Source organism: Falco cherrug, chromosome 8 (genome assembly GCF_023634085.1).
Source record: "Falco cherrug isolate bFalChe1 chromosome 8, bFalChe1.pri, whole genome shotgun sequence".
NCBI lineage: Eukaryota > Metazoa > Chordata > Aves > Falconiformes > Falconidae > Falco > Falco cherrug.
The window spans coordinates 35,649,792-36,210,121 of NC_073704.1; the positions used below are offsets into that span (position 1 = coordinate 35,649,792).

Below are 560,330 nucleotides of genomic sequence, written 5' to 3' on the forward strand. Positions count from 1 at the left end.
TAGAGCCCTTGTAGAACTCTGTTCTAAGAGCTGATAGGACCTTAGAGCACTCAGCATCTCACAGAGCTGAGCTCTTCAAATAGACAAGTCACCTACGCATACATTTACGCAATTACATTCAAATTACAAAGACCCTTAACAGTTCTCAAATAAAGAAAAACAGCTGTGTCCACCAGACACCACCTACATAACCAACTTCCATACATATCTACATGCATTTGCCTCAGGAAATGCATTATTAAGAACCTGCCAATCAATTTTTCTGGATTCAAAATATTTTTCTATGAAGTATTGAGAAATTTTTACCAGTTGCATAACTGCAGCTAATCTGTGAATTACTCCCACCCCAAACTGTTTCCCAGTTTAAGTTATGTCTCCCTAAAAGAGCTGCCTTATCTATATTTCATACAGCAGTGCTTTCTCATATAACTAAGTAAATAAATAACTGAACTCCAGTGCCTATGGTAAACTGTTCTACGTAGATTGCTGCCATGTATCGCTTCATTTCCACAACAGTGGTTCACTGCATTCTGACAACTGAAAACTGTTCCTTTAGAAATCTCTTTCCACGTGCTTTAGTCTTCACTCACCAATAGCTTCATTTTTTATCTTTTCAGTATAGACGCTGACAGGTCACATATATCAGAACATAAAGAGTTGTCACGGCAGATCAGACTCCTGGTCCATCAAGCCTGGTAGTCTATCTTTACTATATCTCAGAGGAAGGTGCAAATCCTCATAATGCGACAAGCAATTATGCAACGGTACCCATAAGGGCAACATTTCTTTTCCACTTTGACAATCAGCTTATACCCAGTTTCCTATGCTGTGCATGACAGACTTCCCTTATGATTGATACTCAACAGGACACTGTCGCAGCTAATAGGCTCAAAATCTAATTTGGCCAAAAAAGAACAAGACTAAAAAGTAAGGTTAGCAGTATAACTGTTTTTCAAAATGAAGACTAAAACACAGAGAAAAAGCTGGATTCTGTGGCTTTAACTTTAAGTTTTATGTGCAAGCTATCCAATGATTTCAGATTTACACGTAACTAATGAGGAAGATAAAGCAAATGTTAAGATCATGTGTTAAGAGCCATTTGAAACAGCCATGGAGTCCATGATCTGGGTGCACCAGCTTTCATACAGTAAATTCTGAATACTAGCCTTTAATGGCAACAATCGCTGCTATAAAAATACTGCTTTTATTCATCTTTCCTGGTGGTATTTTGCATGTCAGCTTCCCTGAGAAGGACTGTCCAAGAACAGCAGTGATGTTTTACTGAAATTAAGCCTGTAATCCCATTATCCTGTGATTCTAGCATTTCTGGACCTACTGCTCAACAATCTGCTGAGCCTGGAATAATTCAGTTTATGTGATTTTGAGTCTACCTTGTAATTATTTTCCATAATTTAAAGCAGATTATGCAGAATGTCCCACAAAGATCAGCAAACCATCTGAACTCTCTCTAGCTCTGACAAAAATCATTGACATGTCAGATGACTGTGAGTTCAGATTTCTTTTCTATTAATGGGTAGTCGTATTTCCATTCTTTGGAATCCTTATTTTTATCCAAAATCTGACATCTTCTCCCTCTTCCACAGAGTGTCATGGGCTAGAACTGTGGTCACTTTACAAGTTCTTTCTGAAGGAAGAGCAGTTTGAACCTTGCTTTATGTCTGCCACAATCATCTGCAGTTATACCTATCTGAGCTGATAGGATGGGTCTGCTAATTACTACACTATTGGTACCACCCTTGATTTTCAATCCCAGCTTCAGCAGGCAAGGGCAAGAATAGATTTACTAAAGTAAACATTTCATCTGTCTGATATGACAGACTGATGTAACTCGACCTGCAGTATTTTTAGGCAATGAGTAACAGTAAATTAGCCAGCACATGAAAAATACCTTCTTTCCATTCTTTCTCTCATTGATCTACCTCCCTGTAATACACATAAAAAGATGACATTTCTTTAAACACTGGCTCTCCTGACTGAATATTTGCCTTTGTCACTTGTCAATAACATGAGCTCATAATGACTGAAAAACCAAGTTTTCAAACCACTAACTTGTATATTATTTAGCCAGATTTACTTACACTGCAGACATATCCTAAATCACCTGCTACTCTCCTAAACTACATAGGTAACCTAAAAATGTATCACATGATTACACACAGTAAATTAATGATAACCCACTGCCACGCCTAGACAGACACATTTTCGCACTTGCTAAAATCTAAATGATTCCCTCCAGGGCCTCTACCACGTGCAGTTGTGAGACTGCTAAGGGTCAATGGGTTATAACCTGAAACTCTCAGTCACACCTCTCCAATCTGGGCTGATGAAGTCTGTATTAAAAGCTTTTGTCCAATGATCCTTCTCTAACAATAACAAAAGATACTCATAAGTTTGATGCTGAAATAGCATCTCAGCTGTAAGTCTGGTCACTATATAGTTCATCACATTTAGATGAAGCTACTCAATCTTTCCTTGTATCTCATGCTTGTTAAGCATATATATCTATGGAGATACAATTGCCTATAAGAAATCTATTCTAGAATGTCTAAGGCAAACAGGGAGGAAAGTCATTTGAAGCCAGGGACCTAATAAGGAATACATTAAAATTCCAGGCTCTCAGTTGTACTAGGAAATTCAAAAGCTTGACTGCATCTGCTTAACATTGGGATGTATCTCCAGGGATAACCAAGTACGTCTAAATGCTTCCTATCCACAGGGACTGATATGGGTTAAAGACTGAAGAGACATGAGAGCTGGATTTGGAGACTGTCCTCTTGAATACAGAGTGTGTGAAGTTGCTACTTTTTTAATAACAATAGCAAAAAGCAAGGAGAAAGAAAAAGATGCAGGCTTATTTGAGTGTTTGGACAATCCACAGAATACCTGAATTCCAGAAGAAAAGGTATCTGCTCATTTTCTAGCAGACTTTTCATGTAGAAATAACCTTGATTAAACTGGACAAGCTGCTGTAAGTTCATTGCATCATGTTCCACATTTAGTCCAAATTCCTTTCTGGCTGCAGTTCAAGTTTGTTTTTGTCACGTTTACAAAATCTTGAATAGCCTGGGATCTTAATATGTTAGAAAGTGATTTCCTTAAGTTTCACTGTAGAGTCTTCCACTGATGACTGGTTTTATTGGCCATCTACAATATAGAACTTGTTCCAAATGTGGCAGATCCCAGTAACAGCAGAAGTTATGGCAGAAGACAGCACACAGAAGGAAATTACTTAATAAAGTTAGAGGGTAAAGACAAAGAAAAGAATAATTGTTTTCTTCTTTAGAAATAGTTTTTCATATTAAGTCTAGTTTTTGGAAGAAGAAATCAGTATTCATTACTTAAATCAAAACCTCCTTGAATTCATGTGTTGATTGACAATCCCTCCTGAGACCTTTTCTGTTAATACTTCTTATTTAATAAGAGAGATACACCACTCACTCTCTTTTGTGATCCTGAACAATTTTAATTTTACAGCAGCAGCAAGCAAACGTAACTGACCCAGCTTTGACTTTTCCGCTGTGCCTCACAATGTCTAAACACTGCCAGAGAGCAGACCTGGGGAAATTACAAAGCCGTATTGTTATTTTTTCATATTTGGAGGTTTAGGTGGTTTTATTTTTGTTGGGTTTTTTGTTGTTTGGTGTTTTTTTTGTTTTTTTTTTTTTTTAAATGACTACACTTCTGAATAAGGAAAAACTTTCCCATGTTCCAGTTAGACTACTTCCCATTTAAATGGCTTGTCTGACAAATGAAATATTTTCCCTTTAGGAAGCCTACACTTTCTGACTTCCCAGTGCAAGACTTCTCTCATAGCACATGTAAATGCTTCTTTTATGTCTTTTCCTCCAGTATTGTAGGTTGGCATATGCATACAGTCAAATGACTCGGTGCATGGCCAGTGACTGCAATTACCATTATGTAGCTTACTATTTTAAGAATTCCTTTCTCATAAGAATTCCCCTTCAAAGACCTTTTTTTTATGCATAACATGTCCCTGTTCAAGGAAAGTATCTCAGAGAAAGCAGTCTGTCTGGTAAGTTGAAGATATTTTCCAGTCAGTGTAGCCCATTTCCATAAAGCCCATTGTATTATATATCTGCAAAACCCAAACACTCCTTCATTAAAAGATCTTCAGCTGAATGGAGTAAAAATACAATAAAATAACAAAAGATTTGGGAGGAGAAGATAAAAGATGAAAGGCAGTAGTATGACAGAGAAAGTGTAATAATTCTAGTAAGTAATGAAGGCATTTAACTTGAAAAATTCTTGTAAGTGTCAATTTAGGAACTCCATATTTTGTCAATTCTAAATATGTTAAGTGAATACTGACTTCAGGGTAAACTTTGCATAGTCAAGCACCAAAGTCAAAAAATCAAAAACTAAAGGTGCTTTTCCTCTTTTTGCAATAGGAATCCTATTCACAGACACTTTATTTCCTGACACATCCAGTAAAAAGATGAGAAGACTTAGAGGTCACTGAAAATCCAGATGGATGAGCATTCCTTTGAGACTTCTGCAGTGCTTGAAAGATAGCAGATGTAGTCTTTGTTGTACAAATTTGGTGGGACTACAGACTGCAAAACGTCAGCAGTTCTAGACAACTGCAAGCACCTAAAAGGTTCTTACCAAATCCAGATTAAAATTTTCCAGATAGTACTTTAAATCACTTTTAAGGAGACATCATTTAGGGTAACCTACAAAATTCAGTTATTATTTAGCAACTAAAATTCCACTATAACTTTCATTTACTATCAAACAACGCAAACACATGCTCAGTATTGTCCAGGCCTTAGCCAAGCTGATTTTCTTCTTTATTAATGACACAGAATAACAATATAAATACACATTAGCCTGGAATTCGCTGACCACAGGTCTTTCAATCTTTTAAATTTTTGAATTAGATCAAAGGGGACCTATTAAATCTGCTCAACCAGCAGAAAACCTACAGGTATGCTCTCATATGTGCTAATTCTACAGTCAACAACCCTGTCTTTATTGCCCATATCAAAAATAACAGACAAGACCTAATGTAAATAATTTCTCGGTGCTGGAAAATATTTGAGGACTTCAGACATGGGGGGCACACTACATTGAATCAGTACCCTAAATAAAATTTCCTCCATTTGAGGGTCTGAGAGGTAAGGAGTGTTCAAAGCTAATGATCTAAATCTCAGAATTCCGGTTTGTTTCTAATAATAACAGAAGCTTCACCTACCTCCTGTTGAAGCAAGAGACTCTTCTGTCACAGTTCATAAATTGCTGAAAACAGTTTCCTTTTTGTGAAGTTTTATAATCAGTCCTTTTTAGCTTTATAAAGCAGTTTGCAGTTTACTGTCTTCTATAAATCAAATGCCTCCCACTTTCAAACTTTAATTGGCAAAATAGTGACAACAGCTCTCTTTTTAAGTAGATACAAAGTAAATTAAATCTGTTTTTAACACCTTGGTTTAACAGTTCCCATAAGTGAAATGTCACCTGGCTACTTGAGACAGAAAAGATGCCAATTTCAGTGCAATCCTACATGATGTGTTTTCTTCACCCTTGTGTGATAACTGCGCTTAGCATTAATGGAGTAAACTTGACAAGGTACATTTCTGAGTCTGTATATCCTTTTGAGTTTCAAATGAACAAGTTAATAAAATACCTTGAAGAAAAAACAACAATTAAGGGTCACTTAGGACCAATTACCAGTATGTACAACAGTACTATCCAGACTGTGAAGTCTGTAAAATGCTCTGCAGATTTATAGAAAATAGGGTATTTTCTAGATATGTCATTGCTTTAAGCTGTAGGCCTGATACTGAAATCACAATTGATACCCTAGCTCAAACTGTAAAACCAGATTAAAAAGTAAGGATTATTTGGCTCCTAGTATTTGTTTTGGGTACCAAAGAACATCAGAAATACAGATACATTTAACTAAATTAAGGCTGAAAAGGAATTAACTTCATGATTTCATTTTGGCATTGACATGGAGTCCTTTGTTACACTACTGATAATGTGGAAAAGATCCAGCTAGATACTCTGCATCCCAAATGCACAGTTCTGTTACAGTGGCCTCAAACACACTATAACACTAATGGTAAGCATTAGTTAAAAATCAAGAATTTGCCTCTTCACTACCAAGATTTTCCAGATTTTGTTCATGAGACACAGTTCTGTGAGAAGCAATACAACAGCAGCAAATGACTGGGGCTATTGGGGGTAAAGAGGATATATAGATATAGAAATATAGTTCATCTGGGAGATGAACTTACGGCAGAGTAACATTTCCAGAATATTTTTCTAAACTGTTGTTTTGAAGTCATTCCAGTTCACTGTTCAAAATACACCAGGAACTGCATGAGAACCTGCAAAAGCCAGAAAGAAGAATTGAGTCTACAGGTTGTTAGGCCTTGTTGAATTTGAGGTGCCTTGAAGAGGTTGAATTTCACCATAAAGGAAAGGCATTATATCCTGTTCATATCACTCCTGTTGAAGTGAGGGAGAGGAGTCAGGCCTTAGAAAAGAAGCACATCCCCAGATGAGTAAGCAAATAAAAGGAAGGAATAAGGACACAATAACAGCTGCATTGAGTCAGATGAGGGACCAGCTGCTCAGTATCTCAAAGAAAGAACATAAGGACACACGTTAGTGAGCATTGTAAGAAACAGGGCAAATACAGAATGATGCCTCCCAGGGAATATTTCCCCAGCTTCCTAACAGCCAGCAATTTAAAGGCTTCTTTAAAGTTTAACAGCCATTAAAGGATCTCTTATCCTTGAACTATGCTAACTCTTTTTTTTTTTTTCAATCCATTTATATTTTTGGTGTCCAGAAAACCCTGAAGATTCCACAACTTAGATTCTGCCTGGACAAGTATTTGTTTGAAATCCACTATACAAAATTTCATTGGGTGCCACAGTTTTTTTGGCTTTGACAAACACTGAACAATTCATCCTTGTGCGATTTGTGATTTCATAATCTTTTATCTTTATAGTCAATCTTTTATCACCTTTTTCCCAAGTTCTCCTCTTCTCTAATTTCTAGTCAGCTTCTTTTCTTCTCATATGATGCAATTCAAAGTCTCTGATCACTCTTATCCTTTTTGCTTTACTATATCTTTTTTGAAGTAGGGAAAGAGAACTGCCAGATTCAAATCTGAGTGTACCATGGATCTATACAGACATAAGGATGTTTTGTTTTGTTCACAAATCCTTTCTTAACTCCCAGCATCCTGGTTTTTTGATCATTGTTAAAAGCTGAGTTGATATTTTCAGAGACTCTTCAAAGTAATTTCACAATCTCATTCCTGGTTAGTAATATCAAAAGTCCATTTAGTTATATAAGCAGTCACTTTTCATATTTTAATGTAATTTTGCATTTATCATGTGAAGTAGTATCAACACTAAATTATATCTGCTGGTTTATTTTCCTGTTACATGGTGTCACAGCATCCTTCTGCAACATTTTGCAATCAGATTTATATTTTATAATCCCTAGCAATTTTATATCACCTGCAATTGTCACCTCAATATTCCTGCCCTTTCTAGACCATTTATAAACATGCTGAAAAGCAATGTTGCAAAACAAGGTCCTGAGAGATTCCAAAGATAAACTCCCTCCACAGCAACAAATGATCCCATATCCATATTTCTATTTATGTTTTCTTTTTCTAATCCTATCTTTTAAGCATCTTAGAACACATTCCATGATGATCTCATTTCTTCAATGACAGCAAATGTTTGTCTCAAAATTTTGTGAGAAAACTTATGGATCTCCGGAATAGGGACTACTATCCAGATCAGAGAGATGGCTACTAACTCCTTCAAGTAACTAACCAACCTGTAAGCTTATTGTTTACCTCTATAGAAGAGGATCACACACAGATATTAACCTGTTACACATATGCTATCTAGGTAAATCCTAAGTATATTTCCTGCTGATTAATCGTGGCAGAAGTCAGGCTAAGCCACCCATTTCTAACTTTCAGTTACCACTACAGACCTCTCTTAAATTTGGGTGCTTCTGATAATTATGAAAAGATGTTGACTAGACAATGTAGCAGAGACCACCACTCAGAAATTTCCTACCCAAGTTCCTTCAAAACTCTTGGACAGGTACCATCAAGCCTTGGTACTGTTATTTTTATTGATGCAATCTAAAAACTCTTCTATTGATTATTCAGTTTGAGACAATAGCTCCATAAAGATTACATTGGAGGGGAAATGTACAAAATTACTGCTTCAATACTGTAGACCAATACAAATAACCCAACTAGATTTTCTACTGTGTCCTTACTGCCTTTGTTCTTTCTTAGCTTTTCTCCTTTTATACATTAGTCATTTATCTGCCACACAGTCTCTTTGGCAATCTCCATGAGTGGCCGGTGACTTGTTTCCTCAGGAAAGTCTTTAATTCCCTCAGGTCCAATGAAATCTCTAAAATAAATCATGATGCAATTTCAGTTTGCACTCAAATGAGAACACAGAGTATCTCTTGCACCTTGAGCAGTCATTCAAACCTGTGCAAGGTGGATGTAAAATATGACTGTTCTCACTAATTACTACAAAGGGAAAAAGACAATGGAGAATTAGCTCTACTGTGCCTATGAAATTTTACAATTACATGCTACTTAGCACTAAAATGCTACTGTGATATCTGAAAAGAAATCTCAAATAAATCCCCTGCAGATGGGGAACTCCTTAGTACACTTATTGCAGACATTAAATACTTATTAGAAATGTCTGGTTAGGTACCTAAAAACAAGGGTTTATTTCCTGTTTGATAACTCAGTGCAAAGTCAATGGAAATGTTTGTACAATTTATGTTTACAATACCTGCGGTAATGCGAAGATCTGTCGGAATATAGATCAATGTTTTCTGGTGATGGAAAATTTTATAGCCCAGTTGTTACATTTATGTATAGTGAACAGAATAAAACCTTCAAAGGCAAGAGTCTAATAATTTATGGGTTTGCTCTTTTATACTGGGCAGAGTTTATAATACCTTTTAAAAATCTGACTTTTTCATATCCACAAAAACTTGGTGGAAAGGATTCTGTTAAAGCCTAACCGCAAAGTCTTACCCATGTTAAAAAACAGGGGGGGTGTTATCTGAATATGGGGAAAGGAAAGGAACATTTTCTATTTCCTACCCTTCTGATACTTAGAGTTAAACCAAGGTTATCCTACAGCAACTTCAAATTGTGAATAACAAGCAACAGAGAGGGAAAAGGTGACCCTTCAAGATTTCACTTTGTGATCAGTATATTATTAGGGTTGAATACAACAGCTCTTCAGAATATTGTACTGTAGTTCAAAACACATAGATGAGGGCTTGCGAAATCAGAGCAATCAAACAAAAAAGCAAGATACATTCTTGAACAAGAACACATTAAGTTCTCAGATCTCCAGCACAGAGGCTGGAGTCGGTTATCATTTCGCAGTAAATTCATTTGTATCAATAAATCTGAGGGAGACATCAAGCAGAAAGCTTATGTTGGAAGCCTCAAGACACAGTTATTGTGTCTGGCGATGAAGAGACAAAGATATTTTTCATGAAGGTCTTCTTTATCTTACCTCTGGTTTAAATTTCAGTTTTTCCTTCTTCTTTTTCCTCTTCCCCTTCTTCATTTTATTGAAGTTGTGTTCGACATTAATAATACCACCAAACAGTCCATTTAGTATCTGCAAAGCTAACAACTAACCCTTTATTCAAAGAGCATACGGGTGTTTATAAAAGAAGGTAAGAAAACCTGCACAGAGGGATGGAGACCTTCCAGAGACCAAGCAACAGGGCTTTGAAGGAGATGCAGAATATAATGCAGATGCACTCTAGTTGCTATTTTAAGAGCTTTATTGCTGTGGTTACCCAATAAGTATAGCGTGATATAACACTGTGTCTATCTACCTGAGACAAGAAAGGGCTATCAACTGAAACAACGGCAGGAATGCCACATGCAGTCCACCTCAGAAAAAAAAAAAAAAGATATTTCTATATTAAACATATTTCCTATATTCTCTAATAAAATATATTTCTTAATAACATATTTTGCTATTAGGAAAGGCAAACTATTTTTTTTTATGTGTGTGCTGTAATTTTGTTATACAGCATTGCAAGTCAAAGGGGAAGACAGTTTACACATACCTCCCTAAAGAAAACTTTATGCAGGTACTGTTTGTGAATAATCACAGAATTCTTCTATGTTCTAGACGCATTTCTCCATGTGACAGTACTTTTTTCTTTGAACAAACAAGAGGTGGAAAATTCAACAAGTTCACTACTTTAAAGGTGACATTAAGTAATTCTAGAGTTTGCACTGGTGACCTCTGTGCATTTACATTTTAGGTTATCATCCACTGCCGGTCCATAATCAGAATTCTCCAAAACTCAGTATAGAGAAATGCAAATGGATGATTGGTCTTACAAAATAAGCATTCCCTAACAGTGTCTTCTAAGGATTACTTCTGTCCTTTTATGTTACAGTAAGCAAGCAGAAGTTAGTATAGATATGACTTTTTAACCTAGTCTCTACTAATCCAAAGCTGTGACTGGCACAAAATCACACAAGGGAGTTTTTGTTACCCGCTCAGGGCAGGGCTATACCTGCACCTTCCAGATACAAAATCAAGCAGGAAACAGTACCAATAGGTGTTATATTGAACGTAACTCTTTTCCTCATTAATAGGACAGACTTCAGAGTAAACCACAAGTTCTCCATTAACAAGTATAGCCAAGACCCTCAATCCCAGACTTATACAATGTTCATGTGTTTTCACACATCCAACAGACCCACCAACTTATCATCTTTAATTACTGAACGTTGGCTCAAGGGATGTGTTTGTGAGCAACGCAGCGATACACGTGGTGCTAAATTGCAGGTAGCACTACCACACCTTTCCTACCTGTACCCAAGGCTGATGGGATCAGTACACAGAGTCCTGAAGCTGGAGAGTGTGTGACTCCGAGATGCAAATGGGCAAGATAAGATGCCAGCACCAGGGCCCCAATTGCATTAACAGGCCTTAATGGTCCTAATCAGCCTCCTCCACCCGCACTATTCCTATAGGCACAGAATGAGCAAGCAGATGGGTGAAGCTTTAACTCTGTGAACTTCATGCTGAATATGGGACAGGCCTGAGCACTCTAAATCGGAGTAATTTGTGGCCTATGTGTTACACACCACAATGAGGAATAAACATTTAAGTGCCTGGCTGATCTCATATTCTTCTAACATTGTAATGCCGCAGGGGTCGATGTTCTTTTTTCTTTCAGTCTGTTGTTCCCTGTGCTCCAAGAACCCAACCTTTCCCCAGGGAACACTCCTTGGGAGGGGAGGCCACTCCCCCACAGAATTCTTGTTTCCTTAATCAATGCATGTAGTTTGCTCATATCTACCATATTCTTTCATTTAGCTATGTCAGATATACGTACTGTAAAATATGTAGTGTAACTTCCTATTCCTGAATGGAGGACCTGGTTGGTATGCTTCAGTTTGAAAACTGTTAGCTAAAAAGGTCTACTGTTCCCTTCAGAAAGAGCTCTGCTAGACCACTTGTTATTTTCTGATATGTAATATTTCAGTAAGAGAACATATCAAACTCAAAAGTGACTGCAGTGTATTAGGTCAGCTCTTGAATATAAGCTACCTAAATTAAAAGCATAATAAATGGAAAAGAATGAAAGTCCTGTAGGTGCTGTTACTTCACCTGCTTTGTTTCTCTGTGACAAGAGCCTGTTCTACAAATCATAGCAGATCTTTTTAAAAGTTACCCATCTTACACAGACAGAGGTCCAAGGCTTTGATCATTCAACACCTAGTAAAGTTTTCAAATCCCTAACCTCTCATTAAATGCCAGTTAAACATTTCCAAGCAGGAACACAGCATAACACTGGGTGAAAAGCTAAACTCCAAATTGCACAGCATAATTGCAGATGCTTGTGGGTACAAACAAGTGTCCTTCAGCGTGCACTGTGAGCAGCACAATTTTATGTCCTGTATGGAGAAACCCAAAATTAATAGCACTGAACACTAGCAGAGATTTTTGTGAACTGTCACCAAACACATACCTATTTATTTGACTTTGTTTTGTTGGGGGTATTTTTGTGTAACCATTTTCTGATGATTCATGGCATGTGAAGAATATTGTAACAGATATTGATCTGAGTTTTGCAGCTTATTACAAGCTATACCTATTCTTCCTTTAACTTATATTAGGTTGTAGAGGTAACCAGAAACACATTTTTTTATTTTGATCTTGATTTACTCCTTATGAAAGGAACCTCTTACCTTTCAAGACCAGAGCTAAGACTGGCCACCAGATGTCACCCATCTCCTATTAGCTCCCCCCAAGCCTGTGTACGCAGGCTTGAGAAAACATACCATTCTCCAGAAGCTGTGCTAAATAGACGCGTTTCACCACTACAAAATATAGTCATCTTCTCCTTAAAAAAATACATTATCTTCCTTTGCTGTAATGGCTCCCAAGCACTGAAGCTCAGTAGCTTGTAGAGCGTGTTTTAAAGACAACCTAAAAGTAGATGAATACCCTGCAACTCCTGGCACAAATACCTGTGTCTAAAGCCTAGAAAAATGTTAGCTGATGTAATTCATCCACTTAGTGCAGCCAAAACCGCAACTGCTACCAAAGACAAGATCCGCGCCTAACCTTAGGCATTTGTAGGCTGTGAAGATTTTAGTGGACAAGCCCAGGGCAGGGAAGGCAGGAGAGGGCTCCTAGGCAGCTGTTTCGAGGCGTAGGGTCAGCCAGCCACGTCTGTCCGCCCCTGCTCTCCTGGCCCCTCTGGCTGCCAGGCCGCCCTGCACCGTGAGGCGGCACCGGCAGCTCGCCGGGCCGAGCCTCCCCGCCAGCCCCTCGGCAGGCTCCGCTAGGCCTGAGCACCACCCGCCACCCCGCGGGGCCACCGGCCGCTCGCCGGCAGGGCCACAGACAGGTGTGAGGGGAAAAAGGCCGCCTCAAAGGAAGGCTAGGTCGGGGGTGCGGCGGGAGACGCCGCCGTCGCCCCTCAGGCGCACCGGGCCGAGGGGCGCCGAGGCGTCGCCTCACCGGCGGGCTCGTGGGCGTTTCCCGCCGGAGCCGCCCTCGCACACTTACCACAGCGTGTGCGGCGGCTGCGCACCGGTGGCCGTGCCCGCTCGCGGGCGCTTTCTCCTCGCGGCCGCGGCCGCTCGGCCCCCTCAGCGCCGCGCCGCGCCGCACCTCGCGCCCCCCCGCCCGCTTCCCGCCCCTGCGGGCGCCGCGCGCGCGCTCCGCAGCCGGGCCGGCACTTTGCACACGCTCCCTCGCTCTGCCTCGGCCTGTCACAGGCGCTTCCGGCCGGGCAGGCCGTTAGCGCGCTCCCCGCCCCGCCCGCGGCCGCCGGCCGTGCCGCCTGCACACGGGCGGGCGCTGCCGTGCCGTGCTGTGCTGAGCCGCGCCGCGCGCGCCCGCCCGCGTTGGCGGCTGGCAGTTTGCAGACGCTCCCTTGCGCCCGCCCGCCTCCAGGTGGCCCGGCCCCCACGGCGGGCGCGGCGGCCGACCCTCAGCCCGCGCCGGCCTCCGCCGAGGACCATGGGCGATGCGCTCCTCCCGGTGCGGGGGGCTGCGCACAGGCGGCGCCGGAGGAGGTGAGGCGGCGCCGGGGTGCGGGTCGCAGGGAGACTGGGGCCGCGCCCAGCCCCGCTGAGGTGTGGGGGGGGGCGCCGCCGTTGCCCCCCTCAGGCCGCTGCGGCTCCGCGGGCCGTGAGGGAGAGCGGTCTCCTCAGCTCTCCCGCTGCAGCCGTGTGGGGCGGGAGCCGCACCCTGGGGGCACATCGCGTCCTCAGGGGGGCGGCCCGGCGCGGGGGAGCCGCGAGGCGGGGCCGGCGGCGGGTGCGGTGCGGAATGGGAGGGAGGGGGCTCGCCCAGGCAGTCGCTTCGGTGCGGCGGGGCCCGTCGTTGCCGCGGCCCGGCCGCCCCCGTCACCTTGCGTAACGACCTTCCGCGCCCGGCGCCGCGGGAGCGCCTCCGCGGGCGGCGGCTGTCGCCTCCCGAGCGGAGCCGGGGCCCCCGAGCTGCCTGGGTGGGGGGAGCGGGGGGACGGCCTGCGAGGGGCGAGGGGCGCGCCTCGGGGGCCGGGGCAGCGCTGGCGGAGGGTTGGCGGAGCGCGGGCGGCAGTCTGCGCCGTGGATGGGAGGGTGGCTCTCGGGGGGTGAAGTCTTTTGAAATCGGCTCCTTACGATCTGATTTACGAGCTCCCGGCTCCACCCGATGCCAGTTTTGCTTCCTCTTCAGACTTTGTAAACCTCTAGGAAGCCAATTTGCGAGAAGGGTTCCTGAAAACTGGCATCTCTCTGTCAACTGTGCGTTGGTCTGCCATGTCTGCTACTTTTTCGCCAGAGGTGCGTTGAGCTTTAGGTTGGAAATAACCGTGCTCTTCGTTTGTCGAATTCGGTATTTCTTACGCATCAGCATCATCTTGTGCATTTGATCGTAGGGATTTTTTTTGTGTGCGTCAAGTGGCTGACCTGATGTGATCACGTAGGTGTGGACCTATGTTGTACAAGAATTTTGGGGGCCCGTTTTCAGTCTCCTTCCAGTTTTGTTTTAGCAACTATTTAAGGTAAACTTGCATTTTAATATATCTTAAGGGGGAAATAAATGGCACTCAGTTTTGAGGAATGAAATCAGGGTGGAGGCATTTCTCACTGTTAACATTAGGGAGTGTAGGTTCCATGTTTTCCAGTTACGGTATAGTATCAGTCTTACCTTTTGACTGCTTATTTTCTTTGCTGGCACTGTGGTCAGTAAACTTGGGAGAATGAATTCTTAATTCTTGCATTAGGTCTTGATACATGAGTCTCTCTTGATAACTGCAGCAAGAATAGAACACTAAATGAAGGCTCACTCTTGAGATTCATGTTATTCTAGTGCACAGTCTTAGTTATCTAAAAACCTGTCACCTTGTCCCCATGAAATAGTATGATAGCTTTTTCAACAGCATGACTCATAATCCTAAACACAGGGATAGATTTTGACTTAGTGCAGTGCAAGTGCTTGATCTCAGCAAACAGCCTTGTGTGTGGAAAATGCAAGTAGGTTGCAGGGCATGTCTGGTACTGTATCTGTTCATCTTTGTCCTCAGGAGGACAGCATTTGAAGTTGTTTGTAGGCTAGGGATATGTCTTTACTCCCAAATCAACGAGGTGATCTCAGTTCTTTCAAAATAGTTTTGCCTTTTCATAAAAGACTGAAAAGCTTTCAAAAAAGGAGGAACCAGTTAGTTCTTGGTATTTATTATTGAAACCATTTTGCCTGGGGACACTGAGTCCAATTTAGTCTGAATGGGTGATTTACCTTTTTCCTTCTTCATCTCTATGTAATGACTCTGACTGTTCATGAGAAACTCTGCTTACTGCAACACCCACAGTTCACTTATAATTACTGGTGGCTGTACCAAGCCTAATAGTAGGAAAAAACCTGCCTTTTTTCTGGTGGTTTTGTTACATGTAAAGTAACTTTCACTGCTGCTTCTTGCTCTTTACCTGTATGAGGTGATGCATGGAATAGTTTACTCTTAAAATGGCCCATGGAGCAGTATGTTTAGCACGAGGAATATCTGTTCTTCATAATTTAACGTATGTAGACTGTTTTCTGTTACTGTTACGTAGAATATGGTTTTATTTTGTACAAGCAGAATAAGGATTAAATGAGAACATAAGGTTCTTCTTTTCTGGGTGATAAATCCATCCTCCTGTCCGGGAGGAAGGGAGCTTGTACAGCCTGGACTGAAAAGATGCTGAAAGACAAAGTGACTGAATATAAGAAGATCAGGTTGTTTAAGCTCCCAAAACTAAACTGCCTAAAACTTAAGAAGCAGCTAGCAACACTGGGTGCAAATCATCTACAGTCCTTAATCTGCTTCGTGAAATAGAATCTGGCAAAATAATGAAGTGTTCTGAATTTCTAAAATGACTTAGAATAATGACAATTGCTCTCCCAATTTTGTCATCTCCCCCCAACCAGATTCCCTTCCTTTCTCTTGTTTAAAAAGATATGTGCCTGAGGTAATATGTAGAATTTTATTAGCACCACTCATTTCCCTTCAAGTTTGATTTTTTTTTTTTCTGTTTTGTTCACCCTACTTTTGCTTCTGTTTAATAAAATAGCTTAGTATGCAGTTTTCTTCCTCATCTTTGCTCTAAAATTTTAATAGAACTTCAGGAGTGGTTGGTGTTAACTGCTCTTCACTGATACAATAAGTTGATTATTAGCTATGTGACGTTTTGAAGGCTTATGTGGATGCAGTGTTCATGTTTTGAGCAGGCTGAGATCTAAAGAAGACTGTCTTAATGTTTCATGAGAAAATGGCAGAGTTATTTTAGTTTTATTGATAGGAAGAGCAGTGATAAGGGAGATACAGTGGCAAATATTATTTATGGTTATTTGCCAACAGATGGTCTGACAGTGTATGCGTAGTCTCTTAAATAGATGGTGGAAAGAAATACAGTATGATGAATATAAAAAAAGGCAGGTTCTGATAGCATTTTCATTTGTCACATTATTCCCAAAGTGTATGCAGAGCTCTTTTGCTTTGCCCGGTTTGGAACCAGAGCACTACTCCAGCAACAACTCTTGGTAAGGAACATGGGAAGCATCTGCTGAAGGAAATTAACATGCTGCAGAGTGCTAATCAGCTGGGAATCTGATGAGTGGAAACTCTTTCAGGAATCAAGCAGTCTTGCTAATACTGCATCTTCAATTTCAAAAAATTATTAACTGATTTGAGTTGTTTTTTATTTATTTATTCCTCTCTACTTTTGCTGAGTTGGTATTTATGCATCTCTGCATTTCATATAACACATATGCACATGAACTTTAAACAAAAAACCACCCAACATTAAAACCTAAAAAATCTTTTCTCTTCCATACTTCAGAAGAAAAAGTGGAATATTTTATTTGCCTCTGTGTGTATGCATGCACATTCAAAGCACTTTTTTTCCTCTTTTTGCTTCCTGTTACAGGCATATGTTATTGAAGTTGTAAAGGCTTCATTATCTGTTTCTTCATTTCTTGAGAAGCCCGGACCTATAATATAATGAAGTACAACTTCTGTGAGTAATAAGGCTCATTTAGGTCATGTTTTGATAGTGGCTTGATTTCCATCACTTCTGATCCCATCTCTTTAGACTATTTCTTGTTTTTTTTCATGTAAGTTGATAACTAGAATATTGTAATTCATGGCCACAAAAATAACGTAACTGGAGTTTTATACAAACTTATATTAGTTCAGTGAAGGGTTTCAGATACTGACATAGGCTGTCTTAATTGGATGACATTTGAGGAGGAGCTACCGTAATGATGGAGAATTTGTGACAGAAGTGCTGACAGAGATGTGAGGCAGTGGCTTTTTCTAACAATGCGAAAGGGTGGATAGCCTTACACTTCTATTCAAGCTGGAACACCTCAGTAGTCTTGAGATGAATTTGTGGGGTTTTGTTCTTGTCTTCCAACAAGGAGAAGTCTTATCTGCTTTAATCAGGTGAATCTTTCAAGCCCAAGTTGTAGGCGTGAGCTCAGGCCAGTATGTAGCTCCTTTGAGGAACTTCTGCTAAGATTGTGGTATTTTCATGTCTGTGGCAGCTTGCCTACTAGGGAGACACTGGTGAAAGAACAGAGAAGAGAAAATCAGTTTAGGGGGCAGGGATTCCCTCTTACAGTATGTTAAGTAGCAGAGTCCTTTTAATGAGGAAAGCTTAAGTCAATGCTGTGATTCATTTGATTTATTATTTATGGTTTGAGTTAATCCTGTGATCGTGGCCCTTTGAGTCTCACAAGGTCCTCTTATCCTGTGAGCTAACCATATTTCTTCATACATCACACAGGCACTCCCAACTGTTTAACCTTGATTATTAGTCTAACCTACTGACATTTGTCTTACAGATTTTTATGTCCTGATAAAAGTGTGTAATCTTTGAAAGCTATTCACCACCTCTTTTGACCTTGTCCTTTAGACAAAGAGACTTATATCAGTTGCAAGGAGCAGGCAGAACCTGGTTTTACTTTTATCAGCTGTTGTTCATGCGTCATGTAGTTTGTTGCATTTCTTTGTATATAAATTTTTGCCCTATAATGTATTCCTTGTGGTTATATTTCTCTAGAATAGTTTTATAACTAAAACCCTTTCTTCACTCTTGGTAGAGTCAGGTAAAAAAGTTTGTTGCTGCTTCCTTTCCATTGTCTGTTAAGGTTGTATTCCTGCCTTCCCTAGGAAACAGGCAAGTCATACATGCACTGTGACTAGTAGAACATTTTATATAACCTGTATTGAGGTCACAGCAAAGCATTTTAAGATAGCTACTAATCAAGTAGTAGATTGCACATTGGGAAAAATTTCTTCACTGAAAGGTTTGTCAAGCAAACAGGCTGCCAGGGAAGAGGTGGAGTTACCATCCCTGGAGGTATTTAAAAGACGTAGATTTGGTGCTTAGGGACATGGTTTAGTGGTGGGCTTGGTAGTGTTAGGTTCACAGTTGAACTCAATGATCTTAAAGGTCTTTTCCAACCTAATGATTACGTGATTATAAGTCATCGTAAAATGGACAAGCTGCAGTGAATTACCATTCCTGCCTAAGTTTTATTTTGGGATATGGATTTCTTGCCCACTCCCTCCAGTTTTGGCCCCCTTCCCTTGTTTGTTCCTTTTCTGCAGGGAACTAATACAGTTCAATGCAGCTTCAGTGCAGTTTTTGGAAGTTACCCTTGAATTCTGCAGAACATGACTGTAGTATGCATGTGATATACCTGAAATATATTTTCAAGTGTTAAGGACCCATGTAACTAAACTTGTTTTTTCTCCTGCTATTATGACCTTTTTTTTGTAAAATAAAGTGTAAAGTATGTTTTGATTGAAAGTGGGCTATCTGAAATGTTTCAGTAGTCACATAAAACTTGTCTACGTAGGATATATGAGTTAAGAAAAATGCACATAACTCCTTCATTCAGTGAATCTGAACACTGATACGGTATTCATAGCAAAAATCTTTGAACAGATCATCTACCTCCTAACAAGGTTTTAAGTAACTTTGATGAGCTTTTCTTGATAGGTTCTGTTTAAGTACAGTTTGTGCAATGATGTAATTTTCTGTGTTGTAGAACAAGAAGAGTGGAGAGTGAAGAGACTAGCTTTAAGTTACTGTTGAGAAAGTTTGGTGGTGTACCGTTAGACCTCTATATCGGATATACTAATTCATCACTTTTCAGAGAAAGGTTATTAAAAAAAAAATGACACTAACACCCACCCCCCCCAAACACAAACGAAAAAACAAACCTTAGAATAAACATAATAAACATGAGGAAAGTTTCTAACCTGGTATTTATCCAGGTTTGTTTATTCATTCTATACCAAAACTTTGTAACATGATTGTACTGAATGCTAAATTTAAACTGTTTGCATGACCTAACTATAGAATGAAAGTCCCACACTGTTTCAGTGCGCTGTAGTGTGAAGGGTATTTCTGCCTAAAAGAAATGCTTCCAGTACTAATACCTCTAAAATACTACTCCAGGTAACATGAACCATGAAATAGTTTGCTTCTCCTGGTGTTGAATTGCCCATTTCGGTCTAGATGTAATTAAAGCTTGCTGTTTTTAATAATTACACAAATACACAAAATACAAAAAATACACAAAACGGAATCTTGTCTAGAAGCATTAAGCAAACAATGGCAACCAGATCTTCATCATCTTCAGATTCTCAGGGTGAGTTTTCCTTCTGTCTTGCTTTTGGTATGAATTGTACGTTAAAATGGGCCCCTTCTTCCTAAAAGAAATATAGGGTATTGTCTTGCTGTGTCTTTGTTTGTTTACCTGATCTTGGATTTTCTGAGCCACCTGGCAAAGGAGCTTTATCCCAGGCAAAAAGATAAACTAAGCAAACATGTATTACATGCCTATGAAAAAATCTGAAATGTCCTTAACATATACAATTTCACACCTATTTGGCAAACCCTTGCAGTAAAGTTAGAGCTTGACAGCAGTGTTCTCTGTAGGTACTAATACATTGTATGTGGATACAAACATTCCTATGTACTTCACATATGCAAAAAATAAAAATCAAGACACAGTTCCAAAATCCTCCAGCATCTTAATTTTTGTAATACCGTCACAATGCTGACAAAAGTGCATTTGGCAAATAGTAGACATATAGCAGATTTAAAGGTGATTTTGGCAGGGAGAGGGGCTGCAAAATGAATGGTTATTCCTTGGGTAGCAATAAGATGCTTAAAAACAAGTGAGCAAGCAGTCAAAGTAAGGCACCAATTAAATGCTGGGTTGTGGAGGGTAGGAGCAGCAAAATGACTATTTGTCAGTGTGTGTGCTGGTGGAATTTAAGATAGGAAATGTTAAAATACATACCTCTTTTGCAGGGATTGTGGAAAAAAGTTTCAGAGAGATCATGAAAACATGGAAAAAAACGTTTGGAGGACTAAACAAAACGAATTGTTTGAGAGTGGCTTTTGAAGATCTCAAATTGTTTGTCTGGAACTCAAACTAAATTTAAAAACTAAGCATTAAATTTGAATAAATCTATAGCCAAATCAAAATATCTGATGGTTTTCTTTCTCCTTATAGTTAATTAAGAATTGTCACTGCTGTATTTTGGTAGGATCTTGTCAGTGAAATCAGTATTTGCGTTTCCTGATCTGACAGAACAGGAAAAGGATGTGGAACATTCTGTATTGGGGGGGGGGGGAAGACACAAAGACTTCTCAATCTTTACCACTCAGACTTCAGCCTATGTTGTGCAGGATATTTAGCCAGAATATTAAAGCTACATTATTCCAATGAGTTCCTTAAAACATTTGTTTGGTTTTGTAAGTTCTTGTAAAAATGAACAGTTTCCTTCCCTGTATTTCTCTTCATGAAATGCAGTTTCTTAATCAGCACTATTGATCTTCCAAGAACATGGTGAAATGCAGTATCATTCTCTTTATGCTTGGTACCTATTTGTGTTATGTAGCTACTTTTCTTTTACTAGACTGAAAAAGCATACAGGAAGAGAATGCTGCAAATGCTTCCAGTGTTTTTTCTACTCAAGCTAACAGCTATTATATGATAGATAAAATCAACCAGTTCTGAATACTTAGTGTGATTTTTTTTTTTTTTAAAAGCCTGTAATCAAGTTAAATGAATATGTTATGGTTATACTTTAAAATAAAATATTAGATTGTTATTTTGAGTGGATATTTTCTGGGATACAAGCTGAGTTTACTTATAAATCAGTTCTAAAATAATATTTTTCTTTGTTTTGATATTGTAACTTCTCTTGAAAGAGAAAGATAAACTGTACTCTTTATAGATAAGATAGTAATCTGTCATTCTTGTTGGGATACTTTCCCAGATTTTTTCAGTAGCTTGGCAGTCATGTGTTCAAGGAATTGGGTAATCGGTAAAATAAAACCTTCTGACTTATAATGATGTGAGAAATGAAATTGAATTGCATGAGTGTTTGGCAAAGCAATTTGACATAGGTCTGAATCTGGATCTCAGTGGTTTGAGACTTCTGGGGAGGTTTATCAATCTCACTTTATGGCCCCAGACATTAAATCTTTGTGAAATCTTTGATTTAGTTTCTTAAGTGACTCTTCTTGGGTTCTGGTTTGATAACCTTATAGGACTACATGTGATTCCTTTGAGGAACTTTCACCTAACCTGTATTACCAAAATTTACACCAAGGTAAGTTAAAGAATATTTGAGGGAACAAGGAAGAGCTTCAGCTGGACAGTGATTAATGTTTTGGTTTCTTTTCTGGAGACCATTATAAATTGCTGCTAACTAGCAGCTGAGGGGAAGTATAATACCCAACGGAAGTTTGGAATTTTAGTTCACTAATTGATCCATGCTGGCTTCTGAGTGTCCAGTGACTGAGGAGTTGGTGCAACACTGTTCGTACATTACCAGCAGTGGTGCAGTGTGCCACTGGCCTATAGTGAAAAGAATGGATTTTTGTAATCATGTAATGAGAATTTAACTGCAGTGGGTAAAGTTCAGTACTGTTGTAAAAGGCATATTGCAGTTCACTTAAGCTCTTTTTGAGTTGATGCTGTTTAAACCTCTGGCTCTGTATATTGAAAGTAGTACAATGAGGCCCAAGTGTACACTTAAACTTTCCTTTGAGGGCTGTACTGGCTGATACAGAGCAAAAGCTTGTAACAGGTTTAACTTCTGTTCAGCTTCTATTAAAGTCTTTGTACCTTGATTCATTTCCTGATGTAGTAGTTTCTACATGTACTGGTTGCATAGCTTATGCCTTGTGTAATGTTACAGAAGAATGCCAGTATTGATTAAGATACTTAAAATGTGTATAAGAACGCTTATATACTGAGATATTGGCATGCATGTGGCCTGATCTAGAGCAAAGAAGATGGTGAATCTTAAAAAGGAAAAAAAGATTCCTTTCAAATAGCGGAGCTTGAATAATAGTATTATAATTTAAATATATGGGGAAAACTGTTCTACATAGATTTTGCATTTCTTAGATCTAAAAAGGAGGGTTAGGTGGAGATATGAAGAATCTTAATTTCTCATAATTTGGGGTTAAAACAAACAAAGGTAAATTAGCAGAGGGCTTTTTTGCCTACATTTGAAGACAGGGTTTCTACATCTCATGTATTTGCACAACTGATTTTTTCCCCATCTGCCATTAGTACTCTGTTTTGTTAGAACTGTCTTGGTCTCTATTCAGACTGTTCCTGTCTCAATTCTTGTTCTACCCTGAAGTATTGTTCCTATTGGATATGGCAAACTTTAATTCTGTTGCCCAACTGATAATCTGGTACTTCAGGATATGGTGTTCAAAATACTCTGTGTAACTTGGTGGCTTTATCACACTATTCTATAATTTGTAGTACCTTATGCTAATCAAACGTTCTGTGTGCTGATCAGAGAATTAACACTAGCATTTGGTGGTGCTTCTGTATGGGAATGTCATTGGTCTTCCTGGTCTTCACCAAGGCTGCAATTAGATAAAATTTGTGCCCTCATTGCCAACCTCTACCATTTCCTATCACTGCCTTTACGTGGCAGTGGGGTGAACTGGCTGACAAACTCTGGTGGCTGGAAGTGGCTTTCTGACATTTGGCAGCTCATGTTTCAAAATTACATCCCCTAGCTGTCTTCACCTTTTAGCTGTATAGGCTGGGGAAGGGGAGGTTGGAAAGAGATAAAAATGCCGCTTTCAATGACAATGATGGCTTGGGGTGTTTGAACATCAACCTAATTTAAAAGATTGTGTTCTTATTACTTATTAAAATCTTAGTTTAATAGAGGGTTAATATTGGTTAGAGGTCTGTCCAGTATGTCAGATGACCCCAGTTTTATCTAGCAAATGAATGTGTTGGGGTTTTTTTTGGTGGTTTTTTTTTGTGTGTGTGTGTGTGTGGTTGTGGTGGTTTTTTTGTTTGGGTTTGTTTTTTTTCCCAAAAAAAGACTTACTCTCTATAAATACTATACATTTTTATGTTTGTCTATTCAAATTAAAAAAAAAAACCACAACCAAATCAAATCATCCTTCTCAGCTTATAAATTCCTGATATACAACTCAGATTTCATGCTATTGATTTTGAATGTGTATTATGAAAGGATTTTTTTAATGAAGGTGTACTCTTGCCCTTTCACAAGTTAGAGTATTTTTAAATATGTCACCCACCTACCTTATTCTTTAAATAACTAGAATTTGACATTTCATTAAAAAGGCTGCTGATGCAGCATTTTAGTTTGGCAGGAAATACTCCAGGCACCTTACAGTGCTCAACATGTCCACCTTCCCTGTACTATGGGGATCAAGCCTACTGCTCAGGATAAAAATGTTTGTCCAGGCTGCAAAAATGCAGGATTAAGACAGATTTATTTTGTACTGACCAGCCTTGTTACCTTTGTGTTTGACAAATGGAGGAGGAAATCTGTCAAATGTTATTAGCATACTTTTTTTTTTTTGTTGTTGTTAATATATTCTCACTTGGCTTGTGTCTGTGATAAATAGAAGTGTGATCTGGTCAACTGCTGACAGTTTCCAGTTTATTACAGTGTTAAGGTCATTATTTCCTTATTAAAAAATTGTTCAGGATATCACATGAAGTACACCAGTGTTTGAGTTGTAAAACTGATTTTAAAAAAAATAATTAAAAAAAAGTGGTGAAGTGTTAGAAATTCTCCAGAATACTGGGTAACAGGTTTCAGGGGTTTGGTCATACTTTTCTTACCATCTTTGCGTGTGTCTGTCTCATTTCTTCCTTATTTTGTATAACATGAAGCATGTTCTCTTGGTCACTGCTAGCTACTTACTGCAATTACCGCTACTTCTGCTGTTTCACATCGGAAAAAACTGAAGGGCTAGTCATGTTGTGCTCTCTTTTCATTTGGCCTTCAGGAGCTATGCAGGCAGCGTATGTGTTTCTGTTGTGCTCAGCACTGGAAGCAGCCTTCCACCAGACTGTAAAGATTTTAGTGAATGTAATCTCATATTCAGCTATCTCTCAATTCTAAGTATACTTATTTGGGGTTTGGTTTTTTTTTTGTTGGTGGTGGTCAAGCTGAATTTCATTTGTGTGAGGAGTGTCCTCTGGTGTGCTTGGAAAAAAGCAAAATCTTAATCCAGACTTCTGAATGGCTTTTGCCTTTTTTCGTCAAACATCTCATCTTCAAGCATGAGATTTCACCATATGACTTGAAAATTTTCACACACATTACACTTAAGCTTTATCTCGTGCATTCAGTCCCATCCCCCCAAATGTACTTCTGAGATTTCTTTCTCGTGTTTGCGTAACCTGTTTCTTCATTAAATTATTTAGGAAATGTCCTTATTTACCGAACATGTTGGCATCTAGAATTGCACTAAAACAAAACTCCTCATCCCACCCATCCACCTAACAAACCTGGATGGATTTTTTTCTTGTACAATTAAGTTGAAGTTGATGAAGTCTCCGAACGGTTCATGTGCAGCTGTGCTGAATCTTTGTTATAATCAGCTAATAATAGGTAAAAGATGAGCTAGAACCTTTCTGTTGGATTGCTCACCACGTAATTATCAAAACAGATGATTTCAAGCAAGGACTGCATGCCTTCAGAAGGCCAGTTGATCCTGCATCTTTTTCTTTGTCACATGAATAACTCTTTTAACACAGATCCTCTTGTCTTTTTTTTCTGATACGGCTTTTTCAGCTAACTTCAGGCAACTGTCTGTAATGATTGAGGCCATTTTTACTGAAGGTCTGACTCTGCCCATGTTGCACAAGCTTTGGATCTACTGAAAATACAAGTAGCACATTGAAGAGATGAGTAATCATCAGGTGTCTTGTAGTTTGTCAGGACCTGCAGATTTTTTTCCCTGGGAGTTATTTATACCAGAATTGACTTCATATTTTTTCGAATATATTCAATATGATATTGCAGTAACATATTTGGCTTCATTATTTTAAGTGTTTGTATAGGAATCTCTTCTAAGGCTATCATTATAGCTCCCCAAAAAGCAAGTCAGGATAAACGAATGAAAATACTATGGAGAAAATGTAAGTTTGCTACTTTAAATTGTCTCAGTGGTGTGTTAGAACATAGGAAGGCTGAGCAGAGCAAGCCATCAAATAGATCTGAACTTAGACAACTTTTAAAGCATTGTCTTGTGAAATTTCTGGTAAATCTATACTGGCTATTGTGTTTTCATAATTAATCTGCTGCTTTTGTAAGCTGGCTTTTTTAAGTCCGTCTTTGAACTTTCACTGTATACAGTTTTTTGCTTGTCTAATGTGGAATTGTGAGTGTCGTAGTAGCTAGATACAGCCATGAAGCTGTGAAACCAAGTTGGGTTTGCTTTTTAGTTTTTAAACTAAATGAAGGAAAAATCCTTCAGATTCTAAAGAATCTTACAGTATGATAGGTAGAGGAAGATCTGGTGGTAGTGTTGATGAAGTTATTCTTAAGGAGTCATTAAATTAACTGGTTGGGTACTGCTCTTTAAGGTAAAGCAGACTGGAGTATGAAGAGCAGGAACAACACAGTTAATGGGAGGGAGGTTAGCAGTTAAACGAAACCTTACCTATGGGAAAAACAGCTTAGTTGCTCAACTTTGTTCCCCCCCCCCCCCCCCTCTAATTAGAGATACTGTTACGACTCTGCATGCACGTGGCTCAAATGCAGGTTTATCTACTTTCTGCAGTGGAACACAAGTGTAAGTCAGTAGGCTAAAATACGATACAGTGGTAGGATAGTCTTATGTTGGATCCTCATGGTTGTAGTTTACAAAGCAAATAGCCAGCTCTGGTTGTTGACATGTGCTAAGATAATGCCTGAAATAGTTTTCTGCAGGTTATCTGTCAAATCCTGGCTGTTACAAAGAGAAATAAATGTAGTCCAATGATGATACAGAGTTTGAAAGAGAAAGGCTTTTTGTACCAATTTATCTTCTAAAGATATTTGCCAGCACATTTCCCCAGTGAGTAGAAAGGAATGAGTATTTTCATAATGTTAGAAAATCTCTTCCTCTGTGTCTCTGCCTGTCTTTTTATTAGCTAGGACTAAACAGTAAAGAAATCCATTCAGCTGTGGTAGTATCAGCATAGTGGTCTCTCTTTTCCTCTCTGTTAGTACTACACTACTGTTTCAAGACCGTTTAAATTCTACTCAGAGCTGTAAGTGACCTTTTTGAAAGGCCTATATGCATTTATATTAGCTGCTGGACTGTAGTAATTGTCAGATGGATTGTCTGAAAGTGGATTTTTTTTTTGTTGGTACATATTTATAGATGAGTATTTGTATCTTAAGAGGTGTGAGTTTATTTCACATCTTGTGCCTTTACGTAGCTAACATTAACCTGGTTCTAGGAACATACTGCCTGATGCAGACCACAAGAATGGATGCTGAACCTGCCCTGGAGATTCAGAAGAAAATCAGCAAGTAGAAATCATTCCACCGGGCTTGCACCTTGGATACAAAGTCTATTATTTAAGAGCTTTTCATCTAATTAGACACTAGGTAGAGTGTATGGCATACTGCAACCAAATGTCATCCTTGCCACTAATGGATGTTCCTTTTGAGGCAAGCTTTCTGTCACTGTATTTGTCCTGAGAAGTCTCCTATCTTTCCCATGTTAGCTCAAAATAGTTTTCACTGTAACCATTCTGGAGATGGACAGTATTGTCTATTGGATTTCCTTTCTGATTCTGGGAACCATTTGGATTTAGGATGCTAATGAGTTTTGCAGTAGGGCATGTTCTACTATAGATGTTGGCTACAGTTTAGGGTGCAGCTATAATGTAAAGATGTGATTTAGATTGTAATCATAGCAGCTGATCTTCAGCTGTCAATGGCACCAATTGTCATAACTGGAGGTATTTTTTAGAGCTTTTTTTTTTGTGTGTGTGTGTTGTGGGAAGGAGGAGGGAGGCCGTGATGCTTACATTTAAATTACTTATAATGCATTTGTATTGTTGAAACACTAGAGAACTAACTTAATAACTAAGCTAATGTGCTTGAATGGCCCGTGGAACTCCATGACTTAACTGCTTTGTAAATCTTGTTCTCGTGATTCAGGTATTTAACAAATATATGGATACTTCATTATATGTGTGGAGTGTTTTCAAAGTATATTAATCTCTGTCTAGTGTGTGAAGGAGCTTTTAGTTGGTACACTGCAAGATTTTCTGCTAGAAGGGACCTATTTTTTTCCCTCTTCTTCCATCTGTACAACTGAACAACATCTAGACTGGCTTCTGCTGCAGTGTCAAGGAGACTTGTTAATGTTATGTTTTATGTGCCCTTTTAGAAAATACCTACTGAAGTGGATCTGGTTTTGCCTTTTTTTGGAAAACCATTTGATTTAATGGCAAGATGTCAGTTTATATGTGTAATCTACGAACTGACTTGTGCTCCCAGCCATGGAGGGAGAGAAGCTCAATGTATATGGTTGAGAACATGCTAATGAGCATGCATAGTGGAATTCCAGGACTGGTGAAAATTTAAGAGGGTAACAGTATTAAACATAGCTACGTATCTTCAGATTTTATAATCCTAATCCTTGTACAGTTCAGACAAGTGCAAAATTACCTCACCAGATTGTCTTTTTTTTTTTTTTTTTTGTTAATTTGAGAAGATGGAGGGGACAGTATTACTTAAACTGAGAAAGTTCAGAGAACTATGGTAGGCAGGTGATAACCCTCTGATGTGGTTCAGACTGAAAAACATAAGATTAAGTCCATGGCAAGGCAAATATAATCTCATTTTATAGTTATATAAGACTGTGTAAAGTGGGTCATCAGTGTTTGGGAAAACACTCCTTCATTTTTTAGGCTTTTTTTTTAACATACCAAATAAGGTGGGGGTTTTTCTCTTCCCCTTCCCACACCAGAAGGAACACTTTCCTCTAAGGACACAGATAGGATGAAGCTAAATATATCACTTGTCTGTTCTTCACCGTGTTGCTTCAGTGGTTATCACTTGTTTGAGATTTACCTTCAGAGATTCTGCCTGACATATGGTGATGTGCATAATGAATATATGCAAACATATAGCAATTTAAAATTCATTCTTTACTGCATTTGGTTTTGGTTTACAAATTGCTGTAACAATTAAAGAGATTTTGTAAACATTAATCTATGCACTTACGGGAAATTTCACCTTAATTCTTCTATTATTTGTGTGAGATGGAGAAAACAAAGCATAAGACCCTGCTTGAGAGTTGGAGTTCTTTTGTTTTCTAGTTTCAAATGTCATATAGGGAGGCTTAAGTTCCTCTTCTTTGAAAGTACCACCCTTTTCAGGGGAGGAGAGGAAGCTGATAGAGTTTGAAGGCAGTGACCTGTATTAGGCTATTTCAGATTTTTGGTTGATGTGTGTGTGTTTGGGTTTTTTTTCTGAAGCTCCAGCTAGAAGAATTTGAAGAAGGCCACACTGGGGAAAGAGGAGTGTGAGTGCATGCTTCTGTAGGAGAACAAGGCCTGAGAGATAACAGCTACAGAGGGATTTTAGGCGGAAAGGGAATGGCTTTTTCAGCAGCCCTTTAGAACTGAGAGATACAAAGGGAAGTGCACCTAAGTGTCCTCTAGACATCTGAAAATGTAGACATCAGAAAGTTCATTGTCCCTCAAACTCTTTTTTTTATATTATGTTTTAGGTAATTGGGGAAAGAACTGAAATGTTCACCTTCTGATTCATAGTGTGAACCATGCAATGGTGAGGAAAAAGAGCATGCTGCTGTAAATAATGTTCAGACTGTAGCTCTTCCTTTGATGCTCCTGGCTCTGTCAGAATTGGTATAATTGGTTGCCAGGAATGGGAGTTTTGTCCAAAAAATCCAGCTTGCAGCTTCTGATGATTGAGATAATTTACTTTGACTTTCTATTCGGTAGCTAAGTTCTATTAATCCAGCTTCTAGTTCATCCTGTATTTAAATTCTTTATAGAAGTTGCCACTAATTTTTTTCAGTTTGTGCTGAAAACTGCATGTTGGCAAATAAACAGGTAGCCATTAAAATACACATCAAAAGAGCATCCATTCAAGCTTTATGCAGAGCCTTTGATCAAGTACTTGATAGTAAGTCCTGATGTTGGTATGCTGAGCCAGAGGATTCTGTTTCTACCAACAGAATGATGGTAGAAAAGATTCCTGCAATCTTGATGGAGGGGCTGGTTTATACTGTCTGAACTATGTTAATCAAAATAGCCAAACTAGCTTTGTATTTGAAAGAGCAAATTACCCAACTTGGACTGAAGTGTCTAGGATCACTCAGGTTAATTCCATGTGAGGAGGCAGTGACTTCTGGTTTAAGTCTGCTGGCACAGATGGATCCAGAATAGCTCATGTCTTCCTGGCCTCAGCCTGTCACACTCTGAAATTTAAGCTGTGAATACTGAATTGCATCTTGTATATGATTCACATTTATCAAATCACAAAACTGTTTTCTCCTTCACTCTTTCCACTATTTTGACTTCACTGCAATAGCTTCTGTTACCAAAAATGGCTCCTGGTAAGCACGAGCACTTTTTGTTTTCTAAATTCTTCATCATCAGGAAGAGTCTTAAGAATTTGCTTATACTGTATTGGGAAGTAAGAAGAAAGAGATGAAGAACTGAACGAGTGAAAAACACTAATGGTTCCTTAATACTAGCTGTGCTGTAGAATATTGGGGGGTGTGGAGAAAGGGAAAAGAAGGGGTAAAAGCATATGCTAATTTGAGCTGAAGAAGTTGAGGTCGTTCCATAGTCAATACAGAGGGTGAGGCTTTTGGGGCTGCTGCTTGGAATCACTCCATAGAAGGGAGAGAAGGGCGAAGCTAAACAGCTCTTTGCTACTAAAAGATACAATTTCTCCTTTTTGTTTTCACCAGCTGTGATACACACCTGACCCATCTGTTAGACAGCTTGGTTTACAAAACAAGTAGAAAGCCAACATAAGAAAAAGGCTTTATTTGTTTTCATGGTATGAATCAGCTTGTCCAGGGATCTGTTGATTTGGCACCTCTAGCACAAAGGAGGGTGTGAGAGTAAGTGGCTCAGAGCAGGATGAGGAGTGTGGACTGAGATTAACGGCCCCCGGCTGTGAGCTCTTGGCTTGGCTCAGCTGTCTTCTGTGGCTGGACCCTCTTGTGGGTCTCGAGGCCTCTGAGGGCCCCAGCTGTCTTCACTGACTATGGAGGGACACAATGAACTGCAACTTCCCCTTGTGTTGTGGTGGCAACAGTGGCTGATGTTGTCATCTTTGAACATTACCTTTTCCTTCCCCTTCTTTCACCCTCTGTAGTCTTGATTTTAATTTTTTTATTTGAAAACAGGAGACATGCTAGTCTTAGAAAATCTTTATACCTTGTTAGGTATTAAGTCGATAACCAAATGATGGGGGGGGGTTCTGTGGCATAAAAAAGGCTGACTTTTAACTTCTCATTTGTTTCAGTAGTGCCACTGCTATCTGTGTTGTTAGATACATCTGTGCTACTGATGCTGCAGATTTTTTTTGTAAGCAAATCCTTAAAAGGAAGCAGTATCCAGAATTTTTGCTTTAAGGCTATGCTAAAGAAGAATGCACTTAAGATATACTGCTGAGTGACAGAGTCCTGTCACACCTGTAGCAGTGTCAGAGTTCAGTGCCAAGCCTAGTGAAGCTGCCTTTCACTTGTATCACATCTGGGTTCTTTGCATTTTGGCAAGCAGTCAAAAACTGATTTAGCTGTTTACAGGAATTAAGCATTGCACTCAGACATCGTAACTCAAAAGACTGTGTCCAGTGTATGGTGTGAAATTAATCAAAAGGAATGAAAATTAATGACCTGCTGTGGTGCCATCCATCAGGATATCGCTCAGCAGGTGTGAAATTAACTTGCCTTGACTGTGGATTAAATTTAACGGCATGACGTAAAACTACAGAAACTGTTTCTGTTATTACTAGGGAGCAAGCAAGTGTTTTTAAAGATTCCAGCCTAATGAACTGCTTACGCCATACAGTGGATAGCCCCATGACCATTTAACAGCATGAGTTTAGATTATGTTCCCTAAGAAGATCAAGTATTACAGTATCAGTAAAAATTGTTAAAAAGGCAGGCCACAGAAATGCGGTTTTAATTTCTATAATTACTGTGCACCAGATGGTGGACATATACTTTTTTCCAACATAAGTACTTCAGCTCAAATGTAAGCAGTTGTGATCTTTATTTACAATTCATTGGTTTTTATCCTAGGTGACCAAAATTTCTTTATTATGGCCTATTATGGTGACCTTCAAAGAAATATGTAGGTAAAACTTTACTACTGTTTGCTGTAGTGACAAAAAAGCCTTTACCCCACCTCCCCCACCCCCCATCTTAATTATGAGGATAACAAAGCTACCTACTAATGTTAACTACCCACTAAACATTAACTACCTGCTAACTTTATTTTGGAATAAGTATCTAATATTAGATTATGTACTTAAAGCATTTGGTAAATCCTAGTTAATTTAAACATTGGTTCTGAAAGAGCAGTACTACAAAGATGCAAAATACATTACAGGTTATCAACAGCTCAAGAGAAATGAGGAGGATGAAGAAAATGTATTTCCCAATTTGAGTCTAAAGATCTTTGTATTCTGCCAACTATTTTCTTCTTCTGTCCCATTGTATTTCCTTATGTGTATGTGCTTTTTCCTCTATAGTTGCCCTGGTAATTATTTTTTCAATTTTCTTAAATGGATTATTTATCACTCTTATGGAAGCTTCCCTTGACGACTTAGTTCTTAGTGGATTTTTACTGAATATACCTTGAATATGCTCCTCTAAAATGTTCGGGTCATCTCAGTCCTTTTTAGCACTCCTGATTTTTTTGCCCTTGGCAGAAAATAGTTGTGTGTGGTTTTTCTCGTCTCTTACCCCAAGTCTTCCTCTTAAATTCTGAATATGCATTTCCAAGAGCTAAGGAAGTTGCATGTTTGTGATTAGGAGGAAGACTTAGCTGTAACTTGCACAGTAGTTTTCTTTGAAGTAGGGCTGGCACACGTCCATTAATATCTTTGCAGGATAAGACGTCCATGGCATATCGGCACATACTTGATTAGCTGGTCTTTGTAAATGGATCAGTTTGACCTCTTATTAAGGATTATTTGTGCTTTGTAAAAGAAGTACTTTTTTGTTTAAGTATTGCTGATCAAAAAGCTGTTAGAGTAAGAGAAGGTCTGATTAATGCTTCACAGTTGTGGTAACACAGTTCTTTGGAGTTTGTGTCAAAAGGCAATTCTGACATTAAAGTTTAGTAAAATTGTGTTTATTCATAAAAAATATGATGTAATTGCTGAGAAATGTTAGGATTGTTTTAGAGTTATCCCACTCAGTTGCCGTGCCACTGGCAGTACTTTCCTCAAGGGTAAACCCATAAGCAGTAGATCTAGGATCACAGGATCTGCACTGTTCTGGAGCTTAAATGAAGAGCTCTGTAGTCCTGAAAAATATTCATCTGGGTACAGCTGACAAGACACTTTAGAGGTTTCTTCTTTCTCTGAAGAGAAACATCAGTCTCAGTACCCATTTCAAAATAAGGAGGTAAGTCATGGAGGCCTAATGCTTTATAATGCTACAAGCATTAATAATGTGGGTCAAGCTTTTAACAGTGAATAACGGTTAGATGATTACCAGAACATATTTCAGCTGGAGCTTTGGGCTGCTTCCTTTTCCTGCATTAGAAAATTAATATTTTAATATGACTGTCTAAACAAACTTGCTCTTAAAGCTTAGATTGTAACATGATGCTCTTGCAGCCTTGCCTATACTGAAATCAGCTCTTGGACACTGGGCTCGGTTGCTTGCCTGCAATTTGAGTTTTACATTACTGGGTTTATTTAATTGTACTCCTGCCTGTTTCTTGTTGATGGCTTTTATAGTTGCCTAAGCTTTTACATTAATTTGTAGCCCTGGGGGGAGGTGCAGAGAGAAGAGGGAAAGAGGTAAGTTTAACACTTTCTGTGGAATTTCTCTGCTTTTTGAAGAGTGAAAAGTGAAAGGCCAAGCCAGGAGTGCTGTGGAAGCAAGAGAATTGAACTGTCCTGGCAAGTTTTTTTGTCAGTCCATTTTGCCAGGAAGAAGGCCTTGCACATCTTGTTTCCGTGACAGGCTATGGAAATTGGGTTACACAGCTCTTCATTGTACCTTGCATTCAAACTGAGTTTGTGTTGGCTATTTTTGCCATTTGCTTTATCCTCTCATATCTATAATATCTTACCATGAGGAAGCATGAAGGTGATTATGATGTCTTCACAGCAATCTTTTGTTTTGTATGCAGCACTACTAGATTGTGGTATGAAGAGAACTCTGATTTCTCTACATTGCCTGTAACAAGAATATGCAGAATTGGTCTGTCAGCGTGCTCAGGGTTAAGCAGTGTGATGTTAAATGCCTAGAAGTATGGGTTCCTGAGGAGATATATGGATTTCTCTTGATCCAGAATGACTGAGGACTGCAGCTGAAATTAGCAGATGGTCCATTGTAAGCAAGTTGATCCAAGGGAGAAAAAAAAAAGGAACAGTGTCAAACAAAACCCCTGCTTGTTCAGTGTGATTTGCACAACAGATACTGACCCAAATAGGAGAAGGGGAACTGTCTCTTCTGGTTACATCCTATGTTTACAGATGATTTGTTCATGTTCCAGGTTATGCTGACAACACTTTAGTTTCTGAGGACCTCAGAGCACATGAGGAAAGAGAGCTTGTGTCTGCTAGCAAGGATGAGGCGGTAGCCACTGTTTAAATCATCAGGTAGGGTTTTGTCTTTTTTTGTGGTTCTGTATTGAGGAGTGAAGATTTTGTTTGGCTTTTCTCATGACATTTTCTGTATTTTCTCAAACTGCAGTCAATAAATGTCCCTTCCCAAAGGAATTGCCAGTCTGTAGACTTGTGATTGTTGTTGTAACTCAGCCAAGGAGAGATAGAAACTTGTTATATAACAAGTAAAAAATGATGATATTTAATAAGAGGTTCGTTTTGCATGGCAAAAAAAATATTGTTTAATTAGCAATCAAACCACTTACTTTGCCCTCTAGTTCATTATGTGTTAAGTAGTTTTATGCCACTGATTCATATAGCTCATTACAACTCATAAATGTCACCATAAAATTAGTCAAAATAAGAGTGTTAAAGTGTCTTGCTGACGTTAGTTATCCAGTTGGTTTGGTTTTGGTGACAAGTTTGTAGATAAAGTGTGAATTTTATAGTTGAAGATGTCGTAGAACTTGGATAGCATGCTGCTTCTCGTTATGGAAAGAGACAGCCTGTATCTAAAAGCTGTAGCTGAGGCTTTTTTCCTGGTCATAACTAATACCTGCCTCTCCTTGTCAGCAGTGTCAGTCCGTGTACTGCACCGAGTTTAAAAGCAATGGATGCAATGGTGATAATTGTTAGTAAGTTGGTGATGCCACTTCTGGGAACAAAGTAGCAATGATGTGCTTTCATTGACTCTGTGTTCTTTGCCCAGATGGCAGTCAGTCAAGATTTGGACCATAACAGTGTAAGCTGAAGTGGCCACTTCTTTAATAGTGCATTCTGATGCTTTCCAGATGCAAATTATTGTATTGTGCTCAAATACTTTACATGTAGGCAAGGTTCTGGAGTCTGCATTTTAGAAGACTCTTGACATTGTGAAAAGGAAACCAGGCTATAGTACAGAAAGTGATTTGCATCAATCATTTAATCAGTTAATCAAACACTTGATAATTATCACTTGCTATTAAAATAAAATTTTATGACTTGATAATATAATAAAAAGTCTCAGTACTTTACAATATCAGGTTGTAAGAATAATAAACAGATAATGTCTGTTGGTAGGTGACACTGGAAGATTTTATGCAGGGTATATGTTTTTGTAAATTCCAGTTAAGTTAGCAGGAGAACTCTTTGAGGCTAAACTTTCAGACTGATTTATTTTGACAGATTCAGGGTCCAGATCTCTTGATACATACAGTAGTGTCAGCTCCAGTTTCCACAGCCCTACAGATGTCAGTGATTTTTATATGGCTTCACATCAATAGATTTCAAAGATTTGGGGATGTTATATGCTGCTTATTATATTTTATATCTAGTAAATGGGGTATGGGAACATACAGGGATAGTCAGCCAGTGGCTGAGTCACATAATACATCACAAGTTTTAGTGTGCAGCTCATGTGTGAAACGAGGCTATAGATGTACAGAATTTAGAAATGAACAGCTTCTCTGGTCTTACTGGGATTGATGTAGGTAGGCTATGTCAAGCTGCTAGAAATTAGGCACAGAATTTGGTCAAGAAAGAAATTGTATTGTCAGATGGCAGTGTCAGAAGTACTGCTACCTGATCCCAGATAATTTTAAGGAAACTCTAAAGCAGTCTGGTAGGTAGCTTTTCTTTGTTTGCTTGACAGGGGGTACATTTAGAGATGTATGTTGTAAGTGACTGAAGATAAACTTTTTAATATGCCTTTTTTTAAACTGTAACATTAAACTGGATTGTCACTTCTAGTTAGTCTCTGTTCAAAGACAGATCTCTGTTTTCAATAATTCATGTGGAAACTATGAAAGATTTAAAATGTGACAGCTCTGAAATAAGGAGATTGATGCTACTCTAGTGTGATCTGATTTGGATTCTGACCTAATTTCTTATAGTTAGTGATTGGTATAGGACTCTGGGGGGTACATGGGCTTAGGACTTTTGGAGATTATTGGCTGATATTTTTAGGTTACGAGCTAATCCTGTTTAGGAATAGGATTTTCATCTGAAAACTGACAAGTCCTTAAATTCTTCCTGTTTTGCTTTAGAATGACGACTGGGAAGTGTACAGAAAAAGCAAAGGATTGTTTGCTTATTACTAACTGTCGTCTGCTGTGGCTCCCTTCTACATGATGATTTTCTGTGTGCATGGGTTTAAAAGTTGCTGTTTTTCTTTAATGCTTAAACAAAAGGAAAATCTTAAATTGAGGTTGTTAATTTTGCACACACTCTAAAAGAGGTATTGAAGAGCACTGTGTACACGTTGCTCCAAAAATGTTTTGAGCCTTTCCTTTTGGATTTTTCTTATGTTGCCTTGTAGCTGTTTGCAAAGCGTTCAGACTATAGATAAACTAAGAAATGCAAATTCACAGTTCCATTTGCTTACTCAACAACTGTGTTTCATATATAAATGCTATCTTCCAGATGTTTTCTCTTTGGTAGTAGTTGCTTTCTTGTGCTTGTAACGTATGGCAGAGAGAACCTAGTTCTTCAATTCTACATTTAGTGTGGGGTTGCCATCTACTTTGTGTGTTAACTTGGAAGGTAAGCATTTTGTCACCTGTTTCTACAGATTGAGCCCAGAATGCTTACCAGTCCTATGTATGAGGTCGTCTTTGTGAATTTTTATTAAACTTTACAAAAAGTGTAAAGAAGCAGAAAGATAAAGGCCATTGCAGCTTTAATGTTGGATTATAGCTCCTGTAGCTGTTTTGTTTCCTTTTTGTTGTACGTGTCTTGATGGGAAGAGAAGCCAAAGCAAGGTGGAGAAAAGAGAATTTGCACTAGAAGTGTAATGTGTATGAGTAACACTATGTGGTATTGAAAATACTGCTCAGACTGTGGTTGTTCTTGCTGGTTTGGCATGCTAATTATGAACAGGTTTAGCCCTTTTTAGTGAAAGGGCATATATTGGACCAAGCTTGATGTAAATTTCTGTGGGGCCTCCCCACCCCAAGACTTACTGCATCAAAAGAGGCCTTACGTTACGTACTTTGTATACTGAAATCTCTTCTATTGCTGTTACACAGCAAATTCCCATGATGGCTTGGTGAGGTCATCATCTCATTGGTAATGGGGACTGAAGTGAAAGGGAGGGGAGTAGGAGGATGTCGCATTTACATGGGCGATGTTATGCCTTACATGACATCCCTGCCTCCTAGCACACACAGTTATAATCATACTCTTGTCTCCTGAAAGCAGAAAAGGCTGCATTTCTGTGGGCAGTGTTAACAGGGAGAGAGCAGCTAACTCCCAATAGTTCTCCCACACAAGTCAAGGCAGATTTTGCAGTGCTGCAGATTGGTGTGGTTTTTATCCCCTGTCCCCCCCCTTCCATACCAACTCTTAAAGTGTTATTTATGGTGATTTCGAGGAAGAAACTGATTCCGCTATCCCTCATCAAACAGCAATTGGGATGGATGGAGTATTAGCTCTCACTAAGGTTTCCTATGCTTCCTTCGGTCCTTCAGAACTGCCTTAACAACTGTCCATATCTACTTCCTTATCATCTTCCTTTTCCTTCCTCTTTCCTCTCCAGTTTGTGTATATCACTTGTGGGTTTTTATTTGCTCCTGCTATATAGAAATAAATAATATTAAATATTTGCAGAACTTGATTGATTTGTGAAAGTTTTCTAAATCTGAAAAAGCTGAAGCTGTAGAGAATTGGCAGACTGATTTAATTATCTGTATGCAGCTGATCTGAATATTGCATAAACCACACAGAGCTTCAGCTTTCTGCTCTTTACTTACCTGGTTTAGATATACTGGCAGTGTTCACATGGAAAGAAGCTGTGCTGCCCAGGTACCCAAGGTGTTTGGATTTTTTTTTTTATTTTTTTTAATTGCACAACTCAGATTGTGAGGCATGAAAAGGAGGCTGTTTATGGGAATAGTTTTGACTTAATTTATATGAGTATATAAAGCACATTCATTACACTGGGGAGACTTCTGTCTGTTTTAAGAGCTGCTAGTCAAGTTCTCCTCATTTCCAGCATATTCCTGAAGAGTCCATATTTGTACGGATACTTGGGAACAGACGTTTTAAAGTAGAATTTTGAAGTTCTTAAAAGTCAACACAGGAAAACCAGAATCCTTCTCTGAGGATGAAGGTACTACTGAAAAAAGATAATGGGAAGATGGCTGTTTAGAAAGGGACCTGCAATAAGGCAACAGAATATAGTACATCTAAGGTTAAATATGAGACTTGACCAAATTTGTCTTTAATTGCTTAGGATGAAAGTAGATGCTTTTCACATGCTTAATGATACTAATAATTGATAATAATGAAAAATAAATGTGCCATGTATTTTGGGGCTGTCTGGAAACAGAATGGGCTTTGTAGTACCCTGCATAAAATTTCATTGATAAAATGCTGTAATTGTAGAAAGCTGTTGAGTGGAGTGATGTCTATAACTATCCTTTCTTTCATACTGGAGATGCAGTTCTTTCAATGCAGTTTTGAAAGACTTGTGTCATTTACTTGGCTTAATCCAGCCAATTTTTATGGCCAAAATACATTTACTTGCATCTGACACTTGATAAAAGTTGGGTTGATGAAGGGATGCTTGTTGCTTGGAAAAAAAAATGCAAGATTTTAATGGCTTTTTCTAGTAAAAGGTGCAAGAATTGTGGTATTGGCTCTAAAATTCTTTATCTGTATGGGTTGTTAGTAAAAGCCACCTGTAAACCAAATAAGATGCTTGGAATAGATTTGAAGCATGAAACTTATTCATTCACTGAAGTTTTAGTAAGCCTTTAAAAGTCCATACAGTATATGAGCTTGGTACATTGGACTGTGTCTCCAGTGTGTATATTATCACTTGGTTCATGTTTGCTGCTGGTGTTACTGAGTCTAGTTACATAGAGGCTAATATTGATGCTGTTCTTGGGTATTTACAGTCACGTTAAATAATTACCACTTAGAGCAAATCAAGGCTTCTGATGTGGGCTTATGGTGAGCAGCATTAAAGTACCTATTGTTTTTTAAAGTACTTTCACAGTTAATGACACAGTTGAAGCTGTAAATTGTCCTCCAACCCTGAGTCATTTTATGCTTAGCATTGCACGCTGTAGTGTATTTCAGTAACATTTCAGTGTAAGACTAGTATTTGGCTTTTCACAGGTGATGCTGTGCTAGCAGAAATATTAATAAATTGTTTCCACAATGTTAATGGGTACTTCTAGAACATCCATGTTCATGTATGCCATTTTGGATGGTGTGGCTGGTTTGAAGTGTTGAGGTTTGAGTGGTTTTCAAGTCTGTCAAAGTGAGTTGCCTTACTTTGGACTGGAGGGGTTATACCTGTTAAGGGACTGGAGCATCTGGCATGGGAGGAGAGGCTGAGAGAGCCATGTCTGTTCAGCCTTGGAGAAGGGAAGCTTTGGGGGAATCTTATTAATGCTTCTAAATCTCAGGTTGGAGAGTGTAAAGAAAACAGGGCCAGACTCTTCAGTGGTGCTCCATGACATGACAGATGCTTTAAGATAATTTTTTTTAGAGTTAAATTCGAATGTAAAAGCTATCATAAAGAGCATCAGTCCTCTAAACATTTTTGTGTATTCCAAATACATGCCAGCATGTCTGAGTCTGTGAGTACCATCACAAACTTAATAGTATTTTTGTGAATTGAACTTAATTAAATAATTAATCCCTCACAAAGCCAGATAACAACTTTATGGCACTGGAAAAAAAAATGTGATCTGAATCTCAAACCAGAACACAGATAAAAATCCTTGTTATAGTTTCATATTAAATCTTAGATATAATGAATGTGTGTTGCATGGGATTTATGTAATCATTAAGTGGCTCAGTGTATCATTAAACTAAGACAATTAAATGCTTAAAAGGGGCAAAGGGAGAGAAAGGCTAAACTGTCATTTTAAAAAAGATGCGAAATCCTTCACTGTCAAAAATTATCTTTTACGTAAATTACTACTTAACAGGTGTTTGAAAACAAGCACTCTTGCTGTGGTGAGAAACACTTTGTCCATGTTCAGCCAAATGAATGAGTTTTTAAAAAGTCCAGGAGAGTTAATTTTTCTTTCTAATCTAATAAAAAAAAAAAGTCTTGCTCAGTCACTATAACAATGGGTCATTAGCAGGCATTGCAGTAGGAGTTTAAGGATGTTGGAGGGGTCAGACATAATGCTGAAAATACACATGTAAAGAAAGAGATGCTGCTTTTGGGTCATACTTTTTCCTCTGCTGTTGAGAAGTAGAATATAGCTAATGATCTTTTATAAAAAGAGGCTGAAGTGCATTCAGTGGTGAGTTTTTCTTCTCAAGTGTTATCAGTGTAATCACTCAGTGTATTGTGTTTTATTCTCCTAACTGAAACTGCTATTTTCATTACTTAACAAAAAAAGAAACAAAGATGCGTGAGTGGAGATGATTTTTATAATAGACTTTATTTTCTCAGTACTGTAAACAAATGCACTTTTTAAAGTTGAGTAGCATTATTAAGATGGATTTCTGAATGATGGAAATAATTCCTTCTTAAATTGCTGCAAGCCATGATAATTTTTCTTTTTTTTTCTTTCTTTTTTTTTTTTTTATTTAAACTTTAAAAAAAGCTATAATCCTTTTCCTTAGACCAGCTTCTAACTATTTTGGACCACATCTAATACTTGGTACCAGTTATACTTCTTTTTCATTCTTCCTGTCCCTGAACACTCAGCATTAGTAGTTCCTTATTCAAGATCAAATGAATTATTGGAAAAAGAACAGATTAATTTTTCATGCTACAACAGAAATCAGCTGTGCATATACTTAATTATTTTTAAGTAGTCCAGCAATAAATCTGTTTACCTTCAAAACAGTGTTTTGCACTTCTGGGTAGCTTACTAGTTTTTTTAATACCCTTTGATGGAATGTACTGAAGTGGTTGCGGATGGCTTTCATCTTAGTGGGTTATGGGTAGCTGATCTGCTAATTTAATGAACCAGAAGAGTAAGACTGGCCTACTGTGGTCACAGGTGTATTGGTTGGAGTGCAACAGAGCACCTGTGAGCTCTGACCCCTCATACTAAGTCTGTGACTGCCCTGTTTATCAGGGTTGATGGCAGTAAGGGGTAATGGTATTTTGCGATTGCTTACCAAGGTTGTATGGCTAGCTAATACTCTGATCACACAGACTAGATTCATAATCAAACAGTGTGGGTAGCACTGTATCCTCTTGATGTCTTTGGGAGCTCTTGCAACTTCTTCAAAGTGAAAGTAGCCTCTTTCACCTAACATGCGAGCAGTCAAGCCATCTCTTCACTTCTGATTCTCTGGTGTCTGTAAAGAAGGCTAATCTTGGTGCAGTTCCTCTGGAGGCTCGCTGTAGCATGCATCCAACCCTGAGTAGTCCTGTCAGAGAACTTGCCAGGATAATCATAGAATCTCTTAGGTTGGAAAAGGCCCTTAAGACCATCAAGTCCAAGCACTAACCTAACACTGCCAAATGCACCACTAAAACATGTCCCTGAAGTGCCGCATCTACACTTCTTTTTGAATACCTCCAGGGATCGTGCCTGAGCAGCCTGGTCCAATGCTTGACAACCCTTTTAGTAATAACCCATTAACCTGCTTCTACTGTTAACTAAATCTGCTTCGGTTTGCAAAGGGTAAAGTATTTTTTAAGGTTAGTAGTCTTATCTTGTTCTTCCTATCTTGACTGCAACCTGTGTCAGATCCCTTGGGGCTGTCATTGTCACTGTGTGGTGTCAGCTGTGCAATGCTAATGAGTTTCAAGAAAACACAACAGCAGTCTGCCTCATGCAGCCCTTGCAAGGTCTTTATCAGTCTTGTCCAGTTTTCAAGGCCAAGTTCCTCAATCATGTTAATTGTAGAAATAGCTACATATTCTCCTGCAGAGGCAGCTTACTAGCATTTTGGTGAAAAGTCCTGGCTGTAATATCTGTATTTTAGTGAATTTATTAAGAGTCTGCAAGACTTGAGGAAGTTACAACACTGTTAGGTCTTCAGGTTTGAGTGAGTGACTCAGGCAAACTTTTACTGAGCTAAGTGGTGACAAAAACTTGCAGTGTTCCTGAAGTATGCTGTCCCATCTGCCCACGGGTTAAATGAGTCCTGTCCTAAAAGGTCAGTCTGTCCTGCCTGTGAGCCACATTTTTAATCCATCTGTTAATATGAATGTTCTGAAGGTGATGCCAAGAAGGAATTTACTAAATATATACACTTTTAATGGTAATAGATAGTCCTTGAACTGATAATTTTCCTGAATACCAGAATTAAACAGCTTTTGACCACCCTCTGAAAGGACAAGTGATGGAAAATGACTTCCTATGACTTTCATCACACACATTTCCTTTCTCCTCAGATTCTTCTTCATTCATTTGGGATATTAGTCTGTATTAGAACTATTTTTGCATTCATACATACGTATATATATTAGTTTGTTATGGATGTATTTATATTCGTAACATATAAAATATATAACTATAAAAATATCCTAAATACATGTGGAAAACTGATACAATATAAAAAGTAGAGCAGCAGACAATGCTTTCTTATTATGAGGATGATTTGGTATATGTAAAGCTTAAAATATGGATCCCCTCATGATCTGCTTAACATGGAAAAACTGAGTAGTAGTTGAAAAGGTGACTTTCAGTAATAGTTCTCAAATCTCAAGAAAGGTTTTCTTACTCTTATGAATTCTTGAGCTACAACTGTGATTTAACTTGACTTTCCAAATGTAGCAAGTATAATGTACCAAATCCTAAACATTTTTTTTTATGTACTTTTTTACCGTTGGTACAGTACGAAGGGGCGGGGAGAATGGGGGGGCAGAAAAAGCTGCTGTTGAAAAATTCACACCTCACCGCTACTTTTTTATAAATTGCTGTTGGTATTCCTCTCTCCACGTGTGAGCCTGAGGTCCAGGCTTGTGATTTGAACTATAAACAGAGATGAGATACTTTTATACAGGAATAAATGTGCACAGATGGAGATAATCAGAAGTGACTTCAATGTGTAGGCTTTGTTAGAGGTGCCAAAAGCCCACAATACCAAGTTGATGTTGATGAGGACTACAGGTGTGAAGTATGCTCAGACAGTCCTTAGAATCTAATTTGTAGTCCCTGTTCAGACACCTACAGGAGTACTCAGGAGTGCCTCATTAAGTGCAGTGGGAGTTGTGTAGTTGGGTGTGTTCATAAATCTCTTAGACACCTCTTTGCATCTTTATCTTTAAAATTCTTGATTTTCCCTGTGCTGTTGACAGTTGCCGTAACTAAAGGCAATTTTTTTTTTAGGGCTTGCCTTATAGTTCTCAGTTAACTGTAAAAATTACTAATATTGTGGGCTAAAGGGTAGAAACAACAAAAACTTTCAAGGACAGTACTTTGCATAACACGAAGGATTTCTGTGGAATTCTTTAACCTATTTGATACATTAAAATTCGGAAAAGGGCCTGAGTTTTAAAATTTTTAATGACAAATCAAAAAGGAGCCCTTTTTAAAACAAAAAAACCCAACCCAAACCAAAACCCACTTCTGTAGTTACACCTCTGAGACATCTATTCTTTGAAGCTTAGAAGACAAAAATATTTTAGAATCTGTTAATGAATTCTGAGCATTTTTTATTGATAGTCATCTGGCATGACTGACAAAAAAACCCTTATTTTGTGTGTTACTTCCATTTAAGGCACACTTCTGTAGTACAGGGAAATGTTGGTGTTGGCAGAGATTCAGAATTTCTTCTCGTTCTGTAATAGCCATAGTGATTAAATGTGGATAGTACTGTAGGGTTTTTTTATTTAATTAAAAACTGTAAATGAGTTGGGTTTTTTTGCAATGACATATTATTGCATGTAATTCCTATATTGTGCAGTAAACCTCTATTAAGCTAATAAACTTCATGTTCTTGAAACCATTTTGATCTCCATTCGCAGTCTTTCCTAGCGGCAGTATCAGTCTTCTTCTGAATTCAAATGTAAAGACATTAAAAAAAAAAAAAAAAAAAAAAAAAAAAGCCTCGGTTTTGCAGAGTTTTGACATAATTTCTGTGAGGTATGGCCATTTTCATCCCATCACATAAATGTTTTAACAGGCAAACACCCCTCCCCCCTCTTTCTAATCTCAGTTTAGTGTAACGTGATTTTTCTCTGGCTTTCACAAGTGTGGCCTTGCTGTGCTGATAGCTCTCTTTAAGTTCTGTATTTTCCTGATGTGCTAGTTTGACTGTGTTCCCTTCACCCATCCTTCCTTCCACTCCTAGTCTCCCCGCTGAAATGTAATCTTCTTGTCTTTACTTTCACTGTGTCCCCATCCTATTCAGCGATGAGGGCTTGCTTCCTACCTCCACCTGGGCCATGTGCTTGCCAGTGTAAGGTGTTCCTATCAGATACAGACTCTGTAAAGTGTCTTTGTGCTTTCTCCCTTGTTCCTTCATAACACAGGTAGGAATTCTCCCTTTAATCTCCTCAAAATTACTTCACTGTTCTCTTCAGATCTCTTCTGAACACTCAACTCTGCTGTGATGTCTACAGGAAAAAAAGGAAATGAGGCTCCCAGTCTCGTTAGCACTACTTCCTAAGGTTTGTTACTTTGCATTTCCAGTCCATCTGCTCATTCTTAGCATGTTTTTGCATGGCTTGGCAGCTGGGCAGGAGACATATCTTTGGTACTGTCATATGACAAGCCAAAGTCTCCTAATCTATATGTAGGATTTAATTTAATGGAAATAGTAGTCTGGAGGGCAAGGTGTAACTCCAAAAATCCCATGTGTGCAATATAACATGTTCACTTGTGTACTCCAGTGAAATCCAACCACTTGGCTAGGAGATAGCTGTTGTGGTTATTTCTTTTTTTGTTTTGTTTTGTGGGTTTTTTTGTTCTACAAGCTATAATGTATTGTACAGTTTGATAGATTTAGGTACCTAGAATTTACCTTTGCAGACAGAAAAATACATATAAGCACTGCAACTTGTAAAAAATACAGCCAGGATTGTGGAGGTTTTGCAGTTCACAGGAATCACATTTTATTTGTGTATCATCTTTTTGCATATATGTGTTACTTGAGTTTTGTACCGTGTCCTTTCATCTTGTATATTGATTCAAAACCTCTTAACTGTTTAGCCTTTAATAGTACTGTTAGATAAACTAGTTTCTCCTTCCTCCTGCTTTATGGGAAGCTTAGGTCAGATGGAGATGAATGGATTATCTGTTTTACTGGAATTTGTAACCAGCCTTATCTTCTGACAGAGTTTATTATTCTTTTAGTTTCTTTTCATTCTGTTTTTGTGTAAGTGGTACATAAGATTATGTGATCCCTTGAAACCTAGGGTTTGCTGCTTTTTCTTCCTTGCCTCAATTCAGTCTTTTTTTTTTCTTTTGGATTTGATTTCGTTTTGTTTTATCCATTCCCGTTTAATTGCTTTTCTTGAAAAATTACACAACAGGTATTTAATTTAATACTCTTTCCAAACCTGATCTTCTGAAACTTTAATGTCATACTGAAATAAAAAAAATCAGTGGAGGAGGAAGAATAGGAAATGTTAGTGAATATATTTTTATTTAAAATAAATTGAATTCAGTGGATGACTTTTTTCATAGTTATGCAACACTAAGATTAAAAATGCATTCTTGTCAAGGTTCTTAAATAAAAATTGTGGGATGTCTTGACACATTTCTCTTTTTCAAAGGGAAAAATTATTTGCTCTTGTTCTTTGAAAACAGGTTTCTTCGAGTTTTCTGTGGTGTGAGGAGGTTTTTTGTTAGTGGCTTCACTGACACTTCTCTAAGGCTTGTTGGTTTACACGTTTCATCTCCCCGATGTTTATTTGCTTGCAGTGCTTGCAGCGTCACTTCAGTTTTGCTCATGAAACTTTTTAGGCATTTATCCTTTACCCACTGCTTGTGTTAGATCTTTGTTATATTTGGTTCGTGTTTGCTTGTTGAGAATTACCTCAGAGATGACTGGCCTTAAGTGGAGAATGAAATGTTTTTAAGGAAGTTTTACATCTGGTATGTTGTAATTCTCAAAACCTAATAATGAGAGTTACCATTAGTCTTTTTAGAGACTGATGCTATATCAGATTTTGCCCTCTGCTTTGAGAGCAGGTATAAAAACCCCCAAAATTCAAGTAATCTCCCTATCACCTCAAAAGACTAAAATGTCAACTGAAGTGGGCAAAAGTGTACTTACCTATTTCTGCATTGCCATGTAGAGGGGAAAAACCCCAACTTTTTGAAAAGTGAGGTTTCATCCTGTTTTAACTGGAAAATATCAAGGAACTAGGCCATAATATGATGGAGGCACAGTGCTTTTAGTAGTATAAAACAACTGAAGAGTTACTATGTACAAACTGGTAGGTAGACAACACTGGTAGGAGACTTAAAGGCATGAGGGACAAATGTTTCTACCAGTGCTATTCGTAACGTTTGCCTTCAGTGCTTTATTTACATTCTTCCCCATCCCTTCTGTGGCACCTTACTGCTGTGGGGAGTGGGAGTGGGGCTGTGGAGAAGGTGGTCTAACACTAGAGGGTTTCTTCTGTGTGGGCCAGCAGGGAAGCGATCATGAGAGAGCATGGGGACGTGCTAGGAAAATGCAGATGATACATGCTGGTTGGTGGTGTCACCATGTTGCTTGAAAGGTCATGAAATGAATGGAGGAAGAACACTGCACCTCCCATCACTAAACCTTTTAGCTGAGGCGGGGGGGGGTTCTGTTTCTTCCCTGGCTGCAGAACCTGAGTGGAGGTATAAGGGTTTATTTGAGTACTGTTTTTCTCCTTTGCAATTTAAATTTAACATACGTGGTGGTCCTCCAAGTATTGGGAAATAGAAGCCATTCAGACTTGCCAGTCCAGATTTTTCTGCTGTACTGCAAACTGAATGAGGCTAGTAATGGACATTCTGGTTTTTTACATTACCTAGGTTGAGAGCTAGGTACGAAAACATTTATTTGGGTATACATGCAGTCCCTTGCTCTGTCATTAACTGGAGCAACTATTACAAGTGAAACTCTACCTGTGTTGGAGCCTGATAAGTCATACCTTCTTGACTTCAGTGATCTCTGGTTTGCAGTCATAAATCGCAATGAGCTACTGCAGTCAGTGCACTGAGTACTGCAGGTTGCAAGCCAGCTGAAAGCATTGACTATGTCTGTTGGGAAAAGCCTTTGTTTAATGACAAAGGTATGTTTGGCTGGTTATCTTTTCTCTTGGTCAAGCTACAGAAGCTTTCTCTGTTTCGTATTAGATTTGTTGAGGAAGATAATGGTGTAACAAGATGGATTTTGCTTCTCAGTGCTTAGTGTTGGCTCCTTTGCAAGCCAAACCAGAACTCTGGTTGAGGCTTTACAAGTAGCCGACCTGACAAATTGGGACCTCATGCTTTCAGCCAAACTCACAAAACCTGTTGCATCTATAAAATAAATATTTGGTGGGTTGTTCTTCTGTTGAATTTGGAGTTTGAAGCAAAGGAGAAAAGGGAATGGATGAGATACTTAAATCAAAATTGATAAAGAAGTCTGAAAAATCTGATATGCACCAAAATCATTCAGTTTGCTAGCAGTATGTGCTGCTTGGTTTGTGCTTACATAAAAATGCAGAAAGGATGTTATGCAAGTAAGTGTTTCTTTGGTTGACACTCACTACGCAAGCCACCTGTTAAAGCATAACGATATGGATGGCTCCCAGTACGAGATATGAAAGCTTTGCTGCTTGTAATGAAATATGTTTACTCACCTTCAGAAAGCAGATTTTGTTGTTAGCAAAGTAGAATTTGAAAGCCTGATAAAATAAATGCATACAGACTCTGAAAGTAGTACATGGAAGATCATGTTGTGCTGGTAATGAAAACAGCAGCCAGCTGACTCATTTCTGTAGAAAACTTCACTTACTTTGTATTTCCTAAACTATACCTGTGGACAAGGGTGGGTTTAAAAACATGTTCCTTTTTTGCTATCTTGGGATTTAACAGCATCAGAAACCCCCTCTTGACACTTTTGTCCAGTACTGAATGTGAGAACACTTGACTAATAGCCTAAACTCAGTATCAATAAACATAATTATGCATTTTCAGGCCATTAAGGGGAATTTATTCTCAAAATAAACATGGAAAAACTAATGGAAATTGCTAAAGTCTATAAAGGGTGGTTGGTTCTGTATTCTGTCACCTGTGGTTAGGTATGTGGGTGTATAGCATTTCCGAGTATCTCTGCTTACATAATTCTCTGTGTAAACTGTGTAGAAGAGGGTGACTGTTTTGGAACATCTGAAAGTATTACTTACGGTTTTGAAAAACCTAAGTTTAAAGGAACTCTGAATTGTCGCTGACCACATGGAAGGAGGTAATGTTCACCAATTTATTTAAATATTGAACATGACCCTACACCTTGGAGTTCATGAGCTGTAAATGCTTGATATGTAATTTATACCAAATATTTTCATAATCCTGGAACCTTGAATATGCTCTTGTAGTGTCTGTGGTTTTATTTCTATTACTGTCTCCAGCATCCTCTTACTGCCTGTGCAACAACCTTAACATAGACCCATAATGTCTTGTGCGAAGAGAATACTATGTTTTGCCCCTGATGACTACTGAGAGCTGTAGAAATTATTATACTTGTGAACGTATATACATGTAGTGGAACAGATCTTATTTACACACAAGGGCCAGATCCTTATGGTGTAAGTCAGTGCAAGAGTTTAGAAGATAAATTGCATAGAAATCTGACCCTGTGAGAATGTCTCTTTTTTTTTTTTTTTTTTTTTTTTTTTAAGTTGATGCATTGATAATACTAACAGTAATACTGAGGAATAGTACTTCTGAGGGAGTTTCTCATTATCTTGGATAATTTATTTCAGGAAGGTCTTTAAATAGGAAGTTCTAGTCACTGTTTGTGGCTTTCTCATAAATGAAAAACTCTACCTAACCCTTCCTCAAGGTGAAAACTTTGGAAGCTTAAGTGTATCAGGAAACACCAGTAAGTCTTTTGACACACAAACGGTTTCCTTTGTTGATAGATAGAGTCCTATTTGTATATGGAAACTTACTAGTTATACATTACCAGTTGCACTTGTAAACTCTTTTGTGTCTGTTGGCCTATCAATCATAATGTTGAATTAGTGTTATTTAATACTCTTTGATCTGTTTCCTTGATCTTGTTTCTTGGTGACCCAGTGTATTGAGCCATTCAGTTTGTTTAGCCCTTGTCTATCAGGCTGCTCTTTCTAGTACCTTTTTGTCTGTTTACTCTTAGACTTACATTGAAATGTTTTGTTACCACAGCTTCTCACTCAGGGCATTTGTTTTTCTTCTCCCTGCTTCATCTTTCAGTTTCTTAACCAGCTTAATACTTAGTCTTCCTTATAGGGATCCCCCACCTCAGATTTTCAAGCTGTTTCCCCCCCTTCTTACTAAATACTGTTTTCTCTCCAGCTTTCTTCTCATATGTGCTGTTCTACAGTTCAATCTATTACTGCATCAATGAAATGCTGATATTTGCAAATCCTTGTTTGTAATTAAAAGGAAGACCTGAACTTTGTTCTCCTATTAGTGATGATATTATTTATCTGTAATCTGTTACACCTAAAATGTGTGAATACAAAATTTTTGCCTCTTTGATTCTTCTAGTCTGATTTCCTGATGAAACAAGGCTCTTTCTGTCATCCAGTTCTGTCCCTCAATTTCCAGTTCCCATTGGAATTTCAGTCAAACGGATGTTGAAATTTCTGCAAGCTTTCTGTAAATTAGTAGCTGGCCCAGAAGGCCCCTGCTAGCACAGTGAAAGACACAGAATCAGAAGAGATAGTGAAAAAACAAAATGCAGGAAACTAAAGTTCTACTTTTCTTTGAAGTATTTGCATTTTGTTACAATGGTCAGATGGCTGTGAAATGCATAGTACATGGTCTTAGCAGCCTTAGCATGTTACCATGCTACAGGAATTCAAGAAAACCTTTTTGATGCAGTTGCAGCTCATTCAAATATAAGCTGAACTCTGTAAGTGTGTTCTGTCTTAGTAAATCTGCAATTGTGTACTAGTCTATAACCAAAACACATGTGAAGGAAGAGATCGGGGGGGGGGGGTTGTATACCTTTTTGGCCATTAACATTACAAACTGTGTTATTTGAGAGAATTAACTACAGGTAATGGATCTATGCATTTATTTTGCTTGGCAGACTCTGCGATGGGTATCTATGGCATGAACTGAGTTTGGTAGTCCAGAGTAGTTTAGCGTGTTTTCAAACCTAGGTTTGAATGAGATGTGCTTTTTAAGTGAATTGATAACCCTGCTAATATCACTTTGGTTTATACAGCGGAGTACTTGCGGAGGTCACAAACTGAATTCCTCTTTAATGAAAATATTCCAAGAATGCAAGTCATGTCCTCGAACTGTTGGTATTTAGTAGTTAAAACCAGGCTAGATACAATCCACAGCACTGTCTTCCCGGTAATGACACCCACACCCTTGAGCTGAAATGCCTATAGTATGAATGTCAGGTCCTCAAAACCTGCGGTTTTTGTTTTGCAGGTATGCTCCTGTTCTGCTGTGGTACTTGCTAATGTAAATAGCGATTTTGAGACTGAAGGTGTGATTTTTGTGTCTATTAAAGACAGACTTCAGGCTTCATTTCCTGGTTTATTTAAGGATAACCTTCTTGTGTAAATTCTAACTAGAACCTTTGAGAAGGAAGAGGAAATTCATGACTGCTCAAGCATTTGATATTGTAAATAATTAAATTTGCCAAAATATTAATGTTTACGTTTACTTTGGAACTGAACTGCAGAAGGAATAAAGATTTGCTTTCAGCACTTGAAAGAGAAGCTACTTTTGCTACCAGACCTTGAATGAGAGTATTGACAATAGTCCCAACAAAACATGCTTTGGAGAGGAGGCCTTCCCAGTAATTTGGATGATTTATAAAAAGCATTGAGGCATTAAAGAAAGTTCATTACCCAAACCATTTCTGCGCTGTGGACCAGAACCAGCAGATGAAATGGCTTTGTTGAATAATATTATAGCTATTTAGAGGACCTGAAAACTTGGGAGTGTGAGAGGCTGAGAAGAGGAACACTGATGTTAAGGATAGGGTATAAGCAATGAAGAGAGCTTATGGGGTTGTGCATCCATCCTTTAGCATTGTGTTGGGCAGAACATCAACTCAGAAACCTTTGCTGCTTGCTAGGAATTTTTCATACTATTTCCTGAATTGTGAGGGTTTTTTTTGTGTGTCCTTCTGCCTCTCCCTGCCTAGCAGTAGTCCAGCAGAAAGCTACAAGGTGAGGTTACTGATTCACTTTCCTTATGCTGTCTAGGCCAGCTGGTTTTCCCACCCCCACCCAACCCCCCATTTAGCTTTGTAAGGGCTACAGCTGAAACAGAGCTATTCCTCAGAGTTTGCCAGTACAAGTTTTTCTACCGCTGTCTAGGGATGATAAAAGAGGGGAGGCTGTTTTCCACCTACTCAAAATAGTTCCTAAGTTGTGCCCTACGATGCCAAGTACAGCTCATGCATTTGCAAAGGAAGCTTGTATAGTTTATTAGAACTTGCAGATAACTGGAAAGCTGATGGCCTTCCAGCAGCAAAGTAGTTTTAATGTAGCAGGTCACAGGTTAGAATGTAGTCATGCTTGGCTTGGTACTGGCTGTCCTTTGAAAGTATTGTCATGGTCATGGCCAAGTTGTTCAATGCTTGTTGTAGTTCATGGTAAAGCTTTAAAATTCATAGCACCGTTGTGAGCATCATGTGCAGAGAGGTTTTATGTGAAGGCTCATATTATTCCTATTTGCTTATGGCTGGATGGATCAGAACCATGTAGGTATCAAAAATGCTTCCTCTAACAGTTGCTCAGTGGCTCCCTTCCACTGAGGTAGTTGGTCCTGTGCTTTTGGAAGAAAAGCATTACTTTCAAGGCCTACTGTTGCTTTAAAGTTCTGTCTTGTGTGACTGTAGGTTTCTGAGGGGGCTTTGTTTGACATGTACAGAACTACATGTATGTCCCTTTAAACATTTTGACAGTGGGAATGCTGTGTTTGTGACATGAGGTTATAGTTTAACAAAAAAGTGAGCTGTGTAGCTTTGGTGCTGTTGCTGACCCAGTAACACTATAGTCACTTACCAGTTACGGTGGGATAGATTGTCTTTTTTAATGCTATGCAAAGCTGATCTCTGTGTGACAAATAGTTGCTACTTACGAAGAGAAATTAGAAACATTAACAGCTTTAATTTCAATGAAAGTGCTCTTCTAATCTTTGGTGGTATCAGCTGTTGATAAACGCCAGTGTTGATCAACAGGGTATATACAGGTGATGCAAGAAATAGGTTAAAATAATTTGCTGTCCTACTAACTTTCAAATTAGAAATGAAGTAAATTGCAATTTCATCCTTTTTAATAAGGAAGAGAAGGACTTAAATGCAGAAACTAGAGCAATGGAATGATCAACAATGCTGTTGCTTCCAAACAGGTGACTGTGTTGAAATTTTAATTCCATTAAGTTTTATGCTTTGGAGATGCAGCTTGTATTTTCAGCCATTTGTCTAGCTACAAAAGCTGGAATGTGTTCAAAATGCTTGCCAAGAACAAATGCATTGGAAGAAATGTTATACTTAGACCCAGATTCAAGTTGCTCTAAAGCAACAGAAATAAATATTTCTGAAGTCTTATTTAATGTTCAGTTTAGTGTTTTTTCTTTCCTGTGATCTGATACACACTTGCTTAATAGCATACACATACTAATTTCCTATCTGTGTCTTTCTACTCTTCCTCTATTTTAGCTTGACTCTTCTTTTTCCATTGGCATTTGTCCTTTACAGAAAGTTTGGATGTAGAATCTTGTAGTGACAATGTATTTAAAACAAATCTAATGAGAGTTTCTTTTTCTTTTGATATCTTACCATCCACCACAAATAATAAGAAATTCAAGAAAACTATTTTTTTTACACAGATGTAGTTATATTTCTGTGTTCTATTTTTGAAAATTTTGTAACAGTAAGATTTACTGAGTATTTTGATCTTGTTTGGATCTTTTCTTAAATCTTGTACTTATTTTCGGCTCGCTGTCTGGGGTCCAGCACAATTGCCGAAGAAGTACATTTAGTGTGTTGACCATCAAGTTGACAAGGGATGATGGTTGGGCATCCACATTGATGAGAGCTTTCTTGCAGAATACAAAGAACTTTTTCACTTTCCTCTGTGAGTGGGACAGAGCTGCTGCTGAGAGTTACTTGTTTTTTCTCTTGGACAGACTGCAAGATGTGATGTAACAGGCTGATTTGTGGTTAACAGCAGTGGGTGAGACTGGAGTATCTGCTTGATGCAAGAAATTAGCTAATGGATATGATTTCTATATAATAAATTTATTTCTTCTTGGGGTGCTAAGTAATTTGGTTGCTCTGATTATAAGATGAAATTAATTTTATTATTCATTGAATATAAAGTTTCTGAGTAAGTTCATATCAATGCCTGTAACTCATGCTACCACAGTTATAACGTGTCCTAAAAGAGACAGGAGAGAAGTACCAGAAAAAGTTGCGCACATAGGATTGCTGTGTAAGAATCAAGGACATTTTGCTTATAACTTTGGAGAACTTCCAGATGATCTGAAAAGTATGAGACTGTGCTTCTCAGCAGGTGCCATATTTATGCCTTTCAGAGGACAAATTCCAAATATAAAGTCAGCAATGACATAAGAGCATGTCATATAGCCTTTGTGGGTAGTCATGAGGAGGGGAAGAGAAAAAGGTGTGTACTTGTATCCACACTAGAAATATGTTAAAACTTCTGGTCATGAATCCTATTTTTAAAGTTTATTAAAATTAATGAAGTAAATTAGAGTTTTGTTTAGTTACAGGGGATTCTTGAAGGCATAAAAGCATGACTACTGCATACCTTTTTCACTGGTTATGGGGATGTTGTAGGTGATGACTGAGGTGCTCAGTGTCTGTAAGTTCTTTCTTGCAAAATAATAATAATAATAATAAAAAATAACTGTTTCCTACTCGCTTGATCAGCATGCTGACATCCAAAATGTTCTTTCTCAGTGAGAAAATGCTATTTTGGGCATTTTGTTTTAAAGCAATGAGATAAAAGTTATTAATATACCCTGTAGTTTGCCTGTAAAATGTAAATTTCTTCTATTTGTTCAAGGTCAGGAATGTTTCTGTTTTTCTGAAGCTCAGGGAAGTCTTGATTCCTAGTCCTAAAATGAATTCATTTTTTTGATCTTTAAGCACTTTATTAAACGAAGATCAGGTTAGTTTGTGATTATGGCCTTAAATGCATTGCCTAGAGTGTTCTTAATAAACAGTATTTGAACCATAAAGATTTAAATCCATAAGGATTTTTCCTTACAAATTTCCCTGTAATTCTTTTTTCCTTTGTCCTCAGTGTAAACATTCTTCCCGTGTTTACTTTTTTCTCCCTGAAATATCAGGATAAGCAGAGAACATGAATAACATCTGATGGTTTAATTTCTGTAGAACTAAACTACTGAAAATGATGTGCTAGGTAGGAAACTGGAAACACTTCAGAGTGCTCTGTGAAACCACAGACTCACATGGGGAAATTTAGGTGGGGTTGCCACCCAAACTGTTTATAAATGTAAAAATTTATTTTTAAAAGAGAAGGCAGGCTGCTTGCTCAAGATGAACATTGACTTGTTTTTATGGCATCTTATCAAAGGCTGCTTTTTTCTCCTTCAACTTTCATCCCACCACCTCCTGCCAATTTCTACTACATGCACACGCATGAAAGCAAACATGCCCCCCCAACCTAAAAAAAAACAAACCCAGAGTATTTATACTCTTGCTCTCCCTCAGTCCATCTGTCCTGCTTCTACTGTTGTGACCCAGTGTTGTTCTGCTTTTCTCACTTCATGGGATTGCATCCCAAATTGCCACTTCAGGCAGAGTGTGGTACCATTTCAGCTGTAGATGGGTGGTGAGAGAGAAGACGTAGTGACATCTGTCAGCTAGAAGAAAAGAATGGGTTGGCAGAAACATTGCTAAAAAAGTTGAGCAGCAGAAGGAAGAGCAAAACCAAGACTCCATAATTCAGCTAAGGAAATGGGTATGCATTTATTTTATATACTAAAAAACTTAAATTATAAAATATACAGTTAGAAAAAGTGTGCAGAAACATCTGTTACCAGATGAGTCTGGTATAGTTGCATGATTTTTCAGCTACTTTTTCTTTCTGAGGTGCTGGGAATGGAGACAGCTTGTGAGGCATGTAAGGAATGTGTACACCTTCAGCCAGTTGGAAGCCTCACCTAGACCTTGGACTTGTAGATGTAGGTTAATACTACTGGCTTTGCTAACATGTTTCTGCTCCTTCCAGAACCTGCTATCGTGAATCTTGTCTTTCACAGGACTGCACAACTGAGTGATGAAAGCTGATTTTAAGATTAACAGAGATGTTTTGAGGTGCCGTAAAATTTATGACTTGAACTATTGAAATACATTAATTGTTTACTGATTAGTCATTGAAATAAGTGGAGACTTCCAGATTTAGTTATAATCTAACTCTGATCTGATTGTGTTTTCCCTCTCTTCACAGTAACCACCAAGTTGGTGTTTTGGGTTAATGTGTGATCTTTAGTTTCTTTTGAAATCTTGTAAAATGTTATATTGCTCAATTTATCTCTTGGAAGAAAAAAAAAAAAAAAGTAGCTAATGTAAGTTCTCAGAGGCTTGCAAGGCTGTGTTTTTCTTCCTTCATTATGTTGACCCAGTCTGGCTAGGACAGCAGGATACAGCCCTTCTCACCCTAAGCAGGTGTCAAATCAGCCTTTGACTGTCTTACTGTCTGCCCTCCGCTTTATGCATTTGACATGGTTAGTGACTAAATGGCAGCTAAACTGCTTCTGAGCTCTGTGTTAACAACTGAGGGTCCTGAGTTTTGTTTAGGTGCGTGGACAGTTTTATGTCAGTAGAACATATTTCCTGCATTTGTTGGTTATTTAATTGCCATGTCAGTACTGGAGTCAAAGTACGAAAATGTGCAAAGATACTTGACGTGGCACGAGTGCACATCCTGTTGAAATGCAAGTATTCCTATCAGCAATCAGGCTTCTTTTTTTTTCTTTCCCTCTGCTCTAGTTTATCCTTTCTTATCTTGTGCCAACACAGCATATGACTATTCTTTGATTTTACTTGACTGTATTAAGTAGTAAGCCATAGCTTGTCCAGTTGTTAATGCTGTATTTTGAAAGAAGGAAAGGTAAATTCAGCCTCCAAAAGGACTAAGGAAAGCTGACATCTTGCAATACATAAAAGCAGTGTGGGGTGTCCTCAGCACAGATTGCACTATTTGAGAATGCAGATTGGCCAACTGGGGTGGGACATCTGCAGAGATGTTCCCGCAGGAATGAAGAACTGCTGTACCAGGAAATCCATTAATTTGTATTCAGTTGGGCTATAGTGCACATCTGTTTAGGCAATGCAGCTGCAGTAGGAGACAGTGCTTAACATCAGCCTGGAATTCTAGTTTATGTATATGCTGAAGCATGTCTGGTTTAAACTATTAAAACCTTGCAGTCCCAGTTTGCACTCTTTACTCCTAGAAACAAGGTTTTAGAGGATTGCCTGTCCCTTTTAAGATGCATTACATCAGCTTCGGCATGAAGCACAACTCCTGGCATCCCTTAGTAGAGAAGTGCAGGGATATAGCAGGTGTTTTCACTCACCGCTGTGCTTTCTGGCTGTAGCTCCTGGTGTGTTGGCAGCCCACTGGATTGACACTTGAATTATTGTTAGCTTTTAGGTTAACACATCCTTCATAAGAATAGAGGGAATTCATATCTTGACGTTTGTCCTCAGTTGGTCTGTAACAAGTTGTACAGAATCAAATAGTTGCAAACAGAAGTGCAGCATGCTGTCTTCAGAAAACAGGCTGGAAAATAGATCAGTGTTTCTGTTAGGATCCTGATGTGTGGGCTTTTAAGAGCACCTCTTTGAGCTGGTTTAGGTACAATAACAAGTTGTGCAGGGTCAGGCATAGTGGCGTGATGCTGCAACTGAATGCGCATTGTTTATGTATGGATACATGTAAGAAGAAAATGATGATGGCTATGACCAAGTTTAGAAGGCTGATAAAACAGTTTTAAATCAGCTTTAAACTTTACAGCAAAACTTCACTAGACTTATATTCATGAACTATACACGTTGCTAATGGCTAGTTCTTACTCATTCCTGGTCATTATTCATATGAATATGCATATTCAAAGCAATTAGTCTGTAACAATCTCATTATAAATTAATTGTGAGCAGACAGTACCGCAGAGCTGGTGCCGCTTATTTAGCAGTAATAGCTATGGTCCTTGAGGGTGAGATGTTCAAGGCTGTCATGGGTGCCTTTCCTTGTGCGTAACAGTTCTGTTCCTCCTTTTCAGCCTTTGCTGCTATTGAAAGAAAAGCAGGGTTTTTTTCCAAATCTCAAGGTTGCACTTACTTCATCAGTGACTAATAATTGAGCATCACTGAGTTGCTTACAATTCTGGGGCCCCTGCTTTCAACCTGTGCCTCTGTTTTCAAGGCCTTTGTTCTTATCTCATAAGATATCTCTAAGCTGTATGCCATAACAAGAGGCACCTGGTACCCAGCTCCATCTCACACAAGTTCTCCTGATAATTTCGCAAGCAGGAGAGGTCAGAATTGGGGCCTTGCATATTTCGCATGGGAACTCAGCTGGCATAAGAGCTCAGGCCTGTTCCTAGCAATGGCGATAAGATTTTTCCTGAGCCATTTGGTACAAAAATGCATGTGTATGGTTTCCTAGTCATGCTGTATAAGTTTGCTTAAGTTTTGAGTTTATAACAAGCTAATAATTAAATATTACTTAGTCTGTTGCTACTTTTATGTATGCAACAGCTGCTCCTTTGGCTACAGACAATTATGGTTTTATAACGGTGGAGCTAGTGATGAACAGTGCATTCAACTGATGAAACAGTTCAATCCTGACTATCCTGAGGATAGTGCTTCTCCAAGTTTACCCTGAGTAAGTACCATTTCTTATATAGGTACAGATTGGACAGAGAGCATCAAGCTTTGTATACATATGTAGTTACAAAAGACTGCTTAATCTGTTTTAGATGATTAATTCTCCCTTTTAAACAGTGAAGAGGAATATGTGTCACCAAAATCTGTTCACATGAAGATTAACTGTTTATACTCTAATTTAAGGAATGAAATAAAAAAAAAAAGATAAAAGCTTAAAATGCTGAGAAATGTGTGGTTTGCATCCCTGATGTACAGATCACTAGCACTGTGATACTTTCCTGATAAGATTCTAAATAGCTTGAGGTTTTTTTTTGTTGTGATGACGTAGGAGTGGTAATGTTATCCTCTGTAACTAGTGAATCGACCAGCTGTTAAACAGGATTTTATTAAATATAAGAGAACAGGAAATCATGTGCTTTTAATGAAGCTGTTTAATAGTCTTAGTACTTTTAATATTTCAAAATGCTTATGCCTGTGTAAATGGGTGTAAGGTCAGCCCTTTTTAAAAGTATGCTAATCATTGTTAAGAGGTAGAGGCAGTTCTGTTTTAAATTGTGGTTTATTTTTCACAAACAAGTGTCAATGTGTAAATGGTCTGTTTAAAAAAAAATAAACAAAACACCAGTGTGTTGGTTCAGTTGTGAGATTTCGGCTGGTTAGAGTTGAATTTATGGAAGAACATAACAAAGCTGTTCTTTATTAAAGGTTTTCTTGCCTTTTGTAGTTTTTCACTTTCACCCTGTTTTTCACACTTGGAGTTTAGTTTTGGTACATTAGCTATTCTCAGTAAATCAGGAGCAATTATCTTCCTAACGGTTTCACTGACAACCTCACAACTATGACATACCCAGTTTCCAGAGGGGTGCTGGAATTATTTCAAGAGATGTCTTACAGTGCGACCACCTCTTTTCAAGGCTTTACTTAAAAAAAAAAACAAACAAAAAACAAACAAACCAAAACCAAAAAAAACCCCTGTCAATCTTCATAGGCACATAAAAATCTGTGTTTACATGTCCTCTTTAGATATAACTCCCATTGAGAATTTGAGAGACTAGACTAGGAAAAGGCCTTAATAGTTAACAGGATCAGCTCCTTTGAGAACATTTATAAGGCAAGGGGAAGGGAATAAAGGAAATACTGAACCACTTTAAGTTTGCAGACGGCTGCTTGGTATGGGCAGAGAGGTAACTAGTCAGCAGGCACTATCAAAGTCCATAAGTGATTACAGCAGAAAAATGTGTGTATTGGTTAAACTGCTCATTTCAGTTATTAATTTCCTGTCAAAACAGAAATAACACAGAGATGTCTCTGTGCCACTCTCTTCATGGTTCCACATAACCCCATGATATCTTCTGACCAGTGTTTACTTAGGTACCAAATAATGAGTCATTATATGTATGTGGTAATCATTAACCATGGAATAGTTGTGTTGCAGTCCTTGTTCTCTGTCAAATCTAAGGCTTAAACATACACCAAAGTCAGTGCAGATGTGCATTTGGCCATGAGAGTGTAGGAAGCTCAGAGATCGTGTTCCTGTCCACTTTACAAACCTCCACGGCCATCAGTGTGCTGTAAAGTTAATTGGTTAAGTACATGTTGTTGGACATACATCAAGTTGCTGGGCCCTGGAATTACTTAAATGACAATAAAAGTAGGACTAATTTGTGGTGTTTGGAGTTTTTGGTGGTTTGGAGGTTTTTTTGCTTTTAGCACTTGAAATAGTGGGTGCCATTCTTCCATCTGTCAGTGAATTTTAATCCTTTCTTATGGCAAAACTTTAGTATTTGCTGTCTGCCTTCTTACAGTTCTTGAGTGGATTTAAGTTGTGTTTTTTTTTTTTCTGTTGATAAACAGAAAAGTCAACAGCTATATTTAAGTAGATCATTCTCGTGAGTTATACATATACTGGTTTTTGTAATCATCCTTGTCTTTTCTAGAACTTTATAAAGAAGACTGAAAAATACTTGCCTTTTTTATTACCGTTTTTAATGTTAATTATGATCTGCTTTTTTATTTCCCCTGAACAACTAGTCATAAAAAATTGTTAGCACTTGTCTGTTAAAACATAGAGGTGTTAGGTTTACCATCTTATTTGGTGCTCTCCGCTTCACAAACAACTGATAATTGGCAAAGAAGTACTGACTGTTATAACCACAGATCTTACTTCTGTAGAGGACATTGTCAATTCTTAGTTGCAATTAAGTCATTGAGGGAGTTAATCTTGAATATTACAGATTTCTTTTTAAAGTTGTGATATCCTTCTAAACTATGGAGTTTTCTATATTTTATCACACCAGATATTGCAAGAGAATAGTAAACCATCCCGTTTTTAATGAAATAACAATACTCTACTTTTTAGTCAGCCCAAGAGTGTCCCAAGGCTATAGTTAAATAAACTGAAAGAAGTAAAACTTCTCTCTGCCGTTTCTTGGAAAATTGACTTAAGTTTATGGAGAGCAGCATTAAACAGAGTCCTTCATTTTCTCTGTTGGGACCATTCATTTTCTTTATTGAGATATTTTAAGTGTAGAAAAAAGTCAGCTTGAGGGCTTTATAATCTTTTTCATTGTACTTGCAATTAATTTTTCTGCACCATTCCTCCTTAAGCAAAAGATGACTACAGATTGGTTTTTTAGCAGTGTAAATACATGGCATAGGCGCTGCCTTGTCTGCCTTTGGTTTACGATTTAATGCACATTCAGTTCTACAATCAACAATAATCAATAATGCTAAATGCACACACAAGACATTGAAAGATAAGTGGTCCAAAGGTATTTCTGTCCCTCTGCAGAACTGCTAATTCAACTGAAAGCAGATCTCAAGGGAATTTTAACAAACAGGGAGCACTGCTAGGAGGCATCTGTGTAATTATCCTATTAAAACACAGTAACATCTGCATTATCTGTGCAAGTGCAGAATGGAAGGGAACATTATGTTCTCTAATCTCGTCTGGGAGCATTATGAAGTTAAAAGGATAACATTTTACCAAATCTGTGTTTTAACATGATAGGTTACACTTAATTACCTTTCTTCTCCTTGGGTTTTATGCTAAGGACCCTGCCTCGAGCCCTCATCACAGAGCTTTTCTTGCCTTTGGATTGTTTATGCCAAGTTTTATCTTTGAGTTTACCATGAAAAGATGTTCCTACTTGTGTCATGAAGGCCATTACTACAATTCTTTTTCGCTAGTGTGTGAAAAGCTCCAAGAATATTAATTTTATATATGAAAGACATGTAGCATTCAGAATTACGTGTTTTGAATTTAGTTGCAAAGAGCAAACTTTATGAATAATGAGTAACTATGCATGGCAGGGGCCACACAGGAGCAAGAGGAGATTATTCCAGCCTTCCGACTGCTAGCAGTGTAAGCCATGAGAGTGTATTGGCTTAAATAATGTAGATTTCTTTTTTCCTCATTACCCCTGAGGGAGTCTGATTTCCTGATCACCTATCTAGCCATATGCTGTAGCTCTTGCCAGGAACTCGGAGCAGTGTCACTGCCAGCTGAAATTACTTGTTTTCTGGGAACTGAATTATGTTGAGAATTGTTTTAAATTGCTGCGCTGGCAGCATCACAAAGTTTTGTGTGTACACACACAAAAAATATGTAAAAGCAGCCGTACTGTGAAACTCAACTCAAACTGCTTCAAGCATTGAATTTGACCTAGATACTGAGAGGTGTTCTACACGTGTTCAGGCGCATCATGCCCCCTTTGTGCTCTTTCCAGTTTCTTTGTGCTCTGGCTACTACAGTACAATATTGATCCATACAAATAAAACATTTAAAAATAAAACATACTGTCTGCTCCTGTTTTGTACCAGTTACAGTGAAGACCTAGTATAGGTAGTAAAAACTTCTAATACATTGTGGTAAAAATGCTTCTTTTCTTTCCTCTTGTAACAGGATGGAACTGAAATACATTACGTTGACGAAGGAGTTGGAATAAGACTGAGTCCTGCTCTGTGATATTTATATACCTGGACCATGAACTTGCTGTTTGGCTTCATGCTTTAGGAACCTTTGTAGTAACCGTGTGAAGCTGTTGGGAATCATGGCATTCTCTCCATGGAAGCTGTCCTCTCAGAAACTTGGCTTTTTTCTGGTGACTTTTGGTTTCATTTGGGGAATGATGCTTCTGCATTTTACTATTCAGCAGCAAACACAACATGAAAGCAGTTCAGTCCTGCGTGAGCAAATTTTGGATCTCAGCAAAAGATACATCAAAGCATTAGCTGAAGAAAATAAAAATGTAGTTGATGGGCCTTATGTTGGGACAGTGACAGCTTATGGTAAGTGTGTGCTCTAGATTACATGATAATCTGATGAAGGGTTTTTCTAAGTTGTCCAAACATTTTACTTCATAATGCTTTTCAATTGACAATGCTTTGCACTGTGGATTTTCTGCAGAGAAGGAGAAAACAGTCTTCTCTTGTAAGTATGAAATGGGACAGATTTTCCATTTCAAGTCACTTGGAAATGAAGTTGTCCACTAAATTTTACATCTGGCTATATCTAGTGTGCCTCAGGTTATTTGTTAGAATTTTATTTAAAAAAAAAATCTTGCTGTTTTTGAGAAATTTGGGAGGCTTTTTAGTTTGTGTGTCAGTGATCCAAGAAGTCCCTTGTGGAGGAAGGACTTGCCTTACTGATCAAGTGGAGACCTGCTATGTTTATTCTTCTATCCCATTTCACTTATTTGTTCAGTCAATTTACTTAATGTTTGAGTTTGTTTATCTGGCATAAGCTTAAATTAAGTTTAATTATATAACTTTTTGTGAATTTCTGTGCTTTGTTCAACAGTAAGTTTTAATGCTTACTCTCTTCCATTTCACACAACATGAGTTAAGATTGTGTGTATGTGTAAGACAAAGTATGCAGAAAAGAACGAAGCATATTAGTAGAAGATATTATGAAAACAAAGATAAAATCCAATTTCAGATTAGGTGTGGCCCCTTTTCAATCTAATAAGGTCACATGATACACCTTACTTGTTTAGCATTTTTAGCACTCTTTCATACTTACCTATGCACTTTCAGGCTATCTGGAAAGTTAGTGGCTAATTAGGCATTTAGTTTTGTTTCCTTTTATATTACCTTAATATTCAGCTCTGAAGAAATTGTATAGATGCTTTTTGTAGGCTTGGACAAAAAAATAAAGACTAGGATGCAACACATAATAGCTGTACCTTTTTCTCTAGTTTTCTCTAAATATGCTTCGCTTTTTTGTGTATGTAATGAAAATATTCTGCTGGGAGGTTCTCTCCATGTCTTGTTTCTGTTACCACTTTTTTCCTCTAAAAATAGAATTTTTGAGTTTGTGTGAAGGTGCTTGCCCGGAAGTCTGAGATTATAATCCCAAACATAGGCAACATGATTAAACAACAAGCCATGCTTATTCTGTAACTTCTACTGATTTGTGACTGTATGTTGAACTGTACTGGTATTGTAATCTTGCAAAGTAACACAAGCTAAATGGAGTGGTACTAGATGAATATTTAGATTGAAGACCTCCAAACAAGTAGAAGTCCCTAGAGGTTGTGTGCATAGACTTAAACCAAAACCCTACCTCCTATATAGCCATCATCAGTATTCTTGTAACTTGCAAGTTACCTTGTAAGGGTGCTTGATGGTAGGTGAATTGAAGAAGAATTAAAAAACAACCTAAAAATCCTCAAACAGTATGTCTCCAGAAACTGAAGGGTAGCAGCATTAATATGTGCCCTAGCTAGGTCTAAGGGTACAGGATATCCTTAAGCTAAGTTCCCCCTGCAGCTTGTTGCCCGTGACTTTTGTTTTGTGTTCCAAATTCTGCTAAGGAATAAGTTGACGTGCCATCAAACAGTGGTCAGGTTCCCTAGGAGAAGTTAAACTGCATTTAAAAGTAGGTGAAATAACTTTGTAACATTTCTGTGAAGGTCAAACTAAGTTTTGTGTAGAAATTTCAAGTTCCATGACTAAGAAATTCAAAGATTTTAAAAATTTTGAAGTTTAAAGGAAATTTTGGACAGATGTTTTCAATTAAGAAGTTTGGAAAGATGCAAAATAATGATAATGTATTTATTTAAAATGTTAGAGGGAAAGATGCTGTGGTGAGTGAATAACACCATATTAAATAATACTTTATGAAACTGAGTAAGGTAATTATTTAGTAAGTTAGCTTGTCCTCTTTGGCATACCAAATGATTTTTGATAGTAAATGATCAAGTTAGCTGCTCATGGATAAACATGTTAATGATAAGTAGTAGAAGTTGGTTCAGTATTCTATGAAAATTAGTACCCTTGCTATTTAGCCTTTTTATTTCTTTGACTCTTACGCTCTGATTGCTCTTAACGAGCACAATCATGATTTCCATGTTCAAGAATAAGTTTTAAGTTTGCTTGATTTGGCAGCTTTTACTCACCCAAAAGGTTTTCAGTCATTCCTCAGCTGTGATTTCAGGGCTCGTTCACTTTCTCGCTTTTTTTTTTTTTCTACCATATACTCACCTGTCAGGTAGGGTTGATCAGATGCTTTCCTTTTTAAAAGTTGTAGTGCAAATATAGAGTATTAGATTTTTATAGCAGTAAACAGTAGTTTTGCAAAAATTACTATGAATTTGTGCTTCTGCCCTCCCCTTCTCAAAGTAGCCTCCGATTGCTTTTTTGTTCTGGTAAGCAGTCTCTCATATCAGTGTTGTAATATTGGTATTAAAAAATAACATCAGTTAGCCATTTTTCTCTTTATGGTCAGTGTATGCCTTTATGTATACTATTTTTCCTCCTCATTGTTTCCTGAATATTTTTATTTTACTACTTCTTTATCCTAGATTTTTTTTCATCCTTCTGTACCATGGTTTTATTCATGTTAAATCCCTTCTCCACTCTTCCCTTTCTTCTGCACACTATAGCATTAAGTGACTTCTGGACCCCTTTAAAAATAGTCCACATCATTAGTGCATAAGATTCCATCTTCTGATCTTTAAAGGACGAAGGAAACGACACAGTTATAAAGACAAAAATCTACTTTATGGCTCCACGGAATAAATACAATTCTCCGTTCATTTGGAAAAAAAGAATCATAAGCTTCCTAAAAGTAATAACGCTGTCTTGTTTACTCTCTCATTTGCACAAGAATTGGGCTAGTCATGGGAAAAAAAAAAAAAAAAGAGAGCACAAAGTGTGGCAAAAATACAACTGATGTAGGGGCAGAGCAATCTCCTCGGATGTAGGGAGAAATTTTCTACTACAGGTCAGAAAGTTACCTGATTCTGAAGTTGTGGAAAGCAGAAAATGTATTACACATATGTACATGTAATTATTTCACATAATTAAATGGGAAAATAATATAAATTCATCATACAAATTTCTTTAATTCTGAGACAAGGGTAAATGAACAAAGAACAATACTTTCCTTCATCTTTTTTGGCTTGTTGCCACTATAATTATACAGTTTAGTCTCATAGTGGTCTGTTTTCCCCCCTCTTGTCCAAAGTTCTTTTAGCGTGCCCAGCTGTCTGTATTACTTCAAGAAATCTGAACAAAAGAAAAGGCAAAGAAAAAATATCAGAGAGCTCTTGCTCGATTGTCATTTGATATGCAAATTCCTGTTATTGTTTGTTGCTTTCCACAGGAAGGAGGTGCTGTATCAAACGAAATAGAGAGGTAGAGGCAATCACCAACAGACAGAAGAAAAGAGACGGGTGATTTATGATGTTTTGTGTATACGACAGAAAGGTTGAACTTAACATTTGGTTTTTTAATCAGTGTAGAACCTGGTTGTGGTGGAGGAGGTGCAGGAGAAGGATTTTGTACTGGCGCAAACCTGTCCCTTTTGGGAAGGGGATTTTTCTTTCCAGGTGACCGAGCATCTAACAGACCGTTCCTCTGATAGTGCTTGGATATGGATTTAGGGTTAGATTCATTATTATTTAAGCAGCTTCTTATTAACTGAAGTACAAAGCACACAGGGTGGTTTTTTTCCCCCTGTTTGTGTACCCATAAAGGTGCACACTTCACTTTGAATGTAGGATATGTATATGAGTTGCAGTGTGTACACAGAAGACAAGTTCCACACTTGTATCTGAGGCTGAACGGAGTGGGGAACATGAGTGCACAGACCTGCTAATAACAAAGATTTGCACTGAGAAGTGTCTATATATTCCAGTCTTACTCTTGTACCTATTTTTTTATTTTGTCTGACAGTGTGCATTGCATTATTAAGCAATTTTAACTTTTTGTTTTCATTTGTAGATTTGAAGAAGACACTTGCTGTCTTGTTGGATAATATCTTGCAGCGCATTGGGAAGCTAGAGTCCAAGGTGGAAAATCTTGTACTTAACGGAACAGGAGCAAACTCTACCAACAATACTACCACTCCTGCTCCCAGCTTAGGAGCAGTTGAAAAGCTTAATGTAGCAGGTGGGTGTGGCAATTGTTGAAAATCTTCATGGGCAGTGTAACCTGTATTTTTCTCTCTTGGTCATAACATGATTTTTCAGTGTTAGATACTTGGAATGTCTTAGAAAACAGAATTCAAAGTCTAGCCTGTATCAATGGCAATCTTACATCCAGTGGTCTTTTACAAGCTCAGAGGAAGACCTTCTCTGGTAGCTTGAATACATTGGCAGAGAATTTGATTTTCTTCAAAGGGGTATAATCTACCTTGTTCATGGTAGATGTTTCATACTTTAAATGGTTGCACTTTAGAACAATGAAACTGGGCAGATGTTTTCTCTGTAAGTCTCATTACTTGGCTTGGTATGAATCTTCTCTCATTTCTACCATATACACTTTATTGGTTATTCACTGAAAGAAAACATTTATTATGTTTGTTACTGGTTATGATTTAAAAACATCTTTACCTACTCAACAGCGCTTATGATTTGACACACAGAGAAGACCTACCTGGTACCTTCAGCTTAAGTAAATATATTTTTAAAATGTCATTTTGAAGTCATTAATTTTGTCTTCAGTGAATGGACTGTTTGCTACACTTAAAACTTCTCAAAGTGTTTGAGTTCTGTGGTGCTGGAATGTGTCTCGGGCCTCTTCAGCTGCATGTCTCTATTTCTTTAGTGTTCCCAGCTGTGAATAAATCTTGTTTATACCGCCTGGTTTACTGCCCTGCATCTGCCACCAAGTCTAAACAGATACTGGCTGTCCTGACCTATAGGAAGATCAGAGTCTGCTCTGCTAGTGCATCTTTGCAGTGCCACAAAGTTGGCAGAGCAGAAGAGTTAGGGCAACTTGGTAAATAGGTTGATAGCTGTGCTCCCAAGTCTTGCCTGTACTTGGGTTTCCTGTAAAAATAAACACTTCTGTTGAGAGGGTATTACCCTCTTAAGTTTGTCAAAACAGAGGAGCAAATGCTACCTTTGGTAAGGTAGTGCCACTGGAAGGAAATCTGATCTGGGAGAGCAGCTGTACAAGTGATTACCTGATTACAGTATACCAGCAGAGTTGCTGGCTCAGCTGCTCTGTCCTAACTGCATTTTTCTGTGTCAGGACACTAAAGGCATGCTATCTCTTGGTGAGATAGACCTTTGTGTCTCTTGCCACATAGTAAAAATATTCCTGTAGTCATTTACAACTCTTTGCATGTGTGGTTTACTACTGCTTGCCTTGTGGTACGTTCCCTCCCACCACCCCCTCCTCTGTCTCTCTTATCTTGGTTAGACCGAGGGCAGATTACAAACAAGTAACTAAGGAGGTATAACACCTGCAGGCTACTAACAGGGTGAGCCATGTTGCTACCACAAGGCATACAAAACGAGATTTTCACTGGAAGATCTTCCACTTCAATGGAAGGCAAGCTAGCACAGTATTGCTATAGTTTCTGGGGTATATATAAAATGAAAAAACATTCCTGTATATTTTCTTTTTGTAGCTGGACAAAAGAGAGACTTGATGCTGTTATTTCAGTAGATTTGCAGATAACTGGAAGAAACAGACTCATGTTGTTGCTCATATCTTTATAGGCAAAGTATCACTGGTCTGACTAGGTAACTTCTCTCATCAGTTCTCAAGGTGAATTACATTTTGTTTGTTATTCTTGGAGTTTGCTAGATTCATAATTTTAGCACTCTCGAGCAACATTTAAGGAGCTTGGTGTAGGAGTTTTCAGTTTGCGGTGTTTACATAGCTGTTTGCTGCCTGATGCTTGCTCTGTGGCAAAGAACGCTGTTTGTTGTATTAGGGCTTCATTTTTTACTTCTGACTCTTGGTACACTAAGTTTAAAATAGCTGAAGCAACTATATTAAACAGCAGCAACAGAAAAACCTTTAGGACACTGTTCCTTAAAGGTTTGATTAATGTATTGTTCTGGTGAGTGTTCGGATAATGTCACTGTTCAGATGTCTCCAGGCTGGATACAACCAATGGATAGAATAGAGCTTGAAGCTAATCCTTGTGTTAAAGTGCCTGCTGTTCATCCCTTTGAAGCGATCACTGGAAATTCATCTGATCAGAGGCAGCCAAATGGAAATGAAAAAACTTGTTTCTACTTCCATCTCCATAGCAGTTTACTGACAGCAAATTCTGGAAGCCATGTGATTCCAGTAAAATCATAATAAAAGTATCTTCTTTGCTAGGAAGGATTTGTTCAGAAAAAAGGTGAGTAAACATTGTGATCACAATATCAGCTACAGGTTTTGTTTGCAATATTTCAACAGCATCATTTTTTATTGTGCTAGAGCAATTAGAGATAATCTGAAATTTGTTATAGAGAAGGCATTTTGTTACTCAGTAGCTTGTCATTTTACTGGAACTGAAACATGTATGTATACAAATACACATACTTCTGTTGTTTTCTTTATAATAGTTTATTCAGCTGTCACACTACGAAATTATCACATAAAGCAAACACATTAGGATTGTCTTTCCTCTTTTCAGCTGTAATATTTTAATGCTGACTTTAGACAAATTCATGTTAGCTATTGTTAGTAATTTCACTCTTCCTGTCTGGACAATTGTAATATTTATGGAGCATCCTAACAACATCATGTTTAATATTTTTAGTAACGTTTTTCTGCAAATCTTTTTTTTCCTCAGAGTCCCTGCTTAAAACTCTGAAGTAAATCAAGTACTTTATAGCCTCATTCATCAGTGCAGTAGTGCAGTGTCATTACCAGGCTTTCCTAAAAAAGTCCTGCTGGCAGGGGAGCTGCTTCGGGCATTCATTATTTTTTGATTGAGCTGTCATAGTACACTGAGACCTGATTCTATAATCAGTATAACAATGTCCCTTTACCTATGCAAGGCCTTTCTGAAATAAATGAAGTGTCATGCAGGCTTAAGCTGCACCTTAACATCTATTGACACTGCTTGTAAACCTCGGCAGTAAATAGTGGAGTCACTAACCACCATGAAATCTGCATTTTGTCCTCAGTGACTTGTGTAAAGTTTACTGTGTCTTATATACTACCTGAATAGATACAAATGATAAAATAAGGCATAATAGAATGACAGGAAGGTGATTATATTGTAAATATTTGTCTTCACTTTGGATTTTGACTGGACACAAACTTAAAAGCAAAACATAATATTTTTCTTATAATTTAAAATTGACTACCACTGACTACCACTACTTGTCAGTCTGTGCTATGACCTTTTCTTCATTGTGTATTTTAAGTATTAGTAACACTTTCATGGAAAAAAAATACGTACTCTTTTATCTGCAAACTAGGAAGAACAGAGATGGTGATGATAGTCAAGATTTCTCCTCCCAAAGCCACTCTGCAAACAGAGTTTTCTTTTATTAGGTACATTGCTGTAATCAGAAAGCAGTCCTAACAATAGTATTCATATGCCACAGGTAGAGTCATGATAATCATGGAGTTCTCATTTAGTTCTGGAGTCGAGTTGCTAAAATCAGTCCAGGTTATGGTTTTATCTGACTTCAATAAACACAACTGATGCATGACCATGACTCAGATTTATGGACTGCAAAATTATTTTCTGTGAGATTAAGGACACCGACAATTGGACCAGATAAGGGTTTAAAAAAAGAAAAACAATTCCACTCCCGCCTACCTTTTCTGTATAGGCAACAAGAATAATAGTATAAAAAGGGAATATTGATAGTATTAGAATGTATGGATGTTTTCTTCAGTTCATATATACATTGGTTTTAGCTTAAGTGAGATGCAAGTTTCAATGTGGTCATGTAAGTATGAGAAATGGTTGTCAGTTGCAAAGTGGTTGAAAAATCAATTTGTTTAAAATGCTGGTATTTCTCAGTGAACCACGGTCACGGGGTATTTAATATTTGCTCAGTGTATATCTTGATGGCAAAACATCTTTTGGTCCAGGAAGGTTCTTTCTTATAATTAAGAAACTTGCGAGGTTACTTCTTCTAATGCACTACATGTGAGCTAAACCTGTCGTCATCTTACCACAGTCTCTTGATACTGCAACATGAATCTACCATCGTTCTTTCTAATGAAGAAAAAAAATATATGTACTTCTTGATATTTTTAATATTCTTTTGGGGATATAGATATTCAGACTTTTAAGAGTGGTCACTGCAGGTGCCTGGGCAAATAAATTTGAGTAGTTTATCTTCCCCTAAGGAACAGATCTGGTCTGTGCTAGGACAGCAGTTGCCTGTAATTCAGTGACACTATTAATAAAGGAATACACAGCCTTTGCAGCCTTACAGGTGTAAAGGCAGATGAAAAATTTCCTCTGAACTGTATGGATGAGAAAAGACCTAATAATAGTGAGTTTTGTAGCTCTTTTTAAAACAATTGTAACTACTCTTTCTAGTCAGCACGTCATTTGGAGTGCTACCACATGTCTTCTAAAACTTTTATCAGCAACTTCTGTGGTGTTCCTGATGAATAAATAATAGCAGCAGTAGTAGAAAGATGAGGTAGGACAGTTTCTTGAGGAAAAGAAAAAAACATTAGGGAAATACCTGGCTATTCAAAGTTGGTTTGATTTAAAAAAAAAAAAAAATGATCAACAAAACAGAATATAGTCTTGACTATGGAAAGTGTTAGGCAATGTGAGCCACAAAGTCTGGGGAGGTCCAGATAAGCGTTGGACCAGGAGGTGTTATAACCTGGAATACTCTGCTAAGATAATCCATTATAAATTACTTCACGAAGGACTGAGCAGTACCTTCTCCAAAAGAGCCGGCCAGCAAAGGAAAAAGGAGGCACTGCATGGGAAATAATCAAACTGTTAGCAGTTTGGAAAAAATACCTGTCTTTGTGTTGGGATTATTAGTACAACCAGAGTTGAATAGTCTCTGGCCAAACAGTAGCTGTCATGGCTATTTATGCCTTATAACAGCCTAATAGAAATGTTTGTGGCTTCATAAAAACAGTTCTGAACAACTTCTAGCCAGTGTTTCGACCACTGTAGCCTGAATGAGCAATGTAAGTGATGGGTATTACTTAGTACAGAGCCCATGATTTTTTCATTCAGTAGAGTAGTCTCTCTGTTATCATACTGAAACCTACAATTTGCTTGTTGTTTGAGATGACAGCGTAAGTAAAACGTATTCTTTGACAAAGATTTATAATTGTGCTTTGGGCAGACATGCAGACATCTTAAGAATATGACTCAGTATTTAAAATTTAGAGGCTGTTTGTAAATAAAGTTATTCATCATTTTACAAAGGTCTCTTCATCAGTTTTGCTCCTTGGTGAGATGGAGAAAAGTGGTGTGGTTTGTTTTTTGTTTGGTTTTTTTGTTTGTTTGTTTTTTGTTTGTTTGTTTGTTTGTTTGTTTTTAAATAAATTGTTCTACCTCTGGCTGTCAAGCAATGCTGTAGAACCGAGACAGCAGTGGTGAAATCTGCGATGGAAAATATTGCTGTGTGGTGGTGTACAGACTTTTTGGCAGATAAAAGGATATGAAGAAAATCCATCTGGATTATGTTTGTTCATAATAAGAAGGTGATAGGAGTTGGTAGGAGGAAACGTTGAGGGTTCAGCAAGGACTGTAACTCAGCTGTGTGTGAAGTAGGTGAACTCAAACTTTTGATTCATTTTTGAGCTCCCGTTCAGAGACTAGAAATATTTCTCTTCCTTTTCAGACTCTTGGACAACTAGCATTGTTAATGTATGTGTAGACAATACTGTATATTCATATCCTTAGTGTGTTTAGGTTTAATGTTTGTAGTGTGGTACCGCACCTGGTTTCTTCCTCTGAAGTTAGTTTTGCAGAATCTTTCATTGAGGGAAGCACAAGAGCAAAACTGCTTCTGTGCTCTTTTTGAGTTGTGTGGAAGGATAATAGAACATAAGCTCGTAGTACCACAAATATCTTTAATCCTAATCACAAAGGAGCTGAGGATGGGACTGCTGCTAGAGGGCTGAGGCTGCACAGGTTGTGTTAAAAAGCAAAGCAGTGGAGCACCTTGGGTAGCTTGAGTGAGAACTTAGGTGTTACTTTCCCCAAACCCCTTTAGATCCATGTATAAACTAATAAGCATACTTTCCTTTTTCTTCTTCCCTCTTAAAAAACGTTGGAACAGTCTGGTGGTTTTGATACGGACAGTTTTCAACTGCTTTTTCAGGACCTCAATTTCATTTATGAAAGAATAAATTGTTAATAAAGATGCTTATAAGGCTTCAACTGATTGGTTTCAGAAGCAATAAAGTCCTCTTCCCTTCTTTCTCTCTCTCCTCTGTATTTATCCGAGTTGTATCTGAAAAGCTTTTAAGACATTTGGTAGCCATCCTTTCTGCATTTGTGGGAAGTAATACATTCCTGTACGTGCAGGAAAGCATTAATCTAAACCTTGGGTGCCTAGCAGATAAGTTTTCATCAGGCTTTAGAACTGGAAGCTGTAAGGCATTGCTGCAAATAACACCCTAGGTAAATCTGAAGTTGCTGTTTTGGAGATGATTAAATGGAAATGGGGAAATACAAAACGACGGCACTTTCAAGCAGAGCTTGTCTGCATGGCTGCTTCTGTTGTAGCTTGGTTGCATGTGATGGGCACAAGATCGGTTTGTGCTTTTCTAAGATAACCATGAAAGAAATCCTTGATTTTTGTGGGACAGTATTGCACCAGGCATATTTCATCAGATAGGGCAATCTACTTGCTTAAACATGATCAAAGAATCAGTCCTCTGTTGTCTTCATGTGATTTTTTTTTTTTTTTTTTTTTTTTTTTTGTGGTGGGGGGAGGGACGGGGTGGTAAGCAAGGGATGTGGGGTTTGTGTGTTGTGGATTGGGTTTAGTTTGGGCTTTGTTTTGGGGTGGTGGCGTTTTTTTAATCCTTCTAAATTGTGAACTCTTGCTGTGTTCTGGCAGTTATGGGAAAAACTTGATTTAAGCAAACTGAAAGGAACTGTTTCAATTCCTCAGGCTTTAAAACAGTACTAAATAATAGTGGTATTAATTCTGAATATGCATGTTGCAAAACAAGTTTTTTAAAATAAAAATGTTTATTTAAAGAAAGGGCCAAGGTGCTCTGAGTCCATTATCATTTTACTGTGCTTGGCCAGTAAAAAACTAATTTTTCTTTAGGTATAACCATCTAACACCTCAGATTAGTGTAACTGCACCAAAAACTGTGGTAGCCTGCTAGTTTGCCAAGTGTTCTTTTGCCTTGAGAAGTGTCACTTAGGAAGATTTTAGTTGTGTGTCTTTTGATCCTGTAAAAATGAGCAAGTGAAGGAGGTTCACTTTAAATCCTCCTCCACACCCCACTTGTACATAGCTGGTACTTAGCTCAGTTCTAAGACTAAGAACAGTCAAGTATCAGGTTGCAATATGTAGCACTGCTCAGCAAGGGAGAATATTTTTGGTGTATCTGTTCAAAGTTTCAGTAGCTTTTTTGGCTTATGCATTAACTTGTTCTGCTGTATTGGCTGTTGAGTTCTCTTTTAACAACTTTAGCATTAACAACTTTAAAGTCACTCATTAGGATGCAGACTTCAGTATTTACTTGTCATTTAAGACATGATGGCTTGGATGCCTGTCAGATACCTGGCATCCTTTGTGAATATGTAGTGAGGCAGGCTGACAAGTCAGCTTTGGCAATGCTGCAAGCAGGCTTTTTTTTCTTTTGTATTTTTTTACATTTCAATGGTGAGAAGGACCTTTGTCGAGGTATCTGCCTGTCTCTCTTCCTAAAGACTTGGGGCTAACACGCCAAAGCCTTTTAGACTGGGAGGAAAACTCAGGTAACTTCATGATCAGTTGGTTTGTTTCCATGGCTCTCATTCCTGTGAGCTGTTAGACATGTAACAGCCTCGTTAGTTTTAGCAGTCTGCAACTGTAGTTCACCCCATACTTCTGTAGTTGCAGAGGCAAACTAGATTAGAAAAAAGGTAAGTTATTGCATATTATTCTGAATTTCTGAAGTTGTTTTCCTTTCTTAAGAGGACTACAGTAGGCTTCTTCACTTAACGTAGTATGTATATGTTCGGTATGGTCATGCCTTAAAAAACAAACTAGTTGTCCCCACAGAACGTCATTGTGTACTGGTTGTATGGTATGTGGGCTGCAGGGTTCTAGTAGCCAGGATTATGCTTTCTCGGGGTGATGCTTTGCTTTGACTTGTACTTACAGTGCCTTATTCATTGTGCTCTTTTTCCACATTGTATATAATATCAAGCAGTTTTTCCCATTTTGTTGTCCATTTTGCTTCCCACAAAGGCAGTAGTGTGGCGGTGGGGAGAATTCTGTGTTTTTAAGCCTTGCTGTTGCAGCACAGTGTAATAACTGTGCAGAAGACCACACGTGAATATTTTCCACTGCAGTGCTAAGTTGTATTAGTAATGCTGAAGGGGGCTGTTAGTGGTCCCCAGGGCTGCATTTTGATTAACCACTTGACTACTACTTGAATTCTCCTAACACTGCATTGATTTCAGTTGCATTAATGGAACACAGCAGCATAGCTGGTGTGAGGATGGACTAGCAGTAGAAAAGTTAATTTTCTTTAAACCATACCAATGCTTTGCTACTGAACTTTCTAAAATGTTAGTAGAAAGCATTTTGTGCTCTGCATTTAAAATCATGAAATCTTTAGCTCATTTCATTGAATATGTTGATGGTGCTTTCAGCTCACACTGCAAATTCTCTCTTTAAAGAAATCTTACCAGCTGGAGATGAAAAATGTGAATTAAATTGAGAATGTGTTAATGGGAGAAGGGAAAGGAGACCTTACACAAACCAGCTTTAACTACAGTGTTACATCTAACCATAGATACCAGATTTCAGAACTGAAATAGAAACAAGAGAAGGGTTCCATGATTTAAAGTAAGAATAGTACTTTTATTTAATGATCAAAGCCAGAAAAGATATGATTGGTGAATAGACTTGATCGGGTATGATTACTCTGTCCTCATACTAAGGAGGTTCCTGGTTTTGAGATCTGCTGATGGGGAAACACTGAGCTGAACTATTGTCCGTATTATATGTCATCAAAAGATATTCTAATATACTTTTTTGCGCTAGGCTAAAAACCTGGGGTTTAACCTGAAGGTTCCAAAGTATATATGGTTTTGTGTCATGTTAAATTCTTAAGATATTTCCATTCTCTGAAGAATGAAGAGTTGGTCCTTAGCAGGCTAGATGCAAACTGTGACACCACAGCCCAATTTCAGCAGTATGATGGCTTTTTCATTTGTTTTAACCAGTCTTGCCATTTAAAAACTTTTATGACAAATAGAATACCTATCAAACAACAATCAGTGCTGAGTAACTAATTATGGCTGTTATTAAGCTTACTGTCTTAGTGGATTATTTCTAGACTTCCTAACTGTCTGAAGGAGAAAAACTGAAGAAGAGTTTTTTTAGCCTGTTACAAAGCACGTTACTTGAAGGATGTGCAGTACAGGAAGGGGACCAAATATGCATGTAGCACTCACTATTGCTTATTTTTAGTTTTGTTAAGAGTAACTAGGAAGCAAACAAACAAAAAAAAACCACTTCCCTCTCATAGATTATGCTTTTAACCACATAATTCTCTCTTGAGTGTTGTAGACCTTCACTACAACAAACAAAACCTGTGGACATGGAATTTAATTGCAGGAGATGATGAAGACTTGTACCCGTGAACGGTGTTTAAAGGGAGCGATGTCAAAGGCCTGGGACTTTGGCCGGTATAGTTGCTTGTATAGAGTAACAAGGGAGAAGTATCTTTTCCCATGCAAGGTTAGGTGGCTTAGCTTAAATCTGCCACGTCATTCATGCTAACGTGCCAGACTTTGCACTGAAATAACTGATGATTGTTCACAAGTTCAGTTTCACCTGCTGTGCACTAGCCATCTCTGATGCAGAGCTGTGTATCTTTAAACAGCCACAGACAGTTGCAAAGTGAACATATGGCCCCTTTCTAAATGTGGGAGTGGAGTTTTTTGGATATATATTGAATGTCCCAGGACCTCACAAACAGAGCAATGTATTTAAAGAGTTTTTTTAAATCTAGAGTTTCTTGGTGTTTTAACAATGTTTTCCATTTTTCCAGTATAATCCAACAACTGTGTGCACTTAAGTTTATAATATGTTCACATTCGTCTTTTCAATTTGTCAATGCGTTGACTTTTAATGTAACATTATATGAGATGAATGTTTAATAATTACATCTTTGCATAACAGCAGTCAAGAGGAGTTAAGCTACGCATGACTTCAAAAACACTTAGGTATGTGTAGAGTAGAAATTAGTATCACAGCTCACACAAAGCTTAAGGGGAAAAGCATGCATATTAACTACAGTTGCTTTGTACTGACTTGGCAGTTGCTGTGTTTCTAACTTTTTTGGCTGTAAGTTCTAAGTTGTGGCTGGGAAAAGATCTCAAAACTTGCATTTTAGATTACCTAAATCCTAATTAAGGATAAAAAACCTTGTGGCTTCTCAAATACTATTTTTCAACAAAAGTAACTTTAATGTCTGACTTAGTTCTTCCCTGAAGGGAACATACACATTATTATCTGACATGCATTTGGTAACAGCATAATACTGCTATTCAGACCTTCATAACAACAGTCTTCGTAAGATATTAGGGTTGTTTTGTCATCTCCAGATGATGAAAAACTCTGAAGTCTTGACTTGTATTTTATTACTTGCTTTTTGTTTTGAAAGATCCAGGTCTGTAGATCAGCATCCCCTGGGTTCCACTTGCTCCATCTCCCTTGTCTTTATGACCCATTCAAAAGTGTAAATTGCTGGTATCTGGTTGAGTTTGGTCCCAACTGTCCGTGGGATACGCAAGATTTATTCATCTCTGGATTCCTGTTTATGAAGAGCCAGCTTCTATTAGCATGAATGATTGAAGCCTGTGCATGAAAAAGGGAGTGAGTTAATTCGGCAGTGAGGGCTCTCACTGAGCTAGAGACATGCTAGGGAATACTGTCCAGTTATTGCTGCTGCTGCTGGTCCAGCTGTGCAGCATGGTTTGATGAGGGCAAGATGAACTGTTAATTTGTAGCTATAATTTTGTATTTAAAGAGGCTGGTCACAGCTTCCATGACTTTATAGATACTTTACGAGGATGTTTCCTATGTTTATAACTATGGTTCAGAACAGCTAGTTTAATAAGGAAAGGGTAAGGAGCCCTTTTGTTGCCCAGAGGCTGCTAGCTCTTACCAGTAGGCTCCAGCACTCATGCCTGGTTAGTAGTGAGCAGATAGTGGAGCAGAAATTTGTAATTCTTTGTACAGGTTCTGATCATTAAGGAAGAAAAAAGTTGGGAGGAGTGTTTCTCAACCTTGAACTCACACTGGCTATGGCCAAGAAGAAAGGGTATGGCTTTAGTACAAGTAGTAGTTGATTGGAACCATCAAAATTATTCACAGGTGAATTCAGACTTTTGCATTTAATTCTCAGGCTTATGTGTGGAAACCGGTATGTTCCCGTATTGACTTGGCCATTTCTGCAGGCAGTGTGTTGCTTTGGACAATCTCCTTGATGTAGATTTATTTCCAGTCAGATTACATCAGCTAGCTTCCTATTTGCAGATACAAAGGAAAGATTGGTTGTCTAGGGAGTACTCAGGTGGAACAGAGTTGCATTTCTCTGTTGCTTGTCCTGTTCCTTCACATTCATTTCCTCTGTGTGCGTATTTTGCTATGTTTTGTTCTGCCCTGGAGAACATATAAATTGTTTCATGGGACAGTTTATATTTAAGCCTTATAGCATTGCCTTCACTATGCTATTACCTGATTATTAGCTCTGAAAGTTGATCTGAGTGTTTGGGATAGATCCACGGTAAGGCTGCATGGGAAGATGGAGTGGGGAGCTGGTGAGTGTGTGAAGCATCTTCAGAGTCTGCAATGGTGGAAAAAGGATGTTAACATATTTGAGGAAGGTGAGTCCTTGAGGTGTTTACTGTTGCTGGCAAGGAGGGGGAGAGATGTCAGATACTCTTGGAGATACTTCTAGAGACGTTAATACTTCACCAAGCATTTTCACATGATTAGAGGTGATAAAGGTGGGCTTCAGTGTTCTGTGTTCCTTATACATATAGATTATCCTGGAGAGAGCACTTTGTTTGCGTGTAAATCATCCCAGTGGAAGAGCAAGAGTGGGACTGCTCTGGAAAAGCCCTAGTGCAGCTGAGCACAGGAGAGACCCAAAGCCTGAGAAAATCTGTAGCTTGTGCTGACATAAATGTCTGGCTCTTGCTTTTTACTTCTTCGAATGGGCAGGAACAGAAAGAGCTGGGAGGGCTGACTTTCTGCTTGGAAAGTGTCTGTATGCAGTACTGCTGCTCATCTGATCTGTTGAAGTGTATGGCTGGTGCAGTATGTGACTGTTGGAAGAAGGTGATTTTTATTCTTACAAGTAGATCATGGAAATACAGGGATCCTGTGAAACCTTGTGAACAATGGACAGGAGCAAACACCACTGCCCATCGACAGAAACACATTTGCATGCAGAAAATGTGTTTATGCATGACAAAAGCAAACATCTCTAGATTACAGTGTGTGTTTACCAAAAATGAGACTATTGTTTGTGTTTTGTGTTTTTTCTCTACCCTACTGTTCTTTGACAGGTCACAAGATAGCCATGAAAATGTGCAATATGGTGTAAGTGATACACTAGGCACACTAGGTATTTGTGCTGTAAAATAAAGAATTATAGCTTGTGCTTATGTATCATCCTGTACTTAAAAGGACTTCAGAAGAAGACAGGGTTTGCTTGACTAACCCTCTGAGGTGGAACATCATCATATGATAGCATAGTTAGCTTGAGATAGAAAACATTTTTTATGTTTTTTTATTTTAAATGACAAAGTTCATGGATCCTTCATGTTGGCAAGCTGTATTTTCCAGTCAACAGAAAGGTCAGAAGAACAGATAAGGAACTGAAGAGGTAGCGTCAAGTCTAAGGAGGAATGACCATCTTGCAGAGGAAGATCATTTAGCCCAGAGCAAAGCAGTGCAAAGGCTGCATGTTACGCTTTTAAGTGGCTTTGCTAGGCTGTGCCAGCAGCACCTCCTGCAGTTGCAGCCCCTGGGGGACTGTCATTCCCACCTCTGTTTTGCTTCCTCTGTAGTGCCAATCAAAACATTGTTCCTGATTTCAATTAATACTCTTGGGCAAGAGCTGTTTTAACTGATTCTGTATCAGTGATTCAACCAAAAGTCAAATGAGTGGTAGTGCATGGTGATCAGTGAGTTGTGACTGAGGAAGAATACCCTGTAAGAAAGCACTGTTGCAGAGGAAAAGATATGTGGAAATGCATGTTGAATACCATTAATAATACCTGTTCTTTAAGGGTTTAATAATTTTCTCTTACCTTTCTGAAAATTGCTTATTACAGGTTGGTATTTAGTACAGTAACTATGTATATAGTAACTATAAGGGGAAGGAAAAAAATTTTGAACGTGGCAAGTGTAACTTGTTCAAATGCAACTGAAATTGATAGGAAGACTTGTTTGATTGAATGGGATTGCCCAGGGATGCAGAATTTTCAACCCTAAGTTCAGTATGATGCTGAAGGTAAAATTTTCCCTGTGGTTGAACTACATCTCTGATGTATCAGATATTTCAGATGACTTTTATGTTTTAGGAAGATTTGAATTTCACATGCCTTATGAAAAGCTCTGTACTTCACTTTCTATTCAGGCTTATGAGTTTGTAAGTAAAAAAAAAAAAAAAAAAAGAAAAAAAAAAAAGAAGAAAGCCCACAGTTTAGATCATAAAGCTCTTCTAATGGCATTATATTGATTAGTGAAAATTACCATAGTTTTAACCGTGCCTCTCTTGGGTTTAAGGTAGGTTTGTTACTGTTTGATTCCAAGTGCTGATTTTAGTGTGATTCACATGGAAGGTCTGATTCCTGAACTGTAGTGAAACAAAAAGTCCTATTGTTATGTAGCTGTACTGACTGAACTGAAAACATCCTTTGAAATTGTTGATATCTGTATGCAAGCTGCTGAAAGGTCTAGAGAGCAAGTCTTACAAGGGGTGGTGGAGGGAACTGGGGTTGTTTAGCCTGGAGAAAAGGAGGCTGAGGGGAGACCTTGTTGCTCCTGAAAAGAAGGTTGTAGCCAGGTGGGGGTTAGTCTCTTCTCCCAAGTAAGAAGTGACAGGACAAGAGGAAATGGCCTCAAGTTGTGCCAGGGAAGGTTTAGATTGGATATTACGAAAAATTTCCTCACTGAAAGGGTTGTTAGGCTGACCAGGGAAGTGGCTGAGTCACCATAACTGGAGTTATTTAGAAGGCTTGTCGATGTGGCACTTAGGGACATAGTTTAGTGGTGGGCTTGGCAGCACTAGGTTAACAGTTGGACTCAATGATCTTACAGGTCTTTTCCAACCTAAAAGATTCTATGGTTGTGTATTCTTACTTGGAACAGAAATTAGAGCCGTAGATACTAGTGGTCTAGTCTGCAAGAATCCTATAAGGATAACAAGTTAGGGAGAATAGTTTGAAAGTGCTCATTGATTTGAAATTACAAAGTCATCTTAAAAACTACTTTGCTTCAGTGTTATTGTCATTGGCAGTACAGCTCAGTTTGTCAAATTACTACTGCTGCAGAAATTGCCAAATAAGTGTCGTCTTCCTGGCATGATTATTTTTTCTCTATCCGCTCCATTTTGCAATGCTTCACCACATTTCAAGTTTTATCTTTAAAAGAAACTATTTACCAAAAAATGGAAAATATTCAGGTATATCAGGAGATGGGTTTTGTATATAATACAATGTTCTAACTTTATCCACTGATCTTGTCACTACTGTATTCTAACATTGCAGCCTTTTTTCTTTTTTTCTGAGATCTCAACAATTAGCATATGCTGGGTGAAGTTGTGCACTGTAATTGCCATAGCATGAACTGTTCCTAGGTTGATGGATGGCTGGGTTTAATGATCTTGATTCTTGCCCATGGGAAAAATCAGAAATAATGCAAGTATAATTTAGATAATTCTGGGACGAACTACCTAAATTGAAAACCTTATCGTCTGCTGCCTTTGGCAAGAATCTCTTCACCATGTTAATATTTTTTCTTGCCTTAAAGGCCTGCATTGGAGAGTTCTTCTAAGTTCTTAGAAGAAAGTCCCATCCTGGAGTTGATGTGATAATGTCATTTAAAGCTGCTCCTTTTTCCATGGCTCCATGGGCTGGAAGTGTTGCTCTGTATTACACTCCTTAATGTGTTTCAAAAATCTAGAATGATAAAATATTAAAATAGGCAAAAAAAGAAAAAAATTCTTGGGAGGCCATAGGAAATATTTTTCATGAGATGTGATGTAGTGCTACACAGTTTTAATAAATGTTGCAGTATGATCTGTTTTTTACTTGAGTCTTATGGCAAGTTTCAGATCATAGGTATTAGATAAAGTGGTAACAGAAATTAAAAAACTAGGTTTTATGTTTAAAAACAATATACATCTTAAAAATGTTTAACAATTGGAAACAAGTTGTTGCCATTTAGTAATTTTTAAGCACACTTTGATTAGGAAGATATTTTGTGATTAGCTTAATTTTTAAGTCATCATAGTCCAATTTTTGTAATTGAGCACTTTTACTGCAAGTCAGAGTTGAAATCTGTGCAACTGTTTCCTTCTATAGTCAAAAAAGAGCACACTGAGTTTTAATGTTATAACAAATATTACACAGTAGGACTCTCCGATCAATCTGGATGACAGATCCATGAAAACAAAAGGAAGGATTCATTAGGCTATCTGTCAGAACTGTAAAATGTAATTCAGTTAGGGTCTATGTTTCTCTTTAGATCTCATAAATGGAGCCCAAGAACAGTGTGAATTGCCTCCTATGGATGGTTTTCCTCACTGTGAAGGGAAAATAAAGGTAAGTGAACTGCTTTTAATCTTATTATATGTGTTCTGTTGAAACCTGAATGTGAAAGAGGTCACTACTCGGACAGTGGTGTAAAACAGGAACAATTGGGTCAAAAAAGAGGTTATGTAGGAGTGTGTACCACTACAGCATGGCTCACCTCAAGCCTTTAATACTACTGATGCAGAGAAATAAAATCGCATCCTATTAAGACAGGAATAAAATGCTATTTTATATTAAAATGCTATACTTAATAAAATGCCTCATTATTTGAATGTTGTCTTGTTATTCAGAAACTTTATTCTCCTTTTCGCAATGCCCTGGTTTCTTCCCCGGTATGAGTCATTCCCCTACCCCAGGACTGGGATTCTGTGTGTACCTTAATCCAGCCCTTTCTGTGTTTCAGCAAGACGTTTGTTTATACTACTTTCCCCTCTTTGGCAAGAGCTCTGTCCAATTTCTCCCTTCCCCTTTTCTGTTAAAAGCATTCTGCCTCTTCTGCTTACAGGCTAGGGACTGCACTAAGTGTGTAACCAGAACTTTGGAGTTCAGTGTTGACTCTACATAAATCCTATATTTTACTAATAATGCAGTTGGAAAGGCCAAGTAATGAAAGCAGTCAGGCTTTGGTTGGAAAGGAAAAAACAAATAAACACCACCACCACCACCCCCAAAAAACAAACAAACAAAACCAAAACCCCACACCCAAAACCTGGAAAAGACTTGCAGAGATTGAGGGTTTTGAGTTTGGTTGTTTTTTTCCTCCAAGATACATTTCAAATGTAAGGATACTGTTTCAGTAGTGGGGGACAAAAATAAAGTAGCTAGACACTTAAATATCATTATTCAGTATTACAATTAATTTCTGGAAAAGGAATAACTACCAAAGTATGTGTGAAATTATGTTGCCTTTTCCTCTAGATAAAATTCTTAGACAATAGTATTTGAAAGAAATATCTGTACGTTTTAAATCTCTGGTCTGTTTTGATCCATATTGACAAACTGGCTGCATAGTGGCTATGTAATACATTATTAGAACATTAAAATATGAATTTAAATTTATTACTTGCTTCTGCAGAAATGGCAGATTCTTGGCAAAATCAGGCAGATTTCAATCTTGGTAACTGAAATGATCTGTTAAATTCCAGAGCGAGTGTAACACGGGGGTGATGGGGGTGTGCAATGCAGTCAACTCCAGCCACACCCATGTTTCTGGATCTTGATTATATTCTCTTTTTGATATTTGTCTCTGCTTGCCTGGCTACCAGTTTATACAAACAATACTCCCATTTGGTATGTAGTTACTTCCCCAACATAGCTGAATGCAGATGCGGTATGCTGCAAAATAAAATTCCTTTTTTGTTACTTGGTGATTTTTATCTAGTTGAGTATAGTTGCTTGCAGCTTTCCTCTGTCATTCCTGAATTCAATGTGAAATAGTATTAAGAGTTATTTACATGGTACTTAAACCTAACAGGCTGTGTTTCTGTTCTGTTACAGTGGATGAAAGATATGTGGCGATCGGATCCCTGTTATGCAAGTTACGGTGTAGATGGGTCCACATGCTCCTTTTTTATTTACCTCAGTGAGGTCAGTAATCTTTTAATCTGCAGAAAGGGAACATCATAGTGCCATGTTTTTCGTAACTGCAAACTTTTCTCAAAAGAAATCATAACTTTCTTCAGAAAAATTCCATAAAGAGCAAAAAGCTATTAAAACAGAATTATTATGAAGTGTGTTGCTATTATTCCTAAGTCTTCCAGGGGGTTCTAGCCTGGAGAATTCTAACATTTATAATTGAGGTGATGTAAGCAGCAACTCTCCAGGGAATCCATCCTAGGTATCCTCTTAAACGGAAGTGTGAAGCTCAGTCAAAGATCCTTGCCTCTGAACACTTTTTCTGTTCCTTTCAATATAGCTCCTGAGGTAGTAGCAGGGAGGCATTTTAGGAGAGGCATTTGGGAAGTGGAACCAGGTTGTATGTCCTCCTAAGCAGTGTGGCCACTTCTGTGGAGTGGCCACTGCTTGGAGACTGTTCATGAATTGTGGAGTCGGTTAAGAGAAAATAAAAATATCTGAAAGTCATGGTTTTGAGTGAAGTTGGACATATATTAGCTAAATCTTTCAGTACCTGTGGGAACGAAAGACCCAGTTTTGTACACGGCTGAGTAACATGTCTGCCCTGGTGTTCTTTGTATAGACTTTCTCTTCCCTGGGTAATACTTGTTTTCCAAAAATGAATTTTGTCAATCACTTATTATGAGCTCTATTACTGGCTTGTTGTTTGTGTGCCAGGAACAGTCAGGTGTATTTGACCTCTTCTTTCTTATTAGATAAATTTTGGTAACTTATGGCAACTGACCTTGGAAGTAGCATTGATATCTATTGCCTTACTGTTTGTAAAGAATTGCAAGAGCCAAAGTGGCTGCAGAATCACAAACTAATACTGATTTTACAGTTTCTGCAGGATTGGGGGGTGGGGCTTGGTTTTTAAATTACTTATCTGGAGATTGTCTCCTTCTCTGGAGACATTCAAACCCCACCTGGACATGATCCTGTGCAACCTGCTGTAGGAGAACCTGCTTTTAGCAAGGGGGTGGACTAGATGATCTCCAGAGGTCCCTTCTAACCCTGACCCTTCTGTGATGAAAACAGTAAGTCTGTTTTATAAGTAACCTGGTTGTAATGAAAGCAGGTTCTGTTAATTTATTCAGTTGACTGTCACTGAACTTCTGGAGTCATTGCTTGAAGCAGCAGTAATAGTTGAATGCATATCCAAAACATGTATCTGAAGAAATAAAAAAGGCTGGGTTGAATCACAAATTTGACTCATTCCATTGCTAGTACCGAGTGTTTTATTTATGGGCTATAAAGCTGGGGAAGGAAAAGACACAGCATGACTATATTATTTATCCTGTTATTTATCATAGAATCTGGAAATAGGGTTTCGTAATCATCTAAGGTCGGTCTAAGTTTCTACTAAAAGGTTACATTTTAGCATGAAGTAGGTATGTTTGCACATTAGTATTCTGTCAACAAGCAGGTGCTTCATGTTTTTTATGCAGATGTATCTTAAAAATTAAGATGCATGTCAAGTGAATGTGAGAATCTAATATTCTTAAATGACATTTGTTACCTGGTATTTCTGTTAAATCACAGTATTTTCTGTGACAATCTTCCGTGATCATCAGTCTTGAAAACTCAGTTGATGCAGTTAGCTTTTTCATAATTGATCTTTCAGCTCATCCTGATGGCAGAATTCAAGCAGATGTACAGAGGCCAAAGGGTTGTTTTTTCACAGGTCTAGGGGTCTGAAATTTTTCTTTAAGCAACTATATTGAATTTGGGCAACTTCTCATTTCATGACGGAACAACAATATAATTAGTCTATGTGTATATTGGGTAACTTCAGACAAAGGTCTTGTACTTTTTTTTTTAAGAAGTGTTTTCCCATGACAGAATGTAAAACTAATATTGGGTGAGCGCATGTTATTAACCTTGAGTTTAAATTTGGCATTCTTAATCCTATGATTAATTCCATGATTAATGCCCAGAAGCAGAGGTTGAAAGCTTAAATGTTTGCGAATGCAAGCATGAAATGAAATTTTAACAACACTACAATGATGTGGATTTATGAGGTGTGTTGGCTGCTCAGGATAACTTGGAAATGCTGTTGCGAGAGTAATTTGTCAAAATGGACAGTGATGAAGAGTTGACAGTTTATAGTATGGTTGCACAGCTGAATGATAAATGTGTCCACAGAGCTCTCAAGTCAAAACTGCTGATTTAAAATACTAAAATGCATTAGGGTACTGGAAGGGTATTGCTGTTGAGATTTTTCTTTTTTACTCTGAGGTTACGGTGTAGGAGTAAGATGGTTGCATGCACATGCTCTGTTTGAAAAGGCAATGTATGCATCAAATTATGCACAAACTTGGTTTGAAAAGACAGACCATGCATACTTTTGCTCTTTAAACTCTACAATCTAGTGACAGGCACTTGTGCTCTTTCCATACTCTTTTGGGATCTACGTTTTTCTTCCAAAGCAGTTCAGTTAGGATATTATGTTATGCTCTTCTAGCAGTCTTCATAATACTATTTTAAACTTGTAAACAAAGGAGCCCGAAATACTACATTTTGGTGCCTAATATGGGTCAGAACCACAGAGACACAAAGTAACTTGCCCACAGTTTATGCAGAGGTTTAGAAACAAAGCTACTTTGGGTATCTGTCATGTGCCCTTGTTATGTTTCCACCATGTGTGTCTGCAGCACAGAAACAGCACATTCAAAATCCACACGGCCCTGAGTCTTTTCTTCTGAAGAACCTGCACAAGTGCAAGTGTTGGCACTTCTGCCTCCCCTGGTTTGCTTTGGATGGCACTTCTGCAGGACCCTAAGAACAGTTAGCTGAACAGCTCTTCCACTTCCCTTCCCTTGCCTTGGCTGCTTGAGCAGAATGGGGGGCAAGTGTTGTAGCAGAAGGAAAGCCAGAAGCAATCCAGCAAATTCGGGCTTATGTTTTGGTTTTTTTTATTTAAAGCTGTCCCATGTACAGACATGCAGATAAAGCTGCTAGAATTTTCGCACTTCTATCTTGCTGTTTTGCTGCAGGCACCGGATCACTCCTGGTGGATGATACGCAGCTGTGCAGTCATTGTAACACTAATTGTGCGGGAGCCTTTGAAGGCTGGAGAAGACACAAATGGCCTAAATAGAAAAACTAGACTTACTTTCTCTTAAATAACAGAGCAAGACAGATAGTAGAAGTAGCAAAAATTGAAAAGCAAGTTAAGCTAACTCTAAGGTTTCTGGATAGTTGGGGCTTGTTTCCATTTAACCATGATAGAAACTTGCCCATTGAGAAGAGTTATTTCCTTTTAAACTTAGCATTTAGTTATGAAAAAGCCAGTTGTTTAACACTGTAGAATCACTGGCACAGTTATACATTTCATGGATGGCATTGCCTCTGGGGAGAAATGTGAAAAAATTAATTTCTAGACAGTACAAAAATATATTTCACTGCAGAATGTCAGTTTGCAGCTGAAGAATGAAGCTTTTAAAAATATCTTCTAGAAAATGAATTTTTCACACTGTTTCCCAGCTTAAAAAAAAAAATAAAATCTGGAGGGGTCTTATCACTCCTTCATCTAGATATGTATGTGCTTTCTCTGAGAAGACTGACTTGCACAGGAGTGGGACTGCTGCTGTGGCTGCTGGTCAGCCAGAAGCTGTGACACAAGTTACTACTGCTCAGGGGTTATTATATAGGTGCTTACCTGCTGGAGCTGGGCAGATCTCATTAAAATCCCAGACTTTGGATCTCCAGCTTGCATTTCAGGTGTGAATGTAATTTTTGGTACCCATCTTGGAAGTGGATCCAATGCTTCAAAAGACTAAAACTGTTTCAAAGACCAATCTTTGAGACTCTTGTAGCTTTTGCACGTATACCACTAGAGAGAATTCGTTCTTTCAGTCCTTCAGACTTGATGGAAACAGAATGCATCGTTTGATTGCAGGAGTATTTTTCTTTACAGTTCCTTTTACTTTGAGGGATAAAGCAGAAAAATGCAAACTGAAGGTGATTTTGAATGTGCCTTTCTTTCCAGAATGCAAGCTGTAGTCTGCAGCACATTTTAGTGAAAACACCTGGGAATCATAATTAAAGTTCCTCAAATCCTTGTGGTTTTGCTAGTTTACTGCAGTTTGCTCACATCTGTGTGGAAGTCCCCTTTCCACAGCTTTTGCTGTATGTGTAAGCTATATTTCTGACATTAGCTGAGTTAATGTTTTGCATTTCTTCAATGCAATGTAACATCAAACCAACTTCTTTGAATTCTATGCAATTACTCAAAAAATTGACAAAAATGGTATTGTCTGAAACATAAAGCAGAAAAAAACTGGAACTATTTAGTCATCTCACATGTGTTCCTGAGAAATTGAAATGCTAATGATAGCCAACACTTTGTCCCCAAATCATCCATTAGTGTATTGGCCTGGCTTTGGGCTGTTTGGGCTCAATTACCTTTTCTATTTATGTGACTTTAAACTAGGATTTTTCTGTCTTGTTGGAAAAGGAGTAGATGCCTGTGTAAAAGAGGAATCATTTAGTGCACATTACTGAAGTTAGATAAGAGACCATTTGTTGACTGATTTCTATGTATAAAATGCCATGTTGCAGTGTCACTGTGGCTGCAGGTACCTAACAGTCAACGTTTGAGTTTTCCTTTGGAAACAACCAAATCTGAAGTTACCTGTGCACTCCTCCATTTCACTAAACAGGCAGGCAGGCATCTGGAACACTGCAGATTTTGTAGCACCTTCAAAATGACTTCCTATCACCGAAGAAAAGCTAAACAAAATATAGGTTTTACAGCTTCTAGAGGAGCTGAGAAAGTCACCTTCCCAATGGGAGCAGCTCTTTCACATTGAATTTTCAAATGGATTTTCTAAGTGAACATTATGAAATCTCTGCCTGCCTTGGTACTGCCCAGTAAATTTAAAGGTACACATTCTTTCACCAGATATTGCAGCACTCAGTGTTTTTTTTTATTTCCCACTGTGGGACTGGCATAAGATATTTAACAGCAGCACTTCACCATGGATAGAGGTACACTAAGCAATAATGCTGTTCATCTGATGTGCAAAGAAAGTTGCTTTAGTTTCCCTGTAAATGGGCTGCACCTGCCTTTTGGAAGGATCCAAAATGAAGGTTGTCCCAGGTGTTTAGAGAGAGCACCCTTCAGCTTCTGCTTTATTAAACTCCTGCTGTGACTCCTTAAAAGCATAAAAGACTTCCTGAAATTTTGGATGTGGAGGGCTCTGGCACAGTATGCTTTCATTCAGTTTGGAAGATGTTCAGACTACGCCAGTGCTATAGATGTTTGCCAGGTTCTTATAATTGCTTGAGTTACTTCCTCTGTAATATAGTCAGGTGCTGCAGTCTTGACATCCATTCAGTCTCATTGTGTTTCTGAGGAAGAGTTGCTGGAAAAGATAACCTGCAAAGCTTGTATAAAACACACTCTTCAAATTTCTTATGTTTGGGTTTTGATTCTGTTTTTTTCATGTTAACTCACCAGTAAGCTACATGAGCTTAAAGTTACAGTGAGCCTGGATTGTCTGTGATAAGAAACTCGAATTCAGTTTAAGCAGAATTTAGGCATCCACACCGTAAAGCAGTTCGGAACACTGACTTTTCACTTACATCAAGAATCACGTAGGGCTTAAATTTTGAACTTCTAATTTACCATGCAAGCTAAGGTTATGGAGCTAGACAGTGCTGTGTCTGCTGCGATTTGAAAACAAGCAGGGAACACTTGACTTCTCAGGTGGACCTAGTTTCTTGAGCATGATCCAAGACTACCTAATGCATTTGATTGGTATTGAATTCAACACTAGGTGCAGGAGGCACCGCTGGTCTTATTAAAAAATTATGGCAATACAAAGATCAATACAGTGTGTTCTGAATAACAGCTTAGTGTTTATGCACTCATAGTGTTTCAGACTCATCCAAAAAATGTCAGTCTTCAAATCTGCAGTTGCTGCTTTCCAACAGTCGTCTTTAACTGATAATCTGTAGTCTTGATACTACATCCTTCCTATTAAACCATGTACATGACATTGTAATGGTTGCTGCAGAGAGAATAAGCTAGAGAAAGACTTTTAACTCAGTGACAGGAACGTTGTCCTGGAAAGGGGGAAGAGAAGTCCTGGTTCCTTCTTCAGAGACAACTTCTGTGTTTTGTCTTAAATGATCAAAATAAATGCATAAACAAGCAGGATCCAAACAAACACTTCCGTCCTCCTTCTCCTTGCTGAGACTTAGGGCTTATTGCATGTGGCTATTCTGTACCTAAACAAATACAAAGCTTAAGTATTTGCATATCTCTAAAGTGGATCTAGATGAGGTCTCCATCAGTGATATCAAAATCCTTTCTTTCATCATTGCTGATGACAGAGAGAAGTTGCATGTAAATGGAACAATACCAGATTTGTAAATGCATACTGCAGCCTTAGCACATGCTATGTCATTTCCCTGTTTATAATCATTACGTACGTGTCTATACACACATTTGTATGTTTACCACACACTTTTTTTCTCCCCATTGTACATGTTATTTAATAACAGATATTCTTGGCCCAGGACAACTTATGCTTTAAATGCCGTTGCATTTTCTGCAAACTTTTTAGTTATGAGTTAACCAAAGTAGGGTCCCTACCCCCATCACCCTGTTCTGTATTAGGAACTTCCAGAAAATGTGTTGCAAAACACAAGTTCTCTTCACATTCCCTGCCCTATCATGTCGCTGTTGAGACGGACACAACACACAACGGATTGTGCCCAAAGGGCCCCGTTTATTGTTCTAACAAGCCTTTTTATATATTTCTTAAGAATAGGTGTCTATACATGGTTGGTTCACTCACAGACCATCAGTTCACGACTGGGTGGCCTTTTCTTTGCTACATCTTAGACACACTTCTACTTGGCACATCTGGCGGCTCCTTATCTTGTTGGCTCAGCTCTTCTCAGGACTTTCCCAGGCTCTTCAAGGATACACGAGTATCTGTTCAAGGCTAAAGTTAAGCTCTCATTCCGATCCTTCGGACCAGCTGAGGTTTCCCACACAATCTCTGTCTCTCCTTGGTCATTTCAGTGAAAGTTGATAGGCTTTCATTAAGCAATGTGGGAGCAAGGGGAGAAAAATAAGTTCAAGGCACCAGGTGTTTTCACAGAGGTTGCATCACTGCTGGTGCTGATTTGTCACACAAGATGGGGGAGACTGAAGATTTCCCCTCAAGTCAATATGAGCAGTTGTAGACTTTTCCTTGCCTTTTGTTCTCCCACATCTATATTTGGAAGTTAGTACTTACAGAACTAAAACCTGACTTGTACTTATCTTACATCTATAAGTCTGAGAAAAATGGATTAAGTTTTCACTGGTATTTGCTGGGAAAAAGGTCATTTCATGAGCATCCTCCTGCATTTCCCAATAACTATAGCACCCACCTTTGCTTTCAAAGAAGTTCCCATGGCAGTGGTTAATAGTCCAAATCTGAGACAAGCAGGTGCAGAACTTGTTCAGAAAGTATGGATATGACTAGAGCTGCTGTTGTGGGCCATATTTCGGTCATGCAAAGCAACTAGGAAAATAACTTAACCACTTGGATTTCATATTTAGTTATAGGTATCCTTACGAGAAACCCTGAAGCAATTACAAACAAAAAACCTCTTTCTAGGTCATCTAAAGTTCTCATGAAACTGTAGGTCCAGCCAAAAGTTGCAGTTAGTAGTTTCTAGGCTTAAAGGTGAAAGTCTGCGTGTTCTGGACAGGACGTATTGAAGTGTGCAGTTTGAATTTGAATATTGGTGTGCTGGGGGCAAGAGAGGAAGGCCCAGTAATGAAACAGCAAGGGAAAGAGCAGAAAGTCATTGTCTTGAAAAAGACCAGTAGTACAGTTATTTAAATTATTTGCAATGGAAATAGTATGTGTACTGTGCTACTGTGTGTCATTATGTGGGGCTAAATAGAGAGGAACATAAAGGTTATTTTGCTACTCATCTGGATTAGTGCAAACTGTTGCTTTTAATTCTGACACAAAATATTGAGTACTGTTTTGTACAGGATTTTTAGGCAGTCTTTACTGAGGCTTTGTACCACTGTAGACCTTAATTTTACATAGTGCAATGCAAAAACAGTTAACTGGAAGCTTTTTACCTGAAATACACGTAAAAATGCAATTGCTGTGGTTTTTGAGGAAAGCAGCGATACAACTGAGCAGCCCACTAGATATCTTGTATAAGTAACATCAAGTCAGCAGTGGTTTTTAATTTTGCAGTAGAAGCCTGTCAGTGCTATTGTTTCCTTTTCCAATAGTTCTACAGAGTCTGTCTCTGAAATCTTCAGTATCTTGTGTAGCTGTGTAGGTTGAAACCCCTCTCCCTTTCACCAGATCGTATATAGACTGTTGGTCATCTGTTGTTCTCACTGAACAGGGAAGCAAGAACCCAGAGATGGAGAGAAATATTTCTGTTCCCTCTGAAAACCTTGTTTTTCTTGGAGGTGTGATATTTCTGGAGTACTGGGTACCTCTAAATAAAGGTGATACGACTTGTGTAGATTTTCCTGCTGTAGTTTTTGACTTCTTCCTTCTTTGCTCTGTATCTACCTGATAATATCTATTACAATCTAAAAATGTCTTAGGTGCATGAACTTCAGTGTTGAGTGTTTGTGCGTTCTGCCCTCTGCCATCACTGTAATCATATTTGATTTTCCTCTCAGTTTCTCTTGGAACCATGACTTATTAATTCTAGTTGATTCTTTAATTACCTGTAAAATTAGCTCATGTTCTGAACAACAGAATTTTTATTAGCATTTTGTTTGGTTTTGCTTTCAAAATGTTTCCATCTCAGGGGCATGTATATCCCTGATCTTTTTTTGCCCAAGAATACTTAAAATTCATTACGAAAGTAATCCTAGTTTGGCTGGTTTATCAGTCAGTATTTGCCTTTCCATCTCCACTTTCCCTTGTGTCAATACATTAACTTAGTAAATTTTTTTTCTTTTTCCCCCTTTCCATTGTATGTCAGACTCATTGCTTCATCTTTGCTTTCCTGGTGCTCTTGTTAATTATTATCCCCCCATCTAACAGCTTTCTGTGATCTATTGGCTCATAAACAAGAAGAATTTTTTCTTTTTCTGTAAGAGAATGCCTTTGCATTCTTCTCAGTGCATTTATCAGTCCTGAAAATAACAAAACAACTGGCATACCTCACCAGAGGATTTTTAAATGCATATTTTCCAAAGTAAGCTGGTCTTTCCAATGAAAAGAGGAATTGACTGAATATCAGTAAGGAAAAATGAGTGCTAGACCAACTGTATACACTGATATTACTTTGAACCTATTCCTTAAGTGCTTTTTTTGTGATTAGAATTACTGTAACTTGATATAGACTACAGAGAGTATTTCTAAAAGCACAAAAGAGCTCTATTTGTTTTTCAGTAAGTCTCATGCAGTTGACTGTCCTTGGCAGCTCTGAAAAATCTTCAATTCCTTTAGGATGCCTGATGGTGCAATGTGAAATACATGAAACCAGAAAAGGGACATGTACAGTAGTCCTTGAAATGTCATATCTTAATTTAGATCAATTTTAATGCTAGAAATAATTCAAAATTATTTGTACTATATAAAAAGAGAGATTGGGACTGTGTATGATTTGTAATATGGAGCTTGCAACTCTTTTCTACCAGTGATTGCACAATTTATCTTAGTAAAAGTTAGGATTGTTAATTGCTACAATTTCTGGTATGTTTCCAGAGCTGGAGACTACTGAAGAATTGGATGTTTTCCAATTAGGTTGATAAGTCATTGCTTTCAAATGTTGTATTAAATATGTTGAGTAGATTAAGTCATAGCATTCAAATTAACGCTTTTATATAATTTGTCTGAGGAACCTAAGCTTGATACATTTCTTCTCTTTAACGAGGTTATGATGTCTCTTATTTTTCATGTAAATGACCTTCTAGGCAATCATTTGGTTTGATCTTAAGTTTTTAATTTCTGATGCTTCAGGCTTACCGCAGCATGATTAAGCTAAAGTGCTTTGGCAGGTCTGTGACTGGAGGAACCATAAGAGCAGCTCTGACTTCTGATTCTTTGGGAGTTGTGAACCTAATTGGTAGTGATGGGGCATCTTAGGTGGCCTATAAATTTTTGCATTTCTCTCTTTTCACAGTACAGTTATGTTTCTGTTTTCATGGGTTTGCCTTTAACAGTGAGACTCCTTCTTCCCCAGAACAAATGGTCTAATTTCTTAAGGCACACAAATAATAAAGATTCTACAAGATAAGCAGGATTCCTAGGGAGAGCATAGGAGCTTTCAGTAACTTGCATCCATTTGCTGTTTCTTCCTTAACTACTAGCTGTTGTACTTTTTTTTTTTTCTTTTTTTTTTTTTTTTTTTCTAGTGGACAATAGGAAGTATAACATTTGCACTGACGATGTTTCTGTAAGAATTACAGCTATTAGTACCTGTGAATATTGTTACATATAATGATGTTTATTTATACCCTTCAAATAGGGTGGTTTTGTTTTATTCTTGTTTCAACTTTTAGTCTAGATAGCTACAAGGTAGGACTTTGATCATTGGGTTTTTTCAGGCTTGGCTTTTTAATAAAGATATTCTAGGGAGATAGGAAAAGTTCCAAAATATGTATTGTTTTAAGGTCTAGAAGCATAAAAAACTTGATGCTTTTTGCAAACATTTAGGAACTGCTCAGAGAAACTGTATTTAGAGCATTTAACAGCTGACCTCTATCTTGAAAGGGTTTTATCTCCTGTATTCATTATCATAGATGAATATCAAAATGCAGCTTTTGGTTGCAAATTTGCAAGGTTAAAATAGCTTTGAATTGCAAAAAGACTTTGTAATCTTTTGCAAAAAAACAGTTTTACCTTGCAGTGACTTACTAGACAGCAGATGCCTCACTTAAACCATAGAAAGGTGTATTATAAAGGCAGTGAGAGACTTTGGTAGACCAGTAAGTAGAACAGAATTTATTTTCATGTGATTGTTTTACAGGTTGAAAATTGGTGTCCTCGTTTACCTTGGAGAGCAAAAAATCCTAATGAAGAAACGGATCAAAAAACAGTGGTAAGAACAATATTAAAACATGAGAAGCAATTCAGTAATTGTGATTCATGCAGAAGATCCTGGAATTTTGTGGCACATAAATGCTAATAAGACTAGAATTTACCATTTTTATTCCTCAGCTCCTTAGAACTGTAGGGAAACATCCTTGACTGTATATTTGTAGCTCACCATGTTTTTTCTCCAGTCATTGTATTGCACTGCAGTCTTGGTGGTAGATTTTCCATTAAAAACATTTTTGTGTTTAAATATCTGAAATACTGTACACAGATACTGAGAGAAATTACAAATCCATAGACTATTCGCCAGTGTTAAGAGACCGTATGTGAAACTGTCCATTTTTATTGTCCCATAAATTTGGGCTTTATATATAAAAATGCCTTGATGGTAGAGGCTTACATAATTTCAGTTTTGTAGAAACATTTTGATTACTCCTAATTTTTTTTCCTTTAAAAGCTCTACAGCATGCAGAGTTAGTTCTAAACTGTTATAGCCTAATTATGTAGCACTTAGGTATTTTAAGATAATTGCTGGACTGTATATGAATGTTGCTTACATAATTTAGATATAGGCTGTCTCATTTTGTAAACCCAATTGTTCTTAGATCAGTCTAGTTTTAAAATTAATATTTCCTTTAAGATTTATATATGTTTCTTCCTTTGTGGTATAATAGGAGACTTCCTTGCATTTTTTTTGTAAGATTTTGTAAGATTCATGATAAACATGAATCTTGAGCGTACTGTTCTGATTTTATATTGTGTTTTAGAGATACTTTAACCTCATTTTGAAACACATGAACAAAACCAAATCTTACATTGCAGAAATAAGTACATTGTGAAATGCTGCAAACGTATTCTGGCGGTACCAAGTACTACTAATAAAAATAACGGTAATTTATGTGGCTTAGAAATATCTGTTAAAACATATCTTATGTATCTAGACTAAAACAGGGAGTTTAGCATTGGGCATGTATCTTCTTTTTTTAAAATTATTTTAAATGTGCAGCGTAAAGCACAGAAATCACATTTGAGAAGTTTTTTCACTTCTGAAACGTACACTATTTGAAGAATAACTAATGTGTTGGGGTTTTTTTTTCAATGCTTTAATTCAAGGCTGAAATTCGTATCAACTTTGATAATCTCTACAAAATGATGTCAAGACATGAGGAATTCAGATGGATGATGTTACGCATCAGACGAATGGCTGATACCTGGATTGAAGCAATTAAATCACTCGCAGAAAAACAAAATTTGGAGAAGAGAAAACGAAAAAAGGTAAACAAAAGTGTTTTTCATTCCTGTCACTTACAGTCATATAGGCTCTTTTAAGCTGCTTCTTTCAGAAGTAACTTCAGAGTGGAAAAAGCAAATATGTCCAAAAGGCTCATATTTATACTTGTGCCTCATTTCAGGAGGTATTTTGCTGTTTGAAATTACTGTTACAATGGATATTTGCTTTACAAAGAATTTCACATACTTCCCATGAGTCAATCTTTGAGTGAGTTTTCTAACCTCTTTAAAATTGGATAAAATAGAGAGATAATGTAGAAGTCTCTCTCACCCTCTCTCTGTCAGAAGAAGGGAGAAACTGTGAATTCACTGCAAGCTGATGACATTGGAGTTTTTTACATGTTGTAGAAAACAACAATTGTACATCATCTTTGTCCAAACTTGAGACTTTAAATGGTGTGTTTCTGGTTTGGATTTGAGTACACTTAAAAGTTGACCACAACTTTGGATTGGATCAATGTACACTCCCTGTAACGAGTTCAATTTCAAAAACCATGTGATTCTTGAAGTGAAAAGTTCTATTATATTTGATTTAATTTTTTTTTACCTCAACTAGTCAAGATAGAGCTGAAAGGTTTAAACACAACAACAGGCTTCCCTTCCTGCCTTGTTCTTACTAGAGCTAGTCTGGAGTGACAGCAGGCCATGCACAGTCATGTTTCTACCCTCTCACATCTGGCTGGCTGCAGCTCAGCTCCTTGCTTGACATTCTCAGTCCTCGCATGAGGTCTACGCTCCATGTTGTGGCTGTAACATTTGTCTCATACTGCGGTCCTTGGGTAGGCTCAGGCTCTGTCAGGGAGCAACTCTTCTTTTTCAGGCAGCTCTCCAGCCTGTTTTATTACAGGACTATAACACCTGAGAATACATAAACTCAAGAATAAACAACAGCAGTACTGTCCTGCACAAGCAGCTTTGATGGCGTGCCCTAGCGCTTATTCTTCGCTTTTAAAAGTCCTTTGAGGTTGCTCTGTAGCACATATGATGACTTCATTTTAATGTGTCCAGTTCAGTTCTAGGAGCTGCAAGAGAGTGGAACAAAATGGTTTTTTGAATGTTGTTTCTTTACAAGGAGTGAGGGAAAAGGGTTTTGGTGTTTGGGAGTTTTTATGCTTGGCAACTGTATGTGCCCACATTCAAATAACAGTCCAGGGTATGTAACAAAGTGTTTGGAACTCAACTTCTGTGCTTCATTAGAAAGGCAAGGACAGACTTGAAGGAACTGCAGAGAAAACTTTCCTATGGTGGCACTGGAGAGGTCCGGTTCAGAAAGCATCCTAATACTTTTATGCCGTCTTTCAGAGTTCTTAATGGCTTGTTCACAGTGTCATACCCTTCCTTAACTACACTGTCTTGTATAAGCAAGTATATCCTACTTTTTCAATCAAAGTTAGTGTGAGCCACAACTTTCTGTGCAGAATTGCAGGTTGTTTTGTAAATAACACCTGTTTGGGGGGGTTGTTTAACTACTGGTCTGGTGGCAGATAATAGCACAAGACAATATAGTAACGTTCATATCATTACTGTTCTGGAGATCCATTACAAAATTAAATCATGGGAGTGGGAGTATTGGATATTTTTGGTTGATTTTTTTTTTTTTTTTTTTGGCCGTAGTGGGCATTTAATAGATAGAAAAAATGCTATGAGTATAATAGTTGCATGTTTAATGTTGATAACTCTGACATACGACTTTCCTTTCCAGATTCTTGTTCATCTGGGGCTTTTGACAAAAGAATCTGGGTTCAAGATTGCAGAAAACGCATTTAGCGGTGGCCCACTTGGTGAATTAGTCCAGTGGAGTGATTTAATTACATCTCTCTACTTACTGGGCCATGACATCAGGATTTCAGCTTCACTGGCAGAGCTCAAGGAGTAAGGAGATTACTTTCACTTTTGAAACTGGAATACAAAAAAAAATGAATTGTGAACTCTTGATGCTGCTATTAACAGTATATAATTTCTTGAAGCATAAAATGGAAGTGGTAATTCACTAAACAGACGATAAGATTATTTTCATGAGCTAAGTATATGTGCTATGAAAAGGATAATATGTTTTCATTGTAGCTTCAGGCTCCTGAGACTTCATAAATGAATGTTGTAAAATTTAAACTAAGCAGCTTACTCTTTAACATTCCAGGTGCTTTAACCAGCTGCAATAGAAAATGTTACAAACTAGCATAATTCTGTGTCCTCTTCTTCAGTTTCTGATATACTTCACTCAGTATCTCATATTAAAACAAAGGTTTAAATCCTTTAAACATATTACTTTCAATGTGGTTAATTGCTTATGTTAGGTCAAGTTGCTACTTCACTCACCTTTGTCTTGTTTTGCATACTAGTTCAGCATGAGGCATAAAACATCTGTTTTAAGCTTGAGCACATATGTTTATTATAAAAAAAAACCAAAAGCCACAGAAAAACCATGACAGCATCATTTTATAGAGAGCTCTACCATAAAGCTGTCAATAGAAGTCAGAAATTATTTCACATCATTTCAAAGTACACTGTTTTTAAACATTCCAACCACATTACTCTTGTGTTTAAACTAGATGAGGTGTTTAGTGGAAATTAGCACTTTACTGATGAATAAATACTTTTTTAATAAATGCTGAGCATCTTTAGCATTTGAATGTTCTTACATGGTGCCTGATTTGGCAAAAATAAGAGTAAAGCTTTTTTGGAAAGGCAAATTATTGGTATGAATAGTATTACAGCATCTATTCAAGGTATTTGAAAAGTAATACTTTTCCATATTCCTTCTTTTTTTGTTCAGGATTATGAAGAAGGTTGTAGGTAACAGATCTGGCTGCCCTACCCAGGGGGATAAAGTTGTAGAACTCATTTACATTGATATTGTGGGACTCACTCAGTTTAAGAAAACCCTTGGTCCATCATGGGTACATTACCAGTAAGTATAACACTTATTTGAACTCTTGGCTGCTTTGTTAAAGAGGTTTTGTTGAATAACACCTGTCAAAATACTGAGGCTTTTTTTTCACATGAATGTGAATGTATTTAAAAGTAAGAATGTGGTTCTCTGCTGTCTTTCACTGTTAGGAATAAAGGGTCTGTTACCTGTTTGTTGCATACCATCTTTATCCCCCTCGGCAAGTTTGGGATTCTTAGATGCAAGCATTTTTAATCTTAATGACTTAGATTATCTTGTTGAGTCATCATCTTTGCCTTTCCTTCCATCCCTTCCTTACAGACCTCCCCCACCCGTTTTGTTCTGTAAATTACTAGATGAGCTGAGAGATATTGGATTTTGCTGTTTAGTTGGAATACCAAAGGCATGTTTTGCTTGTCAGTGTTTGTAGCCATACTGGACTGATGATGATGGAGATTTATCTGTTCTGATTGTATTGCCCAACAGCCAGAGTGCAATTTTTTCGGTTCCATCCCTGAAGATGCTGGGAAGACAATTGTCGGGGTGGATCTAAAGAATAAACTGCAGTTGTTGTTACTACTGTAACCTGTAAACATCTTTTGATTAGAAGTGGAAGATGGTGATCACGATAAATTACTTTGTACAGCCTTCTTAATGTCTGCAGTTTTAAACCCCATTTCTTTTTGTCAATAACGTTAAATCAGCAAGCCTCCCATGTGTTGTACAAATACATACCAGCATAAATAAAACCAAATCTAAATTACTGGCTTTGATTTTTCTATACCTAATTGAATTAGCTGTGTTTCATGATCCATAAAGTCCAGTAAATCCTACTTGAAGGAAGGTATTGAAAGGTGTTCACTGCAGGCAGAAAATATTCTCTCAACCTCAGGATTTTCTAGAGCATTGGATCTTTTCAGCATAATTTTAAATCAGAGTACTGTGATCAGTGTTGCAGATTAGATTACTCTTAATCTCTTTTTTGAAGCAGAGGAGTAAACGGATTTTCTGGTTTTTAGGAGCCAGCTAATAAAGATAATCCCATTTTCCACTGGGCTACAGTTGATTGTCTGTCTGCCAGATGTAATTGTCACTAGGCGATCATATATAGTATTGTGGCCGTGATATAAAACCATACTTATAAATTTAAAATGTTTCTTCCCTTTCGCTTTGAATTTCCTATTTAGTATATTCCATAATGAAGATACAGAAATACCCCATGATATTGAGATTATTAGTTAAGGTCTTCAATTTTTCTTGTTTATCTGAAGTTGTCCATCTCTTTTTCATCGATTCCTAATTTGTGATAATGACTGACTTTTTCTGGTTTAGGAGAGCAGAATTAAATTTAACTCCAAATAAATATCTTCGGTAGTATAGGAGGTTTTGTTAGGCTTTTGAAGAAAAACATTTCTTAATGCCTCTATTCTGCAATATTGGATTTCATAGGATAGAAGGGGACCTTATGTAGTCCATAGGCTTGCTGAAAAGTAGATCAGATTTATTTGTCTTTATAGAGAATTTTTTGCCTAATCTTTTACTGAAGACTGGGAAAGATATCCCAGCCATTGTTTTATATTGTTAAGCTTTTCTTTAAAGTGCTTTTCTAGGCCTGATTTCTTGCAAACTGCCCATTAATGCTTATTCTAATATGATGCTGGGGAATAAATTACTTACTTCCCCTCTCTGCCAGCCTCTAGAATGTCTTACATACTGCTTTTCCTTCGTTTGCTTTTCTTTAAAATGAATTCGGGGGTTTGGATCATCATTTATATTTCAGATTTTGTACACCTTTGTAGACCTTTCATCAAACTTGTTGCATTTGTTAGCAACCTCTGTCATTACTTGATACTTTCTCTCAAGTTCAGTGTGCAAAACTGGATCCAGAGTCTAGCAGAGACTACCAGAATTGATTAGAGCAGAAAAATTAATTCATAGCTTTGTACATGCTATCTCCTGTTTCAGAATCCTCTTGCAGTGATTTTTTTCTCACAATCATGAGTTATCTCATAAATTTTGTTATCAAAATATTTTTAAGTTAGAACTAGTAAGTCCAGTCATAATTATATTGTTTTAATTCATTCCAGTAAAATAAACATTATCACAAATAAAGCTGCCTTATAGCTCTTACTCTTTACAGACTTTGCTTTCTCACTCAGTTATATTTAATGTCAATAGGAGTAATTCTTTATCTTGAAATAAGTGTTTTGCTTTCTGCCATATAGTTTTTCAGCAGACATATGCAGGTCAGCTCAGTCTGGTTTATGCAGACCAGACTCAAATACAAATACACTAAAACTTGTTTATTCACTTCTGATCAGAATAGAGTGGTAGAATAAACCTCTGCCTTCAGAACAGTCTCTTGGTAAGTGCTGTATATAATCTTTGTGAGTGAATTTGAGCCCTGAGGAAATTTTTGGTAATTGCAAATCAGGTTTCTAGAATTGCTAGCTCAAAAGAATGACCCTGCTGCTCTGAGGCGTATTTCTGAACAACTGACATACTGATTTGTACGTCTGAGATCTGTAGCACCAGTGATTCTTGGTAGTACGTGCTTTATCTGTGGTATAATTGGTACTGTAAATAGCATAAATATAGCAAAACAGTTTTCATCTTTGAGTGCACCTTATTTTTCAGGCAGAGCAGAAGAATGCCTGGACATGCCATATTTTTCAGTTCTGAAGTCTGGATATTTGAATGCAGTTTATGTGCAATGAAGCAACATAAAAATTAGTAGCTTAATATAGTTTGAGAAGTGCAGCTCATTGCCTTTCTTAGCACCTGCATCCTCCATACAGCACATAAGAATCTGGTATTTTTTTCATTTTTCTGCAGTCTCTCTAGCAATGACTCATTCCCATATGCCAAGAATCCAACTGGCTTTATTCTTGAAATAAATTAACATGACAGCTATCCTGAAAAATGAGCAACATTCCTGCTTCTTACATGTTCTCTAGAATTCATCTGTTTTAGGAGGGTTATTTTCTGATGAAGTTTTTACATATTTTTTTTTTTACATTTTAAATGCAAGTATTGAGTGGCCGGAAAGTTAATGTATATGTCTGCAAGGATTTCCATAGGCAGATATGAGCTGCTCATGATCTCAGCAGACTGGACACAAGCCAAAACAACCTGGAGTCCATGTATCTGAACCATGCCTGAGCTCAGTGTACGTACAGAGCTTCCGAACTAGAACTGTTTGGGTTTTGACCAGCTTGCTCCCAGGAAGATGACTGCAGCCACTGGCATATATGTACCCTGTATTTAACAGTTTATCCTGGCATAAGGACTAGTTGCTGACAGCTATGGGTGCTGTTGGACCCTAGCATTGCTTGTTTAAACAAATGTGAATTATACGTAGAGAAAAATTACAGCCTCAGGTGGGAGAAGGATATGAAAAAATGTGTAAAAATACTTCCACTGGAACAGCTCAGTTAAGATGTGGTTGCGCCCAATATTTATGGAAAAACACTGACTTATAAAACGGTGAATCCTGGGTTACTTTTGTCTAATTTTTTTTCTGTAAGTCCAAAAATTGTCACTTCCAATAGGCTAGAAACATCCATATTGAAGTCTTCTTTCTTCTATAAGCAGTTTGCTACCCACCAATCCTCTTTTTAATTAGTCAGTGAATAAACTAATCAGTCTCACACCAATTCCAAGGCATGCTGTAATTTTCTGCAACTTCACTGCTAAAGCTAAGTGACATTTTAGGAAGGAAGGGGGAATGAAGCGAAAAACTGAAGTTAAAATCACACAAAATTAACAATTTTATTTAAAATATATCACTGATTTACAAAAACCCAAAATACTGTTTTGCCATTTTCAAAATGAATTATTTCACTTTAGAAATGCTAAAGCATTGTATGCAAAATCAAACTTTTTGTTTTACAGTAGTTCAATTGAAAGAGATGTAAACCACCAAGTGAAACAAATGGAGAATATAGTACTTGGGCAGACAGTTGAGGTGTTCCTACATATGCTAAAATATCAGTTCAGCATAATTGGCATTAATTACACTCATTTCTAAATTTAAAGTCTTCATCAGTTACTTTCTGCTGCATTTCAGAGATTAGGTTCACCATTTGAACCTTTGATCTGTACTCCAGTTTCTGCACAGACTTGCACTTTCTGCTGTGATTTTTTTTTCCGACTGACTTTATGCCTGAATCATACAAATATGTTTTGTTTTCCCTGCTTTCCTGTGTAGCCTCGTTTCGGTTGCATCACATTTCCTGTCCTGCTTCAGAGACCCTGTGTGTATTGAACATAGTTACGTGTATCCCTATGAACAATTAGTGCTAGGTACCTTACACCTGACTACAGGAAAAAGAGAGGAAACAAAGCACTTGGAGGTGATCATGTGGGATGTATTGCTCCTTACGTATGTAATTTGACAAACTCCACTAATGTTACAGTTTTTCAGTAGCTTTCACCCATTTTTCATTCCCCTGTACTCAAGTACTTGGCCAAAAGCAGTATGTTTGATAAGAATTTTGTTTTAAGGCTTGCCAAGAAATAAGAGGGTTTTCATTACTGAATGATTCATCAGTGCAGAAGTTGTTTCAGTCCTGCTGGAGTATTTTGTATGATGCAGAGATAATTGCCACTGTTGTAAAATATTTTCATTGAGAACAGTTGACATAAAACACTGCACAGAAACTGATCTGTCAGCTTTGTTGTTTGGTGAATCATAATGTGTTGTGTATTTTTACTTTCTTTTTATTTGAAAGATCTCTGTGAAGCTTAAAAAAAAGTAAATTTGTTCTATTTGTACTTTCAAATACAAAGGTGGCATTTCATAGAAGAGTTTAAAAGGTGCTGGGTTTGGGCTTTTTTCTATTTCCCAATTTAGTAGATACTTTAGAGAAAGGAGCAATGCACAAGAAATACATAAATGTATTTTTGGGACTAAATTCTTTCATCTTTTAAAGCTGAAAAATGGGTGGATGTCAGTTCTTTCACCTTTGGGGAGCTAAAATTTTTCACATTTTAGAGTAAAGATCCTGGTGTTTTACTGAACAGAATGTGTATGGGCTTGGAGCACAGGAAGTGTTGAAGACTGGGAAATAGAGCCATTTGTAATAGTAACTTCTGCAGCTATGTCCCGTCTCTGCCACCTGTGAGGTTGTGTTTCTTCCTTAGCAAGTGTTACAAGCCCAGTGAAACAATATGCAGTGATAACAGTTCACGTCTTTATAACATAGTGGCGTATGATGTAAGAACGCATCCTATATATATATGTTTCCTGAAAATTCTGTTTGTGGAGAGCTGAAGAATGGTAGGGTCAGCAGCTTTGGAGCCATATAATCCAGTTCATTTGCAGTGGAGCCAACGGTCAGTATGATGGCCATAAAGTTCCTGTCCAAGCCATATCAAAGGTTTGGCAGGCTGCATTTTGGAACATAACTTCTAGAATCTGTATGCTAGAATGTGTTCCGCTTTCTTCATACTGAGACTTTTTGTGCCTTTCATGTACTGTAGGCCCTTTTTTAAAAGGAGCCGCTCATAAGTGGAGTAATTTTTTTCCAAGGAATTAATACAAGTCTAAATAAAGGACTGAGTGTTATTCTCTCATCCCAGACCATTTGTAATCCAATGCCAAGCTTTCTTTCAGTTGTAGACTGGTTGTTGCAGACGTTTGACTTTTATATTGTTGCTTTAGAAGTCTGTGACAGAATGTTTCATAAATAGATAAGTGGTCTGTCTGATGGCAAGCGTTCAGCAAATTAAACTGTCTTCAGTGCTTCTCCAGTAGGTGCAATTGACCCCAAAGCCAGAACCTGGAGACTAAATACAGTTGTCTAAAGACAAAGTACTAGCCTGCTCTGATCTTCCTGGCCTGTGGCCCTTGGCTGTTGCATGTGATTGTGTGGTAATGGGTGAGAACGTTAGAAAACAGATGAAGAATCTTCTCTTCTGCCTAAATTTGACTTCAGAGCCCTAGGAATGTAGGTAACCGCAGTAGCATTCCTATAAGCTCTACTTGGACGTTGAAGCATAACTTCATTCTGTAAGAACAAAGAAACCCAAAAGAAGCTCGAGGGCTGCTATTTGAATGTCTGATATATCCTTGAATTTGCTGATTGTAATGTCTTTGTGAATGTAATATGAACAGAAATGTCTGGCGTGAAAATGTACCTTTGGTTTATAAGTCATCCACAGTTGCAAACAAAACCAAAACACCTCCTCTTAATTATCACAACTATGTATGTATACACATACATGCACATACAATACACATTACGTATACATATGCATGTGTACCTAAGTAAATTATTTTTTTCTTTCAGGTGTATGCTAAGAGTTCTGGATTCCTTTGGAACTGAACCAGAGTTTAACCATGCCCATTATGCCCAGTCTAAAGGCCACAAGACACCATGGGGAAAGTGGAACCTTAATCCACAGCAGTTTTATACAATGTTCCGTAAGTATCTCTGTGTTTAGAAATAATTTGGAGCCTTAAAAAGAAATGCTGTCATTGAGAAGAATTTTTGTGTTATGAAAGACAAGTTCATGGTTTAAGAAAATGCAGCTGCCAAGTGGGCAGAATCATAGGTGTCAGTAAGTGTCTGTAGACTGTGCAAAAGCTCTATTGTGGTTCCATTCAGCAATCGGGAAATAAAAATATCAACGTAATATAAATAATGGCAGGGAACTTTATTCTCAGAGTACCAGCGGAAAGTGGTGATTGTCTTTTCCTTTAAGTGTCATTGAGTTTGCTTTTGTTAGTTTTGCCTTCTCAATCCCATTAAGGAGCAATAGGTTTTTCAGGAACTTGTTAGACTGCGTTTTTATAAACTGCACTCCTGCTTTTCATCATGTTAAACTGAAGTTTCTAACTATGTTGTTGTATTTCTGCTTTTTCCCTCAACGACTGAGCAGCACAACTCTTTTGCTTTTTCTTTGCATTGAAGATTAATAAACTAAGACTCTACAAAAAATTTTTTTGTGTATACTTTTTGTTGATTTCTTTAAATTTTCACCTAGCCTATTTTTATGTTATGAGCATTCATCCTGAAGTGAACTGATCCACATTTATTTGCCAGCAGTGCACAAAGCTATTGAAAGATAAGTAGTAAATTTCAGCATTGCTGAAGATCTTTGAAGCATCATTAAATATCTTCCAAAAAGTCCTAAAAAAGAAACAGAACACAAAAAACTATAAATTCTGTATAAATTGGGTCAGATTAAATGGTCACTGTGACCTGCTTTAGCTCTAGTCTTTGACTTCACGGCACTATGTTTTAGAATCAGAGGATCTTTCTCTTGCATGTTGCAGTTTGTTCTCTCTGAAAGGTGCAGAAAGATTCACTACTGACATGCTTGCTTGAGAATTAAGTGAGGCTTAAGAAAGAGAGAAGTGCATGCTGTTGTGTGCAGCAACTTCTCAGCCCAAGTCTGTAAAGAAGCACATCATGGTGACCAGCTTGACCTCCAAAGTTTGGTGATGGTCCCTGTCCGAGACTAAGGCCAGGGCATGCACTGTTCTCTCTCATCAGACTTCATAGTCAAGCCTTTCAAACTTTTCTGCTTTTCATAGCAGAATTATACATGCTGCTGTCTGGTTGACATGCTTTTGATTTCAGTTGCCCTGTAAAATTCTTGAGAGAGGCATATTTTGTCTGTCAACATTTGCTGTTCAAGTTTTTCCAGAGAAATATAAGTGAAGGTTGTTCAAAAGATAAAACACTGCATTCACGGTTGTTCCGAAGCAAGTAACAAAACATGTGGTGGGGAAATGTGACTTGGAAGTGGTTACAGAGTTTGTGTCTGGACATTAGTAAGCAGAGCTTGTTCTGTATCCACATGGTTTGCTAATATTTATTGGTTTATGTCCTAAATGGAAAAGGAGCCAAAAGCTCAATCGTGCTGTATTTAAGTAGTCCAGCTGTTGGGAAATTTCTGTGTGAGGTCCTGTTCAAGACAGCACCAAGGGTGATGATGCACTTCAGGAAAATAGTTGCGTGAATGCTTGTGGTACAGCTGTGTGCTCTGTGTGTGCACTCCTCAATCCCACTCCATGAAATGCAGAAGAAAATAAATCTTCGCTATAGAGAGCTCTACTGTGGCAGTATAGACTGCTGTTACAGTCTCTTGTTCAGAGCAAATCACTTCATAAAGAATTTTCAGAGGAGTATGACTGTATTGGAATTTGAATAAATAATCGTTTCCAGTTTTTACTACTAGAAATGACTGTGGGTTTTCCTTTGCAGGCGAAGTGGTAAATAGATTGCAGGCAAACTCATTCTGAAGCACGAGTGAAGGATTTTGCTTCTTTTTGTACTAGATGCAGAAAAGTCAGCATGTTTTGTGATATTTGCAGTTTATTTTTTGGTTTTGTTCTCTGCTGCAAAGGTAGCACCATCTTTATGGAGTTGTGATTAAAAATGCGTGTTATGTGCATCAGTAAAGGTTTTATGACAGATGGGAACCCTGGACAGCTTCCCAAGATCCCCAGACTCTATTATGTTTGGAGAACTCTGATTATAAGGGCAGAAAATTATTACTGAGCAACAAGCAAGCCATATTCAAACCTGTGGCATATTACCAAATGCTTGACTGTTCACTGAGCTTTCCAGAAGCATGAGAGGGGTTTTTTTCCCCCTTTTAATGGGTTGTTGTTGTTGGGTTTTTTTATTTAAATTCTTTTGTGCAAAACAGCAGCACTGGTACTTCTAAAACTGCATGATATTGCTTAAAAATCCTTCTGAGTGCTTCCTGTCGGTGATGTTTGAGGCACTGAATTCCACCAGTTCCAAGTGCTAACTTTAACAAAGGTTTATTTTTCTTTTGAGTGTGTACTGCTTTGCCTCTCCATTGAATGCAGTCTCTCATCCAAAAATATGAAAGGATGGAAAAATGCCCCTTTTCAGGCATATTTGTAACGTGCCATTTGCTATGCTAAATTCTAAAAAGTCCTCGGGTCTAAGTGAGTGCCTAGCTGTTGCTGAGGCATTTTTTGGAAAAAGAGTAATTGTCATTGGAAAGACTAAATGTAATGGCAGAGGGAAGTGTACACTGTGTATGGTTTCTCTGTTCTACTGCATTATCCAGTTGGCCGATTTTCAGGAATCAAAAAGAAAACCCTCATAATTGCAACAGAATTTTATTTATTTTTATAACTCTTACTATAGGTTTAGCTCTGCATGTATCATAACTGCCCGCGACACATTGTCTTCGGTTGTTTTTTTGTTGTTTGTTTGAAATGTTTTTTAACTTAGCAAAATCTCCTTAGTAAGAAGTTGTCAGCTTGTATGCCAGAATTTGAGAGAGAGAGGCTTATAGAGGACATCCTAGCGTTTATTGTAGCCTATTACAATGTAAACTTGTGAGGCTGTGACACTTTTTAGAGGCACAAAAATCCCTCGTGTTGGAGAAATTTTTATGTAGTAGGGATGGACTTTTACCATTTTTACCTGAAGCCTTGAATATTGGGAGTCCGTCCCTGGAATTAAATACCCTGTCTACAAGAAGAAGGAAAAAAAAACCCCAAACCCAAAGCAACAAACCCCCTTAGTTTTAATGAGCCTATAGATAGGTATTTGTCTTTATAGGTGAGGAGAACAGTCACTGCTGGAAAAAGACTAACAGAGGCTAAAAATAAAATAGAAAACTAAGAGTAAATTACGTATCTTTTGCATGTACATGTTTTTTCTGGGAAGTGGATTAACAATTTTGCCAACTTCAGTTGTCATCTCTCAATATTTTATTAGATACATCTGAGTGAATTAGGCAGTAAAATTTGTATTCTGATCCGCATAGTGTGACTTTTGTAGGCTAGTAAGTAGCATGGATACGTAATACACAGCGGGTTGGGTGGTTGATGTTAGCTCTCAAGAAATTTACTAAAATGTATTTATGACATTGATCAACATACAGCTTTGTAAACAAGCATAAACCCAGGGCTTTTTCAAATTGTTGATAATGCATCTCTGAATTTGTCAAGCTGAATTTCTTCAGGTTCTCTTATCTCTAATAATAAAAAAGTGTAGCGCACAAAAATTCATTATTACTGGCCTCATTCCAGCTGCAGAATTTTTATTGTCAGCAACAAGCCAGCAAATAACTGCTTACTTCAGTAGACATGTGCAGCAGGACTTAAAATTAATACGAACTAATCTCGATAATAAAGCAAACAAATGTATCTCTCAGGATGAATGTGAAGGAAGTAATCTGTTGAATAATATGTTCCTTATACCTACTTTTCTGACAACATTCATTCTTTTGTGAATTACATTAACCGACAATTTAAAAGGTTTTGAATATGCTCTGTTTCTTGCAGCTCACACTCCAGATAACAGCTTCCTTGGCTTTGTGGTAGAGCAACATCTGAATTCCAGTGACATTAAACACATTAATGACATCAAAAGGCAGAATCAGTCTCTCGTTTACGGCAAAGTAGATAATTTCTGGAAGGTGAGTTTTCTATACTTACATACTTGGGCAAATTTATTTTGATCAATATAATAAAGCATAACTCTAAATTTAAAAGTATCCCTTCTCTCTAAATGGATTAAGTTCTTTTCTGAAAATAAAGATATTTAAGTAATTAAGTTGAATGTTTTGAAGTCTTTCTGATGAGGAAACTTCTGTCTAGATTGATGTGGATCCTTTGCTATTTATGTACACCGTTCTGATAGAATAATAAAAAAAATATCCTGATATTACAATAATTCTGGAAAAATGCAGAAGCTGTTAAAAATAGTGGGAAATGGATGGTGTCAGAAGCTTTGTGAACTTCAGTCATACGCAAATGTGTCTTTCAAGTATTTCTTTTCGTACGTTTGTACTACATTTTGAACTGAAAATTGTGTTTCACTAAAGACCCTAAAAGTGTTCAATCTCATTTTATCTCCCTGTAATAGTAGCAGAGTTTTGTTTCTGAAATACTGCAATTACTGTACTGTCTCCCATCTGCAGACAAGAGCTGCAGAATCACAACACGGAGGTCTGGTCATATTTTCGCCAGGTTAAGGTCCCATGTGTTGTTAAGCCCACAGTGGTCTGCTTTTTGTCCGCTGTCCTTTTCTGGAGCTCCTGCTTCCAGGCTGCCACACCTGGGAGCGTCTGCCTCATGCAGTTGTCAAAGAAAAGCCATTACTTACTGATAACTGGATTTCTTTCAAGTTACCTGTAGCTTTGTAAGCCCATATACTCTTTATGCCTTCCCTCATGCCTAAAAAACCCTTATTTTAAGCCTCCTATCAACTCAAAAAGGAAATGGTCAGTACATGCTATGCCATACATAGGACCAAACAGTATGACAGTACGAGAGCACCCATGTCTCACATTGTCTTTCTTTTTCTCTTCTTCGGTGTGAGAATATTGATCTTGCACAGTTTTCGAAAGCACAGAAGCAACATGTAGTCTGATGACTGTGATTATGCAGAACAAGTTCTTGAAAATGATAGCTACAAGTACAAATGGTCCATCTGTGAGAAAAACAAAACCTTAAGAGAAATGGAGAATGTTTTTTGTTGCCAGTGGTAGCAAAAAGGTAGAGCCGAATGCTTCTTGGCTACTGTGCTTAACAAGTATTCATGTTAGCTGTGCATGTTCAGTTGTGATCTCTCAGGTTTATGTTTGGGCTTACTGCACTCAGCTATGTACCGTGTCTTAAAAGGAAGGTTTGCTTTGCATCGTAGTCAATACTGTGACAGTTATTCTGTTTGGCTTATGGTATAGAAAGACATAGGATGCCCCCATCTGCAGTCTCTTCTGTCTGCAGAATGCCGGAGCAGAGCTGGGATCCTTTCATTTGAGTCTTTCTTTAGCTGAGGTTCTTGTACTTTTAGTTGCTGATCTCATTATCAGCCTCTCAGGAGCAGTTGCATGTAATAATGATCTCTACTTTGTGACCTGATTTGTAGTGCATATCAGCAGAACAGCCTGTTGAATAGTAGTTGGATATAAGGAACAAGATACTTGCTTAGTTACTAAGGGTTTTTTTCACTGACATAGATATCTTTCTCAGTTTATTCAGTCTGCATGAATTCAGAAATATGTATTAATAGCTTATGTGTCCAGAGGGGAGAACTGTGATTGCCTGGTCTGAGATTCTGTATGACACACAGCATGTTCATGGGCTGATTAAGACAAAGCCATGGCTTTTTGGAAAAGAATATCCAATCTTGATTTTTTAAATAGCACACTATGGAAATCCCACTACTTTCTCTGGTTAAATCCTTGAATAATTGCCTTCTCCCTGAAGACTTTGCATTATTTCTGGTACAGATTTCCAAACGGTAGTTTCCAGTCTTAGCAGCTGTTACAGACTTTGGCTACTCGACTGGTGATGTTTCTGTTCTGTTTCCCTGCAGGAATATATAGGTTGAGGTCAAAGTAACCTGTAGTCATCTCCTGAAAAGCCTCTATATGCTGAACCACTGAGAGCTTTGTGCTTTCCAATTCTTAAGTGTTCTCACGCGCCTGTTTTCTCTGAACTTCTTCAAGATTATTCACATTCCTCTTGAAATGTGAATGTTAGCAAAGGGCACATGTGCTGTCCAAGCACCAAATCGAAAGGAAACACTCTATGCATTGTTAGGCATATCCCCTTTTCACCATTAGGAGCTCATGTTTAGATGACTTCCCAAACAAAAGCCTTGTATCATTTTTTTTTTTAGGACTGCTGCTTTTCAAGTCACTGCTCCATTTCTATCAGTATTGCCCATCTTCTTTCTTCTAAGATGTACGACTTAATACCCGGCCATATTAAAATGATGACTGTATGTTTGCAACATCAAGCGCATTAAAACTGTAACTTGCAGATTGTAACTTCAGTCATGCCCATATGCACTGGTATATAAAGTGTAATCACTGCAGATAGGCTTGGTATCGGTGACAATGTGGGATGTCTTATCTGGAGTGATAAAATCCTATTCTTGTGATCAACAGAAAGCCTGAAGTAATCTTGTGTCTGTGTAATTTGCTTATTTCATGTTTCCTTCATTTTCCCTGTTCAGTGCTCTTTTCATCTGTCACCATGGCTTGTACATATCTTGTACAGAACCAGACTAATCTATTTATCCTGCTCCTTTTCTTTATATCGAACATGGCCAATTAACAAAAAGTGTAATCTCCACAGAATACACATGTCACTGCTAGATCTGATCAGTCATTAGAGAAGCACAATGTGGAGGGGAGAGCGTTCCAGTCCCCAGACTGAGGTGCTTTTGGGGAACAGCAGTTGCAAAGAAAGTGTTTGATTTTAAACCAAGCAGGCTGAAATGGGACTGAGGTATGCACAGGACCTTTCTCCCCGGTGGTGAGACTAGAATAGCTAACTGCCATCATGGTTTTATATAGCCATGGACATGGGTCATTTTCTGCATTTGGCTAGCTTGTAAAAAAAATAAAAAATAAGGCTGCCAAATTACTTGTAATTTCATCTTTGTTAGAAATCCCCATATTCCCAGCTCTGCTGCATGTCTGGGCAGAGTTGGTGACGCTAGCTCAGACCACCTCCTTAAACTGTGTACACTAACCAGGTTATTGTAGCTAGAAAATTATGGATTGCTTACAATGTTCTGTCTTCCCACATCATTCAATGGGGCTAAACTCTGGTCTGAACATGACAAGTAACAGTGGGAGGAATACAGTGATGACTTCTGTCAGCTCTGCCAAATAAGAAAAAGATGTGAGCCCATGGCCTCAGACCAGTGGCATTCATCCCGTATTACTGTGGGCAAGTCTGAGTACATCTTGCTGGAGGTCAGAAAGGTTGTAAGCTCAGAGACAGTAAGATACATCTTGTTTACTTCCCTCTGATAACTAAATCAGTCTAAAGTGGGTTGAGGATTACAAATAGGAGGCTCTAAAGAATTTTGCAACATTTCTAAAGGTTATTCTTAGAGGTAAACTGTTGAGGGCAACATTTCCCAAGTTTTGGATGTGTTATAATCAAAGGTTTTGGTTTTTCTCTGTGATTTCTGGCAGTACTAAAGAGTAAAGGGAGCCCTGTCTCTCCCTAAGTGAAAAAGAAGGAATGAATAAAATGTGAGTGAAACCCAGAATGCTCTCCATTATCAAAATTGGCTTTAATTACAGCACATTTCAATTAAAAGGGAATGTTTGAAGCCTTTCATGTTGTCTTAGCTCCTGTTTCATTCTAAGCCTTTTCTTTGTTCTTCCTTCAGCTTCCTGTCATACTATTCCAATACGTCTGTCCTTGATCCTAGAAAGAGAGTCAAGATTACTTTTACACTATTTGCTATGTATTTTTTTGTAGGGTGCTGAGAGAAATCAGAATTTTGCTTGTATCAGAAAATAGCCGTAAATGCATAACATACAATTGTATGATGATTGCTGTAGTAGATTATATTACAGTGTATTCAAGTTGTCTTAAAAATACTGATATATTTAAAGCCAAAATAATGTGTGAGTTTGTTACTAATGCCACTTAACAAGATGGACATTCTTCTAAAATTTATGCTGTCTGCATAACAAGTTTGAAAACTCAGAAATGGGAGATGGTTACATTTAGCTTGTTCTCAACAGGAGAACATAATCACCACAAGATAACCAAGGCTGTTCTTACTAACACCTCCCCTTTATAGCTCCATGTGACATATGTAATTTCCTTATCGTATGCCCTCTTGCATGAAGTGGGAGCAAGAAAATGAGAATTCCGAGAGGAAAAATTGTACTTCTAGGAATAGTTCTGTTACGTGCAGAGATCAGTGTCTCACTGCTGGCAGCGCTGCCTTTTCCCTTCCTTCCAATTGGTTTGTGAGCTTCATATTTAGCAACATACTTTGGCTGAACGTTTCATTTCATGTTTTTTAAGCTAAAAGAAACATAAGGAAAGGGAGAAAAAGATCTTTATCACCTTTTCTCTCCCATGTGGTCAGTACACTCACAAACTTGTGGCGTTTTTATTTCCTCTTCCTCCAAACGTGCAGCAGCACTGTGGGCTTATCTATCGATGGCTTATCTATCAATCAAAACTTACCCTAGTTGCTGTCAGCAGGCATCAGAAGCACTGTCCTGCTTTATGCCATGTAACAAATGGAAATGAGCCGATTCTGTTCAGGAACATTTCTGAAATTGACCTTTTGCTTCTGAAAGAAGTATAGATCAAAAACCTGAATAAAGCAAAGCAGATGAGCAGCTATAGGTGGTAAATAAGTATATGTGCATGTTCACTTTTGAAGACTTATTCTTCAACATTTGTTAGGAAAATTAGAATTTATTATGAAAAAAGAGAGAAAAACATGTCTTCCATGAATAGTTACCTTTCAGGCTATCAGTGATCAGCTTCTCTTTTTGCAGAACTCCGCAGCTGTGAAATGAATGAGTGGGGTCTTAAAATACCAATTAACACAGTCATCTACTAGTATTTGATTATGACAAAACCAACACCACCTTTTCTTCCTGTGGTCTCACTTCCTGTTTCCTTCTACACCCCTGCACTTTCCTGCTTCAGTACTTACAGTGCACAAGTATGTCTTGTTGCTAGTTCTGGAAATTTCCATTCAAAGGACAGGAGATTCCTGGTCAGGTGGTAGCGCACATTACAGAACACTTGTCAAATTTTTCAAAAACCTCCGTGTGAAAAACAAAACAAAAATCACAAACAAACAAACAAACAAAAAAACCCACAAAGGAGAAAATTGTGGATGAAGAACTGCAAGAGATGACAAATAAAATAAAGATGAAGACAGGGAACTGAATAAGCAGGATTTTGAAGAACCTGAGTCTTTACTGAGATGTTTTATTCATTCTTTATGCAAAGATTATGTATGTGCAAATTAATTCATGTATATATTTTGTGCTAATGTGTACTTTAAGCAGATACATGTGGTAGCTGCCTAACAAGGAAACCAAATGGACGTTCAGGGAAGAGCAGAAGCATGGCAAAGTTACTTGATACTTCCTTCACATATTCTCTCTTTCCAGCTTGTTTTTGGGGCTTATTTTCTGAATCTGTCTATTGATAAACTGCTGACACACTTTTGAGATCTCTGTAAGAGATGACTTCAAAGCACTTTCCGATCATGAACTTATGCAAACTTTTTTGCCTCCACAATGTTCACTGCCATAGAGTCCCTCAAATCTCTGACCTGTTGCAAGAGGAATCATTAACTTTGGGGTTTTTCTAAACTGCCTCCTACTAGCTTTGTTTGACTTCCTTTGACATTATGAATAGTCAGTCACCATCCATGTTCTTTATGCCAGTTACTGTTTTGTAAACTTCTTTCATATTCTGCCAAGTTTTCTTTTCCAAGCTGATGAATCGTCAATGAATTAGTTACAGGTTTCTGTATGTAACAGTGGAAATTAAGAAGCCTGGATCCTTCTTACTCCTCTCAGAACCGCATCCAGTGTTCTTGGGTTATGTTTGAGAAAAGGCCCCAGAAATGCAACAGTGTTCAAGAAGGGAGGGAGAGAACTGTGGTGTTATAGAACAGCTCAATGATATTACCTTTATTTCTCGATTCCCGATTCCTTTCTAAATCGTTCCCATCATTTACTTGGTTGGTGGGTGGACTGACTGCTACTGAACTTTGGACTGATTTTTTTTTTTTTTTTCCCACGGACCATAATCATGTTGTAGTAATATGTAAAGTCTTCATTTTTGAGTGATGCGGGTTAGCTCAGGTCCATTATTCATGTGAAGCAAGGACTGGTTTTCAACATGTGCATCGCTTTGTTTATATTGAATTTATCGGTCATTCTGTTTCCTAGTCACTCAGTCCCTTAGATTATTGAGGGAGCTTTTTCAAAAGCTTTGCAACCCCAAGTGTTCAGTATTGTCATGTTTTGCTCCAACATTTTGAGGTTAGTTTCAGTTTTGCTACTCTGAATAGTACGTATTGATTGCACACTTTGTCACTTCTCTGTTCTCTCTTCACGTGATGACTATTCATTCATAAGAGTGATTCCGTTCTATCCCAAAGAGACTTAGTTCCTTTAAGAACTTTTAAAGAAATTCTGCATGCTGGTTGGCTTCTTCAGAGTACACTGTCAGTTTGGTAAGAGAGGATTTCCTTGTACAGAAAGAACAATGTGTTGTAATTTCATTGGGTTTATATGGTTATATAGTTAACACTTTATTTAAGATAATTTGCTCAGTGTAGAATTCACACTTGTTACTCATGAATCACTGAGTCCTCTCCAGATCCATTTATAAATCCAATACTCTGCATTAAGTACTCCACGGCTAGCAGATTGAAATTTTCTTATGTGATCTCCAAGAGGCATCATCTATTCTATGTGATTTACCACTGTAAAACTGTTAAGTTAAACACTGTATCTATTTAACTCGCTTAATATTGTTGTACGTTGAATTCTCCAGCATGTCTTCTACTTCATCAGTGGACAAGATTTTCATTATTCAAGGATGTCTTGAAAAGTCTTTAAGACTGTGACAGCTCTCAAAAAGAGGTTTTTCCAATCTTAAATTTATGTGACAATCTCAGTTGTTATACATTGCGTATACACTGGATTTTGGCTTACCTTGGACTTGACACTTTGGCAAATAAGCATGCAGATGTCAGGACTTCTAGATTTAATGGTATGCATTAGAATATACACAAAAATCTATCCCAGTACTTACTTCTCTGAGTTTCCTTTGTCAAGCTTTATAAAACCATTGTCTTCTGACTCTTTCAATGTTAGTAAGACTGAGTATATGGGCTGTTTTACATACATTTTGCAGTTTGAACTTTCAACCCATAATCCAGTTTAGGACTGAATCAAGCTCTGTTGTAATGTAGTTGGCCTGTAGTTCCGAATATGTGGTGCTTAGTTCAGTGCTGAATTTCTAGTCTTCTGTGAGGGTACCTGAATGATCTAAAATTTCAAAATACTGTGATTATCTGACTGACAAACTGGTGGTAAAGCAAAGCTGTTAATTACCACCATTTACTAAAAGCACAGTTTAGTTCTTAATGCATCATGTTTCTATCATATTTTTGTAGCTTTTATACTTAAATTTTTCACCCACCAAACTTCAAATTTCAGCCCTTCAGACTGTCTTCTTGTCAAAATTGTCCTAGGGAAAGACTTACCAGACAGCTGTCATTTGATTTCTTTGATGAGAAAAGCTTTATCATGATGCTTTCAAAAGTAGATGGAAGTAATTGATGAACAGTAATAACAGTTCTGCACTTAATGATCAACAAAAAGTACTTTCCTGAACAGCATGTTTATTTTAGCTGCTGAAAATCTTTTTGAAATTGTTTCAGAATAGGTTTGTGTGACTTAACTTTACACTTCCATTTTGATGCTGAGGAAAAATAATTGGCTTTTTTTTTTGGATGTGTTTATCTTTCATACTTGAAGTCTACTAGATTTGCAGTTTGAACAGCAGATATGGGTGAATAGTGCGGTCTGATACAAACTCTGCAGAGAATGTTGATTTTGCGTTACTAGCCAGCAACCCATGATCTTTTCTCTTTGAATTCATTTTGGAGAAAGTAAAAATCTGGAGTTTACTGTCAAATGATTTAAGACTAAAAGATACTTTTTATCTGTGCCAAGCAAGGAAACTCAGGAAGTGGATTAACAGTTGAAGGAATGCTGTCCTTTGGTTTGCAAATCACATTTCTTGATTTATTTACTTGTAGCCTTTCTATTTATAAATGCCGTATTTATGCGCTCTCATTTTCTACTTCAATGTTTTTAATGTTTAGAGTGGAATTATGTGTCCTGATTATTTTTGCAAAGTGGCTTATTACAGTATAGGCTTTTATACTACACTTTTCTACAAGGAATGTGGAAATTCAAGATGACTGAAATACAGGAGGAGACTAATGTTAGTGAGATTCATGTAAAGTGTAAGGAGCTAATGGTATTTTTGTGGTACTTTATAGATGATTATGAAAGCAGATGTTTTTGACTCAAAGTGAATGAGGGAGTCAAGCAGTGATTGTTTTCTGAGGTTTGGGGTTGTTTTCTTCAGAAAGTCAGTTGAGTTAGAGTGCATTCATGTCATCAGTTTGTGTGCCACGAGCCAGTAAAATCTGAGGCAAGTGTGTTTGTGTTCTTGCTATAGGCAGATCACATCAGTAGTACCTGTGCTTCATCGTCTGCTTTTCCCATGCAGAACACTACAGCCTAGCTCACAGGCTCTGTACTAAACGCCAGGCAGGCAGGATTAAGGTATGCCTCTAGCAACAGAGCGCTGCTGCGTTCTGGAAACAAGACTCGGCTACTCCCATCTGTATTTCTCCTGCACATTTGCAAAGAAAAAGTACTATAATGGATTTTCTTTTGACAAAGCACATGAGCTTCTCAACAGTTTCTAATTATGATACTTTACAAATAATAACATCTCTTTCAGAGTAATTCCAATTTGAAGTAAAAGGGAAAATAAAAAATGCAGCAAGCTTCTAGTTTTTTTAAAAAATTTGTGTTAATTAACAATAACAGCAGCCGCATCCAGCAAGAAAGCACATTTGTCTCCATTTGTTGGCAGTTTTATATAATACTTAGCCCAGGACATTGTCTGACTGGTGTAGCCTTGGCGCAGCTGCCAGAACGGGGTGAACATAATGAGGCTGGCAATCCACTTTATCACAAGCGGTGTCACCAGCAGGGCAAGCTAAAGCCAGAAGCCAGTTGTTATGTGACATGAAATACCCTGTGTACTCGAATATACGAACAGTTAGTTTAGCAAGGATGTTTTAAGAAGCGATAGTGGTCATTCATCTAGGCCTGATAACCTTATTGCTCCTCCAAGATTTGAAAAGACAGAATTTTCACCAGTCTACTTGCCCTTTGAATGAACTTCAGTAAAATTGTTGGCCAGCTTTCACACAGGGCTGTGGAGGCACAGCGTACAGGATTTACGTGACAAAAATAGTGAGGGGAAAGTAGAATTCTTGAAAAATTCTCTTGCTGCCAAGAAGTATAGAAACTTGTAGCCTGATTTTAGAGCTATTTCTAAGGCTAATGTGCAAATATTGAGGGAAGGTCTCTTTGATCTGTGCTGCATACTGGCTGTAAATACAGTCTACAGCTAATTGCTTTTGGAATGCTAGTAGTCTTTACATCTCAAAAAACATATGGCACTGAAAATTAAATTAATTCTTGTTTGCAAACTAGAACGGTGTACCTTTTTTTTTTTTTTTTTCTTTTTTTTTCTTCATGTGAACCTAAAACCATTACTCTTCTCTGGGTCTGTTCCAAAATACCTTTAAAACATTAGGGAAGTGGAATATTTGTAGGTATCTCATGGGACTCGGATACTGGGTATTTAGATAAAGATGTGTACTCAGTTATTCAGTTGGCAAGAGTGCATTTTACCAAAGCAAGATTCACCCTTTTCTTCACAAAGATCAACAACAACTAATTTTTTGCATTTCTGACAAAACCAGTGAGAATGTGATATTTAAATGTTTGGTTTGTTGGGGTTTTTTTAGTATTTTCAGGCCATGTATTGTTTAGGCATGCTGAGATTACAGCTATCTCATGGTGACCTGTCCAAATAGAAATGAATAAAACCTTGGTATTGATTTATTTATGCATATACTATGAATAAAAAAGCTGCAGTTCTCTTCCAATCTAGTAGAAAATAAAAGTAATAATGTAACAATAGATCAAATATTACAGAAATCATATAAGAATAAGTGAACTACTTTTTCTGGCTTTTGTGGTACAGGAAATAAACCAGCTGTGATTGAACACTGCAGCTTGAAATGTGTAAAGACTGAAAATATTTTGTTGTTGCTATTACAGGATAAGAAGGCTTATCTGGACATCATCCACACGTATATGGAAGTCCATGGAACTGTTCATGGGACAAGCACCATTTATATTCCTGGCTATGTAAAAAACCATGGCATACTCAGCGGGCGGGATTTGCAGTTTCTACTGAGAGAAACCAAAGTAAGTTTGTCAAGAAGGAGTAGTGGCAGAAATAACTACAGACGGTATCTGAAGTGCATGTATTTCACAAAAAACCAAGCACTTCATTTGCCGTTCAGTTCCTTTATCTACTTCAGTTGTGGAGAGAGAGAGCAAAATAGTGTGTTTTGCCTGTAGCCCTACAGTCACGGGAGCTCAAGATAAAAGGATAGTATATACATTGAAATAAATAAACTTTTGTCCTCATGGTTAGAATGCTTTGTGGGATTTTCTGTGCCATTCCCGTAATCTCTGTGGCTCTTTACAACATTAAAGCACTTCAGTGATTACATTTAAATTGGATGTTTAACTTTCAGTTGGTGAAAGAAGTGGTTTGTGTGTTTAAAATCAGCAAAATGTGTGGAACTGCATCACTTACTCCCCATTGTTGATAGTTTCTTGCTGTGCACTTATACAGGCGAGTCTATTAAAAAAAGAAAAGAAAAAAGAAAGTGCCTCCCAGTCTTCCCACACTACTGCAGAGGTCGCCTTTTTGAAATATTTGGGAAAATGATGGTAATTTGACATCTCTGTGTGACAGCTGTTGGCAAATTATGACTTTTAAAGGCAACCACTGTGTGTGTACTTGATGCATACAGATACACATAATGTTGCAGATGAAAAGTCAACATTTACTTTCGTCACAGATAATACTGAGATTACACAGCTTTTGCCTGTGTAGAGTATGAAATCACTGTGTTAATCGTAATACTAATGTGGGAAGGATAGTGACAGTGTAATAACCCCAAGCACAAACAGTAACTTCCTCATGAAAAAAATAAATGTTCCATTCACTGGAATAGTAAAATAAGCTAGTGGGCTTTCTATAGGATTACTGAAATCCTTACAATGTACGAAGTACAGTATGGTTATCTTTGACTAAGTCTTCCTCTAATTCTTTATCAGCCATCTTGCGTGTATTAACACTAAAAATCTTGGTTTTCAATATGAAGTATAGCTCATCTCGTTGTTATCGGTTATATTTACTGTGCTTTAAGATGCACTATAAAGACACATTGAATTTTGGACAATTCAAGTTGATACGTGCATATTCTGCTGCTCAGCACAGTGCAGTTACGGGGTTTGTGACACGAGGTAGCCAGGCTAGTGACGCTCGGGCTCTGACTGGTAATTGCAGTATCAGATGGAAGATAACTATCTTGTGATTCTGAAGTACTCCCAAGGTCAGTAAGTTGCTTATTTTTCACAAATTGTATTTTTGTGAAAAGCATGGATCTACGCTGTATTGTTTTCAGAGTCCTATGAGAATTTTAGATTTTAATGATTTACTGTACTGCTGTTTTACGTTAGGTTTTGGGGTTTTTTTTTCTTGCTAACAGTGGTGGAAGTCCTTTGAGAATTTGCTGCATTTCTTGGTAGATGGCACAGAGAAATGTAGCAGTATGTTTCAGAACCCTGTCTCAGGGTCATCAAGCCGCCTTTTTATCATATCATCTTTTTGATACAACCTTTCTTAACAAACATTTTTTATTAAGTCTGCAAGCAGTATTTTCGTATGGCTTTTCTGAACTTTTGGTAGCAGATTTGCAAATTTGCTGTTTTCCTTTAAGAAAGTTATTTATTCATGGTGCAGCCAGGCTAACAAAGCTTAGACCTGATGATAGCAGTTAGGAGTCCATCAGTTTCTTCTAATAATTATTGTCAGGCAAATGGGATTGCAGTGTATTTCTGATGTTGCAACAAATGAAGTGAAATTAAATATGACTTAAGGCGTCATGGATTTCAGTTATTATTCCAGTTTAATACTGTTCCATTATATCTAGTTTAACAGAAGAAGGTGAAACAGCAGCATCCTGAGATTGAAAGTGGAAACTGAGGTTTATCATGTAATTTCTTTAGACTTTTTCAGTTGGAGGCAGATTTTTGTGTTGGTGGTTTTTGGGTTGTGGGTTTTTTTTTTGCTAGCTGGTGCTTAGTATCTCATAGGTACACTGTCCTGCTTTAGCAGATGGTTGCCTCTCATTGTTGATCAACAGATGTACTTGCTCTAAATTCACAGTTTCAGGTTTTGATACCCTTTAAAAGACAGTACTTTAATGTAGCTTAGCATAAAACACCACTCACCTGTCTCTGCCAGCCATCTGCTGCCTGTGTAGGTCAGTTGTGTTTGTATCAAATAGATCATGGATTGAATTGCTAAAAGAAGTGCAGGTTTTCCACAGAAATCAAGCTGACTTGAATGGGAGCTTTGTGCCCTGAGTGTATGTGTGCACGTGCATCCACTGATGTTCAAGGACACTTTTTAACCATAATCACTTTAATCGCTAGGCAACATGACCAGAGCCCTGTAATGAATTTAGTTATGGGGTTTTGTCACTAGACAATCAGTGTGCTCTTAAAGTATGTGAATAATCGGAACCGTAACTCCGGGACAGTAGCATCTGTAGGTACTATGCTCAGTTGAACCATCTAGCCTGTTTGTTGTCTCCAGGCAACAACCTTTGTCTTTAAGCTTCCAGAAACTTTCAGATTTTTTTCTTTTCCTAAACATATGTTTTGATACCCAAGGGCAAGGATTGTCTTCCATTGCTTGTGATTTCAACATTGTGTTAGCAAGTTTTTATTAGGTCAACTGACAAATGATCTAGTTTTCAGCAAGTCAGAGGTAAATAATAATTTAACAAATCACACAGTTTGTACTCAGAAGTGTCGGTTTGTGTTGCACTGGTTCTTTTTGCCCTTGGACAGCAAAATACCAGTAGGTGATGGCTCAGTCGTGATTCTTGATCAGAGCTTTGCATTCCCAAAATCTGTTTGGTCTCTCTGCAGTAGCTGGTATAGGACCTAGCTCTTCTCAAAAGCATGCAGCTGCCATTTCATTCTGGTATGTACTATAAAGCAATGCATTTCAGAATAAGTGCGTTTTCCAAGCAGGAGGGGGCTGTTTGAGATTCATCATGGCTAGTTCAGCTGTGTAGTGCATGACAAAAACAAGACATGTCAACAGTTCCTAATGAGAAGATGTAAAGCCATTCATCACGTCAGAGGAAAATAGGGTAGGCAAGTTGGCAGCCTTCCTGCCAAGTTAGGTGGCTTCTTGCCAAGTGGGCAGCTGGGGGAGTTGGACCAGACTCTCTTGGAAGAACCAGTACTGAATTCTTGACAAATAGTCCTCCCTTTGAGAAAGTTTCAGATGCAACTTTTTACTTCAAGTCACTGTGAATTTTTGAGGGAATTCAGATTCTTTTACTAAGTGGAATTTACAGTTTCTGAATGGCGATTAATAAAAGTAGGAGCAACACTCTGTTTAGACAGAGAAAAATCTTGTTGCAGTGTTGGATAAGCAGGAATAGGAAAACAAACTTTTTTTTTCATGTTGCCTTTTATGAAGTAATATATTTTTTACTTCCACACGCTTCACAAAATCAGCTGAAAAGTCATTAACTAGTGATTCTATTCTAAAGTTGCTTCAATCCCAAAAGGATTGACTTTTCCAGAAACTCTTTTATATTCATGAGAAAAATATATCAAGATAGTTAACCTTTGCTACGCTTCTCTTTCTGTAGTTCAGAAGAGAATATGTAAGTTCAGTAAGAAGGCATACAAAAGTGGTGATAAATCTACCGACCTGACAGAATAAATTAGATAAAGTGCAGTAATGTTAGAAAGGGGAAAAGGAGGAGATAAACACTCCTGTTTATGAAGCTATAGCATTTAGTCTCTGGAATATGATTTTTTTCTCTTAAATATTCAGATAGTCTGAATTAGTGTCAGTGAAGTAAAACATTCAGTCCTTATTTTATACTTTTGGCTATAATTCAGAAAGACTGTTTGCTCAAGTACTCATTTTAATAATAGTTCGATCTAGTGCTGTAAACTCCACAAATAAATTGTTGAGTGTCAGCTTGAAAGTCAGTGGTTTCTGAAAAACAAAACCAAACCAGCCTGTTTTTTCACGGGACTGATTGTGAAGCACTTTTCATGTCAGGCAATTCTCCACTTAGCTACTGCACCATGGAAGAAGGGCTGCTTACGTTATAATCAGAAAAGAATGGCTGGTCTGGTGATTGCTGGCCAACTCAAAAGCCCGAAATTCCAAACCAGGGGTTCAGTTCACTGCAAAGGCAGAAAAGGTTCCTGAGGAGCCTTTCTTATGAAAACCAAAGTATTTGCGCTTAAAGGTTTCAACACCTGTTATATGCAAGGTGAGATTGCAGATACGAACTCCCTTTTTTGATTCCTGCAGACCTTACAGGCACAGACCCACCTGGGTAGCAGACCTTGCAAACAAGGAAATGGTTTTAAAAAACCCAAACCACACCGCTGTTGCGATGATCATTTTACATCTGTATTCGCTGTTATCTCCTTCAGATAATACTTCTATACTGTAAACACCTGCTGGCAATCATCACATCATATGGGGCATTAGCATACACAGCCTACTGTGGCATGTGCCCACTGAAAGCACTGTATGAAAAATAGCAGTTCTGGCTTTCAAAAGCATTTGAAAGCTGAGAAAAATGCTCACATACAGAAAATGAAATGGTTTCAAGCACTAATCAACCAGTAAAGCATAAAAGAATTCTACTTTGCATAGCAATTCTGCTGCAGCAAACAAAACAAGATCATGGCTAACATTTTTGAACTGTGTGTACCCGCAGTTACATTAGCAATGTTGTCAGATCTGGAGTTTTGCATTATAGATCTTCAGCCGTAGGGTGAAGGTGCCTCTCCACAGTGGCCTGTGTTACCAGACATAGCATCCAGTAAGAGAGTACCCTGAAAGCCATAGTCAGCACCTTACGTGGTGGAGGCAACAGCGTATATTTGTATCACAAAATAGTGGAAACACAGCCTGTTGTAAATCTTTACCGTTTTGTGGCAGAAAGTCTTTCACACGGCCTCAGCTCTGCTGCGAGTGGATGCTTGCTTCACTCGGACCTGAAAACTGTTGCTTGTTATTTCTGCTTTTTTCTTTTTTTTTTTTATTTTTCCTTCCCTACTTCCTTTTTACATAGTGGCTTGCAATATTTTTTGCATACTTCTAGGAATTACCTTGACAGATGGTTTTAGCCTTTCTGGAAATAAGTCGCAGGTAATTCAAAGGTTTAGTAAATTAGAGTATCCGAAGAATAAGATACAAAAATGACCTGTGTTGCTTGCATTCTGAATCATAACGAATGTGACTTTCTTGGGTGGGGCAGTTAAGATATTCCTCAGTTTTGCTGGTTTTTCTCAGTTCCTCTTTATACTATACAAAAATAATAGCTCCCTAACTAAGGAACGTTAATAAAGGGTGATTTTCAGGAGCAGAGTCTAGATTCAGTTTGGGAATTTCAGCTGACCTGGTGACGATGTGATGGAGAGTGGTAGAAGATTTTTGAGGGTTGATAGAAGGAGCTGGCGGGGGCTGCAGACAGCTGCGAGCCAGGCTGCAACCTCGGGCCAACAGGCAGCACATACACATGCAATCAGACATCCATCCTTCCTTCTTTCTTCAAAGGTATGGTGCTGCTTAGAGGTAAGGTTGGAAAATGGATGCGAAACAGGTGGTAAGCTATTTATTATAGATTAAGTGTTGACAGTGTGCTCTGAGCTGTCAAAACATAAAACCATGTTTCTTTCCCGATGGAGTTTCCTCCTAAATAAACGGATCAGTCAAATACAGAACTGTTCAGCAGTGCACAGCAGCAGATTATTAAAAAACTTAAAACTAAGCAAACAAACCAGCATTCTGCGCATAACAGACAAACACAGGACCGTAGGAGAATTGATACTTCAGATGGTTTTAATTGCTGGGTCTCAGCTGGTTTTCTGCCTGAACTAAGGAGTAGTTTAAATAAATAACATTATGTGTGCAGATTGCATTAAATGGTTTAATGTCCATAGTTCATTATTTTCAAGAGATTACCTTTCTTTAAATTAAGCCTCTTTTGAGATGAAATTTAGTATATTTTTTTTCTAACTAAGAGGTAAGGTATCTTATGCCATATATAAACCCTACATTTAGATAATCTGTAGTGGAGATAGTCTTTCAGATCTCTCTCTTTTTGTTGTTTTTTTGGTGTTTTTTTTTTTTTTCTCAGCCACTGGAGAGTTTTATTTAAGATTTAAATCTGCAAGATAGCCAAGAAAGTTTTTGCAAGTAGGCAACCTTTTTAACCTGAAAATTGAAAACTGAAATAACAATATTCAGCTCCATGCAGTGAAAATTGTACATCCTCAACTATGCTGAGAAGCGTTAATATTATTTTTAAAATGAGCCAAATCAGAATTTTATACTGTTGTTGCTATAGGTTGGAGAGAATTGATGCTGCAGTGCCTGGCAATGTCTGTGCACAGTACTGACTACAGGTTTATGCATCGATGTTAAGATCAGCTCCTAGAAAGGGCCATCGGTTTTGAATCTTCTGTTACTAGGATTTGTTTCCATCTTGTAGAAAATTTAATGCAGGATAGTATAATTTGACTTCTTTTAATACCTACATCCTGAATACATGATTCTAATAGTTATGAAGATTGCTTTTTATTCTCTTGAAAAAAGCAGTGGCTGTCTATATATGTTAAGTCATGCAGCAGTGCTGAGAAATTGCTGTTACAAATCACAGCTTGTAATCCTCCTGTTATACACACACATTCAAATAAAGGTGAAGAATCCTATATTTAATTCAAGGGTTTTAATTATGTTCAGCCAGGAAAGGGGTCAAGATCCACATAAAAGCCAGACAACTCTGAAAAAATATTGAATTTCTTTACAAGGGAGAAAAGCACTGCCTTTTCTAGAGCACTTGTAATCTCAGCTGGTGTAAGAATAGCTTTGTAATAAATTTTTTCTCCTTCAATTTACCTTGGGGGCGTTGAACCTTCTTAATCCTATGCAAACTCTTGCTGCCCAAGTACGGTGTCTTCAGCTGCTGTTTGCTGCCATCTACCGTTTTAATTAGAAGACTTAATCAGCTGGCCAGGAGTGTGTGCATGTTGGCAGAACCGGCAGGTTAGCTGATGTGGGAGAAGGGAAGACAGTAGCGTAGCTGTTCGGTGAGGTTGCTGCAGTAAAGCCCATACCTGCGAGAGAGCCCCAGCAGTTTTATTTCAACATCAATCAAACCACCAAATGACTTTTTTTTTTCCCCAAAAAAATAACTGAAAGGGTCTGTTGTTGCCTCAGCTCTGTGAAAAAACACCGCAGTTTACTACAGGTTATTGTCAAATGTCTTTTACAGGACATTCTGTTACTGCTTGGGTAGGAGGGGGTGAGCTGCTGAGTTTTTCCCATTTTCTTCTTAATGCTACATTTTTTTTAGGCTGGTACATTTAGGATGTGTTATTGTTTATTTTAAGTTAGCTCTTACATTTCAGTTTTTGTAAAGAACAAAAACTAAGATAGTCCTTGTTTTCTATTTTTCAGCTATTTGTTGGTCTTGGATTTCCATATGAAGGGCCGGCTCCTTTAGAAGCTATTGCTAATGGATGTGCTTTTCTAAATTTAAGATTTAACCCGCCAAAAAGTAGCAAAAACACGGAATTTTTCAAAGGCAAACCAACACTCCGAGAGGTAAGCTTTCTCAAGCTTGTTCATTTCTTTATTGAAAATTGTTGTGATTTTTTTTTTTTTAGTAACACAATATAGGAAAAATTGCATGCTTCATAGAATGGTTTGGGTTGGAAGGGACATTACAGAACATCTAGTTCCACCCCCCTGCCCCGGGCAGGGACACCCCCCCCCCCAGCCCAGGCTGCTCCCAGCCCCATCCAGCCTGGCCTGGAGCACTGCCAGGGATGGGGCACCCACAGCTGCTCTGGGCAGCCTGGCCCACCGCCTCGCCGCCCTCACAGTAAAGAATTTCTTGCTGATATCTAATCTGAATCTACCCTCTTCCAGCTTAAAGCCATTCCCCCTCGTCCCGTCACTACACGCCCTTGTAAGAAGCCCCTCTCCAGCTTTCTCGGCGGCCCCTGTAGGCACTGGAAGCCGCTGTAAGGTCTCCCCGGAGCCTGCTCTTCTCCAGGCTGAACAGCCCCAACTCTCTCAGCCTGTCTTCCCAGGAGAGCTGCTCCAGCCCCCTGATCATCTTCGTGGTCTCCTCTGGACTCACCCCAACAGGTCCACGTCCTGCTTATGTTGGGGGCCCCAGAGCAGCACACAGTACTCCAGGTGGGGTCTCCTGAGCACCGAGCAGAGGGGCAGAATCCCCCCTCGCCCTGCTGGCCTCGCTGCTCGTGACGCAGCCCAGGGTGCAGTTGGCTTTCAGGGCTGCGAGTGCACATTGTTGGGTCATGTTGAGCTTCTCATCACCCAACAGCTCCCAACGTCCTTCTTCTCCAGGCTGCTCTCAAATGTTCACTGTTTATTGCAAAAGGTGTGCAACTGTTGTTTTCTTTAGCCATTGATGGGATTATCAGTCCTTACTTTTGTAGAAAAACCAAGTTTATTCATTAACATATTGTTAAGCTTTACCTCTAGTTTTGCCTCGTGTATATTCTGCTGCTTCTTATTGATAGATCGTAAACTGAAGTTTCCCTTGAAAACCTGATGTTCTGCCAAGGAACAGATCATGTCATATGATACGTGATGTGTCATTTGAGAGTGGTTTTATTTTGTTGAAGAAACAAACATTACTGTGTACTGTGCAGGAAGTAAAAAGGTGTTTAAGTAAATTATAAAAATGGCATTAGTGAGTAGTTGTGTGTATGTTTTAGGATATTTTTTTTTTTTTCCTCCAGAAAAGACCTGCTCAAGGCACTGTTGAGCTGTGTTGTTAATGGTCACAGCCCACCGTGTTTGTGGTTAAACACTGAAGATGTTTAGAGAACTGACTCTTTAAGAGAACGGGAAAACCAAACCTCAAGCTTTCAAAACAGCCAGTTTGTGTTTAGCTCTAGTAGGAGAAAAAAGAGGCTAAGTAAACTCGCCCCTCATCCTGGCACTGACTTTGGAATAGGTAAAGTGTAGCCTATACCGCTTGCAAGCATTTAACAGTCACGTGGCCATTTTTGACATTAGTACTTTTTGCCTGTGACCGTGTCTTGTTCATAGGTGTGTATATATGTATTTTCTTTACATACTTAGCTGAAGGGAAAGTCGTCTGGTAACAGACAATGAGAACCTTGCACAGCTATATTTCTCAGTTCAAGTTTACACTTGGATATATAAATCGTGTACTGATCAGCACCAGCTAGCTGATAAGCAAAAGACAGTTTCCTGTTTGAAACCAGGAACGTAAATTCCTTATGATTTTATGATCCAGGACTCTAATTGCCTTTCAGCCTCTTATACATTCAGCTCGTACAGGACATGAGTTCAGACTCGCCCCTTCTCACAGTTTGCATTGCCAACAAAGGAGATGGCAGTAATGAGGGAAAAGTCTGTTTAAACTTTCTCCTTGGGCATGGCACCTTTCAAAGCTTTTCTTCTGTGGGTCGCTTGACTGTTCCATTTCCAGTTGTTCTGTACACAGATGCTATAACTGGTCAGACTCAGTAAATAATCTGGACCGACCTAACTCTTTATTAGGAATTTTAGTGCTTGGAATGCCATGCTAAGCCCCACTGGCATGTGGCTGTGAACCTGACTTGCACAGAAAAATAATCCCTATTGACTGCTTTAGTACAAAATAATATAATGAACGTTGTTCACAAATGTTACTGGGTTCACATGCTCTGCTGAGCTATCCTGAGAATAACCTTTTCTCTAACTGATTTTCACAACTGCATTTAGATCCGATTTCCAGTAATCTATGTGCTTGTTCTTTGGGATTAAGAGTCAGTAAATGTTTCAGTTTTTTCAAGTGTTGATGGAGAACAACAAGAGCTTGTTGGTTCTGCAAATTGATTATCCATAGATGAATCTGAAGATAAAGCCCGTGTTCAGTACTGTTGTAAAGTAACCACTGTAAGTCACTATTTCTCTCTTGTCCTAGGTAGAATTTACTGGGCTTGGGGGGAGTTAACTGTTTCCCCTTTACCCCAAAGATGGAGTCCTGTAGTAAAGTATCTGTACAAAAACTGAAAATGACAATTTTCATTTTAGCTTAGCAGTTGTTTTATCTTGGGACATGATTTTGCTGGGGGAAAGAGGCAGTGGGGGAAAAAATTACCTTCAAGCAGCTTGTTTTGTACCAATATTTGTACCAATATTTTTTTCCCATTCCCTCTACCCTGTTCCCGAAAGAAAACAAGAAGACATTCTATGCTAAATCTAGTTGAAATGTGTATTTGGTGGGTGTGGTTTCATTCATTTTATGCTTTTAGGAAGGAAAAAAGACCTGAAATTAGAAATTAATTCCAAATCTATTCATAAGAATTCTTACAGATTTTAATTATAGGCAGAGGGAGTATCTCCTGAGTTATCTGAAACATTAAACCTTGGCTAATTAAAGCATTTCAGTATTGGGAAATAGTCTTAATATTTTTTGAGAATATAGGTGGAGAATAATTGGTGCAATAAAAGTACGTTACTCTTAATACAACAGCTACTGGTCTGAGAAGTTTAGTAGTTCATCTTCCAGATCAGATCTGGCTTTAACATTGCTGTTTCGTCTGAGACAGTAGAGAAAGAGTGGTCTAAGGCATGATTCCTAAAGCTTTGTGGAATTTAGAACTCTGTGTTACGTTCATAGTTTTAAAGGTGCAGTAGGTTTTTTGTTACTACTGAAAGCAACAGGAATGTAGCTTTGGCCATTTGAAGTCCAGACAGAAGTGCCCTGGGAACTCGGTCTTGGTAACCCAAATGTTTAAGTCCATACAGCGGCTATTGAAAAAAGGTTAGAATATGTCAGTCTTCGAGACGCGTTGGAGCTTTTGGAGGAATTTAAAATACGCCGATGGGAGCACAGCACAGGGGGCTGCAGGTGAGTGCAGGGAGCTGTCTGTGTGCAGGAGCAGCCGGAGTTCCTGGCCCAGCAGCCGCAGTCCTCCAGGCAGTCCCTGAGCTCTCACCACCCCATGCCCTGCAGCCAGAGCCCCTGGAGCACTGCTCTCGGATATAATGACAAGACTGGCTTCTCTTGTCCACAACCAAAATGCAATAGGCAAAATTTTTGTAAAGTAGTTTCTTGCATTGATTGAGGAAGAGTTTCAAGTACGGTGTATGCCTAGTGCAGGACAAGACTCCAACAGGTGCAGTTTGCTGCTTCAGATCTTTTGCACTCTCTAGGTTTTTCTTTGTATCATGCATAAAGAGGCAGCTGTATAAAAGTTGCCTGTGAATAATTTGTCCTGTAGGAGGTTTTTTGTATTTATTTATGAAGCAATTGTCTTGTGAGGCTAGTGTGAAAAACTCCCTTCTGCAGCTTTTGCTTCTCTCAGTGTGTTCATTTGCCTGTTCTTCTCACTCCTGTGCAGCCTTTCATAAAATTACTTTGTGCTGTCCAGCTAGTTCTGAAAGTAATCTCTGATATGATTGTTCTTAGTTATCTACTTGTGTATTTATTGAATATGCTTTCTGACAAAGTGGTGAGCAAAACAACATTAAACACTGAGGTCAAGTTGCTCTTGTACTATCAGCAGCGAGAGTCAGAATTCATCCTAAGTGATAGAAATGAATCTTTATTCGCTGCTGCTCACAGAAGCTTGGAAATGTTTGAAATTCGAAGGAGAAACAGGGTGAGGACGTTGTCTGAAGTTGAGACGGGATGAGGATGACATCTCTTGAAGCGAGTCATGCAGGTCTAACCAGGACTAGTAGCAATTATGGGTTGTGAAAAAGAGAGCGGCGTGGAGAAGCAGGGTCATGTTGAAAAGTAGTTTCAGTAAGCATCAAGTCTTCTCTGATGTGGGTCGTTAAGAGGATCAAAGCCACAAATTAGAGGTGCATAGATGTTACTTGTGATCTGTGTTATTATCTGATTTTCAGTTTTCCAACTAAATTCACTCTCTATATTTCAACACAGAATATCTGAAAGATAATTTAGAACGAATGACGTTGACTGAATTCCTGCATTAGCCTAGTGCATTTCGTCCAAAAAGTGATGAAGAGGGTGAGAGGGAATGATAGCCTGACACATTAATTTTTACCAGTATCGTTTGTTTCTTCCTTTCAGTTGACGTCTCAGCATCCCTATGCTGAAGTTTACATTGGGAAGCCCCATGTCTGGACTGTAGACATCAATGATCTTTCTGAAGTTGAGAAGGCTGTGAAATCAATTTTGAATCAAAAGGTGAGAAATGTGTCCTCACTTTGTCATCAGCACTTGTGGGTATATTGTGTGCTGCATATAGAGTGCTTCCTGATGTTAGTCTAATTAAAGCAGAGTACTGCACTGTGGTAAGATACGGAGCAGGGGAGGCGGGGGGAGGGAAATTGTTATTACATATCTGTGGTATCTGATTATCATGTTTTAGTACTGGATCAGTCAGGTTTTTACCTGAAAAAAACGAACGTGAGTGAATTTGTATAGAAATGTGAATTTCCTATGTAAATTATACAGCAGTCTGTTCCTGTGCATTCAGTGTGGAAGTTGCCTTGTTGATCCTTAGAGCATTGCAGGCTCTCCAAATACATGCTCCGCTCCTTTGACTGATTTTCTAGCCTTGATGTAACCGCCACTGAAGTGGTTGTGCACTTACGGTGTGGAATTGTAATGAGGGCACTTCAAGCGGAAAATAAAAAGATTGAAGTGATTTTCAAAGATACCGCATTCTTTTTTTGTCATAATGTTTTCTTTTTCACTTCAACTCCAGAACTGAAACTTAGTTAAAGCTGGAGCTCTGGAATCCCGTAGGGTCTCAGGCTAGCTTTATATCTATAGCTTTGCAGTATACCCTGAGTTTCCTTAAAGATAATCACTAAGCAATTTTTATTGCCTTTGCAAGGGAGAAAAAAATCAGTGTAAACTGCTGATGGTTTTGTGAAATTGTGATTTGCTAATGAGTTTGTTTATTGTTGCTACTTAAGCTATAATGTAGTATTTGCAATCCAAGCAGCTACCATGCAGCACCTTACGAAGTTAATTTAAACAAAATAACCTCTAACCTTAACACACATTGTTTCCACAGATTGACCCTTATTTGCCCTATGAATTTACCTGTGAGGGAATGCTTCAGAGGATGAATGCATTTATTGAAAGACAGGTATGAACTTCTGTTGTGGATGACTCCTGTTTTATGTTGGGAAGGGAGAACCCTCTCCATTTTGAAGCTTCTCAGTGTTGTTGCTGTTCAAGTAGAAATAATAGCTGGGCAGCCCTTGGTGCAAAGTAATTTTTCAGTGTATATGCGAGTTCTTTAACTGTCTACACACAAAAAAATCTTTGGATCATGAAGTATCACATAAATGTAGAGATACTTTTGTGGTAGATTTGCACTTAGGCTAAAGCCTCTGGGTGGATGTTTCAAGTATTTAGTTTCAATCAATAAAGCTTTAAATGGTTTGGGAAACGGTTACTTAAAGGGCTTTCGGTTCCCATGCATTATTGCCAGCTGAGAGCAGCAGAAGATACTGAGTTGGAGTAATAAACTGCAGCGATTTACATGGGATCCTGATTTCTAGAAACTGTGTTTGCTGGGCCTTCTGGCCAAGGCCAGATCTGTTGCAGCAGCCAGCTCTGCCTTTTGTTCTGGCTGCTGCAGAAGCGAGATAGGAATCACCTGTATCTCAGATTATTGCCAGGATTTCTTTCAGAAGCACTGATTCTGTTCCTGTACCTGCATTTCTTAAAAGTTGGGGGGGTATTAAAGATAGTAATAAAGAAAGACACAGCTTCAGGTCAGAAGCGTAGATAACAGAGCTATTTCCAGTTTCCTGCCAAAAAATGCTTTAAGCTTTTTGTTGCTGCACTGATGGCATAGCCTGTCAGAGCACCTCTGCTCCTTTTGATTCTTCTTACCCAAGTTAGCTCTAATGGAGGGGTTTTGTCAATACAGGATGAAATCAAGTTCAGTGTAAGGGAGAAAAAGACACAATCCAGAGGTAGCGTTCGTGGGGCAAACCTGTCTCTCCCCCCTGGACCACCCCCAAGGGCTGAGCCCTGGCCTGTACTGCCTGCTTCTCGGAAATAAATAGAGCGCTGTAATTTTGTTCATTGCTTTGACTAATTGTCAAAAACTGTTATTGTTTCACAGCCCCCAGGATGCTCAGGCATCATTATTAGCACTGTGGCTGATTAACACATCAGATGAAGGAAAAGTAAAGGCTGAGACTTTATGTTGAAGAGTATGTGGTGGGAGGCAGGCAGAACAGAGAAAGCAGCACAAGCCTGGAACAGGAACGAAGGTGCCTGGAGTTGGTCTGGGTCAGAGGTTGTGGGGTGCATTAACTACGGGACTGTGGCCTTCAGGGGGTGTTTGAAGGTAAAGAGGATGGGGCCAGATACACTTGCCCGCAAGTCACCTTGTAAGATGGTGAATCTGTAGGATTTAAAGTTGTCCGGAGTCTCCCTTTTGGGGTCTTGGGTCAGGATCAGGAGGGAGAACAGTGTTCACGAGAAAGGTTTTGTGAATTCCCTGAATCTTCAGATCCGGCAGCTGGGCTGAAGATCTTTAAGGTCTGAAGTAAGAACTATTCACAAATTCCCGTGAGCTGTGGTTCCACGTTTAGCAGAGCCACCTTCAGCTGGATTAGAACAGCTTTCACTCCTTCCTGCCAGCGGCCCAGCCTGGCTGTCAGGTGCATCTGTGCCATCTGCTGAATCCACCCCTTGATCCTGTATGCTCTGTGGCTGCACAAACAGTTGTGTCAGCTCTGCCAAGCAGCCAGCGTAGGGTGGCAACGCAAGGATGGGGCTGTGCTTGAATTGGCACTGCCATCGAAGGAGCAGCCAGGCAACTGCAGCCGAAGCAGCTGCAGATTCCCTGCTGCGCGCTTGGGAGCTGTTGGATGAGGCGGGCTGCGCTGGTGGAACAGGCATGCTGACTTGGAAAGATGTGGTCAAGCAGAGTATTGGGTAACCTGGCAGGAAACGTTTTTGGCAGGGCTCTGCTAGGTTAGCGCACTGACTTGGCTCAGCAGAGGGTCAGCTGAGCACCAGAGCCTGGCGGAGCGAGTGGAGTGAGGACATTTATCCAAGAGCAAGACAAGCCAGAGGGAGGAGGACACCTCTTTGATGGCAGGACTGAGCCTGTCTCACCTTGTAATTATGGTTAGAGGTAAAACCTAACATAAATACAGTCTCTGGTGAAGCTTAACCTTCTGGTTTACGTAACATCCTTTTTTTCTTACTTTATTTTACTCTTCTGCATGTAGGGTTGTAGGGCAAGACAGACTGGGTTGAAGCTCCCAAATTTCAGTTGCTTTTGATGGTTGATGGGAAAACTAGCCAGAGACAGCAAACTGAAACACAGCCCTGTGTGTTGGTAGCTGTGAAGGTGATGTACGCTGAGACACGCTTCAGGGTGGCATAAGCTGAGGGAGGCTGCCCACCAAGCTGTGGGTGCCCAGTTTCTGGGAAGAATTTTTAACTAAGAGATGTTAAAAGCCGAAGCCCGCAGCAAAAGGCAAAGCCTCACAAGTGATCTGCTGTCTTTGAACACCTTTGACTTCTGCCTGCAGCAGCTGTGAATCCAATGCGATATCACAGTTTAATATTGGATATTATTACAGTATTATATAGTATAGATTACTGTATCGGATTGGATTTTGAACCTATAGAGATTTTCTCTGGCATCTAGTATTTTAAATAGATTTATAAATGGACAGAATAAGCAGGGCACTTAAGTCCAAATAGCAAAATGACCTTTTTGAAACAACTTCATTAAAAGGTACCTCCAACCGTCTATTGTCAACCTGTTTTTTTAGAGGCGGTTAAAACTATTCTGCCGTAAATATGCTCTAAAATTACTCAGTTTTTTCAAATATGTCACAAGGGAATGGCTCAGAGCTGCATCAGGGAGAGTTCAGAACAGGCACTGGGAAAAAGCTCTTCACCGAGAGGGTGGTCAAGCAGTGGAACAAGCTCCCCAGGGAAGTGGTCATGGCCCCAAGCCCGTCAATGTTGAAGAAGCATTTGGACAATGCTCTTAGATATGTGGTTTAGCTTTTAGGTTGCTCTGTGTGGAGTCAGGAGTTGGACTCTGTGGTCTTCGTGAGTCCATTCCAACTGAAGATGTTCTGTGATTCATGGTTGTATAATACTAAATTTATGGTTGGACCTGGGATTAGGAAAACTTCCTCTTTTAGCAGAGGAAATCTAAACAGAGAAGAAAACCACCAAACTGATACTGAGAACCGGTAAATGACCTGGGCTCTTAGCTTCATTAAAACTTCAAGTAGTTCAGCCCTTCTAAGCTTTGGGTCACAGTGCGGGACCTGTTCATACAAGTATTAGTTTTGTCAGGAAAAAGCAAACCATGGACAGACTGTGCCCAGATTTTTTGATCGCCTTTTGATGAGAATTGCCAAATGTTAAAATAATGGCTGAGTATCATGGGATGTTATACAAAACCGGTGATAAATATTTTCTCTTGGCTTTTTCTCATTTTAAATGTCAAGACCATAAGAACTTGTCTTTGAATATTTTCATTAGCAGGTGTATTTAGATAGATGTCGTTTCTGCCTTCCCTTTTCCTGCTGCGGTGACACTTGACTGCTTGCATTATTTATAGACAATTTTTTTGCAGTGTTGGGAGAGCACTTTTACTAGCAGTTCAACCAAGAGCAGCAAATAAACTCTTTGAATCCTGGTTGCTTTATAGAAATCTTCAGTCTTTTATGAGTTTAGCTCCACTCCATTGCGCTGCGAGTCCCCTGATCTTCTCCACGTGGTTCTGCATGGGCCACCAGAGACATTTCTCACCTACAGGCTAACTGGCCTCTGGAATTCATCTCCTACCAGAACTTCCTCCTGATATTTGTGCTGTTACAAAAATAGTTCCGCTAGTACTGAGTTAGTGAAAGAGGGGTCACTGAGAAAGCCAGGATGGGCTGGCTGTGCAGAAGTAGAGTCTAGCTAGAGTTGCTTACAATAAATAAAAAAGGTAAAGGTTGGGAAGGAGCTTCTTTAGGATGAATGAAACTACCACGTTTCAATTGGCAATCAAAGGTGATGATTCCCTCATGCTAAAAAAAAAAATGTTTTAAAATGTGCTTAAATTATTGATTTTAATACAATTGAAATGAGCTGAAAAATGAGTGTTTGGGTGATAATAACCACTTATTTTACTAATGAGGAAAATTGGTGTCAAGGGACTGGATGTATCATATTAAAATATAATCTGTCGCTGCAGGATTTCTGTCACGGGCAGGTGATGTGGCCCCCATTAAGTGCCCTTCAAGTCAAAATCGCTGAACCTGGAAAATCCTGTAAACAAGTTTGTCAGGAAAGCCAGCTCATCTGTGAGCCTTCCTTCTTCCAGCATCTTAACAAGGACAAAGCTCTGCTTAGGTAAGTACCTTAAAGCACAAACATATTATTTGGTCACTTTTCATTGCACTGTTTTTTTGCCACGCATGAAGTTTAGTGTACGAATTCTGTGAGAAGGCAAGGTGGAGAGAAAAGCACTGTCCGTGTGGCTGCAGCAAGCTGTGAGGTTAGCTGTCAGTTCTTTGTAGTAGTGGATTGGAGAAGTTACTGCTGTGCTGAGAGCACCATTCCACGTAGCACGCGTTTTGCAGTGAGAAGTACAGCACCGAGGCCAAAAATATACATCTCTTCCTTCCGCCCTCCATCCCCTATTGTGTGCACCCTTTGCTGTGGGTTCCTTGCACTGAGCAAAGCTACTTGTGCTGCTGGAATCGCAGGTGCCAGGGCTACAGTTGTGTTGGGGTGGACCCTTTGCAGCCCTGGCTGAGCAGGTGTGCTGTTCCATAGCTTTTGCCATGGCTTTTGCCGTACTTCTCTGAGAGTTAGAGAACTTGCGTGGCTCTCAGCTCTAATCCTAACCGTGCTGGGTCAGAAACAAAATGCATTTTGTTGCAGTAAATAGAACTCAGTACACGTTGTGTGATCAATGTGGTATCAGTTGTCCACACGATTTTAAATATAGCACTTACAAAGCGCTGCTTTTACTTATTGAGGTCCCTCTTTGGTCACAATTAGCATCCATATTGAAACATCTGTATTCACTGGAAATTAGCAATTACTGTTTCTGCAAATCTTTTGACAGTATTGTCCTAGGTAAAGAATTGTTAACCCTTGTACACTAGAGGTAGTAGTACCCATTTATAAAACTTACCGCCTATGCATTAAGGAAATTAATGTTGCTTTCAGGTGCTGCCTCTTTCAGAATGTGTCTGTGTTGCTTTTGGAATGAAAACTGGGCTTCAACAAACAGCTGCTTTATAGTTTTTCTGCCTCTATGTTTTGCTAAGAAGGTTTTCATTTTTGTGTTTTGTTTGAAAAGTTGTCGTTTCCAATAGAGTTCAGAAGCAGCTCATATAAAAACTTTGTCAGGCTTCTTTTCTAGCTGTCTAGACAAAATTGTAATTCTGTGGAAAAAAATCTGTTCAACGCTGAAAGCTACCAGTGTTTCCAGAATAAGTGAAAAACAAGCCTCCGCTGGAATTGCTACTCTCATGCTTAAGCTCCGTGGTCAGAAAGCAGCATCTAGACTTTTTCTTCCTTCGGCCAGCTAGTGCTAGCTGGTTCGTGGAGCGGTGGGTCCTGCTCTGCTGTGGGAAGCAGCACCCCTCACCCTGGCAGTCTGGCTGACCACACCGGGAGCCACTGGGCACCGTGTGGCTTCTCTGGGCGAGATCCCCACTGCATTCAGTGAGAAGATCTCCCGAGTTCAGATTCTCTGGTTTTGTTTTACTAGAAATCCATGGTGGATTTAAATAGTATGCTTTTGGGGAACAGTCAAAAGCATGGCTTTTTTCCTTTTTTATTTCTTTCTTTAACCTTTAGGAAGCAGAGTAAAACTGGAAAGGCTGTACTGCCCTCTGCAGAGAGAATCTGTGCAGGCGAAAAGAAATCGGTCATGTTCTGGAAATCCGCAGTTCTAAATGTGCTTGACTTCGGATGCATATAGCATTTTATTTTAGTTTTAGTGAGGAAGGATGAAAACTACCGGACTCCTGTAAACTCCAGTGTGACTTACATCATGTGCTTTGCTTTGCTTTTTAGGCATAATGTTGAATGTCTCACCATGGAGTCTGCAAACGATATTCTGGTCCCCTCTTTTGACGGAAGAAGGAAGCACTGTGTTTTCCAAGGTGACCTCTTACTGTTCAGCTGTGCCGGATCCCACCCAACCCACAGAAGAGTCTGCCCCTGCAGAGACTATATTAAGGGGCAGGTTGCGCTTTGTAAAGACTGCCTATAGCAGCAGCAGAGCTTCTTTAGAGTTGAAGACAAAATGTAAGTAGTTTTGAAAGGAGCTACTTATTACTTCCTGCACTTTTGTCCAGGTTTTTCGCTGCAGGCAGAGCTATCATTGCTGGGCAGAATTATCTACCAAGAGAAGAGGCATTCATAACAAACAGCTAACTGATCTTTTTTTTCCTGTAAGAACATTTGCAGTGTAACTCTTCAGATTCCTTCATCTGTTTGTGAAGAGAAATGAGCTTCATGTTCTACAGTGATTTGAAGATGACTGCACAGAATAGTTTGTAGAAAATTCCCAGACCCATCAAACTTCTTTTTTCGTTGTTTGGGTGAAGTGTTTTCTATTTTTTTAATGAGTTAGGACATCCCCCATCATGGTTAGCTAAAGGATTTCAGCTTCATTTCAGTAGAAAATTGAAAAAAAAGTGTGCTTCAGGGAGGGGGGAGCAGGGGAGGGAAGACTAACATTTTATTCTAGGTGCACTGTTTCGGGTACTGCTTTAGCTTCAATGGCTATGAAGTGGTTCACTTCACAAGAACTCCGAATCACAAGATAGCTCTGTACCCTGTTATTGGGTTATCTGGGCCCAGTTCTTGTTTCTTGTTTCTTTTTTTGCGTTTTAAATCTTTGTATACAACAAGGTATTGTCTGCATCACAGCTGCTGCATCAGAGCAGCCTAAACAGAGAGTATCACGGCTGAGCAAACAGGCAGTTGCCAGCGTGTGGCACATCTTGGCGACTCGACAACTGACTAAGGTTGTGGCATACTTCAGTGTGGAAAAGCTACAAAAACATACAACCATTTTTTGGAATGGACTTGTCACAATTTACTGGTCCCATTTAGAGAGTAATCCTTGGAATTTGCCCATGCTTCTGTTGTAGTCTGTCTACTAGAAATACTGTGTGAAGCAAAAAGTATTCGGCATCATTGGAGCAATATTATCGTTAGAGCCTCGGTTTGCTACGGCTTCCAGTAGTTAAAGTGTTGCTGAATGACATAGAGAGGTTAAACTAAGCTAACTATAATTATTGTATGGTAGAAATGTAAAATGTCTTCATAACTAGCTAGGTTTTTAAAGAGATTTTTTTTTTCTAAAGAACAAGTAAGAGGAGACAAACAACTGCTAAGAAAAGAATTGATCAGTCTGGTGGGTTCTTTGTTTTTCTGGTTGGGGGGGAGGTGTTTCTTTCTTTTTTTTTCTCTTTTTTTTTTTTTTTTTTTTATTATTATTAGCAGGCACACCAGTTACAAATTCAGAATAAAACAATTCAAAAATTTGGAATTCAAATCAAACTTCATGTTTTTTTAAAACAGCAAATCAAATCCAAATTAAACCCACCTTCTTTTTATAGATTTAATTTTTGGTTTTTTTCAGCAGAAGGTGGCATGCTTGACAGCACCATTTGCAGTCAGGAAATGATATGCTAAGATTAGCGAGAAACAAATCTGCAGTGTATTTTCAAAGTAGTCGTAGTCTGCAGGTTTACAATTTGGACGTGCTCTGACTGTACTGGATGAAAACCTCAAATTAACGTTAAGGGTTTGTTCATAAAGATTAACAAACATTACCAGGTGATAGTGAAAAGCAGAGATATTTTAACTTTTCCTTTTTTGGATGATATCTGGTGGGTTCAGCTTTTTCTTGTAACTGGCGTTCCTTCCGTGTGTGTGGATATTGATGTCTCTCTTGACCTACCAAAGACCAAGCAAGAGAAATGCTATTTCATCGTGGATAAAGTCTCAAGACAAGAGCACAGAACAGTATAAAGTTTCAATTTCAAAGCAGTGAATTAGCTTTTTCAAGTTTTTCATTTCCTGCCTCAGCACTCCTGACAGCATTATCCTGTAACACTCCATAACATTGCTGTGGACTACACAGCAGCTTAATCCTGAGAGCTTGTTGAGGATCCAAAAAAGAATACGTGTGGGCTGTTGAACAGCAGGGTCACCAGGAACCGGGTTGTGATGATGACAAAATCTGCTGTATTTCAGAGTAATTTTCCAGAAACAGAACAGCTGGGTTCTATAACGGGAGGCAAAGTTTTTGTATGAAAAGAAAACACGAACTAGTATGAAAATCCGTACCGTTACCATAGCTCAGCATTTGCTTCAGTCAGCACAACTGTAGTTTGCAATAGTTTTAATACCCTGGAAAAGCTGGGGGAGGAGGATTGGAGATGGGTCTGAGCAGGCGCAACAATTCATTTTGTATTTATATAAAATATTCCCCGCGTAGCTGTGCATATTTGTGCAACTGGAAAATCCTGCATATCAAAGTCTGTCAACTTCTACCTGGTGCTGAAAGTAAAGGCAACAGCAGAACTTGTCTTTACCAGTTCAGCCTGAGGTTCTTCAGGCAGGAATTTAGTTTGGAATGACACATCGCAGAATTATGTCAGAAACAAAAGACTTGTATGTGTGCACTAAAAGAATGCAAACCATGTAGTTTTTGCTGTAGTGTAATTCTTTGCTGTAAATACATATTTGCTTGTTCCCCACCCCGCCCCACCCCTGCCACTGTATGGTCCACATGACATATTGCATTTTATTTTGCCTCTAAACCTTTAGAGATGGGAGGGGTTTGGTACTTGTTATTATAAGATTTTTCTGGTCTAGTGTTTTGCTCAATGCTACGTTTGCCTTTACCATAGCAGGGAGAGTCTATTCCGAGCTCTGGTTTTTTCATGCTCTAGCACTGTTTCTTTCTAGTCTACTGAACTGAATTACTGCACACTGGCAAAAATGAAAGCGCCAGCACCAGTGCCGCTTGCGTTTCAGCCAGGGACAGAATGTCTAAATGGGCTTCAGAACGAGTTGGGTGTGATCCTATTTCTACTGAAACCTATAGAGAAGACTCATTAATCTCAAAGAAAAAAGAATCAAGCCCTATGACTTGATAGGCCTCTGTTATTCATTTCAAACTCTCTTTTCAGAGGAAATATTACTTGTAGGAAGTACAGCTTCGGTCTAAATTTGTGTAAAAGGAGACTATCCTATGAGAACCGTAAGTGCATAAACTTTACATGTAAACATTGCTCACTAAACCCGACACAGCACTCCCCCATCACACAGCAGCGTTTGTGCGTGCATTGAGAAATAGGTGAATCCTTCCACAGATCAGCACTCAGGCAAATCCATGTGGGACTATTGAAAAATTTGAATGATTTACTAAAATGTATAATATATATCCACATTTCAGGATAGAGGGCAGCCTTCTGTCCGAGTTCCATGACTATTTCCCTTCCTAATTAAAGAACAAAGGTGTAGTCCAACTCTTGCACTTAAACAAGGATATTAGAGATGGGACTGTGCTACTGTTTTTCAGTCTTGACAGTAAAGCTTGCAGCTTCCTTTACTCAGAAATCAGGTTTTTGCATGACTTGCATTTGAATATCATCTTGATCAGCGACTGATGGGAAAAAATGTCAAAAGTCAAATATAAAACCATTTTACAAGCGTTTAAACATATCTCTCATATCAAGACATTCTTTGTTTTAAAATTTTGTATTTTTGTATGTGACCTGTTTTTTTTTTTTCAAAAATCTTGTTCCGATGAGATTAGAGAACTTGAGAGAAGCATTTACATATTTATTAAAATTAACATTAAAAGGCTTTCCTTTGAAAGGTAAAGTTGGTAAATACACACTGTTTAAAAATGCCAATAAAAACCTCATTTATTTCATATATGCAAGTTGATTTGCACATGTATAAACAGAGTTGCTTTTTGCATTTTTTGCTTAGTTTCTATGTTTCTTTTTGTAAAGTTATAGTTGCAGCTGTGTGTTTGCTTGTTTATATCAGATTATGTTTCTCCTACAAATATTTAATGTTTATGTGCCTTTCTTTTTACTTTCTTTGGGATTTGGATGAGTGTTTGGAATATGGACACTGTCTGAACAAGTATAATGGAACACTAATTACAGGTAAAAACGGTGCTTGATGACTCTCCAGCTTAGCGGTATGAATTTTGAATGTTTTTAAGTAGTGGAGAAATCTGTTCTAAAACTAGAAGGTAAGGATTCATAAGCGAAGAGATACTATAATAATTCTTGCAAAACATTGCTTCTGCAAGCAGAATACCCTTTACTGACTGTCTGTAATTTGACGGGAGAGCTCCTGCAGGGGTGTGATGTCTGTTTAATGACCAGAGAGCAATCTAAAGCCATGGCATTCCCCAAGGAGTCAATGCTAACAGAAAACCTCTAGAAACAGCTGTGTCTGATGCGATCAGCAGGAGCACTGAAGAGCCACATTAAAGCTTGTGAGGTGTTGGGGTTTTGAATAAAGACATCTGTGCATTGAAGTGCTCGGGGCGGTTCCTGGTGCTACCGGGAGAACACAATACCCGAGTTCACAGCTCTCGCTGTGGAGGGAACTCTGGGTATTCAGCTTATGGCAGATGTTTTTCTTTTTAATGCTACTGCTTTTCTGCAAGAGGAGTACTTTGCAAAAGGGCTGCTGATCCCGTCCGTGTCAGCTGGAGATGGCGGAACAGGGTGGTGGACAGAGCCAGGACTCTGTGTCTGCCCCGCTCAGCGCTGCTCCCAGCTACTCGTGCCAGCTTTTGCAGCTCACTTACCGACAAGCGTTCAGGCTTGCTGAAAGGTTCTGCTGGTACCAGCCACAAATCAGGGCATCAGCCCGTGCCTCCTCTCCTCACTTCATCATGATGTGCTACTATCCTTTAAAGTCCTAGTCAACGGCCTTGGCTTACCCTTGATATGAAAGACATGTCCTCCCCTCTCAAAAATGAGTGGCCCATCTAAATTACAAAGTTGATTGATGAGTTTGCAGCACTTTTCACATAAACAATCTAAATTGCTTTCTCAGGTACGTATTTCGCTTGTAGTGCATTTCAGGAGCAGATTTTGCTAGTAAAATGAATTAAATGGGATGAACGAGGCTAGATACAATCTCATCCAAGCCTGATTAACTTCATGACTCCCACTGGCTTCAGTGATAGCAAAACTCCTCCATCATTTTTTCTTCAAATTAAAAAAGCAGCTCTCCCTTTTTAATAAATATAAAGCACTGTATCTTACAAGATAAAGACCAAACACTTGCAGGTTTTATTGTACATATATCGGGAGCCCGTTTTGCTGGCTATTACAGCATATATCATCACTAAGTTGATGTTACTTATTATTACAGTATGAGTTGGAAACTTGGTTAAATAGCTACAGCCTACAGTTTAGAGTTGGAGGGGCAGGGTGTTTGTTGTTTTGTTTATTTTTAAAGAGACTAGTAGTTATCCGTTTACAATTTCACAGTTGTTTTTTTCTAGGGGTGCTAACATTTTGGCATGGCTATTTTTTTGTGATGTTTGCCCTACAGCTGCTATGCCTTCAACTTTGGACTTGCCATCTCTTTCCATTTGTAGTTCTCCTTTGGTCCCATCATTCTAGGGACCACTGTAAAGTGGAGGAGAATAATGCACTGACAGATGTATGCTTTCGGTCAGGCTGAAAAGGCCAGGGACAGATACGGTTCCATTGAGGTATGCTTTAATAATATTGCTGTAAATGTAACATCAAAACATGTTGGTTTACGGGCAGCGACTTCAATCTCGTCTTCATATTTTTAAGCAGCTCTATAGGTGTTTTTTTTAAACTACTTAGTAATTTCTGAATATTCTATTTGAATGGAATGTGTAAACAGCAAACTCCGTGTATCAAGTGTAAAATGTTTACTGTAGGAACGTGTTGAAAATAGCAGAGGCTGAACCCCAGAATGCCTCAGGTGTGAGGCATCCTTCATGTTCTTTCACGTTCCAGGGAAAAACAACAAAGTGCAACTGTTGCCTGTGGGACTCGCTTTTATAGGTGTAATCCTTCACATATCCGTACGGTTAGGAACATACAGGAGTGTGTTTCAGTTCAGCAGGGCTCCCTCAACAGCGCTAAGCCACCTGGTTATTAAATGGGTAAATCAAATCGGGTCCTAAAAGGTTTTGATGAGTAATAACTCCACCTTCCACAGACAGAAAATGCTTTTAAAAACCTTCAGTTGTAATCAATCTGGTGACTAACACCTTCCTCTCTGCCGGGAAGATGGGATGCAGGTGCCATTTACCTTAGGCGGGCTGTGTGTGGGAACAGTTTGTCACCTTGGGCAAGGGCTCCCAGAACCGAAACCTCACGGACCCCGCTGTCCTCACCCTTCACAGCACTGGTAAGGCACGGCCGCTTCTCTGTGCAGGAAAACGGGTCTGTACCGCACTGTGCAAATTACTAGCCCTAGCTCAGTGCTGCTCCGCTCACAGCCGGCCCCGCAGCAAAGGCAGGGTCCTGCCAGAGCCAGCAAACCCCTTGGCTTTAAGGAGCATGTAAATAACGCTGTGGCATTTACTGGAGCCATCCAGGCACTTGGCGAAGTGCATGCAACGTGTCCTGGCTTGGGTTCCAGCAGCTGCAAATTAGTTTGAAGTATCAAATAGGTACCCGATAAATCAAGTGAAATTGCTGTCTGAAGGCAGTTAATTTTAATAGGGTTATACCCAGAACTAATTTGTTACGCTCATTAACAGGTCCGATGCAGTACAGTGACAGTGAACAATATTTTTAGGAAGTCGTGGGTTTATTTGGGTTTTTTTGCAAAGGAATACAGCAGAGGAGGAGGAGGAAATGGCAGGTTTTACCAAAGAAAAAAAAAAAAAAAAAAAAAAGAGTCAATTTTATGAGAAAAGTTACCCTGAAGATTCTAAGAGCTAAAAGAAAAATGTAAGGGAATAACTGCAAAGCTAATGTGAGCTTGGAGAAGTTGATGCCCCTGGGCTTGCTAGGCTGCCTGCTGCAGGCAGGTCCTCCAGAGGGCAATTGGGGGCAGCTCTTCGGCTTCTGGTCTGATTCATTCCCTGGAGTTGTCTCTCTCCATGGGGGTCAAAGTCTGAATAATCCCTGTAGCACTGTAAATGGAAAAAAAACTCTACTGAAATCTATAAAACTAAAAGATTGCTGCTTTTTGCAGATGGTAATTTGGAGTCGGTGAGAGTTTTTATATGTACATGAGGCATGAGAACTTCAGGGTCAGGCTGGTACGATGAGTGTTTGGTTTGAATTCTCTCCTATAAGGTTGATCCTTTGTTTTATGTAAATTGTTGTGTTCCACTATATTACGTTCAAGCAGTTTGATTGAGAAAGAACAGAACACTGGTTCAGATACTGTCAAGTTCCTGGGGTTCAATAGGATGGGATATTTTTTTTTTATTTTTTTTATTTTATTTTATTATTAGAAAAGTAAATGTCTGTACTTTAATGGCATAGAAAAATGCTTTGTTTTCACTGTTGTAGAAAAAAACTAGGGAGAACTTTATTTTTCAATAAACCTTTTTCTTGTGTGATTTGGATTTATGATTGTTTTGTGCTTAAATGGGAAGTCTGTGAGCTGCCGTTTATCCCACTTTGCGTTTGTGTGGCTTACCCTTGCAGTTCTGCAGCGGGCACTGCTGTTGCTGGGCCCCCTCTTCACAGGTAAGTCCCATCAACAGTCCCGTCTACCCGCATCTTGGCCGTAAGGACAACAGGCGAGTAATTAATTACCTTTTTGCTTTGTTTTGCTTCAAACCCAAGTTGGATAATGGATAAAATGAAGCTTCCTTTTAGGAGGGTAGTTAGGAATTCTTATTTTCCTAGAAACTTCTAGCACGTGAGGAAGACTGGGGCATTGCAGTGGCACATGGGATATACAAGACTTACTGGCACAATACGGAGTTTGGAAGTAAAAGCTACGTTGTGGTAAAATAACAGCTTTAGAGAGTGTTGACTTTCAAGATCCAAGTTCAAATGCAAAGAGCTGGGCTGGCTTATGAAATACTTGTGTGGAGAACAAGAGATCAGGTGTAAACCTGGGCCTGCTGCCGCACTCGGCATCGCTCCCACGCCTGGTCGGGGCCCCCGTGGCTGTGGGCAGCGGGTGCCCCATGAGGTCCCTGGGCCAAAGGCAGCCAAGGGCTGGGAACGGGTGTTTTCAGGTGACGGGGGCGTGCATTCCGTGCGCTGGATAGGGGCCATGTGAAATCACTTTGGAGGTTGTAGGCACATCTATCAAAAAAGACAAATGGCCGCAGCATGAAACTACTTGTACGGACCTGCCCGCTCATTGCCGTTGCGCCCGCTCTGCTGAAAGGCTCCTGCGCACACGCCTCGCTTGGTGTTAGCCCAGCCGAGACTGAGGGGAGGGTCCTCTGTTAGCAGCATCTGCTAGGGATGGAGAGAGGTTTCGATGGAGGTGTCCCAAGAGCGATAGAACGGTTAACACGGGAGCAGTACACAGGAGTAAAATGAATAGTAAAAAATCCAAACCTACCCACCGAAAAAGAAACCAAAAGGAAGGCCGGCTCTTTGTTACTGCTTCAAAAAATGTGTACTTTTTAAAACTGCACTGGAGAGAAGTGAAGTTCTTGCAACATTTCCTACAACGCTACCTTTCCCCACGTTTGTTGTGTGGGGGTTGTTGTCTGTTTGTTTTTTTTTAATGTGGCCACATGTAACTGGCTAATGTGAAGTCAGAATAGCACAGAAGCCAGTAACTATCAACTCGGGCCCTTTTTTATTTTCCCTGTCCCAGTTAATGGCACACAACACTGGTAAGAGCATAACTGTAAGTGTCACAGTGAAGTGGGAGGGCACAATGCCTGCGGGCTGGGTGAGGGTTGGTGCCGTGGGTCTGGCTATCCGGTTGTCCGGCATACTCACTGGCCAGAACGGGGGAGGTCATTGCATCGTGGCTCCACGTGATGGTTTCCTGCTGCGCGCTGCTGATGGTGCTTCTGCAAGAACCTTATGTTAGTTCCAGTGAGCTCAGGTATGTGAATATCCTTCGCCAGTCACCCCTTTTTATGGGTATTTCCTTGGCATAGCTCACCTCGGGTTAAAAGGGGTGAAGTTTTTGTTGGTTCCGTTTTATTCAACGTTCTATATGTTGGTATGTTTTCTTCAACATACCACCAAATGTTTCCTAACATCAGAATGAATTGGTGGAGGATGCTGGTCATTCAGTCCCTTATTCTGGTTATTTTTGGAAACATTTTCCTTCTTGTTTCATTCCCTTGATTATTGTTCAGCTTTGACAGTACAGAGAGACATCTGTAAAATGGTGAGCAGCTTGAGTCAGCTGTGGGCTGTGTTGCAGTCGCATAATGGAAAAAAATGTATGGAAATTGGAGTTTAGAATAAAAAGTACACGCGCCACGCAGCTGTATTGGAAAGATCATTGGGGAAGCTTAAACACGAAATACTTCAGCTCTCAGGCACTCAGCCTGGGTTCACTCAGACTCCCTCTAGTAGAGAGTCCACAGCTGGAAACATTTTGCTGGGACTTTGTGCGGCTCTCAAATGCCTCAGTGCACACCGACCCTGCCTCGTCAGGGGCAAGGGAGGGAAAGTCCCACTTCAGTGCCTTGCAGTGCCCCCTGTTTATGTTTATGCCCATTGGGATGTGAACATTTTATTATTTTACCGATTATGGAGATTGCGTTTAAGCAAAATCGTGGTAGTCGGTCTTTGTTGCCAAAAAACTGAATATTGTTTGCACCGAACAGGTTCCAGCTGTTCTGTCTCACTGTCTCGTCCTGCTTTGCCTTGTGGAGCCATGGCTCGGGGGTCTCCCCTCGCGGGAGACTTGCTGCAGGGCCTGGAGGAGCGCTGCCGGCTGCAGGCATTGCCTGGTGCGCGGCTGGGAGGAGGGAAGCCACCACAAAAACCGCTGAAACAGTACGGCCACCTCTAAAGAACACGTACCAAGGTGTGAGCCTTCGGCCCGTCGGCAGGGAACTGTTGCTTGCGCTGTAAGTCAGCGGCACCGCGGATCGTTGCAGTGAAAGCTGCTCTGGCACTGGAGCCCCCCTTTAGCTTTAATCTCCTCCCTGCCTCCGTAGGAGGGAGGAATTGGTGTTGCTCAAGGCTGTGCTGCAGGCTTGGATTCTGCTGGGGGGGCTGCCCCGTTGAAAGGAGGCTGGTATTTCTTGGCACTCGGCTGTTTGCGGGTAGGTGTTGCCTTTGCTCCGCTCCTTGCTCGGTGGTGAGGTGACAGGTGACAATCCTGCAAGGCCTGTCTCCCTCAGGGAGAGCTCAGGATACCAGGTTTGGTGGAAAAATGGGATGTAGGTACCTGCCAAACTAACTCAGAAGAGCAGCCCTTCCGTGCAGGTTTTGGACAAAAGGCACCGCCAGCCTCCCTGCATTCCGGTGGGGTCGGTCCCTGCCGGACCTGCACACACTGGGGTTCCCCAGCGGGCAGGGGGCTGCCCGACCCCTGACTTCCAAGAACTGTTCAGCGCCACCTCAAATACGGATCTCGTGGCTGAAAGGAAAACGGGGGAGGAACAGGAGAGGGAAACATCCCTGGGTTGTCTGCTATTTGATTTAATTACGCTCTCCCGTTGCGTAACCTGGACCCACATGCCAGGCCGCAGGAATGTGTTTTTGTGGGCTACTCCCGCGTAGTGACCGGCCCTCAGTAACCACAGGCGCGGGCCGGCTGCTGGGCTTTGTCACAGCCCCGGCGTGCCCAGCGGGCAGCAGGCTCCTGGGAGCCCTGGGGAGAAACCACAGCTGCCGCCAGCACAGCGAAATGCTTCCCTACGTGCAGAGCCCGGCTGAAGCATCCACAGAAGCGTGTGTACCCCAGGGATAATCTCTGGTTAAGTAGCTTCAGTGTTTCCTTATCTCGGGTGCCGCCGCGGCAGCTTGCTGCTAGCGTGGCTGTCTGCTTAACGCTCCATCCTCACGGACTGCAGAAGAAAATCAGTAATAAAGACTTTTCTCAAGTATAAATTTGACTTTCTAGGAAAAATGGATCTTCAGGTTGGGAACAGACATTCCTGCTTTGTGTATTGTTAAGGCTTAACAGATGGCCTAGATGACCATGGAAGGTCCCTTCCACCCCCACCTGTTAGTACTTGTCTAGTAGACCTAGCATCTCCATGAGCTGGCCCCCAAAAAGATGCCAGAAGTGTCTACGCTTTTTCCCAGGCAGCTGAGATGGCAGAAAATGCAAATGGTATTATTGGCGGTGAGCAACATCGTGGTTACGTTCCCAGATGCAGGGACACCTAAAGCTGAATGTGCCCACATCTGAGAAGCTTCTTGTCTGGGGTCTTTGCTCCAGGACCATTTCTGGAACATCGTTTTCAGTAAGGAGCTTCTTTTGAGGCTCCAATTTTCTGCCGCTGTCTGGCTTACCGACTATTGCTAAGAGTGAAATGGGACTAAATCAGCAAGGGATGTTAGACCGGTGATTTTTTCATGACAATCTGGGTTCAAAAACTCTGGCTTTTAGCTCTAAATGGAATGTTATTGTTTTCCCTTATTGAAATACACATCATGCCTACCTGGTGCATGCAGGGCAGGGCTTGGGATTCAAGACTGCAGCTGTTGTAATCCTTCCTGTGAGGGTTTTTGATAGCTTCCCTCTCTGCTGAACAATGTGGCCAAATTCAAAGCATCGGCTCAGACTCGTAGTCACTTTCAGGGATTAATTTGCAATTCAGAGTCTGGCCAGACTTCACCGAGTGTCAGCCTGCAGTCTCTGTACTAGCCAGTGCTGTTCCTTGCATGAACACTGAAGCTCCTTCCTTGTGTCCTGGGCACAACAACGAGGATCTGGCAGCGCTGAGAAGCTCCCGTGGCTGTGCTCACCGAGCAAAGTATGATGTGGGCCAGTGCCAAGGTTCAGGTGATTAGTCCAAGTGCTTTTGAGCTATTTCAGCTTTTGAAAAGTCCACCTTCGCTTAGCTTAGCTGGAAGCACACTTATTATCTCATAGCTAGAAAAATCGACTGGCACAGACATTTACTAAAGAAAACTAACACAGAAACTGTTACCTTTGAGGGTGGCTGGCTAGAGCGGAGTGTCTCAGTAAATTAGACGAGGAGTTATTTTCTCTTCTATTGTCACGTACCGTACAAGGTCTCCATGACACTAGCTGGCTTTATCAGCATGTATTTGCTTTCATTTCTGAGTATCACTGTTTCCTGGTTTTTCCTTTTAAGTGTCACAATTATTTCAGTTATTGTCTTGTATTTAGCTGCTAATATCAGAAATTCTTTGAAGCACCTGTGGTAACTGAGAAGTTTCTGCAATTGCTTTAAGTTAATCTGGTAAGAAAAAGCATGATTCATTTGTTTAACCACATCTCCTTTTTAAAGGCTACACAGCTGGAGTCTGTACTTGCACACATCCTCTAAGAGCGTTCCAGAGTCCCAGAAAGAAGTGTGAAATGTCAGTTAGCGTTTAGCTTTGCTTCATGCACGAGCACAGTTGCGTAGTCCTGTGCTCCTATTCACACTCAGCATTTTAACAGAATTATTTAATGTTTGAGCTGGGTGTTGGTTTTAATGTCCCGCTTACTTTCAGTGGTCTAGGACTTCTGGTTACAAAGGTTACAGCAGGAATTACATATCTTAACACAGGGCAGAAGGCTTTCTCATCTCCCTTCAGAAGCAGTTGGCGTGGGCCTCTGCTACAGACAGGCTGCTGGAGCATGCAGCCCTGCAGAGCAGCACTTTGAGTAGTTCCTGAGTGTCGTTCTCACAACTAGCCCTGGGACTGGAAAAGTAACAAAACCCCTAGAGAGGTGGGAGAGGGTAAATGGTACTAATAAAACTAACAAACCCATGAAATGTCTGATGCAGCTCTGTTCAGGCCCCGGTTCTTTGATTCTGAGGCTGAAGATGCTTGACAAAAGCAAGTTAATCAGTGGGGAAATACCTGTTCCACAGCTCATTTCGTGGAGGTACCAGTTAGAAAAGGAAGCACAGCAGGAAAATACCAGGACTAAGCAAAAGCATAACAAATTAGGAACTCGTATAGGAAGAAAGGGTCTTGGGGTGCTATTTGATATTTAAAAATCCACCTGTGATGAGTACAGTGATGACTCCTATACTTCACAGTCTTTCTGCAGTCCTTGCTGAATGAGTTACAAAGCAGCTCGTTTGTCTTACCCAGCGTTGTACTTACTTTCATCTTACTGCTGAGTGACATGATGATCTCTACCATCCTGTGACAGCAAGGCACAAGCAGCGTCAGCACCGACAGCAACAATTATTATAAAGTTTGCATACAAATGCTTATCCAAACTTAACTGATCCAAAATACGTGTAAACAAACTACAGCAGCAGAACAAAACTGACTTTGCCGTAAAGAATTTTGTTTCAGGCAGAAGCGAGTGCCATCTCTGCAGTGCTGCGCGCCTCGTATGGGCACCGTCAGGTCAGTGAAACCTCTGGGTGGTCTCTGCCCAGCCTCTTCCCACACACAGCATTTGGAGTTGGCTTTTACTAGAGATCCTTAAGGATCTGGCTGAGAACTCGCTAAGTGATATATGATGGGAAATACAGTTTTAGCATCACACCGGGGGGAGGGGAAAAAAATCAGTGTCCCCACTGTACACCAAGCACTGAACAGTTTAATTGTACACCTGCTCCAGTTTATGCAGTCTCTTCATGGAGCTAGAAATCCCCATTTCTAGCTACTTGGCTACTTACCCTGGTCCTATTTCAAACTCTACGGTGGACTATTTTTTTTATCCACCTGTGATAAACAGAAGCAACACTACTGGTTCTGTGTTGTGAAAACCAACCTGGAATATATAAAATAAAGAGAAAATGGATATAGCCAGAGAATCCAGTTTAATAGGCTGCTATACAGGAAGACTTTGTTCTATGATACATTTTGGAAATAGTTTTCAAATGTTACTTACAGATACTGTATAAAATAGATACCAGTTTTATTGATTATACGTCAAGATTCTTTGATAATTTAATCTGCTATTAAGTAAGTAATAGATAAGATGTGTGATGGAAGGTGAGCAACACTTTACAGGACAATCTAAATCTAATAAATAGATCTATATCTCACCACGAGATCGAGCCACTGCTGTGCCATCGTCAGACTACAGAGCAACCACAGTCACACACGCTGGTACATCTGCGTACAGTATAATAGAAGATGAAAATCCCGTTCCTCAGGCAGCTCCCTCTTCCTTGCACGACTTTTTGGCTTTGGTCTGTACAGTAATACTGTGTGTGCTTGTTTGGTGCATGCAAAGCTATGAACAGTGTCTCGTTAAGAAAAAATAGAATTTAAATTGAAGAGGTATCGTTTCAGTTAATTTAGGTGTCTCTCTGACCACAGAAAGGTTTGTACCTACGCTTTCCGTGCATCTATTTGAACCAGCGGGAGGGAGTAGCTGCGTTAAGTGTTTTAAGCAACACAGCTCTTGGTGTCCAGACTCCACACAGGATACTCCGTTAGCCGAGGAGGGGAGCAAGGATTGTACTTCTGTTACAGCACGTGTTTGGGAAAATACAGGCCCGGGGGCGGGGGGAAAAACCCAGGATCTGAAACTGGCACTTTTTACCCACAGGCTTATCACACCATTAAGAACACTTTCACTCTGGAATATACAACATGGCAGCTGGGTTAAAGCTGCAAACTGCATGTTTTCTATTGTCACAGGAATCAATAGCATACTTGAGAAAAAAAAAAACCCCAAACAAATGCTGCCGTTTCGCTGAATTGCAAGCAGTGTGCACATATGCCAGTTTTACAGAGAGATTTCCCATTAAAACAAACTTCAACAAAAACAGACCACGGGAAACAAACTGCATATTTAGTAAAATACCATTGGCAGCACTTGCCAAAACGTACGATGCTGTAGACTTACAGTCCTTACAGAGGAGAGGGCGTGATCTTCACTCAAACATTTCATAATGGCGCGTTTGCCGTACGCGCGGTATCATATCGATAAGCAACCTGCAGAGGAAAACACAAGAGCGCTGACGCAGAGACACAGGAAAGCCCTGGAACTGGAACATTCTCTTTCCCCATAAATATTGACTCAAAAGAACTCACATGTAGTGACAGCCTCATCTTGCTTTCTCCTGAGCAGAATTAATTCCATCCCACAATTAATTCTGCCCAAAAGGGAGTGTAAAACAAACCACGTGGAGGGGGGCTCTCCTTTAACAACCTTGGAAGCAAGGCTGCACTGAGAACCTGAAATGCACAGCAGCACTCACTTTTGGCTGGAGAAACCATGGAGGGATGCGTGGGAAAGGGACTGTTGTAGCAACCCGTTTCACACCAGGCTGCAGCAGGAAGGTATCTAACAGCAGAGGAGAACTGCAGCGCTTTCCCAAACTGTAAAATCGGGTAGTTGCCAAAACAGAATTTAGTTTTAGCCTTCACTGTGTCTTGGTGACACCACAGCTGAGCACGCTGTTGAGCAGACCAGTGGCACGTACGTAGCATGAGTTTCAGCAGCTGCACAAAATGTTTCTGATGCTATTTGTTTAAATAAATACTCTTGTAAGGATTTGCCTCTCTGGTTTTCCAGAACAGTTAGTTTTACAATGGAAATAGTGATTACAGTGATTTTTCCAAGGATGGTATTTCCCATTAAAATGTTAATTTAATTTTCCAAGTTTAAAGAAAAAAACCACACAGCTTCCAGATGACAGCTTACTGCAGCCTGGCCAAGGTCTGCTTCTCAACCGGCGCAATTCCAACTAAGATGCTACATGTCCCCCTTCCCCTTACGGCAGAAAGAGGGATAAACCAGAAAACCCTTAGTTTCCATGCAGCAAGGGAAAGTGTGGCAGCAAGTGAAGCCCGTGTCAGAGCTTCATCTGATTTTATTCCATTTGTGGTTTCATGCATCAAGAAAGCACCTGAAAATTCAATACCACCAACATTTGGAACCGGACTGGCTAACCTTCAGTTCAGAAGCTGCTATAGGGTAGCGCTAGGATGGAAATCACTAGCACGATCCTTCTTTAAACTTGGGCATCAATTAAATTATCTTTAATTTAACCTAGACTTACTTTGGAAAAAACAGTGCTTAGAAATCTGCCATAAAAGCAACAGGGACCGATTCTATCCAAGGTTCAAACCTTGTGTTTCCCAATTCAAGTATCCAAAACTCTTCTAGAACTACTCCGATTACTTTTTAAGTCCTGGTTTCTTTCCAACTGATGTGAGACACACCATCTTTTTATCCCTTTCCACCCCCTCCCCTTCAGCACTGGCTGCCAGCCTATTAAATTCCAGCGGCTGCTTTTACTGGAATTATATAAGCCTGTATGAGCTATGGCTTATTACCTTAGACAGACAGCCCATCTGCCGTACGTACTGAAACACCCGCTCGCAGGAGATACTCACTTGACTCCGTAGGCAAATATTGTAAGTCCGATTAGAACTCCTATACTGCCATCCAGATACCAGACAGAAGAATTGTGTTTAAAAACTTCTGCGCTAAGAAGGATGGAAAATCCCATTATTCCACCTACAAGAGAGTTGAAACCTAGAAGGGGAAAACAAATAATTAAAGGAAGAAGCACATCTCAAGGGATTTGCTTTAACCAACTCACCTAAGAAAAGGTCACCTGCAGGGAGACAAGGCGTTATTACCAGTGCCACCAGAGAGGAGCACAGACCTTGGGAGAGGTTATGCAGTGGCACCTACGCGCTCTTGCACTGCGTTAAGGAGGAAGCAGTGCCATCCATTCACACGCAGTTAGGCAAAAGTCTTTGCCATGCTTCACTTCAGCAAATCCAACACGGAATAGTTGGTGTGTGACCGGTGTTTAAGAACTCTGTCCCTTGTCCTGGCTGACATAAATAACCTTACGTTAACTTCCCTGTACTGTGTGTCTTGATTTGGTCAGTCCTGATTTTTTCATTCTCTGTTTTGTTGCAAATCCCACTTCTAGCTGCTGTTTATTTCATAGGGCTTTCATCAATTGATGCTGATTTTCCAAAACAGCAACATTCCTTCAAAACACTGGACCTGCTCCACACTGACTCTGACAGTCAAGCACTTACCTCTCTAGTAGCTTATCGTTACAAATGAAGTATCTTTGAGTTGTAAAAGAGCAGCTGGCTGCAGCCCTGAGTATGACTGCTGTAGCCCCGTTATTTTCCAAAGAACCCCTTCGTAATATACGTACCGTTGCTGCTGTGCAAGTCTCCCCAGTTAGAACTTGAAAGGCCACTTCATGAGCTACCCAAAGGCTCTCACTTTCTTTGAAAATGAGCAAACTGGAGACCAGTATACCCAAGGAGCTCATGAAAAGAAAAATGGGTTTGCATAGTAACATTTCAAAGACCTCTTGAAGCTTTTTACCCCATTCCATGTATTTATTTACATGTATTTGGCACTATAGCTTAGAGCTGCATACACTGCTGAAAGCATTAGGGAAGTCATACAGGATAATTGTAGGAATATTTTCTGTTTATGCCTCAGACATATCACTGGAGCTTCCTCTCTATTATTCACAATTTTTATCACCATCCTTTTAGATTCCTCTTTCTTTTTTAAACCCCCTTGTCTCCAAGATTGTCCCTTCAAAATTCTCCCAGAGTTTTTGGAATAATTACTGCCCTTTTTCCTTCAACTCTTGTTTGATCGGCTATTGGGTTGGGGGGAGGGGGTTGGGTTAAGTCATCCCCCATTCTTCTTCCCCCAAATTCCCTTTTTCTGATTTTTTTTTCCCCTTCAATGACCCCCAAAGACATCACTGTTCAACAAAAAGCTAAAACAAAAGTCATCACTGATAATACAGATATAAGATCGATACAGATATATATAAAAAACCTAGTTAACAAATGAAAAATCAAACCTGCAATATTCTATATTGCTTGGTGAGTCAACTTTAGTCAGCTGCTGCTTACAGTACTTAGCCAGTCAATTTCCATTTCTCCCCATGACTGCCAACAACCACATACATGACACTTAACTCCGGAATGTCTCCTTTGATCCAGTCCTCACCTAAATCACACTCTTTCTGAAAGAGGTAGCTAAAAATTGACCTTCCCCATGTATCCCTATGGCTGAAACAATCCAAATATTAATAGTTTATACAAATAAGATTCGCCAGTTCCCTGTCAGCAGGTACTTAAATGCAAAGGAAACCCTGGCACGGAAAAGCACGTGTTACATAGCAAGTCTGTAGCAGAACGGAGCATACAAAGGTTTCAGGCTTCCAGCCCTGCAAAGAAAAGGAGGTTGGGGGGGTTTATTGGACTGTGGCAGTGCGTCCTACAATTGGAATCACAGGCGTTGCATGTAAATGCCTAATTACTGGATTAATTATACCGGTATAGTTAAACCAATACAGACAAAATTACTCCGTCAACACTCTAGTCTAGAAGAATCCTGATCCTTTCTTATTTCCAGGAAATATACTGCTAATACATGTCAATGAAATACATATTGATTGTGTGTATGTATAAAGAATATTACGTGTAAATTAATGAACTGTATTTTTACCCCAGTGTTACTTCCCCTGCTCCAACTTAAGTCAGAATCCGTCAGCACGACACGCAAAAAACCCCACACATTTTCTTGCCATTATTGGCTGATGGTTCCAAATGATCTAAAAGCTACTTACAAAGGAAATGGTTTTCTCTTCCTGACTGTCCCTCAGCTCAACCTTTCTTTGCCCAGTGTGGCAGGGAATCGTGTAGCGGCAGCAGGTACTGATCCAGACACCATGTTCTGTGCGTAAGGCTGGCACAGGAGAAAACGGGTGGCTAAATCCAGGAAGGAAGCAGGTATCTAAAACCTACAGAGAAGTCAGCTGACATCCCCTAACCTTCACATATCTGCATTTGTTCTCCAGGATGTTACAAAATTCAAGATAGGAAATGGCTGGGTTTATTATCCAAAAGGCCATGAGCTTTCACTATAAACAATTTGTACAAAGAACATTGTGCCTTATTAGGACTCATACATTCAGGCTTTAAAGAGAGATTGCTGTCAAGCCCTAGCCTAAAACAAAATTATTCTTTAAAAAATTGTTAATAGAGGTTGACATGTATGAGAGAAAATTTGCTGTTTTGAAAACAAACCTATTTTTCAGGAAGAAAAATGTATGCTCTTGTCACTCAAAACAGTTTGTTGGTCTACAGCCAGCGATCGCAGGAGGTAAATTAGCAGGAAACAGAAAACGCTAAAAAAAGAGATGCAAGGGAGTGCTAAATCTGTCTCAGCTGCTGAATCACATTGTCTCCTCCCGATTGTTAATAAATCAAGTATATATGTAAATATATCTTGTGAAAGAAGATATTTAACCACACATGGTAAGATCATCCTCCTACATTTTCTAAAGTAGTTCTGAAGGAGAGAAAAAGAGAGATAAAAGCCAGACTGAGGTAATTGTATACTTTATTCCCTAATTTCTTTAATCAAAGAATGAGCAATCTCCAGCTCAGAAGCAATATAATTAGCACAAGGATGTAATTACGGGGGGGAAAGATTTCTGTGCCATACAGAAGACCAATTCAGAGCTAGAGTTATTCAGGAATTTCTCAGCTAATATTTTGTCTGAAAAAACTGCTCTGTTTCAAAAACAAGCTACATCTTTTTAAAGGGAGGGCTGATCATTTGCCTGCCCAGCCACAGTTCTGCGATGGTCAACATGTCTCACACGCTGACAGCGAAGGAAGTCAGACTCACTGGTCTGTCCTTCCCAGGATCCTTTCCAGAATCCTTTTTGCAGGTTGGAGATCTTTCCGTTTCAAAATGTCTAGGGTGTCAGAGTCTATAGTAAAAAATAATATCACTGAACAGCATGGGCTGTTGGGAGAGAATCACAAACGCAGGGAGGCAGTGGCTTAGTTGTAACCCCCGCACTGCTGTTCTGATTCCATTTTTTATTTTGTTTAAAATATAAATAGTCATGAAGTATTTATATAAGTGGGATGACATAAATACGCATAATACATTATCACATATCACCAAAAAAAAGATTTTGAGTATGTTTAAGTTACTTAAAATAATTGTATGTATCCCCAGAGTAAGCTGAAAATTGAATTTCCTGAAAGTGAAATATTTAGCAGAGTAAAATTATTTATGTACCACAACCCATGAATCATTAACACCCTACTGTGTATGTTTACCAAGTACTTCAAACTGTCCTGCGCTTGCAGATAAAACTGCTAGAGATTTGTAGGGCGCCGTGAAATCTACCATCACTGTGGCCTCACCTGTTCGCAGAGCAGATCCCTGGGGCTTTCTGAAGATTCTCAAGCTTGAGCCTTGTCAGTAAGAGGCAGCTCTGGACCTGCTTTTAAACGTGCCTTTAAACATACCTTTAAAAGCAGCCACCATCAGGCGCCACACACCTGAGCCAACACAGCAGCGGCAGCGAGGGGCCGAGATTCACCTTGTGCCCACCTCGGGCAGGGCCGGAGGAGCGTAGGGCGGTAGGCAGGCAAAGGCTTTGTTTTACACATGCGATGCTCCACCAGCTCTACTGAGTGGCAGGAAAAGCACTACAGTGGCAAAGCACGCCTTCAGAAGCTATGTATGAATGATGGTTGCAATTCCTGCTCAAGGCAGGGTGGCATTTTCTGCAGCTGTTCTAGCTGTAGGGATGAAATTGTTTAGCTGGCATAGGCAGCGAAGCTAGATGTGACTTAACCAAACTTACAGAATTTGGTGTTGTATCCCCCTTCTGTAGTCTAACCTCTACACACCTAATTTACTATGTGCTCTATCCCTAACTCCCTACTATTGCTTACTATCCAGTTCGACTTCCACCAGAAATTTCCACCATTTCAAACGAGGTATCTATGCAAGAGCCTAGTAGTACCACAGACTATTCTAGGGTGTCAGGTGGGGGTTTTTTCCCATTTCCCAGTGGCTGCCTTATTTCAATGCTCTTTCACAGCTGTCATCGTGCAGGTGTCACTCCTATCAATTGTTTCAACAACAGTCCCTGGAAGCGTCTATAAATGCAGCAGGACCAACTTCACACTCACCATCGGTTATCAGCGCTCTGCTTGTGAGGACCTTTCCCAGCATAAATTTGATTACTGCCAAGACAGTGCAAAGGATTCCACTTAAAACGGAGACACTATACAGAAAATCATCCTGAAAGAAAAGATGTCAGACGTTAGTATGTCTTCTGGTCACGCCCCATATATTAAAAGACAAATAGTACTAGAAGACAAATAGTTCTAGTTATCATGCAATTATTTGTGCCACTGAAGTATACAATCTGAGAGAAAGACTTCCTGAGTTACGACTTCCACAACAGCTGGTGCTTAGTTTGTTTATACTGCCATCTGTAATTGCTTTTGCAAATATAATTGATGATGGTTCCAACGAAAAAAAAAAAAATTTGCATTGACCCAAACTCCTCAGCATCAGGAGGTTATGCATCTGCAGACTGCCAAGTAATCTAATGCCTAATGCAATCAGTCACGAAGCCCCCGCATGCAGGATAAAGGCTTGAGGGCTGAACCCCACTTACCAAACCTTAGCTGATTTTTGCTGTGAGAAATAACCACTTTAATATTGTTTCTGATTGTGTGCTTGCTTTGGTTTTGTTTGGTTTCCTTCTTCTGAGACAAAGTCTGGTCCAAGCTATATCTGTAAGACTCCTGGTACTGATGTGCAAAGTCAAGTTTAGCTCTTTCTTAGAAAACAGATTTCCCATGGACTTTCATTTCACAGCTACAGAAAAACCCACGCTGCTTAATTTGAATGTGTAACACGGGCTCCCCCAACTCGACCCAGAGCTGCCTGTCTACATAGGGCAAATTAAAGTAACTCATTACTGTTTCACACACATTCTCTAAAGGGTCATCTGGAGGCACCTACCACTTTCTGCTGACGATTTTGGGTTTGGTTGGGGTGGAAGGAAACACTCCTGGGTGCCGAAACACTGGCACTGCAGCAAGGTGCCTAAAGGGAGTCCCTGTGCCTTCTCCCCCCAGGTACATCAGCCCACAGGCAAGGCAGGAAACCCCAGGCGAGCTTTTAGCGTGCTTGTCTGCCATCTAATCAAAGAGCTTTGAAATAGATTAATTTATTGCTCTTAATAGAAGTTTTAATTTAAGCTGTTGCAGTATCAGTACAAATAAAGGAAATCGCAAGAATATTTTTTTTTTTCAGTCTACAGGTCTAAGTGGGCCAGTGCCATTGGGAACTTGTTACTGATTAAAACACTCTGGCAAAAATCCCCATTGATAGTAAACATTGTCATGATGATTCATCATCAGCGCCATCCATTTTCATTATTTTAGCAGCAACTGAAAACCCAAAGAAATTTAAAAAATGGTTTTGAAAGCTGCTTAGGAAGATGTCGACAATTAGATTACTGGTATAATGTACTCACATCCCTAAATAAAACATTCAATATATTTGTATACAATTTTTTAGGTAATATAATTTTAAAAGTCTGCTTTGTCCACTCTCAGTCATGAGCTCATTCACTCTAGTCCTGGTATGATATTGACTATTAAGACAAAATGCACTGAGGGAAAGGGAGTAAAATAGAAGCAGTGAGAACACACAACTCAAGCACTGGGTAAAGGCAGGACAAAAAGCATTTGTAAACTATTCTAACAAAATGACTGGAAAATTCCCAGGCAATTTCAGAGGGCTAAGGAAGGGCTAAGGAAGGACTAGGAATATTGTTTGCCGTCAGCCTAGCAAGGGACACTGGGAGCCTTCAGTAGATCTGAAATGACAACAGAGCTCCAGAAGTCTGGATAAGCTTTGCAAAAGGCACCTGAAATTTGAGATCTTTGTCAAATTCAGGCCTCTGACTTTTGGGCATCTTTCTCAAAAACGCGTATTTACCGTGCCCAAGGACTTAATTTTCATAGCCTGACAAATTCTCATTGGTTTTGAGATTTTAATCTAACCTCATCTAATATTTTATTAGATACTTTACCTAATATCTAACATACAGCATACATATAAGACTTCAGAATAGTATGAAGCAGAATGACACACTCCATCAGCCTCGCCACCCCCATCCCAGCCCGCCGCGTTAGCAGTCAGTGCCCCTCCCACGCGCTACCAGACAGAATGCGAGCTTCCCAGTAAGCATGGCAAGCAAACCCACCCCGATGCTCTTGAGAGCATGGGAGGCCCCCCACTCACTAAAAACTGAGCGAGGAGCGGATGAAAGGAGCAACGCCAAGGGGTGTGTGAACGTGCTGTGCTCCCAGCCGCGCACTGGCCCATGGCTAGCCCCAGCCTTCCCCAGGCAACGTGTGTGTCGGCCGAGGGCTCACTGGAATAATCGACAGTTCGACACCATGTTTCTCCTGAATCTCACTTGCCAATGCTCAATGACTACATGACACCTCTTATTTCATCACCACCCAAACAACTCTCCAAAAGCTTACTGATGGCTCCCAGGCATCCCTGGGATGTACTCGTCTTCCTCCTCAGCGAGGCACAAGCTTTGTCATGAGCACAGAACTGAACGTTGCAGACCCAGTGGAAGTGGCAGCATAAATTACTTTGCTATCAAAAGTTACGTTACTGTCAGCCTTGGGCTGACAAAATGCATTTTTCTATACCTACGAAATTCTTGGGGATAGATCTGGAGGCAATTACAAATTCACATCATTTGGAAAAAACTACAAATCCCAACACCAGAGATTTTGAGAAGTATCAATGCAGAAGTTCAAAAGTCCAGGTATTAATACAGAATCATGGAAAGGTTATGTCTTATTCCCTGTGTTATAGTGCAAAGTTTCACCTTTGGCATGGCACATTATTTGGAGCTGGTTTGTTTTTTTCCTGCCATGGCAGGTACTACAGATCTTTGGAGTAAATTGAGGGGTTTTTCCTGCACGTGTCACTAAACCTACGGTATGTAGAAATGTATCTTGCTATTGGTTCCAGCTACACAGCTGTGATCAACATTAGTCTACTTACTTTACTGGAATCCCAAGAATGATTTATATGTGATACAGATTTCTGAATCGGTTCATAAAGTGAATTAATAAACAGGCTTCTTATCAAGGACTCAGGAACTAGAAATTCCCGAGTTTGGCGGGTTTTTTTCACTGAATCACAGAAGACGAGCTCATTTTGTTGCTAATACTAATCCAACAAGCATTGTTGATGCAGAAGACCTGAAAAATCAAAGCTCCTTTGTTATCACAGCAAACACAGAAAGGGAAGAAATTAAAAAATCCTGCTCTTAACACAAACGCCTCAGCGGTTTCTTGCTTTAGACTGTGCCAAACAGCTTTGGAGCAGGCAATATTCTTTCTTTTATCGCTAAATCCCTGAATCTAAATAATAGCTAAAATCACCATCTCCAGCTGCGTGCGGCTTTTCGCAACAGCCACAGGGCGGCGCCAGACACCGTGGTAACCCAGCGCTCCGCGCACGAAGGCAAAACCGAAGGGGAGGGAAAAAATGGTTTCAATTCGCTTTCCTCGCTACTTTGCTACGCTTCCTGGCACCCAAGAGCTGGAAGAAGAGTGAGGCTACTCGCTACTACGGTTTTGCAGATGTGAGAGATCAGCCCACAACACCTGGTGAAGCCAGCATTCTGGACAGCCCCTGCGGCAGGATGCCCGAGCAGGTGAGGCGGTAGGGAGGTCAGAGCTCCAAACGCTGCCTTGCCACTGCTTTGTTGTAATGATCAGAAGCTGGAACAGGTTTAGGACAGTGGGATTCAACAAATTACCTGAGGGAGGGCTGCTGTGGGCTCAGCACCTGGGCTGGAGCTGGGGCTTCGGGGAGGCGGCCGGCCGATGGAACACCCCACTGACACATGCCCTTTGCTGCAGTGCTACGGGCTCCAAAGAGTTAAACGCGTCATACTGTGGCTGTGAAATTATTCCCATTAAACTAACTCATCCTTTGGAGAAATGAAGAATAGAGAAGCCATAATGGAGATTTAAATTAATAAAATAAGCCTGGCCATCTGGCACCATCTCCCTCCGGATCCTCCCGCAGCCCTGCCCTCTCTGTACCCCTGGCCTTCCCATCTGATCATTAAGAGCACGAAGCACATCTAGCCAGACTCACTGTACACGTCCTTAGTGTTATTTTAATTAAAGCAGCAGCAAATTGCGACAGATGATAAAAATTTAAATTCTGATCATTTCCATACGATAAAGGCTTCTCAGCGTGGTAAATAAACCCCTTTCCTTTTCCGTTTCTTTTCATCATATTCCCTCATTACTACTACACAGTACATGAGACCTTAATTAAAGGACACGTATATCTTATTAGATAGCTTCATGTATAAAGCAGCACCGTACATAAAGCGAGGTGCCCATCCTGGACTGCCACCTCATTACTCTTAACAGCTACAATGTCCCTGTTTAAGACTTATTTTATGCAAGATTTTATGTTGTGACAGTTTCCCAAAAGAAAGCTCATTTTTCAGCCCTAAGAAAAGAATAATAGAAGCCAGCAGGCAGCTGTCCTCCATGCCATCCGTACACATTGTCCCCACCGGTGCGGCTGAGGAGTCTTCAAAAAACACGACAACGGTTCCGTCCCTGCTTTCAGGGATTTCACCGAAAGCAGCAGTGATCTTATGGCTTAAGGAAAACGTGTTGATGATGATGTTGTGACTTCGATCTCTTTCTGAATCTGTTGTAGAAATTAAAAAAAAAGCCGCAGGGGATGCTTCAGTGCTTGGCTTATTAGATAGAGATATTTTCACCCAATTCCCAGTCCAGTAACTAAATTTCAGCTGATTTGCACTCCTAATCTTTTCCTAGATTGCATCTTACTAATTCTGACCCGAAAAAAATCACCCTGATTTCATATATTATTTCTACCAACTCCCCTCCGCCCCTCTTCTTTAATTATAGCCCTTTCACTTCTACTTCTGGTTTGTAAAAGTGTTTTCAATTCACCTGAAGCGTACAGTGTTATTAAAAGGCATTCATCGGTATGGGAGGAAGAAGGCACGTTGAGTGTTCCTCCCCAGCGGTCACAACACATACAATATGATGACTAAAAGCTATATGTGGTCCTCCTCTCCGGCCCTCCTTGGTAGCTCATCCTAGTGCGATCCCAAAACAAGCTGCTTTGCCCACCCTACAACAGCTTCAGCTTTCCACTCTTCTGCCCTCTCCTTAGCTTCCTCTGTAAATCAGCCAAAGGCTGAATTACCTCCCCGGTCCCGCAGGAGCTGGGAATTACTGGTACCACCTTTTTCATGCCATTTTTTCCCTTCCCAGAGAAACTGGTGTCTCGTGATGTTGTATCTTTCTCTGCTGAGCCTTGCTCATCTTGGCTGAGATAGGGACGCGTTTCTGGAACGCTACAGATGCTGTTGGCAGGAGCGACATCATGGCTAGCTAGCCCAAACTGAGCTGAGTTTGTGTCATTAAATATTAATTTTTCCCATCTCTGCAACTCACCATCTGTCTCACAGGTCCCAACAATGACCCTTCTTCAGTCCAGGTGACTGGTCACCATCCTCCCCAGCACCTGCCAGGGCCTGCTGGCACCCTGCTCCCCATGCCCATCTTCACACGCTTTCCACTGCCTCGCACTCCGCCAGGTCCCTCGGCGGCTCTCACATCATCTGGGCACAGTGGCTAAAAGCACCTCTGCAGAGTGTGCTACTTAACCAAAAAGGACTGACTGGCTTCCCTCCTCTTCCCCTGAAGGATTATGTTTATATATATAGTAACAGAGACGTTTCTAATACAAATGCTTTAAAAATAAAGTTTCAATTCTCTATCACACTTTCTCCCAAGTAATAGTTTATGTAATCAGTCTAGAGGGAGCTTCTGGGAAGCCAGAGGGTCTCTCTCGCCAGCTAACTTCAAAAGGGATAAGGGTTTTAATTGCACTTTACTGTCAGAAAACAAAGCGACAGCCCTGTGCCTGACTCAAGCAGAAGACAGTCTCTTCACATGGAGATATAAAGATCTATTATTAGTACTAAAAAAAAAACAAAAACAAAAAAACCAAAAAAACCCCAACAACTTATGAATGTTTAAACGTGTATCTTTGGTGCTGAAGAGCTGTGACAGAGCAATTCCACAGCGCAGAACACTTCTTCAAGAAACAGATAACAAAGAGGGTGTGCTGAATGCCACGGTGGGGGTTCCAGGGCCAGGAACCAACACGCTGTGGACTCCAGAGATTTCTGGTGACCTTAGGATCCCTGCAAAGGGTCTGCCTGAAACTCTACAATCACTCATGCCTCCCGTTTTCCCAGAATTCATCTACATCATTTTAGCTTCAAAGAGCTATAAACCACAATTTTAAATGGTATTTGTCCACCCTTGGAAGTGTCTCCCTAGTGAGACTGCCATCTCCCTCATCAGTAGGGGATTGAGACCAGCAATACATTTCACAGACCCTACCAAAGTTGTCAACTTTTATTTCTTATCAGTGTGTGGTAAAGTCTGAGCACAAGACTTCCCACCAATCACTTGAACCAAGAGTGAAGTGTCACTGATGTTTTTCCTAACCCTGGCTTACCAGCTACTTCAAGTATCCACAACATTCTCACCAACCTGTAAGAAGCATGTGTATTTTAGGGTTAAATTAATTGTTTAAGGCCAAACACCAAACCACCAAATCATATGTAATAGGTAACAATTATAAAACAGAATTCTAATGGTACTTTGATTTGAAATGGTAAGCAATAAATTACATATATATAACTTATGAGAGATTAGTAATATATAGGAAAGTACACATAAGGAATATATTATGTGTATATAATCACAAGTATTGTTTGCTATATTGCTATTGACCTATAATTCAACTGCTGACGTTAATATATTTCTGATGTATTTGTTATAAACAATTAAATTAGTAAATAAATTAGAGCTCAAAGCTACCCTGTGCCACCCCTATCTTCCCATTGCAACTGTAATCAATAGCATACAACAGAATTACACACGGCCTAACCTTTCAAATTATTTCATTTATAAAAGCACTGGAAGCACCACATCAGATGGTGCATGTCTTTTATACACAAACTGATGACATTTTTCCTTTGTTCTGCAGGAAATGTCAGAAATACGGCATGATGCTTGCTTACTCTTGCAAAAAAATGTGTCCTTTGCCATACTAATGAGGACAAATGCCAAACTGCATTGACATTACATGTGTTATACTATCACCTAGGGAAATGCAAGCAGTAACTGAATAGTAAATGGATATTGATTTACAACCCCAGGTGAAATTAAAACAGTCATTCTCAGTGTGGCTGGGTTGGGCTTTTTTAGCCTTCTTTAATAAACAAGAAAAGGCTTGCAAATTTTTTGTGGAAACAGTCAAAATAAAATACATCATCTACAGTTAAATTGTATTCATACTATCCAAGAATTTATAGTAATTGACATGAAGTCATGACATGAAGGTAAAGTGGCAAATGAAAACGGATTTTTATCAGGGAGATGGCAAGCATTAACACTAGCAAATGCAACCACAAAACAAGGCTGAAAACCTATGCCTAAGTTCATTTTTAAACTCCTTTCTCAATGTATTAACAAAACATCCAAAAAGTCACTAGAATTTACACAGAAATCCAAGCATGATGTCATCAACGAAATGCAATATCACTGTTCCTCCTTATTTGCAATGAAATACGTGCATACCAAATCCTCAGGGTCAGTACTGGCTGTGGATATAGCTCCCTGAAACATCAATAAAGGAATGGTAACTCCTTTTCCTAGTGGGAATTATCTTATTACAGCTAACATAGGTTAAAGAACAACTGCTGTGAGTAACAATAGGGGAAGTATTCTGAATCTGACATCTAGGGTGAAAAAAACCCATAGTAAATGATTTCTGAGCCAATAAGAAGTGATTCTATTTTAGGTTCAAGACTCAGCATTGCAGAAAAAAAAAAAGCCCTTAAATTACATGATCTGAGAAATACTCATTTAAAGTTAAGTGGAAGAGTAAACACGATTAAGGTTTTGTATTCCAAATGTCAAATACTGATTAGCTTTTTAAGTCAGGTGTATCGTACAACAGCTAAAATTATCAGAAATCTTAATTCCAAACAACCCAGAAAGAACAGCAGCTGGCCTACTGCTTCTAACACTTCCAGCAAGCATATTAGGAACAAAGAAAAAGAAGGCGGGGAAGAGAAAGATCTGATCAGTGAAAAATATTTCCTCAGGGGTCACCGATATGAAACTGAAATAACTGCAGCATGTCGTGCTGAAGCAGACCCTCAAAGAATAAAGAGTAAGAGCTATATAAGAAATGCGTAACTATACAGAAAGTAGAAGAACACCACAGAAAGAAGTGGAATTTGTAGCTGTAACGTTCCCACACATTAATGGTACATTTCTCTTTCCTGTAAAAAGTTTGTTTTCTTTGAATTTTGTTATCTTTCCATGTTTTTTCAAGTTTTCCAGGTGTGTAGCAGCATATTCAGAGCTGCTCCTCATTGCAAACATATGCATAGTGTTTGGGCAGATCCACTGTACAGAATTGCACAGAAAGTCTAAGACATTGCCACTTAAAAATTCTAGGAAGGGCTGGGGGCACCGTATAGGTCCTACACAGCACAAGTGTGCCCACTTTTTACAGGAAATCTTACCCAAATATCTAAGCATCCTAGCTATACGCTATGAGAGAAACAGTAAGATTTCCTTTAAAACCAACATGCTCCAAGAGAAGTGGAAAATGTCATCACATCACTAAATTCATAAAATAAGAGAGCTTTAATTAAAAATATTTTCAGGCAAATGAGAGCGGAGGTCGCGGCTCGATGAAGAATGAACCTGCGTGTGTGTGTTGATGCACGCAGAAACTGCGTCTACATACACACCCACACACAAACTTGCCTCCAAAGGAAAATGAAGCATCTCTGCAAATTCAAGGTAAGATTACATGACAGAAAGATCCTCTCTGGAAGGGAAATGAAAGCTTTATTCTCATCATTTACTCCTCTACCCAAAAATCAGAGACCCATACTACATCTTCTAATGCTCACTAGAAGTAATGTCCAAAGCTTCAAAAATGTGGAAGGAAAAAAAATCCATTACACTTCTCACTGCATATATTCAATATTGGCAGTTTCCAGACTTTTTAGACAAACAGATCCCATTAGTTGCAATATTTTTCCCACATCTACTTTATCACCAAACCCTATAATTAATGACTTAATTCATTTTAAAGCTCAATAAACAATACAATTCTATGGATCGGTTGTTGGAAAACACTACTTTGTACTGCGAACATTGAAAACGCTAGCACAAGAGATTGTATCTTAATCCCTGAGGACTAATATATATCTCAATTACTAGAAAAAAAAACTTTTCCCCATGATAGTAAGTAATGTGTAATTAACACAAATGCAGATTTATATAGTAAGTGTATAATTAATTCACTGGCTATCTCTTCTGACACAAAATGTCATTTTCAGGGCAAGCTTCTTCATAATTATAATATAAATATAAATTACTGTGCACAGGGAAAGCCCTAAGTTTAGCTAACAGTGACAATTTCTGAACTCGGTGTTCTGCAGAAGATGGAATCCACACTTAAAAAGTTCTGTAAAAATATCATACAGTGCTCAATAGGAATTCACCAAAATGAACATATTGTAAAAATCCCTAGTGACACCTATACCTTGAACCCTGTGGACTCTTTAGGCTTCCCCATCTAAAAATGGAGATAAAATCAAAAAAAAAAGGTACAAAGAAAGTCAGTGGTGACCAAAGATGAGCCTTTAGCCTGACCCAGTATGGCGGCAGTTGCTGTTGCATACAGAAAAGACACACACTACCAGCAATCAAAATTCTAGACAAACTCTTATCATTAAACTTATCCGTATTTTTTAAGAATTAACTCACCTAGTCATTCATATCCTGCCTTACAGGCTATTTCAAAGTTAACTACAGACCTTAGCATATCAAGCAAGGGAACCAAAAGGAGAAACACGTCATTTCTGTGTTTCCCAAGGTTTTGAAGCATAAAAAGTATTGCAAAAAACACTGCCTGTGCTGAAAGCATGTGTAGTGACATACAGTACCTATTATTGATTTTTACTTCAACTGAGAAAGAGGTAAAATGGAAAAAAAAGCAGAAAAGAAAGGCAGAAGCAGTATTCAGAAATGCAGAAAGTCAGGAGCTCTAACTGTCCTCTCTTCTAGGCCAGTGCAGATCAGGAGTGGTATCATTCACAGTGTTTCAACAAAATTCAGCATGAAATAAAAGAGAATTCAAACATGTGACCGAAAAATACCTGACTGAGCTAAACCTGAGCTCCTGTCCTGTAAATTAAGTAGCTCTTCTCTGCAGCCTAACAAGAAACTGTGGGCATTTAAGTCCCTTACAGGATGGGGTAGTTGAGCTGGTTATGCCATTTATTACACATATTAATGCCACTAATGTGTAAGCCTATCATTCTTCTGGTTCTCCAAATCCTGGTGAGGATCATCAGACCTGCAGCTGAAATCATCATATAAAATGACAATGATACTGAAGAATCCCATTTCTAAACATCCCCGTAAGTAGAAGAAAATACATGTTCAAAACATCTGAAAAAGCATTTAAAATTATTCCTTACTCATGTGAATTTTATATGCTTTCTTATCAGTAGTATTGTCATGAAAGCGACTCTTCTAAGATCCGCTTCAAGAACAACGGAATTGCTACATTAAAGACCTCATAAATTCCTTCCAAGGAAGTATCTTTCTTGCTACATGCATATTAAGAACTGACAGATATGTAACCGATATATCTTATGTGCAACAAGAAAGACAATGAACTTTGTATAATTGATCCAGAATTACTTAGAAGCTACTGCCTATGCTTTTGGGATTTTAATTATAGCACCTTACAATTAGCAAGCAGATACCTAATTGCTTGATCAGTTTCATTTCTGAAGTTAAACTCTCCAGATCATAATATTTTCTCCAAAACTTATGCAAATTAAAATGAACTCAGAGAAGTTATAACTGCTCCCAATTTTCAACTCTGACAAAGTCACCTAAGTTTACCACAAATGATGAGGTGGAAGAGACATTACAGTTCTGAGAATGATGCAGTCAGCCACGCTGCTCTACACTAACATTACATTTACCATGAATCCCCCACGAACAGCAGAGCAATGCATTCCAAACCGCTTCTGTCTTTGAGACTGACAATACTAGCTTTGTGTTTTAGCCACATTATCTCCTTTAAAATTGAAAATTTAAAATTTCACAAGACGCTTCAAAAAGTACCCAAATCTTCAATGCCCTTTGCTTCAAGAAAGACAAATAAAGATATAAACTGTAAAAAAAAAATAAAAAATCATGCACCTATGACTCACATGTGAAATATGCTGAGGCATACGTCCTCTTAATCTAGTGCAGAGCTCTTCACCCTAGTTTTATACCAGTTTGGGACACCAGTGGAGTTACGCTACCTTTCCTTGGTCTTAATGTTCTGTTCTGGCTTACCACAAGGATACTTCCCTGGTGTCAGAGTAGCACACTGATATGAAATCCCAGTAATACAGAAATCACAGTCAGAAAATGACGAGCGAGGGGAAGCACGCAGCCGACTCAATAGGAGTGATAAAGCAAGCTTCGATTTATTATGGTGCGATTATGTCTTATATACAGTTCCAGTTAATTATGCCTACTAGTCATCTGCTGATTGGCTAAGCTCTAAAGGGTTACATTTTCATATGTCCTCCTACTTGCGGTTTCTGCGGATAGCTCGCTACATATTTTTTTTTCCTCTCTTGTCTACGCGAATTCCTCAAAGTTATTTACAACATTAGGCACAAGGTCAGTGTTTTTCTCAGCTTCCTTATCAGCATGCCTCAGCACAGCTGCAAGGCCTGCTTCAGCTAACTTACACTAACTTTGTTTCACAAAGATCTTTAAGGGAGTCATGGCCATGATCACACAGCCATTCTGCAACAAGAAAATATTTCAGGTCACTATTTTGATGCAGAACTGGATACTTCACTGCTATGTAAAAAGCCATTAGCAGAAAACACTGTTCTATTATTTTTCCATGTATGTTCATACACTACAGCTAAACTACATGGCAAGATATTACAGAAATTAGTATCATTAGCAATTAGTTCATTTGTGGTCCAAGAAGGAGAAGACAGCACCCTAGACAAGAGAGTAGAGGCAGAAACGTCTCCCCCTTACTGATTTAACTTGACCAGATTTCATTTCTGCTAAGACAACAATGATACTGCCAGGCTGCTGCAGATGAGCTGAGAACACGCCCCATCAGCACTGGAAAGAATGGCTATTTCTGCTGAGACACAGAGCAGCTAAGGGAGCATTACACAAACAGAAAATCAGATTCAGGCACAGCTAGAGCAACTGAAAAGGATTCCATTAAACAATACCCTTTTCCCCCAACTATTTGTAATGTAGCAACTCCTAGGCATAATGCCTCACTGTCCGTGACTTGGTGCAGTAACGCTGTCCTCCTCATTTTTCAGTGTTATTCTTAGTTTACACCTGTCGTGCAACTCTTACTGAATCAGTTTCCCACAGTGAGTTGCACTGAGGGACTTTAAAATGAGAATCCTTGCCATGTCATTTAAGAGACACCGAACAGAAGTACCATTTTTTCATCCCTTGTTCTAACCTACTTTACAGACAGAATTGCAGGGTATGAAAATCCTTCACATGTGTGCATGTGGCTTTTACCCTACCACTCGTCAGCCACAGCCTGTGCCTGCCAGATACACCTTTCAAACTGTTGGTAGTACTTAAGTGCTTAACCCTGCAAGAACACTCAGTGCAATATCACAGGAACATGATCACCTGTTTATCCTGATACCATGTCATCTGTTAGCACTATGCACCCTAACTTTCACCTACTTGACACAGTTTCAGCGCACCGAAGCCTGAATCCAAAGCAGTCTGTGACAAAAGGCATCTGTACAAATTACTCTTAAAGGACACTCAAAATGTAATGGGATTTTCTGATTCAGGAATACCTTCTGATTTTGTATTTTTTTCCTGCTGTAAATGTATTTCAAAAATTCAAAATGAGGAAGTACCACAGATCTGCAAGTTACAAATAACTTTGATGCTGCAAATAGGAGACATTTCTCCCCATGTAAGAAACCGAGCCTTCACCTGTTGACAGTACCTGTAATGATGGAAGAGTGAGATACAGATGATACCTTTTAAACTTTTGCTCCTACTGCTGGAATTATTAGGGCATTTGTCCACAATGAATTAGACTGCAACATCCAAAATAATCTGATCTACACTCGCACAAATTTACCAAATGGGTGTTTTAATCATCATTGCAGCCTCCCTTATTTTAATTCTCCTTTACAGAGTCAACTGTAGCCAGATGGCACTGTTCGGGTACAGCCAAGTTAAGAGGTTGTCCTCGAGCTGGCCATCCATCATGTAGTGTCTCCCCTACAGGATCTTCAACCTTACTGGTATAATAGCATCCATGCTCACTCCTTAACCCAGTTCTGTCAAAATGTTGTGGTCGAGTTTAAGAACTGACTGTTAAAAGTGTTTAAGCTAACCTAGATCATTCTGACAGAACCAGGCTGGTGAACAGCTACATGTACTGTTATGCTGGCAAAGCTGAGGAGGCAGTAAATCATGAAGGCTGGAAAAGAGGAAAAAAGTGAAATGCAAAGAGAATGTGAATCACCTGCAGTCAAACTATGCACCTGGCTGCAACTCAGTAATTCATTAGTTAATGGGCTTTTGCTATGCTACTCATCTTTGCCCAAATCCCACTAAACTACTGAAAATAAATTTCTGTAGTAGTCCAGGTTCTTGGAAGCTCCATGAGAGCACAGGACCCAGTACATCATCTGCACTGCCAACAGTGGGTAACAAGCTGGAATTCCATTTTGGCTTGTTTTTCCAGCTCTGCCTCCAACTCCTGGTTGAAAGCCAGGAGTTTAGGTTATCTCTAGTGATGTGCTGAGAATGGTACCTGGCAGGGCGAAGCCCTGATGTGGAAGTCTGCACACGTTTGCAAATAGACCACACTTCACGAAGGCTGAATACAAAAGTTCCAAGTCAGGTGATATACACAAAAACTGAACTGAAGCCAAACAAAATTGTTTGAGCACATTATGAAGAATTTTCTGGGAGTGGAACCATTGCCAAATGGCTCTCCCAGTGAGTAGTGGTTTGGATGAGTAGAGGTCAGTTTAATTTAATTTAATTTAATTTAATACCCAGTACTGAAAGGAAGCAAAGCAGGACAGGACAGAGCAGAGCTGGGAGAAAGGCCGCTGGGGAGAGCTGCTCTATAAGCCAGGTAGGGGCTGGCTTTCATAACCAAAAGAAAGCAGAGAGCAGGAGAAAAGCCCTTTGTGACGCTCCATGGTGAGCCAGTCAAGAAGCCAGCTCTTTCACCCAGCATGCTCCCCTCACCTGTTCCATTCCTGCTACTCATACGTGGCTCTGGAATTGGGGGCAAGAGCTGGAAAACAAAAAAATACAATCCAAAAATACATTTTTTCCGCATTAAAAATAAAACAACGAAGTCAGTGGAGTAATAACCTCATAAAATTCTGCTACTTTCATTAAGCCCTGAGAGACGAGACCTCCTCTCCGTAAGTGAACTTCTACAGTCCTGTATGAAAGCTTCAAGTCATTATGCACAGAAAGATGTGGCCCATAAAGGTAACCAAGGAGAAGAAGAGATGGGGTCAAGCCTATAAAAAAACAAAGACTAGACTCTATCACACAAGGAAAAAATACTGCTTGATGACTAGGACCAGCATGCGCAGCCAGGCAGGAAATGCACCTGCCAAAGCTTCACCGAGTTCAGCGGGGCTTGTTGAAAGGAGACACTGGCCTTTCTTTCTCAGTCTCACTGGCAGTGCAGGCAATAAGGGGAACACCTTTAAAGAACATGAATCACCTTACCACTTCTGGAAGCACCTTCTTTGCGAGGTCGTGGATGGCTTTGATCACAATACATATAGATGACAGGAGGAATATGACACCCAAGATAACACATGCTCTGCGAAAAAAAGAGAAAAATAAAATGAAATGTTAGGAGCATATTTAAAGTTGTCAATTCTCCCAGTGCTGAAGGACAACACACAGGTTATTAATGATAAAAAAATCTTAAAGCGCTGAAGAGAGAGACTTGCATTAAAGAAAAGAATGAAAAGAAATGTTCAGTTCCTCCGCAGTTCTTAAAATCTGGATTATATACGAAAACGTGGGGCAGACCAGATGATGTTTCAGAGTGAGAGAAAAAGATATGCCTCTTCTGCTCCTGATCATTTATCAGAGTCCTCTAGAGGCTTATTTCTCTTTCTTTGCTTGTTTTGCTAGGATCCTACATGAGAAATAATCAAGGGAACTTCATTCTCTTTACCAAACCAGGACAGATGTTTGCTAAATCTGGTCAGTAGAATAGCAGAACCTGAAACATCTGTTTCCTCCCCAAGTTTCAAAGAAAAAAAAGATTTTAAGTGTATATATTAAAAAACAAAAACAAAAACAAAAAACCACCAGCAGGTTAGATGCATCACTTCATAGGCTGTCCAAGGGTCTCTCAATACCTAAATAAGGATCATTCTCATCAGATCAGGTGCTGTGCAGAATTAGACTCTCTAATCCTGCTCTGCAGAGCTTACAACCCAGTCTTATAAAAAGCAAACAAATGGCTTAATGAAAAGAAGATAAAGTAACAGAGAATAATTAAGTTTTCTATAGGACACAGGCACAATGAAGTTTACAAAGCACATCATGCATACCCAGAACTTTACAGTAAAAAAGAAAATTTTGCTTTTGTTCAAACATACAGACTGGTACTACTCTTGAGATGGAGTTCTTCTTGCTGTGAAGTAGTACAGGATATAAGGTTTCGATTTCCTCTAAAAAGTAACCAGTCTATTACATCATTGATATAACTCCATTTTACTAATAGCTCTTCATATAAAATTCTATTACTACAGATATACATTAAGAGCAATTTTAATGTTTAAAGCATGAAATAGTTAAGAAGTGATATCTACCAGTATGATTTTTTCTTCAGTAGTTGTATTTCCTTTGTTATTCATCATTTGGTACCTATCTGTTAGCTCAGTTTATGGATGCTATAATTATTCCAGTAGCATGCTACTATTTTCAACAACTCAGACATCAGGCCATCTGGTGGTTGGCGGCACATGTAATGTTCACATCAAGCTCAATCTAGAGACTGCAGTTGAGCTGGCATTGCTCTGCCTAAGTCAGAAGACACAGCTGCAGCAGCAGCACATGCGAGTAGCTGGCCATTTTATTCCCCAACACAAATGACACTTAAACTGTGCTGTGGACAAGCCAGATAATCCTACAGATAAGTTCTCAGTAAAGGGTCTGCCCTTCTACAGAGTACAGACAAAGTAGAGGCTGGCGTCTGTCCTAGCAATGGAGTGGTATTTTAGATGAGGTACTCGTCTCAGGTAAGCAAAACTCTGCTACAACTATATTAAGACACGTTAAACAACTTTGTAGTAAATCACAACACAGTCCTCATTCTTGTTAAATATAACCTGTTGCAAGAAGTACACAGCAAAGGCTTGAGACAGTCTGATTACCCTAGGCTCCTTCCTCTAGACTCAAACACAAGAACAAAAATCTGGCGCACATCTGCAACAGAGGAAGAAACTCACAGGATTCTCTGCAATCCTACAGCAAGGTGATGATTAAATGGTAATACAAACGGGAAGAAAGTTCATCTCCCAAAAAGAATGAGTAAAATTGAAAATTAGAGGGCTTTCCATTTTCCATTGCATATTTGCAAGCAGCTCCCTGTTCTGCAATAGAATCTTTTCAGAGATTTGCAGTTTCACTATCTGAATGGATCACTGCACAGAAATCTGTCCAGAGCCTCTTGCTCTACTTTTGTCAAACTCAAAACTTTTCAGTACCACATTAATGTATTACTTCTGTAACATCTGGCACTGCCATAACCCAAGAAGCTTATACTACACAATCCTTCACAATAGATTCTGTTGTAAAGATGATTTTTTTTTTTTTTTTGGAGGAAGGGGGTAAGGTACAGAAACATATACTAAAAGTTCCACTTACCTACCTGGGACAAATGCAGAGCTGGTCCACAAAAGTTGGCTGACTTGCCTAATGCCATTTGCTGAGCCAGTGACACACTGACATAAGATACATATACTTCAGGCAAGAATTTGCCGACCTTTGACATGAAAGCCACACTAAAAGACAAGCCTTTCTACCATTCCCAGCAGGCTTAAACCAACATAGCTACAAACCTTGAACTGGAAGCAACTGATGAAAATTCCTCGTGCCAATACATGTTGATGAATTCCAAGGGTACAGGAAAGTGAAGGCAGTGAAGCATCATCACCTTCCCTTAGCATACCTTCTATTCCCTGAACACATCGTCTAAGGAGACAGGCAGACGTTCCCTATGGGCTTGACAGGAGCCTAATGCATCCGGGGAACCAGCCCTTGGCCTGAGCACTGGCTAGATTTGGTTCTCATTTAAGTTGGGAGAGTTTGGGGTTGTCTCTGTAAACTCTCCAACTACCCAAGCCTAACAGCAAATATTTTGTATCTTTGCCTATGCCAGAGGGTAAGTAATGACTTCAGCAATCTTGAGCTGCTTCCCTTATTCCCCAGATCAGTTTTACTATGTCAAAAGAATTCCTATACACCTACTTCACCAGAAATAGCTAAAAGTAGAAAGAAAAAAAGGAAGAGGTTAATAACAGTGACAAGGGTATTAATACCAGACAGAAACACAGTCTGAGGTTTGAATCAGCATTCAGTCATCATATTTAGAAAGCCTACATTCTCCTTTATATGCTGGCTTTTGGGATTCGTAGCCATGAAAAATTCATGAGTAATGACATAGTAATTTAAGTGCAAAAATACATGCTTCTTGTCTTCTTGAGTGTATCAATTTATCTGCAAAACTACTAGAACAAAACACTGCATGGTGTCTTCTTTCAATCTCATTTGACAGAAAAATAATTTATATCTATACTGCAAATCATGCAAAATCCAACTACAAATGTATAAAATAAGAAATCTCAAAAAATTAATCCGAAATGTTAACTGTAGCACATAATAAACAAATTGCAATTGGTTATTGTAAGCTTGCTTTATTTTCAAGCCATTAGACAATGAAAACTTTAATACAAGCCTGCTAACTTCCATCTGCTAACAATTACTGCTTTGTAACTAAATAGTGTTTCCAACTGCACACGAAGGATGTTAGTGCCAAGGTTGTTGGCAAATGCAATTTCATTAATAACATTCAATTAAATTAGATGAGCCAAGTGCCGTTTCTAAACAAGTTCAAGTCAACTAAAAGTACCCATAAAATTTAATGAGAGGAGTTAAGACACAAAGTGAGGTTTGACCAAAAACCTAGTGAAGATTGTACAGACACCCCTGACTTAGAATCACCGTAGTGTAATAAACGGCCCTCAATCTCCAGGTCCCCTATAATCACTATCAGCAATTCAGACCCTCTGGAGTAAGTGGTGGTCCACCTGATGCCCTTATATTCCAGAACGCTGATATATTCTTGCTAAGACATGAGGGTACTCTCTGTCCAGTGACAACCATGAGGAATATATGAGATCTCCATGTATTATATGTCATCAGTACCACTTGCTCGTACCTCCCGCACCTACTCAAAGTCACGTACTTATTCTGCAGCCATTTCTACATGAGTTAGTATAAGAGCTTCCCACTAAATATCTACATCATTAGAGACAGAACTGATCTATAACACAAAATAATTGATGCCTACAGGTTTGACAGGCAACAGAAAATATCTAATGGAGAATTAATGAATCTGAAATCTCACTCCGTTCCATGTAATATATTACTTCTAAAAAGAAAGACAACAGAGGCAACTTAGTCATAACATTTTAAAACATAATGGAAAAACATGAGTTGATTTTCAGAAACAATAAGCTTTCTGGAATCTTTCACAATGCAGTATAGTTTAAAGAATAATAGACTAATTCAGAAAGGATAAGGTGAGGTCATGTCTCTGATGGCCAGGCACTAATAAAATTTTAGGTCAACTAAAGCTGAAACTTCCACAAGTTGGGGGTTTTTTTTCTTGCAGCAATGGCACTTGGAATGCAAGAGTAATTAAAACTACATCATTAAGTTGTTGGTAAAAAGAATTTAATATTACGATTTTAACAGTGAAACCATCAAGTCTTCTTTAGTTTGCTGTAGGTCTTGGTAGCAGATCATAATCTGCTGAAGAGACTCCTTGATGTGTTTTTGATGCAGTATTTCTATCTGAAAATCCAAAAGATAATTCCAAGTACAATTCATTGTATTAAAAAATTAACTCAACAATTTTGTCAACTTTGTCATAGATGAAACATGCTGTTAAATCAGCTGTATTAGAGCCACAGATATTGAGAATAAATTTATTTGGACTTTCAAAACTGCCTCAGACTATATAGAGCTTTTGAGCTTCAGTTACTGCTAGGTTACTTCTAGTGGAATTCAGGAACATGATTATGGCTAAATCCTAAAACTAAACTCATGTGTCCATTCTAAAGCTTGATTCTGTGTGCGCTACAACCTGACAATTTCCAAATGGCATTCTTCTGAAGGCAGTACTACAACCCATATACAATCCATTTATATTTATACAACCCTATAAATGTCCATTTTGTATTACACCAGTCCTGGACATTTGCACTCACACCCAGCAAAACAAGATTAGTGTAACTGCGCTACGTGACACACAGCTGTGACCTCATCTTTTGCGTAGCACATTCCCTGTATGGAACTCCAACAGACACAATTCTTCATTTTGATGACAACTTCTCACAACTCTTAAGGAAACCAGAAATGGAAATCTATCACTGTAAGCACCTGATAGTCTCTGCTTAATCAAAAATTTGTTACTTTGCATAAGATAATGGCTTTTAAGCAAATAGCTACGAAAACTACTGAGATGCAGGGGGTTCCATCTCCACAAACTGTCCATTTTCAAGCTGCTATTAGTAAGTTAAACATTTTTTCCTCCTTTTATCATGAAGTTAATTTCCTAAGGATAAGAAGTCCAACTGTTCAATTCATTTGCATCTAGCACAGACAGCAAAACACCCTTCTAATTCATGGATTTATCCTTAATTCTGTCTTATATTTGTAATTATTCGTTATGATTTCCTACAGGTAGTGCTAAGACTAAAATTCTGTTAATATTTCCACCACAGAGCTAAAGATTAATCTCACTCAGATCTCTGTGGTGATTAATCTTCAACATAATAAAGTGACCCCACCTTTAGCATGGCTTTTGCCATGCTGAATACTCTTTTACGTCAGCTGACCCATTCCGGCCAAAGGGAACGGCTCTTCTGTGTAAGCAGCAGTCAGCCTGAAGTAAGACAGCAAATTTAGACTCTCAGCTACTTGGTTTGTACCATTTTGTAAAACATAAATAGATAATAGTAATAAAGTTACAAACACATCCTCAGTGATAAGCTCTGCTATCTATTACTTTAGAAGAGATCGGGGTAAGCTCCACAAGGGTGATTGATAACAGCTGGCCTCATACCAATTGACAGCTATAAAACAGCCACTGCAAGAGGCTTCCCTCATTAATTGTCATCCTACTATCTTTCTGGCAAATGGAATACAGTAACACAGTACTGACAAGGGCTTGTGATGAAGCTCTTGGTAATTGCGCCTCTCAAGTCAACCTGCTCTCATATGCAGCAAAGGTAGTGCAGCAGAATTAAGGATTCAAAAAAAACTTTGTGATGCATATGAATCCAATCTGCAAAAAATGTGTTAACTTTCTCTTAGCACCTCACAGAGACAGTTGTTTTGGGGCCGTGGAGAGGGAAAGGGGTCTCACGTACTTTGTAGTATGTCTGTTACATTCTGGAACCTGTTTTACCACCACAGTTCAAGTTCATTAAACCAGTCCTTGAAATGTGATGACACCATGTGGAATAAAACAAGATTGACAGAAGCAGTCTAATTACTTCCCAGTTTTGTTAGCATACAACTAAAATGTAGCATTAAAAAACTAACCTCCTTGTCAAATACTGTGCTATTCTACCAATTCTTTTATTCATTCCTGCATCTCAGAATACTTGATCTTTTTTGATTACATGGGTTATTTGGGGTTTTTTAGTTACTTTTACCATTGTAAAGAACCTCACAGAACCACAGAACAGCCCAGGTTGGAAGGGATCTCAAAAAATCACCTGGTCCAACATTTCAAGGGAAAGGGAGCCTAGATGAGATTATCTAGCACTCTGTCTAATCGTATTTTGGAAAACCCCTGTGATGAGGACACTACCACGTCCCTGAGGAGGTTGTTCCAGTGATTGATTGATCTCACTTTAAAAAATTTACTTCTTGTGTATCATGATCACTTGCCTTATTCATTGAAAACATCACTTACCTTATTCAGGGGAAACATTTTAACAATTTCAGTAGAGCTACAGAGGTAAACACAACAGAGAGAAGTATGAGAAAAGTCATTATAAACCACTAGTATTTGTATTGATATTCTTGAGGTAGAAGCTAAATTCTCACATTTGCAAAGCTGCCATCAAAACAAGCTTCAGTTCCTCATCCAGTTCTCTAGCAGCTAGGATACTACAAATAAAAGATAACGCTCCTGATTTCTACACATAATTCTGTTACTTTCCAAGAGCTGTTTGCTCTGTTTTAATTCTGTATTTTCTTGGTTGTTAAGAAGCTAACTATGATACATTTTTCCACCATGGGAATAGTGGAACAGTTTGCCCAGAGAGGTTGCGGAGCTTCCATCTTTGGAAGCTTTCAAGACCAGACTGGCTAAAATTCTGAGTAACCTATTCGGATCTCACAGCTCACTCTGCTTTGAGCAACAGCTGGGGCTAGACGCCTCCCAAGGCCCCTTCCAACCCGAATTATCCTATGATCCTACCAATTTGTATTCATGAAATTTTTATCTCTGCAGGCTCTGTCAAGATCTTTCAGTACTAATGGCTCCTAATAGCCCACAAAAAAGGAAATGTTAAAACCTCTACAGCCTCTTTTCAGCACTGGAGTGAAGAGGTAGCGTTAAAACTATTACTTTGCAAGGAACTGTAACTTAGCATTAAAAGGAGTTGCAGGCCAACAAGAGCAACGGGTGCTCTAAGCCCAGGAGTAATGTGAGCTTTTTCAGCAAACCTGAGCAAATCAGTTTTAGGATGGCTACAGGATTTAATATCTGAATAAACCCAGTAATGAAACTTCTGGAGTTTAAGAAAGAAAAAAATTTAAATTATAAAAGTCATTAATTCAATAAAACCTGTAAACGTGCTAATTCCCATTTCCCTATGATTTGAAAGGATTTGAGTACTAGTGGGTGACAGTGAGTATCATGTATGGGATCATTCAGGGGAAGGGAGGCAATTGCCAAGAGGTTTTTGCTATGTCAGGAGTTAGGAAAATATTTTTGAGCATACAGTATTCATTCACTTTCTAATTCTGGATCTCTGTATACTTTTTTCCTAATTGTCTCCTGTGGCTAGCCACATGACAAGAACTCTTTCGTATTTCTTTGTTTTGCTGGTACTCTGGTTTTCAGCCTTTCTTCCCATAAGCAAATAAAAATTACATTCTGTGAATGCTCCTTCATTAGTAACTTGGAGTTTGCAATAATCAGCACCACATTTCTTCTACATGAGAGGCAGTCAGCCTGATTAAACGAAGCTAGGCCTACTTTCATTTAATATTTATATTATGGCAGGTCTTATAGTCTGATTACAGTTACCCAAGCATAAAATCCTCGTCACGACCAGCTCAAGATTTCTCAAGCATAAGCAAAATTGAATGCTGATACTCAAAGGGTGAGAACTCAGGAGGAAATAGATCAACTTTTGGGTCACCAAAAATGATGTTCTGGTGGCAAACCGGTGGGTTCTGGCTGAGGGGGGTGAAGTGGAGCATGGTAGAGAAAACGGAAGAGGACTCAGGACTAAGTATGTGGACAAAGAATACAGAAAGAGAAAAAGTCAGAGCATGTTTTGGAGAGAAGGGGCTGAAAGTGTTGTGCTTTGCAGTAATTTGGGGCACCAAAGGACAGCTGGGGATGTTACAAATGCAGGCCTCTTGGCTTTCTCTTTCCTTCATCTCAACTGTAATCCACGTCTTTCCAAGACTAGCTACTTTCTCCTCCACAGCAGCCTCTGCTATCTACACATCCTAATCTGCTGCTTCACAAGTAAGAAACAGGAAGAACTGAGCAAGGACCACTCCTGCCACGAAGGAAAAGTATGCAAGGAGGTAGGAAAGAAGCCTAAGCAGCCCTGCCAGGAATGCCTGTCTGCCCAGCAACAGCCACCCTGCACACACCCCAGACACATCAGGGGCAGGTGATGCAAAATCTCTATGGCTAGGTACCATATCTCTCCAACAGGAAAGGGCCTGTTCAGTCTACCACACACTGTGCCGCAAGCACGGGGCTGCTGCCCATTATTTTAGAAAGAGACATAAAAATTACAATGCAGCTGTTCACTAACATCTGTTCCTTGCTACCCATTCCGCAATATTGCTGAGATAATTCTAGCCACATTTTTCCTTAGGGTGACATGCACAACTGTGAAAACTAAAATCTGCCTCTTGAACCCATTAAAGGGCTTACTCTAAAAAGAAGTTACTAGCCACTGTGGCACATTACTGTTAAAAGATGCAGTATCAGCCTCAGACTTAAGATTCCTGCTTCTTTGCCATGCTCTACTGCTAATCTTGAGCTTTTCTGTGTCCAATTAGACAGTGATATTGCTCATTTATGTTTGTGGTATGGCTTATATCTATTATCAGGTTTAGTTACTGAGGAGGGCTCCAACACGAAACTGTACAGAATCACAGCTGCTCAGAGTATTTACACCTGCCTGTTGCTGGGTGAAGAGGGAATAGTCACTTCAAGATGCACTTTAAAAGGATCAAAGAGGGTTTGCTGTTCATCGCACATGTTCCACAATCCACCTCCAACTGCCAGAATCCAGATCGGCATCACTACAGCTACTCCTTTTTCTCAACATAAAAAAATATAAAAAACAAACCGGATTGCACAATAAAGAAAACTCAAGTAATAGTCCAGATTATCACTGAAAACTGATCTCTCAATTATTATATTCAAAAATATAGTGTTATCTCATGGTCTAACCTCTTCTTAAAAAGCATGGATTTATATCCATTTATGTAAGATAATTTATATCTGCTCTTTATATTTAAATAGCATGGGTTTATATCCGAGACTCAAATCAGCTATGGTAGGGATCCATTTCATGTTGAAAATGTTATAGGCCTTCTAAAACTTTTATTATCCTCAGGAGTTCAACTAGTCACTGCAGAACAAGGTATCTACATCCTTTAAAATCATGCAGCTGAACTGGGGCAACAGTTCCATAAATAATTTGATTCTCCAGGTATTAAAAATCTGCCAATAAAAGCTAACAGACATTTCTATAGCTTGGAGATTTTGATAACTTTTACAACCTATCTTCTAGTTCCTGGTCTGCACAGACCGTACAGTCGCACTCATGGTACATCTGCCTTGTAACCACCCTCCCAGCTTGCGAAGAGGTGATCGATCACTGCTCCTAGCCTTGTAGCAGGTGATCAGAGATTGTCATTCCCCTGAAGCTGGAAAATAAACCCTTCTGAAAATTTCTGTAATTTTCATTTTCATGGTGATTATCAAATTCCAGTACAGACCACCACCATATCCCTGAACTTTTTTTTATATATACACATGTATAAATACTACCTAATATACACAAATACTGCCTAGTCAACTACCAGTGAAGTAAAAGGAAAGGCTTCCATAAATTAAATAGATTTTGGATCTAGCTCCAGTAAAATCATTGCCAAGTCTACAGATGCCACACTTTTAGAAACAGATTTTTAGAACGCATAAATATATACATTTGCTATTTCATATTCAATATAAATTCTATGTGTGAGGATTTTGTGTGTGTGCATGCACAAATGTATGTATACATGCGTTTCTGCCTGGATAAGAGCAAAGTTTATGATTGCTTCACTTTTGCCAGAATAGGAGATAATGGATTTATGGAGAAATGACACAGTTTAATAAGTCAGCCTAATGAAACAACTGTAGAACTTGTATCTAGTACTGTACCCAGACGTACTACTTCAGCTAAATATTTCAGAAGAAAGAATGGGTTAGAAATTTTTAGTGTGGTTAAAAAGAAACTCTATTTCTCCTCCTATAAGCAGACATCCAAGCACAGGTGAACACTTATTTTGCCAACTCTGCACTGTGCTCTACTGGGTAGGAAAGACATGCATGTGCCGTGTGAGGTCCAACTCATAGTAACTGAGAACTAAACAAGAGCTGCAGAGGTAGGTTCTTAGCTATTTGCAGTTTCTAGGCTATCTCCATGCCTTTGACATTTTTCCAGATCACTTAGCTATTTCATTCACTCATCACAAAAGATTTTTTCCTCCAGCCACAGAGGTTTGCCCTGAACTGTGGGTAGGTGTGGATTTTGCCATCTGTGCTTTACATCTCTTTCGTATGTATAGCATAGATAAAATTATCCACAGTTTTTTTCAATGTGACTGATATGTTGGGTCTGAATTTAGAGGATTATTTTCATTCAACACTACCTAAATAGACAGCACTCATTTAGTCGGGCTAACCAGTACAGCAGAGCCAGTTTAATGGAAATTAAAATCTACAGTACTAATACTGAAAATGAGGGAGTTTTAATTCTGTGAACCAAGAGAGGATATACCCTGCAACCATACAGATCAGTATGCTCTCTTATTTGAATTAGAGTAAAAGAAAGAAGATCCGGACCTAACCTGGCAGTTTGACAGCCATTTCCTCCCAGAAAAGGCAGTTTCTAATTCTTTCAAGCTTTGGGTGCAAGAGTAGGATACATTGTGGTCCCCATATCGCATGCCTAAATGTACTCAACACATATTCAATATAATTTAAGGCTCCTCGTGGCCAAACCTTGGGTTAAATATTCTCAAATGGGGTCATATGAACACAAGCAAGAGAAAAAAGTGTTACAATTACTTTGGAAGGAAAAACTCACTCTGTCTTAGAGTCTCACCTGCCACCACATTTTCTCAGTAAGAAAGAAGTCTTTACACAAAGTCACCAGCCACTAACTGCCCACATGTGCCCAGCAGCCAGACAGATGTGCCCATTTCCTCTGCCAGCAAGACGTGGCTTTGCAGGAGATGGTGACGGTGATGGCTCTTTACAGAACCTGCAGAAGGCAGTGATAAAGGGCAATTCCAATCATCATCCTCAAAGCAGAAATCACTGCCAGGATGAAAGCCCCTGGACTGCATGGGACTACACCGTAAAGCAACTGGACAAGAGACTATAGAGCAAAAGCAGATTTGCAATTTGAAGAGGTAACATAGTACAACGCAGGAAGGTATTTTATGAAGCCATACAACACTTTCCCCTAGCAACTGAAGAAGGATACCATGTACGTATCTGATATCCCCTGTCTTCCAAAAATGGATTGCACTGGAAAGTAAAGAGCAGGAGAATAAGGTGTCAAAGGAATATTTATCCATAAGATATCCACACTGACAAAGGGAACACCACAGCAAAGGACGGTTCTTTCAGCTACATCCAATTCAGATTGGGTGTCTACTTACCGTACACAGGGTTGTACAGATGACTTTATTATTGCTGTTTACTTAAGTCTGAATTCCAGAAATAACGTAACTAAGCAACTGGTAAGGGTTTCTAATCACTAGACTAGGTTTCTCCAAAAGTCACATGCCTAGAATGATGTAAGGTTATAAAAGAAAAACTGTTCAAAGCTGTATCCTTCCGCTTGATAAACATCCATCGATTCGCGGCAGTATTTGTAACACTAACATGCCTACTTGCTGCACTGCCCCATTTACCTGAGGAGGCTACTCACAATCAAAAACTGAACGCAAGGTACACTCTGTGAAAAGGTAACTGACAAAGAGTATGCACCCAGGCGGCTATCAAGCAGCTGAGGAAAGTGATTGATACACTGGTAATTTTGTACTCATTGGGTATTATAAAAAGGTTGTTGATACCATTCATATGCTTCATAAAATGTTTTAAAATAGCCTAATTCCCATGTCATACTGCCACACAGCCAGAAGTTTCATGCCTAGTGAATGAAGTCCTAGGAAAGGGCCAGAATATCTCTGTGTGTACATATCCCTACGTAACGCACTCATCATGTATTGTGTCATGGCAACACAGAGCACCGTGAGTTCATTGGAAATTATTTGCCCATGATACAATTTAGCTTTCTTATTACAGTAATAAAGGCAAGAATAGCTGGAGTCTGACATATGCCACCAGAAAAAAAAAAAAAGAATAGGAAAAAAACCCAAAAAACTAAACAGTGAAATAAATGAAGAAATGTGAGCTTTCTGCTTTTGGCATAATCCAGAATGTTCCTATTTACTCTCACACTGGGTTAAGAAAGACATTGACAGACTGGTTCTTGGGAAACACAGAATTTAACTTGGTACCATCAACAAAATAATATATAATAAACACCAGATGCAACTGTCAAGAATCACGATGTTAAATATGCTGTACTGAGTTAGTTTTTGCAATACTAAACATACAACCTCAATAAAACCCAGTAGCCAAAAAAAAAAAAAATACTCCTAGGAGCAATGGATCCTATGGGCATAAGCAGACAATGTCCTGCACTGCATTGTACACAAATGCAAGACTCCAGTTCTGTAATGTAAAAATAGAAATACTGGTTTATAGCCTAAGTAGCACTACTCCATTTACTCCATTTGACCTGAGCAGGCTGCCAACAGAGCAAAGTCCTGTTTTCCTGAGCAGAGGGTATCAAACAAGAGGCTTTTCCTTTGTTCACAGTTTTGAGATCTTTCCAACCAACTATACATAAAAAGCTCCATCTTTTATAGCTTTTTCACAAGGCTGTGTGCCTGAAGTTTGTTACTCTGTTTTCTCTGCCTTTCCTTTTTTAGTGGTATTTCTCATTTTCTCCTCATACACAGTTCCAGCACTCCAATCCAAATCTTTCATTCCTGAATTTAACAGATCAAAAAGCTGCCCTTTGGCTGTATAGCCAGTTACTGGTTCAACCTCTCATGAGATGTTTTCCCAGGTTCCTAATGCTTCAGATTCATCTATTAAGAAATTACTTCTGCTGCTATTTACTGGGTTTATTTATGCACATGAAAAACTCCTGTTACCATACCAATTTCAATAAATTTCTTCCTTCAACAGAATTTAGATTTGCTTCAGCAGCCCAATAAACTATTATGTCACTGAAGATTTACTGAAGGGCAGAATATTCAAGAATATTTGTACACTGGTTATGGAGAGCAGGAACGGGGACCTTTCAGATTTCTTTGTGCATCTTGAATAGCTCAATGATTGTTCAGTGTTCAAATTGCAAAACAGAAGACTGAATTCAGACCTTTAACCTGACAACCTGTTCTAAATTGACCCACAAAACTCTTACCAGGAAGTAATAAATAAGCTGTAACTGACCCAAACTGCACAGGTCTACCACATTTTTTCAGTTTCTGGTTTATCAGCTATATCAGACTATATTTCTTCCTCATAGTTTCTCCTCTTATGAAGAAAAACAAGGAATTGCAAGAATTTTAATTTTGTTGTATAATTTTCGTCATTTGTTGGAATTTAAAATTATTTCTCAAGTTATTTCTGAATATTTCTTCCTTGGATTTCTTGATCATTGCTTCGGATTTGTTCAGTGGATGATTTGTTCAGCACCTCTATGACTTCTGCATGTTAACTTGCAACCCAGCAGTTCACACCAAACAAACCAAGCACTCATGAACTCTCTCCTCCCAGATCTCTGTAGTCCTTCCCAATTCTTGCATTGCCTCAAGACCTACAATTCTTTCAGGCACTCTTCATGAAAATGTAGTAGCCTGTTTTTAACCACTTTTATTTGACTGTCAAAACAGAAAGATGTTTAAGTGTGAAACTATCCAAAAAGTATCAGTAACAACCACAGCAAATAGTCATCCCACTCCTACATACTGTTTCATTAATGTGCCAGCTAGGCAAAATCAAGCAGTGTCTCACATGGCCTACATACCTGATCTTGGTGAACATTCATTATATTTTCAAAGCTACTTGGTATATTTAACAATAAAGCACAACAATTTCATCAGAATTTCATCATAATTTAAGACATACCTTGACCATAACCAGATACACATTTTCACAATGACTTAGGAAAAAATCTCATCAATAAAAGACGTGAAAAGCCTGCCAGTTTTAGCTTCAGAGGCCATCAGTGTCAAAGAATTTTCAAGAAGGGCAAATCACAGAAGTTAAAATACATTTTGCAGTTACTACATGTGAACTACCATCAAAGATGTACACTGTGTCACTTTGGCTACACGTACACTGAAAAAGTACCTTCTCATCTTGCCCCAAAAAAGCAAGAGAAATCAAATGATCTAGCAAAAATTAAACCCATTAACTGAGTTAAACTCAGTGGGACACATTTTCATTATAGTTTTAGCACTACAATTCCCCTGAAGTTAAATGGAAATGCATTGGTTCAGCTTAGCAGAACTTGGCACAAAAAGCAGTCTTGTACTGTTCCTTCTGAGTATCAGGCCATGAAATGTTGCATCTCTAACTTCCATATGGCTACCTCTTAAGTAAGATTATGCAGTTCTTTTACATCTTAGCAGTTTATTTTAAGTATTTAATTCATAGCACATCATGAGCCAGGCTGTATTCTCTGTGTCTTTTTCTGCAGTTTTGTTTTTCATTCTATCTTTATGTTCCCTCTCAACGATGTCCAACAGTTAGGATTAGATCTGACGTTGCCCTTCTGAGAGATGTTTTCCACTGCTTTCAACAGATTTTGGAGCAATCTCTTACTGTCAGGTTTATGAAGCAGGAAGTTTTATAAATTTGCAAAACATAATTAGCAATTCCACTTGAGCTTTTGTCAAGGAGCTCATGTTATTTTCTGATATATTAGGATACACAGACAAACATAATACTGAAATCAATAAAAGACAGGCCTATAAATAAAGGATGAAACTGAAGTCACCCTGGCACAGCTTACTCTGGTAAACAATAATAATGCTTTTGCAGAAACCCAATTTTGCACAGGCTCCTGTAGTAAGGCAGGATATGGCTAGGCACACAGAAACAGGCGTAACGCACAGCACAACCCAAGCGTCTACATGAATTTGCACCAAGCTGCCCAGCAGTCTGAAAGCAGACTTCCCCACTGAGGCAATCACCACGGACTGTGAAAGACCAGGTACAGTTATAGGCACATATGATACAAAGATTATTTACCAGGTAAGCAAGGAGCCAGGAAGAGTCACGAAACATTTTCCGAGTGTAGAGGAAAAAGAATTACATGCAGTTTTTTTAAGCAAGAGACTGACTAAACACAACAAGAAATTAGAAATACGCCTCCTTCAAAAATCTGACACAGGAAGAGCTGCCTTAAGAGACACAACCATCTCTTCATTTGTCAGTACTATAATGATTCTCCTATGAATTCTAGAAATGGAGGGATAACCAGACTGCCTATCCAGTGATTCATATTCCCAGCATATGGTAACATTCTTTCACTCAGTACTGATCTCATCATGTAACCTTAGCTGTCTTCAAATAGAGGGCACAGCAAGTAATTCATTGACTTAATTTAGTCTTATATAAAGCAGAGGGGTTATCTGAAAACAAAAATGAGCATAAAAAGCAGGAAAATATGTTTTCTACTTTGGTTGTTCACTTTACTGGCTCAGCCATGGGGATATGTTGATTATTCTTTTGTACTGGGATTTATTTTCTCTATAAAGTACTTTACAATGTTCACTTGAAAAAGCTCAACAGAAGGAGGTTTCAGAAATATGTTAATTGAATGTTGACAGGAATCTCTGTGGACACCCACAAAAGCAACATACTCAGGAAATGCCTGTTAAGATCTCCAAATTTGTGCAGGAAGACTAATTTTAATCACACATTTCTGGATTTATTTTTATGAATCAATGCCACATCAATCTTCTATGGCCCTTTATTCCAAACTGCTATGCATGGAGTCCTGCCAGAAAGGAACTCACAGCGCTGGCAAACTGTTGCATGAGCCCGAGTTACTGCATGTAAAAATACTGCTTACTGTTTGCTTAGTTTTGAGGAAAGGACTATGAAGACAAGTTATAATCCCTTCTGTGTGGCTTTTTGGGGTTTTTTTTTATTATTCCTTGATCCTACCAGTTATGTAAGGGCTAAATATCATCAGGCTTCCCTTCTTGTTATTCCGTAAGATCTATATAGCAAGCATTAAATATGCTTACTTTGCAACCATATACCTTTTTCCATACAGAAAACATGCAAGTATTGAGACATTCTTACTTACCAAAACAGCTGTAGTTCTGTAATTAAAAGGTGTGTCTACCTCTCTCTTTGTACAGCAGTTATAATAAACTGTGTCACCCTCCTATCATATCACTAATACAGGCTCAATCTTATCAGATGTTCTGTAATCTCAACTTCCAATAATATCACTAGCAATTGAAGTGATTTAGATTCAAAGAGAAGGGGTTCATACTCCAATCTTGTTAAGGGAAGCACCAATATAATACAAGCATCAATTTAAAAAGCATACTTTAGTAAGAATAATGGAGTAAAATGCAAAATAAAAGAGATCAAATCCATTACAGATTGCAGATACAGTTCATTTGATACAGATGCTGCAAGGAAAAAAAAAAAAAATCGCCAAGCCCTACTAATTACTATCTTGGTTAAAAAGAAACTGAAAATCATAATCACAGGGAGGTTTGCCTAAGGAAAGGCTGCATGTTTGGGACCAAACAATAAGTTGGCAGAAGGAAAGAATACTTGCTGACATGACAAAATGTTTCTTGTCAACGCCCTGGAATCTGTAGCATCACAGCTTGACAGCAAAAGCTCTGCAGGCCTCTACCAATGCCAAAAGTAATTAAGTGTACTTACATGTACTCCCTGTGTGCAGAATGCACAGCAGCTGCGTTGCTGTAACGCCACAAAACTATCGCTGATGACAAAACATCCAGGGTAGCATCAAACTGAAAGATATACAGAGTCAATTGTTTTGTGCGCCATTAAATGTGCCCTGTACTAACAGTAATGCATTTACTATGCTGCTGCACAGGCACAAAGCAGCTTCAAATAAATCATTTTAATGAAAGCAGGATTTACATTTATTAAATTGATCTTCACATTTTTGCCATGTATTATTGCACAATGATACACTTCAGAGCACAGGAAGTCAATCAAGGTATTAAAAACTTTTTCTTTGTAATCCATCACCTGTGGAGAAGAAAAAAAAAAAAAAAGAAACCACCACAATTTGCCACTGTGGCACCATAAGAGTTAAAACACTAATATGATTCTTATGGAAAGACTCAAAAAAAAAAAAAAAACAACCTTTGAAAATGCCTGTCAAACATTCCTTTTTCCTGCAAAGTCACTAACTTTCTGCAACAGAAGGTTTTGTTTCAAACCACAAAAATATCAACTTTTTCCAAAACACCATTATATCCAGATTCCATATTATTCTTTATCATCAGCAAAATCACCATGTTTGTATTTCCAGTTAAGGAAGACATGATAGTAAGTAACACCAAAAACCAGGCTTGTCCTACCATAAGAATTTTCACCCTTAAATCAGACTTTCTACAGAGTCAATTTGAACTTCTAATCTGAGAGCAAAAGACAAATTATTTGAAAGTAGTCATTTTGCTTGTTGTTAGGAATTTTTTTGCTCTGCAAAATTTCTGATCAGGAAAGTCATGGCAATTACTAGAGAGGAAAGCTATCATCCCAAAGTCATAGGAGTTTTACCATAGACTTCAGTAGGGAAAGGGTCCCACCAAGTTCAGAAAGGAACTTCAGAATTTGGCTCAAGTTCAACAACAGAACTGATTAAGCTGAGACATTTTGTATGATAAAGTTTTATCTGATAGATAATATCTATCAATGATGACAGATAAGCATTGATATTAAGTCAAATATAAGGCTGAGTAGCTGGAAACTGGAAAAGTATAATGAAAGTATCTTTACTATCCTTTCCAAGGTATCACTTCAACACTATTTTTTCTAATTCATCATTGACTTCACACATCTTGCCATGAACTCACAATAAGAACAAATACAGTATTTCATGAAAAAGCCCATGGAAACACAACGGTAGAGAATATTTAAATTGTATCTCTACTTACAGCAAATCCAAATGATGATGCACTGTATCTCATTACGGAGACAGCTAAAGGAAAGAAAATATTATTTAGAATCACTTTAAATTTTTTGGTTTGTATCCTTACTTCTTCTCTTGTCTGAGCACTACAAAACTAGTTTCAACATGTGGGCTTAGTTTCACCCAGTTCCCACTAGAACAACCTGACCAAGACTTTTTAAAAAGGTCTAGAAGAAAGGCCTTGTGCTGCAAGAAACTATTAGGTCACTTGAGAGGTGCTCTTCTCTCTTCCAAAACCTAATGGGGCAGACCTTAGCATAGCATTCAGAAGCAGTCTGTTTATGAAACATGCTGCATTTCAGATGCTGTTTTGAGTAAAACCATGTAGCAACCACAATTTCGAACTCTTAGAAAACTTTACCTGTCTCAAAGTGCTCCTTTGCTCCAGCTGGGCACAAAAGGCCACCTGAACTGACAGACATAAAACTATGCAGGCCCATCCAGACTTCTTGACTGCCCTCTTTTTGACAAAAAGCCTAAGGGTAAATCACACAGCCCCATCAAATTCCATCAGATCAGTGATTTCCAATGGAAAAAAAGCATTAGCAGGAAAAATCTTGACCAGCTCTGATTTTGACTGCATGCTGCCTCTAAAAAATAAACCAGACTCTAAAAATGAGCTAACAACTAAAAAAATGTATCATTTTTATCATTTTACTCCATGCATCCTAATTCCATCATCTCACAGTTCCCAAATCTGTTACTGTGCAATGAAAAATTCCTGTCAGTAGCCCAGAGGAATACCAGGGAAGAAGCAGGCAGCAACAGAAGAGGCCATCACCTCTCCATGGGGCATCATCAAACTGCACCTCTCACAGGCTAACGGCAACACTATGGCTCTGTCAAGCTCAAGCATTGAGCAGCTCTAGTCTTCTTGCTGTGTTCTGCAGACTTGAGTGAGAAAAGGAGTAACCGAACCTATGCTCCCTGAATAAACCTCCTATCAGTCTAGTTCAAATATTAAGAGGGCTTGGAATAAAGCCTAAAAGGATTAATTTTTACTATTCTTTTTATGAACAGATATCAGCTAGCTTACTGAGAAAAATACGTTTTTGTAAAAAGAAAAATACTTCAACTAAAAAAAAAAAAAGACAATCACGCTCATCAACAACTTTGCCAGTCTTCGGCTGACAAACACAATATCTAATTTTCAGTATTCCAGTATTCATTAGAACAGCTTGGCAGAACAGAGTCACTATGGTTTGACTGTTCTTTTCAGTTATAGCAAGCTGCAGTTCTGTGGCACTTCTCTGGATAAACAGAAATTAAAAATCTTGGAAATAATAACCATTTTCTTACTGATCTAAGCCCTAGCTGTGGCCATGAGCATGCCCAATATCACAAATACTTGGACTTTATCATTACAGTTGGACAAAACACAAAGAAAAGTCATCAGGTTCATTTCCAGATTCCCATTTTCTCCAAGCTGAAGAGTATTGAAACAGTATGGATTTACATCTCCCTGTCATTGTTAAAACATGATTTCCCACACTTCATCTCCTAGGTGAAAAAAGAGGTTATGTTTCTTGGTCAGACTTATCAGCCAAGAGCTACACTTGACAAGCTGACACTAGCTTGCAGTGATCCAGCTGCAAATTTGAACACTTCACTGCATAATAATATATTGCCTATCAAATTTTCATATGCTTTCTTAGAGACATATAGTTTGATGCAGAAATTGCATTAAAAAAAAAAAAGAAAAAGGGGGCATTCACAGGTACGCACAAGCTTGTGATACTCCTGTCATTACTGCTTTCATATGATGCAGTTCAAAGCCACACTTCTACGCCTCCTTTACTTCTAGCCTTCCTATGTAGTGGAATTGGCTCCTCAGTTTTTACTAATTGCCAGCTTTTTTCCCCACTCTAATCCAGATTCAAAACTAATTTTAATCCTATGGTTCCCTTAAAAATGAATATATAATTTCTACAGGCAATGAAATGCACACAGATAGCCACACCTGAAGAATGCTTTAGGAGACATACTGAATGTATTTAAAGCACAAGGTCTTTAGCATGAGAACTGTCTTTATTTTCGTATATTGTACCGCAATAAATATCCACAACACTAACATACAATCTGGTTGGCCTGAGCTATTTAAAATAGTAATGAAGAACAAGTATTACCTAACAGGGTCACAAGCCTGCTTAAGTCTTTTTGCTAGCTAGCTAATATGACTGGAGGAAAGAGTTTCCAAGGACTGGTACTCTGCAATACTAACTTGTAGAGGTAAAAAGCCATAACAAAAGTAGTATTGACCATTTAAGCACTGGAAAGGTAACTTTTTGTGTTATTTATTTACATACTGGTTTTCTAATGGGAAAAACAACCCATTTGTCTCTCTGAAAGACTCAACATCAAAGCACCTTCAGCCCCAACTTAAGCACATTAGAACTTCTAGCTGGCAAACACAGTCATAAAACTCACCAGTAAGTCACTCCAGTTCTAATGGGATGTTTGCCCACCAGTCTAGGCTCTATGGCAGAAAAAGCAACTGTAATATTAACTTACAGGGTTATCAGCCAATACAGGTTGCCACCGACTGACCACATCCTCTAAAGACAATGACTGGATCCCATTCTAGATATTGAAGCTGAAAGGACTTTTAGGAAGTGCTTCTTAGCATCTAAGCACTTGAGATCCCTGGGCAAAGGAATAATTAGTGGTCCTTATGCCTCCAGTATCACTGCCATGCTCCAGGAGTAATATATGGCATCCAGGAATGGATCACAGAGCTTTTGCTGAACCCTCAACTTCCTTCTTCTCATTATGTATTTCCAGTTATTCCCAGATAAGCCTCTGACATAAAAAAACAAAAAAACCCACCAACAAACAACAAAAAAAACCTAAACCACCAAACAAAAGAAACCCAACCACACACACAAAAAAAAAACCCAATGCAAAACCCCCAACAACAGATTCCTAATCTCCATATAGAATCAGTACAATGGTGGGAAACAAACCACGAGGAAAGAAAAGAGCAGGCAGCTTAAAAATCCTGTGGAGCCACTGTATACACTTAGCAGCTACACTGCCATGACAGTGGAAGCCTGCTTTTAGCTATTTTATTGGCTAAATTGGACAGCATTTTATTACCTCTACAATAAAGCAGATAATCCTAATGCATTTTACTGACATTTGTAAACGGAACTTGCAAGCAGTTAGAAACTAAAAATAGAGCCAGCACAATAAGCCACAAATGTACCACTGCCTCCACCTGCACAGCAACATCAGTTGCAACATCTGCCAACCCAGGTCAGATTTTGCTGTAATTCCTTCACCCCTTCCAAAGTGATTCCACATAAAGAAGAATATCCCATTTCCCACACATTCTATCCTCAACAAAATAAGGGGTTTATGCATTTCCATGTGCCTCAGAAGAATCATATGACTAGGGCCCTAATCCTACAAAATTGTTCCTGTTTAACTCTTCAGCCATCTAGTCTCCCTCCAGCCTTTGCCAAGTTTAATCCATCTAAAACGTGTTCCTGGAGAGACCGGACCCTGCAGTGACCCTGGGTCTCTCATTTCCTTCTCTGCGTTGGGAGAGCACCATGGTGCACAAATGGTAGGACAGGAAATTAACGCTGTGCCTCCAGTTCTCCCGAACAGAAACCTTTGGCATGAGTCTGGCTGCAAATGAGAAATGGTAGATACAAACAACTCTATCTGTCATAAAAATCTTCTCTTACCTACTCAGAGGAGGGAAAACTATTTTTAAGAAGTTCCTCTTGAAGGGACAATCACTCACTCCATCATGTTCGCTTTGAAATTAGTCTTTTTGAAAGACACAGCTGGATGACAGCACATAAAATATCATGGCTTCAAAGCACAAGACCCACATTTAGTAGAAATTAGGTAGGCAATCTGAACACCACTGAAAGTGATTTCAGTTTATTTCTGTATATATTACCAAGCATATCTTATAGGTTGTACAGAGTCAGAAGCAAGAGGAACTGGCTGGAAGCTTGGCTGAATCAGAAGTGAAACTGAAATACAGTCTGTTTTCATTGCCCAGTGTTGGTAAAACATCAAAAACTAATGTCACAATACATATTTCAAAATAAATCCATTCCAAGCAGGGAAAACCCAATGAGTAATACTTTCTAAAAATCCCTTACAACTGAAGGCAATAAACAGACATGACTCTGACACTGTTAATACTTGTAAAAAATGCTACTGCTCAGAACCAACAGGTACTCATAATGCTTCCCCAGGCGCTTTCTCTCCTCTCCAGAATTAGAGTAGAGCAAAATTTAAGGATTTTTATGTACATGCCCAAAACATCTGCAATCAGCATAGTAGTTACAAATGGCTGCTAAACATCCAGTATCTCAGACACAAGCCTGCAAGACATCTAATCTACATGGGCAGATCCAGTGCTATCCATCAGCATCACGTTCCTAGACCTGTATTTCTATCCCAGAGTCACTGGCAAAACTGTACCAACCCTATCTATACCAAATCTTAATCTCATTTTCACAGTTTACAATTGCATCAACATGGTAAAGATCCTTATTTCCAGGGAATACCTTTACACCATTTATGTATGTATCTACCAAGCGGAACATTAGTTTAATGCGTATCAAACCTGGATCTTGATCTCATTAGAATCATAGAAGACCAAATTGTAAAGTAGTCTGTAAGAGGGTTCATTTTTCCATCTTCCTGAAAGGTGTCATAATTACTCTGGGCAGAACGAACTGCAGCACTGTACTAGGAGACTTCTGTTCTTGGGGAAGACTCAGCTGTGGGACGTGACCCAATGGATGGGGCTCTGAAGAAACTAGGCATCATGTCCTCAGCTCTGCCCCTACCTGGGGCATGACTGTTAGGCCAAGAAACTACTCTTCTCGAGCTTTTTGTTTTTACAGTTTCTCACCTTGTTTTCTGTACAAGTTGCACACATTTCAGAGCAACAACTCTATCTTCCAGTCTGTCTCTATTATCCCCGGACTACTGGCAGGGCTGGAACTTCTGGTTTCTAAATGTGTACAAAAGCAACAAAGCTAAGGAACCTAGGAGTTACTACTCCCTTCCTTTAAAAAGAAAGTGCAAACCCAACAAAACTATTAAACAGCTTTAGCTTTTCCTTCAGTTTTTGTTAAAGGACTGAGATCTTTGACATAAACTAGTGACTCTACTATTTAATAACTCATTTTACTTCTTCCATAACAAAACAGGAAAAAAAAATCCTCAAGGTATCCTAGGAATCTGGTAACGAATTCTGCTATCAGTAGTGGTAAAGCTTTCCAGGAAAATCTTTATTTCTTTGTCTATTACTCACAAAATATACTACTATTTTTTGTTTGTTTGTTTTCATCTATCGCAATGGTCAAATCTTAAGCAGCTGAAAACTTCCATAACTTCATTTAGTTCAGAAAACTACAACAGTGCACATCAGTTGAAGATTTTCCTAATTTCTTATTACAGAAACAGTAGAATGTCAGGGCTTTGTGCCAAAGTTTTCCTTTGAGTTTAATCCAAACAATGCTTTCCAGTTTGCTGACATGTCAGAAAAAAAATAATATTATTATTCATCTCTGACCTCAGGATTTTTATGTTAAAGAATTCATTTTTCAATGTTTGAATGTCAGAATCTTTTAAAGACTTATATTTGTGGTTCTCCCTTAATTCCCTTTGTTTACATGTTTTCTGATCATATTTGTCTTGTGGCTACATCAGAACCTCATTGTAAAGGATCAGAAGACTTCCATTTCGGGGGTTGAATGTTCCCAGTATTGGCTTCCATGCAGGCAGCACAGAGGTAGTTTCCCCAAACTGATTACTCATTATACCATGGTGCTCACCAATAGTTGGCAATCTCAAAGAACAGCAAAGCAGTCCAGTTCTAAAGCTTACTCAGTCCCCCGATTCACTTCTGTTTAGTATGATTTCATCTGCCCTTTTACTACTGAAAGAGCACTCATGCCTCCACTGGCATCTCCCACAAATGAACAGAACTGACTGGGCAGCTGAGCAGGACTGCACAATCCTGAACTATGAAACAATCCTACTACAAAAAGCAAGGTACAACCTCTCGAATGACGAAAAAATTATCCACGTGGAGAAAACAGTGAACCAGCTTTCTCTACAATACACAGTAGACAGTCCCCAAGAGTATACCAGTAAAAAAAGCCAACCAAACAAATGAAAAAAAACCACCTGCAAGCAAAAGATACACACATCAAGGGCAAATCTGTTCCTGAAGTCAGAACAAAATAATGCCAGGGCTCTCTCTGAAATGTCTTTTATATACAACATGCCTTCGCTGCCACCTTCAGTGGTTATAACACTAAAAAATGGTCAGCCAAATACACCAAAGCAGTCGGTTTTGTACGTCACACTTCCCTGCATAGCTAGAGATGCACACGAGAAGCCATTTATTTAGGGAAAGCTTTTTGTAAAACCGGAAAGCAGGCAACTCCAATAAAGCAGAGTTAACAGCTATTTCCAGGGTTGCTCAAAAGCCCATGCAGGGGTAATATCACAGTACGCGCAGGCACTGTGCAGAGCAGTGCACTGCAGTGACCGTTCTGGGAGAAAGCAGGACCCCTCCTGTCAGGCATCCCACTGCTTTCCTATGCTTCCTTTCTCAGGTGCCAACCTTCTGTTTTCAAACAAGATCATCTCAAAAAAAAAAGAACACAAATAAATCAGAGAAAAGGAGGAGTGGTATTTTTGTTTAGTTTTGGCTTTCCAGGGGGCAGGAATTAAAAGACAGTCCATATGTTACAGCTCCAGTTGAGCTTTTTCAGGATATTAAATGCATATGTTTGCATTTAAGAGCAGGAACAATAAAACTCGAAGGTCTCTAAGAAACATACTAGTTTTCCTTCCAGGCACATGGTGCCAACTTTCTGCAATTGAACACACAGGTACATAGCTTGATCTGTTCTATTTCAAATGGGGTCACTTGAATCACCCAAAATAACTCAGTGCAACGACATTAAAGCACCCTGTCTTTTAATGACACTATGTATTATTGATGCCCCAGCTCCAAATATAACAACTGAAATGGTCTAGAAGCTTGCAAATGCCCCTTAACAGCACATTTACAAGGTAAGTTTTTGCAGCTTATACCTACAGTCCACAGACTTTGTAGTGTCAAGCCTGAAACTAGCTTCAAAAACCAAAGGAAGCAGTTTGGCCCTTAATGGGGACAAGGAATGAGTGGTAGCTGGGCTAAAAAAGCCACAAACCAGAAGTGCTGAGTGATATCAGACACACTCAACAGCTGTTTCTAAAGCCCTGTGGCCAAGATTTGTAACCTACCATACCCAAATGAAAGTTGCGTAGATATAATGACCTAGGAGGCTCTCCAAAGGCGAAATTTTTCCCATCTTTTGTGTTTTACTGATGAGGCAAAGTTAGCAGAGAAATATTCAGGTTCTACATGGCATAAAGAATTCGTTCTTGGGAGTTTGGCCAGTTGCTTTAAAGAAGGTTTTATCTAACTTAACAGAATAACCCAGAATGAGGTGAAGGTTTATAAATGCTTATCTGACTTAAATGGGCGTTGGGAAGCTTTCCAGAGATCCAGCAAACTCTTATTTTATACATGTATCCCCAATCTGTAACAGCTTGGATACACGCTAAACATTTTTACTAGTCATCAAAGGTTTTGAATGGTTAATAAAAGAGCAGAAGTACTGCCATTGTTCTCAGTTTCCGTCTGGTAAGTTCCTGTCCTGCAGTCACATTAGAAAGACTGAGAGATCCTCCTGAAAAGATAATTAAAGAATGATATTGTATGCAAGCTACAGCTCACATGTATTAACATAGAATTTACATGCAAGGATTCAGGCTAACTGTAATATAAACAACAATAAATATATAGATATCATTGGTTGTGCTATGTGTTTGTCTATATTAAAAAAATTATTGTTAAGTAGCTTTTACTTAAAACCTAAGCACATTTAAAAGAATATAATCAGTTAGATTTGCATCCCTCCACCCTGGACAAGGTTATTTGTCTCCATTACTATAAAGAAGCCTAGTGGTTTTCTTTTTAAAAGATGCTTAACTTGAAGATTTCCAAATTTAGGCTAAATGAAATGTATCAGAAAGGTCCAAATGCCAAACCTCCAGATTCACCAACTTCTTTGTATTTATTTTTTCACTATTTTTATGCTACTATTTCAAATTTGACTTCATCGTGAATTGCATTTTCAACAGTTGTGACACATCATGCATCAAGAACATTAAAACAAATCAACACTGCTGTTACAAAAAAAATAAAAAAGAGTCCAATTTGAAAGTACTTCTAAGAAACATAAATAATTGTCCAATATCAAAAAACCTAATTCTCAGCATGCTACAAAGATTCAAACCACAGTCCTTATAGAGCACACAAACAACGTTTCAAACGAGCACACAAACAACGTTTCAAACATCCTCTCACCAACAAATGTAACACAGCTTTAAATACCTGGAATACTACATGTAACCTCGGCTCCATGTAAATTGGCTGACATGTTAGCTTTGCCACATTATAACTCTTTTTAGAAGTATTCCAACTATCCCATACCTAAATACAGTTCTTAAACAACAGCAACAATCTAGCTGTGGTTTAAGCCTACTCAAGTTAAATTGTTCCTGGTGTTCTTCAAATTTAAGAAAAGAAAACACAATTTAGCCGTGGTAAGTATTTAAAAGCAGCCCACAAAAGCAGTGGCTAAATTCTTACTTTTCCATGTTAACTGTTAAGAACCCGTTTCTTAGCATCTACTATCCACAAGAAAACACTGGTGAATTCTCTAGTCATAAACAAATACAGACCTGCCCGATGGAGTTGCATGTGAACTTCAACACACAAATTTTTGATCAAAGGTCTTTTTGCCCCTAGAATTTCAGTGAAATTTTAAGCAGCTCAATGAATTGCAAAATTTTGTATTTACTATAGAAAGCTTTCCAAATAAAGCAGCATCTATTTTATTTCATTTGATGGATCTTAACTCTTACATTCAGTATGAGCGTGAAGAGAGTTATAATTTTTGAGGTCATTAGCTATGTATTCTATGTAGTTATGTAGCTGTATTTACAATTACCTCACAGAAATATATCAAACCCAACAATTACAGTGGTCTTCCTCTTTCACAGATAAGAAAACAGAACTGGATCAGGGATCTTAGGAAATATTTGAAGATCAGGGATGCAGAATATGTTTAATAGCCAAAATAACTAGAGTCTGAAGAGAGAGAATAATTTAAAAGGCAGCTGGGTCTGGGTGGGTGGCACAGTCTCACACATCATACTCTCTTACTAAGTGACTTCTCACAAAACCCTTAGCATTCCCTTTTTTAGGATTCTTCTCTGAAATGTGATGAAAGTACTCCCATGCTTTAGCAGGTTATATACACAGGGGAAATCATTTTACCCTATGGAAACACCTAGTAATTCTGCGGTGAGTGACAGCAGGTACCATGAGTATCTTACCTATTTGAATAACTGTTTAGTATTATGATCTGCCTTTTATGACTTTTCACATTCTGAAAGCACTGCCTTAACTTTTAGAAATGCAAACTAACTACAGAAAATGGTAACCCAGTTAGAAACGATCTGCACGATCTTTATGGCATTCCCACAGCTTAACAGTTTTAAGATACTCTATTTTTATACTAGAAGTATTTCAATAGACTTCTGAAAATCAAAGCAGACTTCCTTTCATACAGAAATACAGCAGTTCTTCAGAAGTGTATCAAGTCAACTGTTGGTCAACAGCTTGATCTCCAAATGGAGACCAGTGACGAATGGTGTACCTCAGGGGCTGGTATTGGGCCCGGCGCTGTTTAACACCTTTGTCATTGACATGGACACTGGGATGGAGTGTGCCCTCAGCAAGTCTGCTGATGACACCACGCTGTGTGATGTTGTCAACACGCTGGAGGGAAGGGATGCCACCCAGAGGGACCTCGACAGGCTTGAGAGGTGGGCCCTTGCAAACCTTATGAAGTTCAACAAGGCCAAGTGCAAGGTCCTGTACCTGGGTTGGGGCAATCCCAAGCACAAACACAGGCTGGGCAGAGAATGGATTGAAAGAAGCCCTGAGGAGAAGGACTTGGGGGTTATTGGTGGACGAGAAGCTCAACGTGACCTGGCAATGTGCACTCGCAGCCCTGAAAGCCAACTGCACCCTGGGCTGCGTCACGAGCAGCGAGGCCAGCAGGGCGAGGGGGGATTCTGCCCCTCTGCTCGGTGCTCAGGAGACCCCACCTGGAGTACTGTGTGCTGCTCTGGGCCCCCCAACATAAGCAGGACGTGGACCTGTTGGGGTGAGTCCAGAGGAGACCACGAAGATGATCAGGGGGCTGGAGCAGCTCTCCTGGGAAGACAGGCTGAGAGAGTTGGGGCTGTTCAGCCTGGAGAAGAGCAGGCTCCGGGGAGACCTTACAGCGGCTTCCAGTGCCTACAGGGGCCGCCGAGAAAGCTGGAGAGGGGCTTCTTACAAGGACGTGTAGTGATGGGACGAGGGGGAATGGCTTTAAGCTGGAAGAGGGTAGATTCAGATTAGATATCAGCAAGAAATTCTTTACTGTGAGGGCGGCGAGGCGGTGGGCCAGGCTGCCCAGAGCAGCTGTGGGTGCCCCATCCCTGGCAGTGCTCCAGGCCAGGCTGGATGGGGCTGGGAGCAGCCTGGGCTGGGGGTGGGGGGGTGGGGGGTGGGGGAACTAGATGATCCAACCTCTCCAACCCAAACCATTCTATAATTCTATGAAGTGCTGAAAAAACATTCCTATTGAAAATAATTTTTTATTGCCTTTTAACTCACATTAGTATAATGTAATTATAATTATTGAAACTGATGGGACTAGTGCACCCACACATCAATGGGTTATTACAAACTCATTTTTGTCCTTCTGAAACCTCTAGAACACAAATGCAGTGAGATCCATGAATGCAAAAGTAACTATTTTAAGCAGCTAAGCATCCTTCATCTTAGATACTTTTGAAAGGTTCTGAATCCGGAACACAGAAAAATGAGTCCACACCAAACTGTCAGTTGGATACCCAATAATGAAGTCACCCAAAATAATTATGAAAAAGAGCTATTAAAAACTACATTCAACTCAAATATACAGAACACAGACACAGGCTGATTTTATTTTTTTTAAATAATTTCTAGCGTAATGACTTATCTGTGTTCTATTATTTTTTTTTTTTGCAAAAATTCACACAAATGCAACAGGAAATTTGTCAGAAGTAATGAAGGTAAAATAAGATATTTGCTTGGCACTTTCCTTGGTATTTTTGTGTGCTTCCTCTCTCATCTAACAGGTGGTTAACTCTTGCAATGCTGTTTGTGAAGAGGATAAACAGATTTAGAATAAATTCTCTGCACATACACACCAGTGATCTAGAAATCTAAGCCTGCTACCCTGGCTGGAGCCCATCCCTGCCTGACCCTGGTTCAGCGGTTCCAGGGACAAGGAATGGCCGCTCTAACCTGGAAGCCGGGTAGCACAGGTCATGATCTGATACAGATCTGCCCCACGCAGCAGTACAGCGGGCTGCTCCTCTGGAACCAACTGTTCTATATACACGGACCAGTGCCTTCCCCAGCACTTCCTACAACAGCCAATGACTAATGGCACAACTGAGTCCCTCTACTATCAGTGGGAACAACATAAGAGAGGAAAGTAACAATGCAAAGATTGACAGGTTTTCCTTCTTATATTAAGAAAAAAAATATTTCTGTATGCATGGCTTTCCAGAATATGCAAAGAATGGAACACGGAGTGTGAAGACAAGATCAGAAGAAATTCACAGTCATGACATTTAGTGTCATATTCAATGTTTGTTCTCTGAGCATTTTAATGACCTTAGAAATATGAAAACCAGTGAAGACATCATCCCTATCAATTTCAGAGACAAGACACGTATCAAACTACCCCCCATTTTAATTCGATGGCTAGTGAGCCGCTCCAGAACCAAAACAAGCTGCCAAATACAATTAAGCAGGCTGCCAGAATATAACACAATATTAGAGATTTTCTTTTTATAAAATGAGTTTAAGAACACAAACCATCCCTGGTGGGAATCCATACAAGTATAAATCTTTAAGATAGACACACCCTACAGCTCTTATTCTACAAAAGCTATCCACTTTTAGTTTTATGTTAGCATTGTCTTCAATGGAAGGCATGTTGGTTCGCTCTTGTATAATTTTACTCTTCTATAATCCCAAATACACTTCAAAGTGTGCAACTCTAGAAGATTCTTTCTTTGCTGGCCCTTCTTTGCCCCTGATTTTTTAACTAAAAGGTATTTTGCCTGTTTTGCTAGCAGGATTTCAGCTCAACAGCCGCTGGATAGCAGGCTCTCGCTTTACTTCTCATACAGCTGCTGGAACGTATAGAAAGTTTGAAGTCTGAACTGGATTACTAATGCTCCTTTAGCAGAGATCACCCAACAATGAAAATTCAGTCTTTAACATGAATTTAATTAATCCTCCAAGTTCTCAACACAGACAATTCTGCTAAATAAATTGAAAAAGTCAGGAAGAAAGAAAAAAAAAAAGGAAATCCTCTGTGTTATCATTTTATCTTTCTAGGCTGAAATATAAACAAACCTTCCAGGGAGAGAAGCAACTGTCTGATAGCTCTCTGTTGAATTTAACTGTAGAAAGGAACTGCAAGCCCTTCAGACAAATCTCTTCCCCAGACAATGTGTTAATCTTAACAATCTATTGCTAAGGGCCTCAATAAAGAAGCTTGTCATCGATCCTATTTCAGTGTCATAATACGCTAGCAAGGATGACACAGACACACTGCACACACAAAACAGCACTACAGTCAGGCTTAGCATACATCTGGAGTGCAAACGCAGTATATTCAGTTACCTGTGGGCTCTAAGTCATTAAGTTAAAATTACAATGAAATATGAGTCTAAATAACAAACTTCCATTGTTCTGTGGTTTTCAGTCAAGCTTTGTTAGTAGCTTCTTAATGCAAAAATTCTAAATAAACCTTCTTGGAAACATGTAATGCTCATTTTCTAACAAAAGTATTTTAAAACTGTTACAGTTTCCTTTCGGTTACAGTCTTGACAACAGGTAGCAATAGGAAATTATACAATTCACAAGACTAAGAAGATTGTAACAGCTCCCCTGAAGGATATTGAATTGTAAAACTAAAAGAAAAAACAGTGAATGACTGACACACCACACTAGTTTGCATCTGTCCAATTTTAGAGTAACTGACGAGACATGTCTACTGCTAATTCTGATCGAAGTAACAGAAAACTTGCAATCCTGTCTCTATGAGATGAGCTTAATTCATTTGGACAAAAAGTAGTACAGGTAACAGCAGAAAAAAATGCAATTATAAGACCAGAGGATATTAGAAAGTTGTACATTGCTACTTAAAACATGTAATCATGTCAATAATACTCAAACTACGACAATTATTTTGTTGTGTTCCATGCATAACTACTCCAAGGAGCAACCTCTTGATTCCTTGGATAAAACCCTTTACGTCAAGCAGCATACACCCTTTAAAATACAAAGGGCTTTTGCTGTTGCTCTTTTTGGTGGTGCTGTGGGTTTGGGTTTTTTTCTGTTTTACAGGCTTCTTATTAGCATAAAACAGCTTCAAAGCTAAGAAGAAAATTTCTACATTTCAGTATACAGGGAATGTTTAAAGCAGAGTTGACATGAACCTGACTTGCAATCAAAATGACTTTTCAGTGGATGATCCTATGCACCAACAATCCATGGAGTCATCTAAAACACCCGGACTTAATTTTAAGAAAATTATAAGCATAGTCTCTGAAAATCCAGTCTCAAGTTTTCTGCCAGTAGCAGTTTTAAATATGAAGCTTATTTTAAAAGGGTTAACATGTCTTCTACAATCATGGCACCAACAGTTTTAAGTATTTTTGTTGGCAATGATATGTTTTTAAAAACATGGCTTCGGATTATTGAAAGTAAAAAAAAAACAAAACAACCAACCACACTACACATTTTTATCATTCTTAGATCCTTGTCTGCTCTGCTTTTAGCTATCAGCCAGTATCTAGTCATCCTCTGGCTTCATGCATAAAGTAATGATGTATTTCTTTTTCATTTGTAAATCATGTTGAGAATACTTCCTTATTTATAAAAGCCGAAACCTAGAATTTCTAACACCAGAAGAATGGACTTAACTTTAAAAAATCCAATGGTCTGAATTTGTAGTTACCAATCCCAATTCTTCAGTCTGTGATTATCTTACTAGAACCGGTAGGTTTTGCAGTGGCTGAGAATTTTAACACTACTGTAGCATTTCACATTGGCCAAAGATGTCTCGCTCGCTATTCCCACTGTGACAGACTTGCTGCCTTACTTCCTTGGTGAGGAAAGGCTTTGAACTTTCTTGGCCTGATGCACCAATACAGCATCAGCTCGAATCCCTCAATGACGCAAACACCACTGCCCCTAGTGAATTCAGTTGCCTGCTGTCTGACAAAGAAAAGCTGTTTCTTTTGCCAAGCCTTCCAAGCCAAAATAGGTATTTCATATGCAATTACAGCTCCAATTATGTTGACTTATTCACTGCTGTCAATGACCTCTCAGCCTCTCTCCCAGGTAAGACACCCTTTTAAGATTACATGTTACTCTATTGTTCTCCCTGTATTGCTCTTACTCATCTTTGCTTTCCAGCTGGCTAGTGGTCAGAGCCATACTATGATGTTAAGTATGCTTTGCAGCAAAAAGAAATTGCAGCAAGTTCATTCAGCCACTTTCAAAGAAAGTCAAGAATGAAATCAGCAGTGTAAAACTACTGTAAATGAGTTGAGGTTAATGTGTACAAGCATAGAATTTAGAAATCTTTGTAGTAGTGTTACAGAAGAGACTAACAAATATTTCCCCTCTACACCCTCTCAAGTCAAAAGATATTATTGCAACGTTCAGACAAGTAGACTATATTACTATATTAAGTAATATCATATGAGAAAAGTATCTTACTTTTGGGAAGTGGAAAGAGCAAGCTACTTTTTATTGACTGTGCAAAGAAAATCACTATGAGTTCTGGAGTACTATAAATCCACCTCCAGTACATTTCATGGTGACTTGATTGCATACATAGGAGATAAAGAGTCCAAAATCTCAGACTGCGCAAATTTAGACCACGTTCTTCAGATATGCTTATTTTTTTATATACTTGATTATCTAGCCTTCGTATAACTGACCGTGCTTGTAACACTCAGTCTAATCTACAGATTTTTGAATAGAGCATAGTAAAGAAATCAAAATATTTCCATGAAAATTATTGAGACAACATGATCAGTGACATTGCTGGATAAAAGAATTCATACAATTGAAAACACTATTTTACAAACATCTTTCCTAAATGCTGGAAAGACAATATCCTTTCTTCAAATGCAAATTTGCAACATCTTCTCAAATATCCTAACAACATAAGTTCCTTTTGCATTCTTTTTTAAAAAACAGCCTGCCATATGCTTCTTCATTCTACCAAAGGATAAAGTACAGAAAAAACAACTGAAAGAAACAGCCAGGGAGAAAAGATTAATTCGGAGCTAGAGCTGAGGCTCCTCTAGGGTAGGATGTATGAAAGACACAGGAGCTTCAGATGGAAACCATGACATTAAGTCACAGTACACACAAAAAGTTTTGAAAGGGCATTAGAACAGTTCTAAAATTTCTTCTGCAGAAAGGAGTGTATCTTTGTACATGAAAGGAGGTGATCATTCCGTACATATATAGCATAGACAGTTACCCCTAATAATACTTGTAAAATAGATTTGCAATAAGTTAAAGCAAATAAAATCTCCTATGTGCCAGAAAGTCCTTATGACACAGAAGCCAACTTTTATGCCATACACATATTAACAGGCTCGTATTTTCAAAGAAAATCATTATTTATCACTGGTCTCCTTAGCATCTTTTATAAATAAGAAGTCACGGTTTCAGGATGAGTCACTAGTTAGACTACCACAAGCCTACTTACTATGCTGTGACACATAATACTATGCCATACATTGGATTATCAGCCATAAGACTGTCCAAAAGATCCAGGAGGGACCCAGCCATGTTACCCAAAGGTCTGGCATATGAATTACCTCTTGAAATGATGGTACATTTCCTACACATGTTCCAAACTGATGTAATTCAAACCCTGGAAGTGATCTCAGTTGCAACAGGGAAAATACAGAGGGAAGAAAGGATCAAAAACCTAAACCATAAACTGTAAAGACTTCATTTTTTTAATTTTTTTCATTTGTTTTCTTCACATGCATGGTCTTCTCAAGAATATAAAATGAAAGCACCCACTCTTTTGTCTAGAAGACTTATTTGGAATTTGCTTTCATCATAAGCCATAACAGAAACAAAAGGAGAGACTGTTACCTGGACTATTATACAATAAAACCAATACTGATTCATACTTGATTTCACTATAGGAGATCTGCTTCATTTTAAACAGATTTTAAATAAACAAGTTCCAAACCTTACAATCAGAATTATGAGCAAACTTGCTCACTGGCATGGCTTTCAATATTCTAATTTCCAGACCACAAGAAATACCTGTGTTCACTTGTTCTTGTGCTTTTGACCAATCTTGACCATTATTAGCTCAAATACTTCATCCTCCCTGTGGCTACGGCTTGCATACACACTGCCCAAGGTTAGCTCCTCAGCGGTGGACTGGCCCACTCACACCGGCCTAGATCTCATCTCACGATGATACAGCGCCAACCCAAGACTGAGACCTCCAAGGTTATTTTTATACGGAGATCTGATAATGAATGACTCACGTGCATTTATAGAACACTTTCATTACTATGAATTTAAAATATTTTCAATATAAGACTCTCAATAGATAATTACTTACTGGGGTATAATTACTTATTGGTAAAGTAGGGTCCAAAATAAGCCACTTCATTAATGAACTTGGTAATCACTTCTGAGAAATTGTTGCTTTTGTTGAAAATGAGGTGTTCACTAACAGCAAATACAATCAAGGAGTATAAGGTGCTTATCAGGAGTTGGTAAGTAAATAGGATGGCAAGAACTTTAAATAAAATTATGAATTATTTTTGTTGATGCTGTACATTACTCAATGGAAATTATTTTCTCAATAGTTTCTGCTACTATTCCATGTCATAGAACAACATGCAGCTGTGATTATTTGATCCATGTATTTGATATTCTTTAATAAATTCTGGATTAAAAGTTTGCAGATTTATACTGACACAAGTGGAATCAATGAATTCTTAAGCTCTACTGGAAAAGAAATAGTAAAAACAGGTTGGCATTTGGGAACTGTAATACTGCAAACAGACCAGATGATTAACTTCACAACATGTACCACAGAAAGCAGTCCTAAAGAGAAAAGTTCATTGACACAGCTAGAAGAATATATGCATGAAACAAATAAAAACAATTTTATAAATACTCAGTAAAACTAGATATTAAAAATTAATTTAAATTAGCCAAACATGCCAATCCAGTTTCCCTTCATAAGTCAGGTTCTGCCAATCTAAAACACAGTCTTTATCACTTATTGAGACAATCAGCTTGGCAGATTTGCACAAGAGTCTGAATTGGTAGTCAGCAATACACAGATTCTGATTTTTATGCCCTAAGAAAAAGTTAAATATTTACTGCAACTTTGATTATTTGCGATCTTGGATTTGATATTAGTCACACTAGAACAGCTAGGCCATTAACACTGTGATATTCAGAAAAGCACTCAGCAAATCCATTCTACTGGTGCTAAATATTTTTTAAAATTTCTGTCTTGCAGCTGACCTGAAATGGATGTACAGCATCTGTTTCCTCTCAGAACCACTTTCAGTTTATACAGTTCCATACCAAAAAAATATACTTTCATCTTAAAAAAAAAAAAGTATCACTGTAGAAACAGATTTAAACAAAGAACCTTAAGTACTTAATTACCTTTATATGACTGGTAGGAAGGAAAAATTGTCTTTCCATGTACAATGAAAGAAGTTGTTTGGGTTGTTTTGAAATATAAGATACTACCCCATCACCTTTTCTAGGCCCTTTCCAAAGCAAACTCATTGACAATGACAACGGCTAATCACGCTAATCCCTCTTCTGTACCGTGGTATTTACAAAACCTTTCTGACTTGCAATGACTCACCACACTTCTATATGGCTCTAACATAGCAGTGCCATTGGATAAACAAGGAGAGAAATGAACAATCACAAAACGTAAATGAAGTTATATACCTGTTTATTCTAGCTTATTTTAATATAGAATTTGTCATTAAAATCAGGTCTTATCCAGCACTCAACACAATCAATTCAATGACTTCAGCTGATCTTAGTATATACCCGACCAGATCTACAATTTGTTTAGAAATATTATTTTGTCGTTATTCATTTCCCATTTAATAAACATGTACACCTACACCATAGTTTTTTTAACTTTTTCTAAAAATGCATTAAAACCTACTGGAAGTGAATCAGTGGCCTAACTGACTCTTGAAGGTAGGTCACTACAAAGCTCTAGACTTAAAGATCTTCAAAGAAAACTTATTACTTTTGACTCTAACCTACTCTAACAAAATGAAAGTACTTCTGCTTTTTCAGTGTTACTTAAGCCCTACATCTGAATATCAACATTTCAGTAGTTTTTCCACAACAACTTGAGAACATGTCCTATTCCTTATATAGTTATATAATTAACTGTACAAAGAAATTCTGATCCATAGGCAAAAAAACCTGTCAAATTAAAGCACATCAGTAAGACAGTGGTTAATCCTTACACTTCTAAAGAAATATTTAGGAATCCACTTAAGAGTTTATTACAGCAAGCTTAATGAAAAATATCCCTTCCTTCTTAAAGAAACACTAGCGTAGCTTGAAGAACAATATGTAACTACCTTTTATTTTAAAACCAGACAGAAATGTTGCCTGAATAAAAATATCTAGAAAACCCTGTGTTGTTATTACGCAGATTTGTATAGATTGTTTAAAATGTTCTAAGACAAAGACACGTTTGCATAGCATGTCCTGCAGAGAAGCTGAGCTGATTTCCCAAAGAATTTGGTCAACCAATTATATACCTTTGATGTTACTTTAAAGATGCAGGTCCTCTCTTTATTACAGTTTTTAGCGTAGTGTGTTCTTGTGACACAACTGCATCATTAGAACGTGAAACTTACACAAGCATGTATTCTTATTTTTCATTTGCTTTTTGGTACTACAGCAGAACAAGCACCAGCCCCAAAGCTGCTCAATTAATGAAAAAGACAGTAAAAGCAACTGGCCGAAAGCAGTCCCTCAGCCCCTACATTTTACTAAGAATTCAAGAAGCTGCAATGAATTACAACAAAGCATAACTCACATCAAATCAGAACAAATGAAAACTAGCCATTTATACACATCCCTCACCTAAAGAAAAGGACCAGTTTAGCACAGCAAAGCAAAATATGCTTCCATGTGTTTTCCATGTATATATAGCCACAAACACTGGAAGGAGGGAAAGTAAATTAATCTGCGCTAATGGATGTGGCAATGTGCTACATTGGTAGAAACACAGAATGGTGTTAATACTGAGCTAGTCTGTGGGATAAACTGGAAGAAGTAGAGTTGGCCTAAGACATCAAAGATCAAGAAAGAACGATCACACTTGTCAGTGTCCATCACCAGCAGATCCTTCCTCAGGTCTCAGGCTTGTGTTATCAGCAGAAAATGCTTCAAACGGGGGAAAGCAAAGGGAAAGCATGTATACATGCTTAAATAAAGTCTTCAACCTGAACCACCTAAAGCTAGCTACTCCTTTTCCTATCCAATACAATGTACGCTGTCAAAGCAAAACAAGAGAAGCAACATTCAGCTGGCTAGGCGGCAGGTTCCAAACAATAGATGAGGTGTTGGCTTCAGCCTGGGCAAGCCTAAGACTTCTGCTTCGTCCATTTATGGTGCATCTTCAGCTGTTGCCATGACAACACTGACAACTCCCAATGCTGGGAAGTGCTCTTAGTTTAAATATTGTATAAATGAACATAAATCTTTCATATATCTCATGCGGCTATTGTTTGTGAGATGGCAGCAGTACTCCTCAGTTTTATTAACGGAAGAAATATTCTACAGATCAGTCATACTGGTTTTCACTGAACACTGAATAATTTCAAAGCCCAACCCAGCATAATGTTAATACTTTCTATGAAAAACAGTATAGTAAGGCTCCCTTTATTCTGTACACAGGAAAGGACAGTTTCAAAAAACTTTCTGTCCTAAAAATTCAGGTGTGTTGGAAAATGAGACGTCCATGCTAACTTATTTTCCACATACAAATTTAAGCTAGTTAAAGTAAAACATTCTTTTTACATGTTTCAAGTGACCATTTTGCAGAGATTTCCATTTAATATGTTTTGATATTTTAATTTTTAATTCCTTTTGGATATTATTCATAAACATTGAAAATTTTCTTAGGATAACAAGTCCCATCTGTCTCTGAGTTTCAAAGCACAAACGTGATGCCATGCTTTCTCTCAGGGCATTCTGCATTGACAATCAGTACAAACCCTTATAGGCAGGGTGCAGCTTCTGTTATCATCATGTACATGTAAACCTGCAACAGTGATTCCATTATTTGCAGTTCTGCACTCATAAGAGCACTTGAGATCTTCCTAGTTTTTATATTTGATTAAAGACATTTTGAACAAATACACAAAGAGAAAAAAAAACAGTCAGCCCAGTACTTTTCCACTGCAAAGGCCTACGAAGACGTTCACACAGGTATTATAATGTAAAACTGGCATTCAGTTCATATGCTGCTACCACTTTACATCACTACTTTTGACACTGACTGGTTGAATAGGGTCATCTTCTAAAAGATGAACCTATGTCTTTGCAAACAGAGTTAATAACTCCCACCTACACTGGTACAAAACAAGTATGAGTTTATTTAGGACTAAGCGTAGCTCAAAGGACTGGGAGTGCACGTCCTGCACCAGACACCGCTAACATTAGAGACAGTGTCTCTACTACCCTAATAAATTCAACTACCCTAATAAATCCACATCCTTCAGTTCCTTTGCCCACAATGGAAATCCATCTCTTGCCTGTGCCCTTTCCATGCAGAGAACATGGAGCTTCCATTAACACCTCATAACATCTATGTAGATTTCCTATCACTCATATACACATATTCCAGAACAAGATGACACTGGGGAGCAGTGTATTTTTGCTTGCAAATACACGGCATTGCTGTGATGATCTATAAGGAAACATGTTAAATAAGATCAGACTCATCTTTAATCATTCCCTATATTTTCTTTATAGACAGGCAGATAGATAGACATTTCATCTTCTCATTTTTCTTTTAGGCTCACTTTTTGTAGCTGCTGTAGCTTTTAAAGAGAGTTAATCAGTTTTCTCCAGAGCAAAGGCAAGTACTATAAACAGAGCTGCATGGCTCAAGGGAGGTTCAGCAAATGTGTTCAATCAACACTTGCTCCTTCTGGAATAAAAAGGATGTGCCTCTGCATCAGCTTTAGCCCTTTCTACTGTCTGAATAGGGTGGCAGTCTCTGTCTATGCCATCATATGATTTGGATTGAGGGGGAAAGGGCATAGGCTTATTCTAAAACTGTATTGCAATGCCCATTTTTCATCTAATAAGGATTATCTAATTTACATGTAAAAACCTGTACCTACTAGAAACGTGCAAGTTACAAAAGAAGGCGTGTGCAGGGCTGGATTTGCTGGTGGGAAGGCAGATTTAAATTTACTCTGCTAGGATTCTTATTCTATATGACCATGTTAATTATTATCACTGGAATACAGATTTTATTAAGCAAATGAATAAAATCTTGAATCACAATATCCTTTTTTCTGATTAATTATAATTGAAAATAGCCAGCTTATGAGCATAGCATTTGCTGGCACATGAGATGGTGTGCTGCTTTAAGAAGTGATAGCAATAGATGAGTCATTTAGTCATAATATGCATTAAAGAAAGGATCCTTATTAATGTCATCAACAAATAAGCATCAAATAGTAGTCCTGATTCTGTAAACCCCCACAGAAATAGACAATTTCAGCCATGTTTAATATCCCATTTAAACTGGTAAAATTACCCAAATTCTCATAAGTAACTCTCTCTCATTATTTTAGTAGATTATAGGTTAATTATGGAAACATTTGGAGCCTTCCTGACCTATCACTTTACATTCCTGAAATCCATTAAAGAAAGATAACACAGGGCCATTGTTGCACGCAGAGACACAGGTTCCTTTCATCTCTAGAGCCAAGTTGTATGACTCCAATTTCCCATTAATTAGATAATCTTTCAGAGGATTATTTGCTAATTAACCTCAGTAGGATTTCAGCATATAAAAAAATACAGAAAAAAGAAACACAGAGAGACTTCTCTAACAAACTTGGCAAGCTATATGGAGCACAGTATGGGAATATCCCACAGATGCTTGGGGATCCTTCGACCATGACATTCCAGGTATAACAACCTAGTTGATATAACGGCTCCTGGGCAACAGAGTACTCGGGCTCTGTTATACTTCAAAGTCATCCAACACCAGGCAGGACTTTAAAATAAGGTTATTACACTAAAAACCATGTTTAAACAACTACTTGACAGAATTGGAAACAGGCACAAAAAGTAAGTGTGATATCTAATAGCTACGTGTCATTTATTAGTTACGGACATTTCCTTCTTTTCCATTCTGCTAGCAGAGCTGAAGAGACACAGGAGAGATTTTTGTACCTGTAATGACCAAGGACCAATTCTTAGACAAAGCAATTTTTTCAAGCAGTCTCTTCCCAAACAGAAACACTTGCTCGCATGGGGAATCTTCCCTTCTAAACCTCGCTACTAAGAAATCCTTAATGTCTCAGTTTTTCCTGTAATGTTTAATTCCAACAGCAAATTAAATCAAGAGATACTTGCAGCTTCCTTACTAATGAAATACAACTTGTGGTAGTCTTACTATTGGCTATACAATGGCGCTTTTGAAACATGCAGCCCTTTCTGCCAGAACCAAGTAGTATTAATGTGTGGTTTATTAATAATACATTCATATGAAGCAAACATGATTAATTCTGCCAGAACAGCTTAAATCCTGACACGTAATCTGTATTCTAAAAATCACTTCTCACACAATGTTAGGGACACTAAGAAGCGCACCTTACTATTTGCTTATGATCAAAAATATCTGAGACTGATGAACTCAGATTTTAGGATTCCGATATATTTGCGCAAGGTTACAAACTTATAACAATTTCCAGGATTTGGAGGACATGAGCTTCTATACACTCTTTCTGTCTATGTGCTTTTTGCAATACCACAGAAATAAAGATATTAAGGTGACTCAAGATATTGGTCAAATGGGCTAAACAAGAAAATGTTGAACTGCTGCTTCCATTGGAGCTGAACACATGGTAATAAACAAGCACTATCAGACAGTGTCTGCTTGAAGAAGCCTTCTTTTTTCAGCTTTGCAGTTAGAACTATCCATGCTTTACAGACTTCCTTTCATAGTGCTTCGCTTTCCTTCACAAAGTTAAACCAGAGTTGCCTGATACTTATGTGACCAGCTGACATAAAAACTGGCTTGTTCTGGGGTTTGAGTTACTCTACATTGAGCAAATGCTACTGAAATTGCATCTATAACTAGTAAATCTCTCCCAAACTGCTAGTCAGTTGACAAACTAGACATCTGTAACCAGAAAGAATCAAACAGGGAGAGCTGTCAGACTTATCCTAGCAGTAACAGACTTCTATTCCTTCACCTCCTCCCAGCTAACCAAAATATGGCACACAGTTTTGGCTGCTGCTGTCCTTGACTGTTCTAACTTGCTGCTGCCATATCCTTCTCTATTACTTCCAAGACATAGCAATGATGGTTCTGTTCCAGGATCTCCCACACCCAAACTCTGAGCAGCAATGTGCAGTCACATGACTTGATGCAACTGAGATAAGCAAAATGGTATCTTGGCCAACTATCCAGCAACAAGAAAAACGATGGATCAGTGCTGGCAGCTGCAGACCACAGCCTTGTTTGCTGCTGAGTCAAGCATTTGCAGCACGTATGGTGGCAGCAGACACATCCAAGTGCGTTTAAGTTCCAGCAGCATGGAAGCATCCTGCCAGCAAATCTAGAGCCACAAAAATCCTAACAAAGACATCATCTAAGTTAATTATCCTCCAAGTACTTAACAGATGTGGGCTTTGGTCACTGAAGTCAAAAGAGCTGTTCAGAGAAAGTCAAGCATTGTTTATGCAGTTGTAAAATCTGGGTGTCTTTGGTATAAGTCAGAAATTTGGAAAAAACAACAATGTTGTGTACATGCCCATACATGAAAAAAGTGTCTACCACTTCAGGTGATGTAAAGGAAAGGTAAAAATCCTTACCAATAATAGATTCAAAAATACTTCTTATGCTATTCTTCCGGTATAATGTGCTGATGTCTTGAGTTACTGTAAACTGAGTATACTTGATAAATATTACTGTCCTGTACACTTACATATAGCATTCTCCTGAGATAACAAGAAGATTTTTTATTTGACCAAAAAAAAAAAAAAAAAAACCCAAAAAACCAACATCTGAACTGCTCAACAAGAGCTGATAGTTTACCAGTGAAGAAGAGTTTCTTAGAGCACTTTAGAAACATCCAGATTAAATGTGCACCTCACAGCACTGGCTATACTTCCTTGAGAGATTGCTTTTGTAAAGAAGGTAAGCACCTAAGTCTTAGGACCTTTTAATTCTCAAGGAAGTGATGACTGTCAAAATGTATTAGATTTCAAAGTTCTGTTCTTAAAATTATCTATTTTCAAACCCACCACTGAAGAATCATATACGTTATTCAGCATGTCCATTCTTGTGATAACATCTAAAAACTCAAGGGATATTTTGTTATTGTTAACGAATTTCATGGCTATAAAGATATTGTAAACAGATTATTATCACCATCCTCCATTGAAGATTTTTGAGTACAGATACTCTTCTTGACATACAAAGACTAAGAAATGTGGTCTTTGAGGAAGGAAAAGTAATCATCCCCCAGATATTTAACACACGTCTGGAGGCCCAACTTCCAACAACTGGCAATTGCTCTTTCTTCAGTAAACCATTTTGTATTTAGCTAACCATGATGTTATGCATATGATCTGAAAGCAAGACACTTGTCCAACTCTTTTAATGCCTCCCAAGGAAGGCAAACACATTTTTTTCAGAAAAGGAAAAGATCAATTATACTACATAATATCAAACTGTTAAGCTGTCTATGGCATGTAAATGAAAGGTCCATAAGCAAATATGGTGGATATTCTGCAGATGTTACAGATGTGGTCAGCATACAGTCATACTCGTAGATTTCCCAGAGCAAGAAAACCAAACAGGGAAAGGGATATTCAAAACGAAGCCATCTGGACAGTACATTTAAGCAAAACAATGTCCCACATTAATGAACATGCTACTAAGGGTTTAGCCATTCTTCTCTCTCAGTACAGCCAAGGTCGAGGAGAAGAATACATTGCTAATCTCTGCATTACCATTATGAGAATCATTTTTAATCTAAATTCTCTGGTATATGCATTTGCTGCCAAAATTGACTCCCCTTACACTTGCTCGCTAAGAGTACAAATGTAGTGATGCTGCAGACTCACTTCTGGACAGCATAAAGGACTGAATCTAGTGCATACCTAATTATTACATTTCTATTGGCATCAAAATGCAACAAAATTTTGAGTTCCTTAGTTGTACCACACAAAGATTGCTGGCATGAAAACACAAAGAGCAAAAGCATTTTCATTTTGTTTTTCCCTTTCCTGTTGTCTGCAATGCAATCTAAAAGGCCTTGAGTCAGATCCAAAATGCATATTTAAAAAAAAAATCTGTTTAATTTCTATTTTCAAAATAACTAGAATAAAACAATGGGTACAGAGTTTCATATTTATTACATACATACAGCAGCCCTGAAGAGATTTCTTCATTTTCCCCAGCAAACTTCCTATTACAAATGCAGACCTTGAAACACAAATATTAATATCAACAGCAAAAATAATTTGTATTTATATCTATCTGTGGGCAAAATGGATGCATTTAATGACACCAATCATGCCACTACGGTCCACAGTAATACATAATTTTCTGACATATATAACTGACCTTATAAGCAGGGGGGGGTTGAGAGATTCATTATAACCTCCCCAACAAATATTGGATGTTCTAGTATTTTTAGTACCACTGTATTATTGTAGCCAGGCTTTTCCCAAAAATAAGACTTAAAACTGCAATATACAGAAAGAGGTTGCTCAAATCAAAACTAATTTATAGAGTTTCAAATTAAATTCTACACTTACATGATGCCAGTTCTGTTTACACAAGCAAAAAGATTAACTATGTAGAGCAACAATGTATGGTCAAACAGATCAATTTATTTTTTTGTTTAAAAAAAGAAAGAAAAAAAAAAAAAGAAAAAAGCAAAAAGCACTCACAGAAGACCAGAGTTAAATTTCCACATGGGTACAAAACTCATACTGTTCAGGTATATGGCAATATCAGGTTTGCTGCTGAAAATGCTTCTGCACACATCAAGTTCTTCGAAACTTATTTTTTCAACTTATGGAGGAGTCACATGCAAACTTTTATACAACTAATAACTTGCAGTCAAAAGTCATCCTATCCTGGTGATGACTAACATAATTTGGCTGAAAATAAGAACAGATTTCAATCATGAATCAATTTAAATTCAAGCTCTAAGACATGCACTGGGGCAGTTCCGTTTATGTCAAATGGTATCCAAATTTAAACAAATTCAAATAAATCCATATAATAATATATAATATTGCTGCTTATTCTGAACTTCCATTTCTCCCAACTCTTCCCCTTCCTATCACCCTTCTGATAAACTAAGAATATACTCCAGTATATCTTGTATATATCACTGAAGTAGCCGAGAACAGAACCAAACCTGTTATAAAGTTCCCTTTCTTCTCCCCACTATACCTAATTTTCATTATCACCATATGAAATCTGATAATCTGTATTCTTCTTTTCTTTTTATAAGCACTTCCTTCATGATATACCAGACTGATGAACTATAGGACTGCCAACTGAACTACTTCCAAGATGGGCCGTAAGTATTTTTTACTTCTATTTTATAATAAGCCAAAGCTGTCTGGGGTGGTTCAAAGTTCAGAATCTCCTATGTCTGATTTTCAGCTCCAGAAATTCTGAATTTGACAACTGGTAGCTGTTGCACTTTGTTCTACAGAATCTGGTGTTATACAGCTATCAGCCTACAAAACACCTGAACCTCAAAATAAAACTGTCTCCTGGTGCTCACAGCTTAGTTTTTATCATTACATGGACAATCCATTAGTATTTCAATTCTTTAGATAACTATAGCCATGGACAGTACAGTCAAACACAGCTTATTAAAATGTAACAAGCACAGGAAGTTGAATTTAACACAACAGCCGTTTGCTACTCCTCTGCCAAAACAGAGCCTTAAAGGATTCCCAGTATCAAAAATCTGAATAAGAGGTGAGAAAAAATAATTTACTTGGAACCATTAATTTTCAGTGAAGGACCTTTACCGGTCAAGACTTATGGCAGCTGATGACAGCAGTAGGTATTGCACCACAAACTGAAGATGAAATCCTGGCTCCAAAGTCCACACCAAATTCCAACAGTACTTTTGAGCAATTCTTAGCCCTTCTGACTCAGTTTTTGAACTGTCAGTTGAGTGGGAGGTGCGAATTGAGGAAATGTTTTCATGAGTTTCTTCATTTAGCCATTTTTTCCATAACACATTGGCAGATCTCAGAGGAAAGAGAGGAAAAAAAAAAAAAAAGGCACTATGCAGACTGTTCACTGTTTTCTGAGTGAATTACTCAGCTTTTTAACTAAGCCAACGCTTACACCTCCCAGGGTTTCCAGAAATGCTGAAGGCTGCAATTCTTATTCCTCAACACAAAGAGCTAAAGCCCAGGAACAATCCCCCTTTCTACAATCATATTTTAGCAGGTCCCTCATCATATAGATATCCACATGAAACCTGTTAAACTTCAAGCTATTACTGAAAGGAAAAAACTGCTTGGAGACTTTAATGCAAAGAAGCACCACGTATGCATACTTAGTATCAATTATTGTCATAATTTCAATACTTGCCATAGCTTGAACTTCAGAAAAACTTAAGCAGGCTGTGGTAGGTAGGAACTCCAGAGCAAGAAGGCAAAGATGCCTCTACCATTTAAGGCCTTGGCAGTCTGATCTCTGGGGTCCCATTTCCAGCTCTGCTGCTGCATGGTTCTGAGACTTCAGAGAGTATTACACAGAACTTAAAAATGTAACAATCCCTGTAGGGCCCAATCAGCTCAGTAAGTTCTGGCCTGCCTTTATGAATTCGTAAGAGAGAGAATAAGAAACATCCATCTAGTCTTTGAAACGCTTACTTGAAAGGGGACAAAGCCTCAGCATTCTTTGTCTGAGAGAACAAAATGTCAGGATTCAAGTCATCACTACAGGATCACCTTGGTGAGAAGATAGGTAGGAACAAAGTGTCTGTCCAAAACTGACTATACTACAGAAGATGACATAAGGGGAAGAATGGAAAAAATTTTGAAACAAAGAAACATAAGCATTTGTAAACAACATCAGGGAAGCTGTGGTGGAAACAGCAGTAATGTAAACCAGGTGTGGCGCTACCAGAAGTGACCCCACCAGCATTACAACCTCTGCCCAGAAGTGACAGAGCAGCCTCCTTGCCAGAGCCCATGAGCAGCCAGCACCCCAAGCTGCAGGGCGACAGTATGGAGTACAACAGGTAGGGACCCTGCACGTATATGACCTGGCAGGGTGCCCAAGGTCGTATGTTAGCAGATACATCAAGTAAGAAAACCCACATCTCCAACTGGAGGGGTGTGCAACAGGTCCAGCACGTGTCCAGAGAACAAATGTTCTCATAACCTTTTCTTTCTGTAATAAGGGGACGGGGGCACATGTATAACCTTGGGGGGCTTAGAGTTAGTTATAAAGAGTATTTAGAAATTTGCTGTTGCATATAAATATTCTGTAAGTATCTAATATTGTGGTTTATCCATTGCATTGCTGATATTTATCCTTAATGTACAATTTACTGATTGCCAGTTAACTACATGTCATTAATAAATCAATAAACCACTTTGATCCTTGTTTGAATTAATCTATGTTAACAGAAAAGTTTGTCCCTGCAACCAGCATTCAAATCAAGTGCCACTGCAGGAAGAAACCCAAAAGTCACTATTGCCTAAATAATTACCTGGATGCCCCCAAATAAAAAATTCCTTGGTGGGCCACAGCATGCATGAAGAGCTCCAGGGAAGACAGCACTTTTGAGTCAGAACAGCAGTGCTCTACAGATACGCTATAGCTACACACACACACATAAATCCAGGCTATCATTGTACTGCTGTATGTCGCTGTGCATGCAAAGTATTAAAAGGCTTTTGCATTTCTATGCTCTATTCATAGAGTACTTTGCAATCGTTGGGAGAGTGTCCATATTCCAATAAATAAAAACTAACCTTTGTTGCAGTCACTATTGGGAAAAGTGCTTTTTAAGTACATTGTACCACCAAGAATCTCTGATATCTCCTCAGTTTTAGACAATATTGCTTTGCATAGCAACAGCCATTATGCACGGAGTCTGCAGGAATGTATTTCAATGGATCTGTAAGCCTATTATAGCTGATCTTATTTAAAAAAAAAAACCCAACAAAAACAAACCCAAGAATGAAATTAGCAGGGAGATAAAAAAAGAGGAGAAAAAAATAAAATCTAACTACATTTTAAATGTAATCCTTTCCAGTGGGTCAAATTACTTATCTTTTCCATGTCTACCATTATGGGAGCAGTTTTCAGTTACACGGGGTTACTAATTGCCAGTCTCCCCACAAAATGTTGACAGAACAAAACCAAGAATAATAAACAGTAGAATACACGGCACTGGTTTCTCAAGGGACCCATATAGGTGTTGATGCATGACTGCAACATGAATAATTCAGAATCTTCCTGACTGAGAATGGTTTTTACATAACTAAGGTGTAAAAACCCATACATTCATTAGGAAAGATTAATAGCAACAACTGCAAATTCTGGGATCTCTTATTGTCATTAGACTTAATGCTTAGAATGTGAGTTTTATATAGGCAAGGGAAAATGATCTCCTGTCCATGCTCTGCATCTTCTGAATAAATTATTCAATAGCTTTTCCTAAAAACGTATTTTAATGATATTGATCACTCGAGTGAGTCATATTAAAAATGCACCATTTAAAACACCATTAGGGTGAACACCTAAATAAAAATCTAAAAGGAAGCTTCTAATAAGCAACAGCATGAAGTCTGTCAACCAGACAACAATATGCCATTTTGTGTCATACCACTGATGAATCCCAGCAAGTGAGGTATATACTACATGGTTCTCAGGGACTCACCCTGATGCAAGAGAAAAATCCTTCACAGGAGGGAGGAAAGGCAGCGGATCCTACAACAGCCATCTTCTCTTCTACTAAAGAAAGATATTCCAGTTGTCTCCTTACAGAGACAGTAGATGTTGTATATTAGTAAGCCCTAAAGTGAATTTTAATTATGCCAGGGCACTCAAAATTGTCACAAGGATGCTAAAATTGGGATGGGGAGGGAAGCAAGGATGTTCTAGGCTACCATTTTTGCAGTGTTTTAAGTCCAGTTAACCATGTTGCATGCAGTTCAAGCAAAGCCTTACAAAATTCTCTACTATATTCTGTAACTCTAACGTCAGCAATGAAGTCCAATTATTGGTTAGCTTTAATCACTTTTTAAAGCAGAAAACCTGTTATGCTTCCAAAGAGCAGTCTCTTCCATGAAAAAGTCAAAGCAACAAACAATAACTGAAATATCTCATAACCTTCTATAAGTGATCTCTCTAATACTAAATAAGGTTAAATGAGCCTCACTAAAATGATTTTGTTGACGTATTTATGTTCTGTATTTGTGGCTTTTGTGTTGCTCTGCAAAGCCCACTAATGATAATAGGGCAATTCAATATACATGCATTACCCAGCACTATCCAATTAACAAAAATACAAAGCCCAGCTATAAAAAAAAAGTCTGATGGTTGTCTTCTTTAAACTGTATACCAACAGTCTACGGGCTGCCTATGCAGCTCCATATTTTTATGGATTTAAATGCATTAGAAGAGCAAATACTGAAAAGTGCTCAGGTTCTTCATGCCAGCCTGATTGATATCAGACATCTAAGTCCATAGCCTAAGTTTTAATTTGTAAACTACTTCAGAAGGGGCACACAGAATGATCAACAACTTACCTGTTTCTTTCTTCAAAGCACAACATTATTCTGTAGAAGACAGGAACTTCAGATACTGTTTCTTATTAATTTCTGGGTTTCATTGAAGACATGTCTGGAGAACCAGTGTTGTCCTAACAGACCCTTGTGATTAAACTACAGTAAGACTCCTTAAAAATATACAAAATTACTCAAATACCTCTTTCTGTGCATGTAGAGTGAGACCTGCATGAGCAAATACATGTCAAAGATGTCCAAGAGTTGAAATGCATTTGCTCATAAACCTAAATAAAACATGTGATCATCTTAACAGATCCACTGAGAAAGTTTATTTTTCCAATGAAGCTTCGAACCTTCTCCTTTGCAGGTGAGGTGATCAGTTCAGCTGCTGTGGCTTATACACAGACACTCAGCTGAGAGAAGGATAACTAGTTTAATCAGAAGAGTGAATGGTGACTGTCCAAAGGGACAACATTAGCAGAAAACCAGAGAACAACTACAAGGTAGCTGAGCAGCAAGGAAACACCACTTTTCCTCCCCTGCCATTTGCTGTTTCATCGCTTTCTTTAGTACTTTTGGTCCAGGTCTGCACAAAGTAAGCCCACAGGCCAAGTATATCTTGCAGCCACCAGCAAGACTATACTGTATTATGTTATAAATTATATTTCAAGAACACTGAATAATTTATATCAAGTATCACTTGTACTACCAAATGCTAAGACATCAGAAGGCACTATTCCAGGATAGGAAATAATCACTGCATAAGTTGGAAGGAGCTGTTCCCCTTAGGCAAAATATTAGCTACCAAAAATACAAGTGAGATTTTCAAGTTCCTCCAAATGTTTTCAACTTGCAAAATCAGAACCAGAAAAGCTCTTGCTATGAAGTCACTAGTGCAGCAAAGCATGCAGACCAACCATTCCCTCCAGGAACAAGTGTTTAATTGGTCTTAAAAGACTATATATGATGATAAAAAAATCAGTATTATGAAACAAAGATATGAAAAACTTGGGGTAACTTAAAATTATCAAGTAGTAACACTGCATCTGGGAGACAAAAACCAGAAGGGAAACATTCTCCTATTACAGTAGGAGAAACAGGGTCTATTCTAGGATATATACATTTTACACAGTATCCAACCAGTATCAAGATTATAAAATATTTTTCAAGAAGGAGGGCTTTCAGCCCTTGTACATTAGATCCTATTAAATTCAATATTTCTGCAGGAAAGATTTCTCACACACTTTACTTGGTTTGGAACTCCACACTAGGCTTTTGCTTTAGTTAAGAAAACATTTCGGCTTTAATGCTATGTGGTTTTGGGGGTTTGGGTTTTGTTTTTTTTTGAAGAATGGAATTTTGAAATTAAATTTTCTAGCAGAAAGTCCTATGCCACATGTTTGAAACACCGATGACAGCAAGACAATTAAGCTTCTCTGTAATCCTCTCATGGAGTTTCATGTCACTTTGGAAATTTCTACATAATTTCTTTTAGTGGTCTTTCTTATTCTAGGTCCATGAACATCATCTTGTTGACACATGCAGTTTTAGGGATCAAGAAAGTACACCCCCAAAGAAGTGTCTATTGCTACGCAAGTTCTTCATTTCCAACACTGCCCTAACCAAACCTTTTCACATGAATGGTTCATTGCATATTTATAATTTAATTATCAGATGAAATAGATCAGACACCTCAAAGGCACTTCCTTTGATAGTCTTGCTGCTTTAATGGCAATGCATCCTACCCAGCTGACGTGACGTGCAAAAGCTGATGGTGTAGAACTCCACAGTGGTAGCACCTTCAGGTTCTGACACAAACATAGCTTTAATCTATTCATTTATACAGCACACTGCTTGTTAACACAGTTTGGTGTTTTGAGTTGGTATAAATTTAACTCATGGTATAATTTTTAAAACTACAGTTTCCCCCAGGAGGCTGCTTCAAAGCAGACCTGCAAATTTATAAGATTTGTTCTAAACCCTTGCACTAATAAAATAAATATTTCATTGGAAATAATTTTGCTATTTCTTCCTCTTTTCAAAAATCAATGCACATTTAGGACTACTACTCAGTAAACTCAATTATATTTATTATTGGAAGTACCCATGAGGACTATTACTATCCTCTGCTTTCTTTCTGATAATTATAGTAGTTTCATACATGGAAAAAACCCACATGCCCAAATCAGAGTGCAGGTCAGATGCTGGTTATACATAAATATCTGTTAGTAATTCACTAATATACTTCTCAGCTACACAACAAGCTCTTCATCTTTGATTCTAATGAAATGTCCTTCAACTAACTTTTTTTTTCCCCCCCAAAGATATTTGTTGCAAAAACATGCCTCGCAAATGGTAGTAAATAATCTTTTGATTAATGCTCACAGGCTTTTTTCTACAGAAATTCTGAATGTTTACTGAGCATTGACTCAAACTTCAAGACTTCATAAACTTCAAAACCCAAATTCATAAATTTCAAAAACTTCCTGTTAAGACAGTGTACACTGTGACAAACAATGTTAAACTTCACTGTTTTGAAATCCTGAATTGCTAATGCCCGGCACGCAGCAGGTTAAATCTTGGAAACAACAAACCTGATAGAAGATCAGTATCCTGGCTTATGACTCCTTTGAAATTAATAAACATAAATATTATTTTTAAAATATTAGACTGATTTCCCTTAAAATAAAGAAGGTATGGGGGCAAACTGCAATTTTTCTGTAACAACTCATCTTAAACAGTTTAAGGAAAACATCACGTAATACGAAACTATCCACCGGGACAACATTTGAAGAGGTGATCTGAGGCACTGAGAATCATAATTAGGCCTCTGAAATCAATATTCAAATGATACTTCTTCAGTGTAACTTTCCCAGTGGCACCGAATAGTAAGTATGATCCAATTCACAGGCATTTGGTTGCTAGTGCTACATAATAAACCAGAAACATAAAATACTGCAACAGATACAGACTCAGGATCTGAATCTGTAGTTTTGAGACATGATCAAGACAACAGCAGTTAGGTCCAGGGAAACCACAGAAAAAAAGAGGACATGGTTGAAATGTTCTTGAAATCACATGGCAAGGTCATCAATGGTAATCTTATTTAAATGCAGGTAACAGCCTAAGAAGAGGTACCTGCCCCTGAAGTCAATAATTACTGTAAATACACCCTGGACAGCAGACTTCCACCTAAGAATCATAATAGTGTAATAAAAAGAATAGTGTTCAGTGATCAGCACAGTTTAAAACGTGCTATTTAAGCTTGAACAAAGCATAGTTCAAGAACCAAAACAAATCGGCACCTAAAAAAAAAAAAAAAAAAAAAAAGAGGAACACAAAGAACAGGAATAGGGAAAAAAAGAGAGGAGTGGAAGACAAGGGCAACATGCAGTTCTTTTCAGTTTCGTAACTTCTAAAATAGTATCTTAAATTATTAAGCATGTAATTTAATTCTAATTGAATGTTTATTCTAAAGGCTATTTCTGCAGAAGAGAAAGATTTCCCCCTACTTTTTATAAGATTTATACCCACAGAAAAAAATAAATAAGTAAATAATTTAAAGAATAATGGTTGAAGGGGAAAAATTAGATTTGTGTCCCAAAAACCTACCATGTCCAGCAGACATAATTTCAAATTTGTATTCCTCTTCCTTTAAGAATAAATAGCACCACAACAGAAAACTGGAATTTGGAGTGCATCTGTTTTCTCATCCTCTCCAGCTGGGATAGAAAAGCAGAAGCATGCTCCTTGTTTTTACTCCTCCAGAGGCTGAAGTACAGGCAAACACAATTCCTTTCTTTCTTAGGACTGTCAGTCTCTCACTCAACAAACAGCATTTAAGGTAACATGCTTTTCCCAAATAACATCACTTCTCCTCCAACCTTTCATTTTCAATTTTAAACCTCAATTACAAAACAACTGCTTTCTCACGTACTTCTGGAAAACCTAATTTATTTTTTTTTTAAAAGACAAGCTATTCAGTTGCTATGGATTGCAAACCATTCAAACAAACATCAACTGCTTTGAAGACCACTTCCTACACCTAACTCCAGCTAAAGGCAATTATGAACTACATCAGCAAAACAAACTCTTATCATGAAATATTAGAAATACCACATCATTACTTGTACAGTGAGTACAGAAGAGAGGAGGTTTCTTAATATTCTTTATCTAATTTGGATAAATCATCTTTCAGTTCATAAAAATGCTAAGAAACATTTCTGATTTGAAAAGGGGTTTCATCTAACAGATGAACGAAAATGCATGAAGAATTCATGTCTCCAGGTTCTGTTGCTTTCACACCACCCCTTAAAGTTAAACTCTGCCTTTCTATAATCCAAGCAACCAGGGGAGAAAGAAAAGAAATTGTCAATTTTGGACTCGCAAACTTGACAGTTGTTCAACGCAGCTACTCCTGCTATTTTTACTAATCTCGAAATTCAACATGCGCTATGTGCAGCATTATGAATCACTATGTTATTTTCTAAACCAGCTCAGATTTAATCATCGTTTCACAAAACAGAGAAGTAACATGATGTTCTGGATCCTTCACCAATATCTGTGGAAGTGGGCACGGCACTAGGGGCAGACACTACATATGAGCTTTCAAGTGTGATTCAGGATCTTTACCTCCATGAAATAAAATACAGTGAACAATAGCCGTTGCCAACAAGAAGGTGAACAAAAACCTGGGAAGATTAATAACTGTTAGTGACCAAACTTTGTCATCTTTCCATCTGTCAAGTAGACAAGTTTGTCTCAGTATGGAGTAAGAGGGAAATCAGGCTTGCCACACTTCTGTATTGCCGTTAGCCACTGAAAACGGCATCCAGCAGTATTTTTAGGCTTAGCTGTTCAAACAGCCTATGTAAATGAACCCAGGGAACATAAAGGTTATGTCCAGTATATTCCTAAGTGCTGTAAATAAACCTATAGAGAGAAATATATATACTAGTAAATGTTATAACCAAAGCATTGCAGCTTCCTTCTTGTGAATATCTAAACTCATTGTACTCTGAAATAGCTATTTTCACAAGGGAAACAGAATAAATAATACTAATATAAAAATTCCTGTACCATGTCAGGAACACCTCAGCTCGCCATGGTACAGAAACATCACGCAGAACGCCATGCATTAGTGAAAAGGTACATTCCCTTGGCTGCCCAAACACCACGGTCTCAAAAAACCTTTCCAAAAGCTGCCTCTCAGCTGAACAAAACCCATGCAGTCATTTGTCTCTGCAACTGCATTAGAAAAAGCACAACTAGAGAGAAGAAAAACTGAAAAAAAAATTTCATTGCATTGTAGCTGTTGATATGTGAACCGTGTCCCTTTGTCAGACATACCTTTGAGTTTGTTGTGTTCCGAGTCAGCTGGGAAGAGAGAGCCTGGGAAAAGTTTGGGGAAAGTGAGACCCGCATACTTGGGTCTGTTATCAAAAAATAATAATCAAAGCTTTGAAAGTTATTAACAAATACTGAAGACAAACAGACCTCACGTTCTTTAATCAGAGTAATACGATTAGTTTAATAAAAAGAAGTTAAATTCCAGAATGGCATACTTTTTCCAGGCTGGACACACCTTTGAAAACACCAGCCTTAAACTTTCACTTTTCCGGAAGTGATAGGGAAAGTTGTATGGCACATGCTAAGGCATACACAGCAAACAGACCACCTGCTTCGTTCTCAGCACAGCTCCCCCTGAACAGGCACTTGTCAGAGAAAGCCAACATTTCAGAGATGTCATCTGAACAGTAACTACAGTCTAGGCTGTGCTAGTCTCTTCTGCCAGCATTTCACGTGCACTGATATGCGACACCTTACAGTATTTTAATGGCAATTTGCCTGAATGGCTGTAGTGATGGGGGCAGGAACAAAGATAAAATGAGCTATACAGCAATGCAGACTTTTCTGAAAGCTACAGACCTAAAGCACTTTTCTTACTGGGCAGTGCTAATGGGGTTTAGTAAGTCACTCCTCGTGAATTGTTACTATTTCCATCTACTACTGGAAAAAGGCAACAGAGGGTGTAAAGACTTGGACTATAAAGCAGAGCATGCCAGGGTACAACATAGGATTGAAAAATGATGCTCCTTCCTATAGGTAAGTCAGCGTTACTGTGTACTAAGAAGAAAAATGGCCTGTTTTTATTCTTCTCTACGTTAAAAAAAAAATTAACCTGAATAGCTACATTTTCAACAGTGCTTACTGCTTCTTCTCTGATTCTCAGTGAACACCGTTATATATCAAAGAACATAAGACTTTCAAAACGGACCTAAAATTGCACTTAAAAATCCAAGAACCTAAAATCAAAGGGTGTTTTTCTCATCGTTTTCTCACCAGTCCCCACTGCCTCACAGGCAACATTCCACTCTGTATCATCAGCACTTCCACAAAAAAATAATATAAATTAATTTGTAGACATTCCATAAAATCTCAGCTCACTATAAACCACAGGAATTCACTTAAGTTTCACAGTATGAGTTTGGTTTTTTCAGTTTTCTAAAACTCTTGCTTCCAGACACTATAACACAATAGTCACTCCTGTGCTAATGCACAGTCCTTTTTTGCTCTAACCTTTTGTCCTTCCAGAGAGCAAGAAGCAAAAAAAGCAATGTTTTTCTAAGTAGCCATTAGATTTCTCCCAAAATAAGAATGGGAACAGATGAGGCAATAGAGACATAAAACACTGTTAAATATAATTCTGTGACATGAGGTGTTAGGTTTTGTTCTTCCACTTCGTGTTGAACACCACACCACTGAATCTCAACACAGCAAAATTAACAAGCTATTCATTAACAGAAAACTATATTCAAATTATAGCTTTTATCATAGCAAACAAAGGCAGAAAACATACCCAAAAGCCCATAGAAGCCAAGTGGAATGTTTTTAATGCAGAAAAACAAATACTCCTTGCAATTCCTAATACGGTTACCGAATGACATTCTGGATCTCTTGGAGAAAGAGGAAAAATCCTACAAAAGCTTCCCTATATGAGGGGCCAGGGTTCTCATCCCTACTGCAAATTCCACAGTGTTACACATACGGGTGACACAGAAGCATGAAGTTTTGATCCCATGCCACCCAACCTCAGTAGGAAGACTGCAGATGATCAAAAAAGACCATATTAAAATTCTGAACGATCTTGATTATTTTATTTAAGTAGATGAATCTAAAAGGAGGAAATTCAACAACACAACATACAACTACATTTAAACTCCTTCAAGATCCTAAGTACCTTCTTCTGTATTTCTGTGATTTCTATAACTGCCTAGCATTGTCATTTTTACCTAAAACTGGTGGAATCCTACACCATATTCTACACTATACCAACACTTAGAAAAACATGTTTTTTCCTGAAAATCTCAAAGCCCAAGACCACTATCTTACTAAGGTTTATGAATACAATATGAGTATCTCAATGAAAACAAAATGAACAATTACATCTATCATTTAAAGTTCTAATTTCTATTTAATTTCTAATATTTAATCTTAAATTAGGATGACTAGAGCTGAATGCAGCCCTCAAAATTCAAATGCGATGTGGTGACAGAAAAATTTAGTGACCTACCAGTACGAGAACTGGAAAATGAATTCAGAATTTCTAGACCTTATCATATGCCTAAGCTAAGAAAATGAACTTGTATTTTTTTAAAAAATCTAGACTTTACAAAGCAGTGAATGAAGCACAGGCAGGAAATGAACACGCTTTGCCTGCTAACTCCATTGTAGGGACAGTATCTAGAGGCAAAGGAACAGAGGAGACATTTAAAGACACTTTACTGATAACTTCTTAAACCACAGTAGCAAGATTTACAGAGCTTGACTGCTTCAGTGAAAATCCCACATCTAAAGCACGAACAATTGCTCACTGGAAGTATCTACATAATGGGAAAATCCTTCTTTGAAGCAGACTGATTCTTAGGTTCATTAGTCCGCTGTTTTCAAACAGCTACAGTGCTTAGTGTACCCTGCATGTTTACTGGTTTCATTTTATTTTGTGGCACCTATGGAATAGGGAATTGGAAAACACAACCTAACTAGCTCTTTTATATATTTTTGTTCTTTGCATTGCATCCAATTTTTTTGCAAAGTCAAATCTTCCCACCTATTGGCGTCACCTTACGTCAAAGGATTTCTATTGATTGTAGTGAAAGTAATGAATACCAAGTGTCTCCTAAACGGGACCCCCCTCATCAACATCTTCTGCTCATCCAGGATGCTGACTTTCCTTATCTTATTTTTTTCAATATCACAAGACACATACCATAGGAGAAGAATGTAAAAATCAATTCTGAATGAAGTTACACAAGTGAAATCAAGGCAGATACATTACTGTCAGTAGAAGAGCCACGCATCATCATTAATGAGACACATTTCATTAATTTCCCTGCATCTTACCTAACCTCCTAGTGAAATCATTCTATACGCATACAAAAAGTTAGAACGTAGAAAGCAGATTGTAAATATTTAGGTCTAAAAGGTCTTACATCATGTAGTAATTAATACTTTTTGCAGTTCCAGCTCACTGCAAATGTGAATCCTAGACCATGAGGAAAAGAAAAGCACACCACTTGCATTCCCTCCTAATTGGACTCCCAGAAATGGGCACATTCAAACTGAAGATCAAATCTGCTGCTTTTTGGTACAAAACTGCTACGTAATTGCAAAACCTCCTGTAAAGCACAGGCAGCAATATCACTTCTTAAACTACAGTTAACTGTGAAATGTATCACTTAAATGACAGTTAAATAGATTAGTTACAAGCAAAGGTCAGGCCCTCACGTGTCCTCTACTTTTGGTGAATAACCTATTCATAGTTGCATGAGAGCTTTTAAAAAAAGTAAAAAAGTCATAGCTCAACACCATGAGCATCAGTAAATGCAACTCTTCACCTTCAGAAGTGCCTTTTCTCCAAACATTTCTGAATGTTTCAAAAACTGACAGTCTGGGATGCTTTCTTGAATTAAATCAGTTTTGTATCATTATCTGCCATAAGCAACTTTGCTAACTGTGCCAAGCAACAAGGGAATCGACTGTAGTGCACAAGAGTGCAAGCCTGGTTTTATAACCTTTGTCCCTTAGCTGCCCCAACTCTCCTGAGAGCTTAATTCCTCTGAAACTGAAACCATGTTTTCAAAAACACTACATCCATGCAGAGTAATGCCTTATTACATAGCACTTAGCAAGATGCCAAATAGTTTGTACTCTTGCTTTAAATCCCAGTATCTGCATGCTTGTGTTTATACATTCCTATTAGATTTCCAAACCAAATTATTAGTCCTGCAGCTTCTTTGCAACCCAATTGTACAATCTGTTTTCCCATGTGCCCTGTACTATGTAGGACAGGATGACTGCTTATCACCTCGCCGTTCATAAAGCAGTGTGATGCCAAGTTTGGTGGGTTTTGCTCTGGATTATCTACTTAAGAGAGTCCGTTTCCACCTGTGTTTAGCGTTGACATCACTGGATTTCATCCCTCCTTTCCAACTGGAAGTATGTCTGCTCTCTTGAATTACATGGAAGTCATGGAAACCCTCAGACCCACCTACATTTTTAAGACTGTCATTAAAAGAAAGACTGATTGTTCTCACCTCTATACAGCAAAACAACAGGATTTTACTCTACATGGTAAACCTAAGAATACACAAGGGGAGAGCAAAAACAAAAACGTCCTATCTTTAAAAGCACTCGAGTCATCTGCCCATATGATGACTAGACAAGCCTTTGGCTTTTCTTCATGCCAGGGAAACCAAGCATTGCCAGTGTACATGAGAACAAAGAAACCGGACTGAAGGTAGATCTGTAAACAAAGTCTGTTTCAAAGACTTGACAACCATGACTTGTGACATGTAGGACACCAAAACCTTCTCAGACCTGACCTGTAGGCCCAACAGATTTACTGTTAGCATGTAATTTTCCATCCTTAAGAACTCCTCTGTGTGACTTCCCCTGGGCCTGTAGCATTGCGTGGGGTTGTTGTGACCCAAATACAGGACCTGGCGCTTCTCCTGGTTGAACCTCACACAACCAGCCTTGGACCATGGGCCCAGCCTGCCCAGACACCCATCAGAGCCTTCCTGCCCCCCAGCAGATCAACACTGCACCCCAACACGGTGTCATCTGCAAACTTACTGAGGGTACACTCAAGCCTCTCATCCAGATCGTCAATATTAAATATAACATCTTCTGTTTAAAAATATTAAACGGAACTGGCTCCAATATTGAGCCTTGGGGACACCCCATGTGCCCAGCGCCAGCGGGATGTGACTCCCCCCACCACTGCTCGCCGGGCCCAGCCCTGCGGCAGCTTTTGACCCAGCGCCCAGCACACCCGCCCCAGCCACAGCAGCCGGTTCCTCCGGGAGATGCTGCGGGAGACCCTGGCAAAGGCTTTACGAAGGCCCAGGCACAGCCCCCAGCCCCTCCCGCGCCCGCTGAGGGACTCTCCCTGTCACAGGAGGAGATCGGGGTCCCCGGCAGGACCTGCCTTCCATAACCCCGCGCCGGCTGGGCCGGATCCCCCGGCTGTCCCGCACGTGCCGCGGGATGGCACTCGGGGGGCTCTGCCCCGGCACCTGCCCCGGCACCGAGGTCAGGCTGACAGGCCTGCAGCTCCCCGGATCCCCCCTCCTGCCGGTGGGGTCACCCTGGCTGACCCCCAGCCTGCCGGGACCCCCCGGTGAGCCAGGGCTGCTGGTAAATGGCTGGCAGCGGCGGGGTGAGTGCTCACCCAGCTCCCTCAGCACCCTCAGGTGGGTCCCATCCGGCCCCACAGACCTGTGTGTGTCCAAGTGGAGCAGCAAGTCACTAACCGTTTCCTCCTGGACTACAGGGACCTCAGCTGCTCCTTGTCCCTCTCTTCCAGCTCAGGGTGCTGAGCACCTTGAGGATATTAGATTAGGCAAGACAAGTCTTTCGTACCTGCAGTTCCTCTCCATGCCAGACATCATAATGACAAGTATAAAGCTCAAAAAAGAATAAATCATCACAGAAACAGGTATCTAGTACACTCAATAAGTGATGTGCATTTGATCATGAAAAATGATCAAATGTCATCAGTGATAAGATTGTCTGAATTTTTAAACAAACTTAACACAGTATTTGGGGTGCTTTTTTTTTGTTTGTTTGTTTAAATTGGACTATATTTAGCAAACCTTTTCTCCTGTACTACAGAAGTTTGCACATTATTTTGGCTTGCTTTTCGTAAGAGCAAAATTTTGCAAGGTTTTTTTCTGCTCAGCAGAAAACTGCATTGCAGCAGGAAGCCTATGCAGAAAATGCATACAGCATATAGCAAGAGCAACAAATCACCAAATTCACTAAACTCCAGTGTGCCTAACAGTCACTGCAAAACAGCATTTATTTCACAGTGAACTCTACACATACCAGGAGGAGATACAAAGTGAAACTTTATATGCAGAAAAGTGTTTATCATGGTTCTAAGACAATAGGGAGAGACTGTCTTCTCCATTCTAAAATAGGTGGATACAAACTTTCAGCCACCTAAGAAAACCTTCAGGGATACCATTCTGGTAGACAGAATCTATATTCACTTCAGTAGACTTCCTTAGCCTTCATAAATAGATGCTTGCTTAGTTTTCCAGCTACAAGGATTAGGGGGACATCCTCCAACACCATTGCAATATTTAGGGACATACATGCTGTAGCTAGTCTGACCACTAGACTCCCAATTCACTTTCCTGGGCAAAGCCTCCAAAAATACTCACAACACGGTTACAAATTATGAGCAGATTCTTACAGAGTAGTAAATGCAGTGACCAATCTGTCTATATATCCTGTAAAAGATGTAACTTACCTAGTTTTAGAAGCCCACACCAGGCAAACCCCAAATGCCTGTTCAAATCCTGGCAAAAAGAAAAAAAATTAAGAAAAGAATAAAGGACAAAACATTTGGTAACCTCATGGAATCCAACTCATTCTTGATGCAGCTTTCAGACCTTACTTTTCAACCACAGACTGCTGAGCTTTGTTACAAAAACCTCAGGCTAGGTTTTTCCCAGAAAAAGTAAAAGTACATGCAACAACCCTAGCATACCCTGCAAAAAATAACATCAGACATGCTGGCATAAAAAGTTACACTGAACGTTGGGTCAAACATACAGCTAAAAAACCATGTTCTTTCCTGAAAGTCAAGGCCTCACTAATGTGTTCCTGACAACTACCAATGGTTAAAACCAACTAACTTGCTGCCCAAAGACACTTTAAAATCTTTTAAACTGCCATCCTCTATAAGCATCTCTTCCTTGATCTCAAAAACTTCATGCACTTAGAACTCAAGGCAGGTTATTTCCTAGCTTTCTTTACTTTTTTCCTTCTCAGTAGCACTCATTTGACAGCAGTTTTAAGTTCTAGAAGTTCTTTCCAACATCTATCTGATCAATAAAAATGGTTACTCAAAGAAACAGAGGAAATGTAAGTTTCCCAGCACTGAAAAGTAAATGTTAATAGCATTTACCTTTCTCTACCATCTATGAATGGGGTGGAGGGAGAAAAAAATAAAAAAAAAGAAAAAGATCCATGTCCCTAAGTACTTCACTTCATGAACCTTGAGAGACACTGCACAATGTGAATCTACTCCAACAAAACCCACCACCATACCCAAATGCACAGTCCTGTCCTCTTAACTGTTTAGCAGAGCCTTTACTCTGTTCCAGGTCAGCAGAAGCAGCTAACTGCATCAGCAAAATGCAAACACAAGAGTAACACCACACTCCTCAAAACCCACCACCACAAAACACATCACTCAACTGTGAAGTTACTACTGCCCAGGCCACAACTAGTCTAATACATTTAAACACATCCAATCACAAGCATTACAGCATTGGAAGTTCTGTGAACTTGAAATAGTTTTCACAAGGTAAGCCACGACAAACCATGGAAATTATCCCACAAATCAGTAGGTTCAGTACTGAGATGAAGCAGGCTGCAACCCCTGCCTAGAATTGTACATACAAAATTCAGAACACGTTGTCACTGTGGAAGACCTGGGATACACATAAACGTGTCAACTACTATAGAGCAAAACACTGCAATTTTTTGGCAGAAAATGCAATTTTTTTCATGTATCAAAACCTGATGTGTACAGATGGAGAACAAGCTCACAGCAGTAAAATCATTTTCCCAAGCCTACAAAGAAAGCTTGGGCTATGCCCAGGGTTAGAATAGTCCCTGGAGGAAATTCTTGGCATGGTCTCTGAACCTAGCAGGATGCAAGCTAGTGTTAATTCACCTTTTTTCCTCAGCATTTAAAAATGTCTGCAAAAGTTTAAACAGGCTGCCTTAAGCAAGTATTATCTCACAAAAATGAGACACAAGTGTTACTATCAATAAAATGCTAAAAGAAGCTCTAAGTCTGAAAACACCTCATCCAGTGTAAGTTCATCGTATCATTTGCCATAAGCTTTAGGCCCAGATAAATAAACCCATGGAAGTCAACAGATCTGTGTACGTCAACTGAAGATCTGTCCCTATAAATTACTTTAAGTGTATTTAGGAGATTTCAAGCCTAAACATTCCATAAGCCATTAAACATTACTTGCAACATTATCCCTTAAATCCAAGTCTTGTTTTCATCCACCAGATGCTTCTCAGCAGGGAAATATACACACGATAACCCAATGAGTACCTCTTAGTGAGAAAGTAACAGCAAAGCTCCCTTTGAGCAGGGTTTGCTTGAGTGTTCACCACGATTCAAAATAACAAAATTGGATCATTTTGCTGCCCATATCACAATATCAGATTTATTATTATTTTTCTTTTACACATACAGAAGCAGTAACAGTGGGTCTCCCACAATCAGAACTCATATGGTAAAGACATATAACTCTGAATTTTAGCTCCCTAACTAGAAATCTGTAGAAATTAATTTGCTAACCTGTTTTTTCATGGCTAGAGACAGAATCGTTAAACAATCTCTCCTTTTCTTGTTGCAGCTAATTAAACACAGAAATATCAAGTCATACTAAATAAAAAGGAGGCATGGTTTATTATTAGTTTCTAACGTGCCACAAAGATAAGCAAACGAATTGGCTCTTTTGGGTACTATTAGTTCCACACAGTTAGACATTATAGTCTGATATATGTTAGTCACAGCAGCCAGTCAGAGAATAGTGATGTCTATCAAGTCGGGAGGTAGACAATAATCTTCCAGGCATACATATTGCCCTCATTCATTCTCTTACAAAACAAGCTAAGACTGATGCCTTTCATCTGCCTTTCTGCATCCCTAGCAGCATGCACTTACACACATGCAAACTGATCAACATAAAGCAATGCTAGTACAGGCTGTCTTACAAGAAAACTGAACAGCACAAGAAAAAGTAACTCTTCGCTATGCAGTTCGGAAGTGACCTGCCACCACTACAATCACTGTCAGTTTTGTCACTAGCTTCTATGTCCATTCCTGGTCTGATGCTGGTTACTTAGCTCCACCCTATGTTTTCCATGGATCTGTTAGAAACTTTTTTTCTAGGATTAACTCAATTCACACCAAATAGGAATTTAACTGTTCCAATCACCACAAATCTATTATTAAATATCTGCAGCCATTTGTTGCGTTGGAATAGCAATTTTATCATGGAAGGATCACAAATCATGCTTTTGATCAAGGCAAAGTAAGTTACGTGGTTTCCACAAAATGCTATTTCTGACTCCTAATTTGGGCTTCAGTATTTCAAGCATACCTTAACTTGTCTATCAGTTTTCTATCAAGCCTCCCATAATGGGAATGCATGGAGCTACTTTTATTTCCCCCAGCTACACATCCTAGCTGACACTGTAGCCTGCATTTCCATTTTATTAAATCTCCCACTGAACGATAATAAATCTTTCTTTCAAAATGTGAGATTTTTCTTTTCAGAGCCTGGGGAAATACTGTCATTCTTTGGCCACTGAAATGTTTCATTAAAAAATGTGATCTGAGGACAATGCACTTAGAGGTATATTTCCTTCACCTTGGTAAACTGAAAAGATACATTATACTTAATGGTACCTTGATAATAATCTATAAAAGCAGAAGATAAACAGTCTTCACATCTGACAAGAAATCTTTGTTTAGGATTCAGCTGAGAATCCTTTTCTGCAGTAGATCTTACTCATGTTCTCAGCATCACACCTAGCATGAAACTGGCCCAGAGATTTCTCCAGAAAGGCACAGTTCACGGTGCAACCAAAAGCCACTTATTCTGCAGCAGTTCCTGGAAGGCAGATGCCTCTTGTCTAACTATTTTTATGGTATTTTTCAGACTATCCCCCTTCCTCTGCAGTTTTTCTGTCTAGCAAAAATACCAGCTGGTTACTTCTGGTCACCCTTCTTTGACTAAGGACTGACTAATCTACTTCTTCTAACTCTGAATCTAAGCTTATCTGTCCCTTTTTCTGCACATCCAGAGAAAAAAGAATGGGTCATACACAAAAGTCAGATGAGATACTTAGGAGCTCTCTGTGGTTCTTCTGGAGAAGGCTGGTTTGTAAATGAAGGTTAGCATCTATTAAAAGTTATCTTCCCTTCCCCAATCTCCAGACCTGGTTTCAGTCTTTACCAAAGACTTAGGATAATCCTAATTTGAACAAAACTAATTTGACCAGGTTGCTCTACCCTTTTAATACAATGTATCAGTTTCCCAATCTTTCAACCTGAAAGACTTGACCAACTGACACTACAGTTGCTTGACAGGATACCAAAATCTATGAATGCAAAACAGAGATCAGAACAACTGCATACCCTTATCATCCGAGTACCATCCCCTCAATGAAAAAAAACCCCAAACCAGAAAAAAAAAACACCAAAAAACACCACCACCAAACAACCCAACCACACAGTATTTTCATCTGTTTTTATTTTAGACAAACATTTGTGTAATATTTTCAGTAACTACAGTAACAGATTGATCAAACCACACACACACACACATCATTTTACAATGCACCAGAAATGCACAGCACTACAGTGGACAAGCACAGCTGTTTAACAGAGCATAATGGGATTCTAGTACAGTTTATCACCTATAACGATAAATAATAGTTTTGTCAAATTAAATAGTAGATTAATTTACCAAACTGAATTTTTCACAAGATCGGTATTAGCTTGCCTTTTCCTCAAAGGAAAAGCATGTATCAAACAGGAGTATCTAGGACACAAGTTTTACACTCGTGCCAGTGGTATTTTCTAGAAACATAAGTGTCCTTCAGTTAATACTGGGTTATTAACCTCAGAAGCGGTAGTGCCATCTAGTCAAACATCACCACCCTCCATTATATTTTCTCCACTACCACTCTACTTATACTCACAGTTTCTCACACACTCCCATTTCTCATCTAGCACCACCATTACTTCACCAGAGTTGGCAACAGGGAAGCACATGTGTCAGCTAAACAACAGTATGCTCTATTGCAATATGCTATAGATCTGCTGGGAGCTATATTGCATTGTAAAAAAAGAAATATTATCTATGTTATTATTTTACTGTTACTGAGTCCTCCTACAGTGCAGGCATACCAAAACAAGATGAGTCATCGGTAAATAAAATTATATACTGAAAAAGTATTAAAATTTATCAAAATTTTCAACTTTCAGGGAAAGGAACTCAAACATTGTTACTGAAAAGTCACAGAAAATAAGTGGCAGGTAGTAAACAGCAAGCACTATCAACCTCCCAGTAAAGCAGAAGTTATAAATGTTATTAAAAAATTTAAATCTGGTACAAGTTTACATTTTGTTGTCTACTAAGTTAAAACACACAAACATTTTAAAATTTCTGGCAGAAGTAAAGAAAACCTAAGAAAGTCTGATTTTCATCACTTCCACTGCTGTCAGGGAAGTTTACACATTAGTGCTTTACAACCTAAGAAACTTCAAACAATAAAGTGATACTGTACGATGAATATTAACCATCCATTTTCTTTCATTAATCTTGATTTTCAGCTCCAGAAACAACAAATTACAATGACTTACTGAAAAAACATTTTACTTTTAAGACTGCAGTGATGTTCCTTCAAATGGCAGATGTACAACCACTAACCTATGTTATATACCTATTAAAAAGCAGCAATTGAGACTCGCACTAGAGGATTATTTAAATTCAATTTTGTACAGAAAAAGTCAAACAGTTTTTTGATGGACAGCAGTTAATACCAATCGCATGTAATAAACCTCATATTACTTCCTTTTTTAACTATTTTTGTCTATTTTTAACCAAGATACACATTTTTCCATCCACTACAAGATAGGGAAGGCTGTAGGGCACATCATTCCTACACCACCCAGTTATTGCCAAGCGGCATGCCTAAAACATTCCCCATTACAAGTTCAGCTCTTCTCCCATATGCAAATTCACCCCCCTACCTACATCTGTCTTTAATGGCACAGCATAATTCCTTCAGAGATATGATTAGGATCCATGACACCAGCTCAATTACTTAACACTGCCTAGTTATTTACCTTATTTGTATATTGTACCTTGCTACACAACTGTATTCTCATAGCTGGAACTTCTGAATCATCAAACACTTAAGTTGCCTTTAATGGAATCCTAGCAGAGATCTGACTGCAAAACTAAAGACCAAATTTCACGTGTCTAAAATGTCCCGCTATAAAATAAATATAATATCTATTAGAATAGGTAAATCATATGTATTTTATATGGTATAAATTAGGTAATATAATATAGATGTTAATTCATTTAAAGGACATTACTGTTCTTACTGGTCTACTGCACAGACTTATTTCAGACTCTTGCACAAAAAAAACCTACCACAGCCTCAGACAGGAAAAATAAAACAACAAAGGAAAGAATTGTGCTAATGATTTTCACACTAAATAGCCTAGACATAAGATACTTGTGTGTACCTCATTCTTCATGAAATGATGTCATAGAGCTAGTTTTCCCTCAAAATCAGCATCCTGTTTTAATTTCAAATTTCTATGGGATGATCTTCTCTCATGAGAAAGGAATCAGCACTTAGCACAAGGAATGATCAAATTACAATTCTCTAATGCAAAACCACAACAGACTCATATGTTTTAAAAGTTAGCATTTAAACAAACTCAGTTGTTTTTGTAACTTCTACCACAGCAACTATTTTTTTAAATTGTTTACTGTTCAAATACATAGACAGAGATCATTATATAGCCTGTTCTAGATTTCACAGACTTCTATCATAATTTTGCCTGCCAACTAAGGAAAAGATTTCATGACGTGTGAAGCATTGCAGATTTTAGACCTGTACTTCTGTTCAACAGCTATCAGTCTTGAACTTGACATCCATATGCTATTTTCTCCTCCCAAGAAAGTCAGAGTTTCGTATGCCTAAAAAAAGATAGGCCCTTACTGGCCTCTCATTTAATTTTCAATGAATTAAAATTGCATTTTACTGTTACTAAGTACAGACTGACCTATGCAAAAGGCTATCTTTTGCCAGTGCTGCACTGGCAATGGATTTTTTTTGTCCTTTAGAACTCTCACTTAACATGGTTAAGACTAAACTCAGTTTTTTACTATAGTGATGCAACTATAACGAAGACAATAGGCTTGGACAAGTGTCACCAATATCAGAATTCTACCTTGGCAATTTAAGATCTATATTTCATTAACACTTCTGTGGGACTACAGCCCTGAAGCATCTGTCTTTTTGTAACTGATATAATTAAATGTCCTGAGAAATATGCAAAATTAGGGATCTGCATACTATCACACAGCAGTTCTATTCTGTATTTAGCCTTTCCTTGGTTTCAAGTGTCTGCATGCTCTTGTGACTTGAAATGTAACTTTGTGAATAAACATAATGCGTTCTACGAAAAATAAAAAAAATCAAAACACACCAAAAAAAACACCTCTTAGGCCTCAGGTCTTTAGGAGTGAGAAATGCAATTCTGTATAGCTCCTGGAAGGGAAAACACAAAGATCAAGACTTTTCATGTGGTCAGTGATCCTGGAGAATTTTAGGTACCCACAGAATCTAAAACAGGCCTGAGTTCTGAATGCCCATCATTTGTCTGAAATTCAGTGACCTTTAAAGCATGCTGAACTGGATATCCAAACTAAAGAGCATCAGAACCATGAGTCTTCACCTACATGCTTTATTAGTAATAGCATTATTATTCACAGCTGCGCCCAGGGTACACTAAGTATTGTACAAACATAAGGGAAAACCCACATAAATTTAATTTTTAAAGCAAGAATAGGAATAGGTCACTGGGAAAATGATGTATTTATCAATAAATTAATATAGTCACTCCCCATCGTGGTTGTCTCAGTAGTACACCTGAGATGAGAAGTGACAGATTACATCAATGCATCCACATCCAAGCATCCAGAGGATAACACCTTCAGTCACTCAATATTTGTCCCAGGTAACTCCATTTGCAGTGCACCAGAGTAGCATAATAAGGGAGGAAAATCAGCAGTCGTCCTACAACTAAACGAAATGAGATTTTATGACTCAATTCAGTCATTCCAATGAAGAAAGTGGACCTAGAACCATACTGTCTAAGGTTTGCTGGTATTTGAATCTGTCAGAGTCAGAACTAGCATGAAGCTTTCATCTGAAAGCAAGCTCTAACCTGAAATTTCTTAGCATATGGACCATGCATTTCAAACAAAATGCCTCTCTAATCCCAGTGTGAAACATCACTTCACTAAACAATTTTTCAGTAATTCATTCTGAAACACAAATGGTTTTGTATACAAAATCAGAATGTCAGTGTCTTTGCATTTACTTGTAATATCTTATCCGTAGGCCACCAATAGCTAATCCTGTAAAATACTCTCACTTTCAGAATCGTATCTACCAAGTTTCCATCTGAGATACTACATAGATTAAAATTCACCTTCTCAAAATAACATCGGGTATTTACTACACCAGACTAAACACCTACCAGGACAAGAGCTCAAATCACAGACCTATTGTTGCACTCAAGTTCTTGGTTATTTCTATAAAACTAAACCCTTTAATATGTCTGTGGTGATCTAAAAGGAGTGATCTCTAAAGCAGCCATGAGGACAGAGCTCACGAGCTGCCTGCTATTTCCCCAGCATTTTGCAAACAGCCCAGCACCAACTCCCTCTCTGATGCATTAGCATGCAGGGCCTATTCAGGCATACTCTGACCACACTGTGGCAGGCTGGCTGCAAGTTCCACCTCACGAAAGCCCTTTACAAAGCCGAGATTTACAACAAAGGCATACATTCTAAATCTTTACTCAATCTCTGACTACAAAGAGCGCTTTTAGTGCAGAATTTGGTCTATATGTTGTTTAGATATATTGATATGACTACTCCACTCACTGTGAAACAATTTTAGCTAATCAAATCAGGAAGATGAACGAACAGGCTACTTTCTGTGAATCACAAGTCTACTGGACAAGAAATACCAGACAGAATGAGAGTTTGTTTTCTGCTCTGAGAATACTACCAGAGGCTAGCTGCTTGAGCAGAAATGAAACTATAACAGCAAAAGCTATATTTGTGTATTTTTCAAAATTATGTTTTAGTAACATAAATGTAAGAAACTAAGAGTAATGGGTTTCAAGACACCAAAGTTCCATTCCACCTGTAATAGTCCCTCATCCTCTATTATGATTCTGAAACCGGGCTCAGTGTGAACCTACAATACTGCAGCTACAGGAAGTAGCTATTATGAAATTATTTAGACTCAAGCCTTATACACAAATATATGTTGCAAAAAAAAAAAAAAGATGTTCATATTGTTGCTATATTATTTAAAAACAGAAACAACTATATTAAAATTATTATTCCAGCACTCACTTGGGGTGCCAAGGAAGAAATTAATGTTCAGTTTAGTAACTTTTATCATGCTCAGTCTCAGTTTATGACTATATATTTATAAAAATGTAAATCCACTCTTCATGAGAATCCTACAAGCATGCATATTTCAGGCAGCATGGAAACGAAGGCTCATCAGCCACTGCCCAGCATCTGACCATAAAAGTACCTCACAGAACCACAAATGTCAGAATGTGTAACTCACTGTAAGAAAGCCTAACTTTCAGCCATTAAAGACAGTATCATAGGGTTCCAGTGACCTCAAGGTTTAAGTCTATAAATATTTTACTGAAGCCTTGTACAACTATATGCTGGACAGCAACACCTTCAACAGCACTCCAAGCCAATGGGACCACAGTGATTACCACACAGTGCAGGAGTTGTATTTAGAGACAGCAGCTGAAACTTTCAAATGGTCTTCTACAAGTACAGCATTTCCGCAGTAAAAGTAAGCATATTAAGTACCTGATAGTAACAGTTCTGTTATATCAGCTAAAGGAGAAAGCTGATTTTATGGTCTGAGTATGTCCTACTTCTCAATATTAGTGAATGAAAGATGACGATTTCATTTTCCCTTAAGCAGCCATTCTGCTACAGCCTAGCCTGGTTTAGCTTTCCAAAGCTAGAGACCAAACATATTTTGATGCATACATCAGCATTTCATCTTCTGCATTCCAGTATTTTAGGCCACAAAACAGCCCATCCCCAAGAGAATACATACTATACACCTGTTACGTAGCTAATATATGACATGTATATAAGTATATCATCATTTGAATTTATACACTGTTCACAGGTTCTTTTTAATACCAAGTCTAACACACCGAGTTTGCATCAAAAGATCTCACCCTCATGCACCATATGTAATAAGGAAACTACTTTATGTATTCAGATCAACTTAAGATTTATCAATCCATTTCAATATTACCAAGTGAAAGAAGATCAGAGTTCAGCTGGGGCATCTTCATAATACCACCAAAAGAAAACATCTCATACCAGTGAAGATAAACCATTCCAGCTTACTCTAATGATGGAAAAATCTAGCATTGGAAGCACCTAGCCTAGTCTTGAAAGGAAGGAAGGTGATCAAGCTGCAGCACCCAAGGGAGGGGGGCAGACCATAAAAAAGGAAAGGTAGTCTAATTACAAACACTTGGTTGGAAAAGGAGGCTCCTGAATCATTTTCGCACTCTCCACACAAACCATGCATATGAGTATCACTCCCCTTAGTATTTTTCTTACCTTCCATGCCTTCCATTTTTTCAGTCACAGTTACCAAGTACTGCCAGTTCCCTGGCCTGTTATCTTTACTATATCATGTGCTGCTGCAAAAGCAGCACCATAAGATACACTTGCAAGAAAGCATTTCAAAGCCTGTAACAGGATAAAACAGAAACTTACAGGAAGAATTTATAGGGGAATCATAAAGAGTAGTGCGAATACAGTCAGTGTAGCCCGACAATTAGCACAGCAGGTCAGCATTTTTCACTGAAATGGAACATCAGGGCTGTATTGCTAACACTTTACTATTACAGACAAGGTAAAACGGAAACAGGATTCTTTAAATAGCAGGTGTTTGCAAAGAATTGGCAGCACCAGACACCCCAAAGTGATAACTAGTAATTTATATCAAACAGGCAGCAAACTCTAGTCACCTGGCATGTTTCCCAACTCATGGATTGGCTAGAGGCACCTGCTAAAAGGACAGCACAAAAGAAGAAAGCAGCCAATGTGAGACAATAAACTGAGCAGAACTGCTGAAGTTGGATGGGGAAATAAAGTGATTCTAGAAGAATCATTGTATTTTCTCAAACAATAAAAAGTTTTAATACTAAGTGTATCAAAAGCCCCGTCAATGCTTTTGTAGCATGTAAGTTAGCTGTCAACTGTCTATTAAGAGATTCCTTTCAGATTTAATATGAGTACGTGTGTTGATTCCTCTTCTATTCTTCATGAATTTAGCCTCTTCAAACCACAAGAGAAGGTACATTCAAAAAACATACAATTAGTCTACTACTAACTGCTGATCTCACTACTTCAATGCCTATCCACTGCAGCTGAGTATGCAGTCACAATATATCCAGGCAGGTACTACCTTCTCTGCTGTTTCTTTTCTGTAGGATTTCTACCAGACTGCCACAAATAAGGAAAACAGAAAATAAAAGCTTTCAGGTAGTCTAACTAGTCTTGCAAAACGTTTAAAAAGACCCTTTTAAAAGAAACGGAGGGTTTAGTTACCCATATTATACTTATGTCTTGCAACTCTGGTAAATGAAAGCGTAAAATAAAATTAAGTCATTTCAATATTCCCTAAAATTATACTGTTAATAGTAACAAAGTTATTTTTTTGTAACACAGTATTTACTTTTATGTTACTTCAGTAGCAAAGACAGACTATTGAATTTTCATGAAGCAGAACAAAATGGGAACTCACAGTGTCCGACTTTCTGGTTAACATTCAAATTCTTTACAGTGTTAGATTCTGCTTTTAAGTGTTCCTTCTCTTTTATCTTTTCTCTTTTTTTTTTCATCAAGTTATTGTACCTGTGTTTCTATATAAATCACTCCAAGTCAATATACATTGAGTTTTCAGAGACCATTTGGTCAGATTCTAATAATCTCTCCTGGGAGCTGACACCAACTTCCAGCAGCAGGTCGTATGCTGCAGATTAGAATAATAAAACACATGCTGCTGCAGCTTCAATAAAAACAAAAAGAAAGAACAAAAAAAAAGAACACAAGTCTGTCTTTATCAAGCTGAAGAATGATGCTTTGAGACATCTTAGATGTCTTGTCTTCTAGACAGCTTTCCTTTTCTTTATATAAACATGTAAATCCAGTCACTTCTGGTTTTTCATTCTTTTAAACAAAGAATGTGCCATTGGAAAGATTTTCTTCCAGATTCCACATTTCTTTTTGTCCTTACAGTAACACAGTATCACGTAATTGACCAAGACAGAAAGCTGGTATTTTACAAATTTGCATTGAACTAAAATATATCTTTATCTACACAATGTTAACATTTGTTCCTATTTTGAAATAAAAGAAATATATTTAATTTCTTCCATATAAAAGGGGTTTGTTTGGGGTTTTCTTTCAAATTCTTTGTGTAAAGGTAAACTAGACAATAGTCTTGAAACTTAAAGAAAAACACTGGCTTAAAAAGAAACTGGTATTTGTCCTCCAGATTAGCATTATGTTAGGGCATCTTTCAGTGTAACACAGATAAATTATATATTTCTCTCTTACCATTCACTATTCTTTATTATAGAATTCCCACTACAGATCCCAGGTGTATTAAGACTTGTCATATTTGACCTCTTTGGTTAAAGGCAATCCACTGCATAATGACTTTTACACTATTCTGTAAAATGAACAGTTCCACATGCACAAATGCTAGCAGGAATCAACATCTCCTGTTTCTTTCTCCGACCTTCAACAACCCTATCCACTGCATAAAAAAACCAACATTTTTACTAATTTATAAGCACCATGCAGACACAGGCAGACTAGAGAGAAACCTCTTTAGCAGTTGTGAAGAAAAAACATAAGAAAGCTTCCACAGAGAGAAATTCTGAAAGCCCAAAAGAAAAACAAAAAGGAAGAGGTGTGAAGATTTAAAATATTCCCAATACTCACTGAAAGCAGCCACTGCAAGAGCCAGTGTGACAATAATGGAGACCCAGGAAACCCACAATGCCTTCTTTCTGTAGCTTTGAGCTTCATGAGGTTTTAGCCTTGTACTGCTTTCTAGTAAACCTGATAAGCAATAAGCAAAGAGGGTATGAACAATACATTGCTCCTTTTAAAAACACAACTGTGTTAGTTCAGACCTAGATCACATATTTACATTCTATATTACATATAGAATCAATACAGAATCAAATCCTGCTCACATTATTAGTTAAGTGAATGAAGCCACCAGAAACACGAGCAAGCAAGGAGAGCACACACAAGTTGTTTTGATTTCACATAGAAAGACCCCCACACCAATCACTTTAAAAGAGTACTGCAATTGTAGGGCACTTACAGAAATTCACGTTGCTGACATTTTCTACTTGTACATCTACACAAGAAAGGGCTCAGTCCTAAGCTCACTCCGATCAAAACTCATTTCAGAACTTCAGGACCCTGAGCATAATTAACACAGGAGAAAAACTCATGCTCACCAGTCTCTGCGAAATAACCTACCAATGCACAGAAATACTGCACATATTGAGCACTGAAGTAGTGGCAGGCATACTTTAGAATCAAAGCTATCACAGTTGAAAAAAGCCTCTTGAAGCATAATGTCCTTCATGTGAGATATGAATACATCCCCATCTAGAACAAAGTGAAGAACCAGTTCTGTCCTTACTGCAATCAGCACGAAGTCTGTTAAACACAAGAGAATGGGATTTCTTTCTGTCTTTTTTGATGCTATCCATTTGTGGAAGTCTTTTGTCTACTCAAATCACAGTGAAGAATTCAGGTTAAAAATAAAGAAAACAACAACATTCTTTCATTTTCATTTTCAGCCTTAAGTCACTTTCAAAATGCACTCACAATTCAACATATTTGCCTCCTGTATATCCCAGCCAGATTCTTTTGTGCTTAATATATTCATCTAATTTGAAACATACGTTCTTTTTCACCAGCAAGTTCCAGCTCAAACCTGCTTAACTGAAGAGAACGCCTGATGGTTTTTATCTTTCTTAATGAATTACTCCAGAAAATGTGGGTGCCTCCTCTTAGATGATGATCACTTTTCAGAGGGACTTGCCTGCACTGAGTGCATTGAACTGGGGCACTGGTTTAAAAGCGCAACCTTTCAGTAGCTGGCTAATGTCTTAGACAAAGGGTTGAGAACAGGGGCTCTGGCAGACTCAGCAGCAGATTAAAACATTAACAGCTGAAGCTGTTACTATGCTCACCTTCCCCAATTTTCTCTCTGATGGCTATTGCCACTTTCAAGGCAGGTACACCTGATCCAGCTACCAGCATACTCCTGAACCCACACCTTGTTTAACCAAGTTTATTAACTTTAACAGTTATTAATTTCAGCTGACTGTAACATACTGGCTGAAAACTGCAATGGGTTTGGAATCAATTCAGAAGTGAATCAGACATCTCTGCCTCAGGGGCAGCAATGTGTCAGCAGAGGGACAGGCATCCAGGGGTGGTAGCAATTCAAGCCACCAGATTTTACTCTGCCACTTGAAGTCTGTCAAAACTATTGGTTCTAATCCTAGCATAATTGGTGGGATTCATGCTGTCTTGGAAAAATTCTTCATACTTTTTTCACCTCAATTACAATGAAGCAGAGAGAGTTTCTTTATAGTACTTCAGAAAACCACTGTGCAAATTTCATGCTTGTACTGGGTTTTAGAAAATTTAAAATATTACTTCACTTCTGTGCTACACAATCCCTTCTTTATGAATCGAAAAGAATTTACGAACTTGCATGCACTAGGGCCCATATTGAAATTATGTCTGTTTCTTATAAGGTGAGTTCTTTGTCTGTTTAACACATGAAAACTACCAGATGATAACCCTGAAAGGTTTGAGTCTTTTACTGATAGTACTGCACAGCTATTTCTCACATAACCCATTTTCACTTGTGTGAAGAACTTCCCCCCCCCCCCAGTGTTTGACCTGTCTTCTGCCGCTACATATAATGGTGCACAGTTTAATTGCTGTCTGATATGAGGTAATTTAACAATACATAGTGAAATATAGGAGAGATTTCTACTAACAGAACCATTGAGAGAACACATCTTCTCGCATTTTGTGTGTTTGCCCTTCCCACCCCCTCCCCGAACCAAGGTTTTTAAATTACAGCCCAAATCTTATTGGAATGTAAAGCAAAGTAGATTTTCTCAGGCAATTTTGATTCTCAGTATTTCAAACCTCAAATAAACACAGATCAGAATGACAGACATCCTCAACTGTTTCTTTCTTTAAAGACATCCTATAATTCACGGCTACAGCTCACTATTACCTGGGAAGTCCAACACACACAGTTGATACTTACAAATCAAATAATACCCCAATTAAATTGAGAAATTAATAATAAGCCACACAGCTCATGCAGCACTGCTGATTACTATTCACGTCAAGCACGTGTCCAGTATGACAGAGACTGCAATCCTTATAAAACTGAACCACTTGTGCTCTGTGTGTGTGTGTCTTTCTCTCTCTCAAAATGGCTGTCAGAGATATGATCTCTTCCTTCCAAAATAATTCAAACAAATTTCTCTATTTACAATTTTCATCCCTGAGAAAGACCTTATTATTCTTACAAGTGTCCTAGGGGACAGCAGACAAAAATACGAACTCATTCACGTGACTGCCAAGCCCGCAGCATTAAAATTATTTAGAAGCAACAACAGCTCATTAATTTACACACAACACCACAATTCACAACGTAAACCTCCATATTTTTTCCACTGCCCATAAGAAAACAAGTTTTAAGCACCCACAGGAGGCTGAAAGATAATTTTTTGGTATGACCTGCATTGCTACAAAAATAAAAAGCTTATATCTACTGATAAAATTCCTCCACCCTAAAATTAACATATTGAGTAATTTTATTGCCATTATTTTATTTAACACACAGATATCCTTAAGGTAAAGAAAAGATGAGCTGGTTAAATCCACTGGATTTTTACTTTATCTTTCAGTACCTTCGTATATTAACAGATTTTCTTCCCATAAAAAAATCAGAAGGAGAAAAAACCTGCCTAACAGTTGCAGAACACAAGCTTGGCATATTTGTGAAGTGATTCTAGGATATTCTTTACCATATGCTGACTTACCAGAAGTACTTTTCTATTTGGCTAAAGGATCATTTTAAAATGTCAAGTTAGAATTTGTGGAAGAGATAAGGCTAATAGAAAAGTTGTTCACCTAAGATGTTAATTCAAGGACCCCATCCACAAAATTATCACTGATGTTGGATCTAGCTCTTGAAGAGCAAATATCTTGTTCCAAAATTTAGGGTTAGTTTTTATTTTTAGCAAACATGGAAGTATCATCTCTATAACTGGATCGGCTATGATTCATTGGAAAGGATCATAAGAAGAAGTACAATCTAAAAGGACAGACTGTAACAATTTCAACAGGGACAACCTGCAAAAAGCATACCAGATTTTCCTCCACAATGACCGGGAATTATCCTGGTAGATGGAATCGGTCAATGACTATAGCAAAGGCTGAAAGAAAGCTACTGCAAGGGCCATAGAAAAGAGAGTGAAGGCAGAGAAGGAAATAAAATCAGCAGCTTTAGTCTTGTCTCTCTCCTAGAAATAGGTAGGGTCAGGTACAACAGATGCTCTCTCTCTTTGGAATTACCCTTAATGCCAAAAGGGCGAGATTTCCCCTTTAGCTCTGTCATACTGGGCACAAACGAAAAATTTCTGTAATCAAACTTCTGTATTTGAACCATAATCAAAATTCCTGGTTTGCGTTATTTAAAACGAAACTGAAGCCTCCAACTGCCCTCAGTCACAATGCCTATTCTGTGCCATGGGTGGTGGCAGCCAGGGTACCCCTGGAAAAAGGGCTGTCCCCAGCCCTGGCATGACTGACACCTGTCAGGGGAGATGGTGACTGCTCTTCCCCCTTACTTCTGTACTTCGTGTCTAGGATCTGTGAGCAGGCACAGGCATTTGGAAAGCTGAGGAAAGAACAGGAGATACAGGGGTTACGTGTAGGGTGGGATGAACATCAAGAGCACAAAAGAGGGGCTGAAAGCAGAAAGAGAAAGGGCAACAGAGAGGCTAAGGAAAGCCTATACGTGACATAAAAAATGGTGACAAATTGTGTGGAAGAGGAGCCTTGAGGTGCTGTGGAGGGCAGGGCAATGGGGAGGGTTAAAATGGCAGCTGCTTTTATGGGCAGCAGGTAAGCGAGTGCCTCACACCCTGAACAGATGTCCAACAAAGGTGTGCTTCACATTAGAGTAACACGGTTTGGGAGCAGGCAGCTTCCCATGTCTGGTCTGATATGTAGGTAAATAATAAAAAACGAGTTATGTGGAAGCACGTTACACGGTAAGGGAAAGGAGACGAGAAGTAAGATAGGCGCCCTGGCTTCGCGACCACCACAGAAACGCCGCGTTATGCCCCCCGGTCGGCAGGCGGCCGCCACAAGCCCCGCGGGCAGGTAACCCTAGCGGCCTCCCTCCGTCCCCTCAGCGGCGACAGAGCCTCCGGCACCGCCCGCTCCGCCCGGGAGCCTCCTGGGCCCCGCCGCCACCTGCGCCCCGGGGCCGCGCTGTGGAGCGGGAGCGGCGCCATGTGCCGCCGCCCCCCGCCCCCGCTCCCCCGCCAGGCCGGCAAGTTTTCGGGCCAGGTGGGGACAGCCACGAATAGAGTTGATAAAAATATTCTGAAGCTGTCGCGGGGGTGCTGGCACGAGAACTAAAACGGGGGAAAGCTTCGAGGGCGGCGGGGGTGGGGGGGCGTTAAGCGAGTGCCGGCGGCGGGCTGAGGGGCGGCCGGGGGCGCTCAGGCGGCGGCAGGGGCCGGGCGGGAGCGGGGCCTGCAGGCCCTCACGCCGCGGGAGGCCGGGGCTGCGGCGGGGCGAGCGAGGGGGTCCGGGGGAGCCCGGCGCGCTGGGGAGCACGGCGAGCGGCTGCGAGAGCGGAGCGGCTGCCAGAGGCAGCCAGGAGGGCAGGAGCCGGTGTGGGGCTGCCGGGGGTGAAGAAGAGGGGGCGGGAAGAGCTGGTGTGGCTGAGAGAGGGGGAGGGAGGGTGTGGGTCCAGGAGAGCCAGGCGAGAGGGTGCTGCAGGGAGGGTGCTGCAGGGAGGGTGCAGGAAAAGCTGTCGGGGGTGGGTGTTAGGCGCCTCGATACGCAGGGGAGGCGATGGGGCATGCCACTGGGGGGGACAGCGTGCAGGAGGGCGGGTGCGGGGCGAGGGACGGGCGGGTGCTCACCTCTGTCCTCCAGCCCCTCGCTGAACTGCCCGCTCTCCCCGATCCGCAGCTGCTCCTGCTGCTGCTCCCGGGGAGGTACTGGCGGGCTGGCGCCGGGGGGTTGCACGATGGCGGGGTCCGGAGTGGTGTCCAGGGGGGCAGCGGACGGCTCCATTTCTTGCGGGGCGGCGGGAAGCGGCTGGCGGCTGTGACAGCGAAGCGAGGAGCGAGCGGAGCATCCAGCCCGGGTGCGAGCCCGGTGAGAGGAGGAGACTCCGGCTCAGAGCATCAGGGAGACGAGGACAGGCAGCAAACAAACTCCTCCGGCTGCTCCCCGCCAGTCGCTCCCCGCGGCCGCCTCATCACTAACCTCGCCGGCGGCGGAGGGGGGGGGCAGGTGGGAGCGCGGTGCCGCCTCTCCGCGCCGCCCGTCCCCTCCCCGCCCCAGCGGGAGCATCCCGGGCGGCGGGCGCGGCGCCGCAGGGGAGCGGGGGCCGGGGCAGGGCGGGCTCGTCCCCGCGCCGAGCGGCGTGAGGGGACTGCGGGGGCGGGAAGGGCTCTGGCGAGTCGCCCTCAGGGGCTTCTCGCCCCCGAGAGCCCGCGGGCACCTGCGAAAGGTGCGGCAGGACCTTGGGCTCCATGTGCGTCCCCGGGGTGGGCCTGTCAGCCTCCCCATAGCGGGCTCTGCCACCTCCGCCTCCCGGGACCGGCCCTCAGGGGGTGAGTCGGCCAGCGGCTGCTCAAGGCCCATCGCTTCACCGCCCTTCAGGCAGGTGAAGACCCAGCGCGCCCCTTTGTTGGGGATTTGCACCTTCTCCATCCCCTGTACCCCTTTTCCAGGATCGGCACCGAGCCACCACACAGACGCACCTCTCAGACCCCCCAGCACTGATGTCTGGTTACGCTGCCAGTTGGTTTTACCAGTATCAGCCTAAAAACGGGCCTAGAACACGCAGAAGTCTGGTGCTGAGGCATGGCATTAGAGCTGGAGACCTGCTGGTGTTCAGGGCCGTTCTGGGTTCGCTCACCTGCCGTTCTTCGAGCTGGAGAAGAATGTAGGGGAAAAGCTAAAACCTTAGGAGAGCAGAAATGTAAAAAAAAAAAAAAAATTTACTGATAGATCTGTGCCAGAGCTGCTTTCATCTCCGCTGGTTTCTAATGACTAGATGGAGAGGTGCAAATAAACAAAAGCATTTTCTGTGCTAGCACAGTCTCCCGACCACGTGCTTACTAGCATGCAGATAAATTTTGAAACTGCATTGTGTTTTGACTTGAGTCTAGGAAAATATCGGAATTGGACATCGCAGCCCAAGTCCTCAGCTGACATGTATGGATATAATACCCATTTAAGGTGTATGAAGAACAGGTTGCTTTTCTCTTTTGAGAAATTAGCAGATTTGGGGAGTATAAAAAGGCCAACAGGAAATTAATATCTGTGATTTTACAAGCTGTCAGAATCTTGAAAAAAAGTTTTGTAGTAGTTTAGTAATACCTGTTTGGGAATGGTTAGTTAAACATTACTACCAAGATGTCTTGTTTTTTTAAAAATGCCTCTTAATGCTGTATGCTAATTTCAAAATTCTTTTCAGCTCTATTTTCAAGCATTAATTATTTGAAAAAGTAACAAAGGAAATGGGAAGGTAAGCGACATAACTTTTTAGAAACTTACTTGCATTCTGGCAACCTTGTGGAATGGAGGTGGCTATTGTGGTGTGAGGGACTGGTGTTTGCTTTTACCTAATCTTACAATTTCTTTGTGTATTGTCTACCATACCTACTGTATGAAATGTTTTTGAAGTCTTCATGCCTCTCACCTAAATTTCATCTTCACCTTTAGCTATCCTACCCTGCTTTGTAATACCAGAGCTCTTGCTCTTCTAATTGGATTGGTGTCAATATAAATATAAACAATACCAAAAGTATTTTCTTTTTCCTCATAAATTGGATAGTAAATTACCAAGTGCCTGTTTGATGTTAATGTCAAAAGAGGTTCTCATGTGCATAAGCTATCACAAATGAGTTCTTTCTGAGGTTAGTAGTGATTTGGGGGGTTGGGCTGCATTGGGAGGGATTGGAAACTAGTAATTCCATAAAACATATAAGATAATTTTCTTTATGGGCAGTTTGTTAAGCTCTGGTGAACATGAACCTTCAAGACAGGAGAGAAGATCTGTACATGTATGCATGTGAGAGATGAATGAAAGGTAGAAAAGACTTACCTTTTGGTACTTGCCATAAATCATAGATTGTCACGTCTCTCTGTCACTTAAAATGTCTTCGTAAAGTGAGAATCCTTCCATGAGTAGAGCCAGTTTTGTCACCTAGTCAGAGACAAGGGATTTGGGCCGAATCACTTTTCAGGATCTGGCAGGGATATAGAAACCTTTGGTGACTCAGTTTGGAGAGACACTCTCCCATGCAGAGTGCATCCAGCACAAGCTATGAAGAGTTCCTTGAAATCGTTGCAATGGATATAATGCTCCCTAATGCAATTATTGCAGGGCCCTTCTTCTTATAGGGAGATAAGTATGTATCTGATCCATTCCAGTAGGAACTTTCTTTTTGCTTGCATAAATGAAAAATTAACTAGTGACTCTCACTGGACACTACCTCCTTTCTGTAAGACTCTCCAAGCTATTCTGGTATTATAACTTCCAGGAATCAACACAAGAGGAGAGTGCCTGGAGATTCCTAATTCCATTTCTTTAAAAGGAGGTAGGTTTCCAAATGATTTGAAGGAAAATAGGAACTAGGAACACCAAACCACAAGTTTTAAACTTTCATATGTTCCTTTTTCCTTTTTTAAGTTGTTCTCAGTTGCTGTTCTTATGTGAAACACTGTGTCTGGCAGGGGCTGCATCTGTCTCTGTATAAATGCTATAGTGTTCAGGCTACAGAAAAAAATATGAGGCTTGCAAAAAGTATTATATTTTCTTTTAAATGACTCTTCAGTGCCTTCAAACATGGTCTCATTTGAGAAGGCATATACTCTGCATTTAGCAAATACAAATTCAAAATATTAAACAGATCCACAATGAAAGGCTTTCAGATCAGACCATTATTTATATAAGATAGCTACTAAGAAGCAGAAAGACAGCCATATCATAGCAGCTGGAAGTTGCTTTCCAGCATTGCCTCTATGACACCTCTTTCACTCAAAGCATGTTCCATTGGATGAAGATACAGGGCTAGGGTTTTAAAGATGTTGATCCTATTTTCCAGCCCTGTTGAACTTCTTGTGTAGGAAGCCTGTAGGCAAAGTCAATGAAGAGAAAAAGGCCTGACCCTAATAGCTGTATTACTATACAATTTTATTTCTTGGCCCTTCAAACCTCCCTTTGTTGGCTATGAATAAGAAGTCAAAAACAATTAAAAAGAAAAGCAACATCTCTGGATTCAATCTAAATAGACTGATGCCATCCCATATTCTATAGCTGCTGCAAAATTAATACATACTTGCAGAACTTTGTTCCCAGCTGGAACTGCCTGTAATTTCCATATTTTGTCTTCCAGAGAAAGGTGATTCTAAACAGGATGGAGATGCACCACAGCAACCACCAACAATGAAGAGAACTTCTCTCGTTTTTCTTAATCTGGATTGTCTGAGGTCTGGTTTTGCTGTGGTTATTTGGGGCAGTTCTTTTCTTTCTTTCTGCCCTTCCTCCTTTCTTCTATTGAATAAATGAAAAATACCAATCAGATTTCAGATTCTTCCTCCAGACCCACCCTAACTCTTCAGCAAAGTCAGGGAAAGAACTTCAGTTACATTTGACGAAAATTGGATTAGGTCCATCATTTTATTATTTTCCAAGGTAGGCATTTTCCTGAGGTGATAAGCAATCTCTGGGCAGTAGGTTGGCCTACTTTCCTATGTTACAGCCCCTTTGTTTCACTTAAACATTATTCCCATACCACCACCAGCACCCATTATGGGATGACAAAAAAATAGCATGGTGCAAAAAGGCAGAAAGACCACAGTGCTGTTGCATCGTGTAGAGTGAAAGTAGAACCAATGGGTGACAATGGCAAAACAGGCCGTGGTGCATCAGTGAGATAGTGGTCACTATCTGCAGAACATCTTTTCAGTCTGTGTGGAGCTGAAATAAATCTGTTGTCATTGTAAGTGAGTTTGGATATGTTAGCATTATATGTTAGTTTGTCATTGTAAAGTGAGACCACATCTATTCTGGACTATCTGGTTTTCCTTTTTAGCACTACTGACTAGAATTAGCAGAACACGGTGGTGCATTCAGAGGCTTCTGAGAAGGAAGTTTGCTTGATTTCTTTGATGTTAACCAGTGTTCCGTATTGACCATCTCTTAAGTGCAGCACTTAAATTAAGAGCATTCTTGCTGGAAAGATTTTGTCAGCTGGCCCAGTGATTATTTTTTAGTATGTTTAAAGGCATAAAAGTAAGATAACGAGATAACGATACTGTCACCATTCACTGTTTTTTGTTGGGTTTTTTTTTTTCAGGGCTGCATTTCATACACATACTAAACACAAAACAGCCTTTTTCTGGCCACAAAATACTGTATTTGTCACTGGGATTGTATTGCAGTATCAGGGAGTGCTAGTGTAAGCCAGGATGGTTTGTTAGTTTGGTCTATCAGATGTCTCATGCCTGACATTGAAAAGAAAATGCTCACTTCTTAATTTCATCAATATGTCTTTCATGGAACTACAGCAGGAGGTAATGGCATCCCTGTTCAGTTTTACAGGAGACACATCTGAAACAAAATGAAGTACCAATCCAATTCTAAATGGACAAACATCGGTCCTGTAGACGTCATCTCTGTAGATAATCTTCAGTGTTACTCCTCTAGGACCAAAGTCTGAGGCTGATTTATCCTGATATTGCTGAAGGCAATGCCTTTGAGTAAGTTTTTATGCTGTTTGTTTAAATGGGCTGATAGTTTGCACTACATCTACCATTTCATGCCTGTTGTGTCGATGAGATGGAAAAAGTACTTCACATCCTTCTTTGGCATTTAGACACATCCTCTGCTAAATGAATAGATTAAATAAGTCTCTTTAGCGAGGAAAACATCTAGATTCTGTATTTCACAGCCTTTTTTCATGAACCTGATCTTTTCTTTTAATTGTCTTTTGACCATCTTGTGCACTATTGGCTGCCATAGTAGCCAAATTAGGCTACATTTTGTGGGATGTTTTTTAACTTGTGTTTGCTGGCTGGCTTGATCGCACGTAGGCAGACAGCTACATATTTTGCTTTTGTTTTGTAGACCACCTGTAGTCCCACAGCATCTTCAGTGGTCAACAGGCTGAGAAATTCTACCCTAGGTTCTTTTAACTTGGCCTAGATACCTCTCAGCCTAGTTTTAGTCACTCTTTTTTTTAATTAAAATAAAGCAACAATTATGATGTTAGTACAACAATGCTATGTTAATTTTTAAACTGCAGAGCACGTTTAAATTATTATCCAATGTATATAGGTCTTTTACTGGTTTTTCTCTTGCACTGAGTTAAATAGAGTTTAAATTTAAATCATCTCTCTTTTTGGCATTTTTAGACTGAATATTAACTTGGGTCAAATATAATCTGAATGTTATTCTGAAAAAAGAATATGATAATTCAGCATCTTTCCCTTCAGGCTATGAAAGAGTACCTATAATATGATTCCCAGAGAATACAGCATGCAGTGACCTTGGTAAGTAATTGATGACACCTCACATAAGCACCTACTCTTCCTCTATGTGATGTTGTTACAGGATCATATTTACAAAAAATGCCAAAGCTAGCAAGAGCTACAAGCATTGATAAGTTTCATTGTGGCAAAAAAGGAGGAATAAAATCATAGAATGCAAAATATGTCATCTTAAAGTGAGCAGAAGATCTTGAAAAAGATTCTTCACATCATTTTCCACCTTGAAACAATTTTACAATTTATTTTTAATTGGAGTTAAAATTGCTAGGTAAATATGGGAAACCAAAAGTTTATCCACAAAAACTAAGAATATTTTGTTCAGAGAAACATTATGCAGTCATGCAAGACTACATGCCTCTATTCCAAACAATACTATTTCTTCATATAACTGAAGATGTTTTGTTTCCAGTTTTTATGTAACTGAGTAAAACTGACTTGTTTGACAGTGGCTTTATTTCATTGGTCGTATTCACTAGTATTGAATAGCAATGGAAGGGAAAATGAATTTAATTTTAAAGAAGTAGCAACCTGTTACCTAAGTAATAATTTTTTTTCCTCTCTTCTGTTTCCCGTGCTATATGAAGAGATCTTCCAGTGAGACACTAACCAGAGCCTAATAGATGACATGAGTATGAGTATAAGCTGCTGAAATTTCATTTGTGCATCCAAGAAAAGAAAAAAAGAAAGCTAGGAAATTTCTAGGAAGCAAAAGTCAATGTACTTTTGTAATAAACTTATCCAATGACTTAAAATTACTTGATGATAATTCCTATCTAGAAGCTACCTAACAAGGAGACACTTCCTACATATTTGCATAACTTTTTGTTTTCTCCCACATCGTTGCAAAAATTATACATAATTTTCCATTAAGTTTGTATGATTAACCATGAGATTAAGAAATCACAAAACATTATTTTTGTTTTATACAGATGGGTCACTTGTCCTGTTGCCAAGCCAACGCCCATTCCTCCTGATGTGCCTGTCTGCTGAAGCCTTTCCTAGCATGCCAGACCGAAGTTTTATTAAGAAGGTTATATGCCAAGGTAGACATACATTTGTTTCCTAGTCAAATTAGACTCATGCATTTATAGTTTATAAATTTAACCTCATGCAAGGTAAGGATTTAATGAAAAAAGGGACTAGTTGCATTTACTTACTGTGTCAGAAAAGAGATGCAATAGGTTTTATGGGGAATAGTGCCCAACTGACATCTGTTTTCTCTTCAGGTATTTTAAACTCCTAATTTGTGATTTGGGTTATTATCTTATTCTTTGGCAATTAGTGTCATCAGCAAAAGAGTAATTTTTTTTTAATCTTGCTGTATTTTTATGTTTTATTAAAAGACCATGCATAAGCATTTGAGGGAATGATCTTTCTACTAATCTATAGCAGTAATATTTTTATTGCTTCTACTCTGCTGGTAAGTACTCCACAGCTCATTTTTGCTGTGAGTTGTTTGATAAAGTGCATAATACCATAATATTTATGTGTTGTTTTGAATAGCTAATCCACGTTGTTTAGTGAGTTGGAAAAGAATATCTTATCCTTTTCTTATGCCAAGTGAATTGTAACTATGGATCTGCACATTCCCACTTGAGTATTTAGCTAGGATGATCATAGAAATTGTTTGAAAAACTGAATGATAGCCACAGCCAAAATTAATATTTGCAAAACATGCTTGTTCCATTGTGGGCCAGTTTTGGAGGGTTTTTTACATCTGCTCAAGCAGGTGTTGGACACTTTAGATCACTTAACTCTCCCAGGTTTTGATGGACATCAAATTCCCGAGTACCTAGTGGAATCTGTTGGTTGGTTTTGTTTCTGCTTTTCTGCTGGAGGAAGTAGAATTAGTTTCCTGAGTCCTGGCATGCAATTTAAGTTTGAATACTTCATTTTAATGGGAGATGCTGTAGGTAAAATCATTAAATTCTTCAGATACTGATTATTGGAAGAGGAAAAAATAGTGGCTTAGGCAAAAATAATGTCAACAACATACAGAGCAGTTTTAATAGGTTTCTGTGTCCTTTATTTTCAGGATATAGTCATTGTTTCTCATCCTCTTGGATAAAAATTTCAGTGGGCAGTGGGAAAAATAGGCAGTGACAATCCCTTTTGTAATTTTAAGACAGTGAATCATATTTCATGTCATTCTTCTTGTAAGAAGAAATTGGAACCATTTTTTTGTGGAATTAAAACCTAAAAGTTTCTATTCTGTTGCAGCCAAGCCTTTCTCTGTGTGCGGCAGTAGCAAAAGCAATGGATCTCTATTTGATCTAGCATGATGAAATACACTGTGAATATTGACATTTATCTATCCATGGTGAATACTGTCTGATCTGGATTTATGTAAGATAGAGTAGTTGGTTAATAAGCCTACTAAAACATTTATATTACGTTTAGCAGTGATGCAGAGTTGCACATGGCTATTAGCATTTGCTAATTTTACAAGGAAGAAGAAATTGAAGAAGCACTTTTCTCTGTAGAATGAAGAGTGTTAAACACACTTCACCTATGAATGTCTTTTTAAGCAACATTCAAGGTCAAACGTAGTTGAAGTTTGGAGAAATTTTGAACTTCTGCTGTAATAAAATTGTACTGTAACCAAAAAGGAAGGAGATGTCAGTCATATGATTTAATCAGATTATGATAAAATTGAATTTATGCTGCTTTCAGATTTTCTCTAAAGCTGTTGATGGGCCTGAAAGTAATTGAGGGGCAGGGAGTCATATAGTAATGCAGACAGCTTCCTTTCCACCATCAAGACTATACATATTGTCAGTATCAGGGTGCAGGGATGCTTCAATAGCCACAGAAGTTTCACTTAATTTTCACATTGTTAATTAGAAAATGTGTATTTTAAGAGGTTTTGTTTTACTGAGAAAGTTCATATACTTGGATTTGTTTTATTTCATCTATTGATTATCACAGCTGTCACTGAACTATAAAATTAGGTATAGTTGTGCTTAGAAATTTAGGCTAACTGAGGCAAGATCTGTTAAAAGAAGTAATATGTGTTATTAAACCAACTGGTGTAATGCGTTTCCTACTAATATGCTCAGAAAGCGTGGCTAGGTGTACAGCCTTCATGACTTCAGGAAGAGTTTATGTGTCCAGAAGTGCTTGCTTCTTTCACCTGTATCTATAGATTTTGTCTTACCTTTCTACCAAAGTGTATATTTGGTAGTTAGTCGTAGAATCTGAGCGTATAATTTGTTAGTAGGAGATGCATCATAAAATGACTTCACATCAACTACGAGCCATATTTAGATCAGACGGGATTTTTTGTTTGTGTCATAAGGGGAATAATTTCATTCTATAAAGTATGAAATTCTGCGGCAGTCAGCTGGGAGAAGGAAAAAAAGCAAGCGCGCTCAACTTTGGGTTTTATTTCAGTTCCCAGAATCACCTCAGTTTCACTTTAAGTTCTACAAATGTAATCCTTCATTTGAGACTCAACTCATTGCTTACAAAGAAATATTTAACTACTGTCTCGATAATGCTGTATGCCAGCACTGTATCTTGCCCTGCTGGTTTGTGAATTATAGGGGTTGGGCTGGCAAGCTGAATTTGGTAGGTGGGGCTGGTGAATGGGCTGTTAACCATGGCAGTGTGCTGTAAGTACGGGAAACACAGACTTGGCTGTTGGGCAGCACTGGTCAGGAGTGCATTTGCTTGGGGTCCATGCTTAGTGGATGAGGCTTGCCAGTTCTGCCTGGCACTGCAGGTGGGTATGTGATCTTCTACATCGTTCATGGTGGTTGTTATCAGTCGATGATCTGAACTGCTAGAACTGATGCAGCTGATGTCAGAGCTTGGTTATGGGTTTTGGAATTGTAGTAAACTGTGCCTTGTCCGCATCTGTACTCCATGCCCTCCGTGTCAGGAGCTGTTCAAATGAAGGGGAGATAAAGATGCCAGACGGTAGGGTGACGTGTTTTTTAATTAGCTGGTCTTTTAACAAGTAGGCTAATATTATAGCATAGGCATGTGAAGAAAATAAAGGACTCACTTGTGTCAGTTCCAGCCTCAAAGTATTTTTACAGACCACATATTTCATATATCCAGAGGAACCCAGTTTCTGCTCTTGGAGCAAGCCGCAAGCACTTCTCACATACAGTAAGCACTTACAGGCAGCACTTGTCAGAGGTTATTAGTGCTTGAGTATAGCTGTTATTTAGTTATAAAATAGAGCTGGTTTTTTGGCTTTTAATTTACACTTCTCCAACTTTGCTATGCATCAGCACTATCTTGGCTCATTTATTTGAGTTTTGTATGGACACTGGCAAATTGGACACACACAGTTCATACCCTTAAGCTACATTTTTTTCCATTGTTCTTCTGTGCAAAATCTGTTTTACTTCTTCAGTAGAATTTAACTTCTTGTTCTTCTTCCCTTTTCAAAACTGAAGAGGAGAAATAAGTAGCACTGTAAGGATGGATAGCCTGAGCCAGTAGTCACAAACTGTGTATTGAGTGGTTCAGATAGGACCTTAGGAGAATATTCTTCACTATGATATTAGTGCAGCACTAGGAGTGGTTACTGAGAGAATCCTTGCAGGATTTCTAAATTCAGCTAGCAATAAAACCACAGGGAACCACAGCTGACCTGGTATACTGGCTGTTACAGTCTTTCTCAGAGAAGAGAGGTGAACTAACCTCTATAGGATCCTTCAGGTCCACACTTGTATGATTCAACCAATATGAACATCAGCAGGTATGTAACTCTAAGGTTTTACCTAGTAAATGATAGATTAAGTAATATCAAAATAGGCTGACACAAAATTTGCAGAGGTTTAGAGGCAGTGCTAATTCAGGCCTAAGAGCAGGTTAATTCACCAATAAAGGGCAAGTGCTGTTTTCATGAAGGATGAAATTCTGATTACTTACTCCTCTTGGATTGTTCCTTTCCTGTTGATTTTGAAAGGGCTATTAATAGAGTATATTACATATCTGATACAGATAGTCTCTCTAGGCCCCTTGTTCTACTGAAATCTCTTTATGACAAGCCTATTTACCTTATATAACTTTGATTTTAGACTTTTTTTCACTGTTTTCTTTTTTATCTATGAGCATAAAAAGGTGACCTCATAAAGATGATGATCATTAATTCAGGAACTCTCTGGAATTACAGGTTGTTCTGGCTGGTATATTAGCAAGCTTCTCTGAATTGTCTCTTTTTTTAGCTTGAAGTGTGTGCAATTCTGTTGACCAAAAAATTCAATTTGTAAAGAAAATTTAATTAGGAAACAAAATCGAGAGCCTTCCAAGGTCTGTTTCACATCCCACAATCATTATGAATACAAGTTCTTCACTGGGGTTATTTTGCATATCTTAACTTTGAGGATGAAGTATCTTTGGAAGATATTTAAATTTTGTGAAGATCCTTTTTCATGGAGGTTTTGAAAATTAAGTAACAGTTATTTTGCTTTAAATCTAATTAAGTAATGAAACTGTCAAGTGAATCAATTAGATTCATATTGTATGGGATATCTAGAGAGACTTGTATCTATACTTGTTGATTTTTCCACTAGATGGCATTATGCATTAACTGCAAGTTAATTTATGAGCTTAACTATAATTGCACATGTTAAAGATATAAAATATAAGAAATTATCTATTGTGTTTGCTCTTACTATATGCAATATTGCAAGACCTGTGGCTTCAAAATCACTTGACCTACTTCTACCTCACAGTAACTCAATCTGTCCTTAATGCATCAAATATGGATTTACTCAAAGCAATAAAGGAAGTCGGCCATGGCAACAATATCTGATCCTGTGTGCAATGCATTTTTTAGAATAAAACTCTTCCACCCTTTTCTGCATTTAACATTAAAGAGGGACTTACGTGCTGCAAATTGCTTCCTTTCTGGCTACATAGCTTCAACTGAAGTCATAGGAAATGTCCTAAGTAAAGTTGCACTGCTGAAGATTGCTTTTAAATAAAGAGCCCCATATGAGCATTTTTTTCAATTTTGTACCTAATTCAGAATAGATTATCAGAATAATTTATCACAGCAAGTTTAAATATAGATAGGCAGGTTTTTTCCTCCACCCGGATGAGATGAACTATGAGTGATCCCTTACAAAATTATATGGTGCTCAAGGGTGAGGTTTCTAGAACTTAAGGTCCTGACCATCTGATGTGGAGTAAAGGTCTAATACCTTCAAAAGAACTGACTAGTGGGATTTTTGCTTAAATTGCAAGATTTGTGGTGACTAGACAAGGGAAAATCAGCAGCCCCAGCAGCAAGAAGGCAACAGCAAGGATTTGGTGTGTGAGACGCAAGGATGCGGTACTAGTGGTCTGCAGGGTGATGATGGAGGAAATGAAACGGGGGGACAGGAAAGCCGGAGGTGGAGGAAAAGAGGAACCACAGAGGGAGAAGAATGCAGTGACAGGAAGGCCCAGATTTTTCATGCCAAGCTTGCTAATTTTTTTTATGCATGCTAGTGTGTGTAGGTACATAGCTATTAATTTTAAATCTATATTCTGGGGGGAAAGAGAAGAAGTGGTCTTTTGTTTTAAACCTGATTTCCAGAAACAGAGATCGTATTCACAAAAGAAGGCTCATAAAATTGCTGATCAGATATGTATTATCTAGGGTACACTTCCCTGCATTCCATATTCTGAGCTGGCTTTTTTTATTGAATCTTTATGTAGGATGTAAGAGGCTCCAGGCTGGAAAGGGGTAATCGAATATGGTAGATAACGTTGAACTGTAAGAAGGGGCGCAAAATGCAAACCAGACAACCCAGTTCAGTTAGCCTGGGCCAATAATGGAAAAGCATCTAAGGCCAAGAAAACACATAAATATTAGCTTAGGACTAAACAGGTCTTTAAATTCTCACAGTGGTCAAACACGTAACAGAATAGTAGTTAAACTTGCGCTCTAACATTGTCTCTCAGTCAGGCTTTTGTAAGGAGGACGTACCAATGCCATTTCTAAAAAGTTATCAAAAACATTGCTATAAATTCAGGTGGTTAAACTATTTGTGTTTTCTATTTAAAACATTATTTTACTTATGCTACCCCCTTAACTTGATTAAGCTATAATTGTAATTGTCCTCTGCAGTAGATAAGGCAATATATGATTCTTTGACATAGAAGTGTTTATGGTTTTTATTTGCCTATGGTGGTCAACATGACTCAACTCTTTTGTAACCCTGGTATAAAGAAAACATGCCATGATACCACGGTGCTATTAAGCTTTTTGGAAGCCTAGATCGGTAAGGAAATTTTGGACAGTTACCCATCTTTTTTCCCAACACAAATCTCTCCTTTCTTAATCCCCCAGCTCATGTTGCAGAGGCCAGAATCTGCTCATCACATCTCTGTGTGATAGAGACTGTAACACAGGTTAACGCTGGTGGTAATGTCTGTCCCCTCCTGTCACGCAGAGGTATGGGGCCATTTACTTACTCCAGCCAATTCAGGCTTGCACTCTGCTCTCGCAGCATCTTACCTTTACCTGGGGGCTTTGCTTTTCTCCAATTTTTTCACTGTGAACAGAAGGAGGCACCACCAACTAGGGAGGAGCGTTATGTTTGGACTTGCAGTAGCATCCTGCAATAGTATCTGTACTTCTAGTCATTGACCAACAGCCAGGCTGTGAAGAAAAGAGAAGGCAGGAGCAAGTATTTGGCACCTGGCTCAGTAGGGGATCCTGTTTCATTCCTGGTGCCGCAGGTCCTGATAAACTCGTGATTCCACTGTACCTAACTATAGGCATCCAGACAGTGATGTCTGAACATTATTATTTCTGGTTCCCAAAGGGTAAAATATACTTGCAGCATACATGGATTTTATGTTAGGGGAAAAAAACCCCAAAACCCAACAAACCAATAAAAGAATTAAATATGAAGTCTCCATAGCAACATAGCAGAAGGTCCATCTTGGTCTGTAGCCCTCCTTTGCTGTTTCCTGGCCAGCTTCCTAGCAGGCAGGTGAGTGTCTGAAAGAGGCAGTATACACAAAGTATAGTAATACAGGTGAGAGTGAAAAAAATTCTGAGATTTTGGGTGAACTGCAGAGAGTCACATAAAACAGCCTAATTTAAGAAGTCATTTAACTGTATTTCAGTTATATTGTTGAAGCGCCTAAAACCAGCAAGTATGGCCTAGAAATTCCACTGACTTAGAGCAACTGGTTTCCTTTTGTCATTTGGGATGAAGAGATTGAATGTAGGTTTTAGTTGGTTAGTAATGTTAGAATTTACTTACTGTTAATTGTATTATTGGTTAATTTTTATAAGCACACATATTTCATTATTAGGATCCAAAACTTGAGAGCTTCGCAAATGGTATTAAACCTTACCACTGATTAGCAGATTTTCATATGAAAAAGGTTAGTGACAAGGACTTCCTTTCTTATTTCATAAGCAGTGAGCATTTACCGAAAATCAACATACAAACCCTCATGTTTCAAGCATGTGTTCTATGTTGTGATCCTGGTAGTGCTCCCAGCCCCCAGGAGATTTTAATATATCCAGTTGTTTACATACAGCTGGAATGAGCAAGTGCATTAGAAAAATGGATATTTGGAAACACGTACTTTCTTTCTGTTCCTAAAAATGCTGTATTACCAAAGATAAAGGAATTTTAAAAGATCCATTCATTAACCAATGAATTATACAAATGTGTAAAACGTTCATTACAAATCCACCATACTTAGCAGCAGTTCAACCCAGTTGTACGTTGACATTGTAGCGTCAGCCACAAAACCAGACAGCACAAGCTTGTGTCACTTACCACAGGCAAAATCCATTTCAATCAATATGAAATAAGTGCTTTATGTGTATATTGCAATCACTGTTCGGTGCTCCACTTAATGCACTGTGCACTGCAACCTGTAATATTCACGAGCTGCACAAACGTTATTAACAAATTTATGATGTATAATGCAATTTGCTTTTTTTGAGGCACCATACTGACATGGGCAGACATAATCCAAAACTGGCATCTAAACTGCCCTTGTGTTCAGTTACTGAACTCTGGGCAGAGTTTACCTGTAATTCCTCATTTAAATTGGTCTGTCTACAGTGACTCAAAACTACTTTGTAAACTGTTGCTTGATAGATTTCTTCTGAAACGACTAGATTTCCTGGTGGCTTCAGTGGGCTTTCTGTTGGGTTGAAAATGATTAATTATAATAGGGTAGAGTACTTGTAACACCTGCAATATTTTTAGATCATAAAAAAGTTAACATGGAATTTTAAGTTGAGATGAGTGGCAATGTCCTGAAGGGGAAAATACTTCTTGTTTAGGAAGTGGCTTTTTTTATGACCTTCACACTCAGAAGTGTGTGAATACACATGTTTTGATGTATCTGCAGTACAGTCCTGGATGTAGCTGTGACCAAGAAAGTGCAAATATCTTAATCTTTTTCAGCAAACAAACTAAAAAAAAATCAAGCAAATTAGTAAAGCACATTTAAACACAGCCCGGAATTAATTTGTCTTTTTTTAGTAACTGAGAAGAAGATTGTTCATCCTGAGAGGATGTCGTTAAATTCCAAATGTTGGAATTGGAAAAAAAAAAAAAAAAAGAGATTACCTGGTTTTTCCCAAGGGGAAAACTAAGTGTGATAGTTGAGAAAAGAATTCCAGTTGCAGTGTTACTTACACATACTTCAGCAGTTGCATTGGATCAAGTCTTTTAGCTAGATTTTTTTATGGCACAAATAGTAAAACAAAGGGCATCTTACAGGCTTCTCAGTGAAAAGTTTGGGTTTTTTTAAATGGATAACATGATTGTTTAGCTGTGACCATAGTATAAATATACTGAATCATTTTTGAAAGCACGTGCTTTAAGACTGTAACTTGGTGGAGCTTTTGGATGGAACCAAAATGACTTCTCAGTGGAGTCCCTGAGTTACTGGTCCGGACTCACTGCACGGTGTTTTCAGTATAAATATTGAAACCATTCATTCTGTGCTCTCTTTGTGTGCATATAATTGTTAGCAGAGCTTGTTGCATCTAAATATATGCAGGACTGAGGTGAACACTCAGGTATGAATGCAACAATTAGTATTTGCTTAACTTAGTAGTGCTACCAATTCCAGTGGTCCTACTGTGTCTTAGAGTTAACCATGAATTTAAATATTTATTAGTTAACATGAATCAAAGCACATATTTCCATTTGGAACGGGACCCTCCCCAGGAAAGGCAGACTGAAGGTATCTTACTGGGGAAATAAAAAAATCTTTCTTAGAAGCTATGGTAAAAGTGTTAATGAGTAGCCTTCTAAAGGAGAAAAGCCAATACAACCGGTAATATTCCTTCCTATTCTACTTGTGGAACTCATAGGCTAAAATTAAATTATCAGAGCTGAGTGACTAATTCCAGTCATGGTGTAAGCCCACCAAATTCATTGAGTTTTCTAGTCAGTAATGGATTTGGCTTTGGGATAATAGTTATTTGTAAGAGTAACCAGGATTTGCAGAACTTCTTGTATAGTTGAAGCATTATTTCTAGAGGTGTTCTGTGTTATTAATACATGGTCTTATGTTGCTTGGCATGGTTTGTTTACTAACGTAATCCAAGTCCTAGCCACTGTCATGCTAGGACTTGAAATAAGCGGGCACATCAACCCTGTATGCAACTATGCTTATTTACCTGTTATGTAAATGTCTTATTGCATATTTCTAAATTATTAGTCCAGAGGAGATTGAACTACATAAAGTATTTTGAAAGATTACTAATTTGATTTTGTATTTTGGAATGGAGCTTTTGTTTGGGGACCAAGTTATTATTTTACCAAGCTTTTATTTTTAAGACTTATAGTGTAAAAAATAAAAAATAAAAATTCAGCTGCTGACATTCATCTGATGAGTTGAGACCTACATCTAGTAATGATGGGCCACAACTTTCAGAGAGAAGGTTAGTGATAGATTGGTTATTAAGAAAAAATTCTTCACTGAAAGAGTTGTCAAGCATTGGAACAGGCTGCTCAGGAAAGTGGTTGAGTTACCATCCCTGGAGATGTTTAAAAGACAGTGTAGATGTGGTACATGGTTTAGTGGTGGACTTGGCAGTGCTCAGTTTACAGTTGAACTTGACAATTTCAAAGGTCCTTTCCAACCTAAATGATTCTATGATTCTATAATCCCATTGTATTTATTCACATATCAAAATCTAAGCATTTGTTACTTTAGCTGAAGAGTAAAGAAATGATCGGATAATTTGCAAAAATAAGTACCAATTTTGCTGTCTGTTTAACACTTACTAGTCAGAATTTTGCAGTTTGGATATCACTTTTCAATCACATTTCTAGGGAATTTGTTTACTGTTTTTTCTGTTGAATACATCAAGTTACCTTAATACAATGAACTGCTAATAGGATATTCTGTAAATATTTACTGAGTAACAGTTCTGAGCCTGTGAAGCAGCATTATGGCCTCTTCTGTGTTGCAGAAGACATGTAGCATCACTTTCTGATTCATCTGTAAATTCGCTTGTGACCAGACAATGCAGCAATACTTCAAGCAGTATTCATATTAGATATGCTTGAAGTAATGCTAATCATTACGTAATCCCCCATGCTGTTAGTCTTTACTGAGGGACAACACCAGTGGGAGAGTGTGAGTATCATGACTATCTCCTTATAGTCCCCCAGCAACAGCTGGTTTTTTTCCAACCGATGGCATTTCCTGTGAGATGTTTGCATTAAGGCGGTAGTCATGAGGCCAAAAGTTTGCTTTGATTGCTGATAAGGCTTCTATGGAAGAAGTGGAATGAGTGAAAGCTTCAATATTTGGATCTTTCTTAATTCCTGTGATAATCTGAACTGTATTCTCATGCTGGTCCATAATTTTAAAATCTTGTGGATTTCAGAAGAAACAATTTTGAGGCATAAATCCTATCTCAGAACTAATGTATGTGGAAAAAAAAATCCTGAAACTTAAAGACAGAAAAGTGTTTGTATCTGAACTCAGCAAGTGAAAGCAGGCTCGAGAATGCTCTGTGGAGGCATTCCTCTGCCAGGCTCCTTCCTCCAGATGAATGATTATATGCAGCTGCAGTACTAAGCTCTAAACATTTACATCATAAACATCTGCATAGTTTGAAAGGTCTTTGCTTTGGCACTCACTGCTGTAATCTACAGGTATCAGTATTCTTGCCTCTAAGAAATCCAGTAAATGCATCCCCAGTCTAAAGCCATGGCTAACCACTCACACAGCACTTACTAGGAGCCAGGGTTTCATCTTAGTCCCTTGCGGAAGATCTCATTGGTGACAGGGATTCACAGCTACTGGGAAATGATGGAACATAAAACTTTATACTCAGGCAGACCTTGAGGACCCAGGAAGAAACCTGTTCCATTTGCCCAGTCCTAGTAGCACAGAGGAGTTGTAAGCATACTTCTGCAGAGTTCTAGAGGCAGGTGTTGGAATTTGTTGAAACAGATGAACAAATTCAGATACAGGGGGGGGTTGTTGGTTCCTTGTCTTCCTTTCTGAAGCCATAAAAGCTCTGAAAAGACCATTCTTATCCACAGCATTCAGATACCCCAAACAGTGGCACAGAGAGGCTTCTGCAAGGAGGGAAAGATAGGGGTTTGAGTATCCAGCACAGAAAAAAAGTTGGTAAGACAACATTTGGCAACAGTTACTATTTATTTATTTTAGACATCAGCTTTCTAAAAAATTACAACAATCTCAGATGTTTACTGTGGGGTATTAACTGGAAAACTATGACTTTTTAATACCAGTATCTGTAAGTTTCATTCCATCTTGTTCGTGCTGGCCCACGTTTATGGTACTGGTATCTGTCTGGCTGCTCCCACTGCACAAGAGTGGCACTTGGCCTGATGCTTGCTTAAATAGAGTCATTTTTAATTGTTTGTGTCTACACGTGGGAAAAAAGTTAAAATTCTATTTTACTTGTACTCACATTTTGGAAAACATGTATTTAATTGTCATTTTTGATAGAACATTTCTATGCAAGAAAAATGCATGGTTATTGCAAATTGCAGAATTGCAATTGCAGTATATTAAGAAAGTAATTATATTATTTGAAAGATAGCTGTGTCTTTTTCTTTAGATTTTAGAATACTAGTTGAGTTTCAACAATGTAGCGTTTTCTAGAAACCTGAAAATAAATGACGACTTATTACGGCTTAACGTACAGAGCAGAGTACATGGTAATGGTCAGGAATTTGGCATAGGACATGTTGTTTGCTTTCACCACGGTGTGATTCATCAGAACTCTTGCTAGGCTAGTAGTCACAAAGCAGTGCAGTGTGCTGCCAAAGGCGTCAGCAGTCTTGGCTGCCTGTACACTATAAATTTCAGTGACACAGCTGTGGAGTCTGTGGCAGGTCTAATAGAGAGACCACCTGGTGAGCATCATCCTGAGCTTGTACACCCATGAAGCTTCACTACTCAAATTTAATAGCTTAGATCTTGGAAACATCAGAGATGCATCAGTACAGCATCACATCTGAGCTACAAAGCCCAACTTCTGTGCAAGGCTAAACTGACTCACACACAGACCAGCAGCAGCTCTGATGTTTGTCTAAACAGAGGCTCTTTTAATTGTTTGTTTCTGCAAAGGCTTTTGAATAACAAAATGGAAAATCTATTCTACTTGTTTTCAGTACTTAATGATAAATATACCTGCACTGCTGCCATCTTGCACAGATTTAGTTGGCTCTAGATGGGAGATGTGTGTACCTTTTCTACTGCATTCTGTAAATGTGTCCAAGTGAAATGCAGGCATGGCAATCCAGCTAGCTATGCAAGCCTTCAGCAGTTTAGACAGTTACACTGGAGTGTTAGATATTTGGCATTTAAGAACAAGGAGTTGTAATGCCACCCACTCTCTGGGATACATCTTCATTAAGGGCTTTACTGGTGTACCTGTAGCTGGACTAGTCCTCCTGGTCTAGCTATGCTAAGTACACTGATGTCTTCCTATCAAAAATAGCATCCACTGTAAAGCACTTGAGGTCTGTGTACGGAAAGTGCTACATGGGAACTGCATAATGTTATTCCTCACTAGAAGGGAAACCATAACCATTGTTGTTACTCCCTGTAGAAGGGAAACCATACCACTGCCACTAAAGTCTGTGTTCTCTGGAGTCCCAGAAGAGGATTAAGTTCTGTGATTAGGCTAATTTAATAGGAGAGTTTTTAATTATGTGATACCACACAAAAAACCAGAATTGCCGACTCTCGCATCCTTTCCAAATGTGACATTTCCAAGCCGGTCTGTAATGGCAGTCTCAAAGGACCAGTGCAGTCCTCAGCATAGCCAAAGGACAACCTGTTGCTAAGCAACCAATATAAGTGCACTGCTCAACATTTATTTCATTTAGAAAGGGACATATTCTTTAAGTACTTCATCTAAGCTACTGAGCACAAAGAGTTTTCCACTTGTTTTGCCAGAGCTGTGCACATCTGTAAAATAGCCAATTTGCACAAATAAATGTACAATTTAAAGAGCAGGTGCCAGAGAAGAACATGCAAAACTGGAGCTTTGAAAAACTAGCACAAGTATTTTAGCCCTTTGTAACATCAGCGACCTGAATTTACCTCTGTTTCTGTGTTCATCCTACTTGAAAACAGGCTGCTTTGACAGATTGTACGTGGCAGAGCTGAGTGCAGTTTACTGATGTTTGTTGATGCACCCTCTTTTGAAGAATGCTCTGTCATGGTTTTCCCACTGATGTGAGGAAATACTTCCTCCCTGATAAACAAAGGTCAGCACTGGACTCGAACTTTCCAGTCTGAAGACTCCAAATCTCAGATTCTGTAATTGTTTCAGAAAAGCAGCTAAATAGCTTTGGAAAAGAGCATTTAATGCTCTACATCTAATGACATTTTCACTGTAGTCCTTGTCTTTACAGTGAAATAAAACTCTCTAGTTCTGCTAGACTCATGTTTGTGTATCTGCAATCAGCCCTGGCCTGAATAGTCTCTAGCTAAATTCTCCTGAAGCAGTTGTTCATCACGTTCCCCAGTGTAAAACCACACAAATAGAAATTATATAATGCACCGAAAAAAATATGGGAAGTTGGCCAAAATAATGGCCATAATAAATGCATGTTTGATTGCACGTGAGCCTGAAGACACATATGCCATGCATAAGTGTGCTGAAGCAGGTGGAGCATGCCATCTTAATGTATGTCCCTTCTTAATGTATGGAGGAGGCTACTTTTAGCTGGGAAATCTGTATGCATTTTAGTTCTCCTCCCTAGCTGATGTAGCAAGTACTTTCATTGACCGATCTCTTTTTTTTTTTTCTGACCAGCTTTGTGATCTCATCCAAATGCTTTAGGTTGTAAATTATTTGTGGGTAGCCCAGTAATGGGTATAGTTTCAGGCAGATTGTCCAAAACATCGGTGAAGGTGTCCTGGTTTTCAAACCCACACACTCAAATTACATAGGGTGCCTGGGTAGCCAAAGATGCTTTTGTTCGTAGCCACTGACGGTCTTTCTGCTGGTGATCCAGTGGATCATATCAGATATAGACAGAGGGCTTACTGTCCCTTTGATCAAGTGAAATGGATACAAATTTTGCCTTTGACTGGTATGGTTTCCAAATGATGTATTTTGTTAAATGAGATGCAGTGTGGGAGTATTGCACTATTTGCAAGCTCAGCTGCCTTGGGAGCAGCAGCTAACAACTATATCTTTTTTTAGAGCTGAGAAAAGTACAGCACACTGTTGAAGAAATGCTGCTGATCTCTGCATGGTAGCCTGCAGCTATGGTGACTTAAGAGAAGAAATTAAATTATTTGTGTCTTAGACTATTCAGATACACAAATATCTTCCTGCCCCTCTCCCTCATGGTACTGCTACTTTCTGTGCTTAAATAGGGAATTGTCTTCCAGACATCTTTGTTGAAGGACTCACCTTGACTCTTTGCCTTGTGTCTATGGATTCGTAGGATTCATGACGCAGTGTTCCCAGAGCTGAATCGATAGTTCTGTCTTACCTCTGCCATTGTGTATGCAGGGACACTGCATGCCAACAGGCTAACACTATAGTGCTAGATCATATAACATATCTGTCACATTTGGGAGCAAGACAGCAAATTTGCTGTTTTTCGTGACAGCCCGGTCATGAAGAAATTGGTTTTGATTTTGAGGGGAAAATAATTGCTATTTTCAATCCCATGGGTTTGATCTATTAAAGTGAATTATTGGCTGCCCTGCTTTATTTAGGGAATACTCTCCCAAAGCTGCTGCTTCTTATTTCTTTTGAACATTCAGTCTTCAGTGATCTCACGTTCAGAAGCGCACCATCAAGCAAACAACCAACCCTATCACAAGGAGTTGACTTGAAAAATAACTCTGAGAAGGGTTACTGATCAAATCAAAAGCAGACTTGCTTAATGAGTAAACGAACAGGGAAACAGAGTCCATTTTTTTATCAAGCTCAAACAAAATAACAAAGTCAGAAAAAGAATGAAACAAAATGGGCCACTTGTTTTTCAAGTTGCAAGATTCACAACAGCATTGAGTTTTGAAAACATCAGCATTTTTCAATAGAAACAGATTAAGAAATGGTTAACCAGCTTTTGTAAGAAGACACCATGTGAGCAGCATACATTGAAATAAAACTATAGAGGAAATTTACAGAGAAAAATACAGTGCAAATAAAAGGCAAAGGTATCTTGAGAAATGAAGTGTAATACTAAATTAAGTAAAGGGCAAAACGTGAGATGAAGTTTCACAGAAAATCTGAGCTAGCTCCGGTTAAGCTTAACTTAGGATACAGAAACTGTTCGCCATGTTTGCTAGTGATCTCCAGTAACATTAATTACTAAGGTAATCTAATCCATTCTCCTGCCAGATCTTGAGCCAGCCTGAGAGGCTGTAAGCATCATTATGCAGTAGCACGTGTGAGTATCCTACGTGAATCAATAATGAGAAGGGGGAAAGTGCAGAGCATAGATTTGGCTACAATTTAATATATCTGTGACTTTTTTTACATAACTTTAAAGACAATGCAAGGGAAAGAGAGTAGATGAGGAGATAAGACAGTCTACCAAGCGTGTATTACATGCTCCCTACAAAGTATTTCAGAATCTAGAGAGAAAGAAGAAATTCAAGTCAGCATGTTTAATACATTTTTCTGATTCAGTTTTGTTGAATGATTTTAAAGCGTAAACAAGCTTGCATTTTAGATTCTTTGTAAAATAAATCCCTTCATAGTGCAAATATAAGCATATGTTTTCCCTTTGCCCTCAGTCAGCTGTAGTTTAGGCATTAACAGGGACTTTCTGCTAGAAGCCTTTGTTCTTTTGGAGAGCCACTCCTCTGGGATTTAGGCTCCCTGGTTGGCCACTGTACCCAGCTCTCCTGATAAGACAGCAGGTGGATTTGAACAGCAGCCAAAGTTAATAACCTGCTGAACCAGGGACAGGAAGGATAGTAGCAATTACAGAGGAAACATTTTCATTGAAGGAGTATTTCTCCTTTGATACTTCAAATATGAAAATTGATATTCATAGCCACATTCTACCTAAGGAATGGCCTGACCTAAAAAAGGTAATAAGAGTTTAGATATTCAGTGCCTTATGTTATCAGCAGCTGTTTCTAGCAGTGTAATTTTTGAGAGCAATGAATGAAGGGTTCTGTTGTAAATATCTCTAGGTTTTTGTCTAATTTGATTCTGTTTTCAGATATAAGATATTTGTGCTGCATTACTTTGCAAAGCAAGAGTGCCGGTAAGAAAGGGTTAGAAAATTGGGCTCTGTTCCCTGCTCTTTATTCAGTCTGAAGCAATTCTTACATTTTTGCTTGGTTTTTTGAGACCTAAAATTGTCAGATGGTTAGGTATAAACTCCACTTTCCTGATAAAACCAGACCTGTCAGGTTCCCAAATGATACTCACTTTTGTTCTAAGTAAGAGAAATAAGCAAATATTAAATAAGATTAATGTTACCTGAGACAAAAGTCATTCACTTCTTATACCCACAGGCATGAAAGTAATTAACTTCAATGGGAGTGGGGTCACTTTAAGTACAGTTAATTATGATGATTGTTTTACTTTTTTACTTTGTTACTTTTTTCAGTTACTGGAAAGAAGTAGCATATTGTATTAAAAATACAAAATCTCAGCTGTCAGAACACTGAAGCTATAAGTCAACTTGTCTTAACTTTGAAACTTTGCATGGTAATGTTATTATTCAGTGACATAAATTAATTCTTGTCAGTAATAATTTTCATGATCCTGTGAAAAGTATTTGAGAAGGGAAAGTGTCATTTAGGTTTTCATGTAATAAATCTAATCCTTTTCTTAGATTATCAAAATCCATGTAGTCATCTCATTCTTAATTAGGTTTTAGAGTTATTGCCTAAATAATTAAAATCACAATTCAATATAGAGATATCTGATCGCTTTTTGATTCATAAAGGATCACATCTCCAATGCTACAAAGTGTACTGAAAAAAAGCACATTAAACTATATTTATATATAGTTTATACACACATACATAAAGAAATATTTGCAATTAAAAATTGCATTCAGATTTCCAGAATAGTTAATTTTTATAAATCTTTATTGTTTCCATTCATCATAAAAAAAGGAGAGTAGAAAAGAGAAGACCTGAATTGTTCCTTCTTTCTTTATTACGAGTCTGTGTTGGTTGTAGTTTGAATGAACATTCTCTGACGGTAGTATGGAACCATTTGATTTCATTGTGCCTGTCTTTAATGACAAAAGTTTACTATTATTTCAGCCATGCTCTTAGGCATCTGGCACACTAACTGAAACTCTGTGTCACACTGTACATTTCTTTTAATTATTTTGAGGTTAATGATGGCAAACTCTCAAATACAAATATATATTAGCTGTATGTTTCTGTGATTTTTTTTTTAAACATGACAGTCCGGTATCAGTTCAATATTAGCTAGAGAGCAGCTGGAAAATGTAAACAGCATATTAGGAAAAGTCATGAGAAAACCTGGCATTAAGAACATACATAGGATGATTTCTTCATTATTAGTGAAAAATAACATCATTATGCATAAAACCTCCTGGAAAGGAATTTCTGTTTCCTGATTTACATGGGAAGGTCTTATGAAACATGTATTTGAACTTCCTATATATAATAATTAGAGCTTCTCAATGAAAAGCTCATATACACTGGATTATGTAGGTGAGAAGACAGATACTTTTTAGAACAATTATATCTGTTTTAAACAGATAGGAGTTTAAATATCCAGACTACAAAGACAGGTTACTCTTGCTTGTTTTAGATTTTGTTGTCCTTATTTTGTTGTCCTTGTTTGTGCAATATCCCTATAAAAACATCTACAAAATTCCATCGTTCTGATTTTACATGATTTAAAAAGATTTTTTTTCTATATAGAGTTAAAAATGCATTAAATTCACTAGATAAAATCTCTCCAAGAATCCCTTAATGTACAGACATACATCAAGACTGAATTTGCTATTGTTAGACCCTGTAGGCAAGGGTTACATTTATTTAAACACTGATAAAGAGGCAAATACCAAATTTTTAGAAGTTGATTTCCACCTGGTAGGTTTTGTTTCTTCTGTTCTAAAGATTGATTGATTCAGTGGTTTATTAATGGGCCTACAATAGAAAACAACCCTCAGAATTCCCCAGAGTCCTTTGAAAATTCAGGCCATTAACATAGTTCTCTACGTCTCATGCATGGAAAACGGATGAGGCAATCCTAACATACACATAGCATTAAATTTTTCTTTCTTTATTTCCAGTCTTATAAATACTGAACCTTGAATCTAGAAAATTCTATTCTCAAGATACTTATTTAAGAGCTTAGGGATCCATAATAAGTATAAAACTTCATAGAAATAAATGTGAAATAAGTATTGTCAATACATCCAACTGGTAGCTGAGGGGAAGAAAAAATAAGTTCAAAAATAGACTAGTGAGTTTCTCTATTGCCTAAATGCTCCTTGAGCACCTTTAAGGTACTCGTTTTCTGTGCAGCTTACAATTGCAGTTAGCATGGAGCTAGTGAAAACCTGAAAGTTCTCATTAGGTGTCATGCACAAAATGTTCCCTAAATTTAAAAGTTCATATATATTTATAAAAGCCTGTAGATTTATAAATGTAAATAAAATACACATAGCTACATAGCTAAACATGGGTAAATAAAACATACATAGCATCAGTCATTAGCATCTCTGGCTGAAGACAGGAGGCTTGGTTCTGCACAACCTACATTAGGAGAGCTCACAGTGGCATTAATTAATGATTTGTTATCACAGGAAATTCAGGGCTGTATTCAGATTTTTTACAGTTCAGTGAAAGAAATGCCTGCTTTTACTCAGTTTCATTTTAAATGTGTCTTTACAGGAAGATGGGAATTCTGAGCATTGTTTTCAGTCTATTATGATATTTCAAGATTTCATTTATTTCTAATTTGATGATTTATGAAAGTAAAAGGAAATCAGCATCTTCCGTAGTTTGGGGGTTTTGGATAAACAATTTTTAATCTCTGGAAGAATCAGTGAGCATCTGAGCTTCTCCTTTTTAGCTTCTCTTGGCTGTTTAAATATTAATAGGCAAGAGGCTGACCTTCAGTCCTGCTGCTGAATCATGGAAGCTGAAAAGTGGAATCAATACACCTTTGTGCTAATGATTAACTGATCACAGATTGGAAAATTGTCAGCTCAATTTTCATATTGCCAAATACTTGATTTATTTTTTTCTGTGTTAAAATCATTCCAGTTAGAAACTCAATATATTAAGCAACTTCATTGACTTCAAAATCGGTTACTTAAAGATGTTGTTGAACTGGGAACTAAAAGTTCAGATCTACAAACACCATTAGTCCAGTCCAGTTAAACTTCACCACTTCTGAAGTCACTGATGCTGCTCATAGGCTCTGAGCTGAGCATATGTGTGTTTCTCCTGAATGAGGTACTGCAAGATTTAAGAATTGAGATTTTTATTATTACGGCAGAGTGCTAACTAGCACTGGCTTTTTCTTCTTTCTGTTTTTTCACAGAGATACGGATATGGTGGATGGGTACAGCTGGATCATCACTGCAAGGTTTGGGCTGTTTGATGCTCTCAGCTGATCTTGTGTTGCCATCAGGAATACAAACTCACAGTAAATCTATTAAAAAGCAAAGTGGCAATAAGATTGGCTATGTGTTTAATACAGATTTCTCTAGAAGTCTTATCTTCCATGAGAAAAGTAGGAGTGTGAGGTTTATTGGCAAGTGAAAGGCAGGCTGGGTCTGATCTTGCTTGACCTTTTTATTACCATCCACTACTAACTTTGCAAAGGCACTTCTGAGCTACGTTAGTACAATTGGAACATGTCTTCAGGCGCTGTGAGTCTATGCTAACATTCAGAATCCATCTTCCTGGTACTGAAGTTAGCACAATACATGTAATTTACTCTGATGGGGACAGAACTGGTTTCTTAGAGGCTTGATTCTGATCTCAGAGCAGAGCATATTGGCAGTAAATTCAGTGACATTCACAGTTACACAATGTAAAACTTCTGAACGTGAAGTCAAAACGTTGCAGTTTATCTTTCGATTAAACCATTAAAAAAATTACCAGTATTAGTGCTTTTTTTTACAGGAGGGCAAAAGGACCTAAGAGAGGTAAGGTTGATATGGCAAAATAATTCCCTTTGTACATCACTATTTACAAGTTAACTGTACCAGCTAGTTTTAAAGACGTTACCTCTGTTACCATATAATAACTTTGGCAGTCAGATATCCCCGTCTATCTGAAACACCATCACAAGAAGCCAGCTTCCTCCCGTGACCTGTCAGCTCCCCACTCCTAGGGATCTTGGAGAGCCTGTCACTGCAAATGGCATTGGCCTCTGGAAACAGGGAGATTAGAAAGATGGCATTAAAAAAAGGTCTCAGGAGACCTCAGTTCACTTTCCACCTCACTTCATATGTACCCGTCCTAGCTTGAAAAGCTTCATCTACATGTAATTGCCTACCGCAGGAATGTTGTGAGTTGTACAGAAACAGAAGGGGTAGAAACAATGCAAGATACTAGCTAGATAATTAAGGAAAAAGATATGAAGACAACAGAGGCTGCATAGTCAAGAGCGGTATGGACAATGTGGATATAGTAAGCTTCAAGACAAAAGATGCAAATTTAAAAGCATGCGTAGCTCAACAAAGAGTGTCAGCACATAACCCACCTAAAGTATTTGAAAAGTTCAAATAACTGGCTAAACCCAGCTGTGTTATGTAATGGCAGGCTGTATTAAGTGTTTTACAAGCGTTATCCTGTCTCCATCTTCTGACATTCAGACATGATCTCAGTGTAGGAAATTCATACAGAAAACTAGAGGGATAAGTGAGAGAGAGATTTAGTACTTAGCATTTTCAGGGTGACAGTACTTCTCCCTATTTGGCTAACCTTGTAAAGAAAATAGTACCCAGTCTTCTTCATTGTTTCTTTTTTGTGACTTGGGTAATTTATTCATTCTCTGTAGAGATTCAGCTTTTATTGTCTTTAGAGAAGCAAGACTTGCATCTTAAAGGTAACCAAAGTATTTAAATATATAATGCCTGTTAATTTCAGTCGAACTAGACATTGCCTCATCCCTTTCTCATTTTGCAAAATCATACTTCTTTGTATTTGTATATATGCTTATATTAATGGCAGAAAGCTGATAAAATGGATACAACAGTGTGTCTGTTTATTGCAACCTAATGATATACACACTGTAGTCATTCGATAATATGTAAGGCTATGCTGTCAAATGCCTAAGAACCATTTATGAGAAAGGACCACAGAATATGAAGGTTGGGGCCAAGATATTACACTGAAATTTCAGATCTGAGTCTAAGCAGACACAGGAGGGAAGAAGAAGCCACTTGCTGAACCAAAGTGTAGATGGCACAGGTACAGGAAGGAGAGAATTGTTAGAGATATTTTTAGCAGCTCAGATGCTTGTTACAGGTCTGATGCTAAAATTCCTTGCTAAAAATAGTTTGGAAAGGAACTTTGTGGCAAGTCAATAATAGCCTTATATACTCGGTAAAGAATTCTGTCTAGCCTACTTCTGTCTGAAAATGTAGCATTAAAAAAGTGCATGGCAAAATAAAATCCTGTTCAGATATGTGGAGCTGAGGAAGTTAACTCTTAAGATTAAAAAAAGCAAAAGCTTCTCGTATCATTCTGTGAAGAAGCATCAGGGTCAAACTGGAAGAAAATAATTACATGCATTTTTAAAGAAGTGCAATTTGGGATGTGACTCAGTACTTTAGTGATGGGATAATTTTAGATGTAGCTTGCTGAACCAAATCAGCCTGATGGACTTAATTCTTTAATATCTCTCTCTTAATTTCCATATAAATTAATTAAAGCCTTAAATATCAGATGATGTTTACCATAGGGATGGAATAGAATAGAATGGTAGCATTCTTCAGTGATGCCCTTAGAAAACTGTGTGAATTATGCAAATAAAAGTCCCATGTCTCTCAATTTTTAGCACTGCATCACTTGCTTTGAAGCCTGAAAAATTTTTACCTGATCCATGTTTCATTCTTAGTACTACAAAAAAAAAAAAACCTCTGAGAATTGTTTCCTAGTTGAGGTGTCTGGGTAATTTCTCATTTTAAAAATATCAGGTACGGATTAGTGGCAGTGCCTAGAGACTACAGCAGTATGACTCGCTTCCCAGTCACAGTGTTGCTGGACCAGATCTTTCTACCCTTACATAGAAAAGCACAAATCTATTCAGATAACCATTCTTTGCTTCTCTGCATAATCAAGTTTGTTGTTGCCAGCATATAATTCTGTGAGCTCAGCCTTGACCTGTAGCATGTTCACAAAGAATCACTTAATGCGAATGAAAACAGCAAACTGTTCAACTAATTCTTCAATGAGAACAGCACATGGCTTATTAGAAACCTTTCCTGTATTGCAAACCCTGTTGCAGGTTTATCTCAGCATTTAAGTATGAGCGCTGTCAAAGCTGCAAGTAAAATTACAGTCTGTCTAATACTGTTTTCAGTACTAGCGGAAGAAAATATGTCTGAGCAGGTCAGCTGCTATGCCTTAGCCATGTCTGAGGAAAGAAGTTGCCAGTGTTCACAGGAATACTCCCAGTGGTAATCCAGTAAAGTCTGCACAATTTGTGTGTGATGCAGTGTTCACGTGTACCCTGTCTTTAACCACACCCCAAATATTTTTCTGTTTATTAGGCAATCTGCAGTAATGCACTGATCTTTTTTTAATGTATTGGAGTGTATGGCTAAAGTAAACCTTTCTGTCAGGTTGGAAAATCAATTTTACATGAAACTGATGTATTTTACCAGAGGTTGTTATCGCTGACTGTAATATTTTGAGTAATTTTCACAACCTGTGATATAGCTAACAAGTAACTTGACAGTTTGCCAAGGCAACACAGTTAGATTTGTTGAAGAGACCATTAAAATATTCATTAGGGCAGTATATTTGTGAATGATGTATGAAGTTAATAACAAATTCAAGGTTAAGTCTGACTTCTCAGAAGGAGGGACAGAAACCTAGCTCTGCGAGAAGTACTGAAATTTTATTAGTTACTTCTGTTTTAGCATACTAGTAGCAAATACTCTGATTTAGCAGGGTTTTTATTTAGAAGAACTGACAGGATCCTAAATAAACCAATTTTATGAGGCAAAGTGGCCTCTGGAGAGAGAGAATTCCCTTCCCAGAAGGGTCGGAAGACTGCCCTGTGCTTAGCTTCTGTTTGCTGTGAAGGTGAAGGAATAGCTGCTGTGTTTTCTCATGTGGTTTTCAATTTTCAACTGCAGTTGCAGTGGGTTCTCTGTCCAGTACAGCTGCTGCATGACCACGCTTACCCATCCCAAACACACAGGGTCATGTGGATCTTCTGACTTCCATTCATTTCCATTTATCTCTGTGGTAGGTTCAAGCAACCAAAATGTACTCAGGCCTTGCAGGTATTGGGGAATTTTGTCTCATCAATTTGTGCAAGTGTAAAGACAGACAGACCAAGTCTTCCTGTTGGCTTACAAGTCCATAGAAGCATGCGGATACCTACAACCGTAACAGACAATTTACTTTGCTTAACGTGATGACACTGTGCCTGTTTAGCCTCTTTGGACAATTGACAAATTGACCAAAAATTAAGTTTAAAAAGGATTTTTTAAATGTCCTTTTTAAGTAAGGGCATCTTTAACTATGTTCATAGTTAACGAAACAGTATTAAATTTCATGAGCTTTGTTTTAAACTTTGGAAGTTTGGAAATTGGTGGCTATGGGGAAGGTATTACACTAATTCAGGTAACAGTTTTATAGTGTGTTTAGGGGTTTTTTTTAGTGTGGTTTTTTTTCCCCAAATACAAATACTTCAATAATTCTTTTTTTCCCAAGGAGAAAATATAATCACAAGACAACATAATAGGTCTTTTGTCTCAGTATCAGTGGTGATATGAAACAACTGGACTGAAATTAACACAGTTGCACAACCATTTCTGTAGTTACTAGGATCACCATGATGCTATTGACTTTAAAAGAACACACACATGGCCAAGGGGGAAATTTAGCACAGATTTAATTACAACCTTTTTTTGAGGTCAAAATTTGCTATGGGGATAAAATTGGATTAAGGTACCTGGTATCTTTTCCAAACAAATGTAGAGTCTTATGCATTGCAAAAGAAAGGGGATTTTTTTATTATAAAGAATTAAATCTGAACTGTAAATGACTGTTTTATTAATGACTATTTTAAAATAGTCTTTGGTTAAAAATACCTACTGAATAAAAAGAACCAAATTCTGTCAGTTACTGTAGGGAGCACAATATAGTCAAGTGACTATAAATTAGCATGTACTACTTAGTCACATTTATAATCTATGAAAATGTCTTTTCACAGGGACAGGCAAAGATGATGAAGGATGGAAAGGTTTTTAGAGTTATTCAAGAGAACTGCTGGGATCCAGAAGTACGGATTAAAGAGATGGACCTATCAGGTACCTCCATAAAGGAATTTAAATCATTGTGTCTCATTTAGAGTAACAGCACCTTCTCTGATAGTGCATCTGAAAGTGCTTAATAACAATGTCAAAATTAAAAGGTTAAGCATACTGATTCATTAGTTTACATCTGTTGAAAGTCAGCGAAAACTGATGTGCTTTATACTCAGACTCAAATGGGACATATTCCCGTAACTTTCCTCATTTTCAGTAGCAAATTATTCCCCACATGAGCTCATAAATTTTGGTGGGACTTTTAAGACAGTAAGGAACAAGTTGACATAAATAAGGAAAAGGCAACATACATTCCAGGTATAGAAGTGATATGCATAAAAGAAAAAGCCCTTTTGTTTTTGTTCTGAATGTTAAGTTTACTCGCAGGATGTTTTTTAATGTTTGTTTCCTTTTCTCATTTTTTTTTTTTCTCTTTAAATGTTGCAGCTTCATTCTGTGTTTTTGCTAGATGGCTCTGAGCCTAGAGAACTGGTAGAATTACTTTCTCACAAAAGATAGTTTTCCCAATTTAGAAAGAAACTTAAGCAGAAGCCAAATTTGCAATTTTATTTCCTATCAAGTTAGTTACATGCCACTAAATAAGGTCTGTAAGATGGGAGACTGTGGATGAGAGAAGGAACTGTAATCTGATCCAATTATTTTTTTTTAGTTCTTATTAAAACTAATTCCAAATTACTTTTGTGAGAGAAATATTTATTTTTTCTTAGACTGAGGCCTGAATAATTCCTATATTAGTTTCTCAGTAGACATAACTTGAGTATTTTCTCCAACTTTTCATAAGGAATAAACATCTGAATTACGTCAAAGAGCAGATATAAGCAGCATCTTCATGATAATTGTTTCCTTCTTTCGTGGGATAGCATGTTAGGAGATACTTTGGGTCATTCTCTTTATGGAGGTTTACTGCAACACATAACATCAGCCAATTTGGGAACTCAAGGGCTGGCAGGCAATTTATGTAAGCACAATTTAAATAAGTTTTATCTATCTTGTTTTCACCCTGGAGAAGCAGTATTTCAAACTCAAACCATTAGACATTTAATGGGAATGCTGGAATGTCTTTGCAACCTCTCTGAAATATGCTGCCGTGACTACACTGTAATCATTCACTGAGTTAGCTGAGGGATTTTGGGGATTACCATGTCACTTAGCCACAGTGTTGATCATAAATAGCCTTTGGGCATCTTTCCCTTTCAGGTATTTCCCTCAACACTAATGGCAAGTCTCTACAAAACAATACTGCCTCATCTGTTTGCTGTAGACAACTGTAGAATTTCCTGTAGAAAACACAGGAGTGATTTTTTTTTTCAACGTTTTGCAACAGTTCTCCAGAAAAGAAAATGTGTCATAAAGCAGACACCACATATTTCTCCACAAACTAAACAGTGCTTACTTGGTTAAAAAAAAAAAAAAAAAAAAAAAAAAAAAGCTAAAATTGTGTGTTAGAGCACCATCTGGTGACTTGTGCCATAAAGATGTCCCCTTTTATTACAGCACTGCAGAGATACAGGCATCAGCCAATTAACTGTAAAAAAAAAAAAAAAAAGTCATAATGTTTTTCATTCTTACATTCACCTAACGATAAAGACTATAGGCTACATTTAGTTTTTTTCTGTTTATAAAGCTGTAGCCACTTAGTTGAAAGACCATTGCCTGTAACACAGGCTGAGGTAGATAATACCTAAAATTTTAACCTCCAAACATGGCATAACTTTGGAACAAAGGTGCAAGGAGTTTCCCAGCTGAACAAAACTAGTATCAGTCACTGTAAGGTATTATTAACACAGAGAGATATCTTACAGCTTGATTGCTAAAATGCTTTGTTTGTGCAATGCCCAAGAAATCTTGCGAGTAATAAGAAATTTACCAAATTACAATAAGAATTACAATAACAATAAGAAATTTACCATTGTACCAAAGAGAATAAAGTAGTTCTCATAATCATATGTCCTAGGTCTATTTGGTGTACAAACCTGTGTCTTGATCAGCTCAATAAAACAAGCTATCAAGATAATTCAATAAAACAAGCTGTAAAGGTAATTAACATCATGATTCTGTGGCACAAATCATTACAATTCTGTTGGAGAAAATCTTTCAGTTAATCCTAATCGCCTTTTCTTATTTTCTCTTTTATAAAACCCTCTGAAGACAGAATAAAGTAGTGGGTTTTCTGTGCTGATTCTTCTTCTAAAGCTAGCATCTGGAATGTTCAGCTTGGAAATCTACCTTTAAGGCTTATGATAAATTTGCTCAGAAGTGTAAAAATGGGTTGAAACCAGATACAGTACTTATTGTGGAAAATATGGTAAGAGTTCTTAAACATACTGGTCAAGTGTCCAGTAGCATATTGGTGGATAATACAACATAGGCTGTACTTTGGTATATATATAATTTTGTAGACCTAATCATTAACCCAAATCCATTGCTGCTGTATATATTAATCAGATCTTGTAAGAGGTGCCTGAGTCAGCTTCCCATCTTGTTTCCTATGTAAAATACTGAGAAGGAGGATAAATTATTTTGTTAAATTTGTTAAATAAAAAAAGAGTGCTTTGGCAAGGTCATTGTCTTAGAAGAAATTCTCCTAGGGTTTTTTCTGCCATCTTTTGCATTAGTAGTTTCATTACTAACAACCAAGTTCAATTTTTTAAAGCATGACAAAATATGTGCATAAATATTACAATCAGACCTAAAATAAAAAAAAAGTATAGTTTTACGTATAACTATTTAGTGAAGTCCTAATTATTGTTTCTTGTTAATTCTGTTGTTAATCTGCTAGGTTTGTTGTGTTCATTCCTGTTACCCATCACATACAAAGTTACGGTATAGATTTCTGTTTGAACGGAAACCAAGCAACACAGACTTAATTCTCTCCATTGCTAACATCAAAATTATTTGTAAAAAAAGATTTTCTTACAGTTACAACCTCAGCAGTCCAGACACAGCATGAATGAAACCTAACACAAAATATAGCTTTGGGGAACACTTTAGAAAACATTGTTTGACAACCAATGTTAACATGACATTGTTTATCTTTGAGGTGATCTACATATTATTTATTAAACATATATGATATACTTGACCCCCAAATAAACTTAAGGTACTGTATTCTGTCAGTTTAGCACCACATTCATTTATGTGAGTAACATTAAATTGCTATTTTAATTTGTTGTAGATGTGCATGCCACATCCTTCAAAAATGAAAATACTTAGTTTCACAAATAATCTAGTATGAGTATGAAAGTGTTACTTTTCTTTCGACTTAGCAAAAGTATTCCAGTCCTAATAAACAAATACACTACAAGAGTTATTGCCATGTTCCTTAATTAGAAAAAAAAAATATTCTATCCATGTCACTGTTAAATTAGTCCTTCTTACCATTAGAGCTTTTACCTTCTACCTTTCAAACCAAAGTGCTTGCTTATTTTTAACATTTTATAAAAAAAAATAATAATAATAAAAAGGAAACATTAATAATTGCTTTTTCTTACTCAGGAGTCACAGTCCAAGTCCTTTCCACAGTCCCTGTAATGTTCAGCTACTGGGTAGGTTCCTACTAGCATATTCTGTAATTCATATGTTACAAAATTATTTAAAAATAAATGCATCCTCCTATAAATTAGATGATTGAAGTAGTAATTAGAGCACTAAAGTAAATGGGGAATTGTTCTGCTGTGAAAAACAAAAGATAAAAAAATAGTCAAGCTGTCAGGAGAGCCCACAGGGTGTCCTGGAAAAGCTCCACTCTGGGGTACACTCAGTAAGAAAGAATGAGACAATATTTGTTCTGGGGACCCTGTGGGGATAGCTGGAAACATGGAGAGAGAATTTACACAGCATGCATCCATGGTAGACATATATGTACAGATTCTATGGAAGCTAGACATGAATCAATATTTTCTCATGAAAAAAAGAGTTAAAAGATACATTTGTGGTCTTGTCCCACTTTCTTTTAAATGTGGCATGGGACTTACTGACTTAGAATGCTTTGAATCTTACAATTCAGTAGCAATTTTGAATCAACATGTTCCCTGCATGGTGATCTTGAATGCATCAAAGAAATAAAAACAGTCTGAGAAGAAAAATCACAGTAAAATGCTGTTCTAAATACATTCTCAATTTCACTATTTAGTTATGTGTACAAATTGAGTTGTTACATGTAAACAGATATGCTACATTAAAAATCATTGTGTTAAGCCCACATATAAGCAGTAACACTGATGTTCAGAATTTCTTGTTGGGTGACATATCTTTAAAATTTTATTCTGGTATTTATGAGAATATTTTCCATTAAATATATATTGGGGGGGAATGGGAAACTGGTTGTATGGATATTGCAGTTCTTTTCTTAAAATTATGACTGTTACCTCCTTCTAAACATTAGAGAGGTTTGCTCCAGTTTTCTCTGTAGAATTCTCAGGTTTCAGCATCTCACACTTATGTTTATCTCTTCAACTCCAATAATAGGAGAGTAAATATTCATTGGTATGTTTAAAAATTATACACTGGGGTTTTTGCACTGGGTTACGCAAAACCAGAATACTGGTTTATACAGAGGGCCAGGTACTTAAGAGCCTCAGCAGCCTGGGCTTTATTACACTCATCCTGAGCGGCAAAGGCAACAGCAGTTGGAAAAATATTCAAGACAAGAAGCAGAACTGCACCCAGAGGTTTTAAAGCGAGGCAGAATTTAGCCCTACTGGTTTTCACCTATTCAGAACTCTAAAGTAAATTTGAAGTTCAGACTCTGTCTCTGAATTGTTTGCAGTGACATTTATCCAATATCTTCCAAAGGCGATAACATTTGAGAACTATATTTCAATGTACCATTCTGCTTAATATCTTACCAGGCCAAACCTCAGGATACTTTAGATCTAGCCCAGATATTAAATAATGATTTAGCTGCTACAGTAAGAAAGTACCCCAAGAGGTTTGTCGGCTTGGGTACGTTACCTTTGCAAGCTCCAGACCTGGCTGTGAAGGAAATGCATCGCTGTGTGAATGAACTTGGATTTCCTGGAGTACAAATAGGATCCCATGTCAATGAATGGGACCTGAATGCACCAGAACTGTACAAAATTTATGCTGTGAGTAAATTTTTCTTTCCTTATTTGGGGAAATTCTGTCTAAAAATATCTTGGGACATATTTTGGAGTATTCTGCCTGAAAATATCTTGGGACACATTCAGTCATCAACTAAATTGTATAGGTACATTGAAACAATTAAGCCTTCTAACCTGCTTAGTGATCAGAGAGATTCAGCTTTAATTATATATGATAATTCATTGTAGGATATAGTGATAATAATACAGTATAAAACACTCTGAAACATACTTTATAATAATGAATAACAAAATCTTTTTATTATATGAGTTCTCACTGTAGAGTTGCCTTCTTTGTGAGGATAAGTGCAGTATCAAATAAAGCATTTCTGCACTGTTTGCTTTTGGGTTCAAGTTACTGTATCCAGTCCTGTTGAGATAATTGATAAAACTCCCTGAGATTTTCAGAGACACCTATAGAGCCAAAGTACCATACAGAATTACACAAAATGGATCGCAAGTTCCAAACTGAATGTATTGTTTATTAAATGGATTTATAAATTGCATTTCTTAAACAGCCTGAGGTCCAGATGAGGGTGGTCATTTGTCTCAGTTATGGGGCTTAATCAACGTACAGTCTGTATCTGTTTCACAGGTTATTATAGCTGTCAGCTTGAAATTGATCCATAGAGGTTATTTTTCAGAAGGCTGAATTTATTCAAGGATTCTGGTAGTGCAGCATCTGGACTATTTTTTTTTATGGTCATATACAGTCAGTTATCAGCTTCCACTCTTGGAGGTGCATATGTTCACAGAACCACAGCATGGCTGGGGTGAGGTTGGAATGTACCTCTGGAGGTCATCTGGTCCAAATCCCTCCTCAAGCAGGGCCACACAGAGCCAGATACCCAGGACCATGCCCACATGGCTTTTGAATATCTCCAAGGGTGGAGACCCCACAACCTCCTCTGGGCAACCTGTGCCCGTGCTCCATCGCCCTCACAGTAGAAAAGTGTTTCCTGATGTTCAGAGGGAACTTCTGTGTTTCAGTTTGTGCCCATTGCCTCTGGCCCTGTCACAGGGTGCCACAGAAAGGAGCCTGGCTCCATATTCTTTACACCCTCCCTTCAGGTATATATATAAATTGATGAGATCCCCACTGAACCTTCTATTCTTGGGACTAAACAGTTCCAGCTGTCTCAGCATTTCCTTATAGGAGAGATGCTCCAATCCCTTTTGGACTCACTCCAGTAGCTCCATTTCTCTTTTGTACTGGGATCTCTCTCTTATACTATACATTCTTCAGCTTATGTTTAACACATGTTGGTAATAACTTCTGTCATTTTTAGAAACATCCCTGTGTAATAAAGATTGTGAAATGAAGTCATGTTTGATAATTAACTTTATCAATCTACTGAGCCAGTTACTGAATTGCTATTTTTGGTTTACAAATGTAGATGGCAATAGCTCCCTATAACCCCAAAGCTGCAGCTTTATTTATGCATGTATGGGTAAATAAAACCAAATTTTTCAAATGTGTGATAATCTCCTTAGCAACAAGAGGAGGTCCAGAAATATATCTGACAAAATGAAGCAGTTAAATCCTGGTTAAGCATATGAATTACTCTAATAACTGTATGTTTAAATTTAAGCACATAGTTAAATTACTCAGTCAGAATCAGAACCCTGTATTCCTTTCCAAAGATGTCAGTCATTCTAGAAAACTTAATATACTTGAATCGAGATGGATTATTGATCAGAATACAGCTAGATTTCGAGCTCTTGGGGTGGATTAGGAAGAGTTTTAACTATTTTTTTAGGCCAGGCAGAGGGCCAAAGGGGACAAATGCAGTGCAACTGCAATGAAAATTCCTGAAAGCAGCTGGAACAATTCTGCAATACCATCCTAAAATGGTTCTTTAAAACGTTATGAGAATTCATCCTTATATGCGTAATGAAACCAAAATAATACTAGTTTGAACCAAGTTTTATACAGAAGGAGAGCTGACAAACACAGCTAGAAAAGTGGGTTTGTACCACATTAATCTGAGGAACACAGGCTTACTAAAAAGGTATCATCATCAGTGTTTCCAATCGTGTAGTCTCAAAAAGAACTTCGAAACTGAGTGAGGGCTTCAGGATATGGCCCAGAGGAGTAAAAATAACCAACTATTGCTTATAGTTCTTACTTCTGGGCCTATTTTCATTACTAGTACTAATGCTTAGTACAATTTTGCAGGTAATCTTGGAAGCATTGGCTAAGAACCAAGATACGTTTTGGTATGATTAGTCAAGATTCCGATTTTTTTCTTTTTGCTGCAGGCTGCTGAACAATTGAATTGCTGTCTCTTTGTGCATCCCTGGGACATGCAGATAGATGGAAGGATGTCCAAATATTGGTTTCCCTGGCTAATAGGTAAGTGCATATTTACTTTGCTTAATCTGCATTTATGAACTGTCTGTGGATTATGCCCAGAAGATTATTGCAAAGGTACTAGTAAAGAGAAAAACTACATGACTTTTCTGTAATTATTTTTTTTAAAACAAATACTATGATTAAATCTGTTGTGTAACTTGAGCAGTCATTTTTTTAAGCTTGTTCAGTTTGTCTAACTTTTAAATACCTAGAAATAAAAATTATTCAGACTGGCAACAGAATTTAGTATTCTTTTTTGTCCGAAATACAAAGAGCAAATGACTAGGGAAAAGTGAATTGTCTCTGAAATCAGCTCCTGCAAAATAATGTGAGTAAATGAAGGAGTAGGCAAACCCAAACATTACTTCCTAGAATTTCTTATATTATTTCTTAGGAATAATATAGAGAGGAAGTAAATCTAAGTTCACATCAACTGTAGCTGAAACAACGTGTACTTTGAAAGCTCCCCACAAATGCAGGGTACTATCTAGTTTCTCTTTTTTCCCCATCTGCTAGGTAAATCAGGACAACATTAAATAACGCGAGGTAGGTTGTACTGTTACCTATAAATGTTTAGACCTGATTCCACCTTCACTTATTCTGTTTTGCATTGTTTTGTTTTGCACTGCCTCCAATAGAGGTGTTTTGAAAAACATACACTATATACATATAATATACGTTCTGCAATATACACCAGAAAATCTTAGTGTCCCAATCACCAGTGCATTATCTTAATATCAGTTAGTCTTTATCAGAGCAGACTCAACAAGATTTAAAAAGAGACTAAATTTATTGCTTAACATACTTAACATAACTTAACATAACATAACATAACATAACATAACTTAACATACTTAACATAAGTTAAATACACTTAACAAAGTGTAATGAAAAGATTTTCCTACTAAGCCTAATAAGGCCTTGCATCTGAGTGTATGGTAAAACATTAATGAAAGACAACATTTTGAGCTGGATAGGTGTTGTTTTTCCCATAGATGAGGGAAACTCAGTTCCTGACTTCAAGCTGGATGTCTGAGGTTAGCCATCTAAATGGTGTGATATTATAAATGTGTCAGGTGTGCTGAGAAACTGAGGCCTGATGTAGGAACCTAAAATGCTGTTTGTTCCTAACACTGGGCATCCAAGTTATCCAGTGGCAAAGAGCGAGAGAGGTTATTTCCAGACTGTAGAAACTGGCACCATGTCATAACTCAGCCCCAAATCTATGTTGGAGTAATCATCAGCATACCTGTCGCACTTCCCACACAAAAGAAACCCAGAAGGACAGGTGAGAAGAGGACGTGGCATATTCCAGACTTGCCTTTGAGCTGGGATAACTGGGGAATCAAGCCTGTACTGCACATTTCAGGACATACCCAACCTGCCTGCCCGCCGTCCTAGTGGTGTAGGACAAAAACTGGGCTTAGAATTCAGAAGGTCTTAGCTTCCAGTCCTGTGTGCTCATTTCAGTTAATGTTCAGTTCCTTGTTCCTTTAATAGAAATAATGTGTAACCTTTGGCAGCTGCTCTGTAACTATTACTTTTTTGGTAGGCACAGGGCTAATTAAAGAAAATAAAGATAACATTTCAAAGTCAAATAGGAAGATAGAAAAAATAAAACTATCATACAATAAAACTTTTTTTGTTCATAGGCATGCCAGCAGAAACAACCATAGCCATTTGCTCCATGATTATGGGAGGAATTCTCGAAAGATTTCCTAAGCTGAAAGTTTGCTTTGCACACGGAGGTAAAGAAGACACTATGTGAAGTACCTGTTCTTTATTTGAGCATGCTACAATTGTATTTTCTGCTATGCCAGCTAATAGGGTTAGCACTTTAAGCCTGCCATCAGCTGAGTACTACTACCCCAAAGAAGATAAGCTGCCACGTCGGCTGCTTGTATGAACACTCTCCAGCCTGTTTCAGCCAGTGTTTGAACTGTTATAATAGCCTCTAAGGGAAATGAAGAGGAAGGGAAGACAGGAGATAGTTTGGGGAAAGGGACAGGGAAGCAGCAGGAGGAGTCTGGGCATCACAGCAGTGAAGAAGTGGGGACAACAAAGAAAGAAGCTAATGAAAGGGAAGGAATGAAAAATTGCTGGTTCAGAGCACTTTCTTTCTAAATAGCTTACCATAAAACTTACACATCTCTGTGGATAATGTGACTTTTTTAGCCCCTGCATATTTTCAGCTTGTGTTACTAAAAATTTCTCCTTGCAGGTGGAGCTTTTCCATACACAGTGGGGAGAATCTCCCATGGATTCAACGTGCGCCCTGATTTGTGTGCTATGGATAATAAGGTGGATCCAAGAAAATACCTTGGTTCATTTTACACAGACTCTCTTGTCCATGATCGTGATGCCCTAAGGCTGCTAACAAGTGTAATAGGAGAGGTGAGTTCTAATGCTTCCAGAAGCAGGTGAGTCATTCTTTATTTAATTCTCTATGAAACAGCAAAAGGAGAAGAGAAGAAAAGAGGAAGAAGACAGCTCATTCACCCAGTAAAATCAGACGCTGAGCTATTATAAACTGACATGTTTCTCCCATGTTGATAATGCTTTTACTATATAAAGTTATTGAAATGGTGGTTTTAATCCAGGAAATCATGCTCTGTGAACCTTAGTTCAGTGAGGCTAGTTCCATGTATAAGTTTGGTCGGGATGGGACTGCAAACAAAGACTGCTTCATTTGGAGCCTTGTTTTCAAATGGTTTAATTTTCAAAATCAAGTGTATACTTGTAAATGTTCAGGAAGGGGTTGAAGATGACATCACTCATGCCAAGCTCCAATGGATCACTACAAATCAACACGAGAGACGTATTTGTGTCTTGATCTCTGGACCTCATGGGGTTTCTGCAGCTAGCAGGCAGATACCTGCCAGGTGTCAAAAACAGAAATGCAGGCTCTGACATTGACTTTCTTGTCTTAACAACTGTATTCCTGTTTCCTGCATGTTCATTTCTAGTCTCACATACTACTTTCTCACATATGGGGCTGTTGCTGTCATCAGGGCCTCTTTTATGACCAAAGTTCACAAAGACAGCTAAGCCAAATATTTTCTTTCTCTCTACAGAAAAGTTACTGTTAATTGCCCATTTTCACCTCTAGCAGAGTGAACAGGTTACTGCAACAAATCTGTATTAGAACTGGCCAAGAAATGACTTGCCTAGGCCAGCCAAAAATAATAATGCAGAGCTCTTGCTTTCTTTATCATGGTACTCTGAGCCTTTGAAACCCATGGGTTCTCAGTTTGTGCTGCACAGGAAATCTGTGTCTTTGAAACTGGACTTCTACCTGCAGCTCCCCTACAGTAGTTGTGCCTTTTACAAAAAGTTTGCATTTGAAGATCCGTGAAACATTCAACAAGGTGATAGCACAACAACAGCTTGAAACAATACTATAGAAAGTTTTTGTAAAGTGTATATGTATGTACACATACAGTGACACTACAGCTCTAAGGAGAAGAGAGAGAATACCTCTTAAGTAAGTCCACCATGAACAAAAAAATAGATTTATGAAAGGAGCCCTATAAAATGTGCAAGGGAATGACCCTGCAGCCTAGTTCTGTTAGAAACAAGTAAGATAAAACCCAGGTCAGTTTACTTGTCGAAAGATCTGCTAATAAGCTGTTAGTATTGGAAAGTTCTTATAACATTAGTGGGTGTTAACTTGGGTGGCATTTGCGAAGTTCTTTTCATATGTATAGACGTGTTATAGCATATTTTTGGCAGTGAGAGTTCATCTGTGTCAGGGATGAAGTTTTAGGCACCGGGTGTGTTACTAACAAAATACTATGGCTCCAGCCCAATATGGATTTCTTTTAATTTCTGTTACCAACCTCTAAATAGTAAATATATCATGGTCAACAGCCCATGACTTCTTACCTTGAATTACCTTTTGAATCTAACTGTAGCTTACAGTAATCAAGTGGCTTTAAGTACTTTTGCAATAGGTTTAAAAAATTTTACCACATGATGTGCACTTCCATTTTACAGGACACCCAAGGGCTTAAGGAGTAACAGTTCAGCTCTTGTCTTCAGTTATCTCCTTTACTGAGACGTCTCCCCAAGTCTAGACCATGTTCATCCTAAGTATATTCTCATTCTAAATGCAGTTATAGTACAGAGGGATGAGTCTGGCTCTTGAATTTTAAATTGCTATGCTTAGGTGGTCAGATTCCCTTCATTATTGCCAAGGAAACAAGATCACTCGCCTGTTTCTTTTTTTTCATTTTAAAATGTTGAGAGACATGTTTTGCCATTGTTAGAAAGACCTTGATAAATTAGAATCTGTGTGACTCAGCGTAGCTGAGACTCACAAGTTCTTTTTCTGTTTTGATTCTGTTAGGCTAAACTGTAGATGTCAAGAGCAAAGCAGGAGAGCAAGTACAACAGGATGCTTAATCCATTGCTGAAAAACTTAACTTTTTTGTTGTTGTTGTTTTAATCTGTATAGAATGCAAGTCTCAGAGCAGTTCTGCTTCAGAGTAACAAGTTCGCTTTGCATCTGAAGGCTGCTCTAAGCTATGACTGTTGTGGGACGGCTGCTGTCTCTGCACCACACTCAAACTGTAACTTCTCTGCATTTCTTCCTAGGAAGTGACACATAGACTCTGGCCCTTAATCACAATTAGTCTTTGCAACTGAAATTTAGTTGTTTGAGAGGGAGGTTATGGACTGTAATTGGATAATCTAAAAGTCACTCAGCAATAGCCTCTCTGGTGTCATTTGTTTTGTCAACAGACTTCTGAAATTCAGTTTCTTAATGCAATAAATCTGACCAGTGTACTACATGGGATGTTGGAGTCATCGTTAATTCTCCTCTGAGTATTCTGAGCTCAAGCAATGTAACATCGGGTGGAACCCCAGTGCTGAAAAGTCACGAGTCAGGTCCCAAAAACTTCAATGCTTTTAACATTCAGAAGAACTTGGGGAAAAAAGTACATTTTCTTTCTCTGTTTAATAGCCTAAGGCATTTTATCCTTGAAAAAAACATTCGCATCACATTTTCAAACTTTATAACCATGAAGATTAGAAAGTCCCCTCTTTCCAATGAGAGTTGATGTTCTCACATAATACTATTACACGAGTCAAAGGCTTAAAAAACATCAAATATCTCAGTGTTTTCAGTGCAGTTGTGTGTTAGCAGGGTAACACATACAAGATTAATAAATGCTGGGCTAAAAACAATGTGATTGGATCTTGGGGACACTGTAACTTTGCAAGCTGAAGGTTTGAAATAGGACAGCTCTCTAGAGTATAGCTAAGAGCTGTGCAGGAAGGGCATCAGTGTATGTAAAGATGTGCTTAGTCATGGCTTCAGGTCTTTAGGGAACAGCCATTGCCTGGCATGAGAATGTAATTTGTTCGATTTGAGCTTATGAATATTAACATCCAGTGACAGCTGCGATGAGTCATGCACGTTTCACTTCATCCCTTCTTAGTTTTGGGTGCAGGTTAATTGGAGCCTATCCCAGTTAAAGGAAGCAGAAATACACATTTCTGAGAAAGAATTTTGGAAGACTGCAAAATTGCTGCAGTCCTTCACTCCCCCCATGATGAGATAACAGGAAGTGAATACAAATAAACACAAAATCCCTAATGATGCTGGCTATAAAAAGTGAAGAACTGGGTTGACAGGGGGTTATATGATTCAGTGTATCTCTACAAAAACTTTCCCATGGAGATTCCCTCAAGAGCCATCACCCACAGGTAAAACATTCTCTGGCCAGAAGCTGCAACTGAACTGGCTACAATCTGGCCTTTTTCTGAGATGTATCCTGATAGTGGTAAAAAGCTGAGATTCAAGGCTTATACAATTTGTACTAATATGAGGACAAACTCATGTCTGATACTCTTTGAGATTCATTTTAAGATTCAGCTCTCTATTACTGTGAAAAAAGTTCTGTTGAGTAGAAGGGTCCACAGAGGTTAGTCGTTAGCCGGTTGTTCCTTTCTAAAAGGAGAGATGCACTAATCAAGGCATCAAACTATAAGTCCTCTAGAGAAAACTGACTTTGTTGATATACTTTAGAATAATGTAATAATACATCTATTTTGCCGGGAGTATGCTGCAGAGACTTCACAGGAGTTCTCTGAGGCTGACTGCTAAAGACAGTTATTGCAACCCCCATTTTATGGATGGGTACAAAACTGAAGCTCGGAGAGTATAAATGAATAGCCTACTATCACTAGTAGCAGAGCAGTAATATTGCTTATAATTTTTTCTCATTAATTTACAGTTCTTAATTTTACTGCTAATGAATAGATCACATGAATAGCTGTGAAATACCTCAGAGGAAAAGAAAAATAGGATTGAAATAATATATATATATTATTCCAATGAGGGCATGGGATTTCTTTCTGCTTTGGTATAAAGGAGGTGTAAACAAAAATGTACAAACCTTGCTGGCTTACTTAACCTTGACTAATAAACAGCTGGGCAGACACTGTGTTTCCTTCTCCTTTACTTAGAAAACCATTTTCTTATATAAACCTAGTATGCTTATTGGTTGTTTTGTGTTTTTTTTTTAATTGGCATACATTTGTTTTTCATTTCTGAAGAGAATGTCTTGGTATCAGATTGAATATAAGAGAATGGATTTACCTGCTTAAAAGTAGACACATCCAAATATATTTTGTTTAATCTACACTCAGATTGATTTAGTAGGCAGAGGGTATAAATCCTCCTTGTCTAATCTTAACAGTAAGACTTCTATAATAAATTGTAACACAATACAGGACAGAACAATAGAATGGGTATCTCTTGTTTGGATTCCGTGTTTTGTACGGTCTTTCAGACGCTCTCGGGTGACATCTACTGGAGGTAAAAAAAAAAATTAAAAAGCAGCAGATGACAAATAAGAACGAATCATTTCATAAAATAACTGAATTTTGTTTTCTTCATCCTATTTCAGTATTGGTAACTGAGTTCAAATATTATAACAACAGTCCAAAATTCATGAGCTTGACTTCAAATTCATGAGACATTTAAAAACATACATTTTTAATGGAAACTGTGGTTTTCAAATATTCATGTCTCCAGGAGATGAAGCTTAAAGGAGAATAGATTTTTGATAAAATCAAGAGTTGGCAGTGTGCATTTTTGAAGGTAGATAAAATCGAGAAATATCATTTCAGTGTGAAAATGAACCTCTAACAATACAGACCTATTGAGGAGCTGCCTATTTCTTTTCATCTCTGATAACAGAAATGTTCCATACAGATTTTTATTGAATTTTCTTTTCACTGACTTGCTCTCAGAAACAAATCATATCATGTTACTTATATTCTCAGATACATGTTTCAAACACACAGCTACTATCCAATCACACTTCAAAAAATACATTAAATATCCTAAGTGAGATATTGGTTTTGTTATTTGAAGCTGAATACTAGTTAAATTAAATATTTTTTATTTAAGTGATTGTAGTAATTCTACATTGTACCGTGTTTTAAGTAGTATCACATTGCAATTATTGCAGCTTCTAAAGTTTCACACAAAAGATAATTTTGATTTCTTTGTATTTTTTATTACACGTTCTTCTCACATATATATATAATTTAAGTTTGTGTGTGTATGTGGGGTCAAGAATTTCAAATTCAGGAATGCAAATCCAAGCATCTTTTCTGAGTTTGGTGGAGAGATTCTTAAAGGAATGTGTCAAAAGCTCTCATACGCATTTTGGACTGCACACAAGAGTGCAGAGCACAGAGTGACCATGAAAAAGAACCAAAAAGTAAAAAAAAAACATAAGGAAAATTCTGTGTGACCTTTATTGGCTATTTAATTTATGGCAACACTTAACCAAGATTAATCACTGTATTTTAGGTAAGCTACTTGCAGAAGCAGTGTGAGTAGCACAGGGGAACAACAGATGCCTTTTTGTTGTATTTCAAGCCAGCACCACAGTACAGAAAATCAATCTGAGCAGGAAATTACCATTTGTGTTTTATTCACCTGAGCAATCTACAGTCATTCCAATCGGCCTGGGATTTGCATTTTGAACTTTCTGTGTATCAGAATAAAGATACACCAAACTTTACTTAGACATCACAAAAGACATTAAAAAATACCCTGTACTATTTTCAAACTTAGATTCACCCAATAAACTCTTGAGTCATTGTTTTCAAGCATTGGTTTTTTTCTAATGAAAATTGAAATCCAAAGATTATCTTCATATTCACTTTCATATTAATTAATCCAATTTCATAATTAGTCAGTCCAATATATACATGTAATTTCCTGCCCCATGGTTTATTATAAATTCCAGAAAGCACATGCAACTATATTGTTTAATGTTACTACAAAATGTACGTGTTTTTTTATTACCAGGACAAAGTTATTTTGGGGACAGATTACCCTTTTCCCCTTGGGGAACTGGAGCCTGGAAAACTGATTGATTCAATGGAAGATTTTGACAATAAACTGAAGGTATGATCTTTACCTTTGGGTTTTTTTCCCATCCTTTTTAAGCCTCTGGTTTTAGATGTGAGGTAAAACACTGAAAAATCAGTGCAGTTCACTGATTTCTGCAAAGACTGGAAAAGGTCCTTTAGTCTCTTTGCAGCAGTTCATTTTAAAGCATGAGGAGAACCATTTGGGTAAAATACAACTTAAGCACGCACAAACATTTATATGTACTTTGTTTTTACAGGATAAACTCAAGGCTGGAAACGCTCTGGAATTTTTGGGTCTTAGCAGAAAACAGTTTGAAAAATTATGAAGATATAAAAGAGACCAAACTTTGGAAATAATGCTGAATCCTTAGGGATACTTCTCTTTGCATGTGCAATTATACAGGGGGGAAATAAATTTAACAAGTATATTACAGTCTGTTGTTATTTCCAAAACAAAAGCAAGGGTACTGGCAATGAGTATGCACAGGTATTTCTGTGCATTTGAAGATTTACGTAGCATTAAAAAATTCTGAAATACCTGCTTTCATAACAAAGGAAAGATTTCATCTTTTGCAGTTGTAATGAGAGTCACTGAATTATATCAGTGTCATGTTATTAGGACTTGATTCCCAAGAAGAAAGAACTGAGAAAATTATGACTTGTATCCAATACTTTCCAGTCTTTGTTCATACCAAATTAACAGAATTTAAAAGAATTTTAAAACAGAATTTAAACAGAATTTTGTTGACGCCCCCCAAAAAAAAAGTATTTGCCTTTATCCACTATCTGAAATTACAGCACACCACGCTTCAGCTCAGCACTGCAAGTATACGCACCGACGCTTCGTAAATGTTGTGACAGGATGAAAAAGGTCTGTGTGAGGACTTGTACTTTTTGGCTGCCACCTACACCACAGGCAACTTACTCATCAGGAATAATTTGATCAATAGGGTTGTAGGTGCAGAAACGATGTATTTGTGTAGGTAATACTTTGTGCATCACTGTCACTCTCAGAATACATGCTAGTGTTTGGCAACGGGACAGGATGGTTTAATGGATCTCTTCCTTAAAAAATGCTTCCTAAAAATAAGGTTGTATACTTTAAATGTTGTAGTGTTAATGCTCTATCAAGTTTGAGTCCTGCTATAGGAATGGAAAGATGGTTTACTTTATAGACTATTGATTCAGATGGGTTTTGATGATTATCCAGTGAGCACACAGGCATCCTCCTCCTGAGAGGATTTTATACTAGTCAGAAAAATGCTGATGAGCACTTACAGTCTCCATTCTCATGGGATCGTTTGCTGGCTATGTGTGGTGTCACCATTTTTCTGTTTAGTCTTAGAACACTCCAGGAAAAATAGTATTAGACAAAATTTGGTTTTGTAGCTGTGATCTTATGTCCTGTCCTTATGTCAGAGACTGAACCTAAAGGATGTTGAACATCAGCAGTTTCTGCTGATACCAGCTTCTGTCAGGCTACAAAGAAGACTTTGTCCTTCTCTACAGTGTCAAAAAACAACACAAAACAAAAAGTAATTTGTGCAGGTTAATTACTTATTTTCCTAGTGTGCTGGTTTTGGCTGGGGTAGAGTTCATTTTCTTCATAGCAGCTCGTACGGGGCTCTGTTTTGGCTTGATGCTGGGAAGTGTTGCTAATCCAGGGCTGTTCCGTTGCTGCTGAGCAGCGCTCACCCAGAGCCCAGGGCTTTTCTGCCCCTCACCCACCCCACCAGCGAGGGGGCTGGGGCTGCACAGGGAGCTGGGAGGGGACACAGCCGGGACAGCTGACCCCAGCTGACCCAAGGGACATCCCATCCCAGACGGCATCGGGGTCAGCATATACACTGGGGGAAGGAGGAGGGGGATGTTCAGAGTGGTGGTGTTTGTCTTCCCCAGTAATGGAGCCCGGCTTTCCTGGGGGTGGCGGAACCCCTGCCTGCCCATGGGAAGCGGTGAATGAATTCCTTGGCTTGCTTTGCTTGCTTGTGGGCTTTTGCTTTACTTATTACACTGTCTTTATCCCAACCCACAAGTTTTCTCACTTTCACTCTTCTGATTTTCTCCCCCATCCCACCCCGTGGGAGTGAACGAGCAGCTGTGTGGGGCCGAGTTGCTGGCTGGGGTTAATCCATGACACCTAGCTATTGCATTTGGATCTTCACTATATTGCTTCTCCAAACATACTCCATAAAAGATTACTGGAGATCAGAAGCTGAAGTAGTCAGCAGCTCACAGGTTTAGACCTTGAGAATATCAGGTTTTCATGTAAGAAGAGGACCTAGATAAAATAACTTTAACAATAGTTATGTCTTCAGGTCTGCGAGACTTCTGTTGACCTTTTTTATTTAAATATCCACATGCAAGCACTGAGCCACCTAAATGTACAATTCCTCAACCAGGTTGTTTTAATTAAATTTCAAAGTAGAAGAAAGGCAACTTCATTCTCATATAATATTATTTTCCTTCAGCATATTTGATATTCACAGATGTTTAAATGGATTAAAGTGGAAAATACATTGTGATTCCTCCAATACATTTTAATTGGAGTAATTCTTTGATTTTTTTATGAACGAATGAAACCAGTTAAGTTAGTGAGAATGCAATGTTTGGGGACCGAGGTCTGAAATCTCTGCACTAGCAAGAGCAGTATTTAATTACCTTAACCTGTGACTGAATGGGTGATTGCAGCACCCTGCATGGCAATTAATTAAATATGCATACCCTGCATAAATCATAATCATTATGCACTGTCATTATTTAATTATATTCTACTTATTCTTGATGTGTTAAGATTTTTAAGACAGGGTTATATATAATCTTCCCTACATCTTCCTTTTTTTTTCATTAACAAAGCTAATGTAAAACTCTAATTATGGTCAGATAAGAACATTCTTCATACTCTTCCAGCAATTACTGAAGGAAATAAAAAAAAAAAAAAAGTTGAACACCCAAACTCCATGAGTTTTACACAATGATTTAAACAATGCAGTAAAACATTGCACTTTAAGATTGTTAAAGGCACAGAAATAAGAAGGCAGAGGTCAGCTCCTAATTACACAGAAGTCCTTGTAGTTAAATTTCCTCTGCACATGCAGAATCTTAGTGATGATTTGCAGTTGGGAATGAACCATCAAGTAATTCGTATCTATCCGTGCTGCATTATATGCTTGTATATTTCATTTGATTCTGTTGGGTCTAGTTATAAAATTGTAACTGCTTGTATAAAATTTGCACTGAAGTTGTAAGAGAAGTAGTTGTAACATAATTGTAGTTGAACAAAACCACTGTAGAGTGCCACGAAACACGAGAACAGCATTTGGGGCTCTCATTTTGATGCATGATGATCCAAACTGTATTTAAAGACAAGTACCTTTTTCATACCCTTCGAACCCTGAATCCATACTCTTTAAGCTACTGCTGAAAAATCAGGAACTGAAAACAGAGTGCCTGGTGGGAACTATCTGCAAGCTGCATTATAGCAGGTGTTAAAATAGATTTAAATTGAGTTGTGAAATAGACTGCTCGAGATGTAAAAGGCGATTTAGGAGGGCTGTGTATTTTCCTGAAGGGAAGCTAGAAGGCTGCATTTCCTCACCGCAAAGCAGTAACATAAGTTAGGATGTTCCTTTCCAGCACTTTACCATGTAGGCTGTGCCATTACTTGGGCACCTGGATTCACCCAGGAATGAATTTGAGGCTTAACAATAGCCATGTACAAGTAACTTTGGTAGTATATTACGATTTAAGGGTGAAACAGGAACGGGCAAGAAGTTTAGAAAGTGATCTTAATTCTTAAAGGTAGCTGAAGTGTAACATGGAAGAGGTTCAGACAAGTTCTTCTTCAATACAACATCTTCTCCATGTACTGGAGAATAACTGACTTGCTGGAGCTATTAATCTGGAAGGACACAAGATTGCACTGGACAACTTTATTTCTGCCTTCTTGGCATCAAATTCCTGAGAAATACTACCTGTTTAAATTATTGTTTACATAGCTGCTGTGACTATCATATACACCACACACTCACGATGCATCAATTGCTGTGCGAACCTTAAGCGTTCTGCCACTTGAAGAGAGAAATGCTTTGCCTACGTATTTGCTACTACCAGTATCAGGAAGAGAATTACAGGCATAGCATGCCTCTCACAATCCTGAGATTTTTCTTGCAGAACAAGTGACTCCCAAGAAATTAAAGACCTTTCCATCTTCTCTCTGCAGCTTCTATTCCCAGTTCTTTACTCTTTCCAACAATCACTTCGCCTCTCCAAGTATTTTAGCCCTTAGAACAGATGTTATTTTATTCTGGTGCCCCCATACAACTTACTTCAAATCCGCAAGAATCAGAGAAGCTCCTGAGTGTGGGAGGACCATGCTTTTGGGGTAGCACATGGCACCTTGGTGCTGTGAGGCCCCCTCTCAGCCAAGCTTCACCCCATCATCCCTTGCAGGTAACATTTAAAGCTCGCTCTTTTCGGAGTAGAACTTAAATCTTCACTGAAAGCCTAAAGGTTACTGGATGTCACATAACTAGGGGCATTCACACTGGGAGACAGAGGTTCACTCAGTTTTAAGGAGGAAGGGGGTGCCAAATCTTTAAGAACCGCTAACCAGTTTCAGAACTAACCATGCATCATAGCCTACATCTTCAGGACGGGGAACTCTTTCATCTGTCAAAGCTCCTGAAGTTACAGTCATCCTCTCACATCTGCATCCAACTGCTGCTGCCCCCGTGTTTGTGCCGCTGCGTGCTCCATGTGAGGCAACAAGATTGCTTGTAATAACCGAGGTTGAAATGACCTACGAGTCTGCACTGAAACAAGGAGGTTTCGAGAGAAGCAAGAGGCTATTTTGTGTCAACCCGTCGGTCTTCTCAGCCAAATGCCAAGGCCAGGGAGACACAGCTACAGCGAGGCAGTACCGGGGGCACGGCCAGAGCTGTGCCCTGCACCTACCCCAGCTCTGGAAGGAACCACTAGCGCTGGGATGGAGACACCAAACCGCGACCTGCCGCCGCTCCTCCTTCCCAGGGATTCCGCAGTTCAACCCTTCGGAAAAGACACGCAAAGGCGCTGAGCCACGTTGCTCGTTTATTACCACCCTCCTCCCAGACTGCACCAGGCGGCCCGCCTGCATCCCGACGAACCATGGAGGCGCCTGCTTAACTTTAAAGGTTCAAGAAGGATGAGCGGCTGCGCGCCCGCACCTGCCCACGGCCCCACTGCTCTCTGCCGGCCACGGGGCAGGCGCAACGCGGCTCTACCCGCCGCCCCGCTGCCCGACCGACAACGGCGCCTCGGGCAGGGCTACCGCCGCCGCCCCCCCGCCCCCAATAGTCGCCGCCCCGCGCGCGGCGGAAGGGTTTATCCCCGCCGCCTCACCGGCCCGCCGCGCCGCAGCCAATCAGCGCCGGCGCCCAGCCAATGAAGAGGGGCCGCGGGGCGTCACGTCCGGATGCCACCAGTCTGTCTATGGGCCCGCGTGGTCGCCAGGCGCTGGGGGCGCTATGGCCGTCTGGCTCGCAGGCCACGTGACCCTCTCCTGCGTAGCCACTCTTACCGCGCCGCCGCTGGGCTCTATGGTGGGGGGCGCATAGAAGAGGGGGCCGGCCGCGCGCCGGTTCGCCAGCTCTCGCGAGAGCCGCGATGGAGGGCGGGGGGGAGGGGCCGGGCGCGGCGCTGCCGGCGGCGGGTGGGGCCGCGGAGGGAGGGGGAGGAAGTGTCATGGCGGCGGCGGGCTCAGGCGCGGGCTCCTTGGCGCGGGGCGGCGGCGGCTCCTCGACGGCGTCGCGCTGGTTCTTCAGCCGCGAGCAGCTGGAGAACACGCCGTCGCGGCGCTGCGGCGTGGAGGCCGACAAGGAGCTCTCGTACCGGCAGCAGGCGGCCAACCTCATTCAAGACATGGGCCAGCGCCTCAACGTGTATCCGACTGGGGCGGTGGGGCCGGGCGGGGGGCGGTGGCGGCCCGGGCCGCCGGGCCCGCCTTTCCCCGCCGTGCCGGAGCCCTCCCGGGGCTCGGCGTTCTGGTGGGACGGAGCGGCGGCCCTGAGGCACAGAATGGGGGGAGGAGCCTGGCCGGGGCGCTGCGGGCCGCCTTTGTCGGCGGGCGAGGGCGGCGGGGGTCGGGCCGGGCCTGGGCCGCGGCCCTGGGCGCTCTTGGAGCCTCCAGCCCCGGGCTCCCTCGGGACGGGCTCCCCCTCCTTCGCCGGTCTTTAATTTGATTTTTAAAAAAATCCGAGCAAGACTAAAACCTCCCGTCCCCTGCGAATAGTTGGCTCGGAGTGAAACAAAAGCCCTTGAGGCGTGTTGGGGCTTTGCCGCTGGCGGGGCCTGAGGCGGGGGCTGGCGGGGTCCAGGGATCCCCGCGTTGTCCGGGGAAGGATAACGCGTTCTTGCCGGTGCAGCGTGTGCCGGTATCGGTGAAGTTCCAAAGTGTCCCGGTCTTCAGCCTCCTCCAGCTGAAGACGGTGTGTGGAAAGCAGTGGCAGATGCATAAAAGCACATCGCTTTCGGTTCTGGTAAACAGTTGTCGTGATATATAGCGTTTCCTTAATTAAATCTCCCAGATCTCAGCTTACGATAAACACCGCAATTGTTTACATGCACAGGTTTTATATGCATCATTCCTTCACGAAATTTAATCGAAATGTAAGTATGATTTTATATGTGGTAATAATATACCCATAGTTGTGGCAGTCTAACCGACGAGTGTTATATTCCTTTGCTGGATTGTAAAGTTCGGGGACTTCCAGCTTCTTGTCAGTGGCTTAGAAGCAGTAGTAATACTAATTTTCTACTTGGAGTTATCTGATGGCAATTAGATTTTATCTTCTGCCAGGGAAATATAAAAAATAGGCACCATCAGCAAACACATTTCAGATGTGTGAAAAACGTGTTTAGATGTTTCAAATCTGGCTAGTGCTTATGTGCTGTAGTTTGAAAGGCTGATGTGTAGGAACATGCATTTTTCTTAATGAAGTCAGTGGTGATGCTAGCATGGTGTGTCTGACAATGTGTCTATCCATATGGATTATGTATCTGTTATTCAAAAACAGTGTAAATTAACCAGTCTAGTCTTAAACAGCTTGATGGTAAGTCATAGTAGACAAGAAAAATCTTTAAATCTATGAGAAAACACCAGTTCTCCTGTTTTAACAAATGACCTGTAAATGCCGAATCCAAATACCAAATGTGTTATGAAGAATTGAATTCTTCAGGAAAAATACTACCTGTAATTCAGGGATTTTGTAATGGGTATGGAACTTGAGGTACCAACTTGAAGATTTCAGGCTTCTTTTTTTAATGTCCATTATTGGCTGCAATAGAAAAATAATATAATGTTGTAGGTATAATTTTGGGGGAAAAAACTCAACCAACTTATCGTCAATATTTTATACTAGTTTTGCAAGAGCTGTTAATAGTGATGGTGGTATATCACTAAGTGAAGAGAGTGAGTTTTCTCAGGTCTTGGCTTTTCACGTTAAAATAGACGCATTGAGACTGGCAGATGTTGTGGTCTAGACCAGAGCAGGCCTTGGCCTACTGAGGAGTGGAATGGCAGACCTTGCACTGCCTGATATTTGGGCAGGTACACAGCTGGTTACAGTGTTAGCTGACTCTTTTGTCTGGCATGAATTTATTGCTGTTGTTGGCTGAGCAAATGGACATCTTGTTTGGTGTTTATTTGGCAGGAAATACGTACTAGTTTGTAGGTATACTTCACAAGTGTATTTAAGTTTTTGTGCAAAATCTGAGGTAAATTCCAGCAAGCTTGTTACCAGAATTGTGGTACTACAGGTCTTCGTACTCACAGTGAAGTGTTTAAGTACAACTTGAGCCAAGTGTGCATAAGCCTGAAACCCTTAACCAGAACAAATATATAATGTAGGGTATGTTTATATAGTGATACGGAGCTGTGTATTGAATGGATATATGTATAAATAAAAATGTAATTCCCTACAATGATTTTTCTTAAGACCAAGAATAGCACATGTGAGAATGAGGTGCCAGCAGGCTTTGTGGTGGAATATGCCCTTTGAAAGTGTTTCTGTAATGTATCAAGTGAAGGCAGTAAAACAGTTGTTCAGTCTTTCTCCCTTCTGTGTACCTGCCCACACAGCAGTAGCCTACAGCCAGTGGAAGAGGAGCTGGTGAGCCGTCCAAAGTTTTCTGTGATTGTAGATGGTTTGAGGTTGTGTTAAACTAAGCAGAGCTGCTTGGAATGGAGAGGTCACTGTGTGGAGCTGCTGGGGCTTATGTTACATGTATCACCTGCTAGATTACTCTTTGTACTGTCATCTGGTAATCTAGGATAGATTTAGGTAGCAAGAAGCTTTACCTGCTGTGTTCAAGTTTTCACTGGACACTGGAAAATGCCAAGCACTTGGAACAGGAAGCACAGTAGTATTTGGATACTTAGTGCACTTGTTAATGAAAACTATGCCCAAAATAATATTTATGAATCTTAAAATTCACAAGTAAGCTATGTAAGGGCTGAATGCCATGGAAACTGCAACTATTACAGGAGAGGAAAAGTGTATTGTTAAATTAATTCTCAGGTAATAGTATTCAAATAAGTTAGACAAGCGCACTGCAAGTTAGCAGGCAGTAACATTGATTCCTGCTGAATTACTTTTTGTTAGTTCTTAATGACTGTAAGGCCAGACAGCAGCTTTGTGTATGTACTGATGGGCAAAATAATTTTCATACTTATTTTCCTATAGGGTAAAGGGGATGGTCTCAAAGTGAGTGTGAGCTGCTTTTAAAATACTCCCAAGGCACCTGGTGGGTTCTCTGTAGAGAAAGCAAAAGCCAGGACTCTAATAAATGCTTAATATCAAATCTCCAGAGTACTTGGCAGGCTAAGAAATCTAACTATTCATCCACTGCAAGAAGAAACTAGCCCTTAGAAATTAAATAGTACGGTACTGGCAGTCTTGAAGCTAAAATATAGCTAAAATTTTCTACAGTATATATACATCTCTAATATTTCTTTGTTTTGTGCATGTAGTGATGTTTATCCCTGGCAAGAAAGAGCCTGCAGGCTGGGGCTAGAAAATTAGATGGCCATTAGTCAGAATGCCTTATGATCTCCAGCTGAAAAAATGTAGTCTTGTTTTCTTGCTTTATTGGTAGGTTAATGTTTTTAGTAGAGAAATAAACACTTGCATATCTGTTGTCATGTATAATTGCTGGGTTATACAAATACACGTATGTCTTACATAGAAATTGCATGCATTTCGTTGTGAATAAACAGGTCTTCCAGCAGAACCTCATTTACTGAACAGCTGTTTTCTTAATTCTTTTTTTTTTCTTCAGTATAAGTTACTGCTTAACAATTATACAGGCTTTCAAGATTTTTGAGTCAACTGTGGATAGGGAACAGAATTCCCAACAGTATCTTCTATCTGTAGAGCCACAGGGGTGGGACAGATCAGTTAATATAGTCATGGTTCATTTTGAATGTGTCGCATTTACTGCTCTAATGACCCAAATATTCCTAATTTTGCAGTTCCTGTGGGCTAGCAAGTCACTTGTGATTTGTTGGGGATTATCTATGAAGTACATACATTTTAGATGCAAAGAAGAATGTATTGAGGTTTTGATGTTGCTGTCAAAGCAGGTTAAGACCCTGCAAGGTTGCCCCAGTAATAGGGTGGAAACTTGCTTTACCAATTCCAGTAAGCAAAATTGGATACCTTGACTACTAGTTTTTGCTAGCCATAAAAATGACATTTCAGGAACTACTATGAATATCCTCAGCAGTAGTGCAAATTATTCTTTCTACATTACTGTTGATCAGGGTGTAGTAACTTTGGTTTACCAAATATAAAGTTAGTCAGTGCTAATACTGGGGTGGGGAGGGAGCTTGTTGGCTTCTTACAGGAAATACTAGTCTTACTGTTATACGTTAAAATATCATGAAAATTAAAATTCTTCTGGAAGTACTGTTTCTGTAGTACTTAGTGTGTTTGATGTTATTATATAGCAAATGCCTCTTTAGAGGCTTATTCTTCAGTACACAGTGATTTGAAGAACAGAGAAGGGGGGAAAGTCCTTGGTATGCTGGAAATGAGAGGTAAGGCATCCAATTGGTAGCTGTATTTTTAAATATAATCCCCAGAAATGCCATGTGGAATATCAAACAACCAGTTGAAAATATACTTGATGATGTCAAGGGCTATTTTGCGTGACATGCAGTGGAACTTTACAGTAAAGTGCCTAAAGAAGGCTACAGGAGGATTTTTTTTCCCTGAAGTGCAAGGTAGGTGAGTTCTGTGGAGGGGTTGTTTTTTTTGTTGTTCCCCATCTTTCTGTATTCCCTTCCTGTCTCCTGTGCCCTGTCTAAATTGCAGTATTGAACAGTTGACTTTGCAGTTATGCAGAATTCTTAAAACTTCCTTAATCAACACCAAGCTTCAGTGAGGCTGGTCTTGGCACTCCATTTCTGTTTCTAATTTTGCAGTTTAACACATTTGCTGTTTTTATGCAATGTGAGCTCCTGTTACAGTAAAAAGCCCCCAAAATTGCAACTCTTGTGTTCACACTTGAAAAACCTGTATCATAGACTGGAACCACTTAATGTCTTAGGCTAATTTGTATCAAGTCTAAAAACATACTAATGCCCACATTAAAAGGGAGAGGGAGTGCTCAAAAAACTACCTGCATGCTGCAGATGTATTCTGAGATTATTCCAAATGCTTCCATTGTAGCAACACTTTTTACAGTGTGTCTTGTGCTTTAAAAGTGGCAAAGGACTTGTAACACATTTACCAATAAAACTTGCTGTGTAATGCTCTTGGACTGTCATAATAAGGCTCTTATATTTGGTTCTTCTATTTCAGTGGGACTTGGTTTCTGAGATTCTCAGCTAGTATAAAAAAGGAGATTTAATTTCATAAATTGTGTGTGGTCTGAAGATATTTCTCAGCATCTTAGTTTTGGGTGCATTGTAGATAACTTCTTTAAATCATTTCATTTGTTCTGTGTCAAATGAGGATGTGTGTAAACGTTGGAAGCTTACAGCCTCGTCAGGTCTGTGTCTTAATTTTGCTTTTTTGTTCTACTTTGCTTTTTCTGCTGTTTTTGAGAACTGGAAATGAATGAAAGCATTTGAGTAACTTTGCCAGTTATACACTTAGCAGGGTGTGTTGTCTTCACTGAAAACTGCATGCATGCCAAGTGTAAAATTTTATTAGGAAGTCTGTTTTCCTGAGTAAATACTGAGGGAGACAAAAATATTGACCTGCTCTAAACTAGGAATGAGAACCCTAGTCCTAGACAGGACAAAGACCTGAAATTCTTTGGCCAGGAGCCAACACTTCTCTTTTTTTAAGGAAATAGATCATTGGGGTGTACATAGATTTTCTGATGAACCAGAGTTAAATGCCAGTTAATCAGTTTCATTTAAATCAGCCTCCACAACTGTGTTTTATGTAAGGTCTTGGAGATCAGGAAACTTCTTGGCCTGAACTGATCTGTTTCAGTAAATTAGAAGCTATCTTGAAGTCAGCCTGGTGAAGAATGTGCTTTTTTGGAATGAAGTAAAACTTCAGTGCAGTCAGACATATAATAATAGTGAGTGAGAATTTGCTGATGATTTAATTGTGCTGTTATTGGTGACCTAGTTCGAACTCTTGAGTGCCTCTGTAAAATGTAAATATTTTCAGTCATGGTAATTGTTGAAGGTTGATTTTTCAGAAAGGTAAATTTTGAAATTTCCATGTATGCATAACTATACTCTCAAACTCTGTAGAAAGACCTTGTGTTAGGACGTATTTGAATTAAACTTGTACACAAAGCTAGAAAAACTGTAGGGTCTGAATGCAGGTAGCTGGGGATAAGTGTGCAGTGCTTGGTGGGAATGATAAGGCTAGAGAGACAGGGAGAACAGCAGGGAGCAACAATTTGTTGCTCACTGTGCAGCTGCTGTTCTTCAGCCCAGCAGTAAGGCAACTGGTACAGGTTACTGACTGAATATCTGGCTTCTTTTAAATTGGAGAAAGAAAAAAGGTGGAGGGATTGTGTGGTCCTGGGAGATAGAAAGGATCTTCTGTTTATTTTCTGCTAAAGCCTCTTAACATCCATTCTGTTTCTGATTCTATACACTTCATGACTTTAACTTTCCTTCCATAGGGACTTCATTATGTTGAGTCTTGGTTTTCAGTCTGTGATGCTCAATCTCATTATTAAAAAAAAAAAAATTGAACCGCTGCTGGTCTTTCTGGTGTCCTCATTTCTGTCCAATGTCTTGTCAAACTTGTTCCTTCCTGACTGTTGATTCTGAAACATTCCCAGTTTCCCTTCTTCCCTGTCATTCATGTTTCGCTGGCTTCCTTGCCCTGTCTCCTAGCTGGCTTTCCCCAGAAGCTCAGTATTCTGTCTGAGGATGTAATCCTTCCTTTTAGGCTGCCCTGGTGTAGAAGGTGCTAGACTCAGGCACCCTCCGCGGTTATGCCTGCCCTGAATCTCAAGTACATGTGGCTTACATGGATGAGACAGCCGTAAATGAGAGGTTTGCCCTAGTTCTGGCATTACTGGGCTGGAGCAGAGTTTATCTGCTCTGTAAAATAGACAGCACGTGTGTGTTGGGTTATACGTGTGTGTGCTACTTGTACATCTTCTGGCACTTCAAAGCTGTTGATACTCTAGCTTTCTCAACTCCAGAAAGTCTCCCCGGCCCATGTAGTGTTTAAAAATTTATCTCCCAGCTTAAGTGAGACTTGTTCCAAGTGGTATGTCCCTAGCAAAGGGAATTTCTTCCAGAATTCCAAATCATTACTTTAAGCAATGTGGATAGGAACTTCTAAAAAATCATCAGAAATCTTAAATGGCCGTGTTAATATGGCCTTGTTCAGCAGCACCTGACTTCAGGGGTTTATTTCATTTATTTGTAAGGCTTAAGTTACAAGCTTAAAAAGAAAGCAAGTTTTGTGCTAAATCTGGAAGAATTTGCTCCCTGTGACTTGTTTTGGGCGGTTTGGGTTTTTTTAGAATAGTAGGTTTCTTCATGGCACATTTCTGTACATCTTCCCACGGTGTCAGTTTCCCTCGAGTCTGCCTACTTACAAGTTTTACTGAAGATCTAAGGGGACACTTCACAGTCATTTGAGGAGTCAAAAAGTACTCCCTTGATATGCTTGAAAGTCTCTGAAATTTATCACTTAAACGTTTGATTTGCATTAGTTGGTTGCAGGTTTTGATATATTGTGATTTTTTTTTTTGTACCAGTTATTTTATTTTGGCCTAAGAAAGGGCTGCTTGCTGACTGAAGACAAAAAAGGCAAAGCTCGGTGGGCGTGGGGGATGGGGGGGAGGGGGGTATGGCTGCTACTCAGTTCATTCCGTCTAGTTCTGCTTGGACATTGAACAAGAAATGCAATACCTGCATTCCTTGCACCATGCATTAATTCAATACTCAACAAGCAGCTATTACAATCTCTGAATAAACGCTTTATGCTAGCTTAATTATAACCCAATTTAATCTGCTCATGGCGATGTGAAGGTTTCTATTGTCATTTTAATTCCTGCTTAACATGGGCAACTTTTGCATACAAAGAGAACCCTGGTGGTTCTAAGTCACTTGTAGTTAGCAGTGTCCTGTTTCTGTACAAGTCAGTCATTCTAGCTGGCAGCTAGGCATTGAAACTCTGCATCACAGCTAACTCCTGGGTGATGCTGGAGTGTGAATAGGGGCTTTGCTGCCAGCTTATGACACCTAGAGTTTTATAAGAATTTTCATCTTTAAATATAATTTGTAGTCTTTGCTAATGTTTGATAGAACTGGTGTTTTGTGAATCCTTGTGCTTTGTTCTCCAGGCTCTGCTGGGTGTATTGTGAAGTTTCTAACAGTATGCTTTTACTTACACAACTACGTTTATATAAAAAGCTGTTTTTATTAAAGTTCTCTGCAAAGTTCCTTGCTTTTTAGGAGAATCAAATGCTAGCAGAACTTGTGATCAGTTGTTTTGACTCTTACTGAAAAGATGGTGTAATGGCTCACTACTATGCAAGAAATTGGATGAACTTTCTCATGAAGTGTATTTAACTTGGAACAGCCTGTTCTACTGTGACTAAATCTTGTGGACCAAATCTATTCTTTTTATGTTGAACTAGAATTAGTTTGACCTCAGACATCTTACTCACAAATGTAATTTAGCAGTTATGCTACTCCTTCCCTGTCTGCTGAAAGGATTACATCAGTTATAAAATAAATCAACCAGTTATTTTTTGTTGTTTTGCATGATTTCAGAACTGTTTTAAAAAAAATGAAAAAAACAAATCCAACTTCTTAAACCTTTTCTAGTTACCATTTTGGAGGCTGCATATAAATCCAAGTCCTACTTGTAAAAAGTTAAACACATGTTTTTCTTCTCCAGATAATATCTCCTACGGCATTGTTTTTGGCTGCAAAAGTGGAAGAACAGCCACGGAAACTTGAACATGTTATTAAAGTAGCACATGCCTGTCTTCATCCTCAAGAGCCACAACTGGATACAAAGAGTGATGTAGGTGGAAGTCATGGTTTTAAAGATAAACAGATGACACTTCATCTAATGATCTGTTACTGTCTTGACTGGAGTATTGCTGTCTGCAAACTAGAAAAAAACTTTTATTTGTCTTTTGTATTACTTTTTATAACTTATTAAAGACTCATATATTTGTGTTATGAAACTTGACGAGATTGCTGCATCTTGAACTTGTATTATTTTTAAGACTTCTACATGCATAGTAGAAGACTAGACATGAAATAAGAGGTTTCATGCATGGTTCCCCAAGTCACGCAGGTGGTGCAGGGAGTAGTTCAGGACACTGTTCATCTCTCAACCAGAGGCTTGCTGTGCATTGTTGTCTATGTTCATTGTTAAAGGATGCAGTGTAGTGGTCAGATGCTGCCTCTGGTACACATTGGTCTTCCTTTCATTTGCCAAAGCTTCTCCTTTATAGTTCATCTTTTCTTTCCTGAGATGAGTCTTCCTGAAACCAAACATATGAGGAAGTCTGGTGGAAATGCACCAGAGCTGTTTGGCTTGAAGGTCAGGCTGAGCCAGTTACACCCTGCTGGACCTCAGCTGACATCTAAAATTATTTGAGCACCTTCGTTATGCTCCCAGTTCTTGGAATGATGTCGAGAGGGGGGTGTGTGTGTATATATATATGTGTGTGTGACTGAGCCTCCTAGCTTAACAGGCCAACTGAGTATCTCCAGCTATATATTGAATTACTTGTAAAATGGATAACCTGCCTAGAGATATTTGAATTGATTTGCACTGGCAAGCCTTTGTAATTCTTAGAGCACGCCCCACTTCTCCTAAAAATGCTTTGCTGGAGTAGATGTAAGAGGTCCAGACACTGAAAGATGGTTAGGCTGGTATAACTGAATTGGCAATAATGCTTATACTGGTAGAAGTATTAAGGCAGTGAAGTGTTCAGAGTTGTCAGTTCTAGCTGGCGCGGGTTGCTAGTATTCAAATAGGAAGTATGTGATTAAAATTTTGAGTCAATGGATCATTACGTTTTGACCTGTTTGCTTATTTGTTTCAGGCATACCTTCAGCAAGCCCAAGAGCTGGTTATACTTGAAACAATAATGCTTCAAACTTTAGGTATGTCTTTTTAAGTATCTCCTGCGCAGCCAGCTTACCATGAAGTAATGGGACCCAAGTAACTGGATTTTTTTACGTGCTATTGTTACACTACAATTTTATGATTTTTGTGTACAACTTCTAACCTGTGAATTTAGTTCCGTATCAGCAGTTCTGGTGTGTTCGCTTTGGAGAGAAAAAAAAGGTGTATCTATACTTGTGAAATGGATGTTTCTGACAGTTTGATGGGGTAGAAATGTGTACCCTTCTAAACAGATTTTACTCCAAAGTAGTAACTAGGCTGATATTTCTTCCTATAAGGTAACATGTTATACTAGGTTAGCTGCATATGTGTTGTGAAGCAGTTGGGAAGAGCTTTATACTGAGTGCTCTTCCCCATTTTTGCCATTCGGTAGAATAACATCACATAATCACATAGTTGAGCAGGGTTACCACCTCTGAACATCACAAGTTGTAGTGGAACCACTGAATGGATTCAGGTGATTCTAGAATCGAAATGAAATGTTCTGATAGGAAACTTTTCTGACCTTAAAGTAAAAGAAATAGGGACAATTACAGCTAGTAAGCCCGAGAACACTGATTTACTTGGGTATTCTTAAGTACCGCTTTGAGTATATTGTTTAAAAAGAAAAGCTAATAGGAGTGACCTAATTCTTAAAATAGTGTCATAAACAGAGAAAGATTTCTTAAGCCAGTGACCTACAAATTGACTCAGTTTGTAATTTCATAGGTGCAGTGTTTTAAGTCCCAGAAACCAATGAAGAAAGTGCATGTGCTCACACACATATTTCAGTGTGCCTGTAATAAAGCTTTTACTGACTTACTAGTGTACTAGAAACTGTTCAGATATATTCAACTTGAAAAATACAGTGATCTCCCATGTTATATATCTATAGGACTTGATATTACTGAAGGAATGTTTTACTAATTGATCTTGAAGTAGCTATACAATCACCATTAAAAAGTATGAAAAGGTGCGGAATAGGCAGTTAAAAACAGTGTTACTTGATAGGCAGTGCAAAGGTTTAGCAAGCATTTTAGTTCTGTGGGGAAACAAAAGGGGTTTGTTTTTTTTATTTTACAGATACAAATGTATAATTCTAAAATGTATTCGTAACTCTTCAGGTTTTGAGATTACCATTGAACATCCACACACAGATGTTGTGAAATGTACGCAATTAGTGAGAGGTCAGTGACTTTTAACTGCTTCTGTAAGTCCTTTTTTTACCTTTCTAGTGAAATTTGAAGGTGATGTTATTTGTCTAATGTGATCTTCACCAACTGTGTTATTCAAAGAGTTTATTTAAAGCTAATTACTAAAAGCCTGATCTTAACCTTTAGAGTTGGATAGAGTTCAGTTCTCTATCCTTCATAATTTCTTTGCTTTCTTCTTAGCTTTGATTTTAATGTCTGTCCCATGTTTTCTGAAATGACAGAAGCAATTAGTGGTTGAAAACTGAATCGCTAACTACTTGGCATTGTTCTGCTTTGATTATCATCACTCTTGAAGTAGTTTTACCAAGTGAAGATTAGACTGCATGTAAATTGATGGCTAATGCTAGCTTTCTGTCTTAGCAGATCTCTTCAACTAATGAACTGAGGGGTTAAGAGAGTGCATAGTAGGTTTGCTATCACATGCAAATACTTAAAAGATGTGACTAATTGTTTTTTCTGGAGCAGGGTGTACTTGTTTTGGATGGTAGCACAAAACCCCAAACCTTTTGTTGAACAGTCATATCCTGTAACTTGTATGCAGCTCATTAACGTGACTGGCTAGAAACCTGTTTTGTTCTTCAATATTTTTCTGTTGCATTTTGGCATATCTTCTTCAATTCTTAAATGGGTTTCTTTTGGAGCTTTAAAAAAAAGGAAAAAAATCGTCTCATAAGATGGAGGATGAAAAAACTGGGAATCAGTTGTAAAAGCACCTAAAATATGCTTTTTACTTTAATTATGCTCCTTAAATTAAAAGTTTTTGGAAATTACTAGGCCATGGTTGTTATCTTTAGTCATTAGCTTTTTCTGTAGTGAAAAATGCAAAGTTAAGCACTTCAGAGGTTTTTTGTTGTTTGTGGGTTTTTTTGCTATAAAGTCAGGTACAACGTAATCATGTTAACTAGATCTGGGTTTTAGTAACACTAAAATTACAGTTGCTTTTTGAAGGAAAAGTATCTCTCGTTTTTAAAATAGCTTATTGGTGTAGTGTCTTCAGAGTTTGATCCTGAGTGGGACTGGAGCTGTAGCTTGCCTGTGCAAGTAGCGTTATTGCTGTTCTTGCAGTAAGATAATGATTCTTCACTTTCTGTCCAGAATTGGTTGTGACTTGGTGCATAAGTCTGATTGCACCTGGAGTCTCAATAGTCTGCATCAGCAGCTCTGTCGGGTTTTGCTTTGCATTTTCTTAGCTGTTGGTCAGTGTAAATGTGAGCATGGATTTCATGGGTTTGTGTGAGCCCCTGCACTTCTGCCTCAGCGTTTGGGGCTGCGGGGAGGGGTGGCAGGCAGTGTGGTAGCTGCATCAGAATTTCCACGTGAGCAAGTGTATTTGACTTGAGCCTACAAGAAGAAAGGCATCCTGCTACACAAACGTCTTTCCTTTTGTCAAGGGTAGATACTCTTAAGACAGCTCAGCTTTTTCCTTTGTGTTTTGTATGCTACTTCTGTGTAGTGACAAAGTTCATACGTTGCAGGTACATGCTAATTTTTAAATAGGGCATTTTAAAGGTAGTATTTAATGTCAGCACAGTTTAACAAAATACTTAGAATTCTAAATTTAAAGCAAATCTTGAAATGTGAAGGCTTCAGTGACTGCTGAAAATCCATGTGCCTCAAGGACTGGTGCAAAGTGAATGTAATACATCTGATGCTTGAAAATCTACTCAAGTAGGTGTGCTCCTTAGTACGGGTCTGTGCAAATGGAATTCTTGTCGGCATATGCCCCTTCTAGGGGTGGTGTAGGCTGCGAACACAAGACTGGAGTACCTCATACTAAAAAACCCAACAACAAAAAAACAACACCATGACAACCAAAAACAAACAAAAAATTAATCTACACATAAAAAACATTGAACATGAAATCTGTAGTCATGCATGCAAGTCAAGCAAGTAGAGAATAATTACCGTGGAGTATTAGTCTTATGTATCGAGTGAATAAAGAGATAGGCTTGTGGGCACAGTGATATATCTTCAAAGATGCGGTGGTATGATTTTAGTTCTCTATCTCTTTAACATTTATTTAGTGGACACCATGTTGTTTTACTGTGAATAGGTTCAACACTTAGATATCAAGTCCTAAAGGTTTCAAAATATATCTAAGACTCGTCAGTGTTAAGCCTTCAGTGCTAAAGGCATTCACTGAGAAGTTAAAGAAATCCAAGGTTGCTTCTTCCAGTTCTGGTAACATGTCTTCTTGGACAAAAAGCACCATTTCAGAAGGCAGAGGTACATTTTTTATTAAAGGTGATTAATTTATCCAAGTAATTAAAACCTCTGGCTGTATGTTTGGGGAAGGAAGGAAGGAACATAATATGGCTGACATAAGTATCAAAAGAGAGGCAACAAAATTAGCTGAGGTATGCAGGTGTACCTGAGACTTTGGCTTAGCATTTGTGCACTGAATTGCCATGTGCTGGGAAGATTCCCTTTTGCTGGTTAAACTTAAGTGGCTAAGAGGGTGCCTGATTCTGTATGTCATTTTCTGTTGTCTTGCATCCAGGAGAATGTGCTTTATGCTGTCACTGTTACCTGTAGTAATCTGTAAGCTACCCTCTTTAAAAAACAAAGTAAATAAAACTAAAAAAAACCCAAACTGCAGGTTCTGTTGATGATGCTCAAAAGATTCAGCCAAGTCCTTTGTCAGAAGACTGTCTACTCTTGCAGTGGCATACCAGAATCAATTGCTGGAAGCTGAAGATGGACTAGTAAGTAGGAGTTGATGCCAACAGGCATAACTGTTTCAACATGGAACTAAAGAAAAAGTTGAGTCTCCACCTCTAAGATTGAAAGTTTTTCTGAGGGTAGCAGTAGACAACACAGATCACTGTAGGTAAGGGGTGACTGGCTGCATATGTAATGACTCAAATGTTCAGGCACAAGGTATATAATCCTTCTGGTTTTCAAAGATTGATGGGTTGATGAAATTGTTCCATCTTTACAGTTTGGACAGCATAGTAGACAAGGGAAATGGTGTGGGCTCAGTCTTTTTTCTGCACCGTTCTTCCTCAGTGTCAAGAGACTGAGAAGAGGAGACAGGACCATCATTCCTTAGGATCCCACAGGTCCTCTAAAGAATCTGAAGGCAGTGGATCTGTGAAGGCCTGTCAGCAAGCTCCAGGATTCCATTCCAGGGATGCTCCAGTAGTGAAGAGAACAAAGAGGGGGAAAAAAAAATCAAAACCACCAACACCAAAAACCGTTCTGGTGTCAAACTACCTCACTGGCTTTGAATGCTAGTTGAATGCTTAGCAATGAAACTGCCCTAGTGCTGAGAGCATGGCGTGGTCCTCAGTCTGTTCCCAGCCTGCTTCTGGTGGAACTTGAAGGGGAGGAATCTGTATCCTCATCTCCATCTTGGGAAGTCTTCAGTCATTCCTTTTTCTGTGTTGGTACACAACCTTCTTTTGGAACTGAAGATTGGATCCCAAGGATATCTAGGATTGTTCTCACTGCTCTGCAGGTTATCAGGTATCTTGAACACCCATGATCCTTACTAATCTTTTGTGGAAATCGCACTGTCAAATTCTTCACACATACCATAGTCTGTCTGCACAGGTGTCATGGGTTAAGTCAGGCTTGTAAAGACAAAGTCAGCAGAAGAGATGAAAATGAATCTGCCTTTTCAGAGGGTATTCTCATGAGGAAAATAAAAATCTTGGTATATACCAAGTGGCGTGGAAAGATCTTAAACACCAGCTGCACCCCAGCGCTGCTACAGGTGGCTGTCACATCCTGAACTTTCACTTTGGGCTTTTACAGGCCTGTTGCCAAGGTTTTAACACTTTGAGGAAAGTTAAGCCGTCAGGACTGCTCAGACCTGAATGCATACACCGTGATCTCCTCCAGCCCTTTCCAGATACAACAGGCATCCACCAGCATGCCTCTGTTCAGAGCCTGTGGCTTTTTTCCTTTGGCCCAGAAGGTCTTCAGCAAGCTTTCTCTCTTCTGACGTTGGCTGGCTTATCTGCAGTCCCCTCTTTCCGGGGAATGCTTATGTACGTTGTTGGGGTCCTAGGCGTAGCCAGCTACCACCCTCCTAAGGGTGACTTGGCAGTCACAGTTCTGTGATTATTTCAAGATCCAAGATATCCGAGTCTTTTCTCCAGCACTAGGTTATCTTGGAATGGCAACTGGTTGCACTGTGTGGCTATGCCCAATAAAAAGCATTTTGCTTTCCAGTTGGGAATTTCTTAGAGGCAGTAGCTTTTTGGAAGGTGTATCGGACAGCAAGTCCTGTTTCAAAAACTTGATTACTATTTTAGTAATCCCCTGCCTTATGGTTGCTTCTGCAGCAGTGAGACAGGGTGGGTGTTTTGAATCACTCCTGAATGACAGAATGTAAAGCTAATGATTAATGGCTGGCATCATAGTCATTGGTCCTGCGGCTTGTGAATTATAACAGAGAAGCTCTGCTGGCTTGTTGAGCCTCTGCTTCAAGATTATTTTAATTTGGAGATGTACTTTCCACTAGTAAAGGAAATAACATACCAAAATATAGGAACCAAAATTAATTAGCTTTAACTGTAGCGATAGATTCTACTACACCAAAGCTGCCCTAAATACAAGAGAAGAGTTTAGGACAGATGTTTTTGTTGTGCCTTGTGTTACCATACACAGGCTTTAGTTGTGAGCTGAAGCTTCTTGCTGGTTTTGGCAATGACGGTGATTTAACTGTAAATAAGTTGGAAGAGTATCATACTGTTTGTAGTATAGGTAAGGTATTTAGCACGTTAGTTTGTGATTGAGGCTAAAATGTGTGTTTCAAGATGTGATTCTTTTCTTCCAGGTATGTGTTTTGATTTACTCAACTTTCAAGCTGATGTGTTAAATAGAAGTTTTCTGGCATCTGCTTTTCTTCCTTGTTTAAAAGGGATGTATCAGAGTAGAGATGCTTCTTGGTCTGGTCCCTTAATTCAAACATGTTGTAACTTTACAGCATGTGGAAACCATTGAAGATCCTTTAAACATTACTTTGATGAAAAATGAAGAGCAAGACATCAATTTCAGTCCTGTTGAACCATTCTGTATTTTCGTTTGTGTTGTTATGATAGCCTCATTTCACTTTCTTTTTTGGTGATGCTGCCTTACGCTTTTTTTTTATGGGAGGGAGCGAAAGAGGTTGAACTCCATGGTTATCTGGCATGCAATTACCATTATAGATTGCAAATATTACAGTGTAAACTGATACCTTGTCAGTTTATCTTTTGATTGTTATGGATTAGTAGAACTGGTGTGTAGGAATGGATGCTATCACCTTGCTACTTCCACATTCTTCTCAGATTATGGCACTGCCTGACTGTGTAGCATAAAGACAAATCTGATTTGTACTCCTTGGCAATCATTAGAAGTAGAGTTAAATCACTATTTTAATAATGCTTTTTTAAAAATGAAATTTTAAAAGCCATTGCAGTCTTTCTCAAACTTTATGGAAAGATTATTATTAAAATAAGTTTAACAATATTCCCTTTGACATAAAACTCAACAATACACTTTCTGCAGGTAGAACTGATTTCAAGTGATAGTGTGAAAGTAAGAATTCAATGAAGGCTGCATTCAATCTTCAGTTAAAACCCCTGTGCCCAGCTATTCCATTATATGCATGTTACAGTAAGTTCTCTTACTTGAGTGAGGAGTGTTGGGGTGTCACTGGTAGGGGTCAGTGCTAGATGGTGGTAACAGCCCAAGTCGTTGGCTTTTCATTTCTGGCATGTTGCAGTCTGGTGTGGGGTTTTTTTCCTGACTGTAACTAAAATGAAGTCACTTACTTCCTATCAAAGTTCTGCCATAGGTTTAGCAAATGTAGAACAAAATGTCATGAGTACGGTGCCCTTAATTAGAGGGAGCGGAAGACTCGTTTAATTTTTTTACCATCTAGCTTGGGAGCTTGCTGTGTTGTAGGGCTTTCGGAGAGAGGAGTGGCTGTTCTGGGGGAGGTGTGGGGAGGGGGGAGGGGGGTCCTGCAGCTCCTTTCCAAGAGCAGAACCTGCGCTGTGCTGTGAATTGGCTCTTAGCAGCTGCCTTACTGCAGTCCCGGGTCATGCTGGGGGTCACCTGTGAACGAGGGTGGGGGTGCAGGTATTCCCGGAGGAGAGCACGCTCACGTGCCAGGCGCTGGCGGGGTGGATGAGCGAAGGGAGACTGTTCTGTGGGGTGTACAGGGGGGAGGGCAGTGAATGGAATGACTGGTCCGTCTCCAGTTACTGAATGTAATGGCCTCTTCTGTACCTTTTTTTATATTTTAAAGGCTAGTTAGCTAAACTCAGGTCAGTTCTGTGCAAGTATACCAAGCGGTACTTTTGGAAGGTAAAACTGCTTTAATTTTGGTATGAATCGGACAAGTCAGTGCAGCTCTTTAATCTCTCCGTTTTTCTTTTCTTACAGCAAGCAAGGATTTGGCACAGACATCCTATTTCATGGCTACCAACAGGTTGTTATCCTGAACCTCTTTGTTGCACTGTTGTAGCACACTATAGCTTCCTTTACTGCAGGGCCCCCTACATGTGTCTTACCCTTGTTGCAACAGGAGACTGGGCCATCTACAGTGGTGGTACCTTCCTGTTTGCAGTGCGGTGTATTGTACAAGGGCCTGATGGCACAAAGGGGTTAAATGCACAATGAGAAGTGTAGTGGTGCTTTCTGATGACATTTTCTCGATTGTGAGTGCATAAGTCTAAAATTGGTAGCCTGAATAGCAGCTAAAGATTACAAAGAGCTAAACTTAACCTAGAAATTCGAGCATCTTGGTAAGTACAAAACTATTTTTAGTTTACACTTGTAGTTAATGGCAGTTTTCTCTTAACTTTAAATATACTGATCCAATCTTAATCTATAAAATTGTAGTGGGCCTAAGATCTTTTCAATGAGCTGATTTTTCTTTTCAGATGAACTAGTAGTAGTCCAATGTTTCTTCCTCTTAGAAACAGCTCTTTAATATATAGTTTTAAAAGTTAAGTACTTCTATAAATTTGAAGTTCTAGGATTCCAAATGGGGTCTGTGTATACGTAGCCTGTTGTAGAAAAATGGTGTTGAGAGCAGACTTCAGTCTTGATTTCTCAGTGACTTCAGTTTCCTTCTTGCCAAACAACTTTGAGCTTTATGTAAGAGGACTACATTACACGTAGATAGTTTTTAAGCCATATCTGCTGGTCATTAGAACTCTTCCAAATAATTTTTTCTTGGTGGCTCCTTGATGGGCAAGGTTCTGTATTTGAAACAGCTGTTAAGAAAAGTTGTGATAAAGCAGTGAAACTGAGCTGATGTCTTTGTGCTGCTGCCAGCTGGAAGCTGAAGGCGAGTTCACAAGTATCCCGAGTCCAGGCCTAGGGAAAGCTAAGCCCACACGTAATTCACCAGGCTGCTGTGGAACTACTGGGCACCACCTTCTAAATTGTCTCGTTCAGAGACTGCGTAGAAAGCTGTATGGTTTTTACCATAGAATTTAATTGACCATATTATACTTCTTCCTTTTTGGTCCTTAAGTACAGCAGAATAACTGGTAAATTTATTGACTGTTTGTCACACTTCTAGCAAAGTGTGTAAACTTTTCTACTAGATAAATACCCTGCCCTGTGTTTTCTTAAGGCAATAAGTTATCTTACGAGCTTCATCAGAAGGATGTTCCATGAACTAATGTTTAACTGCTGTTGCTTGACAAGTTACCTTATTCTGGATATTAATGTCTGAATTGTTTGGGTTTTCTGTTTTACATGTTTGATTTCCTTTGGTTCCTCATTACGAAATTTGTGCAACAGTCTTCACCTTACTACATTCTGTCTTCAGTACAAGCCTACAGTGATAGCATGTGTGTGCATTCACTTGGCCTGCAAGTGGTCCAACTGGGAGATTCCAGTATCAACTGATGGAAAACACTGGTGGGAATATGTAGATCCTTCGGTTACTCTAGAATTACTAGATGGTACGTAATACTGCCTTCTCACATCCTGAATTTCAAGGGTCTATTAATGTAAAAATGGGAGCGTAGTACAGTAAGAGTGTAGCTTTAAGCCTGAATGAAGCCTCACTGACTTCGTGTACCAGACCCTCAGGTGAAAGGAAGGCATAGGAGAGGGGAGAACTTTGGAAGACAGATTTGGTTTTGCGACCCTTATGGTTTCATCCTGTGGGCTGGAGCAGGTTAGAATCTTGCTTTTGAATGGTTTTCAGAACTCGGAAAGGGATGAAAACTACCAGTGCAAATCCACGCAGTCCTGATGATTTTACTTAGATCACTGGTCCAAGTCTATGGCTTCACTGAAACAGCTGTTCTTAAGGCTATACATACAATTACCGCGTTTGTGAAGGTAGTTCCATGTTAACAATTTGGTATGGGTTGTGATATCTGACTCCTGTAAAATATTTTTCTTCTTCTTAAATGGCTTCTTTCCAGAAGAAAGTATATACCTAGAAGACCACAGACCTAGAAGTTTACTATCTTTCAAACTGGTACTTACTACAGTGGAGCCTGAATTTCAGGCCCACATACACTGCTGTAGTGGAGGTGGTGGCTTCTGGCGCTCTCAGATACATCTCTTGGACTTTGCTTTTAGTTCTAGAGTGAAACATTAGTTGCAGAGTAGTGGTGGAGGCCTCTGGGCTTGGTGTGGCCCAGCATTGTTCCCCAAGCCTGCTTTTTTCCCCTGCTGAGCTTTTCATACTGGCAATGGTTTTTTTTCTGAAAGGGAAGACTTGAGTGGATGTCAGGTGAAGCACAGAACCAGAGTGAGCTTGAAATTGCAAGGCCAAATATCTCTGTCTTAGTAGGCTTGTTTAAGTTATATCTGTCGTTCCAAATACTACCCTGCCTTCCTCCTCATCTGGCTGTTGGGTTTGTGTGTTTAGTAAGCATGCATTGTTCTGATTCTTAAAACCCCACAAGATGTGTGCGGTGAGCTCATGGTGAATGCCACTGAATTGTTAAAGCATTTAGGGAGCTGGTGTGTGTAATGCTCGGGCAGACCAAAGGGCTGAGGCAGTTTCGCACTTGGGAGCAGCTGAGTTTATAACTTGCCTGTGGAGTTCTCGAGAAGCCAGTTCTTCCAGACCTGCAAGAGATCTACTTTTGCATTCAAATTCTGACTGTACCCAATTATTTTTAGCGTGTGAGTAAAATTACATTTCAGTGGAAAGTGTTTTTATTTGCAGCCGACAAGCATGGAGACCTGCATTTCCTTGTGGACATACTAATTGCAAGGATTTTTAGGGTTTTAACAAGCCAGCTACCCTGCCTTGGACAGAAATTAATCAAAAGCTGTTGTTTAAAATGGGGTGCTTCAAAGCGTCTGATGGCTTAGATTTTGTTCAGAGCTGTTATGGGTTGTTCCTGAAGTGCAGCAGAATGACTGAAACAGTGACTTAGAAATACATAATTTAAAGGAAACTTAACTTCATATGGGAAGCGTGCCCAAGCTGAATGGCGAGTATGGTGTTTTAGGAGCTATTGTTTGTGCAGATCCCTCTTGAAATTGTTGGTCTAACATTCAGAATCTAACACAAGATTCTAAAAGACTTTAAAAAAAAAAAAAGTATCTCAAATTCAAACCTGTTTCTGAGAAAGTGTGTAGTGGTCAGAAATTTGTCATAGTGAAAGACTTGCCTTTTTTGTTAAACACTTGTCTGACCATTTTCTTTTTATTAAATACTGATTCAAATCACATACAGCCAGTAGTAACTACTGTGAAAGCTGTATGCTTTAGTCTAGAAAAATGCTTAAAAGTTTAACTTGCTTTTTAGAGAATCAGATGTAAAAAATGGTTTTTTTTCTTTTTGTATTTTTTCTTTCTTCCCTGTACCCAGAGCTAACTCATGAGTTCCTGCAAATACTGGAGAAAACGCCTAGCAGGCTCAAAAGAATTAGAAATTGGCAGGTAAGGAATTTTCTTATACCAGTGTCTAGGTGAACTAGGAGAATTGTGAACCAAAGGAAAAAGTTTCGTTACATCTTATTTGCTCTCTATTTCTGCCGTTGGGTTGGGAGGGGGCAAAACCTCGGGTCAGCTTTTATCACCATCTTTGAGCTACATTAGAATGTACTGTACAAAGATTCGAAGCTGTGCATTTTCTCACCTTTTTCTTTTTTGCTTAGGCTAATCAGGCTGCTAAGAAACCTAAAGGTGAAGGACAGGTGTCCGAGAACTCACTTCTTGGTTCATCTTTGGTCCAGAATTCCATTTTGGTGGATACAGTTACTGGTGTAGCTGCAAACACAAGTTTCCAAAAACCATCGACATCATTTCCTGCACCGGTACCTCTGACCTCAGGAAGTATTTCTGTTCCAGACAGTCATGCACCTGAAAATTTGGCAATATTAGCTACAGGAATGCCAAGTACCTCATACAGTTTGGCATCACACCAGGAATGGCCTCAGCATCAAGAGCAAACAAGGACAGAACAAATATACTCTCAAAAACAGGAGACGTTACCTGCTGGTCAGTACAGCATGAACTTCCAACCAGGGACGTCCGTACAGTTGCACTCTGGAGTACATCACAGACCTGACAAGCTTGCTGAGCATTCTGCTGTCAAACAAGAATATTCTCATAAGTCAGGAAACAAACACCATGGACAAGTCGCTGCTCCTGTCATAATTCCACAAAAAATGTCTCTGGATAAATACAGAGAGAAGCGCAAACTAGAAACCCTCGAACTGGACATGAGAGAACACTATGTAGCAACCCCAGGCGAACAGCAGCACAAAAAACACGTGCAGCCACAGCCAGCCAGCAGTTCTTCTGTTACGTCTCCTATTAAAATGAAAATTCCTATCGCAAACGCAGAAAAGCCTGAAAAACACTTTTCTGATAAGAAAGAAAAGGGTGGCTCGCTCAAACTCCGTATACCGATCCCACCCACAGAAAAGGGTGCCAGTAAGGAGGAGCTGAAAATGAAAATTAAAGTTTCTTCCTCGGAAAGGCATAGCTCATCGGACGAGGGTAGCGGAAAAAGTAAACATTCAAGTCCCCACGTTAGCAAAGAGCATAAGGAGAAACACAAAGAACACTCTTTAAACCGCCACCACAGTACTGGGCATAAGCACTCCCATTCACACAGTGGTGGCAGCAGTAGTGGCGGCAGTAAGCATAGCACTGACGGAGTAGCACCGACTGTTTTGAGGAGTCCTGTTGGCCTGAGTAGCGATGGCAATTCCTCTAGTTCCGGCTCTTCAAGAAAGAAGTTGCACAGCAATGATGCTTCTCACAACCACCACTCCAAAATGAGCAAAAGTTCCAAAAGTTCAGGTAGTTCATCTAGTTCTTCCTCTGTTAAGCAGTATGTATCCTCTCACAACTCTGTTTTTAACCTTCCCTTACCCCCTCCTCCCCCTGTCACATACCAGGTGGGCTACGGACATCTCAGCACCCTCGTGAAACTGGACAAGAAACCAGTGGAGAACGGTCCTGATGCCAATCACCAGTACAGTACAAACAGCCAGCATATGGACTACAAAGATACATTCGACATGCTGGATTCGCTGTTAAGTGCCCAAGGAATGAACATGTAGTCAATTCTTAGGTTGTTTTTCTTTACTTTTTTTAATTTAAGGATTGTTAGAATGGAAAACTTCCTAATGTAGCAGTAGCAATGCCAGCTGTTGCTGCTGTCGTTTCGGTATATGTAAGTGCTGCTTTATCCTTCACTCTGAAAAGAAGAGGTATAGTAAACAAGTCTTTATCTCCACATACGATAGTGTTATAAATACTGTAATAGCATGGAAGGTGCAAAAAATCTCAGTATTTCTACAACTGCAGCTAAGAACAGTAGAATGAACGTCTGCTTTTAGGTGTATAGGATGCCTCAAGCATTGATTATTTATAATTTTGAGTACTGCAGCCACAACTTTTTGTTGCGTAGTTCTTGAATGAGTGTCATTGTTTTCTTGTGTATTTATACTGTATGTATGATTTGCATGTTTCAAAGATAAAGGGATTAAAAACAGTATACTGAAACTGTTTACAAGAAAGTGGAGAAAAATGTACATACATTTTTGTATGTTTAGATATACCGTAAATACTCAGGATTGGAGCTGCTTGTAAGTATAACAAAATACACATAACTTTATTTTATCTTGCCAGAGTCCATCAGTTATCCAAACAAAGATGGCACTTTGTCTTGTTTATCTTTAAACTGTAGGCCTTATTGGAAGCCGCTTAAAAGGGACACTTCACTAGAGAAGGACCATGTAGGGTCAGCACCGCACAGTATTACCAGAGAGGCAGGAAATCGGGTAGGCCTCTGCTCGCTCGTTACGGCCAGACCTCAGACATGTCCCTTGCTTTCTGAAGGAAAAAGGAATTCAAATAAAAGTTTACATAATCTTTTGATGTGAAGTGCATTTAAACGTTTATTGGCTTGATGCAGTAAAATAGACACAGAGCTGTTAATAATGGTTATGTAGATTCATGCGACTTAACTGCAGTTCATAACCGGCATTGTGAAAAAAATAATTTTTTTTTTAAAAAAAGGTCATAATTTATTTTAATAGCAAACAGGGTCACTGTTTCCATTACCATTTCAGAATAATACCCGTGTTCTTAAATACAATAACTGTACTTGTGTGTGATGCCACATTTCTTTTACAGGTGAATGCAGTCTTCATAGTAAATAAGAATAAAACTATCAATATCCCAACAATAAAATAGTTACCATTGCTGCTGCGCATTGTACTTGTGATTAGTTAACAAATTGGAAGACACTTGTTCTGTTTTTTCAGCTCTGTGGGGGTTTAAAAAAAAGGAAATCAATCTCCCAGTTAAACCACTAGCATCCATTTTATCTGCCCGCATGTGTCAGTGCAATGGCTTGTGCGCTCTTTCCAGGGTGTTTCGCTCTTTGGAAGAAATGACAGGTGTGAATGTCCTTGTTTTTTTCAAAGCCAATACTACAGCTCAGTCGGCTGGCTAGCAGCGAACTGGCTGTCTGGGTTGTTACTCAAAACTATTCATAAGCTATGAAGTACCTCAACACGAACTCAGTATGTAGTAGCAACGGCCGGTTTTCAGTGACTTCTCTTAACTTGGAAGTGACCACGATGTGAAGTAAACTTTTGCTAAGCCACCTCATTCCCTTAGTGCTCGTGTCATTCTGTAAGTCTCAGATGTCACAGCTGGAGCTTTGCCCTTTCAGTTAACATCACTCACGTGTGCTTTAAATGATAAAACTGTTCAATATCTACTCGGTCGGTAGTTGCTGTATTATGTAACTACAGGTATATCAATTACTATGTAATACTCTGTTTCCAGTAATGCAAACGCTTGTAATTACTTGAATAAGTTTTATTTGAACTATGGATACTTTTTTTACACTTAAGGAATATTTAAATGGAAACCTGATCGCATTTTCTGCTAATCTTGGCTTAAATCTTGGCCCGTGTACAAAACCCAAAGCTGTCTTATCCCTACCAACATGTTATTTTTCTACATTTGGAATGTAACTTCTTGTTACGTAACTTCTGCATTGTTGAATATTTTCTCTCCTTTTATAGGCCGTTCCCTTTCCATCTCAGCGCTACTTTTGTGTCTGATTTTTATTAAATGTAATCCGTGTTACATACTGTCCTATAGTATGGGTAGACGGATGAAATAGCGGTGAATTGTCTTTTATTTTTCTTTGAAGCACTACAGTACTTTCTTTTTGAGTCTGTTTTAAATAGTTGTGCCATGAAATGCGTCTTATACAGCCACTCTGGATAAGCAATATATTGTACTGTAAATATAGTAATTGCTGTCGTAACTTGGCGTTACAATGTCTGGATGGTAACTAGTGCCTGTCTAATCTAAATTGGAAAAGAGCGTAGGCCTTCATCCTAAGGTGCTGTTTCAAAAGAAATATTTCCTGTTTTGATTCCGGGAAATTGTGAAATACCATGGATAAAATGTTGCTATGCTACATTGAGATCCAAACTGATTTATTTTTTTTTGTTTCTTTGTAAAGGATGTCCATAAAACTCATTGGGTTTGGTTTTCAATGTGATTGTAAATGTGTGAAATTGTATGTGTCTTTGTGTCTGTGCTAGTAGGGGCTGAGAGGGAGGGAGAGGATATGCAACAAGATGCCACTAGTTTTCCCTGACTGAAACCCACTGCAAATTAGTGTGTGAATTGCAGCCTGGCTGAGGTGTTAGAAATAAATGAAAATTAATAGAATCGGCATCAGCCTCACAAGTGAATGACTGAATAAATGCAATAAAAGGCTAATAGGCAACACTATTACTCTGTTCATCACTTTGATTACAGACTTTTTTGTTATAAATTTGAGTACGTGCATTCTGTAATTTGTAAAATGACGCCGTAGTGGAGACCTTGCTACATCACTATTAAAAATCTTCCCTTTTTGTGAGATATGAGGTTTGTAGAATAGAGAGATTCTTTCGTATGTTGAATCTTAATCTGTCGCTAATGGTGGGAGTGCTGAAGTAATGTATCTCACTGTGATCTGGTACTTCGGTATTTGCATAAAATGGCAGTTCTGTATATTCTTTTGGCTAACTGTAAATATAAATGTTTCATATTAGCATAGTTGAATTTTTGAGGTACAGCCGTTTGTGTGAGATTAGAAAAAACAACTTTATTTCTAAGAACTTGTAAAGAAAAAGTATTTTCAATAAAATTCCCTACCTCACCTCTATTGTGCAGAAATTATCCCATTTTGCTACGTTTAATTTTCCAACTTCATTTGTAAACACTAAGAAGATCCCTTTTCAGTTATTGGCAAAACATTGCTGGCTTTTATCAAATCAGTTAAGTAGCGGAATGCTTGGAAGTCTCAAGTCTAATACTTTGCTTCCTTTACATTATTATGGTGATCAGGCATATGATACCTGAAAAGCAAATTCTAGACATTTTATGCCATCTTAAGCTGCACCTGAACTCCACCCTGGCGTTGAGAGCTTGCACCCTCGTAATTTTGTTGTGTAGTGTCTGGCCGTGCTTAATGATTTAATTTTTAAATTTTTATTTTTTAATTTTTTTTTAGCAGTGGGAAGTGTGGGGGGGGAAGGGGTGAGGGGGTGGGTGACAAGAGCATGCCAAGGATCTTTGTGAGACCTTAGGAGGAAAGGTTCCCAATCCTTGGTTTGCAGCGAAGAGGACTGAGCATTTGCTTTCTTTAATTGGGATGTAAATGCACATTCCCATAATCGGGTCTAAAAATAAATGTCTTAAAAGACTTGCGAAGGTATGACAAACTGAACTAGCTAATTAATTTCTCCTTTCCCTGAAATGCTTAACTCCTTATACCTTAAAAAAAAAATGTAATTAATGCCAGGAGTGTGGTGTCACATCGCTATTGGAAATGACTGTGGATTTCCAAAACCCAAATCAAGTTTTTTAACCTTAAATTTCAGTACTTGGGTTTGATTCCTCTGTATCCCTGTACTTACAATGACACTATTTTTCTTACCATAGTTCAAAGATTGTGGGTTTTGTCAACATCTGTAAAATGCACTTTCTGAAGCTGTCTCATGGTGCAGGTCCCATGGGAGGTGGAAAGTAGGAGGAAAAGGTACTCCACTATGCGTACTGGAAGCCCTTCCTCAGGAGTACTCTTGGGTTTTTTCACTCATTTACAAGAACCAGAGTTTTGACAGGAGGGTTGTAGAAAATGAACCCGTTCCGACTGAACTTTGAGGAAAAGCACTAATTTTGAACCCAAATAATCTCAAAAGACTGGGTTTTATTTCTGCTTCCTTGAGAAGGAAGGTTGATGCATGTGTTTTGAGATGCAAATTTTTGTGTCCTATTGCTGGTGGTGGTTTCAAGACCAGTGTAAAACAGCTGGGTTGGCATGCCTGTGAACCCTCCCTTTTCCAGAGATTTGAGCAATAACTCCAAGCTTTAAATATTACCTAGTGTTTCTTTTACGCAGTATTCCCTCCAATAATAAAAGGACAGTGTGTTTTCAGGTTCTTAAATTTAAGCTCCAAATCTTGAGGAAACTTGGAATCAGCAAAGTGGTCACACCTACTACTTGGCAGCCTGCATGCTTTGTAACAGGTTCTTTAGCTGTCTTCAAAATGAAGACTATACTCTTTAAAATAGTAAGGCTTGCTCTGCTCAAATACTATAAATAATTAAGCAAGTGTGACCCTCCTGTGTGAGTCGCTTCTCATTGAAAACCAAGGTTTTTAAGGTTTCTCACCCTTTCCCCTTATTACATTAGATACCTTATTACAGGTGTCTGAATTATCTGGATTCTGATGTGAAAACCTGTGGTCCCATCAAGAAATATGCAAAGTTAGACTTGTTTATGGAATGTTCCATTAGACAGCAGAGTGACCCAAGGCACCCTAAACCCACGTACTACTTGGTGTAGCTGTGCTGAGCACAGGGCTGGGATGCAATTGCACAGGGTTAAGCTGAAATACCCTTGTTTCAAGTGCTGGCCTTAAACAACCACCTCGTTCTCCAAGTCTGGTTAAACAAAAGCAAAAACGTGCTTTCGCAGTTTGATGAAAAACTCAGGTTAACAAGTTTTACAAACCTTTAAGTTGAAGACTAACTTTAGTTTAATTAGCTGGATTAAATATTAAATTGAAATTGCAAATAACCAATAACCTTAATAGCAGAGAACTCAGACTTTAACAAAAGATGTTAGTTTCGCTTACAAGGTGTGCATAAGGGGGGGTGTTGTAATTCTGACTTTTTTTAGTGAACTATATCCTAGAGCATTCCCATTCTTTCCCTGCTTATGACCATCATCTCAGTTTCATTTCATGCTAAATAAAACCTCATATTTACTTTGCAGCTTTGTTGGAGACACTACCTTAATCTGAGAAGAATTAATACACACCATGGAATTATGTGCATCCCACTTGAGTTCATATACCAGGGCTCCTACCTTTATTCTGCAAGATATTTTAGTGTGAAGATACTTTAACGTGAAATTGCCATGGATTTTTGGCATGAGGACCAACTGGTATTCCTCAAATTGGGACTGTTAACTGTTTGAACTTTGAAGATTACTGTGGTGTTAGGATTTCTCTTATACTGGCATAACGGTCTGTCATTGTTATGTGACATTATACCTACAGAAACTATTAATAAAGAACTTTGCTAGAAGTACTGATTTCTCTTTGCTTTTATACAGTTTAGACCAACTCTCTGAAGTCAGGCTACTAGAATAACATCAAGTTTGAAAGCTATTTAAGTAACAAAAACGTTTAGCACTCTGGGGAAAGTTGATTTTATATAAAATTTAGAATTTACTTCTTTCCCTTTTGTAAAACTTATTTTCACGTTACCACTGGCACTGAAATCGGGGTCTCTGCATTCTTGAGAGCTCAGCCCTTGGCTGTTGTAGGGTTGACTTTTACTGCATCTTCCTGGCGCCCAGGTCCTGACAAAGGCACAAGGTTCACTGCATTCTGATAACATGAAACCAATTTTTTGATTTCTACAGTGGCTCATTCCCCTGAAATTTTAAAATTTAAAAATACTCGGGAAGAAGCCTTACAGAAAGAGGACAATCTAAATATTAATACCTGATTTTTTTTTGCTTTATTAATATATAATAATCTTCAAATTCTATTTCATTTTGTGCAGTTAGCTGTAGCTAGTTAACTAACTAAAAATTGTTTTCACAGTGCAGATGGAGACTGTTGCATGTAATCTAATTACACAGTGCTCACTCAGGTGTTCCTCAGAACGGTTGAAGTTTCAGAATCAAATTTGCTGTTCTATTTCAGACGAAGGATATTGAAAAAGAGCAGTAGATTGTCCAATGATTCAAACACTATTTTACAGCCTTTGTGAGCAAGAGAAAGGTAACAGTCCCATGCTTTTGCTGCTCTGTATCAGCAAACAGAAGGGTGAGTATTACGACACATCACTGAACACAGAAAATACGCCACTCCATGATGAGAGAGTAGGTTCAGGGGAAATTGTATTGATGTGTACCAATAGCTAACAGGGGCAGTATGGAAGACAAAGCTGGACCCTTCAGTGTCACCAATGACAGGACAAGAGGCAATGGGCACAACCGGACATACAAGACAGTCTGTTCAAACATAAACATGTTTTTTATTAGGAGGGCGGATGAAGACTGGAACATGTTGCTTAGAGAGGCTGTGGAGTCTCCATCCTTGGTGGTACTCAAAGCCAGCAGGACAAGGGCCTGAGCACCCTGCTTCAGTCAGCCCTGCTCTGAGCAGTGGGATTGGACTAGAGCATCTCCAGAGGCCCATTCTCAGCCATTCTGTGACCTGAAACTGTCCATAAAATGCACTACTTCGTTGGGGAAAAGACAGTCACCAAGTTCAGATTCATAATTCTAGCCAGACTAGGAAAAGATCCTGATGTAAGCTTAATAAAGATGCACACATGTACACCTGGGTTTCTCTCGTTCTGATCACTGCAGTATCTTGTAGCCATACAGTACCTCAGTAACAAGGGGCTGATATATGCATGCAAAAACGAGTTGGGTTTTTCCACCAGCTAAAAATTAAAGGGCCTATCTAGCTAAACAAAAGCTTCAGTATGTTTTCTGCTGATACAGTTCTATGGTTTGGGGTTCCTGTGAGATTGTCACAGGCACACTTAATGACTTATCTACAAGTCTGAGTAGCACTTCCCGCAGAGCTTTCAGCATCTGCAATACTTTCTGCCAGCAGCATACATTCCATAGGTTTTCACAGACAAATTGGCATTCCAATTTACCTCACCTGCACATGCCGGTGATGGCGATGTGTGCTTTCTTCTCTTACAGTCTCAGCAAATACAACAAAACATGGCCCCGTGTTCGCAGTGAAGGAATGCCTGCTCCAGTGAGCACAGACATTGCAAAAGATGTTACTTAAATCGTACTGCCATCTTAATAATAAACCCTTTGTACACAATTGCTCTCTAGTAATTTCTGCTGTCACTTTTAAATCCAGTTCCTTCTGATCTTTTTCCACAAATGGAAAATTTTTATATGGATAATGTATACTCATTTGGCAAGAATTTTGAAAAATTCACTGGCTTCCTTTCACGAAGGGATGGTCCAGCAACTGCAGAGCAGAAGGGCATTCATGTTGATCTCTGCATTGAGGGTTTGAAAAGTCAGTACATAAAATGAATATGCATGCCTGTGATGTAATTGTTTGTAAAATCTAAATGCAAAATTAATCTTTTTTTTTCTCATTCTCTAGTCGTTACTCATTTTTAGTGCTTTTTTTTAATAAAGCCGGTAGAAAGGAAGGCAGGATTTATGTGAAGGGACTGTTGGAATTTATGAAATATAAAAATGAAATATTATTATTACAGAAATCATTCTATGTTGCTTTAAATTCCTTGCAAAACTTTGAATAATTCTGCTAATGCGGTTGTTTCAGGTGTACCAAAAATGCATTTAAGGAGGGTGATAATTACTTGTTTATCAGTATGACAGGCTGTTCTGTCATCTCCAATCAAAGTCATGCATGTTAAGGAGCCCATATGGAATTACGTACTGTAATTACAATACTGGCTTGCTAGAGTCAAGTGCTTCAGGCTTTTTCAGCCCTCGATTTGGAAACAAAAAACAGGGGAAGGAGTCAAGGACGCTGATTTCTTAAATAATAAATGAACAGGGAAGATGGGACAAGGAACATGCTGAGATCATACCGTAAAACTTTGCTGGCACAGGTGCATCCTGACTTTTGAAAAGCGAAATGCTTTATTTGAAAAGTTTAATGCTTTATATCTGTATGTTTCCTTCTACCTTTTAAACACTCTTCTCCCTGAAACAAAGTACACAGGATGTCGCTATATACAGTCCACAATTTTTCTGGCTATTGTTATATGGTCCACTGGAACCGTAACCATACCATAACAATTCTAATCCAAGGATGAGAAATTTCGTGCCTCTGAGACCATGGCCATACCCACTAAATAACATGTTTCTCTCCAGTGCTCAGATCTGGTGTTTAGAGATATGTAAAAGGCTGCTAATAATTTTATGAAGTCTACCCACAGAGGTCAGGAACTGAACTCTTGAAATCAATAGTACATTTAAACATCTGGGACAAAACTGATATTTAAAATATAACAAGCACCAGAAAAATAATTCTTATAATGGGTGAATGCTAGTTTTGGGCTTTTTATACACAGAACTTTATGTTTCAAATAAGTATGTATTTCCTGGACTGGCAGTGATAATAGATTGCTTTACTGCAGAAGATAAGAATTAAGTGAAAGCTCTTTCATTCAGAATATCATCCTCAAAACAACCTGCCTGACATAGGCCAGACTCAGCCAATGTGATATCGGAACAGCAAGGCACAGCAAAGAAATTTATCAAGCATTTTGTCTAAAACTCAGTAAGGCCTACAAAATATAATTTGTGAGGGGTTTCTTTATACCATTATAGAGAGTAAGGTTCTTTTACATATACTATTACTTTTCCTGAGATGTTGAAAAACCCATGCATTTACAATAGTCACATGTACCATGTAAGAGATAACATAAGCTCCCATCAGCAATCTCTGTGATACAAACTATCTGCATTTTTCCTTTCATTTTTCAGTTAAAAATCGACATACCTGGTTAAGCATGCATGCACAAAATCCACTGCAGTGCTGGAGAATCGATCAGGTAGGGAAGGCATCAGTCCTCTGTGGGCCCCAATATAGAACATGACTGCTATCCTATCCATGGAAGCCAGCAGTGGTTTTCCTGTTGCCATCTCAAATGCGGTGCAGCCAACACTCCAGATGTCTGATTTTCTTCCATATCCAGATTAATTTATAACTTCTGGTGCCATCCAGTATGAAGTCCCATGCACAGACTTGAGCATCTTGCTCTGCGTGCCACTGAGGCTTACCCAAGCTAAACGCCTGGCACAGCCAAAGTCTATTAGCTTTACTACACCATTTGGCATGAGCATAACATTATTGCCTTTGATATCTCTGTGTACCACACAATTGTCATGTAAATACGCAACTCCTTGCAGGATTTGTTTTGTATATTTACAAAGGACAATTTCTGGCAATGGACCAAAGCTAATACTAGAAATTGAGCCACCAGGAACAAATTCCATGAAAATGCTTAAAATGTTGTCTTCCAGACAAGTTCCTAAATAAGTTACAATATTGACGTGCTTCAATGTCTCCAAAAGATCGACTTCCTCATGAAACTTCTGACACTCCTTTTTTGTAGTAAGTCGATCTGACGTATCCAAAACAACCTGGTTTACAGCTACTAATTGTCCCTGGCTTCTCAGACCACAGTATACCGACAATGAAACTAGCATTTATTAAAATGAAACATGAAATGAAACTGAGTGTTTACTTAGTTTGAATAGTATCTTTGTGTTTGTCGTGTTTCATGTCTCATTGCATAATCCAAAATATTTAACTTACTTGTTGAATAGGACAACAGCGAGTTATAAGGTAAGATGTAGCTCAAAGATGACCAGTGCATCTCTTAACACATTCAGACATTAACTTACCGTGCCGTAGGCTCCCTTTCCAAGGACTTCACCTCTTGTCCACATGACAGGATCTTCGTTAGTTAAACTGCTTCCTGGTAATTCAGTAGATTCCTCAAAGTTTAGCAAGTCACTTTCTTCATCTGGTGCCAAAAAGGCTTCACTGTAACTCTGCTTGAAAGATGATGGTCGGTGTGGGGAGAAAGCAGGGAGGTAAAGAAAGGTTTCATATTAGCCTTACATTTTTTATAAGGAGTAATTTTCACCTGCCATGACTCCTCTCACTCTCCCCCCTCATTACCCAGCTCATCAATACAATTATATACTAAGTAAGACTATGTAAATATTTTCAAGTATATATCACAACAGTGCATAAGCAGAAGATCATAGCATGGCGTCTTTTTCCATTAATAGGAAGACAGGCAGAAGGAACACTTAGAAGAGCAGGACATACATCTGCTTACTACTTTGTTTTCTCACATAGGTACAGTTTGCTAAGCTGAAGGGTGAATATGACTACCACTTTGCTCTAGATATGCAAGCTAAGTCTGATGAAAATAATTTGGATATGAATTCACATGAAGAAGAGACTATTTTAAAAATATGGTAGTAATTACTCCATCTAGGCATGGATCTCCCTAGGAGAAGTGAGAATGGAGGTGTAATTGGCACCTGCGTCTGCAGAAGTATAAGGAAGCGTATCAACATGTAGCGAAAGAAATTTCCTTATAAATTTGTAATTTAAATAGACAAAAAGCTAACAAGGCCAAGGAGAAGCAGTGCTGGTAGATAAGCACCTTAGTAGGTGAAGGTTCTTAACTGACTTGGGGACCAGAATCTAAGCCTTCTGAGCTTGAAGTTTTGATCAAACATTAATTAAACAGACTTAAGTCTGTCTGATAAGCCAATACTCATAGTTCATACATATAAAAATAACTGCTTGCACTCTGAGATTCAAGGAAACTGCCTTTTGGATATACAACAACCATTTGTAGTATCTTTTCATATTCCTTAGGTGTCAAGATCTTGAGAGCTTTTGTCTTGCCCCAGCACCTTTTTATACATGTTCTTCAGTTAACTTTTTCATTCACTATCTTTCTCATTTTATCTTGACCCTTCATAAAAGCCTTGATGGCTGTTCCTGTCATGCTTTAGTACCGTTTGGCATGTGCCCTGACATGCAGCCTCTACCATGGGTATACTCAACCAAGCACTGGAAGAATCAGTGGGCAGCTGGCCCAAGGAAAGGAGACCTGATAATGAGCACGTATCTCCTGTCTTTCATCCAAACGTGTATTGAAGCATCACTCAAAGCAGCTATCAAGTTAACAAGAAATTAATTTTACCCTCTCTAGAGAACTATTTACTATCACTCCATCTCCATTCATCATTTTTTCTTCTCCTTTAGTATGCATATTTTGCATTTTTGAACCTGTATTTTTTGTTTCTGAAGAGCTGATGTCTTTTTCTTCAAGCACTAGCAATTCTTCAGCCAGACAACAAAGCAACTCATCAGTCACATCCTTATTATCTGCCCAGGACAACGTGTTTTGACTTGTCTGGAAACTGGGGCTTGTAACAATTCTTGTCTGAATCACTGAAGGCTGAGTCAATTCATTTGCCAAACCGCTGTTTTGAGGTGTGTAGGCCCAACTGTGATTTAATTTTATTGTAGGGGATTGACACATCGGTCTTTCTGAAAAGGGCAATGCTTCACATTTATTTATAGTCTTGAAGGAGACCTGGTCTGATTCCAGGCCTTTGCAGCCATCCATATCCACCTTGCACGAGGGTACACAAATGTTCTGGTCTGTTGTTAGACTGCTACTTAGAGCAACACAGTCTTTATCACTGAACTGCAGAAGATTCTGGCTACAGGTAGCAGTCCTCTGATGGTTGGATATATCCTGACTGCCTAAAGACTGCTCCAAAGAAACTTCTTTAATAGTTGGTAAGTTTGAATTTGAAAAAAATTTATTTTGCTTAGTTGATTGTGAAAGCTTTTCCAAACACATAAGCTGATGATCTGTGTCTTCATGAAATGGTGTCATGCTCCTTGAAGTGTTTATTTGAAAATCTGAATCATAATTGATTACATGATCTTGATCTGTGTTGCTATCAGTCAGCTTGGTACTTCCATCCTTTGTAGTTAAATTTTTCTGCTTTTGTTTAGTGCCAGATGTGGTCTTCTTTGGCTTAAAATATGTTCTTTTTTGAGTATTTCTTGTTTGGCTGCTCTCTCTCCCTTTACTGCAGGTAGATCTGCAGGTGCTAGCAGTGCATCTCCCAGATGGAACAGAACAAACATTTCTATAAAATCTGTTCTCATGTTGATCAAGCTCACACATATGGGAATAGACAGGAGTTCCAAACATTTCATAAATACACAGGCCTTTGTCATTTGAATTTATTTTCTTGAACATGTCACTGTATTTCAGATCTACAAAATCTGAAGCAGACTGTGCATATGGTAGAGAAAGTGGAGTAACAGGTTTCTTTAGGATACCTGAATTTTTGCAGCTGCAGGAGAATCTTTGCTTTTTAAGTTTCTGAGCACTCCGAGCACAATGGTCTTTGTCTGCTTGAGGTTTTTTTTTGATGCTTCAGGCGAGTCTCAGATTCCACGTGTGGCAGTTCCAAAGATGGAAAAGTCTGACTCTTAACATTACATTTTGTGGAGGTCTCATCAGAAACAACTAAGTCTTCAGATATCTTTATCTTGCTACTCATTTTAGATTTTGATGAATATTTATTTTTATTCATCTTTATTTTACTTTGGTCATTTTCTTTGCAAGCAAGAATGTTGAAGCTCTGAGTAACATAGGGAGGCAGGCTACGAATTACACTCTTGTGACAGGTTGTCTAGCAATGTGTGGTTCCCTAGCTGGTTCTTGTTCAGAGAAAGTAACATGAACAACAGGTACAGGCTCACTTCGGTCTTTTGAAGTTGCTTCTGACATTGCTTCTTTTCCCATTTCAAATTCAGAAAGACAAACATTATTTTCTGTCTGTTTTCCAGAAGGATCTTGTACTTCTACTCTGGGAATTACTGCAACTACAGAATTCTCCTTTAAGGCATGGTAGGCCTCTACCACTTCACTTTTACAAGAAGAATCTAAGTCATGACTGTCAAGCACCAAATTCGCACTCTCAGCATCTTCATGTGGTCTATAATCCAGTATCATCTCTGCAGCAGTTCCTTCTTCTAGACCAGCTCTACAGCAATTCTCTGCTCTTCTTTCCTTATTGCCAGCTCTCAAGGCATCTCTGTTTGACAATGTAAATGTTGTCTGAGCTGTAAATATTCCACAGTTTATTCAGAGCATTACTTGAGCTCAAGCAGGGATGACCACCATCGTAGAAACTGGCTTGGGTCACTGAAAATTGGTTCTTCAACTGGTTGTTCATTTCAGCATGGGTAGCTACATCAGCTTCCCTCCATTTTAAATTGCTTGGAATTTCTTCCTTCTTGTTGCTAGGGTAGTTAAAATAGTTACTCACGCTGAAGTAGTACAAGTCTTTCACTGGAGTGAACTTGTCAGAAATAGTAGCCACAATCAGCTCTGACAACATTTCAGTGTGCCTTTTTAATAGATAGTCTAAATGATACTGATAAAATTTAGTAACTGGTTTTGTAGGCATAGAGTTCATAATATTCAAAATATTTCTGAAGTTGGTGCTTTCATTGACAATATTACCCTCCAGAGGAGCAAGATGAATTGTTCTTACAGGCTGAACTGTCACTGGTGGCAAATGAAACTGTAATTTCCATGAAAAGCATTAATAATGTGCTACATAACAGATACAGCTAAAATCTAATCACTGAGAAACAAGTGGACTAAGAAAAAAGATCAGAAAAGGATTACTTTTGTATATATTCCCATATTTAACCTAATATGAAGTGCAATATCAACCCCCTGAGGAAATACATCAATTTTCTCACACCAGTACATAAATTTTCTCACTTCTAGAATTATTTCTTAAGACAGAAAGTGGGATCTTTTGCTACAAGTCATAAGTCATTCTCCATGATTTAAAAATAAAAAGCTTTTTCCACACATACAAATCATCTGCTGTCAGTTATTAACGATGTCTTATGTCACATAGCATGTTTGCTGCAGAAATTCAAAGCCTGGTCAGTGGCTTCATGTGCCAAAGTTTCTTTCTTGCTGTGCACTCTCACCAAGTGAGAGCACCACTCTTATGCTTGCATTTAAAGTCCTTTTATGTAACTCTCCAAAATGTGCTGACACAAGTAATTATATTCTGAACGGAACTAGACCTCATGTAAGCAATTTTTAAAAAGTAAATGCTAGACTGTTATAACAGAATGCTATTTTATCCATGGAGACAGTAATCCTTACAAACTACTTATAGGTTTTAAAAGACATTATTATAAATCTAAACATATAGATCTTCCATATGATTAGTGTAGTCTTATAATATTCCCTAAACCATGTTACATGGGCCACAGATTCAGCTCAGAGTTTTACATACATTGGAAGACAGCACAGTCTGCACTTCACTTTCAGTGAAGTTACATGGATAGCTACCCAAAGACCGTTTTCATATGGCAGTTAACACACAAGTCTGTTGTGGGGGGGATGTATTTTATTATTCCTCCCTCTCTCCTTCTCTTCCCATCCCATTAGTTGAAAGGTACTGTGTATCTTTGAAAAAGTACAGATCTAAGATTTTGAGTACTTTGCTGTGATTATTCAGATGAACAGTGAGAATAATTTTCTGAAAATAAAATTTCTGTTCTTTATTTTATACGAAATAGAGAAAAACCCCACTTAAATATGCTGTATATTCTTATGCAAATTAATGCAATAGGAATAATCATACAGTCATATGCTCTGAGTACTCATTTGCATGTCTAAATTCAACATCAGTTTGCAATCTGCAGAAAATTTTTGTTTGCATTCCAAAGGCTAACTGAGGTTTGAATGTGCCAGGAAAAGCAATGCATGCTTGTGTGAAATTTACAGTTCTGAAGGCTTTGTCTAGTCTGCATGGCATTAATATGAATGCTCAGTTTATCCCAAATGACATGCCTCTAGAAATCATCAGAGCCTAAGACATGAAAGCAAGCTGTATTTAATCACACTGAGGTCAGCTAAATTATTTTTCTTAAACATTTCCTTCCATTTGAAATGTTTTTTCCATAGCCCTTTTTATGGTATTCTGTGAGAACTTGCTATTATTTCTATACTTTTTTTTTTTCCTGTGAATGCTGTTGTATTCTGTAGTCGTTCACTAAAGTGTACAGCTGATTCAATGACTCAAGCCTTTGTACAAAGGGATATTAATTAATATCCATAAAGACCAAACTCTCTTTTTTCTAATATAGTATCTTTGATCTTTTATAACTTCTAAGGCTCATGTGGTGTGAAGCACTAATCCACCAAAAATTGCTGGCTTGTTTGTAAGTACAGAAGTTTTGTACTGTTTACACTTCCCAAAAAATTTCATGTCAAATATGTTAAATCCAAAGACCTTAATTTTTATTTGCTAACACAATAAATTTCTGCAATCATCTTAATATCAAGACTGTTCTTCAATTCATCTTCAATTTGAAATTGCCACTCCTTAAAAGAAAATGGTTTGGTTTTTTTTAAATTTGGCAAAAGTAGACATTTAACAGGTTTAACATATAGGATGTGCATACTTTAAACAAACTTATATGCTTTTATTTTAAACGGGTTTGTATCTTTTTGAACTTCCAACTTTCTACCCCCCAAAATCCCTGATTTTGACAAATCTTGTTGATATACATCTAAAGATTTGTTGGCACATATATACACACACACATATATTTATATATAAAATATATGTAAAAATACTTCATGTTCATCCAAAAAAATGATGACTAAGCAGAGAAATATACCTACGCTTCTTCTGTATTTCTATTTTTAAGGTTTTGAAGGCATATAATACTTTTAACCGTGTTCAGTTTTATACATAATAGCATCTTACCTCAGATCTCTTGTTGCTGGTTTTTAGCAGTGTTGTATTTAACCCTTAAAAATCAAAACAAATGAAATGTCAATTTGATATTCTTAAACAGGCTACAATTTTAATTTATAAATGAATTTTAAACTGTGGGATTCTGGGGAACAAGAATCTGTCCAATCTGTGGTTGCAGGACTATGCTATAAATCTGCTATGCAGGGGAAAGTTTTAAGTTGAAATTTAATTGTGATTCTGAACTTTACAATTCCATTTTCTATAGAAAACTATAAAATACGATAATTTAAAAATATTTTTTTACTCTAATAATTTAAGAAATATTTCTCCTCAGTTTCAGACGTCTGCTAACTTCAATATATGGCTCATTAATATTGCCAATATGAGGAAAACAGTGAAAGAGATGCCATCATGGCCCCACTCCAGCTACAGAGAATTACACTTTACATCTTGTGGGCTCAGCTCCATTATACAGAGTAACAGGAACGATGAAGTCCATCATTGCTTCTCTTCACACACATAATTAAAAAAGAGGGTCAACATGGCTGGTCTACTTTATGCAAAGAAGTCAAACAGGCATAAAGACAACTTAAGGGTTAAAGAAAAAGGACTCCTCAGGCTTTCCCATCTAGTTTGATAAGCAATATATAACTATTTAAAAGTTGTGACTTTTAAAATTGAACTTACTTTGTTGTATTTGTGCTTTTATTATCTGGAAAAGCATCTAAATCCATACATGATTTTGAAATGTTAGATTCTGGGCATAAGGCCTGTAGCAGAAAGCTGAAGTCAAAGCCACACCCTACATTCTCTTTCTTCAGGAAGAAGGGTAAAGAAGTGTGATGTCTCATCTGCAATGCTAACCGGTTTTTACTTGGAAAACATGCTACTTGTTGATCTGGCCATGGTCTGAATGTTGGTGCTGTTTGGCTAAAAGGCAAAACCAAAAAACCAAAATACAGTGTGAAAATATGTGGAAGGAGCCTGCTCAATTCAAATAATCATACAACTAGAGAATAATGTGAACAAGAAGTTTGTAAGATCCAGGAATGCCAAAGTATGTTTTCCTCCTTCGTCCATCTGGGAAGTTGTGGCTCTCCTTGGAAGAATCTGATTGTGATGCCAAAGGTTGAGTACACGTGACAATGAATGACAAGCAATGTAAACCAAGCAACAATAGGAATGGAAAAACATATTGTCCACCTTCTCCTTCTTGACAAAAACTGATTGCTTCCAGTATGTATTTTTTTATGAACCATCAGGAAAGCATGTCAGAAGAATTCTGAGGACCAGATGTGCATTTGTTATTTAGAAAATACACTATGGCCTGCCTAAAAGAATAGCAGCTATGTGGCCAAGCCTCGGATTTCTGCCACCTGGTTTCTGAAGAATGAAAAATCCAAATATGGACAAAGATAAATACTGTGTCTGAAAAGAGGTACAGAGTCTAAATTAATCTCAAAGCTCTATGCAGGAAACCTGTCTGTTTTTAATAAGTCAAGAGCTGATGTAAAACCATATACCATATGTTTTTTCACATTGTACCAAATAATTTGTTCATCTAGTGCAATATCCTGTCTCCAGCAATGGCCAACAGTTGATGCTGGGAAGACAGAAACACTACACAATGTATATAGCTGTATATAATGTCTGGCATTAAGGAAATCTTTTCTTACTACCAGACTACTACCTGTTTTGTCACTGGTTTTGCATACCCAACTGCAAATTAAAATAGTAATAGTATTCACCTGTTTTTAACTAGAGCTTTGTATGACTGATGCATTTATTTCATTATGTTATCTTCATTCTGAAGAGTAACAACACTTCCATGACCTGCAACAATACATTAGTATTTGCATAAAAGCGGTATGATTCACTGACCAGTAACACAATGCAAATGCAGTTATTTTTGGGCATTAATAATATCACTATGAAGAAATACAGAAAGTAACTATCATGAAAAAAGAACATGTTTAATTTGTCTAAGACCCCTATACATACTTCCTGTTATAATTTTTGGAAATGTGAATGCATAAATCCAAATAATTTGTAGTTATTTAGGTAAGCGTATGGATTCAAGGTCCTATAAAGCAAAAAACATCTAGAAAAATTACAGTTACAGCTCCTATTTCAGTAGAACACAAGAATATAAAAAAAAATAAGAACACAGAATGTAAAAAAAAAATATTGACAGAAACTCTACCAAAGGAGAGCATTTAAAAATAGGAAAGCTATTAAAACCAAAACAAATCTTAGGGCTTTTCAAAGGCGGAAAATAACTCTGAATTTGGCTACATTTTTTTTTTTTTTGTGGTTGCTTGGTTTAGGCAAGTAGCCAAGTTTTATGTTAACATTGCCCTTTTTCTCCTTCAGATTCCACATGTTACAATTTATACGTATAAACTTTGGCTAGACTGCTTTCTTCGCTTCTCTTATTTTGGTGGTTGTCAGACATACTGTCCTTAAATGTATTATGATCTGGAAACCTGAAAAAAATGTTGCGTTAAGTGATTTACAATTCACATGTACAAAGCAGAATTTCATATAAGTGAAACAAAAGCAACACTTTTAAAGTACTTGAAATTATTAAAAATGTTATGGTTTAACTTAACATCCAGTGCCCTGTCCTGTAAATACACAGAACCAAACAGTCCAGACACAGTTTTTATTGCTAAAAACTCAACCTATGCTATGTTGAAGAAGACATGAAAGCTGTCAGTATTGTTTTACTGTTGGGCCAGAAAGCCAACACTTCACATTTGGGAGACAATTGCATTTTTAACATATTATTGAGAAACCAAATCTGAATGAAATTTATATCTTTCTCTACTTGGTCAAAACTCTCTCTCAGCAAAAGATGGACAACATCCAAAATATTCTGAGCACAGGATAGCTTGTACACTGCAGCCTCAACAAATCTCTTTGATAGCTTATTCCAAAGAAATGTGAAGTTAACTGGAATCTTCCTATAAATTCAGAGCAGTCTGTAATTTACTTTGTAAGTAATTTTAAAGTATTTTGAGAAGCAATTGTCCCATAATACAGTCTAGTTTTAAACGTATGCTCAAAACTTAGCTGGGCATGGCGTTTTTCTCTACAGAGCCAGTATGTCCAGACTGAGTTAACTGAAGACATTAACAAAAATCTCAGTGACATCAACAAGGTATAAATTTCATGTTTTAATCTCAAGACCTATTATAAATTCATACGTATGCCACTCTTACCTGGCGCTTCAGCAGCGAGGTATGAAAGAGGCACAGCAACCCAAAGAGCATTTTTAGCTCACAGCTGTTTTCCTTTGCCGGACAGCAAGGAATCCAAACAGCAATTACCTATTTTTGATTCTATTTTCGGCACGGTTTCCCGACTGCGGAGCAGTAGCGCTGGTTCCTGGGGGAGGCTCTCCCGGCAGCTCCGGCTACACGAGGCTGCTGAGTTTACACCACGCTGCCGAGGCAACCCCCACCCGGGGGGGCAGTTTGCTGGGCGGGTTTAACTCACGGAGCCGTGGTGACCGACGAGAGCAAACACAGCTCAACCGAGCCGCGTTTAAGCTTTAATCACAAGACGGTTCCCCCAGCACCGAAAGCAAAGCGTTATTCCTCTCCTCTGTTTACCTCCAGTCATGCTTTTAGTATCTTACCTATTTCTATGTCCTTTTAACTTTGCATTCAGCTGACATTGCCCTCACTTCAACGCTCCGTTACTCGTGAATAGTTTTTCATCTCCTTTCTGGCAGCCTTAAGCAGCAGACTCCACTTTTTTTTTTTTTTCTGTCAGTAGCAGGCTGTGTTAGGGGTTAATACGGGAGGGACGCTGGGGCTGAAGCGGAGCTGTCCGGGTGTTGAAGGGCACGGGCGTGCTGGATGCCGGCAGCCCCGGGCGCCGTTCGGCGGGACGGCCGCCGGCTGCCTTGTTTTAGGGTCCCCGGGCCCGCGGGACACCCCAGCTCCCGCCGGGCACCGCCGGGCTAATGGTGACCGCAGCCAGGCCCCGGTACCCCAGGCACACGGCGGACCAGGCGGTACGGCACTCCGTTTACCCTCTCGGGCTATCCCTAACAGGAGCAGCCCCTGCCTCAGCTTCGCCGCGCCGTGAGGTGACCGCCCCAGCGGGAGCCTCCTCGGCGGCGCCCGTGAGGCCCTCCAGCCAGCCGCCAGCGCGGGGGGCCGCTCGGGTGTCCCCTCCCACGGGGAAGGGCGCCCGGGGGACGGGGAGGGCTCGGGAGGAAGAAGGATGCCCGGGGAACGGGGAGGCCCCGCTGCCGCGGCGGGGAGCCGGGCTCGGGAGGGCTCCGGCCGCGCCGCCCTGTGAGAGCAACCCGAGCGGCCCGCGGGCGGGACGGCGCGCACCGCCCTCCGCCGCCTTCCCGTGAGCCTCTGCGCCCGGGGCGAGGGGGTCCTGGCCGGGCAGCGGCGCAAGATGGCGGCGGACAGTGAGGTGAGCGCTTCCCGCTCCCCTCCCCTGCGCTCTGCCGCGGCGGCCGCGGTCTCCCCGCTCACTGCTTCTCCCGCTCTCTCCCTGCAGCCCGAGTCGGAGGTGTTTGAGATCACGGACTTCACCACCGCCTCCGAGTGGGAGAGGTAGGCGTTGCCGCCCGCCCCGCTCCCCTCGCCGCGGCCGCCGAGGGGGGCTGAGGGACCCCCTCACCGGGCTCCCCCCTCACCGGGCCCATCCCCCTTCACCGGGCCTCGGCGCCGCCGCCGGCCTCGCCAAGCGTCAGGCCGCGGTGGCCGGTAGCGGCGGCCCCCGCAGCTGGGCCCGGCGTTACGGCCGAGGCTCAGGCCGCAGCTACCGAGTTGGGTTAAGAGGATCTAGGCAAACTGTTTCTGAGCTTAGTGAAAGGTCTGGCTTAATACCTCCTTGAAGGGGGTTAGAGTAAACATCTCGAAAGCTTATGTGCTTTCTTAAAGTACTCGCCCAGTTATTAAAGTAGTCGCCTCATAGCTGGAGCCTTTCAAAGTTAGTAGAACAACGTACATGGTTGTGAACGTACATGTAAGGTGAAGAATGCTCTTGTGTTCTTAATGCATTATTTTTTAAAAGGCTTTTTCCCATAACAGTGTCCGTGACAGGAGACAGCAATTCCAAGCACTGCTTTTTAAATCTGTATTTAGTTTATAATTTTGTCTCAGATGCTTATTTGTCTGTGGACAGTGAAACAGCAGTATGTGTTAGAAGTAATATGCTGCAGTACCAGAAAAAGGTGAGATTCTGGCACGGCTTGAACATGCTTGTAGCAGTTGCTAAAAGTAACTAACATTTAAAATGTAAACATAGGAGGACCTTCTTAGTTGTACTAGGAAGCAGTTGTTCCAGTTTTAGACTGATACTTGGGAGGGGTTTTTTTGTTCTTGGTTTGTTCTTTGGGTTTGTTTTAAGGAATTTGATAGTAGGACAACATATTGCCTGCTTTTTGGTGGCTGAGTTACAATACAAGTTTAGTGTTCAGCAGATGTTAATGCCTTTTCCTCTCCTTAATAGATTTATTTCAAAAATAGAAGAAGTATTGAATGACTGGAAACTTATTGGGATTTCTTCAGGAAAAGCTCTAGAAAAGGTCAGTTGCTGCTTCTGAATTTTCTTTTACAATTTTAATTACTGACTAGGAATACACGTCTATATTGCATGGGGTGCCATTTTCTTACATGTGGCAGATTTTGTATTGGGGAATTTTGCTTACGAAAGTGGCAATTTGACAAACAGTTGCTGTGAATTTATTGGTGGGCTGTCTGCCAAACAGGCTGTTTCCCTGGTAAAGTTGGATCTTCATATAGGGCCTAGTGATTTTTTAGTATTTTTTTTTTATTCCTAGTTTTGAATCTGGAAACATGGTTGAAGCTGTTCTAAATTCTTAAGGAGCTTCATTTTGCCCTGCCTTGTGCCATTGTCACACGTCAGACGCTTATGGTTGAGGTTTGCCTAGTACTATCTGTGAGTCAGTATGTTTCGTAGATGAGAGATATTTTTTTCAAAGTCTAATTAGGGCATTTGTAGTGCTTTCTCAGTCCTGTAAAATGCAGAGGAAATTGCTGAACTTTTCTGCATGCTGCTGCAGATAAATTCAGCTGTTTCAGATTGAATGGCTGCTATATTTCCAGAGGAATTTTATGATTCTTAATTTTAGTCAGGATATAGTGTATTCACAACAAAAACTTAAATTATCTAATAAACTAGTTTTCCACCTTAGCTGTCAGTGTATTCCTCCATGTTGTCTTTCCAGACCAGACCTCTCTTCTTGATTTCTAGTGAGAAGACACCCTATACAGATCAAAGGATTGTCCAAGTTGCTTTATTTTATTAGAAACACACAATTCTGTACAATATTTTTTCCTAGTAACTTTCCTATGCTCTATTTTTGTTTAAAAATTAATTATCCTTACATACATAAAGTTTTCAAATTACAGATAAAAATTCATTTATCAGTGAAAGCATATTCAAAGTAAATATTAAAGAAGAATGATGTAGATAAAATACCAGGTGGGAAGCTTCTGTCTTTGGGAAAAGTTCAGGGTGCATATGCTTAAGATGCATAGATGCGTATGAGAGGATATATCTGCCACTTTATTGCAGTGTAATTCTGAATGCTTCTCAGTGATATCTGGTCCTCGAGATGAACATGATTATTGGCAACACGAATTAGAGCATTCAGCTACCATTATAAAGAAGTGCTTTGAGAATTTTTTTTTGAAGTTAAACAGTGTTTAGCTGCTTAAGAATAAATATTTAGCAGTAGAAAAAGATGGATAAATATTATGGATCCTGTGGGCAGTATACTTTTTAAGGCTTGTGAATGTTAACTGAATGTGATCAAATAGTATCTTTTTTTATATGCAGGGTGTATATACCACAGGAGCATGGGAGGAGAAATCAGATGAAATTTCATTTGCAGACTTCAAATTCTCAATTACCCATCATTATCTTGTACAAGAACCCAGTGACAAAGATGGGAAAGAAGAACTGGTAGAAGGTAGCTGATAGTTCACTTACATAGCTGTAAGGATACTACAAAAGGCAGTTTCAGAATGTGAAATTCACAGTGTGTTGATTTGCTTCTGTGTGAAATTTTCTGGGATCAGATGGGTGTGATCTGACACGCTTTTAGTATGCTTTGCAGTCAACAAATTGCTTATATAAGTAAATTGCAAGTCAGCTGAATGGATGCTGATGCTCTTCTCTATCAATTTTTTTCACAGATGCCCTTCCTCTGCCTATGCAAGACTTGCTGTGCATGAACAATGACTTTCCTCCCAGAGCTCACTGTCTCGTAAGATGGTACTTATGCTGCTTCTCATCTTTAATACAAATAAGCGTAGCAATTGAAAAATATTTGAAGTTGACACAATCACATCTGTATTTTTTGCCATTGGAAGTTAAAGCTTAACTAAAATGATTCCTCATACTGGACGCAGGCAAGGAGTGCAAAAAAAGCCCACCATAGACTAGTTTTCTTAGACTAATTTTCATAGACGAGCTAAGCTTTTATATTGATAATGTTTAGACGCATTCTGAAAAAGGAAAGCTGCAGCATTTTAAGAAACTGTGACAACCATATGCTTACTAATGCAAATCTTGAGCATGTTATAGCATTGTTCTAGAGAGACTGGTTTTGTGTATAGATAGCTACAGTTTTTATTAACATAAAGTAAAAAACCTCAGGACTGTTAGATCTGGAAGTCCTCACATGATTTTGAGTACAGGGTTTGAGTGCTGTTAAGCTCCAGCGGTTTGTGATTTGAGAATCTGCAGCACTCCGCAGCACTCTGTGCCCACTCACTTCTTGACCTCTCTGAAAGAGGCGCTCACATCGAAATAACAGATTCCACAGTCTGTTGTATTCAGGTGACAATATTGCTAAAAAATGTGTGGTTTAGCTGGCTTGCTAAAAAAACACAAACGTGCTCTTTTTTCGTTCTCTAAGGTATGGCTTACGTGAGTTTGTGGTTATTGCTCCGACGGCAAATAATGATGGGGTACTTAGTGAATCCAAGTGTAACCTTTTGCTGAGTTCCATTTCCATCGCATTGGGGAACACTGGCTGGTAAGCGAAAGCATAAACTTTTTACATGTCCAGGTAAAACTCTAGCATACTGCTATTGTGAGGAAAAAGTACTAATTTGTTAGCAAAATACTTTCAGAGTTTGTTGCATTTGCACCATAACATTGTTACAAAAAGATTTAAAAAAATTTCCCATGGAAACTTTATAAGATTGATTCCATGTGTTGTTTATATTCATTATTGTTTAAAAACCTTACAGGCTTTTTAAAAGCTGCTAGAAGTTATTGGAATAACTGGTATACAAAATACAACTTTTGAAAGGATTTGTTCCCTATACATGGTATCAGTAACTTTCTAATTTTTCTCAAAAAATATTTAGACTGAAAACTAGGTAGCTGAAGTCATGGATAGGGCTGTGCTTATGACATTTTTGTCATATATGTCAGCTTGTTAGGCGTTCCATTTAATGGTGAAATTCACAGTATTTTTCTTTGATTCCTATGAACCATTTTAAGCTGTGTTGCATTAAGAGAGAATATATTCTAAAGAATAAGAAATAATGTTGAAATTATGTTAAAAGATGTAGCTAGTAGACTAGAAGACAGTGTGACATTTCAAATAATCTGAAATATTCCCGTTTAATAGTCAGGTACCACTGTTTGTGCAAATACATCAGAAATGGCGACGAATGTATGTTGGAGAATGTCAGGGTCCAGGAGTTCGAACTGACTTCGAAATGGTTCATCTTCGCAAAGTGCCAAATCAGTATACTCATTTATCAGGTTTACTGGATATCTTCAAATCGAAGATTGTAAGTGCATCTGAACATTTATAACTGATACTAAGAATGATTATTGTATTACCTGATTGCTTGTGGATTCGCTTCTGTCTTCTAGGGATATATATTTTTTTTTAATAAGAATGAGGCTTACAGTGCTGATACCAACAAAATCTTTTTCCTGCTATCACCAGTACCTAGCGATAAAGAAGGAAAATTGGTATAGGTTTTGTTCCTCAAATGTTACCACCTTCTTCCATTGCTATTTCCACTGGCATGTGAGGGAGTGTGTGTTTTACAGTCTCCTTGCAACAATCCTCTGTTACCCCTCCACAAAACAAACTGTTCTTCTGTTTAAGAGAAGGGAGGGTTGAGGTGGGTTCTTAATTCCGCTGCTTTGTAGCTCTCCTAGGTAAGTTAAGAGTGAAAAACAGCCTGGTGAAATACCAGGAGTCTGGGGAAGTTGCTTGTTTATGGACTGGTGTGGCTGACTGCAATGCTTCACAACTGGTACTGGTAGTCGGCAATCTCATCCAAACGCTGAGGGGAAAAAAATTCTTAGTGAAAACCTAACTCATTCTGGTCAGATTTACTTCTGAATTACCAGTTAAATGGAGCATATGAGTGTCTCATGCATTTTATCTGTGAATGTCTTGTTGAATAATGGCTTTACTAGTAATACTTGGGGTGTTGCAGTTCTGATAAAATCAGCTCTAATACAAGTTATTTTAACTAATTTATGTTGGAGGCCTGGAGTGTTTGAGAGGATGTACTCTTTACATTGAATTTTTCCTGTAATGTTTTTAAGGGATGCCCTTTAACACCACTGCCTCCAGTTAGCATGGCTATTCGGCTTACATACGTGCTTCAAGACTGGCAGCAGTATTTCTGGCCACAGCAGCCACCAGGTAGGAGGTTTATGTCCTCAGAATAACTTGTTTTAAGATAAGCAGTCAGTGCTGAAGAAAATGTTCCCGTATCTTGCCAGAAGAATTAAAACATTTTCTGCATTACTAGGAAAGGCTTCAGTTAAAACTGAGTACCATCCCACTCCCTATGACAGGTTAGCAAGCTTAAAGCTGCTCTGAAATCATGTCTGTGGCTTATGGTTGAGACAGGTGTTTTGGTTAGGGCTGTGCTTAGAAATATGCTTTTTTTATTAGCATTTAGAGATACAGTGAGACTTCTAAAATGGTAGTATCTGTTTGGAGAGGAAAGGGTGACTGATTGTGGATCTAAAGAATTCTGCCCTGAATTCCTTAGGAAAATGTTTGGATTCAGGTTCTAGTAGTGCTAATACTTTACAGGAGTATTTCCGTAAAGTAATTGGTTTTAATACTTCCCTATTTAAGAGTATTAACAATGGGAAAGGGAGAAAATATTGTATGGACCTCACTTGAGGTAAAAGTTTGGATTTTTGTTGTTTTTTACACAATGCTAAGTAAGCCAAGGAGTTGATTGATTTATTTTTTTTTCATGCAGGAACATTTTCTGATCAAGCCTTTTGTTCTAATAGCTTTGTATAAGGGGAAAAAGGGGAGAAGTAATGTATAGCCCTGAATCTGAAGTACACGCACCAGACTTGATAAATTTATGTCATAGTGATGCTGTGGAAACCAGAGTGAGTTTGCTGGCTTGGTACTCTGTTTACAGTGAACTCTCATATGCTTGCTTGGTGTTAACACGTTTTTGCTTGGGTATCAAGGATTTGGTTTTAACAGAACAATTTCTATATAGATGGCATCAGAAAATAAATTATAAACTTCTCTTGGCTCAAAGGGAAACAAATGTACAGGAAAAAGGTAGCTGTTAGTTCCTTCTTAGCATAGATTTTATTAGTGGTGTGGTATTTCAGGCACAGGGTGGTGGAGCAATTAAAATGCCTGAGTTCTTCTGGACTTTGTAGTAGTTTTATGTAACAAGTTTAAAGTATTTAGGGCACACTTAGACAAAACCTGTGTGACCTTGGTCTGGTTACTTAATTGTTTGGCTTTCCTTGGCTTTCAAAAAAATACTTTCTTATAGTAATCAAAGGTATGTTTTGAAGAAGCCTATAATGAAGTTGATCCCTCTGTGTTTGTACCTAAGGAATGTTGAAAATATGTTTAAAGAGAATCCTGCTCTTTAGGGTCAGAGAAGGTCAGTGCTCTTTTAAGTGACAGTTTCTCTTTGTAGATAAACCAAGTTTACATAAAGAACTTGGGAAGCTGGTTCTACAGATTTTAATTTTTATTATTTCTGCAGACACAGAAGTTGGTGATTTCTGTAGTCGCTCTCTGCCTTGCTATAGTTATTCATCAAGTCAGGATCCCTGATTTGAGGTGAATGAGTTGTACCACTGATTGTATCTCTTGATTTGAGCAGTTTGAAAAAATGCTATTCTTTCAGAGGATTCTGGTTACGGGAGCTAGTGGCATAGTGTATTGCAGAAACTGGAAATGAACATCATTTTTACTGCTGTTGCTACATGCAGTTGTGGTTTTACATTCATTGTGAGAAACTAGACCTGTACTTTATTACCCTCACTTATTTAGCTCTTCTCAAATAAACCCAAAGAATTTAAATGTCTTTTATCTTCTCTGGAGAAGGAATTATGTAATTAAGTTATCCAAGTACTTCATCTGCTCTAATATTTTGCTTGTTTTGTGTGTAAATAGTTTGCCAGATGCATCTAAAATTAAGGATCAGATGCTGTAATAGCATTATTATAATGGCATTCCAATATGTTATTACCCATTTTAAACTTTTGTTCAGTGAAGGCTGTCTATTTTTGGTTTATATATTTGAAGGATGTAGCATGGGAAGTGGCTGAGGATGCTGGGAGGCATCTTTAAGTACCTGGGATTACAAGGAATCTCCCAGATCACTGGGTTATATCTTTAACTATAGGAGATGTAACATATCACTCTCTTCATAAAATAGTCAGCCTTTTAGAAGTGGTTGATTTTTCACTCTCCAGAGTTGCTCTTTTGGAGTCTTCCTCTTCTGCTTGGAATTGATTTCCTGCCTAAATGTTTTTCTGCCAAATTTGTGTATCTTTGTTCTTGTGTCAGCATTTACTCTTTAAGGCTGCCTTTATAGTTACCATCTTTGCCAGTATGAAGAAAGTAACCTTCCCTCAACACAGATTACTATAATTTTATCTGTCTTTTTGAATGTCCTGTTGTGTGATTACTTCTCAGTTTCTGCTGGAAACAATTCGATTGTATGCCAGGATTACGTTTTCATAGCTCTGTCACATTAGCTGCTCAGCTGTGCTCTGGTCATCCTGCATGCTACTGTGAAATTAAGATGATATGCTGCTTAAAATATTCCATAAATTCTGTATGGAAAATTTATCGATCTGTCTTCAGATATAGATGCTCTAGTTGGGGGAGAAGTTGGAGGCCTTGAGTTTGGGAAGTTACCATTTGGTGCCTGTGAGGATCCTATTAGGTAAGATAAGATTTGAGAAAACTGCGTTTTACAGCTTCCTTAATGGAGGGCTTAAAGGTACGTTATTTCAAATCTTAGCTTTGCCTGCCTATTGCTTAGCGTGCCTCTAACAGATACTTAATTATTCAAGCACATAAGAAACATCAGTGAAAAGTAATGGTCTAATAGCAAAGATGACCATTTGCAAAATTGTCTAATGATAATCAGAGTTCTAGTATGTAAACCTTTTGCCGTAAACTTCTGGAGTACTCCATTTATGTCTGAAACTATTACATTGAAATATACCTTAACTAGCGAGAAACTTTAAAAATTAAAGGGTTGGACTTATTCTCATCTTAATTTTGACATTTGTAGAAGACTTAAAATAAAGTGGGTCTGTAAACTGTGTTATTACATCTCCCTGTCCTCTCCTGTACATCCCATTACCACTCAGCAAATCTAGGAAACATTTTGATGTGTTGGTGGTTAATGCTGTAGGCAATTCGTGAAAGCTGTTTTGTACCTGGATACCTAAAATACAGTGTGCAGTCTCTCCTTTCGTAGAGAGGAGTTGTGGAAGAGTCCTGTGTGCCAGGTACTAGTAAAGTTTAGTGCAGTAGTGGGTGATGTGCTGTAGAATAACCAACAGAATGTATGCAGCGAGAAAACTCATTGGAAAACATGCATGTTTGTAGCTGTAGCTGCAGAGTACCTAGAGGGGCTTAAATATGAATATCACAAATACCTTTCAAGATCTTAACTGTGATGGAAAGAACACTTTCTACTAGCACTGAAAGATTTAAATCTTGTTTTGTTTCAGTGAGCTTCATTTAGCTACTACATGGCCTCACCTAACAGAAGGTATTATTGTCGACAATGATGTTTATTCGTAAGTATTTTGTCTGAATTGCAAATATCTAGAAGTGTACTTTATCTGTTGCTTAAGTACAGTAGTTAACATCTAAAACATTGTGTGTGGCTTTGTGTGTGAAAGAGAACTCATTCTGAGGAACGCTAAGGTCAGTTGATAGAACATCTCTTTTGGGAAAATGCCACCTTTCTAAATGCATTTTTGTGGGAGAAAATATTATTGTATCGTAATCTCAACAGAACATACACCTCCTTTTTTTGGCATATTCCCATGCTAGACTTAAGTTTTGTGTATTGCATATTTCTTGAAAAAGATTATGGTGGAATGTGGAAAGCAAAAAGAATTAACTGGTTGACATCCCTCTGCCAAAAACTGTCATCCAGGTTTTCTGCTAAGCCTCCTAAAGAACAGTGTATCCTGATACTTAAGAAAGAAGAAAAAAAGTGGTTTATTGTTTTAATTAATGCAGAAATGAGTTTTCAACATCAGTACACTTTAAAGGAAGACAATTTAGTTCTACCTGAATTGTTCTCATGTTTCTTATGTAGGTACATGAGAACAGGGACTCTTGTTTGCATATTAGAGAGAGTGTCATGTTCTCCTATGTAATGTGTATATTATGGCTTCTGTGGCCTAACTGGCTATGACATTACATTTATCGAGAATTTGATACTCATCTCTTGCATACAGTGACAACATGACACTTTTTTTTTTTAAGTGACTTGGATCCTATTCAAGCACCCCAGTGGTCTGTGAGAGTCGGAAAAGCAGATAATCCTCAGTGTCTATTGGGTAAGACATAAGAATTCCCTATCTTCTTACGACTTCTAAGCTGTTGTGAAGTTGGGATTGCATGGATGATTACCGGCTGACCTCTGTTTCCTTACAGCCTTTTTTTTTTAAGTGGATGTTATTTTGGGCTGCTTCTTCAAGAACACAAGTTTTGCAAAAACAGACGTTTCTGTTGTAGGTTATTCTGCATCTGTGTACCATCAACTTCATTGCTGTTCTGACTTCACCACGTTCCAGAGAATAAGCATTTACTCTGTGTGTTCTGTGAAAATTTAGATTTCCGAGAATCTTTACGTTCTATTAAGTGCCCTTTGCATATATCCATTTCCTTAGATGCATCAATCTATTTGACAGGCAGGATTGCTATGCCTGGAGAGCTGTACTGTTGTCTGTTCTTGCCTTTTAGCTTGTGGGGAAAAAGGCTTCAAAACTAAAAAAATTAACATGCTGCACAAGTTTCACCTTGCTTTGAGTGAAGAAGTAAGTTAAACTGAATGCAGAACTGTGCTTTGGAGAGGTGGCTGATAGCTGTCTTAAGTGTGCATTTCTCTGAGCTTTAATTGTGTGGTTTAAAGATATTTGTGCTTCAGGAAAAATTATCATGTTCTTTCAGATTAAAAGATAAAATGTATTGTCCCTCAGGCATAATTTTGAGAGTTAGCTTGTTGTTCAATGAGATTTTTAACTGAGTAGCTGTTCAGAAACTTCTTTTCTTGTACAGGTGACTTTCTTACTGAATTCTTCAAGCTTTGCCGTCGGAAGGAGTCAACTGATGAGATACTTGGAAGGTCTGCATTTGAAGAGGAAGGAAAAGGTAAAACTAAAATCTTGTTAATTTGTGTGAATTCTTTTAAATTGTTTCATGTTATTTTACTTTCCCTATCCCCTCTTCCTGACTGCAGATCGATCAGTATTTATACTTCTAACTGTTAGGCATTTTCTGTACTGCTCCTACGAATTTTCTGGTCAGTGCTACATGGTACAATTTCTCATGAATTCTAGGCCAGCTTACCTCCCAAAGCCCAGAGGACAGTTGCCTCTGTTACAGTTGGTGTTTTTTTCCCACTGGAATACAAGAGTTTAAAATTTTCCTAGTGGGTGCAAGAGTTGGTTTTGAGCACACGTCAGATTTGTACATGTTGTTTTATGTATTTTTTCTCTGCTCTTTTCTCCTTTTTTAAGTACTATGTATTCTATGTTTCAACATCCAGTTTAAAGAGTCTTTAAACTGGAAGTTTGAAAGTTTAAACTTAAGTTTGAAAGACTTTGCTGTTATCCTCTCTGTTTTAAGGTATTTTAAGGAAAAAACAAAAAACCCAAACAAACCAGAATTATCTGACCAATGGGTCAGACTTTGTCCCAGCAGTATAGATACTGTCATCTTTTTGATGTCCCTTTCCCTTTCTTTTGCTTTTCTTGCTGTATACGGTGAACATTCCCTTCCTTCCTGCCTCGTCACCTCTTCCCTCCAAATATGGCCTGTATGGATGTATTTTCTTTGGTAATACTTGGTCGTAGTTTTGATGGAGCTCGCTAGTCAGCTTAAAAAGGTGTTAGACTGAGTAGGACGTGTGTTATTCCTAGTGCTTGACATGCAGTCTCTTTAACCCTCCTTATCTCTAATGTTCCTGAAATGTTTGCCAAGGTGAGGTTTTTCAGGCTGCTGGTAGTTTTTTACTTGAATTTGTCTGCCCTCTCTTTAACAGTATTTATTCATTTTAAAGTTTACCAGCAGCAACTCTGGAAAAAATCTTTTGATTTGAGGAGTTTACCTGAGGGCTCTGAAACAGAATAGTGTTTACACAATGTAAGGTTGTATATGTAGCGATTAATACTGGGTTTATTTTCTCTGCCAGTAACTGTCTGCAAGTGTGCATTACTACTACAGTAGGTGGCAGGCACTAACTACAGCCAACTCAGTCCAGACTGCATTCAGTAAATTAAGTCAAGGACCCTGTGACTCCTTTGTGACCTCATTCTGCTGCTTATCTTTGTGGCTAAGAGCAGTGAATATCAGGTATGGAACCTGACAGCACAGGGGTGTAGCTCTGGTTAACAGGGTGTTAAAAATCAATACAAGATAAACAGACTGTATGTTGACAGGTGAGCTTTTAAAGAGGGATGATCTTGTGTTTGTGTTTGTTTTGTTCTAATTGTTTTTATTTTGTTTTATAGACGTTGCTGATATTAGCCATGCTTTGTCAAAGCTCACAGAGCCAGCACCAGTCCCAATCCATAAATTATCAGTCACAAATATGGTTCACAGTGCAAAGAAAAAAATTCGCAAGCACAGAGGAGTGGATGAATCACCTTTAAACAATGAAGTTCTGAACACTATTCTCCTGGTAAGTGAGCTGTCTGTGCACACTGAATTCATATAGAACATAGATTTCATGGTTCCACTGATGTGTTTGGTTTAGAGTTTGTAGCAGAAGTATAAAGAAAAGTGTCTGATGTTAGCTCCATCGTTTGAATTGCATTGATCAGCTTCTTGAAACAGCCAAAGTCATTACAAGTCTGTGCAATATAAGTGGACTGAAAATGAACTCTGCTAACAGTTTTAATTACAGGGATTGCTGGGATGTAGCCAGCAGTAGTTTTACGGAGAAGCTGGGAAAAATCAGGAAAAACACACTGATGGAAGTGTTGAACTTTTTTTTGGTTTTGTTTTTTCAAGTTCTTATTTCCTGATGCTGCTGACAAAGTTGCAGATGGATTTGAAAGCAGAACTAGCCCTACAGCAGGAAACAATCCTCCTCCAGAGACTGAAGAATATGTAAGTTTTACTGACTGGCACTCCTGAGAGATAAAAAGCAATTTTGAGTGTGTGTGTTCATACAGACTTTGCTGTGTTTACACTGTGTCTTGTAATAGACAATTTTTGGAAAGGGGAATTTACCTTTGTGGAATCTCTAGGTAAAAATAGTGCTGCTTGTTTTTTTTTCTTCCCCCTTCTAATTTCTTCTTTTTCTTTTTTTTTTCTTCCAAAGATTGTCATTTTTGGTAGCTTATACTTAATTAGCCCCTTTTATATTGACAAGCATGAAAGAGATCATATCATTTTGGAAAAAATGCCATTTTTTCTGTATTTCTTGCTTTCATTTATTTCTTACGTAGAATCTCTTCGGTCAGTTTAAATCTGCTCCTTCTGATAGTCTGACGTACAAACTAGCTTTATGCCTTTGTATGATAAACTTCTACCATGGAGGAGTAAAAGGAGTGGCACATCTTTGGCAAGAATTTGTGTTAGAAATGCGCTACAGATGGGAGAACAACTACCTTATTCCAGGGTAATTTTTTTTGTTTTGTTTTGTTGCTTCGTCATAGAAAATGTTCTTTGTTTCAGGAACAGAGTGAGTTCACTATGACTTTGAAACATACTGTTTGGGTTTTTTTAAATTTCAAATGCTATGTTCTGTTTTTATTGCCTTACTTCCTTAAAGCAAGAAAGGATAGGGAGTAGGGAAGAGCATCTGTGTCTTCCTTGGAAAACTTAAGGATGCTTTGGGAAGCTCAAGTTGAAGAGCACTCCATTGTGTGAATGAAAGGGGAGGGCAGGGAGCTTATCCAAAAGCTTGGCTTCTAGTTTATTGTTAGATAAAAATGAAGGAGCTGATATAGGGAGAAACAGCTGTACCTTGTGGTGTAGTTTTGCCACTTTACTAAGGGAGCTGTTCCAAGTTCCTGCTGGCGTAACAGCCTTTCAGGCAGCTCATGCTGTATCAAGTAGTCCAGCCCTTCCAGGTTACGTCCGCTGCAGCAGAGTTTGTTGCAGAGCAAATGAAGGATTCTGTCAGGATGAGATATCAATGTGGAGCAAGAATATATGTTGTCCTACCCCACCGCCCCCATCCCCCCCTTTTTTATTTTTTTTAAATGGCATGGACTGGCCATTTATTCACTGGTTTGTCCTTTCAAATGGTTACACTAACATAAAATGGAAGTTGACTCTATCATTGCAATTTTGAAAGTAAAGTCAAAGGTGCTTAATTTCTGTTTGAAAACAGTTACCCTTTAACTCCCTTTTAACTTAAATGGAAAGCTGCCCAGGAAATGCAGGGTGTGTCCGTCTCATTCTGGTGCCAATGATCTTTCTCAGAAATGACCTCTAGGAAATAAATGTAGTTTAACTTCTGGGCTTGTTCAGTCATGAGCTTGTCTTCTGAGACCGTAGAAGAGCTGTGTAGTTCTAACGGTGGGATTGGGTTCAGTGTGGGTATTTGCCCCTCTTTTGCATTTCATGTGATTTAAGAGCACGTGTGTGAAAGATTCAATTTCATAATTGATAATGGTTACACTTCTACCTTTTGTTAGATTAGCTAACGGCCCTCCTGATCTGAGATGTTGTTTGCTGCATCAGAAACTTCAGGTAAATATCCCAAATTTAAAAATTATTTTTCCTCTAAGGAAACTGTCAAAATTATAGCGGTTACTAGCTAAATATGTTGTTGTAGATGTAGTTGTTCTTGTAATTTTGGGTGTGGACTTCATTTCTTGGGAAGATCTTTGTTATAGCAACAAGTTTGATGGAATTATTATCTTGTAGATTTATGTAAGAAATTTTTGGTGACTCCAAGTTTTTCTGTAACATTGTTTCCATAAGAGAAGTAATTGCTAAACAATTATTTTTTTTCCTTTAACTTGTTAGATGTTAAATTGTTGCATTGAAAGAAAGAAAGCAAGAGATGAGGGGAAGAGGGGGAGCGTGTCTGATCGTTCACCTGGGGGTGCTTCTGGTGATACTGGAAAAGGAGGAGACCACTCTGGAGATAACCCTGATAAGGAAAAAGAAGTTGGCAAGTCTTGGGAATCTTGGAGTGACAGTGAAGAGGAATTTTTTGAATGTTTAAGTGACACAGAAGATCTTAAAGGAAATGGACAGGAAAATGGAAAGAAGGGAGGACCAAAAGAAGGGAACAAAGAGTCTGTAAACTTAAAACCAGAAGGTCGTCTGCATCCACATGGAAAGCTGATGCTGCTGCATCCAGGAGAGCCCCTCTACATTCCAATAACACAGGTTAGGTAGCAAGAGTTGAGCCAGATGCGCAATATGACTCTCATGCAATATGGCTTTACACCTAGGATTGTGAAACTATATATAGTTTGCAGGTTATAGTCTGTTGTTAAAATTAAGTGGTTTTGGCCCAGGACCTTGTTTTCCATTTTTAAATCTTGAGGAGGCTGTTAAACCAAAATCTCACGTGCTCCTTGTTTTACTTGAGAATGGGTCTCCTTACCAAATTTCACTTAAACCAAGTTTTTTTTAAACAAGAATTAAGCTGCCTTGCGTACCTTAAATCCGGGATTCTTTTTATTGCCAGCTCTTAAGGCACCTTCCATCCCCTCCTAACTCTTCTTTTCTGTAAAGCAGGAACTGCTGTGGTTCTTCTACCAGGAGAATTCCTAGCTGACTGATCAGAGTACTGGATCAGTTTTGCTGGTTTTTTTGTTGCTTTGTTTTTTCCTTCTTCTAAGAGAAAGATTTTTCAACTCGCATCAAAAGTCACCAGTTTTCAGTATCATCAAACTACTGGAAATGTTACCTGACACAGACTGCCTTGCGGAGTGACTAGGGAGGAAATAGGAAGTGGTGGTGTTGGAGGAAGTAGTTTGAAATCAGCCGTGCATGAGGAGTACAGTATTTTTTATTCACTTCAGAGAAGTTATTTTTAATGAATATTGCTTTGCGTGGGTAAAAGGTATTAGCAGAGTGTAGTCAGGCAAATGTTGTCAATTAATTATGCGCTGACAGTATCAATGGCAAAAATTCTGCATTGCTTTAGGTAGATTTTCAACCATCACAACAAAATAGTATCAGTCAAACACTTCCTGGACTTCATCTGGATTTTGGCATTTTAACAATATGTCCTTATATTGTTACTTCAGTCTCAGGCTGTTTTCTCTGTAGTTTCTTGTTTTTAGTGTCTTCTTCAGATGCATAGCTTTATGGTAAACAGTTTAAGCAGTAAAGAGTTACGATTATTCCCTTGGAGTACAAAATAAAGTAGAATGAACTTTTGGTGACAGGGAGCTTTCCACTCCTTCCTTAATCAGGGCTAAGTCTCGGAGAGGCTATTTGTCAGCTTGGTTTTTTTCCACGTTACAGGAACCAGCACCCATGACTGAAGATTTGCTGGAAGAACAGTCTGAGGTACTGGCAAAACTCGGGACATCGGCAGAAGGTGCTCATCTTCGGGCACGCATGCAGAGCGCCTGCTTGCTGTCAGATATGGAGTCTTTCAAGGTAGTACTCCTTGAAGAATTCTGTGAGGCTGCTTTCTTAAACTCTCTCTCTTGCTTGTGTTTAAAAATTTTGAAGTTTTTTGACAGTTTTTTTTTTTCTTCTCCACAAAACAGTTTCAAAATAGTTTGAAGTTGAAAATAAAGACCTATTGGTAAAGCTCTTACTCATAGATTTTGAAATATTTTATCTAGCCTGTTATGCTGTAACGTTCCAGTAAATTTGCACAGTGATTGTGGAAAGGGAAAAAACCCCACAAAACATACAGTTCATAAATTGGGAATTAAAATGCAGACCAGCCCATGCAAAATGATGTCAGGAGATAACTGAGCATCAAAGTCCTGAATCAAAATTACATGTCTCTTACTCCCACCACTTGTAGGTTTCATTTAGTGCCTCTTACCTGTACTTTTCACTGTGTCTAGCTTTTTAAAATGCACCTTTAATCAGACTTCAAATGGATAGAATATGAAGGTGGTGTAAAAGAAAAAAAGAATCTATTAACATGTTCACAATTTTGTATTTGGACTTTGGGGAGGTGGACATAATTTTTTACGTAAAGTTAATGATGTTTTGTTCTTTAGCAGGAGGGTAAGTTACCACTACTTAAAAGTCTCTCTTTGTACAGCCGTTCATCAAATTGGGATTGGACTAGCTGTGGTTTTGAGTAATTTGTTCCATGTCTCTTCGGAGCTCTGCAGAGGGAGCTAAGAGCACATACACAACTGTCATCAAAGGATCCCAAAACTCTAAAAAGATTGGTGATTCTGTTGTGAAATAGTTTCTTTTTTTTTTTTTTTAATTATTGCCATAATAATGGCAATGTTTCCCTAAAAGGGTACATATATGTACTGTAGAGTAAGAGTATTTATATCAATATCAGTTTATTAGCTGCGACTCCTGTCATATTAAATAAAGGTAGTGGGTTTATTTCTATGGTGCAAGTGATCTAAAAACTCAATAATATAGAACTATAATCGGAAGCAGAAGTGCACTCTTGATAGATACATTGAATAGAAAACCAGATTTCCTTTTATCTTCTAGACCTGTGGATGTATTTATTTGTGTTGACATTGCATCTATGAAAAATGGAATTGTTTTTGTTTGGGGGAGATTTTATTTTTCAAGTTTCTTTTTGAAGGAAGAAGAAAAGATTAATTTTGTTACTGGAGTGTTAAAAGACGGAAAGTTGATGCTGAAAGTGTTATTTATGCAGCCCAGTGATTCTTTTGGGCTTAGGCTGTTTTTCATCTAAGTCTTTACTGGTCTAAGCTTATACATAAAAAATTAGTTAAAGTTCACACTTAATGCATGTATCACGTACCAGACAGCAGCTTTGGTTAACAGCGTAATTTTGAGCTTGCCTGAAATAACTGTTAAATGTATTGATTTGGGGCGGCAAGAAAAAGCTTTCTTTGTATTTGTTGATGGTGTGGGTTTTACCCCTTGCCACTGTCTGGGTTTATGCTTTGTTCCTTCACTCTGCCAGCTCTCTTTCATAGTGTGCAGTTTGGTGACTGTGGACAGAATTCGAGTTTTGGTTCCTAGCCTGTTCTCTGCCTTCCTACCCAGATTATCATGTTCTTATAGGATTTTTCAGGCACAGATTTTATCTCCTTTTCATTCCAGGCAGCTAATCCTGGCTGTTGTCTGGAGGATTTTGTGAGGTGGTACTCCCCTCGGGATTACATCGAAGCAGAAGTGGTTGATGAGAAGGGGAACATAGTCATTAAGGGTGAGCTGAGTGCCCGAATGAAGATTCCTAGCAACATGTGGGTAGAGGCCTGGGAGACAGCAAAACCGGTCCCAGCTCGGAGGCAGAAGAGACTGTTTGATGACACTAGAGAGGCAGAGAAGGTAAAAAGCACTGTGGCTAGTGATCGTCTGATCTGTGTAATGCTTACAGCAGCCCTTTCTTCTTCCTCCTTCTGCAAGGTTTAAACATCAACAAGTCACTGCACTGTGTTCTTGGAGTTACTAAACTTTTTGTGCATGGCGCGAGGTTAATCAGAAATTCTTGCCGCTGCATAACAGTGTGTTTGAAGTATCTAAAATAGTGTGTGGAATGTAACTTCACAAGCTGTATTACTTAGGTCCTTCTTTGAATTATTAGTAAATAAAACAGGTTTTTATCTGCATGTATGTGTTAGGAAACTGAAGTGTTCCTAAAACATAATTATTTCTAGTTTCATTCTAACCTGTTGAGACTGTAATCACTGAAAATTCCTGCAAAACTACTTGAGTCCTCTCTTACAATGATGCTCCCTTCTTGTGAATTATTCCATATAGGTGCTCATCCTTCATAGTTAACCTTATCTTTGGGAAGTAGTTTTGATCACCAATATATTGATTTTTCTAATGTTCTAGGTGCTTCATTACCTTGCAGTTCAGAAACCAGCTGACCTTGCAAGGCATCTCTTGCCTTGCATCATCCATGCAGCTGTACTCAAGGTAAAGGAAGAAGGTAAATAATGCTTCATAATTTATTAAGATATTTTAGGGTGAACGCTGATACGATAATTACAACTTCTTTGTTTCTTTTCCTCCAAATAGAAGCACTAGAAGATATATCTTCAGTTAAGAAGATTATTAAGCAGATAATATCCCATTCCAGTAAAGTTCTACGATTCCCTGGTCCAGAGGACAAGAAGTTGGAAGTAAGGCTTTTTAACTGGCGGGTGCTCAAAACCTGACAGACTTTTGCACTGCTCACAGGAGTGCTAAAATAACATCTTTTCATTTTCACTTTTATTAAACTCCTGCAGGAAATCATTGCTCAGATCATGAGTGTGGAAGCTATCATTGCCAGGGCAAGGTCTCTGAAAGCAAAATTTGGGGTAGAGAAATGTGAAAATGAGGAGGAGAAAGACGACCTGCAAAGGTGACTGCTGATTTTTTTTTTTCTCCCCCCCCCCCCCCGCCCAGTGTTGTTTTGCTCTTCCTCTGTTGCCCTTTTTATGTAGTTTCAAAATTTAGGACAGATTCAAGTGGTGATAATACAGAATACTAAGGAGTCATGTGTAGTAGCTATAAACGTTAGGTGTCTGTAGGCTACCTAGAGATGTATGTGGGTACCCAGAATGCTCCTCTAAGTAACCATCTCTTTGAAAACACGTGATACAGGTTGTTTTAATGGAATTTGTTTTTATCTTGACAGCACTGGGGACTTAGTTTAGTTTTTCATGTTTGTAAAAGGTATATTTGATTAACTTTGTTACAACAGAGGTGAAATTAGAAGGACTAGGAATTCAGTATTTTCTATAACTACTATGGAATGAAATACACCCCACCCCCCAAGTTACGCTTTCTTACTCTAGTCTCTTTACTATGGGAAACATATTACTGAGGAACCATATGAATGAAAAGCAACAAGCCAGGTTTCATTGCTTCACTACCTGCTATCAGATTATTTACTTATTGCTAAAGATGGCTAACATGTACCGTTAAAAAACCCAACCAAAACCCAACCAACCATGTTAACTTCTCGCTGCGGTGCTGAGAGGGAGCGATTGGTATTTTTATAATACCTGTTGGGAGTTCAGAGGAACGGTGTCTGACCAAAGCAGTATCTTTGTGCTCAAAAAAATAGTCATGTTGTTACTACTACTGTGTGGCCAACACCATGACGGCTTTTCATGTTGAATTTACACATCTGCATTAGGAGCCTGGGTTCTGTTTGTGGTTAATTGAGAGAAGCAGTCCTTTCAGAGGCTGAGTTGCATTAAGTGGCCCTGCTGCTGGGGTTGCAATGGTAAATGGTTCTAGAATTCTGCCCCTCCTGACCTGACGTGGGAGGCCGCTGTGTTCAGCTCGGTTTTGACCTACGTAACCTATGAAAGAACAGCTGCTTGTATTAGCACTAAAGAAAGAGCAAAAGGTAGGAAGGAACAACTGAAGGCTAAGGGGGGGTTTAGTCTTTAGGGTAGAGGGAGAGGAGTAAAGGGATGAAAAGGTGATGATGGTGTTTGAGTGGGATGCTGAGAAATGTCAGGGTTGTCTTGCTTTTTGCAAATGGTGCTAGGTGGAGACCTCCTCACAGAAAACAGTTCTGGTTTGAGATTAGCTGAGAATTAAACATCCCTTTTTCCTTTTCAATAATTTGTACCACCAGATTTGTAAACTGTCTCCTGGAGCAGCCAGAAGTATCAGTTATTGGTGCAGGAAGAGGACCTGCTGGCAGCATTATTCACAAGCTGTTCGTGAACGCTCAGAGGGTAAGAGAAAGCTCTTGGCTGCTTTGCAGACACTTCTGATGTAAGCAGTATGAGGCAGCAACTTATCATATGATACCAGTTTATTTTGTCTGCATATATGCATGTACTGTCATAAATGTGCTTGAGGTTTTTTTACGTTTGTGGTGTTCCGACATGATTTTGGCAATAACAGAGCCTTGCAAGATGGAAGAAGAGTAAGTGACCCGGGATGTTAAAACAGTCAAAGCCAGCTAGGTAGATAAAGGTGTCACCAACGTTTAATTTGCTTCAGAGGGTGACATCACTAATCCATTATGGCACAAATTTCAGCTTTATTCAAGTTACACAATATATGCAACATCACAGCAAGAGCAGTCAAGCGTGTTGATTGTTTCACATAGGAATGCAGAGAAACATGTCATAACATTTAGTATTTTAGGAGGAATTAACTTTTTAGATTGAGGCTTATACTTGAGCTTTCTTCTGTGGAAACTAGTGTGCTTAGGGAAGTTTCAGTTCTTTTTCAGTACAACTCTACATGCAGTTCACTTATTGCCAGTGTTGCGTCTGTTCTCTAGAAACCCTTCCCCAGCCTCTATTGGTATAGATATTCCCTTTTTCTCTTAAGCAGATTCTGTAATAATTAGCCTTAAAGTACTGATTTCCAAACTTCTTGGACTGCAGTCAGCCTTCAGTTTCTGTCAGAATTACACCTCTTGATAGCATCAAATTATCTGACTAAAATGTAAATACAGTGGTAATAACAAGGTTAGCGTAAGTATTGCAGACATCTTAAGAGCCTGAAACCCTGTTGAAAATCATTGCTATAAAAATGTTGTGATTGGGTATTAATCTCTAGTAGGGTATGGATGCTTTTGTAATAATCTGTATTTTGCAAGTCAGCATAAAAAAAGGACCATTCTGAAAATAGCCCATGGTTGTTATTCTGAGAAATGAAAATCGGAACATTTATTTTATCCTTCTAGTCTCTAGGGAAAATCTGATTGCAGATCTCAACTTGTCAACCAGCCTTACTTACAGGCTCCCCTATGAAGCCCAGGACTGTGCCCTGTAAGTGTACACAAGCGTATGCGCTTGTCTCTTTAATATTGAGGCACTATGTTTTTAAAGGGGAGTAAGAGTTTCTAGTGTCAGTGTTAAAGATGTATGTACATTTCTAGGGTTTTATTTCCTTTGAGATACCAGTGACTGAAGCTTGGTTACAGAAACTTTCCACTAGTAGCTGGTCACTGTTAATTAAGACTTTAGTAGGACAGGAGCTAACTTGCTACAGGCCCCTGCTGGGTGTTGAATCTGCCATGAATTATTTCAGTTGACACCTGATTGGTAAATAGAAGTGGAATGACATCCTTGTTCATTATTTTTTGAACCTGGACTCATCTCTGTGAGTTGTGTAAAATGTGTTGTTGTATTCTCAAGTTTTCTCAGGAAAATTATGATCGCAAATGCATGTTCTCAGAAGTAGAGTGCATGATGTTCTTAAACCTACAATCTCCTTCTAACCTCTTGTAAGCCACCTCTGACTTGCCTTTGTTTCTATCTTTCATCACTGGTTCTTTTCTCATCCCTTTCCAAGCTGACTGAGTCTTCTGATGAGGTAACCAACTTTGTCCCTTGTTTCCCACTCATTTTCCCTAGCTGCATAGAGCTGAACCTTTCAGTAGATACAGTACAGCAGCCTGATTTAGTTTGTGCTGTTGTTCACATACTAAGCATAAAAATAATTTTGTGTTTCCAGAATGGTTTTTCCTCATTCATAGTTTGTTTTTAGAGCCTACCAGGTAGCAAAAAGAGAGAGAAATCTTTTTTTAAAAAAACCCAAAATTCCAAGGCAAATGGAAAAAAAAACCTCTTCAAGTGACTATTAGCATTTTCTGATGCTGAAATATGTGGCCATGACTTTATATTCTTCCCTCTTGCTGTCACTGTTTTTTGTTTATTGAACAGCCAGGTATCTGGGGCGGGAGGCAGTGATGGACGGTACCTGAATGTTGCAATCTAGACAGCAGGGCTTCCTGAAACTACTGGGCTTTTTGGACAGAGGTAGATGTTTGGGGAAGAACTGGGGTAACTGCCAGAAGTGTAGCCCAGGGAACATCCTCTTGGTTAGTTTCCTAGAATTGTTCTTGTAGGATCAAGCGGCACTTGTCCCTGGTGATTTCTCTGGTGGCACAGGCTGCAGAGCGGTACCAGGGCCCCGCTCCTGGGGAGGGGGTGGGAGCGGAGGTGCAGTGTGGCCCACGAGGGTCGTCCAGTGGATTCTGCCCCACCTCAGGGGGACACTGCCAGTCTTGAGTTGTGTACACTTAAATGAGGGCCCTACTTGGGGGTGGGTGTGTGTACACATACGTGTATGCAATCAGGGAATGGTTACAGGGCTGATTGCAGCATGTCAGCCCTTCTTCCACTATTCAGATGTTAGTGTTGCTGCTTACCAGCTCTGAGGCAAAGACTAACTGTGGAGATTGCAGTGTCTCGCTCTGCACTGCCATGCTGGCAAGCCTCTCTCTGGCCGTGAACACACATATTGCAGTAGTATTTTGAGTTGGAAAAGGCAGGTGACAATTAGTCTAGACTCCAGTAGCGGCACTGATGATTTTTAAAGGAAGGCTGGCTTGGCCTCATGTAGCCACAGTGAGTGGAGGGGAGGGCCCTCCTGCTTGAGAAGGGGGCATTTTGTGTGGTCAGAACCCTTGCTTCACACCAAAAAATCAGGAGCTTCATCTAGACTGAGCTTCACCATCTACACGTGAAGGTTCTTCCATCCGATTGTGTGCAGTTGATTTCTTAACATCCCATTAGTGTCTTGCTCTGCTCTGTGTGCACATAAAGCCTTTTGATGTGTTCACCATTTCTAATCTTCCTCTGTTCCTCCTCAGAAACATTTTCTGAACCCTATCGTTAAGAAACAGCTTGCCCTGTAATTATACCTCTGCTCTTGTTTAAGGTGGCTGCAGTGCCTCCGCTTGATGAAGAATTGAGGAGATCGGGTTCATCGGAGGAGCGAAGGCTTAACACGGGGGTAGTTTCAGATTTCCCACCACCCACAGGTCGTGAGGTGATTTTGCGCACAACTGTCCCCCGCCCTGCACCTTACTCCAAACCGTTACCCCAGCGCATGTACAGCGTGCTGACCAAGGCAGACTTCCGACTTGCAGGTGCCTTTTCAGCAGATACAACCTTCTTCTGATGTAACCACCTGTGGTCATCTTGGGTGTCTTCACAACCAGCGTGCTCTTCATTTTCCTGCAGGGAAGTTACTGTTACAGAGGGATGGGCTTGTGGTGAGGAGACAATACAGTCATTGCTAGTTGACAGAGTGTCATGTTCCCAGGCACAGAGCTGAATGGGCAGCCGAGCAGGGTGCCTGGAGCAGCTTCACAAGTCATTTCAATCAGAATCTTTGGGGAAGAAAGTTTGGCTATCTCCTCTCTGTCCAAAGGGAGTGTAATATTTTTTTTGCATTAGCTTGTTGAATAATGGACATGAATGAGCTGTATGCAAATAATTCATGGTGAAATTCATGCAGAATGTGCTGCTCTATGGTTCTTAATTAGATTTTATCAAGTGACATTAGTTACTGAAATTGATGTGCAAACATTAAGTAATTTGTATTTATTGCTAATCGTATTTTTTGGTTAATCACGAAGTTGCAATGACTTCTAAACTATCCTTATTTTCATTTAAAATACACAGTACGGTCTAGCTCATGGTAAACTCTCCTAGCGTTGCAGCAGTTGTCCAAAAAGATCTTGTTTTGGCCGCTTCTCCCAAACAGAAATAAATATATGTGGGGCTGTAAGTGGACCATAAGCCTGATACGTGTCAGCGATCCACTTAAAGCTACTTTATATCCTGCCCTGCATGCAAGGGCCAAAGCTGGATGTAAATGACACACACAGAGGCATTTCACTGGAAGCAAGGCACTGGTTTGTAGAGACCCGTTGAATACAGGATCTGTCCTTGATCCAGTAAGACAGAGCAGTTGTGTTGCCTGCTGGAAGCTAACCCGCTGGCTATCGTGCAGACACCATGACGTCTGTGTGCCAATGCTGCTTTACAGTGGTCTTCGTTTCAGTGAGAATCGGCAAAAGATCAGCATTACTTTACAAAATGAAATGTAAAAAGAGCTACAGTATTGGTGACATTACTCAATAAATCAGAACTTACTGGCTTTCAGGCTTCTTTGGGTACCAGTCATGGTTTTTATAAAATACTTGCTAAATGTCATTTTTGGATGAGCAGCACTTGTGACTGTGACTATATACAGTCATATATATATAGTGACAGTTACCCTGAAACTTCGCTGAGGGGAACAGGCGTCAGGGGTTGGAGCGTTTCCCTCAGAGCTGTATCAAGTAGAAATACATTATTCAAGGTAAAGAAGCATTAGGTCTTCTTCAGAGAAAATCTTGTCACAGAATTTGTTCTCCAGGCTGTTTGTGTGTTTTTTACCTGAGGCAAATTCCTCTGATAAAAGACAAAGACCAATTTAGCTGTCGTTTAACTGTCTAGCGTCTTTAAAAGAAATGGCACGAGGCTCATTACTAAGTAATCCAACTTCTTCCCTGATACTCTTGGCTTCCTCCTCTCCTGACTGCCTAAATGACATTTTACATTTAAGTGGGGCCTCTCGGAAAGGCTGTATGAACCTGAAAACCCCTCACTTGCTTATCAGGCTGTTCTTACTTGATCTTTCAAACTGCTGAAGCGATGATTCCTCTGATCATCCTTAGAGAACACAAACATCGTGTCATGGTTTTGTCAGGTAGGTACCCAAAGGTGTCTTTGCTGGGTAAGTCCAGTTAGTTTGACTCTGCAGAAAATGGTGCACTCACACCACCACCTTGTCTTACATTGTTAACTGAGAAAAAGAATGTTTAGAACTTGAAGAATTTTTCTCATAAGCTGAAAAGCTTTCTGGGTTATCGTTGTTTTAACTAGATATACTTGAAAAGGGCAGCTGTGGACTTTCCAAAGATGACACACAGCATACAGGTGTGCTTTATGAACTTAGTACTGCTTTTATGGCATTCATGGGCTCAGGGAGAGACAGACAAAGCATGGAAAGAAACGTGTTTATTTGAAGTAATCAGCATCTCTGCAAGCTCTCTAAGGAGAAAGTGACTAGCATTTCCCAGAAGCTACCTTAGAGATAATTTTGATAAGGAACAACAAATATTACCAATTAAGTTTTTAATACAAGCTGGTTTAAGTAAACCCAGAATTCAACAGACATTAATTCGCAGTGCCAGACTCTGACAAGTCACCAGTGCCAACAGCGGGCCTTTCACAGCAGGTCAGAAGCGTGTAAGGCCGTTTTCTGAGACTAATCCCTCAGCTCTTGCGATTTCTGTCATAATAGATATCAGAGCCTCTATCTTCTACAGCAATTGATACGTGAACAAAGAAAGTATTTTAAACTAAGATACCTTCCTGTCCTGTAGGGACCCTGAGCTCTGTAAGACCAAGAAAAATTTCAACAGAACTTCGTCAAATTCCTGCAGCTGTAACTACACTGTAATAAGAAAATAGCAATGCTTCCAAATTGCATTAAGGTTACACACAGAAATTTAGCTTTAAACTATAGTGTCATAAAAATATAACCACGATCAAGTAGCTTGTACGCACTTACCAAAGGCCCTTTGACAATCAGCATTATAAATGATTCCGTGGGTTTAATTCCATATTTTCTTCCCTCTACCGACAGCATGATTGACTACAAAGCTGTTATTTGAAATCCGTGCATGAGGAACACTGTGTAACTATAGCGGTTTCTGTGTTAGAATGTAGCAATATATTTTACATCTTCACAAAAAATTTTGTGATATCACAGCCGTACTTGGTTGCTAAAGAACGTCTCTTCAGCTGGCTTCTCTCCTTGGCCTGTTTGGCAGTTCTCTGCAACAGAGAAAGGTAGGTCTGGTCAGGAAGCGGTGTTACTTGGCAACAGCGTGCGCCATGGAAAGCCTGAGCCCCCAGTTAAACTTCAGTCTAACTCTGCAGAAGACAGCATAACGAAATGCAAACGTTTAAGGTGACATCTTCCCAAATCCTGAGGAAACTGTTGTAACCCTTTAATGCTACCTCGACACCTTGGCTGTACGGGATGGAGAGGCTGCGAGCACAGGGGTTGTTCAGCTGGAGGCAGCAGGGCTGCGGAGCTGGATGACAGCCTGGCGCTGCCAGAAGAGGCAGGAGGAAGGGGGGCAGCAGCGCCCTGCTCCCCCTGCTCAGGGCATTCCCACCGGGCTCACCCGCAGGGGGGGCAGGCGCTGCCTGGGGCTAGAGGCTGTGGGGCAGCACAGGGTGGTGCTGAGCAACCTGCTCTGAGCCCAGGGCCGAGGCTGCATTACCTCCTGGAGTGCCCAAAATATCTCTGATAAATCCTGCCCGGCTGCCCATTCCAGAGGTTTCCCTGTGAGGGGGCGAGTGGTGGTGGCAGCACTGGACTGACCTCTCGGTGGCAGGCTGTACACAGCGTCTGAAGGTTCTCCAGGGAGCACTGTCCTCCTCCACTGTAAACGGGCTTGATGTGATCCACCTGCCAGAATTGGCCTTCCGTCGGGTTTGTTATAATGTCATTCAGCTGCCGGAAACAGAGGACATGACATTGGAAACGTCAGATACTTCTGCACTGCACGTATGTCCTGATGTTCTGCTGTCATGAGAAAATAATTCAGGGAAGTAGCTACTTAAGAGTTTTCATCAAGAGGAAGTAAGCTGTAGGTTTTTAGCTTTTTTTTTTGTTACTCCCACTGGACAAGTGAACAACCGTACTTTTAGCTGGCATGTTTCACCTGGCCTGCAGCATGCTGAAGCACACTGCAGTGGGCCAAGGGCAGACAGAATGAAAGGTTGGTACAGTAAGGTATCCTCAATGCCATTTTGTCAAGTGCTGCTATTAAATACACACAAATATAAAGGGTCCAGTAGCTATAGTCCCATCACAAAAATTAAAGACTATCTAGGTCTGTTAAGTTTCTGATCAAGTCAGTATAACTGTAATGGCAGGCATTGAGAAACCTTAGGTGACAAAGCCCTGCATCAGCTTTCAAAAAGCTGAAGAATGTAACTGAGCACGGAGCTGTGTTCACATAGAAGGCTGTCAGATACCCCCACTCCACAAGACTTCCCATCTCAGTGTTTTAAATGTTTCAGATATTTTCAAAAGCTGCAAGCAACAAAGGAGATCTCATACATATGACCAGTGATGGTAAATTAACCTTTTTTTTTAATTCTGCAATGGGGTTCAACGGCTGTCTGCAGAATCAATTCACACAATTTAGAACCAGTTGCTTCTGAAGCAGGATTTCAGTTTTGCAGCAGAAAATACGTTAGTTTCTGAATAAACCCACCATTTTCTGTAGGGACTTCTCCCTCCCTGCTGCATTGCCTTCAAGTGAGCGAAGCAGCAGTCACAGCGATGGAAGAATGGTGGCAGTTAGTAACGCATTTTGGGAGGAGACCAAGAGGAGCTGTGACAACTGGCTTTTGTTAAGCTCCTACCAAACATTCTGCAAAGTAGGAATAACTTAGTACTGCTAAGGCTACATCCATTCCTAAGGAATCTGAAGTCTCATGCCTATGACTTAAAGATGAGAAGTGTGCAAAAGACATTGAGACTTCTTTATTTCTTTTTGTTTGGCTTTGGTGTTCGTTGGTTTTTAAGGATTTGTTTTTTCTTATTCTGTCGTTGGCACTATGTTTACCTTCTATCTTAAATCTAGAACATTTTGGATTTCTCTGAACTATCTGCTACAGGAATACACAGATTAGCTGTTATGGCTTAAACCCCAGTACAATTACCTGCCCAAGTGGAAGGTGAGACATCCAAGAACTCTCCAGAAGTTTCTTACGCTCACTCTTGGGTGCATCTCTGATGCTGAGGTAGAGCTCCTGGGCATTTTGATTGCAAAACTGGCAAACGCCGTGTTCAATTTCAAACACTTTAGTCCGCAGGTAGCTCTGACTAGAGCGAATCAAGAAGTCCTCCTGGCAGGCATGAGAGCAGAATCGCGTGTCCCAAGCCTGGCTCTGGCAGCCCGGCTCAAGCTGAGCTGTTGGCTGTTGACAGCGCAGACAGAGGGGGTTCCCTTGGCTGTCCAAGGCTTGCAAATAGCCTTTGGGTAGGGAGGAGCCTTCAGCTTCAGTCTGCTCTGAATGCAGAGCTGATGGACCTCTTCGGTTTTCTGAATGCAACCTGCTTGCAGAAAACAAAGGACAGCTCTTCATAAAGGAGGCATTCAGCAACACAGTGCAGTAGGTTTTTTACACACTATTTCCATTAGCTACCTTTTATGCTCTGAAATACAAATTTTAGTTGAAATAGTATCTTGCTCAGATTGATACCTGCACAGGGCAAATCATCTACTTGGTTTACATTTCCATTCCAGCAAAATTTGACAATTTAACACCACCATGTTAAAAATTCTTCTTTTGCACATCTTACTACATTTACAAGTGCACACCTAATTATTAGCTGAAATAATGCTGTATTTATAAAACGGTGGTTTCTCCCGGGCATGTAGACATATAAATGTGAAACATTTCAGCTCCCTCTTTAACAGAATTAACAGTCAAAGGAAGCATCCTGACTTCCCCATGCAACCTTCATGGCTGCCTATTGGTTCCCTACTCCAAACAGGCTTACCTCCGGGCAGGATCCACACTGCCAGTTTAATACGTTATTTTAAAAGGGCATTTTATGTCTAGAATTTTAATGTTCTTTTCTCCCTCTTTCTAAATTTTGAGGCAAAATACAAGAAAGTTTTGTGCCCCTAATTTACTGTTGACCTCACAAGAAGGCCTGAGCTAACAGTCTTTTTTCCTTAACTGAATTGTATAACTATTTTCTTGTTTCATTTTAATCAGACACAGTTAATTACCAGCTATATCAGCAGACAACAGATGTAATCTAAACTGTTACAAGAGTAAACCACAGCTTATGAGCACTACAGTAAGTTTCTTATCTAAACACTGTACTTCACCAAGGTAAACACTCATAGCAAATAATTCTACTATCTTAAAAAAATCTGTGCAGAAAAAGCTTAATCACCTTATTGCATTAATAAACTTACTTTGTGGAATGACCCAACTGTTCAATAGAAGCATTTTCATTCTTCAGACAAACTCTGCTTTCTTTTGAGATGAAGCGGACGCTGCCCCCACTGCTGCTAGCTTTGTTAAGTGAGGCTACTGCTACATCCTCCTTGGTCACGTACCTAAAATAATTAAAAATGCTGTCAATATCCTACAAAGGGAACAGTCTCCCTCAAAGAATATTCACTCTGATCGGTACAGCATATTGTCTTGAAATGTTCCTCATCTCCTGGAAGAGAAATGAGTTTCAAGTCTGAGAAAGCATCCTTCACCATAATACTTCCATATTAATTAAGACACCTTTTTCTAAAACCAGATTCAGCTCTAGCCAGCAAGCAGTCAAGTTGTTTTGTATATAACTATTAAAAAATGAGAGCAATTTGATACTGCCTGACAGCGAAATCTGAAAGCGCTTTGTTCCATCGGGTGAAGCGTCACTGACATTCCAGACAATCCAGGAACCCTTCCGAGCACTGGAGGACTCCTTGCAGTTACATGTGAGCTCACTTCATTTTCATGTGCAAACACACCAACTACCACTGCTTTTCAGTAAGGCTTTCCAATTGTTTCACTCTGATCATGCTTCCAAAAACCACTATTCAGACAACTTCTCACAAGTGTATCTCTCTGTACGTAATATACATACACCAAACCCTATACGCTACCTTAGAAGGCCACTGTAGGTTGCCGTAAGTTTTCTAACCTGGTTCAGTTAAATCTTTCCTACATTTTATGGAATGATACGACCAGGCAACAGGAACAACAACGACCAGGCAACAGGAACAACAACGACCAGGCAACAGGAACAACGATCAGGTTGAGAAACTCCTACTACCTGCTGCTTCTTTATTACTGGAATTACAAACTCTATTTTTGAATTCTTACCTACAGCTGAAGAGTCACCCTGGAGAATTTAACACTAGGGACTGAAAGGAATAAAAAGGTTTTAGGTAGTTTGCAGAGGCACCTTGGTGAGTTAACCTGGACACATTAGAAGTTTTGTGGAGAGCAATGACAGCACCGAAGCTACAAATGTCTGTCACGCAAGGCAGTGCATCACAAAAAGGAAAGAAAGTGGAAGAGAGGTAGTTTTAGATTTTAGCCAGGATTAAACACTAGCTCTTTTCAGTGGCACCCAGCAAGGAAAACAATCGTTTTGAGAAGTGTCATCCACAGAGAACAGAACTGTTTAAAGAAAAAAAAAATTACTATAAGACTGGAGTATGCTGTAAATTATGAATACCCCACTATATCACTGATGGCAACTAATGATTTATTTCTGCTTCCAGGTGGGGAAAAAACAAGATTCTTTGACCTTACTTTTCTGTTGAGTCCCTGAGGTCAGAATTTTTCCTCAAAATTCTTTGGCAAGTTCCAGGTGTTTAAACATGCAGTGCAGCAAAGCCTGAACAGCCGCTGAATGCAGCGGTGCCGGACAGGGAAGCGGCACTTCCATTCCAACAGGCTGACTGGCATGCGCGGTTGCCTATGTTTGTCACTACGCAACAAGCAATTATCAAACGACCAGCTTAGTCTCAGTATCATTCCACTGAAATTCCCTTAATATATCAAACTTCCTGCAGCAATTAGTAAAAAGGAAGCAGAATTAAAAGCCACATACCTTTTTGTGCTGCTGACCACTGACTGTTTTTTAGACAGCTCCTCTGCAGCTTGAATAGGACTCCAAAATATCTGACCACTTTTTCTGACAATCTTCTGTTTCATCGCTGTTAGATGACTCCACTCTTTCACAAACCTCAGTATCTGGCAAAGAATGCTATTGTCAGCAGCACGACAGACAGTACACAGAAGCCTCTGATCACAGTACAAGAGCGCTGTGAATTAATACATTCCAAACTGGATGACAACAGCCGGTGTGATCAGAGATGGTCCCTTCAAGGCAGTTTTCCCACAAGCTGCAACCCCCCACCCTGCTCAAGAACTCTGGCAGCTTTGGCATTGACTACAAGAACGGTTTTGCTACATGCGTTGATCCAGAAGGTATAAAATAAGGCCAGAAACGGCCTTTACTAATCTAAGGTGTAGCCATAGGATAAAGGTTTCTTGAAAAAGCCTCTGGTAAACATTTCTTGTGTAAGCAAGACTTTGCTGGTGGGAAAAGCAGAGGTGCAAAGGAGCTTTCTGCTTACAGCAGTCATCCTCCTGTTGCAGCTGGTCTCTCCGAAAAAGAAAGTTTGCTTCCAGTACTTGAACCACATTTATAATTGTGTTTACGGACAATTTTTCTGCTTTCCTCTAACCTTCTGATACATGCATAACACTAAATTAAGAAACTGTAGAATCTGCTTTTCCAAATTACCTTTCTCTTTAAATGGAGAGAACAGCTAACAAAACTACGTTCAGCAGATAATACAGCACATCCAATTTAAATTCTTTATGTCTGTCCTTGAGTACTTTGGGTTTACAGTGTTAATGTTCGTCTCAAACACCATTATGAATGTGATCTTTATTACGCAATTAACGGAAGCTACACATCTCGGTGGAGCTGTGCCCCATGCTGCTTTGAAAATTGTTTGAAGACCAAAGGAAGAAATGAGACTGCAGGCCTGCTCGGAACTGCAGCTCTGACATAATCTAGCACGTTCATTACATGTCCCATTTAATTCATAACCTTTAAAAAGCTATTTTGTTGACTTATGAATGTTAGTTACTAATCCTGTAAGTGAGAAATTAAATGATGCCTGGTTGATTCCATCTATTGAAATGTTAACAGGAGGCATGATAATTTGCCAAAGTAACAGACTGCATAATTAATATTCTCATCAACATTTAGAAGATCTGCGTGCATTGATGAAACTGTGCCTAGATCCCAAGACCTCTAAGTGTTCTGCAATTTTTTAAAAAAACACAAGCCAAAGCCCTCTGTATTAAATATTGTATTACTGTGCCAGTAGAATTTGTTCTTACCAATGAACGATTTTGTTTATGCTGGAAAGCCTCTGGTAAATCCTCCCAGTTATCCAGCTGTATGTCCAATGGAATGAAATTATGATTCAGTGGTTCACCATCCTAGACAAGGAAACAGTTTTGTTTAGAGATGTAGTGCAGCACAATTTAGAAAAAAAATTATCTGTTTCAAGCAAGTTACCCTCCCTTCCTACTAAATTTAGTCCCCCAAGGTAAGATTTTTCCAGAAACAAACAATAAGCCACAGATGTATGATAACAGCACAGATGCAAGAAATATGATTAGTGTTAATATACCTAAAAGTAAAGAGCATGAAAATTTAACCCTTGAATATATCTGCTATTTTTTTGATTTTCAGATAGTTCAGACACACAAACTGCCTTAAATTAAGAAACAGAAATTATCAACCTCTTGACTGAATTTCCAAGGGAAATGAATGTTTGTGGATTGGAAAATGTCATTCATTGCAATTTAAAATCAGAATTTTAGATAGAGCATTGTTTAGTAAACTTTGGTTTTTTTAAAAAAATGTTTGATCAAGTTCTCCTCCACTTAATTTTTAAGGAACAAGTTGTCCCAGTGGGTATATATGACCCAGGAACTTATTGACAATTCACAAACATTCAAGAGAGAATCAAAGCAGAACTCCCTGGTGTCTCACCATCCAGCAGAAAGATTTTGTGCAGTATCTGGCACAATGAAACTCTTATCCAAGCCAAAACCAACCCATACAGTTGCCCAAATACCATCCAAAATGCATCTTTGCCTTTGAATAAAATGTGTGAAGCTAGGAAGCAGTGTACACTTTAAGCATATTAAAGATGTTTTCAGATAGAAGAGGACACTCATTTTTTGCTTTTTCCCCGCTGTATCAGCCTAATTGAAATGTATTATTTCAATGACTTGCCCTCAGTTATTTAAGATGCTTTGCAGTTGCACCTGAATACACTGACTCTTACAGTAGCTTCGAAGAAACCTTTCTCAGTGAGCTTTTCTATCCCTTAAAAGAAGGAATTGCAAAGTCCTGACTCCCTCTTGAAAAACGATCCAGAAAACTACCAACTGCTGGTTTCTGTACTCCCCTAACCACTGCAGATCCATGCAGGAATCTTGAACAACTATCACCTGCATTTCTAACAGATGATCTGAGCATACATCTAATGTATCAGTTCCATTTCGTAAGCCAAGCATTAAAAATTATGTATCTAAGGATATAAATGCATGCGTATTTTCAGGTTTACCTTCGTATAAAGGTGAATTCTGTCAGTATTTCTGCTTGCACAGAACATAAGCCTGTCATATATGTGGAATGTGTCCAGTTTATCTACATCTCATACAAAGAGAAAAAATGTTGACATTAAAGTGTTTTTCGTCATTCATTTCATTCAGTCTACTCAGCCATTAAAAATAGTATTACACATGTATCTAATTCCAGAACAACATAATAAGATATACAGCCCAAGCAGCAAGCTATTAAAATATTTGTGTATTTTATTTTTTTTGTTTCTCCTGAATTAATTATCATCTGTTTTGCCCGTGGCTATCCTGAACACAAGTAAATGCCATTCTAAGTTTTAATAAAACTATACAGGTTCAGAGCTGCGAGTTTGACATAGTTCTTAAGTCAGCCAAAAACCCTGTATGGCTTCAGGAGTTGTACAGAAAAGCCAGGTTTATCCATCATCAAAATTCAATAAACATCCCAGGCTCAAACAATAAAGTCACATGCTAGTGTATCTACTTCTGTCTAGGTGTAGGTTTTTATTTAAAAGTTATTTTCCATGCCAGAGGCATTTAATAGAGTTTTGAAATAGGATGTAATAACTCTTTTGCAGGAGTCCCACTTTACCTTCTCCACACTTTCTTTCACTTTCTTCATTTTCAATTTTGACAGTTTCTTGTTCACAGATTTCAACAGATTGCTGGGTCACCATTCCCCCAAAATCTTCTCTTCTATCTTCAGCATTGCACTCTGCTTTCTCCTGATTGCTTCTGGAGCCCTTTGACATATCTTCCTCAGTTTGGCTTGTGGGAGCTTCACAATTTCTCTCAACTATAAACAAAGAAACAAGAGAAGTGATTATTTATGCTACCTGTACAAACAGGTACCTAATGAATACACATCTGGAGACAGGACTGTGCAATTGAAATACAAAAACGTCATTTTATTCTCTAATATTATTATGGTGCAACCACTTAGGAAACTATTATTCTAATATTAAAGTTAGCTATAAACACATGGAAAAAAAGTTTTCCATTTCTGAAATTCCATGCACTCAGCTTAATGTCAAAATATATGCAATAAATCCTGCCATTAGCAATTCTATATTATATACAGTTATTGCATACCATAAACACACAGGTTTCCAGACATTGATCTATACCTGTGTAATTCAGAAGTTGTTCTTACTTGGAAACAAGCACAGAGATGTAAATAAAATATATTTAAAAAAACAAAACCAAAAGAAAAAAAAAAAAAAAAAAAAAGAGAACCTTACTCTTTCCTTTGCAACTGAAATGGCAAATATGAGGACAGATTTATAAAAATGTGTTATTAAGTTTCCAGATTTATTAAATTTATTTAATCAAAGACATCTACTCTGACCTGTTGGAGCAAGAAATACCGTATTTTCTGGGTAATGTCTCTCACGACAAATATACAATAACAAGTTAATAAAAGTTAATAAAGCATCTATACCACATCATTTAGTTTTGAAAGGAAAAGTTTGCCATTTAATTGAATTCAGAATAACCACAAACCTCAAAGGAAAGCTACATTTGCTGCAAAGAAAGCTGAGCATATATTCTTCCTTACAGAATTTATATCCTGTTAACATCTACGTGAATTTTCTATTTGTTTCAAATTAGACTCACATAAAAGATCCTTGGGGAAAGCAAAAGTAAGAAGGATCACTTAACTCGTATCTGCACATGTAAAGACATCATTCTTCATATTTTGCCTGGATTTCTGTATAGTCATATATTTAAAAATATTTTCTGAAACTAAATCACAACTGAGATGAAAAATGCACGCTTCTCTCTGCACTACATATTACTTACCACTACTGCTCTGAGGACAATTGCACATTTCACAGTAAGGGACCAATTCATTATTACTGTATGTGCAAACACTACAGTGCCAAACTTCCAATAAAGATTTACTTTTGCTTGAAGTATTTGAGCTGCAAGGAAGGACTTCATTGTTTTGTTCTGAAAGCAAAGAGGGCCTTTTTCCAGTCAAAGATTCTGTCTTTTTCTTACTGGAGTTGACTGGAGTAGATCCACTTCTCCTTCTTGCTCTTTTAGCTTCAGGTTCGTAGGTACTTTCATGACAAACCGTATCCACATCACTTATTCTTGAGGAATCCAGGTTTTCATTGCTTTTCTCTGCACCCTCCTCTTTTGTGACTTCAGAAAACTCTGAATCATTATGTAATGACTCATTACCAGAAAATACTTTGCGTTTCTTCTCAGTGGAGGATTTTGGGGAAAAGAAAGAACGTATGTCATGCTGTCTTTCCTTTTCAAACTAGGAAAGAGGAAAGAAATATGTAAACCCCACTTAGTAATTACTGCAACAGAAGCTGTTAAAATAATGATTTTTCTCCATTGATATTACTCTCTAATACAAGAAGCTATTTCTGCTTTGGAGTGGGAAACAAAAGAGATCTTCCTTTAAGAAAAAACAGCTAGCAGAAAAAGCAATTCAACATTCCTCTTCTGTTTCATAAAAATTCTCTTCAATATTCTCATGAAAATTCTGAAACAACACTATCAGAAAACAAATACACAGAACTGTTATGCCTCTTTTTGATCACGCCTATTATAAGGAAAAGCTTTTAAACATTGTTTTTAAAGTACCAGCCAATTAAATTCAGTACAATTGATATAGATTTAATTTTAACAGAAATTACTTGGTCATATCTGACTCTGAGGTGGGTCAGTCACCTAAACATAACATAAGGGCCCCTTGGAAGCCTGCAGATCACATTTATACCCAGCAGAGCACTTTTCCCAACTTCACCTAACTTTAAAATCATAATTTACATTACTTTTTCCCACTTATTTAGTGTTTCTCCATTAGTAAATTCTGCAGTACATAGAAAGCTTAAGCAAACAATGGCTATACATTTTTTTTTAATGAAAGGAAACAGGAAAACCTAATTTTGAGCCTTACATGTGTAAATAAAAGCTCATTTTTGGGATCTTCTAGACTTTCATTTGGGGTCCAGGTCTCAGCAAAACTCAAAAAATCCCATTTCTCTTTGTCACCTTCTTCAGCTTGCATTTTCTCTTTCTTGCCATTCAAGGTGCTGCCTGTAACTCTGGACTACAGAAAGACAAATTGCATAAAGTTTCCAAGGAATTCATGTGTTGGAACAAATTTAATTTGCTAACTTTGCCTCCCTTGTAAACTTAATTCAGCATTAGCAAAGTAAGAAACTGTAGTAATTGAAACAAACTTAAGTGATTAAAATTATTTCTCTCCCAGCATCCATTTCTGCAAGAATAACAGTAAGTATTTAGCACACCACGACTTGTGAAATCGTATACAAAATGTCAGTATTTATTGAAGGTAAAAGAGAATATATAAATTGTGTACATCTCTTACAGTCTTAACACATTTTGCTTGGCATGTGCAGGCAAGCAACAACTGAATTAATTGAAAGAAGAAGTTTAGTGACAGAACTTGTAAGGCAAATTGTTGATGAATTACTGAGACCTATCTGTGCCATGTTTAAGGAGACTTCAACATCCTAGACTGACAGATTTTTTCAGAGGTACCTACAGGAATTAGAACACAGAACTTCATTCCCCAAATGAACGTCAAATACAGTTTGCAGTACCTAGATTCTTTAAGCTGTGACTACTTCTCAGCAGCAGAGGAAATTATCAGGGGGAAAAAAAATGGTTACCAGTTTCTCAATACAGTAACTGTACAGACACAATCAATTGAACCACTACAGCACAGGGGTAGCCAAATGCAGGAACAACCACCTTAAGTCAGCATTTGCATCAGATTGAGTCCTCTGTAACCCGAATCTCAAATGATTCTGACAACTAGAGTTTAAAAGGCAGTTATTCTTCATGTTGGCACTTCTGGAAATGTCAGAAAACAAGAGCTGAACACTAACACAAGTCAGTTATCAAAACAAGACACTAATGAATGGTGTCAAAGGCTACAAAAAGGTGACAAAAGTAAGACAGGCAAATTATTTTTCTTAGTCCTTTGAACTCTCAAAGATCATTCAAGTAAGGAAAGCAAGCAGAATGGAACTATTCTTCTTAATGAGGACTGGGTAACACTTGAAAATGGCAACAAGAAGATTAGATTACAGTAATCTTGAGTCTACTGAAGAATTATTTGAGAATGCTTCTGCTTCTCAGAAATGAAGTTTAGTTAAGGCACAATATTAACCCGATTAAAAAAACCCACAAACTTGATCTGTTATGAGTGACCAGAAAACCTTAAAATTGTAAATGGAACAACCAGAAAAAAAGCTAGAAGATAAACCAACATTCTCCTATAAATGTGAACCATCCTATCCATCTTGGCAAAAACTACCTTGTTTACCTTTCGATCCGAAATGTAAAGCAAAAAGCTAAAAAAGACTAGTTCAGAACAAACACGGACATTCTGATGACAAGCAATTCTAGCTGTATCAATTTGTCTTATAGCCAGACAGTGCTCCAGATAAGCAAGCATGTTACTTGGCACACGCATTTAATTTCTGTCTGAACTACAGCAAGCTCTTGATTATTTGGTTCTATTCCACACGTACCTTGCGATTCAGCATTGCCCACATAAGAGTATCCATTGTTCCTTTTGCAATAAGGAAGTGAATGTTCACAGAACTGCACTGCCCAATTCTGTGTGCCCTGTCTTCTGCTTGCTTAATATGGCCTGGATCCCAATATAATTCAGCAAATACAACATGAGTAGCAGCAGTGAAAGTTAAACCCTAAACAAAACAAGTAGATGCATTTTAGAAAGAAAGATACCACACACGAAAAACTGAATACCTAAAGTAAAAGAAAGCTAAAGGCTGTACAGGACATTTTTACATGGAAATAAGAGGAACCACTTTGATAGCAGATGGGCCTATTACACCAATTTCTTCCTTGGGCCTCAGATAGATGTAAGTAAGATTCAAAAAATACTTGAATACTGTGCAAAGACCATATACTGCTTTTTGTTACGAAAGTAAACGTTTATTTTCTTATTAATCTTGTACTTTTAGAGAAATGGAGTTTTAGTAATTATTCAAGAATGAGATGATGATGCTTATCTTGATTTTGCTCAAGTCATTTCAATAGAGGTTTAAAACGATTAACATTATTAGTGCAAAAAAATGAATACATGAGTCTACAAAAGACATACTGCATGAAGATAGATTGCCTTCAGTACATCACTTCAGTCACCAATGACTCTAGTACCTATATTCTTTAGGTTTCTTATTTCATATATTTTCTTTTTTTGTCCTACCTGACCAGCTGCCTGAATACTTAAAATAGCAACCCGGGTATCAGGATCCTTCTGAAACTGATTAACAAGATGTATTCTTTCTGACGAAGGAACACTTCCGTCTATTCGTATGTAGCGAACCTATAATGTATTGTAATAGAGAGAAAATGACATTATCAGTGCCCGTTTTTGCACCCAACCACCCTCTGTCCCCCAGTAAACATCTGTTCTATTCCTTCATGGTGAGAGGGATACATCAGTACCCGTTTGCCCTCTGATTTACAGTGAAGCATCTATCTAGAGAAAAGTGTACACTTGGTTTTCACCATTTACAATAGGAGAAGTCAGAACAAATATGGGATCTTAAAATGGAATACTCCAGAGAAGAATCCGTAGTTTCCCTGACAGGATTTATTGAAATTCCAAGCATGTGCAAAATCATAACAATATAAAATAGCAAAGTTAGCACCATTCCCTAGCACCATCGTTGAGAGTCCATGATCAAAATAATACAAAGGCTGTTTGCAAAAACTTACACTGCTTTGAATTAAATATTCAGGTGAAATAATGTTCTGTAAATTAAGTTTAAAAAAGTAGTTAGAAACATATTGGTAGAAAAACGGGAAACAACTGTCTACAACACTGATTCAATAATAGTATCATACCAGGTAAGAGTGTCTACTTCACCCTTAAATACAAAACAGTTCTTCAAAAACACACTATCCCTTTTAATCCAGTTGCACTGATCTGCGTATACTTAAAATCCATAAATTCCTGTACACAAAGGCAGTTCTGCTGAATTCAAACACAGCTCATACATATTTGTAAAGCATGGAGTTAAATTTGTGTGTACATTTGTTAAATCATTACCTTATTTTCAATAACTGCCTCTGTACAGGCTTGAAGCATGCTTAAGTGATGAGCAAAAACTAGAAACTTCAATTTGTCATTTTCAAGCATCATTTTGATGTAGTCCTTTACTGCTCCTGCCTAGAGTAAGAGAATGAGCTTTTGTTAGATGTAAAAAAATATTCAAAAAGACAGTTCTTATTTTCATGTCTTTTAACTTCATGTAATACTAAAAGGTAAGTTTCCATACTTTTTGTTATCCATTTAATATTTTACCAAACACTGCCATTGCTAAGTATAAAATATTCAAATCAATTTTGTTTGAAAAAATATCACAACTTTATGTCTTTGAGAAACCCATCTCATTCCTTCAGACAAAACCCCCACATTTATCCTCAAAAGGTCACATCATTACATTGCACTTCTTCCAGATTATGATGCAGATAAACCCCCTTTTAGTTACAACATCATTATCTGGCATTTTAAGCCATATTTAAAAAACTACAAAACTGATTTCTGCCCAAATATACTTCAAATGGACAAGGTATTGTTTAATCAGAACTTCTGTATCTGCACCCACATAAAGCAATCTATCAAAACTGAAAGAATAATTTAGATACTTTCATGATACCATAATCCTAAAGTATTACTGTATTTAAATTTTCATAGAATTCTTTTGTATCAATTATAATTTTCAGTATCTTTTACAAAAACTGTTAAAGCAATGATGACAGTTAATAACATTTATCAGTGATCAATGGTTAATGCAATACCCATTGCATCAGTCCTCAGATGTCTTTTTCATGTTTCGGCTTCCTGTTTGAAAATGGATTATCAGAGGGAAGAAACTAGAGAAGTGGGTAAGAAACAGAACTACGGTGATATTTTTAAGAGAAGGAGGAAAAAAACGTGAAGGAGTCAGTCTCTCAACTCTTACTGCTCCAGCAGCCTGCAGAGCTTTTTTTTCTATCCTCTTCTAAAAATAGGTTACCATAATTAAGCCAGATAACAGGGTAAGAAGCGGGCATGTAAAACATTATGGTCATTAACTTGTTTTTCTTACATCTTAAGCTACAGTACTATAGGAGGAAGTAGAGAACACGGGGTCCTATCTGATAGAACAGAAAGAGACCAGCTAGAAAGGCTTGTTGTTTGTCCACATTTATCCGTGAGACCCAGTACTGACAGAACGCAGTCTGCCTAAGGGCCGTGTCAGCACCGTCCTGGGTCAGCTGCAGCAGCTGCTGACACACAGGTATGGCACTGAAGTACCTGCTCCAGTATATCCCTAAAGTCTGTGAGATGCACTTAGTGCTGTTGGGAGACTCTGGCTGGACAGTCTCAGCCGGCTTAGCAGACATCTAATCAGTCACAGTTTTAACGCTTAGCTCAGGTCACTGTAACGGGGTTCAGCCTATTCCACAAACAGACAGGGAAAAAGAGAGTGTTTCTCCACGTTGCAATTACAAAACAAACCAACCTCATGTAGAATTCAGGCCAATACAACTAATTTTATTAAGTTGAAAACCACACTGCATATTTTAAATATACTAAGAAAAGACTTCCATGCTTACCTTGGCAATGGCTGTTTCTTTATACATGCGTGTGATTAGACACATGACTTGAGAAAATTGGGTTTCCGTGGCATCTGAATTCAGATTTCTCATTAATTTCTCCCACTCTGCAAAAATGGTATTCAAGTTCTAATTGGCAGAAGAGATCAGTTGTTAGATACATAGTACAAAGTGTGTTCTAGCTCAACATCTACATTTCAAGCATGAAATGTTTAGGAACTGAGTAATTTTGAGAACACTGTCAAATTTGGCTAAAAGTAACTGCAGGGTTCAAAATCTAAGAGAAAGCAAGACAGGAAGGAAGAAGATCGTACCAAAATTAGAGCAAATTTTATCATTATTTGATGCCAAAAAATTGGTATATTCATGTTCTTCATGTTATATTTTAGAAAGAATAACAGAGATGCTATGCTATATATTTGCACTTTCTTTGTAACTACATATAATATAAATGCATACATATGAATGCATAGATATTACTAACAAATACTTTTAGCAAAAGTGGAAAATTTACCTTAGCTGCAGCTTGTGGGAGGTCAAATGGGATACGCTGCCTAACTTTGGGAGGCAACTGAGTTAGAACATCATTCTTCAGTCTTCTGATCATTATCTCACTTAAAAGTTGATGTAGTTCTTCTAAATTTGAAGCTCCTCTACAGTCCCAATGAGCTCTTTTACCAAAAAACCTGAAAATGAAAAATCAACACCGACGGTAAAAACTAGCTCTTCCAAATTCAATGGAAACCTTCAGTACATAATTAATTTTAAAACACACTATTAGATACAAAAGCATGCTGGATAACACCACTTGGCTTGCCTGTTTACACCAGAGATGATTGCTTCCTGTGTGATTCCTTCCAACGCTAAGGTCAAAGCTGTTTCAGCTTCTCAGCTAATACCGATGCCCGCAGGCATTACTACCCATCAGATGCATAGTCTTCTCTCTCATCCCAGCTACGTTTCCCTTTCCACAGGAAGCAAAATTTTCAGGTATAATAACTCTTGTTTCAGTGGACTAGTGAGAAGAATATACCACCATGAGAATGCTCTTTATTATATTATAGGGGGAAACAAGTGACAGGGAAGCTATCATGAAAGCTGCAAATATCACCATTAATATTCCTTTGTTTCCCTCCCCAAGAATTCCCTCCTAGTTACAGTCAGAGACAGGATTTAAAGCTTAAGGTACCGTCATTAAATGTAATATTATTGAATGAGCAAGGTTAAATCGAGGAAGTAGGTTCAAGGTTTAAAAGCTAAAGGTCGTAAAGAGAAAGAATTTATTAACTTAGTCTTCCTTGTTCTTTGCTTTGTTGTTTTTAAGGAAGCATTGCAGCAGGAACAGCAGCTTTTCTCTGTCAACATTGCCAAGAGATAACAAAATAAAGAGCATGACAGATTTTGCTGTCTTTGGAGAAAAGCCCAGGTAACATTTTCCAAGGCCAGGAGAGTATGTTGCAAGCATGCAATTTTCCTGGTAACTTTTTTTTTTTTTTTTTTTTACAAAAAAAACCCCACGATACATCATTTAGAGAAGGTGAAGCCTTACTGAGCTTATCAAGAGTTTTCTAGTTGGCTCGCTTCTATGCTGGTGAAGTACTGGCATAACACAGTCCAAATGCTATGTAGATGGAAGACAGCAACACCTTGCCCTCATATCCCTTCCTTGGTCTATTTATATAGCTGTCCTTAGAAAGGTTTCCTCCCTCCCGCTTGAGCACTGAGGACAAAAGAAATGGTAGGCAAAACCTCACAAAAATACTTTGGGCTTCATCTTTAGAAACAGGTGTCTATGAACACCTCAGTAAAAAACCCCACAACGTTTTCACAGAAAGTGCTGCATAAAAAAAATCCTATCGAGTTCATTACCACAGGATGTTTTGTTTCAGCCAAGTCATGAAGACCAAGTTATTTATTGAAAGCTTGCCAAACCCTGAACTTGATTTTTATTACATTTATGGTATTCCAAAAATAAGATAATCATCTATGATTGAGTAGCTAACCATGCTGTACCCACGCACACTTGTGGCGTGAAAATTACAGATGCATTCAGTCAAAACACCACGGAAAAAATAGCATTTCTCTGTCTGAAAATTAAGACAGCACTCTTCCATGTTATTTGAAGTTAAATGCTGATAAAATGCGTATGATGGAGGGAGAAAACCAAGTTATATGAAACCATGTAATTATTACTGTAAAAATTAAATCTAAATGCTAGCCAATTTAGCTGACAAAATCCATTGTTTCAAATATATGCAAAGTTGGAGCTAAGAAATTTTTTAGCTAAAAATTTTTTCCAAAGATTCTTCCCTTCCCACAATTTCTTTCATTCCAGATTGTAATATAGATTGAGATGAGTTAAATCGAGCATTTTAAATCAGAGCTGCTTCTACTCCCTCTGTTTTAATATAGCTAGAGAAACCAATAATTAAAGTAAACTTAAGGAAGCAATTCAGAGGGAAATGAATCATCCTTAAGTTAACAACTTCATGAAACATGCAAATTCATGAAAGATGCAAGGCATAAAAAAATGGGTTAAAATTCATTAGGCACTTGTGTGAAAACATGTGTAATGAGCAATGTTACCTAGCAAATTGGAGGCAAGGCGGCAGACAAGAATTTACAATGCCTATATTCAGTCCCTCAAAGAGGATTACACACTACTGTGCTTTTGGGACTTTTTTCCTCTTTTACTTAGTCCATCTTTAAAATATAGAAACAAGCATTGGACTTTTTTTCCACCCAAGTATGGAGGGATAGCATAAAGAGCGGGTCCCATAATACAGTCAGAAACTCCCAAGTTTCAGCTGTAGCTGAAACTCCAGCTTTAAAGGTAAAACCTATACATTTCACATTAATGACAGTAAATTTCATTTTACTGAACAGAATGATGGCACTGAAACTTTATTTCAAACTTTAATAGCTTCCAATTTTGTCCTCAAATAGAGTCTCCTGTCAATTTAATTTTTTTCCCAACCTTCTTTGATGGAGGAGACTGCATCTGACCCTGGGTTTCCAAGCAAGATGTATTTACATACAGCAATAGAAGTACCACTTACTGATTCTCTCACTTCACATGAGAAAATCAAAGACACTCATAGGAAAATAAATAAGCAAGCACAGTAATACCTGACACGAGCATCGCAGTATTTTTTGGCATATTGACTCCAAGTTCCAAGTCTTCCTGGAAACAGTGCCTCAATCTGCATGAAAAGCTGTATAAAAAAAATAACAATAGTGAAAAATTGCTTGCAAATATAACACTATTCAGAAATAATAATTATACGATTATTGTATTAAGTTTACATTCAATAGTTGCACAAAAAATACACAGCTTGGCACACATGGAAAAGACATTCCATAGAAGCATGCACTTGTCTTGAGACAGGACAGTTGTAGGAGGGCCTCAAAGAACAGAGCACCCTGAACAACATGACAGTGCTGATGACTTGGAAAAGATTTACACTGAATAAGAAAACACAGATGAGAAGATGTTATTCCTAAAAATACGATTTTTGTCATTTGCTGGGTACATGGGCTTCTACAAAGCTCCACTGCAGGTATTCCATGAATAGTCTGATGCTTAAAATACATGAAAAACCTGCTAATCCTTAGCCTTTATTTCAGAAAATAGACAATGTCAATGCAGACCAGAAATTTCACACCTTTCTTCTCAGCTGAGTAGCAGGAGGTAAATACCAGTTTAGACAAGCTTAGCCAGAAGGAATCTTGCTTCACAAGCTATTTTACTGTCAAAAATTCCCAGATTCCAAGATCACTACTAGATTCAAGATGCAGTGTTGAGGGGTAGCAGGGGCAGCATAGAGACAAGGGGTAATATCAAAGGCTGTCTCCTAAGAGAATAGCAGGGAAATGCATTTAAGTCTACTGTACATCACTGCTGCCATTTTTAAGCTTTCCTATTACCTAATCTCATGTTAGTGACCTCTCCTGAGAATTACTACAGCCTAATTTTATTCTTCACAGGCTTCTTTCAAGACAGCAGTCAGAGAACTCAAAAGCAGCATTAACAAAAACCAACCCCAAACCAAAAGCAATTTAATTGCCCAAGTGAAATGCTGTATTTTGACACAGATCTAGGCTAAACAAGAAAGGCCTGTAATTATTTGCTGTAAATGTACATAAATATAAATGAGTAACCGTTTTCCTTTTCTATACATATCCCATTTAAAGACTTCACAGAAAGCTTCTGACACAAACTGATTAAAGAGATGTAATGCTTTCTACACTCTGCCTCATAAGCCATGGCAGAACTTGGTATCACTACAAAAATGTCTCAAATTATTTTCCATTTGTTCATGAATTTTGACCCCATTACTGTGATCAAGGACAGTTTGTATGGAATTTCCTTTGAAGACCTTTAGCATTGTTGCTTACCGGTCTTGGTATCAATGCACTGTATAAAAGTATAATGCTTTCTAACTTCAATTCTTCTTCCAGGGTTGGTTGCAATGTCTTTGGTACATGAGCAGGAAGTTTCATAATGATCCACACCCATAGATACAAATATTTATTTTAAAGTTTTGAGTAAACATTTATGATACACCAAGCCCTTTTTCATACAGTAGATATTCTTCTCAAGTTGTAACTTCTCTGAAAAAATTAAATTATTCAAAGGGTTTGGGCATAAGTTCTATTTACACAACAAGAAACTGTAAAGCGTAAGGTATTACTTATATAACCCTTATAAATTCCCTGGATATAAATCAGCTCTTACATTCCATTTATTTCTACATTTGATAAATAAAAGCAGTTTTCTTGAGTTCAGTAAAAAACCCAAGTGGTTTTTTGTTTCCTCTCTGTTCCTCCCCAATTCCACAATTTGAAATTCCTTCAAAGGAAAATTTGTCTTTCTGGACGGCAACAAGCACAGGATATATTTTTTCCACTTACGCAATACAACACTTATGCAAGAATACAATATTCAAAAGATCAGCAATAAACAAAGGACTTCCTGTATTAGATGATGAAGTATAAGATTACGTGCAAGTTCTTGTCTACCAAGGACTCTCCTACGCAGTACAAACAAATAGTTCTTTACTGAGGCTCCTTCATTTTCTATTTCCCCCAACAGTCAGTCTGTCACATGCGAGATTATTTTCTTATAAGAAACATTGTCTCAAGTCACCTGCACATGAGTTTGAAACAAGTTTGTAAAACATCAATATAATCAACTCAAAGACATTGGTTTTGTTTCTTACTACTTGTGGTTCCTAATTAATAAATGTAATTATATACATTCAAGAAAACTACAAAATTCTTCATTTATTACTGATACCATCCTTACAAAAAATGAAAACAGAACACAATATGTCAAATACCTCTTCAGGTCTTCCTAAAGCAGGAGTTCCAGTAAGAAGAATAGCTCTAAGAGCTTTCTGCACAATTGGCAACAAAATCTTGCTGCGGGTCGCATTTCTGGATTTCATATAGTGTGATTCGTCAATCACAACTACCTTAAAGTTCTGCCTGTACAAAGTGTCTACTAAAGTCTGTGCATCAGAAGTTAACAGGCCATATCCCAGAATCGTTACTTTGCTGGTTGATATTCTCCTAAAAGAGAAAATACAGAAGTTTTCTCAGTGAATTTTTATTGTACGAAAATTAATATAGCAAACTAATACCAAATGAATTTTTTTGAGAAAGTGAGCATGACGCCTTTTGGATTGATTAATTAGTGGGCTGTCAGGCTAATAATAACAGGTTTTGATGTTTAAAACATTCTAGCAGCTCACATTCATAAATCACACACATTTCATAACCATTTTCCAAAGACACACTGCATTTAAAAGGAAGTTAATTTATCTGGTTGCATTGCTTCAACTTATGCTCCTTTGCAGGAGTATCACAGGGGAAAAATCCACCTTCTGGATAAAAAGTTACCCACACAAGTCAGATCTGTGAGCATGCTCTGTAAACAGCACTCTGTAAACACCTGAGGTAATAATGTCTCTATACAAGCTATCACTGCTCTGTGTACTGAGTTACCTCACCAGCAGACTAAGATGACTAACTATACTGTCTCTGAGTATTTGGGTACTGTAAAAAAAAGTACAGTCCAGGCTGAACCTCACCACCTGAAAAAAAATTTGTATCAGAGCTATATATCCAGCTTTTTTCCTCAAACATAATATAAAGAAAACAAAAAACTGGAAGCAGGGAATCAACAAGGCACAAGATGAAAAACTGGTACTTAATTGGAAAGGAACTTTTTACAATAAATTTAAAGACATATATAGGCCGGAGGCACAAACTGATTTTAAAATCACTAGAGAGCACTGTGGCCTTTCAGGAGCCTTTGAGAAGCACAGGAACTCTTAAAGTTGTTAGACAAGTCACCAGAATGAGAGTCATAGCTGGTCTATCCGTCTGTCCAACACGACCGCTCTGCTGTAGTCTGTCTTTATTTGTTCTCCAGTAGCAACAGATAAAAACAACCAATAACCGCTAAGTTGAAGCTTCCTTCAGTATTTAAGAGAAAGAAAGTATGGGGATGTGCACATTCATGCTTCTGGACACAGAAGAAGAGGTAACGGTTAGAGAGAGCACCGGCACTGTGGTCAATGCACTACAGACTATGGCTGTTACTATACAGATAAATATAGCATCCAGGAAAACAAAAATTTCCCCTGCCCCTTTGTGATGGGTGGATAACAAAAATTACAAATAAAATTATTTTTAGTGGAACCAATTTATTCAAGAAACATCCGATTTCAAATGCAGTCAGAAACTGTAAGAACCTGAACTGATGCATAAATATATTTTAACCTGTTTAAATTAAGAAGTTAAACAACATTCAAGCAATACATTTCATTGCTGAAGTTTTGAAGAAAAGCAACGTATTGAACTGAGAGAAATTAAAGCTGAACATATGGAAGCAGAATTTAACAAAATGCTAAACCAAGTCTGGCAGCCGTATTTTTGCATTTGCATTTTCTTGCAAATTCATAAAACACTTTTTAATGTTAAAATATTAATTAGTTCAACAGCTAGTTCACTTATAGCTAGGAAGTCTCCTGGGAGTGAAACAAGCAGAAACCCAAGTTTTCCTCTTCTGTTGTGGTTAAATAAAAGCAAGTGATAATGGTTAGGATCTACTCCTTTTAAAAATCTTAAGAGATAAAATGAACAGAATTCTGTTTGCCATTTACTTTTGCCACCATTTCCCTTACTCCAAATTTCTCCTTTCTGTATTCAGCACTATAAGCATTAAGTTTGCGTGCGCTTCAGCTAAATAGCTTAAAAGAAAAAAAGGGTCATTGGAGCCTTATTTTAATTCCTATATTCCTATGACAAATTTTGACCATCAGTAGCAGCTACCCTTGATTAAACTTTAATTATTCGCATGCGATTCATGCATTTTCAGTTGAATTTCTCTGGGTACCATAAGGAAGGTTCCAAGCTCCTGTCCCATCTGCACATCTTAGTGGTCAAGTCACTTTCTGATACTCCCCAGACAACACGAAGATCAGTCTCCCTTTTCCAGAAGCTTTAAAACAACATCTAGACATTACCATGAAATCAACCAAGTCACTTACAGTAAAGCAGACTAAAAAATACCCTCGTAATTCAGTGTAATAGCAGTTATTCTAATAACACACAAGACTTGTAGTCTCTCTTTGATGGATTCATGCTATTAAGTCTAAAGATAGAAAGCCTAGGTCACGATGACCTTTTCAGTTATTTAGAGAATACTTACTCTAACTTACAGATTTTCTCAGTGCGCTAAATAGGATTTTAACAGTAATTACTTTCTTGTTTTGTAACATATACCAGTTTTCCAAAAATGTGTTCAAGATGTTCTACAGAAGCTAACGAGTAAAGCTAATTCATCAGAACCAAGAAATAACTGTATATGCTCAATTTGAGACACACTGAAGTAATTGATTTTCAGCAGACAAGCACTTGCTACTTTGCAAAAACCAGACCTCTTAAAGATGAGTAACTACCATATAATACAAAACTGGGAGGAATGGCTGATACACCAGACGATCATACTGCCATCCAGAGGGACCTTGACAGGCTGGAGAAACGGGCTGACAGGAACCTCAGGAAGTTCAAGACTGAGAAGTGCACAGTCTTGCACGTGGGGAGTAACGACCTCGTGCACCAATATAGGCTGGTGGCCACCCAGCTGGAAAGCAGCTTAGCAGAAAATGTCCTGGGGGTCCTGGAAGACACCAAGTCGAAGACAAGCCAGCACGGTACCTTTGCAGCAAAGGTGGTGAACAGTATGATCCCTCCCCTGCACTCAGCACTGGTGAAGCCACACCTGGAGCACTGTGTCCAGTTCTGGGCTCCTCAGTACAAGAGGGACACAGATGTACTGGAAAGAGTACAACAAAGGGCCATGAAGATGATTAAGGGACTGGAGCACCTCTTCTACGAGGAAAGCCTGACTGGGACTGTTTAGCCTAATGAGGAGAAGGCCCAAGGGGGACCTTATTAATGTATATAAATATCTGAAGAGAGGGTGCAAAGAGGATGAAGCCAGGGTCCCTTCTGTCATGCCCAGTGACAGGACCAGAGGCAAAGGGCACAAACTGAAACACAGGAGGTTCCCTCTGAACATCAGGAAACACTTTTGGTTTTGCTGCAGGGATAACTGAGCACTGGCACAGGTTGCCCAAAGAGGTTGTGGGGTCTCCATCCTTGGACATATTAAAAAACTGCTTGGACACAGACCTGGGCAACCGGCTCTAGGTGGCCCTGCTTTAACAGGGGATGTTGAACAAGCCTTTCTGTAGAAAAATAACAAACTTTACTCACCCAATATCAGTTTTGTTCTGAATGATACTAATATCATCTGGAGAGAGTTCTGGAATCCACTTCTCCATCTCATCAACCCAAGGGTATCTCAGAGATGACGGCACTACAATTAAGAGAGGCCATTCGTTTTTATAGTAATAGGAAACGGCAATTGCTTGAATTGTTTTACCTAGTCCCATCTGGGAAAAGAAAAGAAAAAGAAAAGAAAAACATTAAAAACAGAAGTCTCTGCTCAGAAAGCCTATTCCATTCAGAAAACCAAAAATATTTTGCAAAGACAGAACCAGATAAAGGAAACAAAACCAAAGTGCTTTAGTTAGACAGTATCTATTTCATTATCCATGTGTTACCACAGACCATCTTTTATGAGAGAATATTCTTATCTTTAAATGGATTAATACATATGTTATATGTAGTGAACTCATTAAAACTAAAAGCAGTATTTCCATTCATTTCAGAAGATCTTCTGTTCCAGGCCTTAGTAGGGTAGACCATAAAGATCAAACTTTTTAACTTTTTAAGCTACCAAAAACATCTTAAAAAGACTATGCAATGGAAAGAGAAATATGGGATTTCGTCTTAACATAAAAATGACAGCTTTATCCTAAGCTACACAGGCAACTGAAGAACAAAGGAAGACCTATATCAAGAACTCTGCTTTTGACTCAGTAGGTCAATAAAAAAACCTACTGCTTTCATTCACCATAGCTAATAGTTTCTCTTTGTTCTGTAACAGAGAAGAGGAAGTCCACCTAGCAGAGAATTCAGAATTACATACAAGGTGGTGGGTAAAGATACAATTTATAAGATATATATTTAACAAGAAAGTATTTGCTTTATGTTGTTGAGGAAGGAACGCTCCCATTTAATGAGTTACGAATTAAGATAACAACAGAAGAATAGAAGATTCAGAATTCAGGGGTTTGTTTAAAAAATAACCCCCCCGAGATCTTACCAAAGACTGTAGCTATTTTCTCTACTTGTTCACATGGCAAGAGAGAGTTCCAGACTGCTGTTAAGCACTAAAGCAGAGACTGGCCTTAGAATAGTCTGTTCATGTTTTCCACAGAGTCCAGTGGACTTTTGAGTTGATTTGCTGCTGTCTAACTACTCATGGTACAGATCTAATGAAGAACTTATTTATATCCTCAGTACTGAGTTTAAATGGACTGGTATCACGAGATTTCCCAGGCATAGAAGAAAATGTAACAAATATTTCTACTATTACTAGAAAGAAAAATAGTTAGAAAACTACTGTGATAACTAAGTTTTCATTTAAAACTGCAGTTTTCATTAACATTTTCCTGCAAGCCCCACTTATGTCACCACTAGTACTTGAGCCAGCTAAAACCAAATTCAAGTAAAAAAAAAACGCCAAAACATTCATTTTTTGTTTGTTGCCACCGTTGTCTCCCTAACTCAGACTGCCCAGTCACTCACTGGTGATGATCCAGGCAACTGAGCTGAAATGAGCAGGGAATAAAAGGCAAGTGTCTTGGCAGCAGCACACCTGTAACTGAATCTAGATCCCGTATAGCTAATCACCAGTCTGGATCATAAGAATGCTGAGAGATAAGAAAACCTGTAGAAAATATTATGGTCTTGGTTTTCGATTTAAACACATCTTTCTCAGTCATGGAAATGGTTGACATGGAAAACCTGAAATTTTTGGAGAAAAATGTTGTTTGGCCCCACTCCAAGAAAGAATGGCAACATATTTTTAGAATACCTTTCAAAAAGATGTTATTACTATTATTATACTTTAATCCTTACATAATTACATTATCCAGGTATATGTACAATAATGATACGATCTCTAGTTTTCAGACATAAATTCTTTTTGCATACAAGTTCCCAATATGGATGCTTTCTTTTACTAACATTTTTTTCTTATTGTAGAGATAATGTCAGCAAGTGCAAGATATGCACCAGCACACAGTACGTCCTCCAGAGCCAGACCTACTGTCATTATGAAATATACATTACTTATCTCAGAATAAATATAACTTGCAGTACTTTTTATTGCTAATATAATTATACACAGTTTATTTTTGCATTCAGGGAAGGAAATAAGAAACATTGTTTTAATAAACAAATAGCTACTGCTGGTATTTTGATTTTTCCCAAGCTTCCCTTTTCTTCTCCCCGGAATGCTTTTGTATTCTACAGTTTCCAGAAATTTCACATTTTACGCCAAGATATTTATCTCCAGCTGTAATAAGATTTTTATAGTATGAGAAGATGTTTTAATCCCAGTAATGCATACCCCCCCCAGTGTTTTAAGAAAACCCAAATTAGAACTGGAAGACTATACCAACCCTCAAACATTATCTCTTTTTCAGCAAGGTTTTATACTGACAATACATCTAGAACATTATAGTCTATTACAAAAATGTGTTATCTGTGGGAAGAAATGCTGGAGTCAAATTTCCCTAATATGAAATAAAATATAAATTTAAAAATGTATGGAAGTAATGAATTTCACTATTACCATGACCAGTGCATTTAAGAAAATTCATCTTTGGAAGGCATATCTGTTCAAAATTCAACTCTTTGGGCTAGGAATGTCTCTTAATCCATTAAAATTAGCTAGCCATATAATTATGAAGTGCTAAAAAAAAAAATATCTACTGAGTTAATATTTTTAAAATTTAATGATACAGGAGATTTAACCTACCTAAATATAATTTAAAGTAACCTTTTTTTTTAAGGATTCCTTTAAGCTTATGTCAGGTTTCATTTTTTTTCCTCCACTTAGATATTTTCAGAATACCTGCTGAGTATCACAGAAATTAGGCTTCTTTCATTACCACCCTTTCTGCCCACATCTCTCAAATGAACAAAGTCACATCTGCATGGAGTACATTAACACAAGAAAAATGGCGTTAAAGCAACAGGAACATCTCTTACCTCATCAGCAATCATACACCTAAATAAGAAACAAAAAGAGAGGGGAAAAAAGTAGAAATTAATAGTAAATATCACAGACAAACCAATACTTACAAATTGTTTACTATAAATTTAAGTTATGGATTTATTGAATCAATGAAAGGAAAAATAGTGGACTTCATTTCTGCAGATACCAACTACAAAAAATAAATTTGCTTTGAACTTGGAAGTAAGTATGCCAATTATTCTAAAAATGTATTTTCAGTTTGTTAGCATTACCGAAGAACTTGCATTGTAAAACCGAATTGCTGCTTTGGTTTAGTACTATATTAATTGTAATCTTAAGTGACATTTTCAAGGCAACAAGTGCATCCTCAATTTTTTTTTCTTTCAGAAACAGTAGTGTTTTTGCTGCTTCATGACTAAGAATTATTTATGTCAGACTGATTTTACAAAGCTGCTTTCCAGAGCTGTCATTTGTTTTGAAAAAGAAATAGACATTCCCTCTCCCCTACAATTGTATTAGCTAAAGTATTAGAAAATGAACTTCATTTTTTTCCCCATTTTGGAGTCACTTAGTTAATGCTACTGCATGTAAAGACAATGAGAACTCCAAGTCCCCAGTCAAAACCAGTAAATTCTGTTCAGAATATTTACATTTTCTAAACATTAAATGCTACCTTTGGTATGAATTTCTTGTAGGTATTTTAAATTATTTAGTATGTACATTCTTAACTAAAGTAGCATCTAGGGAACTTAAAATGTTTCCAGCCCATGCAAGCTTCTTCATCAAATCTTTGGGACTGGATGAAGGACAAAGGAAATTATTTGATGGACATTTAGTTAAGCCATTAAATGAATGGTGCTGCATCTCTCCAAATGTGTACCCTCAGCTATTTCACAAACTCAGCTCTCAGCTAGTTCACACTACTTCACAAACTTTTCCAAGGTGAAAAACCCCGACAAAAAATACCAACCTACAAAACGCACAAAACCCCAAACCTAACCAACAAGCCTGCCCAATTCAAAAGCATTATCTAAACAATTACAAGAGCTTGTTCTACCTCTAGATAAAATACATACATTAAATTCATACACTCGAACAAATGCAGAGGAAGGTACAAGTCCAAGAGAAAAATGGGAAGAGAAGAGGCAGGGAGACAACCTACTCTCTTAAGTCTTACAGCAAGGTGATGACTTAAAGTTCCCTTTTCTCCTATAGCAACCCTGCACTGCATGAAGATACAGGTTGAGCAAGTATCTTCTGACCAGAATTAATGCTAGGAATTCCAAGGCAAGATCTGCAACAGGCACAAAGTGAATTTCTGCAGCTTCATAAGAGCTGTCAAGAGTTAGATACCAATACCTGCTTAGGTTGCAGTTAAGTAACTGGCAGTTACTGGCACCTACTAAGTAATCTGGGAAATTTTTCAAGCACTGTAACATTTTCTAAATTGTGACAAAAAGCAAACTGGAAGAATAACTTCCACCAGTCAGTATCATAGTGCCACACAAAGGGTGTGGGCTTAGCCAAACCACGGATCAAGAAAAAGAGCAGTGAGTGCTGTTGGTTGAACTGACAGCAACAGACTAAACAGGTCTATGCAGTCCATCACTTTGAGGATTTATAAATGTTTACTGACAGAAAAAAGTGCCAAGTTTCAGAAATTATTAAATATTTTAAGCTCTAGAAGGGAATAAACTTCACAAGCCACTTTGCTTGTTTTCCACCTGACCAAAGCACCCTTCCGGCTCGCGCTTTTCACTTGATATCCCCAGTAGCTTCCAGTCATGGACACAAACTAGTCTTGATGGACACTGCTCTGGATGAATTCTTCTTCACAGTCTGTTCCCAACACTGCATCTTCCAAGGAAACTGAAACTTCTCCTACTTCTATGCCACATCACTAGATAAGCACGCACTGCGCCACGTAACTCAAATGCAATGTTCCTTCCATGAAAAAATGGAAAAGATCTTCCAGGTCTTTATGTCTGTAATAAAATTTAACACATCAAGATATAAATGTTCTATATGTTGATATCCAAAATCTTTTAAAGTAATACAGACCTGCTTTTTTAGTGGCAGGTACTCTTAAGTTAGCGCAGCTGCCCAAAATGACAACAGAAGTCTTCTTTTCTGCACAAAACCCAGCTACTTTACATTAATGATTAATGCTTGTAGCAGCACCGTAAACTTAGAGCTGTCATCACACCTAATAACATGCATCTTGCCATGGGGCCAAAGCGGACATTTCTGTGGTCAGAATGGAAATCTCAGCAGAAAATGTACACTGACACGCTTCAGACATGATGTGTGAGGTAAATGTTTGATATTCTGAGAAACATGGTATACTGCTGTTTGCTCACTCCATCTGCCAGTGTAAATTTTGACATTACCAATTTCATATCAGTTTCCTTCAACTAATATAAAACAAGAATTCAAATTATATCTTACATGATTTAATTTTTTATATAAACTATCTACTTGCAATAGCTTTGTAACCACATTCACCCTGTAAGTTGTGAGGGATGGAGCAATGAAAACAAATGAGGAAACACAACAAAACAACACACACACCCCAAGTCTGCACAGATTTACAGAGGAAAAAAGGCAGGAAGAGAATTATTTTTAGTGGCAACTCATGATTGTGGGGCCTTAACACCTGGGATCTGCAACTGGGCAAAGACATTTATTTGCAGACAACTGATACACAATGAATTTTAAAATAATATCAGTTTTTGCTCGAAGACTAGTTGTTTTTTTCATTTAATACTCATTAATTACTTGAATTGAAGTTTACAAAACAAGTCTTTCTTTTTGCAGCTTCTTTCACAGGCCAACAGCTTTCAGTACATTAATCATATTTTTTAAAAAGTTTGAAGCCTGAAATCAATTGGAATGCACAACAACCTAGCATTGTAGGGTTTCTTAAACTCCTTAAACAAATGCAGAAAATGAGTAAGACTATAGCAATTAGCTAGAGAGCAGAGGCATCTCAAGAATTAACCACAGATCTTCTTTAATAATATTATTTCATATAAGGACAGCAGAGCAAATGTACAAATGCAGCTATAACTCCAGAGTCTATTGCATCCAAGTAGCATCTGGTAGTAAGGAAATGTGGTAAAGAGGACAGGAATACAAATGTTCCTTGCCCACTTGTGCTGAGAAATACAGCATTTCTCATCATATCAACTTATATTTTAGTAGAATTGCATAAATAATGAAATGTTAATTATGCCAGTTCAGACACACAGAAATCAAAGTGAGAATATGTAAGATCCTATTGCACTGGTCTTTAGCATATGTGAACTATTTGGACCCTCGTTCTTTTTTTCAGGGTAACAAGATAGAATGAAGAAATTCAGAGTGATTTACAAATTTCTCCAACAATGACAAGCTGAATAGTAATTAAAATAAAAAGCCTTAAAAATACATCAACCACAGGATTTTTTTCATAAAATGAGATTTTTTTCATTAAAGTGAACTGTAGCCCCTTAAAACTCTGATGACTTGAGTATCTGTCGAAGAATAAATGTTGTGCTGTTTCTTTTTGCTCTCATTTTCAGACTGTGCTCACAGAATCTTTGCTGCTTGAGAGCATCTTCTGTTTTCATGTCAACAAACTTCCACTTACTAGGTCTGAAGTGAAACATATAGCGACAAAGTTGCTGGCTTTTAAATATTTCTAGAAACTCATCATTTTGTTGCTGGTAAATGAATGGAAGTACAAAGTAACTGCCATCATTTTATCCATAACAAAACCGCTCTTAAAAGATAATCACAGTAAAATGATCAACACTGTTTTCTCTTCCTTGTTTCTGCAGTAACAATACAAATAAAGATTCCACAGAAACACCCATATGCTTGAAAGTTACGTACCTATAGTGATATTTTGCTATTCAGTTAAGTATTTATTCTCTTCTCCTACTCTACGATGAAATGTCTTTGTCATATGTAGTTTGGATTTTCTTCCAATACCTGCAACCCATACGTTTTTTGTCATTTAAACATTTGACTAGACACATCAGATTGATATGAATCAGGTGCACAAAATTGTTTTTAAAGCTCCAGTCAGAGTATCTGAATGTGTTAAGTCCTCTGTTATGATACAGTTAGCCACATGAATCACTGCTTTGATCCACACTGTTCATACCCAAACTCCTTAAGTGCTACAGTTTTAAAATCACCCGAGTTATGCCAATTAATTAACATTATTGACACTTAAATTTGATAAAAGTTTTGCCATGACACACAAGATGAATTTATAGTAGAGGTAGAAGTTAATAAAACTAATGCAAGTGGAAATTGAGGATATTCAAATTTTTTTATGACTTAATTTTTTTAGAGCATTCATCTTCTGTAGCTTTCACAGTTTTAGAATAGGAACCTTAAAGATGCCTGCTTAATGTAGTTACAAAATATGACAAGTCCAAAATTTTTCCATTAGACACTAGGGCAATGAAAAATAGCTTATGTTACTGAGAGGGAAATCATCAAGTGTTTCCAGGTTATAAACACAATTAAATTTGAAATGTAAAGGACTTCCCCATCGTTACATCGTTCACACAGAACTTACACCTAATACTTTCATTACGCTGTTAAAAAGCAATACTTTATATTTTGCTTTATATAATCTTAAAAATATGCAGCCTCTATTTAAAACAAACTTCAGTATGTTCTATACTATTGCAGTCAAACAAGCTGCCAACATGAACGTAAAGGTTCCATGCTGTCAAAGCAGAAGAAACAGATCTTCAGCTACACTGAAGGGACAAATATGTATTTTTGTTTCACATATTTTGACTGCAAGAAGACAGACTTCTTGTTCTCTGAAGTTCAATTAGTCATTTCCTCTCAACTGGTAGTTACCCAATCTCAGCTTCATCATTCATATCCCATCTGTTCATATGACACCTTAATAATAGCTCTATCCAAGAATATAAATCAGAGCTATGATACGCAGTTTCATATCCTGTTATAAGCTCAGCCCACATGGTCAAAAGTTTCAGAAAAGCAGGGGAAAAAGATCGTTTTAGATGTCTTAGTTACACTTACTTTCAACAGCAAAGCTTAACTGTGCAAAAGGCACTACAGACAACGGCAAATTCTTTCGGATTCTTTCCCATTTCATTCTTAAATGTTTCCCGTCTTCACACTGAATCCTGTAGCTAGCATTTGAATCTCTGTCCATTATCAAGAAAATTACTATTTTTTCCTAACCGAAAGCATCAGAATCTCATTGGGATGCATTGCACATGCTGCTACAATCTTCCTACTATTCATAACCCTTCTGCAGTTGTAGGGTTCGCAATAGGCTTTGGACACAGTAGTACCTTTCATAAATAGAAAGGAACCACATAGTCTGGTCTCCACTAGGATTTAACCACCCTTTCATTTCGACATGTATTAGCTTTAAAATAAAACTACATTTTCCATTAAAATGCAAACACAATTAGCTTTAAAATAAAACCGCATTTTTTATTAAAATGCAAACACGAAGAGCAAAACAGGAAGCTCTGTGAGAGAACATATCCCGGTAAGTGAATATGCATATAGAGAACAGAGCAAGAAGTCCACTGTGTTGGTTCACCTCAGCTGCACATAGGTCCAAAACCTTATTGTTGATCCCCACACAAAAGAGAAAAAATGCAAACACCTGAGGTTATACACAAACCCCATCACTGTGTTTTGAAGCTTTCTTCTAAATGTAAAGAATCACATAACTTAAAGGACCACACAAAGCTGGATGAGTCAGAACCCCAGAACCAGATACTCACAAGCTAGAACACCCTACCAGAACAGTCTCGTAAAGGTATCCAGCACCAAGCAAAGATGCATTTACAGATTCTTACTACAGCAAACCTTGGAGAGAATCCAGAAATTAACACAACACAGGTGAAGGAACTTAGAAAGAAACCCAAAACCTAGCCCTGTAAAAGCTCTGGTCTTTTTCTGCAAGTTTTTTCAAACTTCAAAGAGCACAGAAAGAGCTCCTGGTTGTGTTGGTGTCAAGACGATTCGAACAAACTTTGCAAACCAGAAGGAGAAGCAGATCTTTAAAATCTTATGCAGATGAACTGATTAGCGAAGTAGAAGGAAACTAAGGCTAAACTCGTGTGGTATATATCATATTGCTACACAAAAATAGTCTGCATCAGAAAGAGGTTAATACTAAAACAGTTTCATGAAAACGAGTTTCAGGGAAGGAAAAAATGTTTCAATGAAAATAATTTCTATTTCTGTGTGTCTAGGTTATGTTCAGGTCATGCTTTTTGAAATGTTAGCAATACTAACCAAGCAAATAGTACAGTTAAAGTTTCATTTATTAATCATGGCTCCTTCAGCAAGGTATCTTTGCAAAGACAAAGAATCTCATTTTGAACTTTGCTCTTGCAAGAATACCAATTAACAACACGGTGGTATATATATATATAAGGTCTATATAACCAAGAATCCTACTAAGTAATACAGTCAGTGCTACAGGTTTCCTGTAACTACAGAAATATTTTGCAATAATATCCTCCCTAAACTAGACAGTTCTGCTTCCTCACATGGAGGATAAAAAGCTGAAGGGGTACAGCAATCCAATACACCTAGTGCTTGCTTGCAGGGATAATATAACTTGACGAATTTGCAACAGCTATTTGTCCAGCAAAAAATAGTTAGAACCGCAGGTAACTTTTCCAGAAAAAAAACTCTTCACTTCTAAATGCATTTTCCAAGACAAACAGTCAAAGCAGTAGCACTTCATTTCTTAAAACACTGAAAAATTTTGTTACTACTCAAACAAATTAAAGCTGTTTTTGTTAATGCAGTCCTTTGGAACATGTTGTACAGAGGAAGCTTGCATCTTTCTTTCACTAGTGTGGGTGTCCTGATATTCTTGGGATTCTCACCTACTCATGTGAGTCAGTTTTATATAACGCTACAACATATAATTTACCTCCTACTCACAAGCCAACACTTTAGCACTAACATCTTAACCAAGGGTTATTTAAGGGATCTGAACTTAGTACATTTTTATATAAAACTGCGCAAGCAACCATTACATTTGTGTGTCAGTAATCACAGCACGCAGTCCTAAAACTAGAACAAAGAGAGCTGACTTCCTTGCAAAAATAATCAAGGTTTTTTTACCAAAAATAGAGCCCCAGAAGATTTAAGCTAGATTATACCTTTGCTCTTGAACTACACTAGGCATTTAACCCCCCTCCCCCAAATAATAAAAAACAACCCTCAATCTAATGTAAGATGCACTAAATTGCCACATCTGCAGTGTTAATGAGTCTCTAAATGAGTGTAGAGGAGAATGGTTGTGCTGTCTTAAGCTTTTCTCCTACACTCCTCACCATGTAACCGAAAAAAACCCCATCTAAAATGCTTTATTAAGATTTGAAAGCTATGAGAACACATTTGCCAATATATCCTAGTATTTTAGCTTTGACGAAGGTATGTGCAATAACACTTATCAAAGTGGTCAAACTGAAGGTTAAGCTCAGACACTTCAATAGGTTTTTAGAATACATTAAACTGTTAAGGGATAAAAATTCCAGTCAAGAAGACACCTAACAGTGATACTGAAAACTCTTCACCTATTCAGTCACTCGCTTTAGAGACAAATCTGTTCACCAGCTGACTCAATGCAGAAAGATTGACCTCAGTTAACTGGAACAGTTGGAAAAACATCAAATAATTCCAACTACTGACAATCTAGGCTACAAACCTTGAACTCAGTATTAATTGGCACAACAGTGGCTCCTCCTCAGTATGTAGCCTAATGACTTTCAATGAAATTTAGGTACTTATTACTTCTCCAATAAACTCTGCTTTCCCAAGTGACCCTCCTCCTGCAGTGATCTGCACTGCAAGAGCTGCAGAGGAACTACTCTTCTTAAAGTTAGCTGAACCAGGCAACAGGGAAAAGAATTTCCAAGAAAAATGTCTCATCATTAGCATCTCTATTTTCAATAGTTCCCAGATTCAATGTCTTCTCCCTCCAGCACCCCAAGCTCTCAAAACCAGTGTTTTCTCCTACACTTGGTTCCTTCTCCATACAATACTTCAAAATACTTTTGTACCTTCCAAATACTTCAAAATTAACCATCCATTCAACTGTTGACAGAATATTGCACTTTTCTGAAACATATCTCTTTAACTAAGCAATTCTGCTGACGTTTTCTACGTTGATTTATCTCCTCTACTTTAACTTGTCCCCTCTTCAACACAATACGAAGATATCATAAAGTGTGTAGATTTAAATTGTCTACCCATCTACCTTTGGGGTAGTTTTCCCTTCTGCCTATATTCTTCCTCTCCATCCAATTTCCACTGTCAGACAGAATTTGACTCATACTTGTTTAGGACCTTGCTTTTTCTCACTCACGTTAATGTGGCTTGTCTCACATACTCAAATTTCATTCCACCCTCTCCCTGATGCTTATAGTTAAACACAACAATTTTTCATTGTAGATTCTCCCACTGCAAACTTTCACTGCACACAGCTAACACTAAACTCACTTCCCCTTGCCCCATCACCGCTAACAACCTATTACTTACATTTGTAGTCTTTATCTCACTTGTTTCTTCTCTTCCATTCTAACAAACTGTGCCTGCATTTCTAAAAATCTCTATTTTCTTCTCTATTCCTGTTGCTAAAAGTCCACATTTAAGACCAGGTAATTTCTCAGATAACTATCACTGGTTTTTTCTGTTCTTGTATCTTTTTTTGTTGTTGTTGTCTTAACTCCACACAGTTCCTCTCCTGAACAGCATTCTATTTTCACTTACTGACAATGCAATTTTTGTTCCATTTGAATTGCTTCCCAGTCCCTCCAGCATCACTTCCAAACAAGCCTCCCTGGCCATGAAAGCTCTGCAGAATTTGGCTCAATCTCTCATTCATACTTCCTGCATCTGAACCTCATTCTGTGAGCTAGCATCTTCATTTAATCATAACTCTCTCTCTCTCCCCCCCTCCCTCCTTTGGCACTTCTCATATGTGAAATGTACTCTGAAACATTACAAACCAATGCCTTTAAAAAAAGAAACCTTTCATTAAAAACAAAGTACTCACAGAGCTCCATATTTAATTGCTGAAGTATATTAACTGTTTGAACCTCCACATACTTATTAAAAAATTATTCTGTTCTTTTTCCCCCAAGGACTACTTTTCAGCTTATTTTCTAAAACCAGAAACAAATGTTCATGTATTATTATGCAGAGTTTAAGGACTAAGATTTATCACAAAATTATTATAATGTCATACATCTAAAATGACTTGCTGAATATGTTGGAAAAAAAGATTGCTTTCTTACTCTAGCAAGAGACTTATGCTTTGTTTCAAACATCTCTTTCAGGCTATCTATCTAGCCACAATCTACTGAGACTAGAGACAGGAATCACATTAAGAAGTTACAATTATTTTTATTCCCAGTTCTCTCTGATCTCAGGATCTGCAAAAAATGGAGACATTTGCTGATGGCACTTGATGCTACAAGTCACCAAGTACAAAACAAAATAAAAACGAGACATTTCTAGAAATATTCCTAGACATGACTAAAAAAAAAGTGAAAGGAATTTCATTTTCTATCATGCAAATTTAATTAATCTGGCATCTATCAAAGTCAGTGTAACAACAACAGAGAGAATAAGTAGACCTCCCAAAAGAGGCTACAATTAACTTTGTCTTGCCTGGTTTTGAATTTATCTTCCTCATGTTAAACTCTGAACTCTCCATCTTAAGATCAAATTGGTCACAAGTTTAATAACAAGAAATCAAATTAACTCCAGTCTCACAACAACAGTGATACTACAAAATCTGGAGTCATTAAAGGATATTCTGTTTGGTGTTTACACCAGTTCTACATCCTTACCTGTATGTAAGAGCGATAGATAGACCTTGTGTGCTTACAAAGAAATAGTCTGAATGCTCACTAAGGTTTCCAGCAACTTAATGAGTACAAAATGGCCCAATACGAGTAAAACTTGAAGAAAAATTCCTCTTATACATGTTCTCCATAAATACTGATAATTGTCGATATAAAGACTTAGTATATAATCTTATAACATTATCAGTATAAATACTGATGATGTAGTGATAGTTATCAAATAGCTATAGCTCCGTAAAATATGAACTCTCCATGTCAACCATTTGTTACATTTTTCTTTAATAAGTAATGGTTAATGTTTTCACTGCATAAATGAAGCTGTAAGTTACTTGCTTAAGTTAAACTAAGACATCAAGCAAACTAATAGACTGTAGTGCTGTGAGGATTTATCAGAGGCAAAAACAGCAAAGCAAAATTCAATTGAAACTAACAATGCCAGATCTCCCAGAAGAGAAATAGTGAGAAAAAATACTGGGGGACAATCCAACAGTAGCCTGTAAAATATTTTTGATAAGTGTTCCTTTTAACCATGTAGTTGATTCTGACACAAAGAGACTATTTTAGACAATGGTAAAAAGCAGTTGGTCTTGAGTTTAATCACAATGTAGACTTGCATCAACCTATGAACTTTCAAAGGACAGAAAAATTAAGACTTAGAAAGTAACAGATATGTAAACATGCATCTAGGCTTAGTGCTTCAAAATGGAAATGGAAGAAGAATATTTTCTTCTCTGAATTTTTCTTATTCATACTACTAGTAAAGATAAGAAACTGAAGAAATGCACTGAAAAAACAAATCAATCAGTAATCACGGATCAAAAAATACGAGAAATAAAAGGAAAGTAAAACAGAAGCTCTGGCAACTTAAAAAGGCAATACAAGACAGAAAGCAACAGTGGAATTATACAGAAGGAGAAAGAAAGATTAATAGATAACAAAAAACAGAATCAAACTCAGTAAAATGACAAAAATAAGAGGGAAAGGGAAGAAGGACATACTGTTCTAACACAAACTAAAATGTGCAAGGAAGCAAACGTAGACCGAACATATTTTCTCTTATTATATCAGCTTCCAAAAGCTTTAGACACTCAAATGGAAATTACACCTTTCATGGTATCATACCTTAATGGCTAGTGCAGAAGAAGTCACCTGATTCAGGCTACCTAGTTCAGAGTCCAGACAAAAAAACCTTAACCTCTTCCTCAAGGTCTAAAAAATTCTATTAAAAGACACATTTCCAGCCCTCTCCACCCCTGTCCTGCACTGGACATGCAGACTACAGAGCAGGGTTTTTGACGCTCATGCAGGCTGAGTGAGATACAGAGCAGATTCAGAACAAGGATTTCTGAGAACTTGAGAATTTTGAATTTCAAGAGGGAAAAAATTTTGTTAGTCTACTGCGATACACAGATACCTAGACTCAATTTCATAGAATCATAGAATTGTTTAAGTTGGAAAAGGCCTCCAAGATCATCAAGTCCAACTGTTAACCAACGACTGCCAAGCCTACCACTAAACCATGTCCCTAAGCACTACATCTATGCATTTTTTAAACGCCTCCAGGGATGGTGATTCCACCACCTCCCTGGGCAGCCTGTTCCACTGCTTGAATTTCAGTGCATTTTCATCACTCCTTCCTGCTACCATTCTAGAAAGTTAAAGAAAACAATGTAGACATTTGCATAAGAACTTAAATATGTATAAGAAATTCCCGGCCCTACAAAGTGCTATACTGTGCCTGGGAAATGTAAACATTTCTGACTCAACTACCAAAACCTCAACAGACTCTACACATTCTCTTTCCAGTGAGGAAGTGCAGCTAGAACCTTTTGGCCGTGTTCACAATCTTTGAGAAAATTTTGATCTGATCCTGTTTTCTTGGCCTTCTTTGAGGATGGGAGGGCGGAATTCATTTCTATGAAGACTGATAAAGTCTTTGAACTAAAAATCTGTTTTAATTAATGAAGAATTAACTATGTGTTTCTCCTGTATAGCTTACTAGAGATCAGAAATAGTCAGTGGAAAAGAAAGTACTGTTTTGCAGTGCAGGCAACTGACTTGTTACTATGATAAGGGACACTTGCACTCCATTCTCCAATGAGCTCACTATCATAATGATTCTCTGTAGCCTACAATCCAAAACAACATTATACAAATTTTTCTTACACTAGAAAATGACTGCCTAACGAAACAAATACCCTTTCATTAAAACTGGTATGTTACTAACCGCTATGGTACATTAATGCCAGATATGAACTCTGCATATCATGTTATTGCTATCCGTTGTCATTTACCTCTTTTTTACTGTGTCTATACTTAATAAACAACACTCAGCCAGCATGTATGGGAAACTAAAAATCACATGCTCCAGAACGTATAGTTACTAGGTACCATTACAAAGCAAAATTTATCTATAAATCAACACTGGAGTAAAATATAGATCCTGGTTAATGTACCAATAAGCACTTCAATATTTAGATTTTTTTTTGGGGGGGGGGGGGGAGGGGGGGGGCAGGCAGAAAATAGACATTACAATGTTAATGCATTTGATCCTTATCTAAGGAAGTGAGAAGAAAACATAGCAGGAAACTAGACTACCCCAGTAAAATGGTTTGAGCATACCATTATAATGGAAAAGATCATTAAATGGAACGGTGAATATCTCCAAGTCCTCTTTTGCATCCACAAGCAAGTCAGCTTAAACAAATTGTTCTGCCAGCATCTCTAGAAAAAAAGATATCTGTGTGTCTGAAGCCATCATTTTCAGATACTGTCAACAAGGCAAGCAATGCTAAATAATGATGTCTGCAAATCACTTGCTGACAGTTTTTATTACTTGATAAAGTATTTAGTGATATGGTTTGCACATGCAAAAGAACTAACTTTCCAACAAAAGCATGCCTCTGACTTTTACAATATATGCAGGTGAGCAAATTGTAATACAAGACAGATGTCTCACAATTCTATAAAGAGAGGATATAAAACAAGAATATATGGTAGAGAAAGATTGCGAATTTCCAAGTACTGTGCCAGTGAACAGCAACAGTAAAAAAATCATTAATATTCAAAGAGAGATGTGGGCTCTGAAGAGACTGAATACAATCCTCATTCAGCACAGTCAAGCCATCTGACCATATATCTCTGCCACCTCCTCTTCACTAGCGCCTGACCACTGGCTGGTGACTTATCTATATTGCTTGGGCCCTCATTCTCAAGTCAGCCTCCTCCTGCATACTTCATAGATTTTACATGGAAGAATAAAATAGGCCTGCAAACTAAACAATAAGCAAGATGATATCTTTAAGGTTTGCGGTTTATGCTTCTTCACTTGCGATTAGGTTACCCTGAGCTCTTTGGAAATGGCAATTTGTCCATATCAGCCCAAGCTACGACTAATAACCAGCAAAGAGAAATTGCTGGCTTCCACCTCCCAACAGCATATACACAACTGACCCTAACAACCCTAAATACTTCCTAAGCCCATTGCTAAGAGTTTATGTTCCTGGAAGCAACAAGTTTGTGGCTTTCTATTTAAGAGACAGTTTAAAGCACATGTAAATGAATACATACATATTAATGCTGTTTTTTAAAGTAGTATATACTTTTCCTGAAAAAAAAAAGGCATAAAAATAAAATAGTTTTCAAGGACAGAATCTGGGTGCACCCATTTCTTTTGCACATTAATGTCATTATGAATAAAGACCAAACATTGTTTCCATTCCTAGGTACCTTTTCCCAAGTGCAGTTCTGAAGAATAATCTCTACTAACGGGTAAGCAGCCATGCAGTTACTTACCTTTAAAGCATGTCTGTGAGCTAAAAGGTATCTTAGCATATGTTGAACTGTACACTGTCTTGTTGGCTCTAGAATTATTATTTCCTAGAAAAGTGTTAGGCATTCTCTGTTTAGTCTAGACGATGCCTTTGGAGCATCTACTGAAAAAGCCTTCAACTCATTTACTGAAGAATCAAAAGCACAAATCATAACAACATATTTATTTTATGCTCCACAAAAAGACAAGGGAATTAATAGCTTACTCCCAGACCATTACATGCAAGAAATAAAAGTTTGTTCTAATAATAAGACCCTTTTCATGCTGGGTGCTTGTCTAACCTAATATAATATTAATTGAGTCTCTTCAGCCAACAATAGAGCACTTCTTCTACACCAGTTTCCTGCAACTACCGCAAAGCATTAAGTGATGACTGGAAAGGGAGTGCATAGCCTGAGGGAGAGAAGAAAGAAGAGCTGAGATGCACATACTGCTTATTCTAAGTCCTATGTCTATATACTTTTAAAACTAGAAAAGACACTTCTATGGAAAAGTACCAGATCCTGCTAAAATATACCACTGGGAATACTGAAAGAAAGCTTAAATCATTATGGAGCACACAAAAGGGAAAGACTTGGGTGAGCCAAGGGCTAACAAACTAATAAGAAAATTCAGCTACAAGCAGCTGAGGCTCTTGTTCTCTGTTTTGGGACAGAAAGAAAATTACATCTGCCTGAAAAAGTGACAGATTAAAAAAAGTACTCCTCGGGAAAGTTTGACTTAATACATTTTACTTTATAGAGAGGCCAACTGAGAGTGTGCACACAATGCCTCAGTTTGACCCAGCTAATATGCCGAATTTGCTACATCAAGGAAGAAGACTTCTTGCAGTCATGATGAAAACACTTTCACAGGCACACCACAGTAAAGACATCAGTGCCATATTACTCGACAGTCTTTTATTAGCGAAGCGTTTCAAGAAAAGAAAACAACATAAAGCCCATAACCCTAATGAAAGTAATATAATTCCCTTCTTGACAGAGTCATTATCCTAGGTGTTCCTTTTTAGATACTTATTGCAGGCAATTATTACTTCTCAAAAGGAAGAAAGAAATACCTGATTAAAATTTATCTAGTCCTACAGTTAAGCTGTTTCCTGAAGAACCCCTATATTATATAATAGGCTGCAAAAAGTTATGCTACTTTCAAATATATCCACTAGCCTACACTAATGAATATTAAAGAAACTATACACACTTGACGTCTTCTGTTATTTCACTATTTGTATATACAAACGCACCTCAGTTGCATACTATAAAAACCTCACTTCCCCTTATTAGAATCAGATCAACTGAGATATGGTAGTCAAGCCCTTTGGATTTCTGAATTCAATTCTAATGTAGACTTTGCTGTCTATTCTATCAGTCTTAAACTGTATGCATTCATTTTCAGTGTCACATTGTGCAGCAGGAAAATGCCTAATATGACCAGTGGTCACAGAGAAGTTAATGCCAGTACAGCATAGAGCTTTTTAAATCTCAGGCTTGCACATTAATGGCTAGGCTCATCTTTCAACTCTGCTACCTAGTCTAGCAGCATAAAATAGATGGCTTATTTCAGTCCCTGAAGACAGCAATGTTATAATTGCCAAAGGTTTTTGGCCAAAAGAATAGGATTAAAGCAAAACACTTCAGAGGAAATTTTAATTGATCAAAAGTTCCATATAATCGCAAGAGCTGATGATATACATTTCCCTTCCGACCTTTCACCCTTAGAGAAAGAGATGCACATTTCTTTCCTCCTGCAAAAACCCACAAACATTAGCAAGCAACCACCTTAGACCCTAAGCCTCTTGTTCTGAGCAAGATGATGAAATGATCAGAAACTTTTTAAATTTTTTCATTAAAAAAATATTATTTAAAAAAAATAATAATTTTTCATTCATCCTTTTTTAAAACCTAAAGTTAAAATAATTTCACTAGTGCCAGGCCTCTAAAACATCATTACTTTCCAAAAGAACATACAGTAGTTTCATGGCTTTATGTTGCAACTGCCTAAATTTTCTAAAGTTTATAAACATGGAAACAGATTTCCCTTCCCTCTTCTTTGCCCCTATAACAGGCTTTTACTCAGCAAAATATTTCCAGCCTCTGCTGCATAAACTATTTTTCTGATCTACCAGGTATTCAATTGTTGAGTGCCTACTCCATCAGTTGCTGCACTTGCTAACTGAGCACTCTGCAAGGCTTCTTCTGCTCCGCTGCTGCAGCTCAGTGAGCTCCAGAACTGTACCAAGTTTAAAATAGAAAACCACATAGATGCATCGAGATCTGTCATTCTCTTAACAGCTCTACCACACCATTATAAACTAAAGAAACAAATGTGAATTAACTTATTTTAAGAATTTTCTATTAACATGACAAAACAGATGGTCCTACTGATATCAGCCTCCCTTCACATGAGGAGATCTTTGATACTACAGTACTCTTTCGCATAATGCATTATTAAACATTTTTTCATCCTCTGGAGAAAAACTAAACCACCTCCCATTTTAAACCGTTATAGTTTACAAACGATTTCTGTAGTATAACTCACCTAAAAGCTGATGTTATGGCATAGCCTTTGTAAAAATTAGTTTACATTTACCTAAAATAATTATTTTTAGCATATGATATAATTAGGATTTTACCTGCCACTTCTCTCGAGTGCAAATATGATGCCTTTCTCCTGAAAAGGAAGCAGTTTCTTTCTCAGTCTTTCAGGTAGAAAGGACAGCTTAGCATTAGCATTTTCTGAATAAGAAGCTTCAGGTGTAGGTGTTTCTGGGAATGTACTAGCCATGTTGAACCTAAAGGAAACAAAACCAAAAAAAGATGTCTTAAAAAGACTTAAAAGACAGGTCTGCAATATAGTACACAGCAAAGCTTCATGGAACAACAATAATCACTCCATCTTGAAATAGACAATATCTACAAAAATTTTCTCAGGTCTTGAGAATTCTCCCTAGAAAGCATAAAATGATGCAGGTGATGGAGGAAAAGCCCAGCACCTCAGCATCAATAAAATATTCTAACTATTCCAGTATGAAGAGGTCAGCATGTATCACTTACTCAATGCTATGAAACAGTTACTTAAGAAAGTTCCCTATTCATGAATGAAATTTATTGGCCATTCAAATAGTTTATTTATAAACATTGAAATATAACTCTTTCAGTAAACATTTTTAAGAAAAGCTACAGGAAAATAGATTATTTAACCTTCTGATAATGACACTAACAGTTCTCTAAAATTTTTAATCCCTAGAATCAAATCAGGAAAAAAAGGGCAAAATATACCCAGCTGGGGGGAAGGAAAAAAAAGAAGAAAAAGAAAGGAAAAGAAAAGAAAAGAGTAAGGAACTTTATTCCCTTCGGAAACAAACAACCTTAAACCACAGAATTAATGAAAATTCTCATACTATGCTTCAAACTGAAAATGTGGATTCTTCATTAATTTTTGTCCAAGAGGATGGGTCAGAGAAGAAATACTAGGGTTTGTTCTCTTATAACTTCAATAGACTTTAAACAGATAAATAAATGGTTAAAAAGCTCAGTAGCAGTGCACTAGCTAGACATGAGGAAAGCAACAAAACTTCACATCAAAGCATTACCTAATTCTTTTGGATTCATGGCCTGTGTGAGGAGCAGGATTACCTGAATATCCATAGGAACGAAGAATATCAGCCAAAGTATGCTTCCTGTATTGTTAACAGTAGCTATTGTACTACCAGGTCTGATAGCAAAATTCTGAACACACTGCACTCAGACCTTCTGCTACAGACATATTTCTGAAGCAACTCAGAAGAAGTCAGGTGTGATTTGGTATGATGAACCATTATATTCACAGGAAGGAATGTGCTGAGCTAAACAGTCATTCACTTCAAGGATCTGCGGGACTAAGTAACCTTTTTTTTTTTTTTTACACTGACTAGTTACAAAGCAACCAGACCTGCGGAAAATGCAAATGATTGATCAGCATAATAAAGTGTGATCATGCAAAACAGAGTTCGCAACAATTTCCTGCTATTATCTCATGGAGTACAGGTGAGGAGGTAAAACAAACACTGATTCAGTTGAAACTATATATCGCAGTGAAAGAAGAGCACCTCTGTTTTCCTAAGAATTCCATTTATGAAATTTGAGCTACAAACCTTGACATACACTCTTCCAGCTGAAGTTACATTCTGTTCAGCGAAGAGATCTAGCTGTAACTACACTGCAGCGCTGTCTATCTATAGCCCAAGTCGAAAGCGACTGGGCTTTTGTTCTAGTGCAACGACACAAACGGCTCCTAACACTCCATCTTCTACGGCCTACGTTCGACTAAGGTGAGAAACCCTTCCACTGGGAAGGGAGGGGGCGTTGCCACTGGAAGCTTCCCAAGGCGGCCCCTGGAAGCCCCTAGCCGTGGTGCTTGGGGCTGTGCGGGCGGGCCCCGAGCCCCTGGCCGTGGTGCTGCAAGTTGCGGGGCCAGGGGCGGGGGGATGCGCTGCCCCCCGCACATCGCCGAGGCGGCCGCATCCCATCTGGTTCGACAGTGAATCTTGTAAAATCAGGGAGATTTAAGGAAAAGGAATAGAAGAGTAGAGAGCACTGCAAATATAAGTTACTGGGAATTTGCTGCTTCTGGAGGGGAAAAAAAAAAAAAAGCCACTCTCAGTACGGTAACTGGACAAAAAATCCCAAACTAAATCGAAAAAGGACCACCACTACCACCTCCCCACCACCCCAAAAAAAAAAAAAAAGCCCTGATTTTTCTGGAAATCCACTACGCTGCTATAGAACCCTAGAAAATTCAGGGTTTTGGAGTATTCTGTCACTGGCATCCCTAGACTAATAACATTTAGACAGAAAATAAGTGGGGGGGGTTTGTTATATGATGAATTATAGGCATACCTATCAGATACACATCACAGACATTCAAAGAACCAGAAAGAAAATGCTGCTGATGAGCCTACAGTCAAGCTCTTAATGTTGGAGAACTTCTGTGCATACCTCCTTGGGCACCTATTACCACTTCTACAAAGAAGTGGTACGTAACCACAACCATTCTGATGTACCATTCTGCTAGGCAATAAGGGGGGGAAAAGTTTAAAATATTGAGCAACACTCAAAGTTGAGGCATATGGGTTGTATTTGCCATTGCTATGGATTTCATTCTATTTTGTATTAATTACTTAGCTGCTAGAGTATTTTAAGAAGCATATTTTTGAAGAGTTATCCTTTGTCCTACATATAAAGCCCTAGAAATATTATTGCACATGTATGAAAAGAACAATCCTAACTGCAATCACAGACGTGTGTGCGTGTATGTACACACCCTTAAGGACTTCTGTATACAATGGTTTCAACCCTGGTCTCAAAGGGTATGAGCACTTGATGTTACCCACTGGATGAGTGCAAGCAACCCACACAGGAGTAAGAACTCCACAGCTGGAGAGAAACTGCTGTTGTGCTTCCAACAGCCCAATCAAGGTACAGAAAGCCCAGTTCTCATCTAAGTCTTGTACTATCAGCAGAAAGACAGGACCTTTTCTCCCTAGATTCATACCAGGTCATGCACTCAAGGTGCTAACCAAAGAAGAGATAAGCCCAGTGCTGCTAAACCTCCACCTGATCCAGACCTCTGACTAAAGACCTTCTAGAACATCACCTGTTCAAAGATAAAGAGTGACATCAATTAAATAGCCAGTTATAGAGAAAGGAAATCTAGATTTCTTTCGCAAACCAGACATTCTGTGTCATCTAAATGTGATTGCACTATTGACTATGGCTTCCCTCCTCCCCCACCCCCAGCAATTTTATAAGTGGAATCTCTCTTACATGTTTTAAAAAAAAATATTCTTGTACCTTACGTGCCAAACATGCAACAGCAGATAACTACTATGATCAATATCAAGCTTCTTTGATGCATGTCCATCACTGAACTTTGCTTAACAGAAAAGGGAAAGCCTCTGGCTTGCCCTGTATACCCAAGAGATGCATTTTACAGAAAAAAAGCGCCATAAAGCTCTTATAAATACCTACTTCATCTCTCAGTTGAGCAAACAAATATTTCAGCTCTAACTGTTACTTCAATAGTCCTTTCACAATATTTTTCATGGAGCATTTTTTTTTCTTTAGAAGTTGATTAAGGTACTTCAACACTGCTATCAAAAACCAAACACTAAACATTTTTGTAGAGCCAACCTTAAAAATGTATGCTGCAGGATTGCTGGACCCAACAAACCTGTTCAACAGTCAGATCTGTGATTCACCCCTAAAGAAAATTTCTGACTCATTTTGTGATGATTTCCTATTCTATAAAAGAGAGAAAATTACATACTTCTGATCAGCTTGCTACATAGCTTGCTGTGAGTGACAATATAAGAATGAAATGTTAACATAATTAACCTTCTGTTGAACTAGATTATGACAAGATCCTTTCACTGAAACACTGAATAAAAATCATGCAGTTTTAGAAGCATAAAACTGAATTAGAGGAGGCACATATGATGCCTTAGTACATAGTAATACTACCATAAAAAATATTTCTGCATCAGTCACTAATAAGGTTAAAACTGACTTTGCAGATCTATCTTAAAAAACAGCAGCAACACAGAAAGCATTACCAGATATGTACACACTTTTGTTTACTTTTTTGTCTATGTGATTAATAAACAAAATCAATGGTGAATAATTACAGAAATCCATATGCAGTGAACAATGACTATTACGAAAATATATACAATGATTAGCATGAGTACAACACACAAGACAGCAATATTACTAAACCTTTCACACATTGCTCCTTGAAAAGGCAAAGTACCATGCATAATCCTAATTATCAACTTTATGCTCCAGTCCTTTGCATTTACCTTATCTACACTATTATTTTAACTTGGACTACAAGCTTTCAAAGATGCACTTTGCTGTGCATATGTAACCTACCACTTTCGCCGCCGATATCTATGGAGTTCATGGCAAGTGAAAAAATACCTCAGGTAAAATATTTGATGCTCAGGATACGATTGCCTGAGAACATACGCTTCAGTATGAAGCTTTAAGAACTTAGATAACTAAAATACACATCTTTTTAAAGCAACACTTACATAGTTCTTCCCCAAACCTCTTAAGTTTATTTAAATTATTGTAAACATGCACTTTTTAATGATCATACAAAGAATAATACTCTAAAGAGTCAAAGATCCCTGTCACGATTTCTGAATAAATAGCAGTGATAAAATACCATATTCAGTCTACTTTCATACCTGCAGCACTATTTTATGAAATCCAAAGCTTTAGAAGGCACTATAAACAGTATATTGACCCTATGAAAGATTTATTTTGGTTGTACAGAAAATGAGAACAAACAGTGATGAAACAAGACAGAGAAAGAAACTAATTCCACCAAATTGCCTTTTAATGATTTGCTAGAGTAATAATTACACTGAGAATCAATGCCTTGCTTGTGTATGATGACTTTGGCAGTGGTAGCCATTTATATTTTGTTTTGAGACAGATCAATTATGTACACCACTGTAATAATGTCAAAAACAGAACTAGTTTGTGTCTGTTGTTCTACCCACTGCAGGTTCAGAAGCTTTAAGAAGAGAAAGATTAGTGCATGCTTTCTCCAACTACAATTTTTCATCTGTTTCTGTGTCCTTAATATGTTGTAATACACATCTCATCACCTTCCCACATCTCTAGATCACAAGCTCGGGAAGCTCAGTTATGTCAGGCAAAAGAGACCTAAAAGGTTTGATGTAGAGACCTAACTTTTCACTCAGATAGCTCATTCAGCTACAGAAGTTTTATGAGTAAAAAAAAAAAAAAAAAGAGAGAAAATACTGTACAGGTTTTCTTAAGTCTTTTAAAGGAAATTGAGGACAAAATAGCTGAATTACTAAACCAAACAACTTTTTGTGTAAAACTGCTTTAGTATCTCAGGACTAGCTCGCGGTATATGATCCCAACTTTTAAAATCAGGAACAGGGAAGACACATGGAACTATAGCACAATTCATTTATAGGGCATAAAAATCAGGAAAAAATGATGAAGCACAGAACTTGCGAACACTGGGATAAACACGTCTATTTTGTGGGAGTCAACACGGGTTTTGCAAAGGTGAGTTATCTTCCAAGTCTGCTGAAGTTTTTTGGAAGGGGATCTATAACCAATGTACCTTGTCGATGCAGTCCAGTTTCTACTATTTTTCAAAATTAATTAAATCAAAATATAGTAAGTTTTATAAACATATTTGTACAGTAATTATAATTTCCAGGAAGCTTTTTTAGAAAGTCCCTCAAACTTTTAAGAAAACTAGCTGTCATATGAAAAAAATTGCACTGACACTTCTTTAAATACAAGCAAGTAGACTTTCATACATGAGAGAAACAGCATCAGCAATATTTCAAAGTAATCTGCTTCTACTTCTATTATGTTCAATGAATTCACAAATGATCTGGAAAAGTAAGTAAACACCAAAGGATAAGTGCTCGTAATATAAAATAAAACTAAAAAATAAATAAATCTGGAATTCTTTGTCACTGCTGCTGCTATACTGCATTTCACTACAGACAGTTATTATTCCAGAGGTATATATTGAGACTCAACTTGCTGAGGATATTACCCTAGGTGATACGTTTCTTTATTGGAAGACTGGGTACAAGACTGATGAAAACTTCAAGGTCTAATTTTTGCAATAGCTGTTTGTCAGCACAAGCTGATACCACAATATAAACCCACTATTTATTTTTTACAGGTCACCAAGTATAGCTTTTTAATGCAGCTCAGTAGCAGATGCCTAAAACAAATGAGTATTTCCATCAAGTATTTGGTTCATAAATTTCCTCCTGATGGCCTTAACTGCTCCTTGACTGTTCAGTAAAACGTTATAGGGAATTTAAGGTTCTAAAAAAATTATAGGTCCTTGGCAGATCGATTCATCGACCATTTCTCCACCAGTAGAATAATAAAGAATTGAGAAACTACCCAAGTCATTAGAACACAGCATTTTTGAAAAAATGTTGCAAGAAAAAGCAATCAGACAGAACAAAGTACATGACAATGCTCACACAATAGTTTTTCCACAGGCCGGTGTAGCAGGCTTGAGAAAGACAGAGACCTTAACACTTGCCTAGGGGAAAATTTTTTTCTGCCTTACTCAAGTTCCTGCCCACAGCAGCGTTCCGTAGTAGCCGAACTACCCGAGCACACGCTGTGACAACCCAGCAGCCAGGGCGAACAACACTAGCGAGACCTTGTGGCACAAACATGGGCCGAGAAAAAACAGGAATCACCTGGAAGCTCGTCCCTTTACGAAGAGTGAGTCCCAATGAGGGCAACCCCCACACTACTCCCTGCACAGCCCCTCAGCGCGTTACCTCCCCGCTGCTTGGCGGGGCCAGGCCGCGCTCCCGGCCCAGCCTCCACGCGTAAGGCGGGCCGCCCCTCACAACCGTCCCCCGCCGCCGTGCGCAGCCGCAGGGAACGGGCCGGGAACAAGACCGCTCATGGGCCTGGGCAGGCGGGCCAGACCCCGCCGCGCCGCTGACGGCTCCAGCCTCCGCCACCCCGCACCTTCGCGGGCTCTCGGGCTCAAACCGCCGCCGCCCGGAAGTGACGCGGCACCTACCACGGGAGGCGGGCGGGGAGCGCAGGCACGCACTCACCCTCGTGCTTCCCGCCGCGCGCGCGCGGCGCCGCCGGGCCCGGGCCCCGTTTTTTAATTTACGTTCCCTACCAGCGCCCCCCCTCCCCCGCCTCAGGAGCGGGTTCCGCGGCACGTTCCCGTCCGGCGGGGCCTCGCACCGGCATGGTGCGCGGGGTCGAGAGCGACGGCTGAGGGAGCCGGAGGGGGAAGGGAAGCGGCGCGGTTACCTCACGGCAGGGGCCGCTCCGAGAGGGCCGGGCTTGGCCGGGAGGAGAGGGTGGCGGGCGCAGAGAAAGCGCTGAGGGCCGGGCTGAGCGAGGGGCCCGCAGGACGGGCCACCCCAGGCAGCGCTGCCGGCTGCGGAGGCTGGCTGAGGGCTGGAGCCGGGGCGAGGGGCCCGGATGACGAAAGGGTGCGCGGCGGCGCTGGGACTACAGCTCCCACCCTGCCCTGCGCCGGCCCTGCCGGGGCCGCGCGGTCTGCGTGTGCCTGCCGGGAGGGCTAGCGGGGGGCACCCGGCGGGGTTGGGGTGCTGCTGCTCGGGTCAGGCCGCACCCTAGGCGGCGGCAGGCCTGCTCGGGGGGATTACGGCCAAGGGAGGATCGCCGCTGCCGTGGGGAGGGGAGCCAAGGCCGAGGGGACGGCCGGGCTGTCATTAGCCGCGGGAGCAGTCCGTCTGCGCGCTGCCGCGCTGCTAGTGGTCGTCGGCTGCCCACAGGGGGCGGGCGTTGCGGTGCCGGTCTGTGCGTCAAGGTGGGGGTCTTATTGGTGGTCGCGGCCGTCTGTCAACGCGGCAGTGCCCTCCGATTGGCCCCTGGCTTTTGGGCGGGCTTGCGCCCGCGTAAGCACTGAGAGGCACCACTAGTCGACAGCGGCGGGGGAGGGTGCCGCGCCGCTAATTGGCCCGCGCGGCCGTAAATCATTAGCGTTCAGCGCGGCTATTGGCGGCGGGACGTGGCGGGGCGGGCCTTTTTCCCCGCCGGGGCAGCAGGAGGTACCCGGGCGGCTGTCGGGGCTGGCGATGGGGTTAAGCGCCCCTCGTGCGTGAGCCCGTCGCCGCCGCGCCGGCCCCAGCCCGCCGGCCGCGCTGCCGCGGTAAGGAGCCCGCCGCCCCGCCGGGGAAGGCGTTCCTGCGGGCGGGGCAGGGGGGGGGCGGCGGGGCCGCGCGCTCCTCTGAGGAGAGCGGGGGGAGGGGGGGCGGTCGGCCGCGCCCGCAGTGCGGAGAGCGGGGGGCAGCCGCTGAGGGAGGGCGGCCGCGCCGCCGGAGCGGGCGGGCCCGCGCGGGGGAGGGGCGCGCGCAGCGGCCGTTGGGGCCGGCGCGGCTGCGGGGCCGGCTGCACCTGCACGGCGGGGCCGGGGGTAGGGGGTCCCGGTCCGGGCGGGGAGGGCTGGTCCCGGTTCCCTTCCCTAATACAGGCAGGGCCGGCCGGCGGCGGCGCGGGGCGCGCACGCTGTGGGGCCGCCGGTCGGCCCTGGGGCTGCGCCCTCGGCCTGCGGCAGCGCTGCGCCGCCCCGGCCCGGGGTCTGGCCCGGCCGCCGTTACTTGCGGGAGGATGCCGGCCCCTGGGCGAGCGCTCCCTCAGGGCGCCGGGGGCAGGCAGCCGGCGGGCGGCTCTCGGAGCCCCTCGGGCGGCGGGCTCGGCGGGGCGAGCGTTGCTGGGGTGGGTGTTTCAGGTTTAGTCCCTCGGGCTTTAGTACTGGTTGTTTGCAAGCGTGCTGGCCTCGTGTCCCGGGTGCCTGTTCAGCCCTCTCCTGGCGTTGGCCGGTCCGAAAATCTTGCATCGTGCTGCGTGTGATAGTGTTGGAAGGGGGATGTTAATCTATTACGTTTTGTTGTTTGTGGGTTTTTTTTTTCTATCGCATGTTGGGACAATTCTGCATGTGGATATATCTAGCATGCTTTAATCCAAAGTGTAAGTAGAATCAAGAGCAAACTGTGTCACAGCCTGGTTTCTACAGCCTCTCTTAATAACGTTTTTAAATTAGTTTTCAGCACTGAGGAAGCGTTTCACTTTATGAGCGAGATAGAAAAAGAAGTGAGGCATAGCGATTTCTTACATTGAGTCTAAGAAGAATTCAAATTACTCGCGCTAAGAGATGTGTACTACTTCTGTTTTTCATAATTAAGCCTGTAGTACAAGATACACTTCAGTGGATTTGTGTGATCTCTGTAGGAAACTGGATTAGGAAGGTGATGGAAAAAAACCAAAATGAGTGATGGATACTTTGTTCAGGGTGGGCTGTTAGATAGTATAATCTACAAAAGTGTGTGGTGTTTTGGAGTCGGTTTTGAATTGTTTTAATTTTGTAATACTGATGCCATTTTTTTATTAGCTTGAAATTAGAGAGGTCATGTGTGCCTAATGTAGAATAGGGAATGTGCTGGGGCTTTTTTTCTTTTTACAGTGCCCGACACTAGCCTAACAGGCATTTAAGCATTAACTTGAAATTTTCAGCGGGGTTACTTTCTCGTGCTTTGTCTCCTAGAAGGAGTATTGTACTTGAGACTCGCTTTTTAGTTGAGTATAAGCAGAAGACATGATCACAGCAATCTTACAGTGCAGTATTTCTTGTGAATGTTAGATCAGGAATATATATTGTTGAAATGAAAGCAACAAAAATGAAGTTCTGAAACTATTTTTCAGAATGTTTTATTCAAATAATTTGCTATTCAGGAGAAAGAAATGGCAGTGGAAACGTGCTTTCTTCGACAGTCTTCCGTTTGATTTGTACAGACGATAACATTGGCAGGCAGTTAATGTTATGCATTTGTTTTACAGCAAATACTGTGATGTTGAGGGTTTGAGTATTTTGTAGCAAATCTATAATTTATAGCTTGTATTCCTGAATTTAAAAAAAAAAAAGCCCCAACGATAAAGATAACATAAAGACATTTTGCATCTTTTAGATCTTGGAAGGTGGAAAATGTAGTACTTGTAACTGCATTGCTCACTATTGTAAAATAAAAAGTGACCTAGCAAAAGTGTAGAGAGCTATCAAGATCCACTACTACTTTTCTCAGGAATAAAAATGGGTTTGACTAAATACCAGCAATTTTAAGGGGTGTGCAGTGTACTGGTTTAGGTTTGTTAGCAATTTTCCAGAAACCATTTGTTAACGATTTCGGAGGGGTGCATTACTCTAATCTGTTGCAGTGGTCCTCTGATTATATTTTATTTGTGTGTGTGTGTATGGAGGAATAAAGAAGGAAAACTTGAGGAGACAGATACTGCAACTTTCCTCTTTCTTGTCTTAAGCATAACTTTGTCCATACTTTTTTTTCTTCTTTGAACTTTTATTTTGTTTTTCATTTCTTATCAATGGATATCAAATACATATCAATGTATTTGCCTTACATCATAGTCTTACCTCATGCTACTTGCTTAAAGTTTGCCTGAAACTGCTTCAAGGTAGCCGGATGTTCTAGTTGAAGTGCTTTAGGTATACCTCTGGGTATAAAACACAAATACCATGGTTTTGTGTTTTATTCAGTTGGAGGGTGGTGCTGTCAGTTTGCTCCAGTAGCCTAGGTTCAAGTTTGTATATCTTTGGATCACTATTTTCATACACTTACTTCCCCCCCGGACTTAATTTGGCTAAGAAAGGTAGCGGCACATCTTTTAAAATAGGATCGTAGTTGTAAATTTTCAAGGTACTTGTATTATAGGATTTTAAAAGTAATGGATACAGTTGCATTTTTTTTGACTCTTCAGGGAAAATGAGACTTTTGACAGCATGTTGATAAAGAGTAGGTTGCCAAATAATGGGAATGGAGTAATACAAACTTTGAATTGGCTGCAATGTAGCATACATACAATTTTTAAAAACCTTTTAATATATGTTGACAACATTGTTCAATTTTGATGAACTAGACAACTCTATGTTGTAACTTTAACCAGCATAAAAACAGCAACAGCTTTGGATGTCCTGAGTAGCAATAGCCAATAAGTTTACTGTTAAAGTGCATAGATTCTGAAATTTTCCCACATACTCTTAATTCTTCTTATTTCATAGATAGGAAAGTTAAGCAATAGCCAGTAAATACAAAATACTGTAATTCGTGGGTGTGACATCTAAGGAGCTTTCACAGAAGTGGTAGAGTATTCTGTAATCCTGGCACCACTAGGCTGGAAGGACTGCAGGAGCTTTGGGATTTGGGAGCCCGGTTGAGCTTTTAGAGGCAGTTTTCCGATGTACATTCCACCTAGTAATGGCTAGATAGGGATGACCCAGGGGCTTTTGTGAAATGCTGCATTCCAAATTGAGCCTTTTAGTGATGGAAAGATGAGTCGTTCTGCAATGCAAGACCTGAATAATAAGGTCATTCACACGTACTCTCTAGGCAAGAAGAATCTATGTGAATGCTTTAACATGGTGCTTACTCTGGATGATAGCTAGCATCTATGCAAGCCCATTAAAGTAGGGTTTATGTGTTTCTTTGTTGGCTTTTCTTTGAGATGAGAGACTGATGTGCTGTAAAACAATGTTAAGAGATTTTTGAAAGCATTATTGGAAAGCTCTATTTCTAGGAAATCATAAATCGGCAACAGATTATGTTTAAATTTTGTTGGGAAAATCGTACTTTCAGCCTGCTTATAATCTTATTTTGATTTTTCAGCCTGCTTATAATCTTATTTTGATTTTTCAGCCTGCTTATAATCTTATTTTGATTTCATAACTTGAAGGAGTGCTTTAGAAAGGGAATAATGTCTGAAACCAGATTTATTGAAATTCAGCAGCCTTAATTATGGAACAGCCTCCACTGCTACTCTTGTGCATGTTAGTCTCCTACAGTTTAATGTATGTATTATGAGAATTCTGTCAACTTGTCACTGAATGACATGAAGTCTTCTACAATAGTTAGAGTGAAGTTTCTAAGAGTATTATATTTTGCTATTGTATGTTTATATCCAGGCTGCTGAAGCAAATTGTGTATTTGAAGAGCATGGCGGTAGTATGCTTATTCTATTCTTTATCTTGGACCATTAGAAAGGAATGGGGTATTACCTCTCTGCAGCCATTGGTTCCTGCATAAACGTTTATATACTGCGTTGTTCAACTGTCTCGGTTCATCTGCACTTAAGTTTTTCTGTTCCTTTATTGCTTTCCCAATAACAATTCTTGTTACTCTTCAATCTGTAACTCAAAAATCTGTGTATAAAATGGAATTCTGTCCTTTATTTAACACTCTCAAGTCTCTCATCTGCCACCTCCACAGGTTTATTTGTTATGAAGTTTATACTGCCACTTATGAAAGGTCTTTGTCCAGTCACTTGTATAGAATGGTCTGAAGGCTGAAGCTTGTCAGGACAAACATCTTAAATATCATTAAAGCTATGGCTAAATAGTATGGCATAGATGCTCCTTCATTTTGAAAGCGTAGTTTTGGATAACTTATGTTACCAGGTCAAAAAATACCCTCTAAAAGGCATAAATGTAGAAGGTGTCATTGCTGGATTTGGTTTAGCTGACCATTCTTAGCAAAGATTTGGTGCTAAGTTTTGCATTTTTCTAAAAAAATGTTCTGTATGATTGGCTAGCAGTTAACCTACTGGAATTGTTTTGAAGAAGTATGTTCGCAGCGAAGTGAGGTGTAATAGCTTTCTGTTAGTGTCCAACTAAACCATTTAACTCCTTGCAAATATCTGCCTTTGTGAAAGAGGCCATCAGACTGATGTATCCTTAGCTTTTCGTTCATACCTTCTGTTACCTCCTCTGATCTGTTAAATGAGATGTTACTGTGAGGAGTTTCTGGACATTTTACTTTCAGCTGTAAGGTATAGGTCTTTTATTCTATCAAAATGAAACATATAGGGAGGCTCACAGGAGCAGTTTAACTGGCAGATGGAGGAAATGATGACTGGAAGTGAGATCACTGACTTCTTTAGTGCAGCTGAATCTAGAGAAGGCTGTTGGTGTGCAGCTGGTGAGTGAAGTTTGAACTAATTCGAGTGCTTCTGCCAACAGCAGATTGAGGAGTGTTCTCACAGTCCTTTTTTGATGTCAGAGCTTTGGGCATAAAAACTTCCTGCTGGCGGTGAGTAGCTGGGAGCGCTTACATCATTGACTGGAATGCTGGATCCACAAGAAGATTTCCATCTGCTTTCATATTCTAAGTGAGCTCAGAAGAATTTTGGTATGTTCATGTGGAGATACAGTAGGAGTTTTGAGAGGCATTGGAAAATTGCTGACCCTTATAACTTAGGCTTTGATGAAATGTTCAGTCTTTGTGACTAAATGATGCGGTAGCAAAATCAGTAAATCAGTTTGTGGGGATTTCTTGTCCATGTTATTACAGTGTGATTTGGAGCATTCCAACAGAAGGTACTGTAAAAAGCCCATTTCCTTTTTAAAGCATTGTAAATGGCTCTATCATTTGGGTGAAGAGCTACATTTCATGTTCAATGTGTTCTTTAGGTGTTTAAAGAGTAAAACTTGCAGCCAGGATTAAATTCTCTTTTTTTCTTCTTTCTTTTATAATCTATTACATAACTTAAAGGAAGAACTGAACCCTTGCCAGTTTCTGTCTTCCCTTAAAAGTAGTTTGATTGGTTAGCATAGCTACATAGAGTGTCAGTACCTAAGGGACTCAAAATAAAACTTGGCTTGTCTTTATGACTTGATGCATCCTTATCCTTCTTACACTTCAGAGGCCAGACTATTCCTGAACAAGAACTCTTGCCTAATGGCTTTCCAAGGGAAAATGACTGATTTTCCTGTGTTTACTGACTGTTGCATATACTTCAGTGGAAGAAACTGTGATAAAACATGTAATTGGAAACTCACCGTATCTGCTGATGGCAGTTCTATTGTTACAATTGGCAATAATGAGTCTCTGATTTTTACTTGCAATGAAGAGTACAAATTATTAGTCCTCTAGTTCAGGTGTGGTGGTTTGTTTTTTTCTTTTAAACACATCAAAGTGATCTTTAACCTATTTTCATTGCAAATAATACCTTAAAAGGATCCTAGACACGTGTTTCACTGCACATTGCATTATTGTCATAGAAGAATAAACTATTGTTTCAAGGGTTTAAAGCTGTGCCGCAAGCCTGTACCAGTACTGCTCTGAGGTGTCATCCTTATGGTATGGATTGAGAGGAGGAAGAGGACATGCAAAGCTATTAAGTGACTTCATGGAGGCTGTCATAGGAATACTAATGGCTTCTGGTTAGACTTGTGGTCTAGTAAATGGGTATGAATCTTTCATACAAACTATTGTGTTGATTTATAAAAACACTATGATTTTCATCCTAATGCATTGTGTGGTAGCGCTACACAGGTCCTGTTTGCCTCTCTGTTAATGGCTTCTGGAGAGGAACACCTATATTTATGTGGACATTCTTGTTACTAGGAGAAGCAACTTAGTCCAGACAGAGCTTAGCTAGTAATGATTTAAATACAGAGGGGCCCTCGTACATTGTAACAAGTAATACCATATTTTGACTAAGATTTCTGAGCTTTGAATGGTACCTTCAGACTAAATTCTTAAAGCAGTAATATGAACAGAATAAATGGTGTTACTGGGTGAGCCCAATTACTGCAGTGTATAATGCTCGAACAGTTGGCTGTTCATCATTAGGTGTGATGACATCCTATTAGTTGCTAATCTTGTCTTTACTGACACTGTGAAGTTTAATTTGAAAAGAGTGAAGGGCAGTAGTCCTTATTAAGACTTGCATATCAAAACAATAGTGAAAGCTGTCCCAGCTCTGAATGCAATCAGCTTTTTATGTGGCCTTTTCTGTTGAAATATTGGGACAATGTTAGAAACTGGAATTGTGTGTCAATCTTGCTTGGTTCATAGCAGTGTGAAGGCTTAAAATTACAATGTTTCATAAAGATCAAGAAATGTAAATGTGTAGGTATTCTCTCAGTGTCTCTTTTTCTTGTCCTGTCTTCCAGTATGCAATGGAATATAGACTAATTTTAAGCAGGAAACGGTTTAGCCCATTTTTAATGTGGAATAATTGGGGGTGGGAGACCTTGAAAAGATTTTTCAGCTCTGATCAGACAATGTGTGAATTCAGGCATGTTTTAGATCAATGGTGACAACTCTAAAGCCGGTTGCAAGAGTGATCTTGATGGGCTTCTTACCTGTCCGGCTAAGTGTCTTGTCTCCCCATGCTGCTCCAGAAAGACAGCAGTCTCCTGTAGATCTCTGTCATACCTGCCTGCACTAGATGTCTGTATCTGGGCAGCTGACTAGTTATAAGACATTCAGCTTTAATACCACTCATAACTTATTAACCTTGGGACTCTTATGTTTGCAGTATCAGTAGTTGTTTTCTGCATCCATGTTTTATTCATGTTTTCATATTCTGCAGTTACATCATTACAATGGCAGTGATTCTAAAACTTTTAAACCATGTTTAAATTCATAATGCTATATTTAGGTTAAATGTAGGCATGACTGCTATGAGGAAGATGGATTCTGTCACACGTTTGATGTTGTAAGATAAACTACAGAAAATGTTGGAGGACATAACATTGATTTTAAACTATTCTTTGAATTTTTTAGAGACAAAGTAAGTAGCCTTTCTCTGGTTTCTTTGAATTTTAAGGAAAAATTCTTGCTGATCCTAAGACTGCTTCTTACCAGGCTAATTGAAAGTGAAGTTGGATGAACAGAAAATTTTCAGTTGGTTCGTGCTGAATCTAGGCCATCCAGGTACTCTGGTATTGAATAGCAGTAATTACCAGTAAAATAATGGAATGTTTTAGACAAGTATGCAACTTTAATGCACGGATGTGCCTGAAGACTGAAAGGAGAGAGTTTGTGGGTCATTTAGTCCAGTCCCTTCTTATTACAGGAAATAATCTTTTCATAGCTGTGTCAAACTTTAGATCTTGATGTTAATTCAGTTACTAGCTGTCTTCTTTCCTGCTGACTAGTGTTGTGAAACCTGGTGTTCTGTGATGTCTCCCGGCCTGCAGCCTGGCTGACTCTGGCAATCTTACAGACAGATGGTTTAGTGGCAACATTTTTTGCTAGGTTAAGTAGCTCTTCTGTCCACCTGTTGCGTATTACAGCCACATGTGCCGTCTACTAGAGAACTGTCCTGTTCAGTGTGTGTTTTGACTAAACTAGATGGTCTTTTTCAGCCTCTTCTGCTACCTTGTTTTTAGAATGAAGTTATGTTTTCCATACAAGTTTCTATCAGTGCAAATACCATCTTCTATAGAAGATCCCACCAGGGCTTTATCAGAATGGCATTTATGCTTCTGTAGCTTTTCTGAGAATAACTTGAATGGTAGGTATATCTTAGTGCATTTACTTTTTTCAGGGCTACATTGCATGGTGAGTTTAGTCACAGAATCAATACTCATCTTAGGATTGGTTAACTATTTGTCTTCGATCATGCTGTTTGACTACTTGGTTTAAGAATTTCTGTCATTGGCTACGGTCAGTACTGTTACCAATATCCTTAAGATCATCTTTTTGCCTGTGCTGGTGGTATTTCCCACTGTTTTGTGATCCAGAACTCTTAACATTAACATTTCATGTAGAAGGACTGAAATTAAACAAACCTCCATTGCTGACTCCCATGCCCTTTTTCCCCTCACTGCTTTACCCATTTGTCTCCTCTCTTAATCTACTTCTTGTTATAATACCTTTTTTTAATAGGCTTTCTAATTATTAAAATAACTTCTGTTAATCTCCATTGTCTCTAAGTTTATTATATGTAATACTACATACAATTCAAATAGATTAGGCCTACTCCATTTATTTTTCCTAAGAAATACTGTTTTATTAAGTAGAGCTGTTTGGCACAATCTGTTATGTGTGTTTTTCTGTCAACTCATTTTCCATTGACTTTGGTGCCTTTGATACATTCTGTTATTTAAAATTTGTTCAAAAGCCAGGCATACCATTATTTTTTCCTTATGTTTAGTTCTGTGTTTGTCATTTGAACATCCAATGATACCGTAATGTATTTTGTACTGTTGCAAGAAAAAATTCTGCTTTGGGGCTTCTGATCTGATGAGATAGTTCTTCTAATTTTCTGTAGTTAGTGGGTATGCTGTCTTCAGCATTTACATTGTGGATCTTGTTTTTCCTTTGAATGTACTCTTTCAATTTCAGATGTGCTGTAGTGGCTTACTTGTGTTCTTGGTCTTTTTCTATTTATATGGATAACCAACTTTTTGTTAGCAAGTTCTGACTCAGGCTGGTAACTTGTGTTTCTGACTTCCAAGGCTTACCTTTTGGTTGGTCAGTTTGTTTTGGGGTGGGAAGTGGGGTTGGTGAGTTACTTGTTTGTTTTGTTCTTCCTCTGCATTTAATCATCCAGATAAATTTCTGGTTATTCTTTTTAAAGGGCTCTCCTCCGTTCCCAGCCTCTTTTTTTCTCTGCCTTAGGGAATATGTAGTGAGGTTAAGTTTTATAGGTATTTTAGAGAAAATTCCTGAATTAATCTACACGCGTAACATTGTTAAACACTATATAAAATGCATCAGTATCTTTTAATATACGTTATTGTAACTGTATATTGTATATCTGCATAAGGAAATGATACATCAAGGACAGCCTGCTTATCCTCAATCCCTGGATTGTTGTAGCCTGAAGCTATATTAAAGTCCCTGTCCTGGTTTGGCTGTAAAGTAAAGCCTTTTGCTCAGAGAAATGTAGGATTCTAATAATTATTAAGAGCTATTTTATTAATAATCCTTTAATTGAATATTCTGACTATGAATAAGTGTTGTAAGGATTGATTTATTCAGTGATAGAGCAGTGTTAAAGTTTGCTGTCTCTTTTCCTTATCCCATGTTTGGTATCACAGAGAATGACTAGTGCTAACCACCTCTTCTTGTCATACTTCCCGAGTATGTTAGGCAAAGTGTAATGTAGATTGTAAGTAAACACTCTTAAAATGTGGACAAACGTGATTTCCAGCAAGATTTTCTTCCCTTTTCTTTTAAGGTTTCAAAACCTTTCTGCCCCGAGACTTGGGTGTATAAGCCTGTGTTCAGCTAGGGAAAGGTGCAATTTGTATTTGCATTTTGTGGGTAGGTTTGGGGGTTTTTTTCTGAACAAATTTGCAATGGCTTGGTCATGCAATCTTTGAGGTATTTTTGAAAATGACAGTGATGCTTATTTTTCATTTACCCTCATGCCCTTATACTTGCCTCTAAACTAGTTTTCCAGAAAACTTTTCAAATGCATTCACTGAGTTCTAGTGCACTATATGAGTGTTTTATCTAAACTTTTAAGTTTATATTTATATATATGAAGAAATCCTTCAGAATATAAACTTACTGGTGGCAGTATTTTTCCTATGTTTGTACTTGTTTTAATTAAAAAAATCCATCATGCTATAAAATAAATCTTCATTAAGTTTCCTTTTTCTTCTTCCACTTTAAGGAGAGATATAGTATTTGATCCTGGTAAGCTTCTTGAATGGGTAGCCTCTTGTTCTGGTGATTATACCATGGAAGAGGAGGATATGCCATCACAAAAAAGTTGGTACTTGGTGTAAATGTTAGCATTGCTTCCTTGACTGAACCCTCTACTTAAGAAGATGAAACGTCTTTGCAAGGTATGTGTACCAAGGTGGTAGAAGGTGATGTTGCATGTTTTTTTCAGTTGGAGAAAGGAAGAATCACCTCTGCCTCCCTCCTGCTTGGGTCCAGACAATTAAGCTGCTGTTCTGATGATGATCTGCTTTCAGAAGTGTTCGTTAGGAAGCAGAAAGATGCTGATTTTACTCAACTTTCCTTTGTTACCAGGATTTTCAGTTCAGAGATACAAAATCATGCTTGAACAGCTTTTTGATGAGGCCATCATATTAGTGAGACAATTGTCTTCTGACCTCCCTCTGACCAGAAAGTTGAACAAAAGAATTTACAAGATTCAACTGCAATGCGGGGAGCTGCTCAGCACTGGATCTTAAACCCATTTAGACTGAAGCTGCTGCAGAGGATGGTAGCTCATTTATAAACAATGCAGGAAGACTAGCTGTAAAAATGAGATACTTTAATCTTCTGTGAGTTAGATTGTCTCCACTGAATATTATTCTTGAATTGTGGATTCCACAGAAAACTGATTTAGCTATAACCTAATTCAAAAAGCTTTGCTGACATGGAAGACTTTGCAGGTAAAACCTGACCAGATGTCAGCTTATTGTTGTGACTTCACTGGATGGATTTCAGTTTAAAAACTAGTTCTAGGTGTCTCTGGGGTATTCAGATCTGTACAGCTGTCACACACGATAAGACAGTTTTACATATAACTTGTTCCAGGGCTTGTCCTGAAATGAATGCATGCTACTTGAAAATCAGCTAAACTGAAACAATTGCACTTAGCAAATCATAGAATCATTTAGACTAGAAAGGAACTTTAACATCATAGAGTCCAACCATTAACCTAGCACTCCCAAGTCGACCAGTAAACCATGTTCCTAAGCACTGCATCTACACTTATAAATGTCTCCAGGAATGGTGACTCAACTACTTCCCTGAGCAGCCTGTTCGAGTGCTTGACAACCCTTTTTGGGAAGAATTTTTTCCTAACGTCCAATCTAAACCTCCCAGGGTACAACTTCAGGCCATTTCCTCTTGTCATATTGCTTGTTACTTGGGAGAAGAGACCAACACCCACCTTGCTACAGCCTCATGTCAGGTAGTTGTGGAGAGCAGTAAGGCCCACCCAGCCGAGCCTCCTTCTCTCCAGGCTAAACAACCCCAGGTCCCTCAGCTGTTCCTCATAAGGTTGGTGCTCCAGACCCTTCATCAGATTAGTTTCTCTTATCTAGACACGCTCCAGCACCTCAGTGCCTTTCTTGCAGTGAGTGGCTTTGTGCAGCATTGAAGACTTACTTATCAAAACAATATCGAATAATGAGATTATCCACCTATGGATAATCTAGTGTGGTTTTGCAATTTTTTTTATGATGTCAGCTTTGTAAGGCAGCTTTGTAGTTTGTAATTACAGACATTAATATACAGTAATCTTGTGGCATATGAATTTATATATCAATACATAGACTATGTGAACCTCCAGAAATTGGGAACTTTGCTTAAAATAACTACAAATTTTACTATTTTATTGGTGTTTAAAACAGATCTAAGGTGTGTGACAAAGACCCAAAAGGTGGGGCAGGTTTTGGTTTCTTTGTATTTTGCAGTAGCTTCTCAGTGAACTCACAGCGAAGAACAATTCAGTCCTAGAATAAGTTAAAATAGTAATTTACTGTCACAGTCAGCAAAAGAAGAATGTTATAGGTGGCCTTGGAATTTGTTAGTTCTGAAGTTTTAGTAGTTCAGTAGTAGACTTGGAGTTAGAAGTTTTAAATTAACAAAAATCTTGCCAAGTCATGGCTTTTTTGAGTGCAATAATAGACTATCTCTAGACTATGTATAAAGCTTCCCCCCACAGCATTTTGTGTGTGGCAAAATTACTGCCATGGATGTGCACGATGGATAAAGTGTGTCCAATTCTCAGTTAATCTGGGCTTTTCTTCGTAATTGCCAATATTTGTTTCTGTCCTTCTGGAATTATTGTTGAATCAGTATAAAGAGAATCATAGACAGAAAATTAGACTTAACGTTGGCTTAGAAAAACTGTTCTTTTACATTGTGTATCAGTATTTTATGCAAAATAAGTGCTTATGTCTTTTTACGCTAGAGCCTTGAGCCTTTTTTGTTCAGACTAGTGATCTTGCCTTACATATGTTAAAACAATAGATATGCATGTTAGAACTTTAATAAATATTCTAGACAAGGTATATAGTTTCCATTTGTGGTGATGGACTAAGGCTATTGCTTTTATAAATCTCACTATTCAGGAATACATATGAATAATTCAGTCAGGAGTCTTAAGATCTTCGTATGTTGCCACCTGCTCATTATTCAGAAATTCTTGTTACAGCCTGCTGTTGCCCTAGCAACATTCTGAAAATTAGTGTGGCATCTATGACAAAGCTTTTGTTTATCTAGCAAAGCCCACTGTTCAATCCATATTATTATAGGATGCATCTTAGGTGGTGACTCCAGGCACCAGCCCTAGTTGTTTAAAAAAGAATAATTTCTTTTTATGAGGCGTCAGTTGAAAATTTTTTCCTCCCCCTTCCCTGCACCATCCACACACACACACACCCCCCAATATTAAATACGAATTGAGTTTTCCTTAAAGTCCCTTTAGGGTCTGATTATGCCATTATATTATCTGAGTAGAGATGCTTGACTGTACAGATGCACAAGAAAGTAAAAACCACATGTTGACTCCTGGTGTTCTTAAGTCCCTTTCTGTCTCTCCTCCCTCCTTTCTCCCTCCCCATGTTGACTTTTACATGAGAAGTCAGATCTTGTTTAACTTTAAACACTCTGTGTTAAAAACATCTTTTTTTTTGTGCTTCTGAAATTGACGTTAGCCAAATTTGGGGCAGAGTAGGGGTAGTGTTGACAAAGTCCTTGAAACTGCTAATGCCACAGCTAACAAAAGTCTCTCACAACTTCAGCTCTTGCTGGTTTAGGTTGAACATGCTTATCTCACAAGATACTCAACACCATTTACTTTTAGAATGAAATCGAGGAGTAAAGCTGATAGTCGCGATTACTATTTTTTTTCAAGAGAGAAAAATAAACTGAAAAACAACATTAAGAATACCCAGCTTCCCAAATCGTCTCTGTTGTCATGAAGCAAGAGAAGATCTGCAATCCCTTGCCTAGCCCTCTTCTGTATGTGGTTTGGATCTTCCTTCCATGTTGTACTGTTTTGGTACTACAACCAAAATAAGTTTATTATTGGTAATACAAACCAAAATAAGTTTGAACCACTTATTTGGTTCAACCCTACAGTTACTCTGATTCCTTTCTGTATGGGTGGAAAGTAACACCTGCCTGCTCTGAGGAAACTTGTCACTCTTACCTTACTTCACCAGTTGGTTTTCAGATTTTGAGTTCTGGAGAGTAATAAAGACTTCTGCTAAATTAGCAAGCAATAATCAAACCACTCTAGAGTGAAAACTTGCCTGTCCAGGCTCTTATGTCTCCCTAGGTTTAAACTAATGCATTGCTTAGTCTTTCACTTTTGAAGTACTTGAGGGTTGCAATTGATGAGAAGTTCCATGATTTCTTAGGGCTTTTCTTTGTGCCCACTTCATGACGTGAAATCGTGTTGGCAGCCATTACTACCAGTTTGCAATGATTTAAGAGTATATGGAACTATAGAGAGAGAACACAGAATGAAATGACTTCAGACAAATCACAGGCTCTCCAGAAAGCTGGACTAATGTAATTATTTTCAGGAATTGTGTTGGGTTTGGCACATAGTGATCTTAAGGGTGTTTAATCTAGGGACCTGGTAACTAGGGACATAGTAAATGTTAAGTTGTGAGGAAGGACAAGGAACAACTGAAGTAAATGATTTGTGGGATTAAAACTAAATTGCTCTAGTGATTCTAGCTGAAGCCTCCGCCTTTCCTGTCTTTTCTTGCTTTTAGGCATGTGGCCCTGAAGCCCTGTTCCAGTGTTCATAGTGTTTGGAAATCTTTGGGATGATAGCACAATTTGTTGTGCTGTCCGAACACAGAATTTTGCAAACGTGAGAGAAAGTTTAGTGTTTGGGTTTTTGTTATTTTGGAGGTAGGCATTATTGTTTGGGAACTTGGATTTCAGATGTCCATTTGCAGAAAATAACCTTGGTTTAGTATAAACAGTTTCTTACAGTTCTCTGTTATCATTTCTGTGTTCACAAAACTACTGGTCATTGTGACTTTTTGTTGGACTAGACAAAAATTTAGCTTTATTTGTTGCTTGATAGTGTCCTTACAAAAAAAAGTTGATTTTACACCCCCTCAGCCTTCCCCTCCCCTGCTGCCTAGTATGACAGCTCTGTATGAATTACTCGTGGGTTTTGGACAGCATGGCTTCAAAATTTGTACATTCTAAAGAATGATTATTTGCATATCGCATACCTTATGGAGACCAGGTTTTGTTAGAAAAAGAAAAATAGGGAGAAAAAGAAAATTGTATGCAGTGAAACAACGCAAGTTTGTTCTGACTGTTGGTACTTAAAGCAGATACTATGATTTAAAAAAAAAAAATAAATCTGTTCAGCATGTGGGAGCTTCATGTGCCTGGTCAACTATGTCAGACCACTCACTGGGTCACTTAGGGGGAAGCCCAGGGGAAATTTATCAGAAATGTTATTTTTTGTTTGGATTATTGAGTTTCCATTAAAAAACCCACAAAACACAATTCGTCTCATGTGGCTGAGAGGATATTACAGTTTTTGCTTTCAGGCAGTTAGGATGACCTTAAACTCCAAGCTGCGAGTAGCTTAATTTTCTGCTTAGCTAATGCATCACATTTGGATGAGACTGTATAAAAGCAGAATGTCCGGAACAGTCTGAATTGAAACTACAGTTCAGGAAAAAGTTAATATCAAGATATGAATGCAAAAGTAGACATGGTGTATTCATGAGGTTGGCATGAATTTATCCTATTGAGACTAAATATGGTCTTGAAAGGGTTATAGACCTGGGTTTTTTAGAAGTAACAGTGGATGAAACTGTTCAGTAATAGAAATAGCTTGGGTTAAAAGGACAGAGATACAGTGATAAAACATCTATCTGACAAAACTAAATAACTGATCTTTAGTCTGACTTTATGATATATTCACTCCCTTGTTTAGCATGAAGCATTTCTCAGTTGTTAGCTTAACTGCAGAAGCCATACTTTGTTTAGTTTGTTAGGCAGCAGTGTTTTCTCTAGATCTCAAAAACCAGTGTGTGGTTGAATGTGGTCTGAAGATTCCTATACCAGATTAGAGAGATAGGCTAGAGCTTCTACTGGTAGTCTTACTTTTTCCCTTGTTGTGTAATGCAATTATCTAGCTCACAGAAAATGAAACATATGGCATTTCAAAATGTGTTCTAATGTGCTTCCTAGATGAAAAGAAAAAGGTTCGGGGTTTGGTTTTCTTTGTTGATGGGTTTTTTTTCTTAACTAGGCATGACTTTAAGGACTGTTCTTAATGAAGTGAATGACTAACCCAGTAACTGTAGGTGAAGGATCATCTTTAACTAGAATTTGCTTTCTTCTAAGTCTTCCTCACTCTCAAAATAAGATTAGAGTTGTCTGGTTCAAGAGGAGAAGAATTGGACAGAATGTATCTTTCAGCTTCTTCTTTGTCTAATACCAAAAACATCCCTTCCACATTCTCAGTAATACTTTCTGTTAACTTTGAGAGATGCCAGGTTTGGTTGATTGTATTTTTATTAAAAAAAAAAGTCTGCTCAGGTGAATGTTACTCTTATTTAACTATTTAGAATTTCTGTACTCCATGTAACACCAAAAGTTTACTTATATCTGGAGATACATTTGATATTTTTCTAGCAGATTGTTGTGGTGAGTAATTGTAAAGAGATTTTTAGTTTTGAGTTCTGCGAATGCTAGAAGTATTTTTTTTTTTCAGCTTGTTCTTATACTGTTACTCTAGACTTTTTAATTAACATTAAGTTAGTCTTTCATCAGCAATCTGCCCTACAAACGGATGCACCAGACAGATGTTTGCTCATTTGGTATCTGTTGTCCAGAAGGCTTTTTAAATGTAATAGTATTTAGTCTTGAAGACTAGCTATGCACTGTCAGTGTTTTGGGTTTGCTTAAATTTTGGCCTTTAGCTTAAAGTCTACTGTATTTAGACCTGGATGACACTTTGTCATTATGTAGTAATGATGGCTAATTGGTGACTAGTTTCTAAACAGCAGTAAAAATTGTTTCATTTATACTATTAAGAATGAGGATCTGTTTCACTTCTTGGAACAAAAATAAAATCATCAAAGAGGTTTATTTTAGCTTCATCACTATACTGTCTAAACTTTGCTTATGGTACAAAGGAATGAAATAGCAGTGCTTGGTTTGTGCTTTCTTGGAAATGTGGGGTTTATATAGGGAGATGATATGAACTAAGTACAGAATAGGCATCATGACCAGTCTGGAGTTACATGATTTTTCTAAGAGTAGAGATAAAGATATTTATGTTCCATCAAATGTTTAAGACTTACAAGCAGTTCAGATGATGGAAACTCAAACCAGTCAAGTGGATGAAACTTGGTGTGATTGGAAGACTGCTTCATATTCTACTTTCATGTAGGTAGGCCAAACATTATTTACACTGTTAAGTGCCTCCCTTTCCCATTTAGCTGAGAAAGGATGCTGTATTTCTGTTGGGTTTATAGGTAAGCTTTGTTTTTGGAATTGTGGTAAGTAGTTCACTTAAGTATCTCATTCTAGCCTTTTTTAAGCTTTTTGTTTTTCAGATATTTTCGTAAATATCTTTTGGTTGGTCCAGCGGCTTGCTTTTTAGCTTGTTCTTTATGATCTTCAAAGAATTTTCTTCCTCTTCTGTTGTTCTTTCTTCTGAAAGGAAAGGCTGTTGTTAGTTAAAACATCTCAGTTTGTTAGCTGTGTGCTTCCTCCTCCAGGAGTTTTTCCTGACTTTTCTGTGTTGAAAAGTGTACAGACTGGTAAATCTTCATGGAAGTTGTTTTTGGGGAATTACAGGGCCCTTGTGCCTCAAGGGATTGAATGTTGTAGAGGCAGTAACACCTACTGTCCATACATATGCAATGTAACAGAGCATGTGATATTTTTTCTTTTTTAATCAGTTTGGATTTCTGTGTCAATACTTCTGTTCAAGTTTGAATGAAAATTTCATTCAGGGCAGTGCGGTCTCCTCTATTCTGTAAGTCAGGTGCTGGTTTGGGGGCACTTGATGGTACATGTTGGCCACTTACTGAATGATATAATTTTGTTACGAGTTTTTTTAAAAAAAAAAGACTGTTAATTTCCCCAGTCACACATTCATATTGAGGTTTTCAGTACAGCTATCATAGAGGGTATGGTTTTGTCAGGAAAGTATTTTCTAGCTGGCTGTGGCTGTGTTCCGTATCTTCCCTTTTTCCTCAAGCCTCGAGAGTACTTCCTCCTTTAGCATCCCATTGCTTTCTACACTGTTTCTCATGTCTCTCTTGAATGTGTCTTGTATGCTTGATAGGTGGGTTAGCTTTGAAATTTAAATTGTATTGAAACTTTGTATTTGTGTATCTGTCTCTGAGATTATGATGCCTATTCTGTTAGATAGTATTTCAGCAAATGTAGTTGTGTGTGTTTGGCAAGAGATACAATTTATGCATGTTCTGAGTTGAAGATCAACCAAGTCAGGGTTGCTATCGCAGTTGTAAACTAGCCCAAAGTGTTCCAGCTCCTGGTTCTAGGGTGTAAGTTTTTACTTCTCTTAAGCATATTAATTCTGTATCTTGTCTCATATAAGACAAAGGTTAAGGCATTAGTTTACAATATTCAGTTCAAAATACTTTCCTATTTCACATACATTAACACATGTTATTTCGTTGTTCATTTACACATAACTGCGCTTGGCATATGGTATAAAGCCATTCATAGAGCTGTAGACAGAACATCAAACAAGCATTTATACAGTACATTTCCTAGGCAGGAATATTTCAGGTAACTATTGTTCCCTGTAAAAATCCTCTTTTCTTTTTTAATGTTAAGCACAGAAGCCCTGAAGACTATTTTAATATTAAACCAAAAATTATTTCTCATCCATTAAGGAAAACTCCGGTTGTTGTAGGTGTTGCTGGTTTTCTTGTGGTTTCAGCATAGTGGTTGTAAAAAAGCCTTGTGAAGGGATTGAAAGATTCATTTACTGGTAATTATAAGAACTAGACATGCATTTTGGGATCTTCCACCTTAGATTGCTTTTTTTTTTCCCTTCCCCTCACTTCAGCAGTCTTTTCCTATTTCCCACTTTAATGAAATCCTCCAGTAAACCTTCCTGCACCAGTCTACATGGAACAGCAGCAACTGGAGGGAAGGTAACAACTTGATGTTGAAGGAAGGTGAAGCACAACAGATTGTGCAAAACTCTAGGATTCAAATCCACTCTTGCTACAACTGTGGAGTAGAAAAGATCCTAAATCTTTGTAGTTTGTACTTAATTAGTGTAGGTGTTAATACCTCCCCCTAGCCATTTTAAACTTATAGAACAATGTGGTTTTTATTTTCCTCTTTTGTATTAGTTTATATTCATAACACAGTATGCAAAAGAGGCCCCTCTTAGCAGAGTACAGTTTATGAAAACTTACTGCAGAAAATTTCATTGAGTACTGTACTAATTGTCAAATTTTACTGATAGCTTTGTGATGTCTTTAAGTTGCCATTTTCATTTTTGTTTAAAATTCTGCAATTTTAAAGATGCAGATGGTTTCATGACGTTGATTGCTAATACATTATTATTTTTTTTTTACTTTATCGTATGTCTTACCTTTCTATGCTTTTATTCCAAAGGGCATCTGGCAATGATGGTAGTTAACAGACTTAATTGGCCATGAGTATGCAGTGCAAATTATCTTAATTGTGGGTTGTTTAACTTTTTTAAGAGTCTGTTTTTTTATTATCAATTGTTCTGAACAAGATTGCAGTTTATAGAGCCCTGTTGCAGAAATGGAAGCTCAGAAGTGGTAAGATGAAATTTATTCCATAGTTCTGACACACATTTGAAATCATGAGAGGAGCCTGTAGCACTTGCGCATATAGGATGTATTAGTGTATACCAGCCTGCTTTATTCTTGGTTTACAACTTCCCCTTTTTCCACTTTTTCTAGCATTCTCTTCAGCTCTCAGATTAGATATGTGGTCTAAACCTTTTCCAGGAGGGAAAGGTATTAGCAATTCTCTTCTACTGGAAATAATGACAAACAGTGAACTCCTGGAAAGGAATGATGTTATGTAATAGAATCTTGATGGCTAGAATGTGGGGATTGGATTGTGTGGAAGTGCTTCATAGAATTCGCTGGACACTTTTTTTAAGCTTCTGCTGAAGAATAAGCTTATAGTCATGGGAGGATGAGGGACAGGACATGACTGCTTATTCCGATTTTTATTCCATGAGGTAGAGCAGACCAATAAACTTGCGTAGGGGGGAAATAAAGGTTTTGCTTTACTCATAAGAAGTAAACCCAGTCTAGTCTATCCTATACTGTAGGATGAGTCTCCAGGGTTAAGAGTTGCAGAAGCTAATAAAGCCCAAAAAGAACTACTTGGTATGCTCAGAACTCTTTGTAATATGCGCGTGGGGGGTTGAGTTTTGGGAAAACAAAAGTTTTCTAAGGAACTGGGCAATGAACTACCAATAGACGCTGCACTGCCCTCTTTCCCTTGGGTACTGCTTTATTTAGTGTTTGGGGTTAGCTGCTCCTTGTTGCTGATCCTACTGATTAAAAAAAATACTCCTAAGTTCTCTGCTGTGATGTATGTGAATACCAAATCTGACGATAATAGTAGTTATATATGTACATGCACATAGATAGACATGTTTTCTTCGTGTCATGTAAGGAGACTACTTAAAAGACTATTTTGACATTAATGTAATCTGTATGATGCATCCAAAATTTAAAGACTGTTCTCTTTGGCAGCGTTCAAAGTACAGACCCTGCAATGAATGGCTTGTGCACATAGGTGTTCACCTATATAGAATTCATTATATGATTCTTTTTAATAAAAAAAAAAAAAAAGGAATTTTCTTCTCTAACATCCTGCCAAAGAAGTTTTTACCATGACGAATAATGCTGCCATTGCAGACTAGATAAAAGAGGAGAGGTAAAACCTCTGTGAAAATGTCAAGGGCCTCCCAGAACTATGCCTTTTGTATTTATTTTCGTAAAGTTGTTACAGACTTGACTGTTGGGAACTAATTGGGTGTGTTGATGGGGCAACGTGTGTGAGATGGTGCAATGTTATCTAGATAAGAAGAGCTGTTGTCTGCTTACCTGAAGCCATAGCCTGGGATAGAAGGAGAGGAGTAGCTGGCGTCTGCACTAATATAGGAGGTAACTGTTGAGTAGAGAAGAGAGATAGCCAGCAGTTAAGTTCAACTGCCATGCACAGGAGAAAAACGGGTATTCCAAGAGCTGCCATTTTTGCCTAAAGGAGAAAGGCTTTTTTTTTTTTATTTTTATGGTCTTGCTGGTCAGGTATTACAGCTGAGATGCATGGAGTGTGCACCACTGCCATTTGCAGCCAGTAAGAGTGCAGGCTTTGAAGATGGAGCACAGAGGTAGCAGAAGAGGTGAATAATAAGCATAGAAAGATTTAGATCTGTCATAAACTGTAGCAGTCTCAATACCAGAAGATTTTCTATATTTTTTGTTTATATTTATAGAAAAAATATTTTGGTACCGAGACTGCTGCAGTCTGTGACAGGTTTAAATCTTCCTATGGTTATTTTTTGTTATTTATTATTTCCTATGCTTGCTAGATTATAGAAATGTGTGTGTATATATATTTATTTATTTATACATGTGTATATATATATTTATTTTTAAACCTTGCCACTTTAAAATATAGGGTCCTGATCTCCGGTTGGTCTGGATTTATAGCCTCCCAAGATTGCCTCTTCCCCCTCTGGAGCCTGCAGATTACAAATACCGCTCCATTTGCCTTTCAGCTTTATTTGGTATGCAGGATTCTTCAGAGTCGTTGCTAGAGAAGTACAGAAGGGGATTATCATTCTGCAGTAGTACCACTGAGCACTGTGGTAAGGCCGCAGATGGGATAGCGATAGCAGTTTCTCACAAGCAAGAAAATTATAGACCCCTGGCCTGGATACTGATTTTGGAAGTCTCGTAATTAGTATGTCATAACTGGCTTTTTTTCTACCCCTCTGTTCAGAATATATCTTTTTTTTCCTTATTTGGGTTCTGATAGCAGTTATATGCTGTTCCAGAAAAATATCATGGCATTTGTACTGCTAATGACAGCTGCATTTGTCTGCTGGCACTGTCAAGTAACTTACCGACGTTTTTGAAGTTGTGTTCACAATACCAAACTGAAGAAATAATGTTTAGAAAGGCAATTAATATCTTTACAGTACGAATGTTTTTGTCCTACTTCTGTGTCACATCAAAATTTCTTGTAGCATGGTATAAACTTTCATTTTGAGACGAGTCTGACTGTTAATGGCAAAAGTGATTAAAATCTGTACAGCCATTTTATAGCACATTCACAGCTTCAGAAGGCTTTGGCTTGTGAATTGCTAATGAGGAGCTCAATATAGGCTCTGCGCATATTTTTTTTTTTGGTGGTGGTGCGTGGTGACTGGCTGGGTGTCACTGCCAGCACGGCGCCCAGCTGTTGATTTTTCTATTGTCTCAGAGGCTTCAGCAAGTGCCTCAACAGACAGCTTCAGCGGGGACCTGCGGATGCTGAGGGATCAGCTAAGCATGTCTGTGCAGTACGCTCTCAAAATGCGCACGCAGAGCCTTGTAGAAGAGATTATGGAAAGCACGTCTTCAGTAACTGCATAATGAAGCAAAATGCCATTATAAAGCAGGTATGTGAGTTCTGAAATAGGGTATTTAAACACTGTCTGCAAGGAGAAGAATAAAATGTCTGTAGACAAATCGCAGTTTGCATTTGGTTTTCCTTTTTTTTTTATCCCACAAAAGCCATTTTAGGCCTAATCAATTAAGAGATCATAAGCATCCCTAAATCTTTTCTTTCTTTAAACGTTAGCTTTAAAAAGACTTTTTCTTTTATAATCTCATTTAATAATGGCATTCTTGCTAATCTTTATTTACTGGATATTCTACTTTGCTAGGATTGAAAAACCATTATAAATATATCTGCTAAAACAAGAAAATTTCTCTAGGTGGCAAGAATGGGGGAGATGTCTGTCTGTGGCTTTTTTAGAGTGTTAGTGTTGTCTCCATTCTAATGAGGAACTATAAGATGATTTTTTTTATCTTTTATATTTAAAAGATAAGTTTTGAACTGAAAAATAGATTTCAAATCAGAATAGCAAGAGTGTCTAAAGTAGACAATATAAAAATGTTTTTTTCCTATGCAGGATGTTGATGAGACTTTTGTATTGTGGACCAAATCTCCTTTTGTTGAGATAACAAGTAATTTTGGGTGGCTATTAAAAATCTTAACACTTGATTCCATGAAGATCAATGATCATTTACTTTTTTTTTAAGTTTCTGCACTATCAAGGCAGACATCAGAACTGCTATGGCTTTGTTATAAACTGAGCAAAAATACACTGCTAAAGGAATGACGTTTGTTAGGTCGACAGCTTTAAAATTTTGATTTGGTGTTGCATTATATTTATAATAAACAGATTTTTAAGCTACCGAATGATGTATGTGTCTTGTCAATGTGATGTAGTAATTTGTGAAGCTATGCAAACAATACATAGGTGAGAGTATTGATAGTGCCCCATGGAAAGTGTCATGCTTCTCTTGTTTGCTTTGGTGTTTTTTAATCTTCATTTTACTTTATACAGAGGGAGACCATAATGGTATGGTAATTCACCAAGTTAGTGATTCTCATTATAAGGGGAAAAGCAAGTGACTGTTATATTAGAAGCTTTTGCTTCATAAGTTTTTTTGAAAACCAAGCCTGTTTCATAATTTTGAGTATTTAGGGCCCTAAACAGAATCTTTAATCTGGCCTGATAACTCTAGGAGTCTTTTCCTATCATCCACTGTTGAAATTTGTTTGTCCATTTCAGAGACCCTTTTTTCCCCTGTTGTTATTGATGGAAATACTGAAGGAAAAATGTGAACTTGTATAGTTTAAGAAGAAAACCTGAATTCTTTATTAAAAAAATTTGTTAGCTACTGTGTACACTTTCAGATGGCTGTTTTCTAAGTAAGATGAAGATATGTATTTTTTAAGAAAGCTGCTATTTGAAGGATATCCACTGAAAATAGTCACAGACAATGCTTCAGTTTCTGGGGAGGGAAAAAATCAGTCTGACTATTTTGAGGTTTTAGCTTTCTACTGTGTCATCTGAGGATGTTTACATGATATACTTTATTTGATGTTACATGTTTTTCTACACGTACTTTATTCGTTACATGTTTTCTGTTAAGTGTTTTGAGTAGCAAGATGACTTTTTTACTGCATCTGAACTGAAAATACATACTCTTCCATTTTGTTTCTAATAGTATTAATGCTGAGCTGAAAAGATTCTTGAAGATACCTTTGGTTAGCTTACAGTTTGGTAATATAAAACGAGTTTTAATTTTTTTTTTATTGGTTCGTTGTTTGTTTGCTTTTTGAAGCAACCTTAAACAGCTCAGGCTATAATTACACTTTATTGTGCTATGAAACCTGTATGACGTTTAGTAAGCATTGATAACAGCATAAAGGGAAAACCAGTTATTTTTTCACAAACTAAGCATTTTATTTCCAACAGATGCAGGAAAAGCATGTTGTGACTTTCAGTTCCATTTTAAGGCTTTAACGCTAGAAATACCTTCAGGGAATGATCTGATAACAGATTATTCTAGTTCAGTTTAAGAGTTCTTTTAGTAAGACAACTGATGTGTTGCTGTTTGGCAATGTAAAACAGGTAGATAATTCAGTTTTGGGTCCTTGATCTGAATGGCTTTATGATCTAAAGGTATTAAATAGATACACAACAGTATTATATGGTGATGCAGAGTGTGTTTCAAGGAATTGTTAGAGGCTTTCTAAATATATACTTGAAAATGAGTGAAAATTTTAATGAAAAAGAATTATGCAAGGTGACAAAAGGAACTGATAAAGGATAATAGGTGAAGATGCAATATAAGCCAAATAAGGATAGAAAGGGAAGTGTTGGGGATTGCTTGAAACTGAGGGAGGGTGCTAGTGTGGGTACATGGATGCAGAACCCTATGTACATCTGCTGTAGATTTCCCAGAGTGGAAATGGCTTAAGAGACAGGAGTTTTTCTGCTGTCAGGTTTCTCTGAATGATGTAAGCTAAGCCAAAAAAATCTTCCATCAGCATAGTTGTTTCTACAGAGCTTTTGCTGGTACAACAATTTCATGTGAGAAGGGCATTCATTTTTCACCTCCCAAGCCAAAGCTATGCTAGCAAAAACTAAAGATACGTCATGTTGAATTTCATAAGCATTTCTAAACAGTTATTTCTTCATGCCTTTAGACAGGCATGTTTTGGGAGGCAGGAGGGGCTTAGCCGTTCAACATACATATTTTCCAGTATCCCAATGCTTTGCTGTTTCCGAGGTATGGCATTTTGAAAGATTAATGCTGTAATAGTGTTCAGGCAACAATAGCTCTGCCAGTGTATATTAGCCTGTGTGAATTCTTGCTAGTGAGACAACGATCTAAGAAGTAGGTTTTAGTTAACTGTCGTGAAGTCTGCTTCAAAAATTATTTTCTTTTGCTCTCTCTCCCTCTTCAGCTAAAAAGAAAAAGTGGAGAACAGATCATAATGGAGCTACAACTTTAAACAGTGCATAAACCATTTAAGGCTATTTGAGTTACCCTGGTGAGAGTGGACTAGGCACAGAGTTGTTTTATAACAATATGCATATGCTCGCCAAGTCAGTTTTCATCCAACACTGATTGTTCAAAGCTAGAACTGTAATTTCATCAGAAACCCTGCATCTGTTAAAACACGGATTGAACATTCCTGATCTGTCAGAAGGACTTTTGTTTTTCATGTTGTGCAGTTCCCTTAGTCAAAACAAGGATGGTAGTGGGTTTTACCTTAGCAGAACCCCTTTGCCATGTTCCATTGTAGCAGGGGCTACATCCTGAGGACTATTTTCATTTGCCATGAGGAAACCAGACAGAGTTGTTTACTTCCTTTGATGTACTTTGATCTGATTGTTTGCATCCTACAAGTCCAAAGTGAAGTCCAAGAAGGTAACTATGAGAATGACAGTGCTCTGTGCAGAATGGAATGGCTGATCCTCCTGAGGAGCCAGTGCTCCAGATTACTCTGAAAAAGCGCTGTACAAGGCTGAAAAAACACTGGCAGATCAATGTACATTTAAAGTTTTCCAGGACAGAATTTTTAACTTTATGGATAACAAATGCCAACAACAAACTTCTGCTTATCTCCGTAAGAACTTTAATGCTGTAGTCTCTGTCAATATGTAGAACAGATTGTTCTAGCCTTGCTGGTTGTCAAATTGCTCATTCTCATGTATGCAACTGTATTCCTGAGGAGTTATCTCATTATTCTTTGTCGCTATCAGCTAACCTTTTCTATTGCATTCAGTAGTGGACTTACAGGAGAAGGTGAGGCAGGGATAAAAAACCTTAGAATAATGCTCAAAATTTTAAAATATTAAAAATAGAGGAGGGGCAGTTAATAATACTACATCTTTGCTTCTCACATGCCTATTACAGTGAAAGGTGCCCTCTTTAAAACCTTTCAAATCTGTTATGAACAATGGTAGTGTCCTAGCTTATAGCCTGAGTGTGACAGAGGGGCACTATACTGTTTTTTAAAATTGTTTAAAAGATTGTAGTATGCAAAACCTTTCAGTAAAGAACAGGAGGTATTTTAAGTGTAATGAAATAGAAGACTGACGGCAAGTTTCAATTTTTGTTTCTGATATGCAGCATTATTGTTGTGCAAATAATACAATACCGGTAACCTGTGTAGCTATCCAAAGCATGTGTAGGTTTGAGGTAGATGTTTCACAGGTATGTTCTTGTGATTCCTGCTGCCATGCTTTAAGGTGATGTCTCTTTCTGTCTCTCCTTCCTCTTTCAAGGCTGTTGACTTTGCACCGAAGTCAGTGGGTGATAAGGTTGGTATGATGGTGTCTTGGTCACACAAACGTGAAGCCCCATGTCTTGGTGTGTACAGTCAGGGAAGGTCTGTGTGAGCTTAGACACCAGGCCAAGCTGGAGTGATTGAGGTGTAAACACGTTCTCTTCTGCCAACTTCTGCTGTTGAGTAGTACCTCTGTTAGAGGGACAGGACAGATAAATGAGAGATCAGATTGCTTTCTATAACCAGTGCAGCAAGATGAGCTAGAGCATACCTATGAGAGCCTTTTATCAGGTTTTCCTTCTGAATTATCTTTGGAGGCAGTTTTCTTAAGAAAGTCTGGAAATGTCTTCTGGTAAATTTGGTGCGATTTCTGTCCACTTAATTTTTTAATGATGTCTATGCTCAGTAGGCAGTAGGACATACCTTGCATAGACAGTGGGACACATTCAGTCCTTAATTTGGGAAGAGGCAGAGTAACTGCACGTTATGCTTTTGTATTCTGATTTATCACCATGCTGTTTCTTTGAAGATCTGATTAGTAAATAGCTTGGTAAATTGAATCAAACAAAAATTATCTTCTAATGCCAGTGCAGTAAATAGCATTCAGTTGTTAACTTTTGTACCTTTTAAAACTTGTGTAGATAGTGTCATTGGGAAAAGCATAGATCTTTGATTTAAGTGTATTTAAGTCAGTGCAACACTGATTAGTTTGAACAGCATTTTCTGTTCTATGTAAGTAAGAATAAGGATTTTCTTTTATTCATGCTTTAAAAATGGAAAAAAAATCATTTAAATGCTATATTCTTATAAAGATCAAACCTGCATAATGTCATAGTTCAGTAGGGAGGCCAGGATTCGTTGCTGATTAGTTGTTGAATGGGTGTCAAACTTTAGACATAAGATAACATGCAGAAAGCATATGCAACAGTTGCCTCTGCATAATTCCAGTTTCTGTGTCTCATAATTGTACATAGCTGCTTTGAATTTTCTGTTAAATTAATAGTAATCTTAAGATCAGCTGCTACATTTTTGTAGAAGTTGTGTGGTAGATTTTAAAATTGGTCCGTTCATGGGCAGAATTGTTGCCTCCTGTCCAATCTTCCCTTGCTCTCCAAATCAGGATTTGTAAGGTTGTGTGGGGGTTTTTGTTTTGTTTTTTGCTTTTCCCTTTTGTTGTCTTTATTGCCTGAGGTGGTTTCCTTCAGTCCTTTCCCACCTGTCCCCTAAGGAAGGTTTCCAAGAAGGGACTCATCTTTTCCAGATGTAGGTGCCTATCAGGTTGTCCATCTTTTTGTCTCAGGATTGATTCATCTACAGGCTCTCAGTTACAAGATTCTTTTGGGGGTGGGGAATAATTATTAATCTGCAACTTCACATAGCTTTATTTTAGTTAGGCTGGTGCTGTTGAAGAGTGACCTTAATTGACTACTGGGGCAGAGCTGATATAAAAGACACCGCTGCAAAGAGAGGGAGGTGCAGCTGTTTCTCTCTTGTTGCTTTCTTCATGCTGGCTGGTGCTCATACAAACTTCCTTTGCACAACCCAGCAAAAACTACCCCTAGCGAAAGAGCTTTAAGGTTCTCAGTCACTTCTTGTTGAATCACACCGTGGAGCAGTTCAGCAAACTGTTTACATCAGAGCTGATGTGAAAGTGGAGGTGGCATGACACTTCAAAAGCATGCAGGGCAGAGGCTACAGGAAGAAGAAGAAAGAAGCAAGACCTCCCCTTTTTGACAGCAGTGAGTTCTCTGTTGATTTAGCTGCCTGAAGCATTGGTCTAACTTGCCAAAATTGTTTCTGAGAACTGTGTGTAAATAGCGGTCCTCAAGAACTAAGCAGTAGCTGGATGAACCAATTCTCTTCTGGTTATACCCATACTTCTTAATGTAAGAATGAGAAAATTTTGATTGATACCTTTCTGTTTAAGGCATAAACATTTTTCCTTTTCATCCTAACGAAGAAACATATGTAACTTTTTGTGAGTGTTTTTGGTTGGTTGGGAGGGTTGGTGTTTGTTCTAATCACAGGAACCCTGAGGTTATGATGCTAATATAAATATGTTTATATTGTGTTTAAATGTTACCTAAAATAATTGAGATGAAAAATAGCTGGAAAAGCTCTTGTTGTGGCAAGTCTTATTTAAGAGTCTTCAAAGATCTGTTTTTCTAGGGAAGGTCCTGACCTTTCTCAAAAAAAAACCAAAAAAACCAAACCCACCAACACATCCAAGGAAGGCTTGTATCACCAATACGCTAGGGGTAAAGTAAGGCTGTTCCCAGAGACTTAGCTGTAGTCATCCATCAGCTCTTCCACTTGAGCTGTGGAGGGAGTTGCTGCATGAACCCGTGTAAGTTACAGTAGGAGGCCAGTGTATGTTGAGGTGGGTTTTGCTCATGCAGCTACTTCTATAACAGTTTTTGAAATAGCATGGATTCTATACAAAGCTCAGGTCTCCCAAAGGAGAAACAGGTGAATTTGTAGTTTCCCCTTAAGTAGACAGTATAGCTTCTGGTGAGAGTAATATTAGTCTAGTCTTTTTGTGCTGAAGGTAATTGTTATTTAGTACAGAGCATCTTTTATGAATTTTTTTCCTGTTCCTGATGCTTCTGCTGTAGGGAAGATTATCCTTATAATCCTGCTTTGAAGAGAATAGGAATAAGTAAACCAAACATTGATTCCTCTCAGTTTAAGGGAGTACAGCATAAATAGTACAGAAAATAACTTCCGTGATTCCTCTGGGCATGTGTACATGCATAAAGGGGTCTTTTGGATAATGAAGTTAAAGCAACTTCTGAAGAGAAGTATGGCTTTACATGTAACTAGAGCAAATGTTGAGAGCTAAGACGAGACACTTCGTCTGGAGATCTCTGAATGACTTGCAACAACTGGGAATTCAGCCCTGACTGATTTTGACTGTCAGGTGAGGGGTTAAGCTACTCGTAGTAAAAATGAAGTAGGTGGGTATTGCCCACAACAAGGGATACTCCTTAGACCTGTGCAAGAATTCTGTTGAAATATACGCTGAACAGAAGCTTAAGAAATAAACTTTCATTTTACCTCTCGACTGATGATGTGTCCACTTTGCATGCTGAACGTAGATTATTCCACCCCCACACTTCTAATCCAGTATCCTGCACTGAATTTGATTGATACCAGTTATTTTGACAGCTGTTACAGTGGTCTTCTGACAACAATGATATCAATAATAACTTTAACAAAGAACAAACATATTATCTTCTGTCTTTTACCTTATTTTTAAAAGAAAAAGAATGGATTTCTTTTGTCCTGGGCAGAGAAAAGCTTCCTATCTCCATCTACACTGCCAACAAGAAGGGAGATGGAAGTCTTGATGCCTATTAGTGAAATTGGATTAAGTTGAGTAGATCCTGTTCCCAGAAATACCCTCACTCATTACAAGTCAATTTAGTGGGTTTGCATATGATTATTTTCAAGTTGGAACCTGAAACAAAGGACCAGTGGTATTCCATGCATCATTCTTCAGGAGGTTTCCATCATAAAACTCAGGAATGGCTTTGCTTGATGTCTTTTTTTTTATTTTGTCCTCTAGGTTATGCAAAAGAAGGCATTAAGAGCATAACGTTGACAGTTTTTGTGATCTTCTGATTGAAGGGCATATGCCTGCATAATACTGGACTTTCATCTCACAGCTGGTAATAACAATTTCTCCATCTGAGAAGGGGGGAATAGTTCATTTAGAATAGTTGCCTAGACAAAGTGGTTACCTCTTTTCAGAAAGAGAACTAATAGCATTTAGGATGAATGGTGGTGATGAGGTGTTACCGATATGAAGAAGGGGAGGAGCATACATTTCAACAATGAATATTTAGGTGGAGACAGCAATCCTGAAGGTTAAAGACAAATATGACATTATCTTCCACTCCTACGTACAAGTCCTTGTACTTCCTGTGTGTCAAAGTAGGTACCTATTGTTGTCACCTATAAGATTGGAAGTCGTTTTTTGTGAGACCTGTTGCTGCTACTTTGAGTTTTTAAGTGCAACAAGTGCAAAACGAGGTCATGTTCTACCCCTAATATTCAGTCCTTTCAATTGTTTGGATAATTTTAGGGCAGAGGTATCATGTCCCTCATTAAAATCTGCTAACCTGTATTGGTCTGTATGGCCTTCCAGTCTGTGGCCAATGTTGGGATTTGGTGTAAACCAACTTAATCAGTTTGCTTACTAGAACCTATTTTCTTTTCAAACAGTAGAGTGACTCCTGAGGTCTGCTGCCTTGCTTGCTTCTCCTTTTTCCCGTCCTACACGGGACAGAAGTAATTAACATCCAAGTATAAGGGGAGGTGGAAGGTGGGATTTCTAAGGATCGACTGTGATCTGTCCACCCACTCAGTCTGCAGCATAGAAATTTCCCTAAGTCTTTTTCAATCCAGTCTGTGCAAGTTCAGAAGCTAAAACCAAATTCTCTCAGCTAAGACAATTGTCTGAATTGGAGGAAATGTCAGGAATGGAACGTTATCCAAGTACTAATAACTCACTATTGGGGGTCACAAACATGAGGTTACATTACTAACTTACATTAATCTATGGCTGTTATCACTTAAAAACAATTTCAGGTTAGCAAAGAGTCATCTTTGTTATATGTGTTTTGCTGTTAATCTGAAGCACAGGGTTTGTTATTTACTTATGGGCATGTGTATAGTGATTCTGGTTGACTCAAAATAGCTATGTTATATGAAACAAACAAAATATTTTGTGTGAATTGAAACCACATGGCTTTTCTTTGATTCTGTCCCTTTTACTGTAGGTTACATAACAAAATTCTTAGGCTTTGTGTTTATCTGCAGGTGAGAGATGTGTTCAAAACAAGTTAGAAGCTGGTTTGCAGTTAGGTGGTTGTAGAAAATATAAGGCGTTTTTTCTTGTGCATCAGTTTTCCAGATTGGCATAGGCAAACAAATACGTTTGCAGCATGGGTTTTGCAAACTGAGTATGATGATACCCATCTCTTTAAAATGGTGTTGCAAAGGGACAGGAGCTCCTAGTGAATTTGATAGAATTAAGGAGGAAACTTCAAGATATTAATTACAGCTACTACATCTGTGACTTGTGTAGGGAGTAGCAGTTAAATTACACTTAATTTCCAATATTATATTTGCAACTGGACATAAATGTTTTTTTTCTGTCTTGACCCTGTAATCTTTTTTTAACTTATATCTAAGTACAATACAAATCTTACGTCAGTCAATAAAATCAAACAGCATCTCTACTCAGGTCTTGCTTACAGTAAAGGTTATTAATCCGAGCTTCTTCATAAATCTTGAATCACCATCTGAATTGTCTGGAAAAACTAACTCAACAACCAAGCTACTGCATATCCTTTGTTGAATTTCTGTGCCTTTATATTTCCAATTTGTTCCTTCATCTGTAATCCTTTCCCCTCTGTTAGATTCATTGAATAGGGTCTTTTACAAGCCTGAATCACAGCCCGTCTTTTATCTATCTTTTCTGTTCTTTTTTGCAGCAAGATTTATTAAGTCAAAGTGTCTATAAGATCTCATCTCTTATCAAACCGTGTGTTTCTTCAGGTCAAGAAAACTAATTGTAGCCGGGCTTTAGCTTTAGTCTCATCTGCAAGGAAACCTGGAACTCTGTGGGCTGTTGTGCTGTTGTTTCATGCCATTGCAGACTTCTCAGTCATACTGAGGGAGTAGTTCAGCACAAGTTACATTTTGTTTGCTATTAGGTGTCTGTTGTTGCCTGTCACTTAAGATGCATGCTTCCTTGTGAGTGGTGATATTACTTACTTTTCAGCTAAGCAAATCTGAAAAAGAGGAAAGATGGAACATTGTCAGTTTTGTAGAAATTTGTAAATCCTCATTCGAGGCCAGTTCCTTTGTTGAATAAAATAAAATTATCTTCTGTAGGTCAAGGCGCCTAAAATACAGATTACGTATTGTGCTTGTAGGTTACTAACTATTTCAAAGAGAAAAATGCTGTTGTGCTAACAGAAATTTGTGAGTTTCTATGGGCTATTACTCCTCCACACCTGCTGGGCTGCGTATTTCAAACTGTCTTCTCAGGCTCTTCTGGAAGATAACCCGCTTGTTTATAGGAAGAGAATTTCACTAGGAATGCTAACAAAAATGTTTATTATGACTACTTGTTAACTCTGTAATACAGAAATATCTTGGAAGTCTAATGAAGAATATTGCTACTGCTAATTAAAGCAAGTAGAGTCAATAGATGTGACAAATGCTGATTCCTTAGGTGCTTTTTTTTTTCCCTACTGAAATGTTTTTGAGTGTCATCATGTTCCCTCTCCCCTCCCACCCCAAATAAAAGCATCACGTATTTCCTTTGTTAATTTTTAGGCATTTGAAAGGGATGTTCTTGCTGATTCGAGACAACATAGTTCTGTCCAGGACTCTACACTGGGGATAAGGACATGGGACTCCTCCTGCCAGATTCCAGATGGTTCATTACAACTGACATCTTGGTTGACAACTGTGAAAAGGAACTTCGGATTATTTTATTTTATTTTTGTGGGAGACCACAATCCGGAAACTGTAGGACATATCAGGTACTAAATCAGATACTTAGACTTTTCCATAATGTTACTTGATGGTTATGTTTCCTGTGAAGGACTTTTAAGCATTCGGATCTTATTCTTTGTCTCGTTTAAGAAATGGAAAATTGTTTTTATGTCTTTCACTGTAGCTGAGTAATGACAAGAAGTTGTATTACTTACCTCTTAGGGAAAATTGGGCTGGTTCTGCTATAGCTTCAATCATTAGAGTTATCTTTATACAGTATTTAAAATAATTACTGATAATGGTTGTTATTATCCTAATTATCAAAGCTATCTCTTTCTTTTTGCTTTTGAGAGAATGCTTAATTTTATTAAGGCTAATTCTGCTACATTTAGTAGGCAAGATAAATTCCTACATTCAGAACTTGTCCAGTTGTTACCTGGCAACTAGGAAACTTAAAAGTTTTAATGAAATTTATGAATGTTTGCACACTCGGTACATTATGATTCATATATTTACTTTCAACCTTTATAAAATAAATCTAAATGTAATTCTCTTTTCCTTTCAAACGAGAAAAATTTCTCTTGTTGCTGTTGGAAGCTAGTTTGATTCAGGGTACCTGAATGCTCACATGTTGATTTTAAAATACAGAAGGGGAAATCTGCAAGCGTTATCCTATAGCGTAGCTCATAGTTCTTATTTGTATACATGTCTGTTATTATAAGCCTCTTGATAAAAGTAGTTAAAAAAAACCATAATCACTCTGTCAGATACAAGACAGGAAGAAAAACCGTAACTGGAGGGGGAATCCTTTTTGCAGCAAAATCATGTTTATTTTGGGTAGCTGTTTAGGTATGCAGGTTTTTTTAATTAATTTAAAATTACTCAGTGATCCACTCTTTCTTTGTCCTAAAGGTTCCATATTTCTTGTAGAATTTTAAAATAACCTTTTCTAATGAGGATGTCTGATATTCTTACTGTAAAAGATGAAACTGATGCAATGAAGGGTTCAGAAGTTGAATTTAAAGATACAGACCCAGTTGAAAACCTTATAAAATCAGGAAGTCAGGAGCAGATTCAAGCGGAAAAGGATGAGAATTGTCCTGATAGCAAAAACAATATGCCGGTAAGACACTTTTCACTTTTTTTCACTAGTATATCACGTTAAATAAGTCTGTGTCTTGTTCTTCTCCCTTTCTCATGATCCTTTTATGTGTGTGTTTGATACAGGCCAGGAAAACTTGACAGGTGTTAGGGAAGCAAGTAAGATGATTATTGCTTCCTCTGTCCTCCTTTGCCCCACTTCTCTGTTTATGTTCATGTAAATATGAGAGTCAGTAATTTTTAATTTTTTTAAGTAGATGAGTGGTTTTCATGGCAACTGGACAATTTGTCGATATTTGTGTTTTCCTGAGTGCACATGTGAAGTTGAATCTTTTCATTGTGGCAGAACGAGGGAAAAACTTGGCACTGAAGCTGTCTTTTGCTGTTGTTGAATCCCAATAGATTTTCAGAGGCTGGGCTATATTAAGAACAGGCTATGTAGTAATAGCGTGGTTTGATCAAACACTAAAATGCTGGAGTGTTTCTTATATGAGCAAAGCACTACAGCACAGCTCAGTATGCCCAGAGTAGGGGTGAGCAGTCTAGGGCTCTTGAACTATGTGCAGCTTACAGGTGCTCATATGTAACTCTTACAGCAGAGCTGTACAGTGTAAGGCTAAAGTAATCAGATGTAGGTAATCCAAATCTCCAGGTGTCAGAGGAATCAAGTCAGCACAGCTCCTGAAGTTGGTAGGTCTAGATCCTGCCCTAGCCACCAGCAGAAGGTCCAGCTTTTTTCTCCCTACATCAGTGGCAGAGTGAGCTGGTGAGCTACAATTCCATCTTGGCTGCTAGCTAGTACTCCCCATACTTTCCCTTTTCTCTGTTCTTCACTGCTTGATAAATTTGGTACGTGATTTATTAAGAGGAAAGCTTAGGCAGTCCTCATGCATACACTGAAGAGCTGATGCATATAGATAAATGGCCTTTGCAAGGTGGGAGCTGTACCTATAAAGCAATTGCAGCATCAAACTTCAAGTGAGGAGGAGGCAGGGCAGATAGTATGAAAATATCTTGTGTTAAAGGAGAACACAGCAGTAAGGATGGGTTAAGAATTTATGGCAGCAGATTTAATACCTCTGAGGTTTAGTTGTGCAGTTAGTGTTTACGCTCAAAAGTACTGAAAGATGGGTCTCTCATGTGGGACAAACTAGTTAACTCCTGACTGAGGATGCCCGCTTGGTCATTGAAGACTGTAAGCGTCTTTAGATGAGGTGAGGAGTTAAGGAAAGCAACTGAGATTTTCTGGCACAACCTAGAAAATGGGGCAAACTTCAAAGAGAAAACACAGAAGCTTGTGTTTGACAAGAACTAGTTTTCTATAGGAATTCTGTGTCTGTGGGTTAACAATAAACAATTCTCTGATAAAAATCCTGATGGGGATATGGAGTATAGCAATATTCTCTTGTGGGCTGCAAAAACAGGATAGTAGCTTATTAGATTCTTGTCATTGAGAATTGAGTAAAAGTTTCTTTTGGGAGTAGATTTGTTCAAGACTTAGCAATTCAATATTCCACTGAGTGAAGTAAGCTCTATCTGGTTTTTTTAAACTGCTTCCAAATAAATCTTATAGACTACTGTAATAACAATACAGTTTTACACTTTAATATCTGCTGGCTTTATTAAGGCTGGCATCAGTATAAATAGATAATTTTATGGGAAAAAATAGATCAAAATGAAATAAGTCTGTAAAATATGAGAAGTAACTGCTACCAAAAAGCTACTATATCTTACAGCTGAGCTGGTATTTTCTTTAATCAATGGAATATCCTAGTGGTGAACCTTAAACATTAATTTAAGGTTGATTTATTTTCATACAGTTCAGTAACTTGGAAAAATCTCATGCACATTTTCTCATTTGACAAGTTTTAGTGTGGAAACTTCTACGAGACTCAAGTGGCAAATCTGCCTTCCTGCAACAAATGTTGCTGTATGGTCAGACTTAGTCTAGAGAAATTAATCTGTTGGTCCTGTCAATGGCTGTGGGGTTTGGCAGTGGGGTTGGTTACTTGGTTGGTTCTTGTACAGGAGTAATAGCTGGTGGCTGAAATAATTACCTAGCACGTGCAAGAGGAGCGGAACAATGGTGTAATGAAGGCTGGTGGAGGCAGCTTTACAACTGTTGTCTTCATTTAGCGTTGATATATGAGTGTTTGGTCTAGGAGTCTCCATCAGAATCAGAACATTGCTGTTACATGAGTAGTTTAATTGAAAACTGAGTCTGTGGGCTGAGTATGTTGGTTTCCAGTGGTAGGAGACAGCCAGTTACAAAGGGGCACTTTGCTAATGTAAGCCCTTTGCAACAATTGAAGTCAGTAAAGTTGAGGTCACTTGTACTCTGTGGTAGCTGCTAGTGCAAATGTATGTCATATATTTGAGGCTTTTCCATTGAAAGAATGTTTTGTGCTAAAATAGAAGTTAAAAAAAAAAAAAAAAAAAAGGCTTGTCCATAATAAACAAAACTTCTGGGAACTGTAGAGTAGTCAGCAAGTTTTTAACTACCGGATGATGAAATAGTTTGAGTAGTAAAATTTCACTGGATATCCTACTTTCCATTAGGTGCAGGTAAATGTTACTGTAGTGGTAGGAAAAAGAGCAAAGGATTTGCTGAGAAATGTTAGAGAAGATTATCAGAAGCTTATTGGAATTTGCTGTGTTCTATTATTTGCTAATTGAATGTATCAGAGGATGGGTTGGGCAGTGGTTGCAATGGGTTTGGCTTTGGCTTTCCTAATTAGTAGTTAATTGCTTAATAGGTTTCATAGCTATTGGCAAAGTACAATAATATTCCTAAGTACAGTTATCACTTGATTTCTAACTTCTTCACAGCCAAGTAAGAAACAGGCTATGATCTTTCCTCTGACTAAACCTGTCATGGTTTGAATTCAGGTATGTTTCTGGATCTTCACAGTTCCAGAAACTGGTGATTATATTTTGAAATGTGACTGTGGCTCAATTCCATATTATGTTGAAATGTGTAACCTATTTGCTGTTGTGTACACTGTTGGAGGTACAATGTGAATGAGAAAAATGTCTTACTAGAGTACATGACTAGCACTCCCAATTCCTTTAAGCAGTGTGAGAGTAGTATAATTGATATGTAGATTACTAGGGAAGATTTTTTGAATTGTCCTATTTTGATGTGACCACCATCAAATAACACTTAAATGGACTTGGAAATAAGAGGCACTCATATGGATAATGCTTTTACAGAAGTCTTTTGCATGTCAGCACTATGGAAGTTTTTGTGATCAAAAAGGTTTTGTTTCACTGGTCACTGTTGTCTCCCACCTGTTAATCTTATCCAGGTCAGGTGACAACATATTAATTCTGAATTAGCTAGTGTATAAGGTCTGAATTTTGTTCCTTTGTCACTGGGTGGTGGGACAGGAAATATTTCATCCGCTCTAAGGACTGCTGTTACAAAGTTAACATGTCAGGAAATATTGGCAAAAAAATAAACAAACAGCCTGGATTTAACTTACAAGATAGTGCCTGCTATTCACTATTAGGAAGACTTATAAAACAGGAAATATTTAAAATCTCTTTAACAATTCACATTGGCTTATATATGATGCAGAAGAGGTGGTTTGTTCTTTATTGTACAACCTATTCGTTGTGGTGGCTGAGGAGGCAAGAGGAATGTTCGTCTTAAATACTGTCTTCTCTGCACTGAAAGATAATGATCAATAAGTAGATATAAGATCCTTGAGGGACTGATGACTGCCAAGGCAGTAAAAGACTGGGAGAAAGCAAGCTGCGTTATCACTACATATCAGGAAAAGCACTTGCAAGCTGTGGAGTGTAAACCCGAAGTACCACCAACAAAAAAAGCCTCATGGAAGGGTGGAGGCTGGTGCATGAATACAGGAGTTGTACGCATCCACCATGTGATATGGGCAAGGCAGATGTTGTATGAATTGAGTGTAATTCTGGGTTTATGAGTATACATGTGGATTTATCCTAATTAAGCAGAAATCCCTGTCCTTTGGAGGAATTAGATTAATTTTTTTCCTTAACAACTAGATATCTCTCTACAAGTTTCATCCCTCCATACTAGTACAAACCTACGTTTTCTCTCTGTGCCACAGCTTGAGTTCTCTGAAGCCTTTCTTTGCCTCCTCCCCAGCTGTTTTGGTCTCGTCAGGATTTACCTGTCTTTGTCTCCAAAATATGTGACTTAATACTTTTTAATAGATAAATAATCGGGCAGATTCTGTTCAGTTACTTTTCAACTGCTGAAAATGCCTCTGTGTCCAATGGGGAAACTATTTTTCCATCAGTCATCCTCTACTGTGTCATGGAAAATTGCTGTCACTACTCACTAACACAGGACAGCAAGTAACTATAGACCATGCTGTTCCCTTCAGTTTTACAAAGCTATCTGTGGTGCTTGGGACTATAGCCCTTAACTGGATTTAAAATTGAGACCTAATTTAGAAAAAAGGTGAAAAACTGAATGTCCTCAGTACACTGTTCAAGTCTGTTATGTCACGCCTGTCCCCTGAAACGCCCAAACGGTACTTCAGAAACAGATACAGTACTTTCTCATAAAACCTTTAAGACTTCTAAGTTGGCTGTCTTGTGCCTGACCTGTTTTTATCCAAATTGTTTAGACAGTGATGATAATGGAAGGCATGTAACAGCTCCAGATCTTTACTTTGTATTTAATATATGTGATCTGTGGAGGTAATTAGGAACAAATAAAATAGGCAAATACTTCAGCTGAAATCCTGGATAGATATCATTATATGTGTTTGGTAAACTTTATCTTAGTTCCCTTTTTATTTTGTAGTTAGAAAAGAAGCATAGTAGTTGGTCTTAAAAGTTGTTGTTGTTGGGGTTTTGTTTGGTGTTTTTTAAGACAAAAACCTAATCTTTTATTTTCATTATGCGTTTGTTTGGAATACTTGCTTTGTAACACTCTTGAAATCATGTCCATAATGACTTCAAATGGATCATAAATTTATTTTTAATCTTGCTTTCATTAACACAATGTTTTCTCAAGTCAGTAAAAATCTTTGAGCTGCAAATATAAAGAAATTGTTTAATTTGCATTCACTAAAGATCGTGTATTCTAAAGTATTGCTTTTTCGCAAATAGGGAACATAAAGATGCTCGGTAGGAGCAAAACTTAATAAATGCAGACAAATCGGGACAGAACTAAAATTAACAGACCTGGAAAGAGAGAAAATGTGCATTACCAGCTACAACATGCATTAAGGGTTGTTGACAATAGCTAATTGTCCTGGAATGCCAGTGGGAGTGTAGTTGCCCGAGAAAGGAACTGTGCCAAATCATCTTCAGGTTTTGTGAGTGCAGTTACTGTTGATACCACAGGACTCTGGGCTTTGTGTTTCCAGGCGCAGACCTTACACGTAGGCCTTTCCTCACATCAGCTGTCCCAGCTGTCAGCTACACCACATTTATTCAAGTGCTTCTTACCTGTCAAGTGTGTCATGCTCACTCCTTGCAGTTGCACCTGGATGTGGGGGCTTGTATTTCAGGTTTTGACATCCTTGGAGTCATGCAGGTAAGCAAGGAATCCACATCTTTCAAAGGATTGTTTTACAAGGCAGTTGCTTCTAGATAACAAGTCTTAAAATGCTAAGTGGGATGATACTTCTCTCATGTGTAACTCCGAGGTTTCAGTCATTTCAGTCAAGGGAGAATCTGTCTCCTACAGTGGCCCCCCAGCTCTCTCCAGTGTTATTGGTGTTAGTTTGGTCTCTAAAAATTGTCAGGTGCTCATGAAATTGAGCACCTGAATATCCTATAATGCTTTAACTTAATGCCCTGTAGGTTGCAAACACCTGTCTTCAAAAAAAAAAAAAAAAAAAATCTTTAAATGTAGCATAACTGACACTGTCAGTTGGGTTGGCTTTTCAACCTGGAAACAGAACTGTAATTCTGCAAGCAAAATGGAAGATGAGAAACAATACACTTAAAACATTTAGAAGAATGTACCATCAAACTAGTCTTGCTATGGTCGAAATCCTAAGCCCACGCTGATCTTAAACATTCTTACAAAGAATTCAGGTTTGATACTAGACCATTTAAATTTGAAGATGTAAATTAAATTTTGAAGCATTTGCTTCACTTTATGTGGCATGAGCAAATACGCTTAAGTTTTGGCTCCAATGGATTCCTGAGATTTTACTGAGGTAAAGTGAGGAGATGTGCTTTGGAAGGGCTTAATTAAATTAATTGTGACACAGTTCCTGCTTCCCAGCAACCAAGCAATGTCTTCTTCTGGTTTTGTTTTTAAATCACTCTTAAAAATAATTGAAATATGTATGTCTTACCTAATCAGTGAGCAGTAACTCGTGTGTAAAGTTTTGGTTAGCAGTATTAGAAATTATGTTTGGCTAGTTTAAAATGTCCTGTACAACTAAATTGATTTTATTTTTTTTTACCTCCTCTTCCCTGCCCCAGAATAGTGGATCTGAGGTGTCTGCTTCTATGTTCTTTTTAGTTATTTACTGGCTTCAAAGCTTCCAGAATTTCACAAAATGTAAACAATTGCCCAAGTGTAGATTCTTTTGCCTGCTGTTTTGACAGTGTACTGAGGACTCCGCTGGCAGTGCTGATTTGATTTTAAGTTTACACTACGTGATTTGAACCCACCTAAGATAATTCATGCTGGAGTAATTGATGCAAGGCTGGGAAATCATCCAGTTCTTGAAATTTTAGTAGCTTGGTATAATAGAAACTTTGCCAGGGATATGCAGAGTGCCAGCTTGCTATGTGCAATGTATGCTTTCAGCATAGCTGACTGAAAGAAAGAAATATTTTTCAGGTAACAGCGAAACTCAGTCTCTGTATTGTTCCAGGTATGAGAACATTTGAACTGTCTTTGCTGCTCAAAAGCTCAGCAAGCTTCCTTTAAAAAACTGATGATGTGTTCAGTTAGTTTTCAGGGCTGCTATTTAAAATCCTGTTATATAGTGAAATGAGCTTAAATGAGCTCCCCTTCAGCCGCTCTTCAGCTAAGCTGGCACAACTTCCAAAACAGACATTTGGGACTTGAGGAAAATGAGAGAAATAGCAGTTCTTCTGCCTTTATGTGGTAGAATCTTTTACTGTAGGTTAGGTGTTCTTGTTAGTAACGTGTATGTCCTGCTAAGAAATTAAGGCACTTGATAGATACCTGCTGCTATGAGCCTGGGGCAAGGAGGGTTTCATGCAGTTTTCAAACAGAGTTTTTGTTTCCTTCTGAAAGGATACACCTTTCATAAAGGAAGAAATATTGTCCATTAAACAACTTTCAAAATTATTACCAATGTTACTTTTTCTTTATAAGTATTTGGCCTACACTCAGTAAAACCAGTTCTGTTAAAGGTTTGTCTATCAGTTTTAGTTCTGCAGTGAAACCAATACTGAAGTTATGTTATGCCACTGTAAATACTTCTATTCCTGTGTAACTGTCACAGAGGGTTGAATTAGTTTTAGCTGCAGTTAAGGAATTGTTAAATATTTTTGTTGACAATCATTCATACTGTAATAGGATTCTGGTAACGCTTTCTTTAAAAAGAAACAATAGTAATAGAAGAAGGGATCTGGGAGGAAAAAGAGCAAATTAATGCATAGTAAGTTACTGAAGTGGCTCTGGGAGGAGAAAGAGCATATTGATGCAGAGTAAATTACTAAATTAAAGGGGAAAAAAATTGACCAGTAGTCCATTGTAAAGTCTCCTTGCACAGGTCCTAAGGTAAAAGAAAAATACCGTGTGTTTTAACCTGCTTATGATAGGCCATCACCTGTCGAGGCAGTGCTGGCTTTTTTGCCCCTTTTTAAATTATATATAATTCTTCTGGGTAGGTTTCAGGAATAGGAAGAAAATTTATAAAAACCATGTCATGTTGCCAAGGAAATTAGGACATTTAAAATGTAGGAGATGGCAGAAAGAGTAAACTGCTTGGATCTTACTGAACAAGAATAATGCTTGCTTCCTTTTAAATTCCTGTAAAATCTGTTGCTGATAAATGAAAAAGAGAAATGAAAGACAAGCACAATGAAATTGGGAGAGCATATAATCCTTCAGCCAAAAGCACCTGCTGTTCCTTTCACAGACTTGACCGTCACGTCAGTAATAACTGTTAAAGCTTTCTCTTGTACAGACTTTTGCATTAATAAAATTGTACTATTAAGTTTAATATAAACCTTTTCTGTTGTGCTTATCGTTTAGCGGCCAGTGCAGTCTTTTGGACAGACAGCAAAAAGGTCGAAGGTACAGTAGACTTGTGTGCTGGCATGCTAAGGAAGCCCTTCATGCTTGCTAAAGCTTTGTTACTTTGTGAAAAGTGCCTTTAGTTTTATTTTTTGGCATTGAAGCTTTGTTTTATTCTGTTGGGTTTTTGTCTTGCCTAGTTGTCTGCTTTTGTGGTTTGCCTTTATATTTTTGGTGGCTTTTTATTGTTATGGAGAGAAACACTTTCCCAAAGATTTTATTTACTTTCCATTAGATTTGCTCTATTTTGCTGACAGTGCCTTCAAAAGCTGCAATTGCTTGGGTATTTTCATCCTAAAGGAAATTATTTATTCTATTGAAATATTAAAAATGCAGTTTTCAGCCATTTTGTTTTACATAAAATGAATGGAAAAATAACGGCTTATGGTATATTTATATAATTTTTTTAATAAGCCATAGTTTTTAATTTTACATACTTTCCTTTAGTCAAACACAAAGTTAAAGTTAGTTCGGAGCCTTGCTGTTTGTGAAGAATATCCACCACCTCCCACAGCTGAAATATCACAGGACCTCCAGGTAAAAATCACGTTACTGAAGTTTCTGAAACAATTTCAAGTAACTTACTTTTCAAAAGATAATCTTTTGGGTATTCTTTTAATATGCAGCCACCATATGATTTTAAGTGTCATTTAATTCAGCTTTAATAGAGGTGATAGTATCAGACAAAGAATCGGCTGCTTTGTTTTTCTGAACTGTAATGGTTGACAGCTGGGGGACAAGAAGGGCTTTTGTTAGTTTTAACTTTCTAGTGTTGCAGTGCATTTGAGGCAGCCCTAAACTGCTTAAATGCTGTCTGCCTTCAGTTACACAGAAAAATGATGATTAATATGCAGCATAATTTATCAGCTTCTTATATTTAGAAAATCTTAACAGTTGTAAGTTCTGGTGTTTTAACTGAATTCCTCCCTGTTAGTCATAATTACTGGTAGTTTTATTAACACATGCCTGAGGTATGTCTGAAGACTAATCTATTAAGATGATATAATACACTTGAAGTTTCTAAATGCTGGACAAAATATGTAAAAATACTCTAGAGATTTTAAAACAAAATCTAGTTTTCCTGACTTTACTTTCATACCTATCTGTATTTTTAAAGCAAAATACTATTACTGGTTTTAGTACTGTGTGTGAATAAGGGGCATTAAAATGCTTTTCTTTTTTGCACTCCTAAGGAAATGAAATGGTCCTTAGCAATTAATCATAAAGCATGTTGACTTTGCTGTTATTTGAAAAGCTTCTAAACTGTCTTTTTGTGAAAAGTCTCACTTTTCTTAACAAGCAGAGGGAAGCAGTAGAATAGCAGGTGTGAGGGGGCTTTGCTGGAGGGCGTGGTAATTCGGTTTTGGGGAGGGAGATAGGTTGAGAACTCATGTAGGTATTTGTGAGGCTAATTAAAATTTTGTAAGATTGAACCACAGAGTATCTAGTTTGGTTTTTTTTTCTTCCTTGGGAAAACTGAGAAAATAATATTTTTCATAGTCCTTCACTAGTATACCAGTATTTGAAGAATTGACTAGACAAATTCTGAAACTGGGTCTGCTAATTTGATGAAAATCTAAGTCTTAGATGGTTTAGGCTGCAGAGTAAGAGGTTAAGAGACAACAGAAAAGCTAATGCTATTTACAGTGACTTACAGCTCTGTTGTAATGTTTTGCATAAGATTAACAAAATTGACTGAGAGATCTACTTCAGCAGTAGGGTTTAACTTTTCAGTCACTGTATCTAATTACGGGAAGAGAGAATCCTGATTTGGTGGGCTGTTCACCCACAGTGTATTTCAAACATAAGAGACGTTAGGATTTTAAAAACCTCCCTCACTATACAACACTATGTATTTAATGGTTTGAAGTCAGGCATTTATAATAAGTGTTATCTGCAGATGGCATTTGTTACCGTCTCCTCTGGGAATCTTTCCTTAGCTGTGTACTGCAAGGTCCTTCTTGAAAAGGAATTATTGCAGCAGAAGAGATGTAAAGGCCAATTCTATGGAATGAACTGAACGGTGTGAAAATGTAAGTTTGTATGAGGGGAATACCATAAACCAGATTGTGTATTAAGAAACAAAATCAGATCTAGCTGCGAGTGTGACTTTTCTTTAGAAGCAGTAATCTAGAAGAATGGCTTATGAATCCCAGTAACTATGCAAATGTTTGAGAGCACAAATTTAATTCTTCCCTGTGGAGTGGAGAAATGCATGTTGAAGAGAAGTTGGAAGTAGGAATTTGTTACAAGTTCTGATGCTGGAGTGTACATCCAATGGAGTACAGGCCTTCCATGACCCTCCGTAACAACTCATACAGGCAGTTTCTGCAACCGTTTTGCTTTCTTTGCCAAAGAATCTTTGGGAATGGTACAGAAGATTTCTTCTGTAGGTACTAATCAGCTGCTGGCTGCCTCAAGCCCCGCACTTCGAAGTGTGATGTGTGTGCATTAATTGTGCTTGGGATGTGTGGGAGGTCCAGTGGCTAGGTGAAGTGAGAGGCCGTCTTGCACAGCCCTCCCTGGCAGCATGAGAATAACCTCTGTCATGGTTTCCCATTGCTGGAAAAGTCACTGCTCTGTTGTATCAGTGACTGCAACTGAAAAATGCCTTCCAGTTTTGTGTTAGTACTTCAGATGGATTTTAGAAGGTAGGAAGAATGAAATTCAGGATAATGTTGCTGATAATACTTGAAGAATGCCAGTTTTTAATTATTAGTGTTGGTCTTGATAGGATGAAAAATATATATACTTAACTAGTAACTGGTGTGAGTTTTGGGATAACTCTACAGTCTTGCCTGTGACTGTTTATTAGTCATACTTTCCACGCTAGTATGTACAGCAGCTCTCAGCAAGGTAAAACTCCAAGGCATGTACGGGTGTAGAAGTCACTTAGCAAGTCACTGTTGCCACTGCTGGCTGCTTCCTATCAGGCGGCTATCATGAAAGAGGTTGTCAGACCAGAGAAATTGTCTCAAGCAGATCAATTTATTTCCTGAGTTACTTGTGTATATTTTCTTGAGCACAATTGCAACATGAATAAAGATCCTGTTCCTTGCTAAGAAACCCTACCTAAGAGCTCACAAATTTTTAAGCCTTAATTGTTAAAAAGTACCGGCAGCCCTTTACTAACAGGTGTGTGACGGTAAGAGTTTATGCAGGAGGAAGAATGTAACTGTTTTATTTGATCTTTTATCTTTGTATATACACTAACTCTATATTATCTTGCTGTCCTTTGTCTAAATGTTAGGTGCTGGGGTCATTCTGATTCTGTATGCTCTAATAGAAAGTACAAACACTAGCAAAGGATGATCCATTTCAGTTTTTTTTTTAAGGAAGGGCTGTTGTCATATGAATGACAGTTGTTAATATGGGTAACAAGTAAATAAACCTTCAAAAGATTGAACTTTTTCTTCTTTAGCAAAATTAAGCAACTGAAGGGAGGGGGGGGGAGAAGACCAGAGACTGTAATGTTAGTTTATACCGACGCGTGTAAATTCAGGTTGGTTTTGCAGATTTCTGGTAAAAAGCCAAGACTCCAGGATGTGGGGCCTTTGAGTAATATTCTGTCATGCTTCCTGACTCTTGCATTTTTAAGTGTTTTAAGCTGGAGGAATTTATTTTTTTTGTTGTTGTTCTTTGTTTTGATGGTTTTGCTGTTTCTTTGGCTTTCTCTTGTTTAAGCAGGGTTTGGTAACAATTTCTTCTGCTGCAGTGAGGATTTCAGATAGGTGATCTGAGTTACCGCAAGCAGGCTGTTAAATCAGTATGCCAGCAGAGACCTGCTACAAACAGGGTGGGATTAAAAGAATTTGAGGGGAGTAGAAGTTACAAGATTTTTCGGCAATTTTCCAGTCAAGTAGGTCATATTTAATTAGATGCTATGGTTTTTATAGCATGAAATCACAAGAAAGTGCCCTTTGGTACACAGTTCTGTTGTATCACACTTTGAAATAGAATTTGTGGTAGTAGAACTGGCTGTTCAGATGGCTGTTCCTTTTTTAGCTTTTCTTGGGAAAAGTATGGAAATAATTACTTGCTGAAATCCTTTGACTAAACTATTGCCGTATGGTTTTACTTCATATGAGTTTATGTTATGTAGTCAATCAGTGTTCTAGTGAAGGAAAATCAGACTATGAAAGTTTCCGTAACTTACTGGTAGTTTTGTAGAGTATTAGTAAAAAATGGAAAAAAAACATACTGGTGGATCCAAATGAGAAATCATTTCTTAATGAGAGAAACACGTTTCTTTCTCTTTCAAATAATGGTTATGCAGCTACAGGTGAACAGTAGGTGTAATGTGCTTTGTAGTGACAATGAAATTGCTCATTTGAATTGTATTCAGGTTTATGAAGTGAGGAATGCAAAGATTTAGCCAAATGAATTCTCAAGGCTAGGAAGTACTTATTCAAAAAAGTTCATTATTAGTAATTGGTAATGTTTTTTATCAGACCTGGTTATAGATAATGTCATAAAAGCTGAGAAGTCTTCACACTTGCAGTGCTCTTTTGCAGGGTGTTAATGAATAAGTTTAATTGGAACATTTGGGGGGGGGGGGACTTAATGAAAGGGAGAGCTGGTAACATGATCAGCTAAACTTTTTTGCTCATTTGAAAAAGTTATTACTACAAAAATGTGTATTGAAACTAGGTTTTAACCCTAACCTCATTAGTATAGGGTTCCCGTTGGCCAGCTCTGAAGGTACCAAGGTAGAGAGAGCAGTTTGTTTTGTTAGGGCAGGGAGGAGCATTACTGCAGGTTGTGCCAGGATGCATTTGCATGTAAAACAGTATTTAGCCTTGGTGAATCCTTGCTATATTTAACTTTGGCCAGCTTACATCAGTGAGATCAGGTCTGTGGAATGACACATGAGAAGCCTAGAGCAGGTGCCTGGATAGGTGTAAGAACAGGAAGGAAGAGTGAGGGCTTGCATGGGAAAGGGTTAGGTGCAAGTCAGAAGAGTGACAGGCAAGAATGGATGAGGGCCAGGTTCTTTGGGTTGGGAAGGATCAGATGTTCTCGGGTGGGGAGGTGATAGCATCAACTCAGTTGGCATCTGGGGGAACAAAATTGACATTTGAGGATGTTCAAGATAAAAGGTAATGGGGAATCTTGCTCTTGCAGGACTTTGCCACTTCTCGTAGAGTCATTCAGATACATGGTGTCTCCATCTCCCCCTATCTCCTCTGTTTTTGCTGTCTGGAATATGTTAGTCCTTCACTGACAATCTTGTTAAAGAGTTAAAGAGGCATGAAAAACAAATTACAGTTTTTCACTGTTTAGTGGACCGTTATGTCACTATAATGTCAAAGGGAAGTTATTTTTTTGCTGTATTTGGGAAACTGGTTTTAGGATAGTTCACTTGTATAAAAACAGTTTCTGAGATGACTACACACAGAACTACTCTACCAAAATACACAGAAAATTAAGAATCTAAGCCTTGATGACAGTAAGGTTTGCAAATTTTGCCATATATTGTACTGTAAATATTTCCCTTTACTCTGGATCTGGGAATGTTGCTCTGCCTTAAGTTGAAACATTTAGTTTATTTTTTTTTCTTCTTGATGTAAATCAAATCAAAACTTGAAACAAGATTTTATAGTCAAGCAAGATTTTATACTCAAGAATTGTGAATAATGGGAAAAAAGGCATCATGGATGATGCATTCCTTAAACTTTAGAAGCTGTAGAAAATCTCTGTGTCTGAAAAACTAGAATATTTTCAGATGTGTATCAAATAAGATACTTTGGATTCATTTTGAAATAGCATTCAAAGCCTGGAAGTGTGTGTAAATTCTAAAATGTGTATGGGACTTTCTATGCCTTCTCTAGAGTTTTTGATTTACTGATAATTTTGTGATTGCATAAAGTACATGTGGGATCAGAAAGACTGAAGGCAATTATTTTCCTTGTTACTTCATTATTTTGCAGGTAATATGGTACAAAACAGTTCTCCTACAGGTATTTGAAATAATTTCCATCATGACTGATTTTTACTTTTGACAGGAGAAAATTCAGATCCAGTTGTCAGAGTCTTTTGAAAAAGAAGAGCCTGCAAAAGATGAATCAGAAAAGGAAAAATCCAGTGATAAACTGTCCAGAAAAATGTTATCAAGAGGTTTGGTCTCTCACTGTACTTTTAAATGTACTGTGTTAATGAAGAATATTTAGAGAAAATACTGTTTGGTTCCAGATCGTCATTGCACAAACATGGCTTTTTAGCTGGAGAGGGAATTGGTCCCAGAGGACATGGTGCTTTCGAGGCTTCATCAAACACATGTATTCCAGCAAATGCTTTTTCCTTTCTTGCTGGTCTAGCTATACAGGCCAGCATAAAAGCAGTTGTGTCACCTCAGTTGTGTCCAGGTGATCTTTGGAAAACTGACTGTACCTCGTCAGTATCCTCGACTTTGTTTTTATAGGATTTCTGAAACTTAAGTGAGAGAGACAACTACATTTGTACTTTTTCTGACCTTTATTCAGCAGAAGCCAATATTCTTGTTCAGTTATTTATAAAAGCTTCTAGATACTATCAAAAGTAAAATAAAGTTTTGGAGCAAGGGTGCAACTATGTAAGTAAAAATGACAAGTATTATGTTCTGATTTTTAATATTTCTGCATTCTGGATTGAGGAACTATTCAATCTGCTGAAAAACTTTGGTTTTAAACCTGATATAGAACTGTAAAATTAATGATGGAAGCCTGTCTCTGTCTGTTACCTAATGCCTCCTCAAGGTAGAAGACTATGCATTTAAGCTGGCAAATCATTGTACAGCTCTTGCTTTAAATAAAGGATCCAGAATGTTTGTCTAAACATCTTCAATCAGCCAGTGTGTAGGAAATACCTTAAAAGCTAGAATTCCTTTTGAGACGGGCAACACTTGTCCATCTCGTGTCCTTCAATTCCATAAGACCTTCCTCATGTGGCATTTCAGTGCATCTTCTCCCAGCTGACAGCCAGGTATTTGTGAAATAAAAAGCACTGGGATGTAGAACTTAAATGCATTTATAAGTCTTTGAAATAATACTTTGAAAAGATAGGGCGTTCTTTCAGAGCTGATTTGCTCGACCTTTAAAGTACCCACTTTCTAAAATTAAGAAGGAAAAAAAAACCCACCCCAAACCCTATCCACCCTAAAAAAATACCCAGCATGTTAGGTAATAACGAGGACTTGAAAGCAAAGTGACGAAATGCCTAAGGTAGAGGTAGGTGTTCTGAATTCACCCAGTATCTCCTCTGGAAGTTAATTACTTCCCAGTTTAGGATGTGCCAAAATAGAAAATGATGAAATTTAAGCATCAGTCTTACAGTAATTATAACTAAATTATTGCTCACTTGCAAATTAGGAAAATTAAAGTTAATAATTATTCAATCTTAAAGTTGTTTTACCAGGCATACCCCTTTCTTCTTCTTCTTCTTCTTCCTCTCCTCAGAATCAAACGTAACACAAACCATAAATGCTCAAACTTGCTTGGTTTCATTTATACTCCATTGATAACGTATGGGCAGGATTGATAGCATAACAAGCTCTGCAGATAAAGGAACCCACTAGTATTAGGGAACTAGAGATTCCCTGTCCTCAGGTGGACTTTCTCCAGGAGAAAACTAGGTCTCATTTTTGAAGACTGGGCACTTTGGTCACCCAGTTTCCCGCTATGCCAAGAGGCTGCTCTGCTGGCACTGTTGCTTCTAATGAAAAAGCCTGCATAGCTTCTTTCTCCACTGAATCCTACCCTTCTGCGTGCAGTAGTCCTCTCATTGCTAACAGAAGCAGGTTTGCAATGACTGATTTCTGTACTGACTGCAAAAAGACCTGGAACAGCTAGGACCTAGGCATAAGTTTGAGCTGTACCCAACTTGTGACTAGGTTAACATCTAAGTAGTTCTTGGAAGAAGTAGAGTTCCACAAATATTGTTAAAACATTTACAGCTTTGAATTTGAAGACCTGGAACTCTGGAAGGTGCTCATGTAAGGGAAGATTTGGTGTTGAATCATCTCTTATCAGTGACAGATTTTAGAGAAGAAAATGTAACTTTGAATACTTTGTTTTGCTGAAACCAGAAAAGAGGCAGAAGGTTGTGAGACTTCTTTTTGAAAACTTCTGAACGTTATGTTGTGAAAACAAAGCCCAGCAGAATAAGGGTTTTGAATAATACAAAATAACATTTATGAATTAAACTGTTACATTCTGAATTACAGTATTTCTTTGGGCAACATCCAGTAATTCTGTAGATCAGCTTCTGGTCCACTGAAGTGTATACAACAATGCAGTGTAGTGTATTGAGAAAAATTGGAAGGTTGATGGAAATCAGGTGACTCAAGGTGATACACTGCTTCAAAATATTTAGTAATTCGTTGATAGATTGGCAATAGTGTTACTGAAGATTTTGCTTCCATGTTAACCTTGAAGGAGGGGGTTTGGGGGTAATGTTGTTGGGTTTTCTGTTTTGTTTTTTACTTGTGAGTCTTTTCCCTAAAAATGCAAGTGTTTAATTTGGGGAATAACATGCCTAATAGTTACATAGTATTGATCCATACATAGTATGTTCATAACTGGAAAAAAATAGTATTAGTGTCTTTTCAAAGTGTAATTTTGCTCTCTTCCCCCTCACCCTTAGATTCCAGCCAAGAGTATACAGATTCCACTGGTATAGATCTTCATGAATTTTTAGTAAATACATTAAAAAACAATCCCAGGTAAGCAATGGTAATGTCAACTTCCTGGTTTTCTTCTTCTTGTTGCCTGAGGTGTCACACAACCTAGTTGGTTGGGGTTTTTTTTGTTTTGTTTTAAGCTGTACCATATAGCCATAGTTGCAGATACACATCTTCACTCTGCACATCAGAAACCAAATCTACCCTCATTCAAGTCCATCAGTTGTTAGCAATAGAGTTGACATGGTTCTGCTGCTTTGAGGTTTGTGGTATGTTGCTATCTTGTTTGTTCTTTTCCTCCATGAGGTTTCATACTAGGTCTGTGGCTATACATACAAGGCAAGAAATTGATTTGGTGGGATTGTGCTGCTATCACAGAAGTTATTTCACTGCTATTTGTTACTCATTCATATTACAGTTACAATTTCCAATGTGTTAATTTATTGGGATTCCATTTTCTTGGCAAAAAAAATTAAAGTGAGCTATGATAGGAGGCCAATGTTATTTTGTCCTATCAAGTAAAGTCAGAAAGCACAGACCTCTGCTAGGCTCTTATGTTGTTCCTATTTGAAGTCATAAAGTGTCCTAGTGAAAATAAGAAATTGTAGATGAAGGTCTGCTGTGGGTTTACATGCACAGTAACTGGGAAGCTTAGGTTATCTGATGTGTGCAAATTGTGAACTGTGTGACAGTCAATTTCATTAGACGTTAATAATTTATTGGAACTGGCATCAGCGTTAAGACTAATGTTCATTTCTATCACCTTCAGTTTTAGCTCTTCTGTATTCTCTTAATATCTCATAACATTGCAGTGTGTGCCAGCTTTTAACCCCTTGGCTGTTGATATGTTGTAGTAGTGCCTCCTGTTATCAGTACTCTGTCACTCTGTGTCTCAGTGATTCCGTGATGTGCTTCACAATCCAAGGGCCAGTTCAGGCCTCTGCAAATCTCACCCATGCTAACTGACAAGAAACAACCTAGTCACTGCTTTTCCTTCTTCCTGAGATGGTCTTCTCAATGACTGCACTTTCTTTTGAGCCTACTGGGCAGAGATTGCTTGGTGAATCTTTGTATTTCTGATTTCTGAGATGAGAACAGCATGCTTTACTGGGCAGGTTAAGTACAATAGAGCTTAGTGAAAAATTAGTACTTTGTCCTGAAAAAAACCTGCATTTGACACCTGGTAGTCCTGTTTACAGTCTGCCGTCAACCCTTGATCACAGATCTTACCTGTGTATTCTTAAGATGAATACAACTGCAGTTATTGGAGTGTCTCATATGTGAGTTGCTGTGTTTTTATTTTCAGGGACAGAATGATGCTGCTGAAATTAGAACAGGAAATTTTAGATTTCATTGGTAATAATGAGTAAGTACTGTACTCCTATAGGAAAAAAGAATTCAAGAGCGTTCCTGTTTATTAAATCAAGCTACTATTCCTTTCTTCCAGAGTTCCAAGAAAAAAGTTTCCCCCAATGACATCTTACCATAGAATGCTGTTGCACAGGGTAGCTGCTTACTTCGGATTAGAGCACAACGTGGACCAGAGCGGGAAGTCAGTCATAGTAAATAAAACTAGCAATACAAGAATGTAAGTGTAAAAGTCTTGAAAAAACTTTCTGATGCATAAATTTAACACCTGGGATATATTATGCAATGATGCTGCACCTGTAGCAGCAGGGGTCTATCTACTCACGGGGAACCATGCATCAAGGAGACATAGTTGCAAGATCTTTACCATTCATGTTCAGGTGCTGCGTAGTAATGTGATCTGTTTCGTTTTTAAACTCTGGGGGAAAAAGGATGCTACCTGTTAATTAAGAATTCTTGTGGCTTTTCCTGCAGAGGTACATTGCTAACTTTGTTTCTGTGGAATATGAATTTATATCAACTATTTATGTGTTTAAAGAGTTATACCAGTAAAGTGCGCAAAGTACATTATTTGTTTCTTTTGGAAAGCAGAATCAGCTCTTAACTTAGAACAGGGTCATTTCTGATTTGGTGAAGGGAGAGGGCAAGACTTGCACAACTTTGGCTTTTGTAAAATCTACTGTAAAAATCTACTGGGAAAATTCAGGCATTGAAGTCTTTTGTTGGAATGATGTTGCTTACAGATCTCACGTGGCCTTACAAAATAAGCATAGCAGGGAAGACAGACATCTCATCAGTGGAAGTGTCAACAAGGTTAACAAGTCATGGCATGCTACTCTACTGTGAGGGCTGGGGAGCTTTTGGAGAAACCACTAGGCAAATCCATATTACAAAAAAAGTAGCATGGGGGGGCCACGGCAACTCCAAAAGCTATGTGTTGTTTTCATTCGAAGGACCCAGCTTTTCTCTCTGTTCTCTGCACTTGCTCTGTCTCCTCATTCTCTCTTAAAGACAAAGGACTAATACGTTGGTGTATTTATGCCACCTGGTTTCTAGTTTTAACTTAAAAGCATTTACCTTGACACCATTATTTTTTTGAAGTACTCTATGATTTGAACGTGAAAATAGCACCTGCATCCTAATCCCAGTCTCTGTGTACACTCTCCATAGCTTTGGGAGAAAAAAATCTGATTGTCTACCCTAACTTTAGAGTCAGTAGAACCAAAATGACATGCCACGCTGGAAATTTGCTTCAGTAAACAGTTTCTTCCTCAAAAGTTTCTAGAAAAATACAGAGAGCCTTAATATTTGTTAAATACCTTACATATTCCTGTATGTGTTTTTGCTTTGGCTATACATGCTCGATAAACTGACTTGTAAAGCCGTACATTTCGACTCTGTTGCCTTTGCATCTACCAGTCTCTCTAGACTGAAGCTTCACTCTAGCACTTCAAATGTGGAATAAGAACTATTAAAAGATGATTTCTTCTTTTTTATGCATTTTTTTATTCTAGGCTGTATTTAAATAGCTTATGGCCTCTGGAAGCCCCCTATAGGTGTAGTTACTAATTAGCAGGCATTTCATCTAACCTGCAGACATTAAGATTCTTAATGTTTTCAGTATTCTTATTTTAAATCGCTTTGGATATAAAATAAGAATTTAGAAAGAAAACCTTGGAGATCTGCTCCATGTTGAATAAAACCAAACTTACCTTTTCCTCATAGGCAGATTCCCGGCTCCTTCGCCGATCAGTGATGTTACTGACATCAACAACCCAGTGCATACTGGGACGTCTCAGTGGAGTGGGAAGTTGGTGATTGCAGGGCAGTAAATTCAGGGACCTTTAAAAGAAAGAGGTAAGACAGTCTAAAGGTTCTGTGAAATGCCTGCTAATTATGTTTGGGCATCCAGTAACTAATAGTTAGGGTTGGCTGTTTTATAGAGAAAGATCTCCTGACTCTACACAGATGTCCTGGGTAACGAATAAAGAAAGAGAAATAGAGAAGAGTAAAAATATGTTTTGTCTTTTATTAGACAAATATTTCCTGATTGTCTGAGAACTTCTTTTACAATAGTAATATTTTTGTTGTCTTAGGTACTCGGTATCTGTTTTTAATAGCAAGAGTTTGCAAAATATCTCATTTTCTTTCACAAAGTAGATAAAATAGCCAAACAATATATATATATATCTGTTGCTTCATCCTCTCACTGATCTTATGAAGCCCTTGCTTGCCTGCATTGTACTGTTCTTCTCTTGCTTATTTCTACTTAGTTTTGGTTTAGAAGTTCATAAGTTTCAATGCTTTCTCCTCTATCTTCTTATCTTCTGTTTTCCCTTGAAATGAATTCTGGGATATTACAGCTCTAGCAGAAAGCACCTATCTTCACTTCCATGCATGCCCAATATCCATTGCATGGCACCAGTCTGGATTCAAGAGCACTTCTGATTCCCCAATGGCATGTGGTTTGCTTGCCACCTTAATTGGAAATTGAAGCAAAAGCTTTGAAGGAGGAAGAGATTTTAAAAGCAGGTTTGTTATGTCTCAGGAACAGGACTTGTCAGGGCTACACATCATCTTACATTTTTGGTACCTTTTCCATTGCCTGGACAACCAAAGCCTGTCAATTCAGTTAGAGTATTAAGTATATGTAATGTTAATCTTGAGTATATTTCAGTTTGCTCCGCTGTGTGTAAGTTTGTTTACAAAACCATAAATACTTTCTTTCTAACAACTTTCCACAGACCTGACCAAAAGTTTTGTGAGCATATAAAGGATGAGAAGGGTGATGATTTCCAGAAGCGGTACATCCTTAAAAGAGATAACTCTAGTTTAGACAAAGATGACAACCAGGTAAAATATGTATGGGTTATTGCCTTGCACTGGCTGTATTTGACTGTGTATTTATACTTTTTCTGTAGAAGTTGACACTGTATCACTTAATTTAGATGAGAATACGATTAAAAGATGACAGAAGAAGTAAATCCATAGAAGAACGTGAAGAAGAGTATCAGAGAGCTAGAGAAAGAATATTTGCACAAGATGTATGTATCAAAGAAAATCTTTTGGTGTTTTGTATGAATACTTCACACACATATGTGCATCTGTGGTTTTGGTTAAATGATACCTCTTTCTGGGAAACTTTCTGTTTTCTGAAGGCGATTGAGTAGATAAGAATCACTAGTGTGGCCTGAGTGAGTTTTAAACGACACCGAAGTTAATGAGAAATCTTCTGTTTTCTCTGAGCACTACTGCATGAAACTCTAGCAACCTTCAGGAATTATTTTGGTGCATTATCTAGCATTACCTATTTCAATGAATTATTTTGCCCCATACTGAAATTTAATTTAGAGTTTTGATACTGCAGTCATTTCAGTTGTTGCTCAGCACAGCCTATTTAAAACAAACAAAAAAAAGCAAAATGTTGGGGGTTTTTCCTCACTTGTGTCTATGGCTGGTGACAGTAAAACGATTTTGAGTTCCCATATGTGAAATTTCAGTCAGAAATCTGGAAGTCTAGTCTCTTAACTGGAGTTATCAAACAGGGTAACATTGTAAACTATAATTCAATCACAAGTAGTGATTATATTTAATCATTTTGAGTGAAACAATACAAATAGGTCTTCAAAAATATGCATTACTTCTAATAATCCACTTTCTGACACTTATCTGGAGCTCTTACACATCTAAAACCAGGTTCTTGTTCTGAAGAAAGAGTAATGAGCTCTGAGAGGCTAATTTGCTATATCCAGGTATTTTCCCAGAGCGCTTTTTTGTTGTTTTGTTCACCTTAGTTACAAACAAAAAGAACAGACTTTTGAATGTAAAATAACCTTTTCTTTTTGCGTACTCATTTATCGTGTATTTTACCCTGCAGAGCTTTGTACCAAGTGTTGAAAGTCACAGTCAAGGACAACATAATTGACATTAATAATAGCCTTTTTGATTGTATATTTTCTCTGCTTTTTAGTATATGTGTACTTGTACCCAAAGAATTCAGTGTAATTATTGCAGTAGCCAGCGTCATCTTCTGTTTCACACTTTCAAGCGGAAGACAAGGCAACTCAGGTGATGTTAACAGACTTGCGAAGTCACGCATCAGCTGGAAATTACAGGAGGCAGCGAAGGCCCAATGGAGTAATTGTAACTTCAGAAAAACATGGATATAAAAAAAAAATGGTCAGCATTGTAACTGTTCTAATGCTAACTCTTATTTCCTGCAGATGGGCCTTTTTATATTATCTTCTTTTTCCCATAACATGGAAATTATCCACCAAAGAGGTTAAGTTTTCAGGCAGCTTAATATAAGGAGGGTGCTGTAAAAGTCCGTGTATAGCACAAAAGACTCCAAATTGCAGCATGTTTTGTTACTGCACTGTAGTTGGGGGTTCTAGATGCCATTCATATTAATTTCTACACTTCTTTGCCCCTCAGTCCCTGTGTTCCCAAGAGAATTATTTCACTGATAAAAGGTAAGAAAATTTGCAGTTTAATTCTGTTTCATTTTTCTATTTTCTTAATAAATATTAAGCTATCTTATTAAAATGTCAACAGAATCCAGGAGGAAGAAACTAATAGTACACAACAAAGACGACAGATACTTAGGTATTTGATGCTTTCTTTAAAAAAAAAATAAAATCCCAAAGTATTCTGCATGCATTTCACCTTTTCTTTTCTTTCTTTTTTTTTTTCTTTTTTTTTCTTTTCCCTTATTTTGCAATTGATGCTTGTGCTAAAAGTTTAGTTTATAACTTACAGAATCAATAAGGAAACATCAGGGAGATCAGCCAACAGCCATCAGAGCAGTACTGAGAATGAGCTGAAGTATTGTGAACCCCGTCCCTGGAGCAGCACCGACTCTGATAGCTCCATCCGCAATCTGAAGCCAGCTGTAACGAAAGCCAGCAGCTTCAGTGGGATATCAGTTCTGACAAGAGGAGATAGTTCTGGAAGCAGCAAAAGCACAGGCAGGCTGTCTAAGACAGGTATAATAAAATCTGTACGAATACATAGTTACATAGCAGTGAAATAACTGGTGGTTTGATACTTGATGCGTGTTGCAGATGTGTACGTATGTAGAGGCTTCCGTCCCGTAGGTGCTCCGTGTATACAACTCCCGCTGGATACAGTGGGTGCTGCTTATACAGAACGACTACAGCCCTAACCCTGTAGTGCCTAACTGCCTTGGAGAGCAAGAGCTCAGGTAACAAATGAGATGAAGACTTTTCACTTTGGAAGTAGAATTTTAAAGCCCGTTAAAGATGGTGTTAAGCTAAATGCATTTTATCTCATACGAAGGATTTGAAACTGGTTATCAACAGAAGTACTTTATATGAAATACAAATTTAGAGTTCAACTCCTTAGTTTCAGCATGGCAAAGCCGCGTTGTGCAGTCTTGGGAAACTGTGCGCTGCTGTCCTACTAGCTGGGGAAAAGCAGCACTATGGGTTGTTAGTTATATTTATTGTGATATCTTTCAGTGCCAATGTTAAATCTAAAGGAATACGGCTAAAAAGCTTACATCATTTTTAGATTGCTGAAAAATCAGATCACTGGAACTAAGCGTACTGTTTAATTGTAAGATTCTTAAATGTTGGGGGAAAATGCTCATTTTGTAAGAGTCTGGGTTTCAAAGATGTGTTAACTTGTGATTAATTTCAAAACAAAATCTCCGAAAATATGGATATAAATCTTCTGTGGGTCAAAAATGAAATTTAGTAAATATTTGTATTCCAAATGCCAGTGTAATTTGACCCTATAGGTGTAATCATGGTTGTGAGGAATTTTGAGGCTTGTAATACACGGATGGGTTACAGATGCACTACTTCAGAATTTGAAGTAGAACTGTAAAAAAAACCAATATTATTGCTTGCTTGTATTATGCTTGGCTTTGATCATATTTATACAACGTCTGTCTCATGAGGACCTGTTTAAATTTTTTGCTTTCCCTTAAACCACCACTACCTTATAGGTATATCACCACACTTCTTTATCTTAATGCGGTAAAACAGTTACAAGTTCTGTTTTCCTTTGTATACTTGTATAAAAAAATACATTCCAAGGTACTTCTGCATGTGCTGTAAAATGATGCCCTCACATTGAGTTATTTCATTTAGCAATGTAGTAATACTATGTGGCACAGCTTGAAAAGAAACTACAACCTGACAATAGTGTATATGTAAAATACGTTCTTACAAACCTGTTTTCTAAATTGTAAGAACAGAAATGGATTCTTAAAATTTTTCTGGAAACTTTATTTTGGCATCCTGAGAGTTAACATTCAACGTTCAGAATTGCCTGTTTGATGGTTGTTGCTTCACTGCAGTTACAGGTTGTGGTGATTTTGCTGCATGTGTTGAAACTTGGTTTTGTTTGTTCGTTTTGATTGAGGATGTAATTGGCTTTAATTATGATGGCTTCAGTCTAATTTCTCTACATAATCTAGAAGTGGATACACTTGTAAACAAATCTAATCAAAGTAAATCTGGTCAGGTGAAGATGGTTTTACAGAGCTGGGGATATGCTTTTTTGCCCAGTTTACAATTAATAGCTTTGTATTCACTTCATCTAGCAACAAAAAAAAGGTTAATAGCCATCCACAAATGCTTCAAGCTGTACTGTCTTTTCATACGTAAAAGTAAAAGGGTTACAATTAAAAATTTTTATGAAGGGCTGCAAAGTAACAGTAGATAAATTCCATCGCAGCCCTTTTTGAGTCTTGCTTTCTCTTCTAGATTGTATAGAGGCTGCTAATGAAGAGTTCTTAAACAACTATATTCTGTTTCCAAGTACTGCAAGTATCATAGCAAAGACTTAATAAAAAGTGTGATGAACTGTCTACCTAAAGATCTAGGTATACAGTGATCTAGGAACAGTGCAGTTCTACAGACCTCTTCATGTTGGACTTTTGGAATATTGCTTTTAGCTGCATGCATTGGCTTTCAGAACGCTCAGGGTCTGGTTCTCCACTGCCTTGCAATGTCTGTAGTCGCTCATATCTGTAAAATGATTATAGCTTTCAATCAGCTATTTTATACTCACTTTGAATCGTTGCATAAAACTAGGCTAAAGCTACCATATTACTTTAATGTTTTCCAGCTATATTCTTGATTTTGGTCTGAAAATTGTCAGAGGAAGAAAAAAATAGTTTGAGGTTTATTAGTATTCTGCCGTTTATCCAGCAGGTGAGTCAGAGAAGATCTCTGACATCTAGTAGCAAAAAGAAAATGGTCGTTGCTTGCATGCAGGCTGTCTAAAGAGCATGTGAATTTAGCTAGCATACCTGAAGGGCCGCTGCAGCAGCATTACCCTGTGGCCGGCACGTACGCTGTAGTTGTAGGCTGTGTATGTGTGTTCATCGCTTCAGCGTATCCAGTTGGTACATATGTGCGTGCATCATTTTGGAGTAAGTGACCAGTCGCTTACATGAATTGCAGATGGACTGAAGGTTAGCACATGTGCATATGTACGGGCATGTATTTTTTTGTCCAGAAAATCAGAGCTAGATATGAAAGCCTCACTTGACAGTGCAAAGCAGTGCTGAATTGACCCTTGGTTCACAGAAGAAATCTTGTAACGGTATTCCAGGGGACTGGAAGGGGGAGTTCATTGAAAAGGCCACTGTTTAATAATGTACTTAACGCTGAGCTTTAAGGGTAAGCATTTACAAGTATATATTTTACGTGAGCATGATGTTTCTGTCTCTAGGTAAAAACAATTTCTCATTACTCCTTTCCTAGGTTCAGAGTCTTCTAGTAGTGTAGGGTCATCCACGGGTTCTCTTTCTCACACCCAGCAGCCTCTTCCAGTGCCAGCTCTAAGCCAGCCTTCTCATGGCACACCCGCCGTCTATCCAACTGTCAGCACTAGTAACTCTCTTTCCTTTGATGGTGGCATAAGCGGGCAAGTGGCACCTACTAGCACTAGCTTCTTTTTGCTTCCCTTGGAAGCGGCAGGCATACCGCCTGGCAGTATTCTGATCAACCCTCAAACAGGTTGGTACACGCTTGTGGATGTTTTTGTTACAATTAAGAACTTGGAGAAAAATGCACGAGTGTTTACATAAGACTGAATGTCAGTATTGTTCTTTTTTTTTCTTTTTTTTTTTTTTGTGGTTGTGTTTGTTCAGTGCTCTTAATTTAAAAAGAAAGCATGACTCTAGGATCAAAGGAATAAGTAAACTCACTTGATTCTCTCTAGTAAAGTTTTAACTTACATGTGAAATTTTAATGAGTGACTTGCGCAAAATATGAAAACGCTATGATTTATTATCCAGAACACAGAGTAACTTTGTTTTGGCTTTGTCTGGGAGGGGGCAAAGTCTTTCACAGTGCTACTATGAAACAGTTTCAGTGAGGGGACAGAGCCTGAAGGAGTATTTATATTGGCTTGAAAGAGTTTATCATCCTTCGTTTTGTTTGTTACATGTCTTTATGCTTGTGACGCTGACTTAATGCAAGCGAAAGAAATAAGTATGAGATTACATGGTATTTCTAAACTTCTGTCAGTTTAAAACAGAATTAAATAAATATTGGTGTAATTGGCCAAAACTGGTATTTTTAATAAGCAGTAGGAAATTGATAGTTCGTAATGTAGACACAAGTAGGTGTGCAACTACTTGTCTGGATTAAATGACTAGTTAGTGTTCTCTGGGGAAAATTTTACTTCATTGTAGACATAAAGAAATCCTGAAAGTTTTAATTTGCCTTTTATTTATTTATTGACCATATTCTTTCAAAAATTATTATATACTTAGTTTAAAGATTTGTTTTCCTTCTATAAAAAAATACTTTGGGATATATTTCCCAGCATTCGGTAGGTGGACTTTGTTGTTTGAATATAACTGCATTTGATGCTTTAAACTAAATTTTTCTCGATTGGGGTTGTTAAAATGATCAGTTACTATTTCTTTTCTGTAACTAAAAAGTTTAACATTGAAAGAGGTAAATTTCTTTTCCTTTATCTAAATTGGTTGCTGTTGTATACAAAATTTTGAGATTTTTTTAAATTAATGATTCTGCATTTTAAGATTTCTCTTAAATGCCTTTACTGTATACATGAATAGTTGAAGCCAGTCTTGCTAAAAAGTTCATTACAAATACTAGCTATAGCATCTAATTTTCATAGATAGCCATTGCATTTGGAAGAGGATGCGTTTGCCATCTTAGATCTAGGTTCTGGACAACAGAACTATTACCTTAGGTTTTGTAGTTCTAAAGTGTTCGTTGTGCATCTTACACGTGGTTTTTCCATTGTGTGTGGTGACCATCTGAAGACAAATATGAGAACAAGTTTTGCTAGAAGAGTAAGTGGGTTCAGGGTTTGTGTAGACTAGAGAGATTACTTTGTACTCTGTATTAAATATCAGGAATGTTGGCTGTCATTTTTCATATTACGAGTTTATAGCATGACCACGCTTAAAATCTTTAGTGTTACTGTACAGCAAAACAGATGTTGCAGGCACTGAAACAATACCATCAGCTTGACAGTAATTTCATGTAAAACATGATAAGAGTTTTCTCATTTCAAAAATAGTGGGTTTTGAGTCATCTTCATTTCAGTTAAGTGCTTGTCAGTATTTTGCATGTGGTTAGTTTCACTTTCTTCCTCCTGTACTGTTGGTCATTTTCCCTGTTACATTGATGGGACTTCCACATAGCAACAGGGAAGGGCAGAGAAACAAATGGCGTTTGTGGAAGTTTTTCATCGGAAAGCATCTTGTCCTTGCACTTCCCTTAGAAAAAGCAGCAGGATTGTAGACTTAACTCTGACATTAATTAAAATTAGCCTGATCTTCAAATTGTGATCCTGTCTACATTTTATCCATTTTCAATGTATTTAAACCAGTCATTAACAGTCTTTCATAACAAAATTTTTAATGTCCGATGAGTGTCTAATGGAAGACAAAGTACACTTCCAGAGTAAGGAATATCCAGGTTCTGATAAACTTCTGACTTAGAATGTACTCAAATCATTATAGTCTATAATTGTTCATCTGGCTTTATTGTTCCAAATGACAGTCAAGAGTTCATAAAAACATAGAGTAGTTCCTCAGCATTTCTTGACAGAGCATCCTCATGACCTTAGGTCAACAGAGTCATTCTTATCATTAGCTGCAGACAGTAATTTGGAAAAGACAGTTCTTACTCAGCCACTAAACAGAAACAATTAAGCTCCTGTGATTGCCAGAAAACGGTAGAAGGAAATGAGAAAATCTGATTCCCTATTTATATGGACATTCCCAATTCTTGAGCATTAAAGAGAAATCTGTTAAGCTGAATTGAATATAGCTTGATCACCTGCAGTCTTGCTGTAGTTTATTTTTGCAAGTCTGTTCATGCTTCCTGCCTGTACCTTGCATTGATTGCCTCAGTCCGTCCTTCAGTAACTTTTACGGTTTTCTGTTGGCCAGTTGCATTTAAATTGATGGGACGAAGAAGCCTGAAGGAGCATTGGTCTGCTTTGACAGGACCCTGGCTAGGGTGCAGAGGCTTTAGTCTTAGTTTATACCTTTCTGGAAAGAATCTTGGACAAGAAAATATTTATAGCATAGGAGAGAAAAATTTACATTGGTATTTGGACCTTAATGATTGGAACAAGCCAATGCAAGACACTTTTCATTAAGTAGCTAGACGCAAGTCCTTATTAGCTGATCTGTTGTTCCTTTGATTCATTTTGCTTTTTCCCCAACCCAGGCACCAGAATTTTGTTTATAATTTACGTAGTTTTTAAAGTATTTGCATTTAAGCTCTGCTGTGTTCTGATTGGTGTTCAAACTGATTAAAGGAGATTCATGTAATTGCCTTTTTAAAAGTCCTTGAAATAGTTTTTTTAGTAGGGTTTTCCTTTTATTATGCCTGCCCTTTTCAATCCCCTTAATTAAAAATGAGTTTTCAAGACAAGCAGGGTACAGTAAATATTTGTGTTCGCTAATTAGAGTGGGGTATCTTTGTTTGCCTTAAATGTTGTGGGGTTTAACTGCATGTAGTTTGTCAAATAAGGCTTGTTTAGTCATTGCCATTATAAATGTAGTTGTGGGGGTTTGGCATGAATGTTACTTTAAACAGTATGACTTTCACTTATTTTCAAATGTTATTTTATCACGTTGCCTACTGTAAATACATGTGTCTTAATTTTCTGCAGGCTTAGATGATGCAGCTGGTTGTCATGTGGCTGTGTTTGTTCTCTTTCGACTTTCCAGGTCAGCCATTCCTTAACCCAGATGGCACTCCAGTTGTGTACAACCCTCCTATGCCTCAGCAACCTGTTAGGACCCAAGTGCCTGGACCTCCTCAACAGCCACCTCTTCCCACGCCACCTCAGCAACAGCCAGCAGCTAATCACATCCTCTCACAGGTGCACATGTCAAACACATGATGCTTGTATTGATGACTTGATACTGCCAGACTGCTGTCTGGTAGCAAGGGAGCAGTAGGTTTGTTCTCTTGAAACGTATGTGAAGAAGTAATAGATGTGGGTAACGACTTTTTCTCCCACACTTCTCAGAACTACCAGTTCTGCTACTAACTGAATGGGGTAGGCAGCTTTTTCTTAAAAAATATAAAGATATCTTACTGTGAAAATGTTATGGTATCAAGAACATATCATGCTTAGAAAACATACCTATACTCTGGGAAAAAGATTCTGCTTTCATCAGTAGTCACACTGGTGTGGTTTCCCCTGGCATTAACAGTAATGCAGTCAACAGTCTAGGAAGGGAGTTAGTCCAACAAAAATCTTTGTTTTCTTGTCTTAAGATTTTCTTGTTTAAGCCAGATGAGTTCTTGGGCTGTACTGCACAAGCATTAGTCATGGCACAAAAGAGGTAGCTTAGGACTGGTAGGCTGGGAACGCATCTTTAGCAGCACTTTGGCTTACTCTACTCGCAAAACTGCATGCTGGAGTACAGGCTGTATTTTATCCTCTTGTACAGGAGTAATTCAGTAAAATAAGCCAGATTCAAGATGACCTCAGCCCTTGAAGAAGAAGAAAAGAAAAGAAAAGAGTGTGTATGGTCAGGAGAAGGGAGAATGCTGCCTCTTTTCACAGCAGCTATTTCAGGCACCAAGCTACTGGCTGTAGTCTCCTGTGGTATTTTTAAATTGTTCTCAAATTTTATCAAAAACTTACTCATAGAACTTCATCTAAATCTTTATCTTTATTCATTGTTCCATGTTTAAATCTTTTGTTCAGGATACCTGCATATAAGCCACAGTAGAGATGGTTTGTTTTGAAAAAGGCTCATTTGTGCTCCTCGTCCCTATTTAGCTTATGGAAATGTGTATGTGGTGTTTGCAGTTTTCTTCACAAAATCTTCAGTGATTGCCTTCTGAGTGGATACTGGAGTTGAACCTGCCCAAAATATTATCAGCAATGATGGCTTTCTGACGTTCGAATAACCACCATCCAGGGAAAATATTTTAGTATTGTTGAATAATTGATGGTCGTATGTTTGAATCTGTGGTTAGTAAATTCATGCTGTCTTTAGATGCTTTGAAACAACTTGTATTTAGAATGCACGTGTAGTTTTTATTTTATAATTAAAAAAAAAAATCTGTAAAAGAAACAGGAAATGTTAAATAGAAGCAATTTGGCTGACGTACAGCTAATAATATATATAACAAATAAAGCAAATCTATTTCTGCTAGGAGACAGAGATATTGAAAATTGCTTCTGCTTTAATTCTGTGCAGTCTTGAGCTTAAAAAAAAGGTATCCGTTCCCTCTTTTGGTAATGGAGCATAGCTGCTTTTTTCTATTGCAAAAGACTTTGACTTTGGTTTCACTTCCCTTACTCTGATGTTAACCATGTTTATAAACCTGTTATTTCTTTAGCCTATGCGGCCTCTGCAGCCTTCTTCCCAGCCTGTTCAGTACTCTGCAGTCTCTTATCCACCCCCGCTCCTGCCAGTCTCCTCTACACAGCAATATTCTGTGGTATTATATCTTCTGTTCATCTCTTCCTTGCATGGGTTAATCTTTAGTGGATGCTGACCTTTGCTTGGTTGTTTGTAAGTGGTGTGTGATACCAGTGTAATGACTGGCTAGCTTTTCAGTCAAGGTAATATATTAGCTGAGTGGGGGAAAATAGCTCCTGAGATTTTAATGTGATTATTTCAAGTTTAGCAGAAACATATATGATTAGGACTATATATATCTCTATATTTAGATATCAATATTTCCCATTGTAAAGGAACAGCTTTAAAATGCTATTCTTCTGTTAGCCAGTCATACCTTTTTATGTGTCTGGATTAATTTTTTCCATCCTTTCCTGTTTCTTTGTCTGCTGCTGAACCCTAATACATTTTGAGAGGTAGGCTGTTCTGGTTTTTTGAGGTTACCTTTTTCTAGCCTCTTTGCCAGAACGCTCCCACTTCACTAGCATCCCTTGTTTAATAAATAGAAGCTGGAAATGAAATACCTTAGTCTCTTGTGTTTAAAAAAACCCAACCAAACAAAAAAAACCCAAACCCTGAACAAATTGAAACCGAAACCGAATAAAGGAGAAGAGTTATCCAAGGCAGAATCTGAACTAGAGCCCAGCTTAAAAACTGAGGCTTCCAACTCCCCAGCTGCTCTCATACTCTAATGAATACAAGTTTATCTTGGATTTGTGTGGCACGTTTTGGTAGTGGAGAAGCTGTGTTGGGTGGCTTCTGCAAGACGAGACCAGGAGCTAACCCCATGTCAGACAGAGCCAATTTCAGGCAGCTGCAAGAGTGACCCTGTGCTGCCCAAAGCTGAGTGGGTCATCACTGCTGGTGGCATCTCTGTGATAATACGTTTGAGAAAGGCTTTAAAAAAAAAAAATGCTGTGCAGCAGCTGTGTAGGGGAGGGGAGTGAGAAACAGCTATGCAGACACCAAGATCAGAAGGAGGAAAGGGAGGAGGTGCTGCAGCCTGTGGAGAAGACCATTGTGAAGCAGGTTCTCCCCTGCCAGCCCACAGAGGACCATGGCAGAGCAGGTATCTGCCCTGCAGCCCGTGTAGCATCCCATACCAGAGCAGACAGATGCCCTGAAGGAAGACATGGCCTGTGGAGGGCAGGAGCAGGCTCCTGGCAGGGCCCGTGGCCCCGCGGGGAGAGGAGCCCAGGCTGGAGCAGGTTTGCTGGCAGGGCTTGTGCCCCATGGGAGGGACCCACAGTGGAGCAGCTCGTGGAGAACTGCAGCACATGGGAAAGACCCACCTGGAAAGGGCTGTAGCCTGTGGGGGAGGCCCGCGCTGGAGTAGGGGAAGAGTGTGAGGAGGAGGGAGCAGCAGAGATGAAGTGTTGTGATCACAGCCTCCGCTGCCCATCCCCTGGGACAGTCAGAGGAGGAGGTGAAAGAGTTTGGAGTGAAGTTGAGCGCAGGGAGGTTGGGGGAAGCTGATTTTAGTTTTGGTTTTATTTCTCACTAGCCTACTCTGTTATTAATTAGCAATAAATTAGTCTTCCCCGAGTTGGGTAGTTTTTGCCTGTGATGGTAATTGGTGAGCAATCTGCCTGTCCTTTTCTTGACCCATGAGGTTTTCATATTTTCTCCTCCTGTATTGCTAAGGATGGGGGGGTGATAGAGCAGCTTGATGGGCACCTAGGGGCAAGCTAAGGCAAACCCACACAGTGTACAAAATAGCTACTTTAGTACATATTCAGAGTTTTTATTTTGTTACTGCTTTCAACATTAATCAGAAATATCTTCTAATAATACAGATTTATCTGAATTCAGTAGTCTGTGTATAATTAAAAGTATATTGTAACTGTTATACGTACTTCAGGTATACAATTCGAAAAGGGAGTTGCACTTCATGGAGAGTGTTTTGTTATTAGCGATGTTGTTTCTCATGTTACTTTAGAGTTTGCATACGTGTGGACTGCAGTCAGTGTAACTTACCTCATTAGTAATGAAAGGAGGATGGTTAATTAACCAGTGTGAGCTTCCTATGTGAGTTTAGCATATGACTAAAGCGCTAGTTCAGGTGTCTCATGCCATGATTCGCTATTGTTGGGCATATGGTTGTTAGAGCAGAGAATGAAACTCCTTCCAGGCTTATAATAATTTCAAAGCATTTCACCTTGAGGAAATGGGTTCAAATACTAAGTGTGCCAGCAGTGTCAGAAATGTATTCCTGCCGACTGTAACGTCAGTAACACAGTGAAAAGGATTGATGGTCTGGGTTCGTAATCTAAATGCACCAACACATCTGAGCTGGTACAGGAAAGTCTGCTTTGGCCGTTTATCGGTGACACCACGTTTCAATGGTTAATCATGCTTGTCCTATACACGGCACTGCAGGACAAACTGACTAGCCCAGAATTTACTCATATTGGTGGTATCACAGAAATAAGTGTGTATTGCTTGGGCTTACCCTTTGGACGTTTTAGAGGTAGTATTAATTCAGAATTAAATATCGGTATCTCTTCTCTAAACCAGGTGTTATGAAAAGCAGAATGTAAAATCCAATGTAGAAAAGCATTATAGTTGTGTGAATAGGCGTCACTAAAGAATGCGATGCCAAAGGCAAAGTTAATTGACCTAACAAAAATAGGGCTTTTTAAGTGGCAAAATTATACTAAATATTTGCAGTGGTAATGAAGATTATCTTCAGCCTGGGAACTCTAAAATTTCATCATAAGATGTGAACGTAGCTAATCAGTAAAAGATGAAGCTTGCAATTTTTCTTGATTAACTCCTGTCATCTTCAGGATGATCTAAGAGACTATCAAGTGGTCTTAAAATATTTCTAATGTTCCTCTATGTTTGGAGAGTCCACTTCTGAAGTCTTAACCAAGATTTCCTGTTTAGCAAAAAAATACAATATTAGTGATCGCTTCTAATTTCCAGGATGTCGATAATTCGATGCTGATTTGCTTGTAAAAAAAATAAAATAAAAAATGTGGAGCTTGGGGTTACGGTAATAGAAGTTTCAAATTTCACAGGAGTCCTACAGCGCTCAGTGCAATCAGTATCATACTTTCAGATGTTAATACAATACAGATAGTAGGTAACCACTAGAATACATTTCTTGCAGCTGTTACTTAAATTAATCCTTGCATGTAGTATAATACCAAGTTAGAGGAATGTACCTTATTGCTCAGGATTAGAGCCTCATTAACTTAAGCTCTTAAAACCAAAAATGAATTTAGTAATACTAATGCCTTCTGCTATTTTAACGGGTGCTAGATGTTTTCACTCAAGCTTTGGAGCCCAATCTGGAAATGTTAGTGACACAAATTCTGACTATTTTTGACAATTGAATTCTTACAATAAGTAGAGGCAGATGTAATCCAAAAATATTTGCAGTGAAACAAGTGAAGTCTCTGAATGTGGATGTCCTCTCCTGCTGTCAGCCCTGAAAGATAACTTAACTGCTGCGTTCCATCTTGTGCTTTCCTGTTATTCTGTGGCTGATGTTGCTAATGCAGAGTAACTGGAGATATGCGTATCTGAAAGTGACTGAGATATCTGGCTGGTTTATTCTTGAATGTACATTTTTTCATGTCATTTTTCCTTTTTTTTTTTAACTATTACAGCAAGACAACCTAGGATCACAATTTAGCCATATGAGTCTTGCCCGCCAGCCACCCGCTGACCCAGCTGAACCGCATACCGCTATGTTCCAGTCCACGGTAGTGCTCCAGCCCCCGCAGCAGCCTGGTTATATCATTGCAGCTGCTCCACCTCCACCACCCGCGGGCCAACCGGTTTCTGCTCCAGGCTACTCGACATCCAGCCACCCTGTTAACCAGCAAGTACTCCAGCAGCAGGGATACATGCAGCAACCTGTGCCACAGGTACAATGGCTCCATTTGTGTCCTCCCAAAAGCTATACGTAAAACCTCCTCATACTGCTGTATTAATGAGTAAAATGTATTATATGGTGTGGGGCTCCCTGTGAAGTTGCAGCTGTGCCCGTTTATTCTGCGGTTGGTTTTTTTTCTGGCTTGCATGCTTTGAAATCTATTACTTCAGTTTACTTGAGGAGCAATAATTACCCAGGTTTTCCTATTTACCTGTAGCTGGTAACACTCATGTTCTGCATAGTTTTCTATTTTTTTTTGGTGGAGATTGAAAATTTTTATTTCTACAGTGACAGTAGTAGTCAACTGTTAAAGAGGGAATGTATGTAGTGTAAGTATTTTTTTTAATTGTTAAACTATTTAACATTATCATAGAATCATTTAGGCTCAAAAAGACCTTTGAGATTATCAAGTCCAACCATTAACCTAGGACTGCCAGGCCCACCTTATCGCTAAGCACCGCATCTTTAAACACTTCCAGGGATGGGATTCCACCGCCTCCCCGGGCAGCCTGTCCCCGGGCTTGACCACCCTTTCGGGGAAGAAACTTTCCCCAGTCTCCAACCTCAGCCTCCCCTGGGGCAACCCGAGGCCGGTCCCCCCTGCCCTGTGGCTCGTTCCCTGGGAGAAGAGCCCGACCCCCCCTGCCCACAGCCCCTGCCGGGCAGTCGAGGGGGCGATAAGGTCTCCCCTCAGCCTCCCCCTCTCCGGGCCAACCCCCCCGGCTCCCCCAGCCGCTCCTCACCAGCCTCGTGCCCCAGCCCCTTCCCCAGCCCCCTGCCCGGCTCTGGGCACGCTCCAGCCCCCCACGTCCCCCCTGCGCTGAGGGGCCCGCACCTGGCACAGGGGCCGAGGGGCGGCCGCGCCGGGGCCCAGCGCCGGGGCCATACTCCGCTGCACTCGGCGCCGCTCCTTGGGCTCAGCCGTCCGGCCGGTCTCGTACCCGACACAGAATGCACCCGCCCCAGCCACGGCAGCCGGTTCCTCCGGGAGATGCTGCGGGAGACCCTGGCAAAGGCTTTACGAAGGCCCAGGCACAGCCCCCAGCCCCTCCCGCGCCCGCTGCGGGACTCTCCCTGTCACAGGAGGAGATCGGGGTCCCCGGCAGGACCTGCCTTCCATAACCCCGCGCCGGCTGGGCCGGATCCCCCGTGCCGCGGGATGGCACTCGGGGGGCTCTGCCCCGGCACCTGCCCCGGCACCGAGGTCAGGCTGACAGGCCTGCAGCTCCCTGGATTAGTTGCACCTCTTATAAATTTTCCATCTTTCTTTTATCGTGTCATTGGTTTTGTATTCAGGTGTCTGCCTGCTGTGTAAATTTGCAGGTAGTGAATATCTTTAATTGTTCATTTTTAGATGCCAGCTTGTTATTGTACCCCCAATCAGTATCCACACTCCAGTCAACAATATCGACCTGTTTCTGTCCATTACAACACGCAGCAAAACCAACCGCTGGCACAGCCCGGACAGCAGACAGGTTTGTTGAACCCTTTCAGCATTTCATTAGAACACCTCGTGTGCATTTTCTCCTGGTATTGCTTTTTAAACTTATTTTGCTGTAAAATGTCAAATAAGGTAGAAATTCAGATATGGGATGTGAACTGTAACTAACTGAAGGTGGGAAAATTTGAGTCAGTTGCTCATGAAACTTGAGATTTGAGCCATTGCTATGGGTGGCTCGTGCTGTAATTTTACTTACAGGATAACGTATATATAATTATTAGTTGGGGTTTGTTTAGTTTAGAAATGTGTAATTTAAAAAACTTGCAAATTTGTTACTTTTTAGTCCCTTGCAAAGTAAGATGAATTAGTACTTTTAAATGAAGTAACATTGCAAAGATGTACCTTAACTGAAAGTTCTAACCAGAAGACACTCATTTTAGATGTTGTGGCATGAAAAGAGTCTTATGCAGAAGATACTGGCGATACTGTTTTGATTTCTCTTTCTGTCCAATGATGAAAAATATCTGGGTATTGAATAAATATATAATGAGACAAGTGGTTAGAGCTAGTTTTCTGCTCCTCCTATTTTTAGTAAAGACTTTGCAACTGTTTCTGAGTTACAGCTTGATAACATTCATGGAAAGGTATTTGTCTTCTTTCTTTCCTGTTGTCTTTTTTGTCCTCATAAACTGTAACTGTAGCTACTATTATTCTGATAATCTGTACTTTAAAATATTGTTACAACTTTTTCATTAAGATGTGTATTCCTGAAACAAATTTACTCCTGAGTAGTATCTTGACTCTCACCGTCAGAAGTTTCAGAAGTAACTGGTGATGTTTGGAGGGAGATATCCTTAAAAATCAGGCTTTTATACCATGTTTTAGTTGAATACATTAGACTTGATATCCTTTTGAGTTTCCGTCAGGAAGAAGGGGGTTTTAATTCCTCTTCCCACCCTACTATTGTTGCTCTACAGAAACAGGCTGAAAGATCAGCTTTTACAAATACTAACTGGATTTCTTTATAGCTGTTCTGTGCAGTAGCCTGTAAGAGGGATGGCTGCCTCTTCTGCACTTCTAGGAATTGCTCCAATAGCAGCAACACTTGGAAGTTGTTATGCAGGGTTCAGTTCACAAATTCACATGGGATTATTCCATTGCAGAGTCATCAGGATGTGATGCCCACTTATGGTAGGGTTGTCAGATCACTTTAAAATACTGTTAGTACCTTCAGAGGTGAAAGTATATTGACATTTCTTCAAAGGAAACCAAATTACTGGCTTTTGCAACTTGTTTTGTCCGCTGCTGTTGAAGATGTGTTATCCAACTGTATTACACAACCTGCTTTCCTTCCTCAGAATTGTTAATGCCTAGACCACTTAATAGCAAAAAGCTGAGGCTCCACTGGGGTGAGTTCCCCGTTTACGGGGACACCCTATGTGAATAGCACACAAATTCAGTTGCAGAGAGCCCAGTGTATGTATGTAGCTAAACAAAACTATCTGAATTTGAAAGCATGGGGTGACGGTGCGTCAGCACCAAGATGCAGAGGGAGGCATCTGTTGCTATTAGGTAAGTAAGTTTTTCTTGTATGTTTTTAGCTTTTTACGTTTTAACTGAATTTCACTGCCTGTAATGCAGACAGAGTGAAAAGCATCAGCAGCTGAAATCTCCCTCTATGTCCTAGAAGAAATAAAATAAGCAAGCTGTGCAGACAGCTACTTTACTGCTTCCATAACGTACCTTGTACCTGTAACCCTGCCGTCAAGGGATCGCTTGTCAGGAGTGAAGGGGGGTCTAGCCAATAATTCCATTCAATCCAGTTTGGTTACATGGCGTTTACTAGCACTGATGGCAGAGAGGAGTATTTCAATAGCAACTGCATAATCCGTGTTTAAGTCAAAATCTCTGAGTTGCTCCCTAGCCATACCTACCATACCAGGCTCTCATGTACAGGCAAATGTGAGGCTGCGTTCTAGAGACGGAAGGTTCCACGTCATGTTTTCTGTTCTGTAAACTGCTCATGAGATGGTGTGTTTTGGAATTAATCTCTCTTGTAGATTTATTTGAAACCATAAGTATTTTAATTAAGTTGACACAAAGCCACATCCAAAATGGTTGATGCTTGTTACAGTGGCTGGTTTTGAGACAAAAGGCAGCGTGTTACTTGGCTGATATAGCAATGTGTCTGGTCGAAAATGAGAATTAACAAATCTTGTATGACATAAAAGCCGTGGGTTTTATTCATCTTATAAAGTGGTTGCTAACTATGAAATAACTTTCCAAACAGAAATTTAGATAAAAGTTGACAGCTTCTGAGAGCGTGACAACTGAGGCCACTTTTGGTTTAATGTTACGGAGTGGCCTGACTTTACTTATGAGCTGTTGGATTCGGGGCCGTAACACTGTCTGAGAGGTTTACATTTCTCACAGTGAACCGGTCTCTTTTTCAGCTGCTTCCTGGCTTCCTTCTTAAAGGGGTTTCAGGTGACATATGGGGGGGGGGGGCTCACTTTATAAAAAATGCTTTGGTTGCCCAAAAGATCTTGGGAGAAGAAAAGTCTCCGTTAAAAAAAAAAAAAGGCATTTCCCATTGCTATGATAATGTGGGCCTAATTACCGTGAGGCCTAACTACAGGTTGATTAAAAATGTTATCTGAACCACAGTTCCTGTAGGAACATCAGCTGAAGTTCAGCTAGCTTCTGCTTTGCAGTGGCCAGTGTTAAAACCATTACTACTATTATATTGCTGTAGTTGTAATAGTAGTAATTAAGCTAGACTCATAGCTTATTAACCAAGTGATTGTCCTTGCTTTTCTGTTCTGGAATGAAGGCTTTCTGGCTCTTAATGTGTAACTCAGAAGATGTATTTCTATATGCTGTAAGTTAACTTATATTAACAGTGATTTCTTTTTAATTATGTAAATAGAAGCACGCTTTTTTTAATCTGCTGTTCCAGGGTATTGCTGTGTAATGAGGCAATCTGCTGTGGCAGGTGTGGGGTTTCTGCTGAGCGCTGCATTTCTGTCACACCACTCTATGCAGAGGTGAAATTGTGAGGCTAAAAATAGAGCATTCTTTGGAACGCTGTGGGGAGCCTTCTTGGCAGTCAATTTATATTGTTCCAGTTCTCTCTGCTTGCAAAATTGATCATGTCTGTCTCTGGAAGTGCCAGAAAAAGCTGAAAAATATTAACAGCTACATTGCGGTTTCTGGGAAATGAGGGGTTTAGATTACGGAGGTATTGATTGGATCTGTCGTATACCGCGACTTCATATTCTGCTGCTTTTTCGGGGCCGTAGATCATTTTGTAACAAAGTACATTTAAGCATTTTGTTTATTGCAGACATGAGATGGATATTTGTGCACAGTTCAAACTTAAGACTTATTACTAATCCTAATTCAAGCGTGCCTTGTTCTGAAGTTGTGTCTAGTACTCTCAAAATATTTAGTGCCGTGAGTTTCTAATGAATAGCTCTTGGTTTTAACAAAGTGAACCTTCTTCCCTTTAATTTTCTGAGGCAATATTAGATTATATTGACAGTCTTTTTTAGCCTTCATTGTCGCAATTTCTATAGAGACAGCCAGCTGAGACGGTTAATTCACAATGTTCATTGTACCCTGTATGTATGTAATCAATGAGCATTGGGGGGGTTGTTGACAAAAAAACGTGTTTTGTGTTAACCGAGTTATTGTCAAAATAGACCATACAAATTTTCTAAACACAGCTTTAAAAAAATCTGAGGTTTTGCAGCTGTGTTTGCTTTATTATAAATTCCATAGCAAGGTAGGGAACGTGGGGAATGTTCAGGGTCAGTAGAATGTGAATGTGTTCAAGATAAATACAGACTCTTTTTGCCATCAGTGCATCTTGACAAGCCCAGTTTTGTTATTCTGGAGCGATAACTGGCTTTGTCTCAGAAATACTGATAGTTATGGGGTTTTGCTGATGTGGTAAGTAGTGTGTACCTGTATAAGAGAATATGACAAAAAGAAATTCATTTGTGTTCTGCATGTGTTTTGATAATGGTAGCAGTTACCTACTATATGCTTTTTAATGAAAACCCAAACGCCCAAAAAAACAGGAGTTAAGATTGGACCTAATAAATGCACAGGCTCCCTGTTTGGCCCTCATGCTCGGTTGGTTGGTTTTGGGGGGGGGGTGGGGGGGTGTTTCTTTTGTGGATTGGGGATTTTTTAACCTTTTTTGAGCCTTTTGGGAAAGGTAGCAGAGGATACCAGTTTAAGCAATAATAAATTGTTGTAGAAGCACTATAGAGGGGTAAATAAGAAAACCCTTCTTTCCCCGCCCCCAAGATAACTTTGAATATAAAATGTCTTCCCCAATATACAAACGTGGGGTTTACCTGAAAGTTTTTTCTGGTTCCCAGTTGTTATTAGCATTACAGATTTCAATAGAAATTGCCCTTTTTAAAAAAATCTGCACACATGCCTTACACTAATTTTCTGGAAGTGTGATTCAGTTTTGAGTTAGTCAAGATGCTGTCAACCAGGGCACCTGAGGTACTAGTAGAATTTGGCATAACTGGAATTTCAAAATTTAAGTAACTAGAATGGCCTTGTTCATAATAATAGACAGTTAATTGGTTTTGATATTATCTAGCATGCTTTTCAAATGCTTTCGGCTTTCATCTGTCAAATCAAGGTGTTAATGCATGTAGCTTACTTAAGAGTGTAAATAAATATTGCAAGCATGTGAGAGCAGCATTGCAAATGGTATGTGTAGTATTTCATGCTGGATCCAAGGGAATAAATCTGTTAATTTTAATGTTGGCTTCTTTTTGTATGCATGATAAGTTCAACTTTTATGAAGTTACCAGATTAAAAAGCCATTGGAAAATGCTGCACATACGTTTTCACATAGGCAGCTGTGTATAAAATAAGCTCATTATTTCAAAATAAGATTTAAATGTATAATTTCAGGTTACCAGATTTTGCCTAACCAGCAGCAAAACTACCAGGGTTTAGTTGGAGTTCAGCAGTCTCAGAATCAAAATCTAGTCAGTGGCCAACACAACAACGTTGGGAATCAAATTCAAGGTGTGATTGTTCCATATCCTTCAGTGCCATCTTACCAGGTGGGTAACTTCTCAATCGCTCTAAGGTGTGGGTGATTTTATTTATTTATTTTTCAGTGCATTGCTTTGTAAATGGCAGAAAGCTGCAAGCAGGTGCCAAAGGTGGCTTTGGGGAGAGAAATTAACAAACAAAAACCCCACAATTGAAGTGAGAAGAAAATCTGTCAGAAGTGTACAAGTTCTAGTCCTGTTGAGAGCCAAGGGCTGTGTTAGTTGTGATTGAGAGGATAGGGAAGAAAAAGTTTGTAAGATTTCCCTCCTTACCACCGCACTTTCTGTTGCAGAGAAAATCTTTATTAATTGATGGAGCCCTTTGGAACCAACATTTACATTTTGGAGGAAGAAGATTTTTTTTTTTTTTTTTTTTTTTTTTTTAAGTAAAGCATTGTTATTTCAACTACTGTTATTACTAGTCTTCTAGATTTAAGAGAACTCCAGTGGATCTTTCAGTTTCTGTTGTGTTGGGGTTTTTAAATTGTATATAAACTAGTTGATGGTCAAGAGGCAGAAGGAAATATTGTCTGCAGAAGAAAAGGTTAATGTGTTCTCAATTGTAGGTTTCGGTGCCTCAAGGTTCCCAAGCAGTGCCCCAGCAGACATATCAACAACCTGTTATAATTTCCAGTCAGTCAAATCAAGGATTGCCCGCAACAGGAATGCCAATTTACTACAGTGTCATTCCATCAGGTCAACAGAATAATTTAAGGTGAGTATCACTGAGTTACTTGGTTTCTCAGCCAGCAGGCTTAATTGCCTTGTAATAACTGACAGGACCTGCTATAGTACTGCATATATTAAAATGTATTTTGAAGGCAGACTTGCAGACACTTTATTATCTATTTACTTTTGTTCTTATGGAATTCACTAAAACAACTAGTATTGCTTTAATTGGGACATACTTGTTAGACTGGAAAACATTCTTTCCTTATCTCTTTCAGCGCTGCTTTACTAGTTTCACATCTTGAGTTTTCTGCACTCCTTTTTCTTACATGTGAAGCACCAGTATGTTCAGTAGCTGTGCCTTTTTGCAGTAACGTTTAAGATGATGATCCATATTCACTGGTTTTGTCAAAGACACTGCTTTAATAAGGTGTAGAAAAAAGATAATTTGAATCCCAAAAAAGACTGACTTTCTTCCTCTTTTGGAGCTTTCTCTGAAGGAGCTTAGCTTTGTCCATGTTGCTAACGAGGCCTGCTGGCACAAACCTGGCTATGAAACAAGTATAGGAACTTTTTTGATTTTGTTTTATAAGTAACTTTTTTTTTTTTTTCCACCTAATGTAATAACAACAAATTGGTCTACAGGTACAGGCTTCCCTGTGTATGCTGTGTGTTCCTAACACAATTTGAGTATTTTTCAGAACAGATAAGCAGATACCTAAATGAATTAACTAGGGTTAATGCTTGTTACAAATTTTTCTTTCTCTAGTTTTTTGAACTTAATATGCATAATTTAAAAATATCTTGCTTGCAGCTTTTAAAAAAGCAGCAACAGTATGAAGTTTGCTTCATCCTTTTGTGAGTGCAGAGACTTAAATAGTATTTGTGTCATGGCTGCATGCCTTCATCTACTTAAATCTGAATTCTTGTTCTTTGTGTCTGGAGGTTGCTTTTATCCTTTTCTTCTGTAGTTAGATGTGAGGTTCAGTGAAGTCATTGGTAGACATAATCCCAGGCTTTTTTTGAAGTAAATTTTGTTGCTTGATCTTCTGTGGCATTTAGAATGTCCCTCTCTTTTGAACAGGGAAACATTTGTTAGGAATTCAGAGCAGACTAGCAACTAATGACAGCATCTTGCTTTTATCAAAATAGTTACATTGCAGTACTCTGACAAGGACAGCGGAATACTGTTCTGCAGGAACTGAATAATCTCAAACCTCCAGATCACTATACAAGCTATAATCAGGAGACAGATGGGAAGCTGTGTGAAAGCACACATCCCATGCAGATATAAAACCATCTGGTTTAGTTTTCACTGAATTTAGTCTCCTTTAATGGAAGGGAATCTTTAAAATTACATAATTGAACTGTGGGATAAAGGATGGAACAAACTTCTTGTGACAACATATGTAAAATTGGGAAATCCAACAGGATTACACCTATGTTTTTCCACAATTTGAAGTAATTTTTTTTTTTTTCCTCATTCCCTCAGAACATTTACTTAATCTGTTAGTACAGAAATGAAGTACAGGATTAATAGACACCATTCTGATTATGGTCCGCCAACCTGATGATCTGGCTCCAGCAGTATGCTCAGTTAGCGGTGTGATAGAATTTGCCTGTATTTGTTACTTATGTGTTTTTCCCCTGAATACCCTGAAAAATACCTGGCATAAATAAACTTCTAATGTTATCCTTCTGCTGCATATTACCAAAAAATGAAAGGTTCTTTATCCCCTTCAGTCACCTTCTTTTTCCCACACCCTGTTCATTAAAGCCACAGCAAGGCAGTTGTCTCTTTACGCTGTGTTACTTCACGCTGGAGCAGAGGTGCTTGTTTGGTGTGCTGAGTAAGCTGGCTCAGCTGCGTGGGGCCAGCCTGCGACTGAGAGACTGCATCTGAAATCCTCATGGCAGGTTCTGTGGTGATCATTTAACTGAGACCTAATTCTGGTTAGTTGGGCAAAACAGTAAATTATGATTTTCTTGTTATTCTATGTGTCTTTACACCGATGTGCTATATTGACACAGAAACTGTATGTCAAAATCAGTGAATTAGTACAGCTTCTTAATGTATGCAGGGCATAAGCTTTTGCCAAGGAAGGTGCGAAAGTTCATTCTTCTGAAGAGTAAGTAGATTTGGGGTTAGAGGGGAATATTACTGATTTTAAAATTAAAAAAATCTGTGATTTGCAGTACGTGTAGACAGCAAATGCAGCAGTCATGATTACATAAATTAGTATAGCATAAATTCTTGTTAATCACGTTCTTTTTTTATCATTACGATTATTATTACAGTTCATCAGTAGGATATTTGCAGCCTCCTGGATCGGAGCAGATACAGTTTCCTCGAACAACATCACCATGCAACTCTCAGCAGCTTCAAGGACAGCAGTGTGCAGGTTGGGGGAATGAAGTTTTTATCGGAAGACTTCAAAAATGTCTAGCTGTTATTACAATGGGTGATCGGATATTTGCTGTTAAGGGTTTGATTTAGAATTACTATTCTATTTCCTTCTGTGTTGCATTTTTGAAGTTATATTGGAGGCAGGTTAACTTGACATCTCAATTTGTTTGTCATTGAAAGCTCTCAAGTTGCTTTCTTAGAATTCGGTAATGTACATCGCAGTGCCTCGCGTGTCTGCTTGTGAGTTGAGGCAGACATGGGAACTACACGCTGTCAGCCGAATGACTTCGATCTTTCCCTGAACAGCTACGTGGGTCTGGAAAGTTTGAGATTTGGGGTTACATTTGATAGGATGAGCAAGGTACGCACTGGAAGCAGTATACTTGGCTCTTCTACTCATGAAGCATTCTAGATTTCACTGAATAGAGTAGTAGGAGCAGCGACTTTCTTAGGAGTTCCTGAGAAGAGGGTGAAAACTAAGCGTTCTGAGTTTGGATAGAGGGGAGAGGTAGCTTTGTGACCTGCTGAAAAGCTAAATGAAATACGCCGAAGCTTTGTGGGGTGTTCTGGTTTTGTTTTTTATGGTAGCCTTATTTACTGCTTTTACTTTCATAGTTTATAACAACCATTCAAGTCAGAAGCCATCACCTCCTACATTATTGCCACCTTCATCAAAGTCAAAGCCACAACAGGCTGCTTCCATTGTGCACTACAGCATAGTGTCTCCACCCTCATCATGTAAAAGTTCGCCCACTGGTCTTTCCATCATGCAGCCAATAAAAGGTATATTTTATTGGGGTTTTCATCTAAGCCATTCTGTCTAGAAATCTGTTGTAAACTATCAGATTGATTTCATGGCTAACTGCTAGAACAACTTCAACTTGAGCACCATCTCTGCAAAATACATTTTTCATAATTTTTCACCTGAATTGCTGTTACTGTAATTTTTAAAATGACAACTTGGAACCGAAGTGAAACAATAGTCAACTTCACGGGGGCAGCCTGCAGGCAGCCTGCAGCAGATCAGTGTCGCTTAGCAGAAGCACTTAAATCCAGTTCAGAATGTTTTGATTTACAAAGCATTTGGGCAATTTTTAGAAGGTGTATAAATAGCAGCCTCAATGACATGTGAAAACAGAGGTGACGCAGAGCTTGTATCCATGAAATGTTTATGAATGTTAATATCCAAACACTTAAAAATTCTGACTTTCCAACCATAAAGTTGATGGACGGGTCAGGAAATGAAGAGCACTAGGGCTGGCCTCCAAACAAGAGGTGACAGAACAGTCCTGTGATCGTAGCGGTACGGTCTTCGCTTCACTGACAGGGAGTCTGATATGTTAGAGGTTTGGTTGGCCCACCAGGGGTAATCTCAAACGCTGCTATCTCAGTATTTTGCAAGCAGGCAATAGATGAAACAACCTTAGGTCAGTGACTGAGGTTCCACTACAGATGGCATGCTTCTTACAAACATTTATCTTTTAAGTTAATTTTAGAGCCTGTTTATTAGTAAATAGATAACATGCAGTTAAGTGGGAAGGTAGCTGAGTTAACAGTGTGTTATAGCTTATGGGCAGGTTTGGTTTTGTTTCCGTTTTGTTTCCATTTTGCTTGAAGTTTGTTTGGCTTTAAATCTAGAAGATTCTTATTTCAGGATGTGCAAAATTGGTCTCGCACTAGTTTGTTCTTCTACCTTCCTGACCTATCCTGGAAGTGCTGGTTTTATGCAGTTTTGAAGGCCTGGTTCAAACCTGTTAAACTGTGATTTAAAGAAGGCGGGGGAAGGGGGAAGCCCTCTAACACAGGGAGGACAAATTCTGAGAGAATCAAGAAAAACATGCTTTTCAGTAAGTGATGCTGAGATAATGAATCAAGGCCAGTGAGGGAAGGGTCATGAGGACATACGCAGACAAGCAGTGGAGTTGTGTTTCTTTTCATTTGAAAAAGTTATAGAGGACCAGACTGCAAACATGGGAAGCCTTGCAAGGATTTCTTCTGGGTTCTGACAGGTGATAAAGCGCCTGCAGACTGACTTAAGTGTTCTGTGACACTTCATTTTGTCAGGATGCTTGTTTAGGAAAAGAGTTCCACTTATTTTCATTTACTGAAATGCTGTGGAACTAGAAGTAGTAGAAAGTGAAAGTTTTTCTGGATGTATGAATTTCTCTTGTGCAGTTTAAGTAGCATTGTCAGATTGTAACACTATAGAAATATTCTTAATGTGGCTTTTATAGGGACAGAGCAGGGAATCTTAAATTTATACCCTCTGCCAAAGTTGGCCAGACACCTGATGCTTCCATTTCAATCTGTAACACATGGGTAGAATTTCTTGCCATTAAAAAGAAAGTATAGATGTGAAAACATTGCTGATGTTATTTCATTTATTCTTATAAATATCAGTAGAGTAAATATTTCAGCATACAATTTACAAAACCTAATATAGTTTTAATATTATGATTCATTATTCTGCGTTGTTAGGCTTGCTTTTTGAAGGAGTCTCCTTTTTGTGAAGCACAGGGTAGCAAGAACAATAGCCCATTTTAAAAAATAGAGTATAAAATGAGCTCATCTTGTATCTGACTGCTCCTAACTGATGCTATGACGTAGGTAGTAAATTGAGAAGATTGTAGACTCCCTCTTTAAAGGTGGATGATTAAGTGATGTTTAAACGATGCGTTTTAATCATGGTTTCTGAGAAACGCTATAAACAGTGGGTAGAGCAGAGAGGGAAATTGCAGACAGCCACTTACAAGTAAACAGGACGTTATATAAAGTACCTGGGACAGAGCCAGGTCAGAGGGGGAAGACAGCTTCTCTGTCAGGCAGCCTCTCCTCATGTGAAAGCTCACGGAACAGCGCTGGCTGCTGAGCTGTTCCCCCCTGATTTGGGCATTTCTGTAGCTACCACAGCGGCTAAGTGGTACGATACGACGTTGAGATCAATTTGTGGTCTCTGCCCAGAAAAACGTTTCTATATAGAACTTGAAAATGAGGGTAATTTTGCCTCAGGCTAAAGATTGATTCCAAGGCTTTCCGATGCATGCCATTGTGTCAGAGAAAGCATTTTGAGTCTGTATTGCTCTGTATCATGTAAAACTAACCAGGTAACTTCTATTTCTAAATTAAGCATATTTTTGCTTAATATCACACGTTGGTCAACACATTGCTCTGACAGTAACTACAGTGAATGTTGAATACTTTCAACTACTATTGAATTGAATTATTTCTTTCAAAAATATTCTCGGTAATGAGTTTCAGTGGTTTCACTATCGCTTTCTAGTTCTGGGAAGCCTACTTAACTACCGCAGATTTAACTGGTATTGGAAATATAATTGTACAAAAGATACTGCTGTAGCTTTCTAGAATTCAGCAGCTTATTTAGCAAAACATTCATTATATTATATCCCCTTTTTTTTTTTTTTTCCTCTTAATTCACGTCAGTTCTGCTGAAATGAAAATCGGAATGCATGATGAACTAACTGTATCCTGCTGATCTCTTGTCTTGTAGCAGTAGCACCACCACCAGGTGGAGGAGTAGTAATGATGCAGCTCAATATACCTAACAATCCTCAGCCTCGGAACCATTCACCTCCACAGTGGAAACAGAATAAATATTACTGTGATCATCAAAGGGGGCAGAAGGCCACAGAACTTAGCACTTTAGACAGTGCTACACAGGTATGAGGCTTTTGTTTTGTTTTCCGGGATGACTTAAAATCTGCATAAATTGCATCTTCACGGAGGTTTTGAAAAGATTTTTGGGGAATAAGAGTCTGCTCTGATAATACTATTGTTTTAACTGTTACTTCAGTCTTTGAATGCTGTAGGTGGCGGTTAGCTTGTTCAGCGTGGTATTTTTTAAAACACTAACTTGTTGTTTATTCCAGTTGCAGCATAGTCCTCAACTGGGTAGTCCTGTCACCTCACCAGCCCAATCACCAGCACCAGCTCAGCTATCAAACATGAAGAACGTCCGTCCCACGTTAACACCTCTTTCTATCATGTCCCAGTTTTCTAGACCTTTTGTCCCTGGACAAGGTATATTTTCAGTTCACTCAAATAATTGTGTGTCTGTTTTCTAACTGAATGTTTTAAAATACAAGCTACATGAAGATTTTCTGACAAAACTGTGGCTCGCTTTAGCAGGAATGCTATTGAAGCAGGATCATCAAAATTATCCGCTCAAGCATCGTGTAGAATTCCACCTTCTCTCTCTGCACTGATACTGTCCCCCATATTCTCAAAAGCTTTTGGCGGTGTTATTGTGAGAGCTTCTATAACCCACTAGCTTTCCCATATGTGAAACTCCCCGTTTCAGCACTGAAAATATTAATGTTTGATACAGTTTAGCTTCAAGTTCTAAACATAACTCAAGAATCTGACACACATTATCACAAAGGCAATAATTTAGAGCTTTAAAGATGAAATAAATAATGTGGGACTAGCTGATCTTAATACCTTAGGTGGGCATATTGAATTTTTTGGGAAAGGATACAGAAATGCAATGTTGAGATGAATGTTCTGCCAGACTCACTCGTTAGTGATGTGCTGAATCACACCACCACCGAAGCGGGAATTCTTCATTCTTTTATAGAGAAACTAGCGTGATGGGACTAGAGCCTCTAGCCAGTGCTGTTGCTGCTTCAATTAAGTATTTCAGATAGTGCCCATCCAAAGACAGAAATAATTCTTGAAGAATTTCAGTCCTCTGCTGCCATGTTAACTGAAAATAGAGAGGTTTTACTGAGATGTGATAGTTGATGATGTTTAAAAACCAAATCATAAAAAAACCCTTTGTCAGTGAGCAGAGATGTCCTGGTGTAATTCCCAAACTCAAAATTAATGGGTCTGGTTTACAGAAGTACTTTACAGAAACACTTGCAGAAAATTCTGTATGTCTTCCTTATTGATAAAGAAAACCATATTTTGTCTGTCTGATCTGCTGCATAATCTTTACGTCATTGCTTTGTATTCAGATGTAAAAATTCCAGGTTGCCTGCTATAAAGCATACCTCTCGAGTTTCTTAATCCTCTGTGGTTACTAAAGACTTCTCTTCCATTGTCTTTGTGGATCCTTGGAGCAGATAGGAATGTGAAGATGTACCTGGCTCTAATCAGGGATATAACCACAAAAATGATTTAATTAGTACACTGAGAGCTTTTGCCTTATTAAGCCCATTTTGAAATGAGAGGATTTAGATAAGACTGCAGTGAAGAAAAAATGTTGTGTTTTTCAGTGTAATCCCGAAATGCAAGAAAGCTTGTACCTTTTCACCTTGTGATCAGTATGTGACTGACTTACGTTTATTTAATCGTTCCAAATCTTACTTTGTTGCCCTAGCCAAATACACTGCTTTGTGCGTAGTTATTCTGCTTTTTTTTCCGTCTAAGATAGACATTGTAAGAGGAACCTGGATGAAGATGTCATGTAATGGAAAACCCCTTCTAATTACCTTTCTCTTTAAGGAGATTCCAGATACCCATTGCTTGGCCAACCCCTGCAATACAATCCACCATCTTTATTACGTGGACAAGTAACAAGCCAACAGGTATTAAAGAGAACAATGTCCTGGCAACACTGAGAAAAACAATTCAGGAGTACCACTACACAACCACGAATAGGGGAATATGTTATTGCATTAGAGAAGTAGTGGAGTGGGAAGGTGCTTGCATTCCAGTAAAGGGTTTATTCTGTGTTAATACTTCCCATTGTTCTTTTTTGTTGTATTCTTAAAAAAAAAAAAAGACAAACATTTTCCTGAAATTTAGTGTTGGGCATAGTGTAGGTTATGGATTTTTTTTTTTAAGCAATTCACCCGCAGTTCCAAAAGGAACGTTTGCTAAGAGGATTTTATTTTATTATTAAAAAATAGAAAATAGATGTGGGTATTTCCAAACAAAGAGTGGGTTTGTTTCCTGTAAGAGAAACAAAGCCAAAATATTAGTGTTAACCAAGCTAAAAAGTTTTGCTGTTTAATTTTGGGGGCGGGGACATACAGACCCCCTACCTCTACCTTGCTCAGTTCCACCAAAGATCAGCCAGAAGATGTGATGGTTGGGGGCGGGGGCTGGGTTCATCCAAGAAGTTTTAAGGCATTTTTTTTTCCCATCATTTCCTCCCTTTCCTCAGAAGCCAAGGATTGAATGTGCCTGACTGCAGGATTGCTAAACTCCAAGGCTAAAATTGGACATGAAAATCTTTTCTGTACCATGTTAGCACGGGTTATTTTCCAGACATTCCCCTGCATCATTTTTCACTGCGCTAACTTAGAAATTGTAAGATCCTGGGGCATTGTCATTAAAGTACATTGTTTATGTCAATCTCTCCAGTGTCAACCTGGAAACAGACATGGAAACAGGGGAAAGAAACCAGCAAAGAAGGCTGCTTCCGCAGATCTTGGTGCAGGAGAACCAGGTATAGAATTGCTGATTCACACAGTTCTCCAGAAAAATGAGTTAAGGTGATGGGCTGGGAATGTAGCAAGAGAAGCACAGGTGAGAAAAGGGCCAGAATGAAGAGTAACCGGACACCAATGGATGTGGCAAACACTGGAAACCTAAAGCTGGAGAGGGAGCCTTGATTTGGAGGGAGGGGAAGAGAAAGTGTAGGTTTGAAGGCTGGAGAAAAGACCAGAGAGGGTCAGGATTGGACAGTACTAAAAGAAAAAGCAAGTTTGTCAGTTTACTGGATATAAGTTCTATTATATTGTTACATTAAATATTATTATATTAAATATACATCCCACTGCTTCCTTATACTTGCATGAAATGTGAAATCAAACCACAATTAGTTTGTGCTTTTTTTTTTTTTCTTTTTTCTCCCTTCTAATATAAATAAGTGCATGGATTTGGGGGACTTACCAGGAGATATACAGATTACCTCCTTGGGGTTGGTAAAGATGTCACCCAAATAAAACCTGACATCATCTATCTTTGTATCTTTACTGGAAAGAATTTTTGTTCCAGGTGTTACCTACTATCAGCTCTTGCAGAAAGTTACAGATAAATGAGGTTTTTCTAAGAATTTACTGGGGAGGATATTTTGAGAGAAGACAGACTAGTTTTCTAGCACGCTGATGTGTGAAGCGTTAATGGGCAAAGCCAGTGAGATGCTATAGTGAGTTCTCAAACCTGCTGTAAAATTAGGTGTGATTATTTTATTATTTTTCCCTCTCTTGAGGGCCCTCTTTGTATTCTCAGCTTTTATTTGTGTACTTATAGCTATAAGCAGTTCTAAATGTGAAAGCAAAAGGCTTTCCAGAATACCGGAAAGGGAATGTGTGTGTATTTATTATCGGCCAACTGGAGATACAAGTATGAAATATAATTATTTTTCCATTGTGTGCATTGTATAGTTAAGTACAATGACCAATTTAGATTCCATGTTTTTCTTGTTTCAGTTGTGGGAAAAGTTCTAGAAATTACCGAACTGCCAGAGGGCATAACTCGTATGGAAGCAGAAAAACTATTTGGAGAACTTTTAAAAGTTGGTGCCAAGATTCGGTGGCTAAGGGATTCGCAGTGTCTACAAACACAGCAGCAGCACCATCGTCGTTACTGTGGCAGCGGAGACAGCAGCGTGAACACGGAGTCATCCAAACCTAGTGACTTGGCTTCCACTTACACGGTTCTAGCTACGTTCCCTACAATGTCAGCTGCTCAGAACGCGTTGAAGAAACAAAGTAGTACCTCAGTGAACAAGTTCAGGCTGAGAACGAGCAAGAAGCACTACGACTTTCATGTTCTGGAAAGGGCTAGTTCTCAGTAGCAGTGACATCAGTGGACACTCAGCCTTCACTACTTCAATGCCCTCCTCTCCTTGATTGGCATGATGTCATGGGGGTTCTGCTCTCTTCATAGAGACTCCCGGGATGTTTTGTCATGTGACATTAGCCACTGAAGAATAAATAACCCAGTGATCCAGCAAGATGAAGAAAAAAAAAAAATACAGAGTTAATCCCGGACAATAGCAAGGAATCATCTTTGAGACAAGCAGCTTTCTACAAGGAATGCTGTTGAAATGCCCCCTACTTTTATAGTAGTTTTGTTTTATATTTTTGAATTCTTGTATCAGATCCAAAGTTCTATTGTACAGCAAACATTCATAAGAATCCATATTCAGATTTGTATTTTATAATCCCTTTTCACAGCCAGCACACAGCTGTCCATTCCAAGGCAGGAACCTGAGGATTGGTGGAGAGGAAAGGAGAACCATTTTCAGTGATTTACACTCATTTTCTGGCAGACTACCCATATCTTCAAGTTAACCTGTTCTTTATCCCCTTTGGTTTTCTTTTCTTTTTCTTTTTTTTTTTTTTTTTTTTTTTTTAAGGAAAAAAGTAACTAACTCCTTAAGATGGTGGTTTTCTTTTGAGATTCATTTGAGCAATATCAAAAGAAAATACAAGTAGGTTGTAGATGTGAGGGATTCACTTCTGATCCAACAAGTTTAATAATTATTTAAAGGGGAATATGAATAGGTTACAAAGAATGTTCACTGAATCACATTTTAATATTTCTTCTTTTTAGCAAAAGTGTGAAGAAACTCAAATGTATCTTCACAAGTGACAAAATGTTTGCACTTTAATTGTGTTCCCACCAGTATGGATCTCTTTCTCTTCCTTTTCACGCTAAGATAATTGTGTTTGATAAGTGCTGGAAACCTTTTTAATGGTTTTAAGTTTTCATCATTTGCAGATGCTCACTGGACATTAAAGATTCATTGCACATAAGTGAAACAAACTTTTTTCAATTTGTGTAATTTGCAAGGCTGTACAATGTGTGCTGATGCAAGCCTTTTTCAGTTCAAGAAAATAAATGTTTACAAACAAACTTTTTCAGTGCACTTGTTTAAACTTCTAGGAGTCTTCTGAAACCTGGCTGAACACATTAATGGTTTGGATCCCTTCAAATGTGAGAAAAAATATTAGAACTCTTCAAAGAACCCACTATTGCTTTTCCTTTTCTTGAAGCATTTATTTGTTATCCTGCCCTTCGTAATTTTTAAATGTTTCCCTATGTAAGTAAAAAGAGAGAAATTAATCAAATACTGTAAGGGACTGCTCCTGGTTTTTTTATTTTTAGCACAGGCACTGATTTGCAGTGTAGATGAGCAAGTGCTTGTTCCCTTAAGGCTGTTGCTTTGTAAACGATGCATTTGTAACTTCTGTAAGTGGAAATTAAAGGTAAACATTATGCTTAAAAACAAAAACATATTCCACAGAGGAAAAATAAAGAGTATAGGTGCCTAAATCAGCATTAATTTTCATCTTCTACACAAAAAAATCCTTTCCCTGAGCAACCAAACACACACATGAAGTGGCAAGAACAGTCCTACACATGTTCTATTCTTAAATCCTTCATGTGATGAATCAAAGTACTTGGAAGAAAACTGACCCGTCTGGGAATAATGTAGCCTAATAAATTACGTATATGGGACTTGATTCTGCAAAATGCTGTAGCAACAGGTATTTGCATGACTAAAGGTCAACTTGGGCTCAGATGCTCCCCTAAAACACAGGGGGAAATGTTCAGCTTCAAGTGGTGGCCGAAAGATAAATCTACTTACGCCTGTCTGCTTTTTTAAAAGGATGGTGGTACTTCGCATTTGAATTCTAACGCTACTACTTGACTGAATATACTACTTGAATGAGGGGATATATTTCTTCATCCTCGGGCTGGATTTCTGTAGTTTACTGCACCCAAAACCAAAGACGAGGAGAACCTCAGCTTACGCAGATTGTAGTATTTCCCTCCTCTGAATAGCACAGAGAGAACATGACTAACGCACAGATTCCATCACAGCCTCTTGTTGATTTCCAGTGCTAGTTTAAGATTATGGTTTTAATCCTGTAAGGTGGTTAACAGATTAAAGGACAGGTGTTGCAGCCACAGAGAGGCAGCTGCCTCCTGTGGCTAACACATTCCAGGACAAGACTTTCATGTATGTAAAGAGTCGTTCATAGCTGAGAGCTTTCACCTGTTCTGAATGACCTATGAATTAAATCTACCCTCAAATCAAGCCATTTCCAAAGGGCCCTGCATGTCTTGCTTCATTTAATAAACTCCCCATAATGACCAAAGAAGAAAATGTAACGAGAGAGGTAAGCATGGAGAATGCAAGCAATCCAAACAAAAGGAGGGGAACAGCACACTGATTAGGAATCAGGCCCAGCAAATATTTAATTCTTATCAAGTAAGTTGCAAACTTGAGTGCAGTGCAGACTGCCCTAGAAGAAAGAATTAGAACATTTAATAAGCCCACTGTGCTCTTATCCTGAATCTGATACCTACAGTTACTGCAGGCTGGTCACCCTTTCTGAGTATGTTTTCCTCAGAGTTAAACAGGGACAGGTGGGGGTTTTGGTGGGGCTTTTGGTTTGTTGTTTTTGTTTTAATCTGGATGCACTGATACGAGCCACACAGACACAAGTAACAGGACTCTGGAAGCATTAAAGGTCTCTGATGTCTACAGTGGGCACAGAATTCAAGTATTTCTGCTTTACAGTCTTGTTCATCCCTGATTTTGTGCTATTTTGTACTGTCTCTAGTAAGCAAACAGGGTGTAAACTCATCTAACCAAGGCCATTTGTACCTCCTGGCTTTCCTAGTTCTGCCCCTTTTGGTTCTCAGGTGTTCTCAACAAATCTAGTAGTCTAGTGTTTTTGAGCTTCCTGTCATTTACCATTAAACCCATAAGAATTGCGTGGGGATTTAAACTACATTGCAGTAATCTAATACATTTCAATTGGTTAGGAACATGTCTTACAACTTTTAAAGCTGAGGAAAAATCACTGGAAGAATAACCAGAAAAGCTGAACAAATCTGGCTATTACCTTCTTTGCCAAAGGCTGCAATTGCTTTAAATTTTTAACTAATACTTTCTATAACTGTGTAAAATGCATCCCTGAACTGTGAATATTCAATATTATTTGTGGTATTCCAGCGAAAAGGATAATTCAAAATTAAGAAAACAAATTTAAGCTCCATACTTTGGGAACACTCAAAACCACGTGGACCTGAGGCTGGATTTGGGCAGATCGTAACAGCACACCTGAGAATCCACTGACGGCCCCCACGCGGCTGCCAAGCTACAGCCTCGTGTGCCTTGTGTGTCAGTAAGGCTGGACTGGAGTGAAACGTTGCTCAAGGGGCATCTTGCGTCTTACCCGAGACTCCCCCCCGAGCAAGTTGAACCTATTATAATCTGAAATCCTTTTCTTTCACTCACGTGCTTAGAATACAACATCAAAAGGAAAGCAGTGGAACATGTGCAAAGAAAGGAATCTAGCACTGTGGTGTACTGAAGACTAGCACTTAGCTGTTCCTACCTGAAACCATCCCTAATCCTGCCAGCCTTCTGTCAAACACGCGTTATGTTTTGAGGTCCAGGGGTACAGGACAGTAGTATGGAGACGGGAGTTCAGTTTTGTCAAAGCAAGGGAAGAACTGTTCAGCTTGATGAATAAAATAAGGTTCTTTGGTACGCAACATGCCTTTCACAGTAAGACCATTTGGGTTTTTCTTCCGTTATTCAAACAGCTCGATACCCATTTCCCATCTAGTAACACAAGCCATTTCCCTCTCAAGGTGGAATAAATATATTCTCATGCTATGACACTCATTTGTGCCTTAAAATTTCACATTTCACTTTGTTGTTTTGAGATAATCTTGTATTAACTTGTTTTGATGTCTGAAGGGGAGTCATAATAAAAATTGCAACTAACTTCTTTTATAAATACCTGTGGTAGCACCGTGACCTATTTTTCCCCTAGAAAACCGATGCAGGCTGTAACTGCCTGTATTTAGCCCTCAAGCATAGAATGTTTATATGAAGCTTTGGAGAAAACCAATCAAACCATTTTCACGTTACAGGGCATGCAAAATTATTGTAGCTGGAATTTTTATGTGTTTGCAGCTGAGAAAGGACTTATTTCAATCTTTTCAATGTTTCCACCGCTTAGTATTCATGAGAGTTGATATGCTGCCTCTATTCAATGTCCTGCTCCTAGTCACATTTAAAATGTTTTGGGGTTGGGTATTTTTTGCTATTGATGTCAACAAGTATAAACTTAAGAGTGCACAATGTCAATGTGACTTCGTTTTGGAAGCCTTATTTCTTGGGTGTAGACCAGAACACTTACAAAGGGCCCGATTTCCAGAACATTCTGAAAATTAAGTCCCTTTAAGTTCTCTTACTCTGCCACCTGAGACCAAAGTCACTATTCACATCTGAAAACCTCAGATGCAAGGTCCAGTGTAAATTACGTTGCCTCTCAGCTGACTTGAAGATGTACGCAGTTCTGTTCTTACCACAATGTGTATGGGCCTCCTTTGAGTTCAGCATCTGCCTTGTGTGTTTAAGCTTGTAGGGCTGGAGTTTGGACCCAACTCTGTTTGGCAGCCCTTTATTAACAAGGTTTACTTTTTATCCTGCTTGTAACTACTTGGATGTTTTGCGATGTTTGCCGTTTGTCAAAATTTGTCAGGTTGAAAGTGGATCTTGCTTCAGAGATAATTAAGCACTAACATTTGGTCCAGGGCACAAACACACACTTTAGAGTTTACTGCTTTTTTTTTCATTTTTCAGTCTTACTGGTAAAGCACATGAGCCTAGTCATTATACGGGATGCATGCAACTGTAATGAACTGTTTCTTCACTTCTGAAGAGAAATCTGAATGTCAGACAAAAGACTAGTGCTGTAAACCAAAGAGCTCTATAGGAAAATCTGTATGTTGCTGATAGTTGTATGCTTTTAAAATTGATACAAATAATGAAAATAAACTGTGCTGCTGTGGATAATGCTGAACAGTGAGGTTTATTCTTCATTCAGTTCCCATGCCCCGGTTAACTGAGAATCGGAATTAGACTAAGGATTGATGACAATACACCATGCTGACAGCAGAGACATTTTTCAGGCACAGGTGCAACAGAGGTGGAAAGCACGCTAGAAGCTGGCTGCAATATGGACTAGCTTCAACCCCAAACAATCACTTACATTTGAGTTCCAAAAATTACTTGACAGCTAGCTTAAAAAAAAAAAACAACAAACAACCAAACAGCAATAATGCACATCACACTTGAATTCCAGAGGACCTCTGTTTAAACTTGAGAGCAAAGACACTGTCATTCTGCTTCTTTCTAATGCCCTAAATTTTGCATTAGTTGTAGGGTTAATTAGAGAGACTGGTATGCAGCACAACCTTGCCCTTCTTATGATAAGGTTCCAAATTAGTTACTCTAAGAAACAGCATTATTAAGTGTGCTATGACAGTCTATCACATTCATTTATACATACTAGGAAATACACCAGAGCTTGTCTCCATGTTTAAGCCAAGTAAAAAGGCAACAAATTTGAGTAAACTGATACTTTGATTCGTTAATGAACCAGTGATAAGTGTGAAACAACGATGCAATTAAAAACATAGTTCACTAATAAAAACATAATTCACTAATAAAAACATTGTCCTTTTTCATCCAAGTAGACCTGTGCTAGTTTTGGGGGGGGGGGGGGGAGGGGAATCACCTCTTAAAACATGACTGTCTTGCGTTGTTTCCCATACCGATTGCTGAACACACATGTACCCCCCTCTGAGACGGTGAAAGCCGCTCAACTTGATCTCTCTGTCCGGCCTTACAAATGTTCCCAGTGTCTAAAGCAATCTGCCTAAGTCAGCCACTGACTTTGCAGCACACCAAGGCACTTAATCCCAGGTAATGCTTCAGCTGTCAAATTATTTTTTATTTCTCAATAAAGCTTTCTACCTTAGTAGTTACCCCTCCCTTTTCCTAGGCCTACAAATTGAAGACCTCTGCTGTTTTCCATGGACACCTGTGCTAAGGGCCCTCATCAATTATAGCAGCAAAGGCATGTACAACTAGCAACTCAGTGACCCTGCAGTTAGAGAATTATACATTTAAAACTGTAATTATTTGAGAATGTAATATAAATAGTCCCTGGTGATGTAAAAGATTGTACACAAAAGTCATTAGTAAGCCCTTCTTTCATGTTTAAACAAAATCTCCTCCTTGTGGTGTAGAAATTTTTGAAAATTGTATTTGCAAAATAATTTCCAAAACATCTGGTGTTCAACACTTCACTTACCCTTCTCATGCAAGTTGGCTTCCAATGTAGGGCTTCAAATGAGATGCAATCAAACTACAGCTGTTAGAAATGCCATGACAATTAATGTAACTTTCAAATTCTTCATAGAGCTTAAGATGCTGACATACATTAGAACCTAACCTTTTCCTCTATATGCATGTCCTTAATAGAGATGTCTTTTTGTTCATCTCAAAAAAAATCTATAGTTTAACACCATTCAGCCTTTGGCATTGTTCTTAGATCTGTTTTGAACCATGAAGAAAGAAAAAATGCAAAAAAATATCTCAGCAGAAGACCTATAGTGTTCTGACAGTTACATAAGAGAATCACTGAATGCGCAGGCAAAGCTTACCCAACAAGCAGGACTGCTGCGACATATTCTCCACATGCCACATCTTGAAAGGTAAAACAATTTTTGTGTATTTTTAACATTGATGTGCCTCTTTTCAGTATAGCTTTGTGGGGGTTTTAGTCAACATTATCCAGTGACTTCTCTAATTAAAGTCCAGATTACACAAAATACAAGTGAAAAGCTTTCTAGGCTGACAGCCTGTGTATTTTTTGGTTTTGCCTTCAGGTATTTTGACAGTATCTGCACCAGCAATAGTTACCCAGAAGACAGTCACCATCCCAACTGTGTTTCAGAAAAGCTTAAGCGCAGCATTTTTTCCAAAATGTTATCATCAGCACTTGAAGCTGTCTTGTCTTCATTACGGTGCAACATCTATCCAAGACGCCAACTGCCTTTGCTGGCTATGGCCCCAAAAAGGCTGTGCTGTCAACGCCATGGCGTCCCGACCATCCTTCACAGCCTGCCTCAGCATGGAGGCTGCCCTGGCCTCACCTCCTGCCTGCTGTGCAGGATCTGGATATGGCGCACACTCTACTTTTTGTCCTATTTAGCATGGACTTCTGTCAAACAGTGGCAGCGCCATCGCTTCCGCCCTCTGTCACGCCCTTGACTTTCCCAGGGTGGCCGCCGTGGCCATCCTGCCCTCAGAGCCCCTCACCGCAGGGCCTGGGGTGCCTTGATCGCGTGAGCCCCTTTCCCCGCCGCTGCCCTCGCCCGCCTCAGCCGTTTTGCGGCGGCAGGGCACGGACGGGGGGCAGCGCCCCGCAGCCAGGCGAAGGCGCCGGGGCGCCAAGATGGCGGCAGGGCGCGGCTGGGGGGGAACCGCCGCGCAGCCACGCGAGGCGCCAAGATGGCGCCGGCGCCGGGCGGAGTCGAGCCCGCCACCGCCCCGCGCGTGGCCGAGGGCGGGCCCGCGCCCAGCGCGCACACGCCGCGCGGGCAGCCGCCGTCGGTGCGACCGCGCATGCGCCTGGCGGCGGCCGGCAGCACCCGGGGCCGGCGGCACCATGATGTGGTTCGGGGGCTCCATCCCGGCCGCCATCGCCGCCGCCAAGCAGCGGAGCTCGGTCTTCGTCGTGTTCGTGTCAGGTACGGGCCCGGCCGGGGCGGGGGTGCGGGGCCGGGTGCCGCCCGCCCCCGCGCTGACACCGCCGCGCCGCCGGAGGGGCCCGGGGGCTGCGGCCAGCACCCTGCGGCCGGCCGGGGCGGCTTCGGGCCCGGCGGCTCCCGCGGCCCCGCTGCCTTCCGCGGCGGCTGGGCCCGGCCGCGGCCCTGCCCGCCGGCGCTGGTCGTTGGCGGGCCCGCGGGCGGGGCTGGCCGTAGGCCCCGCGGCGCCCCCCCGGCTGCAGCTCCCCGGGCTGCTTCTGCTGTGTCAGCCCGGCGGCGGCGGCGGTGCGGGCCCGGCCGGGCCCTCGCGGTGCCACGGCCGCTCCGGGGCGGCGCCAGCGGCTGCCCGCCGGCCTCGCCTGCCCCTCGCACGGGCCCGCGCTCCGCGGCGGCTGCTGGAGCGGCCTGTGCGCAGCCGCCAGCTTCTCCTGAGGCGGCTGCAGCGTCCGGTTTGTAACCGAGCGGCCGCTGAAACCCATCAAACCGCCATTGTCCCTGCGTACGTTGCCTTTCTGTCTGGAAAAATATGGATAGGTGAAGGGAAGGGAGGATATCAGACAGGCCCTTTACCGTTCTTCTGGCTTGATGTACCTGGGCGTGTTGTTTCTTTTGGTTTTACTCTTTCCTTAAACGCTTGTGGCTTGAAGTTCCTCAGGTACCTCATGAAAAAACAGCCGCGCTAAACTGGCGGCTGGTGGTGTCCCCGTAGGAGTGACTGACCCGGCGGGTTCGTGGGCTGCAAGAAGGCAGCTCCTGGAGGTGCGGCGAGCAGAAAAGCAGAGCTGGGTCCCTCTGTTGACACGGCTTCCCTTGTGCTGGGAGAAGAGCGTTTTCCCCTGGGCAGTGCACAGACTGCCAGCAGCCAGACCTGGGCCGCAGCGTGCCGTGCGGGTGCCGGAGCGGGGCTGGGCAGTGCGCGCAGGTTTAGGGCAGTGCTTTAAAGCCCCTGCATCGTGATGGCAGGCGGGGGGCTGTGCTGCGAAAGCCTTTTGCCGTGGCGATTTTTTATTTCCATCTCTTGCATAAACGTGCTTAGTGTGTTTACCTACAGCACCTATCCTAGCTGTCTGCCTTCATAGTCAGTAAAGAGATGACCATAGTATGGTGTATAAAATGAAATGGAAAGTCACGTGGTAAACAAGAAGAAACTTGTTGCAGACCCCAGCTGGAGCAGCATGTTCCTGGGGGGCTGCGCCCCGCCGCAGGGCCCCGGGCTGGAGCAGTTTGTGAGGAGCTGCAGCCCCTGGGCAGAGCTCCCATGGGAGCAGGCAGTCTGTGGAGGGCTGTCTCCCGTGGAAAGACCCCACGCAGGGCCAGGGCCAAGTGTGAGGAGCCCTCCTCTGGGGGGGGCGGGGGGGGGGCAGGGGCAGTGTGTGGCCACAGCCCCCATTCCCCACATACCCCTGTGCTGCTGGACAGGCAGGAGGGAGAGAAGATCTGAAGTTGTGCCCAGGAAGAAGGGAGGGATAGGGGGAGAAGGTGTTTAAGGTTTGTTTTTCTTTCTCGTGATACTTTCTCGTGATCAAGAATTCATTTTCCCCAAGTCTGTTTTGCCCGTGACAGTAAGTGGCAAGTGACGTCTCCCTGTCCTTATCCTGAGCCACAAGCCTTTCATTGTATTTTCTCTCCCCTGCCCAGCTGAGGAGTGATAGAACAGCTTTGGTGGGCAGCTGGCGTCCCGCCAAAGTTAGTCCGCAAAGACTTATTTTTTTAAAATAGTAATTCAGTACCTATGTGTACTTTGAACTTAGACATATGTACATTGAGATATGCACATTGTAACTTATTCCCAGTATTTTTTTGAAACTAATATTGTCCACAACTGGCCTTTTCTTGTAGGTGTGTGTTTGTGTTGACTAGGAATATGTAGATGTACAGAATGGAGATAAATTTATGATTGCAGGATGTCACCTAGTTCAGTCATCACATGGTTTGGCTTGGAAGAGACCTGAAAGATGATCTAGTTCCAACTCCCCTGCTGTGGTCAGGGACCCCTTCCACTAGATCATGTTGCTCAAAGCCCCATCCAGCCTGGCCTTGAACACTTAGTTTTGACAGTATGGTATGTAAGGATTTGTTTTGTTTGTTCTTAGGAGGCCTGGAAAAGGGCAACCTTATTTCCAAAATTGAAGAGTTGGAGAGTTCTGCTGAGTTGTGGTCTGCCCTGGGAGCACTGGGGTCAGGGCAGCTGACCTGTGATGGAGCTGGTTGTGAAGCTCTTCTGTTACACCTGCTGGGAGAGGGAATTGGGAAGCCCAAGAGTTTAGGTTCTTACCATGTGTGGAAGCAGGCAAGCTTGAAGGATGCTGAGTGCAAGAATAGTCTTATTGTTATGCTAGCAGTGATGGGGTTTGTTGTTTGGGTAAAGCCACATTTAAAACTACGCAGTTGGTGGTGATGGTAACTTTGAGTCTTTGCACTATATGCTTGCCCACAGATGTCAGAGACAAGCATTTGGAAGCAGCTCTCAGAGCAGGAAAAGTGCTTCCAGGAGCGTTGAGTGTTTCTGTTTTGCATTGTACTCTCTGTCCAATAATGTATATGGGGACAAAAAAATAATAAAGAGGAAAAATTAGTGAAAGAAATGGAAAATATAAATTAACTGGAATTTTAGGATGGCCACTGCGAAGGGTAGCTATTAGATACAGCCTTGACAAAATTTTTTTATTTGTGGTGAGTCCATCTCTACTTGGTTTCTGCTACTATCTGTCTGTGTCTTTCTCTCTCTTCACAGCACTTTCCTAAACATGCACTAGAAAATGAAGAACTGGATTATTCTTTCTGATTCTTGAATATTTTCCGGTCAAGCAAGGAATAACATGGCTTTTTATCTTAACAATGAGGTGGTGTTTGTGACTGCGATTGCATGATGTTCAAACAGGTTTCTTCTTTAACATTTTTGTTTGCAGCTATAATCCTGACTTTTTTTTAGTTCAGGTTTCAAAACCTTCACAGCATATTCTGGTGATGCAGTTAAATTCACGGGAAGTTGCAATAAAAGAGGTTGCTTCCTACTCTCCAGGGAGCATGAGGTGAAGCGTTTCAGCCTTACAAAACTGATTTTAAATACTAAGGTGAGATTTAGAGGCTTCTGTACACACGGAGCAAGGAAGTTGTGTTTGGGGACCAGACTGGTTACTTTGTGGCATCAAATAATTGCCAGTAGGTTCTGCACCTGCACAAGAAAAAAAGTATTGCTGATGCTGAAACAGGTCTGGTGAATGTCTCTGGTGTCTTTTTGGGAGCTGTTCTGTAGATGATTTTCTAGACTGAGGAGTTAAAAAACTCATTTCATTATTTGACTTATTAATGTAAAGTTAATTGTTCATTTGGTATGAAACTTCCTCAGATTCCTAAGGTTAGGCATGCTCTGGTCACGAAAATCCCAGGCCACTCATAAAAAGTGCTTTTTGGAAGAAAAATGGAGGAGTGGGTGATAACAAACTTCAAGGTAAAATGTTTGTGTTTCTTTTTAGTAACATTGCTAGAAACACACCTTCCTTTGTTCATAACTTTATTTTTAGATATTTTTTTTTTACAAACTGGTTTGCAGTCAACAAGCTATTTGTTAGTATTTTGTAGCCAAGCTTTATCAAAGCACTTTTCAAATTAAATATGTGAAATGACGCAAAGGAGGAGGAGGTGAACAGCTTAATGTCCTGGCTTTCTGTCATTTCCAGAGCGGACAGTCCTTATTACTGAGTAGTTATGAAATGCTGGACATTGAGAAGTCAACTGGCCTTTTTATCTCCCTTATTCTGAAAGGAAAACACTTTTCCCTGATGACTCTGCACGGAGGAATAGGGGAATTAAATTCTTTTGAGAACCTGTGATGGTTTTGAATATGTTCCTTGTACAAGACATAAGTCATTGAAGAAAAAGTCTCTTCCAGTTACCTGAATCACGTGCGAAATGGGTATGTTTTCCCTATGTAGATATCTAAATTTACCTGTCCAAATGTAAGAGGTGAACAAGTGTGACTGCAAATTGTGTGCAGGTCTTTCTGCTAAGTGAAATAAAGCAATGCTTTTGTTTGAGAAACCAGAAATCCCAGAGTCTTGGGAACTAGATTTCTGAGGCGGTTGTGATAGCTCAGTGTTTAGCGGATTATGAATTATGCCAAATTCTGTTTGTTTAGCTTGACCTGTTGACTTCTCTGATGCTTTTCCTGTGACCTGGCAGTTTTCATTTCAGGATATAATTACTACTACAAAACCGTAATAAATGAACCTTGACCCCCAAATGAGAAAGGCTTCTCGAGACAAAAAGATAGATGAGAATAAGCAACTATTCTGTGGGTAGTCACAATATTAAACTGTGCTTCATGGCACAGAACTTGATAAAATGTGAGTTATCAGCATTTTCATTCATGGGTCATGTCTCTGGGAGACTGGACTGTGAACAGTCTCTGACCTGTTTGTGTCTTTCAGCATTCTTGTTCTACACCATTTGTTTGTATGGAAAACTTAGTGTTAGGCAAGTATTTAGATATTTTTAGTAGCCTAATCGGATGAGCACATGTGCTTTTGAAAAAGCGTGTGGTGAGGCAGCTGTCTAAGCAGTTGGCCGTGGGGGAGGAGGCTGAACCACTCTTGGCAGAACAGCTGCACCCATTGACCACAGTTGGAATCCCTGCACTTAAAGGAACGGGAAAGGTTCCAACATAAAATATCCTAAATATTTACTGGCTTATGTAGAACTATAATAATAGAGATGAATATTTTCTCACTTGCTCCAGTGCTTCCAGGGGAAAACCAAGACACTTTTCCAAAATCAGTGTATTGGTATGTGTGTCTCTGAGAAGCAATGTGGCCAGGCAGTCATGGCCTAAAGGCAGTGGTGCTTCACCAGGGGACTCCACTAGAACCCCTGACCTCTAACAAGTAAATAATACTGCATGAAATGCAATTGGGATGAAACAAACAAATGGTTTGTTGTTGCCATTGAATAATGGGCTACTGTACTTCTATACTTGTGACTCAAATTCTTCACCAAGAGTACAGGCGATTCCAAGCTGCTAGAAAGTAATACAGATTGAAGAGAAACAGATGGTTGCAGGCCAGTTGACTTGTTGAAAGATGGTTAATATTCGTCGGGATCTATTAACCCATATCGTCACTAAACCGGTGCTTTGAAAGATGTGCGATTGGTGTGTTTCTTCTGATTAAAATAAATAACACTTCTGAATCTGTGGTCCCAGAGCACCTTTTCAGTCTTCCTGACTTAAGTAGCTCCTCTTCTACTGTTCCTCTTCTTTCTCTGTGTTCTTCACTTTGTTTCCTCCCCTCCTACCATTACAGTTATGTCAGGAACTGGAATACAAAAGTAGTTACAGATAATCCTGCAAATAAATGTTTCTTGGTTTGTGGTGGTTTGGGTGTTTTTTTTTAAACACCATCAAACTGTGAAACCTCGTCTGCTGAACTATGTGTTCACAAGGAGTGGAAAATACAGTTTTACCTCTTAGCAGTTGGTGTACCAGTATGTAATTACATTTAAAATGAGGGGTGGTGGATAGTTTTAGCATGTCAGCAGGTCAAGCTTAATGTCAGGGAGAAGCAATGGTTCCCCCTGTGCTGTGGGATCTCTTTGCATATTACGAGAGTATAGTGAAGCAAAATACTAAAGAGTAAGCTTACTACTCCCTGTAACATGAAAAGTGAGGTCTTTCGGTAGTTGTGCAATTAGATGATGCAGTCAAACCAATCTTCAGACTTCCCATCACCTCAGTTCCTCTGTCTCTGTTCCATCTGTGTGGTCTGGTCCCTTCTGCTCCCTTGGACCAGTTCACCGCGCAGCTGAACGACGGTGAAAGCTATGTGCTTGCTGGCTGGGAAGGGGGTTTGGTGTATCAGGTTTTTGGCATGTTAGCAAGGTGAATCGGCTAGAGTGAATTGTCTCCAGATTATCAAAAGAAATTATAAACAGACTTGAAAATAGTCACCAGAGTGGCTTTCAAAGGTGATTTCAAGCAATTGAAGCAAAGCTTAAATCAGACCAGAAACAGCAATTTGTGATGGGTTTAGCTTCACACGTGTGCTGCATCTTGCAGGTGAAGATGAACAATCTACTGAGATGGCTGCCAGGTGGGAAGATGAGAAGGTGACTGAAGCTGCCTCAGATGGTTTTGTTGCTATTAAAATTGACTCCAAAAGGTTTGACCCTATTCTAATTCTGTCTCTTATTATAAATATTTCATTGATGATGAGAGTAGGAGGCTTTTAAAGTCCTCACCCTGATTTGGAGGTAGTCTAAATACAAGGTTCCAGAGCATAAGTGAATTTGGTACTCCTGGAGCCACTAGAGCCTGAGAAAATTCCAAATTTCAAAATTTCACCATTGTGTTCTGGAGAATATTCATTGCATATTTAGGACTGTATTTCAGTACTAGTAAAAGAATGCTCGAGGTTGTCCTTTTTCAATAGGAAGAGACACGCAAGTTATGTAAAAAAAGCTGGAATCCAATGAAAGTCCTCTTGAGGCAGTGCTTGATTTACCAAGTTACATAAATTGTAAAACTCTCGTGAATTCAGAAAGATAAAAATCTGTAAAGCCCCAGAGAAAAATGTGTTTGTCTCTATTGTAACACGTAGAATAGAGAAGCATTGAAGTTCCTGGGTAAAACTGCTCAGCTATTTTTGTTACGTTTAAGTGTTCCAGTCCATGTGCAGAAAGTGCATTGGCATTTCCCAAAACGGTATTATTTTAAAATGCTCTATAGACATTTTACTAGACTTCCTGTATTGTTTGCACTCGGTAGACTAGATGTCTTGTTGCTGAATTGCTTCTTAGTGCTGTTTCCCTAAATCTTACTTAGTGAACTGTGATAACCAGGGATTGTCACCATGTCAACGCTTACGCAAAATGTTAATGAGAAGATGCAGTGCAAATTTGCTTTTACTGTTCTTTCAAGTATTTAAATAGTTTTGTGTGTGGTAGTAGGACAGTTATTTTTATGATGAAAGACTAAAACTGAAGTTGTTGCAAAGTGATTGTGCCTCCTAAATGAATCTTTTCTTTTAAACAGTGAAGCATGCCTGCAGTTTTCTCAAATCTGTATCCTTTGAGGTCAATTTAGATGCTACGTTATGATTACAGGTAATTGCTCTTTACAAGTTAACAGTGTTCTTAAGACGAACATTTACAAGCAATGTATTATTGAAAATACTTCTTAGGGCACAAAAATGTGCAATAAAGTGTGTGGTTGAAAGGTACTATCTATGTATTGAACTTACTGTTAGTTCTTAGAGAAAGTGAACAAGTTGGGGTTTTTTAATGTTAATCCTATGTAATTCTTCAAATAGAAAATTATCCAACGCTTTATGTAAACAAAATAACCCCTTGCTATTACTAATCTGCATTGGAAAACAAGCAAACAATGCTTTAAATTACTAGCTGGAGTTTGGAGTTATGAAGGAGGAAGAACAAGTAGTGGGAGGGGGTTGTACCAGCTACCCAGGTGTGAAGTTAGGTGCACATCTGCCTGCCTTCAGCAGTTCGCTTCCTGTAGCCCAGGAATTCTGCGTGATGTCAAGGAAGGGGATTCAGTGTCTAAACTTGGATTTTCTTAATGCTGTGAAGAATTCATTACTGAATTGTAATACGTAAGATGTTGTCTCGCACTAAACCAAAATCTCCCAAGTCATTTGTTGGGTATGTGTGAGCTGGAGAAAAATATGTTGCTTTAAACCATTACTAAGAAAAGAAGAAATACTAATCAGTTGTATGTAATGTTTTCCAGCATTTTTGCTAGCATCCTTTTTTAATTCTTCCCTTGGCACCAACTAGTGGCGACCAGGTGGAGACAGAATACTGGGCTAGAAGCTTCTGCAGGACGGACTTCTGCTTTTGCTTTTTAAGTACTCTGTAAACTTCCATTATTTGTTGCCCTTAACTGCTGCTGTGCAGATCCCGTAGTGTGCGTTCCATCCAGTTTTTTTATAGGAGACAATGGAATCCCTTTGGAAGTAATTGCTGGCAGCGTTTCTGTTGAAGAGCTTGTTACCAGAATCCATAAAGTTAGACAGGTAACGCTTGCTCACAGGCTGCATCTTGCAGATGGAGTTGGGTGTGCTCACATGTTCCGGATGGGAGATGTGCCTGGGGGAAGTACGAGTCACTGGTTCTGTGTCCTTCCAGCCACAAAATCTGCGAACTTCCATTCAGTACGCAGACTGAACGGGCTGGGAGGTGCTGTGCACAAGTGCTGCGTTGCTTACAGATTGCTTTGTAACAGCTGTGTAACCCCTGCAATATGGAAGAAATATGTCAAGAATTCTATAAACTGGAATGACACCCAGTGACTCTCTATTTTGTACGTGTGGGGGGGGGTTTAATACTGTTTTATAATGTGGATTTATAAAATGATGATGTGGAATGTGATATACATATAGATTTATCACTTTGATTTCAAGTGTAAGACTAAAATGAGGAAAAAAACATGAAATGTATGATTGCATTGTACTTAACGATATGTGATAGGTTTAGTTTTATATTTCAAATAGGACCGATTCTCCAAAATAGTTCAGTTTTGACCTTTGAACCTGTGGAAAATATTCACAGTGGTGTGTTTTTCCCCCCGATTTCTTAGATGCACACAGTAAAAGGGCAGCCTTTGGAAAATGGAAGTCCGTCACCTGCTCCCTGTCACTCCTCTCAGTCTGATGGTGCTCCAGAAAATACACAGTCCAGAGCAGCAGAGCTTTGTGACTCTCCCGAGTCCGTTACGTCTGAGACAATAAGACCTTCTGCCGGTAATGGTTAGTAGTTTTACACAAGTGCTAGCTAATTTGTTTTTGAAGTAGTTGTCCTTTTTTTGAGTTGTTATATGACAGTACATAAAAGGCAACGTATTGAGTGGACTTGTTGAGGGACATCTTGGGTATCCCAGAATGCTTCTCACAAGTCCAGAGGGGAGAATAACTTGTCATTCTGCTCAGTTTTAATGAGTGCGAAATCGATGGTTTGTAATACAATAAAAACTGTGTACACTTTCTTGAAAAAGGATTAATTAAAAAAAGTTTCCACGGGTTGGTAACATGAAAAACCAAATTGTGCGGGGGAGGAGTCTAAATAAGTAGAACCTCTTATCTCCTCGAGATACCCTAGTTGCTGCAAATTATGGCTGACAATGAGCATAATCTTTTTTTATAAGGAATACACCTTTTATTTTTCTCTTATGGCTTATTTTCTTATAAATCACTTGAAGATGGAGCAAATTTAGGTCAAGCAAGCCAGGAAGCAGCTAATTCTTCAGATGGGCAAGTGAGTGATGCTCAGCCTGTGAATGATCTTACGCTCAAAGTAGAACGGTAAGTTGTCTTTTGCAGACTTCCTAATGTATTGTATTTGTTTCTTAGGAAGCAGTTTTGTTGTTTGGGGCTTTTTATTTGTTTTTAACAAACAGGCTTAATTACATGATTTTAAGTGCTGTTATCTGGCAAGCGTTTATATGGTCTTACTTGTGTTTAGATGTCTGTGACAATAGTAGGGTTGATTAAAAAAATCTTTAAAATTAATCTCATTTTTCACGTACTCTGAAAGAAAGAGGTAATCTGCAAAAATACAAACATTCACCTTTAATGCTTGAATAGAGACAATATGTTTACTATTAAAACATTGAACTGAAAGCACTTGAAACTGGGGTAAAAGTGCTAACCAAGGTTGTGTACCTTGATGCTATCTTAATTTCTTTTTCTTCTTGTCTATGTTATGGCTGTTCGTAGTCTAGGTGTATTGAGAAAGCCAGCGGAATCCTTTTCTGAGACTCTTCTGTTTTGATCAGTGAACTGTAATAAGGTCTGAGTAATGGTAGTTCTAGTATTTCAAAGTGTGGTAACCAGAAATGTCCGGTCCAATAATGGTTCATTCATTAACACTGATTTTAAATACAAGATTTTGTGTATAAACTTATTTGTTAGCATCTGGAAGACTAATACTATTTGTAATAGCCTATCTAAAATAAATAACACATACTTAGTAAACAGAATTATTTATACTGTTAAATGTATTTTAAAACGTGTTTATGTTTAATTTCAGTTTTCTTCCAGAGTTGCTGGACAATAAGTATAATTTTACTTACCACCGATAAGAAAATGCAGTCAGTATTTTACTATGAATATCAAAGTTACTTTCAAAGATGTGCATTAATCTTGAATTATGTCATATTTGCATATATCTACAACATTTCTTTCAGGGGGGAAAAAAAAAAAGAGGCAAAGGTCTGTGGTAATTACCTTTTTCTTTTTCAAAAAGGAAAACAGCTGCCACACAAACCAAATCTGTCTGATTGTCTGACTTCTCGTGGTGTTTGGCCAGGCCTGCCCTTTCCCCAGACTTAAAATATGTTGTAAATTACTATGGTTTAAAGTCAGTCCTTATGCTAAGACACCTTTCTGGAGACATGAGACAGATGCACGTGCATCTTTGTCAGTGCTCTGCGTTACTCGCTTTCCATTGTAGGAAGCGATGTGCAGAAGAAACCAGATGGCTTGAATAGCAAAGAAGAGCCTGAGATTCAGTGTTCCTATTCCCACAGATCATAAGTAGTGTTTGCTTATTGTATCTTTTACAAGTTGGTTCAACAGTAAGAATATGTAAGGATCTTCATTTACTGAGTGGAAGGGGACAGAAGGAATACAGTAAACTCCATTAAAAATTGGAAACCAGGTGGTGAATCACCACCTCATCTTTTTATTCACATTCACCCGCATGTGAATGAATCATTACTGTTACACTAGGTATTGGCACTGTTACAGTTCATATTCATTTTCACGTGTTCCATTCCTCTGTAAGTATTTGCAAATGCTTCATTAACATTTAAAAATGTTAATAACAGATACTGCAGTTTTCAGACTTTCCACTTTTATTCTTCACTATAGAATAACAAAAAAGCTTGAAGAAAGGAGAGAAGAGAAAAGGAAAGAGGAAGAACAGGTAACACAAAAATGTGAAACCACTTAGAATTTTTTTTATACCCTTATTTGAATAAATGCTTAATTCCTTTTTAAACAAGTGTACTTCGATCTTGTCTTTTTTCCAAGGTAATTTTGTGGTCCAATTTTTATGTCTCTGTTTTCTATTCAGAAAGAAATTAAGAAAGAAATTGAACGGAGAAAAACTGGTAAGGAAATGTTGGAGTACAAAAGACGACAGGAAGAAGAATTGACAAAACGTATGTTAGAGGAAAGGAACAGAGAAAAGGCAGAGGAGAAGGCTGCTAGAGAGCGTATAAGACAACAGATTGCAATGGTAAATTCCCTGTTTTGGAGGGTAGCTTGCTGCTTCTCTCACAGGGGCCACTGCGGACTAAAATGATTAATTCTCTCATTTGGTGAAACTTGGAAAGATTGTCCATTTTTCCTGTTTGGAATCCTGTGGCCTTGTCTTGTCACAATTTAGGTGGTGGTTGGGGTTGATGTTGCATTTCCTGTGTATAAAATGAAACTTCTGCTTTCATATTTATGATGCTCTTACCTATCTGAACAAACATAACTTTTCTTTCATGTTGCTTAAGCCCCATGGAGAATTACGATTTGAACATAAAAATAATTGCAATTTAAGCATGCTTCTGGAACAGAAGCACAGGGAATACTTAATTGTGGAACATGCAAAAGAACACTGATCTCAAAACGGTGGGGAGAATTATTTTCTAAGTTTGTATATATGTGTGTATGAATATAGTTTGTTACAATTGAAATCCCTCCTCATTAGTAGGTTTTGCCCTAGAACACTTAGAACTGTAATCCTGTAACTTTTCATAAGATCTTTCCTTTTGTTTTCACTGGAGTGTTAGAATTGCATGGGAAGATCAGCTATTAACAACTGTTTGCGGGAAGTGACTCACCGAAAAGTGCGTTCTCTTGGCTAGTGATGTGAGATTGTGCAGTGTGGCAGTGAATAATTCTTTGCAGCACTACCGTCTTTTCTCCGTATGGCCTGCTTCTGTCTGTACTTGGGTACCGAGTACAGCTCGTAGCTCTGTTTGAATGAATATTAAGAACCAATTTATGGTAAAGAATAAGGGTTCTCTTTGGTCCTTTCACAGGATCGTGCTGAAAGAGCAGCTCGCTTTGCAAAATCAAAGGAAGAGGCAGAAGCTGCAAAAGCTGCAGCTCTTCAGGCTAAACAGGCTGAAATAGAAGCCAGAAAAGAAGCATCTCAAAAAGAGCGAAGGTGAGTTGCTGTAGAGAGTATGTTCTTTGGGGAGAGAGAAGTAAAGAAACTTGAACTTTGAAGGGATTTATTATATATCCTAATCTATTAATTGATGCCTTGTTGAACTATTTAAAAATAGTGACAAAAAGTTGGCTTTTATAATATTTATTCATAGCTATTTACATGAATATTATGTTCTCTCGTAACTTTCATCCTTTTTGACATTTCTGATTCTGAAACTCTAGCCATCTTTCTCTGTGTGTTATTTTAGTTAGATGAGAGCTTTTTCTGTCTGATCTTTGATTTAAATACCGTGTATAATGGGGCTAGGTGGGGAACTAGAGAAGATGAGGATGTGGCAAGATCATGTCGAGAGCGAATGACTAGATAATGTCAGAAGTGCACCGGGGAGGGTGGTGCTGATGCAGCTGTTTGGCTGTGTGTGCACTTGGCTTGGGTTCAGCAAGGCTTGATTGGGGTCATCAGCTGCCTGTGTCAGAGCTGTCTCCTGCTTTGCCCAGCACCACTGTTTTAAGAAATATTCTAACCTGTAGCAACCTTACGTGGAGTTACGGAGCCGCTGTGAGTCTGGTACTGCCCTGAACAGAGGGCAGGCAACAGCCTGTGCTGGTGTTGAAACTCACACAGTGATGCTGGGCCGTGCCTAGTGGAGTACAGAATTACTTGCCAAGACAGCTTAAATGCCTGTCCCCTCACATAGTACAGCTTGACAACAAAACAGCTTGAAGAATAAAAGTAATGCAGGCTACACAAAAAGAAACATAGCCTACTCATTTCTTCAAATATCTCATGCGCTTACTCATTTTTTACACAATTAATGTTAATATCTTGTTTGAATCGTGATGGATTTTGGACTGTGATAAAAACCAGGGGAGATGCATTGTGGGATACAAGCAGGTGGTTAGCAACTGTAGATCCAAACGCGTAGCCCACCTGCAGTGCTGCCTTACGTAGGATGACTGTCCCCCTTTTCCACATTGATACCATCAAGCTAAAGCCCCGGGAGCATTTGAGTGTACCTGTTCATACGCTGACTGACCCCGATACGTGTCCCGCAGCGCAATAGCCAGGATTCAGTTCCGCCTCCCAGATGGATCTTCCTTCACTAACCAGTTCCCATCTGAAGCACGGCTAGAAGAAGCAAGGCAATTTGCTGCACAGGTAAACTGGAGTTTCTTTTTCTTAGCTGCGTGCTGATTACAACTTGGTGTAGCATCAACTAGGTGGGAAATTGTCGTCAACTGCCTGCCTTTTTGTTTCTTTGAAGGGGGTTTTGGTAGTGGCCCTCTCCAGTGCCACCAACTGCCTTTGCATTACTGCAGTGTACCATTAGTAAGAGATAGAATCCTTCATTTTTCTATACAAAGATGACTGATAATTTGATACAGAGCTCTTGAGCGTACCTTGCCATATTGATCCAGCGGGCAAATGTGCAATTGTTTGAAAGTGAACAGCTACAAATAAAATGTTTTCTTTGTATTTTCACAGACGGTTGGTAATGCTTACGGCAATTTTTCACTGGCAACAATGTTTCCCAGAAGAGAGTTTACCAAAGAAGATTACGGAAAGAAATTACTGGAACTAGAGTTAGCACCCAGTGCTTCAGTAGTGTTGCTGCCGGTAGGTGTTGGGTTTTGGTTTGTTTGCTGTTCATTTTCCTGCAAACAGCAGTACTGTCGCTGTGTATTCACTGTTTAGTCAGCCATGATAATATTTGGCTTGAATTTTGGTCTTTTCTGTGTCTAAGACAGACTGCAAAATAACTTCAGTTTTTGTCAGGACTGATTTGGAGCAGGGATTTTTCTGAAGCAGATAAATGATGGCGTAATTATCTGTCTAATGTGTAACCGAAGGAGTTCTCTTGTGTCTGCTGAGCTGCTTCTGAATTATAGATTAAATACTCCTTGTCTACAAGACCACAGCTTTAATATCTGACAAATTTGCTTTGTGTGTCTATGACCAGGCGGGAAGACCTGCTACTTCTGTTGTTCAGGCTTCAGGCGGTGATCTGTGGAAGTTCTTGGGCACAATACTTTATCCTCTCTTAGCGGTTTGGAGATTTATTAGCAACTTTTTGTTTACAAGTCCACCCCCCTCACAGTCTGCTGTGAGATCGGCTCATCAGCAAGACCATTCAAGTCCTTCGGCATCTAGCAGCGTTGAGCAAAGCAGGTAATCAAAGTTGTTTAAGGCAGCTGTTTCTCAGACTGCTTGCTGGGATTGTTTTCATTTTGTAGTGGGGAACTGAGCTGCATCTGTCCCATAGCTGCTGCCCTCCCCTTGTAGTTCCTGAGCACTGCCCTTTCTGGCTGGTTAAAAGGTGGTTAATGGGGTGGCTGGTAAACTGCATGGCAGCTCTGACTGGGGTTTCTTGGCTTTTGCATGGGTGATTAAGCAAACTCAGTACTGTTGGCTTCTGTTTCCCGTCGGAGAGCAGAGAGAGCTTTGTCTTGCAGTCATTTGTGAATAGTGACTAGAGCTGCAACTACAAATGTGGGCTTTGCTTCAGCTGCTACTGTTTGGAAGATAAAAATTTTGAACATGAGATGTCGAAGTGGTGTGGCTGTACAAGCAGCTCAAGCAACCGCTGCCTCATGTTGATGGTTAAGGTTTTGTATTGCCTAGAGTGAGATCTTGCCTGTACCGGGAGAGCTGCTCCAGGTGAAGCAGCGGGGGGGCTGCCATGCTGGGCGCTTCCCAGCGGAAATGAGATCCTGGCAATTTGACTGCTAAATGACAAATTTTCAGCTGGGTATCACTCTCAAGGAAACAGTGGCTTTCTTCAGCCTTTTGGTACTGGGAATAAGAACAGGAGTGTTGCACGATCTGCATTTATCGCATTTACGTCTCTTGTGTAATTATTACCAGGGAAACTGTCAAACTTCACCGTCATTTGTTCCCTAGGCAAGCAGTCAGGAAACGAGTAGTGGAAAAGCGGGGGGAAGACTTTAAAAAAGAAGGCAAAATATATAGACTGAGGACTCAAGACGATGGAGAAGATGAAAACAACACTTGGAATGGAAATTCTACACAACAAATGTAGTTTTGAGTAACTGTCATAAGCATTGTCTGGCTTCCCCCACCCCCCCTTATTTGATCTAAGTTGACTAAAGCTTCTGGACAAGTGGGCTTATTTTTACACTGACTGAACTACTTTTTATTCCTGCAGCGGAGTATGGAATAAACTAAGTCACCTAAGTCAGAAAAATAAAGTGGGTGGAGCTGAGGTCTAGAAGCAAAGAGTTAAAAAAACCTGAAAATCTCCATTGGCTTTCATAATAGAAAGGCACTTTTTAATCTATAAATATTCTGCTATATAAATTTAAAGGCCAGATATTAATATAAAGGTCGTGGTAGACAATGACTGATTGAGGGTTTCAGAAGCACTATAAGTAGCAAATCAGATAACTAATTTATGTTTAAATTTTTTCTTGCTTCTGCAACTGCAAGCAAAACCTTGTAGTTTTTAACTCTGCAAGCACTCAATAAACTATTTTCCAGAAAACATAACTGTCTTCTTTTGTGAAGTTCCTCTGAAGTACTTGTGTCACAAGGAATCAAGCAGTTTGGACCATACACTGTAATTTAAATTAGAGCAGGCAAACTTTGTTCCAGTTTAAGTTGCCTTACTTGTGAGTTGCTTGTATTAAAATCTAGTTAAGACACATCAGAAATAGTGTTTTGGGTGCTGGAAGAAAAAAGATGGGTCCTTCTCATGTAAAATGGAAAATGGAAATGTTAGAGGGCTTCAGTACAGGCACCTGGGAGCATTTGGTTTTGAGGAAGGGGTGCAGTCTTCCCTCCTTGCTCATTAGAGACCTAGAAGTGTTCTGTGTGGCTTTGGATTCCTATTTAAAGGAGATTAATTAATTAATTAAAGTATCACATTCTCTTCAAATGTGAAGGCATAACGCTAGGACCACTTCCATTTTATTTTTTTAATAATTTGTGATACACAATTCACAAAAATACTGTGTATTAAATGGGGAGAAGAACCTAATCTGTACAATAGAACATTTTTGTTCTACATTTCTGCTAGACTAATTCTTACCAGTATAGACACTAACTTGTCTTAAAACCACTAAGAAGTGGTAGAGCTTCTAGGGGCTGCGCTCAGATCCCTTGAAGAGACCTGCGTTACCCAAGGGGAGATGACGAAGCAAGAACAGATACAAGGTGAAGTTCAGAATCTGTATGCAGGTGGGAATAAGCTGTTTGTTTTACTTTTGCCCTTAAGAAATCAAATCATCAATGCCTGGGGAAAAGAGAGACATTTACTATAAAAAACCACAACCCTCTTCCTTTCTCTTTTAAAGTTAGTAAGTGAACAACAAAATGATGAGGAGCCATCACTAAGGCAAGGCATAAAGCTGCCAGTAGTACAAGCACTGGGTTTCCTTCCCTGGTACTATAAACTTCTTAAAGAAAAACAAACACTTCACCAAGTAGAAACTTTACAGTTTACTAAGTTTCATGTGTGGTTGTTTAGGGGATTGTCTGGATGATTTTGCATACAGGTATGCAAAAAGAGCTAAGCCCAATGCTCCTACTCCTGACAGAGCAAAAAGCACGTACAGTGCTATTTCTGCATTTTGTGATGTTAAATCTAATCCCAAAAAGCGCACGCTGGCAGCTGGTCCTGGTGTGATGTCTGTGGGTGCCACTGTGGGGGGGAGAAAACAATGAGAAGGTATTAGTAGGCAGCCCGGGGTGAATGCTTTCATGCACAGACGTGCATCGCCGCTCCCAACCTCTGCAAGGCTTTCAGCGCAGCAGCCGCAGGTGGGGGATCGGTGACTGGCACAATTCAGGCTCTGGGTAAAGGCACAACGAAGGCTGACGGTGCCATTCTTGGGACTCCAGGAGAGGCCAGTGCTCTCTGGCAGCCATGGTCGTCCCCAAAACCCCCGCTAACCCGGGCTGCTGCTCAGTGTACTCCTCTAGTTCAGAAAACGTAAATGACAAAAGATTCGCCCACAACATGGATTCATATATTCAGAATTGTTTAGAAAAAGTGGTGGGAGAATACCGAATGTGTGTGGCTTGGAAAATAGCTTAGGCAGTTCTGTTAATCAGTAAAAAGCAGAACGGAATAACGTTTTTGCAGCATTTTGGAGACAGGCATGGAGCTGGTGCTATCACAGAATTTAGTCATTGTTCTGGTTTTGCATGCAGAAGTGATACAATTCCACAGGAATATCTTCAGTCATAACAAAGACTGATGATTGGTCAGTGCACTACTGGAGCCCTTAAAAAGAATAGTGCAGAACAGGGTGATCTGTCTTTAAAGACCGTAGATTAAGGAAATCTTTCAGGATTAGAATCAGACGTGCACGCACACACACAGAGGCACGATTTGTGCTGCGCTGCTTACCTTCAGGCTCCACTTCCAGACAGGGATGCGGGCCTGTTGCTGGGTCTGGAAACCCGTTGCAGTTTACGATCTGCGAGTAAAACCTGGCAGAAGCCTTGGGGCGGCGCAGCAGGTTGGGGTCTGTGAAATTCACATGATAGAACCCAAACTTCTCATCAAAGCCCACTGCCCACTCAAAGTTGTCCATCAGCGTCCATACAGTGTAGCCTCTTAAGTCGACACCGTCGAGCACCACAGCTGTTAAGAGGACCAGAGAGAACAGGTTAGCTGTGCAGATGGGTGACCGGGGGTGGCACCACCAGGCCAGCGGTGGCCCAAGGATGCTCCAGGACGTTCCACCCCACCAGGGTGACAAGTGCAGTGAGGTTATTGCCACTTTAGCCGTGTTGGTTTTGCCATCAAAGTGCTGAAACAAGTGCTTGTGGGGCCTGGCTGCTAAAAGGCAGTAAACCAGCGCTTTCTGAACATCTGGCTGGCAAAAAAGCCAACTGAAAAAGCCCCTCCCCCATGTTGCTTCACCACTGCTGTAACTGAAACCAGTTTGGGTTTTTTTTAAAAAGAAAACCAAACCAGAAAAAAAACAAAGACGCATTTTTTAGACACAGCAATAGTCAAAGTAGCTGTCGGAGTAGTTCCTCAGTAAGCAGTAGCACCTTCTCTCGCCAGATGCTGCTGTACGTGGGAGCTGCAGTTACCCGCTGAACCCAGGGTTGGTTCTTCCTTTCGATCCCCTTTCCCTGCAGCTGTGGCTACCTGTGGGCAGTCCCTGCTGAACCCAGAGCCTCTCCGAAGTGGCTACAGAATAAGCCCCCGTGAGTGTGTAGCTTGCAAGTGTGACGGCAGTGGTCTTTTGGCTCTGATTCACAGCTTGCTTTATACACATCAGACTTGTGTATAGAGAGCAGACAACTGCTGCTCTCTAGAGATCTGGCTGAGCAGATTTAAAAAGTCATTCTTACCTTTCAGTGCTTCGTTAATGTAGCTCCGGAGGTAATGTGTTCGCCAAGTGTCATTGAAGCGGAAGGCTCCCCTTTCTGAGATCCCATTTTCAGTGACGTAAATGGGAGGGTTGTTGTACTCTTCTTTTATCCATCTCAGGATTTTTCGGAAACCAAAGGGTGTCACCTTTAGCCAGACAGAACCAGAACCCAGCCAGCTGCGGTCAGTTACAGTAGCTACACCCCTGCAGAAAGGACACACGGATCAAGGGATCAGTCCCATGGATCAAGGGACCAGTCCCACATGCCTGCTGCTGTGCCTGGCACCTCATTGCTGCAGGGCTGAGAAATACCGCGCTGAGCTCTGTACAAAACTGAGCCAGCACCTCTGGTGTTGCGCTATGGTGCGGCAAACCGGTGAACGCACAGTGGCCTGAGGGTGCTGGTGCTCACAAGCCTCTAGAAAACAATGCTCATACTTCGCTTTATAATCACATTCAGCTTAAAATCAACTATGGCCAAGGATGTGATGTTAGCTCCAAATCTTTGTGCTTCGATACTATTTTTACTGTTCAGTGTATAACACAGGGCCTGCACACACAAAACTGCCATTTACACCTATGTACAGGAATGCAAAACCGAGCCCGGTGTCCTTCCATGGGGCTAAACCATAGGGGCTCGGATGCAGCAGCAAAGGGAAGGTATCATAATTCCACATATTCTCTGTGGAAACGTTTCAGAAAACAGCCAGTGTTCACCCCATGTGTAGTCCCACCATTATTTTAATTCTTATCAGGAAAAATAGTAAGCTCCTATTATCTACCTTCTGAAGCTGGGGAAAGAAATCTGTATCTAAATAAAAGTCTTAACTGATGTATACTTAACCATGAAGTGACTTAGCTATTTCAGTTTGAACTTACATTTAGCGAATGTGGTGAGGGAACTAACAACAGCAAATGGAGTAGCACCTGTAAACCAAGATAACTGAACTGCAGACTGGGGGCAAGAAATACAATAAATACTGTTTACAGCTGATCCCAAATGACTGGTAGCCTCATAAGTGCAAACTCCTTCCTTTAGCAGATCCTCTAATTTTCTTTGTTCTGTTTTTAACAATCACATTTATCATCAGGTCTGAAAAAAAAAAAGGGCCGTCACTGGACTTTTAAGAAAGTAACAGCACCACAGGTACTGCCTGGGGATATTTCCCCTAGAATTGGTTGTAACAGCTTAAAATACCTTCTCACAGCTCTCTTTGCCATCAGTTTACATAGCACAGTTGGCCCAGGCTCCAGGTGTGTGTATTTTCCTTTACCAATAATTTACATTCATCCTTACCTGTCAGAGTCATATGACTGAACACCAGCAGGATAGTTTATTTTGTATGTTAAAATTGTAGTATAATGATTTAGGCCAAAGTAGTCATATGTGCCTTTAATTCTTTGCTTTTCACTTTCAGTAAATTCTGGAAGTCTGCAATAGACAATAGAGAAAAGCATGAACCCGCCCCAAATTAAGTCTTCCAAGGATTTCCCCTTCTTTTGCTTCTAGCCCTCCCCCATCCTGTTGTATAAACTAAGCTTTTGCTAGACAATGCAATTCATGCTGCCTGCTCTGACGTTCCCCAAGAGAGGAACAGACCTTTCACTGACCAGAAAAGAGACACCTGATGGCTAGAGGTCCTGCTCATGGTCAAACCAAGAAGTGTGACCGTCGTCCTGCTTTGTAAGACAAGAAACAGCATTTGACCAGTCAGGAATGCACTGGAAGGAATCGGTGATAATTCATTTTCGTTGTCATGTGCTCCCCAGACCGCTGCGGAGACCCCAAGCTGCAGTATTCACAAGTGGCCTGTCGCAGCCCACCACCCTGCAAGAGCATGACTAGCCCCGCCGAGAGAAGCATGAAACGGTGGCTCCCAGCAGCCGGTGTCAGCCAGGGGGTCCTGTCCCCGCTCAGGGGAGCTGTCATGAGCACCCCCCCAAACACCACTCCTGCCTGCACGCCCTGAGGGTGGCAGCCAGCCACGGCGCTAGCATGTGCTTCACAGCAGCAGGGGAGCGGGTAACTGCTGCAAGAGGAGCTCTTCTCTGGGTGGCAGCGTAGTGCTTGGTAGGTCACGGCAGAGGCCAATACAGTGCCATCTCAGGAACTCTGGCTTCTACAGAGGAAACAAGAAAAACTGAACTTTGGACACCCTCCATGTGTGATACTGGTAACCCTGGTACCAGCACCACAAGCATAAGGGGAGGTGCCATGATCCTTCTGGAGTAACACGGGAAAACCCAGGAGAAACTGGGAACTTGGCTGTGTGTGTGGATTCTACCATTTAACACCAGAGTGCTCAGTTCCCTTCAAAAGGCAGGCCTCCTCAGAAAAGAGCATCCCCCTTGGGGATCTGCAGCCCCACACGGAGTAAGAAATGGAGTCAGGGACATCCAGGGTACCCTGGAACAAGGAGCGAGGTCTCGGCTCTCTTTTAGCCAGAAGAAGGAGAAAATTCTGGGAGTCAGGTGCCCTTGGCAACCCCTGCTGAAAATGCAGCCAGTGCTCCTGGCAATTCGGTGATGCCGGGGAGTCTGTGGTCTTAGACTAAGGACAGAACAGAATGAGATGCTTGGGCATGTTACCTCATAAAGCAACACTTTTATTAATGGCAGCAACTGCCAGAGAAGAAATAACGAACCCAAAAAGTGCCTAAGAACGCAAGTGTTTTAGGCACATATGAAAGCATAATTCAAATCTCGAGAAGACCTGCCTTTGCTGCAAAGCATGGGCTGACTCTTCCACTGTCCCCCTCATTTCAAAACAACTGGTCTTTCACATTTTCAGAAAGGAACAATCAGGAATAGCCCCAAATCTAATCTACCCCATTAAATTGCTATTAAATGAAGATGGAATGAAGATGGAAAAAAGTGCTTTCCTTACATGTGCCTGGAAAGGGAGAGAAGAGGGCAAACATTCACGATGGAGCGCTGCTACCACAATTTTAATGGATTAATCCATTCCCAATTAATGGGAATAGAAAATAAGAAATGTGATTCAGAGGGACCAACGAGTTCTCAGTGCTCAAGTTCAGTATATAGTTTCAAGAAAAGTTAAAACACATTTGTCATGGTTGTCAGGTGTCTAATGTAGAGCATTTACTATATTCCTCTGAGCTGCCAACTTACTACCCCAATGACATGTTATATTAGTAAATTTAGTTTGCAAGAGAAGACAGGTAGCAGGCAAAATGTATGCTAGAGTTTTCCTGTAAGGATACAGTAAGATTTTTACAGTAACCGCAAAATAATAATTGAAATTTTGCACTTTATTAGAAAAGCAGTTTTCAGCACAGCAATTAAAAAAACCAAAACAAACAAAGCAGGCACGTGCCTGGGCTCTTACCGGGACTGGTTCAGACCCTGAGCCAGACTGCGTTCCCGAATCCTCTTTTTCATCACTTCATTATAGTCACCATTTTTGAAAATGGGATGAGCAAACCAACCTAGAAAAAACTAAGCCAGGAGATAAGGGAGAAGGATAAATTCTGTATCAAACCAAGAGATACAACCATTACTCCTTCACGCCCTGCTTTATAGGTTCTATCTGCATTATAACGAACAGGCACATGGCGATACCCGGGGATGCCCATATAATGGCAGCAAATTCAATAAGCTTTTGTCACTAAAACCATATTCTGCCTCATTTCTGTTGCATACTTGATCAGCCACCAGAAGAGGGTGACACATTCCTTGCAGCGATGCCTCTGGCTCATCCTTTTCTGTCAGCGAGATGCTGACCAGGGTTCAGGGCATCTCCAGCACCCAGAAAGGCAGTGCCACCATGAACAAACCCAGAAGCAGCAAGGAGAGCTGTGAGTAGTGTCTTTGTACCTGCAAGAATTGTCTGACAGCATCAACATCCTCCTGTTTGTGGGAGTTCCTTGGTTCTGCCCAGTCAGAGTTGATGGTGATCGAGATTAATCCTCCTTGTTTTGCCCGGTAGGTCTCATTGTAGAGGTGCCAGGCTTCCGCATGGGCCTTTATTAAGTTGTGCCCCACCACGTAGGGGGCTCGCCCTGGCCGAATGGAGACGCCTGCAGAGACAGTAACAGCACAGGCAGTGGGAGCAGCAGCTCCCAGCTCTCTCACCGGCTGCTTCCCAAGTTAACACCCAGGACACCCAGCACTGCCTGCTAGCAAATGAATAAATGTGCAGCACCTGGTGCCCTCAGGCCCAGCCCTGGCCTGAAATCGCTGCCTAGGCAGGGACAGCTGAAGGCACAGCTGCAGTGGGCAGGCTGTGCAGGACCCTGCATTGCCCCCTCCTCCCTCTGCGGCAGGACAGGGGCTGCCAGCCCTGGCAACAAGCTGCTGCCAGTACGGAAAGCTGTGTGTTCCAGCCAGCTCTCATCCCCCCCCCTTCCCTTGCCTGAGCTTGGCCCTCGTCCAGCCTTAACCCTTCCCCACAGCCCCTGGAGCTGCTCTAGAAATGGGGTCTGCTCCAGGCAACAAGTGTAACCTGCAGGTTGCAGAACAGGAGAGGATTAGAGGAGCGGGAGGAGGACAGGTCCTGGACGTGACAGGCAAAGTGCAAGAAGGACCTGTTCACCACACCACAGCAGCCCAAACCCCATTTATCCCCACCACACCATCTTCCTTGCTTTACAAGCCCCTAGCATCTACTCCGCTGCAGCATAAAACAGAGCTGTGCCTTCGGTGCTGTGAAGGCTCTGAGGTTACACCCAGCAGTCTTACCTGGAGCGGCTGTGCCAACGCCATAGCCCAAATATGCAGTGTTGTAGGGTTCATTGAGGGTTATCCAAAATTTCACTTTATCTCCCAGCCTCTGGAAAAGGAGCTCAGCATATTCCTTAAACCTCTGAACTATAGTATCATTCTCCCACCCACCGACATTCTGCAGTGCCTGTGGGAGGTCCCAATGATAGAGAGTTACCTGTGGGGAAAGGCAGAAAGGACTGTATCAGTCACTCTTACTTTCAGAAATAAGGACAGTAACCCAGCCTCATTTATGAATGTAAATAAACTCTGCTTTGATCTGCAGCTTCCTGTTCCTAATGGTGTTTGAGTCTGTAGTGATCACTCGTGCACTCACATAAAATACCTTTTTGCCAGTGTTTTGGTTTCATTAGGACATGGGAAAATGACTCAAACTCCAGGGACTGCCTGATCGAAGATGAAGCTTTTACCACAAACCACCACAGCTTTGTGGTAGCAAGAACTCATCAGTGAAGAACTGCTGCACCTGCACTGACTCTCAGATGAAATACAGTCCAACAGAACATCTGTTTGGGCTGCTCCATCTGTTGGGCCAGCCTGCAGCACTGCCATGAAGGCACAGGTTTGCTCAGGCATGATCTGATGCTTGTGTGGATACTCCTGGATTGCCCCTTGTGTGGTGTGCATACACATCTATGCAGCATTTGGTGCAGCCACGTGCACTCCCCACACGTACCAGCATGGGTGGGGGGGTGGGGAGGGTGGGGGCAGGGACAGGGACAGCCAGCTGTGGGGAAGCAACAGGTAGAAGCAGAAAAAAGCTACATGTGTCCAAGTCTGTGGGGACAGGTCAGATTCACTCAACAGTGTTGAAAGAGCTGCTGATGCAGTGGCGAGGTCACCGTCCGTTACATGTGACAAACCATGCTGATCACTGGAGCTTCCTGACTTCTGGGAAAAGAATAATGTTACACCCATCTCCAAGAAAGGCAAGAAGGAGGATCCTGGGAACTACAGGCTGGTCAGCCTCGCCTCAGTACCTGGAAAGATCACTGCATAGGTCTTTGTAGAATCCAATTCCAAGTACATGAGGGATAAGAATGTAATTGGAAACAGCAAACGGTAAGGTTACAGTGATCCTTCTGGGTAGTAACTGCTAGGCTATCACTACATTCCCAGTTCATTTGCTTATGTAAAAAACATGTTTCCTTGCAGAACACAATGAATAACAATTTCTTTGTGGAAGAGGGCATGGATGGGAACACATACATGTGCTTTGAACATCAGGCTTGGGTTCTGCTATTTGTTAGTCACCTGAAAGTTACCATTTCTAGTTACCTGAGGCATAATGTTAGCTGCCAGAAGAGCATCAATAAGCCTTTCATAGTAGTTCAGTCCCATTTCATTGATGTATCTGGTGGTTCCATCTGGGAGAACACGGGACCAGGAGATTGAAAAGCGATAGTGAGACACCTTGAGGCTTTTCAGCATTTCCACATCCTCCTCAATCTTGTGGTAGCTGTCACAAGCTACATCTCCAGTGTCATCATTGCCGATTTTCAAGGGGGTGTGAGCATATCGGTCCCAAATGCTAAGTCCTTTCCCATCGGCTCTCCATCCTCCCTCAATCTGCAGTTGAAGATGGGGTGGGGGAGACTGTTAGTAAACCCCAAATTTAGGTCTTGGTTCAGCCTGTTAAGTCTTTTTCGCACCACACAATATTTTGACTTACCAGCTTAAGACTAGAAATAGCAATAGTTTTGCTGTACCCAACTAGTAAGACCTTCTGGGCCTCGAGACAAGTACAATGTCACAGAACAGGCACCGTTTCAGTACCCCACGTTGGCTGGACCTTGTGAAGTCCATGCTGCTGTGTCTCAATTCCTGTGGTATAACCATGACCTTAAATATCTCCAAGCTCCTCCCTTTTACAGCAGTTGCTACACTAACCCTCAATTACCGTAAAACCTAATGTTAGAAAAGCTGTAGTTGTCTCATCCAAAATGAATTAACTGTCTGCAGAAACTTTAAGAGTCCATCTCAGTTTCCTAACCTGATATGCTGCAGTCGCTACACTCCACCGAAAGTTCTCTGGAAACTCTCCATATAAAAATTCATCTTCTTTTGGCAATGGGATACCATTATTGCGGATGATTTCTGCATAGTACACAGCAGAGCGCTTTGGGGTTCTGGGCCTGTTGGGATTGTCAAAATCAACCCGGTGCAATCCAAATCTTGGCTCATAACCATTCAACCATTCAAAGCTATCCATAAAAGACCAAGCATTGTATCCTTTCAGATTAACACCATCCAATTTGTAAGCTGAAAGACCAGAAACAAATGGAAGAGCATCAGTGGTATAATCACATATTAAATGAACTGCAAGGAATTTACACGCAAGCATATACAGGCTTCTAGCTTCATAAAGCTGGCACTGGTCAACTAAGATCATATAAGACGACTCTGCATAGTTGGAGGATACAAAGTACAAACGGCCATGCAAAGGAGATCATAAAAAGAGACACTATATTTATATTGTGTTCAGAATATTTAAAGACTGATATCAATCACTTGTAGAAACTACTCTTCGGAGGAATAAAGTAACCAGAAATCTAGGAGAGGAAACACACACCACCACCAGAGTAACAGCAAACACTAGTACCTTTTAAAGCTTCATCAATGTATGTTTTGTAGTAAAAAATCCTGGTATTGTCATCAACATCCGATTTGGTCTTTATCCCCACCCCGTTCTTAATGATGTATATTGGGGGATTTCCATATTCTTCTTTGATCCAGTTCAGTAGCCTCCTCATGCCCCAGGCCACAGCCCGATGGTCAGTAATAGCTGAGGGAGGCCAGGAGCTGTCAGTCTTTGCTGAAACTTCCTGGTCATACTCGTAAGAGAAGGGCTTCAACCGGGTCGTTGCATGGGTTACAATTTTGGAGGTGTAGGTGTTGAAGCAGAAAACATCTGCCGTGCCCCTGATGTATTCACGCTCCTCCGCTGTGAAAACTGGTAGGCGAGACGATGGCAGGTCCTGGAGCTCACTCCTGTTCCCAACTTTCCACTTCATGACCTCAGGGTAGTCCCCGTTTTTGAAAATCGGGTGTGTAAACCACCCCACCAAAAACTGCAGGTACCTGTCTGCAGCTTCTACGTGCCTGGGGTCGCTTGGTGTCTTTGGCTCAACCCAGTCAATGTTGGGACACAGGGCAATGACCCCTCCTTGACTCGCTCTGTACTTGTCATCGTACGTGTGGTAGACCCTGGCATGAGCTTTCAGTAAGATGTGGGCAACCCTGTAGGGAGCACTGCCAGGGTCATTGACGTTGGGTGGAAATGTCCCAGTGCCATAGCCTGCCCAGGCAATGACTTGGGGTTCATTGAACGTAATCCAGAACTTCACCCTGTCACCAAAGGTCTGGAAACAGAAATCCGCAAAACTATCAAACAGGTCGATCAGCACGCTGCTCTCCCAGCCACCAATGTCCTGGAGAGCTTGTGGCAGGTCCCAGTGGTAGAGAGTGACGATAGGAGTGATGTTGTTTGCAACCAGTCCATCAATGAGGCGGTTATAGTAGTCAACTCCATGGCTGTTTATTGAGTTGTTCCTTCCACTGGGGAAAATTCGAGACCAGGACAGAGAGAAACCATAGTTCTTTACCCCTAAGGCTCTCAGCAGGTAAATATCCTCCTCCACCTTGTTGTAGCTATCACAAGCTACATCTCCATTATCATTATTCTTTATATTCCCTGGGACATGGGTGAAGTTATCCCAAATGCTGGGTCCTTTGCCATCAGCATTCCAACCTCCCTCTACCTGGTAGGCAGAAGACGACACACCCCATGTAAAGTCCTCTGGGAATGTCGCATAGAAGTACATGTCCCTTTCAAAATCTGTTTGGGATGAAAACTTCTGCCAGACGACTTTTGCCTTGGAGGGAACTTCTGATGCTGGTAAACTGGGAAGCTTTGATGGCACAGGTAGGTCAAACACCACTGGGGTAGAAAATCTGTCCAAGACTTCAGGTGGGAAACCATTTTTTTCAATAACGCTGGAATAGAAATAAGCAGATGCCCTGGGAGTCCTTGGTCTATTGCCATCTCCAAAATCCACATGATGCAGCCCAAATTTTAGGCTGTACCCTGCCGGGCCTTCAAAGCCATCAACCAGGGATCGAGCCACGTATGACCGAACATCAACTGTGTCTAGTTTCACCGCTGTCACAGAAACAGTACAAGACACTCATTCATTGGAACAACTTCTGAACACAGCACAGCACAACACAACACAAGCTCCACAACTGAGGGTACAAGCATGATAAGTCAAACATATACAAATGGTCTTTTAGGCAAAAACCCCCCAAACAATTAGAGTATCTGGTAAGAAAAGCAGTCAACTCCACAACAGGAGCTGGTCTAATGCTTAGTGATAAAAATGCACGAGAAAAGAGGTATTAGTGTACAGGACACTTACGCCACTGGTATCCCTTTCCCTGTGTTCTTGTTTTCAAGCACATTTCATCAACTCAGGTATATGGTGCACTTTTAAATGTCATACTACAGTTAAACTGAAACAAGCCTATTTAGTGCTTGCCTATCTTCCCTGAGCACAGGAGAGTTTCTTTTAGCAGAACAGCAGAGGCAAGTCCAGCATCCTTCCTCACACTGCCTACAAAAAAGCACTATCTCTCTCTCATTCCAGAAAAGTTCACTTTCCATATGCAGTCCATCTTCTTTACTTCTGCTGAGGCACACCAGCAATGCTAAACTGTGTTTTCCATAGCTCTTCTTAAGACTTCTATCAGTATGTTGAGAACTAGGTCAAGAAGATCAAATGCTGTACACTGATCACCAACCTTTTTAATACAGCGTATTTAATAAAGTTTTCCTGACAGCATGGATTTGCGTATCTCAAGACAGTATCAGTGAAATTTCTATTTGAAATCTCAAATCTCTACACCTGCCCAGAAGTCCAGTTTACTAAGATTATTTCGACACCAATTGATACAGTTTGCCAAGATACAAGCACACCTTGAACCTTGCTCAAAACGATTGATATATAAATATCTCCCCAAAAATTCTAACCTGAAATGATACAGGATGCTCTCAGTTAGATCTGCTTAATCAGTAAAGACAGTTCAGTCCTGATCTACGAGATGTCACCAGGCAAGAGCCTATCTACAGGGAAATCATCTTCAGCAGAACTGAAGTATATGAACACTGTTGTCACACAGGGACTGATGTTTAGGGTCCAGGCTACATTAATCCATATATGTGAAGCACATATGTGGTCACACTAGATACACAATAGGCAGCTGACCTCGTATCACTACACAAGTAGCAATGTTTTGAAGTTACCCACCATGGAAGGAACAGAATAACTATTTGACATTATTTAAAAAAAAAAAAAAATTCTCCATACCTTTTAGAGCTTCATTGATGTACCGGTGGAAATAATCCACTCGCACAGTGTCATTAATAAGATCCCCTCCATCTTCCGTTGGCATACCATTTCCTGCTATGTAAATTGGGATCTTTGTCCCTGTATATTCCTGGGACACAAACTTCAGCAGCCTTCTTAATCCCCAAGGGACCACATGGATCCAAGAAGAGGCAGTCTGTGGCCAAGAAGGATCTACATGCAAGGAGAAGTTCCCGATGCTCTCGTAGCCTGGTGTGCAGGTCCCATTAGTCATAGCACTGACCAGGTAGGAAGTGTAATGGGAAAGACCAAAAAAATCTGCAGTCCCTTTCACCCAGGACTTCTCCTGCTCTGTAAACAGAGGCAGCTGTGCAACTGTTGTGGAGCACTGCTGGTTTACTTCCTGGATCCGAGCCTTCAGGATATCTGGGTAATCCCCATTAACAAATACAGGGTGAGCAAACCAGCCAAGCATGAACTGCAGGTACCTCTCAGATGCCCTCACGTCCTCAGGGTTGGTTGGAGTCTTGGGTTCAGCCCAATCCGAGTTCAGAACCAGCCCCACCTTTCCCAGTTGCTGAGAACGGTATTTGTCATTATACAGGTGCCAGACTTTGGCATGAGCCTTGAGAATTGTGTGAGCCACCTGTGGGCAGAAAGCACAGGAATATGCGTCACACTGTTTTGCACAAGGAATCTTAAGATTATTGCCACGTGAGAATGTCATCTCCATTCAAAAGAAGAAACCTTGACCAAACAAATAAACATAGCCAGAGACTGCAGTAGGTTTTGGAATAAGCAGAAAAATCTGGCTATCCATCAACACCAGCTTTCAGAATAGAAACATAAAATCAAAACATCTAGCATCCATTAACTAACCCATTTTTGGCAGGTATCATAAATCCAACAAGCTTATAGTTGTCTCAAGAGGCCACATTAGGCTTGAACATAAGTATGAAACCATCACAGGAAAAACAACAGTGACGGCAGCTGCAGGATCCTAGTTATTCCCATGTCCCTACCTTGTAAGATGCTACTCCTGGGTCAACGATTCCTGGAGGATGCTCTCCGGTGCCATAGCCAGCGTAGCTGATAACCCAAGGCTCATGGAAAGTAATCCAGAGCTTGACTCGATCCCCAAAAGTGGAAAAGCAGAAGTCGGCATAGTTTACAAAAGCATCTATAATACTGTCATTCTGCCAGCCACCAAGAACCTGAAGAGCTAGTGGGAGGTCCCAGTGGAACAGAGTCACCATGGGCTCAATGTTAGACTCTAGCAACCGATTAATTAATTGGTTGTAATAATCAACACCCTTGGAGTTGACAGTCTCGGTGGTGCCAGCAGGGAAAATTCTAGGCCAGGATACAGAAAATTTGTACAATTGGGGATGAAGACCCCTAAGCAGGTAAACGTCATAGCTGGTTTTATAGTAGCTGTCACATGCCATGTCTGCTGTTTGGTTCATGTAGACATGGCCTGCGTGTCCAAAGTGGTCCCAGATGCTCTCTCCTTTCCCATCCTCTGCCCAAGCTCCTTCGATGTTGAAGGCACCTGTGGATATGCCCCAGAGGAAGCCACCTGGGAAAACATCTTGCAGAAGAGAATCTCTCTCCCATTCAGACTGTTGAGCAAACATTTCCCAAACTGTCTGATAGGACGAGCGAGGGGCAAGAATGGCATCTGGGTTCTCTTGTAGAGTATTTGTTTTGCTGGAAATAGAATAAAAAGAAGTTAAAGGTGGATGCCAGTGCCACAGAACTTGCAAACATGAAGGATAAAAGAATCATTTGCTTCCCGTTCAGCTCACATAAGCCATTTAGGGAATAGTTTCTTTGTAATTGATCAAATCAGCCTTCTGCCACCCAGCTAGCAGATGCAGGTGGAGTGCAGTGAGCTAACCGCAGAGTGGCTCCAGAGCTATATATCTAATGCATTTCTTTACAGGTAGATTCTCATAATTCATTACAGCTACACCAAAGGTGCAAACAAAATCCTTGCAGTGTGTAGCGATTTCACGTGCTACAACTGCTCTCATGAATTCCCATGGGATAAGCTAAAACTAATTAATCCTACTTCTGTAATCCTTAGCATCTCCCTGCACAATGACATCTCCTACATTTCTGTAGCTCAATTGGCCTCTCCCCTAGCAAAGTCTCTGTTTATTTATTTATTTAATTAATTTAAACTATTTTGTTCTTGAAAAGGGCAGAAGGCTTGGAAATGTACTTGTTACCATTGGCTTCAAGGTGCAATTTGGGTAACCAAGGATGAGGAAGCGTAGAAGAGGATTACATTACCCGTAATAGTAGGATAGAGGATTGCCTGCAATAGCAAGAGACAGGGCTCAGCAGAAAGGCATTCCTTTCCAGTCCTTTCAGCAATTAACAGCAGCCTTCACCATTAAAACTGCCTTGTGTCTGCCTGCACATAGGTTTCCAGAGAATACCATTTTGTTATAGTATCTGATTATATACAGGATAAAACCTGTACCTTAAAACTTGAGATGATGAGAAGTCCAAGAACTCGTTAACATCATACCCAATTGTACGTGTCTCTTCTTTATTAATAGCTGAAAACACAGAAATGGTAAGTGATGGACTCAGTCACAGATACTATGGACTGCATGACAGTACTTGTACACACAATTACCCTGTAGAAAGAAGGTGTTTTTCATAACTAATAGCTATTTTTCTCAGATCAAATATGATGGGGTTTTATTAGACATTTACAATTTCATGTTAACAAATGATCATAGAATCATTTAGGTTGCAAAAGACCTTTAAGATCATCAAGTTCAACTGTAAACCTAACACTGCCAAGCTCACCACTAAACCATGTCCCTAAGCACCACATCTACATGTCTTTTAAATACCTCCAGGGATGGTAACTCCACCACTTCCCTGGGTAGCCTGTTCCAGTGCTTGACAACCCTTTCAGTGAAGAAATTTTTCCTAATGTCCATTCTAAACCTCCCCTGGGGCAACTTGAAGCTGATTAAAGTTATGAAAAGCTTTGAGGAAGATTTCCTACTTCCCCTCCCTCAACACTCACCATCTACTCTTAGTTTTCCAAGAAGGCTATGAAAGAAACCATGAAGTTATTTCATCTAATAGCAGTGGTCTGGACTGGACATTTTGAATTTCCTCTATAATTTGCCATGCAGAGCTTAGCTAAAAAACTCTTCTTGAAACATGTCACTCACCTGTGACAATGGCAGCTACTGGTATGAAGGGATTGTCTTCCATGGAACCACAATCAAGGAACTTCAGACTAAAAACCAAGATCTCTACGTCCTTCCAGACATTCTGCAAAACCAGAAGTCAGACTTGTATGAAAAGAAGCATCAGCCAGCTAGTAGAACCATGCTCTTCACATTTGTTGCTTTTAACACAGAGTAGGAAATATCTAGAAGACTGAGAATGGGTGATACATTTCCTCAAAGTTAAATTCATAGATCAACAGAGTAAGCATTAAATACCACCCTCTGTTTTTCTCTGATCCAAAAAAAGCCCGCAGCAAATCAAAGCATAAAACCTCAGAAACTTTTAGTGTTCAACCTGTCATTGAAAAAGCACAAGGAACTATGCCCTTTTTTGCACACTTACGTGGGAAGAATCTGTTGCCACAAATGGTCCACTCCAGATTTTTAGAGTAACTGCAGCACACTGGGACCCTAAAGAGAGCAAGTCTCACGGGTAGCTCCTTATTCTGCTACTCAGTTGCTGGATGACTCTTGTCTTGTGGACTTTAAGAATGCAGTTCACTGCCAGAGGTTTAGCATCAGGTACCTGTCCCTAGCATCACTGGTACTGTCACTGCTGCGTGACCTAACCCTTTCACAAACTCATCCTCATTAACATTTCTAGCACTGCCTCGACTGATAAGGAGTTGTAAAGTTTGGTAGCACCATTGCAGAACCCATGCTAGAATAAAACACTGTCTTCTGGCATATAGGTATTAGCCTAACAGGTTATAAAACACTTAGGATGTGAGAGGGGAGGTTTTTCAGTCCTGGACAAAAGAATTATGCAATTTTAGTCATTAATGCATCAATAACGAGCACTGACCAAGATGATCCTTTCCAGCACTTTCGAGCACCTGTTCTTAAGTCAGACTTACAACAGAGAAGTGAACACACTATGCAGCTATTTCCTAGCGTAGCTGTTGTCTGAGCTCTAGCAGCAAACCACAACTGTTTAGACAAGCATCAAGAAACATTAAATTCTCCTTCTATTTCTGGTCTGTTATCTGCTGCTAAAATTTAACACTGTGCATAATGTTACCTGGAATTCATTCAACTTCCTGTAGAAATCCGTTTCATTTCTGCAATAGTACTGAAGGCTGAGAGACAGAAAATCTACCGAATTCTGGAAACAAGAAAAGGAAAAGAATCACCCTGGAGTAAAATGTGTTTTTTGCAAACAGTACATTAAAAACATACAAAATTGTGGAAGTGCATTGCTGCAGTAAGAAGCTATACAGCTATATGGGAGCCCTGGGCAATATAATGAGTACAAACTGGATACTGTATGGGAAGATGCATTTTGTATCTCTCCTCCTAAACAAAGTAAAATTTAAACAGCTAAATGAAATTCTAGGAGTATTTTATTAATTTAATATTGATGATTTACATTTGATTTTTTAATTAGTAAGACTGTCTACGATTAACCACACAGAGAAACCTTTGCAACTATGTCATTCAGGCAGGCCTTATCAATAATCCTTTGGGGAAAGTCCACTTCAGAAATCTTTAATCATTCCAAACAAGCGTTATCCCACCAGATATCATCAAGTTCAAGGGAGTAGATTGTATTCTCTCATTAAATCAGCTGATGAAGCTGGAAACAACCTGATAAGCTTCCAGTTTCTTTTGCAGTCCAAGGTTTGCTCCTAGTTTAGTCAGCTTATCTAATACAACATCTTTCCTCTCCCTACAAACCACACCTTGCTTATATCCTTGAAATGTCATGCCTACAACACTGCCTACCTATTACTAAATTTTGAAGGATCGTGAATACAAGCAAAAAAACCTGCACTATCATTTGTCCACTGTATCCTACATCAACATCCTCTATGTGAAGACAACTACTAACTGAGTTTGGTCTTTATAGAAAGGATGTCATCATCTTTGTAGAGATTATGTTCTTATGTCGTGCCATCCCTGGGTAACTAGATCAATTCTAGCACGGCTCTCTCTGTGTTTTAACATAATAAGCAGATTTTTTTTTTAATTAGCAGCTATTTAAAATTAAATATCCATTTCTTTGATGGTCAATTAAGTAGACTTGCAAAGAAAGTTACAATGGGTACACTTTTTGCAGACACCTTGTCATTTAAGCATGTATATTGCTAAAATTGCCAATTGTGAGAGTAAATATGTCTCCGTATTTCTTAATCAATGCTCACTAGCCAAGAAAGGATGGTGCAGTCATTTTCAAAATCAGAGAGCTTCATGTGATCAGACTAACCAATTGACTAATTTGATAAATTTTACTTAATTGGTCAACTTGCTAAAATTGTATTTAACGTGCAACAATTCACTTGATCCTGTACATAAAAATCAAGTTAAATTGAATCAAATTTATATAGTTTTGGAAATAATTTCTGTTAAGGTGTTACCTGAATTGAATTTGAAAGCAATTCTGATAAAGTGCTATCCAAGACATGATCCATTCCTAAAGCAATGGACAGCTTTCCACCTTTGGGGGAAAAAAAAAAAAAAAAAAAAAAAAAAAAAAGGTAGTCTATTGGTAGTATGTTAAGGACAAAGAAAAAATTTCAGTTCACTGCAGTCATTTTAAAACCAGTTGGAAATTTTTGAAGATGTGGAACATCAGACAGTGCCCTAGGTAGCTGATTTCAGAATACCCACTACAAATTCAACAGAGTTGAAGGCGACAGACTTCAACAAGTTTTTGTCAATAAATCTTGTCTTATCATGACTGCTCATAAACATCTTAGCACTGTTGCTTGCAGGAAGGTGAAGGTGGATCTGAATACAGCTGTTCAGTGGGTTCGTGCATAATAATAAGCAATATCTTCAATTTTCATGCCTTTGTGGTGATTCTAAACTGGTTATTTTTAAAATGCATTCAGTGCTGGATGCTGCTGAGATGCTGGGAACTTGGGAGGGGACAGGTGATGTGGGAGGGAAGCTGGGCAATTTCTAAGGGCTATCGCCAAATAGCGTAAACTGTACTGCAAAGTATTCCTCACAAATGCAAGACTTAAAAATAAGTTCTTTTAAAAAACTGGAAAAAACCAATGACTCAGCCAGCTCTACTGGTTGTCTGCCTGGGACAGAAAAACTTCAAGCCCAAGGAAGACAGCTGTTTAGAAAACCCCAGATACCCATCACAGAAGACGCGAAATTCTCTTGTTCTGTTTAACACAGGCAGAGGTAAGATTTAATTACTTTAAAACCCCAGTGTCTGCAATGACGAAAGCCAAATAAAGGACACTGCAGACATCCTCATACTATTACTATCTCACAGAAGATTTCCTGAGCCTTGCTTCTTCATGTTTTGAGATAAGTTTCAGTAATTTTTAAGTCTTTCCTCTGTGGGTCAGGAAGAAGTACACAAAAATACATTATTAACTACAAAATAGCTTGATTATTATGACTTTGTCATTACAAACAGAAAAAACAGAATAAGGCTACATTTGAGTAGTTTTAAAGTAATTTGTAGTTGATAATTTTCATTTTACACTAAACAGTATTTTGACCCTTTTAAATTAACTTTTAAAAGTTAAATAAACACATTTCTCTTTGATTAAATGAGGTGTCATTTTAAACCATGATCAGTTTTGTTTAAGTGGATTTTGTCAACACATTTGCAAAGCTGTCCACCTTTTCAGTGGAAGGCTGGTAGCTGAATCTGACCTGATTCTTCAAGCTAGATCTTGGGAACACATCATGACTTAATGAAAAAGCCTGCACCTATCATACATAAGGGATTATAGCACAGCCACTGACTGATGGCGTGATCTTCCTCTCTTAGCTGAAATGGTAGCAAACGCAATCCTGGTTTTTCAATGACACTGAAATAAGTAATAAGGCTTTAAAAATTAGGTGACTGAACTGGAATCAAAAGATTATTCATAAGTCTCAGTCCCACTTTCATTATACCACACATTTAAGGTTTGATATATGAATAGTATGAAACCATAGCTCATCAGGGGCATCTGCTGATCTTTAAATTAAGAGCACATGGACAACAGCCCTTAGAGAAAAAGCATATAAAAGTATTATAACGTTTGGTTTTCAAGTACTAGTTTCTGCTGCTCAAATTAACTGGAAGCTATTTAATACTTCCCTGATGCTTAAAAGATTAAACATAACTATACACACATACACATATATATTATCCCCAACTATTTTGGTTATCATTTCAAGTAAAATTCAATTATTTTATAATTTATGGGTAATTATCGAAATAATGGATTTGAAGGAACTTGTTACTCGAGGATTCCTAGGTAATTCTGAGAGCATCGATAGCATATTCACAGAGATTGCATGAAGCAGCTGCCATTTAACCCCATCACAAAATAGTTGTGAAAAAGTCACGTTAAAAAAATCCCTCTTCCCATTCTCCTTACCCACTGGTGCGTATTTCTCATGGTAGACAGTGTAAGCTCTTTCATGAGCGGCAGCCAGGGCCTGGGCTTGGTCCTGGGGGTCATCATAAGGCAGGCTTTTAAGGACCTCCGGTAGGTCACTGAAGCTGAGCCACACATTGACCAGGTCTCCAAAAACACGGAAGCTGAACTCTGCGTATTCCACAAAAAGGTCAGCAACAGCGTTGGCTTTCCCACCCACAGCCTGCACAGCCACGGTGCCAGGGACACGCTGGTGATGCAGAACTGCCACTGGCCTGAGGCCTGCAGCAATCAGGGTCTTGAGCAGCTCCTGGTAGCACCGCACTTGAGCTTCAGCCGGCTTCCTGGCATTCCCTTCTGGAAGAACGCGTGCCCACGGCAGGAAGATCTTGTAATGTGTCACTCCAATCTCACGAAGGTGGGAGAAGTACTGGGGCAGTTCAGAAGCCACAAGATCTTGTTGGCACAGGTAATCATGGGCTTCAGCCACGGCAGGGCCCTGATCTTCCTCAGAGAGGACTTGGTCCTGCAGATACAATCTAGTCACTAGCTCGCTGGGTAGAGGTCCAGCAATGGTGATAAAATTCTGAGCAAATTCCCCCTCTATCCCAAGACTGGGAGAAACTAACAGAAAGAAGATGACTGTCTTACAAACTGGCTCCATTGCTGGAGCTGCTTCAGAAACTGTTATTCCACACTACTTATATTACAGTAGAAGTAATATTTAACTGAAATTATCTGTTGAACAGATAAACGTTCCCAGCACTAGCTGGCACTGGAATGATAATGACTCGGGACTTTCTATCAATAGATGAACAGACAAATGAATACAAAAAAACACTGTCAAACAATTAGTTGGACAAAGGTCACGTGGAAACATTTTCTGAGACACTCAGGTTCCCTTTTATGCTTGAACATCAACTGACATTTACTGATGCTGCCTCCATTTCAGAGGAGGACAAAGTAAGTAAGACAATGCTTTTCATCTCCTCTTGGCCTTTATTGGCTTAAGGGGCATCCCAGCACAGCTCTGGATGCAGAAAGTAACAACAGCAGTTATTTGTGCTGCTGAGACTGGATGCCACCATGGCTCAGGGTACGCAGGACAGCAAGAGGCACTAATTTTGTGCTCGAATCCTTGGGTGCACAAAGGAAATGTGACATGTGGCATCTTACCCACTTAGAAAAATGGCTATTATGTGAATTCAGGCAGCAGCACGTGTTCTTATGCCAAATAACATCAAGAAATTTGAATATCGTATTCATAATATGAATAATTGCCAAAACGCTCCCTCCTTCAGCCTTGAAAACACGTGCTCTCTCAGCAGGGTGGACACATACAGATCACCTACCTGAACTGCTGCAGGGAGGAGGTAATTTTCCTACATTCAAATACAGCAAAACCAAAGAGCTAAAAACATCTGCTGCCTGAATACAGAACATGATTAAATCAACTAAACATAAAGTTCTACGTAACCATATTGAAAAGTCAGTTCAAGCTCTGAATTTATTACTTTTAACAACCAGCTTTTTGTCTAACACATACCTGGAATCATCTGGGCAATTTATTGCTCTGTCAAGCAGTATTATCTGTAAATTACAGTAGACATCTCTCAACACTCAACATTACTCAAAAGGCCAATTTTATAGCTTATACAGGGATTGTAATTTGTGTACTTTGACCCCGTTTGACTCCCAGGTGACTCTGTTTTTTAGGAGGCCTTGAAAAACTTGCTGAAGGACTGTGCTTACTGTTCTGAACAGTGAGATGTGCTCTCCTCCTCGCCCCCCCCCCCCATGTTTGAATAACAAGTTGGAATAGAAACTTCAAGAGCCCCACCTACTGATGATTTTTCAGTAAAGCAGCATTAATTCAGAAACAGAACACCCCTCATAGCCTACGAAGCATTCAGAACTGGGGAAAGAGAAGGCGAAAAATACTTTCTCCCATGTATAGAATATTTATTATCAAAGATTTAGGGGAGGAGAGGGGGAAACACATAATGCGGTATAAACATCTTCCTGTCCTTTTGAAATTAAGTGAACAATACAGAATAACGTGCAACTGTTGCTGCAGGCGAGTGACAATTTTTAATGAAATGTAGCATTTGCCAAGATGCAGTTTACGAAACGAATTAGTAGAAAGAAGTTACTGCAGTTACAGTTGGTAAGTTAGCACCCAGTGATGGGTCGTGGTGACAAGTATTTATGATTCCTTTCATTCCTTAAATGTAACCATTCCCTTTAACGATATATGCTTAATTAGACTAAGGCATCTCTCTCCAAAGCTCAGGGAGACTACCAGGAAAGAGATGCCTGTCTTACAAACCACCTCCTTTTCTGGACCTGCTTCAGAAACAGTTATTTCACACTACTTAAAACATTGAGTTTTGATGTCTTTCATGCTATTAAAAATGTTTCTTAGGTGCTGGTATCAGGCTGACAAGACAAATATTCAGATATTTTTAATTCTTAATAGAGTATTTAATAATCCCATAGCATACAGCAAATAACTGAAAGCAATAGAAACTCGAGTAAAATTTTCTTATAGAAAAATCTACCAGCAAGTTTACAAATAGAGACTTAAAAATCCCTCACAACTGACGGCAGTTTTCAATTCACTTACAAGTCATTCATCAAGATGGGGGTTTCTGACCTCCTGCCCTAGAGCCTCGCTTTGGGCTTGGCTATTTTCAGTTTTCTATTTTACAT

At 39.0% G+C, this 560,330-nt stretch overlaps 10 protein-coding genes and 2 long non-coding RNA genes across 59 annotated transcripts; 7 read left to right on the plus strand and 5 right to left on the minus strand.

Moving 5' to 3' along the window:
* Positions 1–13,398: 13,398 nt before the first annotated feature.
* MGAT5 (alpha-1,6-mannosylglycoprotein 6-beta-N-acetylglucosaminyltransferase) lies at positions 13,399–146,569 on the plus strand. Of its 2 annotated transcripts, XM_055718081.1 has the most exons (18): positions 13,399–13,630; positions 34,137–34,242; positions 62,090–62,475; positions 66,415–66,582; positions 82,314–82,390; positions 83,879–83,968; positions 94,961–95,032; positions 96,142–96,303; positions 98,021–98,190; positions 99,092–99,226; positions 105,499–105,632; positions 109,491–109,624; positions 119,894–120,043; positions 127,431–127,577; positions 132,064–132,180; positions 133,019–133,093; positions 137,183–137,340; positions 139,021–146,569. In XM_055718081.1, the coding sequence occupies exons 3-18, from the start codon at positions 62,238–62,240 to the stop codon at positions 139,217–139,219; spliced, it is 2,226 nt and encodes a 741-aa protein (XP_055574056.1). In that variant the 5' UTR covers positions 13,399–13,630; positions 34,137–34,242; positions 62,090–62,237; the 3' UTR covers positions 139,220–146,569. The 2 variants fall into 2 exon arrangements, with proteins under 2 accessions (XP_055574056.1, XP_055574058.1); XM_055718083.1 differs by lacking the exon at positions 34,137–34,242.
* Positions 146,570–152,832: 6,263 nt separating this feature from the next.
* Positions 152,833–254,613, minus strand: TMEM163 (transmembrane protein 163). Of its 2 annotated transcripts, XM_055718084.1 has the most exons (8): positions 254,152–254,611; positions 248,873–248,992; positions 193,122–193,165; positions 191,875–191,966; positions 174,810–174,906; positions 159,990–160,101; positions 155,385–155,526; positions 152,833–153,977 (listed from the first exon to the last, which is right to left on the minus strand). In XM_055718084.1, exons 1-8 carry the CDS (start codon positions 254,303–254,305, stop codon positions 153,917–153,919), a joined length of 822 nt encoding a protein of 273 aa, XP_055574059.1. In that variant the 5' UTR covers positions 254,306–254,611; the 3' UTR covers positions 152,833–153,916. The 2 variants fall into 2 exon arrangements, with proteins under 2 accessions (XP_055574059.1, XP_055574060.1); XM_055718085.1 differs by lacking the exon at positions 248,873–248,992 and having other exon boundaries at positions 254,152–254,613.
* A 4,299-nt stretch (positions 254,614–258,912) lies between these two features.
* On the plus strand, positions 258,913–260,842 carry LOC114017815 (uncharacterized). Its single transcript, XR_003563080.2, has 3 exons — positions 258,913–259,009; positions 259,745–259,801; positions 260,728–260,842. It is a non-coding gene; the product is annotated as an uncharacterized LOC114017815 (long non-coding RNA).
* Positions 260,843–277,133: 16,291 nt separating this feature from the next.
* On the plus strand, positions 277,134–302,021 carry ACMSD (aminocarboxymuconate semialdehyde decarboxylase). 4 transcript variants are annotated; one of them, XM_005433185.3, is made up of 10 exons: positions 277,136–277,297; positions 280,758–280,802; positions 285,618–285,714; positions 289,228–289,277; positions 290,583–290,819; positions 293,097–293,190; positions 294,843–294,938; positions 295,412–295,584; positions 301,526–301,624; positions 301,848–302,021. In XM_005433185.3, exons 1-10 carry the CDS (start codon positions 277,241–277,243, stop codon positions 301,914–301,916), a joined length of 1,017 nt encoding a protein of 338 aa, XP_005433242.2. In that variant the 5' UTR covers positions 277,136–277,240; the 3' UTR covers positions 301,917–302,021. The 4 variants fall into 4 exon arrangements, with proteins under 4 accessions (XP_027670984.1, XP_027670981.2, XP_005433242.2 ...); XM_027815175.2 differs by lacking the exon at positions 277,136–277,297 and adding an exon at positions 277,309–277,388; XM_027815183.2 differs by lacking the exons at positions 301,526–301,624; positions 301,848–302,021 and adding an exon at positions 297,787–300,524 and having other exon boundaries at positions 277,134–277,297.
* Positions 302,022–305,507: 3,486 nt separating this feature from the next.
* LOC129736649 (uncharacterized) lies at positions 305,508–306,976 on the minus strand. Its single transcript, XR_008733572.1, has 2 exons — positions 306,547–306,976; positions 305,508–306,404 (listed from the first exon to the last, which is right to left on the minus strand). It is a non-coding gene; the product is annotated as an uncharacterized LOC129736649 (long non-coding RNA).
* Positions 306,977–307,295: 319 nt separating this feature from the next.
* On the plus strand, positions 307,296–333,029 carry CCNT2 (cyclin T2). 8 transcript variants are annotated; one of them, XM_055718725.1, is made up of 10 exons: positions 307,297–307,511; positions 308,157–308,238; positions 315,969–316,097; positions 317,134–317,194; positions 318,320–318,382; positions 324,791–324,836; positions 326,162–326,325; positions 328,203–328,273; positions 328,492–329,644; positions 329,743–333,029. In XM_055718725.1, exons 1-10 carry the CDS (start codon positions 307,315–307,317, stop codon positions 329,805–329,807), a joined length of 2,031 nt encoding a protein of 676 aa, XP_055574700.1. In that variant the 5' UTR covers positions 307,297–307,314; the 3' UTR covers positions 329,808–333,029. The 8 variants fall into 8 exon arrangements, with proteins under 8 accessions (XP_055574699.1, XP_055574700.1, XP_055574702.1 ...); XM_055718724.1 differs by having other exon boundaries at positions 307,296–307,511; positions 328,492–333,029; XM_055718727.1 differs by lacking the exon at positions 307,297–307,511 and adding an exon at positions 311,579–311,668 and having other exon boundaries at positions 308,162–308,238; positions 318,320–318,405; positions 328,492–333,029.
* A 3,372-nt stretch (positions 333,030–336,401) lies between these two features.
* On the minus strand, positions 336,402–349,385 carry MAP3K19 (mitogen-activated protein kinase kinase kinase 19). The gene is given in 13 exon segments (XM_055718413.1): positions 336,402–337,420; positions 338,902–339,604; positions 339,806–339,962; positions 341,135–342,371; positions 342,373–342,640; positions 342,643–343,105; positions 343,107–343,547; positions 345,768–345,811; positions 346,446–346,476; positions 346,478–346,688; positions 347,507–347,591; positions 348,174–348,236; positions 349,376–349,385. Coding segments are annotated over 13 exon segments (3,780 nt in total). The 3' UTR covers positions 336,402–337,353.
* A 625-nt stretch (positions 349,386–350,010) lies between these two features.
* On the plus strand, positions 350,011–374,241 carry RAB3GAP1 (RAB3 GTPase activating protein catalytic subunit 1). Of its 5 annotated transcripts, none has more exons than XM_055718718.1 (25): positions 350,013–350,198; positions 350,286–350,341; positions 351,243–351,318; positions 352,596–352,728; positions 352,955–353,033; positions 353,680–353,799; positions 354,403–354,568; positions 355,344–355,443; positions 357,889–357,970; positions 358,770–358,838; positions 359,539–359,612; positions 360,334–360,426; positions 361,788–361,957; positions 362,290–362,388; positions 362,730–362,902; positions 363,927–363,981; positions 364,261–364,629; positions 365,719–365,856; positions 367,483–367,710; positions 368,221–368,317; positions 368,407–368,510; positions 368,619–368,734; positions 369,965–370,067; positions 371,644–371,664; positions 373,015–374,241. In XM_055718718.1, exons 1-25 carry the CDS (start codon positions 350,181–350,183, stop codon positions 373,255–373,257), a joined length of 2,982 nt encoding a protein of 993 aa, XP_055574693.1. In that variant the 5' UTR covers positions 350,013–350,180; the 3' UTR covers positions 373,258–374,241. The 5 variants fall into 5 exon arrangements, with proteins under 5 accessions (XP_055574697.1, XP_055574693.1, XP_055574694.1 ...); XM_055718720.1 differs by lacking the exon at positions 350,013–350,198 and adding an exon at positions 351,574–351,692 and having other exon boundaries at positions 350,280–350,341; XM_055718719.1 differs by lacking the exon at positions 371,644–371,664 and having other exon boundaries at positions 350,018–350,198.
* Positions 374,242–375,330: 1,089 nt separating this feature from the next.
* ZRANB3 (zinc finger RANBP2-type containing 3) lies at positions 375,331–426,547 on the minus strand. 11 transcript variants are annotated; one of them, XM_055718717.1, is made up of 21 exons: positions 426,231–426,547; positions 419,018–419,176; positions 402,687–402,705; positions 399,777–399,955; positions 396,329–396,560; positions 394,116–394,201; positions 391,501–391,672; positions 390,987–391,115; positions 389,434–389,553; positions 388,585–388,704; positions 387,881–388,060; positions 386,275–386,427; positions 385,158–385,626; positions 383,947–384,150; positions 383,339–383,427; positions 382,098–382,199; positions 380,791–380,933; positions 379,148–379,291; positions 377,877–378,273; positions 376,525–376,656; positions 375,331–375,968 (listed from the first exon to the last, which is right to left on the minus strand). In XM_055718717.1, the coding sequence occupies exons 2-21, from the start codon at positions 419,167–419,169 to the stop codon at positions 375,870–375,872; spliced, it is 3,321 nt and encodes a 1,106-aa protein (XP_055574692.1). In that variant the 5' UTR covers positions 419,170–419,176; positions 426,231–426,547; the 3' UTR covers positions 375,331–375,869. The 11 variants fall into 11 exon arrangements, with proteins under 11 accessions (XP_055574692.1, XP_027670884.2, XP_027670857.2 ...); XM_027815083.2 differs by lacking the exon at positions 426,231–426,547 and adding an exon at positions 425,735–425,964 and having other exon boundaries at positions 385,359–385,626; XM_027815056.2 differs by lacking the exon at positions 426,231–426,547 and adding an exon at positions 425,735–425,964 and having other exon boundaries at positions 383,339–383,421.
* A 405-nt stretch (positions 426,548–426,952) lies between these two features.
* Positions 426,953–514,647, plus strand: R3HDM1 (R3H domain containing 1). Of its 18 annotated transcripts, XM_055718698.1 has the most exons (30): positions 426,988–427,098; positions 449,186–449,363; positions 457,128–457,230; positions 459,911–460,119; positions 460,985–461,195; positions 469,362–469,403; positions 469,851–469,940; positions 475,409–475,520; positions 478,023–478,101; positions 479,366–479,425; positions 479,507–479,647; positions 482,172–482,280; positions 482,376–482,471; positions 483,862–483,899; positions 483,982–484,032; positions 484,186–484,412; positions 487,167–487,421; positions 490,628–490,782; positions 492,261–492,362; positions 495,940–496,200; positions 497,563–497,683; positions 502,594–502,748; positions 503,306–503,454; positions 505,707–505,810; positions 506,431–506,598; positions 509,324–509,493; positions 509,703–509,853; positions 511,282–511,364; positions 512,146–512,230; positions 513,216–514,647. In XM_055718698.1, the coding sequence occupies exons 5-30, from the start codon at positions 461,025–461,027 to the stop codon at positions 513,581–513,583; spliced, it is 3,543 nt and encodes a 1,180-aa protein (XP_055574673.1). In that variant the 5' UTR covers positions 426,988–427,098; positions 449,186–449,363; positions 457,128–457,230; positions 459,911–460,119; positions 460,985–461,024; the 3' UTR covers positions 513,584–514,647. The 18 variants fall into 18 exon arrangements, with proteins under 18 accessions (XP_055574671.1, XP_055574675.1, XP_055574681.1 ...); XM_055718697.1 differs by lacking the exon at positions 449,186–449,363 and having other exon boundaries at positions 426,966–427,098; XM_055718699.1 differs by lacking the exons at positions 426,988–427,098; positions 449,186–449,363 and adding an exon at positions 454,763–455,298.
* A 6,559-nt stretch (positions 514,648–521,206) lies between these two features.
* Positions 521,207–537,066, plus strand: UBXN4 (UBX domain protein 4). 5 transcript variants are annotated; one of them, XM_055718729.1, is made up of 13 exons: positions 521,207–521,361; positions 527,432–527,534; positions 528,407–528,435; positions 529,288–529,406; positions 529,970–530,132; positions 530,588–530,690; positions 532,260–532,314; positions 532,465–532,629; positions 533,426–533,553; positions 534,615–534,717; positions 535,045–535,176; positions 535,520–535,728; positions 536,461–537,066. In XM_055718729.1, exons 1-13 carry the CDS (start codon positions 521,280–521,282, stop codon positions 536,597–536,599), a joined length of 1,530 nt encoding a protein of 509 aa, XP_055574704.1. In that variant the 5' UTR covers positions 521,207–521,279; the 3' UTR covers positions 536,600–537,066. The 5 variants fall into 5 exon arrangements, with proteins under 5 accessions (XP_055574704.1, XP_055574703.1, XP_055574705.1 ...); XM_055718728.1 differs by having other exon boundaries at positions 521,208–521,361; positions 529,970–530,138; XM_055718730.1 differs by having other exon boundaries at positions 521,225–521,361; positions 527,432–527,481; positions 529,970–530,138.
* Positions 537,067–537,479: 413 nt separating this feature from the next.
* On the minus strand, positions 537,480–559,608 carry LCT (lactase). The gene is made up of 17 exons (XM_014285527.3): positions 557,619–559,608; positions 555,639–555,718; positions 554,303–554,386; positions 553,222–553,324; positions 552,510–552,588; positions 551,041–551,728; positions 550,019–550,664; positions 547,255–548,814; positions 546,646–546,914; positions 545,931–546,221; positions 544,611–544,809; positions 543,747–543,949; positions 543,259–543,368; positions 541,207–541,341; positions 539,890–540,113; positions 538,931–539,167; positions 537,480–538,219 (listed from the first exon to the last, which is right to left on the minus strand). The coding sequence occupies exons 1-17, from the start codon at positions 558,280–558,282 to the stop codon at positions 538,011–538,013; spliced, it is 5,781 nt and encodes a 1,926-aa protein (XP_014141002.2). The 5' UTR covers positions 558,283–559,608; the 3' UTR covers positions 537,480–538,010.
* Positions 559,609–560,330: the final 722 nt, after the last annotated feature.

Bases quoted from the DNA above. Each gene is read 5' to 3' on its own strand.
- MGAT5 (XM_055718081.1), top strand. From the start codon at position 62,238: ATGGCATTCTCTCCATGGAAGCTGTCCTCTCAGAAACTTGGCTTTTTT. The intron at 95,033-96,141 runs GTAAGAACAATA...CTTTAATTCAAG, and splicing joins AAACGGATCAAAAAACAGTG to GCTGAAATTCGTATCAACTT. The intron at 109,625-119,893 runs GTGAGTTTTCTA...TTGCTATTACAG, and splicing joins AAGTAGATAATTTCTGGAAG to GATAAGAAGGCTTATCTGGA.
- TMEM163 (XM_055718084.1), bottom strand. From the start codon at position 254,305: ATGGAGCCGTCCGCTGCCCCCCTGGACACCACTCCGGACCCCGCCATC. The intron at 191,967-193,121 runs GTAAGTAGAGAT...TATATCTTTCAG, and splicing joins CATCATCATTTGGATTTGCT to TTTGATGCTACCCTGGATGT. The intron at 160,102-174,809 runs GTAAGGTGATTC...CTTTTCTTTCAG, and splicing joins AGAAGGTGCTTCCAGAAGTG to GATGATTTTCTGTATAGTGT.
- ACMSD (XM_005433185.3), top strand. From the start codon at position 277,241: ATGAAAATTGATATTCATAGCCACATTCTACCTAAGGAATGGCCTGAC. The intron at 280,803-285,617 runs GTTTGGGCTGTT...GTCTTTTCACAG, and splicing joins AGCTGGATCATCACTGCAAG to GGACAGGCAAAGATGATGAA. The intron at 293,191-294,842 runs GTAAGTGCATAT...TTTTGTTCATAG, and splicing joins TTGGTTTCCCTGGCTAATAG to GCATGCCAGCAGAAACAACC.
- CCNT2 (XM_055718724.1), top strand. From the start codon at position 307,315: ATGGCGGCGGCGGGCTCAGGCGCGGGCTCCTTGGCGCGGGGCGGCGGC. The intron at 308,239-315,968 runs GTAAGTATGATT...TTTCTTCTCCAG, and splicing joins TCACGAAATTTAATCGAAAT to ATAATATCTCCTACGGCATT. The intron at 316,098-317,133 runs GTAGGTGGAAGT...TATTTGTTTCAG, and splicing joins AACTGGATACAAAGAGTGAT to GCATACCTTCAGCAAGCCCA.
- RAB3GAP1 (XM_055718718.1), top strand. The intron at 368,511-368,618 runs GTAAGGCTTTTT...AAACTCCTGCAG, and splicing joins CAGAGGACAAGAAGTTGGAA to GAAATCATTGCTCAGATCAT. The intron at 370,068-371,643 runs GTAAGAGAAAGC...TCCCTTTCCAAG, and splicing joins TGTTCGTGAACGCTCAGAGG to CTGACTGAGTCTTCTGATGA.
- ZRANB3 (XM_055718717.1), bottom strand. From the start codon at position 419,169: ATGGCTAGTACATTCCCAGAAACACCTACACCTGAAGCTTCTTATTCA. The intron at 391,116-391,500 runs GTAAATTTTCCA...TCTGCCAATTAG, and splicing joins TCCCACAAGCTGCAGCTAAG to AACTTGAATACCATTTTTGC. The intron at 380,934-382,097 runs GTAAGAACAAAT...ATTCTTTGCCAG, and splicing joins ATAAACAAAATCGTTCATTG to ATACTGAGGTTTGTGAAAGA.
- R3HDM1 (XM_055718696.1), top strand. From the start codon at position 461,025: ATGAGGATGTCTGATATTCTTACTGTAAAAGATGAAACTGATGCAATG. The intron at 469,404-469,850 runs GTACAGTAGACT...ACTTTCCTTTAG, and splicing joins AGACAGCAAAAAGGTCGAAG to TCAAACACAAAGTTAAAGTT. The intron at 492,363-495,939 runs GTATTATATCTT...TAACTATTACAG, and splicing joins CTACACAGCAATATTCTGTG to CAAGACAACCTAGGATCACA.
- UBXN4 (XM_055718728.1), top strand. From the start codon at position 521,280: ATGATGTGGTTCGGGGGCTCCATCCCGGCCGCCATCGCCGCCGCCAAG. The intron at 528,436-529,287 runs GTATCCTTTGAG...GCTGCTGTGCAG, and splicing joins CCTGCAGTTTTCTCAAATCT to ATCCCGTAGTGTGCGTTCCA. The intron at 532,630-533,425 runs GTAAATTCCCTG...GTCCTTTCACAG, and splicing joins TAAGACAACAGATTGCAATG to GATCGTGCTGAAAGAGCAGC.
- LCT (XM_014285527.3), bottom strand. From the start codon at position 558,282: ATGGAGCCAGTTTGTAAGACAGTCATCTTCTTTCTGTTAGTTTCTCCC. The intron at 554,387-555,638 runs GTAACACCTTAA...TCTTGTTTCCAG, and splicing joins TGCTTTCAAATTCAATTCAG to AATTCGGTAGATTTTCTGTC. The intron at 543,369-543,746 runs GTACAAAGACAC...CTCCTGGCTTAG, and splicing joins CTGTCAGACAATTCTTGCAG to TTTTTTCTAGGTTGGTTTGC.